Below are 576,716 nucleotides of genomic sequence, written 5' to 3' on the forward strand. Positions count from 1 at the left end.
TCAGCCATATCTGGAAAGAGCTGCCAGCTGAGAGCTCTTAATCAGCAACACTCTCAGAAGTTGAAGCGAGGGTTTTGCTAGTTGAGTGCACTGTGCATTACCTTAAGGTTACCACTATTTTGTTTCATGTTACATGAATTCTCAGCAGTGTTTGATAGTCATGATGTGTATGAAATGACATGATTTGTTTTTTATTCATCTTCTGGTTACTACTTTTTTTTTTTTTTTTTTTTTTTTTTTTTACATATAATGTCTTCTTTTCTTGCTCTAAACTTGCTTTTTAGATTATCTCATCTATTCCCTGACTTAAATATCAGCTATATAAATCAGGACTCCATAATTCATGTCTCTAGTCCACATCTTTCCTCTGAGTTCTAGGGTCCTATATACATTTGCTTGTTGGACAATTCTGCTTCATTGTCTAAAAGGTAATTCAAAATTAAATCTCAAAAGTAAAAGAACAAATTTTGACCTTATTCATTATCCCAGTCTAAATCTGTTTGTCTACCAGTTTCCTAATTGTCAGCAAATGTAATTACTATCTAGCCTGGTGATCATATCAGAAATCTTGAGGTTATTATTTATACCTCCTATGAGCCTCACCCTGAATCCAATCCATAATCAAGGACTATCAGTTTTCTCTACTGCCTTAACCTTATTTTAAGCTACCATATTTCTATTCTAGACAAAGTCACTAGTCTCCTTACTGATTTCTTGATTCTATTCTTGTCTCCTCATCACTTTCATCATTCAGTATTGAGAATAAACCTCTCAAAGCATAAATCAGGTCATTTCACTGCCACCATTTAAATAATTTTTTGTAATATTATTTATAAATTAACATCTCCTTATTATAGCCTACAAAACCCATCTTGCTTGTGGCTTCTCATTATCTTGGCTTCCCCAATCTATATTTCCATTTCACCTCCCTATTCTCATGTCCTCAAATACAGCAAGTTATTTCACATATCAGGGTCTTTCATATGACTTTTTGTTTTTCTGCATCAAACTTTCTTGAATTCTTCGTATGACTGACACCTGCCTCCTTTTCTTCAGACTTTAGCTTGTCACATTCTCAGAGAGGTCTTCCCTGCCCACTGTTTCTGAGTATAGCCCCCACACTTGAAGCTTGTTATTCTCTATGCCTGCACTGTGATCATTTACATAACTTATTGCCATTTCCCATCCTATATTTTTTAGTTGCTTGTGGTCTCTCTATTCTAACAGACTTGGAGCTTCATGCAAACTTAGACTTCATCTACTTTATTGTGTTTGTTGTTCATTTATGTGAATATTTGCCTGAAATACAGTGGGCTTTTATTATATATTTTATGAATATACATAAATATCAATTTAGTGAATACAAATTGGTTTTTACAGATGAATCACAGGAAGCTAATGCTGCCGTGGGTACTTCTACATTGTAGATACCTAATATATCCTGAAAACAAGGACATTTACTTTTTCAAATAAATCATTTTTTGCTACATGAATGGGAAGCTTCCAGTGAAAATTTCTAGTCTTATTGTGAGTACAAGGCTGGAGTGAAGCCACCCAAAATAGTATCAAAGTTTAATTAAATTAACACATCAGATATAACACATTTAATCATTCTAACGATTGAAACCATTTTACCCTTATTTGACAGCAAAACTACTTATAGACCAACTGCAAGGGATTTTAAGATATTTAGGATTTAAAAAAAAAAGAAAATTACGAATACCTCTGCAATCAAAGGAGAAGTAAGTGAATTTATCACTTACTTGATGCTTTACAGTTTTTTATAGTTTTCTGAAATTTGAATATTTTATAATGAAATACATATTATTTTGAATATAAAATTATTCTATTATTAATTATTCTATTATATTTTTACACCTCATTTTTTACTGAGGCCATATATTATCTTGACTGCCTTTGATTTGTTTCTACTTCTTTGCAGCCACTTTCTGCATCCTTATACTCACGGGCGGCAATATCATGAAACTACTTTTAAATGCCATGATCTTAAAAAAATTCATTTGTTATTTTATACATTCAACATTGGGTATATTTCATTTATTCTGTTCATAGGAATGAGAATGTCTTAATCCGAGATCATATTTAATATTTCTATAGAGAGATCTCATGCATGATCTTTCCTGTACCCCTAGATTAACTACCAATTCCTACCATTCATAGGTTTGAGCTATTTAAATATTTAACAATCACTTTGTTTTGCTCCTTTACACAACCAATTCTTTTTTTTTCATTATTACACTTTAAGTTCTAGGGTACATTTGCACAACCTGCAGGTTTGTTACATAGGTATACATGTGCCATGTTGGTGTGCTGCACCCATCAACTCATCATTTACATCAGGTATTTCTACTAATGCTATCCCTCCGTCAGCCCCCTACCCCTCAACAGGCCCCAGTGTGTGATGTTCCCCTCCCTGTGTCCATGTGTTCTCATTGTACAATTCCCACTTATGAGTGAGAACATGTGGTGTTTGTTTCCTGTCCTTGTGATGTTTTGCTGAGAATGATGGTTTCCAGCTTCATCCATGTCCCTGCAAAGGACATGAACTCATCCTTTTTTACGGTTGCATAGTATTTTATAGTGTGTATGTGACGAATTTTATTTATCCAGTCTATTAGTGATGGACATTTGGGTTGGTTCCAAGTCTTTGCTATTGTGAATAGTGCTGCAATGAACATACGTGTGCATATGTCTTTATGGTAGCATGATTTATAATCCTTTGGGTATATACCCAGTAATGGGATTGCTGGGTCAAATGGTATTTCTAGTTCGAGATCCTTGAGGAATCACCACACTATCTTCCACAATGGTTGAAATAATTGACTCTCCCACCAACGGTATAAAAGCATTCCTCTTTCTCCACAACCTCTCCAGAATCTGTTGTTTCCTGACTTTTTAATGATTACCATTCTAACTGGTGTGAGATGGTATCTAACTGTGGTTTTGATGTGCATTTCTCTGATGACCAGTGATGGTGAGCATTTATTCATATTTCTGTTGGCTGCATAAATGTCTTCTATTGAGAAGTGTCTGTTCATATCCTTTGCCCACTTTTTGATGGGGTTGTTTTTTACTTGTAAATTTGTTTAAGTTCTTAGTAGATTCTGGATATTAGCCCTTTGTCAGATGGATACATTGCAAAAATTTTCTCCCATACTGAAGGTTGCCTGTTCACTCCGATGATAGTTTCTTTTGCTGTGCAGAAGCTCCTTAGTTTAATTAGATCCCATTTGTCTATGTTGGCTTTTGTTGCCATTGCTTTTGGTGTTTTAGTCATGAAGTCTTTGCCCATGCCTATGTCCTGAATGGTATTGCCTAGGTTTTCTTCCAGAGTTTTCATGGTTTTAGGTCTTACATTTAAATCTTTAATCCACCTTGAGTTAATTTTTGTATGAGGTGTAAGGAAAGGATCCAGTTTCAGCTTTCTACATATGGCTAGCAAATTTTCCCAGTACCATTTACTAAATAGGGAATCCTTTCCCCATGCTTTTTTTGTCAGGTTTGTCAAAGTTCAGATGGTTGTAGATGAGTGGTGTTATATCTGAGGCCTCCATTATGTTCCATTGGTCTATATCTCTGTTTTGGTACCAGTACCATGCTGTTTTGGTTACTGTAGCTTTGTAGTATAGTTTGAAGTCAGGTAGCGTGATGCCTCCAGCTTTGTTCTTTTTGCTTAGGATTGTCTTGGCTATGCGTTCTCTTTTTTGGTTCTGTATAAAATTTTAAGTAGTTTTTTTCCAATTCTGTGAAAAAGTCAATGGTAGTTTGATGGGGATAGCACTGAACCTATAAATTACCTTGGGCAGTATGGCCATTTTCATGGTATTGATTCTTCCTATTCATGAGCATGTAATGTTTTAACATTTGTTTGTGTCCTCTTTTATTTCATTAAGCAGTGGTTTGTAGTTCTCCTTGAAGAGGTCCTTCACATCCCTTGTAAGTTGGATTCCTAGGTATTTTATTCTCTTTGTAGTAATTGTGAATGGGAGTTCACTCATGATTTGGCCTCTGTTGGTCTGTTCTTGGTGTATAGGAATACTTGTAATTTTTGCAGATTGATTTTGTATCCTAGGACTTTGCTGAAGTTGCTTATCAGCTTAAGGAGATTTAGGGCTGAAACGATGGGGTTTTCTAAATATACAATCATGTCATCTGCAAACAGAGATGATTTGACTCCCTCTTTTCCTAATTGAATACCCTTTCTTTCTTTCTCCTGCCTGATTGCCCTGGCCAGAAAGTCCAATACTATGTTGAATAGGAGTGGTGAGAGACGGCATCCTTGTCTTGTGCTGGTTTTCAAAGGGAATGCTTCCAGTTGTCGCTCATTCAGTATGATATTTGCTGTGGGATTGTCATAAACAGCTCTTATTATTTTTAGATATGTTCCATCAATACCTAGTTTATTGAGAGTTTTTAGCATGTAAGGCTGTTGAATTTTGTCAAAGGCCTTTTCCACATCTATTGAGATAATCATGTGGTTTTTGTCATTGGTTCTGTTTATGTGATGGATTACGTTTATTGATTTTTGTATGTTGAACCAGCCTTGCGTCCCAGGGGTGAAGCCCACTTGATCGTGGTGGATAAGCTTTTTTGGGTGCTGCTGGATTCCGTTTTCCAGTATTTTATTGAGGATTTTTGCATTGATGTTCATCAGGGTTATTGGCCTAAAATTCTCTTTTTTTTTGTTGTATCTCTGCCAGGCTTTGGTATAAGGATGATGCTGGCCTCATAAAATGAGATAGGGAGGATTTCCTCTTTTTCTATTGATTGGAATAGTTTCAGAAGGAATGGCACCAGCTCCTCTTTGTAGCTCTGGTAGAATTCAGCTGTGAATCCATCTGGTCCTGGACTTTTTTTGGTTGGTAGGCTATTAATTATTGCCTCAATTTCAGAACTTCTTATTGGTCTATTCAGAGATTCAACTTCTTCCTGGTTTGGTCTTGGGAGGGTGTATGTGTCCAGGAACTTATCTATTTCTTCTAAATTTTCTAGGTTATTTGTGTAGAGGTGTTTGTAGTGTTCTCTGATGGTAGTTTGTATTTCTGTCGGATTGGTGATTATATCCCCTTTATCATTTTTTATTGCATCTATTTGATTCTTCTCTCTTTTCTGCTTTATTAGTCTTGATATCAGTCTATCTACTTCATTGATCATTTCAAAAAATAGCCCCTGGATTCACTGATTTTTGAAGGGTTTTTTGTGTTTCTATTTCCTTCAGTTCTGCTCTGATCCTAGTTATCTCTTATCTTCTGCTAGCTTTTGAATTTGTTTGCTCTTGCTTCTCTAGTTCTTTTAATTGTGATGTTAGGGTGTCAATTTTCGATCTTTCCTGCTTTCTCCTTTGGGCATTTAGTGCTATAAATTTCCTTCTACACACTTTTTTATCTGTGTCCTAGAGGTTCTGGTACAGTGTGTCTTTGTTCTCATTGGTTTTGAAGAAGATCTTTATTTCTGCCTTCTTTTTGTTATTTACCCAGTAGTCATTCAGGAGCAGATTGTTAGGTTTCCATGTAGTTGTGTGGTTTTGAGTGAGTTTCTAAATCTCGAGATCTAAATTGATTGCATTGTGGTCTGAGAGACAGTTTATTGTGATTTCTGTTATTTTATATTTGCTGAGGAGTGTTTTACTTCCAATTATGTGGTCAATTTTAGAATAACTGTGACGTGGTGCTAAGAAGAATGTATATTCTGTTGATTTGGTGTGGAGAGTTCTGCTTGGTGCAGAGCTGAGTTCAAGACCTGGGTATCTTTGTTAAACTTCTGTCTCATTGATTTGTCTAATATTGGCAGTGGGGTGTTAAAATCTCTCATTATTATTGTGTGGGAGTCTAAGTCTCTTTGTAGGTCTCTAAGAACTTGCTTTATGAATCTGGGTATTCCTGTATTGGGTGCATATATATTTAAGATAGTTAGCTCTTCTTGTTGAATTGATCCCTTTACCATTATGTAATGGCTTTCTTTGTCTCTTTTGATCTTTGTTGGTTTAAAGTCTGTTTTATCAGAGACAAGGATTGCAACCCCTGCTTTTTTTTTGTTTCCATTTGCTTGGTAGATCTTTCTCCATCCCTTTACTTAGAGCCTATGTGTGTCTTTGCACATAAGATGTGTCTCCTGAATACAGCATACCAATGGGTCTTGACTCTTTATCCAATTTGCCAGTCTGTGTTTTTTAATTGAGGCATTAAGCCCATTTCCATTTAAGGTTAATGTTGTTATGTGTGAAATTTTTCCTGTCATTATGATGCTAACTGGTTATTTCGCCCATTAATTTATGCAGTTTCTTCATAGTGTTGATGGTCTTTACACTTTGGCATGTTTTTGCAGTGGCTGGTACCATTTGTTCCTTTCCATGTTTAGTGCTTCCTTCAGGAGCTCTTGTAAGGCAGGCCTGGTGGTGACAAAATCTCTCAGCATTTGCTTGTCTGTAAAGGATTTTATTTCTCCTTCACTGATGAAGCTTAGTTTGGCTGGATATGAAATTCTGGGTTGAAAATTCTTTTCTTTAATAATGTTGAATATTTGTCCCTGCTCTCTTCTGGCTTGTAAGGTTTCTGCAGAGAGATCTGCTGTTAGTCTGATGGATTTCCCTTTGTGGGTAACCCAACCTTTCTCTCTGGCTATCCTTAAAATTTTTTCCTTCATTTCAATCTTGGTGAATCTGACAATTTTGTGTCTTGGGGTTGCTCTTCTGGAGGAGTATCTCTGTGGTGTTCTCTATATTTCCTGAATTCGAATATTGGCCTACCTTGCTAGGTTGGGGAAGCTCCCCTGGATAATATCCTGAAGGGTGTTTTCTAACTTGGTTCCATGCTCCTCATCACTTTCTGGTACACCAATCAAATATAGATTTGGTATTTTCACAAAGTGCCATATTTCTTTGAGGCTTTGTTCATTTCTTCTTACTCTTTTTTTCTTTAATCTTGTCTTCTCACTTTATTTCATTAATTTGATCTTCAATCACTGATATCCTTTCTTCTGCTTGATCAAATCGGCTATTGAAGCTTATGTACGCTTCATAAAGTACTCATACTGTGGTATTCAGCCCCATCAGGACAATTAATCTCTTCTTTACACTGGTTATTCTAGTTAGCCATTCATCTAACCTTTTTTCAAGGTTTTTAGCTTCCTTGCCATGGGTTAGGATATGATCCTTTAGCTTGGAAAGTTTGTTATTACTGACATTCTGAAGGCTACTCCTGTCAACTTGTCAAATTCATTCTCTGTCCAGTTTTGTTCCCTTGCTGGTGAGGAGTTGTGTTCATTTGGGGGAGAAGAGGTGTTCTGGTTTTTGGAATTTTCAGGCTATCTGCTCTGGTTTTTCCCTATCTTTGTGGTTTTGTCTACCTTTGGTCTTTGATATTGGTGACATATGGAGGGGTTTTGGTGTGGATGTCCCTTTTGTTGATGCTGTTCCTTTCTGTTTGTTAGTTTTCCTTCTAACAGACAGGCCCCTCAGCTACAGGTCTGTTGGAGTTTGCTGGAGGTCCACTCCAGACCCTGTTTGCCTGCATATCACCAGCGGAGGCTGCAGAACAGCAAATATTGCTGCGGGAACCTTCCTCTGGAATATTCATCCCAGAGGGGCACCCGCCTGTATGAGGTGTCTGTCGGCCCCTACTGGAAGGTGTCTCCCAGTCAGGCCACACAGGAGTCAGGGACCCACTTGAGAAGGCAGTCTGTCCATTATCAGAGCTCGAACACTGTGCTGGGAGAACTACTGCTCTCTTCAGGGCTGTCAGGCAGGGACGTTTAAGTCTGCACAAGCTGTCTGCTGCCTTTTGTTCAGATATGTTCTGCCCTCAGAGGTGGAATCTAGAGAGGCAGTAGGCCTTGCTGAGTGTGATGCGCTCCACCCAGTTCAAGTTTTCCTGCCACTTTGTTTACCCTGTGAGCATAGAACCGCCTACTCAAGCCTCAGCAATGGCGGATGCCCCTCCCCCCACCAAGCTTTAGCATCCCAGGTCAATCTCAGACTGCTAAGCTAGCAGCGAGCAAGGCTCCGTGGGTGTGGGACCTGCTGAGCCAGGCACAGGAGGGAGTCTCCTGATCTGCTGGTTGTGAAGATGGTGGGAAAATCGCAGTATTTGGGCAGAAGTCTACCATTCCTCCAGGTGCAGTCACTTACAGCTTCCCTTGGCTAGGAAAGGGAAATCCCCCAACCCCCTGTGCTTCCCAGTTGAGGCAATGCCCCACCCTGCCTCAGCTCACCTTCCATGTGCTGCATCCACTGTCCAACCAGTCCCAATGAGATGAACCAGGTACCTCAGTTGGAAATGCAGAAATCACCCATCTTCTGTATCAGTCTCGCTGGGAGCTATAGACCAGAGCTGTTCCTATTCAGTCATCTTGGAAGCGACCCTACACAACCAATTCTTATGGAGCACTCCCTGTGTTCCAATTATTTTTCTACTCAGTGCGGTTACTCTATGTAAAAAAGTAGACAAAAAAATCCCACCTTTGAGAAGCAAATATTAATAAAGGGTGACAGACACGGAACCATAGTGAGTGAATAAGTTGTATAGTCCATTAGTAGACATTAATTGCTACTAAAATAAACAAACAAACAAACAAAGAAAACAGCATATAAGAGGAATTTAGAGTATGGTGTTCCTGACAAATATTACTATTATAGTTAATATTTAACTCTCTAAAGGGGATGCCTCATGAAAAAGTTATCTTTGAACAGGCTTGACATTATTGAATAAAGGAGCTATCTGGATATATGAAGGAAGAGCATTTCAAAGAGAAGAAGCAGCTAATGGAAAGGCCCTGAGGTTGGCGCATCCCCAGCATTTCTCGACATGACACAAGAGACCAATATGCAAAGTGTACGAGAGAAGAAGAATAGATCAGAAAGAAAATGTTTACGATAGGGGCTAGAAATGGGAGTCAAGCAGATCTCTTAATGTCTCCAATCTATAATACAGACTTTAATTTTTATTCTAAGTTAATTTTGGAAGTATTGGACGGTTCTGGGTAAAGTTGTGATGTGATCTGACCTGTTTTTTTAAAGCCCATTTTGACTGCTGGATTAAGAAACTATTGTAAAAACCTAAGTAAGAGATAATGGTGGTTTTGACCAGGAGGAAAGTGGTTAAAAGTAATCCAATTCTGCATATATTTTGAAAGTAGAGCAAAAAGAATTTACTTTGAGAAATGATATCTGTCAGCATACAAAAGATATTTTATTTCTAATACTAAAATATATTTCAGGTTATTCTATTCCACATCCGTAAGATACTGATCACAGGAGCATCCAGGCACTTTGCAGAGTGACTAAAGATAAAATACAGATAATAACCATTATATCACAAAGTGACAGAACCTGGGATGATACTACTGTCAAAACCAATATTCTCATAAGATAAATATATGTGCATTGCCTATCTTGCAAGAGTAGACTAAAAATTTTCAGTGGGGTTAAATTTTATAAGTGATTTGAACATATATAGACAAAAACATCTCACATATTTTATAGATATACATGAATCTATAAATAAAGAAATGAAAGAAATACACAGCACCCAGTTCTGTTATAGCAGAAAGGAAAAGAAAGGTACATTAAATTTTTGCTGTGAGGTATGCAGTGGTAATAACTCATCTGCTCCTTGTGGTAATAACAGCTCTGTTGCTAACGTTCAAGATTTTTTTGAAAATAATATTTGTTGAAAATGAATTGTCTGAGTGTTAACCATCCCTATTTTTCAAATAGTAGTGTTTTATTTCCAGTTAAATTATCTTATTAGATGTTCCTATCAGCATAGCAGAGCAGTGGCTACTACTATTCTTTCCCAAATTGGAAAAATGAATAACCAAGATACTCTTTTAAAAATATTCATTTCAACGTGTTTGTAGTATTGAAATAAAATTTTAAAATGCAAGTGACTCCAGATGACTGAAAATTTCTTCAATATATGTAAATAATTCACTTTATTAGGAAAATTATCTTCAGCGTACAGAAACACACACATGCATATTCATATTCTATGTTTAATTTAACATTTAAATTCTACTGTGTAATATTTAGACATCTAATACATTTATTTCTTTTCCTTTTATTTCACTCTCTGTTTCTCTCTCTTACCATTTGATTTTTGTTTGATTTTTGTTTGTTTCTATTATCTGCTCTTCTAAAAATTTCAAGTGAAACAGAATATTATCTCAATATTTAAACTGAGACCCTGGTATGCCTGATATCATGAAGTCATTTTTATTAAGATCACTAATATATATGTATTATTCTATCTTATATATATCTTAGTTATTATTTGTGTTATAGTAATATTTCTATCAATGAAATCAAAACAACTATTAAGCAGTCTGTACACAATTTAGAATTTACTCTTTCAATATAATTTTAAAATACAGAAAAGTCAACCATATTTTATATAGTTTTAAGTATCTAATCCTAGAAAATTAGCAAAATAATATACAAAAATTCAGAAAGAATTGATGCATGTTTACCATTGCAAAATATAAAATTAATATACGAATTTTTTTCTTTTTTATTTCTGATTAAAGTATAGCTGAATTTTTATATTCTATGCAAATGGATAAAAATAATAAGTGAAACGTGAATTTGCTGATAGTATTAACACCTTATCTCAAAATTCAACACTTGCTGCTGGTACTTCATCTTTTCATGTAAGTACGTTCTTTACCATGTAACATTGCAGTTCCTCCCACAGTTCCGGAGAACACTGTTCTCTATCTTGGTTTTAGGTTTAGCCAAGTGATTTGATCTGCCAAATGGGATGTAAGTGGGTGTGACATGAGGAGAACCTTAAGACGTGCTTGTGCAATGGGATTTTACTTTTGTGTTTTTAACATAACCATGAAAAGAGATTTCCTCTGCTATCAGTTGCATCTTCAGCTGGGCCTAAGAATGATTTCTTGTGGCACATAGCCAAAAGAGGCTGAAGGAAAAAACTAGAAAATCTGAATAGAACTACAAGGAATAAAGACATTGAATACATAATTAAATACCTCTCAACAAATAAAATGCTAAGGCTAGATGGTTTCACTGGAAAATTCCACTAAACATTTAAAGAAAGATTACTACCTATTCATCTCAAATTCTTCCAAGAAATAGAAGAGGAGGGAATACTAGCTAACTCATTCTATGAGGCTAGTATTACAAGGACACCAGAATAAGACACCTGCTTTCACCACTTTTACTTAACATAGTACTAGCAGTGCTGCCCAAAATATGATAAAAAAAAAAAAAGCATCCGAACCAAAGAAAAAAGCACTCTATTTTCTAGATAACATCAGTCTATACATAGACCATATTAAAGAATCCAGACATACCCAAAAACTGTTAGAGGTAATAAATGAAATTATCAAAGTTGCAGGATACAAGATCAATACTCAAAAAATTATTTGCTTTACCATAGATTACAAATCCATAATCTGAAAAGAAAATTAAGAAAAGAATTATATTTATAATAACATCAAAAATGATAAAATACTAGGGACTCATTTAATTAAGATGGTACAAGACCCTATACTAAAAACCACAAATCATTGCTGAAATTAAAGTAAATCTAAACAAATAAAAATATGTTGCATGTCCATTGATTGGATGACAGCATTTTTAAGATGGCAATATTCCCTAAAGCAGTCTACACATTCAAAGCAAAAATTTACAAATATCTGCACAAAAATACAAAATTTCTGCAAAAATTTATCTTTTTAAAACAGAAACAGAAATCCTAAAATTTTTATAAAATTAGAAGGGCCCAGAATAGCCAAAACAATACTGAAAATAACAAAGTTAGAGAATTCACATTTCTCAATTTTAAAATTTACTGCAAAGCTACCTTAATCAAAACAGTGTGCTATTGGCATAAAGCTAGACATAAGAATCAATGAAATAGAATTGACTATTGAGAAATCAATGCATACATCTATAGTAAATTTACTTTTGTCAAGGGTGCTGAGACCACAAAATAGGGAAAAGATATCTCTTCAACAAATTATGATAACTGATATTCACTTGCCCAACAAAAAAAAATTACCCTATACCATATATAAAAACGTAACTAAAAATGGATAAAAAATCTAGATATGTGCTAAAACTATGAAACTCTTAGAAATGTAAATATGATTATATTTTAAGGACCTTGGATTTGTTAAGGGATTCTTAGATGTGACACCAAATGTACAATAAACAGTATATTAAAATAAATAAATAAATTACACTTTATCAAAATTAAAATTATTTTTACATCAAAGGATACTATCAAGAAAATGCAAAGACAATCCACTGAATGAGAGAAAATATTTACAAACTGTTTCTCTGCTGAGAATCTAAGAACTCCTACAACTCAACAACTACTAAATAAACAATCCAACTTAAAAATTGGTAAAGGACTTAAATACAATATTTTTTAAAAGAAAGATATATTAATGGCACACAAGCACAAGGAACAATGCTCAATACCATTAGCCATTTAGGAAATGCAATTTAAAACCACAATGAGATACAACTTACCTAGGTTGTAAAAAGGAAAAGTTTTTGAAGAATATTGCTACTCTAGTGAATACACAAATAAAACGAAAGTAAAACAGCCTTATTGCTGACATGGAGAAAAGCTTAGTGGTCTGGATAAAAAATCAAACCAGCCACAACATTCCCTTAAGATAAAGCCTAATTTAGAGCAAGGTCTTAACTCTCTGCAATTCTATGAAGCCTGAGAGAGGTAAGAAAGTTGCAGAAGAAAAGTTTGCAGCTAGCAGGTGTTGGTTCATCAGGTTTTAGGAAAGAAGCTATCTCCATAACATAAAAGTGCAAGGTGAAGCAGCAACTGCTGATGTAGAAACTGCAGCAAGGTATCCAGAATACCTAGCTAAGAGATTTGATAAAGGTGGTTACATTAAACAATAGGTTTCTAATGTAGACAACACAACCTTAAAGTAGAGGAAGATGTTAAGAACTTTTCATAGCTAGAGAGGAAAAGTCAATATCTAGCTTCAAAGTTTCATAAGAGACTGCCTCTCTCATTAGGGGTTAATGCAGCTCATAACTTTAACTTGAAGTCAATGCTCATTTACCATTTTGAAAATCCTAAGGCTCTTAAAAATAATGCTAAGTCAACTTTGCCTGTGCACCCTGCGCCCACTCCACCCACCACACCCGCCACACCACCATTGTCATCAGAGCATTGGCAGGCACAAAGCCAGCCAGGCCAGTCCTTTTCAGCACGCTGCCCCTGCACCAGGGTTGCTGGCATGAAATTACACATGGAAAATAGTAAACCCTCTCCCAGTGCTGAACAGCCACTGTTGCAAGCCCAGCATGAATAAGACCGAGGGTGCATGCAGCCCTGTGCCTATCAGCACGCTGCTCTTATGCTAACACTGCCACCAGTGCAAATGCATACACAGTCACCAGTAGGCCCCCACCCCAAGCCATACTGCCCCCACTGCTGCTGCAATGCCCACACAGAGGCTTAGAACCCTGGAACCTAATAGCATCCTGCCCCAGCTGATAAGCAGGCAGCCTGCCATGCTGCTGCTGCTGCTGCTGGAATGTATGAATGGGGATGGATCTCACTGCCACTGCCCTGTGGAGTACTTTGACTGGCACCACCCATCAGAGTGTTGTGAACAGCAGTCTGGGAGCACCTGGACCCCTCCAGGGCAGCAAATTTCTAATTTCAAGGATCCAGAGGTCAAAGCTGGGACCCAATAACAGTCCCCCAGATTAGAGTACACAGCTCAGGAATACTGAGCTGAAACTTGGCCCCCTAAAATGTTACAGTAATAAAGCCAGCTGATTGAACCTACTTTATACACAATCAAACACCAAGGTCATCTAATAGGATAAAAGCAAAAAATAAAACCCATCCAAAGGACAGCAGCTTCATGGATCAAAGGAACATCAGTCCAGAAAGATAAGAAAGAACCAGCACAAGAATTCTGACAACTCAAAAAGCCAGAGTGTCTTTTTTTCTCCAAATGACCACATGAGTTGTCCAGCAAGAGTTCTTAATACAGCTGAGATGACTAAAATCACAGAAAGAGAATTCAGAAAGTGGATAAGAATGAAGATTATCAAGATTCAGGAGAATGATGAAACCCAATCTTCAGAAGCTAAGAGTCACAGTAAAATGATACAGGAGCTGATAGACAAAATAGCCAGTATAGACAAGAACATAACCAACCCGATAGAACTGAAAAACACTATATAAGAATTTCATAGTGCAATAACAAGTATTAATAGCAGAATAGATAAAGCTGAGGAAAGAATCTCAGTGCTTGAACTTGCTTTCTGAAATAAGACAGTTGACAAAAAAAGAATGTAGAATGGAAAGGAACAAACAAAACCTCCAAGAAATATGGGATTATGTAAAGAGGCCAAATTTATGACTTATTGGCCTCCATGAAAGAGATGGTAAGAATGGAACCAACTTGAAAATTATATATCAGAATATCATCCCGGAGAATTTCCCCAACCTAGCTAGGGAGGCCAACATTCAAATTCAGGAAATGCAGAGAACTCCCACAAAATACTTCACAAGAAGATTATCCCTAAGACACATAATCGTCAGATTCTCCAAGGTAAAAATGAAAGAAAACTTGTTAAAGGCAGCTAGAGAGAAAGGACGGGTCACCTACAAAGGGAAGCCTATCAGAGTAACAGTAGACTTCTCAGCAGAAACCCTACAAGCCAGAAGAATTTGGAGCCTATATTCAACATTCTTAAAAAAAATTCCAACCCAGAATTTTATATCTGGCCAACCTAAGCTTCATAAGCAAAGGATAAGTGAGTTCCTTCTCAGACAAGCAAATGCTGAGGGAATTTGTTACCACCAGACTTGCCTTACAAGAGTTCCTGAAGGAAGCACTAAATATGAAAGGAAAAGATTATTACCAGTCACTACAAAAGTACAATTAAGTACACAGACCAGTGACACTATAAAGCAACCACACAAACAAGTCTGCATAATAACCATCTAACAACAAAAAGACGGGAAGAAATCCTCACATATCAATACCAACATTGAATATAAACAGGCTAAATGCCCCAATTAAAAGGCAGAATGTCAAGCTGAATAAAGGAGCAGGACCAAATGTTATGCTGTCTTCAAGAGACCCATTTCACGTGCAATGACACCTATAGACTCAAAATAAAGGGATGGAGAAAAATCTACCAACCAAATGGAAAACAGAAAAAAGCAGAGGTTGTAATTTTAATTTCAGACAAAACAAATTTTTTCAGTCAACAACGATTTAAAAAGACAAAGAAGGGGGATTACAGAATAGTAAAGGGTTCAATACACAAAGAAGACATCACTATCCTACATATATGTGCACCCAACACTTGAGCTCCCAGGTTCATAAAGTAAGTTCTTAGAGACCTTCAAAGAGACATAGACTCCCACATCAGTAGTAGGAGACCTCAACAACCCACTGACAGTATTAGACAGATGATCAAGGCATAAGATTAACAAAGATATTAAGGACCTGAACTTGACACTGCACCAAATGAATCTGATAGACATCTGCAGAACTCTCCACCTAAAAGCAACAGAATATACATTTTTTTATCTGCACATGGCATATACTCCAAAATCAACCAAATAATTAAATATGAAACAATCCTCAGCAAATGCAAAAGAAACAAAATCATACTAACCTCTCTCTCAGATCACAGTACAGTAAAAGTAGAATTCAAGACAAAAAAATTTCTCAAAGCCATAAAATTAACAAAACAATTTGCTCCTAAATAATGTCTTTTTGGTAATAAATAATTTAATGCAGAAATCAAGAAGTTCTTTGAAAACAATGAGAATGAAGATACAATATATCAGAATCTCTGGGACATGGTTTAGGCAACTTTAAGAGGGAAATTTATAGCATTAAATACCCATGTCAAAAACTTAGAAGTATCTCAAATTAACAACTTAAGATCACAACTAAAAGAATGAGAAAAACAAGAGCAAACCAACCCCAAACCTAGCAGAATACAAGAAATAATCAACATCACAATCACAGTTGACTTTATGGAGATTGAGAAACACAAAACTGATCAAAAGATCAATGAACCCAGGAGCTGTTTTTTTGAAAAAAAAAAAAAAAGTAGTAAGATAGAGAGACAACTAGCTAGACTAATAAAGAAGAAAAGAGAGATGATCGAAAGAAACACAATCAGAAACAACAAAAGGGATATTATCACTGTCCCCAGAGAAATACAATTAACTATCAGAGAATATTATGAACACCTCAATGCACACAAACTAGGAAATCCAAAAGAAATGGATAAATTCCTAGACACATACACCCTCCCAAGACAGAACCAGGAAGAAATTGAATCCTTCAACAGACCAACAATGAGTTCGGAAATTAAATCAGTAATGAACAGCCCACCAACCAAAAAAGCCCTATATCTGATGGATTCACAACCAAATTCACAATCAAATCAAAGAGCTGATACCATTCCCACAAAAAGTACTCCAAAACATTGAGTAGGAGGAACTCCTCCCCAACACATTTTATGAGGCCAGTATCATCCTGTTACAAAAACCTGACAGAGAAACAACAAGAAAAAGAAAACTTCAGGCCAATATTCTTGGTAAATATTGATGCAAAAATCCTCAATTAAATACTAGCAAAAGGAATCCAGCAGCACATGAAAACAGCTAATTCACCACAATCAAGTAGGCTTTATCCCTGGGATACAAGATTTGTTCAACATACACAAATCCGTAGACATAATTCATCATATAAACAGAACTAGACAAAAACCACATGATTATCTCAATAGATTCAGAGAAGACTTTCAATAAAATTAAACACCCTTCATGTTAAAAACTGTCAGTAAACTAGGTATTGAAGGATATCTCAATATAATAAGAGCCATCTATGATGAACCCACAGCCAACCTCATACTGAATAGGCAAAAGCTGGAAGCATTCCCTTTGAAAACCAGTGCGAGACCAGGATACCCTCTCTCATCACTTCTATTCAGCATAGTATTGGAAGTTCTGCCCAGGGAAATCAGGCAAAGAAATAAATAAAAGGAATTCAAGTAGGAAGAGAGGAAGTCAAACTATCCCTGTTTGTAAATGACATGATTCCATAATTAGAAAGCCTTATAGTCTCAGCCAAAAAGCTCCTTCAGCTGATAAACAACTTCAGCAAAGTTTCAAGATACAAAATCAATGTACAAAAATTGCTACCATTCTATATGCCAACAACAGCCAAGACGAGAGCATTCAGGAATGCAATCTCATTCCCAATTGCCACAAAAAGAATAATATGCCTAAGAATACCAGCTAACCAGGGAGGTGAATACTATCTACAATGAGAATTACAAAACAGTGCTCAAAAAAATCAGAGATGATACAATTCAAAAGACATTATTCAGGAGAATATTGAAATGGCCATACTGCCCAAAGCAATTTACAAATCCAATTCTATTTTTACCAAACTACCAACAACATTTTCACAAAACTAGAAAAAAAATTAACTTATGTGAGACAAAAAAGCCCAAATAGCAAAGATAATCCTAAACAAAAAGAACAAAGCTGGAGGTATCACACTACCAGACTTCAAACTATACTACAGGGATATGGTAACCAAAACAGCTCAGTACTGGTACAAATACAGACACATAGACAAAGGGAACAGAATTGAGAGCCCAGAAATAAGGCCATAACCTACATCTATCTGATCTTCAACAAAGCTGACAAAAACAAGCAATGGGGAAAAATTCTCTATTCAATAAATGGTGCTGGGATAACTGGCTAGACATATGCAGAAGATTGAAACTGGACTCCTTTCTTATGCCATATACAAAATTCAACTCAAGATGGATGTATTAGGATTCTCTAGAGGAACAGAACTAATAAGTATATGCATATATAAAGGGGAGTTTATTAAGGAGTATTGACTCACACAATCACAAGATGAGGTTACACAACAGGCCATCTGCAAGCTGAGGAGCAAGGAGGCCAGTCGGAGTCCCAAAGCTGAAGAACTTGGAGTCCAATGTTTGAGGGCAGAAAGCATCCAGCGTGGGAGAAAGATGCAAACTGAGAGACTAAGCTAGTCTAGCCTTTTCACGTTCTTCTGCCTGCTTTTATTCTGGCCATGCTGGCAGCTGATTAATTTGTGCCCACCCAGATAGAGAGTGGGTCTGCCTTTCCAGGTCCACTGACTCAAATGTTAATCTCCTTAGGCAACACACTCACAGACACACCCAGGAACAGCACTTTGCATCCTTAAATCCAACCAAGTTGACACTTAATATTAACCATCACCATGGATTAAAGAATTAAATGTAAAACCCAAAACTGTAAAAACCCTGGAAGAAAACTTAGCCAATACCATTCAGGAAATAAGCAGGGGCAAGTATTTCATGACAAAGATGCCAAAAGCAATAGCAACAAAAGCAAAAATTGGCAAATGGAATCTAATTAAATTAAAAAGTTTCTGCACCACAAAAAAACTGTCAACAGAGTAAACAGAAAACCTACAGAGTGGGAGAAACTATGTGCAAACTATGCATCTGCCAAAGATCTAACATCTAGCATCTATAAGGAACTTAAACAACTTTACCAGAAAAAAAAAAAATTAGAAAGGTGGCAAAGAACATGAACAGACACTTTCAAAAAAGACGTATACACTGCCAACAAGCATGTGAAAAGCTGAATATCACTAGTCACTGGAGAATGCAAATCAAAACCACAGTAAGATACCATCTCACACAAATCAGAATGGCTATTATTAAAAAGTCAAAAAAAAAAAAAAAAAAAAAAACAGATGCTGGCAAGAATGCAGAGAAAAGGAAATGCTTTTGCCGAGAGTGTAAATTGGTTCAACCATTGCGGAAAACAGTGTGGTGATTCCTCAAAGAGCTAAAAACAGAGCTACTGTTCAACTCAGCAGTTTCATTATTGAGTATATACCCAAAGTAATATAAAATATTCTAGTATAAAGACACGTATGTACTTATGCTCACTGTTCACATTCGCAAAGAATGGAATCAACCTAAATGTCCATCATTGGAAGTCTGGATAAAGAAAATGTGGTACATATACAACATGGAGTACTATGCAGCCATAAAAAGGATGAGATCATGTCTTGCAGGAACATGAATGGATCAAGAGGCCATTATCCTTATCAGACTAAAGCAAGAACACAAAACCAAATACTGTATGTTCTCACTTATAATTGAGAACTAAATGATAAGAACATTTGGACACAAAGAGGAAAACTGGAGCCTCCCAGAGGGTGTAGGGTGGGAGAAGGGAGAAGAGCAGAAAAAATAATTGAGTACTAGGTTTAGTACCTGAGTGATGAAATAATATGTACATCAAACCCCCTCGGCATGAGTTTACCTATATAACAAATCTTCACATGTACTCCTGAACCTAAAATAAAAGTTATAGATAAAAAATAATAAATTAATTAAATAATAAAATAAAATATTTTGGCTTATTAACAGGGCACTTAGTCAGCCAAGAGCTCTGAAGCCTTGATGGAGATGTCTGAGGAGATTAATGTTTTCATGCCTTCTAACACAACATTCATCCTACAGCCATGAATTAAGAAGTAATTTCAACTTTCAAGTCTTATTATATAAGAAATATATTTTGTAAGGCTATAGCTGGTGCAGAGAGTGATTTCTCTGATGGTTCTAAGTAAAATAAATTGAAAACCTCTGAAAAGGGTTCACTATTGCACATGCCATTAATAACATTTATGATTCATGGGAGGAGGCCAAAATTTCACCATTAACAAAAGTTTGGAAGAAGTTGATTTCAACCCTTGTGGATGACTTTGAGGGTTCAAGACTTTAAGTGAGGAAGTAAATGCAGATGTGGTGGAGCTAGCAGTGGAGCCTGAAGTTGTGACTGAATTCCTGCAATCTCATTCTAAAACTTAAATGAGTAAGGAATTGCTTCTTACGTATGCTCAAAGAAAGTGGTTTATTGAGACCGAATCTTCTCCTGGTAAAGAGGCTGTGAACATCGTTGAAATTACAACAAAAGATTTTGAAAATTACATAAATTAAATTGACAAAGCAGTGGTAGCGTTTGACAGGAGCAATACAAATTTTACCAATTTACTATACTTATCAAATATCATCACATACTGCAGACTAGTATTCCACGGAAGAAAGAATCAGTTGATGTGGCAAACTTCATTTTTGGCTTACTTTAAAGAATTGCCACAATGACCCCAATCTTCAGCAACCACCACCCTGATTAGTCAGCAGCCATCAGTAACAAGGCAGAGCTTCTACCAGCAAAAGGATGTATACAACTCACTCATGGCTCAGATAATTGCTAGCATTTTTTGGTAATAAAATATCTTAAAGTTATATATATTGTTTTTTAGACATAATACTATTGCAAACTTAGATTACAGAATAGTGTAAATATAACTCTTTTGTGCACTGATTAACCAAAATTTTGTATGATTCACTTTATTGTTGTTGTCTGGAATCATATCTCTGAGATATGCTTTGTATACAATCAAGACTTCTACCCCTAATGTACACAGAAACTTACAAGTATCTTTCCACCATTTTTCTTATTTCAGTTTTTCTCTAGCATTACCTCGCTTTACCCTAATGTAACTTGTTAAGGGCTCCTGCTGAATCTTGTGCTTTATGAAACGCCTCATTCAAGAAATTTGATTTCTTCCTCATCAAGACTCTTTTGCCTTATATTATAGTGCCTGATACCTTGGCCCTTTGGAAGGAATTTTGTAAGCCAACTAATGGAAATATATGTGATAAAAAAAAAATCAAGTGACATAATTCAGTAAACCCTTAACAGGTAGATTGTCTATAGCAAAAGTTCAAGTTTGGTTGGGATTATAAATTAGGTTTATAAGAGACGCTATATTTAAAAAATAATAACCTGATGAAATAGGAAACACTATGCCAGACAGAATTTAACATATCACTCTAAATAATAATAATAGTATAATACACTTGTGAAATACTCACTTTGTTCCAAACACGGTGCCTAACATTTATTCATTGTGCTATTGTATCTTCAAAATGATCTAATTAATTAGGTACTAATAGTATCTAATTTATACAGATGGGAAAACTTGAAGTCAGAGACTTTACATGGTTTTCTCAAAATGATATTTAGTAAATGAGAAAGATGCAATTTGAACCCAGATATAACAGGCATTAAAGCCTACTCTCCATTGAAACCATTAAATGGTCTTACTGTGCCTATTTCATTACAGGTGCATATAGAAATCACAGATATTTATTATTTCATTTTCTTCCTTCTTAATTGCAATCCAAATTGTATTTTTAAACCTCAATTTTATTATACTAGTTAGAGAATACAGGCTCAGCCAATTCAAGATGTTCTCTCTCTGTTTCCTAGGGTTGTTTCTGAATTCAATTCAGTTTCAAGAATTATATATGTGTGATGCAAAATATTTTAGGTGTTTAATTAGAGTTTTCATCTCTTTATTCTACCAGTGACTTTTCTATCATTATTCGATTCTAATTTAACCTGTGGTCGACTATTGGATTCTAGTTTAACCTACAGTCCACCTAGCTGCCTGCTGTGTTGTCTGTTTATCTTATCCAGGAGTTTCCTTGGATTCAGCTCTTCTCTTTCAGGTCATTAGGAGTCCACTCTTCAAGCCACAGAAATCTTAAATATCTGATTAGCACTATTATTTACTTAATATTTTAAAAATAATATCCCACCAGATAATAAATGAATATTTCTATCTCTTCAGCAACTCTATGCTTCTTGTATGTCTTCAGCAACTCTGTTAAACAAATGAACAAGCAGTTTTATACCCATTCTGCACAAGATAAAATTGAGGCTTTATACATTATCTAATGCTTTGTGACTAAAATCTGGTAGAATGAGAAAAATAATCCAAATATTATATATTCCCAATTTAGAGCTTTGAAAGTAAAACAAAAGTGCTGCATAAATCAATCAAAGGAAGTGATTGTGTGTGGTCAGGAGGTTGAAGTATATAGAGAATAGAAGTATTAAATAAGATTAGAAGCGGCTTCATGACAAAAGTGTCATTTTAAGTAGATAAAGAAATAAACAAATACCACATGTTATCACTTATAAGTGGGAGCTAAATACTGGGTACACACAGACATAAATATGGGAACGGTAGTCACTGGGGACTCCAAAAGAGGGAAGGCAGTGAGGGAGGAAGGTTTGAAAAACTGCCTATTGAGTATTTTGTTCACTATTAGGGTGATGGGATCAATAGAAGCCCAAACCTCAGTATCATGCTATATACCCATGTGACAAACCTATACAGGTACCCCTGAATCTAAATATTTTCTAAAAAAAAGTATATCTTTTAAAATCTCTCAAAATTCATTAATAGAGAACAAATTCCTATTTTTATTACATAGAATTCTATTATTTTGGTGTATAATAATTAATTGTATCAATCCCCTTTGAGGAACATTTGTTTTTCTCCTAATCTTTGGTTGCAAACTTTGCTACAATAAGTAAAATTATTTTACTTGTAATCAAGTATACATAAGGACCAATTCTGTAAAGAGGAATTGCTGGGTTGACAGAAGTAGGCTTCAGAAGGTGGGTAATAACAAACTCCTTTGAGCTAAAGGATGCACGAGCAAGTACATTTGCAATTTTGATAGATACTGACAAATTGGAGGGCTAATTATTTAATAACCATTATGTATTTTAGGATGCTCATTAAGAGTGGTATTGTAACAAGAAGCCACAACAGAAAATTTTAGTTACCTAATAGTGACTATTCCTATTGAATTTGTATCTATAAGGACTGTAAAAACATTGTCTTGAGTTTCTCAGAAGTCACACCTGATGCCCTGAAGTGGTAATATCTTCTACAAAGCAGGTGATCACTTTTTATATTATTATCTTATTCCATGTTCACTCTGTAAAGAATTTTAACTGATTTAAGACATATAAATTTACTCCACAAAAAAAAATTAACATCAAATGATTTGGAAGGAGTAAGTGGATGGAAGAGAAGAAGGTGGCTATAAAATAAGAATAAGACTAATGGGGGTGGCTGGCAAGAGGGTCAAATAGGAACAGCTCCAGTCTGCAGCTCCCAGCGAGATCAACACAGAAGGCAGGTGATTTCTGCATTTTCCAACTGAGGTACCGGGCTCATCTCATTGGGAGTGGTTAGATAGTGATTGCAGCCCACAGAGGGTGAGTAAAAGCAGGGTGGGGCATCATCTCACCCAGGAAGCACAAGGGGTCGGAGAACTCCCTCCCCTAGCCAAGGAAAGCCATGAGGGACTGTGTCATGAGAAACTGTGCATTCTGACCAAGACAATATGCTTTTCCTATGGTCTTCACATCCCACAGGCCAGGAGATTCCCTCGGGTGCCTATAACACCAGGTCCCTGGGTTTCAAGCACAAAACTGGGTAGCCATTTGGGCAGACACGGAGCTAGCTGCAGGATTTTTTTCCTACCACAGTGGCACCGGGAATGCCAGTGAGACAGAAGTGTTCAATCCCCTGAAAAGGGAGCTGAAGCCAGGAGGCAAGTGGTATAGCTCAGCAGATCCCACCACCATGGAGCCCAGCAAGCTAAAATCCACTGGCTTGAAATTCTCACAGCCAGCACAGCAATCTGAAGTTGACCTGGGATGCTTGAGCTTGGGGTGTGGGAGGGGTGTCCACCATTACTGAGGCTTGAGTAGGCAGTTTTCCCCTCACAGTGTAAACAAAGCTGCTGGGAAGTTCAAACTGGGAGGAACCCACCACAGCTTGGCAAAGCCGCTGTATGTAACCCAACTGCCTCTCTAGATTCCTCCTCTCCGGACAGGGCATCTGTGAAAGAAAGGCAGCAGCCCCAGTCAGGGGCTTATAGATAAAACTCCCATCTCCCTGGGACAGAGCACCTAGGGGAAGGGGCGGCTGTGAGCACAGCTTCAGCAGACTTAAACATTCCTGCCTGCCGACTCTGAAAAGAGCAGCAGATCTCCCAGGACAGCTCTAATAATGGACAGACTGCATCCTCAAGTGGGTCCCTGACCCCATGCCTCCTGACAGGGAGACACCTCCCAACAGGGGTCGACAGACACCTCATACAGGAGAGTGACAGCTGGCATCGGGCAGGTGCCCCTCTGAGACAAAGCTTCCAGAGGAAGGAACAGGCAGCAATCTTTGCCATTCTGCAGCCTCTGCTGGGGATACTCAAGCAAAAAGGGTCTGGAGTGGACCTCCAGCAAACTCCAACAGACCTGGAGCAGAGGGGCCTGGCTGTTAGAAGGAAAACTAACAAACAGCAAAGAATAGCATCAACATCAACAAAAAGGATGTCCACACAAAAACCCCTTCCGAAAGTCACCAACATCAAAGACCAAAGGTAGATAAATCCACAAGATGAGGAAAAAACAGTGAAAAAAGGCTGAAAATTCCAAATACCAGAACGCCTCTTCTCCTCCAAAGGATCACAACTCCTCACCAGCAAGGAATTAAAACTGTATGGAGAATGAGTTTGACAAATTGACAGAAGTAGGCTTCAGGAGGTGGGTAATAACAAACTCCTTCAAGCTAAAAGAACATGTTCTAACCCAAAGCAAGGAAGCTAAGAATCTTGAAAAAAGGTTAGAGAAATTGATAACTAGAATAACTAGTTTAGAGAAGAACATAAATGACCTGATGGAGCTGAAAAACACAGCACGAGAACTTTGTGAAGCATACACAAGTATCAAAGGTGAATCTATCAAGTGGAAGAAAGAATATCAGAGATTGGAGATCAACTTAATTAAATAAAGCATGAAGACAAGATTACAGAAAAAAGAATGAAAAGGAACGAACAAAGCCACCAAGAAATACAGGACTATGTGAAAAGACCAAACCTATGTGTGATTGGTGTACCTGAAAGTGACAGGGAGAATGGAACCAAGTTGGAAAACACTTTTTAGGATATTATTCAGGAGAACTTCCCCAACCTAGCAAGACAGGCCAACATTCAAATTCAGGAAATACAGAGAACACCACAAAGATACTCCTGAAGAAGGGCAACCCCAAGACACATAATCGTCAGATTCACCAAGGTTGAAATGAATGAAAAAAATGTTAAGAGCAGCCAGAGAGAAAGGTGGGTTACCCACAAAGAGAAGCCCATCAGACTAACAGTGGATCTCTCTGCAGAAACCTTATAAGCCAGAAGAGAGTGGGGCCAATATTCAACATTTTTAAAGAAAAGAATTTTCAACCCAGAATTTCATATCCAGCCAAACTAAGCTTCATAAATGAAGAAGAAATAAAATCTTTTTCAGACAAGCAAATGCTGAGAGATTTTGTCACCACCAGGTCTGCCTTAAAACAGCTTCTGAAGGAAGCACTCAATATGGAAAAGAAAAAAAAAATCTGGTACCCGCCACTGCAAGACATGCCAAATTGTAAAGACCATTGACACTATGAAGAAACTGCATCAACTAATAGGCAAAATAACCAGCTAGCATCATAATGACAGGATCAAATTCACATGTAATAATATTACTCTTAAATGTAAACAATTTAAATGCCCCAATTAAAAGACACAGACTGACAAATTGGATAAAGAATCAAAACCCATCAGTGTGCTATATTCAGGAGACCCATCTCATGTGCAAAGACACATCACATAAGCTCAAAATAAACGGATGGAGGAATATTTACCAAGCAAATGGGAAGCAAAAAAGGCAGGAGTTGCAATCCTAGTCTCTTATAAGACAAACTTTAAACCAACAGAGATAAGAAAAGACAAAGAAGGGCATTACAAGACGGTAAAGTGATCAATGCAACAAGAAGAGCTAACTGTCCTAAATATACACGCACCCAATACAGGAGGACCCAGATTCATAAAGCAAGTTCTTAGAGACCTACAAAGAGACTTAGACTCCCACACAATAATAGTGGAGACTTTAACACCCCACTGACAGTATTAGACAGATCAATGAGACAGAAAATTGACAAGGATATTCAGGACTTGAAGTCAGCACTGGGCCAAGCAAACTTAATAGACATTTACAGGACTCTCCACCCCAAATCAACAGAATATACATTCTTCTCAGCACCACAATGCACTTAATATAAAACTGACCACATAATTGGAAGTAAAACACTCCTCAGCAAATGCAGAAGAATAGAAATCATAACAGTCTCTCAGATCACAGTGCAATCAAATTAAAACTCAGGATTAAGAAACTCATTCAAAACCACACACCTACATGGACACTGAATGACCTGCTCCTGAATGACTACTGGGTAAATAATGACATTAAGGCAGAAAAAAATAAGTTATTTGAAACCAAGGAGAACAAAGGCACAACATACCAGAATCTTTGGGACACAGCTAAAGCAGTGTTTATACAGAAATTTATAGCACTAAATGCCCACAGGATAAAGAAGGAAATATCTAAAATCGACAGCCTAACATCACAAATAAAAGAACTAGAGAAGCAAGAGCAAACACGTTCAAAAGCTAGCAGAAGACAAAAAATAACTAAAATTAGAGCAGAACTGAAGGAGATAGAGACACGAAAAACCCTTCAAAAAATCAATGAATCCAGGAGCTGTTTTTTTGGAAAAGATTAACAAAATGGATAGGTTGCTAGCAAGACTAATAAAGAAGAGAGAAGAATCGAATAGACACAATAAAAAATGATAAAGGGGATATCACCATTGATCCCATAGAAATACAAACTACCATCAGAGAATACAATAAAAACCTCTACGTAAATAAACCAGAATATCTAGAAGAAATGGATAAATTCCTGGACACATACACCCTCCCAAGAGTAAAACAGGAAGAAGTCAAATCCGTGAATAGACCAATAACAAGTTCTGAAATTGAGGCAGTAATTATAGCCTAACAATTAAAAAAAAGCCCATGATCAGACAGATTCACAGTCGAATTCTCCCACAGGTACAAAGAGGAGCTGGTACCATTACTTCTGAAACTATTCCAAACAATAATAAAAGAGGGAGTCCTCTCTAAATCACTGTATGAAGCCAGCATCATCTTGATACCAAAACCTGGCAGAGACACAACAACAAAAAGACAATTTCAGGCCAATATCCCTGATGAACATCGATGCAAAAATCTTCAGTAAAATACTGACAAACTGATGAAAAGCTTATCCACCACATCAAAAAGCACATCAAAAAGCTTATCCACCACAATCTAGTCAGCTTCATCACTGGAATGCAAGGCTGATTTGACATGCACAAAACAATAAATATAATCCATTATATAAACAGAACCAATGACAAAAAACATGCTATTATCTCAATAGATGCAGAAAGGGCCTTCAACAAAATTCAACACCACTTCATGCTAAAAACCCTCAATAAACTAGGTATTGATGGAACATATCTCAAAATAATCAGAGCTATTTATGACAAACACACAGCAAATATTATACTGAATGGGCAAAAGCTGGAAGCATTCCCTTTGAAATCTGGCACAAAACAAGGATGTCCTCTCTCACCACTCCTATTTGACATAGGATTGGAAGTTCTGGCAAGGGCAATAAGGCAAGAGAAAGAAATAAAGGGTATTCAAACAGGAAGAGAGGACGTCAAATTGTCTCTGTTTGCAGACAACATGATTGTCTATTTAGAATACCCCATTGTCTCAGCCCCAAATCTCCTTAAGCTGATAAGCAACTTCAGCAAAGCCTCAGGATACAAAATCAATGTGCAAAATTCACAAGCATTTCTATACGCCCATAATAGACAAACAGAGAACCAAATCATGAGTGAATTCCCATTCACAATTGCTACAAAGAAAATAAAATACCTAGGAATACAACTTACAAAGGATATGAAGGACCTCTTCAAGGAGAACTACAAACCACTGCTCAAGGAAATAAGAGAGGACATAAAAAAAATGTAAAAACATTCCATGCTCATGGATAGTAAAAATCAATATCGTGAAAATGGCCATACTGCCCAAAGTAATTTATAGATTCAGTGCAAACCCCATCAAGCTACCATTGACTTTCTTCACAGAGTTAGAATAAAACTACTTTAAATTTCATATGGAACCAAAAAAGAGCTCATATAGCCAAGACAATCCTAAGTAAAAAAAACAAAGCTGGAGGCATCATGCTACCTGACTTCAAACTATACTACAAGGCTACAGTAACCAAAACAGCATGGTACTGGTACCAAAACAGATATATGGACCAACGGAACAGAACAGAGCCCTCAGAAATAAGGCCACACATCTACAACCATCTGATCTTTGACAAACCTGACAAAAACAAGCAATGGGGAAAGGATTCCCTATTTAATAAATTGTGTTGGGAATACTGGCTAGCCATATGCAGAAAACTGAAACTGGACCCCTTCCTTACCCCTTATACAAAAATTAACTCAAGATGAGTTAAAGACTTAAACATAAAACCTAAAACCATCAAAACCCTAGAAGAAAACCTAGGCAATACCATTCAGGACATAGGCATGGGCAAGGACTTCATGACTAAAACACCAAAAGCAATGGCAACAAAGCCAGGATTGACAAATGGGTTCTAATTAAACTAAAGAGCTTCTGCACAGCAAAAGAATCTATCATCAGAGTGAACAGGCAACCTATAGAATGGGAGAAAATTTTTGCAATCTATCCATCTGACAAAGGGTTAATATCCAGAATCTACAAGGAACTTAAACAAATTTACAAGAAAAAAACAAACAACTCCATCAAAAAGTGGGTGAAGCACATGAACACTTTTCAAAAGAAGGCATTTATGCAGCCAACAAACATATGAAAAAACTTCTTCATCACTGGTCATTACAGAAATGTAAATCAAAACCACAATGAGACACTATCTCACGCCAGTTAGAATGGTGATTATTAGAAAGTCAGAAAACAACAGATGCTGGAGAGGATGTGCAGAAATAGAAGCACTTTTACACGGTTGGTGGGAGTGTAAATTAGTTCAAGCATTGTGGAAGACAGTGTGGTGATTCCTCAAGGATCCAGAACCAGAAATACCATTTGACCCAGAAATCCCATTACTAGGTATATACCCAAAGAATTACAAATCATTCTACTATAGAGACAAATGCACACTTATGTTTATTGCAGCACTATTCACAGTAGCAAAGACTTGGAACCAACCCAAATGCCCATCAGTGATAGACTGGATTAAGAAAATGTGGCACATATACACATATATGGAATACCATACATCCATAAAAAAGGATGAATTCATGTCCTTTGCAGGGACATGAATGAAGCTGGAAACGATCATTCTGAGCAAACTAACAGAAGAACAGATAAGCAAATACCACATGTTCTCACTCATAAGTGGGAGTTGAACAATGAGAATACATGGACACAGGGAGGGAAACATCACACACCAGGGCCTGTTGGTGGGGTGGGGTCTAGAGGAGGAATAGCATTAGGAGAAATACCTAATGTAGATGACGGGTTGATGGGTGCAGCAAACCACTATGGCACGTGTAAACCTATGTAACAAACCTGCATGTTCTGCCCATGTATTCTAGAACTTAAAGTATATTTTTTAAAAAACCTGGAAAATATAGAAAAGTATCAATAAAAATTATTCTCCTCTTCCACCCTGAAATAAACAAAAAAAAAAGAATAAAAGTAATACAAACTTCTCCAAGATTTTGCATTTAACATGGATTTGTATTAGAGAACCTAATGTGTGTTTGAATATTTTAATAAATGTAAAGAATTATTAACTCTGCTCTCTGTTTCCAACTAATTTACACACTATTTTATCATGAATTTATGTTTTGTTTATGCTACATAATGCATACTTATTTTTACAGGACCTTTCAATATTATATTTTAAAGAAGAAATGATGGCAATGCTGTATAGCATGTAGCAGTGCATAGAATATTTAGATACAAGAAGACTTTCTGTATTACCTGAATAGACACCTCATAGATTACTTACGCAAAAAGAGACAACATTATTTATGTTCTATGGTAGTAAGGCATCACTGATACGGTGACTTAAAGAACTGAAAAATTTTACAGAAAATTTAGTGGACCACATCATAGACACTATTATATGAGAGTCACTTTACACAGGTTGATTAATTTAATGTGGTTAACCCTACTAGTTAACATAGTTTTTCTCACTTTAGTGGTAGGGGAAATATGGTTCATAGCCTAAGAACTTGATAAATTAAATTGGTTGAGAATTGAGTGCAAGTCTTTTCTACTAAGGGGCCCTCCATTATCACTTATTATAGCTTAGTCCTTCGCCATCTTTGCTGTAGACACGCAAAAATATTTTTGTAAATCTTAAAGTCTTCAAACAACCTATGTTGGGACACATCTTGAAATGAATCTTATATGGGATAAATCTTCTCTCTCATACAAAGTAAAATAATTAACTATTTTCATTTGTCTATGATGTGTATTGTAATAATTCCCAACCCCCCCGAAAAAAAAAAAAAACAAATTGAAAGAATGGAACAATGAGCACACATATGCACACTTTCAAAATTTATCAACATTTTGTTCCACCTATATGCAGAGGTATAATTTATATTAAAAATGTGCTGTTTTAAAATAAAAAAGTTGAATGAGTTTTGATAAATATGAATAGTAATGTAAGAGAACTAGTACCATCAGAACATAGAAGACTTCTGTCTTCTGGATTTTTGCCATCAGTTCCTTTTTAGTCCATTACTTTACCTCACCCCAGTCCTTGGCAAAAATGTATTTATTTTCTTTTCCTTTGGTTTTACCATTTCTAGAGTATCATGTAAATGAAATAAGACTATATTTAGTGTTTTACATCTGGCTTCCCTAACATACTGCTTTAGAGTTGCCATTTTGTTGCATACATCAGTAGTTCATTCCATTTAATTGTTCAGAAGTATCTTATTGTATGGATATACTAAAATTTCTTTACCCACTTCCAGATTGAGGGAAACTGGTTTTTTCTTAGTGTTTGGCTATTATGAATAAATCTGTTATAAATATTTGTTTACAGGTCTTTGTGTAGTCCTACATTTGCATTTATTTTGAGTAAAAACCTAGAAGTGACATAACAAGATCATATGATAATTGTTTATGTAACTTTACAATTAGGTACTCTAATGCATTTCAGGTGTTCTACTCCCTCAAGAAACTTTCAAACTGTTTTCCATAGTGTCTGCATAATCTTGCATTTCTACCAGCAAGTATGAGTTTCATTTGATCCATGTAACCAAGACTTCGATCTATCACTTTTTTTTTCTTAAATTTTACCCATTCTGATGGATATACATGGGTATCACATCATGTTTTTAATTTGCATTTCGCTGATGAGAAATGTTGAAATCTTTTCATGTGTTTATTATTGGTATATATTCTTTATTGACATACTACTTCAAATCTTGTCTATATTTTGTATATGGTTTTCTTACTATTATTGAGTCCTAAGAGCACTTTTTAATATTCTGGGCACAGTGCTACTGACAATTTTCTTCAATTCTGTGGCTTGTGTTTACATTTTCTTAACGGTGTGTTTTGAAGAATGGAAGTTTCTAATTTGGTGACACCTGTAAACTGTAATAGAAAGTTTGATTTTATTTTGATCCTTTTGGACAGCTTTCATGCCCAACACATATCACTTTGCGTTGTGCCTCACTTCTATGAAAGCTGATAAGAAATTTCAGGTGCTCGGGTGGGTGCGGTGGCTCACAGCCTGGAATCTCAGCACTTTGGGAGGCCGAGGTGGGCAGATCACAAGGTCAGGAGATCGAGATCATCCTGGCTAACACGGTAAAACCCTGTCTCTATTAAAAAGACAAAAAATTAGCCAGGCGTGGTGGCGGGCGCCTGTAGTCCCAGCTACTCGGGAGGTTGAGGCAGGAGAATGGCCTGAACCGGGGAGGCGGAGCTTGCAGTGAGCCGAGATTGCGCCACTGCACTCCAGCCTGGGCGACAGAGCAAGACTCGGTTTCAAAAAGAAAAGAAAAGAAAAAAAAAAAGAAAAGAAAAGATAAAAAAGAAATTTCAGGTGATCAACTCCCTTATTTGTTGTGGGCAGGAAGCTCAAATCAAGGAAGCCCCAGCTCATGCAGGAAAACCCTAGCTCCACCGCATAATCAGAATAAAACACCAAAGCCAATCACTTCTTGCTCTAGAAGTTTGTGTTGATTTTCCCAGAAAGCCTCATTATGAGAGCTGAGGCGGGAAGATCGCTTGAGCTCAGGAATTTCAGATCAGCCTAGGTAAAATAGCAAGGCCCCATCTCCAAATAATAATAATAACAATTAAGGAATTAGCCTATTTCTGTCCTCTTGGTACACGTGTGGCATCATCAGTCTTAATATTTGTATCAGTTGTCTATTGATACTGTAACAAATTACCGAACACGTAAACTGACTTTAAAGAGCACAAAGTTATTGTCTTAAGTGTTCTATGTTTTAGAAGTTTCACTGGATGAAAATTCATGTAGTGGCAAGATTAATGAACTTTATGGAGTCTGTGGGAAATAACTAATTGCTTTGCTTTTTCCAGCTTTGAGATATCACTTGTAATCCTAATACGATAGCTTCTTTCTGCAACTTCAAGCCCCCAGTGTTGCATCTTCAAATGTCTTTCTGACTCTGGCCCCTCTCCTTCCATATTCAACTTTATTCTTACATCAAGTCCACACAAATAATCTGGATTATTTTCCCATTTTGAGGTCCGCTGCTTAGCGACCTTAATTCTATTTCCACCTTAATTTTCCTTTATTCTATAAATTAACATATCCGCAGGTTATTAATCCTCAGAATAGATATTCCTTTTTGCCTAGGTGTCCGTAGGGTTTTTAAACTGGCACAATAGTTCACACTTGGCTTTTAATAATTTGGTAAAAGTACAGGCTTTTTTTCTTTTTGCTTTGATGGTTTCTACCTCTTTTTATATTCTCTACCAAAGTTGAAACATTTTATGTGGCTCCATTTCTCCTCAGAGGTGTTTGGTACTCTCTGAAATTCAGTCCCTCTGGCCTCCCTGCAAGCTTAGCTCTCAGATAAGCTCAAAAGTATAATTTTGTAGATTATTCTGCTTTTTCTGGTTTTTAGTATATGGCATTTACTTACAGCCTTTTAAATTTTCTTTTCTTTTATCTTTTTTCTTTTTTCTTTTTTTTTTTTTTTTTGAGTGAGAGTCTTCCTCTGTAGCCCAGGCTGGAGTGCAATGGCGCAATCTCAGCTCACTGCAACCTCCGCCTCCCAGGTTCAAGCCATTCTCCTGCCTCAGCCTCTGGAGTATCTGGGACTACAGGCGCCCGCCACCATACCCTGCTATTTTTATTTATTTATTTATTTAGTTGTATTTTTACTAGAGATGGGGTTTCACCATGTTGGCCAGGCTAGTCTCAAACTCCTGATCTCAGGTGATCCACCCGTCTCAGCCTCCCAAAGTGCTGGAGTTACAGGTGTGAGCCACCATGCCAGCCTTTTAACATTTTAAGTCAAAATGCAACCTATTTACTGCTTAAAATTCCTTTCAGTATTAACATTTGGATCCACACGCAGAATGAGCATGTAATTCAAAGTATTTATAGCTCTGTGACCTCACTCTATGACTAAAACTATGTTTTCTCCTCAAGTAATAATAGCACACATTTATGGAAAAATTAGAAGATCCATGAACAGTGCTAATTGTTTTACATGCATTATTCTCATGTAATCAGCAAATCAACCCTTTGAGGAAGTGGCCTTATGATCCCCATTTATATAAGAATATCCTAAAGTGCCTATAGGCACACAGCTAGATAGAATGTGGCAGAAAAAAAAATCCAAGTTTTAAATTTCATACCTATACCCTTAATTATTAAGTAATAGAGTCCCCATTTAATAATCTATTCTTATGGACAAGTCACAAATGTCTGCCTCATTTTGTAAGTCATGACAAAGCCTAAAGTCAGATTTCTGAAATATGTAATCATACTAGATCTTTCAACAAAGGCGCCATAAATATGTGAATATAGTCTCAATCTTCAGTTACGAAAATAACCCTGGCTCATGTTTTTGTATTCCTCTTTTTAATGGGACCCCTGCCACAAGTTTCAGGTTTATGCCAGATGGTTGTAAATTGAAAAACGAATAAAAGGGGAAATAAAATATCCTTTTCCTTCTGCTCCCTGGCCACAGATATCCAATAAAAACAATAGACAGCAGATTAGTTTTGATAAGTAATTGACTTTTACCAAAGAGTATGTTACCTTAAGAAAAAATCTGACAAAAAAGTTTTATGTGACACTAGGGAATGAGTGTCCTTTTAACAAAGTAAGAGAAAAGGAACTCTAAACAAAGGTAGAACTTCTAATATATATTTCTAGTAATAAAGAGCTCAAATATCCAAATATTATGAATAAATATTAAATTATTTAATAGCTTAATCATATGACTTTTAATATAGCAACACATAATACATGTAAAATGAAAAATGTTATCTGTAAATACACCTGGACATTTTTACTCTTGTAGAAAATTGTTGCTTGACTATGTTTCATACTGCCTCATTTTCATTTTCAGATTTGAATTTTTTTTAGCTCATTTATTTATTCAATAAATATTTACCTCAGTAAACCAACTTTGTGACAGCAGTTTTCCAGGTACTGAGAATAAATCTGTAAATAAAACAACTCAATATTCCTATGCACATGGAGCGTACAAACTAGTAAGGAGAAACAAGCAATCAACAAACAATTTAAATCTATAGCCTGTCATATGGTGATAAAGATTATGGAAAAATTCTAGCAGGGAAGAACATTAAAGAGGGCAAAGGTCAGGGTACCATTGTCAATAGGATGCTCAAAAGAGACCTCACTAACAAAGTGCCATTAGTGTGAAAATCTGAAGGAGAGATAGAATAAATGCATCGGCCAGGTGTGGTGACTCACGCCTGTAATCCCAGCACTTTGGGAGGCCAAGGCAGGCGGATCACGAGATCAGGAGATCTAGACCATCCTAGCTAACACCTTGAAACCCCGTCTCTACTAAAAAAAAATACAAAAAATTAGCTGGGCGTGGTGGCGGGTGCCTGTAGTCCCAGCTACGTGGGAGGCTGAGGCAGGGGAATGGCGTGAATCCGGGAGGCAGGGCTTGCAGTAAGCGGAGATGCGCCACTGCACTCCAGCCGGGGAGACAGAGCGAGACTCTGGCTCAAAATAATGATGATGATGATGATGATGAAAATAATAATAATAATAAATAAATGAATCATGCAGAGATTTGTCTAAAGAGCACTTGAGATTTAGAAAAGGAGCCAGGCAGAATCCATGAGACAGGCACATGCCTGGCAAGGAAGCCAGTATGATTTGGGAGGGAATAGGATGTGAGGTTAGAGAAAAAAGAGAGGGCCAAAGAATGAAAATTCTTGTAGGTGACTTCTTGTAAATTCGTTGGCTTTTATTCTCACAAAGATGGGAAACTATGAGGAGTTTGAGAAGAATGAGAGTATTGGTCTTATATTTTTAAAGGATCACTCTGGCAGTGTTCATTTGAGAATAGACTCCAGTCGGCTAAGAGTAGAAGCTGACACAGTGACAAAGTCTGATGCTTTATTTTTGCAGCTTATATATGCTGGAATTTTATCTTTCCAAGTATTGCCTTATGTTGCTACTTATTTACAGCTGCATAAAATCCTTTTCTACAATGGCATCACATGATGTTCTGTGGTTTTCTTCTGTATTACAATGGATAAAAGAAACGACCCCCTTGAGGAAAGATAAATGACAAAGGTGAGTGGCAAGGTAATTACAGAAAGGTTCCCTCTATGTTTTATAAGCTTTAATTAAGTCCTACAATGTCCTCTAATGCACAAATACTGTTAAACCTATTTTGCAGAGGGTGAAAATGAGGCAAGCTGAAAAGTAACCAATCAAAAAAGTTACAAGATCAGAATTGGTTTTTTCTATGAAAAATATGCTCATCCTTTTTTTATAGATGAAAAACTCGTTTCTATCTCCATCAGTTTTTCTTACTATTTTCTTGATGCTCTGTTTTTGGCTTACAGACTTTCTTTTCCAGGAGAGAATTAGGAAGTAGGGTCATGCGAGGAGCTGAATTGAGCTCCAATAGTCATAACATGGTAGGTGAACTGTTGGAGATTAATTGCTTACTGACACTGTCACTGCTGAGCACTCAGAATGTTTTAGCTTTACTGGTTTCATTAAATGTATAGTAAGAAAATCGTTTGGGCTATTGAAAAATTATTCATATAGCTGAAAGGAAGAGTAAGGATGTGAAGAAGCAAAGTTAGTGGCAAATCCCAGATATTTTAAGGTGTTTCATTGTGAGAGGCAGTTTAATATAAAAGACATGTAAAGAATACTGACTATTGATTCTTTCCAGATTTTGATTCATTTTATAAAACTATTTTGAGGAACATGTCTTTTATGTTGAGATCTGTTTTGTGCACATGGGAGATAAGAACATAACCTAAGGTCATAGTTTAGAGCAGAAGCAAAGAAGTCAGACACCTTGTATTTAAATGTAGCTTCTGCCACTCAGTGTTTGTATTACCTTGTAAACACTACTAAACCTCTTTGTGTCTCATCTCTTCATCTATGAAATGGTAATAATTATAACATCTTACTGAGTTTTGTAAGACATAAATAGATAATATATATTCTTAGGACAAATATAATAAGAGCTCAATAAGTGTTATATGATTGGTATTATTGTCATATTCATTTAGGCATGTCCCTGCCTCAAGTAGTTTGTATTGTATCCTGAACTATAAAAATAAGGCCTTTCAAAGAAAATGTGACGTATGTGATAAAGCAGTTAGTTCTACAGAAGTTCAGAGTAGGAAAGGATGAGTAATGTGGTACAATGGCCACAGAATCATGTAGAAGGCTTTAGTTGTGAGCCAAGCCTTGAAAAAAATGTATTAGAACTGTGGTTCCAACAGATACAGTTCAAGAAGAATGGCTACTCAGGACAGAAGGAACCTGTGTAAAATTGAAACTGCTAAGGTGAGTTTTCATATTTTATAAGAGAGAGATAAAATAAGATCCTATGTTAAGGTATGATTTGACTATGGAGAACACAAGAGGCCACATAGGTGACTTAGAACATTGGAAGCTTTTGAGATCTCACTTTATTTAAGAAGTGCTTACAAAATAAAATGGCAGCAGAGTCCAGGAGAGATGCCTAGTTGCAGTCTGAATGAGCTAGTATGGGGTTGAGTCAATAAAAACCTTCCAATTGTGAGCAGCTAAAACTACAACAAAGGCAGTGGGGCGAAAAAATTGTTTAAGTTTCCCTAAAAAATTACTAAAGAGTATAATGACTGATTAGATATAGAGGGAGACACCGAGGGAAACTGGGATGAGTGACAGTGGCTCCAAAAATTTAGATAAACTGGAAAATGTTGACAGAGACTGGGAAAATATCATGAGTCACTGGAAGAAGGGGGTGAGTTGGATGGATTGGTCAGTTAAAATTTGGAAATGTTAAGATTACTATGACGGAGAGTCAAGTGGAAATTGCCATCCATTGGACTGGAGTTCAGGAAAAGTAAGATAGATATAAAAAATAATATGAAAAAGATATAGAGTTTCTATCACGTATTCAAACTAAAATAGTTTCAGCATGTTTCTAGATAGATTTTTTTTTATTATAACATTCAGAAAAGGATGGAAAAACCAGTTAAGTCTAATTATAACCTATGAACATAGGGGAAAAAACTCGTTGTCACATTAAGCAAGAATTCAAAAAATAACAAACACTTAACCAAAAGTTCTGCACTGTAAAGCCACTTTTCTTCTTTCTCAACCTAACTTGTGTGTATAAACTAAATCAGGCAGCTGAATGGGAGGATCTTTTGAGCCCAGGAGTTCCAGGCTGCAGTGAGCTATAATCGCTATAATCACGTCACTGCACTCCAGCCTGGACAACAGACCAAGACCCGTCTCTTAAAAAACAAACAAACAAAAAAAGTATAGAACGTTTATTTTTAATTTAGCACCAACCATTCTTTCATCTCTTAAGAACCTAAATAGGAACAATTCTAATAAGTAGCTGGGGCTGGAATAATAAATTGCATAAATCTATTTGGAGAATTAACATGGAAAATTACAGTGTCACAGTGATTATTTCCTTATATTTCATTAGTTGCGATCTCCACAGAGTATTTAAATAATTGAATTTGTTACTTTTAAAAATTATTTATTTATTTATTTATTTAATTTATTTATTTTGAGATGGAGCCTTGCCTTGTCACCTAGGCTGGAGTGCAATGATGCAATCTTCGCTCACTGCAACCTCCACCTCCCAGGTTCAAGCGATTCTCCTGCCTCAGCCTCCCAGCTAACCGGCGCCAGTCACCATGAGCAGCTAATTTTTGTATTTTTAGTAGCGGCGGGGTTTCACCCTGTTGGCCAGGCTGGTCTCGAACTCCTGACCTCAGATGATCCACCCGCCTTGGCTTCCCAAAGTGCTGGGATTACAGGCATAAGCCCCCAGGCCTGGCCGAATTTGTTATATTTTAAGAAAGTAGTTCTGCCCTATGGGGCTTTGAAGCAGAGGTGCAGATGAATGGAGGAGATACAGTGCTTTACACTGAATGGATCCAGCCAGCTATGGTTTCCAAGCTCTTGAGCCTGCTCTTTACAGTTTCCTTTAAAATGGTTATATTTGCTCTGGGAAGGTAATGCCAATAATCAAGCTTATTAGATGTGTACATAATTAAAGTTAATAGTCCTTGATAGGTGTCTTGAGGGCCCTTCAATGAGGAAAGGACATGAGATTTCAAGGCATGGGCTTCATAAAATCTCTTTTGGTTACTCAGATACATTCTGTAGTTTCTTTTTGTTTCAGAGTGAATTTGAGGATACTCAGACAATTAGAACATTACTGTGAATACATCCCTAAATTTATTGTTTATTATCATGTAATATACCTTATTAAAATCTCCTTGCAAATTTTCAAATTATTTCTAATGCATATAGAAAATATGGCAGATTTTTAAACATTTAAATTGCCACCAAATTAAGAATGTTAAATTCAATATTGAGAAATAATATGAATTAAAACATGTAAAATTTAAAAACTGTTTCAGACATATCCTGAAGTATTGAAATTTTCCTAAATGTTATGTGAATCCCATTTTTACAGTTAAGAATGCAGGAATTCTATTTTATGCTGATAAAAATCGATTGGAGTTCTCGTACAAAGGTGGTCCCTCCCTTCACAAATTTGGTTGGGAAATTTCAAACACCATTCTGTGAGGAAGCCAGGAAGTATTAACTTCAAACTTTTCAGCCCCATCCCACACACATATCTTCACATGAAGAAACTAAAGCACACAGTTACAGCAGATGTCACATAGCTAACAGTTGTGACCCTGGGATGTAAAATGTGACTTTTATTAAAGGCTGTTTACATATGCCCTTTGATTTTGTCACCATTTGGAATTTTTTACTGGTTAACTTTTTCCAAAGTGTCAGGCTCTTGCTATGGGTTTATTGTCAACTCTCTCCGTGATTTTCCATCCACCTCTTTACTCCCTTCTCTCCTCACTCCTGTACATTTTTATTGATTAACTATATAGAGAATTCAGCTATCTCTTTGTGTTTTCATCATCTTCTGTATATCAGAGTTTAAGCTCACATTCAGTAGTACTTACAAATTTATTTCCAGTTATAAAATGATTTCCTGCCTATGATGAATTCTAGCATTATGTATTAAAATAGCAATTCATATTTTTCTTTTCCCTACAAAATATTTAAGTATAACATCATTCACATTACTTTATCAGGATTCTGGCTAAATACATTGCTTTATATTAGTGCAGTACAGCTCTGGACAAACTGTTTTTTCTCTTTTTAGTATCCTGGAATTTGGGGGAACATGGTTGCTCACAAAATGAGTCTGGTCTTTTGTTTTCTAGATGTCCAATATGCTCAAAAAGCATTGAAATCATTTAAAGTAATATTTAAGCCCATTTATACTGACATTGCCTTAATGAATATGAGAATTCTTTGCATTTTAGCTGAATATCCTCACAGTTTTAATCTACACATTCTAAGACCCGTATAGTATTAAAATTTTCCCATGTGATGAAGCAAGAAAAATAGCTATAAGTGGGAATTATAAAATGCAAGTATGTGGTACTGTCTTGGTCCATTTGTGTTGCTGTAAATGAATACTTGAGGCTGGGTAATTTATAAAGAAAATATATTTATTCGACTCACAGTCCTGCAGGCTGTAAAAGAAGAATGGCACTAACGTCTGCTTCCAGTGAGGGCTTCAGGCTGCTCTCACTCATGCTGGAAGGCCAAGAGGAACCAGCATGTGCAGAGATCACAAGATAAAAGCAGAGAGACAGAGAGAAAAGTGCTAGACTCTTAAACAACCAGCTCTCACAGGAACTAGCTGAGCAAAAAATTCACTCAACACTCTACCTCCCAGAAAAGATATTAATCTATTCATGAGGGATCCACTCCTATAACCCAAACACCTCCTACTAGGCCCCACTCCCAACACCGGGGATCAAATTTCTATATGAGGCTTGGAAAGTCAAATGTCCAAACCATAGCAGATACTTACACAAATCTAAAATTTACTTGTATGAAAGAAGTTTTATATTTTTAGCTCAAAAAATGAATATATAGATTTTTTTCAATGGATAGTAGTAATTGACTTTCTACACTGAGATGAAAAAGGAACAAAGTTTGTTATACCAGAATATTTCAAAGTAAATAGCACAGAAATATATGTGATTGTCTCCAGATGCTAAGTAGGAAGTACTTTTGATCAAGAAATGAAAAACCAGGTGGCAAAAAACAACCTACAAGGGATTATGAGAAACCAGACCAATATAAGAAATTGAGAAAAATCTGGATCTATATTTAATATTTCATATATATGTTTTTAAATTAATGAATAATATTTCCACATTTTATGGGGTACATGAAATATTTTGTTAATTGCATAGAATGTGTAATAATCGTCAGGATATTTAGGTTATCTATCACCTCAAGTGTTTATTATTTCTGTGTTGAGAACATTTCAAGTTCTCTCTCCTAGCTCTTTGGAAATAAAGCATTATTATTAACTATAGCCACCGTACTCTGATCTCAAACATTGTAACTTATTTCTTCTATTTAACTATATGTTTGTACCCATTAACTAAGGAGGAGCTGGAGAGACAGGTGGTGGATCAGTGAAGAGCCAGGAGCAGCTGGCTGCGGAGCTTGCGGAGTACACAACCAAGATCGCACTCCTGGAAGAGGCACTGAGGCGCAAGGAGGATGAAGTTGAAGAGTGGCAGCACAGAGCCTGAGAAGACCAGGATGACCTGGTGAAGACCAAGGAGGAGCTGCACCTGGTGATTATGGCACCCCCCGCCCCCACTGCCCCTCGTATAGAAGCCGGTGAGCTACCATGTCCAAGACAGTTTGCAGGACGAGGGCTCTGAGCCCACGGGCTACAGAGCGGAGCTGTCTAGCGAGGGCATCCGGGATAACCGCAATGAAGAGAAACACATCACCGAAGCGGAGAAGAACGAGCGCGTGCAGCGGGCCCTGCTGACGCTGAGCGGCGAGCTGTCCCAGGCCCGAGATGAGAATAAGAGGACTCATAATTACATCATCCACAATGAGAACATGGGGCAAGGTGGGGACAAGTACAAGACGCTGCGGCAGATCCGGCAGGGCAACACCAAGCAGCGCATCGACCAGTTCGGGGCCATGTAATGGCCAGGCCAGGACCGAGGGCAGAGAGACGCTCTGCAGCGGGTGCTGCCGCCCTCACCTCCAGCCTCCTCACGCTTGTGTCTTTAGTGCTCCAAGTCTAGGAACCTCCTCATCAGATCTCAGTTCCTTTAAAAAGCAGTTACCCATGAGAAACGTCCTGGTCTGAGAACCAGTGGAGGCGCCTTGGTTTGTTTTCCCTGATTGTATCATGGTGCCAAGCAGGCCAGATTCTGGCGATTATCTCGAATCCACCTCCTGTGTTGTGCTGGGACCCGGACTGATTGAAATAAGGAAAATGCCTGTAAAGTCTGAGTAACAAACTTCATGCTGGACAGTGTGATACGAGATTCAGTATCATTAAAGGAAACCATGCCATGGCTTACACCTGTGCTATACTTTTTCTGTATTTGAAATGAGCTCAAATTGATTGATTTCTTGTTTTTAATTTATATGAAGGATCCATCTTTGTATATTTATGTGCTTTTAGGGGTAAAAAGTTTGGAAATTGAGTCTGAAGCACTCTTGCACACACACAATGATTCTCTCCTTCCGTCACTCCACGCAGCTGGCAGAGATCGCAGTGGTCACCAGCGTGAGCGGCGTACGAGGACACTCGGATAAATTTGAAGAAAAAAAAATTTATTTTGTTTTTTGCTTAACAGTTAGAAGAATACATTGTTGGACTCATACACCTAATTAATGATCAGTTATATAGTATTATATATATTATAATATTATACAAGTGATAATATGGATTTGTAACATTTGTAACATTAGTTTTAAAAAGGGAAAATTTTGTTCCGTATATTTTGTTACCTTTACAAAATAAAAGAATTACATATTAAAAACCAAAAAAAGAAAAAGATATCAAAATGACAGAAGTTTTTACCTATCTATAACAAACTTGAACGTAAACAATTTAAATTCCACAATTAAAAATTATGGACTGGCTGAATGGATTAAGCAAAAAAACAAGACCTAATTACATGCTGCCCTGAAAACCTCATTTCATCTGTAAAGATACACATAGACTAAAAGTGGAGGAATGTAAAAAAAAATGCACAAAAACGGAAATGAAAAGCATCTGAGAATAGCTATACTTAGATATAACAAAATTTAAGTCTAAAAATACAAAAAAAGACAAAATAAGTCATTATATAGATAGAAGAGTCAATTCAGCAAGATAATTTAATAATGGTAAATATATATGCACTTAAAACTAGAACACCCAGGTATATAAGCATGTATTGTTAAAGCTAAAGAGAGAAATTGTTTCTAATACAATAATAGTTGTGGACTACAACATCCTGTATTTAGCATTGGACAGACAATGTAAACAGAAAATCAACAAAGAAATATTGGACCTAATCTAAACTATAGGCCAAATGGACCTAACATATATTAACACATTTCATCCAACAGCTACAGAATACACATTCTTCTCGAAAGCACATGGAACATTCTCCAGGATAGATCATACATTAGGCCACAAAATAAGTCTCAACAATTTTTTAAAATAGAAATTACATGAAATATATTCTCAGACTACATAGACTAGAACTAGAAATCATAGCTAGACAAATTTTAGAAACTGTACAAATACATGGAAATTAAACAATATGCTCCTGAATGACAAAAGGGTCAATGAAGAAATTAAGAAATAAATTTTATCAGGCATGGTGATGTGCACCTGTAACCCCAGCTATTCTGGAGGCTGAGGCAGGAGAATCACTTGAACCAAGGTGGCGGAGGTTGCAGTGAGCTGAGACCGCACCACTGCACTCCAGCTTGGATGAAGGAGCAAGACTCCATCTCAAAAAAAAAAAAAAAAAAAGAAAGAAATTTTTAAAATTCTTGAAGAAAATGAAAAGGAAAAGGAAACACAATATACCCAAACCTATAATATAAAGCAAAAGTAGTGCTGAGAGGGAATTTTATAGCAATAATGGCCTATGTTAAAAATTAGAAGGATTTCAATTAAATAATCTAACAATGCACCTCAAGGAACGATAAAAGCAAGAATAATCCAATCCAAAGTTTAGGAGATAAAAAGAAATATAAAAAATTAGAGCAGAACTAAGTGAAGTGGAGACTATAAAATAGTACAAAGAATCAATAAAATAAATTATTTTTTGAAAAGGACAAAATTGACAAATTACTATTAAAATTACAAAGAAAAAAGAGAAAAGACTCAAATAAATGAAATTAGAAATTAAAAAAAGGAGACATCATTACTGATCCTACAGAAATAAAACGGATTACTGGAATCTATTATGGATAATCATATGTTAACAAATTCAAAAACCTAGAGCAAATGGAAAAACTCCTAGACACATATAGCCTACCAGGATTGAACCAGGAAGAAACATAAAATTGAACAGACTAATAATGAGTAACAAGATGGAATCAGTAATAAAAAATATTTCAACAGAGAAAAGCCCAGGACTGAATAGCTTTAATGCTGAATCCTCCCAAAATTTTAAAGAACTAACACCAATTTTTCTTAAACCTTTCCAGAAAATTGAATAGGAGGGAATTCTGTATAACTTATTTACCTTGTCAGTAGTATCCTGATACCAAAACCAGGTAGGGACACAACAATAACAGAAAACTACAGGCCAATATTTCTGACAAACATAGATGCAAAAATCCTCAATGAAATGCTAGGAAACTAAGTCCAACAACATACCAAAAATTTAATGCATCATGGTGAACTGCTGTTTATCCCAGGGATGTAAGAATGGTTTTAACATATGCAAATCAAGAAATGTGTACATCATATGAACAGAATGAAGGACAAAAGCCATAGGTTTATCTCAATAGATGTAAAAAAGAAAAAAAGCACTTGAGAAAATTCAATGTGCCTTTATGATAACAACTCTCAACAAATTAGTCCTATTTTTAGTTTTTTGAGAAATCTCCATGTTGTTTTTCATAATATCTGTACTAATTTATATTCCCACTAACAGTGTATAAGAGTTCCCTTTTCTTCACATCCTTGCCAGCATTTGTAATTTTTTGTCTTTTTGATAATAGCCATTTTAAGGGGTGAGAATGATATCTCATTGTGGTTTTGATTTCCATTTCCCTAATGATTAACGACGCTGAGCATTTTTTATATACCTGTTGGCCACTTGTTTTTCGTTTTTTGAGAAAACGATTTCTCATTTTTTTAATGTGCATATGTTGGTATTAACCACATAATTACCACATGAGATTATGACTAATTTGACAGTTTCCCCATTCACCTGCATAATCCCATTCTCAATTCTTTCAGATAACACAAGTTAATAAGTTAGTGGGTATCCTTCCTTAATTTACCCCCATGTTCATATTATCTAGATAAGATGTAGATACAGACTTATTATACACAGGTATATTGTAATAGGCTTTGTCATAATTGCTCTTTTCAAACCAGAGTTATATTTTACACACGGTTTTGCATTTTGCTTTTCGTTATAAGATTTTGCAAATTCTGACCTACCCCCATGCCCAGTCTGTTTACTTGTTGAGTCCTAATTCATTCTTGTTAATAGTTATATATTATTCCATGGTGGATATGTAATATACAATGTATTTAATTACTTCTCATCACTAATCATCCATTTTATTTCAGTTATTTTGCCATAATAGGCAAAAATCCTTGAATATATAACCGTTTCAACTGGGGCATTTATTTCTAAAGGATAGGTTTCCACAAGTGAGATTTTTGTGTTAAAGAAATAAGCATTGTTTTTTCTTAAAAAATTTTGCAAGAATACCTTCATAAAGAAGTATAAAATTGTAGTTTCTATTAAGGGTATATGATAGTGCATTTTCCCCTACATTATTAACTACATTCATTTTAAACTTTTTTTCTAAACTAGAAGATATAAAGAAATATCTCATTAATTTCAATTCCATTTTTTTAAATTCTAGTGACTTTATGCATCTATTTATGTTTCTTAACCAGTTGCTCCTCTGTGATTTGCCCATCTTTTCATTGGCTTGTATATCTATGTACAGATTATAGATTATCACTTTTATTATAAATATAGCACATTTATTTGATATTGTCATTGCACCTTTTGAAATATCTGGTCTTTTTACTCACTACGTATGGCGTGTTTTGCCACACAAAGGCTTTTCATGTCTACATGGTGAAATGTTCATTTTTCTTTTATGAATTTTGTGCAATTAGCATTTCCTACCGTGGAATATGCCTCACTGGTTTTTGCTTCCTGTTTTGATGTATCTGGAACTGATTTTGTAACTGGTTTAAATGCTGCTCCAATTTTATTATATTTCAAATGGATAACCTATATTATTTTATTTCTAAATAAACTATTCTTTTGCCATATATTAGAAACTACATTTCCTATATATTAGAATCTCATTTTAGGGGATCTATTTCTGGATTGTATAGTCAGTTCCACAGGTCACTAGCTTTTTAGATCTGTGTTCTGATAGCTGAAAAGGACACTAACCATTCATCATTCTATTTCTTCACATATTTCTTTACTATTTGCCAGCATCTATCCTTCCATATAACTTCAAAGAGAAATGGATGCTGTTTTTAAAAGAGGGAATTTTAATTAGAATTGTTTTAAATTTATACACTGTATTCAAATTTAGTTGAATGACTATAGCGATACTATTTTCTCATACAAGAAAATGGTAAACCTAGGATGTGCTTTTCACTTGTTATGATTAGTTTTCCATCAGTTAGTACAACTTCTGGCTATATTTATATTGGTCTTTGGTCAATACTAAATTTAATCTTTAAAGGTTATAAATTTTTTACCATCTTAAAAATATTATTTTCCATTTTTATTTTTTAGTATTCAATTTAGTTATTATTTTTCTGTGTTTAGCTTGTATGAATCTGCTTTACTAAGTTTTTTAATTGATTCAGTCTAGTTGGGCTTCTTTTTCTAACTAGAACCTCCTCTTTGTTTTTCTACATTAAATGGCTTTAGAGTTGATTCCATGAAGCTATTTTTAAATGGCTATCCAGTTAAATAACTAACATTTATTAAAAAGTCCAACTTTTCTACTTATTTACAATGCCTGCCTTGATTTTATATATTACATTTCTAAAATGACTTGGATTTATTTGTAGGCATCCTATCTTGTTCCATTGTTTGTCTCTTCTTCTAGTAAAACTACACTATTTTAATTTTAAAAAATACTTCATATATAATTGTGTTAGGACTAACTCTCCCACATTGTACTTTTTTCAGTAATTTTTATCAAGATCATGTTAAATTTGTAAATTAACTTAAAGAAAATTGACACATTAACAGTGTTGAATACTTCTATCCATGAATATTTGTTCAATTCTAGTTTAATGTCTTTCTAAGGTGTTTTACATATTGCTTAGATGGGTCATACACATTCTTAGGTTTATGACTCTCTCTCTCATATATATATATGGCTTTATAGGCTATAAAAATGAAGTCTTCTTATTTATTTTGTCTTTTGTTAGTTATAAATGTACATGCATAGCTATAATATATAGTTACATAGTTTTATACATTTAGTTAGCATTATATGATACACAAAATTCATTGTCTTACTTTATATATTAATTTTATATCCTGCTATTTGCCTAAGTTATTTTACTTTTACTTTAAGTAGTTTTTTAAAAAATTCTTTGTTATATGTTTACACAATTATGTTAAACCAAAAAAATAATGATTATACTTCCTTTCTAATCCTTGTTCCTCAAATACATTTCTCATGCTTATTTTGATTGCCTTTTATCCCTAACATATATTATTATATAGTTGTGGCAATAGTGGACATCTTTAACTTGTTTCTGATTACAGCAGGAAATAAACCTGTCTTTAGTCCAAGTACATTGATGACTTTCATTATATATTTTTGATATTTAAGAAATATATTGCTGGGTATGGTAGCACACCTTTAATCCCAACACTAGGAGGCTGAGGTGGGAGGATCACTTGAACACAGGAATTTGAGGCTGCAGCATTGAACCATGTTAGTGCCACTGCCATACAGCCTAGGTGACAGAGTGAGACCCTTTCTCAAAAAAAAAAAAATTATTAAATCCAATATTTTAGGGTTTTTTAAAAAAATTGATGTTGAATTTTCTTCAGTGCTTTTTCAACATCTCTAAACATATTTACATTTTTCTCCTTAGATAAATTAATACAACTCACATTGACAAATTTCTCTATGTCAAGTCAGAATTGTTTTTCTGAATGAATTTCACAGGCTCATGATGAATTGTTTTAAAAAGTATATATTTATTTATTAATAGTTTGAGATTGTTCGATGATATTCACGAGATAGTTTGTTAAAAACATTTATTAAACATTTGCCTTAACTTTATACTTGATTCACAAAAAATAATTTAATGTATTTTCTACTTTTTATGCTCTGCATTTTTTAAGAACATTTAGTCTAGTTGAGCTTCTTTAAAAGTTTGGTCAAATTTAACTCTGCCAAGGCCTAATGCTTTGTTTTATAGAAACTTATGTAAAACTCTACTTTCATGACAATTTTCTGTTTTGAGTTTCTATCCTTCGTGGGTCACTTTGGCAAAATTATATTTTCCTAGAAAACCTTACATTTCATCTAAGTTTTCAACTGTGTTTGCTTAGCAATGTGCAATGGATACTCCTATTAGTTTTTCAAAATTTAATCCACTTTAAGGGTTATTTCTTCCTTTCCTTTTTTATTTCTAGATATCTGTTTTTTCTCTACTTTCTCTTTAATTAGGTTGAAATAGTTTGTCTTTTCGGTTGATGTCTGTGAACCATATTTAATTTATATATTAGTTTTACATGTTTATTTGTTTTCTAATGCAATAATCTTTTTTTACTTTATGAATTATTTACTTTGACTACACCACTTCCAAGAGAAGAACCACTTTTCTTTCTTTTTAAAAATATTGTATTAATTTCTCATTTTGTTGCTGTCATGGGGCAGATAACCATAGATACATACTGCTAGTAACTCACAATGCAAATTTAAAGTAGGGTTTATTGGGGGGAAGCAAACCAGCAGAGAAGTAGCAGACCACACACAGTTCTGTGAACCTGTCATTTCACAGTATAGGCTGAGCATAACTGTGCTGAATGCACTTGGAACAAGGTTCCAGCTGCCTGGACATCTAATTGAGAGGCCTCCAAGGTCAACTATGAGCTCCACTCCAACAAAATGTTTGTGGAGTTTCCTAAAAGGGATTGGGGAATACTTAGTTTCTCTAAGTAACAAAGAACCAGTAAAAGAATCTCCAGGCCCAGAAGTGATGTTAGTGATTCTGCGAGTCAAGAGCCAAAGTCTTCATACTAAGACCCCAGGGCAGGGAGAACAGCCTTGCATGCCAGCCAGACTAACATTAGCCAAAAATATTGCTTCTACATAAATATCCTCAGGGCAACTGAAACTGAGCCAACTCTCTTCTGAGCCTCTAAAAGGAGAAAGGAAATCAGCCTCTGATGCTATTCAGATATATCTCACGGCGGTTGCACCATGGTCAGAAAAAACTTCCTAATATTCATAATGTTGCAATTTATTCAAGTTTTCTTTGTCTTCTACCATGTGGTCAGATTTCATGCCCTTGTAGAGAAGGTTCTTATATTGGAATATGGAGTTTGATATACCCTAATTGTTTATGTCTAGTGTGAGAGAAGTACATTAAAATCTGTTTTTGTTCTCTTTGTTTTTCTTTTCGTCCATGTCTATTTTACCTTTCATTACTTACTGGGTTTTTTAATAACAGATGTTACTAGTTTATTTAGTGCCCTGATATTAATAATTGTCACATTCCATTAGGAATTACAACTTTTAGTATTAAAACAATTGTCTTATTTAATGCATTTGTCCTATTTCAGTTTTTTACAATTTTTTTTGAAGTGTTTTTCTCAGTCACTAGGAGAGGGTTGCTCTACAAGCAGTGGTGATGGACTAGAGTATCTTTTTTTTAAACTTCCTTGGTTTTACATTTTGTATGACATTGTTACAGTGGAGAACTCAAACCATGATATCTTTTTATGACCTCTTTTTGTCTCCCAGAGATTCAGGAATGTGTTTTCTTACCTCCTGCTCTATGTTTCCTAGAGCCATATAGTCCTTGTTTTCAAAAACAATTTTCTTACTTTTAGATGTTTATTTTGCTGTACAGTAATATCTGGATTTTCACTCTCCTGGGTATTTTGTATCTTGAAATCTGCACCTATTCTCTTTCTTATCCATAGTGTTTTTGCTTTGCTCAACTTCATACCTTTTCCTATGTCTCCTCTAAATCAAACTCAGTCCTTATGGGAGGGAAAATTTTTGGATATTTCTGAAAACCACAGCAGTATTTGATCTTCTATTGTTAAGTATTTATGGCTATGTTGTTTCTTTGTCTCTGCCTTTACTTACAACTTAGGGCTCATGAAGAAGTATCCCAGATATTTCTGATGTCCTGGGATTCACTCAATCAAGTTTCTTCTTGAAGCTTTGTTGTTGTTGTTTTCCATTTGGGGTTTTAATTTATTTTAATTAATTATTTATTTTGCAATATTAAGGTTCCAGAACTGACAGGGTCAGTTTCCCTTTTATTCCTACTATACATGTCAACAAACTGCTAATTTTGCATTGCTCCTGCTGTTGGTGGTTTGGCCATACAACCCCCATCTGCATGTCTTGAGCCTCATGGTGATGCCACATTTCTTAGTTTCTACTTTATTGAAGATATTTTCTGTGGAATATTTCTTTTGCTGGCCAAATAGACTTTTGGCTTTTAGGAGGAGTTTGGGGCAAATTCAAAATTATGCAGTCACAATGATCCTACCACCCACAGTAAAAATATTATGTTTTTTTGTGTGTAACCATCACAGCCTTACAGTTGCAAAAAAAATAAGAAATTGTTTTTCTCCACACAAACAGAGAATGTTGTTTGGTTTTGTTTCATGCAGTAATTTGTAAGATGTATCTCCTCTTCTCTTTAAATTGCTCAGCATCACTAGAAGGAGCTTTAGCACTCACTTTTTTTATGCCTTTCATATTGTTATATGTTCACAAAGTTTCATTCCTTAATACTAACTATTTACTTCTTTTTATACCCAACCAAGTGGGAATTTCCTCCAATCTCTGACGATCTGTTATTTTAATCGCCACTGGTAGTATTTTTTTAATCAGTGAGGTTTCTTTATTTGAAAGCAAATAAAAGCAACCCAGTTATAAGCAAGATTCAGTTTATTAAAGTGATTGCGAGAAAGCCATTTAATTTCTTACAGGCTAGAAAACCAGGCTTGGAAGATATGTGGCCAGGAGCTATGCCCAAAATTATACAGATTTGTTCAGTGAAGATCTTTCTGCCAAAGCACCTGAGAAAAGTTATTTTAGCTTGCCCTGCTAACATTGCTCACATTGGCACTAGAAGCCACCCCTAGGAGCAATGTCATTGGTGCCTCTGAAACTAATTGCATGTGGAAGCACTGCTGTCACTTATTGTCTAAATAGATCCTCATGCTCTTCTATTCAATTTATAGGATAGGTCATCTCATTGAGGAACCTAAGATATATACATATTTTCTACTAAATAGCTGTAATAGTAACAAAAACTCAAATCTTACATTTTTAGTTTCTTTAGTGGGAGATAGTTATTACTGCATAAGTTGAGAATACTCTCAACAATAGAAGTGTATGCTTATTGAGCAGCAGAGAAGATGAAGTATGTCACTACAATAATAATTTGCTTCCCCATATTATGATTTTTTAAGAGGAACGTGAACTTTTTATGGCCATTATATGTGGATTGGCTTTGAGAGAAAACTATGCATGTGTGTGTATAAATATATCCATGTATATGTGTGTACATATATATTATATATACTGTCAGAAAGTTAAAAGTTTCTCTCTAAAGTCTAAGAGTTTAAGTCAGCTGAAATGAATTGACAATAGATTAATGGAAGAAAATGTGAACAAATATAAATTTATTAATAGCCACATGGATAGAGGAATTCCAAAAATATTGTTACAGGATTCCTTTGGTGCCACTTCTCCTGCTGGAAGTCCCTGCAGCTGCCATGATCTTTTTCTGGGGCCTCACTTGGGCTTGCTGGTCTTGCTCTAACCACTCAGTCTGGCAGGCTGTGCTCGGCTCACAGCTTGCCCCAGATCCCACACCAGAACAGAGACACCATGCTCAGCCCATGGCTGGACCAGGGGTACAATGAGTGGCTTCCACATTGGGCACCTGTATTTAGACAAGGGGAATGTGGTGGCACTCAAAAACTCAGAGATGCCAGCAACCATGGAGCCCCAGGTGGTGTTATAGCTTTCGCCTGGGGATTCCTGAACTCTGAGCCTCCAAGAAATGTTTCGGCTTTTGTAGTACAGCAAGCCAGCCAGGAGGGAATGGTACCCAATGGCTTCACTTCTTTGAGCCCACAGCTAGGAGAATGGGGGCATATTACAGCTCTCTCATTCCCATTGCCCACAGCTCTGCGAACAGGAGGGTTGACACTCATTTGTTCCTGCTGCCTGAAGCTCAGCGAGTTCTGGGCTCTTGTTCCAAAACCAAGAGGAATAAGGTGCATGGGCACCAGAGAATGAGTAAGGCAGAGAAGAATTTTAAGTGACAGAAGGAAAGTTCTAAAATGTGAGATGGCACCCTGAAGTCAGGTTGCCATCAGCTGCAAGAGGGAGCCCAAAAGTGGGTAGCCCTTTTTGCAGCTGAGTCTGGGGTTTTTATGGGCTCATAAAATAGGGGAGTGTGTGCTGATTGGTTCATGAGTGGTCTTAGAAAAAGGACCATTCAATTGGTTAAAAGGCATCGAGGAAGTTCTCACTCCGGTCATGGGCTCTCTGTGGAACCAGCAGCTTGTTTTTCAGGTTTCAGGCTGTCTTTGGCTTGAAGACTGGATTTCTCTGGGGACACGTCCTTGTCTGCCTAGGAATTTGTCTGTCTCCTGTCACTATCCATATGAGACTCAAACAAAAGCCAGATAATTGAAGTTTTTATATTGCACATAAAGGAATAAAGGCTTGAAATACGGTGGCAGGATAAGGGTGGGAGAGGGAGGAAAGATGTTGTTAGCAAAATGTGTCTTGCTATGCATATGAAGCCTGACAAGTAGCAGCCCTCAGAAAGAATAAATGGTAGTCTCTGTTAGATCTTTAAAAGTGTTAAACTTTCATTCTCCTTCTCCTGTGAGTTAATCTTTCCTAGATTTGGATAAGGGAAACTCAGAGAAAGCTTCTGCATCTGCTATTGACTAATGTAGATTTTCTCTACAGATGCAAATCTCCCCCACAAGGACAGCTTTTCAGAACTATTTCTGTGTCTGCAGTCCCTCTAAATAGACATTTCGAAATATGCCAAATATATTTTGGGGTGTCATATTTTGGTTTCCTTGAGTCCCCCATTTGAAACTTTATTTCCAGAAAGTTTCACATGTTAAAGTAAAATTGGTAGCTATGGTGATTTCTTTGAATTAGAAAATTTAAGAAAAGAGATTGGCAGAGGGGAAGAAAACATAGATTGGAACAAGCAGAATGGAAAAATATTGAGTACACTGCACCACATCTTCTTGAATCAGTATCTTAGTCCTAGAATAAGTCAGTTAAGTTAAATAATTATGTCTTATTTCAGGAGGTAACACTGCAGATGTACTTTTTCAAGGTGAAGGCTCTATGTCAGAGATCCCCAACCCCTGGGCTGCAGATCAGTACCTGTCTGTGGCCTATTAGGAACTGGGTCACACAGCAAGAGGTGAGCCACAAGTGAGTGAGCATTACTGCGTGAGCTCAACCACTTGTCAAATCAGCGGCAGCAATAGATTCTTATAGGAGCCTGAACCTTATTGTGAACTGTGCAGGTGAGGGAGCTAGGTTGCATGCTCCTTATGAGAATCTAATACTTGATGATCGGAGGTGGAACAGTTTCATCCCAAAACCACACTCCCCCACCATCTATGGAAAAATTGTCTTCCACAAAAATTGGTCCCTGGTGCCAAAAATGTTGGAGACTACTGCTCTACATGGTGCAAGCACACACATATTTTACTAGAGATTTTTATTTGGAAACAAAAACAAAGGTTAATAATGTCTGCAGCAATCTTTAAGTTAGTCTCTGAGTTTGGAGGGTAGCCAGTGGAGAAGATTTTTGAATCTGGGCTGAATCAACTTCAGCTGGACCAGGGTAATCAATGGCAATCTGACAGAGTTATCTACTTTGCTGTTTAAATGTCATAAAGGTTGTCTAAACACAGGCCACTGTGGTGGTTTCTCTGGAGTCTGTTTCTCAACTATACTCACTTTAGCTCGTAGAACCTCAGGAAAAACAGTTTTAATTATTAGTGATTCCAAGTCAAAAGGTTGAAAAAAAAATGGAAATGATGTTTTGGAGATTTATAGCCAGATACACGATGAAATTAAAAATATTTGGTATTCAGTCCAGATAACAAATAAAAAATAAAATCTCAAAAATAATTATCTAAAATCTAATAACAGGTGTACTATAATTTTATTCTAAAACACGATTTTTTCTCTACTTCCACCTCCACTTCTACCAAAGATGTCTATGTTAAGACTAATTTGGTTGCAAAATAAGGTTAGTCTTTGGTGTGATTATTTACATAGTTTATTTATACAGATTATTTACATGGTTTAGCAAGAATAGTGATTGGTATTACAGGCTCTTTTTAAAGTCTGCTTTGCTGAAACTTTTTATAAGAAATCTCAAATTAGACTTCTTTTTAAAGCATCTCAAGACTAGGAAACCAAGTCAAAGATATGACCTTGAAATCTCCCTGCAATATCTGTAGTATCTGGATGAATTCCTCTCTGCTTGAGGTTCTCAAAATATCCTGACGTTTCAGAAGCTGCTAAGAAGTGGCACTCTTTACCTCCCTGTAAGACAACCATGTGAATTGTGTATTTAAGGTGCCAGGCCAGTTTTTCCAGGAACCTTTTTATTGGTTCCATAAAGTCAACCTTAATATCTTAAAGCACACTGGTCAATTTTAAAGGTATGACATTATGCTCAAAACCTTGGTAAAATGACCAGTGTTTCTAATTGTGTTCTGTTATACAAGAGAACAGATTCTTATTGAACTTATACAAATAACCATACTGCCATAAAATAAGAATACTCACAAATAGTTTCTGAAATCTGGAGGGGTCAGGTAAAGAGAAAGATAAATGTTTAAATGTTGCTCACAAAAGTATAGATTACCAAATTGCTATAAACCTATAGACAGTTTAAGAAAAAAAGTTTTCTTAACTTTAGAAAACAAAACGTAAAAAGAATCAGTAATGCTTCAAACAATGAAAAAAAGGCATAAAAATTATTTCAGTACAATGTAATTAATTCTTGTTTTGCTTGGTGTTAGGTTGGGAGTTTTATGAACCCATCAGTTTCTTCATAAGAGTTCTGGAAATTCTTATACAGTCCAATGACATGATTCTAAAGTTATCAGAAATCTATATTCAAGGGCACTTGTTAGGGTCTTTCCCATAATTCTCCTTGAAAAATAAGCAAATTTTAGACTGTAGCTGATTGCAAAGCACTTTTAGAAAGAGTATCAGAATAAAACAATTAACTGTGAACAATGAGACTTAAAGTAGCCATGGTTAAAGGTCTTATGGTAGCTTATTATCACCCATAGAGGACAAATAAATGTGGTAAGTTCTGTAGAATGTAAAATTTAACATAATATCCAAAAATTATAACTGACAACATACTAGATTTTTAGTAATCCCATACAGTTTTGGAACACTAACATTAATAACACATGCAGAACATTTAGCATCACTTACCTGACAATGCTTTCCATATAATTTGAAACATTGAATCAGGTTGATTAGTTTAATGTCTGTGCTTTAGGTGTTCAGGAGCCCACTGGCACTCCAAGAGTTATTTTGGCATCAAAAAGACCAAAGAAGGTCCCCAAATTTTGATTTTTGAGAAGTTTACTAAATATCAAATGATTAAAACACTTGATAAAAAATAGAATCACAGGGAAATATGAAATGCTAGTAATTCAGGGTAATAACTAAAATATTTTAGAAGCAAATACAGGAAGTTACATTTTTTGTAGAAAAACTTATCTTTAATTCAGTTTTCCTAAATAATCAAAAGGCCTAGTAAAGATAACTGAGGCACATATAACATGTTTCTCTCTTTCCCTAATTTTTTTTTTCTTTTTGTCCTTTACTCCAAAGGTGAACATAAAGCTTTTATTATCTCTTATTAATACTACATGAATATCCTTAAAAAGCAATTTCTAGTTTTGTATCAGTGTACTATTAATGATAAGTCTCAATTTTAAAACCCTTATATTAAATTTAGTAAATTTTTATCAGTTTAACGACACAGGATTTTTTTTCACTGTCTTTCTTTTCCCAACCTTCTATATTTATTCAGGTTTAGCTCAGTCATTCTTATCTCCATTTACTTATTTTGAGTCAACCTTTAAATAACCTGTACCTAGACAAAATGATTTCTTTCCTCAACAAAAACACGTTTATACCTTATAACATCTTAATTTGCCTGTATATTTTGTATACAGAATTGTTTCCTTTATTATTAGTAGTTTTAAGTATATATATTAATATTCAGTGACATAATCCTAATAATCTTAATTTCTAGTGAAAATCTAGGAAGTAAGCAACTTCAAAGTCACATACCAACCCATTTTATGACTATATACTTAATGACTTCTAGAAACATAGATTTCCTGATAGAACATATTTCCAATGTGGAAAAGGACATATTTGCTAACAAGCCCAAATATATTTTATCTTTCTATAAAATGTAAGATGCCAAATGTAAATAAACTGAAACCTATGTTGAGCAATTAATGTTTCAATCTTTTATCTTCTTTAGAAATGAACTAGATATTAAATGAATAGCCATCATTTAATTTAACTTAGCAAAATTCTAAGGATGTAGTTATCAAAGAGATACATCTTTATCTCACTCATATCTATTTGATTTACTGTTTTTTAAACCAACAATATTAAGCTAGTTTTATTTACAAAAAATGTATTCAATTCATATGAATTTGAAAATAATTTGAGTTAGTATCTATAATTTTAGGAGCCTAAAGTATTTAATATATGCATGTTCATTTGTCTTTTAAATCAATTTGAAATTCAACGAAGGGATTTTGTATCATGTGGACACAACAGATATCATAGATGTATATGTGTATAAACATAAACAATCATACAGATAGATACAAATATCTTATAGTTTTTTTCAAAAGAATGCTATCAAGTCCTAGAGAAGACAGGGTGAGAGATTTACATCTCAAAGGCATAGAGAAAGAACATAAGTTTTCTCAAGGAGCTTTGGGTGCTTTAGGTGAGACAAAGAGGAAGATTTTAAATGAATGCTAAGGTAATATAAAATCATAAGAATTAGAGGATTTTACAATAAAGTACACATGAAACTGCCTTTGCAAAAAATATGACTGAGACAATTATTATAGCGAAAGAGGTTTGACCTAACCAAATCCATCTAGCTTCTAACCTCCAAGCTATCTTTGTTCATTCCTGGGCATAGGTCAAACTAATTTTGGGAGACACTTAGTTTATAGTTTAGCATTGAAATAGAGGTGATAACAGCCCTTTCCCCAAACAAACCCCCTTTCTGCCTGGGGGACCAGACTGTCTTTGCAGGACTATCAGATTATGTAAAAGATTAGAAATTATGGTTTAGGAATCATGCAGTTGGAGGCTGCAAGATTCTAAACATCCCAAATTGTTTCTTGGGATAACATTACTATTGTAAAACCTAAGATCAATGTTTGAGATATTTTGCAGACCCTGCACTTGATGGATCAGCTAGCACTACCCAGATCCAAAAACTGGCTCATCTGGTCTTGTGGCCCCCACACAGGAACAGATTCAGCACAAGAGAACAGCTTCAACTCCCTAGGATTTCACCTCTGACCCAACCAATCAGCAATCCCCACTTTCTGACCCTCTACCCACCGAACTATCTACAAAAACCCTGATCCTCATGTTTCCAGAAAGATTGATTTGAGTAATAATGAAACTCTGGTCTCCTGTACAGCCAGCTCTGTGTAAATGAAACTCTTTCTCTATTGCAATTTCCCTGTCTTGATAAATCGGTTCTGTCTAGGCAAGGTGAACCTATTGGGCGGTTACATACAGATGAACCTAAAAGACAATTCGGAAGCCTGTTTCAAATAACTGTCTGATTGTCAGTTGGGTCTGACTTAGTCATATACCTGAGTCTTTTCTTACCTAAGCATGCAAAGAAATGAAGAAGGTAGAAAGTAAGAATTTGCCTTCTGCCGTAATAACTGGTTGCTGTAACATTGTTAGTTACCTTTAAAATTGTAGCTCTTACCAGTGACTTGTCAGTTATAAAGCAAGCCTTGGTACTCCACCTCCTAAGAGCCAGGAGATTAGGGAGCTTCATATGAAAGATAATAGAGCCTTGGACCTGAGAGGAACTGACTTCTCACTCTTAAGGCTTCGTGAGGAGGAAAAAGAGGGTCAGTGGCACCTTTTCTTCCTTCCTCAAAGAGTATCAAGATGACAAAAGAAATGGGGGCAGAGGTAAAAGGAAGAACAAATCCTAAAGCAGCAAACTGGGGAGTTTTCAAAAAGGTCGATAAAGTTTTATATTATTCTCAGCAGAAATCATGCCAACAAAAAAGGAAGTAGACAGAGGAACGAACATATAATTAAAAGGAGCTTCTGTGGACTAAAAGAAATTCCATAGTAGAAACAGGATCCAAAACAGAAAAAGCAGGGAGGCTTTTAAAAAAATTGTAGCCTGAATATCAGCTTTTAATTAAGTTAATTTTTGACCATAAAGCTCTTAAAAAAGAAATCTTTAAATATCTCATTAGAGGTTTTAGCCAAACAAACAGCAAACACTTCTGTTTCCTGGCTTTTCTTTCCTTGAAATTTGCATTTAAAAAGGAATTATTTCTCAGGTAAGACTGGAGAGAGAATTTACATCTCAAAAGACAAAGAAATAATGGAAGTTTTTAGAAGTTCAGGGTAATTACTAATCAAATTTCTTCTTTTGAATATAAAATTTCCTGTTAGCTCAAATGAGAATGCAGGAAGCAAACAGAAAAAGGAAAAGTTAAAAAAAAAATTATTCTCTGAATATAAACCAAAATCTTAACTAAAGATATATTTAACAAGTGACTCAAGACCAAACTACGTAGCCTCTCTATGGTTGTAACCAAGGACTCCAAAGACGAAACAGAAAGACGAAGTTCTTCCAAGATTCAGACCACTCCCACAGACCAGCCAAAAAATCAAAACTTCACTAGCTGCAAATGAGGTATAACTCACATTTCTGTTTGGCTATATTCTTGGGGCTCCTAAACTTTTGGTTGTCCACCTGTGCATGAAGGCCAGATCATTTCATATGACCTGGATAGATAAAACATCAAAATAAGAGATCAATCAATAAGAAAAAAAACAACAACAAAAACAAAACAAAACAAAACAAAAAAACCAGAAAAATAAGTCATCCACATTAGGGTTTTAGGAGCAGAACATATCCAAGTCACACAGCACCAATGCATGTTCCCGGCAGTAAATCTGTACTGGTCTGCCACAACCTCAATTCTTGCCTCCTCAGAAGAAATAATTCAACCCAGGAGGCATAAGGGGGAAAGAGACAAAGGCAAGATTTAGAGCAAGAGTGAAAGATTATTAAAAAGCTTGAAAGGCCAGGCAAAGTGGCTCACGCCTGTAAATCCCAGCACTTTGGGAGGGCTGATCACTTGAGGATCAGGAGTTGAAGACCAGCCTGGCCAACATGGTGAAACCCTGTCTCTACTGGGTGTGGTGGTGCACACCTGTAATCCCAGCTACTCGGGAGGCTGAGGCAGGAGAATGGCGTGAACCCAGGAGGCGGAGGTTGCAGTGAGCTGAGATCGTGCCTCTGCACTCCAGCCTGGGCGACAGAGCGAGACTCCATCTCAAAAAATAAATAAATAAATAAAATAAAGGGGGTTTAAAGTAGGAATGAAAGGAAGTACACTTGGAAGAGGGCCAACGGGGCAACTTGAGAGATCAAGTGTGCGGTTTGACCTTTTGACTTTGGGTTTTGTAAGTTGAGATGCTTCCAGAATCTTGCATTCATTCCCCCCCGATTCTTCCCCTGGGGTGGGCTGTCTATATGTGCAGTGGCCTGTCAGCACTTGGGAGGGGAGCAGGCACAGTGTGTTTACTAGAGTTGTATGCATGCATACACTTGAGGCGTTCTTCCCTTATCAGTCAAATGTCCCTAGAAAGTCATATACCAGTTAAACTCTGCCATTTTGCTTCTTAATGTGCATGATTGAGCCAACTCCTCCAAATCCTGACATCTTGTCAGGAAGCTATTGATCACCAGTTTCAGGTGTTTCTGTTTATTCGGAGACTGCCTTTCCCTGGCACTGACTGTGAACAATTATTATTTTAGAGAGACAGTTAACAACTGCCTGATCATCACCTGATGGTCACCTGACATTCCTGGTGTGTGTGTCAGGGAGTTGGGGAAGCCCTTTCCTGCTCTCTTCATGTCTGATTAGCTACCTACCGTAACAAGGGGTGGGGATGTAGGGATCATTAATGAATGTCAAGAGTCATACAGATAGTTTCCAAATCTCCAAATGTGTACCTACTTCATCTGTGACTCAAAACTATTATAATAAGCCCTTTTATGGCTTAAAATCAATAAACACAAGAATTTCATTTCAAAAAGGGTACACGCAACTCCTCCCAATATTTAAAGCTCCTCCCAAAGATAGTGAGGGAAGAGAGAGACCTTCTCATATTGTTTTACATTGTTTCATACTCAGTACCTATTTTAAGAAGAAACAAGGAAGTGAAACCAAAGGCAGGCAGCCCGGCACCAGGCACCAGACCCAAAACCAGACCCGAAACCAGGCCTGGGCCTGCCTAGTAGCTAAAAATCAACTCATGCCTTAGCAACCGATGTTATCCATAGATTCCAGACATTGTATGGAAGAACATTGTGAAACTCTCTGCTCTGTTCTGTTTCACTCTGACTACTGGTGCATGAAGCCCCTGTCATGTACCCCCTAGATTGCTCAAATCAGTCACGACCCTTTCATGTGAAATCTTTAGTGTTGTAAGCCCTTAAAAGGGACAGAAATTGTGCACTTGGGGAGCTCGGATTTTAAGATGGTAGCTTGCCGATGCTCCCAGCTGAATAAAGCCCTTCCTTCTACAACTTGGTGTCTGAGGGGTTTTGTCTGCGGCTTGTCCTGCTACAATAGCTCAAGAAAGCAAAGTTGGGCTGGGCACAGTGGCTCATGCCTGTAATCCCAGCATTTTGGGAGGCCGAGGTGGGTGAATCACGAGGTCAGGAGATCGAGACCATCCTGGCCAACATGGTGAAACCCCGTCTCTACTAAAATACAAAAAATTAGCCAGGCACTGTGGCACGCACCTGTAGTCCCAGCTGCTGCTACTCCAGAGCCTGAGGCAGGGGAATCGCTTGAACCTGGGAGGCAGAGGTTGCAGTGAGCCAAGATCACACCACTATACTCCAGCCTGGCGACAGAGTAGGATTCCACCTAAAAAAAAAAAAGAAGAAGAAGAAGAAGAAAGCAAAGACATTAATTGTTAGGCAATGAAGGCTGAGATAACAAAGGCAATTTTTTTTTGAGAACCTACACATTTGGAAAAACAGACATTTCAGATTCCCAGCCTAGTATATGTCTGGCAAATATGCCCTCCTGGGTAGTGAAGACCAGAAAATAAATTTGGGGATTACAAAGCCAAGTTTCTCAAGACACAAAAACAAGATGAAAGGAGAAGCTTATTATGGTTTTTCTCCTTATACCAAACCACACAAAGGACAGAGACAAGAAAAACAAGGACCATTTTTGGATGTTTAAAGATTAATTATCAATAGGTATAAAACAAGTCCACAAGGGACACAAATTTAAAGAACTAACTTTTAAAAATATTTTCTCTCCTTTAAATTTAGAAAGAAGGAAACACGAAAATGGAGTTTCACCACTCACCTGACTAGTCCTAAGGCAGAAACCCAAGGAGGATTACTGGTAAGAAATTTCTTAACTTTTTCTTTCTTTTTGCTGGCGTCTGTCAGTTTCCGTGGTTTCTGGCTGCAGCCTCGGGTGTGGGCAGAGTGATTTGCTATAATCCTGCCAAAGATACCAAAACTGTAGAGAAGTTCAAATTTTCCCCCGAATGTTGAAGTCTGAGTCTGCTGAAATGAATTGACAATAGACAGATTAACAGGAGAAAAGGGATACAGATTTATCAATGTGCACATGGACACGAGAGGTCTATGAATATGAGATTGAAAGAAGAGCCAAATGACAAAGTTTTTATATTTTATAGAAAGAAATTGAGGCTTGGAGCATGGTGACAGGTTATGGGTGAGAGATGGGGAAAAAAGACTTGGTGACAAAGGCTGTCTTTTTATGCAGTTGAAGCCTCGCAGGTAGCAGCCCTCAGAGTAGACAGTAGTCTTTGGTAAAAGTTTCACTGTCAGGACTTTGTAAGTGTTAACGTTTTCATCTCCTTTTCTTGTGAGTTAATTTTTCCAAGATCCAGATAAGAATACCTTAATAAAAAGCCTCTGCATTTGCTATTTACTTTACTAATGAAAGTTTTCTCTACAGATGCAAATCTCCCCCACAAAGGATAGCTTCCAGAGCCATACTTGTGTCTGCAGTCCTTCTGAATAGCCATTTCAAAATATGCCAGAGAATTATATTTCGAGATGGCATATTTTAATTTTATTCTCTCTATATGATTATTAATCACTTTTTATGTTTAAAAAATGAAAAGCAACATAACAAGATTGTAAGTAAATACATTTTAAAATCTTTTGGAATACAAAAACTTATAACTCAACTTTAAAAAAATTAATTTAAATTCATAAAATTTAATCATAACTTAAAGTTATGATTTAAACTTAAAGTTAAGTTTTAAAACTTAAAAATATCTGGCCAGGTGCGGTGGCTTACGCCTGTAATCCCAGCACTTTGGAAGGCCGAGGCAGGCGGATCACCTGAGGTCAGGAGTTTGAGACCAGCTTGTCCAACATGGCGAAACCCTGTCTCTACTAAAAGTACAAAACTTAGCCAGGCGTGGTGGCCGGTAGCTGTAATCCCAGCTACTCAGGAAGCTGAGGCAGGAGAATCGCTTGAATCCAGGAGGCAGAGGTTGCAGTGAGCAGAGATTCCGCCACTGTACTCCAGCTTGGGTGACAAGAGCGAGACTCCGTCTCAAAAAAAAAAATCGTATTTTTATTTTGTATATAATTAGCATTACAAAATAATTGTTAAAAACATAAAATGTTATGTCTGTGATAGTTCAGAGTGTGAGTGAATGAGACAGCTAGGAAATTTAATACTAATACGCAATAAATATCATTTTAAAAAATAAAATAGATGTTTTCCACAGTCTATTCATTCCTATATTTTTTAAAATAGGATAATTTTTTTCCTACTTTGAAAGGACTTCATATTTTTTACAAGTGAAAAATAATTGTATTTCAAGACATCTCATAAATGTATTAAGTTTAGGCTCAAAAAATGGGATAGCATTTGCTTTTGTATTTATGGTTGTGGTTCTTTAGTCAATAGATGATTTTAGCAGCACAATTCTTCCATAGTCACTCTTCATTGACATTATGGTTAATTATGATCTCCAGGACACAAGATGTCTACTTGCCAAAATGAGTTGAAGTTGACTCCTTTTGCCATCGTCCAATGCTTCATCTTTACTCCCCTGTCCACTCAGTGGAAGATGGAGGAAAGGGTTTATCAGGGTGTTGTTTACAACACAGTGTCATAAAGTGATTATTATCAATACTATTTCCTTTCACTTATTTTACCTTGTTTCTTTAGTAGTAGAGATTATAAAATAAATTATCCTCAGATCAGAACCAGATGAAGAGAAATGGAATAGGTCAGTGGCTTAAGAAAATTACATTACAAAAATCTGAATTGCTTTTATTATACATGAAGAGATTGTCTGCCTTCAGTAAGTGAAATGAGAGGGCAAAAGACAACTTAAATTTTCAAGGTTTGGTTAGCCATGTGAGTGTGAGTGTGTGTGTGTGTTTGCACACACAACTAGGCACCACAAGTATCTCCACCACTACAAAGGAAAACCTTGTCTTAGAATAGTTTACCTTTAGTAATGTCAGAGCACTAAAGGCAATACACACTAGACTTAAGGGTGAGTGTGTGTTTGTGTGTGTAAATTAGATGCCAGATTTCAAATCGCATTGTTAGATCATGGTATTTTTTATCCATGTTTTATCTCCTAGGCATAAATTGTGTATTTATGTTATTCAACTCTCAATAGATCTTGGGATGATAGATCACAATAAATCTCAAAGTTTTCAATATGGAGAGGATTTATCTGCAATACGTGTTGCATTTTATTAGTGCTTTGCAGTACATTTCTGTCACTGGAGTAAAAATATTTTCAGTTCAGTAATTAAATAAGATACGCTGCCTTAAGTTATGATAAATAATATATTTATTAATATCATTGTTTGTATATATAATTCTGCTTATAGATGCATGTGCTTAAATTCATATGCATATAAATTTATGAATTAGGCCTACTTTATTACTTCACAAATAACTAGATTTTAAACACAGTTTATATAAAATGATTTCTATGATGAGCACTTCTTTAAATTCAGAACATAATTAGTAACTAAGTATCAGCTCCTTTTTACTTACTGGCATCTAGAAACTTTCATCGTGTAATGCGTATGATCCAATACTGATGGCAAACAACATCTCAATTATCTGTTTATTATTAGTTTCACTTTTTATGAAGTTTATACTCATTCCTAAGACATAAAATCAACATGCCATATAAGCTTGCATTTAATATCCACTACCAATGTAGTATCTAGTACAACCCCAAGTGTACACATATGTGGACCTATAAATATGTAATCACAAATCACCACATCAAGAAATAGTCTCTCCTCACTGTATCTTTAGGGAAATCTTGGATACAGGCAATTGTAAAATGCAGTATTTCACTGTTATGATATAATCAGATGACTAGATTAAATGATGATAAAATGCAGTCATATGTAATGTTTTTTAAGTGTACAAAAAATTCAAAAGCATTATTTTTTCCCAATATTACTCTACCTATTAGTGTTGCTACTGACAAGACAGTAAGTTAGCTGTGTGAAGGCTATCTGAAATCCCTTCTGGTATCCTAATTTTATTCCATATATATGGATTAACATACTATTCTTTACTCCTTATAAAAAGGCATAATGATAAAGTAAAAATAACCTCAGTTCTACTTACATATCTGTTCCAGTGAAGCCCTGCAAGAAAGTAAAATAGAAGTCTTTACTTCATAGATTTTTTAAGATAATGTGCATAACTAACAAGTTGCCAGAAAACCATGATGGCATGATCAATGCTCTTTGGACTTCAGAGACACAGAATCATTTTTATCAAATTAATGCATCAGGCAACAAAAGCATTCTAAGAGAAACTAAAGTATTAGCAAGAAAGAAAAAAAATCTAACCTCAAGGCAGGCTTCAGGGGCAGGTGATATGGGCAGTCACACAGAGCCCAATGCTTAGAGAGGCCCTTGCTTGTTAAATGCTCTGCTGTCACAATCTGAAATGCTTAAAAATTATTGAACAAGTGCTTTCCATTTGTATATTTCACTGGCCTGTGCAGATTAGGTACCCAGTTCCGTCTAACCTCTAAAGAAAATCAGCAACTTTACATAGAGCCCTTAGTTAGCAGATTATTCTAATGAAATTGCCTTGGCAAAAATTGTAAGAGTGAGAAAAGTATGACAGTAAAAGGGATGTGACCTAACTGACTCATCTTGCATCTAACCTCTATGCTGCCCTTGTTCATTCCTGGGCATATGCTGAACTAACTTTGGGAGAAATTTAGTTTATAGTTTAACTTTGAAACAAAGATGATAACAGCCCTTTCCCAAAAGAAACTGCCTTTTTGCATGGGAACCAGACTGCCTTTGTAAAATTAACAAATTAGCCACAAAGTTAGAAGTTACGGTTCAGGGGTTATGCAGCCGGAAGCCACAGGATCACTCACTTCCCCAAATGCTCCTATAGATAACATTACTATGATAAAACCTGAGATTAGTGTTTGAAGTATTTTTCAAACCCTACACTTGATGGATCAGCTGGCACCACCGAGATGGATAAACTGGCTCACTCATCTGGTCTTGTGGCCCCTATCCAGGAACCAACTCAGTGCAAGAGGACCGCTTCAACTTTGTATGATCTCTCCGACCCAACCGATCACCACTCCCTACTCAATGCCCCCATACCCACCAAGTTATCCTTAAAAAAACCCAATTTCCAAATTTTTGGAGAGACTGATTTGAGTAACAAAACTCCAGTCTCCTGTTCAGCTGGCTCTGCGTGAATTAAACCCTTTCTCTATTGCAATTCCTCTGTCTTGATAAATCAGCTCTAACTGGGCAGCAAGCAAGGAGAGCCCATTGGGAAGTTACACTAAGGGCCATTTGATAGATGTGTCAGTTGTTTCATTCTTGTTCTACATTTTCACCTTGAACCTTCCTTCATCCAAAATATTTCAAACCTCTCCTTTAAGCTGGAGCATAGCAAGAAAAATATATCTTAGTTATCATTATAAACTCAATGCCCAGCACATAAATAGTACCCATTAATTAAATGCTTGCTTAATTGAATTGATTGTTATAGTGTTTACAGAGTATTTATTAGAAATAATAATTGTGTTTTTTTATTTTATTATTATACTTTAAGTTTTAGGGTACATATGCACAATGTGCATGTTAGTTACATATGTATACATGTGCCATGCTGGTGCACTGCACCCATTAACTCGTCATTTAGCATTAGGTATATCTCCTAAAGCTATCCCTCCTGCCCCCCATCCCACAACAGTCCCCAGAGTGTGATGTTCCCCTTCCTGTGTCCATGTGTTCTCATTGTTCAATTCCCACCTATAAGTGAGAATATGCGGTGTTTGGTTTTTTGTTCTTGCGATAGTTTACTGAGAATGATGATTTCCAATTTCATCCATGTCCCTACAAAGGACATGAACTCATCATTTTTTATGGCTGCATGGTATTCCATGGTGTATATGTGCCACATTTTCTTAATCCAGTCTATCATTGTTGGACATTTGGGTCGGTTCCAAGTCTTTGCTATTGTGAATAGTGCCGCAATCAACATACGTGTGCATGTGTCTTTATAGCAGCATGATTTATAGTCCTTTGGGTATATACCCAGTAATGGGATGGCTGGGTCAAATGGTATTTCTAGTTCTAGATCCCTGAGGAATCGCCTCACTGACTTCCACAATGGTGAACTAGTTTACAGTCCCACCAACAGTGTAAAAGTGTTCCTATTTCTCCACATCCTCTCCAGCACCTGTTGTTTCCTGACTTTTTAATGATTGCCATTCTAACTGATGTGAGATGGTATCTCATTGTGGTTTTGATTTGCATTTCTCTGATGGCCAGTAATGGTGAGCATTTTTTCATGTGTTTTTTGGCTGCATAAATGTCTTCTTTTGAGAAGTGTCTGTTCATGTCCTTCGCTCACTTTTTGATGGGGTTGTTTGTTTTTTTCTTGTAAATTTGTTTGAGTTCATTGTAGATTCTGCATATTAGCCCTTTGTCAGATGAGTAGGTTGCGAAAATTTTCTCCCATTCTGTAGGTTGCCTGTTCACTCTGATGGTAGTTTCTTTTGCTGTGCAGAAGTTCCTTAGTTTAATTAGATCCCATTTGTCAATTTTGTCTTTTGTTGCCATTGCTTTTGGTGTTTTAGACATGATTATGTTTGGTACCTTGAAATTATGGTAATAAAGTTCATATAAGATATGAATGTTTAATGAATAGATAGCAGTTCTACTAATATTTTCTAGGAATTCTACATAATGAAATAACAAACACCATTTTTGTTTTCCGAGTGTTTAAACTGAGGCAAAAATAAAATTTAAAATTGAATAATCATTACTTCTCTCATATGAAAACTAATAATATACATGTAAATAAAATCAAAATATTTTACCCCAAAATATATTTTTTGGCATGCTTTAAAATGGCTTCTGTAGGGCCAGCAAACAGAAGTGGCCTTGCAAAGTTGTCTTTTGTGGAGAAAAATTTGCACTTGTGGCGAATGTTCATTAATGTTGCCAGGCCTTTTCTACGCCTTTCCTAGACTGAGGAGAGATTAAGAGTCTGACACCTTTAAAAGTCTAGAAATAAATATTTACTATCCATTCTCTCTGAGGAAGGCTTCGTCTACATAACAAGGCCACCTTTGCTAGCCAAGCCTCTTCTTTTCTCTCTCTCATAACCTGTCTTACCATTAAACCGGATTTACCAACAATACCTGTTTTTGGCCATGCTCCAATTCTTTCTGTAACCTAGAGATGGTATATAAGCTTCTGTAACTTATTAGGTCTTCATTCCGAAGGCTCCCATGCATACATATGCATTAAGTAGATTTGTATGTCCTTCATCCTATTAATCAATCTGCCTATTGTCAGTGATTTTTTTTTTTTTTTGAGATAGAGTCTCGCTCTGTTGCCCATGCTGTAGTGTAGTGGCATGATCTCAGCTCACTATAACCTCCGCCTCCTGGGTTAAAATGATTCTCCTGCCTCAGCCTCCCAAGTAGCTGAGATTACAGGCACTCACCACCACGCCTGGCTAATTTTTGTAGTTTTAGTAGAAACAAGGTTTCACCACGTTGGCCAGGCTGGTCTTGAACTCCTGACCTCAGGTGATCCACCTTCCTTGGCTTCCCAAAGTGCTGGGATTACAGGTGTGAGCCACCGTGCCCAGCCTAATTTCAATGATTTTCAGTGAACCTCCAGGGGGCCAACAGCAATGGTCCCCACATAAACATATCTACAAAAAATATTGTATAACTCAGGTTTTGAGAAAAAATATCTCTTGTTAACATCATTGAATTGTTTCTTGTGAGTTTAAACAAGCAGAGAAAATGTGTGCATTCCTGACAATAGCCTCATTATTATGCCTGTTTTTCTATATTACTTGAATCCCAAAATTTATGTGTTTCCTTCAACACATTCCTTCTTAAAAAAACTGGCTTAATAGACAGTTTTTGGTGAAAGTTGTTCCTTAAGTTTTTATGTATGTCAAAAAAGTTAACTCAATTTAAGATATGCTCATCCAATCAATAGAAAAATATATTTATATTGACTGATCAATAGTATTGTTTTAAATGCCTAAGAATCAAAAGTGGAAAGTGAGGGCCAGGTGGCCAACTAGACCCAGCCAGGTGGAACAGCTCTCGCTGGGGGACCAAGACAATTGGTGTGCTCCTAACAGATTTTCAAAGGGAAAACACTGAGTGTGGACAAAAGGAAGACATAGAAGCTGGGCTGAAGGGGGAAGAAGCTGGGGACCCTATATGGGGCTATCACACACCTGGACTCCTTCCTGGCTCCCAACAGCTTCAGGGGAATGGGTGATTTGAACTGGCAAGGAGTTTCCTACTCTTGCCATGGGCCTCTGGAACTCCAGCAGGAGGAGACCTGTTGACCACCATGGACACTGGAGTTGGCAGGGAGAGCTGCTTAGAGAAGTGGTAGGGGCAGCAAGCTAGCTGATTGGAGCCCAGAGGGTGGGATGTAGAAGTGTCTCTAACAGAGCATGGCCAGGGACAGCCATCCTCCTAGGCTCGACTTGCACCCATAAGAGATTTTAGCCCTAGGGGAGCTGTCAGTCCCGAACTTTGAGGGCAGTCTTGCCCATCAGACAGGGTCAGTCCGACCTGAGAATTCCTTGGTCTGCTGGCCCCTTCCAGGGCGCCAGCCTAGCTATGCCTAGGTGCAGGGCAGCCTCGTGTGCCCTAGGGGCCCACACCATAACTTTTGTGCTGGTGGACCATGCCTGACTGGCAGAGAGCCTCAGTGGGGCAGCCTCCATGGCCATGCACTAGCCTGTACGCTCCCTCTCCATACTGCAGCTTCCCCCAGGCTCAGGGCAACTCCCCGCATCTCATTGCTGATATGTGTCTCCACGGGCTGGCTTTGCTTTCCTCACCCTCTCAGCGCACAGGAGTGCAGTCCATCCTGTTCCATGCTGAATGCCATTGCAGACAGAGCCTTGGTGGGCACAGAGCCCACCCCCTGCAGTGCCCTGCCCTGTAGCTAACACTGTATAGAGAACAGTAGATCCTCCCTTGCCCTGAGTGACTACTCCTGCTTGCAGGGCACAGAGACAGCACCCAGACCTGTGCCCACCAGCATAACACCACCTCTAGCATGACCATATACACAGTTGCCAGAAGGGGCCCCTTGGTCTGCCCTCTCCCCTGGCATTGTGGTGAATGCCTGCAGGGAGGGAGGCAACCAATAGCATGCTACTACAGCTCCTGCTACCCCTGCTGACATGTGACAATAAGAACAGATCCTGCTGCCACCAAAATACGAAACGTTTTGGCTGACATAACCCATCAGAGTGTACTGCCCAGGAGATCAGGAGCACCTTCAATCCCCAGCGCAGTGGATTCCTAACAATCAGGAGACAGAGAACAAAGCCAGGGCCAAATACAAGTCCTACAGAATTACAGCAGGCAGTCCAGGAGCTGGGAACTGAGCATTGGCCCCATAAAATCTTGTAGAATTGAAGCCAGTCAGCTGCTACCTTCATGTTATACCAAAATGAAACCCTCAAAGTCATCAAATAGTATAAAAGATAAAAAAAAAAAAAGCCCATCCAAAGGTCCACAACCTCAAAAATTGAAGGAAGATAAGCCCACAGGAAAGAGAAAGGATCAGTTCAAGAACGCTGACAACACAAAAAGCTGCCGCACCTCCTTTCCTCCAAATAACCGCATCACCTCTCTAGCAAGGGTTCTGAACCAGGCTGCAATGGCTGAAATAACAGAAACAGAATTCAGAATATGGATAGGAACAATGATTACTGAGCTACAGGAGTACGTTAAAACCCAATCAAAGGAAGCTAAAACTCATGAGAAAACAATGCAGGGGCTGACAGACAAAATGGCCACTATAGAAAAGAATGGAACCAACCTGATAAAGCTGCAAATGAACTACAAAAATTTCATAATGCAATCACAATATTAACAACAAATTATAATAAGTAGGAAACAATTCTCAGAGTTTTAAGACTGGCTTTCTGAAATAAGACAGTGATACAAGAATAGGGGAAAAAATGGAAAGGAAAGAACAAAACATTTGAGAAATATGGTATTATGTAAAGAGACAAAATCTATGACTGATTAGTCTACCTGAAAGAGATGAGGAAAGTGTAACCAACTTGAAAAACATATTTCAGGATGTCATCCATGAGAACATCCCCACTCTACGTAGAGATGCCAACATTAAAATTCAGCAAATGCAGTGAACACCAGAAAGATATTTTACAAGAAGATCATCTCCAAGACATATAATCCTGAGATGCTCTGCAGTCAAAATGAAAGAAAAAAATGTTAAATGCAGCTAAAGAGAAAAGTCAGGTCACCTGCAAAGGGAGGCCCACCAGATTAACAGCAGATCTCTCAGCAGAAACCCTATAAGCCAGAAGAGATTGAGGACCAATATACAATATTCTTAAAGAAAAAAAATTCCAACCCAGAATTTTATATCCAGCCAAACTAAGCTTCCTAAGTGAAGGGAAAATGAGATCCTTTTCAGACAAGCAAATGCTGAGGGAATTTATTACCCCCGGATCTGAAAGAAGCTCTCAAAGGAAGCTTCAAGAGCACCTTAAGGAAGCACTAAATGTGGAAAGGAAAGACCATTACTAGCCATTACAAAAACACACTGAATACACAGACCAGGGACACTATGAAGCAACCACATAAACAAGTCTGCAAAATAACCAGCTAACATGATTACAGGATCAAATCTACACATATTAATACTAGCCTTGAATGTAAATGTCCTAAATGCCCCAATTAAAAGGCACAGAGTGGCAAGCTGGATGAGGAACCAAGACCTGTTGGTATGCTATCTTTAAAGACCCTTCTCACATGCAATGACATACATAGCCTTAAAATAAAGAGATGGAGAAAAATCTACCAAGCAAATGGAAAACAGAAAAAAGCAGGGGTTGCAATTCTAGTTTCTGACAAAACAGACTTTAAACCAACAACATCAACAAAGACAAAGAAGAGCATTACAGAATGGTAAAGGGTTCAATTCATCAAGAAGATATAACTATCCTAAATACATATGCATCCAACACACAGGAGCTCCATAAAACAAGTTCTTAAAGACCTTCAAAGAGACTTAGACTCTCACACAATAACAGTGGGAGACTTTAACACCCCACTGACAATATTAGACAGATTATCAAGAAAGAAAATTAACAAAGATATTCAGGACATAAACCCAGCATTGAATCAAATGGAGCTTATAGACATCTATAGAACTCTCCACCCCCAAGCAACAGAATATACATTCTTCTCATCACCACATGGCACATACTCTAAAAGCAATCATGTAATTGGACGTAAAACACTCCTCAGAAAATGCAAGAGGACTGAAATCATAAACAAACTCTTGGACCACAGTGCAATTAAATAAGAAATTAAGACCCAAAAATTTACTCAAAATCATACAGTTATATGGAAATTGAATAATCTGCTCTTGAGTTTACCTTTGGGTAAATAATAAAGCAGAATTCAAGAAGTTCTTTGAAACTAATGAGAAGAGAGATGCAACATACCAGAATCTCTGGGACACAGCTAGGGCAGGATTAAGAGGGAAACTTATAGCACTAAATGCTCACATCAAAAAGTTAGAAAGATCTCAGTTAGATTAACAACCTAATATCACAACTAAAAGAACCAAAGTACCAGCACCAAACCGATCCCAAAGCTTGCAGAAGACAAGAAATAACCAAAATTAGAGCTGGACTGAAGGAGATAGAGAAACACAACAATTTTGAAAGATCAATGAATCTAGGAGCTGGTTTTTTTAAATTAATAAAATAGACCATTAGCTACACTAATAAAAAAGAAAAGAGAGAAGATTCAAATAAACACAATCAGAAATGAGAAGGGGGATATTACCACTGACACCAAAGAAATACAAATAGTCATCAGAAAATACTATGAGCACCTCTATGCACATAAACTCAAAATTCCAGAAGAAATTGATAAATTGCTGGACACATACACCATCCCAAGACTGAACCAGGAGGAAATTGAATCCCCAAACAGACCAAGAACAAGCTCTGAAATTGAGTCAGTAATAAATATTCTACTAACCAAAAATTAGCTGAAGACCAGATAATTTCACAGCTGAATTCTTCCAGATGTACAAAGAAGAGCTAATGCCATTTGTACTGAAAATATTCCAAAAAAATGAGGAGGGACTCCTTCCTAACTCATTCTATGAGGCCAGCATCATCCTGATACCAAAATCTGGCAGAGACACAATAAGAAAATAAAACTTCAGGCCAGTATCCTTAATGAACATTGATGCAAAAATCCTCAACATAATGCTGGCAAACCAAATCCAGCAGCGTATCAAAAAGATGATTCACCACAATCAAGTAGGCATTATCCATGGGATGCAAGGTTGGTTCAAAATACACGAATCAATGAATGTGATTCATCACATTAACAGAACTAAAGACAAAAACCACATGATTATCTCAATAGAGGCAGAAAAGCCTTTTGATAAAATTTGCCACACATTCATGTTAAGAGCTCTCAATAAACTAAGTGTTGAAGGAACATAACTCAAAATAATAAAAGCCATCCATGACAAACCCACAGTCAACATTACACTGAATGAGCAAAACCTGGACGCATCCAACTGGCAAAGACCAGGATGCCCTCTCTCACCACTCCTATTCAACATAGTATTGGAAGTCCTGGCCAGGACAATCAGGCAAGAGAAAAAAATAATGGGCATCCAAATAGGAAGAAAGAAAGTTAAACTATCTCTGTTTTCAGATGATAAGATCCTACATCTAGAAAACCGCATAGTCTCAGCCCCCAAATCTCAAGCTGATAAACAACTTCAGCAAAGTTTCAAGATACAAAGTCTATGTACAAAAATCACTAACAGTCCTATACACCAACAATACTCAAGCAAGAGAGCCAAAGTAGGAATGCTATCCAATTCACAACTGCCACACAAAAAAATAAAATACCACAGGAATACAGCTAACCAGGGAAGTCAAAGATCTCTATAAGGAGAGTTATGAAATACTCCTCAGAGAAATCAGAGATGATACAAACACATGGAAAAATATTCCATGCTCATAGATAGGAAGAATCAATATCATTAAAATGGCGAGACTGCCCATAGCAATTTATAGATTTAGATTCAATGCTATTTCTATTAAACTGCCAATGCCATTCTTCACAGAACTAGAAAAAGTTATTTTACAATCCATATGAACCAAAAAAGTGTCCAAATAACCAAGGCAATCCTAAACAAAAAGAACAAGGCTGGAGGCATCATCTACTCAACTTCAAAGTATGCTACAAGGCTACAGACACCAAAACAGTATGGTATTGGCACAAAAATAGACATAGAGACCAATGGAACAGAATAGAGAACCCAGAAATAAGGCTACACACCTACAACTCTCTGATCCTTAAACAAGCTGACAAAAACATCACTGGGGAAAGGACTCCCTATTCAATAAATGGTGCTGGGATAATTGGCTAGCTATATGCAGAAGAATGAAACTTGACCCCTTCCTTACACCATATACAAAAATTAACTCAAAGTGAGTTAAAGACTTAAATATAAAACCCAAAACTATAAAAACCCTGGAAGACAACCTAGGCAATACCATTCTGGACATAAGAAAACACAAAGATTTCATGACAAAGACACCAAAAGCAATTGCAACAAAGCAAAAACTGACAAATGGGATCTGATTCAACTAAAGAGCTTCTGGACATCAGAGGAAACTATCAACAGAGTGAACAAACATCCTGCAGAATGGGAGAGAATATTTGCAAAAAAGTAAGTCCATATGTAGAAATTTACCCTTACTCCAGAACTATGCAAAAAGACATAAGAATGCAATTACAGGTATGAGTTCTGCATGTTTCTTTGAAAAGGCTTCAAGTATTAGAAATAAAATGATGGCATAATAATACCTCTTCACGTTACCAACTAGTTATCCAAATACAAGCAAGTTGGGATAACTGGCTAGCCACATGCAGAAAATTGAAACTGGACCTCTTCTTTACACCACATACAAAAATCAACTCAAGATGGATTAATAACTTAAATGTAAAACCTAAAGCTATGAAGCCCTGAAGGATAACCTAGGAAATACCATTCTAGACATAGGCCCTGGCAGAAAATGTCAAAAGCAATTACAACAAAGACAAAAACTGACACATGGGACCTAATTAAACTAAAAAGCTTCTGCACAGCAAAAGAAACTATCAACAGAGTGAACAGACAACCTACAGAATGGGAGAAAATATTTGCAATCTATGCATCTGACAAAAGTCTAATATCCAGAATCTATAAGGAACTTAATTTACAAGTAAAAAAACAAACAACCCCATTAAAAAGTGAGCAGAGGACATGAACAGATACTTTTCAAAAGAAGACATACATGTGGCCAACATGTGTGGAAAAAAAATGCACAACATCACTAATCATTAGAGAAAGTCAAATCAAAACCACAATGAGATACCATCTTACACCAGTCAGAATGGCTATTTTTAAAAAGTCAAAAATTAACAGATGCTGGCAAAGTTGTGAAGAAAAAGGAACACTTATACACTGTTGGTGAGAATGTAAATTTGTTCAACCACTGTGGAAGACACTGTGGCAATTTCTCAAAGACCCAGAACCAGAAATACTATTGGCTTCAGCAATCCCATTACTGGTTATATACCCAAAGGAATATAAATTGTTCTATTATAAAGACACATGCATGCATATGTTCACTGCAGCACTAGTCACAATAGCAAAAATATGGAATCAACCTAAATCCCCATCAGTGGTAGTCTGGATAAAGAAAATGTGGTACATATACATTATGGAATACTTTACAGCCAGAAAAAAAAGAATAAATCATGTCCTTTGCAGGAACATGGATGGACACACATGTATAATTTTATGATTTACATACATCTATAAAAATATATATACCTCTACAGCTTTTCACATATTTCTGTTCTGAAATTCAAAAAGAAATTAAACTGTCTCGGACATAACATATTTGTCTGAAGAGCCATTTGGATCCAAGCCAATTAGGAAAATAATGGACAAATATCTGTCTACATCCATTATCCTTAGCGAACTAAAAAAGGAACAGAAAACCAAATACCACACATTCTCACTTATAAGTGGGAGATAACTGATGAGAACTCATGGACGCAAAGAGGGGAACAACAGACACTGAGGCCTATTTGAGGGTGGAGGGTTGGGAGGGAGAGGATCAGGTAAAATAACTAATGGGTACTAGGCTCAACACCAGGGTGAAAAAATAATCTGTATAAATTGAATTATTTAGTGTAGGTACTGTTAGTGCTCTACCTAAATTGAATTATTTAAAGTAGAAATTATAGCACACAGTTGTCTGAAAGCTAATCTGATATCATGTTTAAAGTATACATCCACATGTCCTAAAGTAAATTTTTGTTAATATTTTTTGTTATTTTGAACAAAGACGGTGCTTCTTATTATCAAGGAAGATTACTAATTTTTCTTTCTTAGAAATACATCAGTTGATCATTTTATAAGTAAAATTTCTAAAACATGGAATCAAATTATGTGTGGAGACTCTGATAGAGAAAACAGTGAAGTTAACTGATTAAAGTAGAGTCAAACACATGGCATTGACATTATTAATACAATTTGTGAAAACTTGTCTAATACATTGGGCCATTATTTTTTTGAATGTGTATTTTATTTAATTCAAAATAAAAATACAATATATTAGTGGGATTTAGAATAAATTCCATGATAAGATGCAACACATCTTTATTATTGAGTTTTCTTTTCTTTCTTTCTTTCTTTTTCTTTTTTTTTTTTTTTTCCCACTCTGTAGCCAGACTGGAGTGCAGTGGCAGGATCTCAGCTCACTGCAACCTCCGACTCACTGGTTCAAGCGATTCTCCTGCCTCAGCCTCCCAAGTAGCTGGGATTACAGGCACGTGCCACCACGCCCAACTAATTTTGTATTTTTAGTAGAGAAGGGGTTTCACCATGTTGTCCAGGAGGATCTCGATTTCCGGACCTCGTGATCCACCCGCCTCGGCCTCCCAAATATCCCTTTTACAGTTGTAGTCTTATGTAATAGGACTTGATAAAAGGAGAAAGAGGAAAAGGAGGAGGAGAAAAAGATGAAAACTACTAGCAATCTTTATATACAAGAATCAGAATGTAATTAAAGTATTATTTATTATCTACATCTTAATCATTAATTTTCACCTTAAGTGCATTCTTCTAAAATTGATTATTAGTAGTTAAGTTTAAAATCTGCTTCCTTGATTTTCGTTTGTGTGAACTGATTATTAGGAAATTATGCTCTTGATAAAAACTGTATTTTTAATCAGAATTTGTTAAATTTACAAAAAGGTTTCAGTCTGTGCATTACTTTTAATGTGAAATACACACATGTATAATTTTATGACATATACTTCTATGAAAATATTTATCTCTACAGCTTTTCATATTTTTTGGGCTGAAATTAAAAAGGAAATTAAACTGTCCTGGGCATGACCCATGTTTGTCTGAGGAATCATTTGGATCCAAGCCAATTAGGAAAATAATGGACAAATTATCTGTTTATATCTTCTCTCATCACAGACAACTCTCTGATCCAAATAAGTTATAAAATTTTCCTTGGATTCTAGATTTCTAATGAGACCATTTTTGTTCTTGAGGAAACATCAAAATCACTACTGATAGGTAGTTAAATCCCCTCCAACCGTGAAGAAACAAGAGTTATGGAAAAGGGCGATTACCACAGAGTCACTACATGCTGCACATACAACCATTAGAGAAAAATAAATGCAAGTGAATTTAGAATAACACAGATAGCACACATGAATTCCTGCTTTCAGAGAACAATCAGCTGCCAAAAATCTTATTCTAAGGATCTATATAGACTTTAGGCCTCAATTTCTGATTGGATTTCACAAGTGAAATGTTAGAAAAACATAATCTTCTTAACAAACTACATTAAAATTCCCCTAAAATTCTTAAAACACAAAGCTTCATTCTACTTACTTTCAGGAACTCAGATTTTCTCATTTATATTACCACTGAAGCTCAGTTTGAATGACCTTCTTATATATTCTGACTAAATCACAAAGATATACTATAGCAAAAAACACAAACTCTTCATGTCTCTCTCTTTCCATATATATACATATACACACATATGTATACACACACATATATGTACATGTATATAATTATATATATGTGTATGTAATTTGGCATTTTTGATTAAAATATACTCACCCTTTTCTAATACCAACCCTAGTTTAATGTCTTCTTCTAGACTATTAAAAAAAATACTCAACTCTGACCTTGTATCTTTATAACAATTGAGATATGTTACATAATTAACCTAGAGGTCAAAAATTTTTATTAGAGATACAAGTATGTCCTCATTCACACCCTACATCTTCTAATTTTATTCTAGTGCTGACTTTGGTTTTTAATATCTAGTCCTAGGTGGCTTCATTTTATTAAACTATTCAAAAGGAAATAGAAATGAGTACATGATTAAAAGAACCAATAAAGTAATATCAGTCAAAAATAGTAGAATGAATTATCAAGAAAAAAAATAAGAAGACAGCATGCATATTCCAACACTTTCGTCTGAGAAACTAGAAGAATTTTCCAGAACTTCATCATAAGGAATTATAATAACACCTGGACTGCAAATGGCAGAAATTGCAGCAAAGAAGGTGCAATGAATATCTCCCAAAATTCATACGTTGAAACTTAATTCTTATTATGGTGATATTAAGAGGCAGGGCCTTTCAGAAGTGACTAAGAACCCTCATGAATGGGTTAGTGCCATATAAAAGGGTTGGAGAAAACTAGCTAGGCCCTTTTTGCTTTTCTGCTCTTCCACCACGTGAGGACACAGTGCTTGCTGCTTTTGTCATGTGAGGATGCAGCAAGAAGGCCCTCACAAGACATCAAATGTTGACACTTTAATATGGTACTTCCAAGCCTCCAGAAACTTAAGAAAGAAATTTCTATTATTTATAAATTATTACCCAGTCACCACTATTATGTTATAGCAGCACAAACAGACTGAGACAGAAGGTATCTAAATCTTATACAATGTTAACATCATGTTCTCTGAAATTCCACTTACAATCAGTAGCAAAATATAACTTATTCTTTTTCATTTTAAGTTTGGGGTACAGAGGCAGGTTTGTTATATAGGTAAACTTGTGTCATGGGGGTTTGTTGTACAGATTATTTTGTCACCCAGATATTAAGCCTAGTACCCATTAGCTGTTTGTCCTGATCCTCTCCCACCTTCCATCCTTCAACTTCAGATAGGCCTTAGAGTCGTTGTTCCCTTCTATGTGTCCATGTGTTCTAATCAGTTAGCTCCCACTTGTAAGTGAGACTATGCAGTATTTGATTTTCTGTTCCTGTGTTAGTTTGCAAATGGCCTTTAGCTCCATCCATGTTCCTGCAAAGGACATGATCTCATTCTTTTTCATGGCTGCATAGCATTCTGTGGTGTGTATGTACCATTTATCCAGTCTATCACTGATGGGCACTTAGGTTGATTCTATGTCTTTACTATTGTGAATAGTGCTGCAGTGACATAGGCATGCATGTGTCTTTTTAATAGAACAATTTATATTCTCAGGCCAGGCACGGTGGTTCATGTCTGTAATTCCAGCACTTTGGGAGGCTGAGGTGGGCGGATCACAAGGTCAGGAGTTTGAGACCAGCCTGATCTATATGGTGAAACCCCATCTGTACTAAAAACAATACAAAAATTAGCCAGACATGGTGGTGCACTTGTAGTCCCAGCTACTCAGGAGGCTGAGGCAGGAGAATCTCTGGAACCCAGGAGGCAGAGGTTGTAGTGAGCTGAGATCGCACCACTGCACTTCAGTCTGGTAACAGAATGAGACTCCATCTCAAAAAAAAAAAAAAAAGAAAAAAAGAAAAAGAAAATATATATTATCTTGGATATATACCCAGTAATGGGATTGCTGGGTCAAATGGTATTTCTGATTGTAGGTCTTTGAGGAATTGTCATGCTGTCTTCTGCAATGGTTGAACTAATTTACCCTCCCACCAACAGTGTCTAAGCATTCCCTTTTCTTCACAATCTTGCCAGCATCTGTTATCTTTTGGCTTTTTAGTAATAGCCAAAACACAACTATTAATAGCAAATAGCATAGCCTATGGAGAGCCTTTACTTAAAAATACACACTTATTTCAGAGTAAGAGAGTATATTCTCATGACATTAAAGATAATCTAGAACATGTTTCATATACATGGATCCAGACATTCAAGGAAATCATACTTATCCAGTAGAAAATGTCATTAATGTTTGTGAAGATGATCAATTAAGACCCAGACTTGTCATCTGGGTATTGAAGCACTTTATACAGACCTTTTGATTTAAGATTCTCTCAAAAGAAAACTGATTGACTAGGTAAGAATTTTAAATACTAAATAAATCTTTAAATTTAAAAAATGGTTAAGAAGGACAAATGTACTCTTTGATTAAAGAGGTTTAGATATTTTTTACTCATCTGTCATAGCAGCCTTCTCCCATTGCCTTTGTGAAATATTAGACTATTTATAACATTTTTATTTATTTTTATTCATCCTTTTTATTTGTAGTAGAAGGAAGAGGTACAGAGAAGAAGGAAATTTGAATGCATTATCAAAAATACATAACACATACAAAATTCCATATACAAATGTACATAAATGTCACGAATGGCTTTTCAATATAAGGGATACTGTGAAGTTAATGGAATAGACTCTGGCCATGTTGAATTCAAATCAAACTATAAAAAGAAGGAACATCTCTCTCATTGTCTTAGTATGGTTTGTGCTCTGATATTGGGTCATATAATTTCCTTAAAATAAGGTGCAGAACCAGCTACTCTTTTGATGAAAAAAATCACATTTTAGAATACACTAAACAAATTGTAATTTAGAAATAGATTTAGTCAAATAAGAAGCTATTATTGGCAATACCTGTATCTCCAGCACTGCATTTGGAACTTTGGCAAAATGCAGTTCCAAAAATTTTTAACAATAAAGCATCCTTCTTACATTCAAGAAGCTTAAATTTGGATGAGCCACATTAAATAAATATAATTAACTTAAAGAAATTAAAGACAACTAATTTCAAGAATAACTTCAGAGAAGTGAGTTAATACCAATAACAAATTGATACTAATTCTAATCCTTTGTTCATAGTGACAGGAAGTCAAATACTTCTAGGCCAATATGACACACGGCAAAACATTATGAGATTTGTATTACACTACATTTATAAGAGGGTCTGTTTTTTTCTTTATACATTTGAATATTCTTGTACCTTAGGTACCAATTAATAATGAGGGATACAAGAAATTTGTGCTTTTAGTATCTACCTAATAAAATTAACATTAACATGAATACATTCAACAAATTTTAATTCATTGCCTACTGTAAGCCAAATATTGAAGTTGGCACTGAAGAGATGGTCATAAGCAAATTAGCACCATCCCTTATTAAGTAGATAGATTTATAAATTTATCTAAATATTTGTTTTTGGTTTGGGATTTAACTATGAGTTACCATAAACATATACCTAAGAACTTGGAAATAAGGAGACTACTTTCTTAGTTAAAAGGTATTTCAATACACTCTGGATTAGAAAAATAGATCACTAAAGTCATCTCAAAAAGAAAAATATGGCCCTAAAACCTTTAAGACAACCTATAACTTTATTGATATATTAGCATATCAAAGAAATAATATGTCAATTAGTAGGAGGGCCTCAGTCTTGGAAACAAAGGATAACAAAACACTTGTGAAACCATTGGCAGCCCCCATCCAAACATGCTTTTGATCCAGCGCGAGTGTATTCTTAAACAATTGAATGTTTTCTTAAGACTAGAATTAAGAACTAATGGTATTCAAGGCCTGTGGCTTTATACTGTGAACACCAAGCAAATTTCTGAATATAATTTGCTTTCTTATATGATCTGCTTTCAGGGAAAGATGTGGTTACACTGATAAAATTACTATAATCTTCATGATGGTTTTAGTTCTTATTGTAAAACAAGTCATTGGCATTTTGATTTTATACATCAGTCTCTGTGACTTTAGTGAATACATATCTATCCCCGAAAGTAGCCCACGTTCAGTATGCCAAAGCATCACAATTCTAAATCAGAAAACATGAAACTGGATCAGGACAAATTTACTAATGTAATAAAGGCACTCTATCAAAACACAGGGAAAAACATTAGTTGTCTTTCACAGATCATAGTACAATTTAATGGTAAGTTTCTGGCCATACATGACATCATTATTCCAAATGTCTACATTTCCTGCTGTTTTCGTTTTTGGGGTGAGAAACAGGGCTACAACTATAAGCATTAGGGTGATACCTGCAGATGTATATGCCAAATTGAACTCAATGGAGTATACGGTACAAATCCTGTCTTAGGTTGTGGGCACAGATAATTCCGCAATAATTTAGTATGCTAGTTAACATTTTATAAATTGGAATGTATTGGTTGAAAAGAATATGGGCAGAACATTGTGGAAAGATGATTTCAGAAAGGAACCCCAAAAATGTGTTTGCAAGACATATAGAATATCTTAGGATCTAACGAAATGCAATCATTCTAGTAAACCATTCTAAACACCTGTTTTTAATAACAAACATGTGAGTTCGAAGCTAAACACAGGTCTTTCTCATCCCAAATGAAGATCATCTAAAAAGCTTACCTCTTACAAAGATATTTTTCATTTAATTATTTACTTCTAGAACCTCTCATGCAAATTCTTATTATGTCTAGGTTTCTCAAAACTAGGTGGCAGAAAAGAAAATACATTTCTTTAAAAAATATGTTAATAATAATAATAAATCCAGGGGTGGGGGTGGTGTTTCCTTTTTCAGTACTTCAAGTAAGGGAGGGGACCACCCCTCATATTGTCTTATGCCCAATTTCTGCCTCCAAAGAAAGAAGAAGTAAAAACTAAAAGGCAGAAATGAAATCCACAAGCAGACAGCCCGACGCCACACCCTGGGCCTGGTAGTTAAAGATCGACCCCTGACCTAATCAGTTATTTGTATAAGAAAAGCACTGTGAAGATCCCTGTCCTGTTCTGTTCTGTTCTAATTACTCGTGCATGCAGCCCCCAGTCACATACCCGCTGCTTGCTCAATCGATCACGACCATCCCAAGCGGACCCCCTTAGAGTTGTGAGCCCTTAAAAGGGACAGGAATTGCTCACTGGGGGAGCTTGGTTGTTGAAGACGTGAGTCTTGCCAAAGCTCGTGGCCAGATAAAGCCCTTCCTTCTTTAACTCGTGTCTGAGGGGTTTTGTCTGCAGCTTGTCCTGCTACACAAGCATTCTTTAATTTCTTTTCCAAATAATTTTGACTTACCTTCCTTTCTCATTTTGTTCTTCCTGATGACATTCATCAATCTAATTATCATGGCAAGAGTTTGTCCTCATAATCTTTAATTGAAAATTATACGGGGGCAGCTGTCACTGTCAGTGTTTGTCATATTGTTGTTTTAGTCATGACTGTACTAGCAGAATGCTAACTGCACCAGAAATATTAAGCAATTCCATCCACAAATAAGTTTCTTTATAGGAATGAAGGTAGGAGAGAGAGTGGTGTAAAGAAGAGAGGGTTCCAATTAAGTGCAAATCCACTGGTTTTCTCCCAGTGACTACCAGGGAGATTTGAAGGGCAGAAAGATGTCATTATTTTCTTGGTCCACAGTAGTAGAAGTGATGTTACTAGTACTAACAAATTGTATATTGATTGAGTGCAAAAATTGTTTTGCTATGCACTTTTATTAATGAATAAATCTAGATCATAAAACATAGTTAATGAGGACTAAGCTCTGCTTTTTTCTTACCTTGCTCAAACTCCTATCTAAGTGGTCTGGGGAATCATGCCCCATAAACCATAAATTCTAACCAGATGGGTTTTATTTAACCCTATATATTGTGACTTACTTTCCAATTTGACTCTGGCAAAACATTATGTGACAAAGAAGAATTCCAAAATATTTTACCTCAAAACATGTTTCTTTGCCATATTTTGAAATGGCCTGTCAAAGCCATCCTTTGTGGGGAGAAATTTGCTTCTCTAAAGAATCTCTATTAAGATAGCTAGATCTTTTTCTTCCAGGCCCTCCCAATCCTGAAGAGATTACCTGAGAGTCTAGTGCCTTTTAAAATTCTGAATAGGAAACATCTGCAGCCACTATGAGACTTCAAAGAACCTTGGGCTTCACAATCTTTTTGTCTTAACCTGAACATTTCCCTTCTATTGATCCCCAGTCTTTAGACAAACTCAACCAATTGTCAACCAGAAAATGTTTAAATTTACTTACAGCTTGGAAGCACCCTCCCCACTCCACCCTGCTTCTAATTGTCCTGACTTTCTGGATCAAACCAATGTATTTCTCAAATGTATTTGATTGATGTCTCATGCCTCCCTAAAATGTATAAAACCAAGCTGCACCCCGACCACCTTAGGCACATGTTCTCAGGACCTCCTGAGGGCTGTGTCATGGGCCATGGTCACTCCTATTTGGCTCAGAATAAATCTCTTCACATATTTTACAGAGTTTGACTCTTCATCAACATTAGTTTGGTAGAATGTGTTGGAAGTAGAGAAGGTAATGAAAAAAAAGGAGTGTTTCTTTGTTCTTATGTAACTTAGTAGCCCATATAATAGCCATGCAACTATTAATCATAGAATAGTCCTTTAATATGTATCCCTCATGGACATAAAGAGCATAACTTTCAAGAAGGTTGAAAGATGAATGAAACACTGGGGCAGATCCAGCATGCTGTCCAAATGAGACATTTCTAATGGAAAATAAGGGGATCTGGACAATGTGCAGAATCTAAGGTCATTCTGGCTCCCTCCATACTGTGAAATAGCCAACTAGCATCTCCAGTCCAATCTGTCAGCCTGTCAAAGTTAAAATAATCCATGGATATCTCACCTTTTATTCAGATTAATCAGTCACTAAGTAGCATAATGAAAATTAATTAGAAAAACACTAGGCAAGATAATGCACGGTGTTATCAGTGAGAACTGCAAAGTCTCACACACGCCAGACCAATACAACAGAACCTGTTGCCACATGTTCAGGATTAGCCTGTATTTGTGCTTTGGAGTAATTTGCCAGAGGCATTACATCATGATAATCCTTGATTTCTTGTGAGATGTTGTGAATTATGTCTTCTAAGCAGTCCCTATGAACTTTACGTAAGATACTAGACTTTTTGCTTTTTGGTACTTTTAGGTAATTTACTAAAAATAAGGAAAATATTTTTAAGCCCATAATTTTAAAATAAATGTTTAATGACAATATAATATAGGAATTGGGGTTATAATTACTGAGAATGTTATCTTTCCATATTACTTTTCTATAAATAATATATTTCTCCATAACCATTACTGGAATCTATAATTTTTTATGTATCTGCTACTATCATAATGAAGAGTGCAAAGATATATTTATTTTTGTAATTATTCATTTCAACACCTGAAAATTATCTCTAGAAATCTCAATTAGATCTAAAGCTTCCCTTTAATTCAGTTTGAACATGGCTCAGCTTAATAGATTCTATTAAGTTTCAGAGATAATTATCATTCCTAAAATATAACTACACACAGTAAAATCCTGTTGTACACGGTGCAGCAGCTTTAAGCCCAACCGACCCCCAGCAATAGTATTTTAAAGAGCTTCCAGTGTTATTTTCCATAATAAGGCCCACTAGTTGGCAGAACCCCTGGAAGCTATGCAAACAGCAACACATCTGTTCTCTAAGATGCAAATGCTATGTCTTAGTAGAGATGTTTATTCCCTTTACCAGCAACATTGTGAAAGAGCAAAGACTGGAGCAGGCTAAAAGGAATTTTCCTTTAAAAATTAGCATATTCTTATAGAAAGAGAAAATTCTGGCAATGTAAAGGAGCGTGAACCCTTGTCCTTTGATTTGTGATACTTAGAGACCAGCCTTTTTTTTTATAATAGCAAAATCAAAGTGTTCAACATTCCCACCTTTGTTTGTGTGTTTTGTTGAACTTTTAAGACAATGCAAACTAAAGTCCACATCAGAAAAGCATAATTTGTAAGTCCATTTATTAGAATGTTGAAACTATTATTTCCAGAGTTAATTATTTGTTTAAATGAGAGATTCAGCCTTGATTTTTAGTGCTTACAAGTAAATGAAATGTTTTTGAATTTCATAAACATACTTAAATATTACATCTATTTTTTAACCAAGGAAAAATGTTCAGCCAAGACTTTCATGAAATTATATCTCTTTTGAGATATGACTTAACCTAAAGAAATAAATAATTAGCCTGTACAGGAAAGAGGTAAACTCCATTAGTAATTTTATAAATTTACAAATAACACCTCTATACTGGAAACATTCAAATTTGCATCTACAACCTTACCATTCTCCTGAGCTCCAGTACTTTATTTCCAACTTCTTCCCAAATATGTGTAGATATTAAAAAGTCAACACGTTAAAAGGCAAAATTTTTTACTTTCAGTTCCACAAAAATTCTTTGCTTCTTTCTCCTGCCTGCACTGCTTGCTTATTATTGTTGTTGTTGTTTTAAAAGAGTACACGTTCTTTTAACAATATTATTATTCTATCAGCCATCAGGAAAAAGAACATTATCACCACCTCCATCCCCCCATCTAATCAATCCTATTCATCTCCATTACTCTCTCCTACTCCAAAGCTTCATTTTCTGTCTTCTGTATACATTGAGAAATCTTCCATATTGCTTTTCCCAGCCAGTCTCTTTCCTTTCAAATATGTTATGAACAACACAGTTAAGTTTCTACATCCCTACTCAAAGTCTCTACTACTTAATATACAAATCGCAGAGTCTTTTACTTGTCATTAGGTTTAATCCCTACCAAGAATCAGCATGGGTTGCTGAAGAAACATGAATGTGGAGAAATTCGTTCAACAACCTAGTAGACGCCAGGGACTAACTACCCTGTGCACGCGAATGTAGCATGAGTTAAACTGAAGTGCCATTTCTCCTTACAAAGCCTATAGTCTGTTGGCAAGCTAATCTGTGTTTTTAATTTTGCTCGCTCATTCCTAGCTGAGTGACTGAACAAATGACTGAATTTCTCGTCTAAGTTGTTTGTTCTATAAAATGATGACTAAGGGGCGTAAGGAAAAGGGAAATATTTACCTCATGAAAGTGTCATTGTGACTTAGGCCTTATATTTATTGAATCCTCATGAAGAAGGTACAATATTACTCCCATTTTACAGATAAGACAATTAAAGTTTGAGGATATCTGGGAGTAGGTATTTAGGAGCTTAATAGCCCGTATACTGTCACTTAGCTAGTAAGTAGAGAAATCAAGATCCAAATCTGTATCTACTTGACTCTAAGCCCACATTTTTAAGTCTCTGTGTTATGGGTCTTGTCACAGGCAACTACCTTGTCATGATGCTATCTTAGCTGGCCTATTAAAAGATAAATTTATTAAAAGCATAAATTACCTGTTGCTAATCTCTATATCCCCAGAACCTCATCTAAGGTCTTGAATATGACAGAAGTCAAATACATACTTACTGAATAAATAAATGTCTGAATGATGGAATGAATTTAAACTTGTAGAATAGAAAGATCTGGGAAAATGTGAGGGGAGGGGGATCTATCAGTTTTTCTGCATGCATCTTCCTCTCTAAGCAGCACAGGCAAAAGTGAAATGGAAGGAAAAAAGAGCTATAGACCACGATGAAGATGATTAAAGAGAGTACAGAGCAGCTGTCAAAGCAAATATCAAGCAACATTAATAACTTTACAGCTCACCATGAGGCTGTCTCAAATATTTTCAAGAAAACAGGATCCTTGCTGTTGTACACAGTAAGTGAGACTAATAATCAAGTGCAGACTCACAGACTCTTTTTCACTGGCCACCATGAGCTGCAGAATTAAAAAAATATTACTAAAAAAGACTCTTAAACTAATGGAAAAATACATGACTCAGAGGAAAATATTATTGCATTCTTGGTATTTTAATTTGGGGCAGAGTTGATAAGAAACAAGATCTACGATGTTCGCCACTTATTATCTAAGTTGTTTGAATAGTCAGACAATATCCCCAAACTTCTGATGCTTATCCAAAAATAACTGTGTTGTGAGTCTTACCAGTAAAATGCTTCGTTACTCCCAGGAACTTATTTTGCCAGTATTTCAATCTATCCAGTAGATTAGAAGGATGATCTATGTGGATAAAAGTGAAAATTTGAAATCAAATGCTAGTATCTGTTCTAAACATGAATTATTTACTTAAAATAGTATTTTTTAAGTGACAGTGATTCTACACATAAGTTTCTTGTGACCTGGTCACAAATTAGGTGCATGGTTTCTTAATTATGGTGTTTATTAAATCTGTTTATTTGCTTATTTACACATTTATTCACTGAGCATAAGCTTTTATGGGTTTTGTTTTGTGACATCTGTGCATCCCTGTATGCAGGTAATAGGAGCCACAAAGAAAACAATAGATTTGGTTTCTAGTCTCATTGAACTAACATTTGCAATTTGTGGGCATTAGGAATAAAAAAGCAAACAGTTTTAATTATGCATTGATTTGGAGATGTGAAAACCCAAATATTATCACTATGCTCAATTTCTACTACTGTTTGATTTTTGGATAGAAAAGATAAGAAAACAGCAAGAGAAAAAGTAGATAAGTGAATAAAAAAATTAAGCTAAGAAAACTTGTAAATTAAGTAAAATAAAAGGGATCATGGCGTAAAGACAAGTTATAGTGGTACTGAACAGTGGCTCCTATGATTCTATAAAAGGTAGAGCAAAATTAAACTGCAATGTGTACACCTTTGATCTTTGTCGGAAGTAATCTTATTTATCTGGTTCTTTCTTATACTTCAAACCTCAACTTAAATGTTGTTCTTCTGAAGAGACTGACTCTAACTCAACTTTCTAAAGAGATCCACTTACAACCATCCAAACAAAGCTACCATCACGTAATTAGTCATTGGTTTTAGTTTTTCACACTAAAATATTTGCCTCATGAAGCTTCAGATACTGCCTTTTATGTTCATCTCTGTATCCCTTGGACCTGGCACATAGTAGGAGCTCAGTAAATAGTTGTTGAATGATAAAAAAATGAATAGAGTTCTAGCCTATTTTTTTCACAAGATGATGTCTGTTTCTAACTGTTAGATTTTTTTTTTTTTCTATTCTATGCTGTGGAGCATGTACTTAAATGTTAGGACATAATATTTATTTTTAGTTTCTGGGTTTCCAAGGACTCAAATATCCTAGGACAGAACCACATATTCCTGTAACTGTAAGGAAGGGTTGTCAAGTTTTTATCTAATATCTTTGCATAGGAAAGTTCTATACCAGCTTTACAACTGTCATTCAGCATATTTACATAACTTTGAGCATACTATATGGAATCCACTTGGTGGTCCTCTCCCCAACTTTGCATTTTTAATGCCAAAATTTACAAAGAAAAAAAAGTTAATTTGTAGAAGGTAGATTAGCAATATGTTCAGAGAAAAAGACCTGGCTTGGATAAAAAGGTACCTCAGAACTCAAGTCTGAATCAACGTAGTTTTGAAATCAGTAATCACTTCAGTAACTAGGAAAGCAAATTACATATTTTTAAAAATCTGAAATGACCAGTAAAAGACTGATGTAACAAAGGATGCTATTAGAGTTTCAGAGACTGTCAAGCTAACAGTTTCAAACACTCCTTAGAAAAATGAAACAGCCAGGCACAGTGACTTACTCCTGTAATCCCAACATTTTGTGAGGCCAAGAAGGGAGAATCAGTTCAGCCCAAGAGTTCAAGATCAGTCTGGGTGACATAGGGAGACCCCAACTCTACAAAAAAAATTTAAAAAATTAACCAGACATCGTGGAGCGCACTTACAGTCCCATCTACTCGGGAGGCTGAGGTAAGAGGATCACTTGCAGCTGGGAGGTCAAGGCTGCAGTGAGCTATGATCACACCACTGCACTCCAGCCTGGGAGACAGTGAGACTGACTAAAAAAAAAAGGAAAAGAAATGAAACTCTCAAGGATTTTTTACCTACCGGTTAGGACCAAAAGAATTAAAGTAAACTGGTTTATTCTGACTTAGCTGATCTTTAACAATATACATCTGAAACAAATTGCTCTGATTTGGTCAACTGAATCTCTTAACATAGATAAAAACTTTTTAACCAGTGATATTTCTTTCAATTTACATTTTTCTTTTTATACATAATGTGGCAGGAAATGGTTAATTTAATGGCTATTCAATTACCTAACTTTAGATGTATGTAAAATGCTAATATGCTAATTCCTAGATCCTTAATCTTCTGCAATAAGATTCACACTAGTGACATGTCTTCTGTTTATTATTTTTGTTTTTTTCAAAACTGCATAATTCAAACATTTGAAATGTCCATCTATGACCTCAAAAGTAAGGATGAAGTAGAAATGTTCACTTGTTTCAAGAGCAAAGAGAAATGAGAGTATATGTTACTTACCAAAAATTTACTTATTGTGTGATAAGTAAATGAAAACACCCTAATTGCTCTTCATATTTAGGGGAAGATAGGATATTATATGTTTTATCAGTTAGCTTTGGAATAATTAAAAGTATAGATCAGAAAAATATATAGTTTATTTGTTTGAAATGGATCATCCCTGAATATACAGCTAATCTAACATATTTGTGATACACATTAGGTAAAAGATTAGTTGTAAGAAGTAATTTGAAAACAGTATCTTATAGGGTTTCAATGAGATTTTTCTGAAAAGGATATTTTATGCATGGACTTGAGCAAACCTGGATACAAAGATGTCAGATTTTATGTCTTTACTAGAGAAAATGATGCCAGTTCAGAAAGGACAGAATATTTTTCTTTAGGATATATTCCTTATTCTCAGAATAAAACAAGAATCTGGGGAATATCTAAACATATTGAAAAAAACTCTTCCTTTTACAGTTTTTGATCTCTGTGAGAACTATCTTACTATTGTTTTTAGTAGCCACAGAAACCAATGTTCCCTTTTTCTTCTTATCTCTTCTCTTAAAAATAACAAAAGACACAACATTAACTTTTGTGGATCATATTTGATTTACCTCTTTCCAGATATCAAAAGGTTGTGAATTTATTTTTTAAATCAATTAAAACTACATGAAAATCCTATCCCTTCTGTTCATATGGTGAGGAATGCCTAAAGCCAAAGGATATGGGGAATATTAGATATGCTTTTCTAAGGAAAAAATAGTAAGACAAAATGGCCTGCCTGAAGTTAACAGTTTATAGATTGCAAAAAGGCACAGACAATTAAAAGATGGAGCTACTTAGGGCAAATTACTTGCAATCAAGCTGCAGCTAAATGAGCTTCTTGATGAGGAAGCCAAATTTATGTTGTTTCAAACCAGGGAGAAACATTAAAGAAGTTGAAAGGTGAGCAAAATGTTAGTACAATTGGATCCAGATAGGTTGATAAGGGAAGCTGTAGAGGCAATTAAAACGCTGCCTCTGAAATACATACACATAGGTACAGACACAGACATACACGCACACAAACCAATACACACAAAACATCCTCAAATAGAAGACTGTATGATTACATACACCTTCAGCCTTCATTTATGTTTTATGTGGATGCCCCTTCTTATCACAAAAACACTGCGGCCTGAGAAGCTCAATCACAGAATATAATCATTTTCCTTTTCAATCTGCAATTTACTACAGACATTTTATTTGAAAATGAGGTATTGTTTAAACTCTAAACCACAGTGTTTTCATTTTTTCCCCTGCCCTAAATTATCCCTTGGCAGCTCTCTGAGTTGATTTTTAAAGAATATGTTTTATAATGAATTCAGAACTTCCACAAAGCACAAAAGCCATGTGAAAGCTTCAAATGTGAAATATCACATTTCTTTCTTTGTTGCTCAATATCCATTTTTGCATTCAGGGCTGTATGCATCAATTTCACTGAAAGCAGGGTATTGTCTACATCTATCTGTCTGAATGAGATGACTTTCAGGACTTTGTAATTTTGAAAAGGTCTTCAAGCCAGGCTATCCTTCATCCCATTTCTGTTGCATTGGAATGTTAGACATAACAAGGTAGACAAAGGAAAGATATAATACAGATCCTTATTGACAGTCAGCAAGTACAAGTATATGTAGAAAGAGATAATTTTCTGCTGGCATTTTCCCTTATCTCGATTCTCTTATCCTTTCATGCATTATGTTTTGCATGAACAGAATCGGAAAAAAATTGACAGCCTTGTATGAAGTACACCAAGAAAGCTTTCTCCTTCAAAGATCTTTTTAGGATATAAAAACTCTCTAAGATTTAGTAACTAAGAAGGACAATAAATGTCCATACTTAGAGCAACAAATAAAAATGTGATTCTGATGCTGACATAGTTTTTTTATAGTTGAAATGTAACCTTGTCAACACTGCCTGGCCAGTTCTGCCATTGAAAAATGGCCCAGGAAAATGCCCAAATGCCAACAGTGGTAGTTATGGATTATTTTCCTATCTGATATTATTCAGCTACATCTGCTGTTTAGTGGAAGCTAAACAGAAAATACTCCATAGGATACTGAGAAAAAATTGGGCATTGAAAATATATTTGTGTCTTTTTTTTCTTCCTGTGAGTTATAAATTTTAAATGGCATATGTAAAGCATTTAGAAAAGGTGTCTCAATATATTGAACATTGGCCAAAGAGGCCTCCAACAGCTAAAGTCATATCACCTGAACGTGATGGGATTTCCAAATTCCCCCTAAATCAGTCTGGTTAGGAGAGCTTAAAGGAAATAGGAATATACATACACAAGAAAAAGTTCATTGTTAACCACCCTATTAACTGTTAACTGCATGCCAAAAATTGGGCATAAGAGTGACTTAAGTCTTAATGACATTTTCAAATATAAGCTTAATAAGGCAAGCCTGCTTTTAAAGATTAGTGAGAAGTAACTGTATTAGTGAATTTTCATACTGCTATAAAGAAATACCCAAGACTGGGTAATTTATGAAGTAAAAGAGGTTTAATGGAATCATGGTTCCACATGGCTGGGGTGGCCTCACAGTCATGACGGAAGGTGAAGGAGGAGCAAAAGCACATCTTACGTGGCAGCAGGCAGGAGAGCGTGTACAGGGAAACTACCCTTTATAGAAACCATTGGATCTCGTGAGACTTATTCACTATATCACAAGAACAGCATGGGAAAAACCCATCCTCATGATTCAGTTGCCTCCCACTAGGTCCCTCCCATGACACATGGAGTATGTGGGAGTTACAATTCAAGATGAGATTTGGGTGGAGACACAGCCAAACCATATCTGTACCTGACCAAGTACCTCTCAAGTTTGAGGCAGCTACATAACCAACAGATGAAGTCTTAGTAAAAGCACAGAACTAGAGTTCAAGTGACCTGGTTTGCACCCTGAGTGCCATCATCATCAAGCATGAAAACCTTATGCAGATCAGTTCACCTTTTTTGGGATGCTTCCTCATTTATAAAATGAAAGATTTTAACTGAGTAATTGCTCAGATTCCTAGAACTGTGTAACTCTAAAAAGATTTCCATAACCCTAGGTTATTTTTTCCTGGTTAACAAATTTTTTGGTTAGACAAAAACAACAATAGCTTATACATCATGTAAATCGTTGTTTCTTTGTGCAGAATTAGGGGCTATATCTACCATAGGAGTAGTTGGCTCAGTGGCTAGGCCCTTGAGTCTGGAGTAAAAGGCTACAGCCGAGACAGTCTCATAGTCATGTGATAAATTGCTTCTGTCTTCTATACTATTAAAGCTCTTAGAAGTTATGGCAAACTACTTATTTCACTCAGGTTTGTATTATATTATGTCAAAACATATCTATCCTTCTCCTATCACTGTGCTACTATAATGTACTTCTTTAGGGACATGACCATGCCGTTTAACTTACATCTCTCTCGCTGTACCAAATAAGACTCCCCTCACAATTTACTCAGTAAATGTTTGTGGAGTAAGATTTTCACTGGCCTCATTTCTCCAACTATCCTGCTTGGCAACTAATCCACAGTCATATAGGCCTCTTTTCACTTCTTTTAGTTTCTTAAATTTGGGCCTCCGCACCCCCACTCCAGCTCATGCTATTTATTCTACTTTTAATGATATACTGCCTGCTCGATTCCCATTCCCAGCTCCAACATTCACACTCTTCATCTTGCCCATCTTTCAGAACTCAGCTTCACTATCTCTTAGGTGACCTTGAATAAGATCTTAATACTTTTCCTTTCCAACAAATAACCCAGTTTTAATTATCTAATTGATTATGATATCACTTATTCATCACTGTGTATCAACTCATCCCAGATTCAATGGCTTCAAACAGAGAAACAAAAAAATACATTTTACTGCTTACATTCAGTAGGTTGGCCAGGTATTACATCAGCTGCTCTCTCCTGGGTTCACTCAACTGGAAGGATGAAAATGGCTTTATTCACATGTCTGGCAGTTGGTGCTTTTGCTGATTGATGGCCTCTCATTCTCCAGTACGTTAGACAAGTTTTCTTATGTTGTAGTCTCAGGACATTATTACAACTGGCAAAAACAGAAACTGTAAGGTGTCTAAAACCTAGGATCCAGAATTTACACACTAAGCTTCTGTCTCATTCTATTAATTAAAGCAATTTATAAGGCCAGCCCAAATTCAAGAGAGTGGAGGAACAGACTCCACTTTTTGTTGGAAGGAACAAAAACATTACATTGCTCTGGGACATGGACACAAGGAGGCTTGACTCATGGGGACCATATTATAACTCTCTACTACATTATGTAAAATTACTAATTTAATTTCTATATTCCCCACTAGACTATCTGTGTATATGAATAGGGACCATGCATTTCCTAATTTATGTTATATTGCCAGCATTTAATGCAGTCTTTATATGTGCTAGGCATTAATAAATATTTGTTGAATGAATAATTAAATGGCTAAATTAATAACAGAGTGGATGAATTAACTTGAAAAAAGATTTCATGAACTATCAGCATGAAGATTTATCCACAAAAATAGAGAAGTGTTTCTTTTTTTGACCACATGAAAAACTAGAAACCATGTAAGCAGAAGTTATCTAAGTTAACTTTTATTGAGTAACTGGACACAGAATTCAGGTGCTCTGTTGTTTTCTATTGCTGCTATAACAAAACGTCACAAACAGCAAATTACTGCAACATGAATTTATTAGCTCACAGTTCTACCAGTCAGAATTCTGGTGTGGTTTAATTTAGTTCTCTGCTCAGGTTTCTCACAAGCCAGAAATTAAAATAGCAACTGACTAGGCTCTTATCTGTAAGATCTGATGTCGAAACAATTTCCAAGCTGAATGATGTTTTTAGTAGAACTTAGCTCCTTGCAGTTGCAGAACTAAGGTTCTCCCTTCTTGCTGGCTGGTGGCTGGGAGTCACCCTCAGCTCCTCCAGTGAGCCCACATTCTTTCCGCATGTCTTCCTTTATCTTCAAGCCAGCAACAATGCATCGGGCCCTTCTCTGCTCAGATCTCCCTGACTTCCTCTGCTGTCCTCACCAAGGAGAATACTTTGATTTAAGGACTCCTGTAATTACATTGGCCCACCTGGGAAATCTAGGCTAATCTCTGTATCTTAAACTCAATTGATTCTTAACCTTAATTACCTCTGCAATGTCATTTTGCCATGTAATATAACATATTCACAGGTGTAACACCAGGGAGCAAAGGTCAGAGAGCCAAAATTCTGTCTACCGTTGATACTCAACAGCAATAAACATTCAGCTGTAGGAAACCTGAAGTCTCCAGAGAGATAATTTAGATAAAATACAGCCTTAAGTATAGGACAGACCTGCTTAGAATCAGGAGTCTAAATTTTTTTGGTTACACAAATATAGCCAATTCTCTTTACCATTATAAATCTCAGCTTTATTTTTTTAATCTGAAAAATGCAAATATTGCTGCATCTCTATCATGTTGCTTTTAACATTAATATAAGAAACATACATATAATCAGCAAAAAAGATTTTTAAAACCTTACATATCAAAGATTACAAAAGAGAATTAGGAGAAAGAACAAAGTCTAAAGATGTTGAGAGAGTACCCTAAAGTTATCTATTTATTTATTCACTTGTTCAAAAATATTTAGGACTAGGCCAGCCACAGTGGCTCATGCCTGTAATTCCAGCACTTTGGGGGGCCAAGGTGGGTGGATCACTTGAAGTCAGGAGTTTGAGATCAACCTGGCCAACATGGTGAAACCCTGTCTCTACTAAAAATACAAAAATTAGCCAGGTGTGGTGGCACGTGCCTGTAATCCCAGCTATTTGGGAGACTGCATCAGGAAAATTGCTTGAATCCAGGAGGCGGAGGGTGCAGTGAGCCAAGATTGTGCCACTGCACTCCAGCCTGGACAACAGAGCGAGACTCCGTCTCAAAAATATATATATATATATATATATTTAGGACTAGGTTTCGATGAAATTAACCTAACAACCAACACTTAATCCTTTGAGAAACTACTTTCTCAACTGCATGGAACTTACCTAGGATAAAAATTAAAATTTAGGAGAAAGTGATTTCAGAGCTCCAAATCTGTCCTGTCTGCCCTCATTTCCATAATCTGCTTTGACTGCCATTTTGTATATCCCCTATAATTTAACCTACTTATTGATCCCATGATCTCTGAAAATATTCTTTTTAATTTAATTTAATTTTTAGTTCTGGGATACATGGGCAGGATATGCAGCCTTGTTATATGGGTAAATGTGTTCCATGGTGGTTTGCTGCACCTATCAAACCATCACCTAGGTATTAAGCCCCGCATGCATTAGCTACTCTTTCTGATGCGCTCCCTCCCACCACATCCCCAACCAACGGGCCCCATTATGTGTTGTTCCTTTCTCTGTTTTTATGTGTTCTCATTGTTCAGCTTCCACTTATAAGTGAGAACATGTAGTGTTTAATTTTCTGTTCCTGTGTTAGTTTGCTGAGGATAATGGCTTCCAGCTCCATCCCTTTTCCTGCAAAGGACATGATCTCATTACTTTTTATGACTGCATAGTGTTCCATGGTGTAAATATATCACATTTTCATTTTCCAGTCTATCATTGATGGGCATTTGGGTTAATTCCATGTCTTTTCTACAGTGAATAGTGCTCCAGTGAACATACATGTGCAGGTATCTTTATAATAGAATGATTTATATTCTTTTGGGTACATACCCAGTAATGGGATTGCTGGGTCAAATGGTATTTCTGGTTCTAGGTCTTTGAGGAATTGCTACACTGTCTTCCACAAGTAAAACCCAGAACTATAAAAACCCTAGAAGAAAAGCTAGACAGTACCATTCAGGACATCGGCACAGGCAAAGATTTCATGACAAAAATGTCAAAAGCAATTGCAACAAACACAAAACTTGACAAATGGGATCTAATTAAACTAGAGCTTCTGCACAGCAAAAGAAACTATCATCAGAGTGGACAGACAACCTACAGAATGGGAGAAAAGTTTGCAGTCTATTCATCCGACAAAGGTTGAATATCCAGAATCTACAAGGAACTTAGTTCCAATTTACAAGAAAAAAAAAAAACACCATTAAAAAGTCGGCAAAGGACATAAACAGACACTTCTCAAAAGAAGACATTACGTGGCCACCAAACATATGAAAAAAAACTCAACCTCACTGATCATTAGAGAAATACAAATCAAAACCACCAAGAGATACCATCGCATGCCAGTCAGAATGGTGATTATTAAAAAGTCAAGGAACAATAGATGCTGGTGAGGCTGTGGAGAAATAGGAATGCTCTTTTGCACTGTTGATGGGAATCTCTGAAAATATTTATTCCTTTGAATGAGTTTAGCATAGGATGTTACCCTTAAAAGGATATTTGCATTCTAGAACACAGAGAGAAAGCTGAAGTAAAACACAAAATCAGTTCCAGTGCTTACAGAATTTGGATTATAGAGTGTGATGGAATGCATTATATCTCTTCAAATTCATATGCTGAAACCCTAACCCTAAGTGGGACTGTACTTGTAAACAGGGCCTTTAAAAGAAGTAAGCACATTAAAGTGAAACTGGTAAGAGTGTGCCTTGATCCAATCTGATTGGTGTCCTTATAAGAAGTGGAAATTTGAACACACAAAGAGAAACATCAGGGGAGCTTACACACAGAGAAAATCCCATATAAGGACACAGCGAGAAAGCAGCCATGTGCAAGCTAAGGAAAGACTCCGAAGAAACCAAATGTGCTGACTCTTTGAGCTTGAACTTCTAGCCTCCAGAACTGTGTGTAAATCAATTTCTGTTATTTAAACCTCTATGTGGTATTTTGTAATGGCATGACCAGAAAACTAATACATAGATAAAATAACATTAAAAATAATCATCTTATAAGTGGTCAGTGGTAAAAATTTGTCAGCAACTTTTACCCACAATTAGACCTTTTAAAAAAATAATTTCAAAATCAGGGAAAAAATTCAGATTGATTAGTCCTCATGATTTTAAGGTTATCAGTGTCAGAACAAGGAAAGCAGGAGAATAGATAGTTATATAATGTAATAATTATAATGGCTGAGAAAAGTGAAAGACTAATTTTACTTGCTTATTCACATAAAATTTCTCAGAATGATAAAATAATGGTACTTTTATTGACAAAACTACAGAGAACTGCTATAATTGTTAAGTTACATGTGGCTACCTATATGTTACATTGGTTATCTATATATGCTTGTTATAACAATGTACTTTTTTGTATACCTCTACTTGGAAATGTATTATAGTTAAGATTCATTCATTCGACTAATATGTATTGAGTGCCTACTATGTGCCAGGCACATGTTTTAGCTAATGTTGATGAATGGTATGGATAAAGGCCTTGACACATTCATATTTAGAAAGATGGAAATAAATACATCAACAACATGCAATCTAATAGAGTTAGTAATGATAAAGATAAAACAGAATATAGAGAGTAAATAAGGGACCTATTTTCTATATGGTGGTCAAAAATGGACCCTGTGATTACAGCTGAATACAGACTTGAATAAAACGAGAAAGCAAGTAATTCACATATCTGAGGAGAAAACTCTTTAGACACAGGGACCAGAAAGTTCAGGGGCCTTCAGCCAGAAATATTATTGACATGTGTAAATGAAGTAGCAAAGATAGTTGTTTGAGGAGGTGAAAAGGAAAATAGTGAAGATCAAATTGAAGAGACAATCAAGGCCATGCAGACTGTGGCAAGAACTTTGGAACTTCTGTTTATTATCCGAAGAGGCCATTGGAAGGTTATAAACAAGATATAAACATGATCTGACCTGTGTTTTGAAAGGATTTTTCTGGATAGGGAGTGAAAATTATATTGAAAGTGAAAAGATTGTAGATATAGTAGCAGTGGTAGGACTTGGGATATATATTACATACATTAGAGCTATCCTTAACTGTATCAACTGGTCTCATTGGGTATGAGAAGAAGATCAAAGTCAAGGCCAATTTTAATATGTTTGGCCTGAGCAAGAAGGTGATATCCTTTCATGAAATGGGGATCAGTGAGAGGGGAGAAATTTACAGAGAAAAATTAAGAGTTTGGTTTTGGACCTATTAAAATTTGAGAAACCTGTGAGAAGTTTAAGAGGAAATGTTGATGAAGAGGAAGTTCGAAATAAGAGTCGAGAGTCCAGGGAATTGGTTTGGAGCTGGAGATTTTTTAAATTGAGAAGTTATTGGTAGATACAAGATATTTGCAGTCATGAGAGCTAACAGTTACCTAGGGAGGGAGTAAAGATGAAGAGCTGAAATTTAAGGATAAAATTCCAGGGATCTAGAAATTTGGAAAATTGGAAGAAGAGGTGAAGCCAGAAAAGACTAAGAAGGAGAGGTCAAGGAAGTAGGTGGGACAATAAAAGGATGTAGAATCTTGGCAACTGAGTGATGAAAAAATTCTTTAAAGAATCAGAAAGTGACTGGTAAACTGGGTCAAAAGCTAGAGATTGAGTAAAAACTGAAACTTTTCTTCATTTTAACATACTTTCGCTTTCAAGAAAATTATTACACTAAGGGGGAATAGCAGAGCAATCTATTAGTGTTGCAGAGGACAGATGTGGCTTTTTCAGATGCTCAGAAGCACCCAATAAATTTGAAGAACAGACAGGTGTTCCTGAGAACTCAGGGAAGAATTTGGCCAATGAAGGTCACAGGACACCTGTTCTGAAAATGTCCTACTGAAAATGTTCTTTAGAAGTTACAGTGTTTTCATCAAGACAATGAGATTTCACTTTATAACTTTACTCAGTGCCCAGGTTACCTAAAAAGTATTTTTTCATCTTCAAGGGAGAAAAAAACTTTGTTATTAGGTGATATAATTAGAATGTTTTAAAGAATGACATTAGTTTGCATTTCACAGCCTTACTAGGTAATATGAGAAGAAAATTCCAGTTTTATATTCTCTCGTATCTCTGAATTTCTTTCTAATTTATGGAAACAGTCTAATTTATGGAAACAGAATAATTAAATGCCCATGATAAATTTTCAAAGTTTATGACTTTCACTTGCATGGAATTAAAAATTATTTGCTGTTTTGTTAGTATTACTGTTAAGTGCCTTCCATGCTGCAGTAAGAAAACAGAAAAGTGAAATTCAAGAGCTAATCCAGGAGTATAAATGGGAAGTTTTTTTTTTATTAACTTGACAAATCTACATAAGCCATATTTAACTTCTTCAAAAGGAAAAGTATTTGAAACATGCATGTGAATCATGGGATGATATGTAAAATTTGACCAATCCACTGGGTCATTCTATGAGTTAATACTTGTCCTAAGTGTTCAGTTGTACCTGCTTAGTCTTTAAAATTATAGAGTTGTTTGAAAGGTCTAATCCATATAGATATTAAAGGAATCATTTACTTTGCAAAGTGGGCATTCCTTTTATGTGTAGAATGTACAATGAAACTGAATTTTTTGTTTATTGTAATCCATGTTTTATTTTTGGTGGTGAAATTTCTTTAGTAAATGCTTTACGGATAGTTTTGGAACAGTGCATTTTGACATCTTCCATTTATTTAAGCCACTCTTGCATTCTAAAATGTACAGTATTTATCAAGCAAAGTTGGGTAGATTTGAGGGGGCCCATAAAATTTTTGTGTTACAATGATTTTAAAGAAGAGGCTTCATAGCTTTCTTCACTGACTCATAAACTTCGAGACTGTGGTAATTTCATCCATAAAAAAATAAAATAACTTAATGCCCCAATACCATCAAATTCCTAAAATGGAATTGTATTCAATAACAGTGTTTGATTATTAACAGTAAATTGCACACACCACTGCTGTTCAATTTCAATATATTTTTTCTGATATAATTGAATAGGACCCTCATTCAGGGGACAAAATTGTGTATTATTTTTATTTGAGGAAAAAGCAGAGACCAGAAAAAGAATTATTTCAGAAAAAGTAATTTAAATATTTATATGTTTTTTTGCAATTTGATTCATTACATATTCAGTATATTTCATTAAAAAGCAAAAAAAAAACATATTTTTTTCTTCCTTAAAGAAAGCTACATAATTTTTGGGAAAGCTGTCTTGGTTTGACAATGAAAAGAAGAGCAAAAATTAAAAAATAAAATATATTGTGAAAAAAGGAGGAGTTAGAAACTAGAAAAGGGAGTGTTTAAAATACCTTAGTGCTAAAAAAATTAAAATACATATACATATATATATATATATAGCCATTACATTAGCTTACAGGTAAGAAATGAGAAAAATTCATTTTAAATTATATTACAAAAGTGGTCCTTCTTAAAACATGAAGGTGGAAGCTGAATGTTTATATGCATTATGTTCTTACAATTTATTTAATTCTGAATAACTCTGAGAGGAGGAGATTAAAGTCACTTCTCTGAGGTTGTCCTCCAATCCATTGATTTCCTAAGTGCAATTTTATAACTTAATTTCACTTACTGTACATTGAGGTCTTTGGGAAAAGGGAGGAGACTTTTCAACCCATTAATTACATTTAATAAGATACTTTGGACATGAAAAATCTTTCATAGTCCATAATAATTAAAGGTTGCCAGTAAATGTATTTGCACTCCAAATAAAAGATGTAAATTTGCTTAAAGCTCTGCTTACAACTCCAATGAATTTGGATATTTACAAAATGATCTAAATTTTACAGCCATTGTTAAAACTAGGCCAGGAACTTATTTTATAATTTCGAAGAGTAGACTACCACAATTCATCATTTGAGATAACAGGTACTTTTTCTTGGCCTGAAAATTCCTTTTGCATGTGACTTTTTGTTTGTTTTTAAAAGTCACTCAAAACAGATACTTCTGAATTATGAATAAAAACGATTTTAAATCTAATTCAGGACACTTACTTACATTTTACGTCTAAAATTAAAATGTTATAATTTGGTCAGTATTTCACAAAATTTTAATTTCATCAAACACACAGAAGGAAAAGGAAATTTCTTACCTGTCAACACACAAGGTTATTTTGTGATGCAAGAATACAGCAGTGCATGGGGGAAAGATGTAAAATAGCACTTCAACAATGCTAGAATGGAATTACAAATGTTTGGAGGCTCCGTTTTATTAATTTAAAAAAGAAAAAATAAGTTATATTTAATACCTATCCGTGTATCATGTATAATTAAAGAAAGAATTGGAGTATAATTTCAACAATATCAATCACCGAGATTTTTGTTTAAAAGGCAGGCTTACCTTTTTTGGAGACTCAAAACATGGCTGCTATATTGGAGGGTGCCAGTAGGTGGCAGTATGACTTATAGAGACATTTAGAGGAAGCAAACCGTGTGAAAGAAACCATCTCTGGAATAAATGGAATTTACTTGGTCAGAGAACCAAGACAAAACTGCATTTTTTTTGTTTTGTTTTGTTGAAGATCTTCCCAGGAAAATCTACCTACGTTACATTCTAGAATTGTTTTACGCTTGAATGGAACAGGAAAAAATTGAGGAGTAAAGAAGAAAAATTCTGTAAAGTATATACATCTGCCAAACCAGTTATTTTAATGAATACTGTCAAGTAAATCAAATACATTGTGTTTACTTTTTAAAATATTTGAATCAATAAATTCAAGTAGGCTTTAAACAGATTCAACCAAAGCCTAACATTGATAGTAAATCCTCACCTACATAAAAATAATCCATCAAATTACTATATCAGGAACAGAGCACAGAAACCCAGGTAGAAAGTAAAAGTGGCCAAAATACATATAGCTAAAATATATGTCACAAGTTCAAACAAACAGATAAGAAAAACGATTAAAAAAATTATATACTGACTCATTTACTGCCCCACTCCCCAGCACATGTGCACAAAGACAAACTTAGGACCTTCTGTATTAACCGGGATTCTCTAGAGAAACAGAACCAATAGGATAGGTGTATGTATATAAAGTGGAGTTTATTAAGGAGTATTAACTCACATGATCACAAGGTCCCACAATAAGCCATCTACAAGCTGAGGAGCAAGGAAGCCAGTCTGAGCCCCAAAGCTGAAGAACCTGGAGTCTGATGTTCCAGGGCAGGAAGCATCCAACATGGGAGAAAGATGTAGGCTGGGAAGCTAAGCCAGCCTAGTCTTTTCACATTTTTCTGCCTGCTTTATTCTGGCTGGACTGACAGCTGATTAGATGGTGCCTTTCCCAGTCCACTGACTCAAATGTTAATCTCCTTTGGCAACACCCTCACAGACACACCCAGGAACAACACTGTGCATCCTTCAATCCAATCAAGTTGACACTTATTATTAACCATCATACCCTCGCTAATAAATTTAGTTTTCTTAACTCTCAGTGAATAGAAAGAAACCAAATAGGTGAAGAAATTATTGAAGAAACATCCACTATTACCCATGTGGTGATGACTAACAGCTAGGGAAGAAACTGAAGGACTCTATAAAACTACACACATCGGGCGGATCATGAGGTTAGGAGATCGAGACCATCCTGGCTAACAGGGTGAAACCCCGTCTCTACTAAAAACACAAAACATCAGCCGGGCGTGGTGGCGGGCGCCTGTAGTCCCAGCTACTCGGGAGGCTGAGGCAGGAGAATGACGTGAACCTGGGAGGTGGAGCTTGCAATAAGCCGAGATCATGCCACTAACACTCCAGCCTGGGCGACTCCGTCTCAAAAAAAATAAATAAATAAAAAATAAGTAACTACACACATACATATGACACATACACATATGTACATACAGGTATATACACAAATTTAAAATATTCATTTTAGTCTGGGGTAAATCAGTATAGTATAAAATAAAACTGTATACCTCAATGGTTCCTTTTGATATCACTATATTAAAACACAGCAAAACGAATGTCTATAATAATGATAGTGAATACAATTATATGCTATGTATAATTTTAGAAAAAAAATCTGCCATGTATTTGATAAATGGTTTCAATTTAAAATGACTCAAATAGAACTTTGACATATAATAAGTAAAAAACTAATATTTAATATGTGTCAAGCAGAATGCTGAGTGCCTTATAAAACAATTTGATTGCCAAAACCAGCCTATTTGGCACTTATTTTTAATCTCCATTTTATGAATAAGGAGTATAAGCTCAGCAAATTTAAGAAACATCAGTGTTGGCACTGCTATTGAGGTGACACAACTGGTACTCAAAACCAGACTTAACTTAGAGATGCTGCTTCCACCACACTGTGGCATTTTAATGACTGGAATAGTCACTTACATAGAGTGCTACAAAATCTAGAATTAAGCATTAGTGCACTTGGTCAGATCAGAGTTTCATTATCAACTTGACAAAAGCATATTTAAATAGAGAAAGGGAAAGTGCTATTACCATTCTGAATGCTGTGCCACATTTTTGTTCAAAGGATATATGGAGGCCATTTGTCCCTGTGTTAAGTAACCTGAAAGTACCTTTGCTCTGAATGTCCATTTCTGTTGATTTATAATATTTATTTGCTTGGTTTCAAATTTCCTTTCAGATTTATTTCGCTTTCTTCTATTGTCCTGTTGTGACTACCCTCTATCAACCTCTTCCTTTCTTACCTAAATTCTAACCTATTATAATTTAAGCAACCAATTGGCAAATCAAATTCATTGGAAATTGGTCTTATAAAAATACAGAATTTATGATTGAATGTCTATGTGGTTTCCTATAAGTGAAGTACTGTATAAATTATAGTCACTCAATTTTAGGACATCTACTTCATTTAGAGATGTTTTCTTTTTTTTTTCTGAATTCTCAACTATGTCTTGGATATTTGAGTATCCTTCAGAATGAGGATTTCCATTTACTTCTCTAACATAACATTTCTAATGTCTTGCAACCTTTTCTCAGATGAAATTCATAAGTTAAACAGATTTTTAAACTTAAATGCTTTTGGAAACTGGTTAAAACCCCATATGACCTCTAGGTAAAAAATTCCATACTAGTAAATCAATTGCCAAAATTTCTAAGACTTATGTTTTACTGGCTCGATACATATTGTGCTTTTCATGTTTAACTGAAGCCACAAATCAACACTGTATCAACACTGTAGAAAAAATAAATTAAAAGTAATGTGGGTTTGTTTTTTAATTCATCACTTAATGACAATAATTTGTCTCTATATGGTACTTTTCCCTAAATTATGTTGGAAGAATTGTTAATACATTCTTCTACATTCCTATCTATGTATCTTTTAGAAAGATGACAAATGTCATTATACCAATAATACACCAGATGAATAGAATGTTCAAAGAAGAAGTTACAATTTAGAGGAGTCATTTCTAAATTGGTGGTATACTAGTTAAAAATCCAAGTAAATGCCTACAGGGCAAATTTTGCAGATCAATGGAATGAAAATAAATAGCTCCAACAGAAAGAAGCTACAGGTAAACCATAGATGTTGCTGTCAACACTGACATTGTACTGTGTCCCCTTAAATGTAAAAGCCAACAACTTCACAGCTGTCTTGCTCTAACAGGCTAGTTGCTAATTATGCAATATTCTATACGATTTTAGTACTTTTGTTAGAATAAATAACCATATTGGCTTCTTGCAACCACATAATCTGTTATTGAGTTGTGGTATATTTTTTAAAATAATATTCTCCCACTTCAGCTCTCAAAATGGTTAGTAGTTGTTCTTTTATTTAATAAATCAGATAAAACTTGCAGTACCAAAGTCATATTCTACATTTCTACCATCTTCTTTCCTATCTTGAAGAAGTATAACATTTTCAAAGCAGCCTTAGGTAGAAAGAGAGCAGTCAGGAAACGAGATCTTAGAATCTAGACCAGCTCTGCCTTTAATGAGTTCTATGACCATGGCCAAATCACTTAACCTTTCTGAACCCCATATTTGTAGTCTGGAAAACGAAGGAGTTGGAGGAAGTTATATCTAAGGCCTCTTCCACTTCTACAACTCTCTGATTCTTTGTATAGGATATCAAAGTGGGTCACCAGTGTTAGGATTCCTGGGTTTTCCTTTTAATATGTTCTAAGATTAGAATAGGTGATATATATCTTTCCTAAAATAAATTGGCAGATCTATATTTGAGTGAATAACTTCTAGATTTTTTAAAAAAATCGTTTTTCAGAAATCTTTTTTATCATAGATGTCAGATGACTAAATATTTGTGGTGTATATATATATATACACATACATATATACACATATATATACATATATATATATATACATACACACACACACACACACATATATATATATGATGGAGTCTCACTTTGTCACCCAGGCTGGAGTGCAGTGGCACCATCTCAGCTCACTGCAACCTTCACCTCCCGGGTCCAAGCGATTTTCTGCCTCAACCTCCTGAGTAGCTGGGACTACAGGGATGCGCCACAACGCCCAACTAATTTTTGTACTTTTTTTTTAGTAGAAACGGGGTGAAATAATATTTTTATATAGTCAGTCTTGTTCATAGGAAAGTAATAATGGCTTTGCAACTTAACCAATCAGGTAAGTGCATTTATGGTTCACATGAATATTATATCTCATTATCCTGTACATATTTTTTCCTCCTGTAAGTTTTCTTCCTGATCCTTATATAAACTAGCCATCCCACCAAAACCAGTAATAAGATTGTTTATCTACTAAACTCTATAACTCCGAACTCAATTTTCGTTAGTAAATTGAAAATCTGTAAGAATAAAAAATTATTTTGAAACTAGCACACTCTTTTTTAAAAATCAGTTTACCTAAAATAGTACATTTTATTCATATGTTGTATGTTTGAAAGGTGCAAATTGGATGCTTAGAGATAGTAACATAATACTTATCAAGTTAGAAATATGAAATCTTATACATGTTTTGTCTTCTACCTCTTTGATTATATATGTGGCTTTAATAAAAGATGTATATCATGTGTATCACATCAGGAAAAACTCTGACCTATGTGAATCAAGGGTCCCTCGTTTTTTTTTCTTTCTCCCCCCCCCCCCCCCCCAGTTCTTAGTGTCTAGGATCTATGTGTACTAGGGCTAGTCATTTGAGATTTCATGTATCAAATGAAGGACTAAATTATCCTTAAGGTTCTTGCTCATTCTTATTTCCATATAAGGACACTTCTTATTCAGTGCAGTTTGTATCGTAAATCTTATTCTAGCGAAGGGGAGAAGAAAGAGCAAGAGTAACAGAGAGACCCAGAGAGGTGTCACGTTTCTTATGTACTTCCCCATTCATTCACTACCTTAAATTGGAACATTAAGAGCCATTTACTCATGGACTCACTTTTCTCATATTCAATCCAAAAACAAAGCTAAGTAAGGATATATACCAGCTATATGTATATTTAATTAAACTCAAATAGAGATTTTAAGCATTTTAAAAAGACATGTTTTTTTACCAATCAAAATAATTTTATTGGATATCAAGGGAAAACAAAAGCAAAACTGGATTAAATGATTGAATAGTTGAAGGACACCTGAAAAGGGTTGCCAGCCTAAAACAGAGGAAAGCATTATTCTGTAAAGTCGTCGCAGGAACTGGCATCATTATAGTGTTCCAGTAAACATGGAAATGTACCCAAGAAAGATAATGATGTTTAAGAATGAATCCCTCTTTGCTCTGTTTCCAAAGCGTTCATATTAAATTTCACCTGATGTCAAGTGCTTGGTAATTAATATCAGTGTGTTTTTGCAATAAATCGGTAACCTCAGTTCAGAGAAGACCTAAGGCTTACAGGAAAGATAGACTTGATCGATGCCATGTCCTTAGTACAAAACTGGAATTATAACTCAGCGATGTTTCTTATTCTTCTAGATAAGGAAAAACATTTATTGTGATGAAGAGAATCATAAGAACACATACATATGGGACACGCGAACATCTATCTACTAAGGCAGCTAAAATGAAAGAGGAAGATGGAGAGAATGAATTAGCCAAAAACCACTTTGAGTTTGACACAATGAGTTTCTTCTTCAATTACAGTAGAATAAGTACAGTTTTGTGTTTAACAATGGAATACATTCTGAGAACTGCATCATTAGACGATTTTGTCATTCTGCAAACATCACGGAGTGTACTTACACCAATTCAATGGTATAGCCTACTACACACCTAGGCTATGTGCTACATCCTATTGATCCAAGCCAGAAACATGCACAGCATACTACTGTACTAAATACTGTGGACAATTGTAACACAATGGTAAGTACTTTTATAGCTAAACGTATCTAAATATAGAACAAGTACAGTAAAAATATGTATTGTAATCTTATGAGATCATCATTCTATATGTGGTCAGTCATTGGCCAAAACATTGTTAGGCAGCACCCAACTGTAAATGGAAAGGGATGTGTGTGTCAGTGGGGGTGGTGGTGAATATAAGTGATAACAAGACCACAAAGAATTTTAGCTTTGAATGGATATCAAAGTTAGACTTTACATGAGGGGTTTCTTTCTTACCTTATTATGTAGAAATACAGCGTGCCTAATTTTGTTTTCTTTTTCTCTTTAGATACCTTACATTTTCAGAGCCAAAGGAAATCAGAAGTTTGTAGTAGTGTAATGTATAAATCAGTATATTTAACAGTCAATATATTGGTGATGAGAAAACTATAGGTTCAGAACATCTCAACTATTAATGATTAACGACTTAGGAAAATAATTTGGTTTTGCTGAGCCTTATGCTCCTCACCTGTTTTATTTAAAGTCTCTACCTGCACTGCAGGTTTGAAACAAGACACAAGTATGATGATTATGTGAAATGCACTGTATAGCAGAAAGCACAATATGTATACAAGGTAGTATTATTACCAGAATGTCCTGAGTTTTGACAAGCATCTGACATGAAACCTGAATTTTCCAGATAATGACTATGAAGTCCCACCTGTCATTGGATATGCAGATGTTTAAAATATAGTTAATGATTCATAAGATGCGGTACTGATTAAACCTCTAATTAGGTGTCTTCTAATTTTAGGCTAATGATGACTCTTCCAGCCCTTAGGTCTTTTCTCCTTCTGTTTCACCACTTATAGAACTGACTTAAAATTAACAACAGGAAAATCAGTGAAGTCTTTTTAGTTTATATTTATTTTTAATTTTTCTTAGTAGAGTGTAAAATTTCTGCTGCATCACTAACCATCATAATAAAAAGGTACAATTTTGTCCATTTGAAATACAGGAGACACTGAAAAACCAGTCTTCATACATTTAATCTAGAAATTATCTATTATAACCTGGCATTTTTACAACAAAAGTAGTGAACTGGTAGACTTTTTACACTGCTTTTAATCATGTCAACAAAAACATGTCCCAAATAATTTGTTAGAAATTTATAAATGATAAAATACAATTTGAGTTTTAGAATGACAACCACTAATAGAAAATAAATTATTTAGCTTAATAAACTTTTAAAATCACTATTTAAAATGTAATATTTAAAGAGAGTAAGAAGGAAACTTCTTGAGGGTACACAATTCTGCTTTCCAACAGCTCAGAATAATCCCAGCAATGAAACCTTCAAAGTATCATCATCCAAATGTTAAATGATGTAGAAAGTATAATATTTTTACACTGATTAGGAATATAATTGGTTTTGGGGGTCTTAAAAAATAATTTCAACTTTTATTTTAGATTCAGGGCATATATGTACAGATTTTTAACCTGGGTATATTGAATGACACTGAGGTTTGGGGTATGACTTACCCCATCACCCAGGTCCTGAGCATAGTAACCAATAGTTTTTCAACCCTCGTCCTTATCCCTGCCTCCCCCCCAACCTTAGTACTGACTGTCAATTACTGCCATTGTCATATCCATGAGTAACCATTTATTAGCTTCCATATATAAGTGAGAGCATACAGTATTTAATTTTCCGTTCCTGCATTAATTTTTTTGGGATAATAGCATCCGGCTGCATCCATGTTGCTGCAAAAGACATGATTCCATTCTTTATAAAGGCTGTATAGTATTCTATAGTTGATATGTACCACGTTTTCTTTATTTAATCCACCACTGATGGGCACCTTGGTGGATTCCATGTCTTTTCTACTGTGAAAAGTACTGTAATGAATGTGCAAGCTCATGTGTCATTTTTGGTAGAAGATTTATTTATTTCTTTTTTTTTTTTCTGGATATATGTACCCAGTAATAGGATTACTACATTGATAGTTCTATTTTAAGTTCTTTAAGAAATCTTCAAACTGCTTTCTACAGTGGCTGAACTAGTTTATATTTCCAACAACAGTTATGGGCATTCCTTTTTCTCCACAGCCTCACCAGCATCTGTTGTTTTTTGAATTTTTAATAATAGCAATTCTGACTGGTGTTTGATGGTATTTCATTGTAGTTTTGATTCACATTTCTGTGATGGTTAGTGATGTTGAACATTTATTCACATTTATGGGCCACTTGTATGTCTTCTTTTGAGAAGCATCTGTTCATATCCTTTGCTGATTTTAGTGGGGTTATTTGTTTTTGCTTGTTCGATAGTTTAAGTTCCTTAAAGATTCTGGACATTAGACCTTTGTGGAATGTATATATTGAAAATACTTTCTCCCATCTGTAGGTTGTCCACTTACTCTGTGGATACTTTCTTTTGCCATGCAGAAGTCCTTTAGTTTAATTAGGATCCACTTGTAAATGTTTGCTTTTGTTGCAATTTCTTTTGAGGACTTAGTCATAAATTCTTTCCCAAGGCTGAGGTCAGGAATGATATTTCCTAGGTTTTCTTCTAGGTTTCTTATAGTTTGATATCTTAAATTTTTCATCTATCTCGAGTTAATTTTTGTGTATGGTGAAAGATAGGAGTCCAGTTTCATTCTTCTGCAAATAGCTAGCTAGCTATATCAGAATAAGTTATTGAATTGGGAGTCATTCCCCATTGCTTATTTTTGTTGACTTTGTCAAAGATCAGATGGCTATAGGAGAGTGGCATTACTTTTCTCAAAGACTTTGTTCATTTTTTAAAATTATTTTCTTTTTACTTTTTGTCTGACTGAGTTAGTTCAAAAGACTGGTCTTCAAGCTCTGAAATTATTTTTTCTACTTTGCCCAGTCCATTGATAAAGCTTGCAATTGTATTTTGAAATTCCTTAAGTGAATTATTCAATTCCAGAAGCTCTCATTAATTTGTTTTTAAGATGTTTACATCTTCCTTCATTTTCTGGATCACTTTTTTTAAAAAACATTATTTTATTTTATTTTAAGTTCTGGGATACATGTGCAGGACGTGCAGGTTTGTGACATAGGTAAACGTTTGCCATGGTGGTTTGCCGCACCTATCAACCCATCACTTAGGTATTAAGCTCCACATGCATTAGCTATTTAGCTATTTATCCTGATGCTCTCCCTCCTTCCACACTCCCCTGACAGGCCCCAGTGTGTGTTGTTCCCCTTCTGTGCCCATGTGTTCTTATTGTTCAACTCCCACTTATAAGTGAGAACATAGCCGGGTGCAGTGGTTCACGCCTGTAATACCAGCACTTTGGGATGCCCAGGTAGGCAGATCACCTGAGGTTGGGAGTTTGAGACCAGCCTGACCAACATCAAGAAACCCCATCTGTACTAAAAATACAAAATTAGCCGGGCGTGGCAGTGCATGCCTGTAATCCCAGCTACTCAGGAGGGTGAGGTAGGAAAGTTGCTTAAACCCGGGAGGCAAAGGTTGCAGTGAGCTGAGATTGTGCCATTGCACTCCAGCCTGGGTAACAAGGGAAAAACTCCACCTCAGAAAAAAAAAAAAAAAAGGAAAAAAAAATGAGAACATGCAGTGTTTGGTTTTCTTTCTTTCTTCTTTCATTTTTTCCTTTTTTCTTTTTTTTTTGAGATGGGATCTTGCTGTGTCACCCAGGCTGGAGTACAATGGCATGATCTCGACTCACTGCAAACTTTGCCTCCCAGGTTCAAGCGATTCTCCTGCCTCAGACTCCCAGGTAGCTGGGACTACAGGCATGTGCCCCCACACCAGGCTAATTTTTGTACTTTTAGTAGAGATGGGGTTTCGCCACGTTGGCCAGGCTGGTCTCAAACTCCTGACCTAAGGTGATCTGCCCCCTTGGTCTCCCAAAGTGCTAGGATTACAGCCATCAGCCACTGCACCCAGCCTGTTTCTGTGTTTGCTGAGGATAATGGCTTCCAGCTCCATCCATCTCACTCCTTTTTATGGCTGCGTAGTATTCCATGGTATATATGTAGCACTTTTTCTTTATCCAGTCTATTATTGATGGACATTTGGGTTGATTCCATGTCTTTGCTATTGTAAATAGTGCTACAGTGAACATATGTGTGCATATATCTTTATAGTACAATGATTTATATTCTTTTGGGTATATACTCAGTAATGGAATTGCTTGGTCAAATGGTATTACTGGTTTTAGGTATTTGAGAAATCACCACTCTATCTTCCACAATGGTTGAACTAATTTACATTTCTACCAACAGTGTAAAAGTGTTTCTATTTCTCCACAGCCTCACCAGCATCTATTGTTTCTTGACTTTTTAATAATCACCATTCTGACTGGTGTGAGATGGTATCTCATTGAAGTTTTGATTTGTATTTCTCTAATGATGAGTGATGTTGAGCTTTTCTAAATATGTTTGTTGTCCACATAAATGTCTTCTTTTCAGAAATGTCTGTTCATGTCCTTTGCCCAATTTGTAATGGTGTTGTTTGTTTTTTCTTATAATTTTTTTAAGTTCCTTGTAGGTTCTGCATATTAGACCTTTGTCAGATGGATAGACGGCAAAATTTCTCCCTCATTCTACAGGTTTTCTGTTTATTCTGATTATTTCTTTTGCTGTGCAGAAGCTCTTTACTTTAATTAGTTCCCATTTGTCATTTTTTGCTTTTGTTGAAACTGCTTTTGACACTTTCGTCATGAAATTTTTGCCTGTGTCTATATCCTGAATGGTATTGTCTAGATGTTTTTCTGGGATTTTTACAGTTTTGGGTTTTACATTTAGGCCTTTAATCCATCTTGAGTTAATTTTTGTATAAGGTATAAGGAAGGGTTCAAGTTTCAATTTTTGGCATATGGCTGGCCAGTTCTCCCAGCATCATTTATTAAATAGAAAATTTGTTCCCCATTGCTAGTTTTTGTCATGTTTGCCCAAGATCAGATGGTTGTAGATGTGCAGTCTTACTTCTGAAATCTCTATTCTGCTCTATTTGTCTATGTGTCTGTTTTGGTACCAGGGCCATGCTGTTTTGATTACTGTGGTTACTGTAGCCTTGTAATATAATTTGAAATCAGGTAATCTGATGCTTTCAGCTTTGTTCTTTTTGCTTAGGATTGTCTTGGCTATACAGGCTCTTTTTTTGTTCAATATGAATTTTAAAATACATTTTCTAAATCTGTAAAAAATGTCAGTGGTACTTTAATGGGAATAGCATTGGATTGATAAATTACTTTGGACAGTATGGCCATTTTCACGATAGTGATTCTTCCTGTCCATGAGCATTGAAAGTTTTTCCATTTGTTTGTGTTCTCACTGATTTCCTTGAGCAGTGGTTTGCAATTCTCCTTGAAAAGGTCCTTCACTTCCCTTGTTAGCTGTATTCCTGAGTATTTTATTCTTTGTAGCAGTTGTGAATGAGAGTTCATTCATGATTTGGCTGTCTGCTTGGCTATTGTTGCTGTATAGCAAGGCTTGTGATTTTTGCACTTTGATTTTGTATCCTGAGAATTTGCTGAAGCGCTTATCATCTTAAGCTTTTGGGCTGAGATGGTGAGGTTTTCTCAATATAGGATCATGTCATCTGCAAACAGAGGAAGTTTTACTTTTTCTCTTCCTATTTGAGTATCTTTATTTCTTTCTCTTGCCTGATTGCCCTGGCAGCAGTGATGGATGCTGCCCCTCCCCCCAGAAACTGTCATCTTAGGCAGCCAGCAGCTGCAGTGATGATGGCCACTCTTCCCCCAGGGAACTCGGTAGTCTTAGGCAGTCCCCAGCTGAGTGGCTGCTGAGAATCTGCACAGCTCTGTGCTTGGGAACTAGACCCTTGTGGCATGGGATCACAAAGGGGATTTCCTGATTTTTGAGTTGCACAGATCCTTGGAAAGGGTGTGGTTTCTTGGGTGGGGTAGCACAATCACTCATTGCCTCCCTTGCCTGGGGATGGGAGCACCCCTTGCCCCATGTGGCTCCCAGGTGAGCCATTGCACCACCCTGCTTTTCCTCACTCTCCATGGGTTACACCAACCAGCCCGTTAGTCCCAGTGAGAGAACCTGGATACCTCAGTTGCCAGTGTGGGATTCACTTACTGTTTTCGTTATCTCAGTGGGCCTGGATTGCTCTCAAAGTTTTTTTGTGTTGATTTTTCAACCTTGTTTTTGATCTAGTTAAGCTTCCTTGTAATCCATGCTTTGAAATCTTTATCTGTCATTTCTTAGTTTCCATTTTGGTTACAGGCTGTGGTTGGAGATCTAGTGTGATCCTTTGGTGGTGTCATTGCATTCACAACTTTTTATGCTGCCAGAATTCTTGTATACAGAATTCTTCTATAGCCCTATGTGCTTTTTTTGAAAGTTTTTATACTTTCAATGTGTATTTCAATCTACAAGCTAGTAGAAGGTACTTATACAAAAGAACATAAGCAGCCAATGTGGCTGAGTATATACTTGTTATTGGGAGAAGCTCTCTGTTGCCTCAGGCTGATTCATGGAATGAACATTGATCTGAGATCCCTTCTCAGCCTTGAGGTGTAGCTGGGGGCAAGATGGGTGGAGCCAGACCAAGCAGGAGAGCCTATAGGTCCCCCAAAGGCAGGTGCCAGCACCAGTTCTAAGCAAGAATACAGTAGGTAGACACCAAGCAAAGCACACAGAGGTGTGCCTAGGCATGTAATTTGGAAACCTCCTCAGCCCAATCACTCTGTATGGGGACTGGGGTGGCCAAAACTCCTAATCCAAGATAGTGGGTGCTCAAGATGCCTGGAGATCTGCCTGGTTGTGGAGCATGGAGGGCCACACTGCACCATAATCTATGCCTAGGAAGGGTGGGGTGGCTCAGGCTGCTGAGCCAGGTGAACTGGTACTCTGAATGCCTAGAGATTTACCTGAGCATGACCATGCACAGGATCTCTGCACTTGAAGTGTGGGGCAATCAGGTTGGTAATCCATGCAAGGAGGTGCTCCAGATTTCTGGAGATCTCCCTACATGTGGAGTGAAGAGGGTCCCACTGCACCATGATCTATGCACAGGAAGGGTGGGATAGCTCAGGCTGCTGATCCAGACAAGAGGGTGCTCTGAATACCTGAAGATCTGGATGGGTATGGAACAGAATGGATGCCAACTACATCACAATCTCAGTGGACTAGGCTGGGGTGCCCAGGCATGACACATGCAGACCAGTTCCAGGTCACCAAGCTGGCCCTGGCTACAAATCTCATTGTCCAGGAGAAACCACAGCTTTAGCAGCATTCTTCCCATGGAAATCCTGTTACAGGGGAGAGCACAATTCCAGTGCCTATTGCTGAGAATTTTTCTGCTGTTCAGCCTGGGGAGACCCCTATCCCACTCACTCAAGAATAGGAGATCCAATCTCTGGCCTGAGACTAAAATTCCTATGTGGCCATGCTCACCAAAGAATGCTGACTTTATATGTGCCCAGATTAAAAATGGAGTCCTACACTCAATCACAGATCTGAGGAAATGTCTACATTTTTACCCAGTGTCTTTGCATCACAGTATCTCCAGACCTTCCCCTAAGTTAGCTCCAGGGGTTAGGAGAAACAAAGTGCTCTCATACTGGGTGTATTAGTCCATTTTCATATTGCTATAAAGAACAGCCTGAGACTGGGTAATTTACAAAGGAAAGAAGTTTAATTGACTCACAATTTAGTATGGCTAGAGAGGAATGAGGAAACTTACAATCATGGCAAAAGGCGAAGGGAAAGCAAGACACCTTCTTCACAAGGCAGCAGAAAGGAGAAGTGCTGAGAGAAGGGAAAGAGCCCTTTATAAAACCATCAGATCTCATGGGAATTCACTCACTATTACAAAACCAGCATGGGGAAACTGCCCCCATGATTCAATTATCTCCACATTGTCTTTCCCTTGACATATGGGGATTATGAGGATTATGGGAACTACAATTCAAGATGAAATTTTGGTGGGGACACAATGCATAACCATATCATTCTGCCCCTGGGCCCTCTCAAATCTCATGTCCCTTTTACATTTCAAAACCAATCATGCCTTCCTAACAGTCCACCAAAGTCTTAATTCATTTCAGCATTAACCCAAAAGTCCAAGTCCAAAGTCTTTTTTGAGACAAAGCAAGTCCCTTCTGCCTATGAGCCTGTAAAATCACAAGTAAGTTATTTACTTCCTAGATAAAATGGGTGTACAGAAATTGGGTTAATACACCCATTCCAAATGGGAGAAATTGGCCAAAACAAAGGGACTATGGGTCCCAAGCAAGTCCAAAATCCAGTGGGGCAGTCATATCTTAAAGCTTCAAAATGATCTCCTTTGACTCTGTCTCACATCCAGGTCATGCTGATGCAAGAGGTGGGCTTCCATGGTCTTGGGCAGCTCCACCAATGTGGCTCTTTAGGGTACAGCTCCCCTACTGGCTGCTTTCACAGGCTGATGTTGAGTGTCTGAGGATTATCCAGGTACACAGTGCTAAATGTCAGTGGACCTACCATTCTGGGTTCTGGAAAATGGTAGCCCTCTTATCACAGCTCCACTGGGCATTGCCCCAGTGGGGACTGTGTGTGGGGGCTCCAACCCCCACATTTCCCTGCTGCACTGCCCTAGCATAGGTTCTCTCTGAGGTCTCCACCCCCGCAGCAAACTTCTGCCAGGACATCCAGGCGTTTTCATACATCCTCTGAAATCTAGATGAAGGTTTTCAAACTTTAGTTCTTGTCTTCCACGTACTGGCAGGACCAACACCATATGGAAGCCACCAAGGCTTAAAGCTTGCACCCTCTGAGCTGTACATTGCCCCCTTTTGGCTATGACTGGGATGCAGGGCACTAAGTCCCCAGACTGCACAAAGCAGCAAGGCCCTGGGCCCAGCCAATGAGACCATTTTATTTTTTTTGCCTAGGCCTCTGGAATTTTAATGGGAGGGGCTACTGTGAAGACTTCTGATGTGCTCTGGAGACATTGCTTCCATTGTCTTGGTAATTAACATTTAACTCCTTGTTACTTATGCAAATTTTTGCAGCTGGCTTGACTTTCCCCCCAGAAAATGGGTTTTTCTTTTCTATAGCACTGCCAGGCTTAACATTTTCCAAACTTTTATGCTGTGTTTCCCTTTTAAACGTAAGATCCAATTACAAATCATATCTTTGTGAATGCATAAAACTACATTCTTTTAAGAGCATACAAACCATAAGAGCATAATCCCCATATGCTTTGTGTTTAGAAATTTCTTCTGCCAGATACCCTAAATCATCTCTCTCAAGTTCAAAGTTCCACAGAACTCTAGGGCAGGGGCAAAATGCCACCAGTCTCTTTGCTAAAACATGACAAGAGTCACCTTTATTCCAGTTCCCAACAATTCTTCATCTCCATCTGAGACCACCTCAGCTTGGACTTTATTGATTATATCACTATCAGCATTTTGGTCAAAGTCAAATCTCTAGGAAGTTCCAAACTTTCCCACATCTTCCTGTCTTTTTCTGAGCCCTCCAAACTGTTCCAACCTCTTCCTGTTACCCAGTTCCAAAGTCACTTTCACATTTTCCAGTATCTTTACATCAGCATCCCACTCTACCAGTATCAATTTCCTGAATTTGTCCATGAAATACTGCTATAAATAACTGCTCAAGACTAGGTGATTTACAAAGGAAAGAGGTTTTATTGACTCACAGTTAAGCATGGCTGGGGAAGGCTCAGAAAACTTATAATCATGAGAGAAGGGGCAGGGGAAGCAAGGTACCTTTTTCCCAAGGCAGCAGCAAGGAGAAGTGCTGAGAGAAAGAGCAAGAACCCCTTATAAAACCATCAGACCTCATGAGAACTCACTGACTATCATGAGAACAGCATGGGGGAAGCTGCCCCCATGATTCAATTATGTCCACCTGGTCTCTCCTTTGAGATGTGGGGATTATGGGGATTACAATTCAAGATGAGATTTGAGTGGGGACACAAAGCCTAACCATATCAATGGGAGATGTGAGAGAGGCAGGGAGCCTCCTTCTGTGACTTACCTTTCCACTGGGGATCTGAGCTTTATTAGCCAGATGCCATCACGGGAGCTATTTGCCTCCATTTTCCTCCACAGATTCTGGGCTGTCCTTCATGATTCTGATGGATTATCATTCTCTTCCTTGAATTAAAGCCCACAGAGTTTATCCTTATGTGCTATATTGCTATTTTAAGTGGTGAGGCATGCTAAAAGCCTCTAATCTGCCATCTTGGGAAAAAATGCTGTATATTTAGTTTTTATACAGGTCTTGATTTTGTAATGCAGATCCCAGAGCTGTGAATGAAAAGTAGCTCTTAATTATTTTATATAATTAAACTAATTCCAGCTCGTATATCTTTCACCTCATTTCTACATCAGAATAGTAACTTTTTAATTAAAGAGGCAGGAAAAGATTATATGCTATTCTTACACATTTATAATCATCTTATGTAAAGAAAGATACAAAGGAACAATGGTTTCTGAATTTCAAATAAAATAAAAACTAAAATTATTCATAGGTTGCAGAGTTTATTATTTAAATTACAGGTAATATAGATTTTAAAATTCATATTATTGAAAAATTATTTACAGCCACAATTCTTCTGTACAAGGTGAGAAATATAAATAAAAACATACTGGCCATTTTCTGACACTCTTATTCTAAATGTAGAGATATTTTAAATATTTCCTTCAGTATTAAAGATGGTTCAAGGTGTTACAAATATTGATGAACTGACAAACTTGGGACATGTCCTTTTATGTAATATAGATATAATTAATATATTTTTAGAAGTGATGTATGTAGCATTCATTAAGCAACTCTTGGCCTTCCTCATCTTTCTTGCCTCAGATTCTCTTAGTGAGTCTTTATATAATGCTTTGAGCTTTTGCAATCTATGGAAAAAGATGACCACTACTTTCTGAAGTTTCTGTCACTACTAATAAATATCACCAGTGCCTCAACAGAGGATCTCTTCACCCAGGCTTTGTTTTGACCTATCTGGATAAAGAGATTGCATTTTCAAGACATTTCTCCACAAAGAAGTTATTTGTAGTTGATTTTGGTTTGTTCTAATGTCGACATTGACAGAGCTTTTACATAATTTCTCTTATCTTGTGGTAATTTATTCCTATACATGTTTAAAGAAAGAGACACTGTAGTCTGCGCAGTCCTATTCAGGGAAAAGGAGTAACTTTTTATGCTCAAGCTATGGCCTTCCCGGGCACTGCTAAATCCCAATATCGTGGCTAGAATCTATTGCCAGTATGCATGTCTTATTGCCACTATCATGGACTCATTCTTTTCCTCATGTCTATCCAGGACTAGATATTCAGGGATGTGAAACGTACCTGCTTGGCTGAGGAAACCACGCATAAGCTTCTATAATTGTAAGAACTATAGAGGACAGAGAAGCTCAAGTAAACAATCTTTTCAAATTTAAAAATTTTTTTCATCAAGGAGAATCCAAAACAGAATTTATATTAGAAAAAAACCTTTAAAAATTATAAAACATGTGAAGAGACTCATGATTTATAACAAAACCAAGGGAAAACGTGAGGAAAGAAATCTCTACATCATAAGGATGAGATAAGACAGTAGTTGAAGTAAAAACTGGTTTCGTTAAGTTGTACCCTTCTGTCTTTTTTTGGTATAAAATACATCTAAAATCTAAAATATAATAACTTGTAAAATTTGTTTTATAAACTATACATTGTCTGTTAAAATGCAACATCTTCTCATGCTGGCTGGTAAATTGCAGTCATAATTTTAGGCACACTTTCTTGCTACTTTTTCAATAGAAAAGATATGACAATAAGGTCACTAATTTCCTTAAAGTTATGAAATGTGAGGCAATACTGTATTATGATCAGACATACCAAATTTACTAGTTTAATGACAGAAACTGCCTTGTTTTCTTAGTTGTAAATGGTTAAGTTACCTACGTTTCTCAGGACACAGAAGCCTACAGATAAACACAGGATCATGAAATCATTCTCTAGCTCTGCTTTTCTTTCTTCAGGAACTAAAACCCTTTCAAAATTCTCCTGAAATATCAGAGAGCTTGCATGGTGTCACATTCTCAGCTAATCAGTAAATTAGACCCCTCAGCTAAACTATGGCAATGAACATTTCCAACTTCCTCAATTTTGGTCCCATGTGATACCATGACCACTAGAAAAAAAAATGGCAATATCTGCTGAATTTTATTTCATGCAAACTTAACTCAAGAAACTGACTTACTTAGTCATGGGTGTCATGGGAACCAGGAGAGGTTTCTCAGAAAAGGGAGAAGTAACCTGAGACAAGAATAATGAGTAATAACAGGTTTCTACTTCAGAAATATAGAAGAATAAGTGTTTTGATTGGATCTTCTTCAATAGTGTAAGAGTATTATAGATTTTGTGCCATAATAATTACTTTTTAAAGTTGATTGAGCTTGCAAGAACGTCAGAAAAATCTTCAAGAGTCAAAAATAAATAAAAAACTAGAAAGTGCTGTTTCTCTAGAGCCAATTAATTGTATCTATACTGTGAGATATGGAAACAACCACCAGACATTCTTTAGGTATTAACAAGTAAAATTGTCAAAAAATATAGTTTTCAAAATTAAAATCTCTATTACATGATTAAACAAAAAGTTAAACACAATTGTTTTGTACTATTAGGGAATTATATGTTGAATCTGAAAAAATAAAATTACCTAAACTGCAGTAGAGAGAAATAAAAATATTGAAAAATAAAATGTGTGTGTACATGTGAACACATGTATGATGGAATAAGAAAAGTTCTCTCTAATAAGATTCCTATAAGAAGAAAGTAGAGAAAATAAAAGAGAGGTAACATGCAGGTTAAGAATACAACAAAGCTAATGAAAGACATGAATCCATAGGTATTGAAGCAGGTAAATACCAAAAGCGACAATCATAAGAAAATATGTTTTCAAACAAGAGAAGACAAAACTATGGGCTAACTATCCTGCATAACATGTCAGAGAAAGTACAAAGGAATACATTCAAAATGGCAGATGGAAGGAGAGAATAAAGAAAATATGAGAAGGCGTAAGCTACCACAATAAAGATATTTTATGAAGGTGGAAAATATCTTGGCAACCAAATACACATAAAATAATTATTTGTCCTAATTTATAATGAAATGCTTAAATAAGTGCATAAAACATGAATATACCAACAACAAAAAAAAGCTCTTCACAGAGGAGAAAAGTGAATGGCCATTTAGCATGGGAAAAGCTGTTCAATTTAATTAGCATTCAGGAAAACATAAATTAAGGCCTAACAGATACAATTTTATACCCATTAGATTGGCAAAATTGAAAATTTGGCAAATACTAAGTATGGATATGGGTATGGAGAAGTGAGAAACTTTAGACATAGCTGGTGGGAATTTAATCGATGTAACTTTGGAAAACAATTTGACATTATCTTGTAAAATTGAATATGCCCATGTTGTACAAATCAACAATTCCTCACCTAAATACAGTGTTTAAAGAGATAATTTTGCATATGTGTATCTGTAGACTTATAAATAAAATGTCAGGACAGCATTATTTATAATAACAACAATCGAAATGGAAAAAATCATCAACAGAATATGATTAAATAATTTGTAGTATATTTATACCTGTAGAATATGGTATGTCACTGAAACTACATGAATAGGTCACATGATGGATAGGCCATAATAAAGTAAGTTGCAGAAAAAAATTACATATAATAACATTTATAATCCTAGGACTAAAGAAAACTACACCATAAAAGACAAGAAACTGATAAACACGAAAGTCAGAATATGGGGTATTTTCTAGCGAAGAAGGTATTGAGATACAGAGGAATATTGTCACTCTATTGGTAATACCTTATTTTGCTAGTGTGTTGGGTTTTGGCTCAATAATTTGCTGTATTATTCTATTTTATTGCTTTTGTTTTATTTTTGTTATATGTATTATTCTTTTTTTCTTATGTATTTTCTTTTTCTAGATTAATTATTGAAGTACAAACAAAGAATTATTTGGAACTGTACACATTAAGAGAGAAACGAAGTGGACAGTAAGCCAAAAATATTCAATGGCTACAAATTCAGGGCCAATATACAGGAAACATTAAGGTTCCAATTATGTTGTTGCTCACTGTAGGAGCATCTGCTCTCTATATTCCATGTGTCAAAGGAAAATATATCTGAGTTAAAGGTCCTGACCCCTTCCACTGGAATTGCCAATGTTGATGATATTCTGAGGGTTGCCCAGTAGAATGCAGGATACCCAGTTAAATTTGAATTTCGGAGGAACAATCAATAGTTATTTTTAGTATAGGTATGGCCTCAAATATTACATAGGACTTACTTAAAAAGTATATGTATGTGAGAGATATAAAAATATATCATGTTTGTATATATGTACATAAGTGAAATACATATTTATTTCTCTCTCTCTCTCCCCATACACACACACACACACACACACACACACACACACACACACATATATATGTATTGCTTATCTTAAATTTAACTGGGTATTCTGTATTTTTATTTAGTAAATCTGGCAACACAATTTATGCCCCACACATTCACATCTGAAGTTACTACTTCCTGTCTCTGAAGAACGTGTTTACTTGAATGCTACTTATGTTTCGCACTCTTAAGTTCTTTTAGTCTACACTATGTTTTTTACAGCCTTTAAAAAAATAATTCAGGAATGATGCCAGAAAACCATGAATGACTGAGAGCACATTGTATATCACACAGCCCTGCTTCTGACTCTCTGTGAATCAAAATCATGTGCCAGACTCCCCTTCTCTTAGGTTGAATTCTTTCCCAGGAATCTCCCAGAGCTCCTACGCAAATAGAACAATTGAAGGACTTGCTATTGCGTTCCTTCAGACATACCCACCCATGCCTAAGCCCTTCAGTAAATAAAAACCTAAGTTCCATGCGAGACCCAAGTGAAATTAAACATTGAATTGATGAAGAGCTACAATGATTCCTAGCAGAGTTTGGAATTCTTAACGAACATTAATTATAAAACTTACAAGAAGTCCCTTGTCAAGATGTAAACTGTTTTTTTGAATTTCTGGTCATATTCTTTTGTGTGTTCTTTTTACACATAGTGAATCAGATAAACAGAACAATTAAAATTGTATAATTTAAAATTCAATATACGTTTTTTATTTCAGTTTGATTTCCTTTAGATGTAGGTGACATTTGTTCTCCAATAGAACATTTTCAATTTTTTTCAAAGTGTTCTAAAACCAAGATTTAAAAACAACAAGCAACCACAAAGTATACTAAATTATGGAAAATTAATAACCTAGAAATATTGGACAGAAGAACAAAATCTTGTTTTTCTGTGAAATTGTACTTTCAGCTTCACTGTGTCAGTTTTGTGATTACATATGAATTGAAACCAGTATATTGATTATGTAAGTTCTTTACTTGTTTCTATTTATATCCTCTTGATAATTCCTTCTATGTGTTCCTTCCCTGTGTAGTCTTGCTTATATTTGGATACATCAACATAAAAAAGTAGAATGTTAGCAGGCAGAATATAATAGCACATATTCCTAAACAATGTAAGAGGAACTCTGCTAAACATTAAAATTGAAAAATGTAGTAAAATTTTATACAGTTTAAAATATACTTTCAAATATATTTATGTTATGTTTCTGTCCTTGGGCATTTGAGTATTGAATAGTCTATATATAAGGTGTTATAATTGTCATATCTTTTTAGGAAATCAATTGCCATGATACTAGAAATACCTCCTTCAGAAATACCTATTTGGCACAGGATGCCAAAGAATTTTCTACTGAACTTGTGGGTCTTGGCTGGGGAATAAACAATTTTTTTTTTGAGATGGAGTCTTGCTCTGTCCCCCAGGCTGGAGTGCAGTGGCACGATCTTGCCTCACTGCAACCTCTGCCTCCCAGGTTCAAGTGATTCTCCTGCCTCAGCCTCCTGAGTAGCTGGGATTACAGGTGCCCGCCACCAGGCCTGGCTAATTTTTTAATTTTTTTTAGTAGAGATGGGGTTTCACCACCTTGGCCAGGCTGGTCTTGAACTCCTGTCATGATCCACCCACTTCAGTCTTCCAAAGCGCTGGGATTACAGGTGTGAACCACTGTGCCCAGCCGCAAATGTTTTAACAACTAAATGTTTATACTACGTTTGTTGTAGAACTTCAACAACAATTAATCAAGGGGACTAAATCATCTTTTTGCTTTTGTAACCCAGAAAACAGAGACAGACTATGATCATATGAACCACTTAAACATGCAAAATTTGCTTAAATGAAAACCTGAGTTAGTATAATCAGAATCTGTGTGCCTGATTGATTCTACCTCAGTAAGAAAGCTTATAAAATGTATTTTGAAAGAATTACTAGATTGGTTGATAAGGGAAATGCATTAGACAAATTTAATTTAATAAGATATTTTCATGAGATTAAAGCTCAAGTAGGGTTGGATGATATTTCAATTAGATGGATTTCAAACTGATTGAATAGTGGTATTCAAATAATGTTGGGTAGAGGACAAATGTCAGTCTGTAAAGCATTTCACAGAGTTCTGACCTTGAATATGTTTTGTTCACTATCAATAACATGAATGGAAAATGACATAAATCAAGGAAAAAACAACTTAATTTATAGTATGATAAAGTAAGGTTTCCAACCCATCTCGATAAGAGTGGTGAGCCATATCTTGCAAGATGACATGCAATAGATGTTCACATCTAAAAACTCAAATGCAGTAGAATAGTACCTTACTGATGAAAGGTAAAGAAATTCAATGTGAGTTTCAATTATAAAAATGTTAATGCAATTATATATTACATTACATTACTGTAATCTCTTGATTAAAGAATGAGATGGGCCTTTTCCTATCAGTTGCTCAACTAGTTCCAGAATGATGTGTTTTATACACACACACACACAGAAATACACTATAAAGGATATAACAAGGATGGTAAAATTGTAACAAAAAATTCTGCCTGAGGAAGAGTTAGTTATAGATACTGGTAATATCTAGTCATTAAAATTTTTCAAACTGAAGAACAGACGATAAAATATGTTTTCAAATGTCTGGAGCACCATGATACAAAAGAATTCTATTTTAAAGAAAATGTAGAAGGCACTTCTGGTTTCCAATCCTGTATGTAAGATGCTTGGAAGTCACCACTTCATCCTAATAAGTAAAACTCTGAAAATACTGAAAACTCAATAACTTTTCTTAGATCTGTAAGAGAAGTGAGGTCACAGGGTAAACCTCTGCCACACAAAAAGGGTAAAGACTGACAGGAGAATACAGAGAATCACAACTTACTGCAGCAGAAACCAATGAGCCGAAATCTTTGTGGGAACCAATGCTGAGGAGGAAAACCTCAATTGTGATTATCAAATAGCCGAAGGCTCACTGTGGACAAGTCAAACAGCTAAGAACTCTAGAAAGACCCAATTACCTGCCTTACTGTTGTATTTTACCTCCTAGAGCTCTACTAGGTTCTCAGAAAAATATTTCCTTGTCCTTCTGATTGCGGCCAGGGGTTTTGAAATACTCAGAGGACTCTATTCTAAGGTCTGCTCTCGGGGAAAATATTTAGCCAGAGCTTCACTGCTCAGATTTTATCAGCTTCAAATTGACGTGGAGGAAGGGAAATACCAAACTCCAACCTACTTTAGACCTCCTGTCTCACTTAAAATGAGTGGAGGGGCCCTGAGAAGCAAGTGTGAAGTTCACTTTCCAGAGGCACAGGCTCCCTAAAAGACTGAGACCTCATTATAGACTACGGAACACCTTTCCTCTCACCAAACCTCACTACCGCATTACTAAAGCCCTATTTAAAACAGTTCTTTTTATCCAGTATACCATGTAAAGATATCAACGAAAACTTACAAAACAAACTCAGCAGCAGAAAAGCACAGTTTGAAGAAACAGAGCAAGCATCAAACCACATTTAGGTATGGGAAGAATGCTGAGATTTAAAAACAACTATGCTTGGTAAGGGCTATAATGGATAAAGTAGAGAGGATGGAAGGACAGATAGTTAAGGGGAGTAAGTAGATGGAAACTCTAGGAAGAAACCAAAAAGATAGTAAAGATTAAAAAAAACTGTATCAGAAATCAGGGTGACTTACATGGTCTTATTAATAGAGCGAATGTGGCTGAGGAAAGAATCTCAGAACTTAAGGATATCTCAGGAGAAACCTCAACAACAGAAAAACAAAGAGGAAAAAAAAAACTGAACAAAATATCCAAGGATTGTGGGGCACCTACAAAATGTATGCCATATGTGTAATGGGAGTATCAGAAGGAAAAATCAAGAAGGAAAAAAAAAACAGAAAAAAAATTGGAAAAAATAATGACTGAGAATTTCCTCAAATTAATATCAGATTAAAAAAATCCCCACAGATCCAGGAAGTTCAATAGAAAAACAAGCAGTAAAAATATGAAAATAAAACTACACCTAGGCATATCATTTATAAAGTACACAAAATCAAGGATTAAAAAAAAAATTCACGGTCAGGTGTGGTGACTCATGCCTGTAATCCCAGCACTTTACAGGGGGCGAGGCAGGGAATCTGAAGCTGGGAGTATCAGACCAGCCTGGGAAACAAAGTGAGACCTAAGATCTACAAAAAGTAAAAAATAAAATACATTAGCCAGGAACAATAGTAGCCCGTCCCTGTAGTCCCAGCTATTCAGGAAGCTGAAGTGGGAGTATTGCTTGAGCTCAGGAGTTCAAGGATGCAGTCAGCTGTAATCACATCACTGCAATCCAGCTTGGGTGACAGAGTGAGACCTGATCTCATTAAAAATAATAATAATAATAATTGAATTTTAAAAATCCTGAAAGAAGACTAGAAAAAAAATCAACAAATCAACAAATTTACTTGTTATAAAAAGAACAAAGATAAGAATTACATCTGACTTTTCCTCACAAACCATGTCAGCAAGAAAAGAGTGAAGTTAACTCTTTAAAGCATTGGGAAAGAGAGAGAGAGAGAGATAGAGAGAGAAAGAGAGAGAAAACCCACCAAGCCAGAATTCTATAACCTGTGAAATTTTTCTTCAAAAGTGAAGAGGGGCCGGGTGCCGTGGCTCACATCTGTAATTCCAGCACTTTGGGAGGCTGAGGTGGGTAGATCACTTGAGGCCAGGAGTTCTAGACCAGCATGGCGAAACCCCATCTCTACTAAAAATACATCTCTACTAGAAATATAAAAATTAGCTGGGCGTGGTGGTGTGCACCTGTAATGCCAGCTACTAGGGAGGTTGAGTTAGGAGAATTGCTTGAACCCAGGAGGCAGAGTTTGCAGTGAGCCAAGATTGCGCCACTGTACCCCAGCCTGGACAAAAGAGCAAGACTCTTATCTAAAAAAAAAAAAAAAAAAAAAAAAAAAGTGAAGAGGTAATAAAGTCTCTCTCAAACAAACAAAAATTGAAGGGATTGGCTGCCAGTGGAACTTTCTTGCGAAAAATGTTAAAAGAAGTTCTTTAGAGAAGGAAAATGATATAGTTCAAAAACTCATCCATGTAAAAAAAGGAAGAGTGTCAGGGAAGAAATAAATGAAAGTAAAATAAAAACTTACTTTTTTCTTATTTTTAATTAATCTATCAATAACCATGGATAGAGAATAACATTCATCAATGATAAACGACTGGATATTTAGTATGATAAAATCAGATTCAACTAAGATCAGAAACAAGGTGAGGATATGGTCTCTCGCCACTGCTTTTTGAAATTGCACTGAAAGTCCTAGCTAATGCAATAAAGCAAGAAAAGAAAAAGTATTCACATTAGAAAGGAAGAAATAAAGATGCCCTTGTTTGCAGATGACATGATTATCTATATAGAAAATCTGAAAGAATCGATAAATGTTCTTGGAACTAATAAGCAATTTTTATAGAGCTGTAGGACACAAGGTTAACATACAAATTTCAATCACTTTCCTATATACCAGCAATAAAGAAGTAGAACTTGAAATTAATAGTACCATATACATTAGCACACCTAAAAATAAAATAGTTGGAATAGATCTAACAAAATAGGAATAAGATCTACATGAGAAAAACAAAACTCAGAGAAAATAACTCAAAGAAGAACTAAATAAATAAAGATATTCCATGTTCATCAACAAGAAGACAGTATTGTCAAGATGTCAGATCTTCTCTACTTGGTTTGTTGAGTTAATGAAATCCAAATCGAAATTTCAGCATAATATTTTGTGGATATCAAAAAGCTGATTCAAAACTTTTTATTTTGAGATAAAAGACCCAGAATAACCTACACAATACTGGAGAAGAAAAATAAAAGTTGAAGGATTGACACTACCCAAATTCAAGTCTTACTATAAAGGTACAGTAATCAAGACACTGTGGTATCAGTGAAAGACAGACAAATATGTCAATGGAACAAAATAGAGAGCCCAGAAATAGACCCACGTAAATATAATCAACTGTCCTTTGGAAAAGGAACAAAGGCAATACTATAGGGAAAATGATTTTTAATAAATGATGCTGAAACAACTGGGCATTCACATGAAAAAAAAATTGCATCTAGATACAGACCTTAAACCCTTCACAAAAATAAACTTTAAGTGAATCATAGAACTAAATGTAAAACATAAAACTGTCAAAGACTTACAAGAAAACATAGAAATCTAGATGATCTTGGGTTTGGTGTTCATTTTTTGTATACAACAATAAACACATGATCTATGAGAGAAAGAATTGATAAGCCAGATTTCATTAACATTTTAAAAATTCTGCTCTGTCAAAGTCATTGATGAGAGAATAAAAAGGCAAGCCACAGACTGAAAAAAAAAATTTGCAAAAGACATATCTGATAAAAGACTGTTATCCAAAACATACAATTAAGAAGTCTTAAAACTCAAACATGAGAAAAAAAAAAAAAAAGACAAGTCAACTAAAAACACAGGCCAAAGACCTTAAAAGACACCACACCAAAAAACAAGATGTACAGATGGCAAATAAGCATATGAAAAGATACTTTGCATCATATGTTATCAGAGAAATACAAATTAAAACAGCAAAGAGATACCACTACACAACTCTTAGAATTGTCATTGTCCAGAATACCAGCAACAGTAGATGTTGGCAAGGTTGTGGAGAAACAGGAATTCTATTTCATCGCTGGTGGGAATGAAAAATGGTACAGCCACTTTGGAAGACAGTTTGGTGGTTTCATACAAAGATAAATGTGCTCTTACCACATGATACAGCAATCATGCCCCCACGGTATTAACCCGAAGGATTTGAAAGCTTATGTACACACAAAAATCTGTGCATGGATGTTTATAGCCGCTTTATTCATAATTGTCAAAACTTGGAAGAAACTAAAATGTCCTTCGGTAGGTGAAAAATAAACTGTAATATATCCAGACAATGGAATATTATGCAGTGCTACAAATACATGAGGTATCAAGTCATAAAAACACAGAAATGTAACTTTAACATCTATTACTAAGTGAAAGAAGCCAATCTGAATAGTCTACATACTGTATGATTTCAGTGCCATAACATTCTGGAAAAGGCAAAATCATGGAGCAGTAAAAAGATCAGTGGTTGTTAGTAGTTAGAAGGGAGGGAAGGATACATAGATGGAGCAGAGGGGCTATTTAGGGAAGTGAAATCACTTTGTATGATACTATAATAGTGGATATAAGTTTTTATAAATTTGTCCAAACCTATAGAATGTACATCAAGAGTAAACCCTAATGTAGGTTGTGGAGTCTGGGTGATAATGGTGTGTCAGTTTAGGTTCCTCAATTATAATAAATGCACCACTATGGCGGAGGATGTTTATAATGTGGGAGGCTATGCAAGTGTGGGGGCTGGGGGCATATGGAAAATCTCCGTGCCTTCTGTTCAATTTTGCTGTGAGCCTATTAAAACCGCTTTAAAAATAAAATCTATAAAAAATGCATGATGTCAGTGAGTAAAACTAGGGCCAAAATGCAAGTCTACATTGACACAGATTTTCACTCTATATAAGGAAAATATGAAAGTCTAATTGGCTATTCTGTTTTTGGTTATCCTTGTTCCTTAACCATGCTCTAAATGATTATTTGTTTGGGATGTTGTAGAGATTTCAGATATTAGATAATAAAATGATCTAAAGGACATTTAAAATCATTCCAAGCCCTGACTTAATGAAGGTAGAGTCATTATTTAACTAGATCTCACACGTATTTTTATCTTATCTTTCAGCACCGTTTTTGAGTGTTTTATATTTTTAACACTTACTGGAGCATAATAGATATTCCAAGAAATTTCCAAAACTTCAAATGGATGCCAGCTCATTAGTTATACATGATTCTGCTTTAGTCAATATAATATGTTGATAAAGGGAGACATAACTTTTTTCTCACCTAAATGATATTTTCCTTGAGGTCCATGTTGTATGTATGTTATCATCAAAAATGATAGACTATCTCAGGAAACAATATACCAAGACAGAAGAGCTTCAGAGGAAGTGGATGTGAAAGCAAACTAAAAAGACCAATGTTAAACATAAAAGCATGATAAGAGGAAAGAAACACAAAAAAAATCATCAAAGACAAAAGAGTACAGTGGAAGAAAATACCATCAAAGAATAAGAGGGGATTAAAATTGAAAGAGGAAGAAACCATCAAAAGGGAGAGAATATGACACAATAGGTCAATGCAACTCACATCAAGTGACTGGAGCACATCTGAAAACAACTGGAAAAGTGAAACTCATGAGAAACACTACATTACATTAGAAACTGCATTAAAATTAAACCAGTCACCATAAAGGAATATAATTTTAATAGGAAAAAGTAGCCCTACAAAGGAAAGGGCCTCTTCAATGGGAATTTACAACAGGAGCTCTAAAAGCCCATGATACAGATAATGTGTCCCATAAACAAAGGGACGCTGCAGAAAACATGCCAAGGCCAATCCACAGGCAAAAAGGAGGAAGGACAGTGTTGGGTACAAAAACAGCACTGTGAAAACAGTGATAATAAAGAGAGAAGGAAGGTGGAGTTGGAAAGAGCTTTAGTGAATTACTGAAATATAACCTTTTTACCCAGAATACAAAAAAAAATCTGAGGGAGTGAATCTCTGTCTCTCAGACATACGAGTGTATGTCTCTCCTGTAGTGTATGTCTCTCTCGTAGACACATACACATGCATGCACACACACACACAAACACCCTACACTAGAACAATCTATCCCTTCATTTAAACTGCATTCTGAAGTCCGAATTATCACTAGTTACCTAGCTAAGGCAGAGAACTATAACCATCTTCTCATCATAACCAAGCTCCATTGTGAAACCTTAAACTTGGGGGATGATTCCAACTCCCCAAGCAAGTCGATGCTATACATGAATGTAATCTATCCGTCAATTACTAAATTAAGTCTCAAATTACTATTCTGTTTCTGTTATTATGGGCCTCTAAAAAACTTGAAACACAAAGTGAGTGTTTAGAAAAATATGTAATAAAGCTCTTTTTTTTGAACCTTTACAATACAGAATGGTTGTCTTATGCTGCTTCTAAATCTGTCTCAGTGTTTTAGATAGAGTCCAAGATCTAAAAACTAAACACCCTTTAGTATTTAACCTCCCTATTAGAAGCATATACATAACCTCAACAAGCAGAATTATATGGTGCCCTTATCAATGACCTTAACAGTGTTCGTGAGAATGTAAGGAAATACACATTTGCATACACTATCGACAAAAAAATAATTCATACAAATAATCTGGAGAACTATTTGGCAAAGCCTTTAGAAATTTGAATCAAAACCTTTAGAAGTCCTTAACTTGTTTAACTTAGCAACTTTCCTTTTAGGGATTTATAAAGACAATCAGTTAAGTGTACAGAGACATATATAAGGGACATACACTACAGGGTAGTTTATGTTAACATAATGAAAACAATCTAAATGTCAATTGAAAGGGGACAAGTTAAATAAATCATGATATGTTTGTGGATAGAATAGTATGTAGCCTTTCCAAATGATGGAAGTGAAGCAAAGTAATTGCTGTAGCGTTATGTCTATGCTAATGTATTGGGGGAAAAGATGCATGCTATTAAGCAGTTCAATAACATCATCTTATTTTGTGATTGAAGAGACATTTTGTTTCTTGTATATGCAAAGGACAAGTCTGTAAAGTCTGGAACACAAATAAATCCATGCTATCAGTCTACTTTTAAATATTTTCTGAACATCTAAAATTGATTCTGTCTTACTTCTGTAATCAGGAAAAAAATTGTCATATTCATTTGATAAAATATGAAAATGCCATCAGAGATTCATTTGTTTTGACAGAAGGAAGCAAGTAATTTGAAGAGAGATACTGGATATTTTAGATGAATTCTAAAATGGAAATATAGGATTAATATGTTTTTACCTTTGTAATAAATAGAGAAGGGTTGGCGGTATGAAAGAACATATTCTAAAAGCAATGAGACCATATCTTCAGTGGCTGACATAAAAAACCATGTTTTATAGAATGTAGCAATGATAACTGGGTACACATGGATTCCATTTTAACTGTGTTTCAATAAATGCTTAGAAATATAGCTGGGAAAACTCTGTCAGAATCTATTAGTGGTTTCACTAACATAAATGTTAAAAACTTATTCCAGATGTTAGGATAAGTTGAATCTATTATCAGATTCCCTTGCCCAAATTGTTGAGATATTTACTTTTAGATTCCACGGCACATCATCCTACATTAGCTCATGTTTTAACTGCTATTATTCTTATTAACTTTTCAAATAATAGTATAATTAAATTTTAAAATTATGTAACTTAAATTATGATATCTAGTTACAGATATGTATTTGTATATACATAGGTAAATTTCACTTAGTAAACTTGTAATTTGTAAATGATCTCTGAAATCATGACTGTTATATTCTCTCCTATTAACTTCAGAGTTAAGAACCTTCACATTCTTGAAGTTACAGGCAAAGTAAAGAAAAGGTCCTACAGCGCTTGAGAAAGAATTACATTTTATTTGACTAAAATGAACCCTGTTAAATTATAAAGTGATTTTCTCCTTTCATGAGACTCTTTTGTAAGTTTTCATTTCAATTTTCAAAAGTGAGAACTATTATGCCCAATTATATCAAAAGAGTTTATAATTATTTTTAAATGCCTGAGTGTACATTAGTAAATAATGAAAGCATTTATAGCTCTCTTGCTTTTTAGTAAAGACATATATACATATATTCTTTCCTCCATATATATGTATGTGTGTATGTGTAGAAAATATTGTGATAATATAGATCATATATGTGTGTGTATATATGTCATACATATATACACACACATACATGGCAATCATATAGAACATGTCTTTATGACATGATCTATAAATCATACAGATCATATGTCTTTATGACCTATATACACATATATATGATCTATATGATTGCCATGTATGTATGTGTGTACATATGTCCATATATATGAAATATATATATATGAAATATTTTGATCTTTCATTTAAGTGGCTGGAAATAAATATTGAATGTCTATACTGAAAAAAATGATCTTAGGTTATATTGTTCTCAGAAAATGGGGCCCATTAGAAAAAAATATGAGAAATTAAATAAAACACTAACAAAAATAGATATTAGAAATTAAATAACACACTAACAGAAGGGTGAGCTGAAAAGGTCAGAAGCAGGGCAAAAAAGGGTAAATTATTGTCAAAGAGACATACAAGAGGAATAAGAAATAATAAGAGCATGAGAGGATCTAATATTAATTGATTTGAATTAAAGAACCCATCAGGACTCCTTTCATATGTTCTGGGGACCTAAGATCAAATCCATTTTTATTGAAGTATTTTCCCCTTTAATTCTTTTACTATCAAATAGGACCATCCCATTTAAACAAGTATCCTTTTTTATCTTTGGTCACTAGCTATTCACAATTTTCTTACCTAATATATAGGATCTTTAAGGTTTTTGACAGGGTGAAAGACATAAACAATACTCTTGATGCCAAAGTGTGAAATTATACCTAGTTCAATCTGTTTACTTTTGAATATTCACTTGTGAGCCCTGGACATACCAAGAGGCTGAGTATTCGCAGGCAAAATATAAGCAGAGGCCTCAGGGTCTGAATTAAAGATTGGGTCATTCTTTTTCTGTGTATATGGATGGGTGTGTGTGAGTGTTTGTATTGGTGTGATTTTCTGTGATTTGAGTTGCCATAGTGAGCACAGAGGGTTCACAGTGTTGTCACAGGGAAATAATTATAATACGTTGAAATGAGAAACAGGTAACATTTTTTTCTCATGATTTTTATTACTCTTGCTTAAAACATTTTTTTTTACCTGTGTTGGAATTGTTCCCAATATTGCTTTAGTATTGCTGGCATTAATTAGTAAAAACAAACTCTCACACAATTCTGTCTCTGTCATTGCTACCTTGCCTAGAACCACAAATTCTCTGGGTCATCAAAAAGAGAGGTTGTGATATTGCTAAAATGCCCTTCAAACTGTATACATCCTCTGAGGTGAGGTGTTATTAGCTCTTTTTGTCTTTAGGAAATTAAGAATTTTCTTAAAATTCTCAACTTTTATGTTGCTGTCCACCCCATGATGCCAGCTCACCTTCTTAAGCCAAAGCAATGTAATTCTTAGTCATCCAGCAGGTGGAGTTAGGTCGCCTAATCTCCACTAAATCGCAAAGAAAATGCTGAGAGGATGCTGATGTGTAACAGCCTGGCCTACACAGATAGAAATGCCTGTGTTTCTATACCAGGAAAGTTTAAATCATTCTGTTCCCTCTTTCTTGAACTGATTGAAAAATCTGTGATAGCTTGATCATTAGCCCTAAAATATTTATTTGAATGCTCTCCAAGTCAGCCCTATCTAATCTATCAGAGTAAAGAACAGAAAAAGAGGGGCATTTCTTGTTTCTGCTAATTCTTGAGCTCTTCTTTTTTTATGAGAATGCATTATGTGTCCGTTTAGAAAACAATGTTACCACATATCCATAAATCCAGGAACATATGAATGTAAATAGAGTCACACTAGCTCATAAGACAGAAACAAACCCGCACCTAGCATTCATCCCTGTCACTAATCAACACATATCTTCCACATGGGGCCCAAAGCATCTAGATTTTTACTACCAACGAACCCAAATGCTATTTATGTAGTGTGTGTTCTGAGGTGGAGTGGAAAGATGTGCACCCAGCTGGGGGTAAGATGCTTAAAGACAAAGAAGACAATGAAACTCACGTGCATTCTGGAGTAAACGCTATATAGGAGCCTGGTAAGAGTAATGAATTAACTTCTAACAAGAGCTTTTGAATAGAAACAGCATCTCCCAAATGTTTCTTAAGAAACTACCATAACTCCATGGTTTAAACACTTCTGATTTATTGCCTCTGCTCATCTTAAGGCTACTGTAGAGGACAATATGTAAAATATGCTCATGGGACCTAAGAAATTATCTGGTACAGGCCCAGGAAAACAAAAGAAGAAAGATTTAATTACAGAAGGTATATAATCTAAGTTTTATTGCCTCTAGCTGCTTCCTTAGCAGTGCTTTGTACATAATAATAGCTTATTCTATTTTTCCCACTGGGGAGGCAGAAAATAAAGTTAATATCATCCTTCTATCAGAAACATTAAGGCAAATTCATTCATTCTGAAATCTTATTCCTGGTGTATGTGAAGTTGGGGGTTAGATATGGAATACAGAGGAAATGAATATAGAGAAAGTAATTAATATTGCTTTATAATTTTTTCATATATATATTTCTATATACATAAAATATGTATAACATACTTGGCCAAAAACATTGTTCCAGCATCATTAATTCTTTAGAGGAAGGCATTTTATTTACATAGTGAGGAAGCCAGAATTCTCCTATATTGGTTGCACTAAGAGTTCATGTCCAGCACTAACATAAACTCAGGATATGGACAAACATGGCTGACGGGACCGTAAGAGTATCTAGGAGAAAGCTAAACTGCAACGACAACCTGAGTAATGTGAGTTTTCATCCAGGTCACCCATATAAGATCTAAAACCTAGAATATTTGGCCTAAGTTAGGGGAAGGAACAAAGTTCACATGACAATACTTTAAAAGATGTGACAGACAATTTGATTGTGTTCTTTTACATCTTAACCTTTATACAAAGGAGTTTTGTCATTATAGCAATTCAAAGAAAGAAAAACAACTAGAATGGACATAATTGAACAGAAATCGGAGAGGAGAGGTTTACTTATAGGTGAATAGTTTAAACAGAATTTAAACAGTTTATCAGTAAGTATTCTTGTCAGCAGACTGTTCTGAAACTTCTTGGCACAGATTTTTCCCTGTTCTCTTCCTGCTGCCTCCTATTAGATAGCTTCCTCTTCTTTATCCAGACAACTACTCCCTACAGCCTCTTTCTTTGCTTTGCTCATTGGATGGTGTGTATTTCTTCTAAAGAGATTACACTGGAGACTTGTTTCATTCACCTTCTAGGCACATGACATGACTTTCACCTTTAGCGAGCTTTCATAATGCTTTTAGCTGTGGAAAGTTACACAAACTAATTTATGTCTAAGGAAGCAAATAGATTAACTTAATGCCCTACAAAGGATATTATATGGCATTCAAAGGCATTCTTCAACAACATTAGGAAGACAATTTAAAAATGAATCTTCCCATTTCAGGGAAGGCTATGATTTTATTCAAATGAAATTTGGTACATTATCTATCCAATGGAGATCTCCAGGATTTGGAATTGCATACTGTAGTTAGTGTTAACCTTCATTTAATGACAATCAGCCAATGCAGAAAATGGGAAAATAGGGATGGCATTTTATGTGGCTTGATATTTTTGTGTTGGAAGACACTGTTTTCAATCAACAGGTGTGGTCTTCTAGGTCTGTTCTTACAAGAACTTCTGGCTGCTGTCCAGGTTACTCATAAGCTGCACCTGTCAGACACCAAAGTCTTCCATCTACCCCTCGAAGAGAAAAAGAGAGTGAGTAAGAGTGTTTTGACTCTTTCATTCTTTTATGAGTTTCAATTTAAAATGTTTATTTTATTCACACAGAGGCCCAGATTTCTTTCAGAGAACAAACTCATTACCAATGTCAGAACTCGCAAAACCTGCTGTTGGGTCTGAAACACACAAGTTTACCTATCAGCTTCCTCCCCCGCCTCCTACACCCACCCACTTTCAACCTGTTTCCAATATACACCAAACCTTCTCATAGAGCTTTGGCAGGGACCTGCTTTATGCATTGCTGTAGTTCAAACAGAGCAGAACAACAAACAAAGAATCTTTTTCCCGCACGTAACCATGAGTGGGGAAAATTATTCCCCTAAAGGACACACCCTGAAAAACAACAGTAAAGAAGATGGAATAAAGCGAACAGATTACTGCTTAAAAGCTCACACACCCTACCACATTTAAACTTTTCCCTCTCTTGCTGAGCAGCATTTTTTGTGTTGTAGCCTTATCTTTGTCAGTAAATTTTCCAGTGGCATTCCAAAAAAAAAAAAAAAAAAAAAAAAAAAAAAAGCACAAGATCAGACATTGGAGAAGAGATGCTGTAAGTTATAAAGAATAAAAGGGACAATAGAAATGCATTTCTGTAAGTAAAATCTTTAGTTCTACATTTGGCTTATGATCTCAAAGAAACTACAGTTTCATAGAGAACAGAGAACATATGTCCAACGTATCATGTAGCTCATTTTCCCACCCCTAACAGATCAATACCGATGGGATTTATTCTTATAGCCCCTGGACAGAGTTGATCCAGTACCTTTTTTTCTACATTTTTTCTTCTGGTGATCCCATCTTATAAAAATCCTCTGGCTTCTGACAAGTGTTCCAAATTCAACTGGATAGCAGCTTTAGTCGAATTCATCTGTCATAGACACTGAAAGGCATTTTTGTGTCTTGTCTTCGGTAAAATATGTTGCCAGGATGGTGGCTGGTGGCACCATGTCAAGTTTCCTGCCTTTTGCCTTCAAGTCCCTACCTTTGGCCATACTCTAATTTGAGCAGGTGAGTGATTTAGCAAGATTTTGGTCTACCGTTTTCTTGTTGTGAGTGGATCAGTTAACAAGGCCTGCAATTATCTCCCCACCAAACAACCTCAGTAATTACCACCAAGCACTCTGAAGCATTTAGATAACACCTTTCTTTTAGTGAAGGAAAAGTCCTAGGACTTTTTAAATGGTGTCAGATTTAGTATTATGTATCATATTAAATGAATGGGAAGGTGTAATTACTGTTGTTTTTTGCTGTTAAATTAATCGTCTTTACCTAGCCTCAATTTAAAATCAAGGTATGTAAATGACCTTTATGTTGGATATTTAGATACAATGTAGTCTTCAAATTAGAAACAAGGCCTTCATTAATTTCCAGGCACAGAAATCTTTTCTATGCATTGTTTGGGCCTTTCATTTCTGTGAAGTCATTTTAGACAATACCAGGTCTTTTCTGAAGAGAAATAGTTTTGTAAAAGCCAAGTGACATAAATCAAAAAGAAAAGGTAGCTATCTTCATCTGAAACTGTCAAGAAAAATTCTGGTCAATTTACAAGAGGGTGATTATAGCAAGGCCACTAAGAAATGACTTCTAGAAATTAAATATACCCATTTAGTTAAAGCATGATTTTGTAACTACTGAGTATTAGTGGCAAAGTTAAACTGAGTGCATTTTTACGATAAGTTTAATAATTGGACTGGGGAAATGTGGAGATGTAGAAAGATAGAGCTCCGGAGGAAAAAGGAGAGGCTGGGAGATGTGGAAGAAGAAAGATGTAAATAAATCCATGGACACTAACACCTATTCTATATTCAATCACATTTATAAAATAAAAATCAGAAACTTCTACACCTTTCTGCTCTTTCCTTGCACTTATTAAAAAAAATACAAAAACATTTCATGTCTAATGACTTAACCTTGCCAAACATAGTTCTCTATTTACCAATAACAGGATAGTATAATTATTATTATATATTATCTGTGTACATTATTTTACTCTGCTTCAAAAAGATATCAACAAAATGATAATTTTTTCAAGATTTTAAAAGATTGATGAGTCCTAGCTAGTTACACAAGAACAAAAAGTTTTCATTTGTTTTTCCGAACATATAAAAATATAACATTAAATAACAAGGGCCATTTATGGTATTAAGAAAAATAAAACTCTTGGTACTATAAATTATTTTTATAATTGTGATCACCTATATCACCTTTCTTTTTATATGTAAGCCTGTCAAATCGTGCTCATTTGTGTACCTAAATTGCAATGTATAGCATCTTACCATATGATATTCCTGTCTGGCTCAGAGAACCTGCTAACTCCCTAGGGCTCAATAAAATCTTATTTGTCTCATCTAATGAAAGGATTTCAAGCCAAAACCCTCAAGCCAAAAACAATGTGATAGTACTCTCTAAACTCTGGACATTTCAGTACAATAATTCCTTTAGAAAAGACAAAAAATAGGAGGCTTCTCTTCCCTGTTCCTGTCTTTGCAGTGTTGCTGATCAAAGACAGGAAGCTGAGTGTCTAGGAATACCTTAGTAGACTGGATTTATGACGAATACTTTATTCTTGCTATTTTTGGTTATGAGAATTTGGAACTCTAAATCTATAGAAACAACACTACTAATAATATTTAAATCCAAAAGTTTCTAATTGAATTTATATATAGTTCCTAGGTGGCAAATTAATGAACTTATGAATAAAAAAGCTCATCTCTATATTTCCCAATATTTTCTTCATGTTAATACATAATAATATAATATTATAAGAAGCAAGGAAGGTAGGAAAAAGTAAAAGGACATTTTCTCTAGACTAATTTTGGTTCTCCTGGATTAGTTGTCATGTGTAAAGTTATATATAAAAGTGCATTTATTACCAGGTGAGGCTCTAAGATACATATACTCTGCTTTTATGTTCTCTTGTCCTTTAGTTGCCTTGAATTTACCTCAAACTAAAAGTTTCTGGTGAGTTCAGAACTGGGAATGTTGGCCAGGATATGCAGCATGATGATCCTAGCAATGAGGAGGACAACTGTTAAAAATCATGAAATGCTACCCAGTGTTTCCTCCAAGGAAGTGAAAAAAATAAAGGACTGAACCCATGATAACATTTTTATTCTATCAGTTTATTCTCTATGAAATTCTTCATTTCTGGCATGAGCCAAATCCCTTCAAGTTGGGAAGCTCTTTGTGAGGGGAAGAGAGGTAACAAATATCTCCTTTGTCTCACACTTGACTTCTTCAATCAAACCTATTACCTTTTCACATAAGGGGAGTCTCCAAAGCATTTCTTCCAACCCCACATGGCCATTTCTAGTCATTTTTGGTAGCCATGTGGAAAAGGATGCCATCAGATCTCGTCCCTTTTTTTTCTGCCATGTATTCATAACACCATGGCAGTATGAATTTGAACAAAATAAGTTAACAGCCATGTAAGTTGCTAATTTTTAACACTTATAAAACTGTGAGATTACCTATGTCAGGATAAGTAACATAAATAACACTATGTGTGTGTGTGTATATATATATCCTGTGTAAATGTACATAATAACTCAATCATCTGACTTTGCTAGATGCTGGAGATAAAATGATAAATGAAGATGAGGACTGTATCTTTAGGAACTTGAAGTCAACACAATAAATGGTGTTTGTGAACCTTTCATTCTTGAAAGAATAAATTGTATCACTGGCAATGAAGAAATTTTTTTCAAGCCATCAGATTGTAGTAGAGCAGAATCAAATCAAGTTTTATATCAAATTTCCTTGCTTTTAATTTTCTATAAAACTGTTCTTTCAGTAAGACTTTTCTTTAATACTTTTGGCAAAGCTATAGAGTTTATAAATATTAAAATAGTGATTCTCAGGCAAAAATTTTTGAGTCATATAACTGACTTTGTCTGCTGTCTCTTCATCTGATTCACTCTTTCTTTCTCTTTTACTTGTTCCTACTGTTATATTCTGGAATACCAGATCCCTGCTTTGTTTTAAACTTTTTTGATGAGTCCTCATCCTATTTATCATTTAAAAACCTATGACAGAATATCTATATCTTTGGCCTATTCTAAGATAATTTGTTAAAGGACTCACAAATTCTTTAAGTTAGGCAATAAAGAAGTTAAAGTCATTTGTCTTTTCCCTCACTAATAGACACAATTATAATAAATTAAAATAATTTAAGGCTGCTAATGCTTCAATTTTGTTCCATCTGCCAAATGAGTTTATGAATTGTCTATTAAGATTTGAAGAAAATAAAGAAACAATAATCAAAAAGCATTAGACACCCATAATTTGTCTTTTTTGTTCTTTCTATTCTGATGTCATAGAATACTGTAGGTGTGTGATTACTGAATAGAAAATAGAGCTCACCAACTGCTACATTTGGGTAATTCCATTAAATGGCCACCTGTTGAGGACAATGCTGGCTATTCTCCTGGGCAAGTCTGTAGGTTGCTCTCCTGTATATTAGATGAAGAATGACAGAGATCTATGAGATCGTGGATTTACTCTGAAGTTTAAAACCTAATGCTCAGAGCAAGGAGGTAGTTTAAAACAACAGAAGGTGGATTTGACCCTTAAATAAGTAAATCAGAGAATCATAAGTTGCATAAAGTTATCTGATGATAAAAGTGACCACAGCAATCATCTAGGAGTATAAGAGGCATGTGAGCCAAGTACAAAAAAACAAAACTTAGAAGGGAGGAGCTCAGATCTTCATAAGAATATATACTAATTGTTTTTTATTTAACTTTTACATTTGTTTAATTTCTGAAGATTTACCTTACTTAATCCCTAGCTTAATCAGGAGGAATCTAAGAATATTAAGATGTTCTCTATAAGGTCACTTGTTGCTAGTTGTGTTCTAATCAGTTATTTCAGATCTTAAAGCTGAATTTTCACTTTTATGAAACTCTGATATCACACGGGTAGGGTAGAGACACTTCTCCACATACTGTGCAACACTAGACAATTTAGTTACCCTTCTGAAATCTTATTTTCCTCATCTGTGATAGAGAAATGAAACAATAGCACCTACATCACAGGATCATTTTAAGTAATAAATCAAATCACTTATTCTTACATTCAATAAATATTTACTAGGTGCCAATTTTATGCAAGGCATTGTACCAGGCGCTGTGAGCAAAATGGGAAAAACAAGACCCTTATCTTCTTAGCATTTACATTTTAGTGGTTTAGGAGAAATATAGTAGTAAATATAAATAAATATAATAAACACACTATCAAATCTGATAACTAAGAAACAAATATTTTAATGTGAACAGGAAATACTCTTAAGCAACTAGGGAAATGAGACTGCAAAAGGAAATCTACCAATATAGTGTGTGCTATTGTGTAGTTTACCACTGTGGAAAGCTAGAGCTTAATCCCTCTAGAGAACTCTAGGTGTCAGTGAAGAACATTATGTTTCAAGAGCAATACCACATTGGGATCACGGGAGCTGGAATACTTTTAATATCAAATTTTATCAATCAACTTTTATCAATCATTGGTCAAGGGATGCTGAGTAGCTATGAGTTTATTTGGTAATTATGATCTGCTCTGTCCATGAGCAGAGAAGTTCAGAAAAGAGAAAGGGGATACAGAGAAATAAAGGGTTCTATAGGGGGAAACATGTCAGGAAAGGACTGTAAGAGGAAGTGATATTTGAGCTGTTAACTAAATAAAGTAAGGAGGTGACTCAGTTAAATATCTTGGGATGACCTAGGTGTGGAAAACATAAATTCTAAGATCTTGATGTGAAATCATGCTTGATACGTTTGTGACACAGTAAGAATGACAGTGTGGGAGAATACGACTATTGATAAAGATAATAAGGCCATGATGAGGGCTATAAGATTTATCTTAACTAATAAAAAGATGTTGAAAGGATTTTAAATAGGAGAATGATATAATCTAACATACCTTTTTAAATGATAGCTTTGTTTAATCATTATTAAAGGTAGACCATCAGGGAATTAGAATAAACACATCAAGACCAATTAGGAGATTCTTGTTCATATTAGGAAAGAGGTTCTTAAACTTTCAATAGTTAAACTCTTAAAAATTATTGAGAACCTCAAAGAACTTTTATTTAAATGAGTTATATCTATCTACTGCTTTAGAAATCAAAACTGAAGGCTGGGCATGGTGGCTCATGCCTGTAATCCCAGCACTTCGGGAGGCTGAGGCAGGTGGATCAACTGAGATCAGGAGTTCGAAACCAGCCTGGCCAACATGGTGAAATGCCATCTCTACTAAAAATAAAAAAAAAAAAATTAGCCAGGTATGGTGGCGTGCACCTGTAATCCCAGCTACTAGGGAGGCTGTGTTAGGGGAATCACTTGAACCCGGGAGGCAGCGGTTGCAGTGAGCCGAGATTGCACCACCGCACTCCAACCTGGGCAACAGAGCAAGACTCCATCAAAAAAAAAAAAAAAAAAAGGAAGGAAGGAAGGAAGGAAAGAAAGAAATCAAAAATGAAAAAAAAAAAAAACCTTCATTGAGATATGATTCACATACCATAAAATTCACCTGCTTAAAGTATACAGATTATTTCCTCACTCAGGTATTAAGCCTAGTTCCAATTTGTTAGTTTTCCTTTACAATAAACCCCCATGACACAAGTTTGCCTATGTAACAAACTTGCACTTGCACCCCTGAACTTAAAAGTTTTTTTTTTTAAGGTATACAGTCAATGGTTTCTTAATATTCGGAGTTGTGCAATCATTACACTTAATTTTAGAATATTTTCATCACCTCCAAAATAAATGTGTATTCTTTTCCAGTCGTTCCTCATCTCTCTATGAACCTCAGGAAACCACTTATCTACTTTTTGTCTTTACAAATTTGCCTATTCTGGATATCTGGATATTTTGTATAAGTTGAGTTATACAATAGGTGGTTTTTGTGACTAGCTTCTATCACTTAAAATGTTTTAAGGTTATATTTCATTGTGTGGATATACTACATTTTATTTATCCTTTCATCATTTGATAGACATTTCCATGTTTCCACTTTTTATCTATCACAAATAATGCTGCTATAAACATTTGTGCATATGTTTTTGTTTTTACACATGTCTTCATTCATTTTGGATAGAAAGCTGGGATAGAAAGCAATCAGAAAGCTGGATTGCTGATCATATAATAATTCTATGTTTAACATTTGAGGAAATGCCAGGCTTCCATTTTCCAATCAAAACTCAGATATTTGTAAAATACAAATAATACACAAGCACAAATTCTATTAACTCTAAAAAGTGATGCTGTTATGTTTTCCATATAAATGCTGGAGAACTCCACTATACAGCTAAGAAACAGTATGATTAAGGCAAATAACATATTAGTACAATCAGGAAAGTAACATGTAAAGAGTATGATAATTTTCTTATATGTGAAATCCTGGTGATGGGGTAGGATTGGAGTCAGTTTTGAGGTGGAAATATTATGTTTGTGATAGCTGATTTCAAAACTAGGAGAAATGATGAGAGGTGTGTAGGATTTCTAAAGTGGTGAGAAGGCCAGATGAATTTTAGAATAGGGTAGGTGCTTGATATGTAAGTTTGAGATCTATTAGCATATATATGGCATTCAAGTCATGAGTAAAAATAATATTACCTAGGGAGTGAGTGTAGATAAATCAAAAGAGATACAAGGACTGAGTCTTATAACATTCCAAAAGTTTAGGAAACCATGAGACCTCAACTTGAGAGAGTTAAAAGCAGTAACCAACGAGCCTGGAGGGAAACTAGGTGAGAGTGCAGTCTTAGAAGCCAATTGAACAAAAAGCTTTGAAGAAAGAGTTACTGACTGTGTTAAATGTTATTGAAAGGCTGAGTGAGAGAATTGATTGTGAGCTTTCTTTGCCACAGAGAGATCATGTGTGACTGCGGGTGGTTTCAAAAGAGTGGTGATAAAAATCTGATTGATGTGGTTTCAAGAACAAATAGAACCATAGGGATCTGAGAGAACTTCCTTACTCTTTGCTGCAAAGAAAGGCAGAAAAATGGAGTATAACCTAGGAGTTCAGAGGTCCAGGTCATTTTTGTTTGTTTGTTGTTTAATTAAATAGCTTACTCCATGGGTTGATAATGAAGAAAATGATATAATATAGAAGCAATCATTGATAATGAATTAAGACAATAAATAATTACTGGAGCAAGCTCTTGAAAAATAAAAGAGGATGAAATCTAGGGCACAAGTGGAAAAGTTGGCATTAGATTAGAACATGGCCACTGATACAGCAAACTGTATGTTTCTAGCTTCTATCACTTAAAATGTTTTAAGGTTATATTTCATTGTGTGGATATACTACATTTTATTTATCCTTTCATTATTTGATAGACATTTGCATTGTTACCACTTTTTATCTATCACAAATAATGCTACGAAATATCACAAATAATGGTGGGGATCTATGTCCCCACCAAATCTCATGTCAAATTGTAATCCCTAATCAGGAAGGTAAGGCCTGGTAGGAGGTGATTGCATCATAGGGGCATATTTCTCATGAATGGTTTACCACCATCTCCTTGGTACTGTCCTTGCAATGGTTAGTGAGTTCTCATGAAATCTGGCAATTTAAAAGTGTATGTCACCATTCTCGGCTCCTCCCCCTCTCATTATTGCTCCCACCATGTGAGATACCTCGCTCCCTCTTTCTCTTCCACCATGATTATGAAGTTTCCTGAGGCCTCCCGAGAAGCCAAGCAGATGCCAGCATCATGCTTCCTGAATAGCTTATGGATCTTTGAGCCAATTAAACTTCTTTTCATTATAAATTACCCATCTCAGGTATTTATAGCAATGTGAGAACAGACACTGACCACACAGAAACATGAATAACCATCAGAATATGTTATGAACACCTCTATGCACACAAACTAGAAAATCTAGAGGAAATGGATAAATTCCTAGACACATACACCCTCCCAAGACTGCACCAGGAAGAAATTGAATTCCTTAACAGACCAATAATGGGTTCTGGAATTGAATCAGTAACAAATCAAATTTTTTAAAAAGCTCAGGACCAGATGGATTCACAACCGAATTCTAGAAGAAGTACAAAAAAGAGCTAGTACCATTTCTACTGAAACTATTCCAAAAAATTGAGGAGGAGAAACTCCTCCTTAACTCATTCTATGAGGACAGCATCATCCTGATATCAAAACTTGGCAGAGACCCAACAAAAAAATAAAACTTCAGGCCAATATCTTTTATGAACATAGATGCAAAAATCCTCAATAAAATATTTGCAAACAGAATCCAGGAGCACAACAAAAAGCTTATCCACTCCTGGGATGCAAGGTTGGTTCAACATATTAAAATCAATAAATGTGATTCATTACATAAACAGTAATAAAGAAATAACCACATGATATTCTCAATAGATGCAGAAAAGGCTCTGTCTAAAATGCAACACCCTTTCATGATAAGGAATCTCAGTAAACTAGGTATTGAAGGAACATACCTCAAAATAATAAGAGCCATCTATGACAAACACACAGCCAACATCATGCTGACTGGGCCAAAGCTGGAAGCATTCTCCTTGAAAACCAGTATAAGACAAGGATGCCCTCTCTCATCACTCCTATTCAACATAGTATTGGAAGTCCCGGACACAGCAGTTAGGCAAGAGAAAGTAATAAAGGGCATCCAAATAGGAAGAGAGGAAGTCAAACTATTCTTGTTTGCAGAAGACATGATCCTATACCTAGAAAAACCCACAGCCTCAGCCCAAAGGCTCCTTAAGTTGATAAATCCCTTCAGCAAGATCTCAGGATAAGAAATCAATGTATGAAAATCACTAGCATTCCTATATACCAACAAGATAAAAGGCAAGAGCCAAATCAGAAATGCAGTCCCATTCACAACTGCCATAAAAAGAATAAAATACCTAGGAAAACAGCTAATCAGGGAGGGAAAAGCTCTTTACAATGAGAATGACAAAACACCGCTCAAAGAAATCAGAGATGACACAAACAAACAGAAAAACACTCCATGCTCATGGATAGGTAGAATCAAGATTGTTAAAATGACCATACTGCCCAAAACGATTTATAGATTCAATGATATTCCTATCAAACTACCATGACATTCTTCACAGAACTAGAAGAAAACTATTTTAAAATTCATATGGAACTAAAAAAGAGCCCAAATAGCTAAGGCAATACTAACCTAAAAGAACAAGACTGGAGGCATCATGTTACCCAACTTCAAAGAATACTACAGGGCTACAGTAACCAAAACAGCATGGTAATGATATGAAAACAGACACCTAAACCAATGGAACAGAATATACAGCCCAGAAATAAGTCTGCACACCTACAACTATCAAATCTTCAACAATCCTGACAAAAATAAGCAATGAGGCAAGGATTTTCTATTCAATAAATGGGGCTGAGATAACTGGCTAGCCATATGCAGAGGATTAAAACTAAACTTCTTCCTTACAGCATATGCAAAAATCAACTCAAGATAGATTGAAGACTGAAATGTAAAATCCCAAACTATAAAAACTCTGAAAGAAAACCTAGGCAATACAATTCTAGACAGGAATGGACAAAGATTTTATGATGCAGATTTCAAAAACAATTGCAGCAAAAGCAAAAATTATCAAACGAGATCTAATTAAACTAAAGAGTTTTGCACAGCAAAATAAACTATCAACAGTGCAGAATGGGAGAAAATTTTTTCAACTATGCATCTGAAAAAGGTGTAATATCCAGCATCTATAAGGAACATAAATTTAAAACAAAAAGACCCCATTAAAACATAGGCAAAGGACATGAATAGACACTTTTCAAAGGAAGACATCTACTTCCAACAAGCATATAAAAAAGGCTCAACATCACTGATCACTGGAGAAATGCAAATCAAAACCACAGTGAGATACCATCTCACACCAGTCAGAATGGTTACTATTAAAAAGTCAAAAAATAATAGATGCTGGCAACGTTGTGGAGAGAAAGGAATGCTTATACATTGTTGGCGATAGTGTAAATTAGTTCAACAATTATGGAAGACAGTGTGGCAATTCCTCAAAGACCTAAAAACAGAAATACCATTTGACTCAGCAATCCCATTACTGTGTATACCCAAAGCAATGTATCATTCTATCATAAAGACACATGCACGTGTATGTTCACTGCAGCATTATTCACAATAGTGAATGGAATCAATCCAAATGCCCATCAACGGTAGACTGGATAAAGAATATCTGATACAAATACACCATGCAACACTATGCAGCCATAAAAAAGGATGAGATTATGTCCTTTGCATGAACTTGGACAGCCATTGTCCCTAGCAAACTAATGTAGAAACAGAAAACCAAATACTGCATGTTCTCAGTTATAAGTGGGAGCTAAACGATGAGAGCATATCGACACATAGAAGGGAAAAATAGACACTAGGACCTACCTGAGGGTGGATGATGGGAAGATCTAGAAGAGCAGAAAAAATAACTAACAAGTACCAGGCTTACCACCTGGGTGATGAAATCATCTGTAAAACGAACCCTCATGACATGATTTTACCTATATAACAAATCTGCATGTGTACCCCTGAGCTTAAAAAAAAAATTTTAAAGATAGAACATGGACAGGTAAGTGGAAGGACATTAGTAGATCTCGTGGAAGAAGCAAAATTAATTTTACTTCTGATTGCTTCTATTTTCTTAATAGTATAAGAAGCAGTTATGAGTGAGAGGGGAAACAATGTGTTAAAAGTCTGAGGCTTGAAGAGAGATAAAATACTTAAGAAATGAAGGATAAACATACTCAGAAAACACGGTGGATTGGCAGTCAGTCAAGGTAAATAGGTATGCCCAATACCTGGTACATTGCAAGGACAAAATATTTGTAAGTAGTTTTATATTACCTAAGCCCACGTTTTTTTGTGGCCACTTCTGATATATACATCCCACTCATATTACACATCTATGCACCTGCATAATTTGTTGCTTTGATTTAAGGTATCTTCAAAGTTGAAGGGCCTTTTCTCCTTTTTATTCATCTTCTGAACCCTTACACTTTCTTTAAAATGTAATTCAAAATCCTTCCACCAGGAAACATTCTCTGTTCCCTGTTAGCAACAATTAATTTTCATTTTCTTTTCATTTATTCTTGCAGGCAAAGTGAAATTCACTGACATAAATTTTTTTATACCATTACTTTGCTTAAAATTTTCCAAAACCTCCTTATTACATAAAAATATTCCACATTTTTATATCTATCTAGAAAGTCCCTATTTTGTCCTCTTCCATTGCACCTTTCTCCACCTTCCTCAACAGGTAGAACTTGTTCCTGCCTCAGGTCCTGTCATCTCAACAGGTACAACTTGTTCCTGCCTCAGGAACTTTGTACTTGATGTTCCCTCTTTGCGGATCATGCAGGTCATTGCATATGTAACACCTTCTTATTATTCAGGTCTCAGTTCAAATATTCCTTTTTACTCTTCTTTCAGAGCTACTCTGAATGACTATGCTATCAAAAGTTGCCTAGTATGTCATTTGCTGTGAAGATAGCCTGTCTTATTTTCTTACAATTATTTATTTATGGTCTGTCTATGCCATGAGTATGTAAGCCTCATAAAGATAGGTACTACTTCTGTCTGGTTCACAGCTATACACTAAAGTCATAGAATAATGCCTGAGACAAAATACGTTGTTAATACATATTTGTTTAAGAAACAAATATTGCATGACCCTCCAATGTATTTAATTTGCTGCATATATCTATGTAGTAGCAGCAAGTTTTTGCTAGTAGTAATATGTATTACTAAAGATAATAAATCTTTACTTTTTTACAATAGTTGAACAGCCACCAGCACAGCCACCAGCTGACCAGCAGTGACCTCTGGACTGAAGTTGTTTTGAAGATAACAATGGAATATGAATTGCAAGAGAGAAACTCCATTGTAACCTTTTCTAAAGACAACTCCGTTTTCAATTTGGTCTCAACATGATGCTACAAGAGTGGTCATGTTGGGAAAAAGCCCCGACTATCTCAGCAACTCAAATTCCTTGACATAAACCGTCTGGTGGAAGGACAACCTCCAGTGATGCTTGGTTTCCAAACAAACTTTCCATTGTTCTGAATAAGGAAACTTGAAGCATCTACTAGCATTTTCCATCTATTATCTCCTAGAATCAGTGCCCACAGCTTTCCCTTAGGTATTCCTAGGACTAGATTTAGAAACTTCTCCTGGTTTGGCTATCTCTCCTGTGTACTGTCAGTGCAATAATTTTAATGGGTATAAACACACCTGGAGGCCAACAGAGCCTCTCCCAATTCCCTGTTCCTCTTTGGCTGTCTGCCCAAGGAGCTGACAATGATGACCTCAAACATAGTGTGACACTTGACTTCACCTTTTTTTTTCTTTTTAATTATCTGAAGAAATGTCTGTTTATCTCTAAACACATTGTGTTTTCATAGCCTCATCATTTGGAACACCTGGTTAACTGTTACAAAATCCATAATGTAAGTTACAAGTGGGTATTTGGCTATGAGCTAAGTCTGTTTTCTTTCCTTTCTTTCATTCTTTTTTTCCTTTCTTTCTCACATATTTGTTTAGGACTTATTGTGTGCTAAGGATAGCCATCAGTATTTGTGACAGAGAAATGGTTACATAAGATCCTGCCTTTGAACTTATGGTTAAGAAAGAGGAGAAATGTGAAAAGACAATATTGAACAATATTATATTTGCTGTAACAGCAATATCAATACGGGCTTGTGGGAAGACAAGCTCTCCCTGGTAAAAACCTTCAGAGGGAAGTTTGCATTTGAGTTGGCCGTGAGCATGGCCTGGCTTTGACTTGCTTCCCCAGTTGATTAGCAGAGTTCAGGAGCTGCCCCGAAGGATCCTCAAACTTAAAGTCCATCTCCAGGAAACATATTACTTTCCTAGAACCTAATACCAAAGTTTGACATCTCTTTGTAGAGAAATTAATAGTAATTTTCTTTCCAGCAATATGACTTGTCTTTATGCAAATGATCAAAATCTTGAAGGGATGCCTTATCCAATTTAAAGACAAAAGTCAGTATGTCTTGAGAGTGTCCTGTAAATGACATTTGAAAAAAAGTAAAACCCATATTACTATGTTTCTTATATGTCATGCTAAGCAATTTGAAATTTCTGCTTTAAAAAGTATTTAAGTCCAACAGAAGTTTTTAGTCAGGTTTTCAGTTCTTCCTTTACTAATGAATGGCAAATATCAAAACTTGTTTTGTCAAGAATTGGTAATTTCAGCAGATGCCTGGCACAAAATAGGAGCTTAATATACATATTTTTGAATTAATAAGCAATCACATAATATTTATGTACCAACTCTGGTTAGCCAGATATGTGCTGTGTGTTTCATCTTTTGTTTCATATAAATTTGATTTCTGCACTGCCCTAAATCAAGATTCCTAAAATCATTTTTTTAATATCTCACAACACAAGTAATATGAATCTTATCCTTCAAGCTTAGTAAATGTTATTTTATACTGCTACTACTAATAAATATCTAAAATATATATTGTGCTTTATTATTTTCAAAATATTTTAATCCTCTTTATCTCATCTTATCCCTACATTGATTTTATGGAATTCCTATTACTATTTTACTAGAGAGAACTCTGAGTTAAAATATGTGTTAAAGCAAGTCATACAGCTAGTCATTGGCTGAGACAGGACTAGGATCAAAGTCTTATAGGAATTCATCGATTAACTTTTCTTTATTCAGAATTATCTTTTTAAGAGACCATTTGAGTGTGATATTTAAAAAGTGGTTTTTGTTTTTTTGTTTGATTTTTAAGAAAAGATTACTTAGTCTTTAGAGAAGGCTAGTCTAAGTCAGTGTATCACAAAGTGGTAGTGAGATAGCAGGGGATAGAGAGGTTTAAGAAAATTATCAGAATCACTTGGCCCCCATTCAAGCCCCACCCAAAGAAAAATCTCTAGATGGGTCCTGATATCTTTATTTTTATATATCCTGGGTAATTCTGATGATCACACATGTTTTATATTCCCTGGCTTGTTGATGTCTTTGATTGTTTACTTCACTAAAATTCTTTGAGTTTCTATTTTTTTAAGTTGTGGCTAATTTTTTCTTAACTGACACCAGAACCCTATCATTTTTCTTAACTGATATTAGAAGCCTATCATAAATTCTCTCTTTGCCCCATTTTTAGTCCCACAATCTGTGAGACAAATGAAAAGTCATGCGACCTTTTCTGGGCAAAAAGAAGGTACTGTCAAATTCTGCAGATGTGTACTCCTAAAGAAGCCAGACGCTAGGAAGTATAAAATGGAAACTAATTGTGGTTTATTAGTATAAGACATTTTATGGGAGTCAATTATGCCAGCAATCTGACCTGGTTTCACATGAACAAAGGGACCTTATTATACCATGAACTGGTATAAGGTAGTGCTAAAATGTGTGCTTTGGTTGTCCAGAAAATAGGGAAAATTGAGTTATTTGTGCCAACCGAACTTGAGTCAACTCTCTCCTGCTGACTTGGCCCATATCAGACTGTCATCCTGCTGAATACCCTCTATCTTCTTATAGGAGAGCTGGAATTTATAGCACAGAGAGACCGCAGCTGGATCAGCAGATTGATCAAATATTTCACAGGTGGTCAGTATGTCTGGCAAAACTTGGGAGTTACCTTGAAGCCAAACAAAAAGCTGGCTCTGAGTCAGGTGCATTTTCTGTGGCTCCAATACCTGAATATTTATTCCTGCCTGCAAGAGACTAACAACTAAACCAATCTATATTCCAAATCAAACATCTGTGCTAGTAGGAGATAAATTTAAACTTGATTTCTACTCTAAAACTACCTACCCCCCCATCTAGTAAACCATCAGATAAGAACATATCATTAAGAATAAAGTATTGATTTTCTGCATTAGCTGAATGTGTCAGATATTCAGATGTTACATTTTTTCCTAAATAATCTTTTCCATCAAGTGTGAGCAGATGTATCGTGAAGTAATAAGATGGGACTTGGGATGAGGCAGTAGTTCTCGTAGCATTTCTCATAGTAGTTCATAGAGGTAGAATTAGTATCACCTGGGATTTGATTAGGAAAGCAAATTAAATTTTCAGTCTTACCACAATGCTGGAACATTCACATGCTCCAGAATCATCTAGCGAGCTTGAAAAATGGAGAGTACAGGCCCTATCTTTAGAGTTTCTGATTTTGTAGGTCTAGGGTGAGACATGAGAATTTGCACTTTTTAAAATTTTTTTTTCGAGTACAGCTCATGCTAGAGTGCAGTGGCTTGACCCAAGACCCAGTGTAGCCTGAGGAGCCTCAGCCTCCAGTGCTCAAGTGATCCTCCCACTTCAGCCTCCTGATAGCTGGGACTACAGGCACACCACCTCACCCAGCTTTTTTGTATTTTTTATAGAGACAGAGTTTCACCATTTTGCCCAAACTGCTCTCAAACTCCTGGGCTCAAGTGATCCTCCCACCTTGGCTTCCCAAAATGCTGGCATTACAGGCATGAGTCTCTGTGCCAGGTTGGAATTTGCATTTCTGAGTAATATCCAAGTGATGTTGAAGCTGCAAGGACCACATTTTGAGAGCTGGTGTTTTTGAGAGGTGGATTTAAACCTTGGTGAAATATGAGATTTATGAGTGGAACTTTTATAATTCCTCATGCCAGCTTTCACTTCAGACTAATTAAATCAAATTATCAGGATGGGGGTACTTTTGGATCAGTACCCCCCTTTGATCAAGATCAGTAATTTTTAAATCTCCACAGATGATTGTGCTAGACAGTCATGTTTGAGATTGACTGCAGTATAGAAGAAACAGAATCATGAAAACGGAGGATGGAAAATATCAGATCTAACAAGGAGGAGAAGATCTAGTTTTTACTGAGCCAGCCATTATTTAAAATGTATTTTATCCTCACTTATAACTTTTATTCTTTAAATATATGTAGCTACAAAATCTGTAGTTATTAAATAAAAATCCTTACTTTCTCCTGGCCAGACACACCCATCTATTATTCTCTCTCACATACACAAAAGTATATGTATACACACACACACTCACGAATCCACCTAAGAAAAAGACACTATAAAGAAGTAAATAACAACATTACAAACGGCTTCATTCTAGAGCTGACTAATTAGTAATTACCCAAAGAGAGAAATGCTTTTAAATGTATGTCTCTGGAGTATGTGTTCTTTTTGTATTCACTGTGTATCTCAGAACAACACATGGCACATAGTAATCTTTCACTAAATATTTAAGCAAATAATGAATTAATGTATCTGAGATGCATTAGATCTTAAGTAGATATTTCCAGACCTTTTATATGGTGACAATGTTTTTAAAAGTGAGTTTTTGCTGGCTATATGCTTTCCTATTTTCAACTTAAGATATTGACAGTGCTTGTGATGGTACTTTTGTTATTTCATTGCGTTTCAGAAAAATCCTGCTTATATACAACAAAAATACCAAAAAGGCTCATGTTTTTCTTTCCTCTTTTTTTTCTTATTGGGAAGTCATTCTTTGATTTGCTTTTTAGCAAATTTGTTTCACTATCTGTGAAAAGAAATCGAACATTCATCATGTGCCATCTAACTCAAAGACATGGAACATAAATTGCTAAAAGAAGGTCTTTATGTTCCTTTTTTTTTCTTTTACAACAAAAAACACTGCACTCCAAGCCTTAAGCACAATGCTACTCTAACATGGCTATTTGCAAACTAAATGGATAAACTACAATAGAGGAACACACTGTTACAATCAGGCTCTCCTTTGAGGTAGGAATACACAATTAGAGATATAATTCTCTAAGAGTGGCTACAGGCTTTCTCCCCACAATTTCCAGAAACTGTGCTTTTATTATGGCATTTGCTGCCTGTTTGGTAATTTCAGTAGAGCCTCACATTGCTACTAATGTAAAAGATTTGTCAGATTTTCCATTGTGAACTTCATTGTGTTGAGTGTTTAAACATTTCCAACTGTGTCAGACTAAAATTCTTCCCTGCAAGTTTCCATCTCAAATTCATTTTTCAAAATATTAAAAATGGTAAACAAATCAGTTTAGCATATTTCACTCTGGATTTCAAGAAACAACTGAAAAATACAAATTGGGGCAATAGTGTTTGCCTCATTCACCAAGTGCACACAAACTTATGCATGCAGGCACTCACACAAATACATACATTTCACCTAAATACAAAAGAAAGAAAAAGAGTGAAAGATTTTTCCAGATAAAGAGGAAAACATTGCTTAAATTTTTTAGGGAGCTCAGTGATTGCTCAGATCATGAGAGCCATGAAAATATTTGCTTAGTGATAATAATATTTTTACTGAGAACAGAAGTCGTGAAAAAAGACCAACAAAATCTGTTGCTGTTAATATTTATTGACATTTTATTCTTTAATACAACATGTCTTTTAATCATGTATTGTTTCATCAGTGACCCTCATGGCAAGAAGTATGACAGAGCACTTCTTTTGAATGAACACAATCCTTTCTTAGAATGTTAGTAATCCCACCTTCCCCAGATCCTAACCTCTGCCTATCTACTCTTCACTTACAGCAGGGTTAGTATTAAGTTTCCTACCTAGATACAAACTTTATCCAAAATACAATAAATGGATGTAAGATGTTGCTGTGATACACTGAAGTATATTATAATGTCAGAGGAGAAAAGAAATTTTCCTGAAAATATTTAAATTTGATACTCTCTGAATATAGTAAGATGGAACATCATCTCTAAGACTTCTTGTATATCCTTGAGTATATGAATAACAGCAACTTTATAGTGCTTTTCATATGCAGTACTTAAATTCAGCACTCATTCTTTTCTCTTAATTTTTGACATGGTATAGTAAGCAAGTCTTCTTATTCTGATGTTTTGACATCTGGGCCTTACTGACTCTGAAAAGATTACTCCTTGCAGGGCTACCCAATTTCTAGAGATAGTGTAGGACGAGGTAAAGGAGCAGAAAAGATAATTATCTGGTACTGGGCTTAATACCTGGATGATGTAATAATATGTACAACAAACCCCTATTATAGATGTTTATCTATGTAACAATCCTTCACATGTACCCCCAAACTAAAGTAAAAACTAAGAAAAAGAAAACAAGAATAAATTAAATGCATGTACTTATACATAAAATATATTTATAGAATGATGTTCATCAAGCCATTTTAAATGGTTTCATTAAAGTTATATTTGAAAAAATAAAAACAAAATGAAATAATTTAAAAATAAATAAATAGGCCGGGCGAGGCGGCTCATGCCTGTAATCCCAGGACTTTGGGAAGCCAAGGCAGGTGGATCACGAGGTCAGGAGTTCAAACCAGCCTGGCCAAGATGGTGAAAGCCCATCTCTACTAAAAATACAAAAATTAGCCAGGCATTGTGGCAGGGGCCTATATTTCCAGCTACTCAGGAGGCTGAGGCAGAGAATTGCTTGAACCTGGGAGGCAGAGATGCAGTGAGCCAAGATTGCGCCACTGCACTACAGCCTGGGCGACAGAGCGAGACTCTTGTCTCAAAAAAAAAAAAAAAATTGAGTAAACTCAAGGAAAAAAATAAAAACCTGCCTGCAAGTGCACCTTTCTTATGCAAACTAACCTGAAGCCCATACTCCAACCACCTTCTTTACTGGGCTGTTACAGAGCTCCCAAACATAGTGCTATGTTTAGGCTTTGTGTCCCCACCCAAATCTCATCTTGAATCGTAATCCCCATAATCCCCATGTGCCAAGGGAGGAACCAAGTAGATGTAACTGAATCATGGGTGCAGTTTCTGCAGTGCTGTTCTCATGATAGCGAGAGAGTTTTCATGAGATCTGATGGTTTTATTAGGGGCTCTTCTCCCTTCACTCAGCACTCCTCCTTCCTGCCGCCTTATGAAGAAGGTGCCTTGCTTCCCCTTTGCAGGCCACCATGATTGTAAGTTTTCTGAGCCTTCCCCAGCCATGTTGAGCTGTGAGTCAATTAAAACTCTTTCCTTTATAAATTATCTAGTCTCAGGTATGTCTTTATAGCAGTATGGGAATGGACTAATACACACAGAGTCTCTGTCTACCTGGCCTAATCACCCCACAACCATATACCAAACACGTATGGACACACTCTAGGGCCAGGACCTGCAAAATTTTTTCAAACTAACCAATCCTAAACCTGCTTACCCTGCCTTGCCTTGACTACTTACAAAAACTAAAATAGAGCCCCTTGCTCACATTTCCCTTTGTACCTTCTGCCTCCTACACTGCCCTGGTGACTCTCTATGCTGCCTCCTCTTGGGAATTATGAGTAATAAATTAATAAACTCTTTAATGGTAATCATCTCCTGATCTGTTGGCCTCACCATACCTGAATAATAATAAGGATACCTTTTAAGAGACATGATATGAAAGACAAAGTGTGGTTTGGGGTTAGAAATATAACTAATTATTTCAACCAAATTATTTCATGTCAAGTTCTCTTAGACATTCATTTGTTCAGCAGCCTTTTAAAGCCAAGCTCTTCCAATAAAGGATAAAATGATGAACAGGGAAGATACAATCTGAGTCTTGGAAAATGTACACTCAACTGTGATATACAGATGGATGATAATCACAATATGATGTGATAAAGAAAGGGATGGATACATGAGAACACCATGGTGCAGTGTTTACCATAACCTTCAACATTGAAGGAAATCTTCCCTTGACGTTTAAGGACAAAAGATAAAATGTAGGAATCGGGTGCCACCAATATTTTCTGAATATCACCTATTTAGATAGTCCCTGAACACCAGTTAATAACTGAACATCAGCTTCATCATTTATAAATTAGGATAAAAATATTTTCTGTAGTATTATTGTAAAGAATGATGAGATATTGTAGTTAAACTCTATAAAATATAATAGGAATCTATAGTTGAAGACACCAAACCCATATCCTTCTCTTACTGACTTCTATTCTCACCCTTCACTTTCCTATAAGTCTTGCATTTAACACCAGTCTAGCCAATATAGAACCAGCTTCCCCTGTGCTTTTCACGAAGAATCCAATTTGGCTGATGATATGACTTCAGACTGTATACCCTTGGGTGGGAAAACATGTGTTAAGTATTCTTTTAGCAGTCTGCCAAATCAATTCAATTGCATGTTTTGGAACACTAGATGTCTATTTACCTAAAGTAAAACAGATCAGCAAATCATCTCTAATGAACCTGATATGTGTATAGCAAATATATTTAGAAATTTAACCAGATGACCACAGTGACAACCAACATTTATGATCAAATACTACCATTAGGAAAATTGGTAGATAACACATTTAGCTCATGCGGTTTACTCCCTGAATTCCACTCTGTACACATACACAAACATATTTTACTAGACCTTAGGAGCCCTATTTTACTGGAAAAAAAAAGGCCTTTTAAAATTACCTTCAAGGCAAGATCTTTTAAATACCAAGATGGTAGCTAACAAGTATTTTAAATATACCTTTCTTGCACATAAAAATTATCAATAACAGCACTACATACATTTCATCCATTCATTAATGAATATACATTGAGTGTTGGGTGGCAAGGACTGTGCTAGGCACTGATAATTCAAGAATAGCAAAAGTAAAAATTTTCTTATTACCATACAGCTTACCATATAGTGGGAAAGATGGCAAACAACCATGAAACGTGTAAAACTGCCATCATTATAAGGACGGTTAATCAGGTAATAACATCTAATAAGGAGGTCTGGGGAAACTTTCCCAGATGATGATTGAACTGAAATATTGAGAATAATGAGAAGTCACCTGAGAATAGGGGAAACCGTATTCTAGCACCTGTGAAGGACATGGCAGAAAAGCACATGGTGTGTGTAAGGGACCACTCTACGTCATAAGTAGACGGAATAAAAACGTATTGTGAGATGAGGCTCACAATAGTGAGCTCACAAAGTGGGAGGACCAGACCATCCACAGCTTTGTAATCGTTGCTGAATAATTTATTATCTTTCTTATGAGAAAGGGGAAACATTGACCAGATTTAAGCAGGGATGTGATTTAATCAGATTTATATTTTTTTAAAGATCACTCTGGCCTTTGTATGTAGATTTGATAGCATTTGGATGCGCTGCTCAGAGGAGGCATCTGGTCTGGAAATATAAGTTTGTAAGTTGTGTGTGCATTAACAGGTAAGTGAAATATAAATGTCTAATGGGAGAGTACAGAATAAGAAGTAGGACTAGGCCCAAGCCTCAAAGAACTCCAAAGTTGGTGGCTAGATAAAGAAAGTTAAGAGAAAAAAAAAAATTCCAAAGAGGAAGGAAAATCACTGAGCAATACTACTTAAAAACCAATGGATGAGATACCATTGGTACCAGCTCAAGCTGTAGTTGGTCTGTAGTTGGTCTCACCAGCTTAGGAGTAGATGCTGTGAAGCTAATGATGCCTGAGACTTGAGATCCTTCACAGGCCTACATGGGCTCTATGAGTTTTGAGAGATACGGGAGAATTATAGAGTATTCCGGCTGGGGACAGCAGCCAGGTTAAAATCAGAAAATAAATATTTTCAGTAGACAATTTTTAGAGCAGTTTTGGGATCACAGCAAAGTTGAATGGAGGGTACAGAGATTTCTCCTATACTCCCTGCCCCCAACATTTTTGCTTATGTAAGAATTTTGGCAAATGCTTTAAAAATTCCCTAAATAAAAAGGATCTGACTCTTTAGGCCCATTCATTGGTTGAGACTTTTTTCTCAAAGTAAATAAATAATTACATTTTTAATCTAATTTTACATTTGGTACTTTGTATTCTTTTTCTTATAAATTCATAATTTCCATGGGGAGACCTGATTTCACTGCTACACCAGCCCCTTCAGAATCCCAATATTTAGCTATGTATAGATGGCTATTCGATAATCTCTTCTTTGTCACAATATCAATGAAAACTTCCTCCTAATAGCAAGTGTTTCTAGAAGAATCCCTGTCAGTCACCGCTGCCTTGATCCTACCCTTCTGCCCTAAGTGTCTCATGTGGAAGCATATAGATAGACATACCAGCATGGGCATAAAGTGTAAAGATTTTGTATCACATGTTAATGCCAAGCACAAACTGTCCACCATGGAAAAGTCAGTGAACAAGCAAGCAGACAAAATGCTGTCAGCTGTTTGATAGAAGCCAAATTTTGTCAAAATTGGCAAAATGGACACAAGAAAAGAGTGGCTCAGGTGGCAAAGACTGAGATTATGTAAGGGCCTGACAGCGTAGATTCCCATTTACCAAGGCCAATCTAGCTTTGGCTCCTTCTGAATATCCAAACCCATCAGAACAAACACCAATGCTGAGCCACCAACATAGCACTATCCATTGATAAGATCAAATGGTCAGTTTGTGGCAAGTGGACTGTATTGCCTCACTTTTATTTTGGTCAGTAGCCCAGTAGTTTGTTATCAAAGAGACAGATACTTAGTGTGTGCATGTGTGTGTGTGTGTGTGTGCCAACAAGCTCCAGGTATGCATGGTTTACAGAATTCCTGATCTACAGGCATGGGATGCCACACAACACAGCATCTGACTATGGGATCCACTTGTTAGCAAAAAAGTTATGGCAATAGGCCCAAAACAATGGAATCTGCTGGTTATATCACATGCTATATCATCCAATGGGTAACATCGTCAGGAATGCTGGGACAGCCTTCTAAAGGTGCAGCTGAAAGACCAGCTCAGAGGAAGCCCTCTGAAAGGAGGGAGTGCTGCCTGTCAGCATGAAGTTTATTATATTGGAGACTTCTGTGTGGTGCTGTGTCCCACTTCCCAAAAAACCCCACATACAACATACATCCAGCATACAAGATATGGAATCAGGAATGTTTCCATTTACCATAGCTCCCAGTGATTCACTGTGGAATTCACCTTTTCACAACTCTGGTTTCTACAGAATTGTAGGTTCTGATTCCTAAAAGGGACAAACTTCTACCAAGAGACACAGCCAGAGTCTCAGTGAACTACAAGTTAAGGCACATTGTACCCAAGGGCAAGCATGAAAAAACAGAAATCACCATACTGTCAGGGATAATGTACCCCAATCAGTGGTGGGTAGGGACTCTTTTACAAAATAGAAACAAAGAGAAATATTTGTGCAACCCAGATGATCCTCATGGGAGCACCCTAGTACTCCCTTGTTCCACTGTAATTGTAAATGGACATGTGCCACAACCCCAAACAGAACAGTGTGCCTATCAAAGGTTCTGTCCCTTCAGGTATGAAGGTGTGGGTCGTAAACCACAAAGACCAGCAGACATGATAGCTGAAGATGTGAGGAATTCAGAATGGATAGTAAAAAGAAAGATGAGGGGAACAGCTGCAAAAAAATAAATAAATAAATAAATAAAAGGGTTGTCGTTCATTCCATTAAATTCCGTTCCTCTTAGAAAGAAAAGGGAGCAATGGAAAGAGGCTCCCAAATCTGTGGGGGGGGGAATTGAGAAAGAATAGAAGAAGGCTCCGTGAGATCATCAGATTGTGATGCATGCAATTTGATACAAAATAAAGGAGAAAGTGAGAGGAACTTGGAAGGAAATGTCCTGATTGTCAGACAGTCTCAGGGAGGTTCAGCAAAATTTTGGAGAGCCCTTGAGCCAAAGTTGTCTACGGGAGTAGTTTGGCGTCTCCCAGCCATGAGCCTGCCTTAGTCTTCCTACTATATCAAATCACTGGCTGAGAATAGCCCTTTGGAAGCATTGCTTCAGGAAGCCACAGGTTTCAAAGCAGAGAAGCTGGTGCTGTCAATTGATTTGCTTCCTGTAGTTGGAGGTCTGCAAGCACATTTTCATGGCCATCACAGTCATTTATTTATTTAAATTGTAATGTTCATGTGAAGCATAAAATCCACCTAACTAGTTTAAGAAATTTTAGGTAAAACATATAAAAATTATCGTCTCAGTAGTATTCCCAGAAATTTCTTAGTATCGTCTCTACGTCATCTTCTAGATTTCTTCAAATACCTATTCTGTCTCATCATTGCCCTTAAAGTACTCCTGCTTTCAATAGTTCTTAGACTGCAGAAGCAAACTTCTAATAGGTATCCCTAAGCTGGTTTTACCTTTTTCTAGAACATTTGGCAAACAGCTCTTGATCTAATTATTCTAATAAATCAATATGATCATTCACTACTCTGCCAAAAATTCTTAAATGTTTCCCATCTGTGATGGTTAATATTAAGTGTCAATTTGATTGGACTGAAGAATGCAAAGCGTTATTTCTGGGTGTATCTGGGTGTTTCTGGAGATTGCCCAAAGAGATTGACATTTGAGTCAGTCGACGGGGAAAGACATGCATGCCCTCAGTGTGGATGGGCACCATTCAATCAGCTACCAGCGTGGCTAGAAAAGCAGGCAGAAGAAGGTGGAAGGAGCTAAGTTGCTGAGTATTCAGGCCTTCATTTTTCTGCTGTGCTGGATGCTTTCTACCCTCAAACATCAGACTTAGTTTGTTTTTTTTTTTTTAATTTTGGACTCTTGGACATACACCAGTGGTCTGCCAGGGGCTCTCAGGCCTTCAGCTACAGACTAAAGGCTGAACTGTTGTCTTCCCTACTTTTGAGGTTTTGGGACTCGGACTGAGCTACTACTAGCTTCCTTGTTCCTCAGCTTGCAGATGGCCTATTATGGGAATTCACTTTGTGACTGTGTGAGTCAATTCTCCTTAATAAACTCTCTTTCGTATATACATATATCCTCTTAGTTCTGTCCCTCTAGAGAACTCTAGCTAATACACCATTCTTATTCTAGTATATAATGTCTACTATTCCAGCTTCACTCCTTACACTCTCCCGTATGGAAGCAATGATGATATTACCAATATTTCCTAGATGGTTTTCATTTTATCCTCCAAATTTTAAGTGTATACTATTCCTACTTTCTCCTTCAAAAAAGATGAGGAGGAATGGCCCATATTTTCTTGTTTTTCACCCATGACAACTATCATTTCCTCTGGGCGGCTTCTCAGGTAAAGTTAATTGTTATATCTATTTGTCCTATGGACTATATAGATAACTGTATCTATTACTTAGGATATTATACTGACGTTATTTGTTTGTAGGTCCATCTTGCCTTTGGAGGAAATAGTACAAACTGAGACCTGGATTTGAATTTTAGCCTTTCATATTATCATGTAAGTTCTATGAAAGTTTATTTCATCATTTGTCAAATGGGAGAACAGTAGTCTTTATGTATGGCCGTTCATGATTAAATGATATGATGTCTAAGGAAACTAACAAATGATGGATATTATCAGTAGCTAGCAATCATTGAGTGCTTGCTCAACAATAGACACTATCCTAAGTATCTTCTAAATTTTTAAAACAATCCTAAGCACTTTATTATCTTAATCTTAAAAATGAGGACCTGAAGCAGAGAGAGGCTAAATAATTTGCTATCATATTTATTAAAGTATATTTGTCAGGATTCGAACCCAAAGGCAGTATGACTAAAGAAGAGCATATGCTCATCCAGTAAACTCTTAAATGTTGGCTGCTCAATATTGGTATATTAATATCAGTTTAATTATGTAGGTTTAATTAGTATAGGTTTACTAATATAGGTTTATTCATTTTTCAGCCCATCTTTTCACCATATATATATATGTGTGTATTTATATACACATATATATGTATGTATGTATGTGTGTGTTCATATTTACTTCAAATAAGGACCAAGATTTATTTATTCTGTTTCATCTCTATACCCCTAGCAGTTAGCACATGACTAGAAGAGAGGAACTACCAAATACATGGGGTTTAAATGAATGTTCCTGTGGGAACGCATTGTTTAATGAAAGCAGTCTTAGTTACAACATTGGAAAGCCAGTGTTGTGGGGCCTAAGCCCAAAACACAATAGCAAAGGACCAATTTGTGTCAGGGCATGTTTTAGGCAGAATTTTTAGAGAAGTGTGATTAATAGGCAGAGAACAGGGTCAGCCAGTGTCATAGGGCATGGCTGATTTAGAAGTTTATCAGCAACAAGGTACATGATAGGCTGAGATATAGTCAGAAATACGGGTCACAATCACATCAACTGAACAGACATGTTGATGCTTAGTAAATGGATAAAGTCATGGTCAGAGTTGCTGACTGGGACAATGATGGATCGAGGATCAAGACAGCAACAGAAACAGTTCCTGAGAGTCCTCATGCTCGGAATGGCATGTTCTCCAAAGATTGATGTTCCTTTATTTGTTACTTATCACATTTTCTCATATATTTTCTACTTGCTGAAGAGGAAGAAAGGCAAAGTGTAAATTGAGGGATAGGTCACTTCTGATGTCTAAGCTGGGTTCCCAAAAAGCAGAACCAGAAACAGAGATCGTTTTCAAAGTGATTTTTTTTTTCTGAAAATACTACCAAAAGAATTGGAAAGAGGGAATTAAAATAGGTCAAGAGCTAAGTAAGTAAGAAGCTAAGTAAGAAGAACGTGGACTCAACTAGATACTGGCTACTGTATAACCTCACGGAATTTGCTTTAGAGGACAAAGAACACCACAGTGTTAGTCCTAACTTGAAGCGAGTCTGTCATCTACATCAGGCAGTATTGAACTGAAGGTGGCCTTAGCATGAAGATTGGAGGAGTGTAACTTCTTGGGCTAAGTGGTTTTTATCAGCAGAGAACAATGCTCTAGGGGAAGAGTGGCAGCTATGAGCAATACAGACCACTCTCAGGGGCTGGAGGCTGAATGAGCTGCCCTGGCAAAAGGAAAAGCTGGCGGTGGAGTGGTGATGGTGGCAAAGGCTGTTACAGCACTGTTTATCATGTTTCACATTAGAAGAGACACAGTCACTCATTATTTTCTTTAGGCTCCCAAGCCTCCATCAAAACATACCAATAGCTGTTCGTTACATTATTATATTCTATCTCCTTAGCTTCTTCCCTCTCTTTTGTCTTAACAGCCAATTTTACAGACTTTGGTCACGCCCTAATACTTTCTATTGCGTTTCATCGCAATAGAAATACTGCTGACAGACTATTAGTCTAAAATGCAAGGAATATTATGATTCCAGTGACTTCAAGTATTTTCCATAAATTTCAGGATAATACATTTTGCAATACAAGTATACCAGCAATACCCAACTACCTGTGACTCTCCAACCAACACTCTTTTCTTTCTGCATTTGGGTTTGGCCTGGAGTTCTCTCTGCCCAGCTCTGCTTCTGGCTAGCTCTTTTCCAAATGTCTTGTTTTATAACAGAATTTATCTAATTAGTGTAACCTTCTTTGATAGCTTCAGGCAAATTTAGGAGCTTTTCCTTCTATGTCCCTTTTATATTTTCAGGGTACCTTATAGCACTTAGCATAGATTGTTACGATTTTTCTGGTATGTCGTCTTTCTCATTAGACAGTAAGCATCTTAATGACACTAACTGAATCTTCTTGTCTTTAAATCAACAATGTCATACAGTCCCTGTCACATAGTAAACTCTCATACAACAGGTGTTTAAAGGGTGAACCAATAAATGAGAGGACATTTGATTTAAAGCCTTCTTCTTGTCACTTACTACTCTGATTATTTGAGTAGACCTTTTTTTATTGTTGGTAACCTAGCATTTTCCCAAACCCACACTTCTCTATTCATCGGATGGATTTTGTTTAGCACAGAAAGAGCGTGCAGTGGCAAACAATTGAGGAGGGGGCTTACATACCACCAATGGATACTTAAAGAAAGATGCTCTAGGCCGGGCACAGTGGCTCACGCTTGTAATCCCAGCACTTTGGGAGGCTGAGGCGGGCAGATCACAAAGTCAGGAAATCGAGACCATCCTGACTAACACTATGAAACCGCGTCTCTACTAAAAATACAAAAAATTAGCCGGGCGTGGTGGCTGGCGCCTGTAGTCCCAGCTACCGGGAGGCTGAGGCAGGAGAATAGCGTGAACCCGGGAGGCGGAGCTTGCAGTGAGCCGAGATCGCGCCACTGCACTCCAGCCTGGGCGACAGAGTGAGACTCCGTCTCAAAAAAAAGAAAAAAAAAAGATGCTCTAAAAAAGGTTATGATGTTATGATGTCTCTCAAGTTCTACTAAATATAATTTTTTTCTTTTTAGAAATTTTTTGCACACCAACATGGCACATGTATACATATGTAACGAACCTGCATGTTGTGCACATGTACCCTAAAACTTAAAGTAAAAAAAAAAAAAAAAAAGAAATTCTTTTGTTACATAGGTCTCTCTTAGGGAGACAGGCAGTCAGATGAGGAAATGCTTCTGAGTTATCCCAGTTCACTGTGAAGTGGATAACATTCTTAGGCCACTAGGGGGCTACAGGTATTCATTCACTCTGGGAATTTGTTTTCTGAGTCACTGCTTCATATACTAAAAAGATGAGAGAGAATTGCCAAAATACGTAAGAGGGGAAGTTTAATAAATTACATTTCATCCATTCTGGACATCCTTAGAAATAACACTTTTTCACTTGAAATTAGAAGCCAGCAACGTTTTGTCTTAAATCAGTCGTTGGACAGTGAGAACAAAAGTTTTGGGATAATCGAGACCTGGATTTCAGATCCATCTCTGTCACTTACTAGCTGAGTTACCTTTGAAAACGGCCTACTCCTTTTTGAGCCTCAGTGTACTCATTTGTAAATCCAAACCATTTTGAGACTAAATGACAAAACAGTTTAAAGTGTCAAATGAGTATAATAAATAACATGTACTCAATACATGTAAGCAATTTTGATTATTATTGTTCCATACCAAAGAGTTTACAATATGGCCCAGAAACAAAAACAGTACAAATGGCCTAAGATTATATTAGTAAGAGTAGTGTATACTCTCAATGTGGCTTGCTTTCTTCCCCTTCTGGTAGCTTTTCCAGGTGATTAAATAGGGACTTGTGTCCATTAAACAAAAATAGCAAGGGAAGAAGAAGAAACTGCATCCTATTTCACAGCCAACTACATGGAGACAGAAGTCACAGAGATGAGGTAGACAGTGGCAGGCATTAGAGAGAACAGGTTGAAACCTAAAGCCTGCTACAAGTAAAGAAACATACCATTGAAAGTTTTGCAGTTCTTGTAAATATACAGTGTATTGGGAGGTCTCACTCTTCCCTCCCTCTTATGATAGGTCTTGGAAAAGTTTTGTGGAAATGCAATCCCAGAGTGATTCATATCTTAACCACTTCCATTACTCATACAATCCATTCAGTTAAGGTACAGTCACTGAACAATTATTTTTGTGCTATATAATGTTCCAAAAAGGGGTCAAGATATTTAAAAAAACTTTATTCATTTAATAAATTGGCGTATTCCATAATCAGGTACAATATTAGGGGACAGAAGGATATAGTAGCCAAAAAGACAAGTGTAGTCTCCACACATATGCAAATTATAGCAAGTTAAATAGAGACATGCAATAAACAGAAAGTCACACAAATGACCAATTATTTGTACTTGTAGGGTTATAAGAGCCAAGTGGGAGGGCATAAAAATTAATTATGAAAGTGGGAAGGTGCCACAGGCATACTTAACCAATTTCACAATTTGCCAACGGCTAACTTTTGCTAAGTCTAATACAAGGCTTTGATTTTACATTTGATGAAATTTCCCAACATGCTCCTATGATCAGCTCAGGGAACAGACACTGCCCTAAGAGTGCCTGTTATTGACAAATCTTTGGTCTTCTTTCCAGAATTATCAGAGTTTGGATGAAAGTGAGAAAATAAATTTGTGGGGACTTGCTCCTCGAGACAGGAGAGACATTTTCAGTTGAAGGAATTTGTTCTGGGATTCCAGGGGAGAGTTCAATCCTTTCAGGCTGGTATAGCCATAGCCAGTTCACCTTCATGCTTGAGGCTCCAAAAACCCAACCATATTTAGCTGAATGATAATGGGGGTTGTATGAGTTTATTCTTGTGTTGCTATAAAGAACTACTTAAGATTGGGTAATTTATATACAAAAACATGTTTAATTGGCTCATAGTTCTGCAGGCTGCACAGGGAGCATGGCTGGAGAGGCTTCAGGAAACTTTCAAACATGGTAGAAGGCAAAAGGAGAAGCATGCACTTGTTCTCATGGCAGGAGGGGAAGCATGCACTTATTCCCATGGCAGGAGGGGAAGCATGCACTTATTCTCACGGCAAGAGCAGGAGGAAGAGAGAGAGTGAAGGGAAAGGTGCCACACACTTTACAACAACCAGAGTTCATGAGAACTCACTCACTATCACAAGAGAAACAAGGAGGAAGTCTGCCCCTGTGATTCAGTCACCTCTCACTAGGCTCCTCCACCAACACTGGGGATTAAAATTTGACATGAGATTTGGGTGGGGACACAGAGCCAAACCATATCATTCCACCCCTGACCCCTCCCATACCTCATGTTCTTTTCACATTTAAAACACAATAATGCCTTCCCAACAGTCCCCTAAAGTTTTAACTCATTCCAGAATTAACTCAAAAGTCCAAGTCCAAAGTCTCATCTGAGTCAAGGCACATCTCTTCCACTTCTGAGCCTATAAAATAAAAAACAAGTTAGTTAGTTCCAAGGTACAATAAAGATACAGGAATTGGGTAAATTTTTTTGATCAAAAGGGATAAATTGGGCAAAACAAAGGGACTACAGGCCCCATGCAAGTTTGAAACCCAGCAGAGCAGACCACATGCAAGTCTGAAACCCAGCAATGCCAGCCTGCGAGGGTGAAACTGCCCAGGGCCTTAAGAGTTCACCTGTTGCATCAGTGTGGCCTGGATGTGAGACATGGAGTCAAAGTAGATAATTTTGGAGCTAATCTTAAAACTCCAAATCTTAAATCTCCAAAATAATCTTCTGGGCAGCTTCACCATTGTGGTTCTGCAGGGTACAGGCACTGCAGCTGCTTTCACAGGCTAGCATTGAGTGTCTGTGGCTTTTCCATGTGAGTAGTGCAAGCTGTTGGTGGACCTACCATTCTGGGATTGCAGGATGGTGGCTCTCTTCTTCCAGCCCCACTAAGCAGTGCCCCAGTGGGGACTCTGTCTGGGGGCTCCAAATGCACATTTCCTTTCCACACTGCCCTACTAGAGGTTGTCTATGAGCACACTGCCCCTTTAGCAGACTTAAGCCTGGACATCTAGGCACACTGCCTCTTCAGCAGATTTCTGCCTGGACTTCTAGGCATTTCCATACAGCCTCTGAAACCTAGATGGCGGCTCTTAAGCCTCAACTCTTGCCCTCTGCACACCTGAAGGCTTAACACCGCATGGAGATCTTGGTGTTTTCTGGCTTGCAGCCTCTGTAGCAGTGGCCTGAGATGTGTCTGGGGCCCTTTTAACCATGGCTGGAGCTGGAACAGTTGGGACACAGGGCACCATGTCCCAAGGCTGCACAGAGCAGTGGGGCCCTGGGCCTAGCCCATGAAAGCATTTCTTCCTCCTGGGCCTCCTGGCCTGTGATGGGAGGGGCTGCAGTAAAGGTCTCTGAAACGCCTTGGAGGCATTTTCCCCATTGTCTTGGCTATTAACATTCAGTTCCCCTTTACTTATGCAAATTTATGCAGCCAGCTTGAATTCTTCCCCAGAAAATTGGTTTTGGTTCTGCATAAACTTCAAAATTGGTTCTGTAGGCTGTACAGGTAGCATGGATGACTCAGGAAACATTCTGTCATGTCAGAAGGCCAAAGGGGGACTAGGCATATCTTTACATAGCAGGAGCAGGAGGAAGAGAGAGAGTGAAAGGGAAGGTGCAACACACATTACAACAATCAGATCTCTTGAGAACTCACTATCATGAGAACAGCAAAAGGGAAGTCTGCCACCATGATTCAACCACCTTCCACTAGGCCCCTCCTCCAACACTGGGCATTAAAATTTGACATGAGATTTATGTGGGGACACAGTGCCATACCATATTAGAAGTCTATCTTAAAAAGTCTGTGGTTTATAAAGAGATCCTGTGAGGAGGCCATACAGTACAGTAGAGTGACAGAGGGTAGAGTCTCTGATGGGAAACTGCCTGAGTTTACTCTTGACTGCCATTTACAGATGATAGAATCATGGGCACGTCGCTTAACCTTGCTATGGCTCATCTCATGAGCATCATTTCATATACACATTTGGAATAGACCTCAGAAGGTTGTTGTGAGAGTTAAATGAGACAAAACATATAACACACAAAAATGTCCTCTGTACATGGGAAATGCCTGCTAAACATTAGCTATGTTTTTATGTGTAGGTGTATTACATATATAAAACTAATGAATTTCTTTTATGTTATAAGAATACATTTAAATACAAAAATCTCCCTTCCCCAAACCTACTCGTTGCTCTTTTCTTTAAATTAACGTCTTGTTAATTTGCCCAAACCCTAAAGCACAGTACTTTCCTCTGTCCGTTTTCTTTCATCTTTTCTTATCTTCCTGATAATTTCAAAATCCTTGAAGCGCTGTTTCTCTGCCTTTAGCCAAACAAGCTGCCCACTAGGAAGCGCATAAAGACCACCCAGAGCAAAGCAGATCCACCCAACATGAGCTGATGTTGATACTGCCAATCCCAATTTGCCTGGTTCCTGGGAAGCTTTGTATTAAAAAGTGCTGTCACATATTTTTAATTTCCCCAGTGAGTCAGCTCTCCCTCTATGCTGCCCTACTAAAGAACTAGATAATATCAGAATGTGAAAGAAGACACGCTGTTCCAGAACTCAAGTTTTTCGTTCTTCTTGATTCAAAAGTAAATTTGTGAACATGGGGTATTGTGTCATATGAGGAAATGAATTAGGTTAACAAAGAATTAAGAACACAATATTATGTTCACAGTTAGACCACTTTCATGTAGACTGAATTGTACATAATTATTCTAATGTGATTGAATTGGGAAGATTCAAGCACTGTGGCTAAATCTGTATAATCCTTTTTGTTCTTGTTGAAGCAGTTACTTTGTATATTTGAGCATTGTCTTTTTGTCACCTTTACTTGAACCAAATTTATTCAAAGTCAATGGTATTTTCTATTCCTAGAAAGACACTGACATTTTAAGTCATTTCTTTAGGAAAAACTTAAAGTAAATCAGCAAAGTAAGCAAATTACAAGAAAAGCTAACCACGGACTTTTTCTATTGGAGAAAAATAGAATTGAAGTGAATCAATGTTTTAAATATATTTACACTAGTCAGATCAACTTCATGACTAATCCACTCAGCTAAATAGGATGCAATTTGTAAGTCAGTTTACTGAAAAAGCAAAACATGATAGTGCCAGTCAGCTTCTCCCTGAACTTTATTACCTAACTTTTTTAGATCTGCCTTCCCTAAGTCTATAATTAGATAATGGCTTTAATTAAGCCATTGAGCTTTTAACTATAGCAAAAGCTGCTCTGATGCAGTTTCCAAGCCAACTTAATGATAAATCAGAATAAATATAAGCAATCTCACTCACTCACATTACCAGCAATCTCCTTTCTTCCCACAGTATCACTAACATGTGCATAACCAGAAGGGCTTAGAATCAGTTCATCACATTGGTACTTCATCAAATTTGATCTTGGGACTTCTGCATTATAATCAACAATACAATGTAATTCTGCTGGATCTCTTACAGAATTTCCAACACATTTTCAATTGTTATGTATTCCTAGATTATTCAACTGGATTATCTTTCGTGTTATTATTGTCTTTAGATCTCGTTTTAGAGTCTCACCTAGCTCCCAAATTCCCCTACAGCAAGGGTCCTTCTTTCATTTTGCCTGTCATACCTTGCTTAACTAAAGTACTGTACCTGATCTCCAATTCATGCCTATGGCCTTGATGGGGGACAAATCATCCAGAGGCTTCACCCCTTACACTCTGTACTCTGCCCAGTGAGGACGGCACAGGGGCAGAATGATGTACACTTTAGATTGGACTACTAACCTTTAGAAGTCTTAGCCATCTCATCTAAATTGCCTGTTTCCCCCAGCCCCTGACTCTAATAGCCTAAGATTGTACACATTTTCAAAGATATACTCATACCCTTCTATTATAGAAGTAGCTCTCTGAATTCATGACATTTAAAATTTTAAGTTAAATGACAGTCAGAAGACTAGCATGTCTTCATGTGTTTTCTTTAATTCCACTAAAAATAAGACGAAAGCTATATGGTAAATATCCTATATGAAATAAATAATAAAAATAAAACAATGAGAAAGTTATAGTACACAGAGGGAATGATCATAAATGGATTTTTTTCAAACATGATCAATGCAAACACAAATATTTAAAACTAAAATAATTTAACATTAATGATCTTCCATATCATTTAAAACAATTTCATTTTACTTTGTTCTAAAATTCTTGGGCATGGCAAGAGAATAAGATCTGTAAATAATGAAGGGAACATAAGACATTCCATAAACAAAACATTAATGGTAGAATTAAACGTATCAAGAAGCTTTAAATAAGTAGGCCCATTTCAAAGATTTCAGAAGCAAATTGTAAAAACTATATTCCCTGGTGTAAAAATTATTGCTTCTCAAAAACTGATTCATATCATAGGAGGCAGAGCAAGATTACAGAAGAGAGAGCTTCACCAAACATCTTCCATGCAAAGACACCAAGTTAACAACTATCTACACAGAAAGAAACACCTTGTAAGAACCAAAAATCAGGTAGGCACTCATAGTAACTAGGTTTTTGTTTGTTTGTTTTATTTTTTGTGGGTTTTTTTGTTTTTGTTTGTTTGTGTGTTTTTTTGAGACAGAGTCTAGCGCTGTTGCCCAGGCTAGAGTGCAGTGGCATGATCTCAGCTCACTGCAACCTCCTCCTCCCGGGTTCAAGCAATTCTTCTGCCTCAGCCTCCCAAGTAGCTGGGACTACAGGTGCACACCATCATGCCTGGCTAATTTTTGTATTTTTAGAAGAGACAGGGTTTCACCATATTGGCCAGGCTGGTCTCGAACTCCTGACCTCATGATCTGCCTGCCTCAGCCTCCCAAAGTGCTAGGATTACAAGCATGAGCCACTGCACCTGGCCAGTACCTGGTTTTAACTTCATTTTGCTGAAAGAGGCACTAAAGAGATAGAAAAAGCAGTCTTGAATCGCCAAAACCATCACTCCCCCACTCCATGCAGCAGCAGTGTGCTGAGATCATCTCTGGGCATTAGGTGAGGAAGAACACAGCAACTGTAAGGCACTGAACTCAGTTCAGTCCTGTTAGAGCAGAAAGAAAAGCTGAACCAAACTCAGCTGATGCTTACCCACAGAGGAAGCCTTTAATCAGCCTTAGCCAGAGGAGAATCACCTTCCCATGGTCTGAACTTGTGTGCCTACAAACCTCGTCACGCAGGGCCAAAGTGCTCTCAGTCTCTCAGTAAATTTGAAAGGCAGTCTAAGTCACAAGGACTTCAACTCTTAGGCAATTCTAGGGCTGAACTAAGCCCAGAGACAGTGGACTGGGAGGGCACACAACAAACTGAGACACTAGCTGGGGCAGCCAAGGGAGTGCTGGCACAACCCCTTCCCTAATCTCAGGCTGCACAGCTTGTGGTCCCAAAAGGGACCCCTTCTTCTGCTTGAGGAGAGGACAGGGAAGAGTGGGGAAAACTTTGTCTTGCATCCTGAGTATCAGCTCAGCCACAGCAAGATAGGGCACTGATAACAGTGATAAAGCCCCCATTCCAGGCCCTAGCTCCAAGATAACATTTCTAGACACACCCTGGGCAAGAAGGAAACCCATAGACTTGAAGAAAAGGACTTAGTTCTACCAGCATTCATCACTTGCTTACTGAAAAGCCCTTGGACCCTGAATAACCACCCAGCTATTACTGAAAGGCATTGAGTGACCCTCTGAGACTTACTGGTTTAATGTACCAAACAGTCACAAGGGGGTAGAGCACTAAGCAGACTCTTTGGGCTCACAGTTCCAGGATATGACTCTTTGATGGCAATTTCTGGATTTACCATGGGCCAGAGGTGAGTCCCAGGCCAGGCAACGTTCACCACAAGCTGACTTAAGAGATCTTGGCCCTTAAGGGAACATGGTTGGTAGTCTGGCAGTACTCCCTGTGGCCAAGGGTGGCAGTGGTTGCTCGGTGAGTCTCCTCTGCCTTTGGAAAGGGGACGGAAGAATGGGAAGGACTGCATTTTGTGTTTTAAGTGCCAGATCAGCCTCAATATAATAAAATACAAGGTAGACTTCTAAAGTTTTTGAATCTAGCCTAAGAATCCTGAATGGCACTTCTGGACCCACTCAGGGCCTAAGGGACCCTGACACACTAAAGGAAGAACACAGGCTTGGCTGGCTTTTCCACCTGCTGATTGTAGAGCCCCAGGACCTTGAACAAACAGAGACAGTAGCCAGGGAGTAGTTACAGCAGGCCTTGGGCAAGTTCCAGCACTGTGCTAGCTACAGGTCTGACCCAGCACAGTAATAGTGGCGGTGGTCACAGGGGTGCTTGTGTTACTCCACCTTCCTCCCAGCTTTAGGTGGCTCAGAACAGAGAGAGAGAGAGAGAGAGAGAGAGAGAAAGAGAGAGAGACTCTTTATGTTTGGGAGAAAGTAAACAAAGAAAAAGAGAACAAGAATCTCTTCATTGTAATCTATAGAAATTCCTCACATATTATCCAAGACAATCAAGACAGTACCTCTATGAGTCTACAAGAATCACAGTGCTACTGGGTTGAGGTGCTCCTTAAAGCAGAAACAGCTTAGATCATAGCACCCAAGTTCTTTCAAATATCTGGAAAGCCTTTCCAAGAAGGATGGTGAAAAATAAGCCCAGACAGCAAAGACTACAATAAATATCTAACTCTTCAGTGCCCAGAAACCAAAGAACATCTACTTGCATCAGCACCACCCAGGAAAACATGACCTCACCAAATAAATTAAACAAGGCACCAGGGACCAATACTGGAGAAACAGAGATAGGAGATCTTCCAGGCAGAGAATTCAAAATAGCTGTGTTGAGAAAACTCAAAGAAATTCAAGATAACATGAAAAAAAATTCTGAATTCTATCACATAAATTTAACAAAGAGATTGAAATAATTTAAAAGAATAAAGTAGAAATTCCAGAGCTGAGAAATGTGATTGGCACATTGAAGAATGCATAATAGTCTTTTAATCACAGAATGGATCGAGAAGAAGACAGAATTAATGAGCTTAAAGACAGGCTTTATTTGAAAATACAAATCAACAGGAGAAAAAAAACAATGAAGCATGCCTACAGGGTCTGGAAAATAGCATCAAAAGGGCAAGTTTAAGAATTACGGGCATGAAAGAGAAGGTAGAGAAAAAGATAGGGGTAGAAAGTGTATTCACAAGAATAATAACAGGGAATTTCCACAATTTAGTGAAATATATTGATATCCAATTACAAGAAGGTTATAGAACACCAAACAGATTTAACAAAAAGACTACTTCAAAGCATTTAACAATTAAACTCCCAAAGGTTAGGAATAAAGAAAGGATCCTAAAAGCATCAAGAGAAATGAAACAAATAGCATGCAATGGAGCTCCAGTACATCTGGAAGCAGACTTTTCAGTGGAAACCATACAGGCTAAGAAAGAGAGGCATGAAATATTAAAAGTGCTGAAGGAAAACAACTTTTACCCTAGAATAATATATCTGGTGAAAATATTCATCAAACATGAAAGAGAAACACTTTCCCAAACAAACAAAAACTGATAGATTTTATCAATACCAGACCAGTCTGACAAGAAATGCTAAAGGGTGTACTTCAATCAGAAAGAAAATAACATTAATGAACAATAAATAATCACCTGAAGGTACAAAACTTCCTGGTAATAGTAAGTACATAGAAAAACACAGAATATTTTGACACTATAACTATGGTGTGTAAACTATTCTTATCCTAAGTAGAAAGAATAATTGATGAACCAATCAAAAGTAATAACTACAACAACTTTTCAGGACATAATCAGTACAATAATACAAAAATTAAAAACAACCAAAATTAAAAGGTGGAGGGATGAAGTTAAGGTGAATTTTTGTTAGTTTTCTGTCTGCTTGTTGGTTTGTTTATACAAATATTATTTAGTTGTTGTCAGGTTAAATTATTTGGTTATAAGATACTATTTGCAAGCTTCATAGTAACCTCAAACCAAAAAACATACAATGGATACACAAAACATAAAAAGCAAGAATCTAAATAATATCACCAGAGACAATTACCTTCACTAGAGGAAGACAGCAATGAAAGAAAGAAGAAAGAGAATATTACAAAACAATCACAAAAAAATAACAAAATGGCAGGAGTAAGTCTTTACCTATCCATAATAACATTGAATGTAAATGGACTGAACTCTCCTATCAAAAGACATAAACTGACTATCTGGATGGAGAAACAAGACCTATTGATCTGTTGCTTACAAGAAACACACTTCACCAAAAAACACACAAATAGACTGAAAATAAAGGGATAGAAAGAGATATTTCCTGCCAATGAAAACCAAAAAAGAACAAGAGTCATTGCACCTATGTCAGACAAAATAGATTTCAAGACAAAAACTATTTGAAGAGACAAAGAAGCTTACTATATAATGATAAAGGTGTCAATTCAGCAAGATAATATAATAATTTTAAATATATATGCACCAAACACTGGAGCACCCAAATATATAAAGGAAATATTATTAGGGCTAAAGAGAGAGATAGACCCTAATACAATACTAATTGGAGACTTCAACACCCCTCTTTCAGCATTGGACAGATCTTCCAGACAGAAAATCAACAAAGAAACATCAGACTTAATCTGTGCTACAGGCCAATTGGATCTAATAAGTATTTACAAAACATTTCATCGAACAGCTGAAGAATATGCATTCTTTTTCTCGGCACATAAATTATTCTCAAGAATAGACCACGTTAGGTCACAAAGCAAGTCTTAAAAAATTAAACAAAATGAAATACTATCAAGCATCTTCTCTGACCACAATGGAATAAAACTAGAAATTAATAACAAGAGGAATTTTGGAAACTATACAAATACAAGAAAATTAAACAATATGCTCTTGAAGGACAAGTGGGTCAATATGAAAATTAAGAAGAAAATTGAAAAATTTAGTGAAACAAATGCTTATGGAAACACAACATACCAAAACCTATGGGTTATAGCAAAAGCAGTACTCAGAGGGAAATTTATTGCTATAAATGCCTAAATCAAAGAGAAGGAAAAAACTTTAAATAACTAGTCTAATTATGTATCTTAAAGAACTAGAAAAAGCAGAGTAATCCCCCCAATAGAAGAAAAGAAATAATAAAGATCAGAACAGAAATAAAATTGAAATAAAAAAACACAAAAGATCAATGAAACAAAAATTTGATTTTGTAAAAGTTAAACAAAATTGACAAACTTTTACCCAGACTAAGTAAAATAGAGAGAAGATCCAAATAAATAAGTCAGAAATGATAAGGAGAAATTACAACTAATACTGTAGAAATTTAAATAATCATTAGTGGCCACTACGAGCAACTATATATCAATGAAATGGAAAATCTAGAAGAAATGGATATATACAAACTACCAAGATTGAGCCAGAAAGAACTCCAAAGTCTGAACAGACAAATAACAAGCAATGAGATTGACTCTGTAATAAAAACTTTTTCAGTAAAGAAAAACCCATCACGTAATGGCTTCACTGCCAGATTTTATAAAACATTTAAAGAAGAACTAATACTAATCCTCTTCAAGCTATTCTGAATAATAGAGGAGGAAGGAATACTTCCAAACTCCTTCTAGAATGCCGGTATTACTCTGACACCAAGACCAGACAAAGACACATCAAAAAAAGAAAAGTACAGGCCAATATCTCTGATGAATATTGATGCAAAAATTCTCAACAAAATACTAGCAAACCAAATTCAACAATACATTAGAAAGATCATTCATCATGTCAAAATGGGATTTATCCCTGGGATGCAAGGATGATTCAACATATGCAAGTCAATCAACATGACATCATATCAACAGAATGAAGGATAAAAACCATATGATCATTTCAATTGATGCTGAAAAAGCATTTAATAAAATTTGACATCCCTTCATGATAAAGACCTTCAAAAAACTAGGGATAGAAGGAACACACACCTCAACATAAAATTCATATACAAAAGATCTACAGCGGGTATTGTACTGAATGAAGAAAAAGCTGAAAGTGTTTCCTCAAAGATCTGGAACACAATGATGCCTGCTGTTACCTCTGTTTTTCAGCATAGTACCAGAAATCATGGCTAGAGCAGTCAGACAAGAGAAAGACATAAAAGGCATCCAGATGAAAGGAAGAAGTCAAATTTTTCTCATTTGCTAATGATTTGATCCCATATTTGAATAAAACCTAAAGAATCCACAAAAAATATTAAAACTGATAAAAAAGTTCAGTAAAGTTGCAGAATATGGTATCAACCTACAAAATTTAGCAGCATTTCTAAATAGCAGCAGTAAACAATGTGAAAAACAAATAAAAAACCAATCCCATCTAAAATAGTCACACATAAAATTAAATGCCTATGAATTAACTGAACCAATGAAGTGAAAGACCTCTATAATAAAAACTATAACATGCTGATAAAGGAAATTGAGAGGACACCAAATGTGGGAAAAATATTCTACGTTCATAGATTGGAATAGTTGATATTGTTAAAATGTCTACACTACTCAAAGCAATCTACAGATTTAATGCAATCCCTGTCAAAATGTCCATGATAGTCTTCACAGAAATAGAAGAAACAATCCTAAACTGTATGTGGAACCACAAAAGATGCATAATAGCCAAAGCTATCCTAAGCCAAAAGAACAAAACTGGAGTAATCACATTACTGGTCTTCAAATTATACTACAGAGCTATAGTAACCAAAACAGCATGGTACTGGCATAAAAGCAGGCACAAAGACCAGTGGAACATAACAGATAACCCAGAAACAAATCCACACACCTACAGTGAACTCAGTTTTGACAAAGCTGCCAAGAACACACACTGGTGAAAAGAGTTTCTTCAATAAATATGCTGTGAAAACTGAATGTCCATATGCAGAAGAATGACTCTAGACTCCTATCTCTTGCTAAATACAAAGATCAAATCAAAATGGAATAAAGACTTAAATCTGACCTCAAACTGTGAAACTACTATAAGAAAACATTGAAGAAAATCTTCAGGACTTGATCTGGGCCAAGACTTCTTGAGCTATACGCTACAAGTAGAGGCAACCAAAGCAAACATGGACCAACAGGATCACCTCAAGTTAAAAAGCTTCTACACAGCAAAGGATAGAAAACAACAAAGTTGGCTGGGTATGGTGGCTCATTCCTGTAATCCCAACACTTCGGGAGGCCAAGGCAGGTGGATAACCTGAGGTTGGGAGTTTGAGACCAGCCTGGCCAATATGGTGAAACCCCATTTCTACTAAAAATACAAAAATTAGCCAGGCAGTGGTGGCGTGCACCTGTAATCCCAGCTACTTGGGAGGCTGAGGCAAAAGAATTGCTTGAACCCAGGAGGCAGAGGTTGCAGTGATATGAGATTGTGCCACTGCACTCCAGCCTGGGTGACAGAGTGAGACCCTGTCTCAAAAAAAAAAAAAAAAAAAGAAAGAAAAGAAAACAACAAAGTCAAGAGACAACCACAGAATGGGAGAAAATATTTGCAAACTACCCCCTCTGACATGGGATTAATAGCCAGAATACATAAGGAGCTGAAATGCCTGTATAGGAAAAAATCTAATAATCCGATAAAAAAATATGGGCAAATGATTTGAGTAGATATTTCTCAAAAGAAGACATACAAATGGCAAAACAAGCATATGAAAAGGTGCTCAACATCACTGATCACCAGAGAACTGCAAATAAAAACAACAATAAAATATCATCTCACCTCAATTAAAATAGCTTTTATCCAAAAGACAAGCAACAACAAATGCTGGCAAGGATATGGAGAAAAAGAAACCCTCATACACTATTGGTAGGAATTTAAATTAGTACAACCATTATGGAGAAGAGTTTGGAAGTTCCTCCAAAAACTAAAAACTGAGCTACCATTTGGTCCAGCAATCCCATTGCTAGGTATATACCCAAAATAAAGGAAATCAGTATATCAAAGAGAAATATCTGCACTCCTATGTTTGTTGCAGCACTGTTTATGATAGCTAAGATTTGGAAGCAATCTAAGTGTCCATCAAGGATGAATGGGTAAAGAAAATGTGGTACATATACACCACAGAGTAGTACTATTCAGCTTCAGGCATTAAAAAGAATGAGATCCAGTCATTTGCAACAACATGGATGGAACTAGAGATCATTATGTTAAATGAAATAAGCCAGGCACAGAAAGACAAACATCACATGGCCTCACTTATTTATGGGATCTAAAAATCAAAACAATTGTAGTCATAGGCATAGAGAGTAGAAGGATGGGTGTCAGAGGCTGGGAAGTGTAGTGGGGCCTGGGGGAGAGGTGCTAATGGTTAATGGGTACACAAAAAATAGTTAGAAAGAATAAACAAGACCTACTATTTGATACCACGACATGGGACTATAGTCAATAATAACTGCACATTTTAAAATAACTTAAAGTGTGTAATTGGATTGTTTACAACTCAACGGATAAATGCTTGAGGAGATGGATACCCCATTCTGTATGATGTGCTTATTTCACATTGCATGCCTGTATCAAAACATTTCTTGTACCCCATAAATATAAACACCTAATATGTACCCATAAAAATTAAAAATAAAAAATGTTTAGTATCAAACAACTAAGTGAGGACTTCTATTTCCACATATTAAAACTTAATAAAAAGTTACTGTTTTTAAAAGAATATTATATTAATACAGGGCATAACCAAAGAAGGAGGTACAATTACAGAAAAAAAAAAAGCTTCCAGAAATAGATCTGCACATATGTGTGATCTCAAAAATGACAAAGCTGTTATTTCAAGTCAGTGGGAGAAAGCTGGCTGAGTTAATACATGGTTCTGGAATTGGATTAAACCTATTATAATTCTCTCCCTGGGGCTGTGGAAATTGGCTGCTTCCTCTGAAGTACTTGGCCTTGTAAAAGAAGGTAGACATCTGAATCAAAATCATCTCCCAAATTGCCAGGAAAAAAAAGTGGGTAGTAGGGTAGATTTCAAGTTGGCAATCAACAGCATCTGATACAAGAAACTTTGTATTCAGACTGAACTAATTCCATTACTAAACTGTATGACCTCAAGTAAATTATATTTCTTGTAAAGCTAACCATTTCAGTGAGATTTTCAAAATTATTAATATAAATTTAATTATCTTGTTTTTAATACTTTAATGTTCTCTTTATACTAATTACCTTGTTCTTACAACTTCTGTGTTTTCTCTGTGCTTCTTTAATTCTTCCAGTTTCTCAGACTTTCAAAGTTGTCTCTTGCTTATAGGGCTTTACAAAGAACCCGCTACTTGTTTAATGACCAAATCTAAAGTTCTAATACACAATTTATTAATTTTCTCTATTACTCATAATATTTTCTTTTTATATATTATTTATATATTTTCCGGCATTATGAGATGAAGTCCAATAAATTTTGCCTGCTGTATTCACTATTACCACGCATGTACAGATGTTTAGTCATCTTTGAATAGTTGTTGGAGGGTATGAGTTTGTTTTCCTTCTTTTTTTCTTCTTGTTCTCTTTCTTGAGCAGTGGATTTCTTTAAATATTTAGGATCTGGGGAATATATATACACATATATAGTATATATATTTTATACAACACATACACATATATAATGCCTATACATATGCGATATATGTATATACCTATATAATGTGTATACATATGCATTTGACATTAGTGATATGAATAGCCTATGCACCTGCCACTCTTTTGACATAAACATGTAGCATCCGATTACTGTACCACAATAGTAGGACCCATGAATTTAAAAATCTCCAGTACTCTGATCATTTAGAATGTCAGAACTCCTTCAAAGTGATGTTTGTGGCTTTATATCTGAAATGGGACTAAGCAGCTCTTCCTGAGCCTTTAAATAATAATTACATCACATTCCCATTAGCAATCTTATGATCTCTGGTCCCACTGCAAGGATCTTGGAGTTCAGATTCTAAAATTATTCCAAGGATGGGGGGAAACATATCTTTTTAAAGGTTTTCTACTTTACTTTCATGTAGTAAGTAATTCCTCATATCTATTGGATATTGGCATCATTTTTGTCCTGTCTGTATTTTCTTTCCAGAAACTGCTCACAGATATAGCATACTGATGAGTCCCAGATAATTGGTATTGCCATCGATTTATTTATTTGTTCTTCTGTTTGTTATTTTTGCTCTTAATATCTATGGTCAATTTGGTGGGATTTGGGGGAGAGGCAAGTTTAAGGCATTTGTTCTGTCATCTATTTTGCATTTAATACCTGTTGTTTTGTGAGAAAATAGTTCTCAAACTTCTATAATCACCTGAAAGACACAGATTGCTGGACTTATCCCGCAGAGTTTCTTATTTGGTATGTGTGGGGTGAGGCCTGATAATCTATATTTCTATAAAATTCCCAGGTGATGCCAATGTTGCTGGTTGGGGATTCACATTTTGAGAATCACAGATTTAGACAACTCTTCAAGTAGACTGAGACATCTCTATAAGTAGACCTAAACATATATATATATTCTCAAATTAAACTGCTGGAATCAGAGCTAAAGGCTTCAACAGATGCCTGGATTCAGAGTTATAAGACTGATTCATCTTACTGAAAACTGCATGCTGGCTACCTGTAGCTAAAACAAAAAATAGCAGAAAGTGGTGGTTTAGAAGGAAGGCAGGTTTACATTGCTTTGGGGATTATTTCATTTTCAAACATGCATTTTCAAATGAAGAAAACTAGAATCAGTGAAATTAAGGCACTTTCACAAAGTTGACTCATGAAAATCCAAGTAACACATTTGGGACAGGAGATAAATTAACTGATGTATTTTGTCTTTCCAAATGTAGGATTTTGCAATGAATTAAATAAGTGTTTGAACTTTCCATGCAGGAGGACTATCCTGAATTTTATCAGAAAATTTTTGGGAATTTGAAATTAAGGTTGTCTTCTAATACTCAAAGGGCCTGTCCTCTGTTTGTGCCTGTTTTTACATTTTTGTCTAAGAGCACTTTTGTAAACATGTTAGTGGCAACACTAAGCTTACATGTGCTAATAAATATTCACTCCTCTTGTCTTTTTTTTTTTTTCCGACCTTTTGGCTTTTTTCTTCCTCTGTTTCAGAGAATATGTCCTTATGATTCCTGTCTGGGTCACAGGATTTGTCCTTTTTCCCTGCTGTCACTTAATTGACAGTTTAAACTAGGTTATATTTAAATATTACACATACTGCTTACAATTAAGTTATAATTACAGTGAAATTTAAGCTAGAATCAATATTAAGTATTCACCCAAACCATTGCATTCAACTTGATTAATGATTGCAATTGATGGCTGTGAATTAAGAATGGCAGGGCATTTAAAAGCATTACAATGATCAGCTACACTTAATTTTCACAGCAATACCCTCTTAGAATGCTTCACTTGTAGCCATGGTCCCAGAGTTTAGAGCTCAATCCTAGGATCCAGAAATTGTAATCAGAATTATAAGGCAATTCTATTCTACTCATTGTTTAAAATACCCAAACATAAGAAGCCTAATTTCTTTAAGTTACTAAGAATATTTTGGCTTTATTGACTGAATTACACAAGTATTTTCTCATATCTTTAACTTTCCCCTGAAGCTGTCAGATAATAACGTTTCATAATAATACACATAAGAATAAAGGGGTTGACATGGGGTATGTTAAAACTACCATATTTCAACTATTCAGCAACAAAGTTTATGTTTTACTAAACTGGTTCATAAATAAAATCAAAAGACAGTAATTTATAACCATGCGTTCAAATTTGGGCTTCGCTTAACTCGTCTAATAAGTAGAGGTGAAGGATGAATACAAATATACTATGCCTCAGACTTTAAATTGGCATCCACAGGTGACATACAGCTCAGTGTAATATGACATTTGGAATTATATTTGGTCTTTTTTTTCTCCAATACCAATAGAAAGATTACCTGATTAGTATATGTAAATTAAATTGAATTTTGTATTTACAGTGAATTCAACAGATTTTTAAAGGGAAAGATAATCCAATTTGTCTTAAAAATGAAATTAGATTGAAGGATTGATTTGGTGAGCATACAACCAATATTTTCTGCTGGATATTTCTTTTTCTCTCTCTACTTTTCCAGAGCTGAAAAGATTTCTGGTTTCTTAACTAGCTCTTGTTTTGGCTTTATTCATATCAAAAATGGAAAATAGCCAGTTGTGGAGAAAATGTTGATGGTTTTGCAAGGTACAGGAATGTAGTTTAAAGTTTAGCTACATATAGAGTCAGCTTTTTTCTCTGCCAAAATGAATAAACCTCTCAGTGAGCCTCTGAAGTTCACCTTGAAGTTCATGATGGAGTCAACAGAACATTTAAGCACAAAGGGAAAGTAGAGTAGAAGTAAACAGATTTTTGCCAATTACCAGTTGCAGGGAAACATTATTAATTCTAACCCCACTGAATTGAGACCTTGTAATGTCATTTTAAGTGTATTATTGGGGTGGGGTTAGGAAAGTAAGATATCTTTGCTAGCTGAAAATACTGCCTGGACATTTCAAAATGTTTATAAAGCACTTTCTCTGGCACAGATTGTTAAGGAAATCAAACTGTTTTCAAACACTTAATATAACATCAATCTGCATTTGAAAAATAAGGTAGTTCTGTATTATTACTTTTTAGCAATTGAAAACAGGCTAAAATCTTTCCCATGGATGGCTTCAATCAAAATTCTATATATTCAAAGCAAAAATAAGTAATGTGTAAAAATTCCATGATTACCTAATTATCTTCAAAGACATGTTCAAAAATGGATTAAAAATAAGGATATTTATATCAAAATGCATTTCTGAACAATTCCGTGTATTTTGAAATAACACGCTATTTTTCTTATTGTCTTGTATTATAAAACATTTAAATATATTGTATTATATAATATCAGAAGTATAAAAAATTGAAATGTATTTTATATGTGACAGTAAGTGATATAGTAACTTAGTGATTCTGATATCATATATCTCTTTTGGAATGATGTGAAAATAATATGGTGCCAGCAAATAGCTATTGTGGTTATAAAATAACTAAGCAGAGAATCCAGTGACTGTATCTTAAACTCAGAGTTCTCTAATGTTTGGTCATACTATTGCAAAGGTGCTGAACCAGAAGAACTTGGCTTGCAGAACCAGCGTGAGACTTGAGAACCCTGAGACTGTGCCGTGCCCTGATCCACAAAGCTGTCAATGCGTAGAGTTTTCAGATCTCAGCAAAAGTTCACCGTAAGGTGTCAAGCACTAGGTGTTTGAAATGTATTATTTCTAATATAAGCGCCTAATTAAGTTTTCAAAAACAAAGTCATTTGCAGTTCTCATAGTGTGTACATACATAGTTTATTAAAATTTGCTTTGTGCAATAATGTTTTTAATTTGGTGAAAATATCTGAACATATTTAGGATATTCATTATGACTGAAACAATATTTCCATTTAATAATAAAATACATATTCGTATATTAAACCTAATTTGGGTAACGATATGTACAATAATCCATACTTGTTTTACTAATTCATTATGAATCATATAAGTATTTTAGGAATTGTTTATCATCTGTGATAGCCTCACCCTCCATGATAATCACAAAGACGTGGTGCTTTGCATATAATCACGATGAAACTTTTTTAGATGAGAATATTGACTATTTGTAAATACACCAGCAATAAAATGTTTTTCAGAATCCTTATTAATTTCTTCCTTCTTGATTTAAGGTCCATAAATTACTCTTGTTCACAGAAAGGAATATGTTTTCTAGGACAGTTTAATATTTCAATGGCACTATAACAAGATATCTAATGGTCTCATATGAATAACATGATACCCTTCCTTGGGCTTAAATAACAAACACCAATAGATTGCAATGCATTCACTGACTTGTTGTTTGTTTGTTTAGTAATATGTATTCTTTTTGCATTTTTTGGTCCCTACAACGGTATTTTGGAATTTCTGTTTATAAAGTAATATTTAAACTGTAAGGATTTAAGAAAGTTAAAAGTATTTCCTTTTTCAAAAATTTTAGCAAGGTTGAAAAAAATCTAATTCCATAGAACAAGAAGAAAATTTGCAACTCCCACTAATAATATCATAGAATTTAGAGATTTTTCAACCACAAACTAGGTTTAGTTACCAGGATGGCTACAGGGTAATTCTGAGTAAATTCAAATATCCTGGAATAGTAGGCTAATGACATTATTTATTTTACTTGGCACTTCTATGATAATTTTCGCTTCAAATGAACAATAAAAATATGTCTTTAAATAAATACAGTTACTTAAAAATGATTTCCCCCCTAAAGTTGGCTGAAGGTTTTTTTGCTCGTGTTGGGACTTTTAATTTATTATTAATATTATTTTTGATTGACAAGTCATAATTGTACACACCTATGGGGTACAGTGTGATGTTTTTATGTATGTGTAAAATTAGGCACGAATAAATAGTTAATTAGTATATTCATCACCTAGCTTACCTATCATATTTTTATGGTGACACATTTGAAATTTACTCTTATTTTGAAATATATAATACACCGTTACCTATAGCCACCATGCTGTGAAATAGAACGCAAAGCCTATTCTTCTACTTTAAACTTCGTATCTTTTGATCAATATTTTCCCATCTTCGTCTACCTTTACCCTTCCCAGTCTCTGGTAAGCATTATTCTACTCTCTACTTCTATGAGTACAACTTTATGAGATTGCACATAGAGGTAAGATCATGTGGTATTTGTCTTTCTGTTCCCCATTTGTTTCACTTAGCATAACACCCTCTAGATTCACGCAGCCTGTTGCAAATGATAGGATTTCCTCATTTTGCAAGTCTAATAGTAGTCCTTTGTGTACATATGCCACATTTTTTTAACCATTCATCCATTCATGGACACTTAGGTTGTTTGCTAAGCTTAGCTATTGTGACTAAAACTACAATGAACATGGGAGTGTAGATATTACTTTGATATGTTGATTTTAGTTCCTTTGGATATGTACCCAGAAGTGGGATTATTAGACTGTATGGTAGTTCTATTTTTCATTTTTTGAGGATCCTCTAAACTATCTCCCATATTGGCTATACTAATTTGCATTGCCACCAATAATGTGAAAGAGTGCCCTTTTCTCTCCATCCTCACCAGCACTTTGATAAAAGCCATTCTAACAAGTATGATGTAATCACTCACTGTGAATTTAATTTGCATTTTCCTAATGATTAGTAATGCTGAGCATTTTTTCATGTACCTATTGTCATTTGTGTGTCTTCTTTTAAAAATGTTTATTCAGGTCCTTTGCCCATTTTTTTAAATGGGGTTATTTCTTTTCTTGCTATAAATTGTTTGGATTCTTTATATATTTTGGATATTTACCCCTTATCAGATTTATGGTTTGCAAATATTTTCTCTTCTTCTGTGGGGTGTCTCTTTGCTTTGTTCATTATTCACTTTGCTGTACAGAAACTTTTTAGTTCAATGCCATTTTGTTTTCTTATTTGGGGTTTTGTTGCTTGTGTTTTTGGCCATAACAAAAAAAATCATTGCCCAGGCCAATGTCATGGAGATTTTCCCCTATATATTCATCTAGTAGTTTTACAATTTCAGGTATTACATTTAAGTTCATTTTGAGTTCACTTTTCTATATCACCTAAAATATGGTTCTAATTTCATTCTTCCCTTTATGAATGTCCAGTTTCCTCAATTTCATTTACTGAAGAGATTATTATTTCTCTATTGTGTGTTCTTGGCATCTTTGTCAAAAATAAGTTGACCCTAAATATGTGGATTTACTTCTGGGTTTTTTACCATGTTGATGTGTCTGTTTTTATTTCAGTCCCGTGCTGTGCTGATTACAATCACTTTATAATATGTTTTGAATTCAGGTAGTAGATGTCTCCTGCTTTGTTCTTTTTGGTCAAAATTGTTTTGGCTATTCAAGGCCCTTTATGGTTGATATGTTTTGGGATTTTTTTTTTCCAGTTTCGTATAAAACAACATTGCTGTTTTGATAGAGATTGCACTGACTCTGTAGATTGTTTGGCATATTATTCACATTTTCACAATATTAATTCTTTCAATCCATAAACACAGGCTATCTTTCCATTTATTTGTGTTTACTTCAGTTTTTTTTCATCAATGTTTTACAGTTTTTGGTATACAGGTCTTTCACCGCTGGTTAAATTTACACATAAATATTTAATTTCTTTATTGATATTGCAAATGGGAGAGTTTTCTTAATATTCTTTTCAGATAATTTTTTATGAATATATTGAAATGGTGCTAAATTTTTGTGTTTTTATTTTTATGTTCTGCAATTTTACTGAATTCGTTTATCAGTTCCAATCTTTTTTTTTATGGCGTCTTTAGAGATTTCTATATATAAGATATTTCATCAGCAAATAGAAACAATTCCACTATCTCTTGTCCTATTAAAAATGGCTTTTCTTTCTTTCTCTGGTCTAATGCTCTGGCTAGGACTTTCAGTACTATGTTGGAAAGAAGTAGTGAGAGTAAGCATCCTTTCTTTTCCCTGATCTTAGCGAAAAAGTTTTCAACATTGCACTTTTGAGAATTATGTTAGCCACAGGTTTGTCCTATATGGTCTTTATTATATTGAGGTATACTCCTTCCGGCCTAATCTACTGAGAGTTTATATCATAAAAATTGTTGAGTTTTGTCAATTACTTTTTCTGCATCTTTTGAAATGATCATATATGTTTTATGCTTCAATTTTTAAAGTGGTTTATTACATTTATTGATTTGCATATGTTGTACCATCACTGCATCCCAGGGATAAATTCTACTTTATTTTATGATGATTATGATGAATGATTCCTTTAATGTGTTCTTGAACTTGGTTTATTTACATTTTCTTGATAATTTTTACATCTATGTTCATCAGGGATATTGGCCTATAATTTTATTTTCTTGTAGTGTCCTTGTCTTTGAACTTCAGGTTCAAAGTAATGCTAACCTTGTGATATAGTTTGACTGTGCCCCCACCCAAATCTCATTTTGAATTGTAATTCCCATAATCCCCAAGTGTCATGGGAGGGACCCAGTGAGAGGGAGTTGAACCATGGGATGGTTTCCCCTATGTTTTTCTTGTAATAGTGAGTACATTCTCATGAGATCTGAGAACTTATTTTTATAAGCATCTGGAATTTCGCCTGCTGGCAGTCATTCTCCCTCCTGCCACCCTGGGAAGAGGTGCCTTCCATCATGATTATAAGTTTCCTGAGGCCTCCCAAGCCATGCTGAACTGTGAGACTGTTAAACCTCTTTCTTTTATAAATTAGCTAGTCTCGGGCAGTTCTTTATAGCAGCATGAAAATGGACTAATGTACCTTGTAAAATAAGTTTGGGAGTATTCTTCCTATTTCAAGTCTTTTGGAAGAGAGTAAAAATAATTCTTATTAATTTATCTTGAAATGTTTGATAGATTTCAGTAATGAAGCCATTTAGTCTTTGGCTGTTTGTGAAGGGTGATATTTTGTCGTTGATTCAGTGTGTTTACTTGTTGCTTATCTGTTCAGATTTTCTCTTTCTCCATGGTTCTGTCTTGGTAGGTTGCATGTCTAGGAATTTATTAATTTCTTCTAGATTATCCAATTAGTTGGCATATCATTGTTCATAGAAGTTTTTATAATCCTTCGTATTTTCATGGTACCAGTTGTAATGTCTCTTATTTCTGATAGTATTTGATTATCTTTATTTTTATTCTAGTTAGTCTAAAGTTTTGTCCACTTTGTTTATCTTTTCAAAAAGCCAACTCTTAATTTAGTCGATGTTTCCTCTTTTTTGTTAAGTCGCTATTTCCTTTACTTTTGCTTTGATTTTTGTCATTCCCTTCCTTCTGCTTAGCTGGCTTCATTTGGATTTGGGCTTAGTTTTTTTTTGTTTTTTGTTTGTTTGTTTTTTGTTTTTTTCTAAAACCTTGAGGTTTATCTTTAGATTGTCTATTTCAGATATTTCTTCTTTGTCTCTTTTTATAGTTTTTAATTTAAAGTCTATTTTGTATGACATAAGTATAGTTTTATGTGTACTCTTCAGGTTTTGATTTGCATGAAATTTTTTTTATCCCTTTACTTACAGTCTATGTGTGTCCTTACCACTAACATGGTGCTCCTATAAGCAGCATCTGATGAAATCTTGTTCTGTTAAACCCATTCAGTCACTTTATCTTTTAATTGGAGAATTTAATCTATTTACATTCAAGGAAACTTTTGATAGAATCTTGCTATTGAAATTTTGTAGCTTGTTTTCTGTTTGTTTTCTAGTGTCTTTTTTTCTTTCTTTGTCTTTTTCTGTCTTCCTTTGTTGTTTAATGGTATGCTTTGACTCTTTTATATATTTTATGCAACTACTCTAGATTTTTGCATTGTGGTTACTGTGAGAATTACATATCCTTAAAATAGGCTACTTTAAGCCAATAGCAACTTGCCTTTAGTAACTTTTTACATTTTTACTCCTTCCCCCTACCTCTTATAATTTTGTTACCAAAACTTATATTTATTTTTGTAATATATATCCCTTAACAATTTGATGTAGCTATAGTTAGTTGTTTTTAATCTCTTTTTTCTTGAAGCCGTCTATAGGAATAAAACTGCATTACACACTATCCTTACAGTATTAGAGAAATCTGAGTATAACTACGTATCACTAATAAAATTGAGTTTTTTAACTTTCATTCTTTATTATTAATTAGCATTATTCTGTTTTATCATCTTAAAGGATGTCCTTGAGCAACTCCTGTAAAGCAAGCCCACTGTTAATGAACTCCTATAGCTTTTATCTGGGAAACTTGTTATGTTTCTCTCATTTCTAAAAGACAGCTTGGCTGGGTAAAGTATTCTTGGTTGGCAGTTCATTCTTTCTTCAGCACTTTCTTTTTTAAATTATTTTTTAATTTATACATAATATTTGTACATACTTATGAGATGAATGTGAAATTTTGTTATATGTATGGGACATGTAGTCAAGTCAAAATATTTAGGGTATCTATCACCTCAAGTATTTATCAGTCTTATATGTTGGGAACATTTCAAGTCCTTTCTTCTAGGCATTTTGAAATATACAATACATTTTTATTAACTATACTAACCTTATTGTGCTATTGAATATTAACATTTATTTCGTCTATCTAACTCAATGTTTGTACCTATTTACCAACCTCTCTTCACCCCTTCTCTCACATACAAAACATTCCCAGCCTCTGGTATCTATTATTCTACACTTTATTTAAATAAGATAAATCTTTTAAGCTCCTACATGTAATATGTGTCTTACTGTGCTTAATTTACTTCAGTTACATAATGACCTGAAGTTTTATCTATATTGCTACAAATGACATGAATTCATTCTTTTTTTATGGCACCACACACACACACACACACATACATATATATACATATATGTATGTGTGTGTGTGTATATATATATGTGTGTGTGTGTGTGTGTGTGTGTGTGTGTGTATATATATATATATATTTGTTGTTGTTGTTGTTGTTGTTTTCTGAGATGGAGTCTCGCTCTGTTGCCCAGGCTGGAGTGCAGTGGCATGATCTTGGCTCACTGCGACCACTGCCTCCTGAGTCCAAACAACTCTCCTGCTTCAGTGTCCTTAATAGCTGGGACTACAGTCATATGCCACCATGCCTAGCTAGTTATTACATTTTGGGTAGAGATGGAATTTCACCATGCTGGCTAGGCTGCTCTTGAACTCTTGACAGGTGATCCACCTGCCTCAGCCTCCCAAAGTGCTGGGGTTACAGACATGAGCCACTGCCCCCAGCCAGCCAGATAATATTTAATTGCGTATATATACCAATTTTTAAAATCCAGTTGTCCATTGATGGGTACTTAGGTTGATTACATATCTCCTATACTGTGAATAGTGCTGCAATATAGGGTTGCAGAAATCTTTAACGTACTGATTTCTTTACCTTTGGATAAATAAGCTGTTGTGTGATTGCTGGATTACAAATAGTTTTAATTTATGCTTTTGAGAAATTCCTATATTTTTTTCCATAGTGGCTATATTAATTTACATTTCCAACAACAATGTATAATGGTTCTTTTTTTCTACATCCTTGACAACATCTGTCATTTTTTATCTTTTTAATAATAGGCAATCAATTTGGGGTGAGATTATATTTCATTGTGGCTTTGATTTGCATTTTCCTGATGATTAGTGATGTCGAGTATTTTTTTCATACACTTGTTGCTCATTTGTGTGTTTCCTTTTAAGAAATGTCTATTCATATTTGTTTCCCAGTCTTTAATGGATTTTTTTAACTGTTCAGTTTTTTTAGTTCCTTATATATTCTGAGTATTAGTCCATCATCTGATGAATACTTTGTGATTATTTTCTCCAATTCTACAAGTTGTCTCTACTCTGTTGATTGCTTACTTTGCTGTGCAGAACTTTATAGCTTAATATAGTTCTACTTGTCTATTTTTACATTTGTTATATTTGCTTTTGAGGTCTTAGCCATAAAATCTTTGCCTAGAACAATATTCCAAAGTGTTTTTCTTACATTTATTTCTAGTAGTTTTATAGATTTTGGTTTTACATTTACATTTTAATCTACCTTAAGTTGATTTTTGTATTTGATGTGAGACTGGAGTCCAGTTTCATTCTTCTGCATATGAATATCCAATTTTTTTCAGCATTGTATGTTGAAAAGGAAACCTGTTCCCCAATGTATGCTCTTGGCACCTTTGTTGAAAATCAGTTAGCTGTAAATAAGTGGATTCTTTAGCTGGGGCATTCTATTTTGTTCCATTGGCCTTTGTGTCTATTTTTATGCCAATAGCATGCTATTTTGGTTACTACAGATTTGTCATATATTTTAAGGTCAGGTAGTGTGATGCCTCCAGCTTGGTTCCTTTTTGCTCAGAATTGCTAAATTGCTTTGGCTACTGGGGCCCCTCTTCAGTTCTGTATTAATTTTAGAATTGTTTTTTCTATTTCTGTGAAAAAATGTCACTGGTATTTTCATAGGGATTGCACTGAATCTGTAGATTGCTTTGGGCAATACGGTCATGTCAATGACGTTAATTCTTTTAGTCCATGAACATGTAATGTCTTTACATTTATTTTTGTCCTCTTCAATTTCTTTAATTAAAGTTTTGTAGATATCCTTGTAGAGGTCTTTTACCTCCTTGGTTTAATTTATTCCTAGTTATATGTTTTTGTATTTATTATAAATAAGATTTTCCTCTTGATTTCTGTCTGTTAGTTCATTATAGGTGTATAGAAGTGCTACTCACTTGTGTATGTTGATTTTGCATCCTGCAACTTTACTCTTCATCTATTGGATCTAAGAGTCTTCTAGTGGAGCCTTTAGATTTTCCTAAATATAAGATTATGTCATCTGAAAAGTGGAACATTTGACTTCTTATTTTTCAACATGGATACCCTTTATTTATTTATCTGCCTGATTGTTGTGACTAGGACTTCTGGTACTATGTTTAATAGAAGTGGTGAAAGTGGGCATTCTTGTCTTATTCCAGTTGTTGAAGGAAAGGCTTTCAGCTTTTCCCTATTTGGTAGAATTTTCAGTTTGGGTTTATTATATATAACCTTTTTATGTTCTTTCTATGTCACATTTGTTGAGAGTTTTTATCTAGAAGAAGGAAGGTCGAATTTTATAAAATGCTTTTTCAGCATCTATTGAGATGTTTATGTTTTTTGTCCTTTATTCTGTTGACATGATGTTTCACAGTTATTGATTTGTATGTACTAAACTATTGTTACATTCCTTGGACAAGTCCCTCTTGCTTATAGTGTATTATCTTTTTCATGTACTGTTGAATTTGATTTGCTAGAATTTCATTGAGAACTTTTGTGTCTTTGTTCATCAGACATTGACCTGTAGGTCTCTTTTTTGTTGCATTTTTGTCTGGTTTTAGTATCAGGATAATTCTATCCTCATACAGTAAGTTAGAGAAAACTTCCTCTTCTTCAAGTTTTTGGAACAGTTTGAGAAGAATTCCCATTAGTTTTCCTATGTAAGTTCAAAAGAATTCAGCAGTGGTGCTATCCGGTACTGATCTTCTTCAATGGGAGATTTTTAAATTATTTATTAAATATCATTACTTATTATTGGTCTGTTTAGGTTTTCTATTTCTTTCCATTTCAATTTTGAAAGGTAATATTTGTCCAGAGTTTTATTTATTTTTTTTTAGGTTTTCCATTTTTTGGTGTATAGTTGTTTGTACATGGGTTAATGATCTTTTGTATTTCTCTGGTATAAGTTGTAATGTCTTCTTTTTTTTGTTTCTGATTTTATTTATTTAGGTCTTCTTTCTCTTTTTAGTTAGTCTAGCTAGGAGTTTACCAACTTTATCTTTTTAAAAGAGTAACTGTTGCATTGATGTTTTGTATTTTTTTTTAGTCTGTATCTTGTTTAGTTTTGCTCTGATTTTTATTATTTCTTTCCTTTGACAAATTTTAGGTTTGGTTTGTTCTTGCTTTTCAAGATCCTTGAAGTGCATCATTTGATTGTTTACTTGAAACCTATTTTATATATAGGCACTTGTCTCTATAAAGTTTGCTTTTAGAACTGCTTCTGCTATCACATATGTTTTGATATGTTGTATTTTGGTTTTTATTGTTTCAAGAATTACTTTGATTGTCTTATTATTTTCTTTTTTAACTCATTGGTCATTCAAAGACCATATTGTTTAATTTACATTTATTTGTATACTTTAAGGAGTTCCTCTTTTTACAGACTTCTAGTTTTGTTGCATTTTGGTCTAAAAAGGTATTCAACAAAATTTTAATTTAAAAAAAATTTGTTGAGAGTTTTGTGTCCTAACATATGATCTATTCTAAAGAGTTTTCCATATGCTGATGAGAAAATGTGTATTCTGTAGCTATTGGAATAAGTGTGCTGTATATATTAGGCCTATTTCATCTACAGCGCAGTTTAAATCCAATACTTCTTTATTATTTTTCTATCTAGATGACTTGTCTAATGTTGACAGTGGGGTTTTAAAGTCTCCAACTATTATTGTGGAGTCAGTCTCTCTATTTAGATCTAATATTTTCTCCATGTATCTGGGTGCTCCATTGTTGGTTGCAAATATGTTTTAAATTGTTATGCCCTCTTACTGAATGTATCCCTTAATACTTATATAATGATCTTGTCTCTTTTCACTGTTTTCATTTAAGGTCCATTTTATCTGATATAAGTATAGCTACTTCTGCTCATATTTTGTTTTTGTTTGCATGGAATATCTTTTTTCATCCCCCTTTTTTTTAGTCTATATGTGTCTTTATAGAGGTGAGTTCCTTGTAGGCAGCATACAGTTGGATCTTTTTTTTTTTTTTTTAAATCCATGGAGCCAGTCCATATTTTTTAAGTGGAAAGTTTGATCTATTTACATTCAAGGTTATTATTTATAGGTGAGGACTTATTCCTGTTATTTTCTTAATTGATTTCTGGTTGTTTTGTATTTTTAAATTCTTTTTCTCTCTTATTTATCTTTATTTAATAAATTATTTATTTTCTTGAGAAAGAATCACATTCTGCCTCAAGGCTGGAGTGCAGTGGTGCAATCTCGGCTCACTGCAATGTCTGCCTCAATCTTTCAAGCTATTTTTTTGCCTCAGCTTCCTGTGTAGCTGGGACTACAGGCAGACACCACCACACCTTGCTTTTTTGTATTTTCCCTTTTAGTAGGGACAGGGTTTCTCCATGTTGGCCAGGCTGGTATTGAACTCCTGATCTCAGGTGATCCACCCACCTTGGCATATGGTTTGGTGGTTTTCTGCAGTGATAACACCTGAGTCTTTTCTTTTTCTCATTTGTGTATTTGCAGTGGGTTTTATACTTTCATGTGTGTTTATGATTGTAGAAATCATCCTTTTACTTTCACATGTAGCACACCCTTAAGCATTTCTTGTAGGACTGGTCTAGTTAAGATGAATTCTACTGGCTTTTGCTTGTTTGGAAAATATTTTATTTCTCTTTCATTAAAAACAGTAACTTTGCTGGGTATAATTGGCTGACAAGTTTTTGTTTTTCTTTCAGCACTTTGAATATATCCTCCTACTCTCTTCTGTCCTTAAGGGATTCTGCAAATAAATCTCACAGCTGTGTTGGGACTCCTTTAAATGTAATACAATTATTATATCTTGTTTCTTTCAGTTTTTTGGCTTTAAGTTTTCAAGATTTAAGTCTGATGTGTCTTGGTGTATTTGGATTGTATTTCACTGATGAACACTGAACTTCTTGTACCTAAATGTTGTTTTGTCTCCCTAGATGTAGGACATTTTCAGCCACTATTTTTTGAAGTATGCTTTGTACACCTTTTCCTTTCTCTTCTCCTTCAGTTACTTCTATTATGCCAAGGTTATTTCATTCTGTGTCTCATAACACCCCTAGACTTTCTTCATTCCTTTTATTCTTTCATTATTTTTCACCTCTGATTGAATCACTCTGTCTTTGAGCTCACTGATTCTTTCTTTTGGTTGGTCAAGTTCGCTGTTCAAGCTTTCTGTTGAATTTTTTCAGCTTAGTTATCATATTCCTTATCTCCACAAATTCTATTTGGTTATTTTTTTCTATTTATATATCATATTTCTCATCTTGTTAATGAATTATTTATCAAATTTTATTTAATTTTCTATTTATATTTTCTTATAGTTCCCTTAATTTCTTTATAATTTTTTAATGTTTTTCTCTGGGTCTATCACTGGAGTTTTATTAGTTTCTTTCAGTGGTGTCATATTTCTCTGTTTGTTCATAATCCTCATGTCCTGACACTGATGCTTGTTTGTTTGAGAATACGGTCCCTCTTTTGGTCTTTGTAAATATTCATAGATGGTGCTAGATCTTTACTATTTAGTTTTGCCTGGAATTCTGGAAGGAATAGCTGGTAGCAATCTCATACAGATAGATCTTTGTGCTGGGTTGTGTAATTGTAGTGGTACACTTTCTATGCTATGAAATTAAATGGTATTGCTGACTGTATTCCATGGTCTGGCGAAGACTGCTAGCTGAGCTCTGTGATTCTTTCTGTTCAGGTAAAATCACAGGTTGTCCTCACTTTCCAAGTGGTACTATTGTTTGAAATCTGTAGTGAGGCAGGGCTGTGTAATGGACTCTGAGATAAGGTGAGGTCTCTTGGATTTTCGCTTAGCTACACGGGATGAGCAAGGCCAGAGGCTGTGCTCCACAGATATGTGTGGACTTGGGCTTGCCTCTCAGCCTGTGGTAAGCTTAAGCAGAACACTGAGGTTTGGTGGAGTCACTGCTCTGAAGCTAAAGTTGGGTGACTTGCAGTTACTTCTCAGTCTAGGAAAGACAATGCAAGTCCTGGAGCTTAACTGGATCACCTCACCACCACTATGGTTGGGTGGGACCAGATGATTTATCCATGGGTAATCACTGGCCTGTGGTAGCTTAATAATTATTGGATTGTGGCTTTTCTTGATTTTGCAATCTAAAAAGATGTCTCTTTCTCACTCCCAATTTCTGGGATACTGATTATGTTATTCTTGCCTGTAAATAGTTGCTAGTTATATTTATGTGTAGGACTTCAGGAGAAGTGAAGAACTCCAATTCCACCATCTTGTTGTCATTATTCCAGAAATTTGGCTAAATTTTTAAAGCATTTTTTTTTCCTGTGAGTCAAAAGCATTTTCTACATCATGTCAAAAAAATATTACTTGCAGTAGCATCATAACAAAATAAATGAAAATTGAGGCAATTATTAGTGTTTATAGACTATAAACCATGTTCAGACAAAGAAAGAAAGAATAGATTTACTATTTGATGAAGAGAGTGTATTGTTAATAGCTAAGAAAAAAATGAAAACTATGTAGCAAATTTTACACCTGTGTTCTCCAGTTACAAACACTAGAAAGAGCAGAATGAATAAAGCAAAAGTAAAACTTAGATGAAGAAAGTATAAAAACTCATGTAATTGTGTAGATTAGATTAGGACACTAAACTCAGTAAATATATTCTGCAATGTCATTGAATTCATAGGTGTAATTTCAGAACACCTGTCAGTAATCCCAATAAAATCATAAAAAAGGGAAAATATGCCATAAGACTAATGATAGGTAAAAGCTTTCAAAATAAAGAGAAGAATATAATTCAGAAATGGCAGGTAGATTTGGAGAAAAATTTAGAGCAGATTGTGTGTTTACAAAAGTTTTATTAGCATCACTAGAGGTGTGGTTTCAAAGGAAGAAAAAATATGAGAGATATTCAAGATTCAATAGGATGTCATTCAAATGAATACAGACTTGTTGCCTAAAGCTAAAGAAATGCAGACTCCACTGAGGAATCAATAAGTTTGCTAAGTATAAATAGGTTTTGAAGAATTTCATCTAACTATGTCAGACTAAAGAATGCCATATAAATGATATGCAGATTTGGAGACCCTGTTGTCTATAGAATGTCAATATATAACAAAAGAAGCATCCTGAGTAGAAGTAAACTCCAATCTTTAATAAATAATGTCAATAATGTGAAATTATCTTTTCAAACCCTACTACATTTTAAAATTAAATATAAAAAATAAAATAAATTATATCTAGAGGTCCAATGCCAGTATATTCACAGATTTTTAATGATCAAGATTAGTCCTAGAAGGGCCGGGCATCATGGCTTATGCCTATAACACCAGCACTTTGGGAAACTAAGTTGGGAAGATCTTTTGAGATCAAGAATACAAGACCAGCATGGGTAACATACTGAGATCCCATCTCTAATATAGTAATAAATAAATAAGAATTGATCTGTTAAGTAATCTATTTTAATTTGAATTAAAATATACAATTGTTGGATTGGGATTTCTGATTATGTCAGTTAAGAGTATATTTGTTGATGTTTGTACATACCACTGGGATAATTAAAATATCTGTATTGATAATATGTACTTATGTAATTCGTAATATTACATGAGCTATTTAAGGCTTTGGAATGTTTTTCTTGTTAGGCTGCTGGTTATTCCTGTTTAGCACTTCAATTTATTACAAAATAAGTTGTAATAAATAAATAAAATAAAATAATAAAAATAAAACTTATATTAAAGTTGAAATGCATGAAAATGTTTATAGATATTTGATAAACTAAGTAAATACATGGGACTAATTCTTTATAAAATGAGTTTAGTTTGTGCAACAAAAATTAATTTTGTATTACTATAAAATGATATAGTTTTTTCTATTTTACTGTACATAAACATAGTATAATAACATATATAATTTGAACTTAAAAGTTTAAAAAACTAAATTTCAAATTTTACATGTAATGAATTAATGTTGATTTATTCCAAGGGAAACTATTAACCTTTCTGGCACATAGAGTCATTTTTCCGTCTTCAGAAGTTCACACAGGAAGATTGGTTCGTAATTGCTCTTCACCATAAAGATTGAAAATATCCGACAATTAAAAAATCAGATAAAATATATAAAGCAATAATTTTTCAATATTGGAAAACAAACACCACAAGGCTGTAATCTGAGAGAAGAGAAATGAATGTACTGAGTTCTACAATGCCCCAGCTTGTTAGTTATAGAGAGTTTCCAGTTGAAATTCTGATGGTCTTACTGAGTTGAGCATACAGAGATGAGAATTTGGGAAGTTCAAGGCAGCTAGAATCTGGGGATCATATGGGCATGGTGGTCCTAGCCTGTAATCCCAGCTACTCGGGAGGCTAAGGCAGGAGAATCGCTTGAACTCAGGAGGTGGAGGTCGCAGTGAGCAGAGATCACACCACTGCACTCCAGCCTGGGTGACAGAAGGAGATTCTGTCTCACAAAAACAAACAAACAAACAAACAAAAAAGGTATGCAGGTCAAAAAACAATCAAATTTAGTTCAAATTCATCTAAAAAAGTAAAAAGAGCACCTTTAAAAAATGTTTTTCCATGAATACCTGATAACCATTATCAATAAGCAAGGTTTTTTTCTTCAGGAGAAATCCATACAGATTTTATGGGAGAGCACATATTTTGTTTTAAGAGATAACATGCCTTAGCATTAAGTTGTTTAATAATAAAATGAGCTGTCTTTTGAAATCTTACTAGTGATATTTTTCCAGTACAGGCAGGATGCCTTCTCTAGGAAAAGTATTGTTCTATGAAGAAATAATTCATGCAAAGGTATGGTAGTATATAATACACTGAATATTTAGAAAATAGAAAATGCTAATGGATAGCTTAATCACATATTCTAGTGCCAATGGAAAGTGCTCAGAGATTTTGCTATCACAATGAAGACCTGAGACATATATTGGCATTCTAACTAAATCCTGCTATTATGACATAGAGTGTTATAGACCTACTAAGTAGTCCTACTCGAAATAATTCCAGGCAGTGACAAAATTTGGTAAAATTTGTTCAAAATCAACATTAAGGGCTACCATCAGTTGGTTCTCTAGCAAAAAAAGGAAGAATAAAATCATACAGCTAAAATTAATGAAACATTTATACCAACTATTATGCTTGACATATTTTATGTAATTTATACATTCTTTTTAATAAGGTAAAAAACAAGCACTAAATCTTGGAGAAGCACATAAATTTACCAAAACAATTCTGCCTCTCAGATCTAGCTTAATTCTATTTTACTTCTGGCAGAAAGTCATACTATTCTTCATCAGTTGAGCCAAAATGGGTATATTTTCTTGGGACATCCACAGGAAAACAATACTGTTTAATTCTTTTAACACAGAGGTTTTTTTCAATAACTTTTTCTTTTGGCTCAAGACCCTGGTCTCTCCTACCATAAAGAGATACAATCCTCTAAACCTTTATCAGTAATTGGCTTTTTGGTATAAATGAAGGCTAGAAAGGCAAGTTTAGATAAAGGAGACTGGGAAAGAAAATTTATGTCACCAGATGGCTGAATCAGAGGACAAAATTGAAGTCCACAGTTAGAAAGGATGGATATGGGACAGAAGAGGAAACCTGAGAAACACATGGAAACTGCTTTAAATATTTGTCTTAAATATTGCTGTTCATTATTTTTCAATTATCTGTATGACATTCTATAAAATTATAATCATGTGTTTTGAGTTAACACCATTCTCACAGGCAATACAAGTATTGAAGCTCCTAATTCTTTCCCAGAAAGTCTTGAATATGAGATTGTAGGATGAATGTATAAAATACACTACTCCTATAAAATGTAAATCTAGTAACCAGAAGTTGTGCCTTTTGTGGGGAGGTACCTCGTATATATTTATTTTTCAATTAATAGGAAGAATTAAATGTATTTAATGTATACAATATGATGTTTTGAAGTACATATACATTGTATTAATAGAATGGCTATATCTAGTTAATTAATACATACATTACATCACATAGTTATCCTGGGTTTTAAATTTTTTTTTTAGTGAGACCACTTTATATCCACTCTTTTAGCATTTTTCAAGAATACAATATATTATTAATTATAATCAATTTATTGCAGCATTTTTCACAACAGCCAAGATATGGAATCAAACTAAGTGTCCATCAAAGGATGAATGGATAAAGAGAATGTGCTATATATACACAATGGAATACCACTCAGCCATAACAAAAAGATATCGTTTGTGACAACATAGATAAACCTGAAGAACACTACACTAAGTGAAATAAGCCACGCACAGAAAGACAAATGTTGCATGATCTCACTCATATGTGGAATCTGCTACCATAAAGAGATACAATCCTCTTGTAGAAGTACAGATTAGGATGATCCTTACCAGGGGCTGAGGAGGTTGAAGGGAGGCCAGGATTTGGGGACATATTGGTCAAAGGGAGATGCCTTTTCAATAAGAGTTGATTCTTGATTTCTTTTTTTATACATGAACACATGATGTCAGAATTTCCTTCTAAAACAAATAAATAAATAAACATATTTAAGTAATCTCAAAGAGAAATCTAGTATTGGTCTTTATTTCACTTGTGATGGTTAATTTTATATCTTATGTTGCCTTGTCTATAGTGCTCAGATGTTTGGTGAAACACTAGTCCGATGTTGCTGTGAAGGTATTTTAAAAATGTGATTAACATTTCAATCAATAGACTTTGAGTAAAGCAGATGACCATTCATAATGTGGGTGGACTTCATTTATTCAGTTAAAGATGTTAAGAAAAAAAGACTGAGGTCTCCTGAAAAATAAGAGATTCTGCCTCCAGACTTCATTCAGACTTAAGACTTCAACTTTAACTCTTCTCTCTGTCTTCAGCCTGCTGAGCTGCCTGGAGGTTTAAGATATGCCAATGCACAATTGCACAAGACAATTTATTAAAATCTCTCTCCTTATCTCTGTTGGTTTTTCTCTCTCTTTTTGTGTGTATTTAAAACACAGACCCATGAAACATACAAACTACTGTTTCTGTTTCTCTGGAGAGCCCTGACTAATACAATAACTCTATTAGAAAAGGCATAATTTGGTTTTCTTGTATCCATTGCTTAGGCCAGCTGCAAGCATATTATCATTGTACATACATCAAGGATGCAGTGAACTTGAAATAAATTCTGAGTAACCATATGATATGATCTCTGGGTAGCTCAGTCACTTTTATTAAGTGACAACTACTGCCTTTATTTATTTATTTATTTATTTATTTTCCTTACGGAGATTTTTTTTCTTCTGTACAATATAGTTGTTTATGTTCTTTTCTCCAATTTTTAATTTTCACTCAAGTTAATGCATCCTAAGAAAACCACTCTTTTAGGTTTATGCCTAATACCTGTCTCCATAGGACAATTTAATTTGCAATTTAGGACTCTATGTCTTTTATTCAATGAACAAAAAGCATTTGTAGAGTTTTTAATTCTTAAATATGAACAAATAAAGGGGCAAAAATAAGTGCATTTCAACCTTGCCAGGAATATAACACATCCACAGCTTTGGGATAGTACATGTCTCAAGCTGAGTCTTGTGCAAATAGGAAACTTTTAAAGCTATTTATTATTTTAAATGCACTTATTTATATAAAAATTAAAAAGCATATGATATGAGTTGGCTGTGTCCCCACCCAAATCTCATCTTGAATTATAGCTCCCATAACTCCCATGTGTCCTGGGAAGGACCTGGTGGGAGGTAATTAAATCATGGCAGCAGCAGTTTTCTCTCATGCTGTTTTTGTGACAGTGAATAGGTTTTACAGGATCAGATGGTTTTATAAGGGGCTTTTCCCCTTTTGCTCATTCTTCCCTTGCCTGTTGCCATGTAAGACATGACTTTGTTCCTCCTTTGCCTTCCACCATGATTGTGAGGCCTCCCCAGCCATGTGGAACTGTTAATTTATTAAACCTCTTTTTCTTTATAAATTACCCAGTTTTGGGTATGTCTTTAAAGCAGTGAGAGAATAGACTAATAAAGTAAATTGGTACTGGGTAGTGGGGCTCCACTGTAAAGATACCCAAAGATACGGAAGTGACTTTGGAACTGGGTAACAGGAAGAGGTTGGGAGAGTTTGGAAGTCTCAAAAGAAGATAGGAACATAGGGGAAAGTTTGGAGCTTCCTAGAGACTTGTTAAATGCTTTGAACAAAATGATGATAGTGATATGGACAACAGAGTCCAGGCTGATGTGGTTTCAGATGGAGATGAAGAACTTGTTGGGAACTGGAACAAAGGTGATTCTTGCTATGCTTTAGCAAAGAGATTGGTGGCATTTTGCCCCTGCCCTAGAGATCTGTGGAACTTTGAACTTGAGATAAATAATTTAGGGCATCTGGTGGAGGAAACCTCTAAGCAGCAAAGCGTTTGAGAAGTGACTTGGGTGGTCTTAAAAGCATTCAGTTTTATTCATTCACAAAGATATGGTTTGGAATTAGAACTTATGTTCAAAAAGAAAGCAGAGGGTAAAAGTTTTGAAAATTTGCAGGTTGATGAAGTGATAGAAAAGAAAAACCCATTTTTCTGAGGAGAAATTCAAGCCCACTGCAGAAATTTGCATAGATAACAAGGAGCCAAATGTTAATTGCCAAGACAAGGGGGAAATGGGAAATAGGCACCTGGAAAAAAACCATGCACCTGGAAAAGCCACAGACACTCAGCACCAGCTGTGAAAGCAGCCAGTAGGGGGGCTGTACGCTACAAAGTCACAGAGGCAGAGCTGTCCCAGACCATGTGAACCCACCTCTTGCATCAATGTGCCCTGAATATGAGACAAGGAGTCAAAGGAGATCATTTTGGAGTTTGAAGATTTGACTGCCTTGCTGGATTTCAGACTTGCATGGGGCCTGTAGCCCCTTTGTTTTGGACAATTTATCCCATTTGGAAAGGGTATATTTACCCAACTCCTGTATCTAGGAAGTATCTAACCCATTGTATCTAGGAATTAACTAACCTGCTTTTGACTTTACAGGTTCATAGGCAGAAGGGACTTCCCTTGTCTCAGATGAGGACTATGGAATTTTGAGTTAATGCTGAAATGAGTTAAGACTTTCGAGGACTATTTGGAAGGCATGATTGGTTTTGAAATGTAAGAACATGAGATTAGGGAGGGGCCAAGGGCAGAATGATATGGTTTGGCTTTGTCCCTACTGAAATCTCATCTTGAATTGTAGCTCACATAATCTCTGCATGTCATGGGAGGGACCCAGTGGGAGGTAATTGAATCATGAGGGTGGGTTTTTCCTGTGCTATTCTTGTGATAGTGAATAAGGCTTACAGGATCTGATGGTTTTATAAAGGGCAGTTCCCCTGCACACACACTCTTGCCTTTGCTTCTCCTTTGCCTTCCACCATGATTGTGAGACCTCCCCAGCTACATGGAACTGTGAGTCTGTTAAACCTCTTTTTCTTTATAAATTACCCTATCTTGGGTATTTCTTCATAGCAGTATGAAAATGAATACAGCATATAATAAAATAAATCTGTACATAAATGCCTAAAAACAAACATAAATTTCATCTCACCATTCAAACCATTTTTTCAGGACCATTTCATGTAGGTGTTAGAAAAATTTTAGTATATCATTATAGAAAAAAATGTATATACATATACCAGCATACATATACATCATATTTGGACGAATGAAAGCATACTACTCCACATACTACTTTATGTCTTGATTTTTAATGTAATAAAAAATATATGTTTACTCATGAAATTGTCACAACAACATTATGAGATAATTACCATGATCTATCTCCCCAGACAGATGAAGAAAATAAAATTCCTAGCAATGAGATGTTCAGTAACTTGCTCAAGGTCTCAAAGCTTTTATGAGGCAGAGTTATAGTTTAAGAACTAACATTCTTGACTCCACTGTCTGTGTGCTTAACTCATTATAATGTCTTAGTGATCATTCTCCATCAAAAAAATATAGCTTTAAACATTATTTTTTAATGATCATATGGTTTCAGAGATAATTTTTGAATAATTGATTATTTTCACAAGTTATTCAATAAAAGTATTTAGCATTGTCAGCATCCTTATGGTGGAGCAATAGGAATGAGATACCACCTGAGAAACTTATCAAGTTGACTTTCTAACTTGGTTACAATTGTTCTAACTTAATTAAATCTAACTTAGTTAAATCTAGCATCTAACTTAGTTAAATTGATTGTTGATGTTAGCTGTCTCAACATGTTTTTAAATGACTAAGTTGGACAAAGTTTGTAAAATAGGAGTAGAATCTTCCTTAAGTGTCTCAAGGTGTACCCTTAGGATGGTGGGTCAGAGAGTGCCCATACAGTTGCTTGCTGTTTTCTTCTAGTTGTTTATATTGTGACTATCACAGTGACCTTTTCTACAAACTATGAAAAGCTATTTCAAATTAAACCTCCTGGCCAACTGTCCTCTTCCTTCAGATGAGGGCTTCAGACCCAAATCTGAGGTGTATGGTAAGAAACTGTAGATAAAGCTATCTTGCATATGAAGATTTTTCTCTAGTTGAAGGCTTAAAGAAGACAATCGATGCTCTGCTTGTTTAAAATATTCTGTCAAAAACTTTCAAAAATGAGCCCCAAAGTTACCTTTTCATCTTCAACAATACCTATCTTAATGGTTATCTTTGTTCGGATAAGATAAAATGGAGTTTAATTTTCTTTTCCTCGGCAAAAATAATGAGAACAACCCAAAAGTTGCTTTAAATTTACTTATGGTGAATAAAATAAAACTTTATGCAAAATATAATGGGTATAGTAAAGTAAATTGCTAAGGCTGACACAGTTCTCAGAAAGCCAAAGTATTCCCTAGCTTGTTCTCTCCCACATGGGAAGGGTGGTAGGCTCCTAATAGAAGAGCTGAGGAGACACAGCATTTTGCCAATTATTGCTTTTCATGTTTCATTTAATTTCTTACTACCAGATTTAATAAATTCAAATTATTCTTCAAATTCTGATTTTTTAGAATAGTAATTATACTTTATATTAAAATCCTTTATAAGTTGAATATTAAATGTATTACCCTTTCTCCACATTCTCCAACTTTTCTTTCCCTAAACATGTATTGCTTTTCTAATAAGAAGCATGCACCACCTTGCAAATATTTCAAAGTATTTGAAAGTGGCATCTCAAGATTAATAAATAGTCCTTAGAGAGTGTACTTTTGACAGATAAACAGCTATGGAATCTCTAATAAGCACAAACATATTTTGCATTTGATATTAACTTTAGTACAGTTACTCCATAGCATAGTTCAAAGCTACAGAAAAAATAACCATTTACTTTAATAATGTTCTAAAAATACAAACTAATACTCCAGAAGATACACTATTGTTCTTTCTACTTTTACTATAGCTGTGCATAAACTCACCTGTTTATGGCAGATTAATATTATACAAGAAAAATGTAATGTTTAAGAAATTTACAGGTCGAGAATATTTTTAATCCAATTTTTATATGTGTTCTTTAACTTTTTGAATGCTATATATTTTTTTGAACTGATAAAATATGTATTAATGGTATACTTCCACTCTCAAAAGACTTTATCTCTAAACGGGGAATACAAATCTTTTAAAGAAATGACATTTTACCAAAAAGCTTGATCTTTCGTGACATACCATCTAACTCTCACATCGGGTGTAATTTACCAAATTGGTTTGAAGGCATTTCAGAAAAGTACAGAAGCCATGGTCTGCATTACTGATGGATTTATCCAAGTACTTGATAGTCCATTAGGAGAATGATTCATCTGAAAGCAAGGGCAGACCAATATCCACACAGCGCTTCAAACACACAACCAATTTGAGAAGCAACCAGACAGCTGTTTCCTACTTAGAGTCTGCCTGCGACCACATAAGTAATGCTTCAGATTTCCACTTCTACCAAGATTGTATTTGCTACTTTAAAAATTGCTATTTCCCCTTGAAGAGATGAATGTCACTCATCCTGTTATTAGAAGGAAGCTAAGGATTATCCAATTCAGTGAAAAGAGGCATGGAGGTAGGGGGAAAAGAAGTGCTTGGATACAAACAGCAGTATTTGAACTAATGAATCAAAAATGCCTGCAATGTCTTAGATGATATTGTTATATATCTTAATTCACAGTACTCAAAAAACCCTATATCTTTTTGCCTGTACTCTATTTTTCCAGGTGTTTACACAGAATCTTAAACTTTCACTTTTATAATAGCCCATAATCATACTACATGATCAGGTAGCCCTACAAATACAGTTACAGATAATTGCAGTTGTATTTGTATTAAGTGCTAAGATATTTATTAATGCTCAATGATGAGTAAATCATGAACAAAGTACTCTCAAATTTTATTTTTAGCTTTTGAATTACAAGTTTCAAAAGAAAACATAGTGATCCATATTTTATTTTAATGATCTAATAGCCTCCTTTTCTTGCAATTTACTTATCCCTAGCTCTAAATCTTGTAAATTTCTGACTATAGGTTTGTATGGACTCACTTCCCACAACTCTTCAAGTAATTCCAAAGTTGACTGAACACTATGCCACTGTGTTTCCCACCTCCAGTATGTATATTCATATGGCAGGTTATGTGAATGGTGTCCCTCGGAGCTACGCAAGGCACAGTCCTTTATATAGACTGCAATTGGAATATGCCTTCTGGATTTGTACACTAGTCATGGCTAGACTAGGGGTATGGCTAGACTCATCACACCTTTTTTTTTTCATCAGTTCTGCTTATGTTACATGTCCTGTGCCAGTAACCTTACCCCTAAACTTACAGGTTACCTAAGGAAGTAAAACCCTCTTTATTTCAATGCTCAAGTTAAAGATTGCCATGTCTGTTAAGCACACCTGATAAAGCTATGTTCTCTTCTGTGCTTCCATGGCCATTTGCTCCTACAGGAGGTATATTAGTCCGTTCTCACACAACTATGAAGAAATGCCCGGGACTGGGTAATTTATGTAAAAAAAGGTTTAATTGACTCACTGTTTCGCATTGCTGGGCAGGCCTTGGGAAACTTACAATCCTGGTGGAAGGCAAAGGAGGAGCAGCCATCTTCTTCACAGGGTGTCAGGACAGAGAGACTGCCAGCAGGGGAAATGCCAGACACTTATAAAACCATCAGAATTCATGAGAATTCACTCATTATCATGAGAACAGCATGGGGAAAACTGCCGACATGATCCAATTACCACCACCTGGTCCTGCCCTTGACACATGATGATTATGGGGCTTATGGGGAGTACAATTCAATATGAGATTTTGGTTGGGGACACAGCCAAACCATATCAGGAGGTCAGCATTTCCTGTACTGCTTTGTCTGTAGGTGTATGTTGCATGTGTGCTTTAGCCTTTCCTACTTCAGAATGAGATATTTCAGGACAGGGATCTTATGACTTGTTACTCTTTGAACAAATATGTCATGGTTCCTGCTACATGGTTGGGCTAGAAATTGTTTGCTGAATTAATTTCAATAAGCTGAGAGTTCTTACAAGACAGGTGAAAGTACTTCAAAAAACCCATTAGCCTGTAAGGTTTAAAGGAAATATCTCAAAACATCTACTTAAAATTTCATTCTTAAAAGGCATTCAGGTGCAGTGGCTCATGCCTGTAATCCCAGCATTTTGGGAGGCCAAGGCAGGTGGATCACGAGGTCAGGAGTTCAAGATCAGCCTGGCCAACATGGTGAGACCCCGTCTCTACTAGAAATACAAAAATTAGCCAGGCGTGGTGGCAGGCGCCTGTAATCCCAGTTACTTGGGAGGCTGAGGCAGAGAACTGATTGAACCCAGGAGGTGGTGGTTGCAGTGAGCCGAGATCGCACCACTGCACTCCAGCCTGGGTGACAGAGCAAGACTCCGTCTCAAAAAAAATAAATAAATAAAATTAAAAAAAATAATAAAAAAGTCATTTCGGACTTCAGAAAACATCGATTCTGTTTCATTTATTTTATTGAAGTCACTCCTTGCACAATATCAAATACAGAATTACCAGACTCATAACCAGGTTCCCTGGAGCAATGCTTCCCTATCTCCCTGCTTAATTACTCCTTCAATGGTCACAGCAATGCAAAACTAAACCCACAAAACTTACATAATTCTCTTTTTTAGTAATCCTTGCAAAGACTAGGCCTGCCCTTTATAATACGAATTAAAACTTGCACATCAGAAATGCAGAGCATTATTATCTTAAAGACCAAAAAATAGAAAGTAATCCTCTATTAAATGCAGAATTGGTCCTTGTTTTAAATAACCCTCTATGGTCAACATATGGTAAGGCATACAGCTCCCAGTTTTCTAGTGTACACAAGAATTTCACTATGGTAATGGTGAGCAGATGGATCAGACAACTGGTCATTTTTTAATTAAATCATACACCAAAGAAGGCTTAGAGTGGCTCTAAGAAAGACTATGACAATACAAATAGTTAATTGATCTTTAATTATTAGACATCAAGAAAAATCGTAGAAGGCCATATAGGTACCATTTGGGCAGCCAGTTCCAAAAAGCTGATACATGAAGAAATATATAAAAGGAAGGCAAAGCAAGTTCTGAGACAATGGTAGACAGTTTGGATTTAATGGATACTTATGGAGAACCTATTATAATGCCAGGCCATATTACACAACTGGAGTTAAAACTGAAGAAAACAGTCAAAAATCTCTTCCTTCATGAAGCTCATAATCTACTGGAAAGATAAATTAACCATGGATAAATACGCTGGGGCTTGATTATAAAATGAATTAACATTACAGATAATTTTGTTCTTCCTAAACCAATCCCTGTCCTTTTGTTTTTTTTTTTAACAGAAGTCAGCCTTTACTTTATTCTAAGGTGACAACAAACAGCAATAGTTGTCCCATACTTCCTGGCACAACAGAGTTACATCAGCCTATGCAATTCAAACTACAGCCTTCGTTTATGCCTTGCCATGTGACAGCATGTGATGGAGACGGAGACGCCAACAGACCCCAATAGATTGTGTTCACGTGAAAGCCAATTCCAACAGTTAGAAGCTGATCTGGCAGACATCCTTCCCTAATGACTCTTTCTAACATCTGAACATGCATTTTTCTAGATGCTTGCACCTTTTCACACTGTAAACACAAGCTTTCTGTCAAACACTGGTGTTAAATAATCATCCTTCCCCAGCCAACAGTTACTCGTATAGCAGAACTTGCCAATGAGTCTCTCAACACTGATTATCAGCCACACTATTTCCAAAGAAAACAGGGATGTTAACCCTGTTAGAATTTGTTCATTTTTTTCTTATGCTAAGTAAACACTAGCAAGGATGGAAGAAATAGGTTACCTTGGGCTTTGAATTTAAAGACACCATCATTAATGCAAAAAAACCACTTGTGTTATAAGTTCAGTTTTAAAAAAACATTTTTTAAAACAACTTTCATAACAATCATAGTGAAATTCCTTCAGGGTCTAATTCTGCACATACAACAGCAAAGTGATGAAATTATTTGTTTTTCAAGATAATGTAAAATAAATTGATTTAACTTTTTCTGAGGGCATTGAAAGATTCATTAAAATAAGATACAGCAAACACAAGAGATGACAAAGTGTTAAAGAACTTGATACTCTTCAAGAAGTTTGCATAACTGCTTAAATTGTTATAACTCAGAATCCCTTCTACCTACCTTTAGAACATAGTAAGGATGAGAAATGTAATTATCTGATCTAAATAGACGCTTTTCTCTCTTGTATCTTAGAGTGATGCCATCTATTAGAAATATAATGCAAGCCGCAAAAGTATTTTAAAACATTTTAGTAGCGATACTTTTAAAAAAGTAAAAACAAAGTAAAATTAATTTAAATATGAATTTTATTTAACGCCCTTTATCCAAAATGTTATCATTTCAACAAGTGTTCATTATAAAAAATCAAAAGACGTAACTTTTCCTTTTGTTGTTCTGATTCTATATTTTCAAGTTCTGGTGTCAATTTTATATTAACAGTACTTGTAAATTCAGACTAGTTACATTTTAAGTGCTGAATAGTCCCATATGACTAGTGGCTACTCTATTGGACAGTAGAGTTTTACAAGATTGAAACTATACCTGTATCACTGATAGGTACAATGCCAGGACAATTTTTATGTCATATCAGGGCCTGAAAATAATATAACAATGAAAGACATTTGTGAACTAATGTACAATTGAGGTGCATGTCATGTGATAATTTATCACAATATCCCACAGTGAAAGTGTTGATTCATGTTCCAATGGTAAGCAATGGACTACTGCTTACTGGTTGAGGAAGTCTAATATTCATCAATACTAAGAGCTGTTCAGAAAAAAGACATTTTAAGACACCAATCTTTTAAATTTCCTTTTCCCTTTATGTAACTTTAAAACAACTTGAGCAACAAATGTCAGAGTTTTAGAACCCCAATCCCTAAGAAGTAAAAATGAAGTAAAATAATTAAGGACTAGTCAACATATTCAGAAGTATCATTGCTTAACAGAAATGTCAAGTTTTGGGATGCTGCCTTCAAAATTCAGGGTTTATCTTTCCCAGAGTATTCCCTCTAGAATAATTCCTTTCGCCTTCTCTTTCATGTGATCCAAATGTCTTAAGCCTTATCATCTCGTGGCTGTAAATGATTAGTCATAAATGTATTTACTGGCTTTGGCTCACATTTGCTCATGCTATAGCTTTGGTTTCCTGTAAATTATCCTTTCAGATTTTTTTCTTGTGTCACAAGGTGTGTCTCATTGGTGCTCAGAAACCACCAGCATGCATTCCCTGTCCTGGTCTTCCACAAGCCCAGCTTTCCTCTTGGGTGTCTGGCTTTTCTCCATTTAATGTTTGAAGGTAACTTGCCCTTTTGATGGGCCTTTCTATAGGGTATTTTTTTAACACCTTTGAAGCGTATATAGCAGTAAAATTGCTGTTTTCTCCTGTTGTCAACAAGACAAAGCAAGCTTCTGCATATGGCTGTCCTAACAACTTATGTTGCCAAAACTGCTTTTGTACAATGCAGAGAAGATTGTCCTCTCCCTGGTGCTATGTGAGTTACTGTTTTAACTGGGCCCTAAGGTGATTCTGAATGTGTATTGTGTCTTATGTGGTTCTTAGCAAAAATGGCCACTTAACCTTCTATTGGAAGCTTCTCTTTAGTGGGTCAGATCAGGTCCCCAAGGCCAAGTGGTAATTTCACACCATCTTGTCTTCCAATTCACCATAAACCTGGTTTTCCTCCTACTATGCATTGCTTGTTATATTCCCAGTGCCAACAAAGGGGCTAAACTTACAGTAGGCAATAAATAAATTGAATAAATAATTAAAATTTTTTTTATAATTCCATTTTCATATTATCTCTATAAAACAATATTTATTTGAAATGTCTTAATTATTTTGACATATTTTAATTTTATTTTTCATAGGAGATTCTGAATGATTTTTTAAATGAAAATGGCTTTATTATTTTATTGGTGAAAGCAAGAGAAATTCATTGCACAAAATAAATCAAACTATAAAGATCTCTATAAAATTTCTTGCAATCCCTTACAGTGAAAATTTCTGTAATGGCTTGCTTAAAATACTTTCAGAGTTCTTTGTGTATTCTCTTTCTCATGAAGATTATATATTACATGTTGTATAATATGCCTTTTCATTCATTTTTATATAGTAGATATAATAAATACTTCAAGATTTTTAAAATGCCTAATATTTTATTATATATATGAACTATGAATAATAAATCATTTCCTATGGTGAATAATTTGTCTTTACTTATTTTTCCTTAAAGTCTCACTGTGAAAGATACATATCGTACTGTATAGAAGTTGGAGTTTGTTACTTATTATACCCTTTCAAGAATCTCATCAATGTAAGACCCTTGTGTAAAATGTTATCACATTGTATCTATTTACTCTTCCCTTTTAAGTATGTTGTTTAAAATTTTTAAAATAATGCATACAATTTATCATTAAAATGTCAAATTTGAGCATTTTTTCACATGCCTGTTGACCACGTGTGTGTCTTGTTTTGAAAAGTGTCTGTTCATGATCTTTTGCCCGCTTTTTAACGGAGTTATTTTTTGCTTGCTAATTTGTTTAAATTTCTTGTAGATTCTGGATATTAGACCTCTGTCCAATGGACAGTTTGCAAATATTTTTTCACATTCTGTAGGTTTTCTGTTTACTCTGTTGATAGTTTCTATTGCTGTGCAGTAGCTCTTTAGTTTAATTAAATCCCATTTGTCAATTTTTGCTTATGTTGCAGTTGCTTTTGGTATCTTTGTCATAAAATTTTTGCCCATTCCTCTGTGCAGAATAGTATTGTCTCCATTTTCTTCCAGGGTTTTTAAAGTTTTGGGTTTTACATTTAAGTCTTTAATCCAGCTTGGGTTGATTTTGTATATAGTATAAGGAGGGGTTCCAGTTTTAATCTTCTACATATGGTTAGCCAGTTATCTCAGCACCATTTATTGAAAAAGAGTCTTTTCCACGTTGCTTGTTTTTGTCAACTTTGTCTAAGCTCAGATGATTGCACGTGTATGGCATTATTTCTGGGCCCTCTATTCTGTTCTATTGGTCTATGTATATTTTTGTACCAATACCATGCTGTTTTGGTTACCGTTGCCTTGTACAATAGTTTGAAGTCGAGTTTCTTTTTGGTTAGGGTTGCTTTGGCTGTTTGGCTATAGGTTGCTTTGATTTCATATGCGTTTTAGAATAGTTTTTATAGTCCTTTGAATAATGTCATTGGTAGTTTGCTAGGAATAGCATTAAATCTGTAAATTCCTTTGGGTAGTATAGCCATTTTCACAATAATGATTCTTCCTATTCGTGAGAATGGAATGTTTTCCCATTCATTAGTGTCATCTCCAGTTTCTTTGAGCGGTGCTTGGAATTCTCATTGTAGAGATATTTCACCCCCCTGGTCAGCTGTATTCCTAGCTATTTCATTCTTTTGGTGGCTATTGTGAATGACATTGCATTCTTGACTTGGCTCTTAGCCAGGATGTTGTTGGTGTATAGAAATGCTACTGATTTTTGTGCATTAATTTTGCATGCTGAAACTGCTGAATTTGTTTATCAGATCAAGAAGATTTGAGGCAGAAACCACGGGATTTTATAGTTATAGAATCATACTATCTGCAAAGAGAGATAGTTTGACTTCTTCTCTTCCTATTTGGATGTTTTTATCTTCTTTCTCCTTTCTGATTGCTCTGACTGGGACTTTTAGTACTATGTTGAATGGAAGTTGTGAGAAAGGGCGTCCTTGTCTTGTTCTGGTTTTCAAGAGGAATACATCCAGCTTTTGTCCATTCAGTATGATATTGGCCATGTATTTTTCATAGCTGCTCCTTCTTATTTTGAATTATGCTCTTTCACTGATAACTACAGAAATGCCGCTCAAAATCACAATGAGATACCATCTCACACCAGTAAAAATTGCTATTACTAAAAGGTCAAAAATAACAGATGCTAGCAAGGTGGTAGAGAAAAGGGAACTCCTACACACTGTTGATGGGAATGTAAATTAATTCAACTATTATGGAAAGTAGTTTGATGATTTCTCAAAGAACTTAAAATGGTATTATCATTTGACCCAGCAATCCCATTATTGGGAACATACCCAAAGGAATATAAATTGTTCTACCATAAAGACACATGCAAGCATATGTCCATTGCAGAACTATTCACAATAGCAAAGACATGCAATGAACCCAAATGTCCATCAATGGTAAATTGGATAAAGAATGTGTGGTATATATATACAGTGTGGAACACTATGTAACTATGTAGCCATAAAAAATCATGTCCTTTGCGGCAACATTATGGAGCTAGAGGCCATTATTCTAAGCAAACAAACACAGGAACAGAAATTCAAATACTGCATGTTCTCACTTATAAGTGAGAGCTAAATGTTGAGTACACATGGACACAAATAAGGCAACAACAGACACCAGGGACTACTTGAGAGTGAAGGTTGGGAGAAGAGTAAGGATCAAAAAATTACCTGTTGAGTACTATGCTTATTACCCAGGTGATTAAATCATCTGTTTACCAAACCCCTGTGATATGCAATTTACCTGCATATAAAACTTGCACATGTACTACTATACCTAAAATAAAAGCTGAATAAAATGTCAAATTTAGCATACATGTTTACCCTTTTTTAGATGTTAAAGAATTTTTTAAATTTTTTAAATAATAAAAAGAAGAGTAGTGTTACCCTCATTAAAATAAAAATGTCAGGAATAGGGTAGAATAAGATGGCTGTACAGAACCCTCTAGTTATCATCCTCCACCCACGCTACACAAACACCAAATTGGATTATCCACACAAGAAATCACCATCATATGTACCAAAATTTAAGTGAGAAATCACAGTACCTGGTTTTAACATCGTAGCAAGGACAGAGGCATTGAAGAGGCATCTTTCCTCTATCCCCTGGCAGCAGCCATGTGGCACAGAAAGAGACTCCCTGTGTGTGGGAGAGGGAGAGTGAAGAGATAGTGGGATTTACTTTGGAACTCAGTGCTGCACAGTAACAGTGAGAGGTGAAGCCAGCTGGACTTACTGGGTGGAGTGGGGACTTGGAGAACTTTTCTGTCCTACAAGAGGATTGTAAAATGCACCAGTCAGCACTCTGCAGCTAGCAAGAGGATTGTAAAATGTACCAATCAGCGCTCTGTAAAAACGCACCAATCAGCACTCTGTAAAAGGCACCAATCAGCGCTCTCTAAAACGCACCAACCAGCAGGAGTCTAAAAGTAGCCAGTTGGGGGGAGGATTGAAAAAAGGGCACTCTGATAGGACAGAAATGGAACATGGGAGGGGAAAAATAAGGGAATAAAAGCTGGCCACCCCAGCCTGTAGCAGTAACCCACTCGGGTTCCGTACTACGCTGTGGAGGCTTTGTTCTTTCCCTCTTTACAATAGCGCTTGCTACCAATCACTGTTTGGGTTCATGCCATCTTTAAGAGCTGTAACATTCACCACAAATATCTGTGGCTTCATTTTTGAAGTCAGTGAGACCATGAATCCACCAGGAGGAACGAACTCCAGGCACTACAGCAGACAAGGGAGAATCCAGCCAAAGCCCATAGAGGGAGCGTTTACATTAGCTATCCATCCCAACAGTTAGAACCTGAGTTCGAGCCAGCTCCAGCACCAAAATATAAAGTGTTCTAGGGTTCTAAATAAATTTCAAAGGCAGTTTTTCAAGATATTTACATAATTTGTCTTCCAATGGCTGTAGAATACCCACTCTTCTCAGCACACGGGTCAATCGCAAGGACAGACCATATAGAGCCAAAAAACAAGTATTAAAACATTCAAAAAACTTGAAATCACATCAAGTATCTTCTCTGACCATAATGTAATAAAACTGAAAATCAATAACAAGAGAAATTGAAAAGTAAAATTAGAAATACAACATACCAAAACCTATGAAATACAAAAGGACTACTAAGAGAAAAGTTTTCAGGAAAAAGTGCCTACATCGCAAAAGTAGAAAAGCTTCAAATAAACAACCTAATGATACCTCTTAAAGAACTAGAAAAGCAAGAGCACATAAAATCCAAAATTAGTAGAAGAAAAGAAATAAGATCAGAAGAGAAACAAATACATTTGAAATGAAAACAATACAAAGAGCAACAAAATGAAAGTTGCTTTTAGAAAAGACAAAATAGAGAAAATCTTTAGAAAGAGTAGCTAAGAACAAGAGAACAACAAAATACGATAGAGATGAAAAAGAAGGTATTACAACTGATACTGCAGAAATTCAAAGGATTATTACAGACTACTGTAAGTAAATATATGCCAGTAAATTAAAAAACCTAGAATAAATGAATAAATTCTTACACATGTACAACTAGCTAAGATTAAACTATGAAGAAATCCAAAATCTGAATAGACCAATAACAAGTAATGAGGTCAAAGCAATAGTACAAATTATCCTATTAGAGAAAAGCCTGGAATCTTGGTTTCAGTGCTGAATTTTACCAAATACCAATTCTACTCAAACTATTCTGAAAAAGAGGAGGAGGAAATATTTCCCGACTTGTTCTATGAGGCCAAAACCAGACAAAGACACATCAAAAAAGAACACTATAGGCCAATATCTCTGATGAACACTGATGCAAAAATTTTCAACAAAATATTACCAAACCAAATTTAACAACACATTAAACATATCATTTATCATGACCAAATGAGATTTATCTGAGGGATACAAAGTTGATTCAACATAAATCAATCAATGTGACACATCATCGCAACAGAATGAAGGACAAAAACCATATGACATTTCAATTAATGCTGAAAAGGCATTTGACAAAATTTAATATTCCTTTATTATAAAAACCCTTTAAAATCTAGGTATAGAAAAAACATACCTCAACACAAGAAAAGCCATATGTAAGAGACCTACATTTAATATTATACGGAATCAGGAAACTGAAAGCCTTTTCTCTAAGATCTGGAACAAGACAAGGATGCCCACCTTCATCACTGATATTCAACATAGTACTGGAGGTCATAGCTAGTGCAAACAGACAAGATAAAGATATAAAGGCCATCCAAATTGGAAAGCAAGAAGTCAAATTATCCCTATTTGCAGATGATATGATCTAAATGTGGAAAACCTATATATTTCTCCAAAAAAACTGTTAGAACTAATAAATTTAGTAAAGTTGCCGGGTACAAAATCAACATAAAAAAATCAGTAGCCTTTTAATATGCCAACAGTGAACAACCTGAAAAAGAAATCAAGAATGCAACCCTATTTACAATAACTACAAATAAAATTAAATAACTCGGAATAACCAAAGAAGCAAAAGACCTTGTATTAGTCCATTTTCACACTGCTGATAAAGACATACCCAAGCCTGGGCAATTCACAAAAGAAAGAGGTTTGTTGGACTTACAGGTCCACGTGGCTGGGGAGGCCTCACAATCATGCTGGAAGGTGAAAGTCACTTCTTACATGGTGGTGGCAAGAGAGAGAATGAGAACCAAGCAAAATGGGTGTCCCCTTATCAAACTATCTCATGGTAGTGAGACTTATACACTACTACGAGAACAGTGTGGAGGAAACTGTTCAATTATCTCCCCATGATTCAATTATCTCCCACCGGATCCCTCACGCAACAGATGGGAATTATGGGAGTACAATTCAAGATAAGATCTGAGTGGGGACACAGAGCCAAACCATATCAAATCTCTACAATGGAAACTGTATAACACTATTAAAGAAATCGAAAGAGACACTAAAAAATGGAAAAATATTCCATGTTCAGGGGTTGAATCAATATTGTTAAAATGCTCATACTACCCAAAGGAATCTATAGATTTAATGCAATCCCTATCAAAATACGAATGACATTCTTCAAAGAGTAAATAGTCCTAAAATGTATATGGAAACACAAACAATCAGAATAAACAAAACCATCTGAGAAAAAAGAACAAAACTGGAGGAAGCACATTACCTAATTTCAAATTATACTACAGAGCTACAGTAACCAAATCAACATGGTACTGACATAAACACAGAAACATAGACCAATGAAACAGAATAGAAAAACAAAAAATTAATCCCTACATCGATAAACCATAAACTCATATTTGACAAAGGGCCAAGAACATAAATTGGAGAGAGGACATTCTCTTTAATAAATGGTGCTGGAAAAAATTGACATCCATATGCGGAAGAATGAAACTAGACCCCTATCTCTTACCATATACAGAAATCAAAATGAATTAAAAACTTAAATCTGAGTCCTGAAGCAATGAATCTACTAAAAGAAAACTTTGAGGAAACTCTCCAGGACTTTGGCCTAGGCAAGCATTTCTTGAATGATAATCCAAAAGTACAGGAAAAGAAAGCAAACATGGACAAATGGGTTCACATAAAGTTAAAAATTTCTGTACAGCAGACTAAACCATCAAAAAAGTGAAAAGACCACACACAGAATCCAAGGAAATACTTGCAAACTATGCCTCTGACAAGGGAATAATAACCATAATATATAAGGAGCTCAAACAACTCAATAGGAAAAAAAATAGTAATCTGATTAAAAATACACAAAAGATTTGAGTAGACATTTCTCAAAAGAAAACATACAAATGGCAAACAAGCATATGAAAAGTGCTCAATATCATTGATCATCAGAGAAATGCAAATCAAAGCTACAATGAGATTTCATCTCACCCCAGTTAAAATAGCTTTTATTCAAAAGATAGACAATAATGAATATTGGTGAGGATGTGGAGAAAAGGGAACTCTTGTACTCTGTTGGTGAGAATGTAAATTAGTATGGTCATTATGAAGAACAGTATAGAGGTTGCTCAGAAATCTAAAAATGGAACTACCATATGATACAGCAATCCCACTGCTAGTTCTACACCAAAAAGAAAGGAAATTAGTATATTAAAGAAATATCTGCATTTCCTTGTGTATTGCAGCACTATTCATAATAGCCAAGATTTGATAGGAATGTAAGTGTCCATTATCAGACAAATAGATACAGAAAATTAGAGTACTGTTCAGCCATAAAAATGTATTAGATTCTGCCGTTTGCAACAACATGGATGGAACTGGAGGTCATTATGTTAAGTGAAATAAGCCAGGCACAGAAAGACAAATTTCACTTGTTCTTTATGTTTTATGGGAGGTAAAATTTAAAATAACTGGACTCATGGAGATAGAGAGTAGAAGGATGGTTATCAGAGACTGGGAAGTGTAGTGTGTATTGGGGAAGTGGGGATGGCTAATGGGTACAAAAATATAGGTTGATGGAATGAGTAAGATCTAGTATTTGAAAGCACAACAAGGTTACTACAGTCAACAGTAATTTATAGTACATTTCAACATAACTAAAATAGTATAACTGGAAGGTTTATAAAACAAAGAAATGATATACGTTTGAGGAGATGGATACTCCATTTTCCCCAATGTGATTATTATGCATTATATGCCTGTATCAAAATAAATCATGTACCCCATAAATATACACACCTACTATGTACCCACAAAATTTAAAAATTTAATGAAAATAAAAATGTCAATATCATTGAAGTAATATTATATATGTGTGTGTATATATATATACATGCATACACATACCATATACACACACACATACACATATATATAGATAGTATTATTAGAAAAAGAATACTATAGCTTGATCATCTCTTGACACGGATGCATATAAGTCTACCTAATTCTTTTTAATGACTTCATAGTATTTCATTCCATACATCTACCATAACTCATATTCTAATAATTGACTTTGAAAATGCTTAGTTTATATTCTATTAAATACCATAATAAAATATCCTGATGTATATATCTTTATTCTTTTGAGTGAATGTAAGTATATCATACAGGTTTGGCAATACAATTGCTATATCAAAGAGGTCATGTTTTTTCAATTCTGATGGCTATTGCAGAAATGTCTAAAAAATTTATGCAGTTGCCAAAAACATATGAGAGTGTCTGTTTCTTAATATCTGAAAACTGGAAAATGATGAAAATGTTTTATATTCTTTTTAATGACTAATTAAAATCTTTTTAATGACCTCATAGTATTTCATTTCATACATCTACCATAACTCATATTCTAATAATTGACTTTGAAAATGTTTAGTTTATACTCTATTAAATACCATAATAAAATATCCTGATGTATATGTCTTTATTCTTTTGAGTGAATGTAACTATATCATACAGTTTTAGCAATACAATTGTTATATCAATGAGATCATGTTTTTTCAATTCTGATATTATTGCAAAAATGTCTAAAAAATTTCACACTTGCCAAAAACATATGAGAGTGTCTATTTCTCAGTATCTGAAAACTGAAAAATGATGAAAATTTTTTATAGTTGTCAAATAGGTGGCAAATCATATCTCCTTCTGACTTTAACATTTCTGAATATAGGACTACTGTACTGTATTTTATATTTCTCATTCCCTAGCTTTTTAAAAATATTTTTACTACAAATTATATGTGCCAATATTTATTTATTTGTTTATTTATTTATGAGACAGAGTCTCACTCTATCACCAAGTCTAGAGTGCAGTGGCATGATTGTGGCTCATTGCAGCCTTGAACTCCTGGGCTCAAGCGATCCTCCCACCTCAGCCTCCCAAGTAGCTACGACTACAGACATGTGCCACCATATCCAGCTAATTTTTATTTTTATTTTTTAGAGACTCTCACTTTGTTACCCAGGTTGGTCCTGGATTCCTGGCCTCAAGCAATCCTTCCATCTCGATCTAAATGGTCAGGCATGAGCCACTGTGCTGGGCTACATATACCAATATTTATATTGTTCAAGTTTTTAAGTTCTTGAATCAAATAGTCATTACAAATTTATTTATATTATTTATTTGCTCTTTTTCTGTATAATTCAAACATGTTGATACACATCATGGGAGTTAATTAGTTTCCCTGTGCCACTGTGGCCCAGTGTTGAATATATTACATTTCCTTTAATCCATCCCCCTGTTTTACATTTGAGTTCTTACTTTCCTGCTGTTCGAAATAATGCTGCTATTAACATTCTTCTATCTCCTAGTGCAAGTATATAATTATCTTATCAAAGGAACATAATTTTTGATATGTGTAGGTAATTCTAATTTATTATTATTACTATTATTATTATTATATTATTATTTTGAGACAGAGTCTCACTCTGTTGCCCAGGCTGGAGTGCAGTGGTGCAGTCTCGGCTCACTGCAACCTCTGCCTCCTGGGTTCAAGCGATTCTCCTGCCTCAGGCTCCTGAGTAGCTGGGACTACAGGCACCCGCCACCATGCCCAGCTAATTTTTTGTGTTTTTAGTAGAGACAGGGTTTCATGGTGTTAGCCAGGATGATCTCAGTCTCCTGACCTCGTGATCAACCCGCCTCGGCCTCCCAAAGTGCTGGGATTACAGGCGTGAGCCACCATATCCAGCCTCCAAATCAATATCCTTGTAAGAAAGTGTCATGGTATTTTCTGACTTTCCAATTTTTATCAATTAAGTTGTTAAAGTGGTTTCTTACTGCGGTTTCATTTGTTTTTCTATGATTTCTAATAAGGTTGACCATTTGTCTTTATTTGTATTGGTCACTCATATTATTGATTCTAGGCAATGCCTTTTTTTCATATTTGGTCAACTAGTTTTTTTTTTTAACTGATTTTTTAAAGTGGTACCTGTTTTATATTTGCCTATTTTTGGTTATATGTGACAATTTTAATTTCCCATTTAGAAAATTATGTTTTCACTTTTAAAATTTATAATTTTAAAAACCGCATTTTAGTATGATCTATTTTATTAATGTTTTTATTTTTGTAGATGTTTCTGTTGACATTTTCTTCTAGAATCATTTTCTACCTCAAAATAAAAACTGTCTTTTCTTTTAAATGCTTTATAACATTAATTATCACAAAGAAGTGCTTTTCTCATGGAGTGTGTGTGTACTAGAAATCCTTTGTCATTGTTCCACATGACTTAGTAATTGCCCCAGTACCATTATTGAATAGATCATCTTTTCGCATTGATCTCACCGCTGTTATATATTGAATCTTCATATGTTTGTGTGCCCTTGCCAATACATTTTTATTCAATTTCCCTCTTTTGGTTTTTCTATTTGCTATCCCTTCCCAACACCAACCTTGGAATATCTATTGTATAACATTTGCTACTGATAATACTGTGCCATTATCATTTTATCATTATTAATTTAGCTTCATTATAATTTTTATATCAGTTAGGGCCACCCAATCTTAACATTTTGCTTCAAAAATGTTTTGGCCCTTTCATGGACTCTAATACTTCTACAATTACTTTAAAATGAGTGTGTCAAGGACCATAAAAATTATTTTGGATTTTTCCTTAGAATTTCATTGAAGGCATTAAATTATAAGTTAATTAAGAAAAAGTAATATCTGTACTAATGAATAATGTCTCACATGAACATGAACATAAACCTTCATTTCTTTTAGTTCTTTTGCAGTTTTACTCATGAACATATCACATCCTGTTTGTTACACACATTTTTAAAATTTTTTTATATTTTCTGTAATTAAGAAATAATATAGATATTGTTTTTAATTTCTAAAGCAAAGGATTTACTCTTATTTTAATTTTCATGTTTAAGTTAATGTATCAGAAATCAATTCAAATTATTTAATGTATTTTAAATCAATTTAAATTATTTAATTATTTTTAAAATTATATTAAGAAAATTAAATTCATTTTATTTAAATTAAATTTGTGCTGACAGAATATTATCTGCACAATAACAATCTTTTCAATATGTTGAGATTTTTATGATGTAGAATATGATGAATTATCATTAATATTGCCTCTGAGCTTGAAGAGAATGAATATTCTTCAATTATTAGGTGGAAGGATCTACAGATGTTCATTATTTTAAGTGTGATTGTATGTAGTTTAAATCTTCTCTATCTTTATGAATGGTGTTAATTATTCAATATGTCATCACTAGAATGTTAAATTCTCCAAATATATTGTTAATTTTGTCCATTTCTTCTTATAATTCTAATCAAATTTATTGATTTTCTTGGTTTTTGAAACTATATGATTAGACACATATAAGTTCTGAATTGTTACATATTCTTGATGTATTTAAATTCATCATTATCAACTACCCTGATTTCCTAGCATTAGGTTACTGTTTGCCTTGTATATATATTTTTTGACACCATTTATTTTTAATCTTTTAATTTTCCAACTTTTTAGGTGAATCTTGAATAAAATGCACACTGTGATACTTTAAAAAATTTCTGTAAGATAACATTTATTCATAACTACAGGGATTCTTTTCATATCAATAATGAAATCATAATTTTCATTATTTTGACAGATATATTTTTATTATTTCTAGCCTATGACTTTATTCTTTCTATTTATCTTACTTTTTCTGTATTTCTTTGCGTCTTCCTCAATTTTGTATTTATTGAATAATCTATATTAATATCTACATATACACAAAAATGTACATTATGTATGATACACATACAATAAGATGCATTAAATTTTAATAGGGTAGTTTAATCTTGATGTATGCACCTGTGTTATTACCACTCTTTTTGAAATATTTGAAAACATTAGAATTACCTCAGCATATTCCCTCATGCTTAATGCTGTTAATCCCTGCAACGCTTTCACTTTCTGACATCTGTGGATTACGTTATTATGTATCACCATAAGCTACATTTTCCTGTTCTATCTTCATATAAATGGTATCACATAGTTTATATTATTGTGTATCTAACCTAATTTACTCAATATAACAATGAAATTGAGAGTTACTTTAATTAGAACTATGCTAGTGGATGTAAAATGACATGTTATCGTGACTTCAATTTGTGTTTTTTAATAATAGTATTGAGTTTATTGATTGTTTGTCTTTTTTTTGAAGTGTTTGTTCACAGTATTTTTTTATTTATATTGGATGGTTGAGTTGTAAAAGTCACAAATGTATTTTAGATATACACCCTTTCCCTGATATATTTGTTATAAATATTTTCCCCAGTGTATCACTTGTCTTTTTATTTTCTTAGTGGTATCTTTCAAAGAGCAGTTTTTAGTTTTGATAAAGTTGAATTTATTATTTGTTTCTTTTATGATTCATGCTTTCTATATTATAGAAAAAATTGCCTTTGCCAAGGACATTATAATTTTTTTCTCCCATAGATACGCAATTGTTTTGTTACAGAGCAATCAGTGGGCTTTCTGCCTGGCGTGCATAGAGAAGGCCAATATCATAGCACCAGCTTTTGAAAAAAAGAAAGCTTTACTGTGAGTCAACTGGCAAGGAGACAAAAGGAAAAGCTCAAATCTTTTTCCCTGAACTGGGGTTTGGGCTGAGTTTTATAAGCATAAGGTAATGAGGTGTGATCTGATTGGATCTTACAATGAGGTGAGGCCAGGAGACATGATCTGACTGGATCCTGAATCCAGCCCTGTCGTGTCCACTTCTTAATTCAGTCCCTGCTCCTGGGACCAAACACTTAGGTTCCACCTGTGGTTGCAGAGTTGGTTCATCTGGACATGCTCAGGTTAAGTGATCTTTAACCTGTCAGTCCACAGCAACTGAAAAACAACTCACAAGCGCCGGGCACGGTGGCTCACGCCTGTAATCCTAGCACTTCGGGAGGCCGAGGCGGGTGGATTGCCTGAGCTCAGGAGTTTGAGAACAGCCTGGGCAACGCTGTGAAACCCCGTCTCTACTAAAATACAAAAAATTAGCTGGGCGAGGTGGCGGGTGCCTGTAGTCCCATCTACTCGCGAGGCTGAAGCAGGAGAATCACTTGAACCCGGGAGGCGGAGCTTGCAGTGAGCCGAGATCCTGCCACTGCATTCCAGCCTGGGCGACAGAGCGAGACTCCGTTTCCAAAAATCAAAACAAAACAAAAAAACCTCGCAACTTTCTTACCTGAAAGTTGAACCAGATTCATCCGGCGCAGTTATAGTTTCAAAATAATTTGTTAAAATGACACTATATATGAGATTCTATTTCTATCCTATAGATCTATATGTCTATCTTTTTTGTTTGTTTGTTTGTTTTTGAGATGGAGTCTGGCTCTGTCGCCCAGGCTGGAGTGCAGTGGCGCGATCTTGGCTCACTGCAAGCTCTGCCTCCCGGGTTCACGCCATTCTCCTGCCTGAGCCTCCGGAATAGCTGGGACTACAGGAGCCCATCACCATGCCTGGCTAATTTTTTTTGTATTTTTAGTAGAGACGGGGTCTCACCGTGTTAGCCAGGATGGTCTCAATCTCCTGACCTCGTGATCCGCCCACCTCAGCCTCCCAAAGTGCTGGGATTACAGGCGTGAGCCACTGCGCCTGGCCGTATATGTCTATCTTTTTGCCATTTATGTACTGTCTTAATGAATGCAACTTTATGATAAGTCTTGAAATCAGGTACTATGAGTCCTCTAAGTATTTTTATAAAGGCTATTCATGGGCTTTGCACTTTTAATATAATTTTAGATAAATTTTATAATCAGAAATAGTATACACTAGAAGACAATATATTGATATTGTCTAAACAATGAAAGGAAGAGGAAGGAAAATGTTGACTCAGAATTCAGTATCTGGTGAAAATATCTTCAAAAACAATGGCGTAAAAATACGATTTCACATAATTGAAAGCTGAACTAATTTGTTAATAACACACCTAAATTACCAGCAAAGTGAAAGGGAATATGTGAGTGTGAACATAAATTATTCCAGAAGGAAACTTGGATCTATGGAAATAATAGAGAGCACCATTATTTCCCTGTATGTGTCATTTTTCTCTGACTGCTTTTATGACTTTTTTCATTGGCTTTAGTTTTTAACAGTTTGACCATAATGTGCTTACAATGTGTGGTTTTATTTCCATTTTTTATCTACATGGTTTGTTTAGTATGATTCAGCAGGTCACATATTTTTCTTGATAAATTTTTCTCTCTAATGTTAAATTGTATGGTTTCTATGACTTTATTTTAAATTCACAAATCCTTTCTTCTGCTGTCTCTACTCTGCGATTATGTCCTTTCAGGGAAGTTTTTATGTCAATTATTGTTCTCTTCAATTCTAGAATTTTCATTTGGTTTTATAAGTTTTTATTTCTCTGATTCTTTATCTCATTAAGACTATACATTTCATTAAATATATTTATAATAAGGGTTTTAAAGTTCCTTTTTGCTAGTTCTACATACATATACTTCTTCAATTCATGCCTGAAATATATACAGGATGGAATTATATGGGTGGAACTTTTTGCTAGATGAATGTATTAAAATAGGCCTGAATTTAAGAACTACTTTTACTCTTCACCAGTATATGGTCTGAAACTCATGATTCCTGTGGAGAAGATATAGGTCACTTGGGAGCCAGTCTTGAGATATATTAAATCATGCCTAAGGAGGCCAGTAGGAGACGGAAGATAATTTCAGAAGTAAGGGGTTGGGAAAGTACTTTTTGAAGTTCAGCAGAGGAAAGAATTTTGAACGACTCTCCAGGGTGATAAATTTGTCCATGTCAAGAAAGCTGATGGTGAGGGATTCTAAAGTGAAAGGATAATGTTTCAGCTATCTGAGAGTGTGCCCATAAGAAAAAAAAAAATTAACATTGCTGATTCCTAGAAGAAATCAATGCCAGATTAGTGAAAGTCAAGTAAAAGCTTTTCTGCATGCCTTCTTTTCTTTTCTTCCAATTTAACCCTGGAGGAGTTCAAAGTAATGTAATAATTGAGAAGCATAAAAATGTTAGACAATGATGCAGAGAATACCTCAATCGAGGCCTACCTTTTTCACCAAATTCTCTTCATTTTAGGAGATTTGGGCTGGGCAAGGTGCAGTGGTAGAGATAGGGCAGTGAGAGAAAAAGACATGATTATTTCTTTGCAAATCTATACATTTGTAAAGAAATTAATAATTCATACGTTTCTTCACAGATCTCCAATTTCTAAGTTTTTGTATTTTGTTTTGTTTTCTTTTGCTTTTTTAAAATCTTAAATGAGACAGTTATTTTCTTAGTTAAGACTGTTCTGTGTCTAAAATAATAGAATATTTTAAATTATTACTTTCAAATAAAAACAATTTATGAGGTCTTGTAGAGATCAGTCAGGAGCAAGACAGGAACTAACCACATAAAGTGAGTATGAATAGGATGGGATTATATGTGAATAAAGTTGTTTTCCAATTGTCCCTTACAAGTACATATTGTTGAACTTCATTGGTGTGTTTTGCTCAAAATAAAATTTGCTTTGCCAGGTAGTGATAACAGCCTAGGACTGTTTTAAATTAAACTGTTGGGCTTTATTGTTTCATTTACTTATAAGGATTGATATATATTTATGATTCCTGGGGAAAGTCTTTTTGTTTTCTCCTGCCTAGAGCCAAGATAGGAGTCTCTATGCTCCCCCCTTTTTAAAAAATGACATCTTTTAAAGTTTAGTAACAAGAAATTCTGGCCTTATATGGGGCTTGAAAAACTGATTCCCCATCTTGCCTGGGCCCAAGACTTTGCCTCCTGTCCCTTTAAACAGAAGGGCTAATGTACTAGAGATAAGACGTTCCCTTCATTATAGCTGTCTACCTTGAAACTAGCTTGTCTTTGAATTCCTGCACATATTTTGATGTGGTCTCTTAGAATTGTTTTTAATTTTGTTGCAAACTGATTCATGGTTGGGAGGGAAGAAGAGAGGTTTTTTTAAAATGTTATTTAGCCTTTTGGTGTATTTTGTGGTTAAATTAATTTTCAGTATACCCTGTTGGTCATATTTCTGGTAATTGAAGCACTTTCATCTCTTTGAGGATAATTATCATATTTTTAAAATTCTTGATCAGTATCTTCTACTACAGTTTGTTTGGATTTTTCTCTCTCACTCTCTCTCTCTAAGTTCCTTAGATATCTGGTTGTTTGTGCCTCTCAGCTTACTTTCTTTTTGTCATTTTGTTTTATTATTATTATACTTTAAGTTCTAGTGTACATGTGCACAACATGCAGGTTTGTTACATACGTATACATGTGCTGTGTTGGTTTGCTGCACCCACTAACTTGTCATTTACATTAGGTATTTCTCCTAATGCTATCCCTCTCCCATCCCCCCACCACATGACAAGCCCTGGTGTGTGATGTTCCTCGCCCTGGCCCTGTGTCCAAGTGTTCTCATTGTTCAACTCCCACCTATGAGTAAGAACATGCAGTGTTTGGTTTTCTGTCCTTGAGATAGTTTGCTGAGAATGATGGTTTCCAGCTTCATCCATGTCACTACAAAGGACATAACTCAACCTTTTTTATGCCTGTATGGTATTCCATAGTGTATATGTGCCACATTTTCTTAATCCAGTCTATCACTGATGGCCATTTGGGTTGGTTTCAAGTTGTTGCTATTGTGAATAGTGCCACAGTAAACATACGTGTGCATGTGTCTTTATAGTAGCATGACTTATAATCCTTTGGGTATATACCCAGTAATGGGATCACTGGATCAAATGGTATTTCTAGTTATAGATCCTTGAGGAATTGCCACACTGTCTTCCACAATGGTTGAACTAGTTTACACTCCCACCAACAGTGTAAAAGCATTCCTATTTCTCCACATCCTCTCCAGCACTTGTAGTTTCCTGACTTTTTAATGATTGCCTTTCTAACTGGTGTGAGATGGTACCTCATTGCGGTTTTGATTTGCATTTCTCTGATGACCAGGGATGATGAGCATTTTCTCTTGTGTCTGTTGGCAGCACAGTCTTCTTTTGAAAAGTGTCTGTTAACATCCTTTGTCCACTTTTTGATGGAGTTGTTTGATTTTTTCTTGTAAATTTGTTTAAGTTATTTGTAGATATTAGCCCTTTGTCAGATGGGTACATCGCAAAAATTTTCTCCAATTCTGCAGGTTGCCTGTTCACTCTGATGGTAGTCTCTTTTGCTGTGCAGAAGCTCTTTAGTTTAATTAGATCCCATTTTTCAATTTTGGCTTTTATTGCCATTGTTTTGGTGTTTTAGTCAGGAAGTCTTTGCCCATGCCTATGTCCTGAATGGTATTGCCTAGATTTTCTTCTAGGGTTTTTATAATTTTAGGTCTAACATTTAAGTCTTTAATCCACCTTGAATTACTTTTTGTATAAGGTGTAAGGAACGGATCCAGTTTCAACTTTCTACATACAGCTAGCCAGTTTTCCCAGCACCATTTATTAAATAGGGAATCCTTTCCCCATTTCTTGTTTTTGTCAGGTCTGTCAAAGATCAGATGGTTGTAGATGTGTGGTGTTATTTCTGAGGCCTCTGTTCTGTTCCATTGATCTATATCTCTGTTTTGGTACCAGTATCATGCTGTTTTGGTTACTGTAGCCTTGTAGTGTAGTTTGAAGTCAGGTAGCATGATGCCTCCAGCTTTGTTCTTTTGGCTTAGGATTGTCTCGGCAATGTGGGCTCTTTTTTGGTTCCATATGAACTTTAATGTAGTTTTTTCCAGTTCCGTGAAGAAAGCCAATGGTAGCTTGATGGGGATGGCATTGAATGTATAAATTACCTTGGGCAGTATGGTCATTTTCACGGTATTCATTCTTGCTATCCATGAGCATGGAATGTTCTTCCATTTGTTTGTGTCCTCTTTTATCTTGTTGAGTAGTGGTTTGTAGGTCTCCTTGAAGAGGTCCTTCACATCCCTTGTAAGCTGGATTCCCAGGTATTTTATTCTCTTTGAAGCAATTGTGAATGGGAGTTCACTCATGACTTGGCTCTCTGTTTGTCTGTTATTGGTGTATAAGAATGCTTGTGATTTTTGCACATTGATTTTGTATCCTGAGACTTTGCTAAAGTTGTCTGTCAGCTTAAGGAGATTTTGGGCTGAGACGATGGGGTTTTCTAAATATACAATCATGTCATCTGCAAACAGGGACAATTTGACTTTCTCTTTTCCTAATTGAATGCTCTTTATTTCTTTCTCTTGCCTGATTGCCTTGGCCAGAATTTCCAACACTATGTTGAATAGGAGTGGTGAGAGAGGGCATCCCTGTCTTTGCCAACTTTCAAAGGGAATGCTTCCAGTTCTTGCCCATTCAGTATGATACTGGTTGTGGGTTTGTCATAAATAGCTCTCATTATTTTGAGATATGTTCCATCAATACCTAGTTTATTGAGAGTTTTTAGCATGAAGGGCTGTTGAATTTTATCTAAGGCCTTTTCTCCATCTTTTGAGAGAATCATGTGGTTTTAGTCTTTGGTTCTGTTTATGTGATGGATTACGTTTATTGATTTGCCTATGTTGAACCAGCCTTGCATCCCAGGGATGAAGCCAACTCGATCTTGATAGATAAATTTTTTGATGTGCTGCTGGATTCGGTTTGCCAGTATTTTATTGAGGATTTTTGCATTGATGTTCATCAGGGATATTGGTCTAAAATTCTCTTTTTTTTTTTTTTTTTTTTTGTTGTTGTTGTTGTTGTTGTGTCTCTGCCAGGCTTTGGTATCAGGATGATGCTGGCCTCATAAAATGAGTTAGGGAGGATTCCCTCTTTTTCTATTGATTGGAATAGTTTCAGAAGGAATGGTACCAGCTCCTGTTTGTACCTCTGGTAGAATTTGGCTGTGAATACATCTGGTCCTGGACTTTTTTTGGTTGGTAGGCTATTAATTATTGCCTCAATTTCAGAGCCTGTTGTCTATTCAGAGATTCAACTTCTCCCTGGTTTAGTCTTGGAAGGGTGTATGTATCCAGGAATTTATCCATTTCTTCTAGATTTTCAAGTTTATTTGCATAGAGGTGTTTATAGTATTCTGTGATGGTAGTTTGTATTTCTGTGGAATCGGTGGTGATATCCCCTTTATCGTTTTTTATTGCGTCTATTTGAGTCTTCTCTCTTTTTTTCTTTTTCAGTCTTGCTAGTGGTCTATCAATTTTGTTGATCTTTTCAAAAAACAAGCTCCTAGATTCATTGATTTTTTGAAGGGTTTTTTGTGTCTCTATTTCCTTCAGTTCTGCTCTGATCTTAGTTATTTCTTGCCTTCTGCTAGCTTTTGAATTTGTTTGCTCTTGCTTCTCTAGTTCTTTTAATTGTGATGTTAGAGTGTCAATTTTAGATCTTTCTTGCTTTCTCTTGTGGTCATTTAGTGCTATAAATTTCCCTCTACCCACTGCTTTGAAGGTGTCTCAGAGATTCTGGTATGTTGTGTCCTTATTCTCATTGGTTTCAAAGAACATATTTATTTCTGCCTTCATTTTGTTATGTACCCAGTAGTCATTCAGGAGCAGGTTGTTCAGTTTCCATGTAGTTGAGCGGTTTTGAGTGAGTTTCTTAATCCTGAGCTCTTATTTGATTGCGCTTTGGTCTGAGAGACAGTTTGTTGTGATTTCTGTTCTTTTACATTTGCTGAGGAGAGCTTTACTTCCAACTATGTGGTCAATTTTGGAATAAGTGTGATGTGGTGCTGAGAAGAATGTATATTCTGTTGATTTGAGGTGGACAGTTCTATAGATGTCTACTAGGTCTGCTTGGTGCAGAGCTGAGTTCAAGTCCTGGATATCTTTGTTAACCTTCTGTCTCGTTGATCTGTCTAATATTGACAGTGGGGTTTTAAAGTTTCCCATTATTATTGTGTGGGAGTCTAAGTCTCTTTGTAGGTCTCTAAGAACTTGCTTTATGAATCTGGGTGCTCCTGTATTGGGTGCATATATATTTAGGATAGTTCACTCTTCTTGTTGAATTGATCCCTTTACCATTATGTAATGTCCTTCTTTGTCTCTTTTGATCTTCGTTGGTTTAAAGTCTGTTTTATCAGAGATTAGGATTGCAACCTCTGCTTTTTTTTTTTTTTTTTTTTTTTTGCTTTCCATTTGCGTGGTAGATCTTCCATCCCTTTATTTTGAGCCTATGTGTGTCTCTGCACATGAGATGGGTCTCCTGAATACAAAACGTTGACGGGTCTTGACTCTTTATCCAATTTGCCAGTCTGTGTCTTTTAATTGGGGCATTTAGCCCATTTACTTTTAAGGTTAATATTGTTATGAGTGAATTTGATCCTGTCCTTATGATGTTAGCTGGTTATTTTGCCCGTTAGTTGATGTTGTTTCTTCCTAGCATCGATGGTCCTTACAATTTGGCAAGTTTTTGAAGTGGCTGGTACTATGTGTTCCTTTCCATGTTTAGTGTTTCCTTCAGGAGCTCTTGTAAGGCAGGCCTGATGGTGACAAAATCTCTCAGCATTTGCTTGTTTGTAAAGGATTTTATTTCTCCTTCACTCATGAAGCTTAGTTTGGCTGGATTTGAAATTCTGGGTTGAAAGTTCTTTTCTTTAAGAATGCTGAATATTGGCCCCCACTCTATTCTGGCTCGTAGGGTTTCTGCAGAGAGGTTTGCTGTTATTCTGATGGCCTTCCCTTTCTGGGTAACCTGACCTTTCTCTCTGGCTGCCCTTAGCATTTTTTCCTTCATTTCAACCTTGGTGAATCTGACAATTATGTGTCTTGGAGTTGCTCTTCTCGAGGAGTATCTTTGTGGTCTTCTCTGTATTTCCTGAATTTCAGTGTTGGCCTGCCTTGGGGAATTTCTCCTGAATAATATCCTAAAGAGTGTTCACCAGCTTGGTTCCAGTCTCCCTGTCACTTTCAAGTACACCAATCAAATTTAGATTTGGTCTTTTCACATAGTTCCATATTTCTTGGAGGCTTTGTTTGTTTCTTTTTACTCTTTTTTCTCTAAACTTCTCTTCTCACTTCATTTCATTCATTTGATCTTCAATCGATACCCTTTCTTCCACTTGATCGAATAGGCTACTGAAGCTTGTGCATGCATCACGTAGTTCTCCTGCCATGGTTTTCAGCTCCATCAGGTCATTTAAGGTCTTCTCTACACTGTTTATTCTAGGTAGCCATTCAGCTAATCCTTTTTTAGCTTCCTTACAATGGGTTCGAATATCCTCCTTTAGCTCAGAGAAGTTTGTTATTACTGACTTTCTGAAGCCTACTTCTGTCAACTTGTCAAAGTCCTTCTCCATCCTGCTTTGTTTCATTGCTGGTGAGAAGCTGTGATGCTTTGGAGGAGAAAGAGCACTCTGCTTTTTAGAATGTTCAGCTTTTCTGCTCTGGTTTCTTCCCATTTTTGTTTTGGTCTTCGGTGATGTTGACCTACAGATGGGGTTTTGGTGTGGATGTCCTTTTTGTTAATGTTGATACTATTCCTTTCTGTTTGTTAGTTTTCCTTGTGAGAGTCAGGTCCCTCAGCTGCGAGTCTGTTGGAGTTTTGCCGGAGGTCCACTCCAGCAAACGCTTTTTGCCTGAGTATCACAAGCAGAGGCTGCAGAACAGCAAATATTGCAGAACAGCAAATATTGCTGCCTGATCCTTCCTCTGGAACTTTGTCTCAGAGGGGCATCTGGCTGTATGAGGTGTCAGTCGGCTTCTACTAGGAGGTGTCTCCCAGTTAGGCTACACAGGGTTCAGGGACCCACTTGAGGAGGCAGTCTGTCCGTTCTCAGTGCTCAAACACCATGCTGGGAGAACCACTGCTCTCTTCAGTGCTGTTAGACAGGGAAGTTTAAGTCTGCAGAAGTTTCTGCTGCCTTTTGTTCAGCTGTGCCCTGCCCCTGGAGGTGGGGTCTAAAGAGGTGGGCAAGCCTTGTTGAGCTGTGGTGGGCTCCACCCAGTTCGGGTTTCCCAACCGCTTTGTTTACCTACTCAAGCCTCAACAATGGCGGATGCCCCTCCCCCAGCCAGGCTTGCCGCCTCGCAGTTTGATCTCGGGCTAGCAGTGAGCAAGTTTCCTTGGGCATGGGACCCAGTGAGCCAGGTGCGGGATATCATCTCCTGGTGTGTCGTTTGCTAAGACCATTGGAAAAGTGCAGTGTTTAGGTGGCAGTGTCCTGATTTTCCCAGTACAGTCTGTCACGACTTCCTTTGGCTAGGAAAGGAAATCCCTTGACCCCTGGCGCTTCCCAGGTGAGGCGATGCCCTGCCTTGCTTTGGCAAAGCATCCCCTTTCCATGGACTGCATCCACTTTCCAACCAGTCCTAATGAGATGAACCAGATACCTCAGTTGGAAATGCAGAAATCACCAGTCTTCTGCGTTAATCATGCTGGGAGTTGCAGACAAGAGCTGTTCCTATTAGGCCATCTTGGAATGGAACCTCTCTTTTTGTCTTATTTTTAAGAGGGGTGAGGTGCATGCCCCAAGGCAGACAGCTCACATCTCCCTGAGACTGGCTTAATTCTTTCTCTTCCATTCACTTTCCCGTCACTGGGTAATCCTGTCATCCTGTGACTCTCTGTATGTCAGACCTAGACACTGCTCTAGTCAGAGCACTTAATGTTCTAAAGGTGTTAGTTAGGGAACTAAAATGCTTAAGGACAAGTGGGTCAACCTATCTTATTGTCATTTGCTTGTCAGTCCCTAACCAGCCCTTAGTAACATGTTCTCAGGCCAATCTCTGCAGTGGTGGAGAAGCAGGCAGTGACATTCCTAAGGAAATGTGATACTCAGGCAAAAAGCGTTTGCTGGAGTGGACCTCCAGCAAAACTCCAACAGACTCGCAGCTGAGGGACCTGACTCTCACAAGGAAAACTAACAAACAGAAAGGAATAGTATCAACATTAACAAAAAGGACATACTATTGTGGGACTGCAGGACCAGTCTTGGCTGTGTCTTGGGCTAATACTATTCTCACCAGCATTCAACTGCCCTGTCTCTCCCAAGGTTTAATTTAATTAATGCCCCAGGTAGGATGAAGCAGGATAGTGTGAGATTTTATCATGTTACTTAGAACAGCACGCAATTTAAAACTTAGGAATTGCTTATTTCTGGAATTTACCATTTAATATTTTTGAACCATGGTTGACCATGGGTAAATAAAACATTGGAAATTAAAACTGTGGATAAGGGGGAATTACTGTATTTTAATGGATTTAAGTGAAAAACTAATAAACAGTTACTGAGCATTTAGCATGTTTTAGACAATAAACTCATTATTTTCTATACATGATCTCAATTTATTTTGGCTAAAATCCTCCAAAACAAAAGTAATTATTTACTTTTTAAATGGAATGAGAGGAGAGAACAGAATCAAGGTAAGTAACTAGGAAAGGATCAAACTCACAGTTTGTGGTATAGCCAGAATACTAAATCCAGATCGCTTTGATTCCAAAATTGTTGCTCTCAACATATGCTATAACCAACATGGGAACCAGATCATACCACATAATACCTAAATGTTCTGTGGTACAGTGATATTGACTAAAATGAATTTGGAGGTCCTTTAATTCTATAAATTCAATGTTAAACTTGTTCAATATTTGCGAAGTAAGATATACCTGTAATCATGAAAACATTCCACTTGTTTCATTGCAGGAAAAAAAATTAGTAATGCATATAGAACATTTTCTAAGTAGACATCTAATTTGTGATATACATTGAAGGATATTTGTTTATAGAATTTTTTTGTTAAAAATTAGAATTAAGGATTTAGAACCTAAATACTTTATTACAGTTAAAGACTTCTGTGGTCTTTCTTTTTTTAAAATAAGGGAAAACTCAAGTAGGAATAAATTATTTTAATGCAATAATAAAAAAATTATTTTTAATTATTCATATATAAGAAAAAATTCAAAACAAAATCTGTATAGACTTACTTTAATCACATTGATTATGTTTAAATACATTTAAAATTCCTTATTTCTTGTTTAGTAGCAACCCAACTAAAGTTCCTGTGCATATTTTTAATGTGCTGCTAGATACGGATAAACAAATCAATGATGCTGCCATAAACTTCACTGGGGAAGTTCTTGGTTTCAGCTAAAGTGATTTGTCATCTAAACACTAAAGTTCCATTTTTGGTGGAGTCTATGGTCAGATATAAAAAACTACTTAAAAGACAAGTAGCTGATCACTATTACACTTTTACCAATTTTAAATTTGGTAAATCCCAGAGAATCAAATTCATTCACTGAGATAAGTGATTGACAAATACTTTAAAAATCCCAGAAAATTTCTCCAAAGTGTCACTAAAACCAGAATGCTAAATAATAGTACCTCTAACAACAATAATGAACTCTTCCTACCAGTTAGTACACTATAAAGTGAGAGTTTTGTCTTATTAGCGTCAGAGAGCTCTGAAATGAAATGACTCTATGAGCCTTAAAAATTTCTTGGCACAGGACAATAGTTCCTTGTCATCTACACGGTAAATCAATGTTATATAAATCAGACATCACAAATTCAAATGCTGGTGAGTCCTGTCCTATGATACAAATGAAGAAACAGACATGAGACAGAAGAGGCAATTAAAAACTTCAAAGTACACTGTTTAAAGGCTACTGCCATTATTCAGCTTAAGCTGACTATTATCATGCAGAAACATGGGTCCAGTATTGTTAGACATGGTCTTTAAGAAAAGTTGCTAACCTGAAATTTTATAAAAAATGTCCAATTTTGAAAATGTTATGTTGAACAAATATAACACCTCCATAGGTTTCATACTAATTATATGACCTATGGATATATTATATTTTAAATAACTCAATATTTGAAACATGTATTGAGACCACAGGATTGAAGCAAGAGAAAATCTAGGAATAAGAGACAGGAAAAAATTTGCTCCAGTAGAGAAAGTTGGTCCCAAGGGCTAAATTTGTATTAAAACAGGGAGAAACTGATGAGAAAAAGCAGGAATTGAATTTGTGGTAAAGAGCTAAGTGTCAGGTAAAGGTAGATTTCTTGAAATTATATTTTGTTGGATTTTGGAGTCCAGTAATCCTGGCTTCTGCTACTTACTTACTTACATAAGCTCTTTTATTTTGGGCATATTAATTCAATTTCATAACTGACTTTTCTTATTTGTAAAATGGGAATAATTAATTCAGCTTCCTGGAACTTTATAAGATTATGAAAAAGAAATGTTATTAATACCCAAAAGTAACAACAAGAATGTCTGCTACAGAAGATAGACTTGAAGGTTGTTAACCCATCTTTTTCTATCTTTTGTTGTTTGCTCTTATTTACTTTATGTCTGGAATTATGGAAAGTGGTTTGCAACAGGAAATATAAATCAATGATTTAGGTTGCATGCAAAATAAATAGGAGTTTAAGAAATAGCAAGCTAATATTCATAACTAACCATTGTACTTTTTCTCCTGAATAGCCATTCAAATAAAGAAATAATAAACAGGCATTCAAGTGATAAACCTGGACAGTGGTCATCACTATATGGGCACTGGCAGGGAGCACAAGAGATACAAAAACTGATTGTAGATTTTGCAAACTTCAGAAACTTGCTTACAGTATCATTTTCACTAATATAAAAAGAGCACATTTTAATTTATAGGAATTTTAAAAATATGGGTCCTATAATTTAATAATGTATGAAGGGAAAAGTGGGCCAGGTAACGCCTAAACACACAATGAGTTCTGTTATAGAATTGGGAAGCCTATGATTAGAGAACCCAAATCTTTTATAGTAGACAGTAAACCTGCCTGATGTTTGCTCCAAAAGGATATGTTATCTTTATTATACTGGACAGTAAACAAATCTGCCCTTTCTTCTACAAGGAAATACTACCTCTATCTTCCAAGTGTCTTCACTATACAAACATACTTGAAAATATAGGTCAAAACAAAAGCAGTCAGTATTTCGATAGACATGCAGAAATGACAGATTTGACAAAAGACATACACAAACTGGAGAATTATTTACCAATATTCTCCCATTAATAACTCTATCACACAATATAACTGTACCCAACTTTTATTATTGGTAGTCTTCTGAATTTCTCAATAATTATTTTTCTCTCTCCACTATAGAAAATAAAAATAATAGGTTTTATAACCATGGAGCATCATATCTTTAGTCCCTACTTTTCTGACTCCATGTATAACATTGAGGATTGTGAAAGGAAAATAAATTTGGGGGCCTCAAAATCACTAAGCTAAAGGAAAAAGTCATGCTGGGAACCGCTTAGGGCAAACTTGCCTCCCATTCTATTCAAAGTCATCCATCTGCTCACTGAGATAGATGCATATCTGATTGCCTCTTTTGGAAAGGCTGATCAGAAACTCACAAGAATACAACCATTTATCTCCCAACTACCTGTGACCTGGAAGCCCCCTCCCTGCATCAAATTGTCTATCCTTTCTTCACAGGACCAATGTACATCTTATGTATATTGATTAGTGTCTCATGTCTCCCTAAAATGTATAAAACCAAGCTGTACCCTGACCACCTTGGGCACATGTCATCAGGACCCCCTGAGGCTGTGTCACAGGCACACATCCTCAACCTTGGCAAAATAAACTTTCTAAATTAACTGAGATCTGTCTCAGATATTTGGAGTTCACAGGATTAAATAGTAAACTAAGCAAATCTTTGGCCTAAGGTGGCTCGTAGTCAAGAAAAGGAGCTAGATATGTAGGTAAGTCATGAATTGTATTGTAAAAGAAGTGCATACAAGGTTAAAACAGTAGAAAGGAAGCACTCGGTTTTGCGTAAGAGGCCCCTCTCTGCATGGTTCTCTATCTAGAAAAGCAGACTCTTTGTTTTTCAGAGGAGGTAAATTTCAAGCTGTGTTTTGAAGGATAAGTAGGTTTTTAGTAAATAAGGTAGAGGGATGGGATAGGAAAAAAGGTGCAGGCAATAGAAACAGACAAGACGTGCTTTAAGAAAAAGCACGATACATTATAGGATTTGTAAAGGCTTGTTATATTTAGAACATATGGTAAGTATGACAGGATAGAAAATGATTCTGAAAATTATAGGCATGCTGCATCACAAATGACATTCCATTGTAAGGTATGTGGACTTCGATCTAAGATAGCAGAAACCAATAAAAATTTAAGTAAGTATATCAATTTGATATGACACTACCACTTTCCAGCCCAGGGAGAGTAATGGCGATTCCTTATTCTGTATATGCATGGCCCTTTACTTGATGCACAGATGTTAATAAAAACTACAAGAGATAATTTCTTATTCTTCTTGAAATCTAGTTCAGAAAAATTATAGTGCATTCTGATAGCAAAAAAGGAGGTGGAGAATTTTGCTTGCAATTAAGTATTCAATAAGCTGGTTCATTCACACATGGTTGGAAAAGGTAAAATACTTAAGGTTTCTGACAATTTAATCACAGTAGCACTGGCTTGCAATGGTAGTAGGAGTGGTAGGCCAAAAAGCCTATTCTAGTTGACTCGGACTAGTCAAGGTTTACTGTCAATGAGCCCTTCGCTATATAGGGTTAGTTGAGTGTATTTCTGACGTTTATTTTGGAGTGGTCAGGCAAGGTATTGAAAAGGCAACTCAATGAAATCAAAAGTGACCAGATGTTTAGGGATTATTTTCCCCAAATGCATCAAGTATATGCAGACATTCAGGGAAAAATATTTTTTTAGGAGAAACAGAACAAACAACAACAACAAAAAACTGCACCTATCCTTTAAAGAGCACCCTTGAAAAATACTAGTTGTCATTTTTGAGCACATGCAATGTTCAAGACACTAAAAGAGTGATGAGTTTTATATATATTTAATGTAATTATTGATATGGCCAAAACAAAATAGGTATAGTTTTTTACACTTTTTTTTTTTTTACAAATGACGAAACTGAGACACAGGTGTTAAATTATCTTCTTCAAAGTCATAAAAGGACTAAATCAAGATTCAAAGATTCACAATAAGATAGTCTGCCTCCAGAGGCCATATTCTTAAAAGCAGTTACGTACTTAAATAGAAGACAATGATCACATTGAAATTTCAAACACTGTTGATAGCTATAATGTAAGCTATCAGCCACTTTACAAGTTGCTTGTTGATCGGCCCCTTTATTTCTAAGGCCTACAGTCTTTAATTTCTCTAGGGCAGAGTGTAAGAAAAAAAGACTTCTCTATTTGAAAGTGGGTTTTGCTTGGGAATTGTACAGAGAGACTCCTTACCAAGATGAGTTGTGACACAGAGCTGTTTGGTTTGGGGAACATCTCTGAGTTGCACTGTGGAAGTAGGTTTGGTAGGGATGGGCAATGTTATACACAAGGAGATTGGATAGTCTCTAAAGTGAAAAATCAATGTGTATTTAAAGAAGTTAGTGATAGAAATAGAAAGGCACAAATTACAATCGGTATCTTGGCGATAAAACCAGAAAACTTAGTAATTAATTAAATTATGAATTTATAAAAAGAGTAAGTAGGTCCTGTGATGACTGGAAAAACTATGTTCTCAATGTAGAAGAGTTTCCTCAAAAGAAAGAGCAGGCTTCAGGTATTTCTGTTGCTGGATTTCTGTTGCCTGTTGGTAATCCAAGTAGAGGTGTCCAATGAGTAGCTTTTGAACATGTTCTTGGTGAAAGAGTAAAATCTAGGATGGATCTCAAATGGGTAGCCACAAGTCTATTTTGAGTGTTAGAAGCCATAGGAATGGGAAGATTACCTAGAAACAGGGTGCAGAATGAAGCAAAATAATTCTGAGGAGCTCTGAGGAATGTCCTGGTATCAAAAGAAGATGGGAATGGATATTCATAGAGAAGAGATTGAAAATAGCATAGTTTCATAGACACCAAAGAGGTTTCTAAAAGCGAAATGCTTTCAACCAGGTTTGACTCTGATAAGAAGTAAAATTATTTTACTAATTGTGCCAAATATAAGATTGCTGGTGACCTTAGCGAGTGGCTCCTACTAGTCCTTTAAAAGGCACTTGCTAAAGCCACCAACAGTCAATCTGTGTAAATATGAATTAAAAACGTAAGAAAGAATTAAATTACTCTTTCAAGAAGTAAAAGCATTAGGTAGAAGAATAATAATAGAGTTATATCACTAGGGGACACATTGTCAAAGAATATTTTTGTTAGTTTTAGAGACAAAATATCTGAAAAATTTTTAGAGATGTGAAGAAGCGGTATAAAGTGGCAGTTTGAAATTAGGAAACATGATAATTTATGAAGCATAAAATGTCTTAGAATAGAGCTAGAACACTAATATTCCATTTTTTTCATATATGTTTACATTATTATCTCCAGTTTAAAGATGAGAAGGCAGAGATATGAAGCAAAAGACTCTAACAAAGGAACATACCAAAAAAAGTGTGAGAGAAAGAGAAAACCCAAATGTGAATTAAACCATTAAGGTTTGCTTTTCTATTATACAATGTGCTACAATAAGAATATAGGATTGTAGCCTGGGCAACATGGCAAAACCTCATCTCTACAAAGAAAAAAAAACACACATATATAAAAATATATATACATACACACAAAATTACCTGGGTGTATGGTGGTACATACCTATAGTCACAGCTACCTGGGAGGCTGAGGTAGGAGAATCACTTAGCCCAGGAGACTGATGCTGAAGTGAGCTGTGATGATGCCACTGCACTCCAGCCTGGGCAACAGAGTGAGACCCTGTCTCAAATATATATATATATATATATATATATATATACACAAAACATTTATATATAAAATTTACATATATATCCTTATATATTTTATATATAAAATATATATATGTGAGTCAAGATTTGTATACTGCCATATGTACACACACACACATCACGCTGACAGTATAAAACAACATACACGTTCACTTAACTAAAAAGTATTTAGTTCAAACCACACTTCAAGAGAAATCAATTGTCACTTTCTCTTTTTGAGCCCCTATATGATTTAAATTTTCAATCAACTATATTTCTTCAAATTGACTACTTTGATATTTGAAATTACTTAAATAAGCTTATATATGTGTACTCAAATAATGTTGGTCTTAAAATGATCACTATATATTTCAGTTTATTTGCTATGCAAATATTTGTAATCTATTATAGCCATTCTTTCAACAGCAAAAAATAAATATAAAACATACAATGGCCATTATATTATAGCTGCTCTTCTATACAGTAGATGTGTATAAAAATGTATGTATCACCTTACATTAGTGGGTGCAGGGGACGTGGAGAGTAAGATGTACCACCATCTCTTCAAACAGCTTGCAAACTGATTTAAAAATATATATATACTCAGCATTTGTAGGACATTCTTTTCATCCCATTTTGTTTGCAAACAAGTTTATCTGCGTGACTTATCCAATGCCAGGTGTGGATAGGCTGCTAAATTTGCATTGATTTATTTAAAGTACTTTTTGTGATCAAATGCAGATATTTGCAAGAAGGCTAGCTGCAATGAAAAATCTATTTGTAGCCAAGTAACAAAGTGAGGGAAGGCCACATCCATGACTTTGACCTTATTAGCATGGTGTTCTGAACCACTCCATTAACTGGCCACAGAGATATTGATAAATATGCACATATATAAAGACAGAGTGCCTAACATAATGTGTTCTAAACAGATTCTCCTATGAAGCAATTTGCATTTTCAAAAATATATGAATCTATTCATATTTTCAAAGTTGATAAGAAGATACTGTAAAAATATCCCTTTAACTTTCTACCAAATTAAATGCCAATGCAAATAAAATTGCTGAGATTTGAAACACAATAATCTATGTTCTTTGTTTAGACAAAATGTAATCTCTATTATACAAAAATGAACACCAGATTTCTAGTAAATTATTTATGTTGACTGATACACATGATGGTCAGAGTTGGAGATACTGTCAAGCCAAAGCACCAGAATAAGAAATGGTATCAAGCACTATCAATAATGAGTTGCTTCCCTTTTAGGTTTCCATATTACTTTGTTCTCATATATACTAGTAAATGTCCATGTTGTACTCTAATTTGTTGCTTACATTTTATGCCATGAAGGGATGAGTCTCTAAATAGCTGTACCATATCTTTGTCTTCTTGAAATTTCTGTCATTTTCCAATGTTTCTGCCTATAGTATATTTTCAGTTAATGCTAATTTTATAAGGCAGTGGATTAGTATTTCATTCTGTCTTTCTATTATCATCATCAATAATCATAAGACATTATAATAGACCTTATACTTACAAAGACTGTAACAAAAACATATATTCACATATTAAGAAAATATTTATGGTGGAGGTTTCAGTTATATCAATCTGGTCTGATTTAGAAACTGATAATTATTTTTAGAGGTGCCTCCAATATGTTGCTTTTTTATTTTTTATTTTAACGTATTCAGAAATAGATATCTTATTTAATCATTGTGTCAGTTATGATAAAGTTGTCTATTGCTGCCCCTAGAAGATAACTATTTGATCATTAATCCGTAACTGGATACTCATCCAGTCCTATATATTTCCTCCCACTGAGAGATTAAGTTGTCTTACTAAGATTTTGTTGTTAATATTTTTCTTGTTCTTTTTTTTTCTTTTTCCTTTTCTTTTTTATTTGGCTTAAAGAGCCACGTAATAACATGGAAACACAGAAATACATACATATTGACATCGCTGTAACTAATCAGGATAAGAACAACAATACAGTTTTGTCTTTATTGATTAGAGACATTGGAAAGAGAACAAAGGTTAATTTAATGCAATATTGGTTAGGAGATTGGAAATATTTTTCTCTAAAGACCATAAAGCCAACTATCATAATGGGATTCTCACTTTGCCTTAAAACAAGTCAGAATGAATCCATTCTATTTCACAAATGGCAACAAATCTCTTAGATTTATTGTAATATTTTAGTCAAATAAACATCTAAAAACTTAGCACACAAAAGACTAAACATGAGGCATAAAACTGAAAACAGAAGTGTAAAAATAAATCAGAGCAATTGTTCCCATCTCCATGGAATCTCAGGATTGCCAGGCCTTACAAGGTCCCTATGATGATCAGAGAGAGTAAAGTAATTCTCTAACTAAGCCTGCATGTCAAGGAAGTCACTTTACTCTGCCCACAGCCCAATTAACTAGCTTTGGATTCCAAGAGGTAATGATCAGCTAATTAAATTACCTTTGGATGATCAACAAGAAAACTGCTTCTACCACATTTACTCACCTCTTTTTCAGCAAGAATAATGCTTCATGATTTAATTGTAAACATCATTGACCTGATGGAAGGATCAGAGAAAATTCCTTAAAAGATCTCAAAACTCATTACTATGGGTATTTTTTCCCTTGAAGTAAAAATGACAATCATTTGTTTAGGCCTACAAGGTGAACCTGGGACCAATGGGAGAGGGTGTATAGACATAAATACGATATCCCACTTTAAAATCCAATTTTGACCAGTGAGGTGAGAAATAATGGAATACTGCTCACATTTCCTCCTTTTAAATGCAATCAATCTGGGTAAATGGGAAGAGGAGAATAGAACAGTTTTTTTTTCCCTTCTTTGCATAGATAATGACTAATCATTATTTAAGTCCACTACCTGTATCAAAAACAAGCCTGTGATTCTTAATGCTATAATTCTTTACTTTCACTGGCTTTGCTTCTGTATTTTAAGGTAATTCTCATCATCATCAAAATTATCATTATCAGCACCAATTCACAATACAGTATTTATTGAATACTTACTATTTGCCAAACTATGCTAAATAATTAAAATGTAATATCTGGCTTAATTCATAATTTACCATTGCTTTCTCCATTTTAAAATGGAAGAAATTGAGGCCTATGAAGAATAAATTGTAAATCTAAAAAATTGACTTGAACTCAGAATGATCCAAGAACCTGATTTTTAACCACTTCCCAAAAATATAATGTAAATGGCTGAGCTATATTATGAGGGGGGAAAGGAAATTATAATTACATAGCTAAAAGTACAGTGTCTTCATACATAAGAAACTGTCAGAAAAAAAGGCAAGATATCCAAAATCCATTCTGTTTGTCTTTGTTTTAGCCTGTTAATGGTCTAGCATCTGTCACTTTTTGGCCAATTCTAATGAGAAGTTAAAATGATCTGTAATAATAAGTCACTGGATACAGAGTTAGATTTCTTTTAACTACAGACAATAGAACCCTCTAATACTTTACACTATTATAATGTGCATCCATATGTTATTCTAAAGAGCTTTAAAGGATAAAAACTGATCTGCTACGGAAAATTATATAAAGATTGCCAAACAAAACACACATGCTTTGACTCTAGAAGAGAGCATTTCCCAAGATATGTTTCTACTCTTTAGCTAAATGCTAAATATTCTCCATATATTCCTCCCAAAGAGGGAGATTTAAGACAATAATTAATGTCTATTCTAGATCACACAATTTGGTTTATAGCTCCCAGTTGATGGCTAGAAAATGTGAAATTTATTTCTGCAGACCAAAAACACACTGAAAACACACTGATGACTGCAAATCTGTTTAGAGGGTAGAATGCAGCTAGTTGGAATGGAATAGGGTTGGAAAGTAGAGGGACATCTGGGATAATTCAATGTAAGTTGTGTTCTTTCTAGAGAGGAATCAGAAATTGACTGGAAATTATTAAATCTAAAAGAGGAATCACTATACATACCAATGTTCTTGTCAGATTTTGTTCGTGTGTATTGAAAATCATAGTTTCATTTTAATATGTGAAGCTCTTTTTATAATACAATAATATAGGTTCAGCAGAATATTATATAAATTGAACGAATCCCTCCAAATAGGAGTAACTTACTTAATAATTATGTGCAGAATTGAGAAATTACCTGCAAGCAGAAAAATAAACAGAACACTTCACACAGATTATCCAGCAACAGCCTCCACATATGCACGCACACACACTCTCGAACTCTTCTAACATGGGCATGTATACACTCACACGTGAAAGTAAGAGATGCATATGTCATTTCCGTTTTCTAGATTAATAGCTAAAAATATAAAATTGCAAATAAATGGACTACCATCTGGTAAGAAAGTAAGTACGATGATCCTAGGTATACCCTGTTCCTTGGTCTACATCATTAAACTATATTTCTTCTTTTATTGGCTTCAATTACCTGTATTGCATCTTCTAAAGCGCAAGAATAAATACTTGTTTAGATGAGAGTTGGTGCTATTTTGTTTAGAAGAGTGAAAGCAGAGAGGCTTTATAATGCAGAATAAAATAGAGACAAACTTAAAATGTAACAGGCAGTTAGTGAGGAATCCTGTTTTAGATAAGCTTATACTAAAAAAGTATACAGAAAATGATGCAGAGTTTTTCTCATTCTGTGTAGGATATTTTCATCTCTGTTATTTCAAATCTTTAACAATTCTAAGTGTTTCTAAAATCCCAAATGTAGCAAGTAAGGAGATTTTCAGTTATATAATAAACTTTTTCTTTCTCAGGGAAAAGTATTTCACTTAAATAAGGTAAGGATGACAAGGAACATATAACAGTAAATAAAATATAGCAAACTAAGTATTTCTTATTTAACGGCATTCTTACTCTATAATAATCAGTCCTAATTTTTCTTCTATCAAACGATTTATGTAGTGTTATGAGCTCTACTTGGAAAGCTATTTTATCCATTTTATATTCTTCCAAGAAGTCTAGGAGCCTACTTAGGCATCTATAATCAGAAACATTGGATCTTGGCAAATTAGACTTAATAAATCCTCATTCTCTACTCACTAGAAAAAAATCATGAAGGAATGAAAGAGTATTGGCCTAAATCTCTGTCAAACCTCACCTTTAATTTGCAGGACCCTTGAGAAATGTGAAACTATCCTATAAGAGATTTGACTTTTTAGTCCAAGAAACATGAAAGAGACCAAAGTTGAATGTGCAGTCAAGGAGGGAGTGGAGGCCACTCTGGCAGGATGCACACCCACAAACACTTGTGAACAAAGTAAATATTGGTTCTAGGTTTTCTTTTTAGAGTTATTTGAGTATCTAGTAATGCTAGAAAATAATGAAGGTTTTCACATCAGCAAATGTTCAGGACAAAATCCTAGCTATCAAATTAGAATTCACACATATACTCACGCACACATATATCAAGAAACTTGGTAAATGATGCTATTAGTTATTTAGAATTTATTTCTTGTTATTCTTAAATCAGAATTATAGAATCTCTGAGCCAGGAACGTCATCAAATAAATTATCTATTTTATTTAACTTACAATCAATTTTCTCTTACCTCTAAAAATATATACTTCCAAAACATCTCCTTTTTTTAATCTTTTTCGATTTTTACTGATTAATTCCAGATTATATTTCCATCAAAAATTATTTTTCTTAAATTGATTTCAAAAAGAATCATGGGGAGAATGTATAGTACTCTCTTCACACAATAAGAAAGATGACTTTGACAGATGGTCCTTCTGTGTTTATTAGTAGGTGAAGCTGAGTTTGAACACCCAAGAGTTAAGAGCTGAAACTGAAGAATTCAGATGTTATCCAAAAATATCCTTCAGCCCAAACTCATTCCAATTTCCTACATTTTATTCTTTAACAATGTTTCTTCCAGAAAGATAATGGTATACTTTTCTGTCTTTAGTAAGTGCTAGATGAACCAAAAAGGAGCGACACATTATTGATTACAATCTGAATTTCTAACAAGAACCCAAAGTTTACATTTAATTCAAAAATACCTAATCAAATAAAATGAATTAAGAATAAAACAGTTTTGTCATTATTTTCTGGTTATGAAAAATATAGAACTTATAATGTCAGGCAAATTGACTGCAGGTGGCCCCCAATTTAAGATAGTTTGACCTAAGAATTTTCAGCTTTATGATGGTGTGTGAAGGTGGTATACATTCGATAGAAACTGTACTTTGAGTACTCATACAACCATTCTGTTTTTCACCTTCAGCTCAGCATTTAATAAGTTATATGAGATATTCAATACTTTATTACAAAATCAGCTTTGTATTAGATGATTTTTTTCCCAATTGTAGGCTAATGAAAATGTTATGAATCACATTTAAGGTAGGCTAGGCTAAGCTATGATATTTGGTAAGTTAGGTGTATTAAATGCACTTAATTATATTTTATGATGGGTTATTAAAACTTCGTTATAAGTTGAGGAGCATCTGTAAGCATATTTGAAGTGATTTCCAGTGATTTTTATTGTAATACTGTCTTTAAATTTATATTTTATAGGGTATATTCTATGATATCTTATCCTTCATAAACATTAGCAAGTGTTATATATCTACACAAGGGTATTCCATTATATGATGGCATGAAATATATATACATGGATAAGTGGATATGGGGTTCATGAGTTGTTTTGGGTATTCTATCTAACTTAGTTTATAAATTATTATTTAAATTGTAACAACACGGAAATCAACTGACATTTTTCAACCAAACGTCAGTTTGAAGGGAATTTGTGTTCTGCATGGTAAAGGCAATGACATTTACTTGTGATTTTTAAAAGTAAGCCTAAAAAACTTCTGAAATCAGTTTATTTTCCCTGAAGTTTACCAAATTTATTGTATATAGCTCTGAACTATTACCAAGAGAGAGAATTATACTACTATTGAATTATTTGTCTTTTATCCATGTATATCAAAGCACTTAGTAAACATAAAGTTCTTTTTTAAATAAAGTATATAAAAATGTGTTGACTTATTAAGGCACTGCCTCTGGCAGAGGCAAAGATTACTAAAATGGATTATTCATTGGCTTGATATTCAAGACTACCCATTTACTTATCCATTGACCGACTGTCTCTAAGGCAACAAGAGCTTTAGCACAGCATTGTGAGCAAGTACCCATTAAGAAAATGCTTTTCACACAAGAAAGCCCATCTGACTCTTAAACACGTTCTAATAGAAGAGATCTCAAAAGCTCATAGAAAATTGCCTTGTTTCCAGTAAACGGAACCACCCTTCAAGTATGTTTACTGAATGCAGTAAGGCAACTCGTGCCCAGATATGAAAAGTTTCCACCTTTTGAAAAGTATGTCTAGAGCCTTGTAAAGTATAGAAACGTATGAAGATTTCTCACTTTTATTCCTTCGGAAAATTAAGATGGAACTTTAAAAAAGGTCACAAGAAAGACCAGTGAAAGCTTTTATGGAGAGTTTCTACTTCCCTGAAGAATACATAATCTGTCAAGAGATGGATCAGATTACTACCATTGAAATAACTGCTTAGATTTAGTTCAACTAGAATCACTAAAGATACATATCCTCAGGTTTTAATAAAGAAAACAACTAAAATTGTACTTAATATTTCACATCCAAAGTTTTAAATGTACAGATTAATCTGTTGCCTACAAACTACATATTACCACATATAAGTATATTCTCATTATGCTTTAAAATTTGAGAGCTTACTGTATGTAATTATGTTTAAAAACTGTCACAAATTATGCATTTTTCAAAAACCCAGCAATGTAGCAAAATTTAATATTGTATAAATCAACAAGAACATATTTGAGTGTTATTGTGAGCCATCTGATTGAGGGATACTATTTTAATGATTTATCTTTATTTCCTCCATTTTAGTAAACAATATATGTTGTTCCAGTCAAAAAGTTTACTTATATACACATTCACATAATTTCAGAATGTTTTAGAAAGTTTTTTTAAAGTGCTGGCCTCATAGTATTAAAATGTGATAATTATTACACAAACTATACTCAAAGTTTTTTTTATAAAAACTTACCCAAATAAAAGAGATCAAAAGAGTTTAAAGCTATAGGTGGTAATGAAAACCTAAATGGAACACAATGGATGTATAAGCCTAATTTCAAATGACCAATATGATTTATACACATATATTATCTACATTTACATAATTGATAGGTAGCCATTCTCAAGTCTTTCAGAGAGATGTTTATGATACATAGGTAACTCATAAAAACATGTTACAAAAGGCCATTTGCAGATGATCATTTATAAATTAAAATATTTGGAATATATAGAGATGAAGTATAGGAATAACATTTTGAAGTATTTTTTAAAGTTCAGTTATTGGTTATCTAATTCTATTTCACATCCTTTATCAGCAACAAAACTGGGAGTTCATGCTAACATGTTGCAGAGAAAGGATAATAAATTATCACATACTACTGCAAAAGAAGCTAATTCATGACATTTAAATTCTAGGTAAGCTTGGAATTCCTAGCTATTGCTATGAGGAAAAGTTTTTGTGTGGCAAGAACCTGATTTTTTTTTTAATTTAAGCGTTTAAGCCTTACAAAGTTCCAAGATAAGCCATATGGTGTACATGAAGAGGTAGTGTATGCTATCACATAAATCAGATTTTCCAAAACATCTTGGTTTGGGAAGCAGAAGGGAATGTACTGAGAGGTCCTGTACCCTATACCCTGTACCCATTCCCCAGACCCACATTTCTGCAGACTTCATCTGTTGAAGAAGGGATTATGAAACTGGTACACGAGTTTGAGTATCTGAGCACAAATGAGATGTGTATCTTTCTTTTTTAGGGGAGTCCATGAAATAATTAAGATCTAGAACAAACTTCCCCCCAAAATCTCCTCAACAACCATGTGATGATCTAGGATTGATGGATGTAGTGTCATGGAGTGCCTAAAGAATAGTTCAAAAACAGTCTGTTATATTTTCTAAGGTCCCAGAATGACAGAGACCAAAATCTAACATTTTTACACTCTCAAGGGAGAATGAAAGCCCAATAAAATGTGAATACCTGAGGCAGCAAAACAATAAAAGCTAGAGATTTTGCCTTCTTCAGCTTGTGTCCTGAGAACATTATTTTCTCTGTGTGTGGTGTGTATATGTGTACATGTGTTATTAGAAATGTAGAAAGGCTACTGTAAGACAAGTGCTGAAATGTTAAGAGTAGTATTCTCTTGGTGGGCAATCATGTATGATTTTTATTTCCTGCTTGTTTCTATAACTTAATTTTCATATATTTCCTTCCTAATAAATTTAAATTAATGTAAAAGCTAAATTGCTAGCTACAAAGATTGCCTGCTTTGTACTCCTTATTATCATAAATTTATTTTTTAATAAATACAAATTAACAATTAAAATTAAGGGGAAAGCTGTGATAATGACACCAAGAACTATAAGCCAACAGAAGATATGGGCTTCTTTTCTTGGAATAATTTACCAGAGACTGAATAAGGTAATTTTTCTTATCCAGATGGAAAAAGAAAAGAAAAATAATGGAGTAACTTTTTATAATGTGCGAAGACATTCCTTGATTGTAGCCATCAAGGAACATTTGTAAAATTAATCAGGAAAAAAATAGAGAGTTCACCCAATGAAGCAATCTGTTATTTGGAGCAATCTTTAGAAAATTGTCAATAAAAAGAAAGTAACAAATGTGCATAATAATAAAATAACACCAATATTTTAATTATAAAGACCTAAACAAGTTTACAAATTAATGCAGATAAACAAACATTACCTTTAGCCCAATAGTAATAACTTATTATGTTCCTAGATAGTTCATGGCATCCTAAAACTTTCTATGTCAGTAATGGTTAGTCATTACCATCTCCAAATACACATCCATTTACTCTCAACGTAGTTTCACATAGTTTTAAAGGATGTGACATCCTTTAGTCCTAATTTCCCTGGTATCAGATTATGCTGGCCATTATTTCTTTCCCATAGAAAATAAGAAATTTTGCTGTCTAAATGTATCATGTTAAGTTATTTCTGTCTGATATCTACTATTCTCCTTTAAACTCGATTATGTTTTTTATTATTTCTGAGAGTTCTTTCTTTCTCTGAATACAGAGGTTAACATTTTTCTACACTAAAATGAGCAACATAGACACAGAACAAAGAACATAGAAACAGAGAGTCGAAGGGTGGTTACCATCGTTCTGGGGCTAAGAGAAATAAAGAGATGTGATCCAATGGTACAAAGTTGTAGTTACAAGAGGAATAAGTTTTGGAGAGCTAATGTACAGCATGATGACCATGAATAGTAACAATGTCTTATATACTTGAAATTTGCTGATAGAGTAGATCTTAAGTATTGTTACCACACACACAGAAAAGGTAACTATGTGAGGTGATAAATATGTTAAGAAGTTTGATTGTACCAATTATTTCACAGTGTAAACATCTATCACTACATCACATTGTACTTCATAAATACATGCAATTTTTATTTATCTGCTATACTTCCATCAAGCTGATAAAACACATGTAAATAAAATAAAGCAAATAATTCATCAGGTAAAACAGAAGAGGGGAAGTTGAAGGAAATACTTTCCATAAATAACAGTGAATAAAATCACAATCTGGGCTGAAATATTTTTTTATTAATGGGAAATATCAGAAGATTATAGGGAGCACATGGTTTATATAAGGCCACCTTGAACAAAAATAAAGCATTAAAAAATTAGAACTTGGCCACGCTTGGGGGTTCACACCTGTAATCCCAGCACTTTGGGAGTCCGGGAGTTTGAGACCAGCCTGGGTGACATCATGAGACTCTGTCTTTACAAAAAATACAATAAGAAATTAGCCAGACGTGATGGTACCTGCCTGTACTCCCAGTTATTCAGGAGACAGGAGGATTTCTTAAGACCAAGAGTTTGAGGCTGCAGTGAGACATGATTAGGCCACTGCACTCCAGCCCAGAGACCTTGTCTCAAAAAAAACAAAAAACAAAAAACAAAAAAAGGGGGGAACCCTTTTATTTCAAGTCAGTAATTACATAGTGCCCCTCTATGTAGTGAAGATAAACATTCTAGTGTTCATAGATCATGTGGTGGAAAGAGTTCAAATGAACTTGTGAAGATAAACCTGGAGAGAATAAGCAGAGCAAATTGAAAAACTATGGCATTGAAGGCTTTGTCCTTTGTCTTTTTGAAGATAATTTTACTTTCTCTATCTCCCTCTGATGTAATATAAGTCATAAAATGTTTGTGACCTTAAAGATCTTCTTAGGTTTAATCCATGGCAATAAGCATAACATAAATAGAAATATACAGACCATGCCTACTCAATGTTCTCCATTCTGAAGTGCGTAAATCAAGTGTGCTGAAACAATGAATGGAACCCTTTCAGATCCATAAGTTGTAATCACTATTAATTCTCTTTCATTTTTATCATGCCATTCTGTGCTTGATCTTTGTAGAAAAGACACAGAAAACTGTGTTTAGAATATCCAAAAGTCATGAAAAAAAAAATAAAGAAGAACCGCAAATCTCATCAGAACTTCTGTTTTGTGAGGTTCTGGGATCCAGTTTTTTTCACTTGACAGCATTGTTGTAGATAAGCTTTAATTAAATTTTCTGACATTTTACTTGGCTGAACTGAACTTAACCCAGTCAATAGATTTCTATATGTTACTTGAAGTTTGTTTATCTAATAGATGGATTTTAAGTAGAGAGTATATGTAGAAAAACATAAATTAACATGTTGGCCAGAATTACTTATCTCAAGGTAGAATGTGCACCATATGGCTGCTTCGCTCCAAGCTAATATGTTATAATTGAATCATCTCCATATCTAATAAAACAGGAAGTCAAAAGGAATATTCATGTATAATTTAACAAGCATTAGGTCTGTGTAGAAATATTTTATGGCAGAGTAAGGGGAACAATACTGACAGAGTATATCACTATAATGATAAATCATACTGTGAATGATTTGTTTCAAGAATAATGATTGAAGCTCAACTTGCAAATCTAAGGCAAATCAATATTTTAATTTCATTCCTTGATGCATTGATTCCAAAGATTTTAATTTCATTCCTTTAAAGCACTTATTCATATTTGAAAATTCCCTTCCCCAGTGAAAATCATTATCTGCATTCAAACTACTTATATTGTTTGAATATATAAAAATATATAAAATAGAAAGTCAATGCTATGCACACAATGAAATGCCTTAGAATATTAAGGTCATTCATTAGATGTCATAGAGAAAATTGTAATGTGATTTTGCATATACATTGATAGTGAATAAATGACTAATTTCGCTATATTCACCATATGCCCAACATTGGTAGATATAAATTTTATTTCACAGGCTATGGCTATTAAATTTCAGGATTTTAGAAATCAAGTTACTACATCACTCAGGATGCATATATACACATCTTTGACATGAGAAACTAAATATAATCAATATTGAGGCAACTGATTACAATCATGGAAGAGGCTCTATATTTACGGTGAAATCTGCTCTATTTTATTATACTAAACCCAGTAAAGCAATATGACGCAGGGCCATAACTAGCCTACTCGAACTATTTTCTCTTATTCGTCAATTTCATGAGCAAAACACCATGCACATGGTAATTAAGGCACATGTCTTAAACACAAATAAAATGTAACTCCTAACATTCTACACAAACCTGCTTTACCCATGACCTTTCTCCTTTCTGTTGATGATTATTCCACCCTTCCAGTTGCCCAAGTCAGGTAACCTAGAAGTCATTCTTGACACACCTCTAGTTTTTACGTCTTCCATCTAATTTCTCAGGCAATCCTCTTGTCTCTAATTCCAAAATATACATGGAATCAAGTGGCTTCTAAGTACCCCCATTTTTACCTCCACTTTCACCTGCATGCTGCAGTAGCTTCCTGGCAGGTCTCCCTGTGTAGCCCCTTCAGCCTACTCTCCACATGGCAGTGAGCCTTTAAAAACCACAAAATCTATAGTTCCTCTTTTTTTATTTTGAGATGGAGTTTCACTCTGTCACCCAGGCTGGAGTGTAGCGGCGCGATCTCGGCTCACTGCAACCTCTGCCTCCCAGGTTCAAGCGATTCTCCTGTCTCAGCCTCCCAAGTAGCCAGGATTACAGGCACACGCCACCAAGCCCAGCTAATTTTTTTGTATTTTCAGTAGAAACAGGGTTTCACTGTGTTGCCCAGGCTAGTCTCGAACTCCTGAGCTCAGGCAATCCACCCACCTCCGCCTCCCAAAGTGCAAGGATTACAGGCCTGAGTCACCTGGCCCGACCTATAGTTCCTCTCTTAAAAACTTTCCAATAGCTTTCAGTTTCATTAGACTGAAAGTAAAAAGTTTTTAAAATGAATTGTAAGGCCCCATGTGAACGTTGTTTCCAATTCTGAACCTCATTTTCTACCAGAGGCTTGTGATATCAGCTCCCTTGTGTTCCCTCTGATTTTACTTACCTCGCGTGGCCAGTGTCATCTACTCAAAACATGAATCAGATGGTGTTTCTCTCTTACTTAAAAATCCTCAGAGCCTTCCTCTTTCTGTAAAAATAAAATCTGAGCTTTTGTATATAGCATATAGGCTTCATACTCCCTTATCTACTCTGACCTCATCCCTGGGCATACCAGCTTTTTTTTTTTTTTCTCAAACTTGCTAAGCTGACTCCTCCCTCAGAGTTGGTGTAGCCCATTTCATTTGTATGAAATATACTTCCCCAGATAACTACAGGCCTACTGTTTTCGCCTTTGGATCTTAGCTGAGATCATTTATGTATACTATCTCAGAAAATAGTTATCAACCACATATTATGTACCATTCTTTCTTCATTTTCTCTTATATAACTTATTCTTTTTCACAGCACTTATTGTATTTTTATTTCTTTAATTTTTAAAATTTATTTTAACTCTATCTTCAATGCTAGCTCCAAGAGAATAGGGTCTGCATTTTTTTTTCGTGTTCACTACAGTGTCTCCAATACCTAAAACAGCACCTAGCATATAGTAGGTGCTCAATAAACATTACTGAAATCACTAGAAACTCCAAACAATTTTTAAATTCCATAGTTGCTTGATTTTAAGCATGTTTCATTTTCAAGTGGTAAAACTTTAAACCAGGAACAACTCATCGCAAATTGTTTGATTATCAACTTTCATAAGAAGTATTTCGACCTTTTAGTGAGACAGGAATTTATGTTAAGGCTGATTTATAACTACAGAGCTAATATTTCTTTTTTTTCTCATTCATTTTAGGTTTAGAGTAGCTGATCTTCATGAATACTGGATCAGAATCCATAAGCATACTCCCTATAGTGCATGTTTTATTTCTGAAAGCCTGGGGAAGAGGATTTTGTAATTAATAATTATGTTGTCTTTCCAGCTATACCATATATTGTAATTGAAAATGCAGTACATAAGAGTATGGTATTCTCCAGAACACTGTTGATCTGGGCCCTCATTCCTACTTGGGTGAAGATTGCTCAACAGCCTTTATTCCTCACATCACTCTTGCATGGCTTCAATAGCAAGGAAAAAAGTACCTTATGATAGCACTGCTTTTGTTTATTCTTTTAATAAAAGTAATTATTAATAAAATTCCTCTTCAGTAACCCTCACATCTTGCCTCAGAAGATCTTCCTTAAGACAACTCGTGAGTATCAGCTTTTAGAGCAATCTGATAACATCAGGAAGTCTTCATCTGACATGTAAAAAAATACATACATTCAGCGAGTTAAATATTATCTAAGATAGATAGATGATAGATGGATAGATAGATAGATAGATAGATAGAGAAATTCTGCAAGAGTTAGGGAAAATATACTTAGCACTAATTTTTATTTCTATAACATATTCATGCTACAATGCTGAAGTTTTGTAGCTATTTACATGACCCCAATACTAGGAATAATGGCATATGGGAGAAGTAGCTCTGTAAGAGATATTTGTTATTTTTCACAAAATATTCATAGCCATAAATAGTCAACCATCTTAAATGTAATCTTTTGATTATATTATTTGTTAATAACATCAACAAAGATTGTGTAATGAAGGCATTAAGTTCATATATTTGAGTAAAATTCACAACATGTCATTTCAATACTAATTTCACTAAGTTCACAGTCTGTTAACTCAGGCTTAGTATTTTAAATGGTAGTAGCAGTATTTCTCATAATGATAATAATACTGATTATCATCATTGTCATCTTTTTAATTAAAGAGCCCATTCTTCCAATTGCCATGCATTTATGGGCTATAGAAAATATAGCTGCATAACATTGTCTTATTAATTTAAAACTGGTAACTTTTGTTTGGGATTCATTTGTACAGGAATAAGTTTGGAGTAATATTTTCTAAAAAAGAATATGATTGAAATTTGGTTCTCAGATCAGTTCCTCAAGGTCAGAGTAAAGAAGTTCTGTCACTGAGGAGTACTTTGCTTTATTTCTTCACAGGCTTCTTTCATAGGATGCTACAATTCTACATTATTCCTCATGCAGAATATGTGTACAAAACTGTTCAGAGCCCCCAAACCTTACAATACAATGGAAACGGAAATGGTAGTAAGCAGTTAAAAACTGATAAATACGTATTTATCTAGAAAGTCATTAACTATATATTTTTAGGCAAAATAATTTTAAAAATTACAAAATTACATGTGAAATATGAGTAAATTTGTATTTTGAAAATAATATGTGTAAATATATAAGTAAACAGCATGCTAATAATAAGTTTTCCTGAGTGATGTAATTGTAACTTTTAGATATAAGTATAGATATTTGAGTACATTATAATTTTATTCAGTGGATATAGATGTGTGGATATAATTGTAAAAACTATTTTAAAAAAGAACACAACAAAGATGCAGAGAGTTAATTTCCATCATCTACATTTTACACCGTGCTACTAACAAACAGACTGTGTTGGCTGTAATGCGGAAAGATTTTTAAAACTCGATAACCTCCTTCCATCAGTCACCAGAATCAAGAAGGGACCTTAGCCTAATATCCTGACCGAAGGATGACACCACTAGAAGTGCAGTTCTCACTCCCCCTGCTTCTAGAAAGGTCCTGCTGTATCAGCACAACAGCAACACAGAGGAATGAAAGCAGAAGAGACCTGCCTCGCCTGTCTGTGATATTCTATATAACCCTTACCCCTGTAAAATTGCTTTTATCATTGAACCTTAACTGCATTGCAAACTAAAAACATAGTGCAATCATTACCTACACAAAAGGAGTGCCCATTTGTGTCCTGTTATTATAGGAGCTCCCATTTTTTGTCCTGTTCTTGTAAAAACAAATGACTGACCTGAAGCATAGAGAAAGGACATTTTCATGATTTTGCATCATTTAGTTTGCATGTGGTTGTTTTCATTGCTTCAACTTTAACATTTGTGTTTTCAGTGAAGACATTTTTAATTCCTAAGAAAACTATTAATAGACTCCTCACATTAAATCATTTTATAATTGTGCTGGTAAAGGTTGAATTTGGAGCGTATGGTTTATAAATATGTCTTGAAATGACCCTTAGTGGAGTATGTATCAGCACCGAAATTCTTAGACTTTCTGGAACCAGTTTCAGTTCCTGGCAAGACGGACATAGCTCCTTAATTTTCTGAGAGATCAGATACATTCCTTATAGTCCAGTTTGTTTGGGTCTTCTGAAAAGAAAAAAAAATTCTTGTTTCCAAAGTTCTGAGTTAATCACCTGATTAATGATGAATTTCTCACAGGATTTTTTTCTTAAGAATGATCATTTTTAAAATCCTAAATCTTCTCAGAGCTCGACATTTTTTTAAATGTGAAATACTTTAAATGTATAGAAAAGAATATAACACACTCTTATGCACCAAACACTATCAATTAGCAGATGTCAATATTTTACTATATTGGCCTCAGTTTTTTTTAATAATTTATTTAAAGACAAAATATTTGAGATACAGTTTAAATCTCATATTGGTTTCAACCTTACTAAATCCATTGTGTATTATTTCCAAAATTGTTTTAAACTTTCATCACACATTCATATTCATACACAGTATGAACAAAGATGGAGTTTTTTCTTTTATTTATTGTTTATATTCAAAAAAATTGTTTTCTATGGTTTTAACTTTATCTAAATAGAGTCAACATTACACAAACCCTTTGGACACATCATGTTATTTTAGCTCAACAGCAGGCTTTGGCAATGTATCTATGCTGTTACTTGTACCACTATTCAATTTAGGTTCTTTAATATATTCCTTTGTATGTCTTAACTTTTTATCACAGTTGGTATAATTATTGAATAGAAGATTCATTTTATTTAATTATTTCAGTCTTTCATTCATTCATCATCTCAGTCTTTTTTTCGAATTATTTCTCTCCATCACATTACCCTAACTCTCCCTATCTACTTATAATGGAAATCATACTAGACATGCTAAATCTCACTTTATTCCCCATATCTCTTACCCACTCTTTTTTATTGCTATCTCCTTGTGCTGTGTTCACGGTAATTCTATCCACGGCTCTATCTATTTAGCTGGTAAATTCATCTTTGTGTTTTTATTACATATTGACCTCAAGCAAAGAGAAAGAACATTTGTACTGTTATGATAGTGAACTTGTATATATATGTATTTGTATATTACACATATATCTATGTATGTACTACTATAATAATATGCTGGTATTATATATAAGATATATACACATATATACACACACATACACAAATATATAATATACCAGTACATTAATACATATGTAAATACATACTTGCATCTAGTACATACTTGCATCTAATAAGATGCATTAATATGTTATGTTTTCATAAAAATATGCTTCTTATATTGGTTTTTAGGGTTTTTGAAATTTTTGTGGGTACAGAGTAGGTGTATATATTAGTAGGTGTATAAAATTTCAGTGGGTACATTGTAAGTGTATATATTTATACATGGGGTACATGAAATATTTTGATACAGGCATACAATGCATAGTAATCACATCAGGGAAAATAAGGTATCCATCACCTCGAGCATTTATCCTTTCTCTGTGTTACAAACTATCCAATTACACTATTTTCATTTTAAAATATACAATAAATTATTGGTGACTGTAGTAACTGTGTTGTGCTATCAAGTACTAGATCTTATTCATTCTATCTGACTGTAATTTTGTACCCATTAACCATTCCTACCGCCCCCCATCCCCATTACCCTTTCCAGCTTCTGGTAACCATCATTCTACTCTTTATCTCCATGAGTTCAGTTGTTTTAATTTTTAGTTCCCACAAATAAGTGAGAACATGCAAAGTTTGTGTTTCTGTGGCTGGCTTATTTCATCAAACATAATGTCCTCCAGTTCCATCCATGTCTCAAATGACAGGATCTTACTCTTTTTTATGGCTGAATAGTACTCCATTGTGTATAGGTACCACATTGTTTTTACCCTTTCCTCTGTTGATGAACACTTAGGTTGATTCCAAATCTTGGCTATTGTGAATAATGCTGCAGTACACATAGGAGTGCCGCTATTTCTTCAATATACTGATTTTTTTTTTATTTTACGTATATATCTAGCAGTGGGATTGCAGGTCATATAGTAACTCTATTTTTAGTTATTTGAGGAGCCGCCAGATTGTTCTCCACAGTGGCTGTACTAATTTACATTCCCACCAACAGGGTACAAATGTTCCTTTTTCTCCACACCTTTGCCAGCATTTGTTGTTGCCTGTTTTTTTAGACAAAAGCTACTTTAACTGGAGTGAGATGATCTCTCACTATAGTTTTGATTTGCATTTCTCTGATGATCGATGATGCTGAACACGTTGTCATATGCCTGTTTGCTGTTTGTACTTCTTCTTTTGAGAACTTTCCACTCAGATTTCTTGCCCATTTTTAATCACATTATTTATCTTACAGTTTTATGCTTTTTAACAAACATTTTATAGTTTCTGTTACCTCGAAGTCTGGCTAGTACTTGTTTTATTCTTTGCTTCTTCAACATGGAATTATAATAATGATGATATTAATACTATTAAAGACAGTGATATTAATCTACTTTTATGGAATACCTACTATATGCTAGGTATCATTCGAAGTGCTTTATACACATTTATGCTTGCAATTATTAAAACAACTGAATATAGTCACTTTTATTATCCAATTTTGCAGATAAAAGAACTGAAATTTAGAAGACTGCATGGCTAACAAATAGATGTGAAATATATCTTCAAAGCCCTTGCTCTTAACCAGTAGGCCATGGTTCTCCTAATTATGTATATATGCATATTTTATTAATTCAGTTCATTGGTCTTTAGTTGGTTCTTAAAGATTGATCTATTAATCGAAGACATTCAGCCAAAATATATACAGATAAAGACTGTATATAAATATTATTTAAATATGTATTTATATATCAACACATTTGTATAGAGAAATTGTTGTATGAGATATCATGAAATTATTGTATTCTATCTATTAGAATTTAAGTTGAGTAAAGCTAAAGGATACACTGTTTATGCCAATCAACAAGTTTAATAATATGATATTTCTATTTAATTTACTTTATCAAAATAGATGTAGACATAAAATTTTACATTTGGAAATATAATTTGCTTTACTTTCTTGCTGAAAGTGTGCATTTGTTAATCTTTCTCAATTCTAACATAAAATATTTGGAGTAATCTAATAAAATCTGTTATCAGCCATAGATAAGTAATTGTTTTTGATTTCAAAGTACTTTCTACTTATGGCAGCTTTGGGCAGAATCTTAGTTTTAATTTACTTACATCATTCATGAAAATTAACCTGAAAAATTATGTCAGTTTCAAAGAGAAAATCATATAACCAAACAACTATTTGTTAATAAAATACTCTTTCTTTCCTAAATTAATGCAATGAAAGTAGAAAAATAAGTAAAACTTATCTTGACCCAAGGAGAAACCAGGAAAATATCCTTGGCTGCCTGAGATGCAAAAATTTATTTTTGAATAAAATCATGGTAAGTGTTCTACAAACTTTTAGAAACAATATTAGAATTTTGAAATATTCAGACCTCATTTGTTTTATGAAAAAAAGTATAAATATGACTTGTTTGCTTACCTTTTCATTACTAAGGGAATATCCTTTGGGTGAGGCAAGTTCACCGTTTGAAGCTTAAATGACTCCAAGGAGGCTTTCCGGTTTATGGGCAGCACTAGAAGGCACGTGACTTGAAGAATCTCAGAGAAGGATGTGGGAAATGAATGCAAGGTCAACCCTATGTACGTAAGAATTAAAAGAAAGTCCAGCCTCCTTAATTACTAACCATCATTTAAGGAACCACCTATAGCTGGATATGTGAAATAATTAATCCATTACAGTTAAAGCAATTTTCAATTGGATGTAATGTAACCAACAGTATAAAATGAGACTTGGCAAACTTTTTCTAAGGACTATATCACAAATATTTCAGACTTTGTGGGTCCTAAGGTCTCTGTCACAACTACTATGCCCTGCTGTTGTAAAGCAAAGTCAGCTATAAACAATGTATCAATGAATGAGTGTGGCTTTCAATAAAACTTTTTATTTACAAGAAAGAAGATGGTCAGTGGCTATGGTCTGGGGGCTGTAGTTTGCTGCACCCTGGAATACAGCATGCTAAATGTTACCTACAATTTGAAAATATCACCAAATACCCTAGTTTCCCAAATAAGGAAGCTGAGATGGAGTTTAAATAACTTGTTCACAGTTACAAGTGTATCTAAAAATTATGTAGATATTATCTCTTAGAAGTGAATCAGTATTACTTGAGTTTCCATGTGATGAAGGATTCATACCCAACATCCTTAGGAATGACAAAAAAGGGAAGGGATTTTCTCACTAAATATAAACTTTGTCATTAGTCTATTAAAATGACAAAATAGGTACATGAATATATTAAGACTGCATATTTCTCTTTCCCAAAGCTGAAATATCTTTACTGCACTTAATAGAAAAGAATATGAAAACATTATTCCTTCTTTGGTGTCCAAAGGGGAGGGACAATTTTCACCGACACCGTCAACTTTCATTCACAAGAAGTCAGTAAGTACAGCTCTGAATTGCTGTTTTGCCACAAGCATTTTATTGCTCTTTCCCCCATTATAAAAATGGCAAAGTGCTCTGAAAATGAAAGTATTTCCTCAGGGACAAATTCATAGAGATTTATTACCTTGCCTCAAAGGGATGGGTTTGAGCCATTTTTATAGCCAAAAGTTACTTTTATTTTCAGTATTGGAAGTATTTCTCTGCAGTCTTGAAATGTGTAAAAAGATCGTTCTCCTGAGGACTTCTGCCACTGATACAGCCACCAAGAAACTATCACGAGATATTAGCCAAGTGCTTTGGTAGCATTTAGTGACTCTCAGTCAGAAATATGAATACACTCCCAGGCAGCATCTGAAACTCTTGTGAAACACGAAAAATACATAGTCCTGGGCCTTTCGTTCCTTACACTTCTTGGACTACCGAGTCCCAAGATAGGCCATCTGCAAGCTGAGGAGCAAGAAAGTCAGTCTGACTACCAAAACTTCAAAAGTAGGGAAGGCAACAATGCAGCCTTCAGTCTGTGACCAAAGGCCTGAGAGCACCTGGCAAACCACTGGATGTAAGTCCAAGAGTCCAAAAGCTGAAGAATTTGGAGTCTGATGTTCTAGGGCAGGAAGCATCCAGCACGGGAGAAAGATGAAGGCCTGAAGTCTCAGTAAGTCACGTCATTCCACCTTCTTCTGCTTGCTTTATTCTAGGCATGCTGACAGTTGTTGATTAGATGTGCCTACCCATATTGAGGGTGGGTCTGCCTCTCTCAGTCCACTGACTCCAATGTTAATCTCCTTAGGCAACAGCCTCATGGACATACCCAGTATTGGGTAAAGTATTGTTCTACTTTACATCTTTCAATCCAATCAAGTTGACACTGAATATTAACCACCACACACACCTTACCCCAGTCACACTGAGCTACACTTTTCAGAGATGACTTCTGGATACCTGTATATTTTAAGCAATTCTTTCAATGGTTCTCATGCACAGCCAGCATTGAGAACCATTATTAAAAAAGAAAAAAGCAATTTACTTGATAACATGTAATTTTGAACAGTCAATGTCTAAACAACAGTTATCAGCTTATAAATAATGCTGTATCTAGAAAATGTGAAAAACTACACACCTTCATAACATTCATCAGATTATCAAAGGCAGCATCTGAAGCTGATGGCATAGGTCCTGTCAGGGCTTCCATGAGATCTGCCCTTGGGTCATTCCCTTAGGCTCTATCTAACACAGTGCTGATTTCACTTTGTTCTGGGAAAACTAATGTCAGAATACTCTTCTGTTTCCCATGCTGGGTCAGTTAGAGCTACTCTTAAAAAGGGGAAATCTGAGCACTTCCAGAAAGTACTCCCACCACAGAAGTATATACGAGCCAACAATAAACAAAATGCCTTGCCAACAGCCCGTCATATCTGCATTATCATTAGAACAATTTTTGAATACGAAAGATAATTGATCTTTAGAGGTTTCTCCGTAGTAGGAAAGTATACCTATAATACAACTCTTTTGAGCCAAAGAGATCCCATAAAAAAGGTGCCTATCCTTGGAGTGAGACTCACATGGAATTTACCAAAGAATGCTTTATGAATTTATCAGGCACATATAAAGTAATAATTTATGTTTAGATTTATCATCTCTCTTACTTCACCGGGAATATAAGGGTACTGTATGAGCTGGCAGACTTCCAGTGCTTAGCCAATTGTCTGTATCCATAACTGTGACTGACAGCTGTGAAATATCATTCTAACAAATTTGGATAAATTCCAAATTCATTCCATTCATGCTGCTGTCACAAAATACTGGAGAGTGATGATATATAAACAACAAAATTTATTTATCTCAGTTCTGGAGGCTGGGAAGTCCAAATCAAGGCCCAGGCAGATTTGGTGTCTGGTGAGGACTGCTCTCTGCTTCTAAGATCATACCTTGGCGCTGCATCTTCCTAGGGTGATGAACACTGTATCCTTACACTGTAGAAAGGACAGAAAGGCAAATAGAAAAGTGAATTCACCCTCTTGAGCCCTTTAATAAGGGCTTTAATCTAATCCATAAGGGCTCCACTAATCACCTTCTAAAAGACTCACATATATATCATAAAGTGTACTTAACCATTTCACAAAACTCCTCCTCCTCCAGCATTCCCACATTCAATAAGTTTCACCACAATCTACCTAATCACTGCAGTCAGAATCTTGAGAGTGACCCACATCTATTCCCTCTTCTCATCTTCAGTAATGTAATCATATCTGAGCCATCTTCTACAGCCTCCTTTAACATTGTCTTGCTATAGTTCCAAGTATCACCTTTTCTGGTTGGGAGTGTCAGTATCAATCTAAATGATCTCCCTGTTTCCATCCTTGCTTGTCTCCTGTCTGTATTCAGCAAACGGAGTATGAATCAGTCGTTCAAATCACTGCTTACAAGCTTTCGGTGGACTCCCATTCTCAAAATATTTGCATAGTTAAAAAAATGGTATTGCTTGGTTCTGGCCTTCCTCTAATGTTGTATGGCTTGCCATTCTCCTGGAGCTACCTAGGCTGCAGTTGCCTTCTTTTATTAACTCCTCCATTTACTCCCCAAGCTGTCTTTTTTGTCTGGCACACTCTTCCTTCCATGCTTCTCTTGTAATGCTCTTTATTATTCTAAAATTTTGAATTTCAATCCTCCTTTCTTCAGGGAAGTGCTCCCTGTATTCCCAGAGAAGCTGAGATGCTTATGTTCCTCCTGGAGATTTTTTACTTCCGTTTTTGTTATGCTACATGTGTAATAACTGGTGCACTTTACAAATGTTATAATAGTAGGAACCTGTGAGCATAGGGAGCATGTTTGTCATGTTCTTTGCATTTTCTCTGAGGCCTACTTTTATCCTTAGCCCTAATTCATATTTTTGACAGGACAAATGAGAGAATACATGATGCTCCCATATGTACTGCTTCATGTTCACCAGAAAATTATGTATGCTTTTTGGTTCATAATTGTTAGGAAGAAAGAATGAAGCATGTATTCTGCATATCTGTGGATTTATGTTCATATTGACCCATACTGGACATCATTGTCAGTAATATTTTTCATTTAACACCTTACAATGTATTATTCATGTATTTGGAGAATAAGGTGAAAGCAAAGCTGAGAAGAATTGAAAGGGAAGATAGGAGAAGATAATAGACAATTTGTTCTTTGATTGTCATTGAATGCCAGTTACTTTACTCATTTCCCAATGCATGTTTCAGAATATAAAGTAGTCCCCACTTATTTGGGAGGAATAAATTCCAAAACCCTTAGTTGATGCCTGAAACTGCAAATAGTACTGAATCCTATACATCCTATATTTTTCCTATACATATAAACCTATGATAAAGTGTAATTTATAAGTTAGGCAGAGTAAAAGTTTAACAATCACTAATAATAAAATATGAAAATTAAGTAAAATAAGGGTTACTCGAACACAGGGGCTGTGATATTGGGATAGTTGATTTGATAACCGAGATGGCTCCTAAGTGACTAATAGGCAAGTACTGTAGACAACCTGGATACGCTGGACAAAGGAATAATTTTGAGCAGGATGAACAGGATGCTACAGGATTGAATCATGCTACTCAGAATTGTGTGCAATTTATAACCTACAAATTTTTTATTTCTAGAATTTTCTATGTAACATTTTTGGACCACAGTTAACCTCAGGTAACTGAAACCATGAAAAGTGAAACCACAAATAATGAAGGACAGTTGTGCAGACTCTGTGTGTGTGTGTGTGTGTGTGTGTGTACATGTGTACATGTGTGCATGTGTGAAGACTTCATCAGACACAAAACTATGGTCAAGTCAATTACTAGCTGTCTAACTGTGATCAAATGACATACATTTTCTAAACATGTTCAACACTACCATACCAAAAAAAGAGAGAGAGAGAAATAGGCAAGAAGCAAAGGGCAACAGGTACCAAGTAAGTTCAAAGCCCAACAGAGAAAGCAACATTAAATCTTGTCTTAATGCTTGAGAATAATCTTCATCCCTATGTCTAATCTTCCAGACAGACTGAGGCATGGGTTGGAAACCCAAGGCTCCTAGTGGCCCTGCTCTCATGGATTTGTTGGATACAGCCACTGCACATATGTCAGGAGTTGGAGTCAGGTGCCCGCAGCTCACCAAGGCTGGCATGGCACATTGGGGACCTTACAGGTCAGGGTTCTTACGGAAAACCTTGACACCGTGGTTCCACTAAGCATTGCCATAGTTGAGGCTCTCTGCAGTGGCCCCAACCATGGCTCTGCTAGACATTGTCCTGGGGGAACACTATAAGGTTGCCCCACTTTTGTGACAGATCTCTGCCTGGACCTTGAGGCTCACTGAGTAACTTTCAAAATCCTGGTGGAAAAAGTCATGCCCCCACAACTCTTGCACTCTGCACACCTGCAGAGTTGGCACCTTGTGGATGCCAACAAGACTTACTGCTTGTACCTTCTGGAATAGAGGCCTGAGTCACATTTGGGCATTCTTGAGCCACAACCGTGGCGGCCAAGTAGAGCTACATTGAAAGAGACTTGAGGCAGCCATGGCAAGTGATCCCCAAGTTCCCATGGGTACCCTGGGACCCTCCAATTTCCAATAAGATATTTCATATTTCTGTCTAAGACCTCACCAGAATGGCTTTTACTCTTCATACTTCTACCAAGTTTCTGTTAATGACTACATCTATAATCTCTAAGACTAATGCTTTCTCTACAGCTCTCTTTTAAGCCCTCACCAGAATTTTCTTTAATGCTTCGTACATGGCAATGCAGGCTTTTTTTGTGGCTTTTTCTGAAGGCTTTTTTCAGCATTCTCTTCAAAACTGTTCCAGCCTCTACTCATTACCCAGTTGTAAAGATGCTTGTACATTTTCAGGTATTTGTCACAGCAATACTCTCACTTCTCAGTACCAATTTCTGTTGCCATCCGTGCTGCTTTCACAAAGTATCAAAATAAATAATAGAAATTTATTTCTCACATTTCTGAAGGCTGGGAAGTTCAACATCAGGGTGCTATTATGTTTCTTGTCTCGTGAAGGCTGCTCTCTCTGCTTCCAAGATGGGGGGAAGCCCTCATGACATAACCACTTCCTCCAAAGGCCATGCCTCTTAATATTGTTGCACTGGGAATTGGGTTTCAATAGGAATTTTAGAGTGAATACTATCATTTAACCATAGCATAGGCAATATGACTGGAAGTTTTAGAATATTTCACATGAATCAAAGAATAGTGAATATTTTTAACTCTACTAAATTTTTATGGTTTCCATCTACATTTATCCATGAGGCCCATTGATTTATTCTCAGTCCCTTTACCTCCTTTATGGAGAATAGATAAAAAAAAAATGCCTTCAATAGATATAGAACACATTTTACCAAATAAAACTTTTTTTAAAGCTGATAAAGAATGCATTGTGTGTTATGTTTGTATTAACTGAATTATCTACATATCCAAACTGTTTGGTCTTACCAAATTAATTTTGAATTTCTGCTTTATCAATTTCTGGACTATTCAGAAGGATAAATTCAAACCTCAAATCTAAAGCAAAATTAGTGCAGTTATAACAAAACAGACTGTCATTTATATCTAAAATGTGATTCTTAGTCTCACGAACACTTTCAGAGCAATATTTTACAGAGAACTTATAAAGAAGCCTTTTTCCTTTATATTCACTTCTAAAATTTTGGGTAAAAGACCCACAGCTTTTTTAGCTGTTTTTGAAAGGGACGGGCTGTGGATTTTTGTACAACAAAATTTAATTTCATTCAAACATAGGGATTTTAAATATATCTTTATACTGTAATTTCTTGTCACCAGAAGACAGTGCCTGTCAACGCTTCTCTGGCTGTCAGAACCTTGCTATGGAAACATTATGTGGCGTTTCTTCACTTGATCTAAATAAAAAGATGGGTTGGATGCTTTTTTGGGCTCCAAGTGTTAATTGCATCCTAATAAAATTATCTAGTTAAACTGTCTGCTTTGTGGTGCATTGCCATAGAGAAAGGATTTCCAAAGGAAGACTGTTCAGTTGATTGTGCTTTTAGATAATTAATTGAAATGAGAAAAATAACCCCCAAAATGAGGATTCTATAATGCTGGCTTTTTGGCTCTGTTTAATAACAAAATTTCTAAGATTACTTGCAGCCGATATAAAATTCTCCTTCAGCTGAGTGTATGTCATTGCTTCTCAGTTCATCAGCTTTGACTTTGTATTTGACCAAACCCTTTCAATGTTCGAGGAGTGAAACATGAGGATAAAAGTTATTAAGATACCTTGAGAAAACAATTAATTCGCTTACACTAACTGAGAATGTATGCATAAAAAACTTGTGACTTTTATCAAGTTCAGGTTGGTGATGATTTATTGTGTTTTTTAGTGTGCTTGCTGTGTTTTATTTTGGTTGTAAGAGCCCCATTTATATCTATCTTCCAGAGATCATTTAGCTTTTATTTATTTTTTGGAAGCAGATAATCAATGTGTTATTTGTTTTTTTGTATCAATGTTAATATATTATCAGTGTCTTATGCCCTAAATTCTTAATATTCTGATATTGATTTCATTTTCCTTTTCATCTGACATTAGTTACAAAATAAAATTACACTTTTCTCATTCTTAATTAAAAATTTTAAAATCATTCATTATATCAGAAATTGATCCCAGCCAAGCGCCAAGTCTTTCTTCAATCCTGTGATAAGTCTTTCTCCTGTTTTACTCTGATATTCCACAGAAGCAAGCCTTTCGTTTATAACATATATTCTTTAAGATCATAACCTGTTATTAGCAAAAATTCAACTACACTTTTTACTCCACCCTAAACATACTTATCTATATCTTCAAAAATATAAGCTTCAATTAACACCATATACATTTACATGCTTTTACAAGTCCTATTCCAGATGGAGAATAAAAACATTTCACTCAACAGGGCTATTAAAATGATGAGAAAAAAAAAACTTGCAAGAAAATTACTGGTTGATTTCCTACCATTTTTTTTTCTTTTGCAACAAACTTTGCTATTTACTTTAATGACATTTTCTCTATAATCTTATACATAGATTCATTTTAATAAATTTCAGTGTCCCATCAATTGTTTTAATTTTGATTTATTATCTTAGTTCACATTAAGCAAGTCCTGCATGATGATTCTCACTCATGTCCCTCTAAAAGGATTGTGGGAATAAAACATAGTCTTAAAGCTATTTGATTTATGTAAAGTAACTTTTTCAGCTATATAGTTAACGAATGTCCAAGTGAGATGCTTATTGGAGACACGAGGTTTTCCATTCAATATATGAACATTGAAAAAGTATTTGTTTTCAGACTGTTTCTGTATCTGCACAATGCAGATGAGGGTACTTCGTTCTCGCCTGTGATCCATGGACAGGTTCACATTTGACCCTACACACAAATCAATCTTGAGAAATCATTTGACAATCCACTAGGCTGTAGTCTCATTAAGAGGGAAGATTAAATCTTATATTTTTTCTATTATCAGACTGGCCTATAATAATAGATGCTTGATTAATATGGTAGAAAATATAGTCAGTATACAGTTATCTAAAACAGCCTAATATGTAGTTTAGGAAATAGTCAAATAAAAGCAATTAAATTGGGCTCAGGCTTTTCTGTGTCCTGCTTTATTTGCCTAACTTTTAGAAAGTAAGGTCATATGTTAAGTTGTCTGTCTAAAGAGTTAATTACATTGCAGCTATTATCTAGTTGGGGTCCAAGTAAACAAAGAAATGCCACTCCAGTTTCTAATTTGAAGATGAGAAGCTTGGACACACAATATATAGGAGATATTAAAACTATACAGTCAATGAGGTGGAATGAGATAGCTTGTGTTTTAACACCAAAAGCCATTGACTTTCTATTGGTAATTATATCTCCCCTAGTTTCAATAATTGTATCCTAGTTATACAAGATGTTAACATTAGGACAAATTAAGTAGAGGGTATATGGGTACTCTCTGTTTCTGCAACTTTTCCATGAGTCTAAAGTTATTTCAAAATAAAACGTTGAAAAATAATTAAAAAATGGTTATAGTACACATTTACGTAACACTTAGCAGGACTTAAGGTTACTTTTCTAAGTACTATACCTATATCAACTAATTTTACCATACAGAGATAAAGTTTCAGATTCAAAGTGTCAGATTTCAAAGTCTAAGGTAACTCATTAATATTATTAAAATGTGTTTTTAAAAATACTCTGATGCGTGAAGATATTTGTAGTCAATTGGTACCAAAGAAAATATCATTAAAATATTTCTACAGTTTTATACACACACACACACAATATGGATAATTATTAAGTCACAGTAGTTTGAAAAAAAAAGAGTGGAAACTTCATAAAGCATAATGAGATAATGATTAAATTGACAGTTGTACAAGGAAAGGGCTAGGCAACAAAACCATCAGATTATACATGACAATAAAATCCAATTTATACAAAAGGAACTCTAAGACTCCCTGATTTGGAAAAGAAACATATTAAATTTGAGAAATGCTTCAGTCTTTTAGCTTCGCCCTCTTTGACTTCTTTTAATTTTGACCTCTTCTCCACTCCACCTCAATCATTTCACCTTCTCAAATTCATAGTATGAAAAGATAGAAAAAACTAATCAAAATTTAAAGTGCCATATATGGCTATGTCCTAGACTGATCAAACAATTAACAGATTGATTTGATGTATCTATTATGTGAACTTCATGCAGGTATAATTTCCCATAGACAACAGGACACTCTGCAGCATGACTGTATTTGGAGCTGTTTCTTTTTATTTTTTTTTTACCCTTTTTTAGGTTCAGGAGTATATATGCATGATTGTTATATAGGTGTACTTGTGTCATGGGGTTTTTTTGTACAGATTATTTCATCACCCAGGTATTACCAGGTATTGCGCTTAGTACCCAATAGTTATTTTTTCTGCTTCTCTTCCCTCCTCCCACCCTCCACCCTCAAGTAGGTCCTATTGTCTGTGTCCTTCTTTGTGTCCATGGGTTCTCATCATTTAGCTCCCACTTACTTGAAAGTGAGAATATAAACTATTCTACCATAAAGACACAGCACATGAATGTTCACTGCAGCACTGTACACAATAGCAGACATGGAATCAACCTAAATGACCACCAATGACAGATTGGATAAAGAAAATATGATACCCATACACCATGGAATACTATGGAGCTATTTCTTAATGTTGCTTTCATTTTAAAAAGACTGAATTATTGAAAGGAATGTTGACATGATTCTGAAGCTCAACTTTAGCATCTGAAAATAATCAACATTTATTTGCCTAAAGAACAGTAAGGAAGTACTTCATCCAGATGACAAAAGCATTAAAATTGGAAATTAATTCTCCTAGCCACTCATTAACATACTGTGCACGCAAGTATGCATCATATCTTTTGTTTGTTAAGTTTTTTAGAGACAGAGTATCATTCTGTCACTCAGATTGGAATGAAATAGCATCATTACAGCTCACTGCAGCCTCAAACTCCTGGGCTCGAGTGATCCTTCCACCTAAGCCCAGTAGCTGGGACTATACCTACACACCAACACACCCAGCTAAGTTTGTTAGAATTTACTTTTTGTAGGGATGTGTTCTCGCTATGTTGCTCAGGCTGGTCTCAAACTCTTGGCTTCAAGCGATCTTCCCATTTTGGCCTCCCACTGAAAGCCAGTGCACCCAGTTCCCAGAGCATTTTTGAACCACATTTTATGAAGGTATGTATATAAGAAATGGTCATTTCTTTTTAGTAGCTCAACTTAAGATCTGACCACTGGATCCCTAGGATTGTAATCTTAATTCTATTTTGTTATCTCCTCTGCTCACCCTTTCTTTTTTCTTTAGTCATACCAGAGATTTAGAGTCCTAAACTGTACTAAGACACAGGGGAGCTTATTGTAGACAAGAAGTGAAGTGGGGGCTCTCTGAATGCTGAGATTACACAGCTGCAAACATGTTACTACAAGACATCCACTGTCCCTGCCATCAGGGCCTTAGTAGCTTTAGTGTCATGCATGCAAACAGACCAATGATCCAATTTTTCTAGAGTAATGACCATGCAGCTATTCCTTTTGCACTGTTCCTAAAGAACGATTAAAATTGCCCAGAGTCACAGACCTCTCCACTGTGCATAGCCACAATAAATCTCTTTTTGGCCTTACAGGGAGAATGCTTTTTCTTTGTGCATTTTTTTCATACTAAACTTACTTTTTTTCACACTCCCTATATCACTTCTATCGTCTCAATCAGGTATAGAAATTCTATCTAGAGCTTAAGTTTTGGGGGTGAGGTGTATTGAGTGTACTGATAAGGAGAGAGTTAAGAATCCCAAACTTTTGAATAGTGCCCTTGGCCTTGCTTCATATCTTCCCTGAGGCCCTGCCATGTGTCTTGCCTGAGGAAGGAAAATGTCAAAGCATACAGATAAGAAAAGCATGCAATAACATACTTTAAAATATTACCCAGCCACAAATGATATTTTTTAAACAATTTGAACACTGTCATCCACTTGTGGGTATTCACCAAATACAAAATTTTTATCTAGAATAAACTGTGGATGAAGAAGACAGCAAGTCAGCACCACTACAATAAAAGTTAACCACACACACCAGGGCTGGAATTTTCCTTATCATTAAACCATATCCCATATGCAGATACCTGAGGAAACTCAAACAGTAATATTAATAATCTCTCCTTGCTCCAGGGTACAACTAAATCAGCACAAACATCATAATGTTCTGCTATGAGCTACTTCACAAGCTTTTCAGGCAGTCTTTGCTTTCTTTTCCTCCCTTAGGTCTGCATTTTTTAATCAATCAATATGCATTGTCCAGTCCTCTTCTCCCTCACTCAAGTAATATCATGAGAATAATTGAATCAACTGTTTTTCTGCTGAAATTATCTATGCTTTCTGTCTCCCTTTACACTATGCAACATTATGGTCCCTTTGGAACAAAAATCTCAAGCTTTGCAAGTTTGGAGATTTGAAATGTTTAGAGTAGAATGTAAAGAGTGCAGATACAATTGCTTATGTTTGTAAAAATATCAGAACTATTTGTTTAACAAAGTAGGCCGTTTCCACCCCTTCCATGCATAATCCATTAAGTTATGATTCCAGAATTAGGATTTTGAGAAGCTTGATGGTTAGGTTCACATCCCCATAATGACATATTTCCCAAGGCTCTGGAAAGAAAGGGGTATAATTAGATTACTATCACCAAGTATCTTGTTTTAAATTTAGAACTTTTGAGACCGATGACTTTTGAAATAAGAATGATAGTCAATATCCTGAAGGAACTGGTAGGCTGGAAAACTGTTTTCTAGCTATGAGAATGAGAAAGAGAAAGAGAGAGAGAGAGACTATCTTCCCTCTAATATCCTTTTTCTTTTCTTAAGAAATGCAGTCATATTCAGAGGCAAATATTTCTAACACCAATCTGCAGGATATACTTCACAGAAAAGTTATTTTATACTAGAATAAAGATGAAACAGTTTTGAAATATGAACTATAATTTGATATATGGCTTAATACGATGGGTTTTTTTTAATTAATTAAGTGAATGAATAATTTTTACTTCTAAGCCACCAGAGAATACAGGACATCATTTTCTTCTGTGTTGTATAAGTATGAAATAAAAGCAGTTATCCTTTGGAGCTCCTCTTACAAAGAAGTAACTGCATCAACTGGAAAAATGCTGCTACTGTCAGAGTGTTAGCTAGTGAAATGGCAGAATATGAGAAAATGCCAGTACAAAAATGGATGATTTCAAATAAAGTATAAAATACGTATTGTAAAATAAGGCTATAATTGATTGTTTGGGTCTCTTACCAGAAAGGAAAGGAAGTATTAGAAAAATATTCCATGGGATAAAGACACTAGGTGAAGAATGGCAAGCTACAAGAGTTGATCTGTGTGTGACAAATACTCTACCTTTAAACAAGATAATAGGTGCTCTGGAATAGAAGAAGCATATGCCATTATCTAATTGAGTATTATGTTATAATAATAAATGTGTGAAGACCAGGAAAGGAGAAACAAATGAATAATTAATAAAATACTGGTGATTTTCTACCAAAACAAGGGAAATTCAGATAAAAATTCAGTGTAAGAACATTTCAATAACCTTCAAATTTAATCACTTAGTTACTTCATTTATTGTTTTTGCCAAGAACATTTGTTATGAGTAAATTATCCAGAGACCTTAATGTGTTCATTACTGGTTAGTAGATTAATCGTAAATACATATCCATGTATAGGAACCATGAAGGAATTTTTTCAACATTGTTTTAAAATATAAAAAGAAATAGCTAAGATGGCAGAAATATGCAGTCATCTCGTCAGAATAACTTCAAAACCCAATCAATTAATATAATGAAAAAGAAAAAAATAAAAATAAGGTGAACATAGTTTTGAAACAACATATTACACTTTCCACTTAGCTTGAATTATAGAAGTTTGGTAAACTGTCACTCCCAATTTAAGTGAAAACAAGTCATATAGCACAAAAACATTTTATTTTGTTAAAACCTATTAGGAAATTGAGGACAAAGAAATCTGAATGAACTAAAATCCAAACAAGTTATAATCTCCTGCCAGAAGAGAAAAGATCTTAATTGCCTTCATGGTGGAGCGGTGGAAGAAGGGAAAAACACCATAGATGAGGGTCAGAGGAAACTAGGAATAGTAGAGGAAAGATTGCACAGAGAGAGGCCCTTGAGGCATCAATGCACAGAACTTGCAGAGAATTGTAGACAGAAAAACAGAATAAGGCAAAATATATCTAAGGCATCTGAGGCTCTTACTGAAGAGCCCATCCCCTGCTACAGCGTTCCCCACTTCAAATCTGGGGAATGGGCAGCCAGAATGAAGAGATCTCGGAGACAGACTTCCATGGCTGGAGAGAGCTCCTCACCAGCCTCAAAAGCTAACAGCCAGAATTTAAGGCAGAGTGAATATTTTCACAGTTTTGAAAGCTTGTGGCTGGGCTATGAAGCATAAAGACATCTTTGGAGTCTTTCCAGACTCAAATCCCAAGTCCTACTGAAAGGAGACTCATATCTAGTGCTAAAATTATTTGAATCCAGTAGTAAATGTTTCTAGCTAAAGAAATAACAAAGCCCAGGCCCAGCTTAAGTACAGATTAAGACTCTGTTGCCTAACAGAAACCTGCACCCTTTTCTAGGTGTAAATAATAATTTATTTCAGTCTCTATAGTTCTTTACCATATAATATTAATAATATAATAAAATATTTTAGGACACATGAAGAAAAAAATTAATGTTACTAAATAAAGAAAACTGTCAAAATAACCAAATATAAAGATGGACCAAATGTGCAAATAGCCTGATAGAAGTTTAGAAAATAACTATGATGATATATTAGGGAAGGGGGAGGGTGATATCTGTGAATAAATGAAAATTTTCAGCAACAATAGAAACCTATGGAAAAGAGTCAAATGTGAATGCTATGAATAAAAGTTACAATGTGAGAATTTGAGATTTAATTTGATAGATTAGAAAACTTGATGTCGAGGAGAAAATTATCAGTTAACTGAGGAAATCTCAATAGAAATTATTCAAACCAAAATATACAAAGAAAGCAAAAATGTAATAGAAACAAAATAGTCTCTAAAGACTTGTAGGACAGTATCAATCAAATGTGTATGTAATTTTAGTCATAAAAGGAATGAAGAAAGAGAATGAAACAGAGGAAATATCTGAAGATACGATGGTAAATAATTTTTTATTCATAAAAGACATCGATCCACTCATCTAAAAAGTTTGTGAACCCCAAGCAGAATCAATACAAAGAACACCTCACTTTCACATAGCATAGGCAAACTACTGAAAACCAAACATAAAGAAGCAATCTGAAAGCAGATGGGGAAGCCAGTAAATTCATTACATGTGGATATATAACACTAAGAAAAATGGCTGACCTTGCTTCATAAACAGTGAAGATCAGAAAAAGATATGGGACATCTTTAAAGTGCTGAATTAAAAAAAAAAAACATTTTATTTACAATTCTATACTGCAAAAATTTCATTCAAAAAAAAAAAACAAAACAAAAGGTTAAAAACATTTATAGATGGACAAAACTATTGAGAATTCGTCTTCACTAGACTTGCCCTAAAAGTGTTACTGAAAGAAGTTATTCAGGCTGAACCAGAATGATTCCAGATACAAAGGCTGATCTGTATGAAAAAAATGGTAAGATCAGAGTAAATAGTTTGATAAAAATAAATACCTTTTAAATTCGATTTTATTAAATATTTGTTTATTAGTTTTGTGTTGCTGCTATCACAAATTATCACAAATGTAGTGGCTTAAAACAACATAAATTTGTTATCTTACATCTGTGTAGGTAAGTCCAACACTGACCTTACTGGGTTAAAATCAAGGTGTTGGTAGAGCTATATTTGTTTCTGAAGGCTATAGGGGAGAATCTATTTCCTTGCCTTTTCCTAGCTTCTTGAGTCTGCCTTCCTGCATTCTTGAGCACATGGTTCTCATTCACCATTTTTAGAGACAGCAACAATGGCTTAGGTCTTCTTTGTATCACATCACTCATCTCTTCTGCCTCCTTCTTCCACTTTGAAGGACCCTGGTGGTCACACTGGGCCAACCCGGATAATCCAGGATCAACTCCCTATTTTAGGTCAGAGGGTTAGTTCCCTGGTCTCTTTGTGCTGCTATAAGAAAATAACACAGACTGAATAATTTACAAAGAATAAAAATTTATTTTTCACAATTCTGGAGGCTGGAAAGTCCAAGATCAAGGTGCTGGTATATTTAGTGACTGTCGAGGTGGCTTTTGGCCTCTGGAGGAGATGAATGGTGGGTCCTCACATGCTATAAGGGATGGGAGGGTAAAAGATATAGACCCAGTTGCCTCCACCTTTCATAAGACCGTAATTCTGCGTAAGATGACTTTACTCTTATTATTTAATTACCTCCTAATGGCCTCATCTCTTAATACTGTTGTATTGAGGGTTAAGTTTCAACATGAATTTTGGAGGAAACACAAATATTCAAGACCTGGTGACTATTTTTTTTCTTTTTCTCAGATATAAAATACATTTATTTCATCTTAATAATCCAAAGTCTTAACTTGTTCCAACAACTACTCAAAATTTCAGTCCAGTATCTCACTTAAATATCATCTAAATCCGATGTGGGCAGAACTGAAAGGTGTGTTTCATCCTGAAGCAAATTTTCCTCTAGCTGTAAGCCTGTAAAATCTAACAAGGCATGTGCTTCCAAAATACGATGATGGGATTGGCATAGGCTAGACATTCCCATTCCAAAAGGGAGCAAGCAACAAGAAAGAAGAAAGGGCTGACAGTTTTCAAGTATGTCTAAAACTCAACAAGTCAAGCAACATTAAATCTTGAGACATGAGAATAATATTCTTTGACTCCATGCCCTGACCTCTGAACATACTGGTGTGGAGGTTGGGCCCACAATTCCCGTGGCTTTGCTGAGCCCAGCCCATGCGGAAAATCTCACTTGCTGGAGTCAGATGCTTGTTACTCTCCTCAACTGGCTTTACAGGCTGACAGTTCTACAGATCTGGACTCTTGGGAGCAGCCCTATACCCACAGCTCTACCAAGCATTGCCCTAGTGGGAGATCTCTGTGGTAGCCCCACTTCTGCAGTGGCTCTCTGGGCCCTGTGTCTCTCTGAGGCATCGTTTGAAATGTAGATTGAGGTAGCTATGTGTCTATGACTAATGCATTCTGAGAATCTGGAGTTAGCACTATGTGGCTACTGCCAAGTTGTAGCCCCTGTGCCCTATGGTGTGGCTTAAGCTGCACCTGGGTCAGCTTGAGCCAGCTGCAAAACCAAGGGATGCTGTGCTGGTATATGGGGAGCAGAAACTTGAGGTTGCCCTGGACAGCAAATCCTGAGGTCCCATGGGAACACTAGGCCCCTCCCTTGAAACCATTCTGCCCTCTCGTTCCTGGCACTCTGGGCTTGTAACGGGAGTAGCAGTCTCCAAGTTCTCCAAAATGCCTTCAGAGTCAATCTTCCATTTTCCTGATAAATAGCATCTGCCTTCCTTTTATTCATACTAATCTTGTCAAATGTTCACTTGGCCAAACCCTTAGTGTTTTCTCCCAAACATACCTTTTCATTGTAATCTGGCTAGGCTGAGAATTTTCTAAATATTTGAGTTATGCTTCTCCTTTAATTGTAAATTCCATCTATAAAACATGTCTGTCTTCTTGCATTTTACTATAGGAAGTTAAGAGAAGCTATGTAGCACCCGAACACTTTGCTTAGAGATTTCTTCTACAACCAAATATCATAATTCACTGCTTATAAGTTCTGCCTTTCACAAGATACTAGGATATGGTGATAATGCAGCCAAGTTCTTTGGCTCTTTATAACAAGGATGGCCTTTGCTCCGGTTTCCAATAAGATATTCTGTATTTCCATCTAAGACCTCATCAGAATGGCCTTTACTGTCCACATTGCTACCAATATTTTGATCCTGACCATTTAGACAATCACTAAGAAGACTGAGGATCTGTCTACAGCTCTTCTCTTCTTAGCCCTTCATAAAATAGTCCTTTATGGTCTGGCCACTACTCATTACCCACTTTCACAGCTGCTTCCGAATTTTTAGGTATGTTTTTATAACAACATCCACCTTCTTGATACCAATATCCTGGTCCATTTTTGCTGCTATAACAAAATACCACAGACAAGATAATTTATTAGGTTAGTGCAAAAGTAATTGCAGTTTTGTTCATTAAAAGTAGTGGCCAAAACCGCAATTACTTTTGCACCAACCTAATATAAATCACAAAAATTTATTTCTCACATTTCTGGAAGTTGAGAAGTCCAAGTTTAAGGCACTAGCAGGTTTGGTGTCTGGTAAGGGCTGCTGTCTGCTTCCAAGATAGCAAAATGTTTCTGCATCATTTGGAGGGGAGTCTGCCTTCATGACTTAATCATCTCCTAAAAGTTCTAGTTCATAATATTGTTGTTCTGGGCATGAAATTTTAACATGAATTTTGGAGGGGACACAAACATTCAAACCATGGAATTTAGCTATCTTAAATCTCCTTTGCTAAGTAACATAATATACTCACAAGTCCTGGGCATTAACCCATAGACATTTCTTTAAGGCTACTATTTTGCATACCACAATATGTATATTTTATATGTAGTATATGTTTAAAATATAAAATGTTTATATTATTGTATTTGAACTCTTTTAAAAATTGACTGTTCAAAAGTAAAAGTAATAAAAATATAAGAATAATATGAGTTTACTGAATATATAGAAGCATAATATACAACAATAATAGGCAGTAAATAAATATGTTTTTAACATTCTCTCATTGTAAAGTAGCTGACAATTTTTGAAGCTAGACTGTTATTAGTTGAAATGCATTTTGTCATCTCTAGAGAAACAATCAGAAAAAGATACAAATAAAAAGGTGATAGACATGCAAAAATAAATCCTCAAGTCATCCTTCAAAAAAGATCAGAAAAGGATGAACATGGAAATAAATAATTAAGTGGATAAGTAGAAAATGATCTAGGATGTCAATAGTTACATTAAATATAAATGTCTAAACCACTACTTAAAAGAGAGACAGCTAAAAAAATTTACTAAATGTTAAGAAATATACTTTAAATATGACAGATACATGTTAAAAAGAAAATGGTAACAATATAGATCATAATAATGTCAAATATTAATATTTTGTGTAGCTATTTTAATGTACAGTGAAATAAAGATGAAGAAAAGGAAGCACATTCGTTTACCTGTTCTAAGCTGTACACGATCATTCTTCTAACTACTTAATGACTAACTAAATTAATTTTACAATTAAATAAATAAAGCTTCTTTATTCCTACTTGGGTGTTTTGTTTTGTTTTGTGTTTTTGAGACAGAGTCTTGTGCCATCAGCCAGGCTGGAGTGCAGTGGCATCACAGCTCATCGTAAGCTCAAACACCTGGACTCAAGTGATCCTCCCACCTCAGGCTCCCAAGTAGTCAGGACTACATGCGTGGGTCACCATGCTCAGCAAATTGTTTTTAATTATTTTTTACAGACAGGGTCTTGCTATGTCCCAGGCTAGTTCTGGAACTCCTGGCCTCAAATCGACCTTGGAAGGATTCTTCCAAAGTTCTGGGGTTACAGGTATTAGCCACCACTGCCAGCCACCACTTGGATGTTTTAAAATTTCAAACGTTTAACAGAGAACCAAAAGCCTGTCTTTATATATTTTAAGCCCTAAGTCATAAAGTAATAATCAATTGACTATTTAAAATGTAAGAATATATAAACCATTGTGCCCTTCAAATAGAATAAATATTTTCAGTATTAATTTAACTATAGCTTGTCTTTTTATAAACCACTCCTTCAATTGTATTGACAAAATCTTGAAGTTAGATCCCATTATCAACACGTATACAACAAATTATTCTGGCACCAATATTATAGGGCTTTAAGATTTATGAATCCCATTTCTACAAAGTAAATTTTAAAATTAGCAGGCATGGAGGTGTGCACTTTTAATTCCAGCTACTATGAAGGCTGAGGTGAAAGGATTGCTTGAGCCTGGGAGATAGGGCTTTCGTGAGCCACAATCATGCTACTGCACCGCAGCGTGGGTGATAGAGTGAGACACTGTCTCATTAAAAAAAAAAGAAGAGTTATGATCAAACAGTGACCACCAAAAAATATGATGTCAGTAACAAATTTTTCTTATAATTTAAGTCTGTACAAGAGGCATATATATAAAATAATTCTACATGGGTTATTATATAAAATAAAAATGTTTTAGTATTAATCAATTATCTGCCACATACAGTACTTAAGAGCTTTTATTTACCCTTGGAGAAGATATATGAAATTTTGTGATGTGTGAACAAAGTGCAGATGTTTGTGGATTTGTAGATATGTCTGTGATTGGAGTTAAATAAGCAATTTCAGATAGAGAGGGGTTCTAGGATTAATCTCCACTCTTCACCAACTACTTGCTCCCATTAGGGGATGTCCTCCTACTTTATTATCCACTTCCATTTGTATAAGACATATAATAAACATGTGATTACCAAACATATTATACATTGGAATATTAGAAAATGTCTACACTGTGGTCATAAGTTGAAGTCACAGCAGGATCTCATTTAAATCAAGTGGAAATGTAGGGGAAATGTATCACATCTTCAAGTTTGTAATATTTTACTAATATTCTACAAGCTTTAAACTTCCACTGTGGTTTTGGAAAGACTGGTCATATATTTACGGGTAAACCAAGGCTTATATAAACTTATCAAATTTTTCCCCAGAGTCAAAAGCTTGAAGAGATCTGTTAATTTCTACTATAGGGAACCACTATTATAAACTCAAAAAAAAAAAACCCAGTGTAGTCTCATAAACTTTTCACTAACTTTTTCAGGCTTTTCCAGGACCAGTGACAATTGATGTTTTCTAAGAGAATGCATGTGTGTAAATGCAAAGAGAAAAATAAGTGTCATCATTCATGTTATATATGAATTTGAGGTAACCTCAGAAAGTTTCATTCCTCTTCTACTCTCCCTTATTTGTATAGGATTTACGGGATGATTGGTTTTAATTTATAATTTACAATTATAAATAAATATAAATATTTATAGTTTTTCAATATAGAATTGACTCTTCTGATGAATGAACCACCTCTAATATTTATGCAATTATTGACTGGTTGTATATTGCAACAGTCCATGACTCACCCAATTATATTAATTTTTAAATGATCTTTCTCATTGAGCCAATAAACTTAATTGTTGACGCTCATTAGATTCTATTCTTGTATAATTCACAAGTGTTAATTGTGGTAAAAATGACTAATGTTTCACAAGATTTCTGGTTCTGTTCTCCTGCCAGAAACATGCTGTTTGAGTTCTGCCCTTTGTTAGGGACTGAATGTTTATGCCTCCTCAATACTTTCGTTGAAATCCTATCCCTTAAGGTGATGGTATTAGGAGGTGTGGTCTTTGGAAGGTAATTAGGATTAGATAAGGTCAACAAAATGGATCCTTTGTGAATGGAATTAGTGCCCTTATAAGATTGCTTAGAGTGTCTGCTTCCCTGGTTCCTCTCTTTGCCATGTGAGAATACAGTGAGAAGATAGCCTACTGTGAACCAGAAAGTGGGCCCTCGCCACACACTGAATTGGCTAGTGACTAGGTCTTCGATTTCCCAACCTCTAGAGCTGTGAGAAATAATGTTTGTTGTTTAAGCCACCCAGCTTATGATATTTTGCTATAGCAGCCCAAGCTAAGACACCCCATAACTTACTTTAAGTAATGATAAGTAAGCAGAACTCATCCACTACTTCTGGGTAGAAGAATTACAGAGCTAGCACATGATTCTCCATGATTTTCCAAGTTTACAGGAAACAGAGTAGTATGTTTATATGGCAATGAGATCAAAGCATCCTGGAATGCTGAGCCAATTAATGATAGACAACTGAAACTGAGAAGAGAGTAATGGGAAGGAAGGGGGGAATGTGTTTACATGCATGTGTGTATTTTATTTATTCAATGAAGATTTATTGAGAATCTACTGTGTGCCATCACTTTAGATACAATAGTGAATAGGGCCTTATCCCTAGGAAAATAGTCCTTTAATAAGCAAGAAATAAACATTTTTTTGTGTGAAGGCACTAATCTTTAAAGATTATTTGTTAATTTGGCATAAAGTAACCTAATATGACTAACACAATCCTAAAAGTTTAACCAGTGAATTTTGAGTTTATGTGACTCAATAGTCATTACAATTTTTCAGATCTAGATAGGTCATACAGATGACTAGTTTAGAAAAAAATGTAATTTTATAATTTAACAGGAAACAAATTCAAGATCAGTTAGGAATAAAAATAGAAACACAGTGTAACACACACACAAATCACCTATAATCTCACCATCAGAAATAACCTTTCAAATTGTTATTGTATATTCTTTATACATATATGTATACATTTAACTAAGAAAACATTTTAGTAGTAAAATTGAGGCAAAAAGACTCAGTAAGAGATTCAAAGAGATTCAAAAAGATTCAATATTGGAGGGAAAGAGATTCATTGCAAAGCTATTGAATAGATTTAGGGCAAAGAACAGAATTGAACTAGAGTAGTGAGATTAGAAATAAAAAAGAGTCAAAACATTTTAGGAAACAGAATCAAAATGATCACATGTTGTGGTAGGATAGTGAGATTAGAAATCAGAAAGTGTTGAAAGATTTTAGGAAGCAAAATCAAAATGATCACATGTTGGGATTGCAGCAAAACCAAGGATAACTACAAGTGTACTATTAACTCATATAAGGACCATATCTTCAACTGAGATAGAGACTTAAAAAGAAAAAACTGATTAAGTCCTGTCCATGACCCAGGAACATTGCTTTTTAAAATTTTAAGCAGAACCCTTAAAATGCGCTTGACTACTCTTATTCATGTTATATCCTCATACCAATATTTTGTTTCCCAAATACAAAAATCTATATTTATTGGTCTAAAATGCAAGATGACAATTTTTAAAAAATGTAATGGCAATGTGGCCTCATTAGTTCCTCTAAACCCAAATTACAAATTTGTAAATAGCACTTCTTATAGTTATTTTGAAATGATTACAAGCCCATTGAATTTCTCTTTCCTGCCAGATGCTCCATCATTTGAATATTTTGCACAATTTATAAAAAATTATTTTATATATGCAACTGCATGGAACATATCTCCTCAAAAACTTAACGTCACGATTTGTATACTTACCAACTATTCCAACATTGCTTTTGTCATATCCTTTAACTAAACCACATCCATTATTCTGTCTTGAACCATGTCTATCTGAATTGAAACATACCTGTCTCTTCAACATCAATCCTATCAGGTTTTCTATCCATGCATTATTTTGTAAACACCACAGTTCGGTAACATTTCCACCAATTTAAAAAGTTAATTCTATTTTTATTTGCTTTCCTATAAAATCAAGATGACCTCTGAATAGTAATGTATTTTTAATTAAAATAATCAAAATTTGAGGACAAAAGGAAAATATTTCTCTTAGTTTATTAGTCTAATTTGCCAATAAGTTGAACTATGTCAAGCAAATGTCAAAAGAATGGTAATACATGGTCCATGCATCTTTTCCCCTCCAAATATACACAGCACTATCTTGGTAGCAAAAACTCAGTTTTGAAACTGTTCTTTGTCTTAGAAATTCTTCTGTGTTCAAGGCTTCTCAACTAAAAAACACTAGCAAACTTCTACAAAGTTATATGCATGGAATTAAGCAATCTTTTGTTCTCCAAAGTATAAATAATTTAGGGTCATTGTGCCCCACACTGAAGATAAAAATAAAGATATCTCATGTTAAAAGAAAGTACTTTGTTTCTAAGTTTTAATAGAAAGATAATTGAAAACATTCATTCTCTAAAATTAAATTCCCACTTTAACAATCATGCAGAATATGCTTTGTCTTGGTATCTTCACAATGTTAGTAAGTCGGAAATAGATACTGTTATAGACCAAAAGTTTATGTCCCCCTCAAATTCATATATTGAGGCTTAATACCCAATGTGATATTTGTATGTGGAACCTTTGGAAAGTAACATGAATGGAATTGGTATCCTTATAAAAGAGCTACCAGAGGGCTTCCTTGCCCCTTTAGCAACATGAGACTATGCTTCACACATAAAGATAAAAAAGTGAAAAGACAGTTGTCTATGAACCAGGGAGCAGACCCTCACCAGAAACTGAATATGGGGGTGTCTTGATCTTAAACTTCTCAGCCTCCAGGACTGTGAGAAACAAATCTCTATTTTTAAGCCACCCAGTCTATGATATTCTTTTAGCAGCCCAAATGGACTAAGACAGAAGTTGGTACCCAAGAGTGGGGGTGTTGCTATAACAAATACCTAACAACGTGTGAGCAACTTTGGAACTGGATAATGAGTAGAGGCTGGAAGAGTTTTGAGGTGCATGCTAGCAAAAGCCTATGTTGTTGTGAACAGACCATTAAGGGTGATTCTGATAAGGGCTCAGAAAGAAGAAAGGAGAGCTCTAGAGCAAGTTTCAGTCTTCTTAGAGAACATCCCAGTAATTCTCAACAGAATGTTGGTAGACACATGGGTGGTAAATGCCAGTCTGATGAGGTCTCAGATGGAAATAAAGAATGTATTATTGGACTCTGTAAGAAAGATTATTCTTGCTTTAAAGTGGCAAATAACTTGGGTGAATTGTGTTCCTGTTTTAGCATCTTGTGGAAGGTTTAACTTGCAAGTGGTAAAACTAGATATTTGTCTTCAGGAATGTCTAAGTAAAGTGCTAACACAGTGGACTGGCTCTTCCTGACGGCTTATGGTAAAATTCAAATTCAAGATGGAAATGTTAAGCAAAAAGGAACCAGAAATTAAAGATTTGGAAAATTCTCAGGCTATCTATATTGAAAAGAATGAGAAAAGCCTTTGCAGAAAGGTCACTCCAAAAGACCAATCAGCCAACACAACAGAAGCTCAGGACTATTGTTCAAGACAATGAAAGAATAACTCTAAAGACCTGTCACTCATTCCTTCTTTCCTATTTTTCCCTTTTAGAATGGAAGTGGCACTTCCATTCCTGTTTCCCCATTGTATTTTGGAAGCACACAATGTTTGGTTTCACAGGTTCACAACTGGAGTAAAAATTTGCCTCAGGGTAAATCATACCTTGAGTTTTCACTCACATCTGATTTAGAAGACACTTAAATGAGATACTGAACTTTCGATTTTTGAGTTGACTTTGGAAAAAGTTAAATTTGGCCAGGACTGTTGGAATGAAATGAATGTTTTTTTAATGCTTTTTGCATATGAGAAATAAATTAATTTTGGGGGGCCAGGATAGAATGCTATAAACTGAATGCTTATGTCCCATAAAATTTGTGTGTTGAAACCTAATCACCAATGTAATATTGAGAGGTGGTGCTTTGGGGAGGTGATTAGTTCATGAGGGCATAGTCGTTATAAACGGGATTAGTACCCTTATAAAAGAGACCCAGGGAGATATCTTGCTCCTTTGGTCATGTTAGGACACGCAAAAAGGCAACCAGGAAGCAGGCCCTCACCAGATGTTGAATCTGCTAATGACTTGATCTTGGACTTCCCAGACTCTAAAACTATAAGACTTAAATTTCTGTTGTTTATATTCCACCCAGCCTATAGTACTCTGTTATAGCAGCTAGACTAAGAATTTCCATTTTCTAAACCCTTGTTCAGCATTTTCTATTTCTATTATTGGCAAATAATTATCAGTTATTTGGAAGTAGTAGGTTGGAAGTAAGGTTCTTAATATTGACTATACTTTTAAATAATATTGTTGTTTACAAAACATATCTCCTGTTGCAGGTTCAGGAAAGAATGTTTTTCTTATAATTTTTCCCCTTTCATAATTGAACCTCCTTTCCTTGTCTGTGTTATACGCTTCAAATTTTTACTCTGCACAGAAATATACTGCTTATTCCTGTCTCATGATGTGAGTTGCTGCACAGAAGCAAATTTTGCAATAGCACACCCAGGGCTTTCTACTCCTAAGGAATAGCCATTAGTTCCTAATGCTTTACTGTGTGTTATACATATGTTGTCTTCTGGTAATATCTATTGGCTTTGGGTTCTATTGTTTCCAGTATATTCATTTGCTTTTATTGTTCTGATTGTGACTTTAACATTCTGCTTTTTTATGCATCTTTCCTGAGTCTTCTGCTCAGCTTTATTCTACATCCTTCCTTGCTGCCTCTGTATTGGTTCTTCATACTCTGGCAATGTGTGTTTGAAACCCTGGTTTCAAACTTGTCTCCTTAATCACTTGTTGAGCAAGGCAGCAAATATTCTCCCTTGAAGCCATTTGAAACAAACACTCTCCAACTTTGAAATGTATTAATACTTTTCAAAAGAGAGGGCATTATGAGTTACACAGTAATGTTTGTCAACCTTATGTTCAATAATATGAAAATCTGCTTTGGAAAAAATGATGTATGTGACTCAGCTTATATACTATACACATTAATAAGTGCCCTTGAATCTGTCCTTGAATTCAGCTGTTTTGCATCAGTAATCTTCCCTCTGGTCACTATGTCATTAGAGTGAACTTTATTTTTGGATTCTGCTTATCAAACCATGCCTTTTTGATGTTTGCTCATGTCATGCCTTGCTCGTCTTCTCATGGTTTCTATCATCTTTCTGCTTTAGCTCCTACTGTCCTGCTGAGTAATCAAACAAATCTCTAGATACTGTGGTCTTGCTGCTCATCTCAGTAAAGGACAAAAACAAATAACAGCTGCTGAAATTGTGAACCTTCCTTCCTGGCTGTCAAATTTAGTGAAAACAGATGCTTCAAGAAGTCGTTTGTAATTCAAGCAGGCGCAGAGGAGAAAAAGAAATCCCTTATTTGCGGAAACTAGAGTTTTGCTAGGTCAACCTAACTTCCATCTTACACACTGGCTGAAAGAAACAGTGCATCCTTATTGTATTGCAAGTGCCCAGAACTACCTTTCCAAAATAGGGTCATCTCTTAATCAACAATGCCTAAAAATATGTCCTTGAAAAGTATATATTATAGAAGAAAAATAATTATAACTAAATGAAGTAAATGTTTTAAAATGTTAAGTATTCCTCTAGAAAGGTAAAGTATTTCTATTTCTACATGTCTTGGCACGAACCAGAATACCTAAACCATTGGAAAGAATATTAAACCAGCTATTGAGAGATGTCAGGTCTGGCTAAGTAAGATTCCACAAGTCATTTATACCCATGACCCTTATATTTTTTAATGGTGAAACGAGTGCCACTGAATCTGATGATATCTACATTTTCTTACAATACTAAATTTCCATGATTCAGTAAATTGAATGCCACTTTTCATACTTTATCAGCAAATGATTGCCAACATAGCATCGTCATTCTAATGAGGCCAAAAGTTTGATGATATATGATAATAGAAAATGTTGTTGAATTTATCAAAACATTGCCTGTGCCCAGTTTTTTTAGTAACAAACCTTTAGCATAAAGCCTATTATGGCTGCAGTTAATCGTGTAGCTAACCAGCTAATGAATGTGTCCACTCATTAGTACTAGTTGTGGGAAAAACCCCAAAAACAATAAAAAACACAAACTTAAGACATCCACTCCTTTGTTGGTCTTGTAGGAAGAGAAAATACAAATTCTAAGTGTATGTGTGGCTTTATACAATTAGAGAAGTATAAAGGAACCTTAGAATTCAGGGATATGGAAGAAGAGAAGATGGTTATGAGTCTGTTAGGATTTCAGAGGACCAAAATACAGAAATCCATACTGGCTGGTCCCCAGGAATAAAACAGTTTGGGGGAGAGCATTAAAATGATGAAAAGTGAGAGGATGGTAAACAAGAAAAGAATGAAGCTTCCTCTGAACTACAGATAATCACCGTTCATACATATTTCTCAATGAACATATATTTGTTGAACACCGAGGAAAGTTAGTCACATCTAGACTTTCCTGTAATCATCTTAAATGCCCATTACAGTTCCCAAGAAGTAATAAGATTGATATGGATGGTCATAAGCAACGGGCATTTACTGAGTTCTGTTGCTTTGCATTGAAGCATAAGTGCAATTCAGTTAAAACCTTATGCTTCCATTGAGATGTACTCTGATACCTTTTCTTGGGATCCAGCTTCTTTAAAATTCTTGACTTTTTGGTCAACATTTAAGAAGTCTAACTCCTTAGTGGACTGACACAACTAGATGGGGTCTTAAGTCGCCTTTATTTGAAAATAAGCTTTCTCCTCTAAACTTCTTCTCATAATAAACTAATAAAAATTGATAGTAATCAAGGTAAGCACCAGAATAAACAAACTTATATAGGCATCTATGCCTTAGAGAGAAACTCAATTTTTCCATCATATTACTCTGTATGCTTTTCTTAGTGCCACCTAATTCTCTACTCTATATGAAGCCAAGTGCAAAATAGCATCAGAGGCTGCCTTTACTTACATTTTCATAACAGTTTATCTAGCTCTGGCAAGTTGTTTGCTTATTTCTCCAAGGATCATCCCTAGATCACTAAGAAATTTCACTGGGGATGCATTCAATAAACAAAAACAAAAATCTTTATACTAATAAAGCTTCATTTTATTTTTCCTAATGTATCCCATTTAATATTTCCTTCAAGGACCTGTGGTTATAATAGATAGCTATTTGAAGGCTGTATTCAGGAATTCTGAATGGCAATCAAATGCCATACCTTCATAACTAATTGCTTTCAAAAGAAAAATAATAAATAAATATCACTCACTGTAGCCGTTCCCTTAATTTATTCAGAATTTATCCAAATCTTGAAAGATAAGGAGGAAGACTCAACTTTAAAAAGTGCAGACCCAGTACAATCCAACTTTGACCTCTATTGAAACTGCTATTGTGGAGATCAGTGACCATTAATTTACTAAATCTATTAATCTATTCTCAGTTCTCTTCTTAAATAGCCTACCAATAATATTTGACACAGTTAATCACTCTCCACTCTTATAAACACATTTTTCACTTGGATTCCAAAACAGCATATCAGTTTTGTTTTCCATTTACCTTTATCTCTCACTAATATCTCTTCCCATCTTGTTTCTTGGTTCTTATTTTGCTCCCTAATCTCTTAGCATTGAAGTGCTCATAGCTCAGTTTTAGCGTTTCTTCTCTGTTGACACATACTATTTTGTTCACATTATTTAAAGCTTATGATGCCCAAAGTTTTATATCCATCCTAGACCACTAGTCTCAAATCCTGGCTTGTATATTCAACTTCCAATTCAATATCTCCACTGAGTATTAAAATATGTCTCAAATTTCATCTCAAGTTTAATTTTCAAATTGAATTGCTGATCTTCATTTCCAAACCCGTTTTACCTGTAGTTTTTCACATCTCTCTTAAAATCAATTCTGTCCTTCTAGCTGCTCAGGCTGAAAAGTCAAAGACTCATCATTGATTCGTCTCATTCTCTCACACACCTCATCCAGTCTGTCAAGAAATCCTGTGGGTTTTATATTCAGTATGTATTCATTTTCTGATCCCTTGTCAGCACCTCACTGCTATCACTTTGGGTCAAACCATATCATCTCTTCTCTGGATTATTGCAATGCCTCTTAAGTGGTCTCCCTGCTTCTATCCTTTCCCCCATCTGGAATCTGTTCTCAACATAGCAGCAAAAGTAATCTTTTACAAACATTTATCATATTATGCTCTCATCTGCTCAAGTTCTTCAATGTTTTCTTTTCTCACTCAAAATGAATGACAAAATCCTTACAATAGACTACAAAGTCCTACATTATTCAGCCCCCTCATATTTTTCTAACCTTATCTCATTCTACCTATTCTCTTAATCTGTTTTCCTGGAATCTTCCTGTGTACATCTGCATGACTCACTCCTTCCTCTATTTTAAAACTTTACTTACGTTCTCAATGAGGACAACCTTACCTGATTTACAGGTGCAATCATTTTGGTACACTTTTAGTTCATTCTTCTGCAAACATCTGATCACCTTCCAACACACATACATTATTTAAATATCGGTTAGGTTTATTGCCTGACAACAACTATAAGGGCAGGGATTATTATCTGCTTAAGACTACAATGTTGAACAGACGTAGTTACTCAAAAATAGGTATAGAATCAATGAATAAATTAAAACAAGTGAAGGGTCTATGGAGGGCTGACCACACCTAATAGAGCAACACTGACTTCAGGAGGAAACACATATAGCAACTTCAAATGTAGTGTCCCATAAAAATTCTAATTTGCGCCATTAAATCCAACAAGTAGTGGGAATCGAGTAGAATTATTCTTTGCTATTTATGACGTTTCACTGCATGCAGTCTACTTTCCCTTATTCACACATTAGTTTTATAATTCATTTTCCTTCTTGGTACAAATGTTGCCTAACATCAATTTCCTCTGTATTCCAGTTTATCTCTAACTCCTACTCTAATATTTTACTTAGTTCAATTTTCTAAATGTAAACTTACTTTGTGCAGCCTATCTCAGTCTCTGCTTGGTGTTTTGTCCCTTACTTTCTATTTACTTCTGATTGCTTCTAGAATGAATAAGGCCTTCCTTAACTTTGTATGACTCTATTTAGTATCTTTACACATTAAAACCTGTGTAATCTACTGAGAAAATCATGGAACTGAGAAAAAAAGTGCAATAATAACAATAACAAGCACCCATTTGTGTTTGTTTGTTTGTTTGTTTGTTTGTTTGAGACAGAGTTTAGCTTTGTTGCCCAGGCTAGAGTGCAATGGCGCGATCTCGGCTCGCTGCAACCTCCACCTCCTGGGTTCAAGTGATTCTCCTGCCTCCGCCTCCCGAGTAGCTAGGGTTACAGGGGCCCACGACCACCCCCAGCTAATTTTTGTAATTTTAGTAGAGATGGATTTTACCATCTTGGTCAGGCTGGTCTTGAACTACTGACCTCAGGTGATCTGCCCACCTTGGCCTCCCAAAATGCTGGAATTACAGACATGAGTCACCGCACCCAGCCCAGCACCCATTTTAAAATTACATCTACCCTATGGGTTGGATAATATTGTCACCATTTTCCAGATGAACAAAGTGAGATCCAGTTTTTAATTGGCTTTTCTAACTTCACTTAGCTCGTATGTGTCCAGCTTTCAATGCCAGGTATATGTGCCTTCAAAACTGAAGTTCACTGTACATTGTTACATTGCCTCTTTAATCCATATATCCAAACTCACACTCCAGTGCTTTTTCCATTACATAGGCATTCTTCCCTCATGTTTTAGGAATATACTATTTGCTGTCTCTTCACCCTTAGGCATTTAATAATCATTTATTCCTCACACTTCACTTCAAAATCTATTTTATATACAATGCATTCATTATGCATGCTGAAATTGCAGCCAAAGTAGGAAAACATCCAAATATCTGTCAATAAAAATATGTGAATATTTGCTAGTGTTAGAAACAGTCACTCTTCCACAGATGACTTTTTTTTCTTTTAAATTAAGGTTACTGGCCAACCCAAACATGATCTCACCCATAGCTTTAGTTTTTGTTTTTTTTTTAAAATTTTTTTGTAATTGTCTTTCCTTGAGTTAAATTAACAATCCAGTTAGCAGCAGATATAACACAGGCATTCAAATCAATATAATATTTATATCCCCTAAATTTAGATTATTTCCCAATAAAGAAACATGTTTTTTCTCCATTTGACCTCAAAGGAAAAAGAGAAAGCCTCAAAGCTCAGAATATTTATACTGCTCTTATTGAAAGTGAAATAATATCTGAATGTGAGCCAAAGCCACATTTTTTTTTTCATCTAGAATAGGGAAAAGAAGCTTTCTGGATGTCTTTTAATCCTGTTTCTGGGAAAGGAGTAGCTGATTGTCACTTTGACAATTCTGAATCTGATTCTGTGAGGTGAAACAGAGAAGGGATAAAAACTACCTGTTATACATATCCTCCCACTCTACTGCTGCATGATTAATACAAAACTAACATGATTTACTCATAGTGAAGCTGTTACTGAAACCCCAGGGGTTCCATCTAGGTCCTGCTGCTCACCATACAGAAAGCAGATAACTGAGACAGTAAGTACCGCTAAGGAAGAAAGCTTTAATTGGGTGCTACAGCCAAGGAGATGGGAGATCAGTCTCAAATCCATCTCTCTGACTGACTAAAATTAGAGGTTTATACAGTAAGGAAGAAATGTCACCATGTATGGGAAAACGGGAATTAAAGAAGAGTAAGCAAGAGGAGTTGGTCAACAGGAAGTAGGTGGTCAGTTAGGCAATCGTGATGGGTGAGGGGTCTGACATCTCATTGTCCAGATACAGTGATCTGGTCAGTTTTAGCCCCCAATACTATCCTGGAAGCCTGAGGGTTGGTTTCCTGACAAAGGAACTCAGGTAAGACAAATGTAGGTAAGACAAATGTAACCTTCTCAAGTTTTAAGACTAGGAGAATCAATTTCCATGTTTATTCAAATAAACATCAGCTCTATGGAACAATTGAGTTTCAAAGCTAATCAAATCTAGAATTTACAAAAGTCTTGAAAACTCTGTGATTTCTCTAAATGTGTCCTCTAAAGTCAAACCCCCAACTGCAACTTTTGATTTTAAAATTAGAAATTATATTTTGATTGTCCACATGGCAGCTCAACTAATTTAGCATGCTGATTTTTAAAAAACTAATCAATCTATATATGTTGTTGTCTAATCATGTGTTTAGCTTTCTACTTGACCCGGGAAACTAAAATATATGAAGTCTACTTGCAAAGAAGGGCAATCAATATAGCTCACAGGGAAAGAACAGTTAGAAATCATTCTATTAAAGAAAAAAAATCACTAGATAAATGGGGAATACATACATTAGGAAGGAGAAAAGGCAAAGGCAACTGGCAACAAGAATGAGGATAGATAAATTGCATTGTTTTAATCAAATAAGTAACATGAAAGTGATATTTCAGGAAGATGAAATTAATAATCTGACCCAGAGAAAGAATGAAATTTGCTGACAGAAAAAAATTCTTTCGAATAAGAAATTAAAGTTTGGATTTATAGTAGTAGAAATGAGATTTTATTTGAAGGAAAAAATCTATAGAATATGGAAAAGAGCTTGATGAGGAATATAAAAAATAAATACAAGTCAGTAAGAATCTAAGATAAACTTTTACACAAGAGAGCCTATGGGTCCAAACCTAGGAAAAGAGCTCATGAGTTTGGGTTAAGAAAAGGACTGGAATAAGACAGCCAATGTAGCTACAAAGATGATCTGGAAGGTGGCACCCAAGGACAAAGCCAGAGAACAGAGTAGGATGCACCATAAAACTGGAACATCAATCAAAAGAAATTCAGGCTTCAGATTGGCATCATTTTTTCTGATACTTGATTATGATTCTTATTTTAAAGCATTCTGTTTGTGGCTAAAAATGAACATTTATCTTATGCCTCAGTAAGTTAGAAAAGAATAGGGGAAAAAGTAGAAATAAGAATATAATAAAAAAGAATAAATTAAAATATGAAATAAATGTGGAATTAAAAAAGCCAAAATTAGCTTTATATCTGTTTAAGATACAAAGGAGTAAGTCACTGAAAAGAAAAACAAAAAATGGGGCATTTCATAGATTTTAAAGCAGTATATTGATAGCATAATATTATAAACATCTTGATAATAAATTTAAAAAATATAGTAAGATGAACATTTTCTGGAAATAAACACATTTCTGCTAAAATTGAACAAAGAATAGAAAATCTGAATAATTATATATCTAATACAGAAATTATATTTGTTTAAAAAATGCATTGGTTACCTCTGAAAAAATTAAGAGAAATATCAGTAATCTTCTGCAAAATATTCTAGTGATAAAAAAAGAGGAAACAGTTTCCAAACCATTATATGAAACCAGTATATAATTGATAGCAAAATTTTACAAGTTATAAAAAGAAATAAATATTTTCATGATGAGATAAAAACTTTTTAAAGTAACATATTAACTACCATCAAGTTACCAAAAGGATAATGTATCTCAAATGAGGTGTTTCTCTTTTCAAAATGACACTTTGTTTTAATAGAAAAAAAAGTCTATGTAATCCACTACATAAATTAAAAAAAAAAACAGAAAAAATTATATGATCATCTCATTAGACAAATAATAAGCACTTGAGAAATTTAAGGCAAACTTCCAAAATGATTCTTACCCCTCTATAATCTCTTCCTCTAGAATGTGGACTGAACTTATGAATATAATGTGATACCACCCCAATGATTTAGTTACCTTAATTGACACTAAAATACAGAGATTAGGTGGGCCTTACCAAATCACATGAACCTTTTAAATCTGGGTTTAGAGGTCGGAGACTGGGGAAGTGAGAGATTCAGAATACGAGGATTTGACATCCCAGCTTGAAGACAGAGGAAACAACATGGCAAGGAACACAGAGAGCCTCTAGAAGCCAAGACTGGCCCCCCAGCTGCCAGCCAACAACAAACTGTATTCTGACAATGACAAGAATAAGTTTCAAAGCACAAATTTTCCCAGAGCCTCCAGAGGACAATTCATCCCAGTCAACACCTTGATTTCAATCTTATGGTACCCTGAGCAGAAAACCCTGCCACTTCTGACCTACAGCACCATAAGCTTATAAATGTGTATTGTTTTAACCTACTAAGTTTGTGCTAATTTGCAGCAATAAAATACTAATACAAATATCCAGAAATAGGTAAACAATATCTATAAAAATCTATAGCAAACATCATCCTAATGATGATTAATTAAAGGTGTTTGTCCTGAAATTATTAATGAGACAGGAATGTTGTTACTACATTGCACTGGAGTCCTAGTGTCAGTCTAACAATCTAGAAAAACAACTGAGATGTATAAGAAATGGAAAGAAAAAACTAAACTGTCATTTTTGCAGAGGACATAATTGTATATGTAGAATATCCAGAATAATTAACACAGAAATTATTAGGGTTAATAACTAAACTTAAATAGCAGCTAGAGAAAAGATCAGCATGTGAAATTCTATATGCAAGCAAAAAGTGGATAATAAAAATTTTACCCTGAAATTTTCTTAAAAGCATAAAAATTTTAAACAACTGGGAATAAATGTTTTGTTTTTTTTTTTTAATTTTCAGAGAACTTATAAAAGACAAATAAAGGGTGATATGGTCAAGGATTATTAGAAGAGTCAATATTTCTGATATTCTCCAAATTAATCTATATATTCATTTCAATTAATCACAATAGAAAACTTAGTACATTTGTGGTGTGTTTGTGTATGTAAATTGACAAGTTGAGTCTACACACATACACAGACACACAAACACAAGGGGCAAAAATACCTAAGAAAATGCCAAAAAGGCATAAAGTAGGAGGATTTAACAAGATATAATGAAGTTAGGCAAATGGACCAACGCAAGAAAGAGTCTCCAGAAACAAACTCAAACATACAGAAACTTTTGATTTATGAATAAGATAGTACTGCTGAGCAAAGTAGTGGAAAAGAAAAGTCTTATCAATAAGTAATGTTGATTTACTTGATATCCACAGGGGTAAAAACAGCAACACTTCACATCATTTGCAAAAATAAATTTTAAATGGACCTAAAATATGTTATGAATTGAATTGTGTTCCCCATGAAATTTTTATGTTTAGATCTTAACCACCATTGCCCCAGAATTTGATCACCTTTGGAAATAGAATCATTACAGATATAATTAGTTAAGATGAGGTCATACTGGAGAAGGATGGGCTCCTGATGCAATGTAATTGGTGTCCTTATAAGAGGATGAAATTTGGACACAGACCGGCACACAGGAAGAACACCATGTGAAGATGAGGGCAAAGATCAGGATGATGCTTCTCCATGTAAGGGAACGCCAAATATTGCCAGAAAACTACCAGAAGCTATGGGAGAGAGAGGCATGGAAAAGGTTCTTCCTAACAGCCCTCAGAAGGAACCAACCCTGATGACACCTTGATCTTGGACTTCTAGAGTGCAGAACTTGAGACAATAAATATCTTTAAGCCACCCTGTTTGTGATACTTTGTTATAGCAGTCTTAGTAAATTAATGCAAAATCTAAATAGTACAAAATATAAGATACAGAAAAGTCTAAAAGATAACATAGAAGAAAATCATCACTTTTGCTTCAGGAAAAAAATTTTAAACAGGACACGTATATCACTAACCAAAGAGAGCAACTAACAGATGAAAAAACTGGTAAGCTGAACAACATTAAGTATTTTCAGTAATAGTTAAGAGTAAAACATCAAGGAAAAAGTCTACAGTCGGGAAGTCTACATTTAAATACCTAAAAGTGAAAAAAAAAGATACACAAATATTTCCTAAATATCAGTTAGAAGCAGATAAATGCACAACAGAAAAATAAGAGATTTTAATAAGTACCTTAAATAAAACAATTTCAAAATGGCCAAAGAAAGTTTTTAAAAGAGCTCAACATCATTAGCCACAGTGGAAATTCTTGTGAAAGGCATAATGAGATATTAGTGCACATTGACAAAAATGACTAAATGTAAAAAAAAAAAAGTCTTGTTTTTGGTGAATATTTAGCACTGTATCTCTCATACACTGATAGTAAGGGTGCAATTTCATAGAAACATTACCTCCTAATTTAATTTACATGTGCCCTGTGATCCAGTAATTCTCCCCCTAAAAATATATGTGTAAGTGCTCCAAGAAAACATGTGCTATAATGCTAATAGTTGTGTTATCCATAATAACCAAAATCTGGTAGCAATTTAAATGTCTACCAATAATTAAATGTAAATGTATTGTTATGTAGTCATACCAAAATGCTATGCAGCAATGAAATTTAGCAAACTACATTTAACAATACGGGTGAATCTCAGACCAAAATTTTGAGCAAACAAATCGGATCTCTTATAAACCTACTATTTGATTCCATTTGTATACATTTCTAAAGAGCATATAAGTAATATACAGTGAATTAATTCAGAAAATCGTACTGTTTCTTTCTCAAATATCATATTGAGACCTTGGGTGGTCCGTAGCTGGCTTAAAATTATGAGAGAAAACACTAGAAAAGTGATTTTTTTATATTGTGTGTTTGTGTATATATATATATATATATATATATATGTGGTGTATACACACATATATATATATATACACAAACACACAATATAAACAATCACTTCTAGTTTCATAATCACAGTGTGTGTATTTGCGTTTGCTCAACCTGTGGGATGAGAGTAGTTCACAAACCAAGAACTAGGGCTGAAGTTGTTGCTGTTGTTGCAATTGCTGTCCACCCAGAAATGATCCAGATTCCAGGGCTATCCGAATGTTCCTCTGTCCTGAGGTCACCATAGATTAGTACTGCTTCTATTTTGCTCCATTGGAAAAAAGTTTGGTAACAGTCTCTCCAAGATCAATAAGGAAATTTTTTTTTTCAATTAAAAAGTTCTTCCTTTTACTTATGCCCTCGACTGGACCTTGTACATCTCCTACTCCTGTCATCTAAACGTATCCCTCCAACCCCTAAAATTCCTATGATGACAAACCTTGGCACCTTATGTCTCCACAAGGGTTTCTCCCAGATTTTGTGCCAATTATCAACCACCACTCTAGATTTATCTATTCTCTATAAAGCCCATGGCATCTCCCGATTTGGATTCTAACTTTTCCAGAACCAGTGTTTCTTAGGATATTTTATAGTTTCATATCCATAACGTTAAAAAGTAATTTTATATATGTGTCTCCTCATTATACTGTGAAACTAGGAATAGAATTTAATGATTTTGCATGCCCTACATCTAGTACTATGCCTGAACATATTTAGGAACTTAATAAATATATATTGAATGCATAATCTTTGCATGTTTTATGAGAAAAATATTGCTAAACCCAAAAAAGTACAAATTAAAGACATACATTTAATAGGTTGATTGACATTTCTTAATATCTTAACTTCTATAAAAGGAGAACACCTTCACATGAAGAAGCCAGATTAATTTCTACTTCAAGTCACTTGGACTTCCCTTGAGCTTTTTCAGATTATTAACATAGCCTATAGAAATGTCTGGTTAGAAAAATTATTCATAAGTTATTGTTCCCTCTTTTTTAAAAAAATCAAGTAGGAAATTGTGTGGAATCCTCTGTCTTTAGGGCTTGTTTAACAACAAATAATAATATTTAATAAAAATCTCTGGGAAACTTGTGCATCCTATAGGAAATGATTAAAATTATCTAATTAATAGGGAAAGGTAGTAGAAATTGCAATAATGAAAACAAAGCAAGGAGAATGGATAATGTGTTATATGTATTATGTTCATTGACAAAATGCTTTAAAAAATGAGGAAAATGTATTTTTTAATGCTCAAGATATAGGATTTGGCAAAAAAAAAAAAAAGAAAAAGAAAGATCAAGTCAGCACAATGTTCACAAAATGATATCAATAGATCTAAAATCATTCTATATATTTGTGTATATACATTCAAAGGCATTGAACAAATCCAGGAAAAAATACTCCAAAGGCTGAACAAAGCATACTGGGAAGGAATGGTATTTGACAGTAGGGTTGTGAGAATATTGCCTTAAATATGTATTTTCTGTTTGTTTGTTTGTTTGTTTTGGTTAAGTATATCTATTTGTGTGTGTGTGTGTGTGTGTGTGTGTGTGTGTGTGTGTGTGTACTACATAGAACTTTCAAGTTATTTAGAGTTACAGAAAGTGAAGAGGCAGAGAAAATTGATAATGGGCACACTGAAATGTGGAGAACTGCCGATGTCTAGCTTCCTTAATCCCTTCTTGCTATCCAGAGTTGGAAACCTATGCCAAGTAACATTTTTGGACAGGAAATGGTCATTATTTTATAGCCACAATACCAATCACCACATCAACACTGTCTTCTTCCTAAAGTGATTGAAAAAGTTCCTTTACACTATTTCTTGCCAAGAAATGGAATCTTCTACTATATTTAGAATTGTTTTAAAATAAGAATAGAAAAAAGGAACAAGGTGGCAAGTTGGCAGTGTTTCTTCTACAACTAAGTAAAGAAAAAAGCTCACAACTCTGGAACTAAAGGGAATCCTGCTCTTGCTTCTTTCCCAGGCTCAGCTCCCTCTGGGAAAATGGCCCTTTGGGAGAAACCCTAAGTGGCAGCCACCCAAACTCTCTCTCTGTAGACTAAAGGAATGGGCAAATTGCCCCAGTAGAGAGAAAAAAATGGCTTATAGAAGAAGTGTTCCCTCCCCCATTCAGCAAAAGCACCAGCCCTCAGGGAAATATTCCTTGTGGGCCAAATGCCAGGACAGAAGAACTAGAAACCCCTGCTTAAGATTCAATTGAAAGTAAGGTTCTATTCAAAGACATTGGAATGTAAAAAAAAAAAAAGAAAAGGAGTTTATTGGAATGTGAAGGAAAGGGGGAAAACATTGAGGCAGGCAGATACATAGAAATGACAGACAAGATCTGTTAAGACAGAGTTTATAAAAACTTTCTACAGTGACTAATAATATTACATGGAGCTAAAGGCAATGAGAGAATTGTGATTCTTTACAGAGAGAAAAAAGATTCTTATTTTATGTTAGTGATGGTATTTCCTGGACGTCTGCAACATTTTTTCTTCTTTCACATTCCAACAAGAGATTTTTCTTTTCAATTTGTTTTTCCTTTAGAGTCAGCTATATTTGGAAACAAACTATACTTTGATACATGATTTACTTATGTGATAGGACCTTGAGACACTCCTTATTTTCATGGACAGATTTGAATCATCTGGAAGAATCTAGAGGGAAGTAATTGGAATAATTAAATAAATGACCTATGTATTTCACTCTCTCATTCTCCCACACCACCTCCAGTGACCAAGTCACAGCCCTTTAAAAGAAAAGAGGAATTCTATGAGAATAACATGAAATGTGTAGCAGCTTACTGACGGAAATTGATAGGGGTGAGGTTCTTTAGAAATGAATCTTTGAGAAGGCAAAGTGTTTACTGTGGTACCCTTTCTGGTCTAATGACGCCCAGTTTGCTTTCAGTTATTATAGCTCTATTGCAAAATATCCTTACAGCAAAAGAAAGAGGCTAGGAAGGGAGGTGAAGTTGGAGTGAATGTCTGATTGCCAATGGGAGCTTATATCATCAAAAAAAATCTTCCTGGCCTCTTCACTTGAAAGATAAAGGAAAGCGTGCATTGCATTTGAACTCTCCAGTCTGGTACTAGGTTGTGTCTTCTGACTTCAAATAATTAGCTCATTCCTTTTATCTGACCACACACGAAGTCTCTGAGCCAGATAAGAAATCATTTTATGGGAAAAAGGGAGTTTCCCAAGGTGTTTATAGCATAAAGCGTATAAGAATAACGTATAGAAGTATGGGAAAAATAAGAGACTTGGAACTTACTATTTATTTTTCTTCTCAGAATCTCAAGTTATTTCTCTATCCTTAATAAGATTGTGATGCTGAACCTACTCAAAGAGAACAGAAAAAGAAAAATTAATACCCTCAGATAAATAACAAATTGATTGCAAAATTAATATATGATCCAGGGAGTGTTAGGCACTATGTCATTGCACAAGTTCAAAATCGGCCCTTTATTATTATTCTCTAATGATTTCATACAGAAAAGCTTATGGTAATATGTAAAGTTCTGCTGCAATACTGGAAGGCATTATCTATTTGTTTTTAATTACCTTACGCAATATTATTCCAGCTTTGTGCTCTGATGGCTTCTGTTCAAATGAGAATTTTTTTTTTTTTAGCAGATTGCCTTTGGGAGTTACAGCAATAGTGAGAAACGGTACACAGATAACAATACTCAGAGTGATAAGAGCTTAAAGTACAGTAATTATAATTAGCAAAGAGATAATGACATTTGAAAAAAAAGATGAACAAAAAAACGGCAAGACCATGTGAGCATGAATTTACCGAGTTTGTTGTGCCCAAATGTTCTTCCAATAATCTCTGTAAAACTATAGCTCTGGAGCTCTGCTTCTGAGATTCAAATTATTTACAATTATGCAAAACTAACTCACTGGAAAAAGACATGTGCAGGGCAGAAAGATTATTTGCAGAAGCACCATGCTAACTAAAAGTTGAAAGGTCCATATAAAGAGCCCTAAGGCCCTTAAAACCTGGTATTACGAATGGCTATTGTACACCAACCACTGTAAGTTCTATTTCAGCTTTAAAATATAAATACCATGGAAACTGTCATGGTTTCAGAATTTCTTCACAGAAGAGGCTTAAGAGCTGCAAATTGCCTGGAAAGGGGAATTGCATACGGCGATGAAAGATTTGGAAGCCCACTGACTTCTCTTGTTTTGTATGATATAAATATACAAATATAGTTTTAGTATAGTGTTAGTAGGAAGTCTAAAACATATTTTGAAATACTATAAAAATATTTCATACTTAATTTATTAAATGTGAAATAAAACAAGGATACAATTATAAGCATATTATATTTACTTCAGTGTGATAATCAAGATTTCTAGAATCAGAATATATTTCTTTCTTTCCAATAGCTAATTATTTTAGTGACAAATAGTTTCCTCTCTGTCCATATTAGGTTATAAAATCAATTAATTTAAGGACTTACACAAGTAATTTTGCAGTTTTTATGTCAATTATTGTGGTCAGTATTCATATTATTTCCCTTTTACTTTATGTGAGTTGCCTTATGCAAATATACCTCCTAGCTATAAATGATGTTAATATTAATTATCAACAAAATAAATTACAGTATTCAAGAGGAAGTGCCAAAAAGTCCACTTTTGAACTGAGTATGCTTATAAAATAGGTCACCATTCTGGTGGCCTCAGATATGCAAGAAATCAACTCAACTGACAGAAATGACACTCTGTACTGCTGGAATCTTTAAGCTGGAAAGAAATCCAGTCTTGAAAGGTAGAGTCTACAGGTCATCACTAAAAGAAGGGTCAGAAAGGAGATCTCGGCTAGTGAGGGAAAGTGGTAAGGTCCTATCTTAAGATTAAAGATGATGGCTTCAGTCTACATCATCATTTGTCAGCTTAGAAGAAGGACAGAAAGAAACAAAGGAGTCCATCACCATAATAATGGTATAAGTATATGATATTCTAATATTTGTTTATTTTATTATTAACCATTTCTCTGTTTACTTCAGTATTTGAAGTCTCAGTACTAAATAGTGATGTGTCTACTTTTAAGAGAAGAAAAAAATTAAATATAAGAAGAAAATATGTTCTGGCACAGTTATGTTTAGTGAATAAAAGAAACAACTCCAATACAAGCATATGGAGGAGTAGCCATGAAAAATTCGAAAAGAGACCCGGGGTCATTCCTAGATGATGTTAAGTATGATTTGAGCTTTGTTATTGGGGTAGGACTATAAGTTATTCTATCCAGCCCCTTTTCAATTGGTATACCTTGAAAGAAAATCCAAATAAAATTAACTGTTCTTTTTCTTGTCTTCCTTTGGAAGTCTTTGCTTTTCTTAGACGTCTTGGCACTCGAAATGATTAAAAATATGCATTTATTGAGATTTAGCCTCTGTACATAGCTAGGTGATGATAATTTGATATTTCAATCTATCTCAGAGAAACATGGAAACATCAAAATTATTGCATTTACAGATAAAAAAATGGAAAAGTAGAACTGAGATATATCCAAGATTATACAATGTGATGAAACTTGGATTTACTTGTGTGGTTGCTGATTTTTAAGTCCATGATATCCCAATAGATCACCCCAAATTAAAGGTAAGTGTCATGGGAAAATTATTAAATCCAAGATACACAAGCTATAAGAGGTGAGACTTGTTTTATTATTCAATTGTTTATTTGTTTGCTTATTCAAAGAAAAATTTATTGATTTATTTTTTGTCCATTTATTTCACAATATGTATTGTAGTATACCAGACATATAGTTGAAATATAGAAAAATAAAATCTATATCTCTAGTTGAGATATAGAAAAATAAATATATAAACAGACATAAAAACAAAACATTTTAATTATGTGATTTCTGAAAGCATTTTTGGTATAGTTTTCCATGCTCAGCCAGTGAGAGATAAACATTCATTAGAATTATCAGTCTGTCAGAATTCTAAGCAAACCCAGAATGGGTCAGCAAAGAAAACATTGTTCCATTCTAAGGATTTTGCAGGTTCATGTAAGCACTATCTAAATAAAGCAAAGAAAACCCATTAAAGCATGCACACATTTGCACAAATTTTTAACACATGTACACCAGAGACATTCTTAACGCATACTGCATCTTCTAAGAATTCCTATTTTTTATTTTACTGACTATAATACACTGTGGCTTTATCAAGACAAGTTATTTAATTTGCGAAATGTTGTACAATGGGAAGAGAAGGAATAAATTTTAAAATCATGAAGATTCTTTAGTCTGTTTCTTCCTTTGAAGGCACATTATTCTTCAATAGGGTAAAAAATATCTCTCAGAATTTGTATTTTTTAAATCTCGTGAGCCTACATTTATGCCAACTCAGAGCCTATAAAAATTCTCTGAGCTAAAACATCTGGAAATTGACTATGTCATTCATAAGTTGAAATATGGCTTTATTTATTTTAAAATTGCTAGAAGATGGTTTTTCATATTTCTACACACTAAAAATACCTGACAAAAGTTTCTGCGGCCTTTGCAATGTGTATAAGTTGATTATAGTACTTTGTTGACAGATTGCTGGTTTCAAAGTCAGAATGACTAGCACATTGATTTTCTTGTGAGTGATTAAGTCACCCCACCTAGCAGCCTCAGTGAGACCTATGCATCCAAGCCAAGCGATGCTCCTAACAAGGCCTGACACTTGCACTCACCATCAATAGATATTAGGGACTACTTGCAGGAATTTTGGTATTGCCATTTCAAAAAAAAAAAAATGCCCATGATTACTATCAGACACCCTGTCATCTCATAGAGTTAGCTATTTTTTTTTTCTGGATTTTGGAGAACAGTCTACTACTTGAAATTTGATAGGTTGTCTCATCTGGTGCTCACAATACCTCCATAAGAAAGAAAAAGTGGTCATTTATAAAATGAGGTAACAAGTTCAATATGATCAAGTGGCTTAGGTATAGTCACTGCTGATGAAGACTCCCAGGCCTGTCAGCTAGGATGGTGTACTTGAGCAATGAATCTGGGAAGCTGACCTTCAGTATATCCTGAGTAACATGTTGAGGCAACCTGATGTACAGGAAAACATCTAGGCAGAGTTTCTGTAACTGCAGAGAGGTGCCAAGAGAGGATGAAAAATAAAACCTATAAGGATGCCAAAAAGAAACTTTTTAAGAAACCTGAGCAAAACTGTGAAGCCTTTTCAGCAACAGCCAGGGCTCTTATGGAGAACTGAAGTCCAGAGAACCTTGACCAATTCATGAGAATGGATGATAAATTATGAACCGAATCAATATTCTCTTCCAAAACAAAAGCTGAGACATGCATTATAGATTTAGAAAACACAGAGGCAAGAGAAATCAGAGTACAGGATCACAGTTGAACCTTAGGTATTCTTGTCTGGCCTCTTTTTAATTTGTTTTACAGATGAGGAAAATAGGGTATAAGAGTTAAACAGATAGCAAACTTGATAAAGCAAGCTAATGGCGGCACTTAGACTGAAAACCTGATTCTTCATCTTAATCCAGTGCTCTTCTTACCTCACAGCTCAGCTCTAACTGTCTGCTACATATAGGAAGGCAGTTACAGCTTCTAGAAATTCCTCCCATATTCTGGTTCCAGAATTTTTGCATTAGATACACTACAGGGTGGTCTTCTCTTTCTGTCTCTCTCAAGATTGCAGTGCTTTGGACTGGGTTTGTTAATGAAAATACCGAAAGGTCTTGCATTGAAGTGCAAAACAGCCATTATTCACACATATGTGAGACAATATCAGACTTAGATCTCTGTTTTATTTATGGCTTAGATCAAAAGAATAAAGTTCTTACAAAGCCTCTTCACAAGTGGTAGTACTTGTCAAAAAAATTATCTCTTTTGCTCACTGACTAATCAGGTAGAGCATCTATGAGTACATGCTTCAAAGGAGGTGCATTTTCATTGTGTCCTGGCATAAATACAGCGTATGTGGCAGCCACATGGAATTTCAGGGATTTTCCCAGTACCAAAATAAATACTAGCTTTCATGTTTTTTTTTTAAAAAAGGAGGAATGACAAGTATCTTTGTAATTTTCCCTCTAATTTATTTAATACTTTTCATGAGAAGGTCTAAAAGAAAAACTGAGGTGGCACAGAAATTGCTGTTGGCAATGATTTAAGTACGTGCGCTTTGGTAACACAGAGAAGCATAAACATGATAGAAACTATATTTTTAAATACTTTGTGTTCTTCCAGAGGAAAGAAATTTGGCAATTTAACTTTAATTGATGCCCTGAGAATATAGCTGGAATGTAAAATGAAAGCCAAGAACCCCCTACCAACAAATCAACTCAGAAATACATCCTATGTAAAGAACCTTTGGAATCAGAACTAAAAAATAACTTTACAGACAACGTTAAGCTATATACTTAAAAGTAGGCACAACTAAGTATAAAGAGGTATTATTATTATTATGTTTTTCAGATGGAGTCTCTCTCTGTCACCCAGGCTGGAGTGCAGTGGTGTGATATATGCTCACTGCAACCTCTGCCTCCCAAGTTCAAGCGATTCTTCTTCCTCAGCCTCCCGAGTAGCTGGGATTACAGTCCCATGCCAGATTATTTTTTGTATTTTTAGTAGAGACAGGGTTTCACCATGTTGGCCAGGCTGGTCTTGAAATCCTGACCTCAAGTAATCCGCCCAGCTGAGCCTCCAAAAGTGCTGGGATTGTAGGTGTAAGGTACCCTGCAATAGGCCTAAAGAGGTAATCTTAATTTATGACCTGGTGCTAGGAACTCGGTGGTTGTTAAATGAATATTTGATGATGAAGCTAAAAGAATTCACTGCAACAATGAGAATACACGTAGATAAACAGATGCACACATTTGTAACATCTGTTGGGTAGTTATTCAGTGCCAGATACTGCACGAAGTGTTTTAAATGCACTATCCAAAATTTTCTTAAATAGCCAGTGTTAAAACTAAAAAGCAAATTCAGGGCTGCTAACTTTGAAGACCAAAAATTAAATTACTAAACTGTAGTGACCTCTTTTTATTATCAAATCTACCATAAATAATTTTCCATCAATTCTTTTTGCTTAGAAACATCAAAGGAAATAATTCTTGCTATTTCTATTTTAATAACATATGCAAAAAAAATGTCCTTTGCTTTCACAGCTTTTCTTCCAGGGATACCACATTCAAATTCACCACGGATAAGGGTTGAAAAAAAATTTACAAGAGAGAAAGACTTGCACAGCCAAATCAGTCTACAGTTTCACAAATACATAAAATGGTATAATTTAGTATGTCTGACTATTCCATTATTAGACGTATTAAAAAGATGGATAGTGTCAGCTCCAGGGTATGTTATCTCTTGTTCAGTCTCAAGCTAGCATGTCTATAGTGCACCAAATGATTCATAATATAGACCTTTAGAGAAGCTGAATGTAACTAAAACATGAAATAGGTTTGGCATATTAAACTAATCTGCTTTGGTAAGTGACCTTTCTGCAGCAGGCAAGCAACTATTCCATGGGTGCCCTGTTGACGTTTTCACTCTGATAGGCCTCGTCACACAGTTTTATCTTGTTTCCCCAGCTCCCTTCCATTGATCATTTCTCTCTTGGGATAATGTGCTCAACAGTTATGTAAATCAAAGTGAAATATTCTTAGTTATCTACTTTTTCTGTTACATTGTCTGGATTTGGACATAATTGCTCCTTTTGTTCATTATTCCATGTTGATGAAACTTAAAGTGAAAATGTAAAACAAAAAACAGTGTCTACCATAGATACAGACGTCAGTACATAAGAAAATATCCTAAGTTTCTTTGTTCTGGAGAAATTTCTGGAAATATCTGTTAAATTCATGATAAATTTCACCCAGAATTACTGATTTCCAAGTACATGCAGTGTTGAGAGCTGGACTCTAGAAGTGTTTTGTTCTACTACCCCTCTGTGTTTTCTTTTTCCTCTTTTCACTTAGATATCAGGATTAAAATAAATTTATTATTATAAAGTTGAAAAATATACAAATATCCAGGAAAATAATTTTAAAATCAGGTATTATCTTATAGTTCAAAAATAGTAAGTTATCATTTTATTGATGTTCTCCCAGACATTTTTAGTGCATGTGTTTGTGTGTTTGTGTGTGTGAGTGGTTGTTTTTATACCTAAACTGGGATGATAAATTGCCTTGTTATTACTTGGAGCACATTTTTCTCACTCATCTCTATGACAAGTTCATTTTGCATATTTATTAATTTTCTATGCCTACATATAAAATTACCTCAGAATTTAGCAGCTTAAGAGAACCTGTATTTATTGTCTTATGGTTTATGTGGGTATGATAACCTGGGTTCTCTAGACCAAGGAGCCACACAAGGCTAAGACTATGGTGTCAGCCAGGGCCAGAGTCATCTCAAGGTTCAGTTGGAGCATGGCTCAATTCTAAGCCATCTTAGTGATTCTTTGTGGGTTGCTGGATTGAGGGCTTCAGTTCTTCACTGTCTGTTGGCTGGTAGCTACCAAAGAGATGAAAATTAAACATGAGACCCTATTTTTTACCAAAATATTAAAGTGATTAAAATGATAAGAATACCCTGATTGAAGCTTTTCTCTCATGTATTGTTGATGGGATTGTATATTAGCAATATAATTCTGGATTGAGATTGGGAAGAATGTTTGGAAGAATGCAGCTACCTTCAGTTCCTTGACACATGGGTCTCCTTATTCAGAAACGCAGAGCATGGCAACTTGCTTCATCTGAGCCAAATAGTGAGAAGATCCAGAGAAAATGTGTGAGCAACATGGAAGCCACAATTTTTCAAAGCCTAATTTCAGAAGTCAAAACAAACCATCACTTTCATTGCATCCCATTATTAGAAGCAAGTCGCTGTGTCCAGCCACCCTTAAGTGGAAGGGATACACACAGGGCGTTACAAGAAGGTGGGCTTATGGGGACCCTGTTAATTGTTAAGCATAATGCACTTTCTTTTACAAATATTCTTTAGGCATTCATTATTATTTCCTTAAGATGTTTACTGACTGGAGCATCATTTGCTGAAGATGAGCACAAAATTTAAGACTCTTGAAATATTCTTCCAAATCTCAATCCAGAATTATATTGCTAATATACAATCCCATTAGCAATATATTAGAGAAAATTCCACTTCCTTTAACCCTCACTGAGGGTATTATTGTCATTTTAATCACTTTAATATTTTGGTAAAAAATAGGGCCTCACATTTAATTTTCATCTCTTTAGTAACTCATGAAGTTGAATGTTTTTGTTTTACATATGCTTATGAGACATTTGGGTATTTTTCATTATCAATTGTTCATATTATGTTCAATTTTCTTATTGAGTCATGATATATTGATTTATCAGTGAACTGTATATTAAGAATATTATGCAGTTGTCTACCTTATGTCGAGTTAACATTGATTGCAAATTTTTCATCTGCCTTTTCAGCAAATAAAAGTCTTTATATATTAACATATTTTCTTCATTGAAATCTAATACAACAATTACCCACTTGTGTTCCAATGATGTTTCTTGCAACAACAGAAACACATAAAAACAAACAGATACAAAACATATTTAAAATTGGACAATTCAGTGCTTTGCAAGATCCCACAGAAGCAGAGAGGTTCAGAAACTGAGGTTTTTGAAAAAGTACAGAAAAATAACTATGCAGCTAGAAGCTGCCTAACCTTAAAATGAAGAATTTACTTAAGGAGAGAGAACAGTATTTTATACTACAGGCCAATTTTCCATGTGGCCTTGGATCAACCCAGTTCCTCCCTATTTTCTGCTTGTAGTTCTTGGGAATAACTGTAGAACTTGCTGGGAATGCAAAATCCTGAGATAAGGAGGGATTGACCAGAACGGCCTGAGCAGTGTTCCAGTCCCCCCTAGAAACAGGATGTTCTTCAATGCTTCAGCTCAGCACTTTATGTGACTGCTGGGGTATAAAACCTAGGACAGGTTACTTTCTAGGTTTCCTCAGCTGTGGTTCAAGTGGAGCAAGTGCAGACCAGCCTCCATCTACCCTAGGCAGCTTTCCTGAGCCTTTGGAAACCAGTTTCTGTTGTCTCTATTACCTGTCTGTAAGTAATAAATCCATTTCATGTAAGTTGTGTATGTTGGTCTTCTGTCTCACTGGACTCAGACAAGTTGGTAATCAGTGCACAATGAACCGTTTTTATACAAACAACTGCCAAGTGATGTTAAACTTTGAAAAGAGAGAGGAAAAAAGAGTAGCAGCCTTATTTTATTATTGTCACTACAAGTAAAACTTGAGCCAGCAATCTACATTATTTAGCAAAAATTTTAGTGTGAGATCTGTATATCTTTATGCTGTGACACTGAATGAAGAATGGCCATAAGTGGTCTAAAGCTTTTGATGGTTAATACTGTGTGTCAAGTTGATTGGATAGAAGGATACAAAGTATTGATCCTGGGTGTGTCTGTGAGGGTGTTGCCAAAGGAGATTAACATTTGAGTCAGTGGGCTGGGAAATGCTGACCCACCCTTAATCTGAGTGGGCACAATCTAATCAGCTGCCAGTGTGGCTAGGATATAAGGAGGCAGAAAAATGTCAAAAGAGAGACTGGCCTAGCCTCCCAGCCTACATCTTTCTCCCGTACTGGATACTTCCTGCCCTCAAACATCAGACTCCTAGTTCTTCAGTTTTGGAACTCAGACTGGCTCTCCTTGCCCTTCAGCCTGCAGAAGGCCTATTGTGGGACCTTGTGATTGTGTGAGTCAATACTTAATAAACTTTCCTTTATATATATATCTCTCTTCCCTTAGTTGTGTCCCTCTAGAGAAACCTAATACAAATACCAACTTGACTACCATACATGTTAAACATATTCACACAATTATAAGACAATGTTGGAAGATATCATCTAAAGTTCTAACTAGCCAATTTGATTCATAATTGAATTTTATTAATGAATTTATATTTATTAATATAAAATTGAATTTTATATTAATTTATTAATATAAAAACTATTTATATTAGTAGTTAGCCAATTTAATCAACTTTTTCTTTAAACATTGTAAGCACATTAGTAAATATATGTAATTCTTCTCATTATTCCCCATCCTTAGGGAAAAGCCTCTGCTCTTTTTGCACAGTAGTCAAGGCATAATTTAACTATCATCATATTGACACACTGTCTCTATTCTTACCCTCCTAGATGAGAACAGTCTCTGAATTAACAATTCATTTTTCCACCATTTAATTCAGATTGTTTATTGTCATTTTTAATTGTTTTGTTACTGTTTAAAATGATTATATTTAGAAATGAAACTATATTTTCAAACATATTTGATACACCTGAGAGCTACTAAAGAGCTGCAACGTAAACCTAAACCGATGTGACACCTTCAGATACAAATGGCAGATTGAACACATGTTTTCATCTTTACTCCCTTTTAAACTGTTTAAATGAGTTGTGATAGAACCACACGATAGAGTGCTAAACACTGGTCAAAAACAAGAAGACAGCTGGGAGCAGTCACTCATGCCTGTAAACCCAGCACTTTGGGAAGCCAAGGCCAAAGCCTTGCTTGAGGACAGGAGTTTGAGATCAGTCTGGTCAACATAGTGAGACCCAGTCTTCACAATAACTTTATATTTTTTAAATTAGCCAGATGTGGTGGCATGTACCGGTAGTCTCAGTTATTCCACAGGCTGAAGCAGGAGGATCACTTGAGCCCAGAGTTCAAGGTTGCAGTGAGATATGATAGAACCACTAAACTTCAGTCTAGGTGACAGAGGGACACCCTGTCTCCAAAAGAAAAAAAAAAGGAGACTACTTTAACATACTGCTATGAGCAATTTTTAGCATATATTTAGTGAAAAAAAGCAAGGAAAAAATAAGTGTGAATAATATATCATGTTGCTTAAGGAATATAAGTACATACATATTTAATTTTTTTAAATAGAAAAGTAAAACAAAGCTAACAAGCAAAATTGACTGGCAAAGAGAATGAGAAAACAGAATGAACACAGGATCTAAAATCTTTAAATATACCTTATTTGTATATTTGACTTTGGAACCATATTTTGATTTTAATGTTTTTAAAAATTTAACGCTTTTTATGTTTTAATGTTTTCCACAAAATATTTAAATATTTTTAAAAACCCTTAAAATTAAAAAGATTAAATGGAAGAGTAAATTGAGATTTCAATTCAGTTAACTTTCAAAATGGTAATTTTACACAAGATATCTTGTAGGATATATCCTAAAATAAAATAAACTAGAAGTCTTAAAGTGATTTAATATTCATATCATTATAAGTAATTTTGTATTCTGAAACAAACACAAACACACATATATGACATACAGCATGCTTGTATATACATAAGAATTATATATATATTCTTGAATATATATTACATATACACACATGTGTATATATGTACAATTGGGTTGTTTCATATATGTACATATGAAACATATATACATATATGAAACAACCCCAATTGTCCAATAATAGGAGAACTGTTGAAAACAACAACAGAAAGAACAACAATAACCAAACTATGGTATATCTGCACTTAGGTATATCTATGATTAAAGAAGTTCATAAAATTACTTAAATTTGTTAAAGTGGAAGAGAACAAGAATTTCAGCTTCAGAGAAAAGGTATATAATGAAAAGCACTTTTAAATAAAAACTTAACAATTTAAATATGCATTGGAAATGTTAATGGGAATTCAAGATGCACCAACTGGCTCCCAGTACAGATAAGAATATTTACATTAGAACTTTGAACAACAAAAATACTTAGCTGGCTAACAACTCAAAAGCATCTATTTTACCTCTTCAGGTATAAAATCACATATTTCCAGATTATTTATAATGGTATTATTTGTACTGAAAAATGAGTTAGGAAACAACACAAATGTCCAATAATAGGAGAACTGTAGAAAAAAACCCAGCAACAACAATAACAAAACTTGGCTGGACACCGTGGCTCACACCTGTAATCCCAGCACTTTGGGAGGCCAAGGTGGGTGGATCACTTGAGCCCAGGAGTTTCACACCAGCCTGAGCAACATGGAGAAACTCTGTCTCTACAAAACACACACACACACACACACACACACACACACACACACAGATCAGCTGGATATGGTGGTGCGGGCCTGTAGTCCTAGCTACTCAAGAGGCTGAGGTAGGAGAATCACCTGGGCCCAGGAAGTTGAGGCTGCAGTGAGCCGAGATCGCCTTCACTCCATCCTAAGTGATGGGAATCAAACCCTTTCTCAAAAATAAATAAATAAATAAATAACAAAACAGTGCCATATCTATACCAATGGATCTCAATGTGAGACGATTTTGCTCCTTACAATATAATTGGCAATGTTTGGATAGATTTTTGATTGTCACAACTGAAGGCAAGGATCCTACTGGCCTCTAGTCAGTACAGGCTGGTGAATTTTCCGCAATGTATCTGCAAACTCCTCACAAGAAATAATATTTGGTACAAAATATAATCAGCCCTTCATATCAGCAGGATTCACATCCTCAGATTCAACCAACTACAAATTGAAATATTTAAAAATAAAAACAATACAGCAATAAAAATAATATCAATAAAAATGTCATATAACAACTATGTATATAGCATTTAATTGTATTAGTTATTACCAGCAATCTAGAGGTGATTGAAAATATGTGGAAGGATTTGTGTAGGTTATATTCAAACACTGTGCCATTTTATAAAAAGGACTTGAGTATTCAGGGATTTTGGAATCTGTAGGGGGTCCTGGAACAAATATTGCCTCTCTCTTCTTGTAAATACCAAAGAATGACTGGAGCAATAGTGCTGAGTTTGAGAAACCCTGATGTATACTGCTACTGTACATCCATAGTAAAGAATAAAAAATTGTCTTCCTATATTAATTTAGGCATATCTACAGCTTATAATAAAGAGAAAAATCAAGATATAAAACAGTGTATCCAAAAAACTAACTTTAGAATTTTAGGTGGGATTTGGGATGATAACAATCTTTTTCTTTATATGCCCCCACAGCGACATACACATATGCTTTTATTTCCAAGAAGTAACAATGGAATTGGTAATAATTACTACATATGGAAGAGAGAAAGAACAGGGCAGAGAAAGCAGAAATGGAGGCAAGATTTATCTGTGTATATCATATAACTTACTGAGGAGTTTTGACTTCTGTTAGGGAAAATGCAATACTTGATTAAAATTATTTAACTATCAAAAAGAAAATCAAAATCAAATGTAGAACAATATAGTCAAAGTAAGATATTCTCAGAATACTTGTAAGAGCCAAGAAAATCTTCTAGGTAGATGAACACAAAGGGAAATATGAACAATAGTAGACAAAGCACAGAAAATTATGGGATTAATCCATTTTTAAAAGAAGTTCCTGAAATACAAGACAGAAAAGTGAAGTAGGAAGGACTTTTCAAATACATTCTTCAGTATTTCCCTGAACTTAACAATTGAACCTCTAAATAGAAAGGGACTCTTAAGTATTAAAATGAATAACAGAAATCCACACTAAAGCCCATCATTGTATAATCCATAACACCAAACATTTTAAAAAGGAGGTATGGACTTCAAAGGATTTATTTATTTTATTTATTTATTTTGTTGAGACGGAGTTTCACTCTGTCACCCAGGCTGGAGTGCAGTGGCGCGATCTCGGCTCACTGCAACCTCTGCCTCTAAGGTTCAAGTAATTCTCTGGCCTCAGCCTCCCAAGTAGCTGGGATTACAGGAGCCCATCAACACGCCCAGCTAATTTTTGTATTTTTAGTAGAGACGGGGTTTCACCATCTTGGCCAGGCTGGTCTCGAACTCTTTACCTCATGATCTACCTGCCTTGGCCACCCAAAGTGCTGAGATTACCGGCGAGAGCCACTGCGCCCGGCCCTTCAAACCCTTCAAAGAATTTATACACACACACACACACACACACAACCTACAGAAAGAATTAACTATTCAAAAAGCATCATGCTCTTAAGGACAATACTAGCTGCTAAAGCATTGAAGCAGCATGTCCAAATTCTGAGGTTCAGTGGATGTTGGCAAAAGTGGGGTATGTTAATTCCAGATCTGCTCCTCAATGATGTCTTAGTTTTCTCCATACTCTTTCTCTTTATTTGGCTGCCAGGCACATGTAGAAACTTTTCTGCAGGAATCTAGATGTCAGCAGATCCCCACAGTGCAAAGAGTCAGTCTCAGCTTTTGGAGCTGAGTCCTCACTCTGACCTAAGTTAGATAAGAAGTGGGTATGAAATACTCTTTTATTATTTAAAGCCACTAAAATAATTGAGTAGTTTATTTCAGCAGTTAGCATACCCCGACTGATACACATAGGATTTAGATAAGAAGATCCTACACAGTGGAAAGGTAATGAGAAGTCCAAGATCAAAAGCAGTTAAATAGGACTAAAAGCAATCAATCCAATTGAACAATCCAGGAGAGGAGGTCTCTGGGTGACAAATGGTTAACTGATAGGTTTACAGGGAAATTTACTTTCAAAGACTGTTGGAGTGAATGGGAAGAAAATTCAGAATTGTATTTCTTTTAATGAGGAAATAGTAACTCCAGGAAAAGCAATGAGAAGAAAGATAATCATGGTATATTACTTGGATTAGCAATGACATACATACAGTCAAAATTTGTGATGGAGAATAGAAAGACCATAGGAGATTTGAAGCTCGCTATGTAAAAATAATGCATACATATTAATTGGAAACATGTATGTAAATATCAAAATAGGCAGTTAAGGTTATTGAAAGTGACTATCTCTCTAGAATGAGCAGACTAGTGTAACAGGGAGCGAAGAGGCAACCCGTCTCTCTGTTGCCTCTCCTTATACAATATTTAGTGCTGTTTAACTATGTGTGTGTATATATATGTGTACCTATGTATGTGTGCATGTATAAATGTACAATTTTAGATTAAAATTTAAATTTATTTGATAAAATAAAATTAAGTTTGAGCAGGCAGAATGCGGTTTGGAGCAATAATTATAAGAAAAAGTTGATTGAAAGCAGCCACTTTTGTATTCACATTCCTCTCCAATTTATTGTTCAATCTTCTGTCCACTATGCACATCTGGATAATATATTTTCTTGTTCTCCTAATATAGTTTGCTTAGTTGACCCTTTATTTATACCTATTGACACTCTTGTTGGAATACTCTCTCTTTTCCTCTATACTATTGAGAGGTTAAGCCAGCTGGACTTCCTGGATCGAGTGGGGACTTGGAGAACTTTTCTGTCTTAAAAGAGGATTGTAAAATGCACAAATCAGTGCTCTGTAAAAACGCACCAATCAGCACTCTGTAAAAATGCACCAATCAGCGCTCTGTAGCTAGCAAGAGGATTGTAAAATGCACCAATCAGTGCTCTGTAAAACCCACCAATCAGCACTCTGTAAAATGCACCAATCAGCATTCTGTAAAACACACCAATCGGCAGGATCCTAAAAGTAGCCAATCACAGGGAGGATTGAGAAAGGGGCCCTCTAATAGGACCAAAACGGAACATGGGATGGAACAAACAAGGGAGTAAAAGCTGTCCCCCCCAGCCAGCAGCTGCAACGGACTGGGGTCCCCTTCGAGGTTGTGGAAGCATTGTTATTTTGTTCTTCACAGTAAACCTTGCTACCGCCCACTCTTTGGCTCTGTACTATCTTTAAGAGCTGTAACACTCACCGCAAAGGTCCGCGGCTTCATTCCTGAAGTCAGTGAGACCACGAACCTACTGAAAGGAAACCTACTCTGGACACACTATTAAATCATATTTGTTTTAAAAATACAGTCAGTTTCTCAAATACTACAAAAAATGTCTCCAAACCTAAAGTCTGATATTCTTATTGTGATTCCCTATAGCTTTTTCATACATTCTGGCACTTGACAACACTAAATATTTTTGAAATTCATGATGTCTTTATTCCTCAATGGGTTTTTAAGCTATATAAAAGACCATACTATCTCCCTGTAGACAACAATAAATGTTGGTTGAAATAAAATTATATTAAACCAAATAGTGCACTTGGCTCCCATTCAGCCAGCACATTTTTAGGCACAAATTTCATTTTTTTAAATTAGAAATCAAATGAACTGAAATGAACTAGAATCAAATATGAATGGCTCTAAGAAATCGTAAAATCTCTCTCTTTCTATTAGGCTAGGATATAGGTGATATACATTGGAGAAGCTGATAGAGCTTTTTTCTTATATTTAAAAAAACTGTGATACTTTCCTATTTACTCACTACTTTTAGAGGTCAAAAATTTTAGAAAATTTCAAAGGAAAAAAGGAGTCAAAATGGGTTTTTTTTAAATGAGGTAACATTTCAAGAAGAACATATTTTTATCTTGGACAAAAATCTCCAAATAACAAACAACTACAAACACAATGTTTTACTGCTTTTTATTTATATTTGGATTTTCTACTTCCCAATGTGTCAGCTCTCCCAGAGGTACCCTAGATTGTGGCTTCTGTCAACAGTGCAAACTGTATCCAACTTTTAAGGCCAAACAGTGTTTTCTCTCATTAACGTTTATGGTCTTTGGTTTGACTAATTTCAAATAAACTTAGATCTCTAAAATTAGTGCCACAAGACAGGCACTTTACCCATTATCAGTAGGTGAAAAAATAAGCTGTCAACATCAATTTCAGTTTGAAAAAGAAGTTTAGTCTGTATTTAAATACAGATGTTGAGGCCTCCAACACAAAAATACTTTCTCTTAGCTAAGCCTTTATTTTTTCCTAAGAAGGACAACTGTGTTAGCAGCTTGTTTATAAAAAAAAAATCAATATAGAAACACATAGCAGCATGTGGCCTGAATCTGACAGCATGAGTGCTACATAAAAGGACAATTAAAAAATGTAATAGATGTTGCCACATCTCGCATAAGAATGAATTCATTTCCCAGGATCTTTTCAGTTACAGCAGGCTTAATGCTAACAACACAGGTATGGGGAGATTGTAGGTATCTTATTGTTGCAGGAAGCCTACCGGAGAAAGACCAAAGCATGATGTGTTTTGCGTTTTACAGAGTTAGGGAAGTGATTTAGTATGACATTCCTGTCACTCACAAGGAGTAAGCAGAAAAATTTTAAAATGCTTTTATTTAATGATCACAGGCTTAAAAAAAAATAGAAGTATGAGTTTTATGTCTTTACCCTGAGGTTGAACTTAGCCTGGTATGCTAATTGGAAATTATTGCATCATTAAGAACCCAAAATTTTAAAATCAAGATGAGGTCAGAATTGGTCACAAGGGTGCAGGCACATTCTTATTGATTATCTATGATGTATCCTGCTGTATACTTAGTTCTCTCTATAAGTTATGACTGCCTAGTGATTAATTTCCAACAAATTTCAAATGTCAACAAAGTCGAAAATATCAAAAGGAGGAGACCAGTAATCTTTGCTCTGTAACCAGAAGGGAGTATCCTAACGGATAGGAATTATGTCACTGAATCTGTATCCATGCAAACAAGAGAGAAAGAGAGAGGGATGTTAAAGGAGAAATTCTAATAAATTACAAGAGAATATATATCTGTATGTGGAAATGCTGAGTTATTTCTAATGCAGGGTCATTTCTAAGGACAAATGTCCTTGAAGTGTCACTAATCACTTTCTTTCCATTTTGGGGATTTTAAGCTTGTTTAGACTATTTTTCAAGTACAAATGCAGTGCAAGACTTCCCCTATTACTTCTTTACTGGGTTTCTAGTTTACTTATAGACATCTGAGGAGAATTGTCCACACAGACAGAGACACAGAAACACCCTTTTTACAAAGGTGTCTGTTACTCCTGCTGTTAAGTGAACAGGAGCAGAGGTAGGGAAGTCTTCCCATACATCCAATTGAGTAACCACTGAGCAAGGCATGGTACAGGGATGACAGGTTCATGCTCAAATGAAGCTGAGTGGTCTGGGATGCTAAATTTCCCTGGGCCTCTAGGACTTTCAAATGAGGTTTCTCATAGTGATTCTTGTCTAGGTCAGAGCACCTAACTGACATGAAATCGGTTTCCAGCCTCCCAAATGTACTTTGTTTGCTCTTTTTTTCTCTGTTCCTTCCTACAATTTCTCTCACAAAATTTTGTTATTCCTTCATAGTTCACTCTTTCTTAAATGCACAATGAATACCCCAAGCCTCATTTTTCTTAAATGTTACTTCTCTTTTTCATTTTCAGGATTAAACAAGAGAGCCCATAAAAACAAGAGCAGAGAGGAGATTAATCTTCAAATATCCCCAGAAGATAAAATAAAATATTGATGTTTCACAGAATAAAAAATAAAACCAAATAGTTCTTTCCCTATTAAAATAGGTTGTCCTATTTTAATGTGTCATAATAATAGCGTGATAAATTCCAGGTTATTGGATTATTATCAGGATTATCTTTTATCATGAAAATAATGGTGAAACTACACAGTAGATATTATTAGATACAGCCCAGAGATCAGAAAACTAAGGCTCAATGAAATAACAGGTCCAAGTCTCAGAGCAAATTAAGCAACCAGCTTTACACAATCTGTAAGACTCTAAATTCTTTTTCACTGAACTTTAGCCAAATTAGCATAAAGTACAAGAAAGGAATCGGAAGGAAACCAAGCTGTATAGCCTCAAAATGCACAGATTTTAATGATAGAAATAGAGGCAGTTCTAAAAGCAAGAGTAGAAATGGTCTTTTTGAAATAATAGTAGCAAAGTCTTGTATGGTTCTAAATACTGAGAAAATGTAATGCTGTGCAAAATGCCTCCATGAAACCAAGGAGAACAGTGAAGCCCAACTCAATTCAAGCCTTGTTAGAGCTGAAGAGATTCCAATAGCTTCTCACAGTGATTGGTAGTTCATAGAGGCACATGTTTACATATATGAATATCGTTTTATAAAGCTGCCATGATTTACTCGGATAGTTGCTTTCAATGTTAAGTCTTCTCAAACAGATATTATAGTTTTTCTCAAGTTCTCCCTCGCCTCCCCTTGGCCCATGGCATCTTATTCTGTTGGCCAGGCTGGAGTGCAGTGGCATGATCTCAGCTCACTGCAGCTTTGAAATCCTGGGGCTCAGGTGATCCTTCCACCTCAGCCTTCTGAGTAGCTGGGACTACGGCATGTGCCACTATGCCCAGCTAATTTTTTTTTTTTTTTGGTATATTTTGTAGAGACAGGATTCCATCAGGTTGCCCAGAATGGTCTCGAACTCCTGGGCTCAAGCGATCCATATCCGCTTTGGCCTTCCAAAGTGCTGGGATTATAGACATGAGCCACCAGGCTAGAGCTCAAGTTTTAACTTACTTAGAAATTGTAGCAGATGTTATAGCTCAAATATTATATAACCATAACAATGTCAATCAGTTTAGCCTTACAGAGGGTGAGTACCAAGATGATCATGATCAAGATACTGTTAACACTATGGTTCATAAGTAAAGATGATTATTCAAGTGGCGTTAGATTAATTTCTTCAGAAAAAAAAAGTCTATACCAGAATGATGATGTCTGAAGCAAGTTGTCCTTAAACATAGAGAGCCCCTGATTTTAGGGAGTCAATGGAATAAAAAATACTTAAAATTTAAACTGAATACTCAAGTCCACTTTTTGCCTCATTGTTATTCCTTAAAAGAAACATTCTGTTGGACACCATTTCCTTGATTTAATTGGTCATTTTCAGAAGGAAGAGAATAATCTTTATCAAATAAGAATTAATATGATGCCAGATGAGATTATCTCTTCAGTGACCTCAAGAAGATCATTTCCTTAATTGGTCATTAAAATTAACATGTCCATTATTCCAAAAATACAAGAAAATTAATTGCTTGAAGCTAATAACTTTATATATTAAAGGAGCAAGTTGATGAATAATTTGAATACCAACATGCTATTCTCACTGCCATTTATTATTTCATTGACAATGTTGGGTAAAAAGCCAAAATAACACTTCTGAGGCATTCACACATATTCTCAAATTTTGTCAGCAGATCTTTGTAAAAGCAGGAGATGGACAAAGATAGAATTATTATTTATTCACACAGCAAACTGTCATCTGAACATCTCCTTATGCTTCTGAAATATGTGAAAATGAAATGACTCAGAATATAGTAGCCACTTACCTATTACCCCTATATTTAACTAAATTAGTTTTATTTATTTTTTTTAACTCAGATGACTCTCATGCCACTCATACACTGAAATATATGTCCTCCAGCAAAACACAATTTGGTAGCATTCTAGAATTGTGGGGTTCTATTGATCTAGTGACCAGGAAAAGTACCAGTCACTATTATTAATACTGCATACAGAATGATGCTAAATAAAAAAGAATGCAATAATTACACTGAATAAAGTCTAATTGGGGCATGTACATACATATCACATGCATATACACACACACCTATAGAAAGACAATACTTATTCTTGGATTTAGAGCCCACGATCACGATCCAGGAGGATCCCATCAACATCCTTAATTTAATTACATTTGAATAGATGCTTTTTTCCTAATAAGGTAACTTTCACTAGTTCCAGGGCTTTGATGTAGATATCCTTTAGGGGACAATATTTCTGCCTATCACTCCAACATAATCATTATTGATCTCAAGTGTTTTCCCTCATTTATATGAAGAAATATAGTAATGCACATTTTTTCCAGCACCAAAGGCTGATTTTACTTCCAATATTGTTGCTTATTATAATTCAGAGCTGAGACCTATACACTAGGATGAAATATTACAATAACCAAAGCCAAGAGTAGATCTCAAAATTATTGGTCTTAATTAATAGCATATTGCTTCTAAGAGTGATTAAACTTGGTGTGTGTGTACACACATGTGTATACATACACACATATATATAAATGTATATATACATGTGCACACACACATATATAAAAATTGAAACAGCATCAGGAGATGTGTTATTTGTTAGCAACATATGAATCTATAATATCCACACAATACATATGCCCCTTTATTTGAGGACATATTTGAGACTCCCAAGTACATCTGACTTTCTTCACTTATTGGAGACAGCTCTGGCATGTGTGTACATTTTGTCTTTGTTTCTCCTTAACTGGGCATTACATATCACTAAGGATTCAGATATACCAAGTCAAAAATTATTTCTGATTTCAGAGCAGTAGTTGAATTTTGTTATATAATTTCTAATTTATTTAAAACAATGTACACTTACATATTTAGCAGGCTTCACTGATAGCCTATTCCCCAGGCACTGATCCTGGTTTTGAGTCTCTACTTCGGAGGTGTAGAGCGACCTCTCCATGAAAATATTGGAAGTTTAGTATGCTCTATTTTTCAGGTGAAAACAGTTTGAATTTACTATTTTTATTCATATGAGTGGAGGGAAAACTCTTATGGTTAATAATAATTATGTTAGAGTGGTAGGCAGAAATATGGTCTCCTAAAAATTTTCTGTATCAAAACCCTGGAATTAGTGAAAGTTACTTTATTAGGAAAAAAGCATCTATTCAAATGTAATTAAATTAAGGATGTTAATAAGGTCATCCTGGATTACCATGGTGGGCCCTAAATCCAAGAATAAGTGTCTTTATAAAAGACATCCAGGAAAGATTTGACTGGCAGAAGAGGCAAAGGCAATCAGGTCATGGAAGCAGAGACTGGAGTGATGAAGCTATCAGTGACCAGAAGCTGGAGGAGTCAAAAGTTGGAATCCCCACTAGAGCCTCTTGGGGAATCAGGGCCCTGCTGACACACTGACTTCAAACCACTGGCTTCAGAACAGGCAGAGATTAAATTTCTGTTGTTTTAAGTCACCCATTTGTAGACATTTGTTACATCAGCCTCAGGAAACTAATACAGGTGGTAAACCATTTTACAACTGATACACTGAATGACGATTAATAAAAGTACTAAGAGTTGTAGGGACAAGAGAACAAGGAAGAATGTAAAATTAAATGCATGATAAGTGAGAAAAAAAGCACAATCAATTTCTATGCTGTGCTGTGAAGTAAAGAAAAGAAATTTATGCAAGATGACTCAGGAGGGGTGCGTGTGCGTGTGTGTGTGTGTGTGTGTGTGAGAGAGAGAGACAGAGAGAGAGAGAGAGAGAGAGAGAGAGAGAAACATTGTATAAAAACACTCTACTTAGGAAAACCACCAAAGCAGTGAGGCAAGTTGCATGGTGGAGGGAGGTGGGTAGCACGTGGTTTAAGGGATAATGTCATTATAATTCAGTCAGAAACGGATTAGGGTGAAACAATTGAGTGTACCAAAAGCATTAGATCCAAAAATGAACTTCTCTCTGGGGTACAGATACTGGTGTTAGAAAATTGTGAGTTACCATATTAATCTATTCATGAATTTTAACTTGTATTACTTTTCTAAAATACCCGTAGACCACAGACAAATATTTCAATGATATCAGAAGTTTTCATAACCCAAATAAAATTTTACTTTCTCTTCACCAATTAACACTTTCAGTGGAGGCCAATATATAACAGAGATGGGCTACATCATTCTTCATTATCCTTTAATGTACTCCTTTCCAATCAATTATAAGGTGGGACTATACCCTAGTTGTACATAGTTAGAAGTAGGGGGCATGATTTAGTTTAGCCTGTACCATCAGCTTTCAGATTTCAAGACCGAGTAACAGACTAGAAAATCAGGGCTTTGTCCAGTCTATCACTGATGGTCATTTAGGTTGAGTCTGTGTCTTTGCTATCGTAAACAGTACTGAGATGAACGTACATGTGCATTTTAAAAATGAATGAGATCATATCCTTTACAGGATCATGGATGGAGCTGGAGGCCATTATCCTCAGCAAACTATCACAGGAACAGAAACCCAAATACCACATGTTCTCAGTTATAAGTGGGAGCTAAATGATGAGAACATATGGACACATAGAGGGGAACAACACACACTGGAGACTATCAGAGGGTGGAGGGTGGGAGCAGGGAGAGGATCAGGAAAAATAACTAATGGATACTATGGTGATGAAATAATGCATACAACAGACCCCCATGACACAAGTTCACCTATGTAACAAACCGCACATGTACCTCTGAAGTTCAAAGTTAAACAAAACACAACAAAACAACAACAAAGAAAATCAGGGCTATGGACTGTGGCATAAATCCAACAACTACCTTTTCTAAGCATTATTGTCTCATTTGTCAAATAATAATAGAGGAGGATCAACATTAAAAACAAACAAATTGAAAAAATATCATAGATGATTCTGAATTATCAATCTCAACACATAGAAATATGCTTAAAATGCCTCAAAATATATTTCCACTGTGAAGTGAGTAGTGTCTAGGGGCCCCAAATTCAAATGAAATAAGGATTCCAACATAGGCACTCTCTTTTCAGATAACCAGTTCATACAGGGACAATGCCAGCTATTGTCTCTCCTACTAGCCAGGATATAAGAGCAACTTTTGTGTCTGCACTGGTTGAAGGAAGAGGAAACTTACAGCAAATGCTAAAAGGTTATATGATTAAAGATTGTTTTATGCAAGGTTATGGAGGGAGGGTTTGTTCTCATGGCACAGAAACTGGTTGACATAAAAAATTGATGATAATGCCTTATTGAATCCCTGCAGATGAATTCAACCCCATGTGACAGCATATATATATATTGGAAACCAATTTATGCATGTTAATATTTTGTACCCATGCCATGAAAAAAGTAAATAGTCACATCACAGATATAGGATTGGTATTAGTATTTAATTAGGCTGTAGATATTAACACATATAAAAAAATGAAAGCCAACTTTGGAAACAAAAATATACCCCAAAATTTTCTCCTCATCTTTATTGAATAGCTTAAGTGTATTTCAATATACTAAATAAAGAGATAGATTACAATATTTTTAGCTATTTAGGTGTCCAAATATTTTCAATCAGATGAATTATAAGAGACCTAGAATTTAAAGACATTTCTTTACATTTGATTAGAAAAAGAAATGTTCATTTATAATGAATACCTTCTAGATAAAAAGCTTTCATAACATACAGCAAATTAAAAACCCAAAATGTGCAAGCTGTTTTAGAAATCATCACTAATAAAACCTGTAAAAAATATATATTAAATCTTCTCTGGTGGCCTGATAAACAGAGAGATTTATGCTTTACTTGGAGCATGACACATGTTTTAAGGTACATTTGTACAGTGTGATAATTTATTGTGGTAATATATTATAATACTGTTCAGCAAATTTAAACATTCCACAGTAAAAAAAAAAAAATTGCATGTGAGTGGACAGGGTATGGAGAAACAGAAATGAAATACAGTTCCAGATCTCTGCTGAAAAAATGGAATGGTTTATAAAACTTTTTACATAAATGTAAAATATCATTCAGGAATCTTAAAACATGTACTGAGGTATTTTAATATTTCAGATGCTTTGCTTCAAAAGCAACTTCTTATTTGTTAAAATATTAAAAATCACCAAAATTGTACCTAAAGGAGTACACTTAGCCTAAAGAATAATTTTAGGACATTTCTATGAACATTTCAGATGCATATATTAGTTTGCTAACTCGGTAAGAATAAAGAATTCTCTGAAATTTTTCATCTGCTTTCAGCAAAATAAGATCTCAATTACTTTAAAATGTATAGTGATACCTAAGTACCTATACTCTACCTCTAATCACATCCCCTTAAATCTCATGAGCAAAATTGGGATTTATCGCTTACCAATATACCAACATATCTGCATATTCCATAAGAATACAGATTGTACAAAAAGAAGAAAGAAGGAAGGAAGGGATGGAGGGAGGGAGGAAGGAAGGAAGGAGAAAGAAATACAGAAGGAAAGATAAAAGAAAAGAAGGAGAGAAAGGGAAAGAGAGGAAGAAAGAAGGAAAGAAAGAAGAAAGAAAAGAAAGAAAGAAAGAAAGAAGAAAGAAAAGAAAGAAAGAAAGAAGAAAGAAAAAGAAAGAAAGAAAAAGAAAAGAGAAAGGAAGGAAGGGAAGAAGGAAGGAGAGGAAAGAAAAAGAGAAAGAGAAAGGGAGAGAGAGGGAGAGAGGAAGGGAAAGAGAAAGAAAGAAAGAAAGAGAGGAGTAAAGAACATGAAGTATACTTGAAAGAAATTTCCTAAGAATTGATAAGTATATCTGACAGTGCAAATTTTTGAAAAGGGAGTGTCCTGAGTCAAAGATGATTGTTGTTTTAGGTTCAGGGTACAGATGCATTTGATTCCATTTAGATTCAACATTTCCGCCAAACCCTTCCCCAATCCAGAGTCCCTAAACACTTGGAGAAAAGGGGACATTGGAGTTCACCAGGAGAAGATAATGAGCATTGCAATCAAGAATAACAGCGTCTAGAGGCGATTGAGGTAACTGATGAGTCAGAGCCACCATCTGTGTTGCCTCAGTGGGGCCCAAAACAGCAGCAATAGCTATAGGAATTAATACAGCAACTACATGCTGGAGGTACAGATGCTGATGGGCTTAAAAGAAACAGTGCCACAGAGGGGTGTGGAGCTGTAGACAGTTGCTAAAACATGAGAAGCAAGGCTGGTATACGTCCATTTGACATGTAGGACTTTTAGATGGAGAAACTAATGTGATTTTTCCTGTAACACAGAACATGTTGAGGTCAAAAGGCATTTATGTTGTGTACGCTCTAAATTTAAGTCACATATCTCATTGGTTATTATTCCTTTATCTGCAGATAATCTACCTTATTTCTTGAAATTATGTTGAAACCAATTCAATGAATACCAAAATGAGAATAATCTGAATTTATAGAGCAAGTAGGCAATTCATTAATCCACTCATAAAATACATACTTTAACAATTGTATGCAAGGAATAATTCTTGGTGCTATGAGAAATTCGAAGATAGCAAATAAACACATTGATTAAACATCTGTAATGAGTTATTTCTTTGCTAGCTTGCTAGGTGCTTCAAGAAGATCCTTAGTTTTTTCTTTTTCTTTCTTTTTATGTGGTGATGGTAGGACTATATGAGTAAGTGAAGAAATGGACAGATAGAGATGGAGTGAGGTAAAGCAAAGAAAGCACTTAAGCTTGGGGTGCAGGTTCCTATTTCATTGCTCTTACAGCACACTAAGCTATCTCAGACTACATGCCATATACATATCTATGCATATCAAAAATATATCATAAAGCTGTTTTATAAAGACAATCATATTCTAACCTATAAAAATAGGAATAAATACACAGTAACTGATTTTCTTGAATCATTTTTCTAATCTCCAGTTAAAAACTAAATATATTAGTAGTAACAAAATATGTCACAACTGTAAGGTGGGTGGGAATAGACATATATAAACTCTGTATACTTAGATCACAGACAAAGGAGTTGAAAGAAGGAATTGGGATTTGTCAGACTCAGTCATGAAAGTGGAACCTCAATTCATTTAAACAATCCAATTACCCACTTTTACTATCCTCTTCATATGTACATATATATACATACATATGTATAGTGAAAACTGCAATTACTTTTGCACCAACCTTATATATATATGTGTGTGTGTATGAAGACACACACACATATATAAACTAATGCATTAAAAGTACTCATGATGGAAAATCTTTTAACCATATTTTAGTTTTCTGTTGCTAGGTAGCAAATCATCAGAAATTTAGCAGATTAAAACAACACACTTTTGTTACCTCACTGCTCTGTAGGTCATTTTAAATGGATTCAGCTGAATTCTCTGCTCTAGGCTAAAATCAAAATGTCAGCCATGCAGGGCTCTTATGTAGATGCTCTGGAAAAAATCTGCTTCCAAGTTCGCCCAAGTCTTTGACAGAATCAAGTTCCTTGAAATGAGAGGATTGAGATCTCTGTTTCCTTCCTTGATTTGGGGAGCTACACTTCTTAGGGAAGCTCTCATTTTTTCCTCACTTGACTCTTTACCTAACGAGGTTGTGTTTGATCCTTCTCGTGCTTCCTATTTCTCTGACATTTCCTTTGCCACCACCCCCAAGAAATCACTATTTTTAAGGGCTTGTGTGATTACACTGGGCCTACACAGATAATCTAGCATAATCCCTCCATTTTAATGTCGACTATGTCATAGAACAATTAGACCTGCACATTTTTAGCAAGTCATTTAAGAAATTCTGCTTACAACAGGTATAAAATTGCATTGCAAGAAGTGCAAAACACAGTGACCACACAATACTGATATATTCTTTTATCTTATACTTCCCTACTTTAAAAAAAGAACTTCAATCAGTAGTAGAGTACAGAGGCTATCCATTTAGCTGTAGCTTTATCCAGAAATGAAGAATGAGGTCATAATCACGATTGTCTGGCACTGGAACATCTTATGGCTGCCTCTCTGGGATCATTACTGAGATCAATGACTCCTTCCCTCATGTCTTCCACATTCAGGTTCATAATCCTTCTAAACTACCAGGATTTCTAATATGTTGCTTTGGTACATGGATTTAAACTTCCATATTTAATGGGCTTAAGAGATAAATATAGAGATATTTTGTGATCATAAAGGGTTCTTTTTACCCTGTAATTACTATTCTTTACTGAAACTTAGAGACAGACAGAAGCCTTTTGAAAGTGAGCTCATTAAACCTCAGCCCAATCCCTTTGCCCATGTTTTAAAATGTGGTCTTCATATCCCTAGCAAAAAACTTTTAAAAGAGGAAGAAATAGGACTTTATGATCTCATGTTTTTAATAGAAAGTCATGCTGAGTGGACTTTTTAAAAGCATGTTTCTCAGAGATTCTTCAAGTGTTTATATCTACCACTTAGAAAAATGTCTTAGAGAAGAAAGAATCATAAAACATAAAAGTTCTCTTCTCTTCTACTTTATGTCACTAACTTAACATTATGCTCAAGGAACACCACAAAACTTCTAGTATTCAACATTTCAGATTTTTTAATTAAAACACAGTGTATTTATCACACAGCACACAGAGACACAAAGTTGTCAAACATATATATGCAAATTTGTTTATATTTACATGTATATTTATATATTTATGTGTATATATTCTAATAATCATCACATACACTAATTCACATTTATACATTTGCATAATTATCTGAAGAAGCATCCACTCAAGTGTTTAGACAACCAATTATATGTTCCCAAAAGATATTTAATTTTTCAGACTGTCTCTGTGTATTTTAAAAATTCACTGTTTGTAAATACATGACAGTAGATATGATAAATTACATTTGACTGTTTCAAGCAGGTCCTTAGTCAAAATGACATATTATATGCTCCTGAAATAATTATATAACATTAAAAATAATTTTCTAAAAAATAAAAATATTTCCTATAACTTCTACAAAACTTTGCTTTTTATCTATAATCCATGTTTACTTGCACACATATTTATAATGTTTCTTGCTTTTCAAATATTACTCAAATAACATTATTCCCATAGACACTGCCTATGTTTCTTCCAAATGTGACATAATTATGTTTGACTTTCATTAGTTCATTACCACATATTTTTCATTAGGCATTTTAAGTGATTTCCAGTTTGAGTGCACATGTTTTGTGTTTTTTTCTGGTCCGTCTCAATTTTACTAAATCATTACAGATCTTAAAAAATTTTCTGTAGGTAGCTTTACAAAGTACCTGGTTGAAATTAATATTTTTCTATTATTTTATGTTTTATCTTTTTGGTTCCTTTTCTGCTTCTCTCTACTTGACTGCTGTCCCAACTGATTCCAGCAAAGGTTGCCCACTTCTAAAATACAGAAGCACAACCAGGGGCTATGATGGTGTTTCTCCATGAGCAGTCCACCCATGTTTGGCTCAAAATACTCACGTGCTCTCTGAAATGAAAGAAACTCTGGCCCCATCCCATATTTATTTAATCAGAATCACTATAGTGAGGGTAGAGGTTATAATTCCTGGAATCTTTATTTTTAAGAGTTTTTTTGTTTTTTTGTTTTGTTTTTGTTTGTTTGTTTTGAGACGGAGTCTCACTCTGTCGCCCAGGCTGGAGTGCAGTGGTGCGATCTCGGCTCACTGCAACTTCTGCCTCCTGGGTTCAAGCGATTCTCCTGCCTCAGCCTCCCGAGTAGCTGGGACTACAGGCACGCGCCATCACACCCATCTAATTTGTGTATTTTTCGTAGGGACGGGGTTTCACCTTGTTGGCCAGGATGGTCTCAATCTCCTGCCCTCATGATCCACCTGCCTCAGCCTCCCAAAATGCTGGGATTACAGGTGTGAGCCACCGTGCCCGACTTTAAGAGATTCTTTTTTAAGGTTCCTTCCTTTTACGTGTTATGAAAGTATTTTTATTTCTCCATTTTGTTTCTTCAATCTATTCTAATTTATCGATACTTTTTTTTGAAATTTTTAATTTCTAGAAGCAAACTAATAAAAAATGATGATCTATTGGTCACTGCATAGCACATTCTCTAAAATGGTATTTCACAAAATCAACACCTATATTCAGACCTATTATTTATAAATGCCTTACAGGAAAGCCAGCCTACATTTTCTTTCTAAAGCTGAGTTTGCTTAATAATTTGCTTTCTTTTTAAGTGCAGAACTTATTCTCAAGGGGACTTTTCTTGGTGTTCTAACATCTGCTGTAGCTGAATCTGAAATGGCATTTGCAATTTATTTGATTTAATATTTGTTAACTAGTGCTGCATTTCACAACAGCATCTACAGTCCAGCTTTTTGTGGGTGTATTTTTTTTAAAAAAACTATTTTTTAAAACTAAAGGACACTATCATTTATCTAAAAAGGGGCCATCCAGATTTGCCCTCAAGATTACAACTGCTGGGGCTAAAGTGGTACAGAGCCTGAGTTCAGTAGGCTTCCATAGTCTCACTCAAGAATGCAAGTTTACCTCTCAATCTTTCAATCATCACAATTATAACAACTTTAAAAAGAGCCAACATGGATATTTTGCCTATCACTTTTCTACTCACATTTCCAGTATTAACTCAAAAGTGTCAAAACAACCTTGTGATAAATACTATTAACGTCATCATTCCTACTGTACAGATGATGATAGTGACACATAGGTTAAGTTGCCCAAGGTCTTATTATTAAGGGTCATAGCCAGGATTTGATCTCTTCAGTAAAGTTCTAGTCAATGCTCTTAACCATTAAGCCATGCAACACACCCAGAGCCAACTGGGTTGTGTTGATGATTATAATATTTGTTTTAACAAACAATAATTTTTCCTAAATATAATATAGATTTTCCATAAATACCATAAATTCTTGATTATTTATTTCACTTTATTCCAAAAGGAAGTTGAATTCTGAGATTTAAATGAATAGCAAACAACAGTTGCTTAATTTCACTACTTTTGTCACTTGTAGCCAGTACTTAAAAAGAGATACATAATTTATTTTTGTTGATTTGCATTTCACATATAATTGTAAGATCCTGGAGAATAAAGACTATATGTGTTATACCATTTTACTCTCTCACACAGTGTGTAGGCCTAGGCTTTGTGCATAGCAAGTGTTAAAAAGTAATGTGACTCGTGATAGTTATTAGATTTATTGAAATTCAGAAATTTAGGGAAATGCACAATAAAATGTACATTTTGTGATTCCGGTCAAATTACTTAAAAATTATATTTTTCCTATGAATAATTTTTATTTCACTTAAATTATGTATAACAAAATAACATGCATAATTAAACATTTACCACAAAGAAAATATTTGTACTATTGTTATCACAATAAAGAACTTGCTACATAAATTCAATTACACTTTTGTGGAAAGTATCTTCATTATATAAAAACAATCTACATTTAGAATAGGAAAATTGTACAAAACATGAAAATATAAACAAATTAAGCGAGAATTATCTAAAAAGCAACTCTTCAGAATTTAGAAGAATTGTCTAGAATAAAAAGAATTTAGAAGAATTATCTAAGAAACAACCATAAATATTCTGATGTATTTAAGACTCATATTCTAGAATCCTGACTATTATTTTTTATACTTCTATGGCTAATCTCAAGTTTAGCTTTATTTTTCTAAAGCAATGAGGCCTGTAGAATATTTTTTCAGAATTCTCTGAGGTTTTTTCTTTTTTGTCTTTCCTGTCATAGTATGCCAATTATTCATGGGTTTATAGAATATGTATGCACTGCTAAGAGCAGCAAAACAAAAGATATATGTGCTATTTATTAATTCATGTTGCTTTATTTAAATTACTTGAAAATGATAAAGAAAAAACTATTGTATTTACAACAGCAACCAAATATAGACTACCTGTAACTACATCTAACAGAATAAATAAAATATAACATACAATATGTAGTAAATATATTTATAATATATATGTTCACTAAATAGTTAACCTGTAACTTACTTACAGTAAATATATATAATATCTACTGAGATAGTACCACATTTTATTAAGGATTAAACTTTTAATAATTCAGAAGAATAAATATAATAAATTTCATTTGTTCTCAAACTAATTTGTTTTTATTTGTTTGTTTTTTGTATTTTAATTTGACAGTAGTTCCAAGATATTTTGGGGTATATAATGAGGTGATAATTGCAAAGAAAATTCTGAAAAGGAAAAGACTAAGCGTGAATTGAAAGTAAAATTCGTTAAAAGGTATAATAAACTGTGATACTGTAACAATAATTGAAAATAGATAAAGAAAAAGGTAACATCAATAAATAGTCTATTATATATGTGAATTATGTTAATAAAAGTGACATTTTATTTTCAATCCACAATTTCTGAAATATATATGGCAATATTTTTCTGTTTTATTTTTTCAACCTCTGATTACTTTATTACATTTTTTTCTTTTTCTAGAATTTACTTGTATTTTCTCTGTGTCTAATATATGATTATTTCTGAACTAGCATCATTGGTCCTGGAACCAGACTATATTATTCCCAAGGTAGAGCATCAAAATATAACAATTAAATAAATACTTTTAGTTACTTTAACAACCTTTTGTCTTTCATTATAATTTTGGAATTATAGTTTAGTACAATACAGATAGTTTTAATATCTGTTAGAGTGAAGATATATATATATGTGTGTGTGTTTTTGAGATGGAGTCTCACTCTGTTGCCCAGGCTGGAGTACAGTGGTGCCATCTCGGCTCACGGCAACCTCTGCGTCCCAGGTTCAAGCAATTCTCCTGCCTCAGCCTCCCGGGTAGCTGGGACTACAGGCGAGTGTCACCACGCCTGGCTAATTTTTTGTATTTTTAGTAGAGACAGGGTTTCACCATATTAGCCAGGATGGTCTCGGTCTCCTGACTGTATGATCTGCCCGCCTGGGCCTCCCAAAGTGCTGAGATTACAGGCGCGAGCCACCGCACCCGGCCCGAAGATATTTTTACTAAAGTCACACAGGTATACTTGTACATTTTGTTCCCATGTTGTTCAGCACAAAGTGATTCCCAGCATTTGTATCTTCAGTCTGAATTGTGTACTGTAGGAATCTAAATCCCTTAATCCTTTGCAGGTTGATTTTAATTTTGCTTGTCTGTTTTTCATGGGAACGTAGGGTTTACGTGACCTTGTATGATTTTTGGTCGCAAGCAATCAAGAGAGTATGTAATAAGAATCCACGTGTCCTTTGACTAAAATCTCTCAATTTTGTTCAAAAGTAGCAGATGTGTTCTCTACACCCACATACACATTGATCTAGTCTCTTTCTCATACAGCAGGACAGCCTGACAGAGGGCAAGGATAGCTTGCCATGTTTTCTCTTCTGACCACAAGTTTATATAGCTTGTCAAAGATTTCTGATGGTCATTTTATTTTAGCTCTTCCTGTTTATTCATTTTTGCTAGAGACTTGAGGAGTGTTTCTGGAGGGCAAGAAATATATTTTGAATGTTAACTGAGTAGGAATTTACTTGCGACTTCTGTTTTCAGTTGAGTTGATTCTGTGTTGAGTTAAAGATATTAATTCTGACCTACTCATAGAGTTCATTTCACCCTGTCTACTGAAGAGATTAATTAAATACACCATTATAGTGAATATATTTGATCTTATATTTGCCATGTGGTTCTATGATGTCTGCTTATTGCTTCCTTGTTGTTTCTTTTGTTTATTATGACTCTACCTGGTCTTATACCTTCTCTGTAAGCTTCATCTGGGATGTATAAGCAGCCAGCTGCTATCAGTTGTTCATTCCATATTAGAACTGAAACGCATTCAGTTCTAAGTATTAAAGAGTAGTCAGAGTTGAAGACATGATTCAGATATAACTAGTTTAGTTAAGCATGAAATTTTAACCAACCAAGATCCATTATGAGACAGTACTTGTCTAAGAAAGGAAAAAGCTGGGTCCAGCTACTTCTGCAGAAGACGGAACTTCATATATAATAAATAAGCTTCTCATCTTTCCCCCCATCGAGCTATTTACTTGAAATATGTTTTAAAGAGTGGTGGGTAGATTATTAAATCAGGCAATGTGCAATTCTAATATGCCTCTCCAAGGTAGTAAATGAACAATAAGATGAGGGGCAGTTTGGTTTGTAGAACGTTTAAAAGTCCAATAGAGAAAATGACAGACTAGGTCCCAGCTAGCTCATCTTCTTTTACCAATTATTTTGATCAAAAGTTGAGACAAATAGCCATGGGGGGTCAATTACCCAAGGGCAAATCCCAATTGCTATAAGACTATCTTTTGACTTGACAAATTGCAGCGATGCAAAAATAAAATTGTTTACTATCATGTTAGCCTACGGGACCTCTAAAAGTCATAGCTTGAATTCTGATTTCAAAGTTCAGTGATTCAAACAACTCCTGAAGCCAGAAGTAAACACTTCAATGAAAAATTATTGTTAAAGTACTCATCAGACTTTATTTTTAATGGTTTAACTTTTTATAAATGTATTGGATCAGTTTATTTGCTATCTACAATATGCCAAATCAATTTCTGAAACAGAAATGCACTTATTCTTAATAGGGTAGTTAGCTTTGTATCATTGTCTGCCTTATTGTCAGGCATAGCAATCAATACTACGTAGTATGATTTGAGCAGAGTGGGGAAAGCTCTCTATGAAAGTACTTTTTTTTTCTTAACCTGGTGTCAAAGTGACTGAAGGTCTACTACTCAAGACTAATTTTGTTTGACAGGTCAGTGCCCACTCTAGTTGAACTGCCTTAAATGAAAATATCCCTCACTGGCAAACACTTCAAGTCACTGGCACTTTAGTGTTACATATTTTTCTCTTCTTTTCTCATGCTGGTAGCAGGGAACCCAGCTTCATCAGAATCCTGAGCATGGACTAAAGAAAGGAAAGTTAAAAGACTCAGAGAATTAAGTGACACAAAAGCAGTATGAGGAAGTTGCAAGGAAATTCATTCTTTTTAAAAATATATTTAAACATAGATCCTCCAAATCTGTCAGTGGTACTGATATTCCTAAATCTCATTTGCCCAAGAGTGAGTCACAACTCTTACTAGAGTTTCCCATAGCTCAATTCATAGTAGGCGGTAATGTTTTGCCAAAAATTTACTAAAACCTCTCACTTTGTAGAAGAAAGTTAAACACAGAGCTAATCTAATAACCCTGATGACCAGATATGTCATATTCTCAATAGTCCTTTGGGTGCCTTTCATCTTCCTGAATCTTAAAATCTTGAATGTGTTTACATTCTGGAAGTTATAAACTTTTCACCTTCTTTGTCTTCTGTATGCCTGCCACTGACTATATGGAAAACGAGTAGAAAAATCTCATCTGTTCTGAAGCAGTTTCAAGTTGGTGCTCTCTATCTAAAATATCTGTGTAGCAAAGTTAAAATGAATTATCAAAGATACTTATTTATCACTAACACAGACACAGAAATGTGCCTAAAGTGGAGGCAAGTGATATGAAAACAGAGATCAGCATAAATGACAGAAACATTCTGAAAAAGTGCATACTTTCTGCTATTGTTGATAGTGTGGTTTTATATTTCTTTAATATGATGATCATTTTTATCCACATAGAACATAGTTCTTTAGAGATCTGAGGAACTGATGAAGCTCAGTTATTGTAGCATCTAAAATTCACAGGTTCATGGTGACTTCCACTTTTCAACTTGGTCTTGACTTTTTTAAGTGACTAAATAAAACAAGTGAATCAATATTTAAAGAAAGTTTTCCTTGCCTTGATTTTGTTTTTATTAAACTTATTGAAGTTTGAGATGAGGAGAAAGATGTGCTTTTACAGAATGAAGCCTTCAGTGGGATGCTTAAAATACCTTAGGACTTTTCTTTTTTTCTTCACTGCTTGATTAAAACTACAGGCTGAAGCAAGAAAAAATGAGTGAGCTCAACTCATTCTTTCTAGATTTAGGTACTTAACAGAGTCTGCTGCATTATGTTGGTAAGGACCAATTTGACCTTACGCATGGGTAAAGGGGTTAAAGATTATTGAAGGCATAGAAAAGACCTTGTTGCTCAGATAGCCAAAGTGATACACTAGCCACTCTTTTTTTCTCTTTGTAAGTTAACTCTTTGTCTCCCTTCTCTCCTTATCACTGATACATAGTGCTAACAAGTGGTCTGATTCGTTGTCTTAGATCTACATCAAGGCACCAAAGTAATGCCTGCATATATAGTATCTTTAGTATTTTTTTGCCCCTTGCTTTACTGCAGTACCTGCATGTTTGTCCTCACAGCTTACATAGGAAGACAAGTACCATCCACATGCACATAGCCTCCATGATCATGAATTATAGAATATGATGCTACCATCGATTATGTATCCCAGGCGAGAGATACTGGTGTTAGCCTCAGTACTAGGGTTCAGTGACTAAACTTGCCATAATGGATGAAACTCTATGCATACATAATTTATACCCATATCTTTTAATTTGGGTAAATAATAATAATAATAATTATTATTATTATTATTTTGATCCTCAACTTACCATCTCCCCTAGCCCTACTGAACTCATTCTGAATAAGACATTAATTATGAAACACTTAGCATTTTTAATATATAAAAGATTATATGCCAGGCCCTACAGTTCCAAATGGAAAACTGAGGCATAGAAAGTTTATGTAACGCATAATACAATTATTGGGTGTAAGAAAGAATAGAAAGGGAAGAAAGGAAGGAAAGAAGCCATGTCATATTGCCGACTCCCAGAAAACTTAATTGCAAGACAGAAGAAAATTTTTTTCTAATAAAATTTAATCAAGATTTCTTCAATTTTAGCTAAAAAATAAAATTTAGGACTTTGGAATTTGCTAAAAAATAGTTGATTGCTACTCTGGAAGAAACTATTACTTCCTTCAACTTTTTTTCCCCCTGTTTGACTTAGAATTCTCAGTAAGGACAGCTTTTGCTCCAATGTACAATTGACCACATTAAAGTCTCACAAAGAGGAGAAGAGACTGGTTGGGGGTGGAGGGAAGAAAGGCAACAAAGAATAGGCAGTGGAAAGTATCTAGGAGGTCAAGAAAATGAGAAAAAAAAAGAATTTAGAGACAAAGTGTCAGTATGCAAGTCTCAATTGTCTGTTACTGACTGTGTGGTCATCAGAAAGGTGTTTTTCTTTGATAAAAGCATTATGTTTGTCTGTGAATTTAGTATAATAATGAGAAGAAGACATATGTCTATTCTTCCATAAATATTTTTGAATGCTTACACTGTGGTAGGCTATATGTTTGACTCCTGGGATACAATGATGGGCAAAAATGGTCACTTGCTCAGCACTCAAGGAATTTACAATAGAATAAAGGAGAAATCCTATAATTAAATGGTCACAACAATATTCCAATATTATGACTGAGATATGTGCTATTAACAAAAATTTAAATTAGGACTAATCACTTAGGGAAATAGGAGGTAGTTATGAGTTGAGGGGCGATTTGAAAGAAGAGTAGAAATTAACAAGGTTTGTCTGATTTGAGATGACAAGTATTACTACCGGGGGATAGAAATAATTGAAAGACCCTATCATAGGAAGGAGCATGCTTTTTTTTAAGAAATGGAAAATTATGAGCATGTTGTAAAAGAAAGATCGAAAAGAAAGATGAAACCCAGATTGTCAACAGTAATTTACTTCATATGCATCATGGCTACAATACATGAGAAAATGCTTGTCTAAGTACTTGGCAAACATACAGTTCTACATAAGCATTTGATATTTTTGCAATGTTAATCCTGAAAGATTAGTTCTATTCCAGCAAGTGTAATAAGACTAAAATGTAGGAACACAAAAATTAATTTTAATTTAAGTAACCTATGAGATTCTAGACTGGAATATTATATTATTGTGATATCAGTCTTAAATCGATCCAAAAACAATTTTCATAATCACATTGAAAAAATTGCCTTTTGACCGCTGAGGAACTGCACAGGTGATCCCCAGACCTGACTTGGTGCACTATGTTTAACAGGAATGAGAAAGAAAGCAACAAGCTACAAAAAAAAAAAAAATGCAACAATTATGGTGGGTACACAATTACACTATCTACCTTTTATTTATAAAGGATACTTACTAATCATTAAGGAAAAAGTTTGCTTTCTAATAAAAAACTGTTATAAGAATGTCTGCTTGTAATTATCCCAAGAAGAAATCTGAATGATCATTAAATGCAGATTCCACACAAGAATATTGCATTTGCTTTCACTCATAAATAATGCCCCTTTTAGCTTCTTAAAACAAGTAATTGAGCACCTTTTTTCAGGTTACATTTCCTTCTTTGTTTTAATAAACACGTCTAGGGTCATACCATGTCATAGAACGAAACCAATCAATGCTTTCGGGCCCACAAGTTGTTATTGCAAGGCTTAGGATTAAAAGGTCGGCTATTCTGAACCATCAGTGAAAATTTTCTTAGCCTATTTTTGGTTTGAAGGGGATGTTTATAACTCATTTATTCCCTCACAGTTTCAGAGAGGGCCAAAGCCTTTGGTGGAAAGAGCCTTAACATCATCGGATGAATAATAATGAGTTTAAAACATTTTCACATTACTGTTGTTATAAAATTATTTAACTGATATAAATAGTTTTATTAAAGACACCTGGAAAACAGGATAAAAATAATTCATCTAATTTCAAGTGTCAGAATGATCCATGGAAAAACATTTTTAAATGGGTGCTATGCCTTTTTTAGAGTTATTCTGTGAGGACAAAAATCTAGTTTAGTAGCAAAGACTGAGAAAGATGTTCAACCAACGAAAATATTGAATATGGACATTAGAGATAAAGGAAAGCATACAGATATTCTTATAACAGCTGATAATTAAAAACAGAGAGCTCAAAAATAATGTGGTGCTACTTTGGAAAGAAAGGCCTATTGCTTGGGCACCTAGGTCTTGGCTCTGCCTATCATCTCTCTGCCTGACATGCAGCCAGACATGAAATACACATCACTCTGGCATCTTAGTCTATCTTTATTTTTCATTTTAGCATCCCAGTCCATTCTCATGCCTGACAATTGCAATATTGGCCCAATTGGTCTGGCAGCCCCCAGCCTCAATTTGCAATTGACCCTAGGCATGTCGATAGAATCACCTAATCAGAACAACATTTTTCCTAACTGTTCTCTATGCTCAAAAGCCTTCAATGGCTGATCTTTGCATACAGGATAAGTTCGAAATATTTAATAATATCCAAAGTCCTTCTCAGTTGAAATATTATCTTCCTTTTATATGCCACAGTGATAAAATTTACACTAATTTTGAAGAGAAGAGTGATTTCAAAAAAATATAAAATTATTGGAAAGTGATTGCCTCAGTGCCTTGTGATTAGTATACATTTGATAAATGTTTGCTGATTAAATTTAATTGTACATTCTTTCTTACTTCTTCCTGCCATAATATTCTTTACCACAAACATTTCAGGGTATTTTTCTTGACCATAACCTTTGCTGTGAAACAATTGTATTCTGTAAAATGTTACTCTTCCCCACCCCCGGCCACTATTCCAGCTGTGGAGCCATCTGTGGAAATTTCATCCAGAGAGGCCTCTCCGTATATTTTTCTCAGAAGCCTAGTCACTAATCCTCTACAAACAAAGATGTGAACTCAGTCTAATCTTATAATGATTGAACAGGGTAGGAGAAGGGGAGAAAAGTGAATTAGTACACTTAAAGGAGGAAAAAGAAGAAACAGGAGGTACTTTAGCGCTTCTTCTAGGGTCTTAAAAATGAGTCCAAACACATCTATTATTGAGATGAATTTAATTTATTTCTAAACAACCAGTTCTGTGAATCTGAATATAAGAAATTGTTTATTCTCTGATTAGTATAACTTTTATTCTAGTTCTTAACAACTACTGTTGTTACACTAATATGTGTTCTGGAATAAAATAAGTGTTCTAGTTCTTAATTAATTCTCTGTCTTACACACACACACACACACACACACACTCACAGCCACTGAAATTCTGAACTGACTTGATCATGCAAAAAGATATGCCTGTATTGTTCAACAAGAAATTATGGTATGGATGGGTGCTTCATTTAACCCCACACATATATGCACGATATTCTATGATGTAGGCACTAATTTACCCCATACTGAGAGAAAAGGACAGAAAATAAAGAGCAGAATAAACTTGTTAAAATGCAGAAATCCCACTCACAGAAAAGAGGAGACCTCATGTCTACATTTGGATACTGAAGGCTTCCAAATTGCAGTTTTCCTGTAACCCTTTATTGTCTTATAAATCCCTCTTTTCTTTTGTTTACATTTAATTCATTTTTGCCTCTTTTAACCGTGGACATCTAACAGAGATTATCCCATCATTCTTCCCTAAATATCAGATATCCAATATGCATTTCCTTAAGAGATGGGTCTCACTGTCTTATCCAGGCTGGACTCCAACTCCTGGGTTCAAGGGATTCTCCCACCTCAGTCTCCATAGTAGATAGTCAATATGCATCTTTATCTCCAATTATTTGTTAATTATTTTTTTCTTCTAAAGTTTTTTTTCCCTTCTGTTCAGCTATTACTTCAAATATGAAATAAAATCTCTTTCTTCCAGGCTTTCTTCCGGGAAGCTTTCCCCAACACCTGCAACTTTAAGTGATCAATCTCTCACTGAACTGTGACACTGTTGTATGTACTATTCATTTAGCACCTAATTTTCACTCCTTCATTTGACAGTTTTGTCTGTGAATATCTATCCTCCCACATCTGATTGTAATCCCTCAATCGTAGTTACCAGGTTTTAAGCATGTTTCTATATTGAATGTAAACTGCAGTGCTCTGAAACGTCTTTATACTTCACAAAACTCAGTTGACTATGAAGATGATAAGAGGACTAAGAGAAAGTTACAGGAATTTTAAATGACCATGGGGTTAATGTTTCTCAAAATGTGATTTGAAGAAGACCCGTCCTTCGAATTTGAAAAACTGATTATCTGGGATCTAAATTTTTTAACAGGTAGTTCTACTTGATTAATAGGCACCCACTACTTCATGAACTGACCAGATAGCCATGAAATTCTACAACTGGCAAGAGCCATAAATGTTTGCTACTAATTTCTCACTAAAAGCAAGATAAAAATACTGAACATATATGTATTATATTAGTGAGGTACAGGAGCACTAAGTTTTGGTCATTGGGACTGGGATTCCAGGTATTTCACATCATGCTGTGTAGTATCTTATGCCACCCCTATTACAAAGCTGAATCTGCAGATACTGTACAAAAGTTTTATGCCACAGCCTACAAGGGAGAAAAGATTATTTTCAAGCAACTTTCTGGATGGTATTGTAGAAGGACTTTGAAAAAGAGAAATATATTGATTTCCAATGTCACTGTGTTTTGCTTACAAAGGAGTTTTCAGAGTTATTTCAAATATTGGAAACACATGAGATGAATATAATTTTTAGTGGGTATAAGTCTTCAAAAATACAATGAGAAATTTCTGATTAGGCTCTTTACCAAACATAGCTGACAAAGGCACGTTTTCACCTCAGACATCCCATTTCAATGATTTTGCCTATTGTTATGTTGAATTATCATTCACCTGCTATAGATGAATCAATTTCTGCAATTAAAATGGTGCTGTACACCAAGTGACAAGGGAACAAAAAAGCGTAAAGACAAACCCACTGGCCAGAGAAAGTGGCAGGTGATGGGTACACAATGAAGCCATTACACCTGGCTGTTAATTTGGACGATTAACCTGCACTTCTTAAATTTTCCGTTTTCACATGAACCCGAGTAAACATGCACTGATCTCTCTCTCTCTGAATTGTCAAGGCAGATGTTGGTATAAAGCTGGCTTGACAGGTATAAAAATATGCTGAATTATCCATCAACTAATTGCAGCAGTTGGCTGGAGCAGAGGTTAGCTCTGAGTGGCCAACCAGACAGCCAGACACACAGTCTATCATTTTAAAGAAGACTACAAAGGACGATGTTGTTGATTGATTTAAAGAAAAAGTCTACTCTGGTACATATGAAAACTAAATAAATTATAAAACGTGGATAATTTGCTACACTGACAGCAGCAAAATTAAGGGATTTAGTTTCCCACACCAGTTTAATTCACTAATGTCCCTACTGAAACCATTAGCAGGGTGGCATTTGCCGTAATTGTAATTTTTTCCCCCTACATGTGCTTAATTTGCAGGAAGTTTAACATCTGTGAAGCTGCTCATCTGACGGCCCCAGAGATTAAAGTCTGTTTATTGGCATAGGGGAGAGGCTGAGGCAGCCTAAAATCTAGGCTAATATTATCACCTTTGCCATGCATGTTTTTCCACAATCTGGAGACCGGTGAGCTGGGATAAAGAGGCCTGTGAGACCCATTAGACAATGATTAATCCCATATGCAAAAGTATGCTTTTTGAGCTGGGCATGATGAGATAACAAAAATCAATTCGGTGTTTATTGCAAGACAAAATATTTTCTCCCCGAAACATCTTCTTAAGGACATAATAGCTAGAATCCAGGAGTGTGATAATTATTGGAAAGTGTTAAATTAGAGTTCTGGGCCACTAGAAAGAACATTTTACAATTTTCTGGCCAAAGCCTACTTTTGCTAGAGAGACAATAAAGTGTGTACTGGGTAAAGCCTGGGCTCTGTCATCAATTCTTAAGGTGAACCCTGCTTCCAACATTGACCATGGTTTTGCCAAATTATTTCTCTTTCTTCTGTGCCTTTCTTTTTCTTTAAACTAGACAATAATAACTAGTGCCTACATTGTAAGTATTTGTGAGGATTAAATGAATTAATACATAGACAGTACTTAATGTTTGACATTAAAAAAACAAGCAATATTAACTATCATTGCTCTTCTCATGCAATAATATCAATAACTTCCCTAACAAATACCCTACCTTGGAGTGAGACTCTTTTGTCCTTAATGATATAAATAGGTAATTTCTTCATGCGTGTCTTTCAAAAAGTACATCCATTCTTGTGCTCTCTCACCCTCTCTATTTCCTTCTGTGTCTCTCTCTCATTCACCCTCTTGCTCTTTTTCTATCTCTCTTTTATATCTCAATTAAAAAAAGTTAATATGGATTTTTCAAGTTTTGTCTCCCTTTGTTCAATTTCCTTTCTCTCTCTAGGTGTACATAAAGAAAAAGCAACATCTGTGATACTCCTTATACTACTTTGTGGTATGTGGATACTTCTTATACATCATTTATGGAATAAGGTGATCATACATGACTAAAGATGGCCCCACACAGTTATTACAGACTTTTTAAAATTATGTTTCACATCCAAGAGAGATGTGTAGATCTTTCAGCTCTTGCTGCTGATTATGCCAGTACCTTGATAGCATTGATTCTTTAATCTTCTCTTGATTCTTCCTTAAAAAGTGTCTTTGAAAAATTAATTTTGTACAGGGCCAACTACATAATTTATGGGGCCAGTGAAAAATAAGAGTGTGAATCCCTTGTTAAAAAATATTGAGAATTTCAATACAGTGGCAGCAAAGTGTTAAACCAAGTGCTGGTTCTTTTTTTATTTTATTTTATTTTTATTTTTTTTAGTTTACTATTATTATACTTTAAGTTTTAGGGTACATGTGCACAATGTGAAGGTTAGTTACATATGTATACATGTGCCATGCTGGTGTGCTGCACCCATTAACTCGTCATTTAGCATTAGGTATAACTCCTAATGCTATCCCTCCCCCCTCCCCCCTCCACCCACCCCCAAGTGCTGGTTCTTCTGAATGCTAGGCCCTGTGTGGCTGCCCAGGTCACGTGGCCGTGAAACTGGTCTTGATTTTAAGTGTTTGGCCCTTAGAAACAGAATCTGAACTTAATCATAGTCATCTGTAACATTTGTATTGGTGCCTTACCAATAAGAATTATTTTGTCTGACATGTGGACATAGGCTCTTATTTACAGGACTTTTTCACAGGTTGAAAATTGCTAAGTAACTACCCTTACTTTTTAAAAGTTGAAAATTTTCCTGACTCTTCAAGAGCTTCCCTGAATATTTTAGAAAAAGATAATATAAATAAAAACACACATTTCATAATTAAATACAAACCTTTTGTGTCAGCTCTAAAAACTATCAGTTGACTGGTTGGGGGGAAGGAAATTTAGCATAAAGGAAATGAAGGAGCAGCAAAAAAAATAAGAAAAAAAAAGTGATGTACCTGAGGATGCATAAATTCTCCCTTATTTAGCCTCTGTTTATATCACATTAATATTTTTGTTGATTAATCTATTGCTTTTATTACCTAACCTTATTTACAAATGGGATGCCTTAATTTTTTTCCTTCTCATAACTGAAAACCAAAATATTTCAGTAACATTTTCTTAAACGTATCTGTTATTTTTCACAACTGTTATTTTTATTTTGAGAATTTTTCATGACAATAGAATTTAAAAATATGACATCACTGACTGTCATTTCAAGTTTCAGTGCTCAACTTTCAACATTATTATTATTATTTCTAAGAAAATCAATGGAAATACTGCAAAGCAGAATATTACGATGTAAGGTAAGAAAACTATAGAAAATTCTAACAATAACCAAGAAATAATACTATCGGCGTTAGATCTCTACATACCAATCCATGAAGCATTAGTAACTAAAGGAGTATAGTTATGTTCTAATACTGAGACATAAATGAAATCTTTCAGGTATCACGGCTCTGTGATTTTCAGTATTATTATATGGATGTATTACCTTAAAACTTATTAAAAGACGATATATATATTTTAATATACATATTCAAAAAGACCTGTCAGGACATCAATATTATGCCCAACTTTATAGAAAATGAAGCTCAGAAGAGTTAAGTGATATTTTCCAATGTTATAGAGCTAACAGCAAAACATCCTTGGAGAACTTATGGGAAAGGGTGTTAGAATCAAAGAGCAGAAGTGACATCATTGTAGCTGTTTACAATAAGTTATTTGGGGAGGTGGAAGGAATAAATGATTGGCTCATGAAACATAAAAGAGAACTGCCACATGTCTATTTACTGATTAATTCGTGTTTGCACCCATTTATACATTTATTCAAGTACTCTTTCCTTTAATAAATGCTCACTGTTGAAAACTGCAACGAATGTATATGGTTGTCTTATTCAAGTAAAAGTGGTGAATTGAATACATTCTTGACTTTTCTTGTTGACAGTTTGATCACTGCGAGGCTAGGAAATAATGAGAAAACTCCTGCCATGAATAGAATTCTGCCAAGCAGGAAGAATATTTGCTGAAGTGGAAGTGGTGGGAATCTCACGAAGAAGGGGAACAGCCAGTACCAGCCATTACAAAAGGCGGATTTGAAAATGTTTAAAATATTTTTCCTCAGACTTGGCTACAAATTAAAATAATCCAGGGAGTTTGTTTTTTTCGATAAAGTATTCATAGAACCCTTCCCCAGAGATGTTGTTTTCATTAAATGAAGCCCAGGTGAGTGTATGTGTCTGTGTGTGTTGATGATGTGTGTGATTCTGTTGTGTGTTTGTATGCTCCCTTAGGTTTCAGAAATTAATTCAGGAAAGATAAACCAGAAACGGTAGAAAATGGTACCTAAATGGTAGAGTGGAAATAAAGAAGAGAGACTAAAGCTGGGAATTAAACTGCTCTAAGAAAACATTTTGAACTCCGATTTTAAAAAGTATAAATCTTATATAAATTTTAAAAATAAAATTAAAAAGGAAGGGAAACAAGAGTAAATACTAAAATTAAAAGTAAACAGAAACCAGTGAGCAAGAAGTCTAATTGCACACTTAGTAGGCTATAGTGTAAAAACAAAAATGCTACAAACACACTTGTAGTTTACATAACAGATTTACTTAGTATGTGTATTTTTATCATGATGTTGGTATAGTAATTCTTAATTTTTTTGTTTTATTGTAGGATACAGCAAAATAAATACAATTATATTTCTAATAGCCAGGGTTGCCACCATGGGTGAACGAATATACAAATATGGAATGCAAGAGAATGCGAAAGAACCCTATGTTGTTAGATTTCAACTGGACTTATTAATATGGAGTTTTGTTTAGATGTATCCCTCATTGTAGATCTGCTCGCTGAAAGGACATAGAAACAATAAAACCACACTAGTCACAAGCACACACAGTAGTACTCAGATCAGGTTTCTAATCACTGCTAAAAGGAACTAGTACTCTTTGGAAAGTCGGGTCAGGGAATAACTTCTTTGGCCAGAAAGCAAGGAAGATCTCAAAGAAAGATGATGATGTCTTCACTCAGTTTGAACAGAATCCCAGTAGCCATATCTGGAAAAAATTTAGCATAAAAATAATGACAACGATAGATTATATTACATTGAAGAAAACAAAAGTCCATTAATCTCTATACTCAAAGTAAGGGAGAAGAAACAGAGATGACACTGTTTTCTGTTTGTTTTTTTTACGGAGTCTCGCTCTGTCGCCCAGGCTGGAGTGCAGTGGCGTGATCTCGGCTCACTGCAAGCTCCGGCTCCTGCGTTCATGCCATTCTCCTGCCTCAGCCTCCCGAGTAGCTGGGACTACAGGCGCCCGCCACCATGCCTGGCTAATTTTTTGCATGTTTAGTAGAGACTGGGTTTCACTGTGTTAGCCAGGGTAGTCTCGATCTCCTGACCTCGTGATCCGCCCACCTCGGCCTCCCAAAGTGCTGGGATCACAGGCGTGAGCCACCGCGCCTGGCCCGACACTGTCTGTTTTTAAAAGAATGTCTGCTAATAAATGTAAAGGAAAAAATAGAGTTAAAAGGTCACCATTTTTATAACCACCAATGTAATAATTGGTAAGGGTCATCATTAATTAATAAAACTATTCTGATATTTTTACAGTCTCAAATCATTGCACCACAGATAGCTTATTTGTTACAGAAGGGGAAGACACCTTCAGAAAGGAGAGCTCTAGTGGGAAACATTTGAATATAGGATCCAAACTTAACATCGCCAGAATTGAGACAAACTACATCATGCATTTACTGATATGATGCAGTGGGAATAACATACTAAGACCTGTTGAGCAAAAGTCCTAACTGTTCGACTTGGATCTAATCATGAGGAAATAATCAAACACATGGGATATTTTATGGGTCAACTATCTTAGACTTACAAAACACCATTGTTATAGCAAAACGTATTCAACAAATCAAAAAAAAAGAAAGAAAAACAAAGGAAAGGGGAAAAGACCCAGGTATTGTTCTAGAATGAAAGCAATTAGAGATATTACAACCCAATATGATGCATGTCCTTTGTTTATCTCTCAGATACAAAAATTTAAAAAAAAACTATAAAAGAAAGTTTGGGCATAAGGGAAGTAATTGAAATATAAATTATATTTTAGATTATATTATTTTATCAGTATTAAATTATTGTATATGCCAATGGCCATGTTATATAAAGAAATGTTTTTGTTCTTAAACATGTGTTAAAATTTTAGAGCAAAAAATATTGAAACTTCAAGTGGCTCCGTGCATGTGGAGAGATTATGGGGTGGCAGACAAAAAATCAATGTGGCTTGTTTGGAGGTTCTAGCAGGGCAGCACAACTACTCTAATACCCTTGACCAAAGAATAGTCTTCCTCCACTGAAGAAAGTCATCCTACTCCACTGAGCACGCAGCTTGGGAAGGACACACATGGAGCAGTAGGGGAGGAAGGTAGCACCTGCCTAGCCAGTTACACCAGCTGAATCAACCTTGGCAATCAGTGGAGTAATAGAGGTCATTATGTTAAGTGAAGTAAGCCAAGCACTCAAAGACAAATATTGCATGTTCTCATTTTTATGTGGGAACTAAAAGAAGTGGACAAGTATATCCACTGTTGCCACTTTTATTCAAGATAGTATTAGAAATCCTAGCCAGAGCAATTAGCCAAAAAAAAAAAAAAAGAAATAAAAGGCATCCAAACATAAAGGGAAGGAGTAATATTGTCTCTGTTTGAAGATGATGTAATTTTATACAGAAAACCATCAAAGACTTCACCAAAAACTGTTAGAACTGATAAACAAATCAGTAAACTTGGAGGATGCAAAATCAGCATACAAAAATCAATAGCATTTCTATACATGATCAACAAACTATCCAAAAAAGGAATTAAGAAAATGAAAACAATCAACAGAGTGCAGAAACAACCTATAGAATGGGAGAAAATGTTTGCAATCTATTCATCTGACAAGGGGTTAAGATAAAAAATATATACGAGGAGCTCAAACAACAGAATAACAAAAACACAAATAGGCAAATTAAAAAAATGATGAAAGTCTGGAATAGACATTTATCAAAAGAAGGCACACAAATAGCCAACAGGTTTGTAAAAATGTTCACCATCACTAATCTCAAGGAAATGAAAATCAAAAGCACAATGAGAAATCAGCTACCCCCAGTTAGAATGTCCTTTATCAAAAGACAAAATATAACAAGCATGGGAGAGGATGTGGAGCAAAGGGAATCCATTTCACTGTTGCTGGAAATGTAAATTACTATAGCCATTATGAAAAATGGTAGGAAGCTTTCTCAAAAAATGTAAAAATAGAAGTACCTTATGATCCAGCAATCCCACTTCTAGGTACATATACAAAAGAATTAAAATTAGAATATTGAAGAGATATCTTCACTTCCATGTTTATTACAGCGCTATTCACAATAGCCAAGATGCAGAATCAACCTAAGTGTTCACCAATGTATGAATGAATAAAGAAAATGTGGCATAAGTACACAGTGGAATACTATTCAGCCATAAAATGAATGAAATCCTGCCATTTGCAGTAACACAAGTAAATCACATAGAAGTGCAGAGTAGCATGGTGGTTACCAGGGATTGGGGAGATGGTGGTCACAGGGTAAAAAGATTCACTTAAACAGGAGAAATAATTTTTGAGATCTATTTCTCAGCATGTTGACTATAGTTAACAATAATGTTGTGTATATTTTAAAATTGCTGAAAGAGAAGATTTTAAATGCTTGTAACACAAAAGAATGATAAGTATGTGAGGTAATGTGTATGTTAATTACATTGATTTAATCATAATCCCATAATATATATATATACATCATCAGGTAACATTGTACCTGATAAATACATATAATTATTGTTAATTAAAATATAATGATTAATATAACAAATAAAAAGTAGTATAATTTATCAATTAATATAGAAAATTTTAACTTCACCTTTTTTTAAAAAAACACAGAAATTAATACACTTATAATACCCATTATGAAAGAGGTTCAGTAAAATTATACTTATAAAATCTCCCTGGAAGACAGCTTTGCAAATACTTACCTAAAGCCTTAATAATACATATTTTTTTTTTACTTCAACTTAAACCTGGAAACTTTATTTCAAGAATTAGGAAGTTCTAGCCAGAGCAATCTGGCAAGAGAAAGAAATAAAAGTCCTCCCAATAGGACAGAAAAGATGTCAAACTATTTGTCTTTGCCAATGATATGATTTTATACCTAGAAAACCCTAAAGACTCTGCCAAAAGTCTCCTGGTAAACAACTGCAGTAAAGTTTCAGGATACAAAATTAATGTACAAAAATCAGTAACATTTCTGTCCACCAATAACATTCAAGCTGAGAGCCAAATCCAAAACACAATCCCATTTTAAAAGCCAAAAAATAAAAACTAAAATACCTAAGAATACATGTAAATGAGGAGGTGAAAGGTCTCTACAAGGAGAACTACAAAACACTTCTGAAATAAATCATAGGTCACACAAATGAAAAAACATTCCATGCTCATGGATAGGAAGAATCAATGTCATTAAAATGACCACACTGCTCAAAGCAACCTATGGATTCAATGCTATTTCTGTAAAACTACCAATGCTATTTTCCACAGAACTAAGAAACACTGTTATAAAAATCATATGGAACCAAAAAAGAGCCCTAATAGTCAAAGCAATAGTAGAGCAGAAAGAACAAAGCCAGAGATATCACATTGCCTGACTTCAAACTCTGGTATAAGGCTATAGTAACAAATACAGCATGGTAGTGGCACAAAAACAGACACATAGACCAATGAAACAGAATTTACCCTAGAAATAAAGCCACACACTTACAGCTATCTGATCTTCAACAAAATTGACAAAAATAAGCAGTGGGGAAAGGACTCCTTAATAAATGGCGCTGGGATAGCTGGCTAGCCATATGCAGAAGAATAAAACTGGATTTCAACCTATCACTACATACAAAAATTAACCCAAGATGGATTAAATATTTAAATATAAGACCTCAAACTATAAGAATTCTAGAATAAAACCTAGGAAACACCATTCTGGACATCGGCCTTGGAAAATAATTTATGAATAAGTTCGCAAAAGCAATTGGAACAAAAACAAAAATTGACAAATGGGACCTAATTAAATTAAAGAGCTTTTGCATGGCAAAAGAAACTGTCAAAAGAGTAAAGAGACAACCTAGAGAATGGGAGAAAATATTCACAAACTATGCATCCAACAAAGTTCTAATATCCAGAATCGATAAGGAAATTAAAATATCGAACAAACAAAGAAGAAATAATCCTATTTAAATATGGACAAAAGACATGAACAGACACTTCTCGAAGACAGACATAACCTGGGTGAGGTGGCTCATGCCTGTAACACCAGCACTTTGGGAGGCTGATATGGGAAGATCACTTGAGCCCGAGAGTTAAAGAATAGCCTGGGCAACATAGGGAGACCCTGTCTCTAAAAAATAATAATAAAAATAAATAATAAATAAAAAAGAAGACATATAAGTGGCCAAAAACCATGAAAAGTGTTCAACATCGCTAATCATCAGAGAAATGCAAGTCAAAACCACAATGAGATACCATCTCTCACCAGCCAGAAAGGTTATTACTAAAAAGTCAAAAAACAACAGATACTGGCAAGGCTGTGGAAAAGGGGAACACTTATATACTGTTGGTGGAAATGTGAATTAGTTTAGACACTGTGAAAGCAGTTTGGAGATTTCTCAGAGAATTTAAAAGAGAACTATCATTTGGCCCATCAATTCCATTACTGGGTATATATCCAAAGAAAATAAATTGCTCTGCCAAAAAAACACACGCCTTGTCTGTTAATTGCAGCGCTATTCACAATAGCAAAGACATGGAATCAACCCACGTTTCCCTCAGCAATGGACTGGATAAAGAAAATGTGGAACGTATACATTGTGAATACTATACAGGCATGAAAAAATAATAAACTTATGCCCTTTGCAGCGACACCAATGCAGGTGGAGGCCATTATCCTAAGCAAATTAATGTAGGAATAGAAAAACAAATACCACATGGTCCCACTTATAAGTAGGAGCTAAATATTAGCTACCATAGGATAATAGACACTAGGGACAAGTAGAGGGAGAGGGTGGGAGGAAGAGAAGCAGGGGTTGAAAAACTATTGCGTACTATGCTCAGTACCTGGGTGATAGTATCAACCATACCCCAAACCTCGGCATCATGTCATATACCCAAGAAACAAACCTGTACATGCACTCTCTCAATCTAAAGTAAAAGTTGAAATTTGTTTAAAAAAGAATTAATGATTTGGAATTAAGGATACACTCAAGACTTAAGTACAAAGATGTTTACCATAGCATTGTTTATAATTGTGACAAATTAGAAATAGCCTAAGTAGCAAAAGTAAAGGCTTGGTTAAATAAATTGTTGCACATGTATACAATTGAACATCTTGTGGCCATTAAAATATACATAGGACAATTATATTTATTAATGTGAAAATGTCAGCATATAGAAAAAATAATAAAAGGTTATAAACTAGCACAAATCTATTTTACTTACAAAACAAAACAAGTTTGTATAGTATATATAAACAAATAAAAGGAGATTCAGTAAACTATTATGTTTAGCTATTTTTGGTGAGATGAGAGGTGTTTTTTCTTATGTTTTTTTATTTTCTAGCATTTAAAAAATATTAATGCATACGACTAAAAAATATTATAAAAAAAGAATATGCAAATAAAAAAGATTGTAAGGGCTACTAAGGGAGCTCTAAAAATCACTCCAGTTTTGAAGACTTTATTCAAATGAAATACAGGAGCATTTCTAACACTATCATTATGCCGTATGAAGGCAGTGTCAGGAGGGTCATGGTCACATTGAGCTTAGAATAATACAAAATAAGATGAAAGGGGATTTTTTTTTTTTTTTTTTTTTTTTTGCAGAGCAGGAAGAGAAAGGGTGAAGAAACGACAAAGAAGAACAGAACAAAAAAAAGACAGAAAATAAGAACCCTTTACGACACTTTTCTGTCAAGAAAAGTGATGTTCAGATTTCTAAAGGCAGAACAAAGTTTACTAAGAGAGAATCAATGCCTGTAATACGCAAAAAAATATTGCAAGAAAGCACTTACATATTAGGGACTCTGACACATGGGCAAAGGTAGTAACAGAAGGAAATGGGGCAAGGAAACTGGGACAAGTCAGAGTAAACAGTTATGCGAAAATTTAAAAGATGGGATGAATTGAAGGGAATGTCTAATATTTGCAAGTAAATGGAAATTCCAGGAGTACAAGGCCCTTGAAAACTGACAGTAAATACAGCTGCTCTGCAAGGAGGCTGCCTTAAAACTGCTCTGGCAAAAGAGCTGCAGGGCCCTCTCAGCCCAACTAAGGCTTCAAAAATCTCTAATTCATCAAACTAGTCGTCCAGCAAACTGATTTGTTTGTAATATGACCTGCTTCCTTTCAAGTCTTTACCGGAAGATCATTTATTAAAATAAGAATAATCTTTGAATAAACCATAGCTCTCATTATAAGATATATTAATTAATATTATTTATTAATTGATATTAATATTATTAGTTGATATTAATGAATAAATAAATGTATAATGCCTTATGATTATTAATCCTGAGCATTTATCAAATGCTTATTTCATAGCCAGACAACCCTGATGTATGCTTTTATTTACATTAGGACATTAAATTATTGCATCTACACTGTGAAGTAATTGCAGTTATGTTTTCCAGTTTATACATAAGAAAACCATCTGTAAAATGGAAACATTTAAATGACTACTAAAACATTGTACTTTTTGCCTTCCTTTATGGGTGTCCTAGCATTCAAGAGTCCTTAGTGCATAATATAAGGGAATTTCATTTGTCCTAGTAGTTGGCAAATATTTTATTTCTAATTGATTAGTTTTTGTATGTTTGTTAATTTTTTTTTGTCATTTTACTTATGCTTCATTGTGTAACATAATTTGATGTTCTATGCTATGTCTTTTAGGTTACAAAAAGAAATGTAGGGTGACATTGTGAAATAAAAAACATTTTAAGTAAAGATCCCTGGTAAGAAAACTAAGTTGGAGTTAGACAGCTAGATAGCAGTCTATTTGAGGCTCTGCAAATGACTTTCTCTAGTACTTCTGGTTCAAACTGACAACACTTTTTTGATGCTCTACATGCATCTGGATCTTCTGTAGAAAAGCATTTCCTCACATTACATTGCACTGCTGCAGGAATCAAACTGATTATAAACTGGTAAACAGGCTGGTATGCAGGCCACATGATTAATTTTTAACTGTGCAGTTACTTCCATAAGACAGCCTGTCAGGGGACTTTAAGTTAGTGAAAATAATTAGGTCTCTTATTTCTAATAAAAATATTCCATGTACAATTGCTCTATCTTGACTATTAAGTGGATAGACGAAAGAGAAAATATGTCTTTCTGCAACAGTTTCTTGTGACCTATTAGCATAAAAGCTACGCCATCTATTTTCATTGTACATGCTTGTTAAAATTAGAAAATAAACACATTTGAACATTTTCTACCGCATCTCATCTCAAATGATGTTTTTAATCTCAACAGCTGACTTTAAGGAAGTGAGTTTTGCTTGATTTGTTTGTTGTTTTTTTTAATACCAGATCTTCTTACCTTTTCTGTTAGTGTGTGTTTATTAGAAGTTAGTGCTTTCTTGTTCTGACATAGATAAAAATGAATATTGTCATGCAACTGTGCTAGACGTAAGTAGAATGAGAGACATTAGAACATGCCCACTGTACTACCCCAGCAGAAATGTTAAGTGTGAAGAAATATCCTACCTGAGACCGAGTCCTCACATAAAAAACTTTGTAGGGAGCCAGTGGGCATCCTTGGTGGACTCTCCAATCTCCAAAGATACTGCTCTTATTAATGTGGTGTTTCACAAATGGGTTGATTCTAAGGGAAGTTCGTAACAGCATCTGCAAAAAATTACAAGAGTAAGTACTAATTTGGACAAAATAATCCATCTCCAAAAATACTAAATAATGGATGCTGTGAATAACTTCCCACCTTAAGCTACCTTCCTCCCATTGTCAGAATGATTGCTTTCTTTGTCGTACCTAAACTGCATATGAGAAACTATCCATTTACTTGCAGTGGCATTAAATCCTCTTTCCTACAAACTGTAAAAGCTCCATTTTCTCAACTTGCCAACTTTTATCCTACTTACCAACTATGCAATCAGAAATAGTAAAAAATGTGGGTTCAACAAATTGCTGAACTATTCTATCAAGCAATATGTCAAGGTCTAGGTCTTTACTGCCTTTTAAGAAAATGTACTGCTTTTCTTGTACGTGCTGATAATCTATAGCTCATACAGACGGCAGTTATACCGCTCTCCTTGCCCTCCACTCAACACTACCTTAAAAGACACACTGATATTTATGAACACATAAAATCACACGTGACCTATTTATCTAACCTATATGTTCCATTATAACATCAACTCAATTCTCAGCCAAGAACCGTTTTCTGAAAAGTTGCCAAAATTTAAGTATTCTCTAATGAATTTGCCAGAGGTGGGTGAGAAGTTAAAATTATCCAAATATATACAGATTTCACAAGAAAATAATAATGTATTGCACTAAAAATTAAACTGTGATTAGAATGTTGGAAATGTTTTTCTTTACTGGCAAGTGGTAGAAGATAGAAAATTGTAAATTTGTTATTTTTCATTATTTTATAGTTTTTGTATTATATTTTTGATAGGGAAAAAATATGACATATATAAGCATATGTGTATTTTCCAATGAGCTTCTTTACATAATTTTTATGTGCACAAATTATGCCTGTAACTACTCAAAACAGTTTTCTATAGAAATTTTCACTTCAAGAAAATACACTCTGATAAAACAGTAATTGTAATAATAATCATACCTAACATTATTGAAGGATTATTTAGGAACCAAGCACAGTTCTAAGGGGCTCTCTGTATTAGCTAATTAATTACAACATTCCTATGAGGTAGGTACTCAGGAACCACGTTTTACAGATGAGTAAGCTGCAATGTTGAAAAGATGATTTAAATATTAGATAAAGTATTTCCTCAAATTGAACTACTCTTTTTGTTTAAGGTAAACATTGTAATAGCTGTATTATTACCTCTTCCAAGACATTAGGCTGCCTTAGTAAGTTATGGCTCACGGAAGTAAACAGTATAGATGATTTCAACTCATAAACACAGTATAATTCTTGAATATGTTTTAAATATATCATCCTAAAACTGAACCCTGACTTGACTTGCAACTTGGTTCTGAAGTGGTACAATGGTCAAATAACAGACACATTTGGCAAAAAGTAAAATGTAGGTTTTTATTAGGCAGTTTTCAATAAATGAATCAAAAGAAATCAAGAACTATTGACCTAAAAATATTTCTTCAACCTATTAAACATATTTGGAGAGCTATAGAAAAAAAAGCCCCTGACATAACAGATAAAATAAACTATGTCTGAAAGAAATATTAAGTTTCAAGCAAAAATAGTAAGCTGTAGGGATTACTGCACTGTCCCATATGGGAGTCGCTGTCCACATGTGGCTATTGGGCACTTGAATAAGTGGCTAGAACAAATTTGGATATGGTGTAAGTACAAGTAAGTACAAGATCTTTAATTTCACAAACTTAGTATTAAACAAAGGTAAAATATCTCATTAATAAATATTTATATTGATTGCATTTTGAAAGTATATTTATGATGTATTGTACATATTGGATTAAATAAAACATATTATAAATCAATTATGACTTTTATTTTACTCCTTTAATGTGGCTATCACAAAATTTTAAATTATTTACAAGTCTCTCATGCTCTAAAACATGTGGATGATGCAATAATTCTCTCTTGCTTTGTGGATACTATAATATGTTAGTCTCTATAGATAAGAGTGTTATAAGAAATTATGTTTAAAAGTCTTAAGATAGGAAGCCTTTAGAAAATCATATACGTAATATACCGTCATGAGCTGTTTAATGACAGTTTAGTCAATGACTAACTGCATATATGAGGTTAATCCCATAAGATTATGATGGGACTAGCCTCACTGTATTTTTACTGTACCTTTTCTAGGTTTAGGTAGGTTTAGGTACACAAATACTTATCATTGTGTTACAATTCCCTGCGATATTCAGTTTGGTAACATGCTGTACAGATTGGTGTCTACCAGCAAAAGGCTATGCCACATAACCTGCATTTGTAATAGGCTATACAATCTAGGTTTGTGTAAATACACTGTAATGTTCACAACAACATTACCTAATAACATATTTCTCAGAATATATCTCTGACGTTAAGTGACACATGACTGTATATAGGTCACTTTAAAAATTGAAATTAAAAGCCAAATATATAAACTAATGTGTATTTTTTTTCAAAAGTCATTACATGGTAGGCTTTTTATAAAGAAACGAAATGTGTTTACTCAAAAGCAGGTGCAAAAACACAACAGAAACTATGACACATGCTAATCAGAACACATACACACACAAAGAGTTGTCATTATATGAGAGAAATAAAAGGTGCCAAAGAGGATCCGGTTGCTTAAAAACCTTTCATGGTACAAAAAAGAATGCAAATTATAACAACAAATATTAAGGCTGTGCTTAATAGTGGTTAGGGGCATTGTTTCTACCCCTACTCTTCCTTGATTCTAGATGTGCCACAGAAACTGTGTGTCCTTAGGCTGGCTGCTTAATGTTATATTCCTGGTTCTAGCTATGTAGAGCCTGAGACAAAGGTTTGTATGCCAGTGGTTTGCTTAATTGTCTGATCCAAGGGAGAAGGCATTCAGGACAACTGGAATAAAAGAAAAGGAAGGAAAGCCAGTGCAAGAATGTCTTAGCAAGTTGGATACTGACTTCAAGACCTTCTAAGAAATTTTACAAAATGTCAGAGCTGTCTGTATTAGGAGGAAATGGGGAGAGCACATTTCCCATTGTCTCCTGACACCCATGGGTTAAGAATAGATGCACAGTCCTTCAGATTTTATTGGTTCATGTTCTGGTTACATGGCCCTGAGCTGTGCTTGTACAAATGTAGAGCTGTGGTTGTTTCATATTGCGGTGCAGAAAAGAGCTAAGAGCAAGATGTGAGAGGTATGCCTAGCCAAGGAATGGTGTGACTTCACCTTTGTTAAGCCCATCAACAACCTTTTGGAATTGGAATTGGTCACTGCAGCAATGGCTGAAAGAAGAGGTAAAGCAAAGGAGTTCTGAAATGATGTACAAGATGTGAAAATATTAAATACTCTCTTTCCCTGCTGACATCCATGTAAGATGGGACTTGCTCCTCCTTGCTTTCTGCCATGATTGTGAGGTCCCCCCAGCCATATGGAACTGTAAGTCCAATTATACCTCCTTTTTTTTTTTTTTTTTTTTTTAAATTGCCCAGTCTCGGGGATGTCTTTATCAGCAGCATGAAAGCAATCTATTAGATTGTTTGGTAAATTGGTACCAGGAATGGGGTGTTTTGAAAAGATATCCAAAAATGTAGAGGTGACTTTGGACCTGGGTAACAGGCAGAGGTTGGAAAAGTTTGGAAGGCTCAGAATAACACAGGAAAAGGGGGAAAGTTTGGAATTTCCTAGAAACTTGTTGAATGGCTTTGCCCAAAATGCTGATAGCAATATGGACAATAAGGTCCAGGCTGAAGTGGTCTCAGATGAAGAAGAAAAACTTGTTGTGAACTGGAGCAAAGGTGACTATTCTTATGTTTTAGCAGAGAGACTGACAGAGTTTGGCCCCTGTCCTGGAGATTTGTGGAATTATGAACTTGAGAGAGATGATTTAGGGTATTTGGCAGAACAAATTTCTAAGCAGCAAAACATTCAAGAAGTAACTTTGGTGCTGTCAAAAGCATTCAGTTATAAAAGGGAAAAAGACCATAACAATTTAAAAAATTTGAAGCCCAACAATGCGAAAGAAAAGAAAAATCCATTTTCTGAGGAGAAATTTAAGCTGGCTGCAGAAATTTGCATAAGTAACAAGTAGCCAAATGTTAATCCCCAAGACAATGCGGAAAATGTCTCTAAGGCACGTCAGAGGTCTTCACCACAGCCCCTCTCATCACAGTCCTAGAGGCCTAGGAGGAAAATGTGGTTTCCTGGGCCGGGCCCATGGTCCCCAAGCTGTGTGCAGCCTAGGGACTTGGTGCCCTGTGTCCCAGCCACTCTAGCCATGGCTGAAAGGGGCCAACATAGAGCTCAGGCCATGGTTTCAAATGGTGCAAATCCCAAGCCTTGGCAGCTTCCACATGGTGTTGAGCTTATGGGTACAAGTCGTCAAGAACTGGGTTTTGGGAACCTCTGCCTAGATTTCAGATGTATGCAAACACCTGAATGCCCAGGCAGAAGTTTGTTGCAGGGGCAGGGCTTTCATGGAGAACCTCTGCTAGGGCAGTGCAGAAGGGAAATGTAGGGTCAGAGCCCCCAAACAGAGTCCCTCCTGGGGCACTTCCTAGTGGAGCTGTGAGAAGAGGGCCACCATCTTCAAGAACCCAGGATGGTAGATGCACCTACGGCTTTCACTGTGTGCCTGGAAAAGCTGCAGACATTCAGTGCAACCCCATAAAAGCAGCTGGGAGGGAGGCTGTACCCTGCAAAGCCACAGGGGCAGAGCTGCCCAAGACCATGGGAACCCACTCTTGCATCACTATGACCTGGAAGTGAGACATGGAATCAAAGGAAATCATTTTGGAGCTTTAAGATTTGACTGTCCTGCTGGATTCCAGACTTTCATGGGCCCTGTAGCACTTTTATTTTGGCCATTTTTTCCCATTTGGAACAGTTGTATTTACCCAATATCTCTACCCCCATTGTATCTAGGAAATGACTAGCTTGCTTTTAATTTTACAGGCTCATAGGCGGAAGGGACTTGCCTTGTCTCAGTTGAGACTTTGGATCATGGACATTTGGGTTAATGCCAAAATGAGTTAAAACTTTGGGGGACTGGGGCCGGATGCAGTGGCTCACACCTGTAATCCCAGCACTTCAGGAGGCCAAGGTGGGCAGATCACCTGAGGTTGGGAGTTTGAGACCAGCCTGACCAACACGGAGAAACCCAGTCTCTAGTAAAAATACAAAAATTAGCCAGGTGTGGTGGTGTGTGCCTGTAATCCCAGCTACTCTGGAGGCTAAGGCAGGAGAATTGCTTGAACCAGGGAGGCAGATGTTGCAGTGAGCTGAGATTGTGCCATTGCACTCTAGCCTGGGCAACAAGAGTGAGACTCCATCTTAAAAAAAAAAAAAAAGACTTTGGGGGACTGTTGGGAAGGCATGACTGGTTTTGAAATGTGAAGATATGAGATTTGGCAGGGGCCCAGGGCAAAACGATGTGGTTTGGCTCTGTGTTCCCACCCAAATCTCATCTTGAATCGTATTCCCATAATTCCCATGTGTTGTTGAAGGGACCTTGGAGGGAGATAATTGAATCATGGGGGGTAATTTCCCCCATACTGTTCTTATTGTAATGAATAAGTCTCATGAGATCTGATGGTTTGATCAGGGTTTCCGCTTTTGCATCTTCCTGATGCTGTGTTTGCCTGCTGCCATTCAAGTAAGACATGACTTGTTCCTCCTTGCCTTCCACCATGATGGTGAGGCTTCCCCAGCCATGTGGAACTGTAAGTCAAATTAAACCTCTTTCATTTGTAAATTGCCCAGTCTCTGATATGTCTTTATCAGCAGTGTGTAAAAGACTAATACAAATGCCTATAAATCCTACTTTTTCACTTGGAAATGGGGATGAGAATGTGGGGGTTCAGTCAGGATAGTGGGAGAAATTGTAAAATTATAGGAAATAACACAAACCCTCTTGGAAGGTATGGGGGTTTGCATAAAGTGTTTGGCTGAAGGTAGCTGAATTATCTTAAAAGCATAGGGCATAGATACATAAGAATGTAGAGTAGTTTAAACAGCTTGTTTACTCATGTGGTCCTAGGACCAACCTTCGATCAACTAGGAGAGCATAATTGCTGTGTACTCGGGAGGTCAGCAGTATCAACTACCCTCTAGTGGTGTTTACTCAAGGCCTTTGTCATTTTATCTATACTGAATAAATGCTAGTTTTGCTGGCAGATCACGGCCGTGGCTGCAACTATTTACAGCACCGTCATTGGTGTCTGTGAGTGGCCCAGACCGTCAGCCGTATTGACAGGCAAAGTATCTGTTTCAGTGTATGTCATTCATCTGTCATTGGGTCAGGTTTTGAGGGACAGACCCCCACAAAACATGAGGATATTATCTTTCTTTTTTTTTTTTTTTGAGACAGAGTCTTGCTCTGTCACCAGGCTGGAGTGCAGTGACACTATCTCAGCTCACTGCAACCTCTGCCTCCCGGGTTCAAGCAATTCCCCTGCCTTAGCCTTCTGAGTAGCAATACAGGCACGCACCACCACAGCTGGCTAATTTTTTATATTTTAGTAGAGATGGGGGTTTCACCATGTTGGCCAGGATGGTCTTGATCTCTTGACTTCATGATCCACCTGCCTCAGATTCCCAAAGTGCTGGTATCACAAGTGTGAGCCACCATGCCTGGCCAAAGATATTATCTTTCATACACTGTTGCTATGAGGATTGAGATATTGATTATAAAACATTTAGCACAGTGTCCAGTACAAGCTCTTGCCTAATAAATATTAGCTTTTTTTTTCTTTTTTTGACACAGTCTTATTCTGTCACCCAGGTTGGAGTGCAATTGTGTGATCATAGCTCACCGTATGTAGCCTTGACCTCCTGGGCTCAAGCAGTCCTCCCAACTAAGCCTCCCAAGTAGCTGGGACTATAGGCATGCACCACCACACCCAGCTAATTTTTAAATTTTTGGTAGAAAAAAGGTCTCACCATGTTACCCAGGCTGGTCTCCACCCCCTGACCTCAAATGACCTTCCTGCCTTGGCCTTTCAGCATGTTTGTAATGCTGAGATTACAAGCATGAGCCATCACACCTGTCTAAATTTTAGCATTTTTATTACTCAGATCAGCTATATCTGATCAGTATAACATGTGATCCACAAATTAGTGGCTTAAAATAAAAAAGCTGTTTTTGTTGTATTGTTTGTCCATTGTGTGTCAGCAGGAGGAATCTCACTATTGTAGTCATCCAGGAATCAAGACTGATGAAAGAGTCACAATTGTGACAATAAGGTTAACAAAGACAAGTCAAGATGAGGGAAATATAAAATAAATTTCAACTTTTATTTGATAATTTTACCTATGCAAGAAGCAGCTCAGAGAATGAAAGGACATCTGTTCTCCCACTATCTTCTCCATATATGTGTCCAAATGACCCTGAGTCCTGGTGTGGCCAAGGACACTGAAAATTATGTATCCATCATATCATATTGAATATAATTGTGTTTGCACCAAGATTTACTATGAGGAAAAGAGGAAAAAATTATATACTCCATAACTAGGACTTCGTGGTAGTTTATAAACACTATAGGGGTCAAACTTATGAAACGTCAGAAAGAAAGGGAAGAGGTTGCATGGGAAAGAACAGCAGTGCAGAGTCAGAAGGAGAACACAGCTGGGCCCTTTCTCTGTTATTCAAAAAAGATACTAGCAAGCCCCATGGCTTTTACTGGCATCTTGTTTTCCAGAGCCCCCTCCTGCTGTGCTAATGAGGTGAAAAGTGACCTGCTTGCTCATTTTCTGGCTCTTTACTAAGGAATGGTATGACATGCTGAAAAACTGACTGCTTGTGCTGTGTTGGAGATTAGATCATGCAATTCCTAACAGATGCTCTTAGAGTTTTTGAAATAGCAAATCTGAAATTTCAAAACTGCATGTGTTTCTCATCTAAAATGCTGAAGGTGTAACAACACTCCTGTTAATTTCGCACAGTTTCACATATGGCTCTTCAATACAATGTGTCACAAGCTACTGGCCTACAAATTACTCAGTTTGCTATTCCAATCAATAATTATGAGCTATGAAGAGCCCTCAAGCGTCCAATTTCATTTGATGACATATTTTGCACTCTGATCCTTCTATCATAAGAAAGTGTTTTTCTTTTGATGGCATTAATATCACCTTTTAAGATCAGTCTTGCAAACTCAGCCCTCAAGGGGCATTTTATATCTTTTGTTACCAGATGAAGGGCATCTCCTTGTTTACGACCTTGAGGTCAGTACAGACAGAATATACATGCATCTGTATTCCTGTGTTTTCATGTGCGGAAGTCAAAAAGACGGGAGACAAGTTTACTTAGAATTGAGAATAGCACAATTTTTCATGAATTATGCTTTAAAAAGAGTACAGTAAAATAGTTAGGGTTAGTATAAAACAAACAAAATTGTATGCATCGGAAAGGCAATGTCTTAATTGGGGCTATTAGAAAAATGTGACATAAATTCTGTGTCATTTAGTCATAAAAACAAAGGAAAGATTATCTTTATTGTACCAGGAGTAGTAACAATAGAAACATCAATAAGATTCCTGATTCAAGTAATAGAACTTTATAAGCAAGATTGAACAGAGCAGAGGCTTAAAAAATTATATTCAGCTTACTAGTGGGGGATCAGAGTTGTATTCTAGCTTTTAAATTAAAGAAAAATTTTAAAGAATGCACAAATTTAAATTCAGAGAGAAAGAGAACTGGTCTCTGAGAAGAGAAGAATGTATATCTTTAGATTCTTTGAGTGGGATTTCTTTTCCTTCTCACTCTTTCCAGTGTTACAAGTATTTGAGGCTTAAGCTCTCTTGGTCATCTAGGGAAGAAATATAAAATTTCTAGTGATAAAACTATTTGATTGTTTAGAGGAAAAAGCTGCTTACTGTGTCTCATGTCACACCATCCAAACTTCCGCACAAAATAGCAATAGATCTCATGAGAGTCCTTGCTGATGTACTTTGGAATCAAAAGGGAGCTGAACCCATGCCCAAAGACTAGCTAACCTCTTGAGCACCAAACACTTTTGGAGCACAGACTAGCTTCATTTGATCAGCAGCCTGATTCTTTTAGTTCAATGTCTTGCAAGAGGCATACCTGAGTGCTTAGTTCTTTTCTGACTTATTCAATTTAGATATACCTCTTCATGATACTTCCAGGAAACCTGTATACCCAAGGAAAAGAGAAAATTCTTCTACCTGTACTTGAGAATGAGAAGGAAACTAATACATCTTGAGGTCCCCAGAGCTGGTAATGTGGTTGGTTGGTTAATAAAACCCTTTTCCACAAACATAAAAAAACTAGTGTTTCTATTAAAATAAAAATTAATTCATTCACCACATGTGATAGTCAGGGAACCTGAGGTAAGTGGAATGTCAAATGGAGAATGGGTGTTGGCTAGAACATAAAATCTGCAAAGATGAAGTCCTCTTGGGGATATATCTGCTTGCTACAGATAGGTAAAGATTAGTAGATAACTAAGCAGTTTAAGCTAGGAACAAAAATTTGATTTGACAAAAGGAAATATAAGTAGCTCATATTTTATGGAATTTGGGGTGTTTTAGGCAGTGAAGACGTCAACATTTTCATAATTTATTGAACTCAGGTTAAGAGTATTGTATTATTTCAAGCCTGATATTATACAACCTAAGAAAAAATTGCCAAACCAATAATGGTGACTATGAAAAGAAAAAGAAAATTTTAAAGCAAAATGCTTAAAAAAAACCAAGATGGCCCTTTCTGAAAATATAAGAACTAGTATAAATACCTAAGGATAGCATCATATAGCCAAGTAAAATTGAATTTCTATCTAGAACAATGTTTCAGAAATATTTTACAGTCTAAGTAATCTAATGATATTAAAATAATATCACTATATGTAGATGATATACACATACGCAGACATACACACCCACAAATAGAGTACCTACCATCAAAGGCTAAAATCTCATCTATTTCTTATCTTAGGCTCATTATATACAACTTACCTAATGCAATCTTCTTCAATATCATAAACCTTTAAAAATAAAATTTAAAAAAGAGGACTATGGGAAAGCCAAAATTCTTGTTATTGCAATTATTGAACTTACACATACAAGATCTTTGAGGAGGGATTTGATCTTGACACAGAAACTTATCAATTGTGTTTCCATAGAAGTAATCATTTTAGGACTCTTGATGCTGAAAAATGTCCTCATTTCTGTCTTGTTGACCATGTACTCATCTCAGGTGCATTAATCCCCCCATCACATTTGGTAAATTGTTACATAGTTTTTTTTTTTCATTATAACAGAAACTTTTATTTGATGTATCTGGCTTCCATGGAGAAGACAAGATGAAAGAAATGTGTTGGAAAATGGTCTGGAGTAGGCATCAACTGTGTGAAGCTAAAGGACTAAACAAAGTCAAAGCTAAAGTTTCTTACAGATCTAATACTCTGATTTCTTTTTTTTTTAATTCTATCTTCTCTTTAAAGTAGATATTCTCATCCTTTGGGACAAGATATTTAACTATAGGTCATGTTCTTCAGCTAACAATATCAAATAGCATCACTTTGTTTTCAAATAGTCTCAAGTTCAGTCCCACCTTACAAGAGGCACTGGTACAATGTATTAATTAAACAATTCATGAACAAAAATTCAGGAAGATTCATAAAACCTAAAATTGATTCACATCATTTAACAAGTTGAGAGATGGGAGTGCACTATGTCCAGAAAGATTTGGTTCAAATATTTCAACGAGACATGATATTTGAAATATTTTCTATTTATTCACACCTAAATTGAACTCACCATGTGTGTTTCCTCAAAATATAAATTTGTTTATGTAAATGGATGCCCTATATGCAAAATACAGGCAGAAAAATTCTATTTAGGCATAAACATCCTATTTTATATGCCTAGGAAGATGTTATAAACTTACACATAAACCTAAAGTTTGAGCATCTGAAAGTGTTTAAAAAAATGGTGAAAAGTTCACCTACTAGCTAACTGGTAGGAAAAATGTGCTACGATTTTCTGCTCATATTCTAAGATAGCTTTAGATTGGTCTTAAATTGAATTTCAAATTATAAAATGATGACCGTAAGTCACTCATGAATTTCTTTAATTCCCCACCTAGATAGACTCACATATATACCTGGCCTGATGCTAGACAGGAGAGACTTTCCAATCTACACTAGTCTCTTTTCATCCTTTTATATAACTACAGATAATATCATTACTTCTTCCTTTGGCTCATCTGAAAATCATATGAGGTATTATTGTTTGGAAATTTAAACCATAATGGAACATATTATTCAGTTTTTCTTTCTTTTGAGTCATACTCTATTTGATTTTGACCATTGAACTAATATTTTCCAATGATTTTCCATTATTTCTTTTGTTAGCTGCCAGCCTATCAATAACTTCAAGTATATCAACTTACTGCAGGTACATTATGATCTTCCTTATTCAGAGCTTTTCTTCTTAAAATAATACCCTTCATTCTAATAATAGCATCGTATTTTGCAAATGTCTCAAATGTGGGAAAAAAAGTCCTAAAAGGGAATGAGTTCTGTTTTTCATTGCATTCCTATAATTACATTGCCTGCACGCTGCCTGACAAACTTATTAGGTGCTCAATGAATACCTAATATTTTGCACGTTTCACTGGCTTTGTAAAAATCAAATAAAAAATATCCTTCAGGACTTCAACAAAAATACGTAGGTTTTACTGATTTTGAAGTCATGTTTCATTTCCAAGCTACATTACTATTTGTGCATTTCACTCAGCTTTAATTAAAGTTAAAACCAAAATACCTTTACACCTATACAAAAGTTATCCTGGACTCTACTATCAAAGAAAGACTCAAAAGTATAAGAGAACAAGTATAAAAAATATAAGAGAAGGAAAATGGAACATTAAACAGGAATTATTTTATTTTAATTTTCTACTATCAAGAATTTCCAGACTTTTTTTGTGGCGACAGGATGAGAAGGAGTAATGGAGATATGCAGCTAATTATGAGGACACAGAATAAATCTGCATATGAAACATGTAATACCTTGAGCAAGCAATTTTGCAATAAGATAAAATACTCACAATGTTTCCTGTAAACACTGTCACATCGAAAGCCTATTTCATTTGAAGCTTATTTCTGAAAGAATCACCAAGAAATATTCTGTTACTATCAGAAGTAACTTTGACAAATCTTTCAATAAATTTAATAAATTACTTCTAATTTATTACCCCTGACTTTACCTATAATTATTATTCTTATAATTAAATTAATAGTCTAAAGGATTCTGTGATAATAGTGGCATTTTTGTATGGCAACCAATGATTGATGATCAAATGCAAAGCAAACTAGTAATTTATCTCAGCAAATTATCCACTATACACACATTTCAAGGCATCACAACTTACTTGCTGTAACTCAAAGGATTATCTTTTGACAAGCTTTCAGTTGTGTTTCCTTAATTAAAGGACGCCTAACACAATACAGGTTAACTCTTCCAATCTAGATGCTGGTAGATATATCCTGGGATTTGCCACCAGCAAAGGAGACTATATGCCTTCTTCATTTGCATGCAGCCTGGTAGAAGAAACTAAAAAAGCCTGTGCATGAAGAAGTAGAGGGACTCCTAGTACTGTATACTGATGGCTATGGAGAAATGTGTGTGCCTAAACTTTCCTAGGGAGCAGAACAGAAAGACTTGACAATTCTGAAGCACACTCTTTATTATTGAGTGACATATTTAATTTCCAGTGAAAGCACTGACACAGTTTTTCCAACTTGTGATTTGCTGAATGGTTTACAATTGTTTTGCCCATCTGAAGAAATCTGTAACATAATATTTATTTACTTTTTAAATTAATTTACTTTTTATTTATTTAATTTTTAGAAACAGAGTGTCACTTTGTCACCCAGGCTGGAGGGCAGTAGCACTATCATAGCTCACTGTAGCCTCAAACTCATGGGCAGAAGGAATTCTCTCACCTCAGCTTCCTGAGTAGCTGGGACTACAGGCACACACAACACCTGGCTAATTGTTTTAATTTTTTATAGAGATGGCATCTTGCTATGTTGCCTAGGCTGGTCTCAAACTCCTAGCCTCAAGCAATCCTCTTGTGTTGGCCTCCCAAAGTGCTGTAATTATAAGTGTGAGCCACCTCGGCCAGCCAACATAATGTTGATTTATATGAAAGAGTTTTGTGTGATGACAAAGATAATAGATGAGTCGGAGAAGTGAACATATAGATGTATCTTCAGCCACAGAGGGTAACAGAAGAAGCATTTAACTGTACTTGTACTAAAATACAAACAACTTTTCAGCTGAAAAAGTGCTTTTAAGCTTTCTACATACATTTATCTGTTCACTTAGTCAACAAACTGACGTAATCTTAATCCATTCCCTCTACTGCTGACCCACTAAGCATCCCCTCTTATAAAAGGCAAAGCCAGCTAGAAGCATTTAAATGAAACTGCCTTTAGAAGCCTCCAATTCCTATTAGACAGAGAAATGAACAAGATGAAGAAGGAAGGTTAGGGTTTTTTTACAATGAAAACTTTTTTGCATATCATTTTTTAAAAGGCCTTACAAAACTGCATCCTATCAGCACATTTCCAAAACTTTCACTCAAATAATAGTAGTGACATTTTCCTTACATTGCTCAAGTTTGAAGAAATCCCAAAATAGCTCAGCACTAAACACAGACGATCTGCCAAATTCCAAATCTGCAGCCCCAACAACACTCGAAGATAAGTTATTTTAAATATTTTACACACAACTAGCATGGTTACCCACTGCTTTTTGAAGCAATTTGTAAAGCTTAATAGAAGATGATCTTGGATGAAGTTCCACTGTAACACAGTTGAGCATTTCTGCTCCTTGAGAAAAGTGGTGTTCAGGGAAGGATGACATTATATTCTGGAATTAAACTCGAGAAGGAATTGGTTTTATTTTTGGTTAATACAATTCACTACATCCTCTGGCATTTTCATCTGTCAGAGAGTAAGAAAGATAAAGAGTAAATCAACATTTTGCTTTACTTTTATTCAACTCCCAGTTATCCCAAAATGAATACCAGAACCCTGTTCTTCTGGCCTTTAAACAATTATACTTCTCATTAAAGTGGTGATATTTGGAAGACAAACCTCATTTTCATCAGCAAATGTCTTCTGAGTGGTCTTTGAGTAACTGCTAAGTAATTCCCACAAAGTCTTGTAAGAATGCTCTGAAATTATGCTGAAAACAGAGTTAAGTGTTTGGGAATAGAGTGAAGGTGGAGGTAACCTGGAGGCATTCTTGACTACTATTATTCTTTTTAAAAATTATTTTAACTCTTATTTTAGATTCAGGGGTACACGTGTAAGTTTGTTACATGGGTAAATTGCCTGACACTGAGGTTTGGGGTAAGACTGATTCTGTAGCCCTTGTACATATGAAAAAATGCTCAACATCACTAATCATTAGAGAAATGTGAATCAAAACCACAATGAGATACTATCTCAGACCAGACAGAGTGGCTGTTATTAAAAGATCAAGAAATAACAGACATCGTTGAGGTTGCAGAGAAAAGAGAACACCTAACCTACCAAATGTCTGGACTTAGTCTAGCCTACCTTAAGTGTGCTTAGCACACTTATAGTAACCTATAGTTGGGCAAAATTATCTATCACAAGGCCTATGTTATAATAAAGTGTTGAATATCTCATGTATTTTATTGGACACTCTACTGAAAGTGAAAACAAAATGGTTGTATGAATCACTTGTAGTAGTTTCTACTGAATACATATCACTTTTGTACCATTGTAAAGTCAAAAAATTGTAAGGCAAGTCATTGTAAGTCAGAAACCATCTTTACTCTGCTAAATTCAAAAGCTATATTCTTCTCCTTCACTTTGTTCTTCTTTTTATTCCTTAAACTTTCCTTCTCTGTCATACTTAAACTAGTAACAAACCTTTTCATACCTTTTATATATGAGTTTGGTTGGCCTTCTCCTTGATGTTTTCTTACCTAAATGTTATCTTCCTTCCTCTTTTACTAGTTACTTTGCTCAAAAAACTCTATTCCAAGTAGGCCAAACTGAGTGCTTTAGGGCAGTGTCCTCTGGACAGACAAGTTTCCCAAGACTTATGATCCCAACTGTAAGTACAGGGATTTCCCAAAACCACTCTCAAGTTTGACAATTCACTAGGGAGACTCACAGAACTCATTGAAAGCTATTATGCTCACAGTCATGCTTATTACAAAGAAAGATTACAAATTAGAACCAGCCAAAGGAAGAGACACCAAAGTCAGAGTCTGGGAGGGTTCCAAAGGCAAAGCTTCTGTTGTTTTCCAGCATCAATATGTGACCATACACATGGAGGACTGCTAACCAGAGAAGCTCGGCTGAGCTGAGCTGAGCTGTCCAGAGAGTTTATTGAGGCTTCATATTTAGGCATGATTAATTAATTAATTACCTACATATTTGAACTCCATCTGCAGCTCCCCACCAACTTTTAGATTAAGATGATATAATGTGGTTCATAGTTGCTATCCTAAACTATATGGTTGGTCTTTATGGTGTGGCCAGGCCCCACTCTAAGACTACTGAGTGTGATAATCCTCACCAAGAATCATCTTATTAGCATAAAATAGGTATAGTTTCAGGGGTCCACCTTAGATAATGAAGATATTTCCATAACTCTGAAAATTCTAAGTGTTTAGAGGCTGCCATCTAGCAGCTGAGGACAAACTCCAGACTTATATTTGGGTGAGGCCAAACTCTTCACTGCACACACTTCATTGAGGCCCTCTTCTCATCATCCTTCAACTGTCTATATTCATTTCTATTGTGTCAACTGATACTAATAAATGATTAATCATTTGAATTTTACCTTTCCAGAATTTCATCTTTGTGCATCTGTTTCCTCATTCATAGCAAAACCAAATATTTTCAAAGTTTATTTCTGTGGTAAAACAATATGATAATGGTTGTGAGGTGCTTTGTAAATTGCAAAACATTATTATTCATCTTTCCAGAAATGCCTAATAAATGACTCTCAAATCTATATCCCAGAGTCCTCTCCTGGGCTTTATTTTCAAGTATCTGTTGGGCATTTTTACCTATGTAACTCAGTGACATCCTTAGATCTGTACTTTCAAAGTCAAACTCATTATCTTTCTTCTAAATCCTTTCTCTCATGGGTTTCTCTCTCTGTTAATGACAACATTCTCATCAAAGTTGGAACCTGGAGTCATTTTTTTTTTCTCTCCTTTTGGTTTCATTTCTAATCAGTTGCTTACATTCAATACAATCTGTCTCCATGCTGCATGTAGCTGTGTTTCAAATCTCCTTATCTTTCATTTGAACCAACATAATAGACTTGTTTATTCCCGTGCTATCTCCCTCTAACTTTGACCAATAAATGGACGAAGTTAGAGGGAGATAACTTGGATTTCTAAAATAAGGTTAAGATTATACTCTTTAGCATCTCAAAATTCTTCAAGAGCTCCCTGGTGAATTAAGAAGTAATAATCCTTTACAGTTGCATAATAATGTTTTGCAATTTACAAAGCACCTCACAATCATTACCATATTGTTTTACCACAGAAATAAACTTTGAAAATACTTGGTTTTGCTATGAATGAGGAAACTGAGATGCACAAAGATGAAATTCTGGAATGTTTCGGTAACTGACAGAGATTTACATCTTATCTATTATATTCAAATCCACTCTTCTCTGAGACAGAGGTATATTCCTCATGTAGTCATCCAGTGTATTCTATTGCAAAGGCATGCTGTACCTTTTTGATCTTATGTGCCATCGCCAACACCCACTAATTCTATATTTTAGTTAAATTCTACTACTCACATATCTCAGTTTTGAATCACTGCAATTTTATTTTTTGTGCGAAATCTACTCTACCTCTCCCTTTTGTTATCCTATACATTCTCCCAATTCTTCATAAAATCTTTACTGATATTGAGTCTATGTGATCTCTTCTTCATGCTTTTTATTTTTTTGTGTATTATTTTCTTATGTCCACAAGCTTGAAGGTGTTTGTATTCCCAAGTGATGAGTACACATGGGACCTTTCACAGATATGCCACTCAGGACACAAATATTGAATGGACGTATTTCATTTATTTCCATACCATGTTTCAAAGAGTATGAGAATTCCTATGATGGGTTTGACCTAAGCATTCTATATTTGGCAGAAGAAAAAAAAAACAGATGTATGTTAAAGAAAAAAAAATTCTGAGATTTTTTTCAATTGGTAGAAAAATTTTATATAGGACTATTGCAGTAGATGTCAAGACTACTGGCCTAGTGCGGTGGCTCATGCCTGTAATCCCAGCACTTTGGAAGGCCGAGTCCAGCAAATCACTTGAGGCCAGGATTTTGAGACCAGCCTGACCAATATGGTGAAACCGCCCCTCTACTTAAAAAAAAGAACGAAATAGTGGGGTGTGCCACCATGTGTCTGTAATCCCAACTACTCAGGAGGCTGAGGCACGAGAATTGCTTGAACCTTGGAGGTGGAGGTTGCAGTGAGTTGAGAGCCACTGCACTCCAGCCTAGGCAACAGAGCAAGACTCTGTCTCAAAAAAAAGGAAAAAAAAAAGATGTCAAGACTATTGCAATAGAGTAGAGATATCAACTCAACTCTCAATACAGTAAAAACAGCTGGAGATTTATAGCTGTAGGAGAGGAAAGGGTTTTTTTTTTTTTTAACCTATCATAAGGTTTATTGTGGAGGCCCCTATAACAAAGGACAGATTAACAAGAGAAAAGCATACAAATTTACTTAATATAAGTTTTACGTGACAAAGGAGTCTTTATAAATAAAGGGCCAAAGAAACAGGTAAACTTGTGTATTTTTATGCTTATGTTCGATGAAAAGTGGATAGTCATAGAGAAACATGATTGGAGGACAAAAGGATATGACCTAATGGTAATAAACTGGGGGAAATTTAGCAAAGCCTGTTTGTTCAGATTTTCCTCTGGGTCCCTGTGCCTTCACAGATAAGGGTGTTTCTTTCCTCCTGGGATAAGGAGGGCAACACTTCAATGAGGATTTTATGACCTGCTTTAGGGGAGAAGGACAAAGGGAAAGGTGAGAGGGAACTTCTGCTTCTGCTTTTTTTCTCAAAATGCCAAGGTTCAGTATTTTGGGGTAGCATGTCCTGAACCCTATCATAGCTAAGAAGAAGTGGAAGAGTGTCAGTGGATGGAAAATTACCAAGAGGGGGTCATCGGGGTAGGGGTGTTCTTGCTAACCAATTAGGATTCCTGCTGAAGGAGGCGGGGGGCATCAGATATCAAGGGTAGGGGTATTCTTGCTAACCTGACTTAGCAGAATTCTTGCTGCAACTGAACTAAGGAGGTCAAACAAAGAGCTCAAGGAAAAGGCTTAGTTGCAAAGAAGGCTCAAAGGAGTCTGTCTAAAATTTGATCAAGTAGAGAGTTTTTGTCACATGGTAGGTAAGACAGGAGAGAATAATAGTTTTCTTACTCTGAACAGCTACATTTCCCTTAGTTTCCCATTTGAATTAATGACTAATGAATTTTGCCTAATTTATTTTAGTCCGTTTGTATTTTTATCTCATCTACACTAAGGAGATATTATCAGTTTTATGTGAGGCAACTTAACCTCTCATGGCTATCAAGGGATGCACAGTCAAATACTATACCAAGCTTGGATATCTGCCCTATGTATAGTGTCCATATGTTTCTTCATATTAATCTCACTTCTTCTCCCAGAGTTTGCTTTTCATAGCCAAAGAAGTCTCACACAATATCTCTCCCTATTCTCTTTTTCTGCATTGTGTTTACAACCTTTCTTTAGACTTTTTCTGTTTCAATTCTAGCTGTCTCACACTGTGACAATTAAAGCTGTAAACATTTTTTTTTCCAGATGGCAAAGCACGAAGATAGTTCTAAAGTTTGAGATAATATTTTATATGTTCTTTTCAATATGACACATGCCAGTGATTGATAATTTAGTCATATTCTTGATCAAGTCAAATTCTAAACTTTTATCTTTTAGACTGAAGTCTTAAGTGATAGCTTGGAGTTAATAATTCTATGCAGATTAGTTTTTCATGTTTACTAAATTTTACTCCCCTTATACAAAAGTAATCTGCTATTTGTATAGCACTCAAAATTCTATGAGGATTATTACCTACTATACTTCACTAAATTAATACAAATTTTATTTACCCATTTACCAGGTCATATTTCCTGATACTTTAGTTATATAAAAAGATTTTTCCTTTTTGAAATTTTAAGTTGATATTTTTAAAGAATTACCTTCACTTTTCCATTTACTAACACTTATTGTTTTAATTTAATTTTATAATTTCTAAATTCAAGTATACCTGGAAGCACAGAGAATAACGTTCATAATATTTATCCAACATCAAGAATTTTTTAAAAGTTTTGTCATATTACCTTTATTTTTATCAAGGAATAAAAAAGTATGGAATCAGGTTACATCTCTTTGTTTTCCTCCTAAAACATGCCCCCTCATTGCTTTCCCAGATACAATCGCTTGTTAAAATTATTTTTCATGGAGTATAAAAAGACAGTCTTGGTAATTTAACACTATCCAGTTTTTCTGGGCCGGACGATCATCTCTAGACAAGCCTGCTGTATTCCTATCCCTACCAAAATTCCCATGGTTTTCCGGAAAGACAAATGAACCTTTTGAAATTGTGGGCACATAATAGTGTTTGATTTTCATGTGTCCCATGATTTCACCTCCTGCTTCAGCTTTCACATTATAATTAACCAACCATCTCCAGGGTATACATATTTAAGAAAATGAAATGTCATTCTAGTTCAGTCTATGTGACAGCAGAAAACTTACCTCTAAATTATAATCAACAGCAGGTCACATGCTGAGAGAATGACAGGGGGGCAAAGACTATAAGTATATTAGATTGTCACAAAATTTATCTCTTTCAAGCTAAATTAGCTTCAGCAATAATCATTTAAGATATCAAAAGTATCTTTATAAAATGTGTTTTCAATAACTGCTCTGATTCCTGTTAAGAGTTACAAGTATAGTAATAATGATTCATGTCAGAAATATATACTTGAAAATTTAAAAATTAATCAATGTTTATTACTTTTATTCCCTATACTTTCTTTTCAATAAGAGTAAACAGTGAAAATAAGACATGCCACAGGAAGTCTAGAGTCAGGGATTACCTCTATTTAGTCACAAATTTCTGCAATATCACAGCCTAGCTCATCAGTTACTGCAACTATTCAGGGAACCATTATATTGTGGGAAGTAATAAACAGAGGTCAGAAAAACAAATTTGTATATTATAGGAGTTTACTCATTATGATCTAATAACAATTGTTAACCATAATAATACCATGATTACACAGAGGCTTGGAAAATGTGGATCCACCAATGCCCATCCAGAGTTACCCCACAATTACATCAACAAAAACAAATGAAGGAACAGAAAATGAAATACCACATGTTCTCACTTACAAGTGGGAGCTAAATGATGAGAACACATGGACATAGAGAGGGGAACAACAGACACTGAGGCCTATTGGAGGGTGAAGGGTGGGAGGAAGGAGAGGATAAGGAAAATAAACTAATGAGTACTATGCTTAATAACTGGGTGATGAAATACTCTGTACAACAAACTCCCATCACACAAGTTTACCTATGTAACAAACCTGCACATTTCCCACTGAACTTGAAATAAAAGTTAAAAAAGTAAATTAAAATTAAAAGAAGAAACAAATGCAATGTGTAAAATAGGAAATGTAAATGTGACGCTGAGCAATCTACACTGAATTCTGGTTTCTGAAGGTCACTTTGTTTTATAAACAAATTTTAATGCTATAAGCCCCCTGAAAAGGTAAAACCACAGTTTTTTAATTGTCAAGATGACTCCTACACTACATTAATGAATTGACAATTTAAAAAGCATTCCTATTGTGTCTAAAACCTTCCCTGTACAATTTCTCTATTGGCTTCATCTAGGTGATTTGTAGACTCAATATAGAAGCTACCTCAGTAAACTTTTGGGATGACAAACCAGAACTTAATCTGAACATTTTTTAATACACAAACCACTGAGCTAGGTGCAAGGGACGCAAGAATGAATAACAGACATGTGGCTTAAAAGTTAAGAGGAAAAAAGGTATTTAAAACGATCAGTAAAATCCCAATATGACAAAAGGTTTTAGCAGCCGAATATACTAAGTGCAGTGAAAATGAATCCTGGTGATGTGGAAAATTCTGGCACATTTTCATCTTATTTAACATGTGTGGACTTTGGGAGTACAAAAGAAGGATTTTCAAATATAAGAAGTAACAAAGTTGAATGATCCTTATATATTAAACAAATGTCATTCATTTTAAGAGAACTCTGCTTTTGATTACATAATTTCTCTGGAATCTTCTCAATAGCTCGATTAAAGAGTGACACATGTCAGATCACTTTGTTGCAATCACCCACCTGTACTCTGAAATGTGAATCTTTTATTTAATCTGTCCAAGATCCACAAATCTTTACTTCTACTTTCTTTATTATTAGTATTAACTTTCAATCTATAAACTATCAGCATAAAGTGACCTAATTTCAAACAGATTGGTAAGTCACTTTTGTACATTCACTTTTCTAAGTGGTGAAAAGGTTTCTTAGTCTATTTACTGTGCATAAAGTTTTAAAAGTATTTTATATAGAAATCCCTTGGCAACAGTAGATGTTAATGTAATATACTTCCCAAGGAGTCAAATGTAGAACAGAGTGTGATTGAGTGCTTTTCATAAGTTTCAATGTGAGATCAAGAAAATAGAAGAGTTAAATATAGAGGAATTATCTATTATTTTTAGTATTTGTCTCTACAATTCCATAGACATATATATGTATATTCCATAGACATAGATATATGTGTATGTGTGTGTGTATATATACACAATTCCATAGACATAGACATATAGTTTTTAAATTTACAGATTATTTTTATACATCATTGCAAGTTTTATTTTTCTGAAATGTAACATTACATGTTTGCATTTAAGCAATATTGGTCTGTTACTTATTTTAGTTTTCATCTTTGATCTGTTGTTTACAAATTCGACAGTAAGAAACATAAAAGTCCTAAATAGAGAAAAAAGAAAAATACCACAAATTCAAAACCTAGAGAGAAAACCAGGAGTAGCATGTGGGTGGAGGGAAGGAGAGATGGGGAAGTGTCAACAAGCAAATAAAAAAAAACTTATTTATTAAACAAAAGAGAAGATTATAATTGGAAAACTTATGGTCATTTTTTAAAGACTATATGTTAACTTTGAGTCATATTTTTTTGAGGATGTATTCTATGGATATAATGGGACAAATGAATAAATATATATGAAAAGGATATTCACAGTAAGTTGTTTTTATTACTAAAATACTGAAAAAATCCAAATATCCAAGTGTAGGATGTGATTTTTTTAAATAAATTTTAAGACAGGGCCTCACTCTATCACCTGGGCTCTAGTGCAGTGGCATAATCAGGGCTCCCTGAAGCCTCGTCCTCCTGGGCTCAAAGCATCCTCCCATCTTAGCCTCCCAAGCAGCTGGGACTACAGGTGTTCACCATCATGCCAGGCAAATTTTTTAAATTGTTTATAGAGACAGGTTCTCGCTATGTTGTCCAGGCTCTTGGGCTCGAGAGATCCTCCTGCCTTGACCTCCCAAAGAGCTGAGATTACAGGTGCGAGCCACCATGCCCAGCCAGGATGTGCTTTTTTAAAAGTATGCTTCAAGCATATGAAGGAATGAAGGCAATGTTTGAAAAGGAACTTCCACTTATTAACCTGAATGAATATTCATGACAAATTTTGCAGGGAGAAAAACAAATTACAAAACAGTATGTAAAGTAGGTCCCCATTTCATAAAGATAAGGCATATATATATATTTGTATTGCATAAGTCTAGAAAAACAAAAATAAAAAATTTAATGATGTTATCTCTTGTTCATACAATTATGTAAAATTTTCCCTTTTCTTTTAGTTTAAATAAGTTTTTCAGGTTAATTTTTATAACAAACGGGTTAATTACTTAAAAATAGTTTTAAACATGTTCTTGATAGCGCAGCTGCTGGAAAGAAAATGCAAATGTGGTAAGGAATTAGTCTAAGATTTCAATTCCATTACAGATATAAAAAATGTAATGCATTAAGTGAGTGTGTGTCGATTAGATATACATGAAGTAAAGCTTCTCTGGACACTAGAAATCAGATAGAGGCCAATAAGGAAATTCTCAATTTCTTCAAATATTGAAATAAATAAAACAATCCACTGTTTCAAGCTATGAACACTAGGATCATGCAGATATTGACTATGAGCCCGACTCCATGAAACAGTTGGACAGTGATTTCAATTTAATAAGCAGGTGCCAGAAAGTATGAGAACTGAGGGTTCAGTAATAAGCAGGTTCTTGCTGTCCCTCTTTAACAGCCAAACATGACTTTCCAAGCCGTACATCTATGACATCTTTTGATATGCAGGGCACATTTTAAAAGAAATGCCGCCTAGTTAGGTGAGAAAATATGGATCCCAATTACCTGTTTATTCAGTGGTAGTATCCAACATGTTTTAAGAGGTCTCAGATCATGAAATGTATAGTATAAAAGCCAGTGCCCTTGCCAGCAGACAGGTATTGCTTGTCAAACTTTTGCAGAGGAAGGATCAAAATATACTATTTTTTTTTGTCCCTTCTCTAAAGGTTCTACTTCACAAACTGTTGCCACAGAATCTTACCTGTAATCTTAACTACGATTTGTCTCTACTTAGGGGTTTAATAAATGACTGTCTTAAAGCACAGGAGGGAAGTATAATCTGATCTATTCTAATGAATTCTGACAACTTTATGTTTCAATTAGATAAAAAAAAGTACCTTTTTCATGAACCTACATGTTATTTTTCATTTTTAAAACATAAAATTAATAATCAGTATATAAAATTCTGAAATACACATCAAAAATTATAAAGAAAAAAGCCATTATTCTTAACACTTACACCCAAAGAAGATTATGATGATGACGATAACAAAAACATTAGTGATGGTGATAATAATGACATAGGAGCTAAAATACATTATGCATTTCCATTATCCTGGTGCTATGCTCAGTGTTTTATGTACATATTTTTACTGATAATATTTTTAAAAAATCCTGATACTGTTAAAGCAGTAAGGAAGACTGTATTCTGGGCCACTATAAATGGTGTTAAGACTGTTATAATAATGGAGAGACATCAGGCTCAACTCCAAATATGGCAAAGACAACTGGGTACTTATAGCTAGTGAGTAGAATGAAGAGTTCAGTGGATGAAAAATTACTTAGAGAAGACATCAAGGCTAGAGGGTTTCTTGCAACATGGGCCTAACGTGATTTTTCCCGAAGGTAGGCCAAAAATTGTACAATAAAAGTAGGGATGAGGATTTAGATCAGATATTGAGGATGATCAGATGCCAAGGGTAGGAGAATAAGGTCAGAAAGGTGCCCATCATAAAGGTCACACTGAAACTTCTGTGACAAAACACAGGTTAACAAGAGAAAAAATAAAACATTTAGTTATTTTAAAGTTTTATGTGACATGGAGGGTTTCAGAATGAAGACCCAAAGGAGGGCTGTCCATTTTTAGGCTTAGATTTGATGGAGGAGACAACCATGTGAAAATGTGATTGGACAAAAATGGAAAGATCTAACAGTAATAGACTTAATGTGGAAACCCAGCAATATCTAACTGTTCAGAATCTTCTTTGCCTCTGTGTTGTAGCATTTCTTCCTCCTGGGTGTAGAACCTCTCTGGAATGAAGGCCTTAAGACCTACTCTCAAACAAGAACAGGTCAGATAATCTCTTTACGGCCAGCTCCTAGGCCAAAAAGTGGGTGAAGGTGAGGATAATATTCCTAAACTTATGGCTTGCTTTGGGGAAAAGAGGTTCTAGTTTCTATGACCTGACTTGGGAATGACAAATTCTGGTTTATATTACTTACTTCAGGAGGAAATGAGAGTTAAGGGCAGGAGAAGGTCAGACATACCTTGTTTCTGAGGATGTTTCTGAGAACTTTCAATGTTCTTTAGTTTAAAGTTCAGCATGCCAAAGCACCATACTTTGGGTTATCATTTTCTGTGCCTCAACAGGAGGATGCTTGCTAAATTGACCTTGAAAGATAATCACTATAATGAGACTAGGCAGGCCAAAGACAGGGACCAAAAATGAGACCTAGAGAAAAAGAAGGCTCAAAAGAACTTGAACAAAGTTTGGTTGAGGAGAGTCTTTGTGAAAATACAGCTATTGTTATCCCATTTTACACACAAGAGACCTTAAGCCTAGAAAGTTGATTTTTAATCAGAAGAGGGTAGAAGCTTTGAGTAGAGTAATGGATATGTCCCAGTGCAATACTTTCAAAGATGATGGCACAAACAAATTTAAGTGTTTTTTTTTTCTTTTATTCCTTTTTTTTTTTTTTTTTTTAAAGACACGATGTTGCCCAGGCTGAAGTGCAGTGTTGTGATCACTGTTCAGTGCAGCCTTGACAACCTGGGCTCAAGCAATCCTCCTGCCTCAGCCTCCCTAGTAGCCCTAGTAGCTAGGACCATAGGCATGCACACCCATACCCAGCTAATTTTTTTTAAAAATTTTCTGTAGAGACAGGATTCCGCCATGTTGCCCAAGCTAGTCTCAAACTCCTGGACTCAAGTGATTCACCCACTTTGTCTTCCTAAATTGTTGGGATTACAGGCTTTAGCCACTGTGCCTGGCCAAATTTAAAAGTTTAACAAAGGTTGAGCCAGTAATTATTTGCAGAGGTGAAATTACACTTTTGCTTTCTAACTCTCAATCATGAGCTTGTAGGAGGAAAGGGATTTCTTTCCTCATCAATTACAAGATTCACGGTGAAAACATATAACAAAGCACAGATAACAATAGAAAAGCATACAAATTTATCTAATAAAAGTTTTATATGACACAGGAGACTTCAGAAATGAATACTCAAAGAAACAAGGAAATCTGTGTGCTTTTATGCTTAGGTTTGATGAAAAGTGGCAGTGGCAGGGAAGTATTAGACAAAAGGGGCTATGACCTAAAGGTGATAAACTTGAGGAAACTTAACAACTTAGCAAGGCCTATTTGTTCAGATTCTCCCTGGCATCTTGGTGACTTTGGATCCTTTCTATAGGGAGAGTCTCTCTGGAATGAAGATCTTATGACCTACGTTAGAAGAAGGTCAGATAATTACATTATAGCCTGCTTCATGGAAGAAAGGTGGGAGAATTTCAGAGAGACCTTTCTATTCCACTCTTTTCTCAAAGGCTAAGGTGCCATATTTTAGGGTAGCATGCCCTGAACCCCATGAACCCCATCAAGAGAAGAAAGTGTACCCCGATTCCCACTACCAGTGTGTATTCATACATCTATTCACACATGCACACACACACAAACACACACACACACACACATATATATAATATATAATTCTTTTAAAGAAGCATGTGGTCTCAATTCCTACTGCAAACTCCAAATTATTTTACTATTGGTCATTTCAAAACCAATGGCCACAGTAAGAATCTCCATGCAGCTATCTGTACTTTGCCAAGATACCGCAGTTTATTTTCAAGATTGCTGTCCTTCTACTTGGAATCTATTCTCCCCATACATGCCTCCCCACACGTGCCTACTTTTGAAAATTATTCAAAATACATAAATAAGAAAATCTCTGGGCTTTTTCTAAATTTAGTAACCCCTTTTCACAAATGTTTACACAATTTATTCAAATGATATCACATCATCTGTAATAACATCCAAGAAAATAAAACATAGTAGAAGTTCAGAAAGTTGTGCTGGTTATGAAGACCTTGTTCTCGAAGTGTTAAGAGTTTAAGGTACAGCTCCAGTCATTTCCAGGGTCAAGTTAATAAATTCTTCTTTATTTTTTAATGCATCAGGGCCTGTACTTAAATTGTTCCACTGTTCCCTATTGTCCTGACACCCACATCTATACTCAACCATTTTGTTTAAATGAAAGAGCATGTTTAACTTTGTAATACAAAGCACAGCTGAATCATTGACACTTCAATCAGGCTTTTTTATACTGAAATCACAGTAGGATATCCCTTTTACTGAGAATGTATTGACACTAAAGTAGAATTGATTTCAAACTAAAAATGAAAGGCAAAACACATCAATATGTGTGTGTATCTGCATAACAATCCAGTGTAATTTTATTATAACTGTGTTTACGGTATAGAGAACTCAAGGTTAGATCTGTATCCGACTTGTCTATTTCTAGTTTTAGAAATTAGAGAAATAAAAAAGAAATTAAGACAACTTTATTTATGGAAAAGTTTAGTAACTCATCTTCTAGGAGAGTATGCAGTGAGGAGAATGTCTTAAATTTGTAAAGCACTTTGTTCCCCCTTACCCAGAGAGTTGTTTATTGTTACAAATATTTGAAAGTTTGCTGGAGGTTATTTTGATTGTCAGAATAGGGACAGACACTTTTATCAATAGCACAGTTGGAAGAGTTCATCAGATACAGGATTCTCAGGTTCTCTGAGTTAGAAGTTAAAACAAGATTTCAAAACTAGGTTTCTCCTTTGGCAATAAAATAAGCATGTAGATAAATAAATGAGACATAAAATTAATATGTAGAGCATGGCAGCAAGATCAAATTAAGATTTATGATTCAGTGTGGTAAAGCAAAGAAAATAAAAAATTAATTAGTTAATCTGACTAATTAATTTTATTGCCCTTTGTCTGAAGTCAACACCCTATTTTCTAAGGGAAAGACTAGGAATATGAGAAGCTTCCCAATAAGTTTAAGTCCTGTATTTTGGCTTGCTATCTGAAACAGCAAGATTGGATGTTTCTTAAGCATATTCAAAGCTTCGTTTGCTTAGCCTGAATGCCGCATAAAATGCCACACAAGTCTATGAGTTGGTGAGGGATGCATTGGCTTTTGTCCACTAATAAAGTTGAAACAAATCATGTTGTTGCCTCAAATGTTTCCTGGGCCAGATGAAAACAGGGACTCCTACATAATGCATATGTTCCAATAACTGCAGAAAATGAAATTAAAAAAAAATCTGTAGTTTGCGAGAGCACAGTGCTCATAGCACAAAAATGCCAGTATGAGCAAGAAAAATAAAAACAGACTTACAAATGAGTATATTTACATGCCGAAAAAGAAGAGAATTTAAATAACCAAAGCAGGTGAGCTGGTTTCACAAAGAGAACATTATGTTATTTAACAGAAGGCATTACTAATTCTACAGTTAAATATATGGTGAAAGGTGAAGGGAAATCAGAGAAGCAACCTGCAACTGTCTGTAACAGAAAGGACTCCCTAGGCAAAGCCCTTAAAGGGTCTAAAACCTGCAGCCACAACTTAAGTAACCATAAGAAGTCTTACTTTGAGGATGTGAGTCTGCAAAAATCAAAGAAAAAATTCTTCCAACATTTCTGAAATTAGCTTGAATTTGCTAATTGCAAACAGACAAGAAGAAGGAAGACTGTTGAATTGATTTATAATTCTTGCAAAGGCTCCCCTTTATCTATAAAAAAAGCAGAAGATGAAACAGTGGTATCTATGTATTTAACAAAATTTAGTGTATAAATAGTTTTGGCACCTAGAAATAACTGATCAGATAATTACATGAAGTCATGTTATTAAACATGATAGAATCTGACTAATGAAGATATATAACAAAAATATATTTTCATCAAAAAAATAATTTTTAAGTGAATATATATTATTCAGAAACTGTAGGCTTTAGAATGCTAATGAAAAAGCCTTGACTCCCTAGCTATTTACATGGCTTTCAGCTCTCCAAAACCAGTGACCTAGTCGAATTAATGTTGGCCTCAACTTAAAAGTCATCTGTATAAATAAATAATGTACATCCTCTGCATACTTTTTGCTTGAGCAGTTTCAGTGCAGACGTCTGCTGGAATTATGAGAAGCTTCCAAAGAGATTAAACTAAGAACAAAATTAAAATATGTTTTAGAGGATAGTCTAGATTACAGCACAAAATTTGAAGATCAAAGTCTTAACATAATAAAGACTAACAACTAAACATAAAGACTTTTTTGATTATAATGTCAGCTAAGATTGAGTTATTGAAATATATGAATATGCAAATATATATCTCACATTCCAACACAGGAACTATTTGAGAAAATGTGATTTGGACAGTAGTTACAGTAAGGAAAAAAAAATTCAGAATCCTGGATGGAAAAATATAGTTTATAGTAGAAAATCATGCCATGTTTTGTTTTATTTGTTTTGTGTTTTCAGATCTGTATTAGAAAATGTACTAATCATTCTAAACTGGAAAAATGCAATTTAAATTATCTAGATAATTTAAGTATTTGCATATGTACATTTTATCTAATTTATACAGATTAATTATTATATCAAATTGAGTTTCCTAAAGAAATATTGACCATTCTAATTTTTTTTGGCTAATTATATTGTAATTCTTATTAGATGATATGGTTTGGCTCTATTTCCCCACCCAACTCTCATCTTGTAGCTCCGATTTTTCCCATGTGTTGTGGGAGGAACCCAGTGGGAGGTGACTGAATAATGCGGGGGGGTCTTTCCCATGCTGTACTTGTGACAGTGAATGGGTGTCACGAGATCTGACGGTTGTAAAAACAAGACTTTCTCTGCACAAGCTCTCTCTTTGCCTGCTGCCATCCACCTAAGATGTAACTTGCCTTTCCTCGCCTTCCACCATGATTGTGAAGCCTCCACAACCATGTAGAACTGTAAGTCCAAAAAACCTCTTTCTTTTGTAAATTGTTCAGTCTCAGGTATGTCTTGATATATCAGCAGCATGAAAATGGACTAATATAGTAATTTGGTACCAGTAGAGTGGGGCGCTGCTGAAAAGATATCTGAAAATGTGAAAGTGACTTTGGAACTGGGTAACAGGCAGAGGTTGGAAGAGTTTGGAAGGCTCAGAATAAGACAGGAAAATTTGGGAAGGTTTGGAACTTCCTAGAGGCTTGTTGAATGGTTTTACCCAAAATGCTGATAATGATATGGACAATGAAATCCAGGCTGAGATGGTCTCACATGGAGATGAGGAACTTGTTGAGAACTGAAGTGAAGGTGACTCTTGTTATGTCTTAGCAAAGAGACTCACGTCATTTTGCCTCTGCCCTAGAGATTTGTGAAACTTTGAACTTGAGGGAGGTTATTTAGGGTATCTGCTGGAAGAAATTTCTAAGCAGCAAAGCATTCAAGAATTGACTTGGGTGCTGTTAAAGGCATTCAGTTTTATAAGGGAAGCAGAGCATAAAAGTTCAGAAAATTTGCAGCCTGACAATGTGATAGAAAAGAAAATTCCATTTTCTGAGGAGAAATTTAAGTGGGCTGCAGGCATTTGCATAAATAATGAGGAGCCAAATAATCCCTAAGACAATGGAGAAAATGTCTCCAGGGCATATCAGAGGTCTTCACAGCAGACCCTCCCATTACAGGCCTAGAGGCCTAGGAGGAAAAAGTGGTCTCCTAGGCTGGGCCCAGGATCCTGATGCTGTGTCCAGCCTAGGGACTTGGTGCCCTGCATCCCAGCCACTCTAGCCATGGCTGAAAGGAGCCAATGGCTTCAGAGGGTGCAAACCTCAAGTCTTGGCAACTTCCACATGGTGTTGAGCCTGCCAGTGCACAGAAGTCAAGAATCGGGTTTCGGGAACCTCTGCCTAGATTTCAGAAGATGTATGGAAACAACTAGATGCCCCAGCAGAAGTTTGCTGCAGGGGTGGGGCTTTCATGGAGAACCTCTGCAGTGCAGAAGGGAAATGTGGGGTCAGAGCCCCCCACACAGAGTCCCTACTGGGGCTGTGCCTAGTGGAGCTGTGAGAAGAGGGCCACCATCCTCCAGACCCTGGAATGACAGATCCAGTGATGGCTTGCATTGTGGTAGTTGGAAAAGCCATAGACACTCAATGCCAGCCCTGAAGGCAGCCAGAAGGGAGGCTGTACCCTGCAAAGCCACAGAGGCAGAGCTGTCCAAGACCAGGGAACCTACCTCTTGCATCAGCATGACCTGGATGTGAGAAATGGAGTCAAAGTAAATCATTTTGGAGCTTTAAGATTTGACTGCCCCACTGGATATTGGACTTTCATGTGGCCTGTAGCACCTTTGTTTTGGCCAATTTTTCCCATTTGGAATGGCTGTATTTACCTAATGCCTGTATCCCATTGTATCTAGGAAGTAGATAACTTGCTTTTGATTTTTCAGGCCCATAGGTGGAAGGGACTTGCCTTGTCTTGGATGAGACTTTGGACTGTGGACTTGCAAGTTAATGCTGAAATGAGTTGAGAATTTGGAGGACTGTTGGGAAGGCATGATTGGTTTTGAAACGTAAAGATATGAGATTTGGGAGGGGCCAGGGGTGAAATGATATGCTTCAGCTCTGCGTCCCCACCCAAATCTCATCGTGTAGCTCCCATTATTCCCACATACCATGGCAGGAACCCAGTGGGAGATGATTGAATAATGGGAGCAGGTCTTTCCCATGCTGTTCTCATTGATAGTGAATTGGTCTCATGAGATCTGATGGTTTTAAAATGAGAGTTTCCCTGCACAAGCCCTCTCTTTGCCTGCTGCCATCCACTTAAAATGTGACTTGCTCCTCCTTGCCTTCCACCATGATTTTGAGGCCTGCCTAGCCATGTGGAACTGTAAGTCCAATAAACCTCTTTCTTTTGTAAATTGCGCAATCTTGGGTATTTCTTTATCAGCAGCATGAAAACGGACTAATACATTAGGAAATAATTTTAATGCCAGCTAAGGTCAAACATGTATTTTAGCTTGAGTGTTATTAAAAGAAACAAATCCACACTAATTTCACAGTGTATGTTGCTTTGTTCCTTGTGAGGAGAGTCTAATCCCTAATCTTCTCATATAAAGAAAGTCTTAATTGCTTTATCATTTATAGACTATTTGTAGATCGATACATAATGAGTCATAAAAAGTAAAATAATTATGAGGAAATTTATTTCTGTTTGTGCAATGTTAGCAATAACTAATAAACTAATAAATATTTATCAATAAATAAATAAATAAATGATATTTATCAAATATTATTTTAAAACAGTTGAATATATATTATATATAATTTTTTATATATAAAATATAATGTTTTATACATATTATATATGTTGTTTGAAGAAGGGCTGTATTTGGGAAATCTCTAGCAATTTTAATAAATAGAAACAAAAATGATATTACTAAAATTAAAATAAATATAAATTCATATCTGTAGACTTTTATTGAAAAGAACTTTCATATTTATTAGTTTGAAAAGAATAACATTTAAACATTTCCAATAATTATAATAGGTAGAAAGTTACAGAAGATTTGTTGACTTAACAAATTTATGTCAAGAAAATTAAGACTATAACTAAAAATCAACCTCCACAATATTCCAGAAAAATAGTAAAGTATTCTTTTTTAAAAGGGTGACCTGCAGAATGGAATAGAAGTTGTTATAGGTTTTCCATATCACTTAAAATGTATTGAAAATATAGTTAGTCTTTATAAATTTAAGTTATCCCTTTATTTTCTGACTTTAAACTTGTACCAATTGATTGCACTGTTTGGAATCATAGTCTGTCTGCTAAAACAGAATTTCATAACAAGTGGTGGCTCATTGACTATTTCATTTGGGCCACTGGGTACTATTTATGAAGATTAAAATTAATGCTGCTAGAAAGGCTGGTTGTTTAATAATTACTACATCCCCTTGAGTCATATGATCAAATTCAAGATCTGTTAGGTATTTTTTCTAAAGTGTGTAGGTTGTACATCATTGTACAGTTTCTTGAAAAGGAAATTGAAAATGAAACATGGTTTTTTCCTTTGAAAATTCACAGATGGAAAAATAAGAGAGTCATTATTAATATTTAAATATATAACTATATTATTTTAAAAACTTAAAAAGTAGCAATAAGTAAAATAAAGATATTATGGCTGCTCAAACATTTGGCCAAACCTTATTCTGGCTATGTCTAAGAGACATATGCTTCTTGGTGAGATTAACTTTGAATCAATAGACTTAATACAACTCCCTTCCCAAATCTGGAAGGGCCTCACCTAATCAATTGAAGTCCTGGATAGAATAAAAAGGCTGAGTAGAGGAAACTCCTTTTACCTGGCTGCATAAACTGGAACACTGTTCTTTCCCAACCTTCAGACTCAGTTAATCATTAGTTGTTGGGTCTCAAGCCTGGCAGCTTTCAGAACTGGAATTGGTACCATGAGCTTTCCTAGTTCTCAGGCCTGTGGACTTGAACTGGAACTACACGTTGGCTCTCCTGGGTCTCCAGCTTGTAGACTGCAGATCTCAGCACTTTTCAGTCCCCTCAGTTGCAACAATTCCATATAATAAATCTCTCTCATATATTTGTGTGTGTGTGTGTGTGTGTGTGTGTGTCTTTGTAAATATATATAACAATAATATAACCTCCTGGCTGATACAGGAGGTTAGCAACCAAGGATTGTGTTGTTCAGGAAGATGAAACACTTTCCCCTAGAATGACTAGGTTATTTTAAAATTTATTTTTATGGTTTCCCTTCTTGCCACCTTTCTACCTCTTCCCTCTACCCTTTGCAGGATCAGGAAATTATTCATTGCTAATGTATCAATAAGCAGATAAGATTTTCGATAGAAATGCAAAAGAAACCTGCCCCAAGAGAAGATCATGAATACAAGGAACGATATTTGGAAGTAGTTTTTGAAAAATAAGGAATGGCTCAGTTTAGCTGGAGATATTGATAGAGAGTTCTATAATAATAACTTGGCATCTCATTGTGGAAGGCCTCATATACCAAACTAAGAGATTTACAATGCTGGATCATAATGAAAACTTCAAAATAAAAGGCATCAGTATGTCAAAGAGATACCTGCCCTCCCATCTTTATTGTAGCTTTATTCATAATAGCCTTAGTGTTCATCAATTAATTAATGGATAAAGAAAATGTGGTATACACACCAAATGGAATACTATTCAGCCTTTAAAAAGAGTGAAATTTTGTCATTTCTGACAACGTGAAAGAACCTTATGCTAAGTGAAATCAGCAAGGCACAGAAAGACAAATACCGCATATTCCCACTTTTAGGTGGAATCTAAAACAATTAAACTCAAATAAAAGCAGTCCGTAGAATAGTGGTTACCAGAGACTGGAAGGTAGAAGGAAGGAGTGAGATGCTTGTGAAAGAATACAAAGTTGTAGTTAAACAAGAGAAATAAATAATAAGTATTTAAGATGTTGGCTATGTTAATTAGCTTGATTCAATCATCCCACACTGTATACATATAGCATCACTATATACCCCATAATTACATGTAATTACAATTTGTCACAAAATTAAATTAAAGCACAATTTTAAAAGAGAAGCACTGATAGATAAGTGCTAGCAGTAAGAGCTAATGTTCTAGTGTGTAGTATACAGTCTTCCCTCCATATCCAGAATTTCTACATCTGCAGATCAAAAATATCAAAAGAAAAAGAGGAAAAAAGAATAATACAATCATTAGATTTTAAAAACAATACAGTCAACCAATTCATGTTGTTCACATTGTATTAGCTGTTATAAGTAATCTAGAGATGATTTGAAGTAGACGAGAGGATAGGCATAGGTTTTATGCCAATGCTATGACATTTCATATAAAAATCTTCAGTATCCATGGATTTTGGTATCCACAGGGGTCCTGAAACCTATCCCCTGTGGATACTGAGGGATAACTGTACTCAAAACCCTACTCAGCACTTTATATGTTGTAATTTATTTAATCCTCCTGTTATATTAAAATGTTGCTATTTTCTATTTTACAGATGAGGAAACAGAGGCCCAAAAAGTTGAGCAACATGCAAACCTCATACAATTAATTACTGGTAAAGCCAGTATTCAAGTAAAAAGTGAAGAGTAACTAAATTCAGAAAAAAAAATCACAGACTTATTAGAAAGATTTGGATGAGTTATGAGGCTTGAAATAGAATCGTAATTGTAGAAATGAAAAAAAGGATGATGTGGGCCGGTCGTGGTGGCTCACTCCTGTAATCCCAGCACTTTGGGAGTGAGAGGCAGGTGGATCACGAGGTCGGGAGATGGCGACCATCCTGGCTAACACAATGAAACCTAGTCTCCACTAAAAATACAAAAAATTAGCCAGGCGTGGTGGCGGACGCCTGTGGTCCCAGCTACTCGGGAGGCTGAGGCAGGAGAATGGCATGAACCTGGGAGGCGGAGCTTGCAGTGAGCCAAGATTGTGCCACTGCACTCCAGACTGGGCAACAGAGCGAGACTCTGTCTCAAAAAGGAAAAAAAAGAAAAAGAAAAAAAGGATGATGTGAAAGAGCTTTATGGTTAAAATATGCAGGACTTGTCAGTAAAATGGGTATAAAAGACAATAAAGTATGAAGATTCAAAATGTGTCGGAAAATCGTTACACCATTAGACAAAATGGAAAAACCATAACGTAGGAAAGAGAAGGCAGCAAATTTCATTTCAGACATTTATACTGGAAACAAGACACAATCTTTCTGTATATCAAAAGATAAAATAAAATTGTCTAAATTATTGAATTGACCATGGTTCAGTGTGACTGAGATTATTACTGTAAACCAAATATCCCCATAGTCCTCTAAATTCCCCAGTGGCATGCATCCTGGTTGAGTTACGTGACTAACTTACCAAAAGGATGTCAGCAAAATTGAGAGCGTTAATAGCAGGTGATTCCTCTCCCTGCTCTCATTCACATGAATGGAAATGAAATAAACCTACAGGATGTTGTTGCAAGATGGAGGTGGACTGGATGACTGATTCAAATTTAGGAGCAGAGACCTGATGAGTGGCACCTTACAATGTTTTCTGATATGAGCGAGAAATAAAACTTTTATATGTTAAGAAATTTATTTTGATTTTGAATGTTTATTGTGATTTGGAGGTTTTATATGTCAAAATGTTTATGGCAGCATAGCCTAACATCTTGACAAATATGCACAACAACGAAAATGTCTAGGTTTGGGTTTTAACTCATATTAATTGTGAATTTTCTGACATCTTTGATTTTTTTCTTTAAGAAATGGCATAAAATATTACTAATGTTAAAATCTAGTGAGCTAATAAATATGAATGTGTTTTGTAAGTCAAAACATCTATTTAAATAAAAATTATTTATATTTTGTTTATTGAATACCAATTAGAGATATTATTGTAAGTAACAAACATTATGGCTATCAGAATAAAAATAAGCAAATTGGGCTCTCAAAAAATTCATTACAGTCTATGAGAACTGTCTTGAAAATAAGCAGAATCCAGAATATCTCCAGAGCTGCACAGCTAATATGGCAACCAATAGCCATATGTGGCTATTGAACACTTAATATACAGATAGCTTAAATTGAAATGTGTTGTAAGTGTACAATGCACAACAGATTTTGAAGAATTGGTATAAAATGTAAAATAACTCTAATAATTTTTATATTGATTGCCTGTTGTCATGAAGACATTTTGTACATATTGGGTTAAATTAGATTATTAAAATTAATGTCACCTGTTTCTTTTTACTTTTTAAAATATGACTACTAGAAAAATTAAAATTACATAAGTAACTCATATTTATGGCTTTCATTACCTTTCCTTTGTAGAGTACTGATGTATGTCTTTCAGCATGTCTGCATGAGCTGGGGGATATCTCACACCAGAGGAGAAAGTTTCTAAATGAAGGACCCTATTTGAACATCTTCCAACTGAAAAATATCTACGAGTGTTAAGGAAGTATAAAAAAGAGGGAAAATGGTTATCCCTTTTCTAAAATTTTTTAAGAGTCACTTTTTAAAAAAGGGAGAAATTATGGTTCACATACAAGTATACAGTGAACACATATCAAAGATTCTATCTAAATCATCCATTACTGTGAGAACCAGTAAGATATTACAACCAAGTCAAAAGAAAATTTTAAGAATAATACATACAAAATGAATAAAGAATTCTGAATTGAATATACAAGTAGATGCAAAATGGGTCTATCCACAGGGCAATAATCACTTGCATTACCCTGGAAACAACTAATTTGCATTTGTATATGCAAGCATAATTTGCATTATAGTCAGTATTCAACAATTTATGGGCTCAAAGTCAATGATAGGCAGAGATACCTGTAGAAGTTAACCGGTCAGAACATCAATAATTTTTTCCCCCATTTCAAAACCTTTCACAATTTTTGTTGGCCGGATGAATAAAATTTTAAAAAAAGAGTTTTAAATTATTTTTCCACATGACAAGGTCAATTGATAGGAATTCTATATTCAAAATTATTATCTGTATAACTATGCATTCTGTGCCAAATATTTATCTTTTTATTTTGTCTTAGAAAGTTTTGTGTTTTATGAAGAAATTGCACAGAAATTAACAAAAATTATATCTTTTTAAACAAATGTATTTAAAACTGTTTTTTCCTAAAGCCCTTCTCTGGTAGGTATAATGGTCCCCCAAAAAGCTATCTACAGTTTAATCCCTGGAAACTGTGAGCATGTTACCTTAGATGGCAAAAAAAAAAAAAAAAAAAAAAAAAGAACTTTCCAGATGTGATATGTGATAGAGGTTACAGGGTTTAAATGGGGAGCGTATCTAGGATTATGCAGGTGGTCCCAATCTGATCACATGAGCACTTAAAAACAGAGAACTTTCTCCAGCTAGAGGCAGAAGAAGCAGATGTAGCAAAAGCCCTCAGAAACGCTCACTTATACTTACATCGAGAAAAACAAAAAATCAAGACAGTTACTTGTGGACTGCTGATGAAGAGGGGTGACCTCCAGAAGGTGAGGGTGATCTTGAGTTAGCAGTCTGCAAGAGAACAGGACTTCAGTCCTATAAATACAAGGAAACAAATTCTTCCAACAACAAATGAGCTTAGAAGGGACTTATATATCTCTGGCAATATAATGCCTAAAGATTGGGTCATCCAAAAAGAAATTAGACCTTTTCAGAACCTGCAAGAAATGGAAATGAGATTATCTCTAATTTTTACATAATCTCTGCCAAAAAATATGTTAATGGAATTGTCAGATTCTTCTTATTCAGGTAACACTCATTTTTTATTGTCTAAACAGTATTTTTAATTTATAATTTTATAACAAAAATTATAAATTTCGTTCAAAATAACCAAATTCACACTGAGAAATGAGCAGTTTTTAACAAACACTAACCATAATCCTAAATATGTAGAAAAATTTTAAAATGCCTGCATCACTGCAGTATGATTATGCCAACCACAAATCACTCTTCACTGGGCTTCGGAGAAACTATTAGTCATGAACATCCAAGAAAAATCCCTGTCCTTACCTTGCAGAGAATTTCTTCCTTTATCATGTTAATCTCTTTCATCTGCTTTTATACATATTTTGTTCATGCTAAACAACACCAAACTGGTTGCTTCCTTTATTCAAAGCCAGTATACTAATTAAAGAAAATTATCTTTCCCTGTGAAACTGCTTAAAACAGTCACTGAAGCAGCATTCTTAGCTGATTAAAAATATTTCATTAATCATTTCTCTTCTGGCTATCACTATAACAATTTATATTTCTTACACCTGTGAAATGACAAAGTTAGGGAAAGAAAATCTGCTAATGTCTTTTTAGAAGCAATTTTTAATGGAATCCCTTCTACAAAGTGCTCTTGCAGATTACTTCAGCTGTGGTGGGAATGGTTTTATTCATATGCATTCTTGGTGGGAAAATGACACCTTAGATACTAAATGTTACTTGCAACCACCACCTATATTTCTCATCCTTCCTTCCCTTTATGGTTGTTTTTTCTTTAGTTATTAGGAAACCATCACTGTTCCACTATAACAGTTGTTAGAGCTTTACCTTATCTGCTTACTGTCTTCCAGGAGCTTATTATTTCATTGTTTAGTGCTTACTAGCATGTGGATTACACATTTATCCTTTCTCTCCTAGACAAGCCATAACATAGTCTCTGCAACTGGCATCTAGTAAAAGCATGAGGTGAAAAATTCAGGGAAGAGTATCTTCCCAGGATTTGTAGAAAGTAAAATACCCTTTAAACCTGCCAATCTGGTTCTCTTAACAGTATCTCAGCAATGACTGTAGAAACACTAATTATAGGGTTCTTTTAATGTAAAGGAAAAAAAAAAAAGATTCTACATCGTGAAGCCCTTAACTTTACTTCCTAAATCTCACAAAGAAGAGATTCTCCTTTGGCTGCCATCATCTCCTGTGGATTACAATTTGCTACATTGCAAAAGTACATTGTGGTTCCTTGAAAGGCTTGAGCTTTCCCATGCTGTTTTGTGAATGGGTTCTCAACTATCAGCCTTGTGTGAGTCTGATGATGTCACACCATGCACTACTGAAAATGTGTTACAATTCACATCCTTAGGGAATCTGTGCAATGTGTTTAGAGAAAGCCTTGTGGAAGAATACTATCAGCCTTTAAATCAAAGAAAAGAAAGACTATGGAGATTTTCCTCGATGGAATGCCAACTCTGTGTAAAACTAATAGACAAAAGTGCTCTATGAAATGTAGGGTACTGGGTTGAAAAGCTTTGCTAGTATCACTGGAAGCTATCAAATTTGTGATGGTCTTTTAATAAGATTTTAAAATCATGAAAATCTAGAATTGCCCATCTTACATATGGTCACAATCTCAATCAACACAGCCAGCCACTTATTCCTGGTACTTACTCCTGTCTAATATAAAACATATTATGTATATTAATTCACTACATTTGAACTATTCCTTGGTAGAGGCATAATCTTAGTTCTAGAAGCACTAAATCTGCTCATACCAGAAAAAAAGATCTCAATCTTTCTTACTTATAATGAACATGGTAAATAATATGCCGATTAAAGCTCATTTAGCAGATCATGTCTCAGTGATCTTTTCAACCCTGTCCATCAACTCCATGAAATGCCGATGTCATACGGAAGGTGCTTTCTATATATTTTGGAAAGAATTGATTAAAGTACCAGATTAAGAAGTGTAACTATATATAAGTATAAGTCAATTCATGCATTCTCTGTAAAAGACAGTTTTTTCTGTGTTATTTTGGAGAGTGGGATAACCTTTTATATAGACAAACTGTCTTTTAAAAAAAATGCTTTGAGTCTCAAGTGACATCCCCTGTCACAACTGGTATCCTGAGAAAAACAACAAGAACAAATGGTGATAAGGAGAGCAATGTGGGGCAGAAGCAGAAGGTAGGAGATCAAATCATGACATAGGCATAAGCCATGATAAATACCTGGTAGAAAGAAAGCTTCTGGGAAAACATCAGGAGTATTCCAGTGGTAGACAAGATATGTGGAATCCAAGATTTATCTGCTTAATTGAATAAAGGATGAGGAAAGATCACTAATTATCTACATTTAAAAAAAAGAAAGAAATCAAAATAATAGAGAATGAAAGAAGAGAGAAGGGCAGATCACAAAGAAAACAACATTATAATAAGAAAAAGGGAGATGAAATAAATGTTCTTATTTGTCAGTATTCTTTCTTTTTACAGAGAATGAGATTTTCAAAGACAAACAGAAGAAAATAAACAATGGAAAACCCTGTGGGTGGGGAGAAGAGCTGAAAGACTCCTGTACAGACAGAAGTTATCAGAGTCATTTTTATAGATCTTGGCACAACTTCCCAGAAAGTAATAATACATTGGTGTTAGACATTTGGTCCATTTTCATAAAACCAAAGTTGCCAATAAAGTAATTGTGTTGCTCAAAAGTTTAATGAAAGATTCAAATTAAGAAACAAGAATAAAGTCAAACATTTTATCATCAAAAAAAGAATTAATTTAATACTGATGAGATCCAATTTAGTAGGTCAAAACAAAATTTGTTATTTCTTTTTTTATAATAAGACAGTGGATGCAGGAGAGATTGTGATCTAGTTAAGGCAAATTGGGACAAATTAACAATTATGATTAAAGTAGCATGTAGTTGAGGCCTTGGCCTAAGTGATATTAGAAAATAGAGCTTTGGCAAGTAAAGGATAAGTTAGTTACCTTATAGGTAACTTTGCACTGAATGATGGCAGAGGATAATTACAAAATGATGCCCAAATATTGTTCAATATGAGGCCTAGGACATAGGACATCATCTTAATGTGATCTGTAATCAGAGTCTGTGAGACAAATCACAATTACATATCAAAAATAGTAATTACTAATTAGAGCATTTATTTATTGTGTTAATGTGCCGGGCATTTAGTAAAGTGTTTTATTAATATCATGTAATGTCCACATGCATGCACACACTGTAAGTTATATGTACTACAAGTTGAGCATCTTTAATCTGAGATTCTTGGGACCAGAAGTATTTTGGATTTTGGTTTTTTTGGATTTTGGGATATTTGCATATATATGTGAAATGTCTTTGGTATGCGACTCAAGTATAAACATAAAATTTATGATTCATGTATGCTTTATATACATAGCTTGAAAGTAATTTTATACAATACTTAAAATAATTTTGTGCATGAAAATAGATTTATGTACATTGAAGCATCAGAAAGCAAAGGTATCATTATCTTATCCATCCACGTGGACAATCTGTGTTTGTTTGCCATCACCACCATTCCTGACTTCAAATTTATATGCTACCAATAAGTAATTATTTTCTTAAACTTATTTATACGTAAGTACTGAACAATAAATAATGTGACATACCGTAAATATGGTGAAAAAATAATTTGATCGGAGTAACTAAGCAGCATGTAGCGTCACCAGAATACCTGTATCAGTTATCAAACAATAGTGACAACAAACAATGGCAGGATTTTAGTCTTCATCTATGATGCTGCGTTTTGATTAAAAGGTTACTATAGGCCAGGTGTGGTGGTTCACACCTGTAATCCCAGCACTTTGGGAGGCCAAGGTTGAAGGATCACTTGAGCTCAGGAGTTTGGGACCAGCCTGGGTAACAGAGAGACCTCCTTTCTACAAAAGTAATTTTTAAAAAATTGGCCAGGCATATTGTCGCACACCTGTAGTCACAGCTGTCTGGGAAGCAGAAGCAGGAGGATCACTTGAGCCTGCAATATTGAGGCTAACAAGTGAGCCATGCTCGTGCCACTGCACTCAAGCCTGGGCAACAGTGAGACTCTGTCTCAAACAAACAAACAAACAAACAAACAAACAAAAGGTTACTGTGTACAATAATCCCCTTGGGGATGCCGAGTAAACTACGTATTGTACCCCTACCTTTTGAATGTAACCCATCACATGAGGTCAGATATGGAATTTTCCATTTGTGATATCATGTTGGTCCTCAAAACGTCTTAGATTTTGGAGCATTTTGGATTTCAGGTTTTTGAATTAGAGATACCCAACCTGTAGTATTATTACAAATGAAAAAAAAAAATGCAAGCTGAGAAGAGATAACGAATTTCTCTAAGAATCAAAAACTGTAAATAGTAGAGTTGGAAAAAAAATGAGGTTTGAGTCCAAAGCCAATTTCCTTTATATTCATTAAACTACCTCTTAATTCTTCCTCTAAAATTGGAAATGGATACAACCATTATGACTGAGAGAATCTAGCTATTCAAACTTCCTCAGAACATGTCTTAATATAGCTGAGCAGGCAAGTGTAGCCAGTTTCATGGGCCTAAGGAAAATAGATAAAATACATTTCTCAGTTTATATCATATTCAGAGATCTTTTGGGGCTCTAAAAGACAAAGGAAACAAGAGACGTTTTAAGAATTGATGTGAAAAAGAAGATAGATTTTATGCTGTGATGAGAAAAGATGAGAGGCGCAATGTAAAGTAATGGGATAAACAAGAGATACAGAAAGAAAACAGCAGGAGGAAGACAGCTCTTGCAGAGTAAGTGAGATAGAATTTGTTTATTTTGAGCACAGAGATTTTCACGAAGTCTAAATATGAGAAAAGAAAAGGGGAATGTGGAAGAAACACCTTGAAACAAACAAAAGCAGAGTAACTCAAAAGCAAATGAGGTGGAAGTCAGCTACAGATGGAAGTCAAGTATTTGATGTAAGATAAGAACCATAACTTAGAAATCAGGTAACAGAAAATAGCCACATTTGGAGAGCTGAAGGTGAAAAAGAAAAATGTAAATAAAATACTACAGAAAGTAATGCTGTTATGGGTCAAGCAGTTCTTGAAGTAGGGGAACATGAAACCCAAACAGAATAACTGGAAAGAAGACACGGAAATGTAATTTATGGTTCTCTAAGGAAAGAAAAATCAAAATGTCAGTACAAGGAAAATTCATATGAAAAAGAAAACATTCTGAAAGAACCAACTAGATTTGGAGCTCTTTACGATTACTAAAAAAGAAACACAAGCATACCAAAGGAAAAAATGGTATTTTAACAATAATTTGTTCAATTAAGTTGACCCCGCAATGTGAATCTAATAGAATGGGTATGCTCATAACATGCACGGTTAGTATACTTTCTCAATCTGTATCTTTCCTCTAGTAAATGTTAAAGTGAAAAATTTTAAGAGTAGGTAATTTTTGTACAACCTTTTAAGACATATGAGTTGGGAGGTTATTTAAAATGCAAGTTAAAAAAAGATGACAGGACTAAAATGGCCTACAGGGGAAAATATTTGAAATCAAATTTATTAAATAAGTTAATAGTTTATGTGCTTGTCAATTGATTTATTTGAATTTCAAAAGCAATCTTTATTCATTCTTCAACTTTTAAAAAATACTTCCCACAGCAGCAATACAAAGCTGCAGGTGTGACATGGTATTCCACAAACCATCATAATACATGCAAGTCAACCTATGTATCCCTGCATTCTACCTCCATAGCTTGAGAATGCCCTCCCTGGATCATCATTTTGGAGAACTTTTTCCTAGATCAAGTTTCAGAACAGCCATTCATCAATTGCCATCCATTATAAGACCAATTTGCTGCATGATCAATTTGACAAATTAACTCCCCCAAAACATGTATCTACTAACTAGTTATGAAGTTCATAGCAATTCCTATTCTGCCAAGGCCACTTATTTTTTAGTGTCAGTTGAAATATTTCACTTTTTTAAGAAACCTTGAATTTTAGGTATGGAATACAGTATTTACGTCAAAGAATAGTAACGCTAAACAGAGTGAGTATCTTACAAAACATTTTGAATTAAGTTTATTGAATTTTATAATTTGTGAATGTAGATATCTTGACTGGGGAACTGTACGTCTGCATATTATATTCAGATAGTCATGAGAACTTAAACTCATTTATATGTTATATAAACAGAATTAAAACAATTGACGACAAAAAATAGTTTACAACCCTCAGACACACAGGCTTTCTGTGACATAGGAATTTATATTGTATATGTACTGTTATTTCTACTAGAACTGTCCGCTTTATATGTATTTGCCAAAAAAAGAACAAGTGAGCTACATCAGCTAGCAGCTATTTTAGCTGACTACAGAGAGGAAAGAAAAAGGACTGTACATTTCAAATTCTTAAGTACTCCTCAAATGCCTAGTGTTTTATGTACAGATAGGGTAGATTTTTCCCTTAATTACATTGCAGACTGACATATATGTGTGAAAATAAACACCCAGGTGTAACTTCCACTTGGTGGTCTAAAAAACAAGTTGGTCTCTATGCACATCTTTATCAACGTGTACACAGTCAAGTGTGCAAAAATGAGGCATGGGTTTACTTCCTGATTCAGTGGTAAATAACACCTGCTACTATTATAAACTAGATTCATTAGCTAATATGTTTAGGCTCTATTTAGTGGAAAATACGAACAATTACTATAGAAAATTGAATGTAAATGTTAAAAACCTTGAAAATGTAAAAATATCTATCAAAATTTTAGAGGAAGGACCAGAAATAAAAGAAAGAATAAGCACATATTTTTTTCCATTTTTCATAGCTTTGTAGACTTACTTAATGCTTTCTATAATTATTTTTTAAATCATAAAGATAAGTACTCACAAAACCAAAAATTAAAATGTAGTAAGTCCAGAATTTGTGGGAGAGTAAATGTGCCCTAAATTAAATTCTCCAAGTTCATACTATGAAGTAGAATATGTCTACAAGATGTAAGTAGAGAAACAGAAATTTAAGGGTTGTTTTTAAGATAATCTTTAGAATAATCTGAAAGATTTATTCTAACTAGAAGATGTAGAGGGCATAAAAGATGAAAAATATAGTGTAAATAGATTAATTGACTCAATATATATTTCTAGTCGCTACCTAAGGTTGATAAATCAAGCAAAACAGGTTTAAAACTTTTTGTAGTTAAAAATTGGTAATTAAGAGCTCCAGCTTCTTTATTTATAAAAAAAAAAATTTAGGATGTACTGGAGAGAGTGCTGCTCCCATTCTCTTAACTAGAAAAGTCATGGGAAATTATAAAAACCATATATTTTCTTGAACCTATGAGATAGCTGAGGTTACAGGGCAACCAGCTAGGCTGAACTCTAAAGAAAAGCAGAAACTGCCAAGGAGAAATGTGGAAACATGCACTAAGTTACCTAGGACAGAGCAAGAGACAAATACATGACTTTCATAAAAGTGGATACAATTTTAGCGCAATTTATTCACAAATTTCTGCAAGTTTGATGTCAGCTACCACCAATAGTAAAGAACCTGTCTAGGAGCTGCAGACACTCACATACAACTCAGATATTTGGACTATAAGCCAGAGAATAGAAAATTACTATGATTAATGTGTTAAAAGCTCTACTATAAAAGGAAGACAACATGTATGAACCAATGGAGAATTTCAGCAGAAATATAGGACCTATAAAAAAAAATCAAATGGAGGCTGGAAGTGGTGGCTCACGCTTGTAATCCCAGTACTTTGGGAGGCCAAGGTGGGCAGATCACGAGGTCAGGAGATCGAGACTATCCCGGCTAACACAGTGAAACCCCATCTCACCTAAAAATACAAAAAATTAACCGGGCGTGGTGGCGGGCGCCTGTAGTCCCAGCTGCTCGGGATGCTGAGGCAGGAGAATGGCGTGAACCCGTAAGGCGGAACTTGCAGTGAGAAGAGATCGTGCCACTGCACTCCAGCCTGGGTGACAGCGAGACTCCATCTCAAAAAAAAAAAAAAGAAAAGAAAAAAGAAAAGAAATCAAATGGAAATGCAAAAAAGAGAGAGGGACAGAGAGGACATGTTTTAATAGGCTCATTAATAGACTCAATACAGTTAAAAAAAGAGTAAGTGAAGTTTAAGATAGATTAACAGAAATTACTCAAACTTAAACACAAAGAAAAAATGAGTTAAATAAAGAACTCAATCTTCAAGACATATGGGACAATATCAAATGAGCTCCCATAAGAAGAAAAGAGAGAATGAGGCAGAATAAATGTTTACGGAGAAAACAGATGAAAATTGTCCAAAATAACAAAATAGTATCAAAATTTTTGTCCAAAAATAACAAAAAAAGTATCAAACCACAGATCTAAGAAGCTGAGAGAGCTTTAAGGTCAATAAATACTTGTCCCCCCAAAAATGCACCTAAACACATCCTATGCAAACACCTGGAAACCAAATGTAAAGAAGGATACCATGGAAAAATTGATAAAACTCTAGCTAAGACAACCAAGAAAAAGGAGAAACAACACTAATTACCAACCTCAGTCACGAAAGAGGGGACATAAACACAAATCTAATTTTATTTAATAAGGGGATTTTATGAAATTTAATAAGGAATATTACTAAAAAGTTATGCTGATAAATGTGACAACACAGATTAAATGAACTATATATAGGTATATGTGTATGACCTCAATAATTCCATACATTTAAAGATATCAAATTTATAGTTGAAAATTGTCAAACAACAACATCAATACTCTAGGCCCGTATGACTTACTTCGCAAAGTCTAACAAACATTTAAAGATGAAATGAAACCAATTTTATACAAACTCTTTCGGAAAATTAAAGAAGGAACACATCCCAACTCCTGTAATAAGAGAAAAATTATAATGTCAAAACAAAACAGAAAAAAAAGAGACCACCAGAAAAAAAACCTGCAGTCCAAAATACATATTCAGCAAACACGCAGAAGTCCTCAGTAAAATATTGGCATATCTAATTCAGCTGCATATTAAAAAACGTAAAATATATCATGGTCAAATGGAGTTAATTTCAGGAATGCAGCACTGCTGTGACATTCTAAACCCAGTCAATGTATTTTCCCCATTTGAAAAGATAAAAGTACAATCATATATTTATATTGAAAGATGCAGAGAAAATATTAGTCTTCAGTTATGTGTGTTTCATTGTTCAACCTGGCCACATTATAATGATAAGCTAAAAAATGATGTCCAAGAAATATATATACACACACACATGCAAACAATAATACTAATAGATTAAATGTATGTATATATTTGCATATACACAGAAAATGTCTTATGTAATAGTGGCCACAGCTACTTCTTGGGGTCATGATCACATTTGGGAAGTTACAGGAAAAAATCAGGAATTGTATACTTTTTAAAAATACCTCTCTGCAGTTTGAATTTTTTTTTGTTAAAGCAGATTTATTATCTATATAATTAGTTTTAATATGAAAACAATAATTATGACTGCTTTTTAAGTGATATATTCTAAATGAAGCAGTGTATTAATTAGGGGGAAAAGGGGAAATTTTCTAAATAAATATCTTGGAATTGGCCAAAACATGCTGCCAGCCAATTTTTTTTTCCCACTATTACAGGTGCATTAATTGGGACGTGGAATAGATGATTAACTCCCTCTTGTGAGTGCTTTACCCTGTGAAGACAGTTATGGCTGAGAATTATAGCACCTTGTGGTATAGGTGAGGATGAAGCTGGCATATTAATCAGTCACTTTCTTTTTCAAGGAAAATTTTTCTTCCTTATTTATTTATACACAACTGCATCTCATTTTTCCATAGTAGATGGTTTTCAAAAAATGTGTAAATGTGATATTTTGTAAACAGAGTGACACTGTTAATAACCTGGTATGAGAACTTTACAAAGAACTGAGGGATCCATAAGGTTGAAGAAGACATCTGAGGGAACAGCTTTTTCATAAGAGGCCAACAACTCTTTCAGGTACTTCAGAGGTGAGAATCTGGGTGGGAGGTGGTCAAAGGAATGACCAGGTAGATTCAACTGTGACATCTCATCGCTCTCATTTTTCAAATTGCTTTTATTCTTTTATCTTTGGAGTTCTCTGTAAAATTGTATTTACTGAACGTGTTGCACATCATTAAAACATTTATAAAAACTTATCTCATCTACTAGATTCATTTTAAATTGAAAAATCAAGTCCTGCCTGCTGCCTTTATTTCATTACACTGTCTTTAATTTGTAACCTAACTTGTTTCTCATATCTTGCTTTTTCACAGAAATTATTGAAGAGATGATTAAGTTTATTTTTACATCACATTTATATTAAACATAGTTATACAATTACAGTTAATTTTAAAACTCTAAAAATACCACTTACATTACAGTTTTTATCATGTATTTCTAATTTTAAAAGGAATAGATATTCATGTTAATAATAAAAATTCAAAATATAAAAAATAACATGGTATAAAATGTAATTATCTTTCTTTCTTACTAAAGTTCCTTGACCCCTTTCCAAGATGCAATTACTTTTAACACATTTGTGAAGATATCTCTAGAAATTTTATATACAAATCCAAGTTTGTGTATGTATACAAGTATAGATATTAATGAATAGAAATAGCTTTTTACAAGCCTAAACGTCTGTGTTCAACTTTCTTTACCTGGCCTTTTTATTTTATTTTATTGAAAACAAAATAGAGATGGGGTTTCGTTATGTTACCCAGGCTGATCTTGAACCCTTGAGCTCAAGTAATATTACTGCTTTGGCCTCCCAGAGTGCCTGGATTACAAGCATGAACCACCATGCCAGGCCTGCCCTTGCCATTTTCTAATCATACACATTAGAAGTTGTTTTATAACTGATATTTATGGTTAAAATAAAGAGATGTGTAAAATATAATTTCAAATCACACTATTTATTACCATACAGTTTGTCTTTTCTTTTGGTTCACAATGCTTAAATGGGGAGGATAACGAAAACAAATCTCATGGGGAATATACACTATAGACGAAGTACATCAACTACATAGTGAGTTCTGAAATTATTAAAGTCCAGTTGCTCACTTAGGATGGAAGCAGGCCTCTGTAGAAAGTATAGTCTAATTAAAGTTTGAGTTGTGCCTTATATCAGGGGTTCTCAGGAGAGACCATCTGACCCGACACAGCTGAGGTTCCTAGATGCTAGTGGGTGGTTCTGGTGTTGCTGGGCAAAGCTTTGGGGGTTAGCTCAAAGGCAAATAAGGTATGGCCCTGACAGCATGAGCTCTCCTTAGAGAGGCGACTAACAGTGCAGCCCTTCTAGGGCCAAAGCTCTCAAACTGTCTGTGAAACTTTTAGGATTATATGTGTTTTGGATTCCAGTAGTTGAGGTCAATACTCAGATATGGGGCCTGATAAGTTGTGGCCTAACATTCTTGAGGGGAGAGGGCTTATCACAGCAAAACATGTCACTCATGTAGCAAATCGTGTAAGTGCTTGGAATCATTTTAAAGCTACAAAACAATAACACTACATGAATTTCTCAAAGTGCTGTGGAATATATCATTGTTAGATGCACCAGAATTTGATCATAATTTAAGCTGATCAAATAATGTTTTTTAAATTTAGTTGGCCAAATGAAAGTCATTTAATAAACATAGCTGGCGAAGTGGAGGTCATATTGGTTAGTTTTAGTAATTTCCTATTACAAAATATATTATCAATTTAAGATATCAGTTGCTCCAGTAATCCTGAATAATAAACCACCTGAAAACCAAAGGCTTAAAACAATGATCATTTAATATTGCTCATGAAAATACAGTTTAGGTAGGTCATTATCATGGTCTTGGCTAAACTGATCTGTCTGCCATAAATCGCAAATTGAGGAGACTCCTTATTTGATCTTGTCTGAACTCAGACATGTTTCTGCATGTTTGAGGGTTGAATACATTTTGTCTAACCTAAAATGGCCCTTGACTGAAACAGCTAAGATGACTGAAAATAAGGAAGCCCCAGCTCTCCTCCATATCTCTCACAGCGTTTTATGTATTACTCAGTTTTAATTTAATGAGAGAAATGTCTTGGGAATGTTTCTGAGGATACTAATTATAATTTGTTTTTATGTTTATAGCTATATTATCTTTTCCCCTAGAGTCAGTCTCTTTGGTCATCTTGGGCCTTCTCTTATGTGCTAATGGTTTTTACTCAAGAGAATTGTGTTCCTGCTTGTCCAGTTGTGTTTATGAATGAAAGATTACATTAGAATAGGTTACTGGCAAAAGATATTAGCACAGGTTACAGGAACGCTTTCCAAACAATCTCTCTTTTGAATAAGAGTGTGAACCATCTCTTTATAAATGGAGCTGACATTTCAACAGGTAAAGCTCACTAGAAGAAATCTGGGAAAGAAGCAGGGAGTGTGAGTGTGGACTCCAACTGCCAAATAAATGGGATTTTACTCTGGAAATGTGAAGTAATTTCATTTATTTTACTTATCTGCCTATTTGTCCCTGCCCCTTACTCCACCATCTCACTATATATTTTTTTCTTTTTTTCTGTTTAAGGGATTCAGCTGACACTTCAATCTGTTTGCTACTCTATCAGGGTAAACGCCCTATCTAATTTCTTCTGAATTTATATCTATCAATTAATTTAAGCAAAGTTCTTGAGATTTGTGCTGTGGGCAAGAGTTGCTGTTCTATTTATAGAGAGTAAAGTGAAAGTGTCCTAACAGTCAAGTTATTTCAATACAGTTTCTAAATAAATTAATCTGATGCTTCCTGTCCCAACCATTCTCCATCCTGCACTGTTGATTCTTGACTTCTTTTGCTGAAGTTTCCTTGAGTAGAGCCTCGCTTAGGTCTAGTGACTTGAGTCATGATATCCTTTGCTCTGATTTCTGCCCCATTCACATTGTATGTTCTATCAACATTCCTAAAAATACTCAGGACTTCCCAGGGGAACCTCTCACGTATACAAACATTGCTGTTGTTGAAATAATTTTATAATTATTAAATAACAACATTTATATGTAATTTCTGTAATGTCTTAAATAAAGTTGAAGAGAGATATTCTGGTTTCACCATCAAGAACTAGAAGTATTAATCAAATATGCAATGAAATGATTTTAAAAGAAAGTTTACTATTATAACAAAACTTACTGATTCAATGAAAAATACCTCAGGATGTGCATTATCATATGAAATACTTTGTCCTCAAAACCTATTTAATCAATGATCTGACTCTGAACAATAATTTTGTGTTGGTATATTTTCTGATGGCTTATCTACTTTCTATCCTCCTATTTGTCAACAGCAAATGAGATCTGCTATTGTCTATAATTTTCCATTAGAGAGCAAATAGATTGTAATTCTGCCAAACAACATTTTTAAGTAGAATTAGAAGCGTAAAATCTGATTTTAATTGTTTAAGATTTCTAAACTTGACAAAAATATGGCCTAATTATAGAACTAGATTTGTCAAATCTGTAGGATAGAAATATTTTCTTCTATCTTAATGCTTATATGTATAAGATATCCTTATATCTAAAAAATGTAACTTTCCTTAAGATGACTGCAAATCTGGAGTCAACTAACTCAGAGAATCAAGCACTTAACTGTTCATCATTCAGAGTCTGACAAAATTAAGTACTGTTACCAGTATCTTTGGAAATGACCATTAAGATATATCATGCCTCTCTCTAATAAACTTGTAACAGATACAAAATTGCTTATGGGAATTCTTTCCAGAATACCATCTCTAAACTGGACAGCTGGTAAGAAAACTGGTCTATGTCATCTCAGAATAGATCATTTATTTTTTACCCTTCTCAAGAGATTACCCCTTTGGCAACCAAACAGTTATTGCCATCTGCAGCAGGTAAACAACATAAATATCATGTTAAATTCTGATGAATTTCAGTGGTCAAAATAAATATTTGCAGTTTTTTGGTGAAAATTGTACATATATTTACAAATTGACCCCCTCCCCATGATCTCTTTCCCCCTCTCTTTTTCAAGTATGTTACCACTTTCCTTCTCAGAGATGTCTAAGTTAGTGTCAGGAATTAGCCATTTAATGTAATCATAAATCACCCCAAGAGATATTAAATAACCATATTTCAAACTGAGATCTGTGGTTTAAGTTTCATTATTATAGTATTCCAATTTAGTCAGCATCCAAAAGATACAATCTTATATCAAATTTCATGAATTTCCCCTCTGTTTTCCTTTTCTCTCCCTTTGCTCAGCAATAAAGCCCATGTAATCATTGTATACTACGCATATGGGTTAGCAATGACTCAAAATTACCATACGTGTTTTAAGTAATAAGACAATTTTGGATTTTCTACTTTCTAAGACCACCTATACTTTAATACTTCATTCAGGGTTTTTCATGACTGTAGTCATGATTAGAAAAATGCCTAGAACCTTGAATAATTGCTTATAGAACAGCCTCTTCCTCATCAATAAAATATGTGTGGGAGGCTTTACATGAGACAGAAATAAACGTATTTTGTTACCTCACTGAGATTTCAGAGTTTATCAGTTGCAAAAACTAGTGTTATTCTCTCTAAAACAGATATAGGTATCGGAAGTGGTAGAAGAAACTTAAAATGTATTTTACTGTTTTCCTAATTAAGAAATGGGTGATGATGAATTTCCTGATAAAGACTAAACAGATGGGCAACTAATATATTTGGAAAAACATTTGGAGATGTATGACCTATGATAATTTGGAAGGTAGACCATATATCTTCTGAGGCTGATACTCAGAACTCCAGCGGTTGGGAAGAGTCAGTATAATGGTATACATTGGCTTCTGATTTTGATGAGTCATTACATGATTGATATGACCTCAAATTAGAATGGTTTTTATTTTGGTGGCCAAAATCAGTGGAAATAGATTTAAGAAAAATAAAACCTGTAAAAGAGAAGAATCAGAAAATCCAATTGGTTGTAGACCTTAAACAGTTAAGATATAAGACTAAGGGAGACCTTAACAGTCAAACCTATGAAGATTCAACTCAGCAATAAAAGTCAGTTTATTCATTATCTGTCACTGCATAACAAATTACTCTATGTAATGGTCTGAATTATTGTCCCCAAAGACATCAGGTCCTAATCTCTAGACTCTCTGAATGTTACCATATACAATAAAGCTTCTCTATATCTGATTAACTTAAGGGTTTTGAAATGAGATTTATCTTGGACTATCCATGCAATCGTTAAATTTCACTACAAATGTCTTTATAAAGAAAGGCAGAAACAAATTAGACACAGGGAAGACAAAGCAAAAATGGAGGCAGCAATTTGAGCAATGAATGCCAGAAGCCACCAGAAGCTAAAGGAAGCAAACAACAGATTCTCTCTAAAGTTTCCAGAGGAAGTGTGGCCCCAATAGTACCTTGACTTTGACCCCCCAGTGAAATTGATTTCAGGTTTCTAGACTCCAAAATAGTGAGAGAATAAATTTCTGTTGTTTTAAGCTACCAAGTTGTGGCAATTTGTTATCACAGACATAGGAAACAAATATACCTTAAGATTTGGCAACTAAAAACAGTAAATATCTACTTTCTCACCATTCCTTTGAATCAGGAATTCAACAGTGTCTCAACTATATTCTGGCGAAGGGTCTCTTACAAGTCCATGATCAAGGTGTCTGTGTTAAACTCAAAGTTCAACTGGGGAAGGATCTCTTTCCAGGCTCACTGACGCGGCTATTGGCAGGTCTCAGAAAATCAGCATCTAAGCTCACTCATGCAGTGCTTCATGGCAGCTGTCTTCCTCATAGTGAGCAATCAGAAAGACCACAAGAGATCACTAAGATGGAAGCCACGTTCTTTTTCTAACTACACCTCCAAAGCGAAATCTCTTTATAGATGTATTAGTTAGAAGTGAGTCAATAAGTCCATCTTACATTAAAGGAGACCAGATTGTACAGGGCGTGAATACCGGGAGGTAGGAATCGCTGGGGGCCATGTTTCGGGCTGACTACCACATAAGCATAGGTTTTATGTGAAAATACTTAGAAACACTGAATAAAATGTGTTTCATTTTAGCCCAGGAGTAGGTGGGAATAAGAGGACTGGGTGTTGCTGTGGGCCCAGATAACGGGTTGCATGTTAGAATCCAGTGTACAATTCTGAATATTCCAAAAAGGGTAAAACTATACAAACAAAAACAAGATTATTGCTTGCCAGAGGCTGAGGATAGGGATAATAGACAACTGACTACAAAGTGGCACTTTTGGGGTAATGAAATATTCTGTATCTTAGTTGTGGTTGTAGTTACCACAACTGTATACATTTATCTAAAGAAATCAAATTATACTCTAAAATGGGTCAATTCAGAGTACATAAATCATAAACAAAAAATACTACCTCAATGCAAACCGGATCAATATTCAAAGTACAAGTAAGTTGATTCATATGCAAAAATTTCTGGTGAAAGAAAGATGAAAATATTCCAAATTATTTTATAATGTTAGAATAACCTGAGCCTCAAAGCCAGAGAAAAAGACTAAACAAAATGATCAGAAAACTAGAGGTATATCTCTTTCATAAACATGGATACATAAGCTCTAAACAGAATATTAGCAAGACAAATACTTAAAAATATAAAAAGGGTAAGATACCTCTCAACAAATTAGAAATAGGAAGGAATTTCCTTTCGTTTACTTTAAAAGATTGTAGTTTCTATTGACTACCAGAGAGTGTTTTTGCAAACAGTAACCATGATGGATTTAAAAAGAAAACAAAACAAAACATTTTTTTTCCAAGCTCAGAATAATAGAGTACTACTACGAATGAATTCATTTAATTTGTCAGATCATTTTGGTTGCTTATCTGTCATCATTTATTTCTTGTTAATAAAGTCCAATTTTGTTCAGAGTGGCATTTGTGTCTTTCTACACATCACAAAGCAAAACCAGTTTGAGCTGTCAATACAATCCTGTATTCCTTTGCGAGATGTAGGACTTACCAGCTTCCCACTGCTACCAGTTATGGCCATATGTTCCTATTGTGTCAAATGGAACACAGGGCATGGACACTATTTGATTGAAGTTGCTTCTAGGAAAACTTACGAACAAAAAGAAGCATACCTTTTTCTTCTTGGCAAAAAGAAGGCAGCACCTTTCCTAGCTTGAATGTGAATGTAATGTCCAAAAGTGAAGCAGTCATCCTGCACTCATGATACAGAGAGTAACTGGCTGAGGATGATATACAGAATAATGACAACAGCCTAGTTACTTGAAGGCATTGTTAAGCTACCATACAGTACTCAGCTGTCTCTAGACTTCTTATCATGAGGCATTAGTAATGCCTTTATTGCTTTAAGCATGTTTAAGTAGAAAATTTTGCATTGCAAGCTGAAAGTGCTCTGATAGAACTACTAATCATACCAAGTTATCTTCTAATTAAATTATCCTATTTCCAACTAATGAGAAAGGAGACAGTGGTGGCTTGGTCCTTTTTCCTTGCAGTAAAAATTATTCAATTCAAAAATCTTATACTTGAAAATAATCTATTTTCTCAAAGAATATATGTTTTAGTCATGGATTCCCATGTAACACACTAATACTAAATTAAGTGGCTTAAAACAATGATTTATCATTTATCAATATGTCTTATTTTGTGAGTTAGCAGACTTATCTAGATATTATTTCTGTTGCACAGGGAGTTGGCTTAGGATATAAGCATGTATTTATTTAGCTGCTTTTTGCGGGGTGGGTGACTGGTACAGTACATTCAAGGTGTCTTCATTCACACTCATGGCACCTCTGCTGTGGTGTCTAAATGCCTGTGGGCTGGCTGGATTTTCTCCTATCTCATCACTCATTTATTTTGCCAGAGCTTCTTTACTTTGTGACTGGTTTTCAAAAGAATGAAAATGGAAGCTGCCAAGTTTTCTTAAGGGGTAAACCCCAGGACTCACACATCATCACTTCTGCCCCATTCTCTTTGTCAAAATAAGTCATAAGGCCAGCAGCAATTCAAGAAAGAGGAAATAATTTCCATATCTTGGGAGTGATGATGGAATTTTTGGTGGCCAACTTGTAACTGGATAACCCATAAAAAATGAATGCCATTAAGTCACTTGTAATAATAATTCCTCCTACCTTCATAATACTTTCTTTCATAACAATATATGTAATCTTATTGTAGTGTTTAAAGTAAAATTATTTTCCATTAAATGAAGAATTGCTAAAAACAAAGGGGGAAGATATGATTTAGATTCAAATATATATTACTTATTCTTTACAAATTCAAGATACATTTGACTTTATTTCAGAATGGAGATACAATATAAATTTTTTACATTGCTATTTTACAATGAAAATTTTTCTTTATTCAAATAGAAAACTTGTTTCTGAATTATTCAGAATATGAAGGTAATTGAAGAAAATTTCTCTATTACCCAAAAGAGTACTTGAAGAAGTACTACAAGTAACAAGAGAGAGTCCAATAATGTCAAGTATGCTTATATATGCATGATTGCATTATTAAATTACAATACATGTCTTTTACTTTGTCTTAAAGAACTATTTGTATTCTAGGGTTTGTAAAGGACATTTTGGGGTAACTTACTATTTTCTTTTTTAAAGGAAGTTCCTGGAAGCTCAACATGAGAGAATTATCTAAAGTACCATGACCTATCAATTCAATATCTTTTTAAGGGCATAACAAGTAGCTTTTATATTCTATAAAATTCATTTTATCCAGTCCAGGAAATCTTTATCATTCATTGTGTCAACTTGGTTAAAAGATGAATACTTTAAAAATCCAAATTGCTGAAAATTAATAACACTTAGATAATATTGTATTACATTTTATTTTTCGGCACTACATTCTACAAACCCTAAGTCTCTTCTACACTCAGGCATGTGCTAATATACATATATGCCATAAATACATGTGTGTATGTATACACGTGCACATGCACACACATATGATCCATACAAAGAAAATTAAAAAATAGACCAGACTTAGAGAATCACTGTCACTACATCCATCAGAGTACAGCTGAGCTGGTAATTAAACTGCCACACTCCCACAGACAGGCCTGCAGCTATGTAGCACACATCCCAAGAATATGACTGGATCTAGATTCATATTAAAAAACACAATTAAATAGGCTTACTTCAGACAGATTCAATCTCTCCACTCATAGAGTGCAAATTATGAAATTTTGGCCAAGAGGAGTAGCGAAATACCCAATCACTATCAAACAGTATGTACAAGGATAGAAGCTAAAAATGATATTGTGTATTTTAAAGCATTCATCCTTCAGATTACGAGTTAAAACTTTACAAAAATTGACTTATAGCATTGGAGTGTATAGCAGTAAACTATAATAAGATGTATAGTCTCATAATAATAATGTCTAGTCTCATAATAATAATGTCTACTGGTGCCTATTAATAATATTCTGGCTTTATTTTTGACCCAAGAAAAGTTAAGTCAGAATCAATCTCCTTGGCCATTCCTAGAAAAAGTTAAACTAAAATTCAAAATGACCGACAATATTACATAGCATATAGGCTGCTACTACGGATAAAAACTTCAATCCTTATAATCTCATTGAAGTCTATATAGTTCCCCAAAATAGCAGTTACATCAGAGCTATTAAAAGGTAGATTTGCATAGTTAATTATATGTACATAGAGCTTATTTACTTTTACAGATGTTGTTCTACCCTACATCATTCTTTTTTGTCAATAGGAAAAAGTACCATTCACACTTTGGATGGAAACTTATGCAAGAGAATAGCATTTTCCACATTGCCTAAAATAAAAGAAATTATAGCCGTAAAACATATGTCTCTTAAACTCCCTGGCCAATGCCTTCCACCTCAAGTACATCATCACCGACTCCCTTTTGATGGAATATTCCAAAAAGTTTCCTGTATGGTTTGCTGCCACTCTTTGTTTCGCAATAAAATAGGTAGCTCTAAGCCCATAATCCCAGTGGAAACTTAGTATAGCGAAATAAGATACCAGAAGATGCATTACTAGCACATCTCTGCATTCAGCTAGTTGATTGCTCGCATGGTCTCCAAGTAAGAATTTTGTTCCATTGACTTTGAAATTCTATAGAGAGTTCTTCTTGGGTGTCTGACCTAAGATAATAAATAAGAACCACAGCAGACAAATTGGAGCTATAATTGTTCTATAACTTATTCTTCCCTATTGACCTCACTGTTGTGCATTGTAAGTTAGGTACTTGAGGATTTTTTGCCTATATAATCTTTGATGGAATAATAAACGTATTCTCTTTTTCTAAATCATTATCTTGATTTTGGTTCACAGCCTTCCTCTGACTTATGATGCTATAAATCAGGATTCATAGCCTATGTCTAGATCCCAGCAACTTTTGACAACAAGCTGTTGGAAACTCCTCAGGTTTGACCACTCTTTCTGCATTTTCTGTCTGACTTTTCATTGACCCTTTTGTTTTTAGCCTTCAGCAATCTATATTTTATCAGTGATCCTTTGACACTACCAAGAACAGTGAGCACCTTGACCCTTTCCTTTTCATCTCCATCATTTGCATAACATGTTTACCATAATCTTCCTTATAGTGTAAGTAAAGTCAGTTCAAGTCTTTCAATAGCCACCTTCTTCAAATCATGTTCCTGTCCATTGACTAATAAAGGCAAAATTCTCCATAGGGTGTATTTTCTACAAAGGGGACTCAAAGCTATATTTAATACTCAGATATATTTTGTTTAGTTAGCACATTGACATTGACAGAAAAATACAATTCGAATGCCCTTTGCCACTACCACTCACTACTGCCTTTTGCTTGCCCATTCACAAAAGTGCATTATTCTTTTAGTTTGCAATCTCTACATTAATGCTGAAGATAAGAAGATAAGAAAGAATACCATACTTTACTTAACCTTCCCCACCTTCTTAAATGCAAACATATGTCAACTGTGTCTTAGGAATCCAGACCTGGATTGTCTCCCACAGAATGATAATGTTTAATTTTCTCCCAGTGGGTTAGGGTCAAATGATATACAGCTCATGCATGGGGATTCATCTCACTGCCAAGGAGGCCTTAACTAAATGCTCCCTTTTTATGGACATAGGGAGATTAAGAAAGGGATACAGGGAAGGTCTAGGAGAACTGATTCCGAGTGGAAAATGTGCCTCGGCCAAGGTGTCCCAAATAAAAGGAGGCCTCCAAATGAAAGTGCCTGGAGTAGGAGCGGAGATAGGCGTATGAGTATGGCTGACCCAGGGGAAGAGGTGTTGAATTCCTGACTGCAACTCTCTCAGATGCCTGCAATTCACTGGATGTGCACCACGTCTGGTGTGAGGAGGGCAGTCCCTGCCTTTCCACACCATCCACAGGCCTGTCAGGCAAAGCCTTACAATTTTCTGCGGCTAGGCCTACAAGATTACACTTACGGTTTTGGCCTGGAGCTGCACTTCTCAACAACTTGTAATTTTTTTGTTGAAAACCAGACCTGTCGTTTTCAGTAACAGAAACTGAGCTGAATAGGCCTTCATTCAGTGTGAGATTTTATGTGAATCTGACTAACAGGCTGTGTTTAATGGTTTTTCTACCTGTGGGTACCAAGGTATTCAAATTCCTCTAGGGTCCTAGGTTTTTCTCTCCTTTTGACTTTGGGTTTCCTTAAGTATGACACAGGAGGGTTGTCTGTGATATAGTTTGAATATTTGTCCCCACCAAATCTCATGTTGAAATTTGATCCCCAGTGTTGGAAATGGGGCCTGATGGGAGGTGTTTGGGTCATGGGGGTGGATCTCTCATGAATGGCTTGGTGCTTTCCTTGGGGCAACGAGTGAGTTTTGCTCCATTAGTTTTTGAAAAAACTGATTGCTAAAGAAAGCCTGGAATCTCTTCACCTCTCTCTTGTTCCCTTGCTTCCTCTCTCACCACCTGCTTCCCCTCCAATTTCCATCAGGAGTGGAAGCAGCCTGAGTTTCCCACCAGAAGCAGATGCTGGTGCTATGCTTCTTGTACAGTCTACAAAACTGTGAGCCAAATAAACCTCTTTTCTTTATAAATTATCCAGCCTCAGATATTCCTTTATAGCAATGCAAAATAGACTAATACACTCTGTCTTGCAACTCTTTCAACTGTAATCCACTGTTATTATGCTGGAGCTCTCTTGGTCTTTTATTGGGCCTGTGAATATCTCATGTATTTTGGAAATCAACCTGATTTATCAAGTTGAGAAATCAACTTTTTTGATTTCTCCCTTAGATGAGACAGAAAGGTTAGAGGACACAAGATTGGGAGTAGTGTCCTTCCGCAGCTGGAATAGGGTATAGTAAATTCTTTTGCCATGGAGGACAGGCTCTTGTTATTGGGAATACCTGGCATATTTCACAGTGATTACTCTTCCCTTTCTCCTGTCAAAGACACAAAGGAATCTTTCTTTGTGATATTCGCTGTGTGAACCTGGCTGGTTTCCTGGATGTAAAGCCCTTGAAAGTACAGAAGTTTCCCCCAAACTGTGGCTTTTAGAAGTTCCTCACTCTCATGCTAATCCACAGCCTCTAGCAATTCATCAAAATTACCATTTATGTATGTGTTATGGCTTTTATACCTTGAAATATAATATACACATACCATTTATGTGTCAGGTTATGGCTTCAGCGTCTTTTGCTTCAGGAAAAAAAAAAAATCTGAGCTGTGGATCTTTTCACTTGCCTCTCCAGGTACCAGAATGACAATTTGCCTTGCAACGTTTGTTCTATGATGTGTCCAAGAAAAGTCACTGATTTTAAGTGTGTTAAGCTTTTTCTTGTTGTATTATCATGGCTAAAACTGGAAGCCTTCAGCATCTTTTTTTCTTCCCTTTCCAATAGCTTAAAATGTGAACATGATGCAATGTAGATAAGGAAACGGAAGTTACATTTTGAAGTTGGCAGCACACTGAAAGAGAAGGAGACTGGGTCTCTGATGACATACATCATGGAGCAACCACTCAACCAGCTCTGGACTCCTGATGATTCAAAATATTCACACTAAAGAGAAGTTGAATTCTATGTTGTTTAGGTCGTGGCACTTGAGGATTCCTTTTTATTTTTATAAAAGAAGCCTAAACAAACCCTGACTAATAAAGTGGTATTTACATTATTACTTTGGATCTACCATTGCTGATCTGGTTTTCTTTTCCTTTTTCCTGAATACTATTTTTACAAACAAACAACATTTATTTTTTCACAAAACTATAGCTTATGAAACATCCACTTTAGTTTTATTGAGAATCCTTAATGAATCTCCTTCAAATATTTCTACTCCGGAATTTTATTCACTAAATATATTAAATTCTTAAGATTCTGTAATTATGTCATAGCAAAGCAAGTACACCCTCTGCAGTCTGAAATAAGCACTCTAATTTATAGTCATGCTTTAAAATTTCCTTCCAACAAATATGAGACAAACAAAAAGTTCTGGTGTCCAGAAATGTTAAGTTCTGGTGTACAGAAATGTTAAGAAGTGCTCGGCCAGGAGCGGTGGCTCACGCCTGTAATACCAGCACTTTGGGAGGCCGAGGCGGGTGGATCACGAGGTCAGGAGACGGAGACCATCCTGGCTAACACGGTGAAACCCCATCTCTACTAAAAATACAAAAAATTAGCCAGGCGTGGTGGCGGGCGCTTGTAGTCCCAGCTACTCAGGAGGCTGAGGCAGGAGAATGGTGTGAACCTGGGAGGTGGAGCTTGCAGTGAGCCGAGATTGTGCCACTGCACTCCAGCCTGGGCAACAGCGAGACTCTGTTTCAAAAAAAAAAAAAAAAAAAAAAGTGCTCCCCCGAAAAGAAAAACACACACACAAAAACCCCAGATATTTTCATGCAATAAAATACATTTAGGCAGTACTGCAAACTAAATTCTCTAAGATTTACACTGCTCTTTTGTATATGCTTTAAAATTTGAGTTAGTTTATCCTAATTATTGGGGACTTTCTATTTATTGGATTATAGCCAAGAATTATTCCCATTTTTTTTTCCAATAAGTATCCCCCAATACCCTGTGCCAATTCCCTTTGTTTAATTGGGTACATATTACATTTTAAAAAGTATGACTCAATAACTCTATATTCAGTTTACATAATAAAGAATAATCTTAGTCTAAATAGTCCTGTTCATTTCAAAATTTCAATTTCAAACTCAATTGAAACTTTCCTCTTTCCCTTCCGCAAGCTTAGGCTAAAGTGTGGTTCTAGCACTTTGTTTAGAGGAGGGAAGCACTTAGTGTAGCCCTTCAATGTCTCTTACTTTTCCTCTTTTAACTGTGTCAAGCTTCTTCAGTATTGAAATGAAAAGGAGGGAAATGCAATATTGCAAAAAAAAATCTTTCTTGATTGAGTGAGCTAGCAAACATCTCTCTGTTGATACTTCTACTTCTCTGACTAATACTGACATAGTGCTATTTAGGCCGCAAAATGAATGTCAGTTTTTGGAAATGACAGGAAACTTCAGGACATTCACACAAAAGAAAAATGGCGATTTGTGGCAGCCACCCAAGTTCTAGCTCTGTGCTTGAACACATGTGGATTCTTTACAGAGTATGAAAAGAAGCCTTCCTACTGCACTTTCCTGATGGGGAAAAATTCCACTCCACTCACTTCTTTTTACTGAGGTCCCTTTAGTCAGGGAATATCCTACTTGGGTGGAAAATTAAGACTACAAGACCTGGCTATCTTCCATGCTGTTTGCTTGATTCAGGAAAACTCACTATCTATCCGGTTTTTAATGGTGAGCATGAGACATACAAGCTCCTTTGCTCCTGACTCCACCATCTTTTTGCTAGTTATTTTCTTCTGAGTAAGTAACACAGCAGTAGGTCAGCAAGTTGGCTGCTTGCATGAAGACGTCTCTTGAGCTCTTCTTTGCTGTATCACCCTGAATTTTGCATTCTTCTTCTTCCCAGTTTGACTTTCATATTGATGTGGGTTTGGGGGTATGTTGAAGGAGGTAAGGCCATTTCTGGTATCTCTATAGGCCCAAAGAAGATGGATAAGTGTTTGGCTCAAATTGCTAAAGAGTGTCTAAACTTAGAATATTGGAATATTTGGTGCTCAGTGCCTTTGGTGTTCAACTTTGGTCCTTATTTTTAATTCAGAAAGAAACAAAAATATAATAGCCTTGTTATAATTTTAAAAGAAAAAAATCACTGGTAGTTGTTATTTTCCTTTTTAAAAGAATTACAATTCTTTAGAAATATATAATAAAAGGTTCTCTTTAAAACGAATTCCTGAGAAATAGGATTCCTCTCTGAAAGTCAGAGAATCTATAATTTAATCTTCCCTTTTTCATATATAACATTTAACTTTATCTTACTAATATTCAAGAATCGAGCATCCATATATTTTTAAGGATCTGAAAACATTCAGCCTAATTTTAAAGATACATTTTCAAGATTCTGTGAAGTCTCAAAGGCCTTTCAGCAGTAATTATTCACTGGCAGAACAACATTCTGTAATCATCTTATTCAGAGCATGGGATGCAAATCTTGACTGGAGTGGATGAAAAAATACTTGGTAATTTATGAACTGTGAAGAAAATAAACCATAGACATTCAGTCCATCAGTGGTCTCGTTAAGAGAGTGGCCTAATGAGCCACACATAAGACCCAGAGTTTCACCTTCTTTCATCAGTAAAATTAACTTGTAGATATAATCTTTATGTCTATTTTCTTTATATCTATTATATCAAATAGCCAAATTTTACCATATAAAGAGAAAACTATCCAGATGACAATAAAAATCATTTTAGCTAAACAAAATATTTAGACTGTTAAAATTACAACTGAAAAGCAGGGTAAAACACATATATATTTTTAAAAACTGTGGAAAGGTCTATAAATCGTACCCTTAAACATTTTGTGTATTTATTAAAAGCATAATACCATTATTTAAATATTAATCTTTCGATTATATTTAAAATGACTGTATTTTTCAACAGTGCTTTGTATATAAAGAAGTTTCATTTATATATAATGTCTAAATCATAGAGAAAATTCAATACTTTCAGGATCACTTTACAGGATCTTGGCTCTTTCTTACAGTAAATGAAGTTCCATTTGTCCATTTAAAATGCTGAATTTTTAATATGTCCCTCTGCTCTTTCTCTGTCTCCTCTTCTCTTCAGCTTGGAGAGTCCAGTTCTCACATCTAAAAATCCATTAGCTTCCACAACATGTCACAGAATAGGAGTGGTGTAGGGAAAAAAAAAAAGAAAAAAAAGAAAAAAAAAAAGCTGCTTGCCTTACTATTGACCTTTGTGTTGAATGTAAGGATAATCTAATTTTATCTTTTCTCATCATGTACATTTTACATGACAGAAGTTCACTAGTATTTTACTTTTACATTTTCAAAATAAAGATTTTGAATTTGACCTGTATTTTCTGCCATAGAGACAACCTTTCTTACAACAACAATTTAGGGCAATTTAGGACACGTCTCCACCAAGTAAAAGCTGGTGGGACATTTAATTCAAACATAATAGTGTTTTTAAAAAGAAATGTGAAGCAATTTCTTTACAGATTTTTAAAGTTAGTTATATAAAACTACTCAGTTTGTAATGTGTACTTTGAAGCCCACATTCTTTCACATATTAAATCCTGCGAACATTTCTCCAAACATGAATATAAACTTTTCTTTAAAAAGTAATTTCAAAGAGAGTAATAAAGTAAGAGTAATAATAGCTATTATGTAATTAGTGCTTACTACATGAGAGCTACTTCTAACACTTTACGTCATGTAAGCCTGACAATAACAGAATGTGGTAGTTACCATTGTCCCCATTTCCAGATGTTAAAACAAAAACTTGAAGAACCTAAGTGACTTGGTAAAAAATAGCTAAGTCAAGAATCCAACCTAGTTATGCTTACCTCCAAAGCCTGACCTCCTTACCACTCCCCTAATATGCTTGTGAATAAATGTAATTTGCAAGCAAATTTCAGGAGCACAAATATTTCATAAAAAGAGTTTTTGTTAAAATGCTTCTCTTATAGATCTAACATTTAAATTAGGCAATGCAAAAATAAAGTCATTTTTCTAACAAAATTTAGATTATATACTGTATCATTATTGCAAAATGCATTACGTCCTCTGCAAAAGGCAGTCTATAGTATCACTGATAATAGTAAGATGAGCAAATCTGAAAAAAAAAAAAAACTTGAAATCTTTCAATGCCTTGGTCTTTTTTTTTTTTTTTCATTTTGACCACATTAATGAGCATACTGTGTAGGCCTATACAGTCAAAATAGGGCATAGTGTAGGTATGTATTAGTGAAGACCTCAAAAATACTCTGTGGTCTAATTTTTACTTCGTTGCAGAATTCTGCACCCAGTCGTCAACCTCTCTTCATCACTATGTAAAACAACTTAATATTAAGTATGTTTTCTCTTCCCCAATCTCTATAGCAAAAAATAAATATTTGAAAAGACAAACTTTTTCAGATGGTATTATAAAGTTTACAATTGCATGCCATCTCTCCAATAGATGGGAAACCACTTTTGTTTTTCTGAATTATTATTTCACAAGAAATGAATTTTTGTTTGAGTGATGAGACAATCATGACTGAAATTACTTGGTGATCATCTTAATCTGCCCAAGTATAAGAAATAAATGACTTAGAAGAAAAAAAGTCACCTGCGAGATTCCAAGAAGAGTCTAGATTTTGTACTAAATGACACATTTATCTGTTTGCATATTCCAAAATTGATTAAAACATATAGAATATGTCTGGAAAGGAGAACGGAGAGAATTCCATTTGGGCACTTTCAGTAGGGGCTAGATATATTTTTCCATGGATTTAATTGAAAAAGAAGCTGCAATTCTACCCCGAACAGAACCTCATAACATTAGGGCTAAGCAACCAGATTAAAATCCTTCATCAGAAGAAGCTCAGAAAGAAGTAGCACCAAAGGGTGAATAACAGTGTATTGAACATGTTTGATTTGTGATATAATAAAACCAAATTACTTTTTTCATTCTTCCTTTAAAATGTATTAGTAGAGGTAACCATCCGTTGCTTCTGCATTAAACATAGAAAGTCCCATGATTTTTCTTTATTCTCTTAGAAAATGAAATACACACAGCTTATACAGTTTGGAGTGTCACCACCTTTTTTTCTTTTTTAGTACTTATATGACCTCGTTATCTTATATATTTAGTGCACAGTGTGATATTTTGATATATGTGTCCATTGTGAAATCATGAAATCAACCTAGTTAATATATTGATCACCTCACATACTTAGCATTTTGTTGCAGTGAGAACATTTAAGATCTAATCTCTTAGCAATTTTTAAATATAAAATACTTTGTTAACTATAGTCACCATGCTATGCAATAGATCTCCAGAACCTATTCATCCTGTTTAACCAAATGTTTTTACCCTTCATCTCAACATGTATCTTCCACCAGCACTGCCAAAAGCTCCATTCCTGGCAACCACCATTCTACTCTCTACTTCTACAAGTCTGACTTTCTAAGATTCCACATAGAAGTGAGATCATGCAGTATTTGTCTTTATGTACCTGGCTTATTTCACTTAGTAATAATGTCCCAAGGTTCATCCATGTTGTTGCAAATGACAAGAGTTCCTTCTTTTTTTAAGGTTGACTAGTATTTCATTGTGTGTGTGTGTGTGTGTGTGTTTGTGTGTGTATACCTATCCACATATACCTATTTACATACATACCTATCCATAAATATCTATTTTATACATATACACATATATGCGTGTATATATATATATATGTATATATTCATCCTTGATTGACACTTAGATTGAATCCATATCTTAGCTATCATGAATAGTACTGCAATAAACATGGGAATAAACATCTCTTTAACATATTAATTTAATTTTTTTTGGATATATACCCAGAGGTGGGATTGTTGGATCGTATGAGAGGGACTTTCTTTACTACTTTAAGGAAATGATCACAGAAACACAAATTACATTCAAAATAAGTAATTACTTAGAAAAAAAGAATAACAAAATGCAATTTTTAAAAAACTTTCAAATATCACAAGCATCACAAAAAAAAATCCCACCATATTTGTTCAATTAGCTGCCTGTAACACTTATGTGATATCTTTTTACTTACATTTTTTGATAATATGCTTTTTATTACTTGCATATGCCAATAACTTCGTGATGTCTTTTTTCATAGACATATAGATAGTTTTGATCATGATATAGCAAAACAATTATTTTAGAATGTTTATTGAGTTTCACATCTTGTTTTAAATTTTTAAGATCATTTCAAATTTAGGGAAAATTCTGTCAAGATTTTTTTTATGTATAAACCATCAGATGTGGAAGAATTTTCCACAGAGAACCTTTCGAGTCTTCATATTACAAATGTTGCTGCTTCTTTCACTATCCATATACTTCTATGCCAAGCACATCGCAAAAACACTCAAATTACAATACGACATGTGACTTTGCACCTTCCTATGATGGTGCCAGATGAGTCTATGCACTGGATGGCAGGACTATTGTAAGGAGCCATTTTATACCATTGGATAGATGGCAATAGGTTCATCATGCATAGAAGCAAGTGAAAACAGAAATATATTTCACAGAAGCTAAATGAAAGCTTCCCCGCCTCAACTTCTCATCTGAGTCCTAAAGCCACTTCCAAGGCACCTGACCAGAATGCAAATGTGGTGGTGGGAGGTCAGAGTGGAAAGAAACAGCAGTGCTAACTGATTGTGATTTAAATATCATTTATGAAATGTATGCAAATCAGTGACCATGTGACCACATTGCTAAAGCCAATTTGAGGTTTGTGGCATTGAGAGGCCCTGAAGCTTGCCTTCACGTCTCAGTAAATCTGCCTCTGTTCTTGGTTTTAACAGCCTATGGCATTAAAACTCATAGGGATCAGCTCATAGACTGGAGAAACTGGATTGTGCTGATCTTTTCCCAGCTCTGTGTTGAATGACTTGATGTTGGTATTTAGAAACTGGTCATGCTGGGAGAATTTACACCACAGAAAAGAATAAATGCTACAAATCAAAGCTGTTCTTTGGAGGAGCAGCCAGTCAGTATTTACCAGAACAGCACTTGTCGTATTGTCACTTCAACCAGTAAACTTAAAAAGTGGAATGACCTGTTCAAGACAATAGTCAATATTCAAAACTGGAATTAACATTAAATATCCCAGTCTCCCTAAATTCCAGCCCTTTTTAAGACATGGGAATGGGGTTAGTGCCTAGGTGCTTTCTCTTGTTCCCAGTTCTCCTTTTCTAGTTACCAACAGCTTCAGACTCTGGGAATAAGGATGAGAAAGATAGCAAAAAAAGTTTCCTATATTCTGGTAGTTTTCCACCATTTAAGCTTAGAGTTTAAACTGTCTCTTTTTCTTATGGGCATTTTTTGTTTTGTTTGTTTGCTTATTTTTATTGCTGATGACTTATGTCCTACAGTTCCATTGAGGTGGGCTGATAAATGTAGTGCTTATTTCTGGAGGGCATTTTCAACTTTTTCCACAGCCCCTAGAAATCTCAGATTTCACCTCCAGCTTTCTGCTACCAGGGTCCTTCTACCCTACAGGTGCTCTCTTGAACAGGACCCCAGATAACCTCTGCTCTTTAGCCCATGTCTAGCCAATCTCTCCTTTTTAGCCTATGTCTAACCAACAGGAAACACGCATACCTCTCTTACCAATATAAATTTTGAAAATTCAGATTGACCTTCATGTAGCCACTTCTGTCTTACTTGCACATATTACACAGTTTTCAGTTTCATGAGTCAGCTATGAGCCTTGTGTTAGTCTTCCAACTTTAGAGAACACATTTCAAACACTTCAAGCAGCTTTCTGGAACTCTCTCTCTCTCACTTTTCTAGAGGGGAAGAAGGTTACATTCTTTGTCTCAATTCTCCTTGACTGGGGACATGTTATGGACTGAATTGTGCCACTCCGAAATTCATATGTTGAAACCCTAACCTCCACTACCTCTGAATGTGACCTGTCACCTCTTTTTCACCCCTTTAAAATGTACTTGAAGATAGGTCTTTGAAAGAGGTGGTTAAGTTAAAATAAGACCATTAGAGTGGGTCTTAATTTAATATGACTGGTGATCTCATAAGAAGAGGAAATTTCGACACACAGAGATACCATAGTTCCTCTTGTGGGTGCACCATAGGAAACACCATGTGAGAACACAGCAAGAAGGCAACCATCTGCAAGCCAAGGAGAAAGGCCTCAGGAGGAACCAAACCTGCTGACACCTTAGTCTTGGACTTCTAGCCTCCAGAGCTGTAAGAAAATGAATTTCTGTTGTTTAAGCCACCCAGAATGTATATTTCTTTACGACAGCCCTAGCAAACTAGTATAGGGTGAAAGTGTGAGATCTTAAGTCCCTTTTTTCTCTGATATCTTTTTCATATCTATAGAGTATGACAGTTTTAGAATTGGTCTTCAAACACTTCCCTAACAATTCAGGGATCTGGCTTTGGAATGCCGAGGTTCTGTCCTCTTGTCACACATGTACCATGAGTTCAGAGCCCATAGCAGGAGGAGGGTGGATGGACACTTGGGAGGTAACAAGACCAGTTTTTCCCAGGAGGATGTAGCCTTATGGTTACCCACTTCCTTATTCGTAATTCTTGTGCTAAAGGCAACCACTATGGTTTTGAGAAATCAAGCTTTCATATTTCTTCATTTACTCACCCATCAAATCCAGAGTACTTTGAGTGTTAAGTAGTAAAAGAATGAATTAGTGTTAACTTGCTAACGTGATACATCACCTTTTAAAGAATCTGAAACAATGTAATTTCTCATATAATTTCTTTCTACTCACACTGGGAAAGATATATTACATTTTTAGAAAATCCATTTCCCATTGATTATTAGTTTGATAAAAATATGAGTAATACAAGTTTACAAAGTAGAAATTGTATTCAGCTTGCAAAATTCTAAGAAATCTATACTTTCAGTTCAGTTTTACTTTTCTCTCTGTTCCTTTTTTAATTTTTTGAAAAAGTTTTGAGGCACAATCTGCAAACTCAAGCATATAATAAAAAGAGCCTCTTTTATTTTCTTAAACTCAGTTTCTGCTGATTGGCAGAGACTTACATATTGTCAATTTGAGGCTACCCTCCTGTAACCAAGAAGTTTGACTCTGCCTCAGAGCATGACCCATATCTCTATTCTTGGATTCCCCTGACCCGTGGTATTTTGCCATTTCACTTCTTCATGTCAGCTAGGAGGTAGGGGCAGAAATCCCCCAGGGTTTGGGGACCTTTGATTACTCCTCTATCCTCTATCCTTTACATTTGAATATTGTTACGTTTCCATCTCTTTGCCCCTTTGTTCTTATGTCACATCTACCTGTAAGCACCTAACCTAAAAATAATGCAAAAAAAATATGTCATTTTCTACAGCAGTGCCTTGAGTAGAAACTCAATCAATGGATTGCTGGAGAAAAAATACTTTCATCTAAGTCTGAGAGTAAAATAAAGGATTTCTATATTTAACTACCCTCTGTGGTTATTGACAAACGTTTTCTTTGCCCGTATCAAGTCATCTGTCACTCAGCACAACCTCTAACATAAATTTTCCCAGTGCTTCTAAATCTACATTTTCCTACTCTAGCTTTTATTAAATAGCCTTATGCCTTACTTTGTGGAGAAAATTAATGTCTCTCATTTGTGATCTTCTTTAATCTCTCACTCCTGTATCTTCAGGTCCAACTGTATCTATATCTATCTGGCATACGTTTCTGTACTTTTCAATGGAAAAAATTCCGCAAGCTCCTGTTCAGGGTTAACTTCAGCTCAGGACCTAGCTCCACAACATTCCCTTCACTTCTCCAACACAGTATTCCCTCACTAAGCTTTGTGTTCATCCTTTCCCTCTCAACTAGACAATTATTATTGTATATTATATACAGGTTATATTAGTTTCTAATGACATACCAAATTACCACAAACTTAGTGGTTTAAAACAACATACATTTATTATTTTACAATTTTGGAGGTGAAAAGTCCAAAATGGTCTTATTGTGCTAAAATCCAGGGCTGTATTTCTTCTGGAGATTCTAGCTGACAATGTATTCTCTTGCCGTCTCCAACTTCCAGAAGCCACCTGTATTCCTCAGCTCATGGCCCCCTTCCTCCATCTTCAAAGCCAGCAACATTGCATCATTGAATCTCTCTCACTCTGATCCTAACCCTCTGGTTTCCTTCTTATAAGGACATTTGTGGCCACATTGGGTTCACCAAGTAATAATACAGGATGATAGTCACATCCCCAAATTCTTAACGTAATTATATTTACAAAATCCCTTTTGGTTAACATATTCAGATTCTGGAGATTAGAGCATGGAAATCTCTAGCAGGGAAGAGGTGTTATTCTACCTACCACACAGTCAATCAACATGCTCAATAGCTTTATAGTTAGGAGCTTTGATTTTATATTTATACTGACCTTTGTTTAATTCCAGTCCTGTAAAAAATAAAAAATATAAAAACTTCTGTCACTTGGGTAGACTACTTAATCTTTCTAAGTCCCAGTTTCCTCTGAATAAAAAAAAATAGTGCCTACCTGGTAGGTTGATTGTTAGAATTCGGTAAGAAAATGTCTATAGTATTATTTGCATAGTGTCTGGCACATAATAAATACTCAAAAATTTTTAGGTATTATAATATTTGTTACCAATAACTGAAAAAAATAGTTACACCTCATATCTTCAACTATTTTACAATCTGAGCTTATACGGCCTTTGATCATCTTCTTTCCTGAGCACTAGCATGTTATACTTCATTGTTTCTTTAAAGCAGTAACATGAGTTTCCAACAGCCTTGGAATTTCTCATTAGCCATCTCTAATATGCTGTACAGTACTGCATGTTCTAATTTATTTGGATTATAAATATTCCCTCAGAATTCATAAACATTATAAAATGTCAAACATGATAGACAATAATATAAATTTCCCATGCATTTCTTATCTTCTCAGCTAGATAGCCCTTCTAAGCAAATATTTTCAAAGGCAATTCTGGTTAAGCATTATTTTAACCTTCTTTAAGATTAAGTCAACTTAATTGTCTTTAGTCTATCTAATTTCTGACAGCGTCTCATTTATAACCTTTTTCACATTTTCTTATCTCTCATTAATGACTTCATTTAAATGCTGCTCTCCCTCAAATACACATGCCCACTGCAGTGGTGCCCCTTAACCACTCCAGTAAAAGGGTAACACCTATCCTACCCAGGAATAGAATGTTGGGAAATAAAACAAAATAATGAATGTAATGGTGCTTTGAAACCCATTGAGAGTTCTACAAATGTAGGACATAATACTGTTTATGACTTATAATTGTTATTAATAGAGGTTCAATATGTTGAAGTGGCTAAGTATTACTATATCTCACCACATGCATACACCCGTATCCTAAAACTTTGCTAGCTATACATATTAATAATTTTATGACAAAAAGGGGTTCCCTTATATTACCATTTATTTTTTCTTAGACGAACATTATCTTAAGCCCTGTCAGAATACAAAACAGCTAATATCCATGTTCACATAAAACATTCATGTTGGTTTAAAGGTAGTACTTTAAGCAAAGTGCATGTATGAGTATTATATATACATGTATATGTATATTCATACACATATAGTGATAAATATTGTAAAGAAAAATGAGTAGAATAGGAAGCTATAGACCCCAGAGTATATTACAGAAGCCTTCTAATTCATTATGGTATTTGAGGATGGGCTTGAGGGAGGATTTGAAGGAGCCAGGTAATTAACTGGGGAAGAATACGCTAAAGATAATGCAAGAGGTAAATACCCTCAAGTGGGCAGGTATCCTTGGTTTGTATGAGGGATAGCAAAGAGGCAAGTATAAGTAAATAAGGGAAAGAATAGTTGAAGATAAAGAGGTAGTCAAGATTCAAATTATTTGCAGTCTCGAAGGCTATGATAAGAACTTGGGGTTTTATTATGAATGCAGTTAAATTCTGATTGCAGCAGAATGACATAATCATACCCACATTTTTAAAGGACCACTAAAATTGTTTTGTGAAAACATTGGTTGGCGGCGGGTACAGGAATTGAATTAGGAAAACCAGATAGTATTTTATTGCAGGAATTCTGGTAAGAGATGATGGCAACTTGGTCTGTGGTTTTAGCAAGTGGTAAGAAGTGGTCAGATCTCGATTTATTTTAAACTCAAATCCAGGAGCACATGCCCTCGTATAAGATAAGTGATATAAGAGAATGTCATAAGTCAAGGATAACTACAAGCTTTCTCATCCATATAACTAAAAAGAAGAAGTTTTCCTGAGCTGTGATAGGAATCCCATGGAAGATAAATAAATGGTTTTCTCAGTTAAAATAAAGAATAAATCAGGTTTCAGGTAGACACACATTGCCTGAGGTGGTCTGGGATTATAATTGGCCAAGATGGGGAAGAATTAAGAGCATTCAGGTAGTTCATCTCTGAACACAAAAAGTTGAAATACTAATGAATGTCCATTTGGAGGTGACAGCAGTATGTTAAAAATATAAAACTGGATTTTATGAAGAAACTTCTGTGTTGGCATTATACATTTGACAACTGTCAGTGCAAATAAGATATTTAAAGCTATACGACACGATGAGATCATCTGGAACACAAATGTAAACAAAGAAGAGCACATGTTCAAGAACTGAGCCAATTTATTTTGATGAGTATATTGAAGCCCAGACTAATTAAGAGACTTCTACTAGTTCAGCTAATGATCCCTAGGGCCAGGATTAGAAATGCACTCTCCTTAATATCCAGCCAGTGTTCTTTCCAGTAAAGTTACCGCTGCCTTGAATTAAAATGTAAATATGTTTCCTACATGGACACACATTAACACATAAAAAAAATCTTGAGATATCCACATAGTTCCAAGTAGGTAGATTCCCAAAGGTGTCCTTCACCTCTGAATACTATGCAACCAACAGTCATTGTGCAGAGCAGATTAACGTATCTTAAGAAAATTTACTTTCATCATATTATAACTGCTTCCAAAGGACAGATATCTACTATAGCTCCCAAATAAAAATTCTAAACAGAAATGTACAAGTTTTATTGCATAAAGGAAACAAAATGATCTTTTTTTTTTTAAATGAAATAATCATTTTCCTCTTGTATCACAGTGAAATTAATCTTATGTCTCATAATATGGTTTGGATGTTTGTCCCCTCCAAATCTCATGTTGAAATGGGATTCCCAGTGTTGGAGGTGGGGACTGGATTAGATCATGGAGTTGAATCCCTTGTGAATGACTTAGTGCCATTCTTTGGATGATTAGTGAGTTTAAGCAAGATCTGGTTGCTTAAAAGTATGTGCCACCTCCCCCTTCTCTCTCTCACACCGTTCTTGCCATATGATGCTCCTGTTCCCACTTCACCTTCCACCATGATTGTAAACTTCCTGAGGCTCTTGCCAGAAGCCTAGCAGATGTTGGTGTTATGCTCAAACAGTTTGCAGAACTCTGAGCCAATTACAATTTTTTCTTTGTAAATTACCAAGCCTCAGGTATTGCTTTGTAGCAACAAAAGAACAACCTAACCACACTCATCCAGTAGATAGCACGTTCTTGAATAACAAAGATCTTTTGTTATAGATCTTTTGTACCGTCCTGATTATACAGCCTGCTACCTGTTTGGTTTTCAACAAATAGTTTCTGAGGAGACAAATGAAAGAATGAAGGAAGAAACAAAAAGATTTAAAAATTGTGCTATCAATGTTAAAAAGTGTCTTATTCAGTTCAGGTTGTTATACCAGCTAGGTGGCTTATTAACAATAGAAATGTACTTCTCACAGTTCTGGAGGCTAAAAGTCCAAGATCAGGGTGCCAACCTAGTAAGGTTCTGGTGAGGGCCATCTTGCAGGTGGCAAAATACTGACTTCTCATTGTATCCTCACATGACAGAAACAGGGTGAGGGAGCTCTGTGGGATCTCTTTTATAAGGACACTAATACTCTTTATAATGGCCCTACTTCCATGACCTAATTACCTTCCAAAGCTGCCACTTCCTAATACCCTCACATTAGGAGTTCAAGATATAGAATTTGGGAGGTACACAAATATTCAAATATTCAGTCCATTGCAAGAAGTTTGAGCATCACGTTATTTTGTTAATTGACTCTCATTAGTTCATTCTGAGAAAGGAGTTTCAATCAAGCAGGGGAGAAGGAAAAGATAGCCACCCTACGAAATAGAAGGAAAAAAAGAGGAGTAGTTAGGAGAAAAAAAGAGAAAAAAATTCAGGATAAGAAGAATTTGGAAACTTTGAATTAACATAAAGAATTCAGTCAAGATGGGAGAGCCTGAAGATACAAACAAGTGCAATGGATTTCTTAAGAATGGAAGGAAATCAAACAGGAGAGGTTTAAACTGTTTGGGGCATGGAGTAGTTAGACTTGAAAGAGTAGAGAAAAAAAAATTATGAAACAAGAGGAAAGTAAATAAATCAAAAAAACTTTGAGATAGAAAACAATTCAAGGAGAAAGATGAAACTAATCTTAGTGATGTAGGAAGTCAAGTCATTCTTTGAGAGTGAATAAGATGGTGGTGTCATTGGATATGAGAAGTCTCAGAAAGTATCAGAACAACCTCTGTTAGAACTATGGTAGGAAGCCCACAAGAAACAGATAAATTGAGGTCTAAGTTGTAATAAAGGATGAGAACACTATGAATTGGAATTGGATACAATATAATTTCAACCCAAGTTTAATGAAAAGGCTTTACTAGCACTAACTGTACAAAAAAAATGTACAAGTACAATTGAAAATCCAATCTTTGAGTGGATAAAGAGATTTCAATGCAAACACATCACAGATAGGTCACTTCCTGAGCCATTTACTGTGTAATAGTCTCTAATCTAAACATATCTCACCAATTAACTCACTTAATTCCTTCAAGAATTCAATGAGACAGAATCTATTATCATCTCTGTTTTAGATATGAGTAACTGATGCATAGAAATGTTAAGCTATTTAATCGTGGCAAACTACTAAGCCAAGCTTTGAACTAGAAGTAACCTGAGTTCAAATGCCAAGACATTATACATAAAGTAATGAGTGAGTGACCAAAAATAAATATGTGCATATGTGTGTCTGTGTGATACCATTTTTTTTCTTCCAAGGATATGATAGCAAGAAAAATTAACAAGGTAAATTGAAAGCAGATCAAGGCTGAAAGATGGTAGAATAAATGGTATTACTTTAGAGGTCAATATTCAAGTAAAAAATAGCACACATAAAGGCTTAAGAGATAAAAATTTCATGTATATGTAGTATCAACATATTTCACCTCAGCAAAGCAATAATACTTTGCTAAAAGCTACTCTTTAATAGCACCAAGTTATCCTGTCCCAAGAGGAATAACAGCCCCATGTGGAGATGGAACCCTATAATAATACATCAACCTGTTTTGACTTTACTTGGATTTATGGAATTATATTTATGGTAAAAAGATACATTTGAAAATAAAACAATATGTGCTTTTATTCATGATCTTGGAAGAGATATTTGCTATTATGGAGAAAGTTTTCAAGCAGGCACATACAAAATTAATATTAATGCCTAAAAATATTTTGTGCTAACAAATTATCTGAGAAGGGTTATGCATGCATGGAAGATATTTCACAGGTATGTTGGTAGAAATTGCCATGGTGATTATAAGAATCATAACTATGGAAGGACTTTTGCCTTCTATGATCACATTCATAGACCTTTATTTCAGACAATTACTTCAGATTATTGAGTTTTTACGTTCTTATATAGGCCAATTATAATGTAGGAACTTAAGAATATCAAATATGATTTCATTATATTAAACATATTGGCAAAAATATGAACATATACTTTCTGACACATCTGGAACTCATCCAAGCTGTCACCTTCATTCTTATTCATGATTTGAAATGATATGAAGGGATAAATGGAAGGAAAATCTAATTCACATTGGAAAGGAAGACGAGAAACTTAAATGACAACTAAAATAGATTTACAGCAAAATATTCAGTAAATGAAACAAATGTATATAAAATCATAAAGAAATATTTAGAATATATGGTAGCATGCTTAAAATGTTTATATATAGTGTTTATATATTTAATATTTACACATTCATTATTTGATGTTCAAATAACCTAAAAGAATAGGCCAGGCCTAGTGGCTCATGCCTGCAATCCCAGCTCTTTGGGAGGCCGAAGGGGGTGGATCACCTGAGGTCAGGAGTTCGAGACCAGCCGGGCCAACATGGTGAAACCCCGTGTCTACTAAAAATACAAAAATTAGCTGGGCGTGGTGGCAGGTGCCTGTAATTCCAGCTACTCGGGAGGCTGAGGCAGGAGAATCACTTGAACCTGGGAGGCAGAGGTTGCAGTGAGCCAAGATCATGCCACTGCACTCCAGCCTGGGTGTCAGAGTGGGACTCCAACTCAAAAAATAAAAAAAGAATAGCTTGGAGGAATAAAAGAAAACATCGGTGCATGGTAGGTGACATACAGTTAACTCTAAAAGCACCAACAAGATGAATTTCATTCATTTTATGACTACCATGAAGATCATTAGGACTTTGGCTTTATTCAGTCCTGGGTCAATTGCCGAAGTATAAAAGATCTGAATTTGTTTCATATTTTTTTTCCAAAAGCTTTTTTATCTTTCTGTAATTTACATCCTCCTAAATGTTTTTCTTCTGTATCCTAAAAGCAAGGTAGCTTGATTTCAGTTTGTTGTTAATATATTTCTGCTAAGCTTAGTATGTCCTCCAGGATAGTTGCAACTTGAATAAGATTTTATATTATACAAAGTTTTGTCTGTATACACTATTATAAAATACTATAATAAAAAAGCATTTTGAAAATAAAATCAAGTAAATAATAATCTCCACATAGTAGGCCAACAGTTGTTTTTGTAATTTGTATTACCCTTTAGTCTTTGACTATACACATACATGATGTTCATACAATTTTGAACTTTATTTTCTTTTTCTTGTTTTATAGTAAGTTGTAAGATTTTCACATATTGGATTATTTTCCACTATTTTGGTAAGTTTTAAAAAACACCAAATAATGGCAAATAAAATACCAGAGATGAAAAGTTTTGTTTCGCTTTTTCATTTTTGAACTGATTCAAAAATGGTCTTAAGAAATCCATGTGTAGAAACAGTTTTTAAAATCTTCGGAATTACTGTCACACTGCTTTTCAAAAGCTTTGCACCAATTTACAATGCTATTAGTTAAGGTAGAAATACACTAGTTTTACTCAACATCATTAGCATCAGGTATTGTGTTTGTTAATTTAATAGGTTTTAAATTTACCTTTTTATTGTTTTAATTTGCAAGTCTTTTGATTACTACAGAGTGTGTTCATGTTAGCAGATGCTTATTTTCCACCTGGATTTTTTTTTTAATGAATTGTCTACTCTTGTCAGTCACTTTTCTACTGTTATCTTAACACTGTCATAACTTTGAATATGTATTTTGTGTTTAAGACAACATCTATTTTTTAATGTTTTAGACATTTCATCTACTTCTCATTTTCTATATTGGTTAAATTTGTTTGTACAAACTAGATGAGATTCCCAGTGACTTTAATTTTTTTTTTTTTTTTGACCATGGCAGTGCAGGCACTGAGTGACATTTTGAAGACAGCTGAATCTTTCTGGCACTGTCCAAAGAATACCAAACAGGCAGCAACCTGATATGCTTCTTTAGCATCAATAACATCATAGATTTCAGTAATGGGCTCTTCTATGCAGGTTTATAGACATGCTGACTCCTGAAAATAAAATTCATTCAAATAAAAATGCCTATTTAATAAAGGCACTGAGATAATGTATCAAAAATAGCTAGTTTAAAGAACTGAGAAGGAAAGTCATGGTAAAGTTGTAAAATGTATAGTTTCTCTAATTGGGATAAAGTCAGGAAAAGATGAGTAATATTTTAATGCTGGGAGAATGTAATCAAAATATAAAGAAAATAACTATAAATAATCAGATGACCTGAAGAAAAATTAAGACAAATATCAAGCATTTTATAATCAGCTCATATACATTATGCATACAAGAGAGCAGCTATTATTGACATTTTGTTTGAGTGATTTTCTAAACTTTTTTAATGGATAGAGAGGAAAGCAGAGATCTAGTAACTCAAAGTTCACAGAGCAAGTTAGTGAGTCAACATCTAGCTCATAAGTATAGTATTTTTGTTTGCTTTCAACTTCAGTTCCAAGTCTTCCCTCAAATTATCCACAATATTTCAGAAGGCATAATGGAAAATAAAGTAAGTATATGGGACAGATGCAAAGAGTCTGAGAGAAATAGCAAGCAAATAAAAAAGAAACGATAAACAGTGAGAAACATTCTTGCAGTGGTTTCAATGCTTTGGTTAATTAGAGAACTGAGTTCAGTGAAACCTGTTTCAGTGCACCTGGTGAATCCAACGCACATCTCAAATCTCACAGCTGGAAAAATCATCTTAATTTTACTTTTTTATTCTGCTTATCTGAAGGTAGGGTTCATCTTGGTTAATACTTTCACTAAGAATTAATTGGTGAAATTGTACTACCTTCATTGGTGCTTTTGGTTACGTGTTTCCATTTTTTTCATGAGATGATTATATGTAAAGTTTTATATAATAAATACACTATTTGCAAGTTCTCCTTGAAGACTTCATGGGACATCTGACTAACTTAGAGTTAGCACAATTCCAGGCTTAAACCGACTTGATGTCTAACTTACTTGCTAATGATTCTGTAATATTAATAAACATTTTTTTCCATCCTCTAAATTCTTCCTTCTGTTTTTCAGTATTCTTTCACTCTACTTTTTTTCTTCTCAGGAACTCTAAGTTTTCTGGTTGAATTTGTATTTAATCTCTGGTAAAATTATCAGCATCCTAGAAGATATTTTTCAAAACAATATTTTTCTATGTTTTAGTTTTACTTCAACCACCCCAAAGCTGATTCTGCTTTCAGATACCTGGACTTAGATGGAGTTAAGATTCAGGGAACTAGGATAGAACTGAGAAGCTCAAAAAGGGAAAAAAATGAAGTGGTTGTAAAAAGGAACACCACCTTGGGTAATCTTTTGAAGTCAGCAGAGAGAGAGAGAGAGAGAGAAAGGAGAAAGAGAGAAAAAGGAGAAAGAGAGAGAGGGGAAAAAAGAGAGAGAAAAATACTTTCTAATTGCTAGGACTTAATGGTTTATCCCCAAATGCAAATACCGTAAAGACATTTTAGTTCCATCTTCATATTCTCTCCTGATATTTTCAATGAATTCAGTAAGTTGAAGAGTATTTATGTAAACCTAAAGTAGATATATGGCTGTTTTCATGACAAAATCATCACCTATTTTGGCTTGTGAGAAAATTTGGCAATTCCAATGGTTAAGATAATAGATTCAAATTAGATCCTGATGTTGAAAGTCTAGATCTTAGATCCTAGGGAATATGATATCAAGAAATGTTAGGTAACAATTCCAAAATAAACGTGAACACATAAGAAAAAAAGAAACATCTCATATCTGTCACATAGAATAAGCCAAAATAGAAAAAGAAAGATAAAAGAGTAGAAATAATACAAAATATGAGGAAAAGCACAAAAAGAAGCAAAGTAATTTTAAGTAGCTGAACGTTACAACCCAAGAAATTTTAAGAGAATATGGTGGTGAAAAGAAAGATTTAATATACTTAAGTGTTTGCTGTTTCACAAACTAGAAAAATAAATTAGCTACAACTCAAATAGCCCTTATTTGTTCTCTTTCCTTTGAAAGTAACACTTTTGCCTGGGGCTCTAAAACCTCCAGAATTTACTTAGAGTAGGTATCAGTGACTGTTTTTGGTTGCTTGGTCAGGTCAAAAAGGTGAAAGAGAATAGTTAACGGGCAATTCAGATGTCTGCCAGTTCGGGGTCACAGATTTGTTTTTATTTTAACATCTCTCAACTAGATGCTGAAAATTCGGTATGAGACAGATGATATGTAGAAAGTAATTAGCACCTTCAAGCAAACATGGATTAGGGGGCAACCTTGATGTTGGCATGAGGAAACTGGACCCTAGTAAAAGGTACATTGAAGGAAATGTACTGACGCAAAGCCCCTAGTAGATTTACAACAGTCTTGACATGCTACTTACTGTTAATCATCCAAGCCAGGAGTTACTAAACTCAAAGCTATTGGCTACGTTGATAAAGACAGGGTCTTCCTGGCTGATGCAGGAGTTACTAAACTCAAAGCTATTGGCTACGTTGATAAAGACAGGGTCTTCCTGGCTGATGTGGAAAAATGAAAGAAAGAAAAATAAAGGAAAAACAGAACCTAGCACAGTCTTTTGAAATGAATTTGTAGCAACTAGCAGATTCTGTGGGAGAAACTAAACTAACTAGAGTAATAACAATCCCAATTCTAAGAAAATTAAGTCCTAGTTTGTTTTTTGTTTATTTATTTATTTATTTTTGAACTACTGTCTCGCTCTGTAGCACTCTCCAGCATTGAATCAAATCCGCAGGAACCTCATTTTTCTCATTTAAAAATGAAACCATTTGGACATGGTGAAGATCAAAATCCCATGGTTTTCAATGACTCTGAGATTCTCTACCCTATAATCCTTTCCATTGGAATAACTTACATCATAAAAATTCCTAAACTATGGAAATTTAATACTCAGATCATATTAAAGGCTCTCAGTCTCTTCCATGACACTCATGAATAAGAATAATAAATTATAAATCATACTATATACCCAACTAAGGATACATGTTAGAATTATTTATTTTCCATTTTCTTCATGTGTAAATAAACTTGCTTAACAAGTATTGTGCATAGCCTATGAAATATTATACAGTCATAAAAAAGAACAAAATCATGTCCTTTGCAGCTGGAGACTATTATCCTAAGTTAATTAATATAGGAACAGAACACCAAATACAGCATGTTCTCTTTTAAAATTGGGAGCTAAACATTGGTTACTCATGTACGTAAAGATGGCAACAATCAATACTGGATACTACAAGAGTGGGGATATGAGGAGGGAGACAATGATTGAAAAGCTAACCATTGAGCACTAAGCTCACTACCTGGGTGATGGGATCATCCATATCCCAAACCTCAGCATCAGACGAATATACCCTTGTAACAAACCTTCACATGTACTCCCTTTTTTCATTCTAAAATAAAATTGGAAATTATTTTTTTAAAAAATGCAAGTAAACAAACAGAAAAACAAGTATGGCTCATAGAGACTTTTTAAGATTGTTTTAAATGTAGTAAAACATACTTATAATATGGCATCAGGAAAGCAAATTAAAATTGCCTTATTATGCACTTTTCTTAATTGGTTCTTTTATTTTTCAGGTGTGATAATTTGTGTAGCATATCAACTGGGCATAACAATAGCATACTATGACTTGTTATACCTTCTTATAAACTCATTTATTTATTTATTCATTCATTCCATTTATTTAGTAAGCACTTACTAGGTGCTACTAACTACGCAAGGCATGGCAGAGGGTGAAGGAGGCTTAACTACAAATAAGATAATTCTTGACTTCAAGGATATTAGTATTTAATTAATTTTTCTATTCAAAGTATGAATCTCCCAGGGAAAACTCAATTATTTTAGCTATTTTTTCTGGTAATGAATGTATTTCTTTATTTAAAAACAATAGAAGTGATAATGCTACTTCCACTTAGACAATATTCTTTTATATTACTTTCACCACTCATTTTTCTCAGCAATCTCGCAGACCTATTTTATCACCAAAACGCATATATCAACAAGCTTAATGTTATTTTGACAACAAAGAAATCACATATACTTCCCCCTTCATTGATCAATTGTTAGGAGTGGAAATGCTGGTAAGATGCACATCATAAAAATAATAAATAATACATTTTAATGTCTGAGCCAAAGACATTTGGATGGACAAGTGAAAAATATATATATATTAAAATAAGGAGGTGATAGCATGCCTATGAGAAATAGAAAATTAAGGAACAAAGAATAAGAGGCAATTGCAAAGCAAGGGGAATATTTAAAAATAATAATAACATAACACGGGTTTTACTTGTTTAGGAAAGATGCTAGAGAACTACTGTAGTATCTATTAGTAACAAGAGATGAAGCAACTTGATGAATGTTGCTCTGGGCCCTAGTTCATCCACAGAGGTCATGGAGGCGTATTGCTGATATGGGAGGGATAAAAACATCGGGGAAAATAAGTACAGCACCAGTAGTGACGGACTGAATCTGATTACAGAATCTATATTTCTATCATTCTCTAACTTACTTATTGGACTGTGGCTATAATTATCTCGGTTAACATCACTGAGTTATTAATTTAATTTTATATGAAAGAAAAAATTGTAAAAGACAATAAAATACATTTTGATGACATAGACTTTCAATAAATCTGTTTTATTTAAAAATGTAAAGAATCAGTAAATATTATTTTGTTTTCCTTGGACAGAGGTTCTACAAAAGCCAGAGGCTCTCTGGGTGACTGTTCTAAGCCTTGAATTGCCTAATCATGAATATCCCAGACATTTCAGAGGAATTTAATTAGGAAGGGCTACGAATCCAGGGGGAGTAATGAGCTATACTTTTCACAAAGAAAAACATCAGGTCCAGGCCTTTAATTTTCTGTAGATTCTTCATATCTTCATAGGTTTGATTTCCCATGAGTTTTAGGAGTTATTTATTGGTGCTTTCAAATTTTCCTCCTCTTATTGATTTCTAGTTTCCTAACGTTGTCATCAAAAAATATACTTGAAATGATTTAAATCCTCTTAAATTTGTTAAGATTTGGTTTTTGGCTTAACATATGACCTATCCTGGAGAATATTCCATGTTTCCTTGAAAACAGGATGTATTCTGCTATGGAATGTTTTCTGTAAAACTGTTAGGTTCATTTGTTCTACAGTACGATTTAAATCTGCTGTTTTTATTTTTGATTTCCTTTCTGGATGACCTTTCCATTGTTGAAAGTGAGTTAGGGCCTTTATATAACTGCATTGCTGTCTACGTCTCCTTCAGTTCTGTTAATATTTCTTTATGTATTTAGGTGTTCCAATGATGGGTGCATATATATTTAAAATTGTTATATAACCTCTTGATGAATTGATCCCTTTATCATTATAGAGTGATCATCTTAGTCTCTTGTGACTGCTTTTGACTTAAAATCTTTTTTTCTGATATAAAAATGGCTACTTCTGTTCTCTTTGGGTTACTGTTTGAATGACATGTCTTTTTCTATCACTTTACTTTTAGCCTATATGTGTTCTTCAGGTTAAAATGAGTCACTTGTAGGCAGCATATAGTTGAGTCTTGTTTTTTTTAAATTCAGTTATTCACTCTATGCCTTTTGATTGAAAAATTATTCCCTTTACATTCAAGGTAATTATTGATAGGTAAGGAATTACTACTGCCGTTTTGCTAATTGTGTTCTTAATATTTTGAAGTCTCTGTTCACTTTTTCCTTTCTTGCCCTCTTCCTTTAAAATATTATGATTTTTTTGTAGCAGAATGCTTCAATTTATTTCTCTTTATGTTTTGTGAATCTACTATAGGTCTTTTCTTTGTGGTTACCATGAGGCATACATAAAACATTTTATAGTTCTCAGTCCATTTTAAACTTATAACAACTTAACTTCAACCACATACATAATCTCCTCACTGTATTGATTCCAACCGACACTTTACAGACCTCAATTCATCATTTCTTTGACACATGTCAATTACTATGTAAAAAGTCAAACACAATGTCAAAGTACTTCAACTCTCCCCACATTTTATGTTACTGATGTCACAATTTACATATTTATACATCATGAATCTATTAGAAATTTATTATAGCTAGAATTACTTTTAATACTTTTGTCTTTCAACTTTTATACTAGAATTAAAAGTGATTTAAGCACCACCATTACAATACGAGTATTCTGAACCTTACCATAGTTTTTATCTTTACAGTCACTTTATACTTTCGTATGTTTTTATATTTTTAGTTAACATCCTTTCATTTCAACTTGAAAAGCTTTCTTTTAGCATGTTTTTTAAAGCAGGACCAATGTTTATAAACTACCACAGCTTTTGTTTTTCTAGGAAAGTCTTTATCTCTTTTTAATTTCTAAAAGAAAGCTTTACCACGTATGGTATTCTAGTTTGGCAAGGATTTGTTTGTTTGTTTGTTTTTTAGGTAATTTGAATACATTATCCAGTTCCCTGCTGGCCTGCCTGCAAGGTTTCTGTTGAGAAGTCTCCCTATAGTCTCATGAACATTCTTTTATATATGATGAGTAGCTCTTATCCTTCTGCTTTAAAAATTCTCTTTTACTTTTGAGAATTTGATTATATTGTGGTTTGGTGAAGATTTCTTTATATTTAATCTATTTGGGGCTAGTGTCTTCATGGATCTGGATGTGCGTTTTCCTCCCCAGATTTGAGAAGTTTTTGTTTTTAATTATTTAAATAACCTTTCTACCCCTTTATCTTTCTCTGCTCCTTTTGGGACTCCTCTAATATGTTCATTCATCCACTTGATGCTGTCCTATAGTTGTGTTGGGTTTCTTCACTTTTTTTGTTGTTGTTGTTACTCTGCATGACTAATTTAAATGACCTTTGAGCTTGCTGATTCTTTCTTCAGCTTGGTCAAGTCTGCTGTTGAAGCTGTCTATGACGTTTTTCAGTTCTGTCACTGTGTTATTTAGCTCCAGAATTTTTGTTTGATCCTTTTTTATGATTTTTATCTCTTTGTTGAAATTTTAATTTTGTTTGTGTGTTTTTTCTGATTTTGTGTATTTGTCGATGTGTTCTCTTGTAGCTCACTGAGTTACTTTAAAATAATTATTTTCAATTTTTCATCAGGTTATTCATAGATATCTTTCTTTAGGGTCATTTATTAGTGCTTTATTTTGTTTGTTTGGTGGTGACATTTTCCCCTGGTTATTCATTGTCCTGTGGCCTTGCATTGATGTCTGCACATTTTAAGAAGCAGGCAACTCATTCAGTTTTATTACTAACTGGCTTCAGTAGAGAAAGCCCTTTACCATTCAGCTAATTCAGATATTCTGGGTGAGCCCATGTTTCAGAGGTCACAGTTAGGTTTAGTGTTGGAGTCCTCAGGTGAACCAGCATAGTCCCTGTGTTAGCAGGTTGACAGGCCTGATGCCTGAGTTTACTGAAGTGGACCTGCAGCATGGGTTTATGTGGCCAGGCCTAGTGATTGAGTCTGTAGTGGTGGGCCCAGATTTTAGATACACAGGGGATAGCCGGATGCTGGTTTCCACTGGGGAGAGCCTGCAAAATGTGTCCCTGGGGGCAGGTCTGGAGGCTATGTTCACCAGGAGGGTACTTGCAGCCTGCATTTGTGGAGGCCAGCCTGAAGCCTGGGTACACAGGGTCCCACCAGTGCTGGGGTGGCTTCTGAGCCTGAGTCCAAGGGAGCTGGCTTACTGTTCATTCAGACCTGGTAGTTAGGTCTATGAAGATGGGCTTGGTTGTGTGTTTGCAAGGGCTGGTCTGGAGCTTGGGCCTGTAGGGTGGCCTTGTGCCTGGGACTTTTGGGTCAGTACTGGACATTGGGTCCATGGGAGTCAGCCTGGTGCTGGGGTCTCCTAGGGAATACCTGAACCCTAATTCAGCTAGAGCAGGCCTGACTTTGTGTCTGCTAAAGCTTGAAGCCATGGGGGCTGGTCTGGAGCCTGAAGCTATAGGGGCCAGCCTGGTGCCTGGGCTGAGGGTGCTGGCTTGGTGCTGGGGGCTGGCCTGGAGCCTCAGTCTGTGGGGATTATCCTAGGCCCTGGGGCCTAGGGGGTAGTCTGGGCCTAGGGGCTTACTGGGTTTTACCCAGTTTACTGGGGCTGCCCTGATGTTGGGGACTGCAGTGAAGTCAGGTGCTTACTTTATTCACCTTCTTCCACAATAAGGGCATATCTCTCCATGCTTTCTGCCCTGGCTTAGGAGCAGAATGACATGGGTAATGTACAATTGTTCTTCTTACCCTCTTTAATGCATGTCTTCATGTTTCTGTGCTCTAACCCAGTGCTGTAATCTCTCATCTGGATTCCTTCATTCTTAAGAAGGTATTTCACATTTGGATAGTTGTTAAAATTGATGTTTCTTTGAGGGAATAAACAATGGACTATCCTGTCACATCACTGCTGATGTCACTCTCCAGAAAATTATCATTTTAAATAGTCTTTCACATCTCTATATTAACATGAACTCAAAATGGTAAAATATGGACAATTTTGATTCTGTATTAATCACAGAGCAGGAAGAGAACTTAGACATTATGCATTTCAATTTTTTTTTTTTGCATTTCAATTTTCTACTTTCTTCTTCAATATATTTAGATGAACATCAACTGATACTCACTTTTATTATGGACAGTATAAAATAATGGTTAGCAATGTAGGCTATGGCTTTGTGGTGATTCCTACCTTTGCTAACTTGTTCAACCTTAGATAACTTATTACTTTACTTTTGAAATATTAGACAAATAACTTATTTAATGTATTTTCCTCATCATTTCCTTATTTATAAAATGGAGCTTATAATAGTACCTACCTCACTGCTCAATAAGACATTAAATGAGTAAAGCACTTAAAACCATGTCTGACTTATGGTTAATTCTCCAAAATTTTTAGCCATTATTAAAAATGTACCTTGTAAATTCACAAGGTAACCCAGTAATTTGTTGAATACTTTTTCATATGGGAAACTATTCTATATATTGTGTCAAACCTGCCTGACTGGTACTTTGGTCCCATTTATATTTTCAAAGGAAGAAATCTAGTGTTTTTTTATTTTTTAACCTTATCATGCATAAGTAGAAAGCAGTACTCATGTCCACTCTCTTTTGTGTGTGTAGGGTGAAACAAATCTAGTTCTTTATTATTTTTTGAAATTCTTTAGCATTCTCTCTGCCTTCCTCTGTTTAAGTCAAACTCACCAATATTCTTTAAACATAACATTAGGAAACAATATGGAAACATATACCCATTTATCAGCATTTTATATTAGAAACCCTGTCTACCTTGATCTACATCTGCTTAAGATTGCATTGGTTGTTTAAATACACATCATATTTTTAAAATTTTTATTTACTCATAAAATCAGAAAATAGAATATCAGAATTAGAAAAGACTTTAGACAGAAAATTATTCAAATCCCATTTTTACCAATGAAGAAATAACAACAGGACTAAAGAGGGGAAATTATTTTAGTACAGTTATTGAGCTCATTTTCCTAGTCTTGGTGGAGCCAGGACCAGGTCCTCAAGTCCAAAATCTGCAGGTCAGTATCTTTACCTCAGTGCCAAATTTAATCAAGTGCTAGTCTTCTTGTTGAGAGGCTCTAAAATTATACACAGTTGCCACAGGAAAGAGCACTATTGAGAGGTGACAGCGTGCTGGCAGCCCTCACTCGCTCTCGGCACCTCCTCCGCTGGCTCCCTCAGCTTGCAGGGAGGTGTGGAGGGAGAGGCGTGGGCGGAAACCAGGGCTGTATGCGTGCTCTAGGACCATCACGAGTTCCAGGTGGACATGGGCTCAGCAGGCCCCACATTCGGAGCAGCCAGCCGGCACCTCCAGCCCCAGGCAGTGAGGGGCTTAGCACCTGGGTCAGCAACTGTGGAGGCTGCGCTGGGTCCCCCAGCACTGCCAGCCCGCCCACACCACACTTGAATTCTCTCCTGGTCTCAGCTGCCTCCCTGTGGGGCAGGGCTCAGGACCTGCAGCCTGCCATGCCCAAGCCCCCCGCGGTGGGCTCCCATGTGGATCAAGCCCACCCAAGGGCTGAGTAGTGCAGGTGCGGCACAGGACTGGCAGGCAGCTCCACCCGTAACCCTGGCATTGGATCCACTAGGTGAAGCCTAGTGGGCTCCTGAGTCGGGTGGGGACCTGGAGAACTTTTATGTGTAGCCAGAGAATTGTATATGCACCAGTCAGCACTCTGTGTCTAGCTCAAGGTTTGTAAACACACCACTCAGCACCCTGTGTCTAGCTCAAGGTTTGTAAATGCACCAATCAGCACTCTGTGTCTAGTTAACCTGGTGAGGACTTGAAGAACTTTTATGTCTAGCTAGAGGATTGTAAATGCACCAATCAGCACTCTGTGTCTAGCTCAGGGATTGTAAATGTACCAATCAGCACCTTGTCAAAACGGACCAATCAGCTCTCTGTAAAACGGACCAATCAGCTCTCTGTAAAATGGACCAATCAGCTCTCTGTAAAATGGACCAATCAGCAGGATGTGGGGGTGGAGGGGACAGCTAAGGGAATAAAAGCAGGCTGCCCCAGCCAGCAGCTGCAACCCACTCAGGTCCCCTTCTGCACCGTGGAAGCTTTGTTCTTTTGCTCTTTGCAATAAATCTTGCTCTTGCTCACTCTTTAAGTCCGTACTGCTTTTATAAGCTGTAACACTTACCACAAAGGTCTGCAGCTTCACTCCAGAAGCTAGCGAGACCATGAACCCACTGAGAGGAATCAACAGTTATGAATGGGAGGAACGAACAATTCTAGACGCACCACCTTAAAAGCCGTAACACTCACCGCAGAGTTCTACAGCTTCATTCCTGAAGCCAGAGAGACCACGAACCCACCAGAATGAAGAAACTCCATACACGTCCGAACATCAGAAGGAACAAATTCTGAACACACCATCTTTAAGAACTGTAACACTCACTGCGAGGGTCCGTGGCTTCATTCTTGAAGTCAGTGAGACCAGGAACCCACCAATTGGCTGGACGCGGTGGCTCACGCCTGTAATCCCAGCACTTTGGGAGGCCGAGGCAGGTGGATCACTACTAAAAAATACAAAAATTAGCTGGGTGTGATGGCGGACGCCTGTAGTCCCAGGTACTCGGGAGGCTGAGGCAGGAGAATGGCAGGAACCCAGGAGGCGGAGCTTGCAGTTAGCCAAGATCGCGCCACTGCACTCCAGCTTGGGTGACAGAGCCAGACTCTATCTCAAAAAAAACACACCAGTTTCGGACACACTATGACTGTTAGAAATCTCTAGCATGGGCAAAGGAAAGGGAAGTGGTGACTCGCTTACCATGTATGTATTATTTTTAATCTGAATTCTTCTTAATTGAGATCATTCCTATACTGAGATTAAGCAATTGATCTTTCTGAATCCAAATGAAGAATTTCACTTTACATTTACCAAGTTAGGAATTACTAATTTTAGTCCATTATTCTAGTCTGTTGATCTTATCTCACATTTTGATTCTGACACCAAATATATTTGTTATTCCTTATATTTATAGGACATTCACAAATTTGATAAGCATAAACACTACATTTTTATCCAAAGCACTCGCTAAAATGTAGAACAAAGATATTTTCATACTTTAATAATCTCTAATATTTTTCCTAAACCAGAACGGAGAGCAAATATTGTTCCCCATACCTAGGTTATATCTAATGGCAATTAAGGAGCAGGCCAGAAAACAGTCCTATGCTCAGCCACTACAGATTTCTTTTAAATGTGATTTCATGAGAATATGAATATGAAGAGAATATTAAATATACTTGCCTTAGAAAAATAACATTATTTATTCAATATAAATGAGTAGAAGAGGCCAGGCGCAGTGGCTCACTCCTGTCATCCCAACACTTTGGGAGGCCGAGGCCAGCATTTCATCAGGTCAGGAGATCGAGACCATCCTGGCCAACATGGTGAAACTCCGTCTCTACTAAAAATACAAAAATTAGCTGGGCGTGGTGGCACGTGCCTGTAATCCCAGCTACTTGGGAGGCAGAGGCAGGAGAATCGCTTGAACCAGGGAGTCAGAGGTTGCAGTGAGCCAAGATCACGCCACTGCACTCCAGCCTGAGGACAGAGTGAGACTCCGTCTCAAAATAAACAAACAAACAAATAAATAAATAAAAACAAAAATAATAAAAATAAAAAATAAATGGATAGAAAAGATATGTAAGTAGTTCCAAGGAGGGAGTATATAGAAAAAAAAAATGTTCATTGAAGATGAAGGCAGTAGAAAAAGAATATAGACTATTTAGACTATTTAAAAACTTTAAAAAAATTGAAAACATTTTATAAATCATCACAAAAATATGAATTAGACCAAAGAACTAAATTGCAACCCTGAAAAGGACTCTACATTTCTCTTCAATATTACACAGGAAAATGCCCGAAACCTTCAGGCAGCTTCCTAGCTGCAAAGTGGGGCAGGTCACAGCAAGCCCCCAGTGCTTACTGGCCAGTTCAAAACACTTCACTCCTGGGACCAGTAAAAGAGTAAGTTGTGAATACTGAAGCACTAAACAGCATGACACCTGGCTGCCCAGGAAACATTTTATCTGCTATGCCTAAAAGGCAGCTTGCTTATGGGTCTTTAAAAATCCGTACTGGCTTCTCACTGCTATTAGGAGGAAATGAATAAGCAAACCAAACTAAACTTTAGATTCTTTCTCCAGTACCACAGAAGCAAATACTGGGACTCTTTTTTTATAAATCTTTTTTATAAACTGGGTCCTGACTTTTCCATCAGTGTGCCTGTCCCAATACTAAAAGAAATTTTATTTTGAAAAAGGCAAAAATATACATAAATCCAAAATACCCTTCATGTTATGGGAGGGATTGTTATGGCAGCCAGCACCTGGGTGTATATACACAAGAGGCCGTTGCAGTTGTGCATATTTCTACTGCTCAGTCAAGGCAAACAGCAACCAGCTGGCTGTGACTAGCTCAGACTAATAAGCATAAAATCAACATAGGCTGATCCAGGCTGAATATCAGCATCTGTTATGCCATTGTCTCTGCTGATATGTCTGACTGAGCAGAAGGAAGAGCCAAATAGACAGCCTGCTATGAGGCAGAACACAACATGAGGAGCTTCTAACCACCTGCCAAGTTTTTGGTGAAGGAGCAATGGTGAGGAGACTAGTCAAATCCACAGAGAAGGTGCCTCATATGACCCTATAAACTCTGCTTTCTTTTCCAATCAGGTTTTCCCTTCTGCATTGCTTTGGGGTACTTTTAAACAAAAGGCAATAATAAAGAGCCATTGATGAGTCAAGAATTACATTAAAGATCAAGAATCATAATATCATTTTATGTTTCATTTCACTCACAAGAGACAGCCAGATGAGCAAATATAGCCGACCATGTGCTACTGCAACAAATGCTGAGGCATCCCTCTGACGTGAGCCAGTAATATTAAAAACATCAGTTATGGGGAAAACTTACCTCTCACCTATTCCTTCCTCAAGCTACTGTGGTTCTGCTCCTCAACTTGGCTTTGTCCCTGGGCATATGCACCACTTCCTGTCACTTCAGAAGCACTCAGAACATTAACATTACGCTCAGGCTCCTCTGATGCTTGATTACTCCACAGAGGAAACTACTCATCTCTCGAGAGGAGGGACTCTTAAATCATAATTTAAAGGCCAAGGTTGAAAACTGATGAAGAGGAAAAACAAATGTTATTTTTTCCAATCTTTCTTCTCTAATAGGCACGCCAGATTAGGGTTTTGAAAATACTATCTTCTCTTAGTATTTGTCCAATGAAATAAACTGAAAATCACTTGTCATGTTTTAATAGGATAATACTCTCTGAGTTCTACAAAGCATTTTTTTTTTTTTTGAGATGGAGTCTTGCACTGTCTCCCAGGCTGGAGTGCAGTGGCGCAATCTCGGCTCACTGCAAGCTCCGCCTCCAGGGTTCACGACATTCTCCTGCCTCAGCCTCCCGATTAGCTGGGACTACAGGCACCCGCCACCACACCCAGCTAATTTTTTTGTATTTTTAGTAGAGACAGGGTTTCACCACGTTAGCCAGGATGGTCTCGATCTCCTGACCTCGTGATCCGCCTGCCTCAACCTCCCAAAGTGCTGGGATTACAGGCGTGAGCCACTGTGCCTGGCCTCTACATAGTATTTTACAAAAAGAGTGTGAGTGTGGAAGTTTAGTGATTTTTAAAATGGTATTTCAGGCCGAGTGTGTTGGCTTATGCCTCTAATCCCAATACTTTGGGAGGCTGAAGTGGGAGGATTGCTTGAGCCCAGAAGTTTAAGAACAGCCTAGGCAACATGGCAAAACCCCATCTCTACAAAAAAATTACAAAAATTAGCCAGGCATGGTGGCGGGCACCTGTTGTCCCAGCTACTTGGGAGGCTGAGATGGGAAGATCACCTGAGTCCGGGAGGTCAATGCTGAAGTGAGCTATGATTGAGCCATTGCACTCCAGCCTGGGTGACACAACAAGAACCTGTCTCAAAAAAAAAAAAACAAATGTTTTAAAAGTGTGACCCAGAGGTGTGTATATAATTGATATGTAGACATTCAAACATATCTGTAGTAGCTAAAGAAAATAAGCCATGAGGACTTTTTTTTAAAAAAAAAAGAAAATAAGTGAGTTGAACAAAATAAGAAGAGGAGGCAAGGGAGATCAGAAATTTAGAATTTATATTATTTGGTGTAAATGGAGAGGAAAAAAAAGTTGTCTTAAATGTGAGGATTCCAAAACTGTGAATAACTCTGAGGAAAAAAGACTGATGCTGCAAATTAGCTCAGCATTTTTATGTTTTCTAGTGTTTTCAAGAAGCCCACATGGAGTACATTTAAAAGACACATCAGTACCTTATAATTCAATGCTTTTCGATTTTCTCTGTGCATCAGAATTATCTGGCTAACTTTTTAAAAAATGTCCAAACTTTACATCACCATCTCCCCCTCATTCTGTAGTTTGTTTTACTTATGGGGGTGGAGCCCAGATAATAGAAACTTTTTAAAGCACTCCAGGGGATTTTGCTCCTGCCACAGCTAAGAACCACTACAGCTGCAAAGGGAGAAATGCCCTAAAAGAACTAACGAGGATATGAGGAAAAGAGATTTTGGGTATCTCACCAACTCTCCTTTACAAGGTTTCTGAAGTCATGTGTGTGTGTGGTTTTGAAAGTTTCCACTAAATGATGACACTATAGAGCAAAGATCCTCACTCTCTTTAGATACTTGAACTGGATAAACCAAGCTTTCATAAGAGAAAATTGAAAGTAAAGCTCAACCAATTCAGTTGTCACATCTAAGAATTAAGACTTTTTTCTTTTGGTGTGGGCATTATAAATGGGATTGTGTTCTTTATTTGGCCCTCAGCTTGAATGTTGTTATTGGTTAATAGAAATACTGATGTTTGTACATTGATTTTATATCCTGAAACATTACTGAAGTCGTTTATCAGTTCCTGGAGCCTTTTGGCAGAGTGTTTAGGGTTTTCTAGGTATAGAATCATATCTTCTGCAAAGAGAGATACTTTGACTTCTTTTCCTATTTGGATGCCTTCTATTTCTTTCTCTTGCCTGATTACTGTGACTAGGACTTCCAGTACCATGTTAAATAGGAGTGTTGAGAGTGGGCATCATTTTTGTGTTCTGGTTCTCAAGGGCAATGCTTCCAGTTTTTTCTTATTCAGTATGATGTTGACTGTGGGTTTGTCATAGATGGCTCTTATTGTTTTGGAGTATGTTCCTTCAATGCCTAGTTTATTGAGGGTTTTATCATGAAGGGATGTTGGAATTTTTTTTCTTTTTTTTTTTTTTTAGATGAAGTCTTGCTCTGTCTCCCAGGCTGGAGTACAGTGGCGTGATCTCAGCTCACTACAAGCTCTGCCTCCCAGATTCACACCATTCTCCTGCCTCAGCCTCCAGGCACCTCAGGACTACAGGCACCCGCCACCACGCCCGACCACTTTTTTGTATTTTTAGTAGAGAAGGGGTTGCACCATGTTAGCCAGGATGATCTCGATCTCCTGACCTCCTGATCCACGTGCCTCAGCCTCCCAAAGTGCTGGGATTACAAGCGTGAGCTACAATGTTGGATTTTTATCAAAAGTTTCTTCATGTATGTTGAGATGACCATATAATTTTTTGAAAACTTTCTGTTTATGTGGTGAATCACGTTTATTGATTTGTGCATGTTGAAACAAATTTGCATCCCAGGAATGAGTCCTACTTGATCATGGTGAATTAACTTTTTGATGTGCTGTTGAATTCAGTTTGCTGGTATTTTGTTGGGAACTTTTGTGTCTATGTTGATCAGGGATATTGGCCTGCTGCTTTGTTTTTATTTGATGTGCCCTTGGCAAATTTTGGTATCAGGGTGATGCTGGCTTCACCTAATTAAACTAAAGAGCTTCTGCACAGCAAAACACACTTTCTGCATAGCAAAAGACACAGAGTAAACAGACAACCAACAGAATGGGTGAAAATATTCAAGAACTATGCATCCAAAAAAAGTCTAATATCCAGAATCTGTAAGGAAATTAAACAACTTGACTAGCAAAATATATATATATATATATAATAATCCCTATGAAAAATGGGCTAAAGACATGAGCAGACACTTCTCAAAGAAGACATACAAGTAGCCAACAAACATGAAAAAATGTGCAACATCACTAATCATCAGAGAAATGCAAATAAAAACCACAATGAGATAAGATCTCACACCAGTCAGAATGGCTATAATTAGAAAGTCAAAAAACAACAGGTATTGGTAAGACTGTGGAGAAAAGGGAATGCTTATACACTGTTGATGAGAATGTAAATTAGTTCAGCCTCTGTGGAAAGCAGTTTGGAGAGTTCTCAAAGAATTTAAAACAGAACTACCATTTGACCAATCAATCCCATTACTGGGCATATACTCAAATGAAAACAAATTATTCTACCAAAAAGACTCATACACTCACATGTTCATTGCAGCACTGCTTACAATAGCAAAGACATAGTATCAACCTAGATGCTCATCAACAGTGGATTAAAGAACCGCATATACTATGGAATATTTTATGTTGTTATGGCTGGTTATGTGGCCATAAAAAAGAATAAAATCATGTATTTTGCAGCAACGTGGATGCAGCTAGAGGTCATTATCTTAAGTGAATTAACACAGGAAAATCAAATATTCCATGTTCTTACCTATAATTGGGAGCTAAACACTGGCTATGCATGAACATAAAGACGGCAACAATAAACACTGGGGACTACATGGGGGAGAGAGGGATGGGCACAAGAGTTGAAAAAACTAACTGTTGGGTATTATGATCAGTACCTGTGTGACAGGATCAGTTACACCCCTCTGGGTATATTGCATAATGCAATATACCGAGGTAATAAATCTGCACATATATAACCCCTGCATCTAAAATAAAAGTTGAAAGAAAAAGAATTAAGAAACTTATTCTTAAAGAGGTGAAGTGACTTTACTTATTACATATGATGAACTGTATTTCAGATTGGAGGTCTGCTATATTCTCTTCAGTGCCTATAGCTCTTTGTCCATGGCTAAAATAAGAAACTAATCAGTTTTAGAAATGTCATTATGAGTCTAAGAACCCGTCCCTTTTTTTTTTTTTTTTTTTTTTTGAGACGGAGTCTCACTCTGTCGCCCAGGCTGGAGTGCAGCGGTGCCATCTCAGCTCACTACAACCTCCACTTCCCAGGTTAAGAACCGCTATCTTGAAGTGTGTGTCTCAGTACCGTGGTCCCCAGGTGATTTTGGAGAGGCTGAATAAGCAGAGGCAAGAAGGAAACAGGGCCCACTTGAAAGAAGTTTAATGAATTTAGAGCCGAAGTGTTCATTTAGTTAAGAAAGTTGGGTGAGACAAGAATGTATATCTATATTTAAGAAAAGAAGGCCGGGCGTGGTGGCTCACATCTGTAATCCCAGAACTTTGGAAGGCCAAGGCGGGCGGATCATGAGGTCAAGAGATCAAGACCATCCCGGCCAACATGGTAAAACCCTGTCTCCACTAAAAATATGAAAATTAGCTGGGTGTGGTGGTACATGCCTGTAGTCCCAGCTACTCGGGAGGCTGAGGTAGAAGAACTGCATGAACCCATAAGGTAGAGGTTACAGTGAGCTGAGATCGCACCCCTGTACTCCAGCCTGGCGGCAGAGCAAGACTCTGTCTCAAAAAATTTAAAAAAAAAAAGAAAAGAAATTAGATCTTTACCTCATTGCAAATACAAAACATGAATTCCATTTGTAGAAAATGCCCAAAAGTAAAAATATAAATGTTTAAAATTTTATAACAAAATACAGCCATTATTTTAAGGCTCGGTGCAAAAATAGATTTCTTAAGATAAACAAAAAAAGCACAGATCACAGAATAAATAAAATGAAAATTTGACGACAGTACATGTATAATTCTGTACCATAATAAGACACAATTTAAAAAACAAATTTCAAGACACAGGTTGGAAGAAAATTCTTCAAAAATATATAACAGGGAAAGAATTGGTATCCAGAATATATAAAAATACAATGTAGTTTTTTAAAATAACTAAATGGAAGAAAACAAGGGCAAATTCACAATTCACAGAAGAGGAAACTCTAATGACCAGTCAACAGATGAAATCATACCCAATCTAAAGAAAATGTAGATTCAAATAACCAGAAAATGCTCTTTAGCACTCAGCAAATTGGCAAGATAACTAATATGTGATAATTTCAAATACCAACAAACAATAGAAGGTACAAATTCTCATGCATCCCTAGTTGTAGTAAAAATTGCTCCAACTCCATTATGAAATAATGTAGAAATAACTGGCAGGTATACATATATAAGACCAGAAATATCACATATATGTATATATCCTTGTGAAACTCACACAGCATACAAGAAATGTGCAGATTATTCGCTGAAGCATTAATTTCTATTAGAAAAACAAAATGTGAACAACCTAAATATTCAACATGAGACTCTGAAAGTAAATTATGGTATGCCCTATATTGGAATCCTGTAGACCTGGTAAAATAAATGAACAAAGTTACCTGTGTCAATAAACGTTGAACGAAATAAGAGAAGAGGCAGTAGAAAAGAAAGAGAAAAAAGGAAAGTTTATTTCCTTTAGCCAAAAAACTTTCAGAGTTAGTGGGAAAACACTAAAGGAAGTACTGTAGTAAACTGATTTAATACTCTGACCTTTGCAGTCAAGTAAAAGTGGGTTCAAAATCTTTATCTGACACTTATTTCCAATGTAATATTAGACAATTGCTCAATTTCTTTAAGCCTATTGTGTTCATCCATAATATAAAAATAATAAAATCTAACTTATGAAATTGTTTCAGGCATTAAATTAGGTAAGAGTAAATTAAAAGTTTTTCTGGCTTAAGAAAATTGTTCAATTAAAAAATAGATTACAGTAATCTCTTTTCTCATCTTCTTTTTTCATCTTTATACATATTGTGCTAAATGCTATAAATATTATGTTGCCCGATAAGAATACGGTCCCTACTCCTGCAGAACCTAATGATTCTCTTAGAATTAGACCTAAAGACAAAGTTACGTCAGCTACCTAAGCATCTCACAGTGTGAAACCTCTAACCTCTATGTGCTTTCACTAAACATAGCATTTGCTTGCTCAGGCTATCAATCAACTGAACAAAGAAACAAAACAACCCCTCAAACCAGAAAATCCATAATCTTCAAGTACATCTCGTTCTTTGAAGCAGATGTTGCCATTATTATAAAGGTCAACTCTTCATTTAGGGTTTAGATGGGTGATATTTGAAGAAGGCTGAACATATTGGATTAATGACTGACAGTAACAGATTACCAAACTAGGCATATAGTAAATGCTCTACAGATTAGCTAAATGAAGGTAATGTGTCCTAATTTTGATTTGTCTAAACTCACTAGTACTTTGCAGACATCAAACCATTTCAAAACATTAGGTTCATAAACAAGTGAACAGATTCTTTATCAGGATCAAAGTAATAAAGTTAAGATTTGAGTTTCTCACCATGTAGTCAATAACATGAAGAAAGAATATGGAGGCTGAGGAAAAAGAGTAGTGTATATATCCCTGTTATCTTCAATCCCCCTCCCTTATTTCAGTCTCTCTCAATCTCTCATTAAAGACTTCATTAACAGCATTTTACAACAACCCAACAGAAAAGAATAAATTTCAGGAGTTTTATTAAATGGAATAGATTGCTTTACACATAAGAGTCATGGTTAAATTTCAACAATACAGCATGTTAATTGCAAAATAAAAATAAATGTAGCTTTTAAAAGATCAGGAACTGTGTTAGCTGTGACTAATGACAACGGCAACAAAAAGAAAAACATGCCCTCATTCCTATGCAATAAAGGCTAATAAAGCCTACTTCTATAACATTTTAGTTTCAGAAATTATCCAAAGGAGAGCAGATCTGCCTCTAGTAAAATTGTTTAAAGTGTTTGATAGACTGAATTGAACAAGTCCTTTACTAATGTACTTACACTTAAAAAATAAAAAATAAAAATAGGAAATGTTGTCACATTAAGTTGCATTTAAATGAGAATATTTACTTCAAGAGAATTTGTTCAGATTACTTAAGTCAAAGTTATATACATGTAGCTTGAACATTTTGTTAGAAGTAGTAAAACTAATTTTCAGTGAAACAAAAATATTTGAAGTTCTTAGGATGTATGCATTAGATAAATATTTATAGGCCACATTCTTCAGATACCAAGATTAAATAAACCAACAACAGAGCCATAACCCATAAAAAGCCTACACTTTATAAAGGATATTAGTAGACGTCATTGCAGCTGTATTTTTTAAGCAGAATTCTGAAGGATGGCTATAAGAGGATTAATTAGAAAAGATGGTGAATGTGTCTCATACTAGAGAGAGGAAAAGGCATAATTGTAAAATGCTATTACATTGTGGTATGTCCTTGGGTAAAACTGAGTAGTTGGATGCAAATAATAAAGTAGTAGTATTTAGTTTCTTAATGTCATTAATACTAGTGTTTCAGTAGCAGTCTGATTTCTCAATCTTACCATCCACTTAGAGGAAAAGGCCATTCTCTTCTCTCACTACATCTCTTATCCTGGATCAATGTATACATCATGAAATATGGCCACTTTGGCTCCATGCTCTGATCTTCCAGAAAAAGGATAATGCTTCAACTTAATGGGTAAATCAAAGATAACAGAAAATCTCAACCCATTTCAAGTGGCCCATGGGAGAAAGGGCTTGCTTTGTAATTGCGTTCTTGCTCTCTCTCTGCATCTTGTCCCACTCTTCTGCATATTCTCAGCTCCATATGGCCTAAAACCATGCCCTTACATGTCATGGGACCCAATAACAATGACTTAAACTAGATTTTCTAATTTACATCTCATGAGAAGTTTACCCATATTGTTTTACACTTTCCCAAATGAACTTTTAAAAATTATTATAATATCATTGGCTTTGACTTTAAATGGTATTCTCGCAAACCATGATGAGTAGGGAAACATTGCATAGCTCCAGGATATTTAACTTTTGTTCCAAATTCTTATCCATGTTTCATGGTTTGAGAAGTCTTGTTATGTGTCCCTTTTCATAGTACTAGATTTCTGAGTATCACAAAGAGAGAATGTTTTCTCTCTTTGCTTTAGTATCTTAAATCTGTTTAAAGGGTAAATGAGGTAAACCTTGCCAGTTACTCAAAAGATGAATAGAACATTAAGTTTTGGGTTTACAAAGAATTTTGGGTTTACTAGATTATGTATGGTGTTGACCTTTACAAGAAAAGCAAGAAGGCAGTACAGTTATACAAGAATCCACAGCATGATTTATTTTCCATTAGTTCTGTGAGTTTAATGGAGAACAAGATCATAGGGGATAATTTTAAATCAATGAAGTAAAATAAAGTGAAGGGAAGAGAGTTGTTAAGTGCATTTAGGAGTCCCTTTTAGGTAGCTTGGACTAGCAGTAAGTTTTCTCTTTTTTGTTTTCTCGTGACTCTGAAGTAGAGGTAACTTTCTGGCAAACTTTAGAATGGGAGCTACTCATACACTAATGAACGATATTTGGGTTATAAAGCAGTAGGAATTTTGTTTAGGGAGAAATGTATCTAATCCTTGTTATTTGAGAAAAATTTTGGATAGTATGTTCTTTCCAAACCTATCATTCCACAAGACACCCATACTTCTGACACTTAAAGTTTTTTATTTTCAAGATTATTGTGCAAATTCTAGCTAACTGACACTTTAGGTTCATTAAATCCTTTTCACAACTAATTGACACCTCAGTTTGAGTAAGATTGATGGAAATAAGTCTGAGAATAGTTCTTGAGTTAGGGAAAGACTAAGGGAGAAAGGAGAAAGGGGTTTTGAGGTAGTTAATATGGTTACAACATAGGGGACATCCAATGTTCAAACAGGAAAAGCCCAAGACATTTCGATGTACATGATTTAGGACAAAATTGGAAAAGTCCTTAAATACGTAAATGATTTCAGTCCAATAGACAGGCTTCTTCAATCCAAAATATTATTTCTGATTGACAAAACCAGTAAAAGATTTAGCCTACCTGCCCTGACAGAGCAGATCAGATAGCATTTGGTAACCAATAATTTCCATAATGAGTGATAATACTTTGGCATCACTAGTGGGTTAAATCCCTGAGTTTTAAAGTTAGACCATTTAGGCTCCAATTTTTGCTCTATTGCTCCTAAACTAAGTAGGCTTGGATATATTATATAATCTCCCTTGTTGCCAATTTTCTTGTATGTAAACTGAGAATGTTGCTTAGAAGTCAGAAAGAACACAATAGTAATACATAGTAAATATAATGATTGATTTGATGAGAGCAATAATGGTAGCCTAGGAAAAGAAGTGACTGCTTTGCCTATGGGAGTTAGAGACAGCTTCCCAAAAGAGGTAAAATGAGTTAAAATCTAAATAATGTGAAGGAATTTGCCAAGTATATAAATTTCAGCTGTGAATTTTATGTGATTAAAAACCTCATGCAAAGCCAAGAGGTACGAGAGTGCATGTTAAGCTGTAATTTAGGATGTTTGGAGTTTAAAGGGCAAGAAGGACCTAATATAAACCGAGGCAATGGGGAACCACAGATTATTTAGAGCAGAGGTAATATATGTATAACCTTCAAAATTCATGTTGAAACTTAATCCGCATTGTGGTGGTATTAGGAAGTGGGGCCCTTTGGTAAGTGATTTAAGATGATGGTTCAGTAAAACTTGCATAGTTATCATTCAGTAGTATCAGCTAAAATATTCTTAACAAAGTATTGTTTTCTTTTCTTTCAAAAAAAGTATACGAAATCTTTTGAACATATTGAAGACAGTTCAATATGTGTCTGGGAGATCGACAGACACAGTTTTGTAAGCCTAAAACGAGTCCAATATCTTCCCCCAACAATTTTAAAAGCTATTCCAAAACATGGTATTTCTTCCTTGGTATGCTGAGGTGGAGGTGGGTAGTTACTAAAGATTAAGTTTTTTGGTCCCAAAACCTTACCTAGGAATAGCCCTCTTTGAATGTAAGACTGTGGTGGTTTTCCACAAATCTGTGGACAACTCCTAAAAAAGTCCAGTATCAGCCTAACACATCATGCAGTGACCAGGAGTTACAGGACGACCAAATGGAAAACATGGCTTCATGGGACAAATCATTCAATTAGTTGTAGGGACCCTAGGATTACATGTTTGAGGTTTAGGGGAGGGCCCTTTAGCAGCTCTGTGCCTGTATTAGTCCATTCGCATTATGCTATAAGGACATACCCAAGACTGGGTAATTTATAAAGGAAAGAGGTTTAATTGACTTATAGTTTTGCATGGCTGGGTAAGTCTCAGGAAACTTACAAGCAGGGCAAAAGGGGAAGTAAACACGTCCTTCTTCACAAGGCAGCAGGAGAGAGAAGAATGAGAACCAAGTGAGGGGGAAAGCCTCTTAAAAACCATCAGATCTTGTGACAACTTATTCACTATCATGAGAATAGCACAGGGGAACCACCCCCATGATTTAATCACCCACGTGGTGCCTCCCCCAACACGTGGGGATTACAATTCGCATTACAATTTAAGATGAGATTTGGGTGGGGACACAGAGCCAGACCATATCAGTGCCTCTGTGTCTTCCACTACAACGCTGTATATAACAAGTGTCCAACTGCCTTCTGTGAGGAAGTAGAGAGAAATGTGTCACAGAAACAAATGTAGTGTCATTCCTCCTCTGGAATTAATGTAGCAGTGATGGTCCAACTGGAGAAGGCCAGCATAATTAATCTTTAACTTGGAAATATCCTGATGATTCGGCACATTTCTATTAGGTCTGATTTTTGAACTATTGTCAAGGGATATTAAACAAATCTAGGAATAGGCAAGATAAATACCTTTTACTTTCTTGCTTATCATTTTGCTTTACTTTCTTGTGGAAGGCACATATTTAATAGGATACAGACATAAATATGCTGAAATTTCACTTTTTTATTTCACATAATTTTGAGTCAATATTCTGTCTGATATAGAATGCTTAATTTAGTTGCTTATATAAAACTTTATCAAGCTGATAATTTATGCTACCTCATTCAGGTTTCAAACGCAGCCACTTTCTGAAGCAGTCCCCTTCCTCTCTTTTCTGGGGCTGATTCTGAGCACCCTAGTTTATCCAGTGGATCACTTGATCTTCAAACCATCAGATCTCTACCCCCCCAATGTCTCTATTCCATTCCAAGAGGCATGAGAATTTCAAGACACTCTCTCATACCCCAATAAGGTACTAGAAATGTTAAAGGGCTTGGGAGGATCTTTCATGCTTAGACAAACCCAAGAGACCCCCTATAAGGCATGTCATTGACTTGGATGACCTCCAGAAATCAAATATAGCTATTCCAGATAGACAGCACTACAGCTTACCCCTTCTTCTTAAGCCATGGAAGAGATGGCTTAGATTGACCTGATAATGATTGAGGATGATCATATCCTTTATATACACACACAGCTTCTACTCATTCCTTGGTGTTGTCTCCAGCTCTTTCCACCAATTTTAGGCCTATGGCTTAGTAAGGTAAACAAAAGGAGCACATTCTTAAATATGTCTTCCTTCAAGATTTTAAAACAATAATTGTGGATTTTTGTTCTTTGATTTACTATACTCGAGCCTAAAGCAAAGACTGCATATAGTAGTTTGTGTGAAAGGTTGTCAATGAATGCTTCGAATATGGTTCTTTGAGTGCTTCTGCCAAGGGTAAATTTTTACCAAAACAATGGATTTTGCAAACATTTCTAAGCATGAAAACAATATGGCTAAATTAGCACTTATCAGAGAGCTCAATCTCAAATTCAGTTCTAGTTAGCTCTTATTAAAATTGATGTTAGAAACAAATAGTTTTTGAACAAGTAAGTTTAAAGATCATGCTATACTACCATTGTTCCAGCGCAGTGCTTTTCAAACCTGTTAGAATCACCTTTTCAAACCTGTTACAAGTTACAAAGCTTGTAAAAATTACCCATGTTATGCTTCATTCCATACCAGTTATATCAGAATCTCAAAGGGTGGAGCTTAGGCATTAACTTTTTAAAACAAAAAGTAAAATAAAAATAAAGCTCCTGAAGCTTTACTGTTTCAGATGTTTTAATGTTTTAAAACATTTAAATATTTTTATGGATTTAATGTGCAGCCAGAGTTGAGAGTCACTTGTCTAAACTGTCAATAACCATTGCTTTTATTGGATTATTAAGATTGGGTATAAGAAAGAGTTATAGGAAAAACAGTTTCTAACTTCTACAGACTTTCCACTGTGTTGCTCAATAACCATTTGATATGGTTTGGCTGTGTGTCCCCACCCAAGTCTCATCTAGAATTGTACTCCCATATTTCCCACATGTTATTGTAGGGACCCTGTGGGAGATAACTGAATCATGGGGGCAGTTTCCCCATACTGCTGTCGTGGTAGTGAATAAATCTCATGAGAGCTGATGGTTTAATCGGAGGTTTCCACTTTTGCGTCTTCCTCATTCTCTGCCTGCTGCCATCCATGTAAGACGGCACTTGCTCCTCCTTGCCTTCCACCATGATTGTGTGGCTTTCCCAGCCACATGGAGCAGTAAGTCCAATTACATCTCTTTCTTTTTTAAATTGCCCAGTCTTGGGTACATCTTTATTAGCAGCGTGAAAATGGACAAATACACCACTATAAAGAGAATAACATGCTAAATGTCTATTATTTTAGCATCATGAAAATTTCCATTTTGGTCTCATTGAAATATAGATATGCTCCCTGACATCAGAGGAATGCTTGCAATCTATTTGGTCTTATTTGTGCTTTAGTAGCCAGAAAGTCTGGGGCTGAAATGATTGCCCTGTTGCATAATTATTTCATGTTTAAATTACTAATTAATATTACCCCCTTATTTAATATCATCCCATTACAGTGAATTCAGTATTATTTTTATTCTAAATCAAAGTTAATATCAGAATAAGCATTAAATTCATTGATCACCTATTTGAGAGCTGGTTATTAGTATGAAATTTTTGCAACAGTATCATGTCAGCTGGTTTAATCCCTAGTTGCCATTCCTGAATACATTTCCTGGTTTTTAGCTTGCATTAATTTGGAAGTTTCCATTACTTATCTATATCTGTTGGGAAGACAGTCTTGTCATTATACAAATGTATTTTACTTTATAAAATGATGTGTTTCTGAAACTTCAGGTATCAACCAACCTTTTAAGACTCAATTATATTTTAAATACATGAGATCTATCTTTTTAAAGCATTAAGCAGAAAGTATTTTTTCTGTGTGTGAATTGAATCATCATTTTGTAAGACATCTTACCTTACTCATTTATAATGGAATTCAAGAATTTTCAATTATATCTGTACTTTTAATTTATGTAAGGTTATTATTATTACTATCTTTACTGCATTTGTTTCAAACCTAAAATGTTCATGATCCCAATTGTTTTATTCTAAGAAACTCTAAATAGATGGCCTTTGCTTCATGATTATCTCTAGAAGTTCAGGATAAACTTGAGGAGTTTGAATTAAGGTTGACCTAAAGTATTAGCATACATTTAATGCTGGAAGGAGCAATTTGGGACTTCTTAGGTGATATTAGAAAAAAAGAGAAAAATAATTTCTTCTTTTGTTTTTGAGAATGGAGTTTAAAACGTGATTGGAAAAAGAGTAATCTAAAGATATTTTGCCATAGGCAGTGTAGGTTGGCATCAATCTCCACACCTAAAAAAAAACTGTGACTGTTCAGAAAGTAGCCTTTTAAATGGCTCCATGAATATATCAGAATTATAATATTATAGGCTATTAAAGTTGGAAAGGATTTTTGAGAATATTTAACATAACACTTCAATATTTTAGATTAGACAATGATATCCAAAGAGATAAAATAATTTCCCAGGGATAAGTTTATTTGTAGCCGCGTATGAATAAGAACCTCATTTAGCTTCTTGGTTCAAACATTAAATATCTCTCCTTTAAGCTCAAAACAAAATGCTTTGCTCCAAATCCTCCTATTTAACACCCTACAGTTTCAATTGTAGACTTCTAGCAATCGTTAAGCATCTCAGAAAGAGTGTCAAAATGCTAACAGTGAAGATATCCATGCTTGTCATTTCCAAGAACTAAAATAAGTTTCAAGACTGGGCTACCATGACAGAGGTTGGATAGAAATTTTGCTAATATTGAATTTGTATTTTCTCTTGAAGTTATTTTTCCTTATATTTCCCTTTTAATTCACACACTTACTCAAATATATATAGTATCCAATCTTCTGAGACCATTTTTCTACTCTTTTTTCTTTACTAGTCACAAGTGAGTTATTTCATCAATGGTCTAATTTCCCACAAGCAAGTTTTTTTTTTTTAGCCTTCTATAATTATAATGTGTCAGAGGGAGGACATATCAACCAGATCTTTGCTACTGAATGATGTCCCAGATTAGCAGCGTCAGCATCATCTAGAACCTTGTTAGAAATACAGATTCTCAGGCCCTGTTCCAAATCTACTGAATCAAAATCTGCATTCTGAAAAGAAGAGAATGACTCTAGGTGAGTCCCATGCACATTAAAGTTGGAAAAATGACTGAACTCAATCAATAATTTATGTAGATGTCAAGGGAAAAGTAATTTAAAGGTCCATAGTAAGACTATTTGTATTATGAATATTAGTTTAAAAACTCAATTCAATTCAATTTAAAAGGGACAGCTAAAGTGAAGACATCAAAGATAAATGGAGTAAACTCTCTGTTTTGCTTTGCTTTGTTTTCTTAGCTACTTCTGTTATTTATTTATTTAGGTAAAACAGAAGTCTACCATTCTCTAAAGCAGCATTGCCTATGTTAACAACATAGTTTTTCTTTTTAAATGTTCAAAGGTCATACAGGTTCCCAGAAACACAATGATAATTGAAATTACTAAAAGAATGAAAAATATCACTTTTGCATACAGTGGCAACACTACAATAAGATAAAAGGTGAGAGGTGGAAAGAAGTGGTGCAAGAAAACTACTTTTGAAAGATAATCATTGAATCATTCATCCGATAATAAATCCATATATTATCTCATAAATGGATTATACTGTAGACTTGAATACTCCTCACTCTTTTTTTTTTTTTTTTTGAGAAGGTGTTTCGCTCTTGTCGCCCAGGCTGGAGTGCAATGGCATGATCTCAGCTCACTGCAACCTCTGCCTCCCGGGTTCAAGCGATTCTCCTGCCTCAGCCTCCCTAGTAGCTGGTGATCCGCCCGCCTCAGCCTCCCAAAGTGCTGGGATTACAGGCATGAGCCACTGCACCCGGCCTCCTCACTCTTGACATACATGCTGCCTCAAGTGGTCTGTCAACACAAATATAGGACCCCTTGGTCAAAGAATACCCATTCTGCTTTCTACCACATTGGTGTCACCTCTAATATATACATCTTTAATTCAATTAGGTATTTTTAACGGGTCAAAATGTTAATTTTACTTTTAAAAGGTTTCAGAATAATTGGGAAATTTGGCAAAGGAGATGTGGTGAGATGGTCATGGCTTTACTTAAACTAAATTCACTCTAAGGAAAATCTACGAGAGGGAACCAGCAGGTTACCTGTTCACTGAAGCAGAAAAAAGTCTACTACGCAAAAGAAAAGGGAGCACTTTTTAAACAATTTTTCCATTTGAGTTTCTGGAGAGTATACATCTTTACAATTGGTAGTCTGCGTGATAAACCAGTAAGAAATACTAAGGTTCTTTATAAAAGTTGTCATATAGTTTCCAGCAACTTGTCAATTTGGACAATGATGTTTCACTACTCACTCTGGAACAGACACTGGTGAACAAACATCTACAATAGTTTTGCTGAAAAATATTCACAGGCTGGCCGCGGTGGCTCAATCCTGTAATCCCAGCACTTTGGGAGGCCGAGGCGGGTGGATCACGAGGTCAGGAGTTCGAGACCAGCCTTACCAACATGGAGAAACCCCGTCTCTACTAAAAATATAAAAATTAGCCAGACGCGGTGGTGCAGGCCTGTAATCCCAGCTACTCGGGAGGCTGAGGCAGGAGAATCACTTGAACCTGGGAGTCAGAGGTTGCAGTGAGCCGAGGTTGTGCCACTGACTCCGGCCTGGGCAACAGAGTGAGACTCCGTCTCAAAAAACAAAAATATATTCACAAAAAATTTTGGTTGCAACTTTTAGAAAAAGAAGTTTCATTTCTCAGAAGGAACAGTTTGCTTTTGTACTTAGATCAGTACATGTCACAGTTGAGAAATTAAAATGGAAAAGCCTTAATTTAAAGGATTCATTGTCTATTTTAGATTGCTGTATTGCTGTTGTTTCTAATATCTTGTCTGCATTTAATCCCCAAAAGAATAACAGCTCTGAGAACACAGGTGGGAGTGGCTGCTGCTACAATTATCGTTATTTTGTCCCATACGACAGTTGTTAGCCAGTCGGGAGCAAGGGAAATTATTACTATACGGCTAGAGGAGGCCTAAAAACAAGTGATGACATAATTTTCACGCTTCCTTTCCATATGAAGCCATAAAAAAAAGAACAAGAGAGTTGGCTGTTTTCCTTCACACAGTGAGAAATCTAAAATATATGTTACTTTAAGAGAAATAATTTGCTCTAATGTGTTTCACAATGCCTAGCACATGTTAAAGCACTCACAAGTGTTTGTTAAGATCATGAATAAATGAAAAATTGAAATGGAATTGGGGGCGATAAGCCCAAACTTAAAGGCAAAACTTCATATTTTCTGCTATCTACATAAAAGTGGTAAATCATCATTTCTAACTTTTGATTAACAGATTAACATGCACTAGTCTTTTAATAAATGCTGGTATTTTATTAATTCAGCAAGTAGTTGTTGATCTCCTACTAAATGCCAGTCACTGTTCTAGGCACTGAGCATACAAAGATAAATGTCATATTCTCTGACTCAGAAACTCAGAGTCCAGTCTGAGTGCAATGAATACTAGGACATGCCCAGATGCCTTCTTCATGAAAGGAGGACTCATTTCTCCAGCTTCTGGGAGGATTGATGACTGATGACTATACCTGAGTCCCTCTTTGAGAATTTCTCTCAGCCTAAGAGACCTATTGGATACAAGGTCATATGCCTTTCCTAGAGGTAGTCTACATCCAATGACTGGTTGCTATGAGTGAGTTAAATCCTGGCTACCTTGTCTCAAAAAAAAAAAAAATAAGAAGAAAAACTGTGAAGTTCCATTCCAAGTCCAGAGGACTTCAAGTGATTCTTCTGCCTCAGCCTCCCAAGTAGCTGGGATTACAGGCCCGCACCGCTGGGTCCGGCTAATTTTTGTATTTTTAGTAGAGATGGGGTTTCACCATGTTGGTCAGGCTGGTCTTGAACTCCTGAGCTCGTCATCCAAGGTCAGGAGTTCCTGGGGACTTGGCTGAAGACTGTGTTGCAACTGCTTTGCACTGCACCTCTTCTCTTTGCCAAGACCCACATCTCTCATTCTCCTCTGTGTGCCTCTGATAAATTTTCTGTCCCAAAATCTTCATCTCAGAGTTTGTTTCATGGTGAATTCAAACTAAGAGAGTTGAGGCTAGCAGAGGTCTAAGAAATAAGAAGCTGAAATGGATTCTGCAACCAGCTGTAGGGCACTAAAGATGCTCTCCCTAGTACCAGGGCACTAACTGTAGGAGTGCAAACATCAGACTGTTCATGATTAGTAAACTGAGATGGGATATTGATGGAAGGGTATGTACTAGCAGGGACAATACTTAAATTTTTAAGAAGATATATAACATACTAATTATAAATAAAATAAAAATTTGTTGATCTTTTTTTGCAGCTCGATTGAATTTATTTTTTATATATTTTTTACTTTTTAAAAATTTTTGCAGAAGTTATTGGGGTACAGGTGGTATTTGGTTGAATAAGTTTTTTAGTGGTGATTTGTAAGATTTTGGTGTACCCATCTCCTTAGCAGTATACACTGCACCATATTTGCAGTCTTTTATCCCTTGCCCCCCTCCCACCATTCCCCTCAAGTCCCCAAAGTCCACTGTATCCTCATAGCTTAGCTTCTACTAAGCGAGATGTGGACTTCTCATATCAGTGAGAATATACGATGTTTGGTTTTCCATTCCTGAGTTACTTCACTTAGAATAATAGTCTCCAATCTCATCCAGGTCTCTGCAAATGCCATTAATTCATTCCTTTTTATGGCTGGGTAGTATTCCATCATATAAATATACAACAGTTTCTTTATCGACTCATTGATTGATGGGCATTTGGGTTGGTTCCACGATTTTGCAATTGTGAATTGTGCTGCTATAAACATTAGTGTGTAAGTATCTTTTTCATATAATGACTTATTTTCCTCTAGGTAGATACCCAGTAGTAGGATTGCTGGATCAAATGGTAGTTTTACTTTTAGTTCTTTAAGGAATCTCCACACTGTTTTCCATAGTGGTTGTACTAGTTTACATTCCCACCGGCAGTGTACAAGTGTTCTCTGTTCACTGCATCCATGCCAACATCCACTGTTTCTTTTTATTATTATTTTTGATTATGGCCATTCTTGAAGGAGTAAAGTGGTATGGCATTGTGGTTTTAATTTGGGTTTCCCTGATCATTAGTGATGTTGAGCATTTTTTCATGTGTTTGTTGCCCATTTGTGTATCTTTTTTTGAGAATTGTCTATTCATGTCCTTAGCCCACTTTTTGATGGGATTGCTTTTTTTTCTCACTGATTTGTTTGAGTTCTTTGTAGATTCTGGATTTTAGTTCTTTGTCAGATGTATAGATTGTGAAGAGTTTCTCTCATTCTGTGGGTTGTCTGTTTACTCTGCTGACTGTTCCTTTTGCCGTGCAAAAGCTCTTTAGTTTAACTAAGTCCCAACTGTTTATCTTTTTTTTATTGTATTCTCTTTCGGGTTCTTGGTCATGAAATATTTGCCTAGGTCAATGTCTAGAAGGGTTTTCCCAGTGTTATCCTCCAGAATTTTTATAGTTTCAGGTCTTAGATTTAAGTCCTTAATCCATCTTGAGTTGATTTTTGTATAAGGTGAGAGATGAGAATCCAGTTTCATTCTCGTACATGTGGCTTGCCAATTATCCCAGCACCATTTGTTGAAAAGGTTGTACTTTCCCCACTTTATGTTTTTGTTTCCATTGTCGAAGATCAGTTGGCTATAAGTAGTTGGGTTTATTTCTGGGTTCTCCATTCTGTTCCATTGGTCTATAAGCCTATTTTTGTACCAGTACCATTTGTTTTGGAAACTATGGCTTTGTAATACAGTTTGAAATCAGGTAGTGTGACGCTTCCAGATTTGTTATTTTTGCTTAGTCTTCCTTTGGCTATGCAGACTCTTTTTTTGGGTCCGTATGAATTTTAGAATTGTTTTTTCTAATTCTGTGAAGAATGATGGTGGCATTTTGATGGGGATTGCTTTGAATTTGTAGATTGCCTTTGGCAGTATAGTCATTTTTACAATATTAATTCTACCCCTCTATGTGCATGGAATGTATTTCCATTTGTTTATGTTAGCTATGATTTCTTTCAGCAGTGTTTTGTTGTTTTCCTTGTAGAGGTCTTTTGGCTCCTTGGTGAGGTCTATTCATAAATATTTTACTTTTTTTGCAGCTATTGTAAAAGGAGTTGCGTTCTTGATTTGATTCTTCGCTTGGTCATTTTTGGTGTATAGAAGATCTACTGGTTTGCATACTTTAATCTTGTATCCTGAAACCTTGCTGAAGTATTTTATCAGTTCTAGGAGTTTTCTGGAGGAGTCTTTAGGGTTTTCAAGGTAAACGATCATATTGTCAGCAAACAGTGACAGTTTGACTTCCTCTTTTTTTTTTTTTTTGAGACAGAGTCTTGCTCTGTCACCCAGTCTGGAGTGCAGTGGCACCATCTCAGCTCACTGTAAGCTCCGCCTCCCGGGTTCACACCATTCTCCTGCCTCAGCCCCGCCCCCCACCCATCCCCACCAAGCTGGAACTACAGGCGCCCACCACCAAGCCCAGCTAATTTCTTTTTGTATTTTTAGTAGAAATGGGGTTTCACCATGTTAGCCAGGATGATCTCCATCTCCTAACCTCGTGATCCTCCCATCTCGGCCTCCCAAAGTGCTGGGATTACAGGCATGAGCCACCATGCCAGGCCCAGTTTGACTTCCTCTTTACCGATTTGGATGCCCTTTATTTCTTTCTCTTGTCTGATTGCTCTGGCTAGGACCTCCAGTACTATGTTGAAGAGGAGTGGTGAGAATGGGCATCCTTATCTTGTTCCAGTTCTTATAGGAAGTGTTTTCAACTTTTCTTCATTCAGTATTATGTTGGTTGTGGTTTTGTCATAGATGGCTTTTATTACATTGAGGTTTGTCCCTTGTATGCTGATTTTGCTGAGAGATTTAATAAAAAATGGATGCTGGATTTTGTCAAATGCTCTTTCTGTATTTTTTGAGATGATCATATAATTTTTGTTTTTAATTCTGTTTAGGTGGTGTATCACATATATTGACTTGTGTATGTTAAACCATCCCTGCATGCCTGGTATGAAACCCACTTGATCATGGTGGATTATCTTTTTGAAATGTTTTTGTATTCAGTTATGTAGTATTTTGCTAATGATTTTAGCATCAGTACTCATCAAGTTTATCTGTCTGTATTTTTCTTTTTTGGTTATATCTTTTCCTGGTTTTAGTATTAGGATAATACTTGCTTCATAGAATTAATTAAGTAAGTTTCTTCTTTATCTATCTTGTGGAATAGTGTCAAAAGAATTGGTGTCAATTTTGCTTTGAATGTCTGGTAGAATTCTGCTGTGAATCCATCTGGTCCTTGACTTTTTTTTGTTGGTATTTTTAAATTACCATTTCAATCTTGTTGCTTGTTACTGGTCTGTTCAGGGTATCTAATTTTTACTGATTTAAGCTAGGAAGGTCATATTTTTTCCAGGAGTTTAGCCATCTCTTCTAGGTTTTCTAGTTTATGTGCATAAATGTGTTCATAGTAACCTTGAATGATCTTTTGTATTTCGGTGGTGTCAGTGTAGTATCTCCTGTTTCATTTCTTAATGAGGTTATTCGGATTTTCTCTCTTCTTTTCTTGTTGTGGCTAATGGTCTGTCAGTAATATTTATATTTTCAAAGAACCCGCTTTTTGTTTCATTTATCTTTTCTATTTTTTGTTTGTTTGTTTGTTTGTTTCAATTTTATTTAGTTCTGCTCTGATCTTGGTAATTTCCTTTCTTCTGCAGGGTTTGGGTTTGGTTTGTTCTTGTTTCTTTAGTTCCTGGAAGTGTGACTTTAGAATGTCAGTTTGTGTTCTTTCAGTCTTTTTTGATGTAGGTGCTTAGGGCTGTGAACTTTCCTCTTATCACCACCTTTGCTGTATCCCAGAGGCTTTGATAGGTTGTGTCTTTACTGTCATTCAGTTCGGAGAACTTTTAAATTTCCATCTTGATTTCATTTTTGACCCAATGCTCATTTAGAAGCAGGTTATTTAATTTCCATGTATTTGCATGGTTTTGAAGGTTCCTTTTGAAGTTGATTTCCAGTTTTATTCCACCGTGGTCTGAGAGAGTGCTTGATATAATTTCAATTTTCTTAAATTTATTGAGGGTCATTTTATGGCCTATCATATGGTCTATCTTGGAGAAAGTTCCATGTGCTATGTGAATCGAATGTGTATTCTATGGTTATTTGATGAAATGTTCTGTATATAACTGTTAAGTCCATTTGTTCTGAGATATAGTTTAAATCCATCATTTCTTTGTTGACTTTCTATCTCAATGACCTGTCTCATGCTGTCAGTGGAGTATTAAAGTCCCCCACTATTACTGTATTGCTGTCTACTTCATTTCTTAGGTCAATTAGTAATTTTTTTATAAATTTGGGAGCTCCAGTGTCAGGTGCATATATGTTTAGGATAGTGATATTTTGCTGTTGGACAAGGCCTTTTGCCATTATGTAATGTCCTTCTTTGTCTCTTTTAACTACTGTTGCTTTAAAGTTTGTTTTGTGTGATACAAGAATAACCACCCCTGCTAGAGGCAATAAATTACCAAATAGACAAAATTATTCTGCCCAGTGACATCATGAGTTTAAGTCATGATCTAATCCAGAGTCAACCATATGTGTGGATAGATGATAAAGCCAAATTGGCAGTATTGAAGATTATATGTGGGCCCAAGAGCATGGGCTCCCACACAACAGTGCCAATCTAGTTATTGCTACTATCAGTTGTCTGGCCAGTCAGCAACAGAAACCAACAATAAGCATCTGATATGGCACTCATACTAAAGAATACCAAACAACTAATTGATGTCAAGTTGATTATATTGGAGTCTTTCCATCCTGGAAGGGACAGCAGTTCATCTTGATTGGAATTGTTTCTATATTCTAGATATGCAGCTTTTCCTTCTGACAAAGTCTTAACCAACGTCACTGTATAAGTGTTTCTGAGTGTTTGGATCTACAGACACGGAATCTTACATGACACAGCATCAGATCAGAACCTCCCTTGTAGAGCAATGAAAGTGCATCAGAGGACCTACCATATGGGATCCACTGCTTCTATCACATACTTCACCACTCAGAATCTACCAGAAAAATAAAATGGCCCTTTAAAAGAGCAATGAGGCACTAGCTTAAGGATGACACCCTGTAAGAATTGAACACTATCATTCAGGGAGTAACAGACCCCCTAAATCAAATAAGTAACCATTATGTAGTGCAGTGCTGCTTCCAACAGGGAGAATACATGGTTTCAGGAAAGAAGAGGTGTTTGTAGAAATGGCTGTGCTTATGAATAGTGATTGTATAGGGTAGATGTGCTTCCTGTCTGCACAACTCTGGGTTCTGCCAGTCAAGAGACCCGGGTTGGCAAATGTATTAGCAAAAACACTTCTGACAGGTAATAAGGCAAGAGTTTTATCAAACTTTCATTTACAGCTGTTTGGGCTCCTTAGGTCATAAGACCAGCAGTCAAGAAAAGGATGGTGTCACCGTCCATCAATGGTAATTAGTAGGTCTGTGTAATAAAGATCTGTGTAATTGCTGTTAAACAAAGGGGGCAGAAAGAAAATGTTCACACCTTTCTGGCCCAGTCAGATGTGTTTTTGTATTTCATTTCCTAATTTTGTAGATAAGCAGAGGAATGAAAAGGGTATGCTGCATACTCCTGACCCCAGAAAAAAAAGCATGGTTATCAAGTATTCAGATCATCCAGGCATAAGGCTCTGGATCAGTGGTATGTATACTATAGCCAAGTCAGACAGGCTTTCAAGCTGAGAACCATTTCTGTGAATCTCTTCCAAACTCCTGTTCAGTAATATCACACTGGTAGCTTGAAATTAGTGACGATGAAAGTATTTACATTATAGGAATTGGCAAGTGCTAGTAATCAGGATATTTCTATTTACTTATTTATGGAAATTTAGTTTGTCAACACGTCATGGGTCTGGATCAGCTACCAGACGAGCAGAATTAATCAACCTAGAATGGGTTGTAGAGATGGAAGAAGATAAGAATCATTTGCAACCTCTAAACCAGTTGCCCCAATGGGACTGCAATTCCTCCCACTAAGTTGTATTTTTTGTTTTTATAATAAATCAACCAGAATTCTAGAGAAGTTGTTCCCAGAACTTATATGAAGCAAATGGATCCAACCAGCACAAGGTGGTGGATGCACTAATGTAAATACTCTTATTACAGCCAATTTCAAGCTATGAGTAAAATACTACTGAACATGGAGTTGGAACAAGATGTATAAAAATGAGGCTGGGCATGGTGGCTCACATCTGTAATCCCAACACTTTGGGAAGCAGAAGTGGGAGGATCACCTGAGGTCAGGAGTTTGAGACAAGCCTGGCCAACATGGTGAAATCCTGTGTCTACTAAAAATATAAAAATTAGTCAGATGTGGTGGTGCCTGCCTGTGATCCCAGCTACTAGGGAGGCTGAGGCAGGAGAATCGCTTGAACCTGGGAAGCGGAGGTTGCAGTGAGCCACGATCACGCCACTGCACTCCAGCCTGGCTGACAGAGCGAGACTCCGTTTAAAAAAATGAAAAAAAGATTATCAGCCTGAAGACCAGTTGAGTTTGAAGGCTTTGCTCTTCAGAGAGCATACTCTAGGACTGAGATTGGCAGGCAGTACATTGATTAGAGCGTACCCTTAGGATCAATACTTGTGGAAGGGGAAAAGAGCAAGTAGGATTGGGCAAAGAAGTCAAGCCGCTGGGATGCAGGGCTGGACAGTGTGAGTCAGCTCCATGGTGAGCTCTGGAGCTGATGATTTCCATTAGAGTTCTCAGGCACTGGGCCAAAATGGATATGCCATTATACTCTACTTCAATCAGCCACTAGATCGCCCCCCTAGACATTGCAAACTTGACCAAGACAGCTCATTTCAGCTGATACAATCACTGAAAATTCTGATAGATAATAGCTGTCTACTGACTAGATTACCAGTAGTGGGACTGCAAGCACCTTCTTAAAAAGGAGTTTGGGCAGAACATCTCCACAACCGCAGTGTACACTCCTTCTTTAGGACTGTGGCACTCATTACCCCACCTTCTAAAGGGTTGGTATCTGATGGCTGTTACCTGAGAGTCACTTTGAGAATTGCCTCAGCCAAAAAAACCTCCTTTGCAAAAATCTGTGGTCCCTGTCCAGGAGAAGTCCAAATCCAAAGACTGGTTCTGTTAGGGGTAGGGATGGATACAATAACTCAGTGTAGTTGCCTCAAGGGCATCCCATGTGAAGCACTATCACAGCAGCAGGACTCTCTTGAGATCATCTGAGGCCTTTGTGTGACTATGTCATAAATTGTATCTTCCCTCTTCCCATTCTCTCTTCCTTTAGTTCCCCACAAGTGTTGATCTGGAGGGCACACTCCAAGAAACTTCCTCCAAGCAAATCTCCATCTCAGTGTTTGTTTCCTAGGCAACCTGATCTAAGAAGTGATGAAAGTCAAACTAGAAACTATATATCTGTGTAATAAAAGATATGACATAAGTAAGCAACAGTGCCACTGAAGCATAGTAAGATCATTCAACTCTATAGGTTGTGAAGATGCAAAGAGGAGGGGTCAGTGCACCCTCAACAGGTAAGATGATATCATCCGTCTCCCAGATGGCCCAATTAAAATGAAGCTCTTAATCTCTCCAAATTTGAGGACACAATAGTTAAACTTTTTATGCAGATATATGTAACTGAAACCTAATTATGTTAGCTTTAAAAATGTTTTGTTCTCACATATCAATAAATTTTCAGATAGCTATCCAGAGTTGGTATGGTAGATCCATAATGTCACTAGTGACACAGACTTTTTTATCTATCTCAGATCTGCCATTCTTACTGTGTGACTGTTTTCCTCAGGCTCACAGCATAATTGCTGAATGTATAGACAACAGCTTTCTTTCTCCACAGGAAGAATGGGAAAGATCAAGAATGGGAAAAATCAAAGAGCAAATTGCAACATGCAGAAGTCAAATGACTTGTCTGCTTTAAAATGTTCTACTGAACATCTCTCCCACAAAACTTCTGATTCCGTCTTATTGGCCAGAGCCAGTTCCTACAGCACATCTGATTCCAGAGAACATAGGGAGCAGCTAGTCACCTTGTTCCCTCAACCAAATTGAGATTATGTTAGTTAGAAAACAAGAAAAAAGCAGATATTGGGTAGGCAACTAGTAGTATCAACAACAGAAGATTACTATGAAAGGAAAACCAAAATAAACAAAAAGAGTTATTGTTAGTGTAGATTACTTATGGCCTAGTAATTGTGAGACCTTATAATTCTCACCAGGTTTTTCTATCTTAGCAAATAAAATGTTATTTTGACTACATAATACAAAAGCAGCCCTGGTTTCCAAATAACATAAAATGTATCTCTTAGTGTCTAGGAGAACTCACTAAAATAGGGTGGGGCATGGTAACATGTTTTATGCAGAATCAGTTACATATGTAAAATAGAGAAACTTAAACTGATCATGTGGAAGCAATTTTTTCTTTTCTGTATCATATTGATTTAAACTGCAAAAAGTAAATATCAAGAAAGAATCCAACTTACTGCAAATGCTGTTTAAGCAAAAGCTTTTTATTGAACTCACAGACCAAATTCAAGGAGTGCATTATTCACACTATGTCTTACATACACAGAATCCCAAAATGATTTATAAAGTTAAATAATACAATTACACAGTTAAATAACCACAAAGGGAGAAGAAAATTAAGAGAGCTTTAGGCAAGAGAAGAGACTTTCAAGAACTATATGAAAAGAAGAAAAGATAGCATCAATGAGGCAGAGAAATGTAAGAAGTTTCTTCCAGATGCCAAGAGCAATAAAGAAAAAGGCTTTTGATCCTATCTCACTGAAAAGCACCATGGAAGGAAGAAACAATTAGTGTCAGAAAACTGAAGGAATGAGACGGAATAGAGATAGATATTCCTTGAAATACATTTCCCAGCTACAAGCAGACGTAAACTTTAAAAGGAGTTGGGTATAAAAGGATCTCGAGATTTTTTTATTCAATGGCATAATAAAATATGTACATGATTCCAAAATTCCCATGGAACTATACACAGTCCTCAAAGCAGAAAATATGAAAACATACCTGTTTCATACACATAAGTAGGCCAGCAATAGGGTTATAAGTGAGCTCTTTTCCTCCACCTCATCTGTCCTTATATCACAATATTTGAGGTATTAGAAATAAAGATGTTATATAAACCTTCTTTTTAATGATAAAGGTAGTACACACATTGGACATCAACCCTGCTCCAGTGAGAAATGCAATACGTGTGGTTTATAGCTTTGCTCCAGCTTTTTGTTCAACAGCCCTATCTCCCATACCAATTCTGTCCACTCATACTTCTTTACTTGGACCTTTTAGCAAGAGCCTATAATTATAGCTTATGTCCCAATTATGTTCCTTTCAGTGGGACTCTGAGGTATAACAAACACAGTACTAGATTTAGAGATTAAAGGAGGGATTTAGTAAATTTGCTCCACCATTCTAGTGTAGTGTGTATTCATCAATGTGCCCTTAATGGTTTCTTTTGTTTGTTTTGTTTTGTTTTTGAGGCAGTCTCACTCTGTCACCAAGGCTGGAGTGCAGTGGTGTGATCTCGGCTCACTGCAACCTCTGCCTCCTGAGTTCAAGAATTCTCTGCCTCAGCCTCCCAAGTAGCTGGGATTACAGGCGCCCACTACCATACCCGACTAATTTTTGTATTTTTAGTAGAGATGGGGTTTTACCATCTTGGCCAGGCTGGTCTTGAACTCCTGACCTCGTGATGCGCCTGGCTTGGACTTCCAAAGTGCTGGGATACAGGCGTGAGCTACCATGCCTGGCCAGCCCCTTAACTTTTGTGAGCCTCATTGTCCCCATCTATGAGAGAAGATACTTGTTAAAGGGCCACTGAGATAGAAACAAATCAAATGAACTTGATTACAGAAAGAGACAAACAAGATATCTTTAAACAGAGGGAAAGATGGAGTCAGCTTAAGACAAGAAATAGCAGACACTTATTCCAATAGTATCAACAGAATATGTAAAACATATGTGAGTGCTTTGTGAATTTTAAATACATGCATCTAAACTAGTCAGCTCAGGGAAGTCAATACTAGAGGTAGTAGAATAAATTGTGAAGACTCTCTTTGCAGTGGGAAAGTCGCTCTGGCTATCTCTTCAACACTAACTGTACAATCCAGTTTTGTTCCTAGAAATGCTCTTTAATATAGTTGCCTTCTGGAAATGTAATATTGCATTATCCTATTGTACCCAAGCAATTATCTGTATTCATAATCCTTCCTCCTTAGTGGGTATTCTGAAAGTGTAATCGCCCTTTATTGATCTTTATACTGGGTGATATGGTTTGGTTGTGTCCCCAGCCAAATCTCATCTTGAATTCCCACGTGTTGTGGGAGGGACGCGGTGGGAGGTAGTTGAATCATGGGGCGGGTCTTTCCCATGCTGTTCTCATGACGGTGAGTGAGTCTCATGAGATCTGATAGTTCTATGAGAGGAGTTTCCCTGCACAGGCTCTCTCTTTGCCTGCTGCCATCCACGTAGGAAGTGGGTTCCTCCTCTTTGCCTTCCGCCATGATTGTGAGGCTTCCCTGGCCATGTGGAGCTGTAAGTCCAATTAAACCTCCTTCTTTTGTAGATCGCCCAGTCTTGGGTATGTCTTTATCAACAGCATGAAGACAGACTAATTCACTGGGATATATAACTAATGTAAAACTCTAGAATGATAGACAAAATTATATATAATAGATACTAAAATAATGGTATTTGGATCTTTGAAACGCTGTCCTATGTGCTCCATTTGCCGTGGAAGGTGGACCTCATTAGTAGATGTTTTGCCCTGTACTGCACTGCTTGATAAAAACAATTTCAAAAGGAGAGGGGCTAAGTTAAATTGCATGGCAAGTACATACAAAAATGTAATAGAACCCACAATTAAGAGGGAGAAGTGGGAAGAGACAGGAGAACCAGCAGAAGCTGAAAGGGGGAAAACACTGGGTAACGGGAATTGACAGACACTTGAGGAGTAGCTTTAGTGAAGTAGCTTTACTGAAGTTTAGCAAGTCATATGAGGGGATAGAAATTAGAACATTTTTGCTAGGTGTCATGCAAGGCAGGCATTTCCCTATTTTTCCTCTTTTATAGATATACTTTTCCTTTTGAGCCTTTTTATTTTTAATGTTTAATTTATGTTTTATTTTGTACATGACACTCTGCTAAGACAAGGCCATGCGGCAATGTTAAGTGAGGTAAACATGTGTGTGTGTATATATATATATATATATATATATATATATATATATATATGGAGAAATTACTATTTATTTTAACATATATACATATAAATACACATACACAATTTGGCAGTGGTGGAAGGTTATAACTTTGAGGAAAGAAAAACTGACTTGCATTTGAAACAACAACTCTCAGGGTACTATATATCTTCATTCCACTGAGATGTGTTATAATCTCCAGTCATAGTTCAGCACTTACAGTCTAGGGCTGCCACAGTAGTATTCTTAGTGAAAAGAAATAGTTAAATGGAACAAATAATGCCTACAGCAAAATAAATATAGCAAATCATTTTTCAAAATCAGCTCCTATGATAATATCCTAAAACTTGCCTTTAAGCCTTTAATCTTATTATTTTTTTCTTTCTTTTTTTTCTTTTAAGAGGGGAGTATTCATACGGGAAGTTTTCCCTTTTACATCTCTCTGGCTACCAATTTGACTCTTCATGTGAAAAGCTCCTGAGGTCCCAAATGTACCATTTTCAATAAATTATACTCCAAATCTCATAATTTAAGTCACTTTAGATTCATTTCTTTCACCTCAGTTTGTTGTTTTCTTTGGCTTCCATATGATATTTTTCTAAAGTCATCCTCGAACAGTCTGTTTATTAAAAATGTTACAGTGAGAACTAGATAGTGATGGATATAAACAGCCAGAAGGAGTCACTATCACTGAAAATTGCTTTAATCAGTTCAGTTAAGTGAAAACATATGTTGATAAGAGTCATATTTCTCAGTAAAGCATATTCTTGTGGCTTAATTTGTTCTACAAGTCCAACCTCTTCCTCCCATTGTTTCTCTCTAAACACAATATTACTTTCTCTGTTTAATTATCTTAACAGCAGCCCTGTAAATAAATGCAATAGCTTAATTGTACTTCTTTGTGAGCTATCTGTTTCAGTGTGGTTCTAAATGATTACCTTTTTCAATTATTTTTGTGAAGCTGCTGCTCATAAAAATAAGATAAAAGCCAGTGACTGAAGCAGAGAAGTGAAGGGTACATTAAGAAAAACATAGAATTGCACTGTAAGAGGAATGGAAAGAACTTTAGATACCAGCTCATCTTCCCTGCCAAATAATCAACCTAATCAAAGGCTGAGACCCAGGTAAATATGTCTTGCCAAAGCATTCATTGATTAGAAGAACTCTAAATACCAGAGTGTTGGATGCTGTGGTGTACTACCCAGATCTGGCTTCCATGACTGAAATATTCATTCGTCCATTTGCTGGGAGTGTTCACTGCTGAAAGGTCACAACTGAGACCTCTCCAGTCATTGCCCTTAAAGTAAGATTGTTGACTCAATCAGAATTGCACTCCTTCTCTGGAGCATTTCACATCGAATTACTGAAACACGTAGATGCTTGAGCATCTTATCTCAATGAGATGTCTCTGAATATTCCTTCAAGCTCGAGAACTCCCCATGATGTGGGCCTTTTTTGAAATTACATCACAGTTCAGCTTTTGTCTCTACACAATCCTACTTCTTTTCTCATTCCCCTAAAAAACTGTTTCCAAGAGCACTTTCTAATAAATACTCTCTACACAGATTCCCACTTTAAAGTTTGTTTCCCAGAGAATCAATTCTATAGCTCACAGTTGGATCAATGTAAAAGTTGTCTAATTGCAACTTTAGAAACTTATGGATATTTTAGTATCTGTTTTAATCAAGTTTTAAAGATAAGGAGATTAATAAAATGATAATCTGAGGAATTTGCATCCTAGACACTTATTTCTTAGAAGTAAATTAAGAATTATAGGGTTTTAATTGTTAAAAGTAAGAAAAAGATTAATTTCAGAATCCAATCACTTAAGCAAATATTTATTGTGTCTCCACTAAATGCCCCCCATAATGCAAACTGCAAAAATGTTAAGCCAAATATGGCACAGGCTTTGCATTCAAGAAACGGATATTAAAACAACTATTTGCAATCAAGTGTGGCAATAAAGTGATAGAAGTATGTATCAGATTAGGCCGGGTGAAGTGGCTCACACCTGTAATTTCAGCACTTTGGGAGGCCAAACTGGGTGGATCATGAGGTCAGGAGATAGAGACCATCCTGACCAACATGGTGAAACCGCATCTCTACTAAAAATACCGAAAAAAAAAATTAGCTGGGCATGGTGGCACGCACTTGTAATCCCAGCCACTCAGGAGGCTGAGACAGGAGGATCACTTGAATCAGGGAGTTGGAGGTTGCAGTGAGCCGGCCACTGCACTCCAGCCTGGTGACAGAGCAAGACTCTGTCTCAAAAAAAAAAAAAAGAAAAAAAGAAAAGAAAGAAAGAAAAAAGAAAACGAAATTGAACATCACTATGTTGTAAACCATGGATAAAGGAAATGGCTTATAATTGGAAGGAAACTAAATTCTAAGACATTCAAATTTATGTTTAAATTTTTTAAAAAATTGGTATTCTTACATTCTAACTTTTGAAATGTATGGAAAAGTGAACAGATTCTATAAGAGATAAAATAACGTGCCCCAAAATAAATAACTTGCCCAGGTGAGGGGAAAATCAAAGATGACATTTCGGGTCACATAGGACATTCAGTATTTAAATTTAGTGTGTTTTTCCCAATATTAACGCATAAGAAACCTACTACAATTCTACATTTTAGAAAGTCAGAACACACACTGTTAACTTGATTGGTAACACAATAGCCAGTTTTAGTTATTTCTTTTCATTCCATTTTAATTGAATTTTAAAGGAATCCTCCACTAAGGCATTCAACTCCAGCTTTTTGCAAAAGCTTATTAACTTGTTATCCTGTTCCTAGTCTCCCTTCTCTTCAATACTTCCTCCTTACCATTTCCCGAATGATCACTCTAAAACACAGGTAATATATTATTACGGAAAATACGTTCCTTTCTTTGTACTGCGGAGAATACTTATAGTCCAGCCACTCTTTTGCAGTCTCCAAAATGGAACTATGTAATTCAACTTTTATAGATTTGTCCCTAAATTGTGTCTCTTGTCAAAATTGACAAGAACAGTAGCCTGAACAGGAGCTCTCAGTAGTTCTTCTCTGACCACAGAGATATTTGTTCCTGAAGTTCTGGGAATTAGTTCTTCAGAGAGAAGCCATTTTGAGGGCTGGCTTCAAATCCTTTTTGGTAAAAGTAGAATATAAATAGATCGGATTCAATATTTCTGAGGTTTTAGGCTTCTTGCTTCTTATCTCCAACAATTCTGGTTACTTAGAGACACTGAGACCAAATGTTCAAAAGCTCTCAAGTTGCAGACTCTCAAAAGACATGTGGAGGAGGCAGGTGGATGCAGGCCAGCTGTGAGCTCTGTCCTTAGACCTCACAATGGAAAGGGCAGCAGGAAATGAAAGGAGATGATGATATGTGCTCAAACCCACTCTTCAGAGTCCACATGTTAAAAACTAAAGTGCTGGCATCATAAATTCACTGTAACAAATATAAAAAGTATTGGAGAAATTTGTGATGAAGATAAGAAGAGGAGAGCAAAGGACAATTAGCAAGAAAAAAATTATGTATTAGCAATGATATAGTAGAGGTAGTCATACTGAAGAGCTACTAATCCTTCTATTTAAAAATTCAAGATTGATAATATTTGCACGATTTTATTGCAGAACTTAAGTATACAGAAAACTCTATAAGAGAGTTTACAGCAGTATTTTCTGATTGATCAACAATTTTGAAATTGTTATGCTTGACTTACATATAAAATCCATCATTGCCTTTAAATAATAGAGTCATGTTCAGAAACTCATTGAAGGAGAGTTACGAGTTACTCTCTCTTTTATGAATATAAGAGATATATCTATGCTAAGTGAATTACCCCATATCTCAGAGCAAGCAGAAAATCTCAAGGAGTCTATTAAAAATTTTATAACTCATAAAACTGTTGCAAATAATTAAATCTGTGAAAATATTAACAAGTTAAATATTCAATATTGGACATATTTTAATTATAACATTTAAGCATTTATAATTACAGTTTAAGTATAACATAAGAATTTAGGCTGGGTGCAGTGGCTCACGCCTGTAATCCCAGCACTTTGAGAGACCGAGGTGGGTGGATCACTTGAGGTCAGGAGTTCAAGACCAGCCTGGCCAACATGATGAAACCCTGTCTGAAAATACAAAAAATAGCTGGGTGTGGTGTTGCACACCTGTAATCCCAGCTACTCGGGAGGCTGAGGCAGGAGAATCACTTGAAGCTGGGACGTGGAGTTTGCAGTGAGCTGAGATAGCACCGCTGCACTCTCCAGCCTGGGCGACAGCGTGAGACTCTGTCAAAAAAAAAAAAAAAAAAAAAAAGAGAGAGAGAATTTATTTTTTGTAGAGTTCTGGTTGAAAGCTACTCTTAGTGACTTAAAGAAAGATGTGAAGTAAATGTTTATATAGAAAAGTATGTTGATGTATCTGATTTCTTTCATTACTACATCAGAATATCTAGTAATGAAGTTTGTGTTTGCTTATTTTTTCTTCTACATTAGAACAGTCTTAAAACATTATTTTAAATAAGAGATCATGTAAAACAGGCACGAAAAGCATATTTTTCTTACCAACAAAATTTTTATGAAAATAAGACTATCTTTAAAATATTTGATTAAAAACATAAATGTATTATCAAAATCTTAGAAAAGCAAGTCTATGGAGAGACTTGAAAGGAATTTAAGTTTGGGGAAGGAGGGAACTATGATCAAACCCAGCAGCATTTTTAGATTATCTATTTGGAAGTAGTATTTGGTTTTGAATTGGAGGTATGTAGTCTCAATAAAGGTTTTCCTAGTGGCTTTTGAGGTCTTCCAACTCCATTAGGAAGTTGGTGATTTCATAATTTTTTCAACAATAATACTATGTTTACTGATGGTGCAAAACAATGATGGGTAAAAGAGTTGACAGCTTGTCATGAACAAGAAAGTGGCAATAAACTGTACCAGTAGTCATTATGTTTTTCATTGCCACACACTCATGAAAAACAAAAAGCTAATATCATTAATAATGACCTTGATGAATTGGGGAAATTATTACTTATATTAAATCCAAACCCTTGAGTAATATATTGTTTTAATATTCTGTGTGACAAAATGGTTAGTAGACATTTTAAAGCCTGTCTGCTGCATTCCTAAGTATAACATTTTTGTTTTGAGTCACAAGTTAAACTAGTTGCTTTTTCTCAGGGAGCAGAATTTTTACCTGAAAGAAGGACTTAGAAACAAAATAGCAATTTAATAGACATGGTCACAAAAAGGAAGGAAGTGATTCTACCATGATAGCAAGTATTTGAAGCTAATGATGAAAATCTAACTTTTAAGATAATATGAGCATTTTATAGAATTTGTGTTGACCACCCTGAGTTTGACAGCTCCTCAAAACTTAAAGACTTCCAGATAAGATCAATAGTGACATTAACAAAGATTGTTAATATTGCATCATGAAGTGAGTCAACGTTTGTAAGATCTACATGACCCTATTGACCAATATTTCCCAAATGACTACTTCATGATCCTACAAAACCATACTTAGGTAAAACAACTCTTCAGAATAGGCAATAGACTTAGGGTGAGCTTTATGAGACTGTATTTTGTAAAGTTACTGTAATGTTGAATTTTAAAAAGTACAATTTTTAATATACAGTAGAATTTTACTGTGCCTGTTATCAACTTATTTCCTCTCAGTTCCAAATCCACCCTTCAATACATGCTTTGTCATCATAGACAGAATTCCTTTAAGCATCTCTTTTCAATTTTGATCATAACATTAAGCTTTCTTAGTAGAGGGGGCTAGGGTCACATTGCAGGAAGAAGGGACCCTCCTCCTCTTCCCAGCTCCTGCAGAGTGGGTCAATGGTGTGGGGGGTGAGAACTTCCTATTGAGCCCTGACACAGTCAGTCCCCAGAACAAATAGTCTCTCAGCAACCTTACAGAGGCTGACCGAGCAATGACCTTCCAAGGCCCTCTAGACACAAAAACCTCTGGCTAAAGCTGTCCTGCCCCTATCAGTACTTTGATTATTTTACAAGACGCCTAGTAACTGGCCATCACAGGGCTGAGGTTTTATCACTGGGCCTCCACTGCCTCTGCAGGCACTACCACTCACCTTCGCCTGGGAACCCCTACCTTCTTTTACTCCCACACCATCAGTTGCTGATTGGCTTGCTCTGTCTTCCAAAGGTTTTGTTCTGCTTGCCCAGGTACGACAGACAAGCTTCAGCCTGGGAAAACTGGCAAACTCTACTACTCAATGGGTTAAACTGCAATTTTTCCAACTGTGTCTAGAACCCAGCCTTGAGAAAGAGCTTCCTTCTCTTTCTGTCTTCCTTGAGTACTCTCATACAGTCCTAGGGTATAACATACAGCTTTTTTCCATCCTGTAGTTACTTTTTTTTTTTTTTTTTTTTTTTTTTTTTGCGATGGAATCTTGTTCTGTCGCCCAGGCTGGAGTGCAGTGGTGCGATCTCGGCTCACTGCAAGCTCCACCTCCCGGGTTCACGCCATTCTCCTGCCTCAGCCTCCCGAGTAGCTGGGACCACAGGCACCCGCCATTCTCCTGCCTCAGCCTCCCGAGTAGCTGGGACCACAGGCACCCGCCACCACTCCCAGCTAATTTATTGTATTTTTAGTAGAGACAGGGTTTTACCGTGTTAGCCAGGATGGTCTCGATCTGCTGACCTCATGATCCGCCTGCCTCAGCCTCACAAAGTGCTGCGATTACAGGCGTGAACCACCGCGCCCGGCCTGTAGTTACTCTTTTATCATAGCTTAACCATTAGTACTTCTGTTTAAATCTAAACCATATGGTTTCTCTTCCGATTAGATGCAGATGAATACATATAATTGTGTCTTGGCATATAGACGTATAAGCAGATGTCTGCTTGGTATATAAACATATAAGCACATGTCTGCATGACACTGTAAAAGAAAAGCAGAGTACCCACAATCATGCAACCTAAATGTCCACATGTTCTGTCATGTGTTTATAGGGAGAAATTTTCAGTTCTTGTTAACATCTTAGAACATACATAAAGGCAGCAATGGACCTCATTGAAATTGCGGACCACAAAACAAATTTGGAGACTGTAAATAGTGTGATCAGTATGAGATAGGGATTGATCTGGCTGTAGGGATGTACCCCAAAGTGCATAGAACTGTGCCTGGTACACATAATAAAGGAGGGAAGGAAGGGAGGGAGGGAGGGAGACCATCACATATATGGAAAAGAGTCTAAAGTGACAGAGTGGTGTTTAATTAATCAGAGTTCCAAATTGATCACCAGTTGTTACTGTTGTTGTTGTCTTCCAAATTCCAGCTCTATTATTTATTGAATGCATGAATGTGGACTTTTTTTGTAAGTTCAAGGGTACATGTGCAGGTTTGTTATATAGGAAGGCTCCTGTCACTGGGGTTTTTTAGGCGGATTGTTTCGTCACCCAGATATTAAGCTGTAACCGTTAGTTATTTTTCCTGATCCTCTCCCTCTTCCCACCCTCCACCTTCCAGTAGGTGCCAGTGTGTGTTGTTCCCCTCTATGCATTCATGTGTTCTCATCATTTAGTCCCCACCTGTAAGTGAGAACATGAGGCATTTGGTTTTCTGTTCCTGCTTTAGTTTGATAAAGATAATGGCCTCCAGTTCCATCCACGTTCCCTTAAAAGACATGATCTCATTCTTTTTTATGGCTGCATAGTATTCTATGCTGTATATGTACCACATTTTCTTTATCTAGTCTAGCATTGATAGATATTTAGGCTGATTCCATGTCATTGCTATTGTGAATAGTGCTGTGGTAAACATATGCATGTATGTGTCTTTATGATAGAATGATTTATATTCCTTTGAGCATATACACAGTAAGGGGTTTGCTGGTTGAATGGTAATTCCAGTTTTAGTTCTTTGAGGAATCACCACACTGCCTTCCACAATGGTTGAAATGAGTGTTCACAACCTCCTGCAGTGTGTAAGTGTTACCTTCTCTCTGCAACCTCACCAGCATCTGTTATTCTTTGATTTTTTAATAATAGCCATTCTGACTGGTGTGAGATGATATCTTATTGTGGTTTTGATTTGCATTTCTCTAATGATCAGTAATGTTGAGCATTTTTTCATATGATTGTTGGCAACATGTTCGTCTTCTTTTGAAAACTATCTATTCATGTCTTTTCCCCACATTTTTTTTTTTTTTTTTTTTTTGAGACAGAGTCTCGCTCTGTCACCCAGGCTGGAGTGCAATGGTGCAATCTCGGCTCACTGCAACTTTCACCTTCTGGGCTCAAGCGATTCTCCTGCCTCAGTCTCCCGAGTAGCTGGGATTACAGGTACATGCTGCTGTGCCTAGATAATTTTTGTATTTTTAGTAAAGATGGGATTTCACCATGTTACCCAGGCTGGTCTTGAACTCCTGACCCAGGTGATCCACTTGCCTCGGCCTCCCAAAGTGCTGGGATTACAGGCATGAGCCACCACGCCTGGCCCTTTGCCCACTTTTTAATGGAGTTTTTTTTCCTTGTAAATTTGTTGAAGATCTTTATAGATGCTGGATAGTACACCTTTGTCAGATACATAGTTTGCAAAAATGTTCTCCCATTTTATAGGTTGTCTATTTGTTGATAGATTTTTGCTGTGCAGAAGATCTTTAGTTTAATTAAGTTTGTCAATATTTGCTTTTCTTGCAATTACTTTTGGCACCTTCATCATGAAATCTTTGCCCATTCATATGTCAGAATGGTATTGCCTAGGTTGTCTTCCAGAGTTTTTATAGTTTTTGGTTTTACATTTAAGTCTTTAATCCATCTTGAGTTGTTTTTTTTTATACAGTGTAAGAAAGGGGTCCAGTTTCAATCTTCTGCATATGGCTAGCCAGTTATGCCAGCATCATTTCTTGAATAATGAGTCCTTTCCTCATTGCTTGTTTTTGTCAGCTTTGCTAAACATCAGATGGCTGTAGGTGTGCAGCCTTATTTTTGGGCTCTCAATTCTGTTCCATTGGTCTATGTGTCTGGTTTTAAAACAGTACCATGCTGCTTTGGTTATTGTAGCAGTGGCTTTGGTTATTGTAGGCGTGTAGTATCCTTTGAAATTGGGTAACATAATGCCTCCAGCTTTGTTCTTTTTGTTTAGGATTGCTTTGGCTATTCAGGCTCTTTTTTGGTTCCATATGAATTTTAAAATAGTTTTTTTTTTCTAGTTCTGTAAAGAATGTCATTGGTAGTTTGGTAGGCATAGCACTGAATCCATAAATTGCTTTGCACAATATGGCCATTTTAATAATATTGATTCTTTCTGTCCATGAGCACGGAATATTTTTCAACTTGTTTGTGTCATCTCTGATTTCTTTGAGCAGTGTTTTGTATTTCTCATTGTAGAGATATTTCACTTCCCTGGTTAGCTGTATTCCCGGGTATTTTTTTCTTGGGGATTGTGTTCCTGATTTGGCTGTCTGACTGACTGTTGTTGGTTTCTAGGAATGCTAGTGATTTTTGTACGTTGATTTTGTATCTTGAGACTTTGCTAAATTTGTTTATCAGCTTAAATAACTTTTGGGCAGAGACTTTGAGGTTTTCTACATACAGGATCATGTTATCTTCAAACACAAATAGTTGACTTTCTCTCTTCCTATTTGGATGCCTGTTGCTTCTTTCTCTTGCCTGACTGTTCTGACCAGGACTTCCAATGCTAGGTTGAATAGGAGTGATGAGAGAGGGCATTCTTGTCTTTCACCAGTCTTCAAGGGGAATGCTTCCAGCTTTTGCCCATTCTATATGATGTTGGTTGTGGGTTTGTTATAGATGGCTCTTATTCATTTGAGGTATGTTCCTTCAATACCTAGTTTATTGAGAGTATTTAACATGAAGTGGTGTTGAAGTCTACCAAAAGTCTTTTCTGCATCTATTGAGATAATCAGGTGTTTTTTTGTCTTCAGTTCTGTTTATGTGATGAATTATATACATTGATTTGTGTATGTTTAACCAACCTTGCCTCCCGGGGATAAAGCCTACTTGAACAATGTTGATATGCCTTTTGATGTGCTGCTGGATTCCATTATAAAATAATTCAGGCAAAGGTTATACAATGGTATAAATGGTAAAAATGATATACTCTGCTCTTTTAATGTCCGACTACAAAGTCAAATAGCACTTCCCTTGAAAATAAATGCATTGATTTTTCTCAAGTATTCCATTCCCCTACATCACTGAAAGAACTGGATGTTAATAGGGAGGTCATGTTTATGTGTGTGAGAGTGGGAGGGACAGACATGTAACTTAATGAGTATGCTTTTGAAAGCTAAATATGTACAAGCTGCATGGGCACTTATTAAAATATCATAGAGACCATATAAAGACCAGATGTGATGACAGTACAAGGGAAAACAAAAAGGGATCCAAAAGTTCCTTTAAGTTTGTAAAAATTTGTTAGAGGGTTTCAGAAATAAAGTATACTGAATATCAAAACAAAGAGGTGTACCTAATTTTTGTAATATAACGAAAACTTTGACACAACAGAATATGAAAAATGATAAACCATCTCAAAGAGAGATAAAGGAAAGTGATCCCATTGCTTCAAATTAGCTTAGGTTATTTCTACTTGTTTCAGAATCTGTGCTTCCAAGGAATACTACATATCCAGATGTATCTATTATTTGAAGGAGGAAATGCACTCAAATGTGGACCGATTGAAATAATATGTAGAAGCAGTCTTTAAATAGTAAGACAGACAATCACTAAGTATTCAGAATGTGTTGCAGTTGAAGTTTAAAAGAAAGTGTCAAGGCATCCCAAGAGAGCAACTAAAGCACCTCATGAAGCAGAGGAAGAAGAAGAAGAGGAGAATGAAGAGAAGGAATAAGATGATAGTAAATAAAGTCATTTCAAATAAAATTAGCACCAATCTTTTTTTATGTGAATAACTTAGAATAAGAGAAACACCAGAGATAAAATACTTTAGTTTTGAGATGTTTTCTATTGGTCTCATTAAACATAATTTCAAAGTTGAATTATGATGCATTATATTTCAGATCATGTGAGTAGAGAACACAATACAGCCATGCTTTCCGAACATTTTATATAGTGTTCTAAACATTAAAAAAATCAAGGGATGTTCTTTTTTCATTCTGTACTAGTTCTTTTTCACGCTGCTAATGAAGACATACTTGAGACTGTATAATTTATAAAGAAAAGATGTTTAATTGAATCACAGTTCAGCATGGCTGGGGAGGCCTCAGGAAACTTACAAGCATGGCAGAAGGGGAAGCAAACACGTCCTTCTTCACATGGCAAAAAGGAGAAGTGCCTAGCAAGAGGCGGAAGCCCCTTATAAAACCATCAGATTTCAGGAGAACTCACTCACTATCATGAGAGCAGCAGCATAGGGGTAACCACCACCATGATTCAATTATCTCCAAGTGGTCCTTCCCACAACACTTGGGGACTGTGGGAACTACAATTCAAGATGAGATTTGGGTGGGGACACAGCCAAACCATATCACATTCTGTGCAGTTTCCTCTTGCTAAACACGGAATTTAAAATGTTTTGCATTTTAATGTTTCTTAGAAATCCAGGACAGTAAATTCCCTCACACGATTTTTAACAGCTAAAAAAATTCTTGGAAACATACTTAGAATTTCAATAAATTAAAAAGGGGAAATTGCCTTGATGTTTATAGCTTTCATAGAGTAACTTTGCCCTTTGAACAAATTAGGTGTAATTATGCCACAGTGATCATTCATTAAGTTTAGAGTCATTATTCTGTATACAGAAAATTTCAATTTTATTTTCATTCTTAGTTTTAAAAAAGGGTTCATCGAGCACAATAATTTACTTGATTTATTTAGTTAAGTGCAGTAATTTTTAAATTAAAATTATAGATCTACTTTAGAAAATGAAGATCCAATTCAGCCATTAGAATTCCAGAGAAAAATTTGTATTTAAAACAATACCTAAGCTGGGTGTGGTGGCTCACACCTGTAATCCCAGCAGCTTGGGAGGCCAAGACAGGCAGATCACCTGAGGTCAGGAGATTGAGACCAGCCTGGCCAACATGGTGAAACCTTGTTTCTACTAAAAATAAAAATAAAAAATAGACATCTGTGGTGGTACACACTTGTAATCCCAGCTACTCGGGAGGCTGAGGCAAGAGAATTGCTTGAACCCAGGTGACAGAGGTCACAGTGAGCCGAGATCCTGCCACTGCAGTCCAGCCTGGGTCCAGAGCGAGACTCCATCTCAGTAAATAAATAAATAAATAAATAAATCCCTATAATGCTAATTTTTGTACATGAAGAATGCTGAAATATTTTTGAAGGTTAAAGATTAGAGTTGCGTTAAAAATACCAATGTGTTTTTATGCCAATACAAGAGCCTAAAAGATAAGGTCAAGAAGAATGTTGTTGAAATTCTTAAGATATAAAAGGTAAATGTGTATGAAAATTGTTTGGTTACAGTAGTGGAATTATGGGTGATTTGTCTATACTTACTTTTTTTTTCTAAGCTTCTTATTATAATAAAATGTTTTTGAAATGTAAAGAAAACACATTTTTTAAAAAAAGTCATATGTTTTAACTCTTTGTGAGTAGCTCTAAGCTTAAGACCTAAAGGTTAATTTAGACCACAGGTGTAGTAATAGCCCAGAATACTTTAGGAAATTCAAGCATCAGGTTAGTGGTTGGATGAGATTATCTTTGTGATAGATTTTACCTAGAAAATACGATTTTTGTTTCATACTCAAGAAACAAAGTAATGTTCTTTCCTTTTTCCAGCATATGTATATCTTGTTCTCTTTTCTCTAAAGTATCATTATAAAACATATGCTCTTTGACACTACAGCTTAGAATACCTTTTCTTTCTATTTCTGAAAGATTGTGAAAGAGGCATTCCAAACCACCACCCACATTGGAGTGTTGAAAGTAGTTCGTATGTACCGAATAAACCCAGCAGGACAGAAACAAGATCCTGTACTCAATATGTATCTTTGAACATTTCTGACAAGTAGAAAGAAACTCAAATACCAGCAGAATATTTCCATAAACTAGCTACATACAAACATTTCTACTTAAGAACAAAGCTACCCCCCTTGTTAAAGGTATCCTTGTGCCAGTTACTTTGTTGAACCTCAATTGGTTCTAAAGAAAATATTATCTCTGTAATTCTATCCACTTATTGGATTCTTAAATGCTTTGTCTTCTAGGAGTCAGTTGTTAAAATTATCGGTCTTTCCAGAGTATAATTTTTGTAATCATTTCCTGGGTCAGAAAACAAGCAAACAAACAAACAAACTCCTTTTTCTTATTTGTACCGTTTATTTTTCACTGCCTCTCAGAAGTGGTCACAACAGCGAGGCCTGTTGGTCCCATCACGCCATCAGTTTAATCATTGCTTCTTACTTGTAGAGTGTAAACATCTATATTTCACACGTACCTTCTACATAAGTTATAATAATACCCATAGGGGAGCTGCATAGTTTCAATTATTAATAATAATGTTCTAAGGGAGAAGGAATTTATTTTTGAAGTTAGATTATTTATGTTCTCAGTTGCTACCCACACATTTTGGGAGGTTGGGTTTTGGAGGCATGTTCCCCCAACCCTTGGGAAAAAAAAAAAAACCCTTATTTGTGGAACTAAGATTGTCCAAAATGTAGAGCTCAGCAGTTTCAGAAGTCATATTTAATACTCATAATTTAAAGATGAAAAAGCATGTATCTCCCCACAAAACAATGGAATCTTCTTGCCAACACATATTTCATCAGATATGAATGTGTTTTTAACACAGTAATCCTTATCAAAACCACATTGACTTAATTGTCAGTTATTATTCTGTCCACCTCTGCTTTCCTCCTCTTTTATCATTAGCACTTTTTTGAAAAAGTAGATAGTTTATAACTGGTGTTCTCCATTTGCTATGCACTTTTAAACTAACAAAACAAACAGTGAGTTCCTGGAACAGGTCCTGTCACCACTACTGACCTCAGGCCAAGCCCAGGGAATGTTCTCCTCAGTGAGGAAGCAGCCACTCCTTCCCCTGGGAAATGCCAAGCCAAGGGTATGAATAAACTAAGGGAACTTCAGTCTGCTGAGACAACAAATACTAGTGAATCATTTATTTCATGGCTGGTTCTTTTCCATCTCCCACTCTGTCTTCCATATAAAATAAGAAAGTCATTGTGGTTTCACAGATCTAAATCTACAGTAACAAAGATAGATATTATGACCAAGGATAGTTGATCCAAAAATAACTGAGAAGAATCAGATGACTTGTCAAGTAGTGCAAGAATGTGGTAGTTCCGTGCACGAGATCCATGAAGTGATATAGCTTTTGGACTCTAGACACAAAGTGCATCCTTTACAAAGATGTTGATATCTGAAAGAGGGACTCATGCAATGTCTGTCTAGCAAGAAAAAGTGTTCTTTCATTATAAACGTTAACTTGGACATGGCTTGCAAGGACAAAAGAGAGGTATCAAATTATGTAAGATGAGAGAAAGAAAGGCAAGACAAAACAAAGCATCACCAAAAAAAGTGCAAAATAAAAATAAAGAGAAGGACTCATGATTTCCAACAGAGAATATGATCCATTACGGTCAAATCAATTGTTTACAGTATATCACAGAATTCTAATTAATTAGTTAAGCATTTCATATTTTAAAAACAAATATCGTGTATACTTTTTACAATAGCTGTTAACATAAAGTAGAAATATATCCCTTGACAAAATCTATAAGGCCGTACGTTGTCTCCTTTCATTCTATTTTCCTGTAATCTCACCACAACAAGTTATAATTATATTGAATAAATGGTTAATCTCCAAATAAATTATTCATCTCAAAATATGTTTTCTTCTGTCTAGAATTCCTTGGCCACTCACCCTCACACCTATTTTTCTTTCTCTACCGAAAGTACTTCTACATAATATTAACACAATTTAAATGTTTCTTCCAGTGTAAATGTCTTCTTATATGGTCCTGTTACATACTTTTATTACATGCTTTGTCATCTTGTCAAATAACTGGTGACATGTCTTTGACATCACCTAACGGCGTGAGGCAGGAATCATATTTTATTTATTTTAGCATTTGTAATATTATATACCATATTGAAAACCACATTTTTTGGTGACATGTCTAAGTGATAAAAGTGATTGAAGCATATCTGTTTGGGTACAGTTCAGGCTTGTCAGTAAAAACTACTCTAAATTAATTATTCTATATTCAAAATCTCTTTGGTAAAGGAAAATTAAATTAAAGCTTTCTTCTGATTAAAATGTACAATTATTCTCCCCAGAGTATTTCTTAACATCAAATCATGTTCCTGACATAATTGTCAAGTCCCAAATTATACAAATGTACACATTTTTCTATTAGTGATCAAAGCAAATTTATTTCCTTAAGCAACATGATAGCATATATAACTTAGCTAATTTTAAATTAGATATTATGGAGATACGGAACAACTTTGGAAATCATAAGTGAGCTACTTATGACATAATAACATATTACTAATATTGGCATTTCAACAGTGCATATTTATCTCACTTTGTTATAAAAATTAATTATATTCTTCTTATTCAGATGAAAATACATAGAAGATTTAAAAACTTATGTCTACTTAAGATCTACTCTCTTTGCACACCAAAAACTGTATACAAATGTTTATAGCAATTTTATTCATAATTCCTCAAACTCGGAAGCAATTAAAGTATTCAAGCGAATGGATAAACAAACTGGTACATTTACACAGTGGGATACTATACAGTGATAAAGAGTAGTGAGCCATCTACCCCCACCTTAATAGATACATTTTTAAAAGAATTACAAAACAAATGTACAAACAAAAATAATAAAGAGAAGAACCAAAACACACTATACCCAACAGAGATAAAGAAGTCAGATGGAAAGGCTCTACTATAATTCCACTTAAATGACATTCCGGAATAGGCAAAACTATAGAGATGGTAAAAAAAAATCAGTGACTTTTTGGGGCCGGTGATGGGGCATATCCAATAGGATATTATTCTTTAGGATAGTATAGATATTTTGTAATGTAATGGTAGCTGTAAAGCAAGGGAGGAAAGCCTCCCAAAGAGGAGCTTAGCCCAAGAAGTTTCTTGGCTTTGCCCAGAAAATAATTCAAGGGCAAGTTGGCGATTGAAGAAAAAAGCTTCATTGAAGAGGTAGTATTACAGCTCCCATGGTGTCACAGCTCCATGACTTCTCCTGCAGAGCAAGGCGGCCATGTCTTATGGAAAGCTGCTTCTGCCCTAGCCCTGTTTTAGCTAGTCCTCAACTTGGTCTGGTGTCCAAGCGCCACCTCAGAGTCAAGTCCTGCCTCCTATATGAGATGTATGACAGTATGTTTTTATCAAAACCCATAGAATTGTAAAGCACAGAGTTAAATTTAATGTACACAAATTATAAAAATTATTTGGAAAACTGAGAGACTTCAGAGGATGAAACACACAATGTGACAAAAGAATCAGATTGTACTACCTATGTATAAAACAACTTCACGAAAGAGGATGGGGAAGAGGTATTGCCCTAAGTAACTTTGGAAATGAGTAGACTCTAAGAGTAAATGCAAAATGAACTGTATGTAAGTACTGTATTCTATTAGATAAAGTTGTGCCCCTGAGGAGTGCAGTTTAACAATATGAAACAGGTATATATGCGTACTGGAATTGAATAATTAAGTAAATAAATGCCCAAGGGTAGGAGGTTTTTTTTACTGTTGGAATAGGAAGTTACAGATAAGCAAGAGAAAAAGCTAGAATGACCCACGTGGTAATGAAGAAAGTGGGGCCGGGCACAGTGGCTTATGCCTGTAATCCCAGCACTTTGAGAGGCTGAGGTGGGTGGATCACCTGAGGTCAGGAGTTCGAGACCAGACTGGCCAACATGGTGAAACCTCGTCTCTACTAAAAATACAAAAGCTAACCGGGTGTGGTGGCATGTGCCTGTAATTCCAGCTACTTGGGAGGTTGAGGCAGGGGAATCACTTGAACCTGGGAGGCAGAGGCTGCAGTGAGCTGAGATCGCACCATTACACTCCAGCCTTGGCTACATCACAAGACTCCATTTCAAAAAAAAATAGAAATGGGGAAATATCAGTATAAATTCAGGTTTAGCTTAAAATAGATATAGATGGTTAGTTATATCTAGAAATATTATAGATATATGGATACATCTATGGGTTAGTATACACATATGTATTTCCTTGTTTTTTTCAGCTAAGAGGGCCTAAAAGTAATGACAGCCCATAGCAATGAGCACATCAAGTGATCAGATCTTTGTTTCTAATACTATTGCCCAATTAAGGAAACCAGTTTCCCTTGGAGAAATGGCTAATTCTAGGACTAGAGCAGGAAATAGACAAGATGAGCCTGCAGCATATTGTTTTGCTGGAAAATAAGAAAATATGAAAGAAAGAAAGAGAAAGAGAGAAAGAGAAAGAGAGAGAAAGAGAGAAAGAGAGAAAGAAAAAGGAAGGAAGGAAAGAAGGAAGGAAGAAGGAAGGAAGGAAGGGAGGGAGGGAAGGAAGGATCAAATTGTACTACATATGTATAAAACAACTTCACAAAAGAGGATGGGGAAGAGGTATTGCCCTAAGTAACCTAAGGAAAGAAGGGAGGGAGGGAGGGAGGGAAAAAAGAAAAACTAAAACATATGTCAAAGGCACAAGAACCAACTGAAAGAGTTCCCTATTTTCAAAGTTTGAACAATTTCAGGAAAAATATAAATTAGTATTAGGTTATAACCCATAGTTTAAAATAAATTTTTATGAGTCTTCAGCTTATAATAATGTATTAATAATGAAAAAACAGTTACAAAAATGTTGTCAACCTTGTACTTTCTCATTCTCTTTCTCTTTCCCAACACACGCACACATAGAGCATACACACACTAGTGACACAGGATCCTTTGGGTGCCACTTCACCAGCTGGAAACCTCTGTTGCTGGCAGCGCCTCTGCTCCAGTTTCCCTTGCAATCGCTGGGCTCGCTCTGCTCATTCAGCCCGACGGGCAGCACTCGGCTTGCACTACCAGCCCAGATTTTGTGCCCTCCAAGGGCGCCGAGGGCGAGCCTGGAGCAAAGCAGCAAGGGTTGCAGGGTCCAACTACAGGCACAGCCAGGCACCCCAGCTGCTGTGGTGGGACAGGCAGCTCCAGGCGCCAGCACAAGCACCGGCTCTGTGCGCAGCTGTGTCTGGACCAGGCTTATCAAAAGCAGCTTCTGCCTTGGGCACCAGCATCTAGATGAGGGGAACATGGTGGCGCCCGAAAACTCAGAGACGCCAGCAACTGTCGAGCCCCAAGGGGTGTTACAGCCTTCTGCTCAGGAAGCATTACAGCTCATTCATTCCCGCCTTCCACACACTTCCGCGAACGGAGGCAGGTCCCAGCTCATTTGATCCCGCTTCCCCGCTCTGGCCTGTGGTTCCTGGGCTGGCTTGGTCCCCCCTCTGCTTCCCATCACATGTGGAGGGAGGGAGGGTTACAGTGTTACAGCTCTGGCTCAGGGAATCCTGAGTTCTGGGCCACCTGAATGGTTGCCATTCTTTCCTCCCACAGTCCAGCGAAGGAGAGCATATCACCACCCACAATTTGGCAAGCCGGCCAGGAAGTGTTAAAGCCATTTTTGCTCCCATTGTTCTGCGAATCCCAGGTTCTTGTCCTGGGCCCAAGAAGAATGAAGTTACGTGGACAACCTGAGAGTGAGCAAGGCGGAGAAGAGTTGTATTGAATGCAGAACAGTTCTCAGCAGAGAGGGGACCCAAAGTGGGTAGCTCCTACCCAAAAGCCAGTAGTCCCCCATGTGGCTTAGTCCAGGAGTTTAATGGGCTCAGAATGGGGGAGTGTGTGCTGGTTGGTCCATGGGTGAGCCAGAGAAAAGCACCATTTGATTGGCTAAAAGGCATCATGGAAGTTCTTACTCCAGGTCAAGGACTCTACCCAGAATCTGCAGCTCAGTTTTCAGGTTTCAGGTTGTCTTTTGGCTTGAATGTCGGGTTTTACAGGGGACCTGTCCCTGTCTGCCTAGGAATTTGTCTGTCTCCTGCCACTATCACTAGTGACTCACATAATACATAGAAACTGACATGCTATGGCATTGTTAGTGTTTATTTACCTTCAGTAACTACATGCTTATTTCACTTGAAAAAAGACCTACCCAAGAAGAATTTTGTGTTTATCTAACAACTATTCTATAATAAAGGTTACCTCTAACCCACATCACTTCCAAATATTTGAATTCCAAATTATAAAGACTCAAAAAATCAAGATGATTTTAAAACTTTTTTCCGTATGTTTTCTTTTTAATGAGTCTTTTCAAGTGAGGGAAATTTTGTATGATTTAAAAAATATGTATGGTGATCACAAACACATTTTCTAGTATTCCCAGAAGTACATTTGAATATTAACTATAGGATATTTGAATATTAACACAGAGGTATATTTGAATATTAACTATATTATTCTTTCTAAATCTACCCAATAGTAAATGACTATTTACACATGACTATATTGTTTTAATGTGTGGAAGAAAGGTCTAGAAAAAAATATTAAATTATAAAATTATTTTTTGATGTCTTCAGTTAAAAATTATAGATGAATATCCCAGCTAGTGGATAAGGAGCATAGCCTAAGCTTCCAGTTCCTGCAAAAGTTTAAATCTCTGATCCTTGTCTGTTGTTATCTAATATGTTCATTTCAGAAGCATCTAGTGCAATGAACAGAGTAAGGAGGTAGAGGCCATGTATTATATTGAGGCTGAGGGAATGTGAAAGTTTCAAAACTATTGATTGTGGCATTAAAGAGGTTAGTAAAATAAGTATGCTACCACTAGTGAAGAAACATTATTGAGGTTGTATAGAATTAAGCTTTGGCTCAATTATCCTAAAAACTGGGCTAAAATACTATTAGATTGTAGCACCATTTAATTTAGTGCTGACCCTCCTTTACAGTAGAGCAGATGAAACTCCATGAGAGTTTACAATATTTGAACTGTATGCAAGTAACCCAAGAAGTAATAAATAATTCAATTAAGTGTGCAATAATATTTAAGGCATCCTCCAAAATTTATTATTAGCAGAGCATTTTTATAACCAAATTACTTACACATACACCTGTGTCTGTGTGCATGTGTGTGTGTTAGAAAGAGAGAGAAAGAGAAAGAGGGCTGGAATATGAAAACACTATCACTATACTTATAAAATTTAAACTGTGGAGTTCAGAAATTAATTTCCAAATAACTTCTCCCATGTAGGTATTACTCAATTAATTTTTACCATTAACAAAAGAAATTCAGAAGCCTTCATTTTAACTGGCAAATACAAACATCTGCCAGAATAATATATAATCTTTAATATTTCTTTACTTTTTAACTTACAAGCTCTGAACGTATTGTTGTAATTAGGTACATGCATGAAATAATGTCACTGTCTTAAAATTATAGGAAAAAGTATTTATCATCACATTTCTTAAACAAACAAAAACTCTTGGCGGAAATTGGATGGTATTTAAACATTTTGCTTCGGTTTCTTGATAATCTGACAGCCAAGATGACAGCTCTGATCTTTGGTAGCTGACTACCAAATCTGGGAAATGGAAGCACAGTTCCTCATTTTTCATCATGAAATTTATCAAATTTCAGAGTAAAGTTCCAGATTTTTTGATATTTTTATTCCATCACAAATACATAAAAGACTGCTTTGAAAAGGCCATGATACAAATGAAAAGTGTAAAGGATATCAAATAATTGGCAATGCAATTATAACTGTACATCATTAAAAATAAAACTGAGCCATACATATTGTTGTACAATTGTGATAAATCACTATGAATGTTAATTTTCTGTGTTCTTTGATCTTATTTCTGATAAGTCCAAATTTTTTTAAATTTTATTATTTAAACACTTATGTCTGATACATCAGATATGATTCTCAGCAGTATATACACCTCTGTGAAGCACTACCAACCAACAATGATTATTATTAGCCAAATTTGCAGATAGAAAACTGGGTTTTAGAGAACAGGTAACTCATCCCCATATACTCCCATAGAAGTGATGGAGCTAAGACTGAAATTCAATTAGCCTGTTTCCGAATTAATGTTCTTATCTATTATTTCACACTGCCTCAATTCACCTAGACCCTTATTGATGTTGTAAATAAAATGCAATAATTATATCAAAGCAGATTATTTCTTTATATTAAAATAAATAACTATAGGACAGAATACTTAAGAAAGCACTACTCAGGATAAATATTTAAATTTGAAAATATAAAATGGAGAAGTTATAAAAATTGTTAACAATGATCATTCCTATTATACAGAACATACTTAGCTGTGTTTGAACTAAAAAAATTATTGAATTTTTATATTGCCGTTATATTTCTTGTGACTTCAAGCCTAAAAATTGTCACTTAGTAATAACTTGTTATTACTGTTATTACGTGATTGTGTTTGGCAAAATAATCCTTCCTATCGACTGTGGAATTTTGATGTCTTTCTAAATTTTGCTTTGGGCTCTGTAGTCAATAATTATATTGTAAGTTCAGTGGGCAATAACTATTATAGGAAAACCAGTGACCAGTGAATTATGTTGTATAATTTCTACATACCTATAATATTATTTTAGCAACTAAAAATGTGAAACAAAAATGACAAAGCTCACTTCTCTATTCTACCTAATATATATAGAGAAAAATAACTTTATCTTAATAATTAAATTTGATTTTGTCCCAACAAAAAAGCAAGAAAATGAGTTTTTTTAATAATTTAATTTTTTCATTTTCTTTAGTTTTGACCCATTCAAAATTTCATTATGCTGAATTTACTAACTAGCAGTATTACATACATATTTTTAACATACATGCTGTATTTATAAATATTAAACTAGTAAACTATAATCATTGAAAGGTGGTATTTTAAAAGTATGCAATAAACTTTTAACGAATTACCATTTTTAAAATGTATTTGCATGATCAAAGTTTCTGAAAATGTGACATCTGTTTCCCTGGATGAAATAAAATCATTATAGAATTCCAAACATACTTAAGTATGAAGATCAGCACTGCCTTTTTCTAATTATCCTGGCAAGGTCATCAGAGGTAAGTCGGTTCTATGAAAGAGGCACTGATAAGTTAAATATTCCTAGCTGACTATACCTTTTTCCTGTCATAACCTCTTTGAAACCTAAAGTCATTACTCCTCAGCTACTGAGTATCTTGGAATACTCTTTATTTCTTCTAACTCTTGACAGAACACTTGGTCATAACATCAGATGAAAAAGTTAACTGACACTCTATTCTTATATTATTTAAGGAATGTGGTTTTAGAGAAAGGAAGGTTGGGGGAAAAGGAAGGTAGGTTTAGCCATATTATACTTGACATTCAGATGAAAAAAAATCCAGAAGAGATAGGAGTCACAGGCACAGCAGAGACTGAATGAGTGAGAGGTCTTTCTAATTCAGAATATGCAAAGAGACTGCCACTTGGGGTGAATAATACTGGAGCTGTTTTTCACTTTTGGGGATCCACATTGTTATGCCTATCATGATATAAAGTATGTGCCCTAATAAAAATTTTTTAATTCCTTCTAACAGAATCAAAGAACCAGTCTCTTCAGAAGTCTTTCAAATGGAAATAAGCCAATGAAAGACAATTTATTTGTCTAACTTGTACATTGAATTTCAATGTGTAAGATTCAATTAATCCTGGGAAGGTCTTCAGAGGTAAGTCGGTTCTATTGAAGAGGCACTGATAAATTAAGCATTCCTACCTGACTATACCTTTTTCCTGAGATGACTTCATTGAAACCTAAAATCATTACTCTTGAGATCCTGAAGGATAATAACTTCTCACAAATGTGTTCATATATTCTAGTTTTAGAACATATAGTTCCATATTCTATACTTCACAACATTCCCATTGCCATGCGTTTAACTTCCTATAATTGTTTTAATTGAGACATAAATCTTTTTTGGAGACCAGTAGATATCAAGGAGGTCCATGTTAAATATTTCAAACAAAAATAGGGTGAACTTTTTACTCTGTTTTGATATAATATAATGTTTGATATAGGAAAGCAATCAGCAGGAACTCGCTTTCAAAGTTTCTTTCTTTATGTCTACTTTTCAAACTCCTCCACAAGTTCTTTATTTTCTCATTATAAACACAAAAAATAACTGCCAAATTACACTTAGGCAAATGCTCACTTTAGGGACTGCATCCAATTACTTTCCTTTAAACTTTTGACCTGGTAAAGGAAGTAGGGTCTTTTTCCAACAGGATAGTTTACTTTTTTGCATTCTTAGATGGGGGAGCATTGAGAACAGGAATAAAAGCAGGCTTCATCTCATTTGTCTCTTTCCACAGGCACAAGGCCAGAAAGTCAGCATGCTCCGAGTTAAAAAGAGCTGAGAGTGTTATAAAACATGTTTCCACCTTTCTGCCCTTTTTGGGTTGAAAACAGAGTGGATTGTCTGCCTTGGCAGCTCCCAAAGTCAGTCACCAAAAGATACAGAAAGGCTCAGAAAAGCCTTACCATCTAGAACAGCATTCTTAGTTACAGGAATTTGAAAACTACACTGTAGTTAAAAATTAAAAAAAAAAAAGACAAGATTTAATAGCTTAAAACTCTGAAGCTTCATGGAAATATCATTTCTTAGAAAGGTAAGAGGACCAAATTGTTCTTTGCAGATTTTAGGCATACTCAAGAGTAGACAATAAGCTCTGTACACCCTTCCTCCACAGTACTGATTTTCTAAAGTGAACTTTTTTCACCATTTCTAATGGCAGATCCAGCGGAGTGTATCACTCAATTAAACAGAATTCCATTTGCCTGGTTTTGTTTCACCAAAAGGCAAATCGACCCCTGCACTTGTAAGAAAATTGCAAGGGCATTTAGTCCACAAGAATTCATCAATACCTAAGAGGAAAACCAGATTCCTCGTGTAGCAACTTAATATAAAATGAAACCCATTTTCTGCCTACAAATTTCATAGTCATCCCAGTCTGTGTAGAATTAATTTTTTTATGCTGCAGTACAATAAAAAAGTGGCATTAAATTATGGCTTCAAATTAGAAAAGTAGGAAATAGAGTTAAGATTTTCAAATCAAAATGACTTTCTTAGAGGCCATACTAAGCATATGCCAAACTGTACAGGGAACATAAGATAGAGATATGTGTATGATAAAAATGAATCTTAAACCATCCAGAAATAAAGGAGAATGAAATATCCCCAAATGAGTCTGTGATTCAAAATGTAATGCACTAAATTTTCTAATCTCATCTCATCTAAAAATACTATATATTAAAAGATTTAATGTCACAATCATTGGCTCCTATATATTCTAGTCCTTATTTTTGGCTGTAAATCATTCTTCCAATAACTTATTCTATCCTTCTTTCTCAGATGTTAAGCTCTTCAGTGTTCTTTCATGTGATGTATCTTTCAGACCTCAGTCATTTCCTAACCTTGCTTTAGGCCTGCCTCTGGCTAAAATTAGCTCAGCATTGTCTCACCTCAGATTAGGTAAATTAAACTTGGTGGGCAAGGCTCATCAACGGCACTGAGCATGAGCAAAAACTTCCTTTGGGCAAAATAGCAGAAAATATGCAAGTTAAACTTATCAAATAGTATAATGTGGGATAAAAATATTTCTTGATTTAAGTACAATTCCAGATTTATAATTTTTTTTTATTTTATAATCGTTGATGTTCAAAGCTTAAAAGAATGGCATAAAAAAAAGCTTTCAGAAATTTGCTTATTCAGTGTCTCTGACCAACCTTATCAGTTTCCTGGGATCAAAAAAGTTTCTCAGGAATGCAGGACTTTCAGTGCAGGACTTTGCCAGAAAGTTCTGAACAAATGAGAACTTGGTTTGTGTGTGTGTGTGTATGTGTGTGTGCCATTGTGTGTGTGTGTGTGTGTGTGTGTGTGTGTGTGTGTGTACATGCCCCGTGAGGGGGGATGGCTGGGGTAACTTGGGTGGGCACTGAAGAAATATAACTTGAAGTGACTCATGGGAAGTGATAAATTTCTTAAAAGGGAAAATATTTAAGGCCCAAGGATAGCTTTAAAAGCCTTGAAATCTTGCATTCTGTACTATATCTGTGACCATTTTAATATAAAACCATGGTTTATCTTTAGTGATTAAGTTTCTCCCTTTCCTTTTCCAAACTTCAAGCAAAAGTGGTGTTTCACATTTGTCATGCATTTTCAGATACTTTTTTGGCACACTATCACATGCCTGTAAGAGATAACCACTTCTATTTTCCAACTCTAATAAAATATACACTTCCAAATTGTTGGAATATATATATATATATTTCTCTCTCTCCCTCTCTCTCTCTATATATTAATATGTATATTTAATTATATAGATAATTCACATATGTATATATGTATTATATATTACATGTACTAGCTTATTTTATTGTGAAATATATCACATACACTGAGAGCACAAAATAAACCTACACAGCCCAAGGAATTATCTAAGTTGTGCAATTCCTACCCTAGCCAAGAAACAGAGCATCAGGTATACTTAAGAGAGTCTACCTTATATGCCCTCCCAAACACTATCCCCTTTCCTCCAAAGTAAATTGCAATCCTGATTTTAACGATAATCACTTCTGTGTTTTAGTCTTGTCTTTAACCACTAGGCGTATATTTCTGTACACTCCATTTTATCTTTTGAGTTTTATACATGGAACAAAACATGTATTTTTGTGTGTATCTGGCATATTTTGTTCAATTTTATGTTTGTGAGCCAAATCAATGATGCTGTGTGTAGTGGTTCATTCATTTCCATTGCTGTACAGAATTCCATTCCATAAGTATAATGGAATTTATGTAACCATTTCAATTATAATTAACATTTGAATTGTTTTCAGTTTGCAGCTGACAGAAAAAAAATCTGCTATGAAAATTCTTGCATATGTCTCTGGTTACCCAAGTGTACATGTTTCTATTGCACTGATTAAATTATTATATATAAGAAAATTGCTGGATTATAAATATGAATAATCTGCACTTCTACTATATGATACTAAACCATTTTCCAAAGCTATTCCAAAAATTTACTTTCCTACCAGCGGTGTATGAGAGTTGCCATAGTTCTACATTGTCCCCCAATGTTGGTATTGTCAATCTTGTTAACTTTGGTCATTGATTGAGGATGCCTGCTAGTACTTTATTGTGATTCTAATTTCCACTTTCCTGATTAGTTACTGTGTTGGATTCTTTTTCATATATTCTATTTGGAAATTATCATTTGTGAAGTGCCTGTTCAAGTCTCTTGTGTATTTCTTTATTTGGTTGTCTCACATTTTTCTTATAATTTGTAGAAATTCTTTATATATTATTTATATGAATCTTTTATTAGCTGTACATGTTTCAAATATCATCTCCCACATTGCAGCATTTTACAAAAGTAGGTTCGAATAGAGCTAACTTTGCTGATCATTTCCTTTACTGTTGGTTCTGTTTTGTCGCCTTTTGAAGAAATACTTCCTTACCCTGAATTCATGAAAACATTTTCCATCACTAATAGAAGTTACTCAAATCTTCAATCTACTTGAAATTGACTTTTTGTGTATGACATGAGGTAGATGTTTCATTTCACTTTTAAAATATGAGTATCCTAATTTCTCCCAGATTATTTGTTGGAAAGACTACCCTTTCGCTCTTTATCATATATCAAGTGTCTAAATATTTATGGGTCTGCTTATGAAGTCAATATTGTATTGTGTTCCACTATTAGTGTATTCTTGAACCATTCTCAAACCACACTGTCTAAATTATTGCAGCCTTAACGTAAGTCTTGAAATCTAGAAGAGGAAGTTCTGCCTTTTGGTTGTTTTCCTTTAAGATGTTTGCCTTATTCTTGGAATTTTTATGTAAATTTTGATACTAGCTTATGTAGTTCTATAGACATACACACAAATTCAAATGCCCATTCATACACACTATAGATAGGATTGCTTATCAAGTTGAGAATACTTGACTTCTTTATAGGATTGATTATTCAAATATATATAGTATATCTCTCTGTTTCATTAGATTTTCATGTAATTACTCTCTACAATGTTGTAGCAACATATTAAGTTTTCCTATAACACCTTGAAGATTTTTAGTTAGAATTATAGATTTGTTGTATTTTATGCTGTTGGATAACATCTTCGCATTTCATTTTCTGTTTGCTGCTCTTAACAGAAATATAGTTGATTTTTATACATTGCCTTTGTATCCAACAGACTTGTAAAATTGTTATTAATTACAAGAATCTACTCAAACATCCCTTTGATTTCTTATCTATACAATCATATAGTCTAAATATTCACAGCTTTTTTACCTTTCTAATACTTAAAATTTTCATCTCATTAATACAATCTGACATACAATTACTTATGTATTGAAATTCATTTCAATTTGTCCTACCCATTCTGTGTTTCTGTTCCTTTCTATTCTTGCAGTTACGGGTGTCTTCTATCTTTGCCTGAAACAATAGTACGAATATTCTTCCTGTGTTTTCTCCAGGAAGTTTATTTTAAGCCTTATCTTTGGGACTATGACCTAATATTCTTGTATCATGTGAAGTAAGGATTGAAATTCATTAGTTTGCATATGAATATAAAATTATCTAGCACCATTTTTCAAGACCACCCTTTCTCTATTAATTTAATATAGTACTTTCTTCTAAAATCAATGGACCATGTAAGTCATGTTTAATTGGGCTCACTGTTCTGTTTAATTTATCTATATTTCTGTCTAGTCTTGATTAATGATTTATAGTAAATCGTAAAATTAGGTAGTGAAATTTCCTCCCAATATGTTTATCTTTTTCAAAAGTGTTTTAACTATTTTATTTTCCACTTTATATATATTGTAATCAGCTTTGATTCTGTCCTATGTGAAATTTTTCTAATCCGTATGCCTTTTATATCCTTTCTTTACACTGGATAAGACCACCAGAAGAATGTTAAAATATTAGGAGTAGATATTCTTGTGTTCTTCCTTAGATAGAAAGATTTAGTCTTTTGCAACTGAACTGTAAGTTTTTTATAGATGCCCGTAACCTTGTGAAAAATTCCATTTTTATTCTTAGAGTGGTTTGTTTAATAAAATTTATCAAATTTTTCATTTTATTACATCTTTTAAAATAATCATGATTTTCTTTTTTATTTCATTAATATGATGAATTATGTTGATAGATTTTCACATACTAAAACAAACATGATATTTCTAGAATAAATTCCACTTGGTGATGATTACTTTTCTCTCTTAATATTGTTGTATTCAATTTGTACATATTTTTCTAAAGGCTTTTGCATGTATGCTTTGAAAAACATTGGCTTGTAGTTATTTTTGTTGCATTGTCTTTGTCTAGTTTTGTTTTTTTTTTAATTTTTATTTTAATTTCTTGTAGGTACATAGTAGGTGTATATATGTATAAGGTACATGAGATATTTTGATACGGGCATGCAATGCATAGTAATAACATCATGTAATATGGAGTATTTATTCCCCTAAACATTTATCCTTGTATTACAAACAATTCAATTATACGCTCTTAGTTTTTAAGATGTACACTTATTTTTAAATGTACACCTACATTATTATTGACTATAGTCCCACTCTGTGCTATCAAATACTAGCTCTTATTCATTCTTTCTATTTTTTGTACTCATTAACCATCCCCACTCCCCTCTCTCCATTACTCTTTCCAGTTTTCAGTAACCATCCTTTTACTCTCTATCTCTGTGAGTTCAATTGTTCGGATTTTTAGATCCTACAAATAAATGAGAACATGTGATGTTTGTCTTTCTGTGCTTGGCTTATTTCATTTAACAAAATGACCTCCAGTTCTATCCATGTTGTTGCAAATGACAAGATCTCATTCTTTTTTATGGCTGAATAGTACTCCATTATATATAAGTACCATATTTTCTTTATCCATTCATCTGTTGATGGACAATTAATTTGCTTCCAAACCTTTAACTATTGTGAACAGTGCTGCAACAAACATGGGAGTGTAGATATGTCTTCAATATACTGATTTCCTTTCTTTTGGATATGCACTCAGCAGTGGGATTACTGGACTCTATGGTAGCTCTATTTTTAGATTTTTGAGGAACCTCCAAATGTTTCTCTATAGTGGTTGTACAAATTTACATTCCAACCAAGAATGTATGAGGGTTCCCTCTTCTCCAGATCCTCATCAGCACTTGTTATTGCCTTTCTTTTAGATATAGGCTGTTTTAACTGGAGTGAGATTATACTTCATTGTAGTTTTGGTTTTCATTTCTTTGATGCTCAATGATGTTGAGCACCTTTATATATGCCTGTTTGCTATTTACATGTCTTATTTTGAGAAATGTATATTTAAATATTTTGTCCCTTTTTAAATCAGATAATTATATTTTCCTGTAGAGTTGTTTAAGATCCTTACATGTTTTGGTTATTAATGACTTGTCAGATGGGTAATTTGCAAATATAGTCTCCCATTCTGTGGGTTGTCTCTTCACTTTGTTGATTGTTTCTGATGCTGTGTAGAAGCTTTTTAACTTGATGTGAGCCCATTTGCCCATATTTGCTTTGCTTGCCTGTTCTTGTGGGGTATTTCTCATGAAATTTTTGCCCAGACCCATGTCCTAGAGAGTTTCCCTGATGTTTTCTTGTATCAGTTTCGTAGACTGAGGTCTTATATTTAAGTCTTTAATACACTTTTATTTGATTTTTATATGTGGTGAGAGACAGAGTTCTAGTTTCATTATTCTGCATATGGATATCCAGTTTTCCCAGCACCATTTATTGAAGAGGCTGTCTTTTCCCCAGTGTATGTTCCTGAGACCTTTGTCAAAAACGAGTTTAATGTAGGTGTGTGGATTTGTTTCGGGATTCTCTACTCTGTTCCATTGGTCTATGTGTCCGTTTTTATGCCAATACCAAGCTGCTTTGGTTACTATAGCTTTGTAGTATAATTTGAAGTTAAGTAATGTGATTTCTCCAGTTTTGTTCTTTTTGCTTAGGATAACTTTGGCTATTCTGGGTCTTTTGTGGTTCCATATAAATTGTAGAATTGCTTTTTTCATTTCTGTGAAGAATGTCATTGATATTTTGACAAGGATTGCACTGAATATACCTATATTTCTTTGGGTATTATGGACACTATAACAATATTAATTCTTCCAATTGATGAACATGGAGTATCTTTCCTTTTTTTGGTGTTCACTTCAATTTCTTTCATCAGTGTTGTATAGTTACAGAGATCTTTCACTTTTTTTGTTGTTACTTTCTAGGTATTTAATTTTATTTGTAGCTATTGTAAATGAGAGTACTTTCTTGATTTCTTTTTCAGATTGTTCACTGTTGGCATATAGCAATGCTACTGATTTTTGTACGTTGATTTTGTATCCTGCAAATTTAGTGAATTTGTTTATCGGTTCTAACCTTTTTTTGGTGGAGTCTTTAGGATTTTCAAAATATAAGATCATATCATCTGCAAATAAGGATAATTTGACTTCTTATTTTCCAAATGGGATACCCTTTTTTTTTTTACTTTTGCCTGATTGCTTTAACTAGTACTTTCACTACTATGTTGAATAACAGTGGTAAAGTGAACATCCTTGTTGTGTTCTAGATCTTAGAAGAAAAGCTTTCAGTTTTTCCCACTCAGTATGTTACTAACCATGGATGTGTCATATATGACTTTTATTATGTTGAGGTATGTTTCTTCTATACCCATTTTTTTCAGGGTTTTTATCATAAGGGATGTTAAATTTTATCAAACGTCTTTTCAGCATAAGTTGAAACAATCATATAGTTTTTGTGCTTCATTCTGCAATATGATGTATCACATTGATTGATCTGCATATGTTGTAACATCCTTGCATCCCAGGGATAAATCCCACTTAGTCATGATGAATGATCTTTCTAATGTATTGTTGAATTCACTTTGCTAGTATTTTGTTGAGGGTTTTTGTATCGATGTTCATTGGAGATACTGGCCTATAGTTTTCTTTCTTTCTTTTTTTTTTTTATTTTCTTTGTCTAGTTTTGGTTTCTTGTAATACTGGCCTTGAAGAAAGACTTCAGAAGTCCTTGCCCTCCTCTATTTTTCAGAATAATTTGAGTAGGATTGGTATTAGTTCTTCTCTAAATGTTTGGTAGAATTCAACAGTAAGTAAGACCATCATCTCCTGGGCTTTTCTTTACTGGGTGACTTTTTATTACAGCTCCAGTCTTGTTCCTTGTTATAGGTCTGTTTAGGTTTTAGGATTCTTCATGCTTCAATCTTGGTAGGTTGTGTGTGTCTAGGAATTTCTCCATTTCTTCTATATTTTCCAACTTATGGGCGTATAATTGTTCACTGTAGCTACTAATGATCCTTTGAATTTCTGCAATATCAGTTGTAATGTCTCTTTTTTCATTTTTGATTTTATTTATTTGAGTCTTCTCTCTTTTTTTCTTAGTCTGGCTAAGGGCTGGTCAATTTTGTTCAACTTTTCAAACAAACCCAACTTTTTGTTTCATTAATCTTTTATATTTTTCCTTCATTTCGATTTCATTTAATTCTACTCTAATCTTTAATTTTTTTTTACTCATTTGGGGTTTGGTTTGCTCTTTCTTTTCTACTTTTTAAAGATGACTTGTTAGGTTATTTATTTCATTTTTCTTCCTTTTTTTTTTTTTTTGATGTAGGCATTGACGGCTATAAACTTCCAAGTACTGCTTTTACTGTGTCCCATAGATTATGCTATGTTGTGTTTCCATTATCATTTGTCTCAAGAAATTTTTCAATTTAATTCTTAATTTCTTCATTGGCTCACTAGTCATTGAGGAGCATATTGTTTAATTTCCATGTATTTGTATAGTTTCCAAAATTCCTCTTGTTATTTATTTCTACTACTATTCCATTGTGGTCAGAAAATATGCTTGATATTACTTCAATTTTTTGAACGTTTTAAGACTTGTTTTGTGACCTGACGTATGGTCTATCCTTGAGAATGTTCTATGTGCTGAGGAAAAGAATGTGTGCTCTGCAGATGTTGGATCAAATGTTCTCTAAATATCTATTAGATCCATTTGGTGTGTGGTGCAGATTAAGTCTGGTGTTACCTTGTTGATTTTCTGTCTGGGAGATCTGTCCAACGCTTAAAGGGGTGTGTCAATGTCTCCAGCTATTATTGTATTTGAGACTCTCCCTGTCTCTTTAGCTCTAATAATATTTGCTTTATATATCTGGGTGCTCCACTCTTAGGCATATATATTTAAACTTGTTATATCCTCTTGCTAACTAACCTGTTTATCAATATATAATATTGTTCTTTGTCTCTTTTAATAGTTTTTGCCTTGAAATCAATTTTGTCTCATATAAGTATAGCAACTCCGTTCCTTTTCGCATGTAATATCTATTTCCAAATCTTTATTTTCAGTCTACATGTCTTTTTATAGGTAAAGAATGTTTCTTGTAGGCAAGAGATCAATGAGTCTTTTTCTTTTATCCATTCAGCCATTCTATGCGTTCTTATTGGAGAGTTTAGTCCACTTACATTCAATGTTACTATTGATGAGTAAGTACTTACTCCTGCCATTTTATTGATTTTCTGGTTGTTTTGTAGTTTCCTCTTCCTTTTTTCCTTTCTTCTTTTTAGTGAAGGTGATTTACTCTGGTGATATAACAAAGTTTCTTGTTTTTTATTTTTTTTTGTATCCTGTCTGTGTTTTCTGGGTTTGAACTTACTATTTGATTTGTAACTATTATCTTATAACCAATTATTTTAAGCTGATAACAAAGAAATAAGCAAAATGAAAATCAATTTTGCATAAACAAAGAAATAAGCAAAATGAAAATCAATGAAGACTTTACACCTTAACTTAATGCCCCAGTTTTTGAATTTTCATTGTTTTTATTTATATCATATTGCACTCTACGTATGGAAAAGTTGTCATAGTTATTATTTTTGATTTGCTCATTGTTTAGTCTTACTTTGAGATAAGAGCAGTTTACATACCACAGTTACAGTGTTATAATATTCTGGTTTTCTGCGTACTACTATTACCGGTGAGTTTTGTAGCGTGAGAGGATTTCTTATTGCTCATTAACATTCTTTTCTTTCTGATTGAAATACTTCCTTTAGCATTTCTTATAGGGCAGGTCTGGTGTTGATGAAATCCCTCAGCTTTTGTTTGTCCAGGAAAGTCCTCACTTCTCTTTCAGGTTTGAAGGATATTTTCACTGGATATGCTATTCTATGGTGAAAGTTTTTTTCTTTCAGCAATGTATATATGTCATGTCACTCCTGGCTTGTAGGGTTTCCACTAAAAAAATCTGCTGCCAGATTCATTGGAGCTCCATTTTATGTTGTTTCTTTTCTCTTGATGCTTTTAGGATTCTTTCTTTATACTTCCCCTTTGGGAGTTTGATTATTAAATGCCTTGAAGTAGTCTTCTTTGGATTAAATCTGCTTAGTGTTCTATAACCTTCTTGACTTGGATATTGATATCTTCCTCTAGGTTTGGGAAGTTCTCTGTTATTATCTCTTGGAATAAGCTTTCTACCCCTATCTTTTTCTCTACCTTCTCTTTAAGGCCAGTAACTCTTATTTTTGTCCCTTTGAGGCTATTTTCTAGATTCTGTAAGTATGCTTCACTGCTTTTTATTCTTTTCTCTTTTGTCTACTCTGACTGTGTAGTTTCAAAAGCCTGTATTCAAGGTCATTAATTCTTCCTTCTGATTGATTTGTTTTGCTTTTAAAAGACTCTGATGCAGTCTCCAGTATGCCAATTGCATTCTTCAGCTCCAGAATTTCTGCTGGATTTTTAAAAAATTGTTTCAATCTCTTTGTTGAATTTATCTGATAGAATTCTGAATTCCTTCTCTGTGTTATCTTGAATTTCTTTGAGTTTCCTCAAAACAGCTATTTTGAATTCTCTATCTGAAAGGTCACATATCTCTGTTTCTCTAGAATTGGGATCTGGTGTCTTATTTACTTCATTTGGTAAAGACATGTTTTCCTGGATGGTCTTGATACTTATAGAATTTTCTGTGTCTGGGCACTGAAGAGTTAGGTATTTATTGTAGTCTTCACTGTCTAGGATTGCTTTTCCTGTCCTTAAGAAGGCTTTCCAGATATTCAAAAGGACTTGGGTATTGTGGTCTAACCTGTATCTGCTTTAGGGACACTCTAAGCTCAATAACACTGTGGTTCTTATAGCCTCTTAGAAGTACCACCTTGATGGTCTTGGACAAGGTTCACAAGAATTCTCTGAATTACCAGGTAGGGACTCTCGCTCTCTTCCCTTACTTTATCCCCCCAAAATACAGAGTCACTCTCTCTGTTCTGAGCCACCTGGTGCTGGTGGTAAAATGACACACGCATCACTGTGGCCACCACCACCGGGAGTGAGTGTGGTCACTCCTGAAGACAGCACAGCACTAAGTGTCACACAAGACCTGCCCTAATCACTCCTTCTCCGTGGCCTATGTTTAATCAAGGCCCTAGTACTCTACAATCAGCAAGTAGCAAAGCCAGCCAGGCCTGTGTCTTTGCCTTCAGGGTGGTGAGATCCCCCAGGTCTTGGGCAGTTGTAGAGGTGACATCCTGGAGACAGGAACTAGAGTTAAAAACTTTAGAATTCTAACTGCTATTCTATTGTACTGCTGCTGAGCTGCCAGTCAAACTGCAAGGTCTTTGTCTAATTTTGGAATTCAGTTAAGGCTGACTTCATAAAGTTAGTTAAGAAGTGTTCTCTCCAACTCTATTAAAGAGGTTGTTTAAATTTGGTATTATTGCTCCTTTAAGTGCTTGATTTAATTCATCATTAAAGCCATCATTGCCTGGAGTTTTCTTTGGGGAAAGGCTTGCACTTACAAGCTGAATTTACTTCACTTACTTACTGTGTTCAAGTTTTCTATTTAGTTGCAGGCTGGATTTCTTAATTTGTACCCTTCCAGAGATTTATTCATTTCATATAGACTTTCAAAGTTTTGGTATAAAGTTGCTCATAATATTCCTTTATCATTTTAAAGTCTTAAGAACTTGTAGTGAGGCCCCCTCTTTCTTAATACTTGTGATTTGCATCTTCCCTTTTTTATTCAATCAATTTGGCTAGAGCTTTATCATTTTTTTTTAAGAACTAGATTTTGGTTTTATTGATTTTCCCCTATCGTTTTCTGTTTTCTATTTCATGGTTTTCTGCTTTCTTCTTTATTTACTTTCATCTGTTTGCTTTGAGTTTCATTTACTATTTTTTTTAATTTTTAAAGTTTTTTACATTTTTTGAATTGAGGTAAAATATACATGTAAATAATTTGCAGTCTTTATCATTTTAAGTATGTAGTTCAGTGATAATAAATACATTTATATTCTTTTTTCCCTTCATCCCCAGCCTCTGGTAACCACCATTCTACTCTATCTTCATGAGATCCACTTTTTTAGCTCCCACAAAGGAGTGAGAACATGTAGTAATTGTCTCTCTGTGCTTGGCTTATTTCACTTAACATAATGGCCTCCTGTTCCATCCATGTAGCAGCAAATAAAAGGATTCCATTTTATGGTTGAGTAATTTTTCTTTGTGCATATATATATCACATTTTTGTCCATTTATCCACTGATGGGCACTTAGATTGATTCTATATTTTAGCTATTGCGAACAGTGTTGCAAAAAACATGGCAGTACTGACAATCCATTGATGTATTGATTTCGTTTCATTTGGATATATACCGCGTAGTGGAATTGCTGAATCATTTGGTAGTTCTATTTTTAGTTTTTGTGTGAAACCTTCATACATTTTTGTTAGTGGGAGTAATAATTTACATTAACACTGACAGTGTACACAATGGTTCCCCTTTTCTCCACATCCTTACCAGCGTCTATCTGTTATAGCCTGTCTTTTTATAAAAATCATTTTAACTGGGGTGAGGTGATGTCTCATTGTGGTTTTAATTTGCATCTCTCTGATATTAGTGGTGTGGAGCCTTTTTTCCTATACCTGTTGACCATTAAATCATGGATTTGAGATTGTTGTCCTTTTTAACTATGGCATTCTAAAACATTAATCTCTGTTAGAGAACTGCTGTATCTGACAAACTTTGATATACTGCACTTTATTCATTTTACAACATTCTAATTTCTTGTCGCTAGTTTTGTACTTTCTAAATCTAAATTTTTCTATGTTAACCCCATAATTGCTTAGAAGTATAATGTTAGTTTCTTAATATTAGAAGTGTCTTAATATTAGAAGTGTTATAATTATATTTCTATTATTGTTCCTCATTAAATTCCAATGTGCAAACATTCCATGTCTGGTTTCAAGTTTTTGAAATTTATTGTGACTAGTTGAAGGATGTTTTCTATCCTAGGTAACATATAATGTGCACTTAGGAGAATGTGAAATCCATTGTTGCAAGGTACACAAGTACATACATATATATATATTTATATACATATAAATATATATATCATTTTTAAATATATATATAAATATATAAAATAAATTAATGTGGTTGATAACATTGTTTAGACCTTCTTTGTCTTTCCTAATTTCTTGAGTAGTTCTTTCAAGTTCTTTCAGCTATGACTGTGGAGTTTTTTCTTTCTCCCTGTATATTCTATCAAAATTTGTTCCATGTATTTTGGAGACTTGTAATTCAAAATATACACATTTATACTTTTATGTCTTCTTATTGTATTGAAATTTTGTCATTACAAAATATATCTCATGTCCCCTAATACATTTTTTGAAGTCTATTTTATCTGATATTATTCAGTCCCTCAAGCCTTCATAAGATTACTCTTTGCATGATGTATTTTTTCCCAATCATTCAATTATATCTTACTTGTCTTTCTACTTAAAATGTATCTCATGGATCCAGCATAGTTGCCCTTTTATTTGTTACTTTTGTTTGTTTGTTTGTTTTTCATACAGTCTCTGTCTTTTAATTGAGTCTTTAGTCAACTAATATTTACTATCATTGTTAAAATTGTTGGGTATAGGCCTACCATTTTACCTTTTTGTTGCTTGTCTCATGTGCTTCACTGAAGACAGTTATAATAACCTCTTTAAAATTTGTTTCTTCTAGTTCAAACATCTGGTGCATCTTAGAGCCAGTTTCAACTGATTGTCTTTTCTCTTGAAATGTTGTTACATTTTCTTGAATATTTCTATGTCAGATAATTTTGAACTTTATGCTGAGCATTATCAATGTTAAGTTGTGAAGATTCAGGATTATATTACTTTACTCCATTGTTTGTTTTGTTTTAGGAGATAATTTTCTCGGCTGAGATTGAACTAATACTTTATTTAGTGTACAACAGCCCTGGGCTTTGTTTTGATATTTTTTTCCTTTAGCTTGTCTTTTTGAGTTTGTCTTGCACTTGCATATTTTGGGGACAGTTGGAGATGTGGATAGACAGATTTAGGGATTCTACTCTCTAGCCCTCTTTCTTCTGATATTCTCATTTTTTTTTTTTTTTTTGGCATTCATGGTTCCTGATTTCACTTTTCTGATCCCTCAGCAAGGAATTTTGTAAGAATTTTCAGAGAATGCCTCCACTCACCATCACCCCACTGTTCTGTTGCAAGCACTTTAGTTATCCCCAGTTTAAAAGTTATATGGATGGGAACTTATTTGTATAGCCTCTGTCTCAATTTATCTGTGTAAATGGGCATTCCACACTAGAGAATACCTTTGTTCACATGCCCATGTATGCAGGAGAACAGCTTTTCAGATTTTTTCTCATTTTATGCTTTTTTGCATGTCACAAACTCCACAAAACAGTATCATCATTTGGTAATAGCAATATGCTTTATAAATAAATTAAAATTAAAAAGCAAAAATAAATATATAGACTTTGCATTTACCCAGATGAGGGCTAGCTAAGTAATATTCAGGGCCCAAGGAAACATGAGAATTCAGGACTTTGTTACTCAAAAGGCAGGACAAACTTTTCCTTTCTACCACAATTTTTCTCTTGTAACCTGCCATGGTATTTTTTATTTGTTACTTTATGATGAGCTCCCTCTGGGTTAGGAATCTTATGAGGTGAATGCAGGTCCTCATAGATGCCCAGCACCCTGCCCATTTCAGTGTGCAAGGCACAAACGCCTGACCCTGACCCTTCTTACATCAGCACTAAGACCTACCTGAGGGCAGAAGATAGCAGTGATTGCCAGATGCTGATTTAGAATCCGGCAGCAGAGAACCTATCTTGTGTTCTTGAGGAAGTGTTGGGAAGTGGGACCACATGGGAGCTGAAACTCAAAGTCCCCAGGATTTCACATACAACAGAAAAATTTGAACATGAAATTATTAAGAAATTCCAGACAATGACCACAGAATATTAACTCCCAAGTACAGGGCTTCTTTCTGAGTGTGGATAGGAGAAGGCCAGAGGTGTCCTGTGCAACAGTATTGGTGCCATTCCCGTGAATCTGGCGCTGACCCAGATATTTACCATGTTTAATGTTCCTCATTTTTTGGAGGAATTAATTTTTCATCTTGTCTTATCTTTTTTCATTCTGAAGATCCTCCTTTGAAATTTCTTAATGTACAGGTCTGCCGACAGCAGATTTTCTTTGTTACTTACAAAGCTCTGTATTTCTTCTCTTCCAAGCCAATATAAACTTTCTACCAAAGTATGACTACTTCTTTTCCCTTTCCAGTACTTTCAGGTAGTTGCTTTTTGTACTACGTCTCGGATGTTAGTTGTATTCTTCAGAAGAGGATCATCTGGGATTGTCTTAGTTTCTCATACCTGGAAGCAGGACTTGATAATGCTTTATTATTTGATCCAATTTTCTAGATGACCTCAGAAGGAATGTTAATATGAATTAACTCATTTTTCATTTTCAGAATCTGAAGACTCTGAACAACCACCACCACCACCAAATATTGTATTGATTGCTTTTCTTCCACAGAACAATGGTTATGTAGTTTTTAATTTCATTTTTTCTACTGTAGACATCTTTTTGGGAACTACCCCTTCATGACTTTAAGGCTGAATGTATGTTCTAGAAACCATGAAGATGGGTCTTATGCCTGATCAATAAAATTTCTCTAATCCATTGGTTATGTCCATTTACTAAGAGATTGGTAGATAACCCAGACTGAGGCAAGGAGGAAAAATATCTCTTTTTTTTTCCTACCAATATCAATAGCTAAAAAGAATATGTGTCTTGAACCACTGTAGCTACTACTGCTAACACCGGGTGAGGGTCTGCCTAAGAATGACGTCAGCAGAAAGGGAGACAAGCCTCATATAAGTATTTGAAAGGATTTTCATTTACTGAAAGATAAATTCTGGTTATTCTATGAACTCCTCACTACAGTGGCACCAAAGCCAACATCAAGGCTCAAATTTCCCCAATATGTCAACCAACAAATTCACTTTATTTATTTGTTTGCGATAGAAATGTATAGGTTTTGTCACATGCAATACACTAAGCTCTGAATAATGAATTCTTGTATCTTAAACTGAGAGATGAAATCAAGGCAATTAGGCTTACAAGGAATATTTTTTGTTATTTTTTGTATACATAATTTAATAAAATGATACTATATAAACTAATTTGTAATCTGTTTACCTAATATATTGCACATGTTTTATAGTATATAATTTTTAATAAAAAAATCTCATGAAGCATTTAATATCCTCACCTTTCTTGATAATCATAGTTCAGCAACTACGCTATGTAAAAATGTGGTAATAATGTTGTTGAAATACTTTAATATTGTGGATTCATAAAGCAGGAAGATATGTTGTAAATAGTATTTATTAAATTATTAAATATTTTATTGGTATAATATGCCCAAAGGTATAAACATACATTAATTGATACTCTGAAGCTATTAAATGTAAAGCCACATGTACAGTGTTCACAAAGAAGAAATCTATAACCATTTATTAATAGGTAATGAAAAACTATTTTCTATTGATATGCAGAACATAGGGCAGTGGGATCTCTCTCTTTTTTTAAGCCAGTGCTTTAAAATTTATATGTGATATCAACTAAGTGTCTCGTTTGCATTTGGATCATATCTCTTATGCTTTTTTATTGCTTAAAAACAAAGTTTAATGCTTTTTCTTTCTAGAATTAAAGGATAAATTATACATTTTACACCTCATGCAGGTGTTTTGGATAATCATTAGTTAATAATTCTTAACTACCATGATAGATTTATTTAAAAGCAGAGTACTGAGCATGTTGGGACGTTGTGAATAAAGCACACAAGTTTGCAGAATAACTGGGAAAGTAAGCATTGCCGTAGGAATATTGACTCATTCTCACAGCAAATTACTATACATTAAAATGTATATTTTTTTTACAAAGGGAACCACAAGTTTAACATCCTTTTAGACCTCAGCAAACTCTTACAGAATGTTTTTGAAGTCTTAATCAAAATATATAAAACAAAAGGTCAGAAATCTGGGGGTTTTTCGTTTGTTTTATTGTGTGGTTTTGTTTTTGTTTGTTTGTTTTGAGACACAGTCTTGCTGTTGTCACCTGGGCTGGAGTGCAATGGCAGGATCTCGGCTCACCACAACCTTTGCCTCCTGGGTTCCAGCAATTCTCCTGCCTCAGCCTCCTAAGTTGCTGAGGTTACAGGCATCCGCAACCACACTCGGCTAATTTTTGTATTTGTAGTAGAGACGAGATTCCACCATGTTGGCCAGGCTGGTCTCGAACTCCTGACCTCAGGCGATCCACCAGCCTTGGCCTCCCAAAGTGTTGGAATTACAGGCGTAAGCCACCGTGCCTGGCCAGAAATCTTTTTTCAACACAACAATCTAGGAATAGAAGGGAACTTCCCTAAACCAATATAAGCCATCTATAGAAAACTCATATACTTTCCCCTAAAATTGAGATCAAGACAAGGATTTCTGCTCTCACCACTTCTGTTTAACATTGTATTGGTGTTTTAATAAAGGAAACTGTGCAATAAAAATAAATACAAGTCATCTATATTGGAAAGGAAGAAGTAAAGGATCTCTACTTGCAAATGATGTAACCTTGAATATAGAAAATTCTAAGGAATACACATACACACCACAAACTATTAGGACTAACAATGAGTTGAGCAGGGTTGAAGAATGTAAGACCAATACACAAATATCAAGTGTATTTCTACATTCTAGCAAGAAACAATCAAAATAAAATTAACAAAATAATTTTATTTATGACATTATCTAAAAGAATAAAATTCTCAGTATTTTTAATAGAAGAATTTAAAAACTACACTGAAATCTATAAAACCACTGCTGAAAGTAACTAAAGAGACCAAAATTAATGGAAAGGCATCTTGTATTCATGTATAGGAAGGCAATATTGTTAACATGACAGCACTTCCTGAATTGATGTGCATATTCAACACTGTTACTATCAAAATCCCAGTTAATATTTTGCAGAAATCAATAAGCTAATTCATGTGGTAATGCAAGAAACCTCAAATACCCAAAACCATCTTTACAAAATACAAATTTGAAGTAGTCACACTTCCTGATTTCACATCACACGTCCTGACTTCACAATTTAACTTCAAAGCTACAGTAAACAAAACTGTTTGGTACTGACAAAAGTAGATACATATTAATCAATAAAATAGAATTAAGAGTCCAGAAATAAATGCTTAAATTTATGTTAAGTTTATTTTCAACAAGGTGCCAAGACCTTCCAACGGGGAAAGAATAATCTTCTGAATAAACGGTGCTGATAAAGCTGGATATCCACATGCAAGAAAATAAAGTTGGACCTTTACCTCAGACCATAAATAAAAATTAACTCAAAATGAATCTAAGATCTAAATGTAAGAGCTAAAACTATAAGATTCTTAGACAAAGACATAGGATTATATTGTCCCAAACTTGGATTAGGCAATGGTTTCTTAGATGTGACACAAAAATCCAATGAGACAAGAAAATTTAGATAAATTGGACTTCATCAAAATTAAAAACTTTCATCCTTTGAAAGACAGTATCAAGAAAATGAAAAGATAAATACCAGAATAGATGAAAATATCTGCAAATTATATATCTGATAAAGGATTTGTATCCAGAATATATTTTTAAAAAACTTAGAATTCAATAATAAAAACAGATAAACCAATTTTAAAATGTGCTAAGGACACATTTTAAAGACACTTCTGTGAATAAGATATATAAATGGCTAGTAAGCATATGAAAAGATGTTTAACATCATGACTCATTAGGGAAATGCAAAGGAAAATCATAATAAGATACTACTTTGTACCCTCTGGGATGACTATCATAAAGATGAATAGTAAGCTTTGGTGAGGAGGTGGAGAAATTGGACTCCTCATAGGTTGGTGCCAGGTACGCAAAATGTTGCAACAGCTTTGGAAAATAGTTTAGAGGTTTCTGAAAACCTTATACAAGGGAGTACCATATGACCTAGTAGTTCCACTTCTAGGTATATACCCAAGAAAACTAAAAATTTATCTCCACCCAAACACTTGAGTGGCATATCCATATTATAGAATATTACTCAACCATAAAAAGAAATGAAGTACTGATACATGCTACAACAACAATCAAATTTGAAAACATTACGCTAAGTGAAAGAAGCCTTGGACCAAATGTCACATACAGTATGATTCGTTTTATCTGAAATGTCCAGAATAGACAATTCCATAGAGACAGAAAGTAAATTGGTGATTTCTAGTGGCTGGAAGACGAGGAGAAGGAGGAATGACAGCTGATGGGTAAGGAGCCTCTTTGGGGGTGATGAAATGTTCTGAAATTACAGAGTGGTGCTGTCTATGGAACTTTGTGGGAAAAAAAAAGCGTGTTTTGTTTTTTTTTTTTCTTTTTCAGACAGAGTCTCGCTCTGTCGCCCAGGCTGGAGTGCAGTGGTGCGATCTCGACTCACTGCAAGCTCCGCCTCCCGAAAAAACCCTGAATTTTACATAATAAAAGGGTGAATTTTATGATATGTGAATTATTTCTCAGTAACACTGTTTTATTTGTTTGTTTTTGAAATGGAGTCTTGCTCTGTTGCCCAGACTGGAGTGCAGTGGCACGATCTTGGCTCACTGCAACCTCTGCCTCCCAGGTTCAAGTGATTCTCCTGCTTCAGCCTTTTGAGTTGCTGGGATTACAAGTGCACGCCACCACGCCCGGCTAAATTTTGTATTTTTAGTAGAGACGGGGTTTCACCATGTTGGTCAGGCTGGTCTCGAACTCCTGACCTCGTGATCCACCTGCCTTGGCCTCCCAAAGTGCTGGGATTACAGGCATGAGTCACCACGCCCGGCCTTGTTTTGTTTTTAAAGTCAAGAAAGAAATCATGAGATGAAAGAATCTCGTCTTGATCTGGACATTACATAAGTATCAAGCAAAGTAATTTTTAAATGAGGATTCTTTCTCTAGATTGCTGAAAATAATATATAGCTTCCTGATAGTGGCAAAGACTGTTGACTAGTCAATAACTTAATTTCATCTTATTTTAGAATTTAAAAAAAACACAATTATTATTTGGGACCATAATGAGTGAGCTCTGACTAGTCATAGAAAGGAAAGCAGTAGTGAGGTGTACTTTTTTTCCACTCTGGCCCAGACAAAGCTCTCATGTAAGGTCCTGCGTAATCTTTACCATTCATTGGCTTAATAGAAACAGGCACAAAGAAAGCCATATGGTGAAGATAGCATAGTTACAGTAAAAGGGGCTGACATAATGAAACAATTACAAGAAAGCCTCTCAGAAAATCACTAGCATCACTCCAATATTTAAATAAGCTAAAACTAAACTTTTGTTACATTTTCCCACTAAGATATTGGAGTTTACCCATTACTCCAGGTAGTACTATTTTTTGTTTGTTTGTTTTGTTTTACTATAAAACCATTCTTATTAGGGAGATTCCAAAATTAGTAAAACAATTACAGGAAAATCAAAATAATCAATCAGAAGCATTACATGGAGACAATTCAGGTAAAAGAGTTAGTATTCCAGAAAGAAAATGAGACTGACTCTTTGAACAGTCATAAGTGTCTCCCAGCATTCACTATATAGAATATAAACAAAAATAAGCAATTGACCGTTTAGATGGCAAGTTTATCATTTTAGCTTCTTAAAAACTTTCAAAATGAAATTTCTTACCATAATTGGTAGTAATATAAATTTCTATCACCTTAATTTTTTGATAGGAGAAATTGTTAAAACTCTAATTTGCAAATACTTGAAGCCAGTTTTACAATTTGCTTCTTCCTAAATTCTTTGTTCCAGTAAAACTTAAATATTTTATGTTTAGTTCTACAAGTTCAACCTATAAAAAGCAAAGACAAATTACTATACCTATTCCCTTCACACAGGTAATTTTCAAAATTACAATCCAATATATTTAATTATCTGCAATTACTCTGAAATTGTTCTTCAAAAATAAAATGCATTATTGTAATAGGAAATCATACTTCAAATTTGAGAAGGGAAATTGCATCAGAAATGTTTATCGTTTATATTTGATTTATTTGAGTACTAAACTGTTAACCTAAATTACACATTATATATCATGAAAATTGAGGTGTAGCCTAATTCTATTCAATTGTTTTGGATGGTTATCATGAAAGCCTGTGGCAGTTTTTTGCAGTCTCAGATAAAATATATCATTTTAATGGTGAACAAAAAAATGTGGCAAGGCCATTTTGATGCAGAGTTATTGATATTTAAAAAAAATCAACATCAAACAAGTGGGGTTTTTTGTTTTTTAATTATTAAAATGTATACACATCAAACTTCCATGATCCACATCCTATTAGTGATTACTCCCTAACCCTAAGCCTTAAGGTTAAGACTTAAGTATTGACTTAGAGTTGTGTTTAATGTTGAGCAGAGGGTTAGGAATGGGATAAGGATGTTATTTATTCACATTACTTGTTAATAAGAATGCTTAAAAGTCTAGTAACCCAACCACATCCATTAACTCACCTTGGAGCCTCTACTTTCAAACTTATTCCAGGGAAGACCACTTTTCACCACGTTTACTCCTCATTCTTGATCTACTTCCCATATTTTCTTTTCTGAACTACTATAAAAGCATCGTAATTTATTGTCTTGCTTCAATCTTACCTGCTGCAGCAAATCAACATAGAGGGTCCTTTAAATACATAAATTAATTCCAGTACCTTTAATACTCAAAATAGTCCGCTGACTTCCCACAAACTTGAAAAGAAGCCCAAACTGGATCTTGATGTCAAGGCCTCACTGATGATGAGAATAGGGTCACTGGCTACACCTCTAACCACACCATCTACGGCTCTTTTCCTTCTTTATTCTAAAAGAGCCACACTGGCCTTCTTACTGTTTCTTTTTTTAAACTGCTTTATTGAAGCAAACATTACATACCGTAAGATTCCATCCTTTTTTTTTTTTTTTGAGACAGGGTCTCATCATTCTGTCACCCAGGCTGGAGTGCAGTGGTGCCAGCATGGCTCACTGCAGCCTCAACCTCCAGGGCTCAAGAAATCCTCCTGAGTAGCTGAGACTATGGGTGCACGCCACCATGCCTGGCTAATTTTCTGATTTTTTGTTAAGATGAGGTCTCACTGTATTGCATAGGCTGCTCTTGAATTCCTGGGCTCGAGTGATCCTCCTACTTTGGCCTCCCATTGTGCTGGGTTTACAGGCATGAGCCATCATGCCCGGCCCATTCACTTTAAGTGTACATTTGTTTTAGTAAATTTATACTATTCTGCAAATATTAACTCTGTCTTGTCTTAGAACACTTCCTTTATTTCAAAAAATTTATCTTGTGCTCATTTTCAGTTAATTATTCTCCCACTGACAGTTCCAAGTGACTGCTGATATGCTTTCTACATCTCTAGTTTTCCCTTTTGTGATAATGGAATATAACAGAATCATACAATATAAATAAGCTGTTTACATCTGGCTTCTTTCATTTCGCATAACATTTTTGAGGCCTGTCTATGCTGTAGTATATATGTCATTCATTCCATTTTATAGGCATGCTACATTTGTGTATCCATTCACCGCTTTATTGACCTTTGAATTTTCTCATTATTGCCTATTTTGAATAATGCTCCTATGAACATTAATATCCAAGTCTTCGTATGAACATATATTTACATTGTTCTCTAGTAGATTTTATTTCACATTCAATAAAGTTCCTAGTTATCAAATAGTTATGTGACATGTGTATTTAACTTTTTAAGAAACTGCCAAACTGTTTTTCAAAGCAGATATGCCATTTCACATTCCCACCAGCAATATATGAAAGTCCAGTTTCTCCACATTCATGCAACACTTGATACTGTTAGTTGTTTTCATTATAGTTATTCTAGTGAATATATATGGTATTTCATTGTGGTTTAATTTATGTCTCTCTAATAATTACTTAGGTTTAGAATCTTTTTATGTATTCAGTTACCATTGGTATATCCTCTTTGGTAAAGTGTCTGAAATATTTTGCTCATTTTTTGAAAACTGGATTGTTTGTCTCCTTGTTATTAACTCGTACGTGCTCTTTGTACATTTTGAACATGCAGTTTCAAGCACATAAAATTTTGCAATTATTTTCTATTCATCTGTAGCTTCTCTTCATGTTCTTACATTTTATTAATTGCATTTTTTTTAACTTTGAAGAAGTCTTCACTACTTTTTGAACAAACTAAATGAGACTTAACTTCCTTACTCTTCATTTTGCTGAAAAAGCTCTGTCTCTGGCTCTCACTCCCTCATTTTCTTCAAGTCTCAGCTCAAATGTCACTTTCTCAGAGAGTTCTTTATCTGATATGCTTTATTTTGTGGACATTAGTGCTATCTAACCAACATATTTAGGCTTCCCCACTTCCTGGGTACCCTGTGGTTGGGTAGAGCATGCGACTAGTTTTGGGCAATGAGTTACAAGTAGAAATGAGACATGTCACATTTCCCGGTTCTAGTCCCTCCAGAATTTTCTTTTCCCTGAAGCACAATGACAAACAACAGTCAAGGTGGTGCCTGTTTCTTCACCCTGGGTCTATGAGTAATTTCAATAAGCAGAGCCCGGTGCTCTGTTTATACCAATGTACATATGGTATAAACAGGAAAAAATCTTTGTTTATAAAGACAGTAAATTTTAGAGGTGTATTTGTTACCACAGCATATTCTGATTGACATGCCTTCCTGAATAACTTTCCTATGGAAATTCTCTATCCACTTACACTGACCTAGAACCTGACATATGTCTGCCTTGCCTTCCAGCACAGAAATTCTATTAAGGTAGGGATATCGTTTGATTCACTGCTATACCTGTACACCTAAAACAGCCTTGCACATAATAAATACTTGTGAAATATATGTCAAGTAAAAATATGGCCTAACATCAAGAAAGATGTGCTAAATTAGACATATCAAAACAAAACATAGTCTTTAAAACAACATGCAAGAATATTGCCAGATTTTATTTTCTTCTGATTGTTTGTTCAAAGCAGCAAAGTTTGATTGTATCTAGAATTGGACTTCCATTGCTAAAAGTTTTTATCTTTGATAAAACTTATAAATAAAACACTAAATGGAAAATTATTTAATTCCTCTAAGACTGCTACTCTAGGCACTCTATACATTGCTTGCTAAGTGGAGAACTTGGGCCAATGCTTACAAATGTAAACACCTATTAGTCTTGCATTATGTTTTAATCAACACTCACCAAGGAATTATATTCTTAGCTAGACATGGCAAGGCATGATTTTACCTTGATGTGTCAGCATTTCTATTTATCTATTTCTTCATAGCCTGCTAACCCCCTCTGTGTCCCATATCAATTTGTAATAGATTGATCATGTCAACTACTCTTTTCCCCCTTCCATTATAAATGAGTGTCTTGACTAGACCAGAGAAGGAATATAGACGTTGCTGTTGTATAAAGTTAAGACCTCAACCTTATGCCTATTCCGACCATAGTCACATACGACCTTCCCTCCTCAGGACTGCACACTTTAGGCACAATCTTCCTGCACTGATCCCCTCCCATGAACCTTGGCTCACTTCCTCAGTTTCATCATATATTGGCTCAAATTTGTCCTTCATTACAGGCAATCCCTACTCACTCTATGTCAAATTTAAAACCATCCTCATTCTTGACACAACTTAATACCACTTCCTTATTTTATTTTTCTCTTTAGCACTTATTTTTATTTTTCTCTTTACTATCTGGTATGTTATTTCTTGAATATTTAATTATTTATTCTATAATCACTGTGGAGAAAAAGATATCTGAATTTACAAATATTTGCATCTCTCTCTTTTTTGAACATTATGCCTATGTCATTGCCTGGTGCATTGTGAAAAATGAATACATATTTGTTGAATGAATGAACCAACTTACTCTAATAAGGACTAGGAATCTCCCTGAAGGAGTGGACAGAGAAGATGAGGACAAAAGGCTTTTTACAATGATGTCCAGGTCTATACAAATATTTTTAATATACTGGGATACCCTAACAGAGGAAAAATTGCAGTTTATATTGAGCAAAAACTCATTATAAGGAAAGATACTATGACAAGGACTAAGAACATGATTCAGTGACAAAGACTGAGATTAGCCATCAGTGGTAGTTGTGCTTCAGCATAAAACCCACCTTGGTTATCAGTAGTAGCTCATGGATATTGAAAGAGGTGCACCACACTTATATATATAACACTTAGAGCACTTATGAAGCTAAAGCTTCCCCCTCACTTCATTAAAACTACTATGAGCAAGTCAAGCCTCCATATCCATAAGTGGTATCTAGTATCAGTGACAGGTGGCTGATTTTAAACTCTACCAGCACCAGATCTGTAGAGATGCAACAGAACTATATTCCACCACTACCTGGGTTTTGCTTCATAAAGGAAGAAATGTTATGGCTTGTGTAAAATTGATATTGCAGAGCGCACACCTGACTAACTGTGAAAGTGACAGAAAAATTCACCATTGACTATTGGCATTCTGAAGCTCAAGTAATCTTATTGTGCAAGCCCCACGGAAGAGTAATGAAAAAGGCAAATTCTCCTTCCCACTTCTTATTTGTGACAACTAAATATACATGACTGAAGCACAACAGTTGGTGTCTGGTTCCACTGGCACTGGGAATGTTTTCTTTCGAGATATACACATATGTACAATATATAAATATGGGTGGCAATTGGTAGTCTTAATGATGGAAACAACATTCTAGCTGAGGGAGCACTTCTGTGGAATGTTAGAGACTCCTAGTATGATTATCTACACTTAGCATCAATGAACAATAATCAAAACAAAACTGCAGGCATTCAAGATTCTTGAAATTACTTGAGGAAAAAAACCTCTGGAATAAAAATCAGTATCCCTTCAATCATGGAGAAAATGGCAAAGAACTTTTTATATTTGGAAGTCAAAAATGTCGCCACCAACTGGTGAAATACAATAGAAATCACAACAAATTCTCAGGGATCTATGCTTGAAATCTCCCTCTCTTTCTCTGTGTGTGTATATATATATGTACATATATACACACACATACTCACGTATATATACACATATGTATATGTATATCTATATCTATATATATACTTTTAGAGATGGGGTCTTGCTCTGTTGCTCAGGCTGGTCTTGAACTCCTGGATTTAAGAAATCCTCCTGCCTTGGTCTCCCTAAAGGGATTATAGGCATGAGCCATCACACCTGACCTATAGTTTATATTTTAAGCATAGGGTTTTTATGAACTAAATTTTTATAACCTGGCTGCCATCAATGCTAACTTTCCACTGTACACATACAGGCAATATAAAATTTTAAGACAGCATGATCTTCAGTTTAGTACTGGAAAATATATTTGTACTTATTATCTATTTTCTTCAGGAATGGTTGCAAAATCTTGTCTGCTGTGGCATACGGGGTCGTGGCAGGAGGCTTAAAAATATCCTGAAGTTTTGGATCGGAAAATTAAGACTTCCAGGCAAGTACCATTATGTAGTCTTCCTCACTGGAGAGAAATTATTACTGCAATAGCTTCTATGCCACAGGCTATTAAATGATGTCACTAAGTGTTCCAGTCATCAAATTGTTTTCTGCTTTATCATTTAATTCTGTGTTTGTTAGTCTGGCACAGAAGAGGAGAAAGTAATATTATTACTTACCTCCCCTCTCAATTGGGATTCATCCCCCATGCTGAAATCTACACCACCACTATTAATGATTATACCAATACAGAGCAAAGTATAGTCAACTCAGAGTTTCCCTTGTATGGATACTCTACCTTGAAGACAATCTAGATAAATTGTAGCCATTCAACCAACCTGATTATTTCTAGGCATACAGAGTTAATTTCCTATTTTTCTCTGCCCTATTCTTGTATGTGCAAACTCTAGCCCCTTGAAAATGCATTCAAGAGTTAAAGTTACATGACATTGGAATGAGATTCAAATGTAGACTACAGAAGACCTCAAACTCAAATGATTGAGTAAATCCAAAGTCGAACCAAAAAATCTGGAGTCTAAAATGCCAGAGGGAGATTTATGCAGTCACCACATCCGACTCACCTACAGGGCAAGGAAAAAAAGGATTTCGTAAAATTTTTCTAAAGATGCAAATAAAGAGTGAACATACTTTTTAAAAAATATGAGCTGTTTCTTCAATGTGATTTTATTAAGAGACTGAACTACTGTTGTGTATAGGGATGATAGTCATACCAAAGAAATCCAAAAAGAAAGAAATATGATTTGGGAACTTTAAAAAGATAACAGAAAATATTGCAATGTTTTGTATTATACATTCTTCTTCTACACTGAAGTAAATAATCCAGAACTGGTGTTTTAAACCTGTCCTACACCACTACACTTTCACAAAATAAATGTTTGTATTAATATGTGATTAGACAATATAAACTTTCCCATTTGCAGACTCTGTAATACATTTTAATAGAAAGATGTAAATTTGACTAAAAAATGAGAGTTCATGTTTTTAAAAAGTTCATGTTGTTTTTAAAAGCCTTTCATCAAAAATTATTTGAAATGGAGAACTTTAAAACTATTTAAAATGTATGGGTGTCCTCAGGTTTAAAAATGCATGTACATAATTTTTTTTCTGTTAAGTAACCAATTATTCTGCTTTAAAGAAAGAGTCAGTGAAGAGGCTCAAATAATAGCTCAGTTCATTTCACATAATTAAAAATAACCATATTTTACAACATATATATGCTTAGTTAAATTTCAAGCATTATCTAAAACCTTATTCCCAGCTATTGTCATAGCAAATCGGACTCTGTTTACTCCTACACATATTCACCATGTTGCTAATGAGAAAGGGACACTACAAAGGTAAATATTAGGTGCCACAGTTCACACTACCATTTAAAAATAGAAATATGGAGGTGCAGCCAACATTAGAAGTCACCCAATGCCATCACTCATGAGTACTTAAGTAGGCACTTTCATGTGACATTAGCCCTTCTCTGTGGTTTAAATTCCATAGGATGATTACAGGAGAAGGAAGCCTCTCAGCAAGCCAGATTGCTGCTTTCATCCCAGTTAGATTGCTGCTTTCATCCCCTCATTTCATAATAATCCACTATAATGAATTCACAGTAAAGATTCATAATAGATGCATAGCAGCTGCCTTTTCAAACTTAAAATCTCTACTTTAAAAAATTCTGCCCTATTAGAGATGACAGAATTATGTATTTATAAAATATCACAAAACTGATTTATGGTTTGTATTAACAAAATAACAACCAATTTCTTGTCAAATATTTCTACTCCTAAGATTTCAACTAAAATATATATTTTTAAAAGGGAAAGAAAAGCCCTGAATCTGTGACTCTGATTCATTTAACATCAACTGATTTAAACGTGAAATTATGAGACACATTTGTTCATGAGATCTTCTGTTGTCTCAATATTTCATATGATCATGACTATTTTTGCCCATATAAAGCTAATAGTTTCATGCTGACAGCTACAGAAAATAATTGATGTTACCTTTAAAGCTTTAAAAAAGGTCTAAATTTTGATAATTCACCCTGGGATCAATTTCTACAAGGAAATGTATTATGTCTGAAGCTTTTGAGACATTGTGATTTATAGAAATTATGATCTTTCTCAGTAATTTTTCTCTAAAAATCATATAGATTATTGAATAGAATCAATGGAGGTAAAAGACAAGTTCCTAATCTTAAACCACTGATCTCTTTGTATTATCTTCTTAAAAAAGATTCAAAAATAATATGTTTCCAATGAATATATTGTGTCACGATTATCACATTCATAAAGGTGACAACATTGCTTAGTCACATACATGGTTGCCATGGTTATACAGAAAAAAACTGTAGTTACACACCAACATGTTGATAGAGACTGTTTCTGGGTTGTTAATCTTTGCTTTCTATATTGTCTCTCATTTGTTTGTTCGTTTCTAAATTGAAAATGTATAACACAAAAAATAAAAATTGTAAGTTCATCTAGTCATCTACATATTAAAATAGCCTAACAAAACTAGTTTAGAGATTTGGATACACCCCCTAACGAACATGAAAAATGTAAATATACAGCAAGACCCTTCAGACTTTCCACTAACTGTAAAGTCTTAGCCTGGGAGATGAATAAAACATAAAATGCTACTAATTCACTTGAAAATGGAAAACTAACTAAGACACTGAAAATAATTATATCAAAAAAGTGACTCATAAAGGATGAAGAATATGCTTAGTTTTCATACTATCCAAACTTTCCTATGTTATAGTTTGCACCTCTGTTTGTTGCACAAAGAGTTCAGAATTTTGTGCTGGCAGACAAACATTTCAGGATTTACCATTTTTAGATTTTGCTGTAATATTTTTTAAGTGAATATAAAACAACAACAGAAAAGAATATGTTGTTCTAGTGATAAAAAATATGTCTCGTAAACTTCGTATAATTGAGATAATGATTGCAATCATCAGGTGTGTCAAATGTGAAAATCATTAGGTGTGAAAAAACCAGTCATAAGACTTAAGCTTGTCAAATATGGATTTAAATGCGAATTAAAAGAACAAAATTAAAGCACAGGAATGAAAGCCTGGCTATATCATCAAACATCCTCAAAGGTGAGGTATAATTAAGTAAATTATAATATTTTTAGTCTTCTCAGTAAAGAATGTTCTTTGTATAACGTGAAAATATATTTTTCTGACATATTTAAATTTCCATTACATTTGCAAGTAGGCTCAAGGAAATACTGCTATATAAGTGTGTTGAGAATGAAATTACCCCACTACTGCCTTGCAAGTTATGTATTTGTTTGTCAATTTTATAAGAGAAAAAAACTAAGGAGACTCACTCAAGATGTACAGCAATGGACAGAATTACAGATCAAGTCCATGTCTTTCTGATTCCAAAAGTCAGACGTCAGACTGTTTCCATTTCCATTATACTCTTTTTTTTTTTTTTTTTTTGAGACGGAGTCTTGCTCTGTCACCCAGGCTAGAGTGCAGTGGCGCAATCTTGGCTCACTGCAAGCTCTGCCTCCAGGGTTCGCACCATTCTCCTGCCTCAGCCTCCCGAGTAGCTAGGACTACAGGCGGCCGCCACCGTACCCGGCTAATTTTTTGTATTTTTAGTAGAGGCAGGGTTTCACTGTGTCAGTCAGGATGGTCTCGATCTCCTGACCTCGTGATCCGCCCTCCTCGGACTCCCAAAGTGCTGGGATTACAGGCGTGAGCCACCACGCCTGGTCCCATTATACCATTCTTTATTCAAATCAAACAAATAAAAATTGTTTAAGATACAGATTTTCAATATCTAGTGAATTTTAAGAAGAATCAATGAAATTACTAGTAAACACATGGAATATCAAATCTGAAGGAATCTTGGAAGTTATCTAATCCATACATCGCATTTAGTGACTAAAGTACTGAAAGAGTTATCTGAAAGATCAAAGGATATAAAGAAGGGGGTAATATCATTTTACTATCAATCTGGTATCTCAATAGTAACTGCTTGAGTTTCCTCCAACATGAAGGTGTAATTGGAATGCAGTGTAGTTTCAAGTCTTCATTTCCTTCTCTTTTACTTGTCTCTGTCTTTTGCTTCCAGGGAATGAAGCATCTGTTGCCAATTAGGCTCATCAGCACTCTACCATGGAGTCCCCGCTGATCCACTCACTCTTGTTAGTGGATCAGCAGGGGCATATGGCTGCTTGGGATGGGATTTTAACCTCCACCCTGCCAGGGTCCATGCAGGAACCATTCATCCCACCGCAGTGATCTCTGAGACTAAGTACATATGCGCATCAAGGTTCTGATGCCATGGTAACCAGTGGGTAAGGAAGTCATTAAGAACACAGAGTAGTACTTGGAACTTCTGCACATTTTCATGGCTGCCAGCTGAGAGATGCAAATACTGTTTTCTAAACACCACCTACAGCTACTAGGAGTCAACAGGAATATAGTATTTAATCAGGAAGTAGTATTTCGGATCAAGACAGAAAATACCATTTTGTTTGCACTTTTATGAATATTTGAGAAGAAACCTTTTGCTATGTATTTTGATTTTTGTTACATCTCCTCTATACAACATTTAAACATTCTCATATATTAATATTTAGGTTTGCATGTTATGGGATAAATATCTTTCTAATTTCTCAACGCTCTGTGGTTCATATATCATATGATAGATAGTACATACATTTGTAAAGTCCACATAACTTTTTTCAATTCAATTCTAGATTATCTAACTAGTTTATGAACATGTGAATATATACATATTTTAGTTGACATAAAAGGGAGTATAAAATTGACTAAATCTTATCCAGTCACATTGTGACAACGCTATAATTACTATGAGCATTTTCATTGTAATAACTTTTTTAAATTATCTTTTTTCTGTATATTTCTGTCTTTGACATTCAGAGTGAGTTACAAACTTGATCTGGATTATAACATGGTATGTGCTTACAATGATCATCCAAATGAATACTAAACATCTATCTGTTTGCATAGATATGTGTATCTGTACATGTGTATATATATTCATTTAAACTATTATTTGGGTTGAATACAGTTACATATAAGACTGATTTAATATAATATCTTAACAAAATATAAGAGCTTTTGAAAAGAGAAAAATCAAGATATATTTTTTCATGCTAATGGCTTTCGGAAGTCTTCTGTTCTCCCATCACTTTTTAATAGTATAACTGAAGAAACTTCTGTAAACTCTCTCAAATCCTTTCAGAATGAAGCAGATAATAAATATGTATATAAGTATAATAATTTACATGGTTATTAGATTAAGTGGATACAAACCTGATTCTGAGAAGAAAAAGGATAGAATTTCATTTATGCTGAAAAATGTTTATCGCTAAAAACAAATGTAGCCCTGATAAAGGAATCACTGTCAGAAAAAAAACTACTAAAACTATATTAACTTTTAGAATATTTGCCATTGTCTAAGTGAGTGAAAATTCACTAAAGGTATACTGAGGAGCCCATCAATATTTTGTCCAGTGAAAACTAAATATCTGATAGGCTCATAATAATGGGTTTGTATTCATTTAAGACAGCATAGTAAATATATAAATTTAATGAATTTAAATTCTAATATCTGTCCTAAGTGTCTAAGTGTTCGAATACGACAACATTAATTTTTGAGAAAACTTTGGCTCTGTATTGGGTACATCTATTACCCACACATAGGCAGATTTAGGACAGTTTCTTCATCATAACAGAAACCACTGTTGTCATGTTAGTATGTAGCTTTTAGAATAAATGAATAAACTGTATACCTTTAAACAATTTTAATGCAGGCCGAGACAGAAGAATTCAACAATGCAATGATTGACATTCACCACATGCTCTCTTTGATATTTGAGAGAACCCAACTAACAGATATGTTAAACTTCCATTTCTCAAAGCCTAAGCTAGATTCCTATATTATTACATCTGGTCTATATTATCTTGCCTCCCCTAGAGTTATGCTTTTGCAGTTAAGACATAAAGTTATGTCTTCAGCTTTTCTTTCATTCTTTTTCACTAGAAACATCAACTTAAATTGTTCATATATTTTACAATCCTGCTGTCAGAGATATTTGGATATTAAATGATGTTATATTTCTTGAAGAATCAGCCATAGGATTGATTTCTCTTTAAGCTTAGTACTAGGAAATAGTCTATCTCTGCAAATGAAATTGTACTTCTTTATTGTACAAGAATTACGCATAGCTTTTTGGTGTGTTTTTTTTGTTTTACTTTGGCTTCCAGGATTTTGAGAGCTGAATTCAATACTCAGCGAATGTAACAAATATTTCTGGGTTGCTGGTACAGTGATCTTTCTTCTATTTATGATATAAGGTCCCTAACATTTCTGGGCCTACTACTCCTTTGAGGACATAATCAAAGTTATTAAGCCGCTGCCAAGACTAATGAGCACATACACAAAAAACTGAACATAAACTTTCAGGGATTTCAGTGATCTTAACCATAGGTTAAGCGCTCTTTTAAAATGATCTCCGATCCACCTTTTTGTTTTAACATCACAGGGCTAGTGTTTAATCTTATAAGATTATTTAGAAATTCCTTAGCAGAAAACAAGTTCTAAATTATAAATTCAAACAATTTGAATATAAATAAAATACATAGAAATAATAATATAGCAATAATATTAAAATATTGATAATAATAAAATACACAATATCAATAACTTCTTAAAGGGTCATTAATCTCAAAATTAATCAATTTGCCTCTTGTTTATATTATATTTTCTTTCCTTCCTTCTGCTAGGAGTGGATATTGAAAAGGCAAGATTATACACAAAGACCAAAGGTTTATAAACTACATCCTAAATATTAGCAGTATATTTCTTTACATCCCCTTCACCACAATCCTATTTCAAGCTACCAAGCCCTAGTTATGCCACATAATAGGTCCTAGATTTCTTGATTGTTCACTGAGAACCTTGATATCTATGGAATCCTAGAATCATTTTGAATCTCTATCCAGCATCAGGGCTCATATTATGCTTTGTTATTCCATCCAATACACTGAAATACTGAAAAGTCACAGAAAACTATTATCATCCTATATCTCTCAATTGGAAATGTTGTGGTAAGTTGATTTTCTAAAGGCAGCTCCTTGATATAAAGATTTTTTCTTTTACAGAGTCCAATTCACATTCTTAAATTCACATTCTTAGGGATCATTTAAAAAACTACAATCTGTGTGTGTGTGTGTGTGTGTGTGTGTGTGTGTGTGTGTATGTTTTAAGATGGCCAACTAGGATGTCAGATACCAACTCCCTTCATAAGGAAGATCAAAGTTACAGGTGAATGGTCATGATCCAAATGAAGAGCTGAAAGAAGAGAGCCAGGACCTGTCAGAGAGCCCATGGGAACAACGTGGCGTGCAGAAAAGCAGCAAGGATCTGGCAAAGATTGACTCTCAAGGAACTCAGAACCCCACGAAAAGGGTAATAGCAGGGGCTTCTCTACTCCCCTTAGCCCTACAACAATCTGATAACCTCCAAAATGTTGGGGAATCCCTCTACCCTGGTGACTCCAGGTAATGATGTTGGTGGCAATTTGGGAAGTTCCTGGGGACAGGGATCCAGGTGGCTAGCTCACATAGGTGCAGCTGCACTCCGCACAGGCCCAAACTGAGGTGGTTGGTACCATACTGGTTGCACACCTGTTGTGGGCCACTGCTCTGCCTGGGGAACCTCATCCCTTAAGTTGCTACATCAACAGATCCCCTACAGAGATAACCTGCTATGACTTTGACAACCACAGGGGCTGTGTTTCCCTGGAAAGCTCGTCCTCAGCACAGGCCAGCTCTAGGGGATATGGGAGCACATCCCAGCAAAGCCACCCTTGAGAAAAAGGAAATGTGGGCATAGCTCTGGCCACCGAAGAAGGCGGGACCATCAACCATGAACAGATGTGGTGAGGGGGTCATCTCCCATTTCCCCTCCCTACTGTTGAAGATGTAGCAGAGGCTCTCACCATTGTGGGCCAGCAGATGTGCACTTGGAGACAGCCTTTCCAATGCTTTTCACCATGGCTGTACCCCCATTAAAAGTGAGCTGGCATTTCATGGGCTTCCAGGAAGGGTGGTGCCATTTGCCCCCTCTTTACACAGAGTAGCAATGTCCCAGCAACAGAGGGTAGACAAACCACAGAGCTGTCTGCTCTGGACTGAGGAAAGAGGCTCTGCTCTTCCCCAAGCCCATATTGGTGGTAGCCACCAGAGGAACATGATCCCTAGCTGGGGCAAGGAGCCAAAGGACAATGTCTATGTGTACTGACTGTCATAAGCCTTATGATAGGGACATGGTAGGAAAGCAGATTGCATTCCTGCTTGCCCAGGATGAGGAGCTGGTGCCGACCTCCACCACCCTACCCTCAAGACCTCAGTGCAACCCAACACAATCTCCCCTGCCTCCTCTGTCAGGACCAGAGCCTTCACTCACTATGAAGCTACCAGAGAGCAAGCCAGTACTTACTGTTAATCTCCACTTAACTGGACAGAAGACTGAACTGCACCACCAAATAAAAAGCTTGCTGTTCAGAAGGGTGGTAGTGTATGAGATAGGCTTCCTGAAATCTCTACACTCTCAGCCCCATAGGAGATAGTGTGTTGGCTCACCTGTCCAATACATCCCTACAACAAGCAGCATTGAAGAAAGCCATCACACAGGCCGGGCGCGGTGGCTCACGCCTGCAATCCCAGCACTTTGGGAGGCCGAGGCGGGCGATCACAAGATCAGGAGAACGAGACCATCCTGGCTAACACAGTGAAACGCCGTCTCTACTAAAAATACAAAAAATTAGCTGGGTGCAGTGGCGGGCGCCTGTAGTCCCAGCTACTCGGGAGGCTGAGGCAGGAGAATGGTGTGAACCTGGGAGGCGGAGCTTGCAGTGAGCCAAGATCATGCCACTGCACTCCAGCCTGGGCGAAAGAGCAAGACTCTATCTCAAAAAAAAAAAAAAAAAAAAAGAAAAAAGAAAAAAAAGAAAGCCATCACACAAAAGCTATCCACAACCAAGGAACTCATTACAGAGCCTTGGTCCCCTGAAAGGACTAGAAACGAAGCCAAAAGATGATAACAACATACACTACAGTCATACCTTCAAGGGAAAAAAGAATTAAAAAAAATAAGTCCCATTCAAATGATAGCAATTTTAAAAATAAGAAGTGACATCTCCTTCAGATGAAAGGGAACTAGCACAAAAAGTTCAGCAGTACGAGAAGATGAGTGTTTTGACACTCCAGTGGACCAGACTAGCTCCTAGCAATAGATGGTAACCAAAATGAAAATTCTAAAGTGACAGTTAAATTCAAAATATGAATTGCAAGGACATTCAATGAGATCCAAAAGAAATTTGGAAACCAACATAGAAAAACAAGAAAAACAATTCAGTATATGAAAGACAAACTAGTATACTTAAGGAAAAAAAAGAACTTCTGGCCTTGAAAAATTCACCTAAGGAATTTCAAAATACTGTTGAAAGCTTTAACAACATATTAGACCAAGCAGAAGAAAGAACTTTGGATATTGAAGATTTGTTTTTCAAAGTAACCCAGTTAGACAAAAATAAATTAAAAAGGCTTTTTTAACGAACAAAGCCTTTGAGAAATATGGGATCATATTAAATGACTAGACGTATGACTTACAGGCATTCTTGAGGAAGGAGAATAAAACATAAATAATTTGGAAAACATATTTGAGAGAATAATTCGAGAAAATTTCCCTAATCTTGCTAGAGAGGTAGATACCCAGATGAGAGACATTTAGATAACATCTACAAGATACCATACAAGATAAACCAAAGCATATGGTCATCAGACTATCCAAGTTCAACACTAAAGTAAAAAATCTTAACGGGCTATAGAAAAGGGTCAAATCATCTATAAAGATAAACCCATCAGACTAACACTTGACTTCTCAGCAGAAAACTGACAAGCCAGAAGAGACTGGGGATGTATTTTTAGCTTTCTTAAAGAAAAAAATGCTATTTAAGAATTTTATATCCTACCCAACTAACCTTCATAAATAAAGGAGAAATAAAATCATTCCCAGACAAGCAAATGATAAGAAAATTCTTCACCACTAGACTGGCTCTACAAGAAATGCTCAAAGTAGTTCTAAACACGGAAATGAAAGTAAGATAGTTGCTATCATAAAAACACACATAAGTACAAGTTTCACAGATTCTATAAAGCAATTACACAATTAAGACTACAAAGCAACTAGCTAGCAACACCGTGACAAGAACAAAACCTCACATATCAATATTAATCTTGAATGTAAATGGCCTAAATGTTCCACTTAGAAAATAAAGTTTGTCAAACTGGATAAGAAAAAAAGACTCAACCATCTGCTGCAATCAATAGACCCACCTATGAGAAATGACATCCACAGGCTTAAAGAGGTAAAGAAAGAACTATTATGCAAATGGAAAACAAAAAAGAGCAGGGCTTGCTATTCTTGTATCAGATAAAACAGACTTTAAACCAACTAAATTAAAAAAAAAAGACAAAGGATGGCATTATTTAATCATAAAGGAAGGAATTCAACAAGAAGACTTGACTATCCTAAACATATATATACTGAATACTGTGGCACCCAAATGTGTAAAACAAATAGTACTTAAGGAAACAGGTAGCCATACAATAATAGTGGGGGACTTCAACAACCCACTGATGACACTAGACAGATAACTTAGGCAAAAAACTAACAAAGAAACTCTTGACTTAAACTGGACTCTTGACCAAATAAATCCAATATATATCTACAGAACATTTGACCTAACAACTGCAGAATATACATTTTTCTCTTCTGTGCATTGAACATTCTCAAAATTGACCAGATGTGTTATGGTTTGGCTGTGTCCCCACCTAAAATCTCATCTTGAATTGTAATCCCCATAAATCCCATAATCCCCACATGTCAAGGGAGAGACCAGATGGAGGTAATTGAATCATGGAGGCAGTTTCCCCCATGCTGTTCTCATGATAGTGAGTTCTTATGAGACCTGATGGTTTTATAAGTGCTTGGTAGTTCCTCCTGGTTTCATTCTCCTTCCTACCACCTTGTAAAAAAAGGTGCCTTGCTTTCCCTTCTCCTTCCACCATGATTGTAAGTCTCCTGAGGCCTCCTCAGCCATGCTGAACTGTGAGTCAATTAAACCTCTTTCCTTTATAAATTACCCAGTCTCAGGTAGTTTTTTATACCAGTATGAAAATTGACTGATACAGTACTCTTGATCACAAAGTAAGTCTCAATGAATTCAAATAAATCAAAATTATATGAAATATCTTCTTGGGTCACAGTGGAATACAGTTAGAAATCAATACCAAGAGAAAGTCTCAAAATCACACGAGTACATGGAAACTAAACAACTTGCTCCTAAATGGCCTTTGTGTTAACAACAAAAGTAAGGCAGAAATCAAATAAAAATTGAAACAAAAATAGAGACACAACATATCAAGCAACCAGTGAGATATGGCAAAAGTGGTAATAAGAGGAATGTTTATAGCTCTAAATGCTTACATCAAGATGACAGAAAGATCTCAAATTAACAACCTAATGTCATACCTCTGAAAAACAACAAATCAAACCCAAAGCTATCAGAAGAAAAGAAATAACAAAAATCAGAGCAGAACCAAATAAGATTGAGACCAATAATCCATACACAGGATCACCAAAATGAACAATTGTTTTTTTGTAAAGACAAATAAAACTGATAGACCACTAGTTAGACTGACCACGAAAAGACAAAATATAAGCACAATCAGAAATGATAAAGGTGACATTACAACTAATACCACAAAAATACAAAAGATCCTCACAGACTACTATAAACATCTCTATTTGCACAAATTAGAAAACCTGGAGGAAATGGATAAACTTCTGGAAACATAAAACTTCCCAAGATTGAACCAGGAAGAAATTGAAACCCTGAACAGACTAGTAATAAGTTATGAAATTGAATTAGTAATAAAAAACCTACCAATTAAAAAAAGTCCAGTACCAGGTGGATTCATAGCCAAGCTCTGCCAGATGTACAAAGAAGAGCTGGTATTGATCTTAGTGAAACTATTCTGCAAAAAAATTGAGGAGGAGGGATTCCTCCCTAATACTTGGAGGAATTCTACCAAATCAATATTATCCTGACACCAAAATTCAACAAAGACACAACAAAAAAGAAAACAACAGGACAATATCCCTGATTACTATACATGCAAAAATCCTCAACACAATACTAGCAAACTGAATCCAGCAGTATATCAAAAACATAATTCATCATGATCAAGTGGGTTTTAGTCCAAGGATGCAAGGATGGCTCCCTTAATGATGAGAACCCTCAACAAACTAGGCACTAAAGACCAATCTAGGACAAACCCACAGTCAATATATTGAACCAGCAAAAGTTGGAAGCACCCCCACTAAGAACTGGAAGAAGGCAAGGATGTCCATTCCCATCACTTCTATTCAACACAGTACTAGAAGTCCTAGCCAGATCTATTAGGCAAGAGAAAGAAAAACAAAGGCATGAAAATTGGAAAATGAGAAAGTCAAATTATCTCTCTCTTTGCCGATGACATGATCTTATACCTATAAAAAACCTCAAAGCAATTGCAAAGAAAATAAAAATAGGCGAAGGGACCTAATTAAACTAAATAGCTCTGAGCAGCAAAAGAAATAATCAACTGAATAGACAACCTATAGAATGGGAGAAAATAATTGCAAACTATACATCCAACAAAGGCCTAATATTGAGAATCTATAAAGAATTTAAACCAACAAGCAAGAAAAAAACAAATATCCCCATTAAAAACAGAGAAAAGGACATGAACAGACATTTCTCAAAAGATGACATAGACATGACCAACATATGAAAAAAATGCTCATCATCAGTAGTATCAGAGAAATGCAAATTAAAACCACAATGAGATACTATCTCACACCAATCAGAAAGGCTATTATAAAAAGGTAAAATAAAATAAAATAAAATAACATATGTTGACCAAGACACGGAGAAAAGGGAACACTTATGTACCATTGGTGGGAATGTAAATTTGTTAAACTCCTATAAAAAATAGTATGATGAATTCTCAAAAAACTAAAAATAGAACTACCATTTGACCCAGTAATGCCACTACTGGGTATCTACTCAAATAAAAAGAAATCTTTTTATGAAAAAGATACCTGCACTCATATGATTATCACAGCACTATTCACGATAGCAAAGTTGCAGAATCAACCTGTATCCATCAATGGTGGATTGGATAAAGCAAATGTGGTACATATACACCATAGAACACTACCTAGCCATTAAACAGAATGAAATCATGTCCTTTGCAGCAACATGAATGCAGCTGAAGGCCATTATCATTAAGAAAAATAGCTCAGAAACAGAAAATCAAATGCTACAGGTTTTCGCTTATATGTGGAATCTAAACAATGGGTATGGACATAAAGATGAAAATAATAGACATGGGGCCAGGAGCAGTGGCTCACGCCTATAATCCCAGCACTTTGGGAGGCCAAGGCAGGCAGATCACCTGAGGTAAGGAGTTCGAGGCCAGCCTGACCAACATGGAAAATCACAAAAATTAGCCAGGTGTGGTGGCGCATGCCTATAATCCCAACTACTTGGGAGGTTGAGGCAGGAGAATTGCTTGAACCTGGGAGGCAGAGGTTGTGGTGAGCCAAGATGGTGCCATTGCACTCCAGCCTGGGCAATAAAAGCAAAACACCATTTCAAAAAAAAAAAAAAAAAGAAAAAGAAAAAAAGAAAAAAGAAAGAAAAGAAAATGATAAGACACTGATGACTCCAAAAGGTGGGGAGGTTGGAAGCAAGGTGGTGAAGGTTGAGATATTATTTATTGGGTACTATGCTCACTATTTGGGTCATGGTCTCACTGGAAGCCCAAACCTCAGCATTACATAATTTGCACATGTAACATGCCTGTACCTGTACCCCCTGAAGCTAAATTTAAGAAAAAAATGTAATTTGCTAGCTGGGACTTGAGAAAAATATATATATATATTTCTATATACATGCAGAATGTGAAGAGACAGTAAGAGAGTACAAAATAGCTTTCCCCCTTGTTAATCTCTGCACATCCAATACAGAGAAAATAAACTAAACCCTTTTTATAAACTTATTTTGTTTTGGCACAATTATTCTATCATCTTATTTGGTAGCATTACTGTTCATATTCTTGAATATTATCTTAAACATTTGACGTAAATCCAAAGTAGAGACTGATCATTCACTGAAGCTGCACTTGGCTCTTACCCACTGTGTTAGTTTCCCATGGCTGCTGTAACAAATGATCGCAGACTCGAAGGCTTAAAACAGCAGAAAGTTATTCTCTCACAGTTCTGGAGAATGGAAGTTCAAAATCAAGGAGTCTGCAGGGTTGGTTCTATCTGGATGCACTGAGGGAGAATGTGTCCCCTGCCTCTCTCCTACCTTCTGGTGGATGACAGCAACACTTGGCATCCTTTGACTTGGGGCCAAATAACTCTAGTCTCTGCCTCCACCTTCACGAGACCTTATCTGTCTTCATGTGTCTCAAATCTGCCTCTCCTTTTTTAATAAAGACACTATTGACTGAATTTAGGGCCCACTCAAGTTCATGATGATCTCATCTTGGAGTCCTCACCTTAATTACATCTATAAACACCCTTCTTTCAAATAAAGGCACACTCTCCGGGTGGACATGGATTTTGGGAAGACACTACTCAGTCTTCCACACCATCTTAGCAATTGCTTCTAAAATAGTTCTGGTATCACCTATCCTTTTCCTTTGTAATGCTGTTGCTGCTTCCATCAGACACTACTATAATCATATCTTTTAAAATAGCCTTTGTGTTTTTACTTTTACATACTTTAAAACATTATTTTTTTTAAAGAAAAAACATTATTTTTTTAAAGAAAAAACATTCATTTTTTTTTTAAAGAAAAAACATTCATTATTTTTCTTTTCACCAAAGCAAACAATACTGGTAGAAAACTTGAAAAACATGGAAAATCAAAAAAGAGAAAGGAAAGACTACTTTTAATCTCACTCTCAGAGCCAAAATTTTTTTATATAGTCATGCAAAGGTTTTTTACTGGTTTATTCAAACATCCATATACATTTCTTACAAGTTAGAAATCATACTGGACATATTTTCTACACATTTTATTTATCTTAAATATTATATTTCATTTTATAACAAGAATATGTAGTTTTCTCATGTCAGAATTGGAGATTATAAACTTTAACAGACTACAAGCAATCTTACAATAACCCCACTTCATGAGGCTGACTGCTGAGACAGGAGAACCCCAGAAGACAAAGTTTCTCTAGGTCACACCATCTGAATGCAGAAGCTGAGAGACTTCAGAGGCATCCAGCCACAAAATCTATCACTCATGCTAAAGATTCATTATAGGAGTCTCAAAAGAGAGGGCTCTCAGAAAAGCCAATAAAAATATCTCAGAAGACACACACTGTGTGAAGAACTGCCATAGAAAGAATACCTACTGAAAAATTCCAATCCAATAGCACCAGTATTCCCTTTATGCTTCAATACTCATTCCCAGCCAATCCGGGATGAATTAGAACCAGTCTAGCAAGTGGACAAAAGTAGATCAGACAATAACCCTTTAACCATTCTCAGTAGGAGGAGTGGGAGAAAGGTAGGTTGAATTGATAAGAGAGGTAAAAAGTTTGACTTATATAAAACTAAATTTTTATTACATGTGAATGAGATGGTTGTACCACCACAATTGCTGACAAAGTGCTGAAATACACAAGAGATTTGCCAAAAACGGAAAGGAAAGGTACAATAGAAGTTAGCAAAACCATTAGGGAAGGAGATTTTTAAAACTATAGACTTCAAACTTCAGCTTGTTCAATGAACAGTCAGAATTGTTGTTCTATTGTTTATGCTCTTTCACACTTCCAGATGAATTCTAAAATTAATATGCCAATTTTCAAAAAGTTCTAGTGTGATTTTCAATATTTTTCTTTACTTTTAGAGATTTTGTTTTAAAACTGCTACATATAGAATTAAATCATCTAAAGTATGTTAACAGTTACCATAAAATAGTTATGCCTTGTACTTCACCTCTAACTTAACTTTTAAGTTAAGTGCTTCCCAGCTTTAAGACAGTATCATTGCTATAAATAGTACACCACCAAAGTTATATAGTATGTTCTTTCTGGTTGTTGGCTGATAAAATATTGTTATTTTAAAATAATTTAATATAGAGTATGGAAATATTTTTTCTGAATAGAATTTATGCAGTGTTTCGACTAATATTTATTTTGTGCTTATTCTGAGAGTCACTGTGCAATAAGATTTCAATGATCTGAGGTGAATAAACTCCTACCCTTAAAAGGTCATAATCGAATAAGAGAATAAAATATATAAACAAATACATGTGGCCGGGCACGGTGGCTCACGCCTGTAATCCCAGCACTTTGGGAGGCCGGGGCAGGTGGATCACAAGGTCAGGAGATCGAGACCCTCCTGGCTAACATGGTGAAACCCTGTCTCTACTAAAAATACAAAAAATTAGCTGGGCGTGGTGGCGAGTGCCTGTAGTTCCAGCTACTCAGGAGGCTGAAGCAGGAGAATGGCGTGAACCTGGGAGGCAGAGCTAGCAGTGAGCCGAGATGGCACCACTGCACTCCAGCTTGGGCGACAGAGCAAGACTCCGTCTCAAAAAAAAAGAAAAAAAAAAACAAAAAAAAACAAACCTTGTAATAGAAAGAGAATAAATTGAATGCAATCAACATGAAAACAAGTTCCATGAGAGAGAAGAAAAGAAAGCAAATGATTTTGATGAAGGCAGTCTAGGTCTTTCCAGAAAACAAGGCTCGTATGTTCAGAGACTATTTAAATTCATTTTTGAGGCTATCTAGACAGGCAACCTACAACTTAACAAGCTCAATAATTCTTATATTCTCTCTGCTACTGTGATTAAGAGGCATCCTAAAATTATAATTATTTAATTTTGAATTTATATATAGTCCCTAATATGTGGCATATTTCCTTAAGAAGCATTCCTTTTGCATTATCTGCTCATTCTCTGTTAGGTTAAACCTTCATGTTCCATGATGCGCCATCACTTTTGATATTTAGCTTGAGCCCAGATTAGCACATAGAATAAATATTTCCTCCAACATAACTTGGCAAAATTAATGATTTTTACATGGTTTCATCTGGTAAAATAAAGCATAGTGTATATGATTCCCAAAGCAGTGAAAATAAAATCTCTGTGTACCTCTGTGTTCTCAGAGGGTATTAAGGAAGCCAAAGCTACTTTTAAGGACGTGTATAGCTAACAGCCTTTGAATATACACAGCTCAGAAACTCTGAAGATTCTGGTGTACTAAGAGAAACTGTTCTCAGACACAAAAAGTGGTAAACTTCTTGAAAGTGGACAATTTTTATTGGTGAGGAGTGTTAAAATGTTAAAAACATGACCTTAATATAGTGCTATTTTTCACCTTTGAAATTACATTTCAAAAAGTGACAATTTTTAGAAGTCACTTCTACCTCACTGTAAAGGGTTGAATTTTCTTAGTATAAATAGAATCTGCACTTACAAAACACATAAATTAGAAGGTGATTATTTACACTACAAAGGATTCACTGCAGGGTTCCTTTAAGACTCTACTAGTGATTTTAAGTAATTGTTTATAGTTCATTAACTACTTTGTAGAAAGACTAGAGGGAGCAGACAGCCTTAATTCCAAAGATCAACAAGAAATAAAGAATAAAATATTTGGGAAATAGACACCTGAAGTATTGGGTATGAAACATCCTATTTTTTAAGATAAGGAGCTAAAAGAAAAAATACAAATGGCCCTATGTCATCCAGTTAGTTACCTGCATGAGCAAAGCAAAAACTCAGCTTTTTGGGTTCTCTGTCTGAAAGTCCATCCATTAAACAAAAACCAGCTAGATATGGCTTAGTTTGCAAAAATGTGACCACCAAAAGACTGTTCAGTAAGATATCAATTGCAGAGTGAAGACTTTTCATTTATAACTATAAATCAAGAATTGTTGATTTTATCACATTCTTTATCAGATCAAAAGCTAGGAATAGAAGGTTGAGCAGAAAGAGTACATAAATATTGTTTGAGAGCTTGGCATTAAAGCACCTCTTCTAAAAAAAATTAAAATTAAAATGATTTGAGAAACTAAGGGATAGCCCAAGGGATGCAATAGTCCATTTTCTAATTGACGCCTTGTGTTGCAAGTTGGGCTCTCCAGGAAAAAAACCTCAGATTGACTTTACTGCCCAGAATGTTTTAGGGAGTTCCCTTCAGATAAACTTGTAGACAAGTGGAAGAGGAAGTAAGAGCAGGTTGAGAAAGAAATGAAGCTACAATACAGGCAAGCCAAGAGCCTCAACCAAACATATGTGAAACTGTGGGATTAAAACAGCCTATCAGAGTATCTTGCCTTAGGCTAAAATGGTGGAAATATCTTTACCACCATCAGTCATTAGACGTGGGCCAGCCTGAGAAGGGAATGGCCTTGATGAGAGGGGCTTGCAGTCACTGTTGAATCCTTGCAGGTGCTGATAGCTAAAGACTGAGCACTACCAGCAGCTGGGGCAACATACATTTCCTCAAAGAGGGATCCATTCAGTGCATCTCCATGTCTATCATACCTTCAAATTCAGGATTTCATGTATAATCTTTGAAGATAGCTAGGTACAAATATCTGCTTTGTTCATACTAGCAATATGAGTTTGGGCAATTCATCTAAGAAAATTGGGTCTCAATTTCCTCATGTTTAAACCAGAGAAAATAATGCTTACCTCATAGAGTCATCTAAGTTCCATGCATAGCCCACACATGGTGGTCAACCCATAGCCAACATTATACTGAATGAACAAAAGCTGGAAGCATTCCCCCTACAAACCGGAACAAGACAAAGAAGTCCACTCTCACCACTCCTACTAAACATAGTGCTGGAAGTCTTACCCAGAGCAGTCATGCAAGAGAAAGAAAGAAAAAGCATCAAATAGGAAAAGAAGTCAAATTATCTCTCTTCACTGATGGTATGATTCTATGCACAGAAAACTCTAAAGACTCCACCAAAACTTTCCTCCAACTGATAAACAACTTAAAAGTTCCAGGATAAAGAGTCAGTATACAAAAATCAGTAGCATTTCTGTATACCAATAACATTCAAGCTGAGAGCCAAATGAAGAATACAATCCCATTTACAACAGCCACAAACAAAATACCTAATAATATATCTGGAAGTGAAAGATATCTACAAGGGGAACTACAAAACACTGATGAAAAAAATCAAATAACACAAACAATGGAAAAACATTACATGCTCATGGATAGCAAGAATCAATGTTATGAAAATGGTCATACTGCCCAAAGCAATCGTAGATTCAATGCTCTTCTTATTAGACTACCAATGTTATTTTTCACAGAATTAAACAAATCTATTATGAAATTCAATAGGTGCCGAAAAAAAAGTCCAAATAGCCAAACCAATCCTAAGCAAAAAGAACAAAGCTGGAGACATCACATTACCCAATTTCAAACTATTTTGTAAGGCTATGGTACCAAAACAGCCTGGTACTGGTATTAAAGTAGACAAATAGACGAAAGGAATAGAATAGAGAAGCCAGAAATAAAGGGACACAACTACAGCCATCTGATCCTTGAGAAAGCTGACAAAAACAAGCAATGAGGGAAAGGACTTCCTGTTCAATAAATAGTGCTGGGATAACTGGCTAGCCATGTGCAGAAGAACGAAACTGAACCCCTACCTTTCAGCATATACAAAAATTAACTCAAGATGGATTAAAAATTTAAATGTAACAACTCACAGTATAGGAATCCTAGAAGAAAATCTGGGAAATACCATCCTGGACATTGGCCTTGGGAAATAACTTAGGACCAATTCCTCAAGCAATTGCAACAAAAATAAAACTTCACAAGTGGGACCTAATTAAACTGAAGAGTTTGCACACAGCAAAAGAGACTATCCAGAGTGTAAATAGACATCCTACAGAATGGAAGAAAATATTGACAAACTATGCATCTGACAAAGGTCTAATATACAAAATATATAACAAACTTAGACAAATCAACAAGATAAAAACAAATAACCTCATTAAAACATGGAACAAAGGGTATGAACAGACACTTTTCCAAACAAGACATACAAGTGGCCAACAAACATAAAAAAAATGCTCAATATTCCCTAATCATTAGGGAAATACAAATCATGATGAGATACCATTTCATGCCAGTCTGTATGGCTATTATTAAAAAGTAAAAAAATAACAGATGTTGGTGAGGCTGTGGAGAAAAGGGAATGCTTATACACTGTTGGTGGGAATGTAAATTAGTTCAGCCATTGTGGAATGCAGTTTCTAGATATCTCAAAAGACTTAAAAACAGAACTACTATTTAACCCAGCCATCCCATCAGTGGGTATACACTCAAAGGAAAATAAATTGGTCTACCAAAAAGACACATGCACTCATATGTTCATTGCAGCACTATTCATAGTAACAAAGACATGGAATTGTGAAAGGAAAATCTTAGGCCCCCAAAATCACTAAACTAAAGGGAAAAATTCAAGCTGGGAACTGCTTAGGGCGAACCTGCCTCCCATTCTATTCAAAGTCATCCCTCTGCTCACTGAGATAAACACATATCTGATTGCCTCCTTTGGAAAGGCTAATCAGAAACTCAAAAGAATGCAACCATTTGTCTCTTACCTATCTGTGACCTGGAAGCCCCCTCCCACTTCGAGTTGTCCCGCTTTTGCTTCAAATTGTCCCACCTTTCTGGACCGAACCAATGTTCATTTTACATAAGTTGATTGATGTCTCCTGTCTCCCTAAAATGAATAAAACCCAAGCTGTGCTCTGACCACCTTAGGCACCTGTCATCAGGACCTCTTCAGGTTATCATGGGCACATGTCCTCAACCTTGGCAAAATACATTTTGTAAATTAACTGTGACCCCTCTCAAATTTTAGGGGTTCACATAATCAATCTAGGTGACCATCAGTGGTAAATTGGATAAATAAAATGTGGTACATAAACACTGTGGAATACTATGCAGCTATAAAAAAGAAAGAAATCATATCCTCTGCAGGAACATAGATGCAGCTAGAGGCCATTATCCTAAGTGAGATAATACAGGAAGAGAAAACCAAATATTGCATGTTCTTACTTATAAGTGGGAGCAAAACATTGGGACGTAAACACATGAATAATAAACACTGAGGACTGTTGGGGAGAGGGAAGGGTCGAAACCTACCCATTGGGTACTATGCTCAGTACCTAAATGATGAGATCATTTGTACTCCATACCTCTACATCATGCAATATACTCAAGTAATAAACCTATACATGTACTCCCTGAATCTAAAATAAAAGTCAAAATTATTTTTTTAAAAAAGACTACTTATTATAGATATGATTTACTGATTATTCTCTTAATGAATGAGATGGTGTTTTTATTACAAGTTTCTTCCTAATACTTATCTCTTGGAAGAAATATTATAGACTCATATGGCTTAGGGTAGCTTGGATCTGAGATTATAAAAATTATCTTAAAATTTTCAAATTATGAAACAGAACTTCAAGGTCTTAAGAATATATATAAACACACAAATATATGCGTGTGTATATAAATGAATGTATATATGTTTATTTGTATATATTCATCTATATTCACAAATAAATATGTATTTGTATATATAATATATATATAAATAAATACACAATAACTCCGATAAAGTTCTCATCCTTACTGACTGCATATGGTAGTTACCTTTATTTTCTCCATTTCATAGGTGAGAATACATAAATTTAGTTAAATTAAATTATTTGCTCATATCAGTTTGAGTATAAGACCCCAAATCTAATACAATATACTTATTTGTCAATGCTGGAGAACTTAGACAATCTTGGGATTGCAGCTGGCACATAGTAGACAGTCAATAAATTAATAATTATTTTCACATGCTTGCATGTGCATCCATATCTCTGCAACTGGATTTTCAGTTCCCTAAAGGCAATGATCATATGGCTCTGGCACCTAGGATGATGCCTTATATATAATACACGTTCAATGATACTTATTTTATGATTGAAAGCTCTAAGGAGCTTGTTATAATACCTTCTAATACCACAAATGTCTATTCAAATGCAACCTTTCATAAGAGAACATTATTCAGTAGAATAGTAGATGGTCCCTAAACACGTCTCTATATATGCATCATGGAATCAAATCAGAAATATTGGATACAGGTTTTAATCAGAGTTCCTCAATAATTGATACAAAACACAGTATGAAAACACGATATTTTAAAATACTGTAATTCACATAAAAGTACAAAGTTAAAATAAATATAAGTCAATTAAATGTTTAACTTTCCTTACTTTTTGAGTTTGTTGTGGTTCCGATTTTCAAATATGTATTAGCTTTTCTTTTACTGTACATATAATTGAATCCTTTCTTTTCTTTATGGTGGCCTTTAGATAGACAGCTCTCTTCTTGCTGTATTTATTTGGGGAGACTTAGATGGCTAACAAAAATATACATCTTTTATTCTTATGAAGGTAATGATATATTACCATACAGAAGTTGAGAGAAGAATAAAAACATAGGAAACTACAGTAAGAAATACAAGATCTATACTATTTTTAATGTAAACGCAGTTTTGTGAAAGAGGATGTTTGTAAAAGAGAATCAAGAAAGAGGTAAATAAATAAGAAGGAAAAGCTCCATCATAGCCCTGTTTTTTCAGAAATGTTACATAGTTTCTGATATAGAGATAGAGAATAAAATTATAATAGAATTTAAAAATAGAATTTTTCCTTAACAAGTAAATAAAAATATTAGAGCCTGTAAACCTATTTTAAAATAGGACTTTACACAGATACACCTGTGTAGTAATTCATTATTTAAAATAAACCAAACAACTGAGCAAAATAATGAAATAAATAAACCAAATGAAAAGAAAATAGGAATAAATAGTAGCCATCGTTCAGAGTGATGAGGGATGAGGCAATTTAATATTTACTATGTTTCAACAAGGTAAACGTTGGCAAACTTAAACTTCAAAAAGTGTTGAAAGAAAGACAGAAGTGCTGGTGAGCTCTGAGAAAAGTTTTACTAGAAAATAAGTGAAGCATAGAGGAGCCGCTGAAATAGGCATGAAGTTAGGAAATGAAGGCAGTGCTCGGCAAATATTCCAAAAAGGGGTAGAAGAGTTTATATGTAAGAAATAAAAGAGAAAAAATAAGTGAGGGGTATGAAGTTCGTGGTTTTGTTTTGCAATTTTGACATTGCTGCAACACCTAAAAGCTATTCTTGTAAGGAATTTACCACCACACTCTGATACGACATAGTATCAGTAGTATTTGGGGAAAATGTATATAGAATAAGAGCGGAAAATAAGATGCCACTTACTGAGTTTTATCTTACGTCATCTTCACCATAACCCTATGATTACCAATTTATAGATAAAGAACAGGAGGGACACAGTAATTAACAAAATCCCCATGGTCTGAGAATAGAAGAGTCAGAATTTTTACCAGGTGTAACAACAAGACCAACGACTAGATGAATTCGTATTTCAGGCCAAGGAGTTTGAATTTAATTCTTTAAGAATCAAGGAGCCATTGCAGGTTTTTATTCAAGTTATAGAATTCTCTTATCAATAACTGTGCCTCATTATGATTGGGTAACTTAATTATGATAGCATCAAAATATCTGCTCACTGCCTGTTGAGAGTTTTCACACAGAGAGGGAAGGCCAGGCAGTACCAGGCAGTTTCTCTGAGCTGAGAAGGCAGGTGAGAGTCCTGGGAAACCAAGGAACCATCTGCCTACAAAGGCAGAGCCCCACAGAACACTCCCACCAGGCCTGGGCATTGCAGTTTACTGTCTCAGAATTTCCACTGAGGCTACAAATACTAATCTCTAGAATTTGTGTCACTTTCAGGAAACAATGTTGCAAATTCCATAGGTGAACCACACAATTATTGTTCCTTTCTTTCCAGTAATAGAGGACAGATAATTGGCCTCTATTGTTTGTTTTGCATCTATTTTAAGATCTCCATGTGAGAAGAAAATGTAGGTGCTGGGCAACCTAAATGGCCCTACAAGCATGGAATAAATATAGCAAGCACCATTGAAAGCTTCCTCTGTAGAAGAGCTACGGGCTTCCCATTGATGGTTTCATTAAATCCTTACAATAGCACCATGAGGTAGGTATGGTTATTATATTCAGTTTTACACGGTGGGAACAAAAGATTTAGAAAAGTCAAATAATTTTTGCCTGTATAATAAGTGATGATGTCAGAATTTGAAGAAATGTAATTCCTTAAATTGTACTATTATCCAGTGCATATACCATCTCTCAAATAAGGCAGCATTTGCTACATAGTTGACAAAAGGAAGGAGTGTGGCTATACCAGTTAAAATGCATCTCCATCCCTGGAAAGAACAGTTCAAAAACAAGTGAAAGACAGTTTTTCTACTAATATTTTTTAATTCTTATAGCACTTGACCCAATATTTTGCATATACTGCATACTCATAAATTGTTCCACACATTTTTTTTTTTTTTTGAGATGGAGTCTCGCTCTGTCGCCCGGCTGGAGTGCAGTGGCGCGATCTTGGCTCACTGCAACCTCCGCCTCCTAGGTTGAAGTGATTCCCCTTGCCTCAGCCTCACAAGTAGCTGGGACTACAAGCGCCTGTCACCATGCCCAGCTAATTTTTGTATTTTTAGTAGAGACGGGGTTTCACCATGTTGGCCAGGATGGTCTCAATCTCTTGATATCGTGATCCGCCTGCCTCGGCCTCCCAAAGTGCTAGCATTACAGGCGTGAAACACCGTGCCCTGCCTCCGCAAATTTTTTTTTAATTCAGAATGTGTGATTATATAAGAAAGAAAGAAACAAGACAGAATAATTTCTTATTTTTCAAAGAATCCTCTCCTTCAACTATCATTCACGGAAGCATTCTGGTCTTCCAAACTAAGCCCTGATAAAACATTAGGAACAAGTTTAGAATTGTGAAATCACCTACACTTCCTTCTCAAGACCAATGGAATTTCACCCTAAGTGAAAAGACACAATTCTGAATAGCTTTGAAACGTGATTTTCAGCACTTAAGCCACTTAAGTCAGTGCTGAATATTACTAGCATTACAGAGAAAGAAAAATACGCAGCTGGTAGATTCACAATACAAGGACTTGATAAAGAAGCTTCCTTGCAGATGAATAGGAAGGGCCACCTGGTCCTAGTGTGACAATCAATAGAGATATTGTGGTGCAGCACAAGCCCCTGCAGGTTAATGAAAGGGACAGAAAAACCTGGAGGGGGAAAGGTGGCAAAAATGACAAAAAAGGTTCAATGATAAAATGTAGGGAAATACTGAGAGGGCAGAGTATCTCTCTAGGAGGTCACAAAAAATGACTAGTAGACACTTGATCAAGGTCTGTAACTTCAAGTTAAAAACATAAATGAAGTAAGGGAGTTATTCAGAATCTCTGAATATAGTAGGGAAAAGATCAGTGCCTTGGAACTAAAAAGAGGTACTTTGAACTAATATTTTGGGGGCAAAAGTTTTTTTAATACTTTGAACAATTGGACAATAGGCTTAACCCCTAAGGGAATCCCATGAATGGATCTTAACTACAGACAGTGTATGAAAGGTCGGAGATGAAATCAACCAGACCCAGGGACTAAGTTGCTATCACAGTGGTAAGAATCAAGACTGTCCTTTTGCAAGTAACAAAGATTCTATCACTTAAAAAAATTCAAAATATTTTGTTTGCTTAATCAAACACAGTAACTCCTTTGGTGCCTTTTGAAGATTACTGTCACAATGCAAGTTCAACTTTAAATGAGTGTGAATAATAATGGGACTCTGCATTGGGTATTCAATGCATAACTAGAGGATGTTACATAATGAATTGTGCTTATTGAAGGTTCACTCACTATAGATTCTGTAAGCATGTGTTTGGTTTATCATAGCTCCTTTGAGTAGATTCTAATCAGCCACATCAATGTAATAATGTGACTAGGTGCTTCCTACTCCTTACACTTGCCTATCACCCATTACTGACTGTCTTGAAATGTTTAGTCATTCGGTACTCAACTGGGTTAGAAAAAACAAACAGAAGCTCTGCTGAATGCTACTTACTTGCCAACATATTCACTGGCAGTTTTACCCAAATTCTATAAGGACAGTGGATTGCAAAATATTTTAACTAGAAATGCATGAATTGTCCTTCACTTGTTTTATCAACCTCAAACTAAATGCATGCAGATGAAGTCTGGTTTGTGAAAAAGTCTTTATAAACATTCTTATTTCCTTTAGGCCAGGAACTTGGTCTTTGGGAACTTTTATAAAGCCTGTGTATGCTATTTATCAGAGAGCTCCTAATCTTTATTTTGTTTTATTTTTTAAAAAATCAAGAAAAGCGAAACCACCTCCTTTCTTTCTCATAAACTGCAGCTTTGAAAATTATTTGTTTTGTCTACCTACTAAGCACCTACTTAATATTGTGTAACTAGTATAACCTGTACACAATAAATTATAAGAAATAATAAGTACTTTTCTATATGCAAATATAGATGTAATTTTTTAAAGTCACATGAATAAGTTACTTTACTCCATCACTTTTACAACTGAAGGATTTAATACTGAGTAGTTTATAACTTGCCTAGGATCTTATAGTTATTTGAATAACAGAACTCAAATTCATGTCTTTCTGATGCCAATGTTCATACTTTTTAATACCCTTTTACACAGTCTCATATTTACACCATAGAGACTTATGATCCCTATACCAGGAAATGTATTTGACTTTGTTCCATTTCCATTAATGTAGTGATATTCCCTTGTAATCAGAGACAGTTTCTCATTAACCTGTGTCCCAGTGTAATATTTGACTTGTTGTACACAGTAAACAGTTGATGAGTAAGTAGTCACTGCTATGGTTTGAATGTTTTTGTCTCCTCCAAATGTATGTATTGGAAACTTAATCTCCAATGTAACAATGTTAGAAAGTGGAGCCTAATGCAGGGCAGAACCTTCATAAATGGATTAACGCCACTATAAAATGGCTCTCTGGAGTGAGTTCTCTTTTCCTGCTCTTATGCCATGTGAGGAAGGAGAAAGAAGGTCCTAACCAGATGCCAGTGTCTTCTTCTTGGACTTTCCAGCCTCCAGAACAGTGGGAAATAATTTTTTGTTCTTTATAAATTACCAAGTCTCAAGTATTCTATTACAGCAGCACAAACAGACTAATAATGTCACTAAGGATGTGAAACAGGAAATTTCTTTTTTTCTATTCTATTAGAGGTAAAACTTTATTTTCTTGCACTTATGACATACCTTGTTCTTTTAGAAAGTTTCAGGCTCCACTTTCACTGCCTCCCTTTTCCTAACCTTGACCAGATCCTTTACATATGGCCACAAGGTTATATAATATAATAATGGCTTTGAAGTGTAAAAATTATGATTTCATATTATAATTTCTCAGTAACTTTGTGAAACTGGACAGGTTTCTAAACTGTGTTGAGTAAAAACCTCCTAATATAAAAACTGAGGGTGTAGGTATAGGTGGTGTTATGATATTTGGCCCCAAAATGGTACAAATAGTAGGCACTCAATAATGTAATAGGTGATATCTTATTACCAAACATCTTAATTATAACCAATTATGAGACATATATTTTAATAATAAACTTCAGGAAATATGTATTAGTATATGATATTACCATGCACCAAGTCTAGTCTGGATTTTACTAGAGTTCAATATTAGTCTAGCAACAATAAAAGATATAATGTCTCTGCTCTCAAGTGGCTCCAGGTGTAGTGGGAAACACAGATAATGAAAAAAATAATTATACAACAATATGCTACAATAATGGTATGAGCAGAGTGCTACAGGAACACAGAGAAAGGAACAATTAACTGTCCAGGGTCAGAGTAACCTCAGGTAAGATAATTTAGAGGAACAATTAATTTAAAAAAAAAACACATAGTTTTCCAAAGAACAGGTAATTCTGTTGTGAGCTCATTAAACAAAGACAATACTAAAAGCCCAGAATTTCCGGTAAGCTAGAATGTGACTAGCTTGCACTGTAGCATAAAGACCCAGAACCATAAGAACACTTTCTTTAGTATTTATTATTAATTTTATGATGTGATATATAGGCAAACAAGTGAACTTGCAAGATGAAAGGTCAACATTGCTGACTTAAAGAGCACTGAACTCCTTAACGGAAAACAATGACTTTGACTACACACTTTGAGAATAGATCACGAGTCTTAATTTTATGAAATGTCTCAAATCTTGGCTTAGTGCCATCACTGATTTTTATTTGAAGTCACGTGTTAAAAAAGAAGAAAAATAAATAAATATAAATATCATCAAAGAAAGAAAGGCAGGAATTTTTCCATGAACAAGAGGCCAAATTTCCAACATCATAGTAGCACAAGCAAGTGGTATGAGAATGTCATTAGAGTTTAGTGTGTTTCCACAGATTTACCTCAACTTTTTCTGCATTTACCTTTAGTGGATTTAAAAAGAATTGTGTGAAATTAAATGTGTCTAAAAGGTATTAAGGAAAAATTATATTTTTTCTTCCAAATTTTAAATTATGAAAAGATAATTGGAAAAAAAAATAAGTCTTTGAGACCCATAGAATGTACAACTCCAAGTGGGACCATCACTTCGGTGACGATGATGTGCCAAAGTAGGTTCATCAGTTGTAACCAATATACCACTTTGGTTGGGATGTTGATAATGAAGGGGCTGTGCATGTGTAGGGACAGGGGCATATGGGAAATCTCTGTACCTTCCTCTTAATTTTGAGGTGAGTCTACCACTGCTCTAAAAACACAAAATCTTAAAAACTAAAATAAAAATGTCTTTATAGCCATTATTTTCCATCCCTATGCCTATTTTCTTAACTCTGAAATAAGGTGGCTTTATCACCATTCTAATTCTACAATTTATTTCTATTTCTAGAAAACTAAGACTTTCAGCATCACCAGCAACATTGTCTGCTTTTAAAGAAGCATAGAAGCACCTCCTCAATTACAGATTAAGTGAGCCACGATAGTGGAATAATTTTTTAAATTGCAGTGATTTGAGCTTTTCCAAAAATTGCAGGATAGTTATTTTTTATTTCTGTTGAGTTGAGGTAGATAATTTGTTTTAAAATGCAGTGATGCAACCGATACGTACATTGAAAGAGTTACTAAGGCTATTTACAAACTTGCTATTTTTACAACAGTTCTAGTTATTAAATGCACATTATGTGCTTGGCATTGTCATTCTCTGTACACATTTCATTTCATTTCGTCCCCACAGCCATCTTATTAGGTAGGTATTATAACTGTTTCCATTACAAGATGATGAAAGTAAGATTCAGAAAATGGAAGTGACTTGTCAAGAACATAGAATTAATTCATATCCCAGGCACAATTTTAAGCTGAGTCTTTTTGATTTTACACCACCAATCACGTCTCTTAATCATGAGCTTCAGATGTAGCGTTAATAGAAGAGTTTATTTATAGTTCTGTATTGTTTGGATGTTGCCCTAAGAGCTTATTACAATTGTGGACAGTAAAACAATAGATATTTCTAATTGCAAGCCATTTATATTTGTGATAATATATGTATAATAACTCCATGAAGTCAGACACTCAGTCTGGCTCTACTGTCATAGAGTCCACCATAAGTTAAAAACACCTGGCACATGGTAAGCCTGCAATAGGCACATAATGTACACATTTGCCAAATCATTGAATTTTGCTGGACTAACAACAGCATCAAAAAGGAAAGTTTAACTCAACAAAAATAAAAATACGATTTGCTCATCCTTTATTTAAGGTTTCTCATGGAAGTCCAAAGATAGGCCTGGATTCATAAGCCCAACCCAAATTACCTTAATAACACAGCAATAAAATCCAATCACAATTCCCTACAGAGATTTTGCACTCCAATGACTAGTGACTAGAACTGTCCTTCCACTCAAGCACATTAATTGTATACTCTGCATCTAGTAGTGACTCAGAAGTCTTTTGTTTCCCTAAATGGATGGTATTATTTTAAAAAGTTAAACAATGAAACAAAAGTAATTCTCATGTAGAATAAGCAAGTGACAATGGCAGCAGTAGACCCAAGGTGCTTGGTTATTAGTATTAATCTAAAACTCCCTCAACTATCATACTCTACTGTGGCTATGTAGAACCTATTGGCATTCTGAATATAACTTTTTAAAATGACTCTTCCTTAAACAGTTAAAATAAAGAGAAGACTTCTCACCACAAAATGTTTATGCATGCAAAAAGCCTTATTTGGTTTTCATAACCAATAGAAAACTGTTATTTTTTTTAAAAAAAAAGCTGGCTTTGGTCTCAGATTTCCACAAATCTGTTTACTCCCTCCACCAAAGTCCATATTTCCAAATTGTCTGTGTTACCAATTAAACCTAGACAATATTCCCTATGAAGTTTTATCTGATAGGAATACTAGACCTGCAGTTCTATGAGACATTTCTTTCCTCCCAGTTTTAAGAGGTGGTGTCTGTATGATGTTCCCAGGCTTGCTCAGGGTTGAATTGGCTTATTAAAAATTCCTGGCCAGGCGCGGTGGCTCACGCCTGTAAAAGCACTTTGGGAGGCCAAGGCAGGTGGATCAACTGAGGTCAGGAGTTCGAGACCAGCCTGGCCAACATGGCAAAACCCCGACTAAAACTCTACTGAAAATACAAAAATTAGCCCGGCATGGTGGCGCATGCCTGTAATCTCAGCTACTAGGGGGGCTGAGGCAGGAGGATAGCTTGAACTGGGAGGCAGAGGTTGCAGTGAACTGAGATCGTGCCATTGCACTCCCATCTGGGCAACAGAGTGAGACTCCGTCTCAAAAACATAAAAAATAAAATTCCTTACTGACTTGTATTAATATAATACAAGAATATAATACAGAGAACACAATCCAGCACAAAGTACAAATTTTTATTCAAATAATTCTATTAGCATAATTATCTTTTTTGAGGAAATTAAATGTACATTATTATACTTGATGTGCCACAAATTATAAAAGCAAAAAATTTCACTTGTAAGGTTCTGCAGTTCTCCAGTAATTAGCCATATTGCGCCCTGGAAACTAAAATTAAATACATAGATTAAACCAGAGGGGGAGATAATAACATTGTCAAGGGGGTCCAGATTTACTGCAGCATATTGTACCTGAGGCTCAGCCTTAGAAGAGCCACTGTGGGCTCGGTCACACAAGAATCAAACCAGGTTTCCCATAGATCTGAGCTAGTGACTGAGATAATCACTTGGCATGGCACTCCACTAAAGGAAAATTCTATCTCTGATCAAATCGTATATATGCAAATAGGTCTCTTCTGCCTACTTTCTGAACATTGTTCAGTCCCTTAATCTTGTGATACTCAGGGTATGAATTCAGCAGCAAGGTATTACATAAATTCAGCACTAAGGTTAATATCCTTTCCAATTTATACAAAGGAAACTTTCAGCTATTAGTTTTCTAAAGTCACATACACAGAGACATAACAAGGATGTTCACTGGAAGTAGATTTTGTTGAATTTATAATATTTGTATTAGCTACAGTTAGTGATAATTGGTCCCCAGATGACAAGCCTAGGGAGTACTCTGTCTACTAGCTAATGATACTTAGTTGGATGGAAAGATCAGTCTGACGCTAAGTTTAAAAGCAAAAAGAATAAAAAGAAACATGAAGTTCCCATAACGTTTTATTCCCCTCTGCATAGTCATTCTTTCTGATAAGATGGGAGATAAGTAACAAAATAACACTATGTATTAGGTTTTTCTTTGTGAGCCTCAGGCACATAGTGAAACCCAATTTAAACACATATTCTCTGACTCAAAAAGACAAAATGGGTAGGAGTAGGAGGCTGTCTCCCTAGTAATGTTGGTACCACAGCGTCAGCCAATATTCCCCATAAATACCTGAACACCCAGTCCATAGATGTTCATTTCAGCCACATGTTCTTTTCAAATAAAATCTGCATTGCTAGAGTAGGAGAGATTTTATGGTATAAGCTAATAATAATAATTATTATTATAATTTATTTATTTATTTTTGAGATGGAGTCTGGCTCTGTCACCCAGGCTGGAGTGCAGTGGCACGATCTTGGCTCACTGCAAGCTCTGCCTCCTGGGTTCACGCCATTCTCCTGCCTCAGCCTCCCGAGTAGCTGGGACTACAGGTGCCCGCCACCACGCCCGGCTAATTTTTTGTATTTTTAGTAGAGACAGGGTTTCACCGTGTTAGCCAGGATGGTCTCGATCTCCTGACCTCGTGATCCACCCATCTCGGCCTCCCAAAGTGCTGGGATTACAGGCGTGAGCCACCAAGCCTGGCCAATAATAATTATTGTATTATTATTAATAAAAAAGATAGATAATAAAAAAGGAAGATAATAAAAAATTTAAAATCAGCACTAAATGTGACAATCTTTCAATCTCATTTCAATGCTCACCAGAGAGCATTCTTCATTAAAGAGGCAGAAACGACTAGTGCTAGCACAATGGATGCATGGTGGCAGGTATGGAAGCTACAAATGAGGCCAATGTCATGGGCATGTACTCACCAAGTCAGGAGATACTGCTATTGTCTAATGCCCAAACTGCCAGCAACAGAGACCAATGCTGAATCCTTGATAGACACTATACCTCAAGGTACCAACCAGCCTATTGATGGTATTTTGAAATTCAGTTCTGGAGGGGTCAAGAGATTTATTTTGACTAGATTCAATATATATTCTGCATATGGATTTATTTGCCTTTTCTGCTCACCGAACCATTATTTGAGACTTTCAGCATATTTGATCCAACAACATGAGATCCTAATAACATTATATCAATAAAAGACGCACACGTTACAGCAAAGATTTGTGGAATTGTGACCATAATGTCCAAGTTGTCCTATCACATACAGTACCACCCAAAAGTATTGGCCTGATAAAGCTAGAGAATATAATTTGATGGCACAACTGAGGCACCAGCTTGAAGATGATATCCTGAAAGGGAGAGAACCATCCTCCAAGATGTAGTATGTACTCCTGTCAGTGATCCTTATATGGTATAATGTCTCCAATAGCAAAGGTGTTGCTATAGTATAAATCTTTGTGTCCCACCCCCACCAAATTTATGTATTGAAAACTAATCACCAAGATGATGCTATTGGAAGGTGGGTTAGGGGAGGTGATCAGATCATGAAGACAGAGCTATCATGTATTGAGTTAGTGCCCTTATAAAAGAGTCCCCAAAAAGCTGCTTTGCCCTTTTACACCATGTAAGGATACAGTGAGAGAGTGCCATCTATGAACCAGGAAATGGATCCTCAGTGGACACTGAATCTGCCAGTGCCTTGATCTTGGACATCCCAGCTTCCAGAACTATGAGAAATAAATTTTTGTTGTTTGTCAGCCACCTAGTCTACAGTATTTTGTTACAGCAGCCTGAATGAGCTAAGACAGATTTAGTCCATGCTTTCATATTAAGAAGTGAGTGTGCTGCTATAACAAATACCTAAAAATGTAGAAGCAGCTTTGAAACTGAGTAATAGGTAGAGGCTGGGAGAATTTTGAGGTGCATGCTAGAAAAAGCCTACATTGTGGTGAATGGGCTGTTACAGATGATTCTCGTGAGGGCTCAAAAGCAAAGAAGTAGATCTATAGAGAAAGTCTCAATCTTCTTAGAGACTACATGAGTGTGAACACAATGTTGGTAGAAATATGGACAATAAAGTCTATTCTAATGAGGTCTTAGACTGAAATGAAGAACATATTACTGGAAACTAGAGGAAAAAGCAATCCTTGCTGTTAAGTAACAAAAAACTTGGCTCAATTGTTTGTATCCCAGTGTTTTGTGGAAAGTAGAACATGTAAGGTGTGAAATAGGATATTTGGCTGAAGAAAAGTGTAAGCAAAATGTTGAAGGTGTAGCTTGGCTTCTCTTGGAAACTTATGGTCAAATGTGAGAAGAGATAAATGATTTAAAGACATATGAATTTAATCAAAAGGGAAGGAGAATTTTAAAATTTGGAAAACTCACAGCCCATCCATATTGAAAGGAATCAGAAAGTATGTTTGAAGGAAACCTGGTGGTGTGGCCAAATGTCATCTGATAAAGAGATTACACAGTCATCTAACCAGAAGCCAGAACCTATTGTTTAAGATAATGGAAGAGTGAATCTGAGGGCATTCTTTAGATTCTCAGGGCTATCCTTCCAATCACAGGACCAGAGGGCCAGAGCCTGGAGGACAGACTATTTCAAAGGAGGGGCTGTGGGCACACACGGGGCTTCAAGGCTCAATGCCTTACACTGCCATAGGGCTCTGTTCCCTGAGTTATGGTGCAACACTCCTCGGCTACCCCAGTGGACATGAGTTCTTACTCATCCCACTTTCAGTTCTGGGGACTCAGGACACAGTTCTGTACAGTACAGGCCATAGTGATTGCCCCTTCAGAGGCATAGATGGTAAACCTTAGCAGTGTTCTGGTGATGCCATCTTCATTGGCTTGCAGAATACACCTAGATTTTAAAGAATGGAGCCAACCAGGGAAGGGCAGAGGGCTAGACAGAGGACCACTGCAAGAGTAGGTCCACAGAATCCCAACCAGGACAAAGCTTAATAGAGCTGTGAGGGTAGGGTTTCCCCAGGACCCCAGACCAGCAGAGCTACCAGTGTGTGATTCCAGCATGGGATAGCTTCAGGCATGCAACTCTAACCTATAAGACATGCAATGTGAGCTGCCCCCAGCAAAGCCACATGAGTAGAGCTGCCTTGGGAGCCCAGTCCCCACCACAGTGTGTCCAGCAAGAGGAACATTGAGTCAAAGAACATTCTCAAGCCTTAAAATTTTATGTTACTTGCTCACTTGGGTTTTGGACATTCTTGGGATCTGTTACTCTTTTTTCCTTTCTTCTTTCTTTCTTCTGGTACTCTATGCCTCTCCCACCATTGTATTTTGGAAGAATATAACTTGTTTGACTTCACATGCTCACAGCTGGAGAGCAATTTGCCTCTGGATGAATCATACCTTCAGTCTCACCCATATCTGATTGAGATGATACTTGGATGAGACATTGGACTTAGATGCTAACTGATGCAAAAATAAGTTAAGATTTGGGGGGTTACTAAGATGGAATAAATGTATTTCACAGGCAAGAAGGGCAGTAATTTCAAGAGGTTGGGGCAGAATGTTATAGTCTAAATGTGCATCCTCCAAAATTCATATGTTGAAACCTCATCACCAATATGATGGTATCAGGAGGTGAAGACTTTCAGAGATGATTAGGTCATAAGAGCATAACTCTTTGGACAGCATTAATCCTTATAAAAGAAGTTCCATAAAGCTGCTTTGCTCCTTTCCACCATGTGAGGAGTACACAGTGGGAAGGTGAAATCTATGAATCAGAAAATGGCCCTAACCAGATACTGAACCTTTGTTGACTTTCTCTTGGGATTACCAATCTCCAGAACTATGAGAAATAGATTTCTGTTGTTTGTAAGCCATGCAGTCTATATTGTTCTGTTATGGCAGCTCAAACAGACTTGGGGGTCTAGAGATTAAAGGGTGGAATCAGAAATGGCCCCATTTACCGTCACTCTCAGTGACCCACTTGGGTGATTGCACTTCCAACTCTACAACTCAAGGCTTTGTGACTTCCGAGGTCTTGCTCTCCAGACTAAGAATACTTCCATTTGGAGACATGGTAACACAGCTTAAGTAATATTAACCTATGGCTGGCACCTGAGCACTTTAGGTTCTGTGCTGAGATATCAGCTTGCAAGCAAAGCAGTCACTATATGACAAGTGCAATTGATCCTGTGCATCAGGAGCAAGTATGGCTGCTGTTTCACAACGTGAGAAAGTTAAGACTGGTAGCTAGGTGATCCACCTGGATGTTCCTTTTTATTCCTTTGCTCTCATTTAAATGATATAAGAACAAGTGCAATAGCCACAACCCAAGAAGAACATGGCGACTAGGGGCTAAAGTCTCTCACAGATTATGGTCTGAATTGTTTGATTTCAGAGGAACTAACCATGAGTGGATAACAGAATAAATAAATAATAAATCATGAGTATCAATTGTAGTCTCAATATCAGCTGCAGCTGCAGAAGATGTAATGTATCCCACTAGCAGTCCTCTTACAAATTTATCTCAGGAAAAGAGTACCACCAGAATCTTGAAGGAATTGCTCCCAGAAATAATATAAAAAAATGAATCAAAGTAGTGCATAGTGTGGACTTCACTAGATGCATTGCTGCTGCTCAGATTCCCTAATTCTTTAAGGACTGAAGAACGCATTTGCTCAAGCTTCTAGGATTAAGTAGTTGATGTAGCCTGGACTCTTCCTTAATGTGAGAAAATTCTAAATGTCATCCTACTCCAGAGCTGCTTGTGGGATTAAATGACTCCTTTGTTGTGACCGTACCAAAGCCCAATGTCCAGGGTGTCTCTCTGGCCACTCCTGTTTTCTTTAGTCTCCTACAATGTTGATTTTTTTTTTAAATCCCGCATATAAATATCTACCTTAGAATCTGCCTCACAGGAAGATGTACCTATGGGAATGATACAATAAGAAACTGATACCAAAGTTCGCATTAGTTTCCTAGAGTTGTCATAATTTCCCACGAACAGACTGGCTTAAGACAACAGAAATGTATTATCTTGGAGTTCTGGAGTCTAGAAGTCCAAAACGAAGGTGTCAGAAGGCGTGGTTAATACTGCAGGTTATAAGATAGACTCTATCTCGTGCTTTTCTCCTAGCTTCTGGTGGTTGCTGGCAATTGTTGGTATTCTTTGGCTTGTAGGTACATTATACCAATCTCTGCCTCCATTTTCATACGGTCTTGGTCTTCTTCTTTATGTGTTGCTGTGTCAAGATTTCCGTCTTCTTAAATTATAAGGACACCGGTTTTTGGATTAGGCTCCACCAGAATTTAGTATGACCTCATCTTAACTTGTTTGCATCTACAAAGATTCTTTTTCCAAATAAGTTCACATTCTGAGCTTCCAGGTGGACATAAACTTCAGAGGGACTCTATTCAGCCTAGTACACAAAAACAGAATAAAGAAGAAAAGCTATCTGATAATCTCAATCAATGCAGAAAAAGTATATACAAAGTCAATAACAATTCATTATTTAAAAAAAATTTTCAGCTAAGAATAGAACATCTTTGACCTGATAAACATCATCTACATAAAACTTACAGATAACATCATAATTAATAATGAAATATTAGTGCTTTTTCCTAAAATGGTGAATAAGGCACAAAAATACCTACTTCACCTATTTTTAGCAATGCGGTAAAAAGGAAGAAGTAAAACTCTCTTTATAACAGACTTTATTGTTTCCATAGAAAATTTTAAGAAATCTACAAAATACTAGTGGGACTAATGAGTGAATATAGCAAGTTTGTCAGATGTAAAGCCCATATAAAAATTTATTTGTATTTCTCTAATATCGCAGCAAGTGATTGAAAAATAAAATTAAATTTAAAACACTACTATTTACAATGAAGACATAAAATACATAGAATAACTCTAATATTACATGTGTAACAATTTTACATCAAGGTGAAAACTTATGCACTAAAAGTATATATATGCAAATACCTAATAAGCGTAGAAATGTGTCATGTTGATTAATTAAAAGACTGAGTATTGTTGGCCGGGCGTGGTGGCTCGCGCCTGTAATCCCAGCACTTTGGCAGGCCAAGGCGGGCGGATCACGAGGTCAGGAGATAGAGACCATCCTGGCTAACACGGTGAAACCCTGTCTCTACTAAAAATACAAAAAATTAGCCGGGTGTGGTGACGGGCGCCTGTAGTCCCAGCTACTCGGGAGGCTGGGGCAGGAGAATGGCATGAACTCAGGAGGCAGAGCTGGCAGTGAGCCGAGATCTCGCCACTGCACTCCAGCCTGGGTGACAGGGCGAGACTCCGTCTCAAAAACTAAAAACAACAAATAACAACAACAACAAAAAAAAAAAAAACAAAAAAGACTGAGTGTTGTTAAGCTGTGAATACTCCTCTAAATGATATTTAGATGGACTAAAATCCCAATTAACATGTCAGCAGGTTTTTTTCAGAAAAAATTAAGGCAATTGTAATAAATTTGAAGACTCATGTGACTTGATGTATCAGTCAGGGTTCTCCAAAAAAAACAAAACGAATAGGATGTGTGTAAATATATGAGGAGATTTATTATGGAAGTGGAGATTGACAAGTCATAAAATAGGGTGTCTGCAAGCTGGAGAACCAGAAAAGCCACTGGTGTAATTCAGTCTGAGTCTGAAAGTCTGATAGCCAGAGGAGTCAATGGTGTAATTCTCAGTCTGAGGCCCAAGGCTGAGGTGATAGACAACACTGGTATAAGTCCTGGAGGCTGGGTGATGGACAACACCGGTATAAGTCCTGGAGTCCAAAAGCCTGAAAACCTGGAGGTCTGATGTCCAACAGAAAGAGAAGATGAAGCTATCTCAGCTCAAGGAGAGACAGCAAATTCAGGCTTCTTCTACCTATTCTTCTGTCTGGACCCTCTAGAGATTGGATGACGTCTCCACATTGGTGAAGGTAGAAATTTTTTACACTATACACTGATTCAAATGCTAATCTCTTCAGAAAACACCCCCAAGACAGACACACCCAGAAATAATGTTGGTTTTTAATTAATTTTTTTTTTCCAGATAGAGTCTCACTCTGTTGTCCAGGCTAGAGTGCAGTGGCACAATCTCGGCTCACTGCAGTCTCGCTTCCTGGGTTCAAGTGATTCTCCCACTTCAGCCTCTCAAGTAGCTGGGACTACAGGTGTGTGCTACCATGCTCGGCTATTTTTTTGTATTTTAGTAGAGTTGAGGTTTCACCATGTTGGTCAGGTTAGTCTTGAACTCCTGATCTCAGGTAATCTGCCTGCCTTGGGCTCCCAAAGTGCTGGGATTACAGGCATGAGCCATCATGCCTGATCCAGAAATATGTTTTACCAGCTATCTGGTCATTTCTTCCAAGAGTCAAGTTGACACATAAATTAACATAAATTTTGCTATTACTCATGATAGCATACAACAGGTATAACTGGTGTACATGAGGTATAACTGGTGTACAACAGACAGATGAATGGGACAAAACAGAAATCTTGGAAATAGATTTACACAGACACCAACTATTCAATGGGAAAATAAAAGACTTTTTCAGCAAAACAACAATTTAGTAACTTTATAAATTATTATATAAAATTAATCTGAACCTCTACCTCATACCCTACACAAAAATTAATTCAACAGCAATCACAGACCCAAACCTATATGAACAAAAACTATTAAGCTACAAAGAACACAAGACAGTATATTAGGTTAAAGATAAGATAATCATCAATTGAATTTCATCAAAACTAGAAGCTTTCCTCTTCAAAATTCATCATTACAAAAATGAAAAGTAAGTCAGAAACTGGGAAAACTATATGTTCAATATGTATACTGAGAAAGAAGTTGTATCCAAAATGTTTAAAGAACTTTTACGAATCAACAACAATATAAAGATGCAAAAATAATGTGCGAAAGATTTAAACAGATACTTCAAAAAGGAAGATCCAGAAATTAATTTTTAAAATTATATTAAAATGTCCCCAGTGTCATTAACCTTCAGGGAAATAAAAATCGTTTGGGATAAGAGAAATGCATATAAAACACAAAGAGTTTCACTGACTAAAATGAAAAATTTAAGATGGACAAATAGTCAGTACTCATAAAAGATGAAAAATGGTACAATCATTTTGAAATATTGTTGGTATTTTCTTATCCCTAAACTTATAAATGCTTACCTTATGATACAGAATTCCACCCATTTACCAAAGGGAAATTTAAAATATGTGCACAAAAATATTAGTACCAAAATCTTTCTAGCCGCTCTGGTCATAATCTACAATAATCAAGACAGCGTGAAACTGGACAGGTGACAAATTGTTCAAATAATGGTTGCTTATCTAAAAGACAGAAAGTCCATTTAATGGGGAATATTTTTTCAACAAATAGTGCTGGAAAAATTTTATAAATGTAGTCAAACTAGCTCATATTTCAGATACAAGCTATTTTGACTACATTTGTGAAGATTCTGCATTTGTAGCAAAAGAAGAGAGTTAAACAAGTTGATCTATACAGTGGAATTCTACTCACCATTTAACAAAAGGAATGAATTTTTGTTATATGTGAGAACATGAATGACTCTCAAAAACAGTATTATGAGTAAAAGAAATCAGGAGCAAAAGAGAAAATATTGTATAATGTAACTACATGAAGCACAAATAGGAAAAACTAATCCATGAATGTCAGAAATAAGCCAAATGTTTGCCTACAAACATTTAGGGCTAGGGGTTGAGACTGACAAGAAAGGCTCAGAAGGGAAATTCCTGGGTTCATGGAATTACCTATATCTCAATTAGAATGTTGATTAAATGGATATATGTTTGTCAAAACTCTGAACTGTCCAGTTAAGATCTTTGCATCTGCTGCATATAAATGTTCTTCCCAGTGAAATCAAAGAAAATGTGCAAAAAGTATTCTAACTTTGGAATGTGAACTTAACAATAAAAAATTTATATTATACCAAATTTATATTATACCAAAGTAATCACTAAGTGGAAGATGGAAATTTCAAATAGAAATAATAAATAGATTTGAGGATTTTTACAAGTAATCTAAATAATAAAAAATGAACTATTGGACAAAGATTTCAATTTCTTGCTGATTTAATCTGAAAATTTGTATCAGTGATGGTAACATAATATACCACAACAAGAACACTGGTGACACTAAGGTCAGAATGGTTTATGAATGTCATGAATTTAAGGAGTATTTAAGATTACCCATTGCACAAAAGAAACTCTTAATTCTCTGTTCACACTTGAAAGATAATTCCATGAGCTTTTCTCATATTTGATAACAATTCTGAAATATTACCTTACATTATCAGTAATAAATTATGAAGCAGAAATAAACTTTTCTAAACTATCAATAATAAAGAACAATTTCAGATCAACCTTGCTAGAGGAAAGACTTAATTATCTTTCTATTCTCCACAGAAGATGATAGTACAACAATATTTATCATATAAAAAAGCAATCAAAGAGTATGCTGCCAAAAATGCAGGAAAATGATTATAGATGTCTGTTAGGTCTTTAATTAATAAATATATTAGGTTATTCTGGATTTTGTGATGCAGTATATTTTAGCATTTTTTAATTTGCAAGTTGTTATGGTTTCACATTTTAAATGCATATTCACTTTCCTACTCAATTTTACAATCAGAATTTTATCATCTTTTTTCTTAATAAGGACACACAAAATGACGATTTAATCTCCATGAAGCCTAGATCTGTCTCTGCTACAACACTGGACTACCACTTCTTTCAAGGGCCAGTCTTATAGGTTATAATAACCCATCATTACGTTCCCAGGGTGCTGCACCACTCCTTGTTAAGTGTTCTTCCCACTCCTACTCCAACCTCCCACCAGCTACTCCTCTCCATAGCTTCCCTATTGCATTAATAGATTAATTCCACTTGAAACACTTGAACCTAAAGTTCAAGAACAGTGTTACGATTTTCTTAGCAACTCAGCTCCCTCTAAACACACAATCCACACTATGCTTTTGAGATAGGAGGTGGGACTTGACTCTGGAGGTGGGACTTGGAAATCAGAACAAATTGAGGTCTAGCAACAACAGGTCTGGGGCAGAAGCATCATCTCCATAAGACACACCCACCAGTGTGCCATGTCAGTTTACCATTGCCATGGCAACTTTCCATGGCATTGGCCTGACAACATGGAAGTTACCACCCTCATTCTAGAAACTTCTGCATAAGCCACCCCTTAATTTGCATATAATTAAAAGTGGGTATAAATATTTGTGCAGAACTGCCTCTGATCTGCTACTCTTGAGCACACTGCCTATAGGGTAGCCCTGGTCCACATGGAGCAGTACCTCTGCCGCTACTGTACACTACTGCTTCAACAAAAATTGCTGTTGAAGACCACTGACCCACCCTTGAATTCTTTCCTGGTTTACCCAAGAAACCTCCCAAGCTAAGCCTCAATTTGGGGTCTTGCCTGTCCTGTATCACTTTGCTACAATTTCTCAATCAACTCTGTTGTCGTTTTTAGTGTCTCCAAACCTCTACACATAGGAGTAGCATCTATAGGGAAAGGGATAAAATTACAATATTTAATCAATATCAACTACGAACCTATAAATAATTTAATACCCTTATGACTCAATAAATACTGCAAGACAAATAGCGACAAGAAGATTTTGTAATACAACACTGAATTCCAAATAGAAAAGAGGAAAAGTAGAAATATATTCTAAATTTTTCCCCCCTTTTTCTTCTGGACATCACAAAATTTACAATGAAGAGCAAATGTTAAGATCTGCAAAATGGTATTTCTGCCAGTGAATAAATAGAAGATCTAATCATGGTGACCTTGGCAAGGTTGCCAGAAAAGCTCAAAAATGAAGAACTGGATTATTATGCAGTTATTTAAATAGGAATTTACATAAAAATTATGTGAGAAAATATTTAAAATACATTACATTTAAAGTTTGGTTACAAAATAGTTTGTACAATATGATACTAGTGTTTACTTTTAAAACACATATATAAAAAACATATATAATATATACACAAAAATCTAGAGGGAAATAGATGAAAATGTTAACAGTGAAGGGTATCTCTAGACAGTGAGACTGCTGAATTTATTCCTTTACACTTACTTGTCCATAATTACCATGTTTCAGCAATTAACATGTTATATCTTGTAGTAAAAAAGTTTTTTTAAATAAACTTATAAAGAAGGTTAAATGGACCGGGCATGGTGGCTCACGCCTGTAATCCCAGCACTTGGGAGGCTAAGGCGGGTGGATCATGAAGTCAGGAGATCGAGACCATCCTTGCTAATACGGTGAAACACTGTCTCTACTAAAAATACAAAAAAATTAGCCAAGCGTGGTGGCACGTGCCTGTAATCCCAGCTACTCAGGAGGCTGAGGCAGCAGAATCGCTCGAACATGGCAGGCGAAAGTTGCAGTGAGCTGAGATGGCACTGCTTTCCAGCCTGGGCAACAGAGTGAGACTCCGTCTCAAAAAAAAAAAAAACCAAAAAAAAAAAAGAAAAAGAAGGTTAAATGGCATGGGAATTATTCACAATATAATAAGTAAGAAATTGGATAAAGAAATATATACACTATGATCCCAAGTATGCAAATATACGTGAATGTATGTATAAGTACATGTATATGCAAATGCATTTTATTTAAATATATTCATATATATACAAACTAGCCTTCACGTACACTAGAAAAAGATCAGAAGGCAATTTAGCAGAAAGTTAACAGGCTCTTTCTAGGAGTTAAGCATATGGATGACTTTGATTTTTCTCACTTATACTTTTTATATTTAATTTCTTCTATAATTAACATATTTATTTTTAAATTAAGGAACTAAAAAAACAAACAAAAGAAAGAAGCAAATAAAAGAAAAAGTGTCAGAAAACAGTATGTGTTTTACAATCGTGCTCTGTAGCAATACTGCCCAAAGCCAGATGTTTACTGCTTCAGTGATGGGTTTTCTCCAAATTTTGAATGAATCTCTCTCTTTGTTCAGAGAATGGGAAAGAACAAACCTCAGGGTTTAAACCCTAATACAGATATAAACAACTGAAGAAAAATTAGATATGGAGAAGTGAAAAATAGTAGTATGAGAAGAGAAGAAAGAAAATGAGAAAATAGATATGCAAAGATATGTGTAAAGATTTGCAAATAGGTCAGCAAGTTTGGAGTGATTGCAGTTTGAATTTAAGTTGTAGAAGGTTATCTGAGGAACTCTAATACGTACATATTCTGGACAAAGACATTGTTAAAAAAACATCAACTCAGTAGAATCAACAAAGACTCACAAACACATGCACGTGCGCACATACACACACACACCACCACCACCGCCATGTATTATGAATATTGACTCTGAACCATAGATAGGCTGGAACACAGATCTGGCAAATGATTAACACCTACTTAAAGAGGCAAAAGGGAAAGGAAAGAGAGTTACCAGGTGTTTCTGGGAAAATTCAACCCATAGAGTATGTTTAGCAACAGTGGTGTTCACGCTTAAATGAAAAATGTTTGATTTCATATTAAAAATTTGAAATTTCTTTACCATTCTGCTTATTGAGTGTTTCCAAGTTATCTCTGTTCAAATATGATAAATACAAATAGGTATGTTTTGTCAAAGAATTACTTGACCCTGGTAGCTTTTAAGAATGGTCATTAATATACCAATACCCAAGTAAGAATCACTTCTCCCTAATTAAATTAAACTGCAGCACCTACCCTGTGGGGAGGGAAATTTGGGTAAGCATGGTTATAGTTTTACCACTGTAAATTGAAGGCAATAGCATCCTAAAAACAAAAAAAAAGCTGAGGTGTGCCTATGTGTCAATGTTCTCAGAATAGTATTTCTTCAGTTATTAATTTCTGTGTACTTTGTGTGTGATTGCTACAGAAGTATTTACTTTATCTAACTGAATTGAACTGAGGTCATAAAATTATCAAGAGTTCCAGTTTTCAGCAGCACTTCACCCCTGAGTTAGGAGGAATTTTTATTACTTGACCCCAGAAACCATTTATGCAACCCTTTCAGAGAAGGCTCCCATCAGCCGTGCTAAATTAAATCTAATTGTTGAGGCTGGACACTAGTACAGGGGAAACTAGGAACTGAACCCAAATCACCAGTTAACTTTCAGAGGGTAATAATTTTGTTTATTTCTAACTTATCCTATGTTTGAACCAGTGATTCACTTGTAAAAAGCAATTTTGAAAAATCGTATTAACCATTTACTGTTTACGGAACCTAAGCCTAATCTCTTTTTAAATCTGCTGTTTACACTAATATATATGATTATTTCAAGTAAGTATGGAAGATCTAATTCTAGGGTGAAAAATTATGCACATGTGGATAGAGTCCAATAGCTTTTTGTTTTTTACAAAACAGATTACCTCATGCGGTATAATCTCCAATTGAAAATTGAGGAGATAGCAAAACTGGGATTAGAAAAAGACATGTAATGAGCATGTCAGACAATGTTAGTTACTACACGTGTTACTGAAACACCACAGGTTGCATCTAGGTCCTGCTGCTTGCTGCACAGAAAGTCAATGACTGAGATGACAAGTACTGCCACGGAAGAAGGCTTTAATCAGGTCTGCAGCCAAGGAGATGGGAGCTGAAGCTCAAATCCGTCTTCGGGATTGACTAAAATTAGGGGTTTATATAGCAGGGAAGAAATGTAACTATCTAAGGGAAAACAGGAACTCCATAGGGGTAAAGAAGCCATCATGATGAATGAGGGGCCTGGTGTCTCATTGTCTGGATGTGATGATCTGGTGAATTCCAGTTCTTTCATACTTTTTGAGAGGCCTGGGGCTCCTTTCCTGAGGAAGAAACAGGTAAAGCAAATGTAAGTTTCAAGCTTTAAGACCAGAAGGATCAACTTCTCTGTTTATAAAAAACAAACAAACAAACAAAAAAACAGTCTATGGAACTATTGGGTTGGTTACTCAAGAATATAGTCAAAGGGGTATATAGGTGGTAAAAATGAGCCAGTGTTTAGAGTATCTCCATATTTGAACACTTCAGTGATTTTTAAAAGAAGCAATACCATCCTATTCTATTTCCAAAGGTATCAAAATAAAAGTATGCATGGTGAGATGTAGACTACCCCTGCAACTAAAAATTCTAATTTCAAGTTTTTGAAACATAGGAGTCTGACACAGAAAAGAAGAGATTATCCTGCTACAAGAAGAAATTTGGATATGCAAATGCTTCATCATTAATAATTTATAGGAACTATTGGTACTGGTGGTGAATCCATACAGGTCTGCAGAAACCTCATTTCTTGCCTCCCCTGAAGAAAGAATTCGACTGAGCAGCATAAGGCAGAAGGAGAGACCCAGACAAGTTTTAGATCGAGAGTGAAAGTTTATTAAAAAGTAGGATAGCAGGAATGAAAAGAAGTAAAGTACAGTTGGAAGAGGGCAAAGGTGACTTTAGAGTTTCAAGTGCACGGTTTGACCTTTGACTTGATGTTTTATACATGGGCATTCTTCCAGAGTCTACATCTCTTCTTCCCTGATTCTTCCCTTGGGTTGGGCTGTCCATATGCACAGTGGCCTGTCAACTCTTAGGAGGGGCCACATGCACCGTGTGTTTAATGAAGTTGTACACAGGCTCACTTGAGGCTTTTTTCTCTTACCAGTCCAGCGTTTCTAGAGGAAGGTCAAAGACCAGTTAAACTCTGCCATTTTGTCTTTTAGTGTGCATGCTTGAGCCCACTCTCCCAGCACCTGAGATCTTATTGGGAGGCTGCTAATCACCAGTTTCAGGTGTTTCTATCCATTGGGAGACTACCTTTCCGTGGTGTTAGCTGCACCCAGTTGTGATTTTAGAGAGACAGCTTAAAAACGGGCTGGGCGTGGTGGCTCACACCTGTAATCCCAACACTTTGGGAGGCCCAGGTGGGCGGGTCACCTGAGATCGGGAGTTCCAGACCAGCCTGACCAATGTGGTGAAACCCTGTCTCTACTAAAAATATAAAAATTAGCTGGTTTGTGGTTGTGCACGCCTGTAATTCCAGCTGCTCAGGAGGCTGAGATGGGAGAATTGCTTGAACCTGGGAGGTGGAGGTTGCAGTAAGCAGAGTTTGCACCACTGCACTCCAGCCTGGGTGACAGAGGGAGACCCTGTTTCAAAAAAACAAAACAAACAAACAAAAAAACTGATCATCACCTGATGGTCGCCTGACATTCCTGGTTGGGGGTTAGGGGGTCGTCTCCTTCCCTGCTCAGGTCTGCCTGACTACCTACTCTAACACTACCATTGTTTTATGGTAAGTATTTTCAAGTCCTGGACAAAGGATGAAAAATAAGTCTTACTGTTTAATTTGTTTGTAAAACTTTTGCAACAAAGAGAAAAAGAAAGTTCTGGCCACGGTGCTTTACTGTCAGGCATAACCTTGCTCTCTCAGCTTCTAAAATATCTGGTGTTCCAAAAATCTACTCCTCTTTACCTATGCTTTTGGTGTTTGTAATCAATAGACAATTTGGTAGTTTTATTTATGTAATTTAATGGTCCTCTGAAGAGCAGCAAAGTTCACATAGAGGAAATGTTTTAATACGATGGAATCTCCAAAATGTTAAAGAGTAGATGAAGATATGAATGCTCTAGTGTTTCTTCACTCTTCATATCCACCCCCATTTTACCAGAAGTAGGATACAGCTACATGACACCCTGCTTCATAATTTTGCTCATCCCTGATATAGATATTATATTAATTTTACCCTCCAGATAAGGATGTGTACAGGGTCAAAAATAATAGATGCATAAAGTCAGGATGAATTTTAATTCCTGGTCCTCAAAAATTCCATTAAGCTATATGGTTTCCCACAACCATGATTCTACCAATCAATTACACTAATAGTCTAAAGGAAACAATCAAACCACAACATTAAAGTAACAAGTAAGTGTTTCTGTTTAAGGGAATGAAATGAACAACTTTAAAAACAGAGGCTATTAGATGTGAATGCATGTGTTTTATAGAGTTTACTGTGGCATTTTCCAAATATGCCAATAATAAAATTTATCCTCAAATTATAACAGGAACGTAATATGCTCATAATAGGGAAGAAATGGATAGATGGGTGGATGAATAATATATGTATTCATTTAACATATATTGATTACTATATTCCAACTGCTTTTAGATGACAGCCAGTGCTCTAGGGTATTTGTCCCCAAGAAAATGAGCTCTGTGGTCTGTGAAAGGAACAAGGAGGTCAGCGTGCCTGGAATATGCTGGGGAAAATAATACAGGGAGAACCTGGAAATGTAGGCAGGTGCCAAGTAATGTATGATGCTACAAGCCATGGTACTTATGGTACTTGAACACTAACATAATCTATCTTTTTAAAAAATCATTCGGATTGTGACCAACAAGCTGTTACCTCACAAAGGATACAGTCTTCCCCTGTTTGATGTTACAAAACCAATATATGAGATCGAAAGTGAGTGTAAAGCAGTGGAGGCTTTATTCCATGGCCATGGAATTGAGAAGGAGGAGCATGGCTCACAAATCAATGTCTTCACTAGTAAGGGGCGAGAGGGTTAAAATATAGGGTTTCTCTAATGAAGGGGCTGGACATTAAAAGCAAAAGGAGGAATATTCATGTCTCTTCTGGAAATGGGTAGCAAACTTCCTGGAACTAGAGTGGTACCTTCCTTTTTGTCTTTTTCTGACTTATTTCAGTCATTGTTATGGCAATGGTCAACTGTCATGGTGCTGGTGGGAGTGTCATTTAGCATAGATATGAGATTATAATGAAGTCTGAGGTCCTTTTGAAGTCATTTGGCCTGCTATCTTGGTTCTAAGCAGTCTCAGCTGATCTGGTTACAAAGGGAGCTTTTTATCGCTGGTATCCTGTTTCTTAATGATAAGCAAATTTACAACAGAGTAGAAATTCAGCTATTTACATAGGGATTACACCAGGTAACAAGATCATTGTCAGTTTTGCAGAGGGACAAGTGTGGAAATGAGACTAGACGAGAGTCTATTGCCAACAGGAGGTATTGGTAGCTTAGATGGGGATATGTCTGAGAAGATAGAAAAGAGAACAGATTCCAACTAGACTTGTAGGTTTGACAAATAGTACTAACTGATGACTTGCAAGGGAAAGGTAAAGGGAAGATAAAACAAGGGGTTGAAAAACTTATTAGATGACAATATCATTTATTGAACTTGAAAAGACAAAGCATAGGGTACAGAAGGACAATCAAGAGTTACATTTTGGGCCGGGCGCAGTGGTTCGTGCCTGTAATCCCAGCACTTTGGGAGGCTGAGGTGGGCGGATCACGAGGTCAGGAGATCGAGACCATCTTGGCCAACATGGTGAAACTCTGTTTCTACTAAAATACAAAAAAAAAAAAAAATTAGCTGTGCGTGGTGGCGCCTGCCTGTAATCCCAGCTACTTGGGAGGCTGAGGCAGGGGAAGTGCTTGAACCTGGGAGATGGAGGTTGCAGTGAACTGAGATCGTGCCACTGCACTCCAGCCTGGCAACAGAGCAAGACTCCATTTAAAAAAAAAAAAAAGTTACATTTTGACCATCTTAACTCTGAAATGCCTGTTAGATATCTGAGATAAAGCAGGTGGCTATATACTCAGGACTATATGTAGTTATGGGTTGAAGTACCCTAGGAAAGGTGTGCAAAGAAAAATTAGAAAGATAAGTACTAGGTTTTGGATCCATTCCAACACTCAAAGTTTCAATAGAGGAGAAGTAGCAAATAAAACTAATAAATAGCCAACAAGGTAGATGAATAGTGAGGAGAGTCAGAAGTCACCATCACCAAGAATTTTAAGAAAAAAAAAGGAATTGTCAATTATGTCAAATGCTGCTGAGAAGTCAAGTGTGATGGGGGATTAAGTGAGCATTGATTTTGGCACTAAAGAGATTGGTAATTTAATAATTTCAGTGAAGATGT

At 35.4% G+C, this 576,716-nt stretch overlaps 3 long non-coding RNA genes and 1 pseudogene across 10 annotated transcripts, besides 6 other annotated features; 2 read left to right on the forward strand and 2 right to left on the reverse strand.

Annotated features, from left to right (window-relative positions):
- EZRP1 (EZR pseudogene 1) lies at positions 41,098 to 42,513 on the forward strand (annotated as a pseudogene).
- Positions 51,854 to 52,354: an enhancer, noted in NCBI's record as "H3K27ac hESC enhancer chr3:104232301-104232801 (GRCh37/hg19 assembly coordinates)". NCBI's record gives its function as "activates a minimal SCP1, AML or CMV promoter by ChIP-STARR-seq in primed H9 embryonic stem cells {active_cell/tissue: H9 hESC(primed)}" and the evidence as "EXISTENCE:reporter gene assay evidence [ECO:0000049][PMID:30033119]".
- On the reverse strand, positions 53,665 to 94,470 carry LOC105374021 (uncharacterized). 2 transcript variants are annotated; one of them, XR_007096271.1, is made up of 6 exons: positions 94,263 to 94,470; positions 88,010 to 88,084; positions 64,943 to 64,962; positions 61,646 to 61,786; positions 61,066 to 61,192; positions 53,665 to 59,033 (listed from the first exon to the last, which is right to left on the reverse strand). It is a non-coding gene; the product is annotated as an uncharacterized LOC105374021 (long non-coding RNA). The 2 variants fall into 2 exon arrangements; XR_924302.3 differs by lacking the exons at positions 88,010 to 88,084; positions 94,263 to 94,470 and adding an exon at positions 65,170 to 65,516.
- Positions 60,182 to 60,461: an enhancer, noted in NCBI's record as "active region_20191". NCBI's record gives its function as "activates an Ori minimal core promoter by ATAC-STARR-seq in GM12878 lymphoblastoid cells {active_cell/tissue: GM12878}" and the evidence as "EXISTENCE:reporter gene assay evidence [ECO:0000049][PMID:35858748]".
- Positions 60,958 to 62,157: an enhancer, noted in NCBI's record as "CDK7 strongly-dependent group 2 enhancer chr3:104241405-104242604 (GRCh37/hg19 assembly coordinates)". NCBI's record gives its function as "activates an origin of replication core promoter dependent on BRD2, BRD4, P300/CBP, MED14 and CDK7 cofactors, with strong dependence on CDK7, by STARR-seq in HCT116 cells {active_cell/tissue: HCT116}" and the evidence as "EXISTENCE:reporter gene assay evidence [ECO:0000049][PMID:35650434]".
- Positions 94,471 to 168,877: 74,407 nt separating the features above from the next.
- LOC107986108 (uncharacterized) lies at positions 168,878 to 448,379 on the reverse strand. Of its 6 annotated transcripts, XR_001740832.2 has the most exons (5): positions 396,272 to 396,417; positions 393,756 to 393,848; positions 368,056 to 368,110; positions 355,870 to 356,010; positions 346,173 to 348,096 (listed from the first exon to the last, which is right to left on the reverse strand). It is a non-coding gene; the product is annotated as an uncharacterized LOC107986108 (long non-coding RNA). The 6 variants fall into 6 exon arrangements; XR_001740831.1 differs by lacking the exon at positions 346,173 to 348,096 and adding an exon at positions 168,878 to 168,976 and having other exon boundaries at positions 393,756 to 396,417; XR_001740830.1 differs by lacking the exon at positions 346,173 to 348,096 and adding an exon at positions 300,796 to 302,840 and having other exon boundaries at positions 393,756 to 396,417.
- Positions 235,078 to 235,578: an enhancer, noted in NCBI's record as "H3K4me1 hESC enhancer chr3:104415525-104416025 (GRCh37/hg19 assembly coordinates)". NCBI's record gives its function as "activates a minimal SCP1, AML or CMV promoter by ChIP-STARR-seq in primed H9 embryonic stem cells {active_cell/tissue: H9 hESC(primed)}" and the evidence as "EXISTENCE:reporter gene assay evidence [ECO:0000049][PMID:30033119]".
- Positions 442,700 to 443,254: an enhancer, noted in NCBI's record as "H3K27ac-H3K4me1 hESC enhancer chr3:104623147-104623701 (GRCh37/hg19 assembly coordinates)". NCBI's record gives its function as "activates a minimal SCP1, AML or CMV promoter by ChIP-STARR-seq in naive H9 embryonic stem cells {active_cell/tissue: H9 hESC(naive)}" and the evidence as "EXISTENCE:reporter gene assay evidence [ECO:0000049][PMID:30033119]".
- Positions 464,044 to 464,213: an enhancer, noted in NCBI's record as "experimental_64126 CRE fragment used in MPRA reporter constructs". NCBI's record gives its function as "activates a minimal promoter by MPRAs in K562 erythroleukemia cells, with activity observed for the introgressed 3:104644576 variant allele {active_cell/tissue: K562}" and the evidence as "EXISTENCE:reporter gene assay evidence [ECO:0000049][PMID:34662402]".
- LOC105374023 (uncharacterized) lies at positions 534,038 to 556,392 on the forward strand. 2 transcript variants are annotated; one of them, XR_924305.2, is made up of 3 exons: positions 534,038 to 534,128; positions 551,095 to 551,301; positions 556,085 to 556,392. It is a non-coding gene; the product is annotated as an uncharacterized LOC105374023 (long non-coding RNA). The 2 variants fall into 2 exon arrangements; XR_924306.2 differs by having other exon boundaries at positions 551,147 to 551,301.
- The last annotated feature ends 20,324 nt before the right edge of the window (positions 556,393 to 576,716 follow it).

The sequence above is a fragment of the Homo sapiens genome, chromosome 3 (assembly GCF_000001405.40).
Source record: "Homo sapiens chromosome 3, GRCh38.p14 Primary Assembly".
NCBI lineage: Eukaryota > Metazoa > Chordata > Mammalia > Primates > Hominidae > Homo > Homo sapiens.